The 568,743-nt window shown below is 46.0% G+C and overlaps 16 protein-coding genes and 5 long non-coding RNA genes across 36 annotated transcripts; 11 read left to right on the top strand and 10 right to left on the bottom strand.

Moving 5' to 3' along the window:
• The first annotated feature begins 3,050 nt into the window (after positions 1-3,050).
• TMOD1 (tropomodulin 1) lies at positions 3,051-19,189 on the top strand. 4 transcript variants are annotated; one of them, XM_084503345.1, is made up of 11 exons: positions 3,051-3,171; positions 5,325-5,488; positions 7,484-7,640; positions 9,059-9,178; positions 11,359-11,448; positions 12,371-12,501; positions 13,888-13,995; positions 14,575-14,718; positions 15,504-15,648; positions 16,874-16,939; positions 17,672-19,189. In XM_084503345.1, the coding sequence occupies exons 2-10, from the start codon at positions 5,369-5,371 to the stop codon at positions 16,906-16,908; spliced, it is 1,050 nt and encodes a 349-aa protein (XP_084359471.1). In that variant the 5' UTR covers positions 3,051-3,171; positions 5,325-5,368; the 3' UTR covers positions 16,909-16,939; positions 17,672-19,189. The 4 variants fall into 4 exon arrangements, with proteins under 4 accessions (XP_084359471.1, XP_084359468.1, XP_084359469.1 ...); XM_084503342.1 differs by lacking the exon at positions 16,874-16,939; XM_084503343.1 differs by lacking the exons at positions 3,051-3,171; positions 16,874-16,939 and adding an exon at positions 3,798-3,919.
• Positions 19,190-22,012: 2,823 nt separating this feature from the next.
• TSTD2 (thiosulfate sulfurtransferase like domain containing 2) lies at positions 22,013-33,367 on the bottom strand (the record flags this gene model as incomplete). The annotated part of the gene is made up of 8 exons (XM_084504656.1): positions 22,013-22,868; positions 24,203-24,341; positions 25,261-25,419; positions 26,467-26,585; positions 28,592-28,697; positions 29,837-29,962; positions 32,358-32,466; positions 33,012-33,367. 8 exons carry the CDS (start codon positions 33,365-33,367, stop codon positions 22,612-22,614), a joined length of 1,371 nt encoding a protein of 456 aa, XP_084360782.1. The 3' UTR covers positions 22,013-22,611.
• Positions 33,368-33,488: 121 nt separating this feature from the next.
• On the top strand, positions 33,489-62,871 carry NCBP1 (nuclear cap binding protein subunit 1). The gene is made up of 23 exons (XM_084503346.1): positions 33,489-33,640; positions 33,777-33,862; positions 34,112-34,212; positions 35,339-35,495; positions 37,536-37,643; positions 38,194-38,315; positions 38,759-38,828; positions 40,230-40,445; positions 41,001-41,098; positions 42,437-42,500; positions 45,731-45,841; positions 47,075-47,139; positions 47,843-47,905; positions 49,262-49,336; positions 51,011-51,114; positions 51,942-52,064; positions 53,337-53,439; positions 54,796-54,889; positions 57,416-57,519; positions 58,356-58,470; positions 60,959-61,090; positions 61,505-61,618; positions 62,510-62,871. Exons 1-23 carry the CDS (start codon positions 33,598-33,600, stop codon positions 62,621-62,623), a joined length of 2,382 nt encoding a protein of 793 aa, XP_084359472.1. The 5' UTR covers positions 33,489-33,597; the 3' UTR covers positions 62,624-62,871.
• Positions 62,872-66,015: 3,144 nt separating this feature from the next.
• Positions 66,016-73,569, bottom strand: XPA (XPA, DNA damage recognition and repair factor). The gene is made up of 6 exons (XM_084503347.1): positions 73,279-73,569; positions 72,507-72,638; positions 70,240-70,345; positions 68,461-68,626; positions 67,611-67,728; positions 66,016-66,241 (listed from the first exon to the last, which is right to left on the bottom strand). The coding sequence occupies exons 1-6, from the start codon at positions 73,469-73,471 to the stop codon at positions 66,093-66,095; spliced, it is 864 nt and encodes a 287-aa protein (XP_084359473.1). The 5' UTR covers positions 73,472-73,569; the 3' UTR covers positions 66,016-66,092.
• A 45,048-nt stretch (positions 73,570-118,617) lies between these two features.
• Positions 118,618-126,616, bottom strand: LOC311426753. Its single transcript, XR_014687001.1, has 2 exons — positions 126,506-126,616; positions 118,618-121,865 (listed from the first exon to the last, which is right to left on the bottom strand). It is a non-coding gene; the product is annotated as an uncharacterized lncRNA (long non-coding RNA).
• On the top strand, positions 126,145-128,937 carry FOXE1 (forkhead box E1). The gene is made up of 2 exons (XM_084503348.1): positions 126,145-127,169; positions 127,200-128,937. Exon 1 carries the CDS (start codon positions 126,183-126,185, stop codon positions 127,044-127,046), a length of 864 nt encoding a protein of 287 aa, XP_084359474.1. The 5' UTR covers positions 126,145-126,182; the 3' UTR covers positions 127,047-127,169; positions 127,200-128,937.
• A 6,855-nt stretch (positions 128,938-135,792) lies between these two features.
• HEMGN (hemogen) lies at positions 135,793-141,256 on the bottom strand. The gene is made up of 4 exons (XM_084505358.1): positions 141,167-141,256; positions 138,486-138,579; positions 137,565-138,100; positions 135,793-136,839 (listed from the first exon to the last, which is right to left on the bottom strand). Exons 1-4 carry the CDS (start codon positions 141,177-141,179, stop codon positions 136,739-136,741), a joined length of 744 nt encoding a protein of 247 aa, XP_084361484.1. The 5' UTR covers positions 141,180-141,256; the 3' UTR covers positions 135,793-136,738.
• Positions 141,257-146,163: 4,907 nt separating this feature from the next.
• Positions 146,164-148,736, bottom strand: SPINK4 (serine peptidase inhibitor Kazal type 4). Its single transcript, XM_084504787.1, has 4 exons — positions 148,616-148,736; positions 148,163-148,197; positions 147,790-147,902; positions 146,164-146,335 (listed from the first exon to the last, which is right to left on the bottom strand). The coding sequence occupies exons 1-4, from the start codon at positions 148,674-148,676 to the stop codon at positions 146,281-146,283; spliced, it is 264 nt and encodes an 87-aa protein (XP_084360913.1). The 5' UTR covers positions 148,677-148,736; the 3' UTR covers positions 146,164-146,280.
• Positions 148,737-153,216: 4,480 nt separating this feature from the next.
• LOC311427648 lies at positions 153,217-156,396 on the bottom strand. The gene is made up of 3 exons (XR_014687463.1): positions 155,814-156,396; positions 155,670-155,739; positions 153,217-155,001 (listed from the first exon to the last, which is right to left on the bottom strand). It is a non-coding gene; the product is annotated as an uncharacterized lncRNA (long non-coding RNA).
• Positions 156,397-156,585: 189 nt separating this feature from the next.
• Positions 156,586-178,544, top strand: B4GALT1 (beta-1,4-galactosyltransferase 1). The gene is made up of 6 exons (XM_084505154.1): positions 156,586-156,930; positions 166,655-166,890; positions 172,199-172,386; positions 173,209-173,331; positions 174,454-174,558; positions 175,113-178,544. Exons 1-6 carry the CDS (start codon positions 156,627-156,629, stop codon positions 175,246-175,248), a joined length of 1,092 nt encoding a protein of 363 aa, XP_084361280.1. The 5' UTR covers positions 156,586-156,626; the 3' UTR covers positions 175,249-178,544.
• Positions 178,545-185,571: 7,027 nt separating this feature from the next.
• On the bottom strand, positions 185,572-192,038 carry LOC311427445. Its single transcript, XR_014687368.1, has 3 exons — positions 191,993-192,038; positions 186,710-187,466; positions 185,572-185,836 (listed from the first exon to the last, which is right to left on the bottom strand). It is a non-coding gene; the product is annotated as an uncharacterized lncRNA (long non-coding RNA).
• A 1,413-nt stretch (positions 192,039-193,451) lies between these two features.
• SMU1 (SMU1 DNA replication regulator and spliceosomal factor) lies at positions 193,452-206,972 on the top strand. Its single transcript, XM_084504461.1, has 12 exons — positions 193,452-193,608; positions 194,467-194,677; positions 194,765-194,917; positions 195,509-195,619; positions 196,553-196,681; positions 198,023-198,142; positions 198,540-198,656; positions 198,855-198,982; positions 202,507-202,633; positions 203,804-203,971; positions 204,277-204,429; positions 205,080-206,972. The coding sequence occupies exons 1-12, from the start codon at positions 193,583-193,585 to the stop codon at positions 205,176-205,178; spliced, it is 1,542 nt and encodes a 513-aa protein (XP_084360587.1). The 5' UTR covers positions 193,452-193,582; the 3' UTR covers positions 205,179-206,972.
• A 2,844-nt stretch (positions 206,973-209,816) lies between these two features.
• Positions 209,817-216,950, bottom strand: DNAJA1 (DnaJ heat shock protein family (Hsp40) member A1). Of its 3 annotated transcripts, none has more exons than XM_084504464.1 (8): positions 216,659-216,950; positions 216,379-216,556; positions 215,284-215,388; positions 214,943-215,170; positions 213,004-213,118; positions 211,876-211,991; positions 211,344-211,444; positions 209,817-211,104 (listed from the first exon to the last, which is right to left on the bottom strand). In XM_084504464.1, exons 1-8 carry the CDS (start codon positions 216,788-216,790, stop codon positions 210,886-210,888), a joined length of 1,194 nt encoding a protein of 397 aa, XP_084360590.1. In that variant the 5' UTR covers positions 216,791-216,950; the 3' UTR covers positions 209,817-210,885. The 3 variants fall into 3 exon arrangements, with proteins under 3 accessions (XP_084360590.1, XP_084360591.1, XP_084360589.1); XM_084504465.1 differs by having other exon boundaries at positions 216,203-216,556; positions 216,659-216,915; XM_084504463.1 differs by having other exon boundaries at positions 216,379-216,940.
• Positions 216,951-217,187: 237 nt separating this feature from the next.
• APTX (aprataxin) lies at positions 217,188-225,634 on the top strand. 2 transcript variants are annotated; one of them, XM_084504468.1, is made up of 7 exons: positions 217,188-217,414; positions 217,534-217,580; positions 219,954-220,283; positions 221,443-221,502; positions 223,820-224,046; positions 224,881-224,984; positions 225,283-225,634. In XM_084504468.1, the coding sequence occupies exons 1-7, from the start codon at positions 217,270-217,272 to the stop codon at positions 225,435-225,437; spliced, it is 1,068 nt and encodes a 355-aa protein (XP_084360594.1). In that variant the 5' UTR covers positions 217,188-217,269; the 3' UTR covers positions 225,438-225,634. The 2 variants fall into 2 exon arrangements, with proteins under 2 accessions (XP_084360594.1, XP_084360595.1); XM_084504469.1 differs by having other exon boundaries at positions 217,190-217,399.
• A 151-nt stretch (positions 225,635-225,785) lies between these two features.
• Positions 225,786-228,695, top strand: LOC311427242 (actin-like protein 7B). Its single transcript, XM_084504462.1, has one exon. The coding sequence runs from the start codon at positions 226,850-226,852 to the stop codon at positions 228,203-228,205; it is 1,356 nt and encodes a 451-aa protein (XP_084360588.1). The 5' UTR covers positions 225,786-226,849; the 3' UTR covers positions 228,206-228,695.
• Positions 228,696-230,429: 1,734 nt separating this feature from the next.
• Positions 230,430-259,645, bottom strand: ELP1 (elongator acetyltransferase complex subunit 1). Its single transcript, XM_084504460.1, has 36 exons — positions 259,455-259,645; positions 258,354-258,506; positions 256,503-256,584; positions 254,794-254,874; positions 254,379-254,464; positions 253,161-253,260; positions 252,224-252,314; positions 251,578-251,701; positions 250,837-250,927; positions 250,171-250,401; positions 249,907-250,077; positions 249,422-249,521; positions 249,075-249,257; positions 248,202-248,308; positions 247,587-247,690; positions 246,706-246,759; positions 246,499-246,604; positions 245,735-245,850; positions 244,927-245,000; positions 244,219-244,297; positions 243,987-244,066; positions 242,960-243,100; positions 241,718-241,803; positions 240,946-241,094; positions 239,975-240,098; positions 239,419-239,516; positions 238,083-238,284; positions 236,642-236,703; positions 236,072-236,134; positions 235,860-235,920; positions 234,927-235,040; positions 234,095-234,206; positions 232,832-232,959; positions 232,286-232,440; positions 231,020-231,098; positions 230,430-230,574 (listed from the first exon to the last, which is right to left on the bottom strand). The coding sequence occupies exons 1-36, from the start codon at positions 259,605-259,607 to the stop codon at positions 230,507-230,509; spliced, it is 4,008 nt and encodes a 1,335-aa protein (XP_084360586.1). The 5' UTR covers positions 259,608-259,645; the 3' UTR covers positions 230,430-230,506.
• Positions 259,646-260,878: 1,233 nt separating this feature from the next.
• On the top strand, positions 260,879-281,449 carry TBC1D2 (TBC1 domain family member 2). Of its 9 annotated transcripts, none has more exons than XM_084504473.1 (16): positions 260,879-260,967; positions 261,332-261,512; positions 262,627-262,714; positions 263,238-263,733; positions 264,422-264,554; positions 265,048-265,189; positions 266,878-267,014; positions 267,644-267,831; positions 268,941-269,327; positions 270,166-270,276; positions 271,893-272,080; positions 273,489-273,959; positions 275,223-275,343; positions 277,755-277,940; positions 278,606-278,727; positions 279,446-281,449. In XM_084504473.1, the coding sequence occupies exons 4-16, from the start codon at positions 263,323-263,325 to the stop codon at positions 279,645-279,647; spliced, it is 2,799 nt and encodes a 932-aa protein (XP_084360599.1). In that variant the 5' UTR covers positions 260,879-260,967; positions 261,332-261,512; positions 262,627-262,714; positions 263,238-263,322; the 3' UTR covers positions 279,648-281,449. The 9 variants fall into 9 exon arrangements, with proteins under 9 accessions (XP_084360599.1, XP_084360596.1, XP_084360602.1 ...); XM_084504470.1 differs by having other exon boundaries at positions 263,244-263,733; XM_084504477.1 differs by lacking the exon at positions 261,332-261,512 and adding an exon at positions 261,570-261,651 and having other exon boundaries at positions 260,895-260,967; positions 263,244-263,733.
• On the bottom strand, positions 279,718-283,036 carry LOC311427247. The gene is made up of 3 exons (XR_014687264.1): positions 282,797-283,036; positions 282,334-282,528; positions 279,718-281,010 (listed from the first exon to the last, which is right to left on the bottom strand). It is a non-coding gene; the product is annotated as an uncharacterized lncRNA (long non-coding RNA).
• Positions 283,037-284,371: 1,335 nt separating this feature from the next.
• Positions 284,372-329,077, top strand: CORO2A (coronin 2A). Of its 2 annotated transcripts, XM_084503823.1 has the most exons (13): positions 284,372-284,469; positions 285,264-285,501; positions 312,936-313,136; positions 317,446-317,562; positions 321,319-321,468; positions 322,017-322,196; positions 323,036-323,152; positions 324,489-324,593; positions 324,946-325,042; positions 325,600-325,712; positions 326,122-326,212; positions 326,499-326,764; positions 327,559-329,077. In XM_084503823.1, the coding sequence occupies exons 3-13, from the start codon at positions 312,936-312,938 to the stop codon at positions 327,688-327,690; spliced, it is 1,569 nt and encodes a 522-aa protein (XP_084359949.1). In that variant the 5' UTR covers positions 284,372-284,469; positions 285,264-285,501; the 3' UTR covers positions 327,691-329,077. The 2 variants fall into 2 exon arrangements, with proteins under 2 accessions (XP_084359949.1, XP_084359950.1); XM_084503824.1 differs by lacking the exons at positions 284,372-284,469; positions 285,264-285,501 and adding an exon at positions 304,933-305,070.
• A 13,669-nt stretch (positions 329,078-342,746) lies between these two features.
• Positions 342,747-398,176, top strand: LOC311427700. Its single transcript, XR_014687501.1, has 5 exons — positions 342,747-342,784; positions 344,046-344,119; positions 347,532-347,615; positions 395,111-395,171; positions 397,546-398,176. It is a non-coding gene; the product is annotated as an uncharacterized lncRNA (long non-coding RNA).
• Positions 398,177-489,646: 91,470 nt separating this feature from the next.
• Positions 489,647-490,636, top strand: LOC311427122 (tetraspanin-36-like). The gene has a single exon (XM_084504183.1). The coding sequence runs from the start codon at positions 489,713-489,715 to the stop codon at positions 490,517-490,519; it is 807 nt and encodes a 268-aa protein (XP_084360309.1). The 5' UTR covers positions 489,647-489,712; the 3' UTR covers positions 490,520-490,636.
• Positions 490,637-568,743: the final 78,107 nt, after the last annotated feature.

A 568,743-nucleotide genomic window follows, 5' to 3' on the forward strand; every position in this document is an offset into this window, starting at 1 on the left:
CTGCTTGCTAAATTCAAGGCATTCCTTTCCCTCCTTTTCTGATAATTTGCTTTCTTACTTGTTTCTGAGAAACTTTAAACAACTGCTTTTCCCACGAGGCAGGAGCAAACAATGTCCCGTCAGCACGCAGATGATTGCTTTGAATGCAGTATTTTTGCCTCCCTTCAGATTGCGAGGACCTTGGAAAATTTAGAGGTGGTGTAGACATTATAGTTGATGGCCTGCTGCCTGCATGGGTAAGGGAAAATGGACAGAAACATGTGGTGCCTGTGTAACAGCAAGATGGGAGAAAATGCCTGTGGATATTCTGAGCTACTTTAACACAAATTGCTAGTTACAGAATCACAGAATTTTCTAGGTTGGAAGAGACCTCAAGGTCATCGAGTCCAACCTCCAACCTAACACTAACAGCCCTCCACTAAACCATATCCCTAAGCTCTACATCTAAACGTCTTTTGAAGACTTCCAGGGATGGTGACTCCACCACTTCCCTGGGCAGCCTGTTCCAGTGCCTCACAACCCTTTCAGTGAAGAAGTTCTTCCTAACATCTAACCTAAAACTCCCCTGGCTCAACTTAAGCCCATTCCCCCTCGTCCTGTCACCAGGCACGTGGGAGAACAGGCCAACCCCCACCTCGCTACAGCCTCCCTTGAGGTATCTGTAAAGAGCGATAAGGTCACCCCTGAGCCTCCTCTTCTCCAGGCTGAACAAGCCCAGCTCCCTCAGCCGCTCCTCGTAGGACTTGTTCTCCAGGCCCCTCACCAGCTTCGTCACCCTGCTCTGGACTCACTCGAGCACCTCGATGTCCTTCTTGTAGCGAGGGGCCCAAAACTGAACACAGTACTCGAGGTGCGGCCTCACCAGAGCTGAGTACAGGGGGACGATCACCTCCCTAGCCCTGCTGGTCACACCGTTCCTGATACAAGCCAGGATGCCGTTGGCCTTCTTGGCCACCTGAGCACACTGCTGGCTCATATTCAGCCGACTGTCCACCATCACTCCCAGGTCCTTCTCTGCCTGGCAGCTCTCCAACCATTCCTCTCCCAGCCTGTAGCTCTGCTTGGGGTTGTTGCGCCCCAGGTGCAGGACCCGGCACTTGGCCTTGTTAAACTTCATGCAGTTGACCTCAGCCCATCGGTGCAGCCTATCCAGATCCTCCTGCAGAGCTTTCCTACCCTCAAGCAGATCGACACACGCACCTAACTTGGTGTCATCTGCGAACTTACTGAGGGTGCACTCGATGCCCTTGTCCAGATCATCGATGAAGATATTAAAGAGGACCGGCCCCAGCACCGAGCCCTGGGGGACGCCACTAGTGACTGGCCTCCAACTGGACTTGGCTCCATTCACCACGACTCTTTGGGCCCGGCTATCCAGCCAGTTTCTAACCCAACGAAGCGTGCGCCAGTCCAAGCCAAGAGCAGCCAGTTTCCCGAGGAGAATGCTGTGGGAGACGGTGTCAAAAGCCTTGCTGAAGTCAAGTTAACATGGTCCTGCCCATAGTTAAGTGTGCAGAGGTGAGATTCTCAAGTGTACTCAGTGAGATGGAAGTTGTGTTATGCCTGAGAGCATTCAGTAGCCCACTGCTCCTTCCCGTCCTCAGAACCCGCAGGGTAGTCTCACCCACTCACCCACCCTGGCTCTGGCATCAGCACAGGTGCCCTGACTGAAGGTGAAACATAACGCAATGTCTCAGCTAAAACTGTGTGAGGCAGGCTCGTCTTATCAGCCAGCTGTTTCTCCAGTAACTGCCTTGGTTTCCTTCAGGAGCTCCCTGCAGTAAGTGACCACTGGGGTTGGAAGCAGTGGGTGACATTGTACTACAAAGAAAAGAAAGCCAGAGACTGTTGAGCCCAGCACCCAAAGACAAATGCAAAAGGACAGTATTGTCTGCCTCTCTGGGTTGCCAATCTGTCTAACCTCTTAAGAATTCCACTGATTTTTTTTATTTTTATTTTTTTGCATGCAACACTGCATGTTACCTGGCATATACAGCTTCTGGTTGCCGTTTTAGCAAGGTCACTATCAGGCCTAAAAGAGCTTTCATCTGCTTTTAATTAATCATTCTTCCAGGATTTTTTATAGTTTCTCCTTCCTCAGCTGCAAAGGTGATGAATGTAGGTGAAAGAATCAATGTGATCTCCAGCTGCCGTAGGATAAACATTAATGCAAAAGAGTTTTCTTTCTACATAGGACTGCTGCTGAGCCAAAAAATCCGGATGGTGTGGGTCATTAGGATGAGAAAAGCTCTTTCCTGAGGTTCTGAAGAGTGGGAGAGCTTTCTGTTGTGCCTAAGAGCATATGACACCTACACCTGCAAGCTTGCAAATGTTGCTGGAAAAGTTTAATGGCACAGGGTAATTTCGTGGAGCTGTAGTTTGTTGGGCTGTTCAAAGAATACCCAGACTGTTTGCACACTATGAGGCCTGTTGTTGGCCAGTAGTAGACGTGCACCTGCAAAGTGATGGAATGGAGCAGACCTGGGATTTACACTTGTAGTAGCAGGGGGAGCAGCCTGGTAGATGCTCAGGAGATGTAAGATGCTTTTTGAGCTGCTTGTCTTATCCTCCTAGGGTCTGAGGATACATACCTTCACTGTCTCCCTGGTTATAGCTGGCTGCTCCAGAGTCTAAAAAGCCCAGACACGAAGCAAGAACATTCATTCAGTCTCACTGCCTTTGCACTGGAGCTGCTTTGTGCGGTGCCATGGGACAGAGAACAGGTACCAGAGAAACGAGTGCTTCCTACCTGATCAAACCCAGGAGCACTTTCCCTGTAGTGAACTAGTTCCTGCATATAATAATGTCCTGGTTTCGGCTGTTATTTTTCTGGGCTGTTATTTTTCTGAAGTCATTTTATATTTTCTGAAGATATTTTTCTTCCTTGGAGCTGCTGTGGCGCTGTGTTTTGGATTTGGGACGAGAGCAATGCTGATAACACACCGATGTTTTGGTTGCTGCAGAGCAGTGCTTGCAGAGAGCCAAGGCCCTCGGTTTCTCACGCCGCTCTGCCAGCGGGCAGGCTGGGGGTGCAGCAGGAGCTGGGAGGGGACAGAAGCAGGACAGCTGACCCAAACTGGCCAAAGGGATGTCCCGTGGCATCCAGGGCACTGTGTCATCATCTGGGGGCTGCTGCTGCTTGGGGAGCGGATGGATATCAGCCAGGGAGCGGTGAGCCATTTCACACCTTTTTACTTTTTTTTTTTTCATTTTCTTTGGTATTTTCCTTCTTTCATGCTAAACTCTTCTGGTCTCAACCTCCAAGTTCTTGCACTTCTTTTGCCTTTTTCCATTTTCTTCCACTCCCTGCTGCACTGGGGGGGGGAGCTGCTGGGGTTAACCCACATCAGTCTGCACCCAGCGTGGGGCTCAGAGGGTTGGGGTGTTGGTGTGACAGAGAGAACAAAACTGTTTATAGCATGATATAATAATGATATTTGTTTAATAATTGCTGCCTGTAATGCTGATCTATTTACTCACGACATTGTTTTATGCATCCCCTTCCTCGCTGTCCGCGCCGCTCACCTCCGGGGGCTGGCTGAAGGCTGGCGGCGGTGCTGCCAGCTCGCTGCACTGCCCGACCCTCGCTTATCTCACGATAATCACACGATAATCACACGATACAAGCGCTCAGCCATCGGTGCAATCCCCCGGTTGTGCTTCACCGCAGCCTCGGTGCGTGGAGCCCACGGGGGGGCTCCCTTGCGGGGCAGGGGAAGGGAGGGGAGGGGAAGGGAAGGGAAGGGGAGGGGAGGGCGGCTCCGAGGGGAGTTGCCGTGGCTCTGGGGAAGGGGTGGGCGGCCGGGGGCCTCTCCCCTCCCCTCCCCGCCCCGCTGGGTGCCGGGCCGGGCCGTGCCGTGCTGTGCCGGGCCGGACCCCCGCCCCCCGGCTCGGCTCGGCTCGGAGCAGCGGTGCTGCGGTAAGCGGGCACGGCTCGGATCTGGGGGTCGGGACGGGTTGCCGAGGGGCTGCAGCCTGTCCCCCCGGCATGGGGCACCTGCTGCGGGTGGAGGAGCCTCTGCCCGTGCCCCCCGGGGGCTGTCAGGGCTCCTCTTCCCCTGCCCTTCCTCGGGCACGGCTGGGCTGGGGGTCGCTGCCGGGGGGCTTTCGGCCGGGGCGAGCCCTGGGCGCGCAGAGCCTTGCCCCCTCGCCCTTCCTCTCTGCTGCCTTCCTGACGTCTTTCTGTACAAATCCTGGTGGTTTGTGTTTTTTTTTTTTTTTTGGTGAACACCTGCTTAAAGTTGTGGTGGGCTCAGCCCTGTGCGGGTTGCGTGTGCTGTGCGTGCGGTTTGTTGTGGTGCCTCCTGCGCCGCCCGAGCCTGGAGTATGGGTAGGTTTAATTAAAAGTAACCAGAGATCAACGCTGCGGGCTTGGGAAGGCACCGAGGACACGCCTGGTGGAACGGACCTGTGGAGAACCGGGTTGATCCTCTCCCAAACTCCCAGAAGTGGCTGGAGGAGCATCCAACACACGGCTCTGTGCCTGCGGGACATCTCCCCCCTGGACGGGGACGGAGATGGAGGTGCACGAACACAGCTCCTCACGCTCCGTCAGCCTCCAGGTCGGGGTCCCCGGGACCTCCTGCCTCCCAGCTCTGCCCCTGATAAGCCCCTGATAAGCGAGGCATCGCGCCCAGGTGGCGAGTGGCAGGAATGTGGGGACGGCGGGCGGGCGCGCCAGGGGAGGCCGAGCCTCCCAGCAGATGACGGCTCTAAATTTAAGGGCTCGCTGTCGAGCCGCTACGCGTTAATGTGCCCTTTCGTGGGCAGGCTAAAGATAATTTTCCTATCTGGAGCCGCAGCTGCCTTACAAGTCCTGCAGGAAGGAGCGCTCAGGTCTGCAGCCTCGTGGGGATTCGCAGGGCTCGGAGGGACTCGGCGGTGCTGCAGATCTCCTCTCCCTCCTGGCCGCAGCAGTGCCACGTGCACGGTGGTGCTCCTAAGGGTGGGTGAGCTGCAGGCTTTACCACCTGTGGCTTATTGCCCCCCAAAGAGATGAATTGCCTGGGATGTTGTGTTAACACCCCGCATTGCTTGGGTGTCCCCAGCCAGAGCCCCGTGCTGATACATCCCCGTGCTACCCTGTGAGCCCATGGTGGGGCGAGGCGCTCCCGACATCACTGCTCTCCTGGCCCTGGGTCGCTACGTGCATCTGGAAGTGGGCAGGGGGGCCCTGAGCAATCTGACCTGGCTTCGGAGCCAGCCACGCTTTGAGCATAAATCTTGCGCAAGTCTGAGTCCGTGAGAGCCAGCGTTCCCCCGCCAGCAGGGCTGCGGGGTCATGTTTCATGCATTCACGGCTACGCTCCGTGTTTTCGTTTCAGGTCCTCTTTCGGCGTGAGAGTGATATTCACCGGGCTGCTCTAAGATGTCTTACAGAAAGGAGCTAGAGAAATACCGGGACCTGGATGAAGACAAGATTCTTGGTACCCTGACGGAGGAGGAGCTCAGGCAGTTGGAGAATGACCTGGAAGAGCTGGATCCTGATGTAAGTCATCTTGAAATGAGGCTTGGGAGGTGGTAAATCCCACGTAGCTGTGGGCAAATGTGCTGCATTAGTATCCTGTACCTCGGTGGGGTCCTTTGCAGAGCCTCTACTCGGTGCAGGGATGGGACAGGCTGGCCCCAGACGGGCAGGAGCAGTTGTGCTCCTGCACTGTGAGCACAGGCTCTACGTGGGGTTTTGTTTTTGCTGTGTCCCCCTGCCCGTGCCCAGCGTGCATGCCGTGGTGTGACCAGCACTGTACTGGTCTCTGGCCCAATGATTAAATTACCAGGCTTTTGGAGTAAAACCTGCTGATAGTTTTGGTGTTGTACACCGCTTCTCGCAGCAAGGTGCTTGGGCTTACACCGTCCTGACACCCTTATATTTTAGGAAGACCTGCCTTGATATTTAGGAACCTGTGGGAATCACTACTTCTCATCAGGCCACATTCAGGCAGTGTTTTGGGTTTTCTGGGCCGGGTGCTTTTTTTTTGCAGCAAACTCCAAATGGCCAGTATTCTCCTGTCTGCAGTCAGAAAAGCAAACCCCTGAGTTCTGCAAACTGGGCCAGTTGCTTTCTAGCCTCCCAACATCATCTGGAGCTGCACAAATGCAGATGCTGGGCCTGCTGATGCCAAACAGCGAAAACATTTTTGGAGGCAAGGCTGTGCTGTGGCAGGGGCTGCGCGGAGCCAACTGGCAGGCCTTTGGGTTACGGCAGCGTTAGATGATGAGGCTGGGCACTGCCAAGTGAGAAATTGTTCCTGCAACGTGCGGTTAATGTTTCGGGGGGAAATGATGGGCAGTGCAGATTGCATCATCAGTGCTTTTAATTGCAGCGTCAACACGGGAGAGTAATTAAGAGGTGGCAGGCTGCCTCCCAGCATTGTGTCTGCGTGGTGGTGGGCTGGTTACAGCTGGCCCAGGAGATGCGGAGATGGACAGGGTTCTGTGAAAGGTGTGAAGAGGTAAAATAATGGTGACAGCCCGTCCGTGCAGCTGTGGCCTGGGTACCCGAGCTGCATCCTCACCTTGCACAGCACGAAGCCTGAGGAAGAGAGCTGTTCCTTACGCCTCCTGGCTGGTGCGTTAGTGGTGCGCTGCTGAGTGGCCCACCAAGGTTGGCTGTGGCTAATTACTTGCTATTAGTAATCGTTCTTCCCAGGCTTTTCACTGAAACAGATTTAAGTTACAGTGAATTACTGAGGTGGGCACGGAAAAGTCGGCGTCTTGTTGAAAATCACCTTGGGCGTCTTAAAGAAAACAAATGTTGCCTTCTGTCCAGCAGAGCTTTAAAGAACACGCTTAGTGTCAGATCTGGGAACAGACTTATTGCATTAAGGCTGTTCTATATTTAAATATAAGCAGGTGCTTACGTGCCGTATGTGTCAGGCACAAAGCAACTTCCTGCGGCGGCTGACGTGGCTGAGTAACGAGGAGACAGCTTGGAAAAAAGGGCTGGGGCTCTGGGGCTGTGGAGCTGCAGGCACCACCACCCTTCTGGCCTGTGGACCACCGCCACTCTCTGCTGGAAAGACGTGGGGATTTTTCCAGGCTGATGTTCATGGGACCAGTGGGCACAGCCCCCACCTCCAGTGGGGTCCTCTGGCCCGTGGACAGACGGATAGGGAGGAGATCTGCAGAGCTTAGGAGGTATCAAAGGTGGTGAGCACGTGGGAGGAGGCTATAGGAAGAGCAGGAGGGGATGGCTGAGAGCCCCCAGAGAGAAGGACGGAGCTGCTGTTGTGGAGAAGCATCCACCTGGCAGCGTGGAGATCTTGCCGTGGAGCTGGTGTCTGAAATCTCGTGCTGGGGGAGGGAAGGAGCATCGTGTCTTAGCAGAGATGGGAGCCACTGGGGCTGGATGGAGACAGGTTCTGAGACTTTGAGAAGTCCAGCAAGTGGAAGAAAGGCGGTGCAAGAGGAGAGGTGGGTAGGGGTGAGTGTGTGAGGGATGGAGGCCTGCAGAGATGACCCGTGTTTCTCCCCCCGTGCCCAGAACGCGCTGCTGCCGGCGGGGCTCAGGCAGAGGGATCAGACGCAAAAGCCACCAACTGGCCCGTTCAGAAGGGAAGAGCTCATGGCCCACCTGGAAAAGCAGGCAAAAGACGTTAAAGACAGAGAAGACTTGGTTCCTTTCACAGGCGAAAAGAGAGGTATGGTCACCCCTCACAGCCCAGCGCGAGCACCTGGGCATGTCAATACTGCACAGCCCCCAGTGCAGCCTTCCTTAAGGCTTCCTGCCCCTTCTTAGCGATCCCTGTGCCTTGCTGAGGGAGAGCTTGTTTTAAAGCATTTTTATTAAAAAAAAAAATGAGTTCTCCTTGAATGATGCAAACAGAAAGATGTCACTGAGCCCCATCAGGAAGATGTGGCAGCTTTGAGCATGCCTGAGCCCGGCTGTGGTCACCAGCCTGGCCAGCACGGCAGCAGGAGGCAGCGCTCAGCCAGAGGCGTTTTGGGTTTTTCAGCTTCTGTGCTGAGTTAATTATACTTCAACCCCATGCGATCTCAGACACGTTAAACATCGTTTCACCTGCGACAGGCTGCTGAGTGAAGGCACGGTTTGTATCGAGTGTCAGCCAGAGACGGCGAATTACATTTTTATTCTACAATATACACATCATATGTATGCACATATAAATATATTATATATATATTTATGTATAAAATACATATATTTTTAAATTACACGCTGCCTATTTTTGCAGAGCAGCTGTGGCCCCTCCGGCAGGAGATGAGCGGTTTCGCCCGGCGCCGTTTATAGCCGCCTCCATCTCTCTCCGGGAGAGCCCACCGCGCAGTTGCTTCTTCCTTGGGGCTAAATTTAGCTGCCTCTGCGTCTGCACAGCCCCGAGCGGCTGGATTGTTGTTTCTCCCCTCCGGTGTTGCTGACTCTGGTTTCAGAGAGGGGACGAAAATAGCCCCGGCTGGTATGCCAGGCCCTGCGCTCGCTATCTCCCTGCGGCGATGCGGGGCTGCTGCAGGATGCTGCCTGCCCCGCTGCTGGTGTCTCCTCACAGCCTCCTCCTGGCCAGCCGTGGTGGAGGTGTCCCTGCCCAGCACGTGTCCACCTTCAGAAAGCCCAAGGGTGGCAGAGGGGAGCTCTGCTTGCTGCTTGTCCCTGCTCTGCTCGTGGTGGGGTGGCAGTGCTCTGAGGGACAGCACTGGATCCAGGCCGCTGGCCTCCCTTGGTCCACCCAAGTGTTGGCAAACCTGCATCCCTTTTACATTTCTGTGAGGCAGCCTTCAAAGAAGTGAAGTCCTACCGCATCAGGCTGTGCTTTCAGAGCACCATGCACTGGAAAGTCGCTCTGTATGAAAGTAACACAAGGGCTGCTGCAGGTGCCACCACCACACTGATACAAGCATCCTGCTCCACAGCCGGAGGTGCCTGGCCCATTGCCCCCTGTCACACTGCAGCAGGACACGGACCTGCTAACAGGAAGGGGTTCTTCATCTGCTCCGATCTTTTATCTAGGTCCTTGTGCCCCCCTGCCCTTTCCGCCCCGCTCTGTGGCAGTGGGACGGGTGCTGTGGCTGTGCTGAGCGTGACCTCACTTTGCATTTGCAGGGAAAATTTGGATCCCCAAGGAGAAGCCGATGGATCCTGTTCTGGAAAGCGTGACTCTGGAGCCGGAGCTGGAGGAAGCCCTCGCTAATGCCTCTGATGCAGAGCTCTGTGACATTGCTGGTAAAACAGCTACACGTGACTCGGGGTTTGAGTTATTTAGCTACTGATTTATCTTTGCTCTTTTGTGGGACGTGAGCTATTGAGCTCTCTGCTGTTTATGTGAATGCCGTTGGTTTTGACAGGATTTGTTTCTTCGTAAAAAAGGAAACATATATTTAGAGTTACTTCCAGCCCAGCACCCCCGTGTGATTCACTCAGGAGCATGGACCGGAGCTGAGGAAGGAGAAGTACGATTTATCCACGGGCTCTTTGTTTCTCTTTTCTCTGTCACTGCACCTAGCAAATTGCAGCCCATCGCCCATCTCCTTTGGGAACACAGCTCCCTTTAAGCCAAGCCCTTGGGAAACAAATCAAACAGACCCAGTGAAACATGAATTTCTTGTTCTATTAATGGAGCCGTCAGGCTGGGGTCTTTCAAAGCATGGTGTGCCATTCACTGGAGCAGCCAAGCCCCTTGCAAACCAAGAAGGGCAGGAATGGTCCCTGCTCTGAGGGGTTCAAGCCTCTTATTTTGGTTAAATTCAAGCATTGCCTCATTGCTGCTTTGCAGGCTATGGTGTCTGAGTGGAGGAGACCCCCAGCAAGCCTCCTTGCTTGCTGCTTTAGAGAATGCAGTGTTGGTATCTTGGCAAAGGCAGCAGCATGGACATAGCTCTGCGGCTGAGACAGGAAATGCCTCGACCAAAGCAGTGTATGAACACCTCTCGGTTGCTTTGCCAGGCTCACATCCCATGCTGGTCTAGCTCCCGATGGGTAATTCAGTGCTTCTGGCTTCCTCCTCCAGTTCTGTCTCCTTCTGATGTCCGTGCTCTGCAGCAGTGTCCTCCCTGCTGCGAGACAGCCTGTAGGATAACCACACCACACAGACATCTTCCTGATAACCATCCTCAGGCTCAGAAATGCATTTCTGCACGAGGGCTTCCAATGCACTTGCCCTGGCTGAGCATTGCATCTCTTGGTTTTGCTATTTCACTCTGCTACTAACATCCTGTAAAGCACTTCTCTCTAAAACCCATCTGTCTAAGCCCCAGACCTGTGAAGCAATTACTTTCACCTAGAAATGCTGCTGAGGGCACTTTGTTCTGCAGGCCTGGGGAGAACACACTCGAGAGCTGATGTGATACAAGCTGTGCTGAAGGCTCAATATTGACAGTGTTGCTTTTCTGAGTTTGCCAAGGCTGTGAAACAGCTCCTGCCTATTTAGCAGGGCTCGCTGTCAGCCGTGGCACATTGGCTCCCTTCCTTGGCAAGCCCGGTAGGACAGTTCTCGTGGGTGGCTCCCAAAAAGTCCTGGAAGGGTTTATGTGCCTTTGGTCCGCTGAGGGAGGCAGAGATGGGATGTCTTCATTTGGCTTGTGTGCTCATGGATAATGCACGGTAAGCACCAGACTTGAAAATGCTGCAGGTCACTGTCATCTACCAGCATGAACTCTACCTCAGAAAGAGAGCAGAAGGGCAAAGCCACATGGCTGTAATAGCAAATCCTTCCCCTGCTTGCAGCCCAGGTGTTTACAGTCCTGGCTGGTAGAGGGTTTTTGTTGTCGCACCAAGCTGCACGTGGGGGGGTGTCCAAAGAGCTGAGCCTGCGAGTTACTTTTGGTCTTTTATTTGTTTTAACCACTGTGCCCGTCTTGAGGTCAATACTTGTTCATATGTGCCTGTATACGACAAGTGTCCACATGCGTGCATTTTTCTGCAGGAAGTCGTATAGTTATTTTAAAATAATAATAATAATAATAAAAAAAAATCTCAAAACCTGGCGTGGCACGTGCCCAGGTGAGCGGGATGATGAGGATGTGCAGACTCCTGCTGGCCTGGACCCTGAGATTAAATCCCGGTGATGGCATTTATTTTTTTTTTCAGTTTTGTCTTCCCCGCTGTGTTTTCACATGACGCTGAGTTGAGGCTGGTGCTGGGAAGCCTTGGCTGTTTGTTTGCTGTCCGTGCAGCATTCCTCTTCTCTGAGTCAAGCTGTACTGGCATGAATAAGGGTGCATTTGAGCCCTGTTGTGTGTCTGTGACAGCTGGGGGTGGTCCCACCTTTGTGCCTTGCTTTGTGCCGGTACAGAAAAATGCAGTGTGCTGCTGACCCCATCCTGGGCAGCACGGGCACAAGTGTCTTCTCCTGGCTGTGGAGCCCGCAATAACTCGAGGTTTTTCTCCTTTCCTTTTGTCTGCAGCCATCCTTGGCATGCACACCTTGATGAGCAACCAGCAGTACTACCAGGCACTGGGGAGCAGCACTATTGTGAACAAAGAAGGGCTTAACAGTAAGTGATCCAGAGCGCGTCGCAGGCTGTAGCCTTTCCCTGCCAGCTTGGACACAGAGGCAAAGTGGGAATTATTTTTAGGCTGAGGGTTGGGCTTTTATTTTCGCTGGACTCCTGCCACCCCTGCCACGCTCGTGTGTGAGCAAAGACCCCTTCCTTGGCTGGCACGCGAGTGCTACAGCTGTCCAGCTCTGGGCTGGTGCCTGCCAGGGAGGTGCTTCCTCTGCAGTCTGCCATCTCCTGGTGTTTGCTGGGGAGATGGGATGTTGCCCCTTCCCAGGGGAGCCCTGTGGGTGGAGGCGATTCCTCCCAGCGACAATTCACACCTCACCTAGGGAGATTGCCTGGAAACGTTAATCCCCTTTGAGCAGAAAAGGTGTCTCCTGGGCAGTTGTTCCTGCCAAAATCATTTCTTGCTGCCAAAAGTCAAGCACATCACTTTCCAAAGGAGGTGGGAACATTTATTCTGTCTTTCCAAATGAAACCTGAGAGGAGAGGACAGGAACCCCTCAGAGGAGTGGTGGTGACGTCCTGTGCTCCCAGAGCTTGCCTGGCTGAGGAAGCTGCTGCACCAGATCATCCCCGATCCCCACTCGGACACTGAGCCATTGACCACAACCCTTTGGATGCAGCCATCCAAACACGGGTGGCATGCCTGCCACTGGCTGTGGTCCCTGACAGCACATAGCAGCAAGCACCAGCTGCCCTGTGCTGGTTGCCCCCAGTGCCAGGCAGCATTTCAGGACACAGATGAGTGTGGGTAGGTCTGGCAAGAGCTTGTGCAGTCTTTTGTCTCATGTCTGCCTCTCAGGTCGTACGTTCCTCCCAGTGCTGCTCCGGGAAGGCAGGAAGCACACCTAAGGGGGACGTGCTGCTGCTCTGGCTAATTCTGGTTTTGCCCATCTTGCTTTTCACTTTGCAGGCGTTATTAAACCCACGCAGTACAAGCCCGTTCCTGATGAGGAGCCGAACTCGACGGATGTGGAAGAAACTCTGAAAAGAATCCAGAACAACGATCCTGACCTTGAGGAAGTCAACTTTAACAATATCATGGTATGTCCTGCTCTCCTCTCCCACCAACTGCACCGCACAGAGGGCAGAGCCCAAGCCTGCTTTGCTGCGCAGGGTATTAATGCCATACCACTGCGTGTAGCCAGGCAAGAAGCCCCAGCGCTTCCCACCTTTTGGGCAGGAGGCATTGCTGCCTGCTGTGGGATAACGACGTGGAGCTGGTGGCAGAAGAGTGCCGTCAGCTGCCTGGAGGAGCCGTGTGCTCTCTGCACTGAGGGCAGGTGCAGAAAACCACCTCCAGCCTGTCTGGTTTGAAGTGCTCAGAGTTGTTGTAGTGGTTTCGTCAGTCACATTTGTTGGAGGGGATGTTCCTGTAAGGTAAAACGGTGGGAGGAAAATGGCTTCTTAATCTTGACACTTGCCAAGCAAATATGAAGAAACCTCCCTTCTTGTACGTAACCCAGTCCACCTCCCACCTGTCCCTTCTTTGGGGCTCCTTTTCTTCTTGTAGAAAGCAAACCAGGACACGGCACCACTTTTTACATGGCCTCTGGGTACATACATGTACTGAAAAATACAGCTGCTGTCTGTCCCCTGGCTTGAGGACCCCCAGCCCATGGGGTTTGCTCAATGATGATGCGTTCATACGGCAGGAATGTTAACAGCATGTGCATGTTAAAAACACATGTGCCATGCCACCTGCACCCTTCCGTAGCATAAAGGTTTTTTACCTTCATGTGCTTGACACCAGCCATGTGATCTTGCAGATGAAAATGCCTGCATCTGACAAGAGTACCTAAAATGTTCAATAAGCAAAAAGTACTCATTTTGCTGAACTCAGAATAAGCATAGATGTATTTTCTGGGCTGGGACCTAGTATGGGAAATGTTAGCCAGAAATATATTATTTTATAGCAACATTTACCTTGTTTTACGTTGCTTTGTTACAGTCAGAAGTGACTGCAGTTTGTTCTACAGGGAGATCATTTCAGGTCTTTCTGGATCAGGCCCTGTAGGTAGAAATTTTCCATAACATTACATGGCTGTTGCTCAGTGCTGTCATTTATACTTAACAGCACAGGAGCAGTGCTTTGTAGGCTCGTGGATCCTAGCTACACACACCCCCGTGAGCCCGTGTTCACAAGTAGCTGAGTTTCTAGGTAATTAAATTAAGCAGCAGAGACGTTGCATCTTGAAATTAAGGGAGTGAGCTATCAGCAGAGTGGGAAACGGGATGAAGACATCGCCACAGTCCTCAGGATATGTTAATTATAGCTAGAGAACTTGAAAAAACATGCATCAGCCCCTTCCTAAATTACCTCAGTCTGGTGTCGATCTCAATAATAATTTTGAAATACTATTTAAATGTATTGCATATCCTTTGTATAGATGGTGACCTAACTCTGGTTTTCTGCGTTTCTTTTCACAGAATATCCCCATACCAACTTTAAAAGCCTGTGCTGAAGCACTGAAGACCAACACCTATGTGAAGAAGTTCAGCATTGTTGGAACGAAGAGCAACGATCCTGTTGCTTTCGTAAGTGTGATGCCACACAGTGTCAGCTGCTTGTGACAACGTTGTGACAGGGCTTGTTCTTGGGCAAGGTGTTTTTGGAGTCACACACTTGCTGCTTTGTCACAGCTAAGTCACACTGGGCACGTTCTGCACCTCAGGTTTCTGGTGCAGGTGTTTCAGTCACAAGCAGTAATGAAAGCCAGAACCAAACCTCAGTTCCTTCACTTCCCTTTTCAGCTGTGGAGGTTTCAGTTGTTTATTCCAGAAGACAGCCCTTTAGTCCCACTAGGTCTGATATTTGCCTGCAGGATTCTTCCAGAAGAAGAGTGGTGGGCAGGAGGAGGCAGGGCTGACCCCCTGCCACCACCATGCTGGCTTCACAAGGAGAAGGGCTGTCACCTTTTGGGGTGGAGTTAAATATTGATCTGTACGAGGCATTGCCATGCCCTCCAGCACACTCAGGTGCAAGAATACCCCAGGAACAGGAGGGAATCCCCTTTGCCACCAGGTCCCCCAGGTATCCCCCAGAGCAGAGGGGCTCCGGGGTGCTCTGGCCCTGCTTGTCTCATGCCAGCTCTTCCTGCCCACCTCTGCCCGCAGGCGCTGGCTGAAATGCTGAAGGTCAACAGCACACTGAAGAGCCTGAACGTGGAGTCAAACTTCATCTCTGGGGCTGGCATCCTGGCTCTCGTTGAATCGCTCCAGGGCAACACAGCCCTGGAGGAGCTTCGGATTGACAACCAGGTAAAGCGCAGGTGGTCAGGAGCTCTGGTCAGGGGAAGATGTCCTGTTTGCTGGATGGAGGTCAAGTGGCTGGACAAGGTGGAGGGTGACCTAAGGTGGCTGTGGGCTTAATGGTTACTTAGTAAAAATGAAATTTGTACTGCAGTGCAGGGAAGGAGCAGATAAGACGGCAGGAGGGCTGTAGAGTGTGCAGCAGTACAGATGCCTTGGCAAGTTTGGTTTCTCCAGAAACCAAACCAAGGGGTGGACGTGAAGCGGCTGAGCCATGAGGAGCTCTGGGGCAGGCGACTGTGAGGTCAAGATGATAGGATCTCCAGGCTCCTCTTCGCTGCACGTCTCTTCAAGAAATAGTCTTTGGGCAAGACGACTTGTGTGAGGTGTGTGCTGGAGGAGCTGGAGCCACTGGGCTGTACCAGGAGCAGGCCAGCAGGCGTCCCAGCAGTGCCATGTCAGGGATGCTGGATGGAGCAGCGGATCCAGAAGGAGGGGAGGGGGTAAGGTGAGCAGATCCCTGCTCCTTCTGAACGCCCTCTGACCCAACCAGCTCGGCAGGGGCTGTGGGACTCGCTGCGTCTCCAGGCAGGGGGGGACAGAGGTGGGCAAGCTGCCTACAACAATAAAATATTTAAGATTAAGAGTCTCAAGCATCCCCCACATAGCCAGGGAGAAGCAGAAGCTGGTCCTTCCCTGAGCCAGCTGGTGGCAGCTGAGGGCTGTGGGTGAAGTGACAGCAGCAACAGGAGGACACCTTCACTCACCTGCTTCTCTGTTCTCTCCTTCCAAAGAGCCAGCCCCTGGGCAACAAAGTGGAAATGGAAATTGCGAGCATACTGGAAAAAAACACCACCCTGCTGAAGTTTGGGTACTGTTTCACCCAGCAAGGTCCCCGGCTCCGCGCGTCCATTGCCATGATGAACAACAACGACCTCAGTGAGTGGGGCGGAGGGCAGAACCTTGCTAAAAAGAGTTAAAAAATGGGGTGTGGGGGGTGTGATGGAGTCAGATACCAGCTCTTGAGGGGCCCGGTGATGCCGGTTGTGCTTCAAACCCAGAGACACTGGAGCCCAGACCCCCAGGAGGGAGGGTTTCTGGCCGTAAGGGAGGGTCTCGATGTGAAGGAGTGCGGGCTTTTAATGTGCTTGGGCAGCAACGTGCATGATGTGGCACACAGGTTGCGAGCTGACAGCACTTGTGATTCCTGCCAACTGCTTGTCTTCCTCCAGTTTCACTTCCACTTTAACGAGGAGATGAAAAATAGGAGAGCTGAACTTTGAAGGCAGCGGGGCTTGGCCCACCCCCCTCAGCAAAGCAAACTGGAAGTTTTCTGGGGGGAGGTGGGGAAGCCACATGGCTTGGAGTTATATTTATACTCTCGACGAAGGGAGCAGAACTGCTCGTGAAGGGAAACGTGGGCCAGCCTGTAAAGTGCTGTTTCAGCTAGTTAACATGGCAGAGGCTTTCCACTGCTTGGCTTCAAGGTGCTGTAGAGCACTGGAAACCCGTCCAGTGGAGCGATATTGGAAGTGCCAGCACTGCTGGGTAAACAGGGTGGCTGTAAACATGACCTCCAAACACTCCTGAGGAAAGACCTGAGGTATAAATGCCAGTTGGCAAGGAACGGCGAAAAGCTGGAAACCTGTATTTTAATCCGCGGGAGGTTCACCGCATACAGGGTCCTCTATTCCTCCATCCATCAGCTTCGGGCTTAAAAAGCGTGGAGAAATAGCTCCAAGTGGCTGTCGTACTTAAACAGACGATAAATATATGTATTTATTTTAATGAAAAGGCGGTCTTGCTTCAGACGGCACTGTGCTGTTATGAAACATGGCCAAGCATAGAGCTACGTGCCAGTTCTCCACTAACCACACAGCATGCCTATTACCGTCCACTGGGCTATTCATTCTGCCTGCCACTGCATTGCTGGTCACTAGAGAGCTGCTCCAGGAAAGGCTTGCTATTTTCCATCTTGTAGAGAAAGGTTTTTAATGAACGTAAATACACTGTGTTCAACTGAAAGATCTGGAGCTAATGTTTGAATTGTTCCTGCGTTGGAAGGAAGGAGCGTACAGCTTTGCCTCCCATGCAGCAGGTGTACGTTTTGCCTCTTTGGCCATTAAGATCTGCATTTTTTGTCTGATCCGGTTCTTGTTTGCAGCTCGCATTCATCGGTGTCATGGTCTCTGGCAATAGCTTCCCAGCTCTACACCTGGACAACGTATAAGTATAGAAAACTTTTATTTTCCTCCCTGCCAGCAATAGCTCTCTGCTGCACTCCAGCGCTCTTGCCTACCATCACCTGGCGCTGCCAGAGCTTGGTCTTGGTCCTGTAGCTTCTGTTCTCTGAGATGCCCTGTCTGAGCCAGCTGTGATGGCATTTACATTCATCCCCATGAGCTAACTTCTGCATCCCCTTTACACTTTTTTTTTTTTTTGCTTACACACAGTTCTTGAAAAGTCATAGACGCAGCTCTCAGAGCTGCAAATCAACTTTGAGAGTAGTTACAGAGCTGAGTTTAAGAGTAGCTACAGACCACGTTAACCATGATCCAAGGGCTGGAGGCACAAGGTATAAGTTTAAAAATTATGTTTTGTTTTTAATTTGAGAGGGTGATTATGAAAAACTAGCAGAAAAAAAATGTGGAGTCTATCTCTTTCTGTCTTGTCCAATGTCAAATTTCCAAGACAACTGCATGAAATGCACTTGACTGTAGAATAAGGCAGGTGAGGCTCAAAGTAGCTTTTAGATGTAACAAAGGGATGGAAACCTCAGCTTACTTCCCTTAATTTAAACTCTCTAGGGCTGTACCTGCTGCTTAGAGCTGGAACTCAGAGCTCGCGCTATTTCTCCTGGCAGAAATCATGCCCCCAAGATCTTTCTCACAGCGGGCAAGCCACACCTGCCATCCCCCTCCTCCCCCTGCCGCGACCGACTCCTCTTCCTCTTCTTTTTCAGTGAGGAAGAGCAGACTCGCGGAGCTGAACGGGCCCATCTTCCCCAAGTGCAGGACCGGCGTCTAGCCCCTGGCTGCGGCGGTCACCCCCAGTGCTCTCTGCTCCACTGTGGAAAGCCAAAGGCTGAAGTGCCTTGACAGCGTATGTGTGGTGCCTGGGTTCTGTTTTATGCACTAATGGTTTAAGTTAACTAGTGGCTGTAGTTGAAGATTTTTTATCCAGTAGGACTGTCAGTGTGTTCTGTAGAGTCGGAAACTATTCAAGCCAGGAACAGCCTGACAGTTTTACGCAATCGCAGTTTAGAGTACATCCCAGCGTGAAGGTGACTTAATTAACCTGGGACCTGACTTTTCTATAAACCTTTCTGCACGGTGTTTCGCATAGTTAGGATGTGGTATGCATGAGTGAAGGATTCAACTGTTTCACACAAATTACAGAAGTATTAAAAAAATACTTTATTTTTTTTTTTTTTCGAAAATGATCTTAAATATCTATAGAGGAGCAACTACTTTAACAAGCACTTCTGCTGTCCAGAAACATGGCTGATTCCAGGAGCTGTGAATTGTATTTTTTTACTGACAGTTGCTGAGTCAAGTAGCTGGAGATGCCGTTTCAAATGCATCCCTGTGTTTCTCAGAAAAGATTGATTCCCTACCCCTATCCCCGCAGCTAAATTTAAATTAAGGCCACCAATTATAAGACCCTCAAAAATTCACGTTGGAGGATGGGTTAATATTGTTCTATCCTGTGCGTGCCTGAATAAAAACACCAGCTTTATAGAGACCTGCTGCAAACACCAAGTCCCCAGAAATAGCCAAGCTAATCAGTAAGGGACCGTCCTCTCTTCTAGTCCCCACCCCTCTCAGTTACACGACCTCAAAAGCGTGTGTCCAGATTTTCACCGGCAACGAGTCAAATCCTCTCTCCTCACTGCTTTGTTGAGAAGATCCTGCCCATTAATTAAATTTTGTTACGCTGGGGACTGTTTTGCTTACTCTCCCCGCTAACATCTGCATAAATGCAACGCTGAAGACTGCCATGTTTCCTGCTAGCAGAAACATCCTGGCTGTGAACTTAGGCTGCACACAGCCTGGCAGCTTTTTGTCAGCCCACCACCCGTCCTCTAGCCTGGGAGCAATGCCCCCAGGAACACGCAGCTCTCAGGCGTGCTGTGGATTGAACCCAGCACTGTCCCACCCCAAACGCCTGCTGTTACCATGGCTGGGATCCTGGAGGCTCTCCTGGCAGACGTGTTGCTGTACCAAGGGCTTATTCTTGGTCTGATGTAAACACAGCCTAGCAAAGTACTAGAATTTGTCTGTACGCATCTGTTAAGAACAGAGTCCTGCAGCCTCTTGCATGTACTCCAGGAAAGCCCCCAGATTTCTACAGAGCTCGTGCGCAAATAGAGTTTGGCTCTGAAAAAATAAAGCAGAGAAACACTTTACTGTCAGCAATGTGGGAAACATACTTGTTGCTCTTCAAATCTTAATAAATATGCTAATGATGCCAAACGAAACGCTTTGCTATAGCTTCTTCCTCCTGCCCACCCCCCCAGCCCTGCAAATTTCATTTCATAAGGTTAAAAGAATACAGAATAAAAAGGCTTGAAGACATATTAAAAAATAATAATTAAAAAAAAATCTGGCAGCCAGCCTCCTACCACGTGCACTGCAAATAATTCGACTAATTCATCAGGCCAGAGGCACACAGTTCCCGCTGAGCCATCCACCCAGATCTGCCTGTTTTGGGCACCTTGTGTTCTGCTCTGGGACATCCTGATGGTGCTCGGAAACCTGAACATGCACGGAGACACCTGCCTGGCAGCATTTTGCCTCAAACAACAACAATGGCCTTTTAGAAATAACACTTTTCCCTCTGTTGTGCTGTAGCAGCATCCACTTTAACCACGTAGTTCACACATGCCCTAAGCTGGTGGGACTGCTCCAGGTTCCTCAGCTGATCCTTGCTCACAGAGCTGCTTTGCTCAGCGCCAGGCTCTGTGGTGAAAGGCATCAAGTTGTGCAGCAACAGCTACAAAACGGTGATGTTCAGGGGCAAAGAGATCTCTGTTTTGCCCCAGCAGCTCTCCAGGAAAAGGGGAAAAAGCCATGGGGTAACTGCAGCACCTGGTTGTCACAGCCAGGCCCGCTTAACTCTCACCTTCTCTTACCTTCTCCGCTGCTGCCTTAGTGCACAAGGACCAGCAGAGGTCCTGTGGCCCTCCTCTGCCTCTGAGGTAGGATCTCCCGCTGCCAGGAGCTCTCAGGACTGCACCCTGCAGCCACGGCTCCCTGGTGGCAGAGGGCTAGCTGGTTTCCAGCATTTGCTGCTGCAGAACTAAGCACCACCAACAGACAGACCAAGTGTGCTTGTGCGGTACTGTAGAAACTCAGACGGAAGCACTAAGGGTTGTTTATCATCACAGCAGGTCCTGAAGCTTTTATATAAAATACAGCCTGCCCTGCCTCATTCTGCACTGAGAACTGATCCACAAACAGCCTGCCACGGGGATTATAGTGCTTCAGAGTGAATTACAATATCTGGTCCTTCTTCACTTCACACCTGACAGAGAGCCAGAACAGTACGCAGGTTTGAGGACTGCCATCAGTGCTCTAGACCAAGCCTGCACGTAGAGCTTGTGATTTTTCCCACTGATATTCCAGGCCTCAAAACAAGCCCAGAATGGCCAGCAAAACCTGGGAGGTGAGATGCCAGGGGGCTGCAGGTCCTGCTTCGACTTCTGCTTAAGGTTCCTACCGATAGGAATTTTCCAACCTTCCCTCTAGTATGGATTGCAGCATACAGAATCGCTGGTTTTGTTTTGTTTTGTTTTGTTTTGGTTTTTTTTTCCCATTCTGGAGTGATTCCCCAGGCAGACACTTCAGCTTCAAAGTCCTGCTTCACGAGAAGAGCTGTCACAAGGACTGTTACCGCTGAGTGCAGGGCAGCAGTGCTGAAGTGCTTTGCTGTGCTCTGGCTGCAACAGAGCCAGTGCCCCTGTCTTGAAGCTGCCATTCAAGACACCAGTGTGGCCATGCCAAATTCACAGCCCTGTGGGAGAGGGTTACAGCCTATCTGAGAGGAACATTGCCCTAACTGTCACTAAGCAACTACAGAAACCTGAGTAATCGTGCTTTTTTCTTGCCTTTAAAAGAAGTTGCTGGTTTAAAACACAAAAAGAAAACTGAAACCACCAGTAACTGATTTTGATTCCCTAATGACTTAGTACCAAGGATGGGTGTAAGCTGCAAAGACACTTTTCAGTCGTGACACATCTTCTGCGTTGCTAATAAAACCTTCCTGAACATCCTGCAGCAGCAGGCACACCAAGCAGAGAAGTACCCTGAGGTACTATGCTGTGGGATCCCTTCGAAGTCCAAGACGGTTTCTCCACTAATAGCCGCTGAAAATTGCATAAACATCTCCCAGCATTTGAAAAATTCAAGCCATGTTTACAAAGCACTGATTCTCCCAAAATATTGGATAATTTAACTTGGATAAGGGATCTGGCCATCTCCTTACGGCTGCTGCTGACACTCACTCCTGTCAGCATCGCTACCAGTGCCATTGCTGGTATTTTGACAGTCTCCATGCTCCCCTCTCCGTGTGTCTCAGTTCCAGCACGCTCCAAGCTGTTATCTTTTCTCTGGTGCGAGCAGAGCTGGGTATTTCACATACTGACCAGCTGAAGGAAGCAGTTCCCAGGAAGATGGAAGCGTCAGAACAAGAGTTACTTCTGCTGCTCAACCCACAGGCCACACACAATGAGTGCAGCTGAGCAGGCAGCACCTGTGAGCAACGCACATCCTCAGTCTTTGCTCCTCCCACCAGGTTTATGCTGGAGTCAAAGGCAACTGCTCCTTGCTTCTTCCTCACTGGTGTAAAGCAAGAGATGCACGCATATGGCATCTACACAGAACCACAGAACCATTAAAGTTGGAAGAAACCTTCAAGATCATCTGGTCCAACCATCCCCCTACCACCAATGTCACCCACTAAACCCTGTCCCCAAGCACCACGTCCAACCTCTCCTTGAGCACCCCCAGGGATGGTGACCCCACCACCTCCCTGGGCAGCCCGTCCCAGTGCCTGACTGCTCCTTCTGAGAATAAATGTCTCCTCATTTCCAGCCTGAACCTCCCCTGCTGCAACTTGAGTACACATATGTGTTTATGTACTAAGGAAATGATCTTATAGCATCAATCACCTGTGGTAATATGGTTAAATTCCATATGATATAGTATAGAATTATGGCTTAATGTGGAAATCCGGTGAAAAAACTTTGTTGACATTTGTAGAAAAAATGCTATCTTTAGGAAGTAAAAAATCACATTGATGCTAGAGTAACAAACTATGAATTTACTTTTATAGAATTTTTTCCTTGTGTGAGTTCCTAATCCCACTGGAATCATGGAAGTCACTGGAGTCATGATTTAGAGTCATAATAAATTCCACATGGGAATATCTTCAGCTCTAAACTGGTCATGTAGCCAGAAATTGGTAAATCTGCAGTCTTCATCATGCTAGCACTAGCTATTGAAGCAAATGCATGATTAATGGAGCAGCCAGACAGATCCACCTCCAGGCAGGAAGAACAGAATGGTTTTTTTTTTTGTTTTTTTTTTTGGTTTAAGTTTCTTTAGAATTGTGAGCAGCTGTGTCCCATCACATTCTCTGCTGCAAAATCCCCATGGTAGAGGCCCTGCTACGCGACTGTACCCAGAAAGAGGAATCCTGTAGCACCGGTGATAGGTTGGGCACTCTGGTAATTTACACTCAAGTAATGCACAGTTTTTCAGGGCTTAAAGGCGGGTCATAAACAAGACTTCCAAAGCCAACAGATTTTTGCGATTTCCAAACCTAGCTGAGGAGCAGATAGAGATCTGGTTTTAGAAGCCCTTTGCGTTAGCACAATGTCAGATTAACTAATGAAACAGCTTAAACTTCTGCATCCAGCGTCCCTCGCGAGATACGTTCAACAGGTACCCTTGGCCTTCTCTTTGTACATTCGCACTCCTCCTTCAGCGTCTGTCCTGAAGCCCTTGAAGTCACCTCGAGCTCCTTCTCTTGACATACAGGACAGCAAGCTGTAAGACCTTTGTTTCGACAACTCGGACACGTCAGGACGAGCTGCCGGCAGTGGTGGCTGGAACAAAGTTTGTACTGGTCCCACAGCGTCCCACAGTACCTGCATGCTGGAGGGAGGAGAAAAAAAAACACGTTAACACCCACATTGTCCCATCTGTCCCCCTTGCAGAGGGCTTCCTGTGGCAGCAGGAGGCTAAAATCTCATTTAAGAGGGTATCCATTTGTATTCCAGGTATTTTATTCCTGCTTTAGCTTGGTATTCCAGAACATAGATCATTTTTGAACTTCTGATGTAAAAAAAACTCGAGGCAGCTGTCTCTCCAGACACAGCGCCCGCTGCTGCTTCCTCGAGCTCAGAGCAGACAGATCTGACAGAGCAGATCTCTGCTGCCAGGAGAACCACAAAGAACCACGTGCTGGTGGGAAGGAGCCCAGCACCCAGGGACGCTGCCTGAAAGCGATGCCATGGGGCTCCTTTCCACCTGGAAGCAGTGGCATATGGGGTGTCACCTGCACTCCTTCCACAGCATCAGACAGGTTTTGACCCTTTAACAAAAAGCTTTCTGCCCATTTCAGCTGCACCATTGAGAAGGTGCCTACTTCAACACCTCCCCTTGAAGCTTCTGTGAAAAATGGCTGTGATATACCCAGAGTGTGTTCTGCTGCTACACCAAGCCAGGAACCTTCAAGATGAGTATGGTAAAATGCAGAGGAGGAGTGGGAGGTTACGCTCAGAATGTTACCCACTCTGAGAAAAAAAAAGCATTGCTTCCAAAAAAAAAAAAAAAAAAAAAAAGCCAAAGCCAAGTTCCTTCTATTTGTACCTAGCAACAGAGAAGATGACAACAGGCATTTCATTTGAAATAGCTGAAGGGTGACCCGAGTCAACCAGGCAATGTTCGTAACAACTTCAGCTAGAGGTCATGGAGATTCTACAGGCTGCAGAAACTATTAAGGCATAAAACAACTAACTGCTGCAGAGCGCAGTGCCTCCACGTTCCCAGTGCCTGTCAGTCCGTGCTGATGCTCTTAGACCTCTGCAGCAGAGACCAGCTGACACCAGGAGAACTCTGTAACGCTGTGGTTACTTGGCCAACCACAGCCTGATCACCTCTGCGGGCAACAAGTGGGTAACAACAGCAGCGTGTGACATCCCCGCAGCTGCTGACGGCTCACAACTGCAGCCGTTCTGCAGGGGAGGCTTCATTTTACTCACCCAGCTTTAGGGAACTCTGTTTAGTGCCCCCTTTAGCTCTCGTTTCTGTTTTGTGTGTCAAAACCTTGATTAGAGTTGATTATCACGAACAGTGACAGTACTAACAGATCAACGTGAGTACGAGGATGAAATACGCAGGCCAGTCTGCCCCCCTGTTCTATGCATCTCCGTGGAAAACTCTGCCATTGCTTCCCAGCATTTTGCACTCAGGTTATCTAGCCTTACCTGAGATGACATCTTCATTGGAGCAAATGGAGAAACGATCGTCAAATACAAACAGCTTCCCCCTGTAGAATCCATCCGGGAACTCTTCCAGGTACTTGTGGATTCCACCTTTTAGCTGGTACACCTCTTTGCACACTGCCTGTTTCAAGCACAACAGCAGAAATGCTGAAGGAGACGCCAGCAGTGGGGCTGGGCCAGAGCTACCCAAGCAGATTTGGAAATGACACCAGGGGTGATGGAACAGCAGCAGTTTCTCAGCGACCATCAGATGGCAGCAGGTGCGCCCACAAATCTAGACAGCGCCACTGGGTGGCCGGCTGACATCAGCCTAAAGAAGCAGTTGACAGTACAGCCAAAAAAAGGGCTGGTAACCACCTCAGATGAGGGAGGTTTGCTGCATCAAAGATTAAGCACTTCTGAACCTCTGTGAACCACTGCTGCTTCTGTGCTTTTGTTTGTTTGTTTTGTGCTGAACTGTTTACAGGAGCAGAATTTCTCAAGGTTCACATTCGTGCAGTGGAGAAAGAATCAAGGTTTACATCTCTGGATGTGAATGTTCACATCTCTTAAGGTATGGACCCAGGACAACAGTGGCATGGAAGACACAATTAGAACAATAAAATGTGTGAAGGGTTTAACTCCACGACACTGGGAAGTCACTGACTTGATGGCTTTCCTCACACAAAATGCTCAGGCTGTGCAGTAACGAGCACAGAGCATAACCTAGATAGAGCTCGTGGAAGCACAGCAGAGTGCTCTCAAACCCTCCTCAAACGCCACTAGAATGGTCGAGGCACTTACAAATAAATACCTCTTCTCAGTGAATGGTTCACTTCTTTCACAGAGCAATCGCTGCTGTGACTGCAGTCCGTGCACATCGTGCTGAGCTGCAATAAACAATCCGTGTCCCTGACAGGCAGCACAAAGCAAATGTGAGACACCCTTCTCCCCACACCGAGCACTTTATGCTCGGTAAGGATTTAACAACAAAAGAGAAGACAATCACCCTCACTGCAGTCTCAACTCCCGACACTTATGCCCTCAGAATGACATTTCACCTTGCTCCGTAGGTAAGCAGAGCCTCTTTCACAGCGAATGCCTCCCGTGCAGTACATCAGGACACGCTTGTTTTTAAAAAGCTCCAGGTTTTCATCGACATAGCTGGGAAAATAGCTGAACTTCCTGATGTCTGGAGCCAGACAGCCCTGGAAGTGTCCCTGCAATAACAACAGACGGGCATGTGAGTGGTTATACGCTGTCTTACCTGGCAAGGTCTACGCCTCAGGCTACAGGAAGTCACAAATTTTGGGGCCAGGACAACTGGGTCACTGCACACACCCAACAATGCAATACTTTTCTCCTAGGAAGAAAGGCTGAGAGAGCTGGGGCTGTTCAGCCTGAAGAAGGTGGCCCCTGGGAGACCTCACTGCAGCTTTTCAGCACTTACAGGGGGCTTATAAAAAAGATGGAGAGCAACTTTTTGATCTGACAGGACAAGGGGGAATGGTGTTAAACTGCAAGAAGGGAGATTTAGATTGGATGTTAGGAGGAAGTTTTTCACTGAGAAGGTGGTGAGGCACTGGAACAGGTTGCCCAGAGAGACTGTGGATGCCCCACCCCTGGAGGTGTTCAAGGCCAGGTTGGATGAGGCCCTGAGCACCCTGATCTAGTGGGTGGCATCCCTACCATGGCAGGGGGCTTGGAACCGGGTGATCTTTAAGGCCCCTTCCAACCCAAACCATTTTGTGGTTCTGCGATACTTCAGGCTGCTCCTCAACTGCATTCATGCAACAAAATAGCTGATAAAATGAGAAAATTCGGGACACACTTCTTATCCAAGCACGGAGATAGGCGGAACAGGATTGTCAGAGGATAAACTACAGCAGTGCAGGAGAACTGGTACGTGGGAAATGGAAGGACAGGACGCCCCCATTCTTCTTGGCATGTGGGGCAGTGCAAAAATGCTAGAAAACATCCTTACAAATTACACTACGTTTACTTCAAACAAACTTCTCGCTGCTCTTGGTCTATGGACTGCTTTGTCTTCTTCCTGCCCCAAGTTGTACAAGCCCTCTGCCTGGCAGGATCCATACTGGGCTGCTCCACAGGGTCGTGCGGGGTCCTCCACTGCTTGCGTCTAACAGCCACTGCTACTATTTCAGTCAATGTCACCTCTCCTCCTGAGTAAAGGCACATCCCTGCCACACCAACTGCTTCCCTTTCAGCACCTGCAACCCTGCAAGAAGCAGGCAAGCACCACTTACAATTTTACTCTCATAGAAGTTCCTGCAATCCAGCAAGATGGTATCGCTTTGTCCTTGACTGGCCTGAGACAGATACTGCTCTACTTCTCTGTGAAATTCCTGAGGGGATAAATGGATTCCTTTAGAAAGAAAAAAAAAATAAAGACAGAGATAAAGAAGTTGTGAGAATCAGAACTACAATATGTTATATATGATCTCTCACTGGTTCAGATTCTCCTCAAAGTTCCAGCCTAAAAGACATTTTTTTTCTGCGACAATTCAGAGTTTGCATCCCAACCCAACCACCTAAGTGTATCTGTGTTCAGCTTCTACTGGTGAATGAACGAAAACACAACGCTGTTCCAGCTGTTCCACATGACAGAAGCAGCAGCAGACAGTTGCCTGTCTGTATGACCTTTGTTTTGTTCCCCTGGCAACTCTTACAACTGTGAAAAACAGCATAATGTGTTTCCTTCCACTTGGCTCATCTTTCATTGTATTTGGATGGGCAGAACCCTAGAGACACAACTTTTTCACTGAAATTAATCCCTTTTGAACAAAACGGAAAATTTCCGCAAGCATGTACTACTTGCAATGCAACCTGAATTTACTTAAAGTTTCTCAACTTTTAGGTTGCTCAGCTGACTGGAAAACCAAGTCTCCCTCACCAAAATCCCCTACTTACAGAAGTCTGCCAGCGACAAAACCTCTTGATAGAAAAAAAATGTCCAGAACTGCTCTACTAATTGTTATTTGTAGAGCTACTGCTCACTGTCCGGATGTACAGTAATACAAGTACAATTTAGGACAGCTCACAGAAGTTTTATGAAGTACAGCAAGAGAACATCTGGACAGCAGCTCTCCCTCTGCTGCTGTTCTCAGCCAAGTGACTAAAGATACCCAACCTATATATACACTGTTTTAGAAACAGATAAAGGAGTGATGAAAAACGATCACTCCGATGCTACCAAAGCCAGGTATCCCCAGCTGGGAGGGACAGACTCTAAACAATCATTTACATGTCCACAAGGGCAGGTATCCATTCCTGGGAGGGATGGGCTCCTTAAGAAGCTTGTTAACTGCTGTAATGGCAAGAAGGAATCAGCATAATGTGAATAACATGGCAGCATGCAGAGATGGCTCTTAGCATAGCCCACAGGAGTTTTACATCCAGTATAATCTCAGCTCAGAAGCAGGGAGTTGAAACAATCACAAACTGATAGCTTTTACTTGAAATGAATGTTCTTTTATTTGGGATAAACTTCACAGCCAGACTTCTCAAATCTTTAATACGAGTAAGTCTACCAACATGTTACCATCTACGTAAGTGTCCTCATAGCAGGTGCATAGCTATGTACTTCTTGTTGGGCTTAATCCATACTAAGCAGCTATAAGTGGCAGAAAACAAATGATGCCTGTGCCAGGGGCTGTCATGATCCTGATACAAAACCTGGTTCTGCTTTACTGTGATAGGAGCATGGCTGTTTTAACTTCAACACAAGGAAAGTCAGGTCAGCAGTCCCAAGCATAGGAAAATGCATATAAATACCCAAGTGTAAGCTTCAGCGGGATTCTGGCACCTTATTTAAAAAGTTAAGTACAGCTCTCTGCATCCACAGCACGACAACCCACTGGATCCACAAGACTACAGAAAACTCTTCCTATACAAGTTGGTTCTTACAGAAAGCTGATAGAGCAGTGGAGCTCTTTATACTTACCATTTCTGAGCAAGCACCTACAAAATATTTATAACAAACACTCATGCTTTGAAGCGTCTTTCCCAATCATCACACGTAATCTCACCTGAGATCTGCCTTTAGCAGGTGTCCAGAGCCATTCCCGGACTAAAGAACAAAGTATTTGCTTACTCCAAAAGTCATTTGAACTATTACAATTTGCTACAAAAAGGACAGCTAACTCGCAGCTTTTTGAAGCAGATAAGCACTTAGCACAACAAAATCTGGGCCAGCAAATTCCCTACATCATTGACTTCTGACAAGGGATCAATTCATCTACTTCAGTTGCTTTCTGTATCTACTGTGTCCTGGCCACTGTGCAGCAGGAAGCATTTCTTGGTGAAGACACTTTGTTCTTCACTTACCTCTCAGTGGGGTGAGAGGCTTTGTTTTTCATGAAATCAACTTACCGGTTTCCTTATAAGAGACTTTTTCTGGATCTATGCCCATAGGTACGATTTCTTTAAATACTCCAACTCGAAGGTCTGGGAAGCAGTGAGCTCCTCCTGCACTTCTCTAGGAAATTGAACACAGAAATAACCCAACACGGTTGCCAGGTGTCAAGATCAAAAACACCCATTCATTGTAATTTCTACATTCCGCTGGAATATGGAAGTATCTTGGTGGCTGGGGGAAAGATACAGCATGTGGAGGATCCACGAGACATTCTGTAACAACAAAAGCTAACACAAGAGTGTTGGTGCTCTGAGAGGTAATGCAGGGCTGGAGGTTTTGCCAAAGTAAAATTCCATCCCCACTTCGTTTTTGCAACTGCGCATCACTAACTAAAAGGTCAGATTTATCCTTGAAATTCATCCAAACACAACACACAACTGAAGAGCTACGACTGAATCAGCACTGCAGTTCTGTGCGAGATTTGAGTGTCACGAGCTTCACTAGCTCTTTGATTTAGTTATTTGCTGAGAACAAAATGGTACTCCGGGCAAACAAAACTGTGCAGAAAACAAAATGGTCCTCAAAGCAGCAGCCTTCCTTCCTCACAGAGAAAGGATGTACAGAGATGGGGCAGCAGAAGCCCACCAGAACGCCACGTGGTGCCAGCTACAGCTGCCACCACGACTGCAATCAATAAATGTGTTCAGGCTCAGGCAGAAGTCAGCACCCCACCCTCCCTCTGGTCAGGCACTGACTGGAGTAGGGAAGAACCCCCTGACTCTGCCCGTGTATTTTATTTTTTTTTAAACACATCCAAATCATGGAATTGATAGTGGACAGCATCGGGACACCAAAGCCTGCAAGAAACCTAAACCAGCAGGCTTCTAGGTGAGGATCTCACATCAGAGTGACAAAGGGAGTGGGGGAGTATTTTGCATGGATTTGTGTAAGCTGTGATGCCTAGGTTTTGGCAGTCAAGTCAGAGGAAACGCATGTTGGAGAACAGTGGAGAAGTGTTGTCCCTCCCTCACCTGTGTGCAGCCCGCATGACTTTGCATCTGCTGCCACCACTGCTCACAACACCTGCTACAACAGCTTGCACCAGCAGATACCTAAACAAAGTTAGTTTAGGGCTTTACCAGTGCAGGCAGAGCAGAACTGCTAGAGTAAAAGTGTACTACCAAAAAGCAGTGTGCCCATTCCTCAAACATCACAAGTCCTGCATTAGTAACATCTGTGTTGAAATTACATTTTCATACCTTGAAATCATCTTGACACAAAATGTCTTTGAACAGAGGCTGGGAAAGCATGACTTCAACGTAGAGACTGGTGGCTACTATGCTTCCACCCACTGTTCCGTTGATTCCTTCTGAAGCAACTCGTACCTGGAAGGCAAGAGGAGAAGCTGGGGCTAAGGTTTAGTAACAGCAGAAACAGAGCGTGGTGAAACGAGCAAAATATGACTGGGTGAACAAAATGCAGACACCGAAGTAGGTTCAGAGGAGAGACTACTGAGGAAGGAAGGAAGGAAAAGAGTTATAGTGAAGGTGAGCAGAAAGAACACAGTAAAACAAAAACTGAAATAAAAACCCAGTAATTGCTTTTAAGCCATTTCAGAAGACTGACAACAGGAGAGTCTGGTAAGCTCGAGCAATAAAATGGTAACTGGTTAACAAACACATCCTGCAGTCAGAATTAAAATCCCCACTGAAGTCTGCTTCAGGAACAATGGGAGGGTGCTCGGTGATAAAAGGAAAATGTGGATATGCATAATATGGCGTGCGGTATTAAACGCCAGTGTGAGTCATTTTACCTACAGCACTGACGTAAGTGAAGAAAAACTCTGAGCTGGTGAAAAAAAGACTGAATATAAAAATGGAGAAAAAAAAAGTGTTTGAAAAGACAACTGCTGAACCTGATTTGGAAAAGAAATAAACTGAAAAAAAAAAACAAGGGGAAAAAAAAAACACACAAACCCGACCACCAGACAAGACACATGATCAAAAAGAAAAGCTAATGCGTCAGGATATTTCAGCCCCAGACTGTGCAGAAGTAGAACAGGGACGGTGTGTTCCTTTCATTCCTTCTGAGCAAGGAAGGCTGGGCTTGTACAATGCAGAGCTTTGCACGCAGGTCTGTACAATCTGTTCTGCTTTAAACAGCAGCAGCTCCGGGAAAATTGTCAGAGACACGACGCAAATCTGTTAGCTGAGTTAGAGTGCCGTGAGAAATTTCTGTTCCCACTCCTGAGATACAGAAAAATTAAGAGCAAGAAAACGAAGCAAAGGGAGTCGTAAAAGCTTTGGGAGGGAAACAACAAAAAATAAACAAAACAACCAACAGTGCTTTGATGGTACAGTCCATCCCGGTTGAGTCTTCTGTCTTTCTGTGTACGAAACGGCCCCAAGTTGTGTCAGGGGAGGTTTAGGTTGGATATCAGGACAACTTTCTTCACGGGAAGGGTTGTGAGGCATGGGAGCAGGCTGCCCAGGGACGTGGTTAAGTCACCACCCCTGGAGGCATCCAAAAGAGGTGTAGATGGGGTGCTCAGGGACGTGGTTCAGTGGAAGACGAGGCCGTGCTAGGTTAGTAGTTGGACTTGATGACCCTAGAGGTCTTTTCCAACCTCTATAGCTATGATCCTGCACCAGAGCACACAGACACTGTCCATACAATAATTTATATAAAGCCAGGCCAGAAGGAGCTGACATGAATGTTCAGAATTAAAAAAAGAAAAAGTCAGTACAGGAAGCAAAGGACTAAAAGGGAAGTAAGAAACAAGAAACCCAGTAGACGTTAAGAAAAAAAAAGAATTGGAAGTAGAAAATCCAAACAGGAGGAAATGGGGCAGATATTCTCTGCAGAGATTCAGACCAAGAAAGGGGAGGCATCTGCCAGCATAAGGATTGTGGACAAGTGGCTCCAGTGCACCCACACAGTTAGTCACAGCGTGCAGAGGCTGGTCTCCTACCGCTGGCAGAGAAAGAAAGGCTACTCAGAGAGACAAGCCACAGACAAAAGCAGTGTCCTGCTCAGAGCTGTCCTCTTGGAAAAACCTCCCTCCCCACAGATAGCCTTTGCGAGCCTGAAGCGCCCCCACCCACAGCCTCCAGAAGCCAGCTGGACTCTGTTCTCTCCTCCAAGGAATGAAAAGCACAAAGGCGCTGTGCAGGAACCAGCACTGGTACCTGGTGGCGTTACCTAAGCTGCCAGCTGCTCCCTTCTCACTCCTGACAGCGTGGAGAAGTGACCCTGCCTGTGAGCCTGCTGCTCCTCAAGGAGGCAGCAACACACCACGCAGCCGGGCTGTGCTGTGCTGCATGAGCAGCCTGGCCTTCGGGATGTGCTGCACACACAGGCTGAGCTCCCTCCCACCCCTGTGTCCTTGGCTGTGTGTGAAAGATCCTCCAGAAGTTCCCACGCGAGCATCCCTTCTGTCTGACAGCAGGCATGGTGGCTGGACTTCTCCTCCTGTCAATAAACCCTGCCGCAGGCTGAATGACCAGAGTGGGTTAACCCTGCCACGGACAGGGCGTGCACAACTCCTGCTTCTCAGCGTCAAAAGGGGCGTATGATTACCTGTACCTTCTTCTTCTCTGTAGCTTTAGCTTTAATAAGCAGCCTTCTAAACGATACTTTACAGAGTCAGGGTGCTTTTCATAACAGAGTGGTAACAGACAAAACAGCTGAAGACCCAACAAGCCGCATCACCCTGCATGAAACACAGGCAACGCTTTCCCAAGGTGACACAAGGAACACAGCCGTGTCTTGCAGCCTTACCTTGCCGGTGAGGTGCAGGTGCTCGCAGAGTGCCCTTTGCCAGGCGCAGAGCTTCTCCGGGTCCCTCACCTCGCAGTAGCAGTAATACAGCAGCACCTCTCCCGCCCTGCTGCCCGCAGCACGGCAACGGGCGGACACAGAGGAACAGGACGTTAGAGCCGAGAGCTCGGATGTGTGTTATGGGTGAGAAGTTCTCAAAAAGGGGGAAATCTCCTTGCGGTGGGGAGAAAACAAAGCCCTGAGGGGTGAGCACTGCAGGGTCTGGATGGTGTCCGGGAGGAAGGGTGGGGAATGAGGGCAGCTCCTGCGTCCCTTGGGACCGCTCACATCGGGAACTGTGCAGCACAGGACACCTACTACAAGTTTGCCTTAACAGACAGGCTACAAGAACTCATTTTTTTTTTTTAATTATTATTTATATATTTTTTAATTATGGGCATGCAACCGCCTCGCTAAGCGCTCAGCCCTGCAAGCTCACACACACCCCCCGAATAAAATCAGATATTCGGTGAGGTGGCGGGTGCCCTGCGCCCTGAGCAGCAGCACGCGTTAAATCACCACTAAAATAAAGCTTTTATTTACGAATAAGCGCCAATCTTCGTTTACTGGGGGTGCCAGGCGGGGGGGGGGGGTGGTCCCGGGGCTGCTCCTTACCTCTGCAGCTCCGCGGGGCCGAGGTGCCGGGTGTCGGGCAGCTCCTCGCTCAGCTCCGTGCCGCCACCGGGCCCCGCTGCCCCTCGCTGCGCCTCACCCGTGCCCGGCCCCGGCCCCGTCCCCGTCCCCGTGCCCGTGCCCGTGCCCACGCCGTGCAGCTCGGCGCCGTGCTGGGTGCCCACATGCCGGTGGATGCCGCCGCGCTCGCGGAACGTCTGCCGGCAGCAGCGCCACCACACGGCGCCCGCCGCGCCCGCCGGCACCTCCCTGGCCTTGACGAAGGCGGAGAAGGCCGCACGCAGCCGCTTCCGCGCCCCGCGCCCCGCCGCCGCCGCCGCCGCCTCGCCGGGCGCCATCTTGCGCCCCCCCCCCCCCTTCCTCCCTCCTCCTTCTCCTCCCTCAGGGGGACGCCGGAAGTCCGCCATGGCCACGCCCCGCCCACCCCCTCCCTCCCCCCGGAAGCGGGGGCGCGGGCAGGGCGGAAGCGGGCGGCGCGCGCACATCGCTCCCCGCGCGGCGCGGCGCGGCACGACCCGGAGCCTTCCTCACACCCCCCCCTCCTCATCATCCTCCTCCTCCTCGCGACATGTCGCGGCGGCGGCACAGCGACGATAGCGACGACAGCGATGGTGAGTGCCCTCCCTTTTTACACCCCCCCCCCCCCCCCCTCCATCCCGTTTTCCCTCCCGGTGACCGTTGAGCCGCGCTAACGGCTGCCGCTAACGGCTTCTAACGGCTCTCCGCCCGCCGGGCGTGTCGGAGCAGGGCAGCCCCACAAGCGGCGGAGGACGTCGGAGCCGTCCGAGATCGAGGAGAGGCTGGAGTCGCTGATCTGCAGGGTGGGGGAGAAGGTAAACGGGACGGGACGGGACGGGGCGCTGCGCCAGGCGTTAATTAGCGCCCTGGGGTTAATTGGGGCCCGCACGCAGCCCGTGTGTGGGGGGGGGGGGGCAGGGGGGGGGCTGCCTCCGTCCCCCCCGCCTGAGGGCTGGGGTCTGGCTCGCGGTGCCCGGTGGTGGGGCTGCGTTGTTGTTTGTTTTATTTATTTATTTATTTTTTATTATTGTTATTATTATCTTTATTTATGGCGCCTTCGCCAGAGCAATTCGTCCTTGGAGAGCAACTTGGAGGGCCTAGCCGGCGTTTTGGAGGCGGACCTGCCCAACTACAAGAGCAAGATACTGAGGATCCTGTGCACTGTGTACGTATGCAGAAGGCCTGGGGCCGGGTCAGGGAGTTGCTGGTTTTCCCCAGTGCTAAAGGCACAGTGTGTTTCCTTGAAACAGATGCAGGGCTTGAAGCAGATGAAAGAACCTCAGAGCAGCTCTTCGGCAGCAACGAAAATAGGGCAGTGCTGGGTGATAGCCTGTTTCCCAACAAAACGCTTAAAAGCACCAAAGCCATTGGCTGCTAATACTTACTGCGTCTCACCGGCTGTGCTCTCTTCTTGCTGCTGGTTCCTCTCCTCTGGCGATGCGATGCTTCCATCTTCTTAAGCCCCTTCTCTGGAGGCGGGGAGCTGGGAGCGTGGAAGAGCTGCCAGCAGGCTCTCCCTGGCTGACAGCTCTCCTCTCTCACCCAGCAAGGAGCAGAAGCTGCGCTGGCCTGGGTCAGGTCGCAGGAGATGGGGCTGAGGGAGGAGGGGTCCTACATGGCCTATGGTAGCGTAGAAGAGCAGTACGAAGGGAGAGCGTGGTGAGGAGGGAGCGTGTTTGAGCAGTGGCTTGTGCTATGGTTTTGCAAGTGCATTAAATCTATTTTGTAGGAATGTTTGCTGTTTTTTTCCCCAATAGCAGTACAACACACTGAAATACAGAGTTAACCTACAGATATTCAAAGTATGGTTGAGGGAAATTTATTGCTTTATAGCAGGACCCAGCCTTGTCTGTTTCTTCCCTCTGCTGCCTCTAAATCAGCTGCTTCGACAAGAGGAACCTGGGGTCAAAATTAAGAGCATAAAAGGCGTACATCTCTTGTGCAGTCTTGTTGATTACCCTAAAGTATGAACTTAAAACAGCATCCTACATCTTTGTGTTTGTTCTATCACATTATTTGGTGAACTCTGCAGAATGCTTAGCAATTTGAAATAAATGTCGTAAACGTTGTCAAAAGCGATGCCTGCCTTTCGAAATGACGGCAATTCTGAAAAAGAGGTTGCCAGGCAAAGTATTAACCACGGGACAGAACTAACGACTCTGCTAGCACTTTTTCTTATTGCCACCTGAAACGAGTTTAACTTACTGTAAGCAAATTCCGAGCTGCTGTGCAGTTGCCACTTGGCACATGATGAATAAACTTCTAACACCGTGTTTCTTTTTCTGTGTCAGTGCACGTCTGTTACCAGAAAAGCTTACTGTTTACACGACACTAGTTGGGTTGCTGAATGCCAGAAACTACAACTTTGGTGGGGAATTTGTAGAAGCCATGATTCGTCAGCTTAAAGAATGTCTGAAAGTCAATATGTACAATGAAGCTGTCCACTTAGTAAGTTGGTTTTTTTTTATTTATCTGTCATTTTACATTTTTCCACATCCTTTTTTTCTTCCTTCCTTTCACGTTTTTTGTTCCAGGACACCTTTCTGTGTGTATTACAGTCTTTTCTGGCATCAACACGTGGTACACTGTAGGTATACCAAGAGGAAACGTCTGCTAACGTGAGAAGTATTTCCTTCCAAAGGGGAGAAAAGTCACATTTAGGTTGCAAAACTGACTTCCAACTGTGTATTTTCTCGGTGACAAATTAACTTGCAGTAAGCAGAGTGCCCTAACCTTTTCTGTTTTCTCCTGTGAAATTTGAAAGGTGGATGGAAGTCATGTTATCTTTTTGTTTAAAGGTGTTTGTTATTCTTGTGGCTCCCATGAAGAGGGGGGGAAGAAAAAAAACAAAAACAACATAGAACCATAAGTTTTGTTCTTAACAGCTGATTCATGGCTGTTACCAGGGCTGTGTTTTCCTTCTGCTAAAGAGGGGTAAAAATCAAGTGGACAGGTTTGTATGCTGTCTTTCTCTGAAATCACATGCTCAGTTCTCACTGCTTGTAGATTTGGTCTGCAACAATAATTTTAGAACTTCAGAGATGTCTGATTTAGAAGCCCAGTGGCAAGCTCCCGTGCTTCATTTGAAGCCCACAGGTAAAAATTAAAATTCTGGTATTTTACTATGTTTTGTCAAGTGACTGCTGCTCAGGAGTGGGACTTTTTTGCTAATAAAATTAAATTTGAATGTACAGTCCCTTGCTTTCAGCTCCACCTTCTCTGGTCATGCTTACTTACAAATGCCCTGTGAGGGAATGACAGCTAAGATAGTGGCAGTAGAAAGCTGCCCTCAGCTTTGCCAAAGACTTCTCAAAGACTGTTTAGTGCAATAAATACCAGGAAAGTAAGAGTTTGTTACTCTCATCTGTTGCAGTTGTTTTTCGAGTGCTGCACTGTGCTTAGCTCAAATTGCTTCCCCAAGACTTCTTTGCAATGATTTGCCTTCAAAAAAAGTGGTTTTTTATGTGTTTGTGGTGGTTTTTGACTACCTTCTTGTGAGTATGCCATTAAGAAAAAAAAAGCCTGTAAGAAAAAAAAAAAAAGTGGGGCTGTCATTAATAGCACTGAACTTCAACCTATATTGTTTGTCAAGATCATGGTCATACCATGAGAGTTTGGGTCATACCAGAAACTTGTTTAAGTTTGAAGGCAGGATACAAATCTATCAGAAGATTGGTGGAAAAAAAAAAATGCAGTAAACCCTTCCCTGGTAGGTCCCAGCGTAACCTGTAGCACTGCCATGCCCTAGATTTTGCTGCTTAAATTGCCATTTCTGCCAGTCTGGATTTCTTAATAGTATGCAGCTAAATAAAGGGCATATTTTTGCCATGGAGAATTTTTTCTTCTCAGGCAGTTAAGGCCATTTGGTTCCCAGCATGCCATCCACTTATCGTCTTTCTGAAACCTGAAAATAACAGCATTTTGCATAGGCTTTCTCCGTGTAACTGTATTTATGAACAAATAGCTAGAAATTCAATATGTATGAAAGACCCGAGTAAATGGCGTACAGATTTCAGCCCTGCTGTTCCTGGCGCACCTCTGGACTACTGAAGCAATGAATCAATCCGTCTTCAGCATTTTAGAACTGTTTGTTTGTTTTCCCTGTTTCTGTAATTTTAGTGATCCTTTGCAAGTATAGAAGAGAGAAGCGTGAGTTCCTTTTTTCGGTAGTATCGATTTGCATGCCTTTAAATGCATATCGGTGTTTCCTACCGTTTCTTAATTAGGAATATCATCTTTGCAATGTTACTGCAGTGGAACAGACTACAGGCATTATAGCAAACAACATTAGGCAGTGCTTCTGTTACTTGTTCTTTGGAGTTGACAGGTGGGTTTGTACAGAGTGCGGTGTTTCTGCCTTCCTTATACTGAACAAATACCGTGTTTAATGTTTTGTTGTTTTTTTTTTGTTGTTGTTGTTCAAGTAATGTTTATTCGTGTGCAGTCAGTTAAAATACATTCATGTAGAACATCTTTGGTCTTTTTTAGGTCCGTTTTCTATCTGACCTTGTGAACTGTCACGTAATAGCTGCACCGTCAATGGTCGCTATGTTTGAGAACTTTGTGAGTGTGACACAGGAGGAAGATGTACCCCAAGTAAGCAAAAGATCCATAGGCTTCTCTAGGGCTGTTTTAATGGCACTATTACTGTATCAAAACTTCTATACTTCAGCTTCAAACAGGGAAGTTTTAGAGGTAGCAACCTAAATGGACTGTCACGTGGAGGTTCCTTGGCATGAGTAGAAGTTGCCTCTGGTGCTTAGAAAATAATATGCGTATGGTAAGAAAGCATGGGCCTTTATATTGAGGTAGCTGAACCAAATCCTTTTTACTTTACCTTGGCAACTGCATAGTGCCTGGATTGTTCTGCCAAGCTTGTTTACCGTTGTGACACAGATAATCCGCAGAAGGACTGTGAAGGTGGTAAGTTTTCCAAGTTTCCTGTCATGGTTCAAGTTAAAAATCATACATTCCAATAATACATTTTTTTCATGGCTTGCCAATCCAGTCTTTAACTGCTGATCTTTATGTCCCCACAAAACAGTAGTTTTTCATAATGTTTTAGTTTAAATTAAAATGGGATGTATGTATGAGAACTTACAGAGCTTAATTGTACGCTTAGTTTTCAGAATTCTCCTTCTTGTAGGTCCGATGTGACTGGTACATGTTTGCGTTTCTGTCATCTTTGCCTTGGGTTGGAAAGGAGTTGTATGAGAAAAAGGATGCTGAGATGGATCGCCTCTTGTCTCAGACAGAAAGCTATCTGAAGTAAGTTGTAAGCCGTTAAAATAATCCTAAAGTTACTTATTAAAGCATGAATTAATAGCTTTGATTATTCATATAAAAATTCTATCAAGTCTGATGTCTGAGTCGTTTGGGGAAGGAACATTGAAAAACAGAAGGATAGATTTTGTTTCTAATTTGAAAAGGTTTTTTTTATATTGTTTAGTGCTAGGGTATGCGGAAGGTCTTGCCCAACTCACGCTCAACTGTGATGTGCATACTGGTAGGTTACTTCAGTGTTCTACGGGTTTTGCCTAGATGGTTCAAGTTAACGTTGCTGTCGAGATACTTTAAATAATTACAAACCTTCTTTTTGTGTACCATAGACTTCATCAGCTGAAGAGACTTAAGTGGTAGTACAGTCACACACAAAAAATGCTGTCCTAAATTAGCCTTTAATAGTAAAGCTTTCTGTTCTGTGTAAACAGACGCCGCCAGAAGATTCATGTACCCATGCTTCAAGTTTGGACTGCTGATAAACCACATCCACAAGAAGAGGTGACTGGTTTTTACTTTACATTCTTTCAGAAAGTTTGAAACACAATTTTTGCCTGAAGCGTCCTTTAATCAGAACTATAAAATTAAGAGGTATCTCTAAAAGTGTTAATGCTTTGAATTATCTCCTGTTTGTCATTATTTCTGAGAAGTCCTGGATAAGGAGTTCTCTTTTAAGTCTTGGACCAAAGCATAAGGTTTTATGGGGTGAGTAGGAGACGGCTGACAAGTCCCTGACTAAATGTTATTAAATGAAGAGTGGTTGTAAGCTGGAGTATTCTTTTTGGACTTGCATGTACAGGGCTTCTTGCTAAAAGGGCCTTTATGACAAGCAGCGTGTAATTACTTACTCATCCCTTACTGTTTTCTCCCTGCAAGAAAGAAACCTTTGAAGTGGCTTCACTTCCCCTAGGAAGTGCTAAACAAACACGTAGAAGCTGTATGCAGCAGTTACTGTGTCATCTTTCACAATTAAACTTCAAAATATTAGGTGGACGAGGTGGCATCTGGCTGGCTTAGGTAGAATTTGCCTTTTCTGTTTTTTATTTTTTTCGCAGTTACTTTCTTTTTTTTTCCTCCTCCCTTGAGTTTGAGGATAATTTTTGTTGGAAAGCAATGAAAATCAGGTTGATTTTCTGAGAAATTTTGGAACTTGGGCCTTTTTGTACATTTTGTTCACTGTTCTGATTAAATCAGATGCCTATTTTTAAATTCCCAGTCTTAACAATTGCCTTGTTAGTCATAATTTGAAGAAATGGGCTTTCTGATTATGATTGATATGTCAACATGAGCGTTCTGCCTACCCAATATCTAGATTTCCTTACTTAGTTCTGTAGAGAACAGATTAGCAGAGTGCATTTGAGACCTGCTGTTATCCAGAGTACTGTAAACATTACTATTCACTTTAGGTGCCTGTACTAGTTATGTTTCCATTTCATAGTGTGATGATTTCAGTAAATGCAAAGCACTTTTCACGTGAAGATGCTTCTTGTGTTGGTTGTACCTTGAAAACTGCGTTCAGTAAGGCCACAGGCTGTAGTGGTTTGTGGCCTCCAGAGGTCCTGGACCGCTTTTGTCAGGACTGTAGAAAGCAACTAAACCAGGCAAACTGCTATCATGGTCTCCTGGGCTTTGTTTTAGTGTTCTGAAAACGTATCAGTGTTTGAGTTTTGCTAACAAAATATTGTGTGGAATTTGCAACACCTCTGGTGGTTAGAGTTCCTAAATTATCTCTTGGTTTACTGAATCATTAGATCCCGCAATAAGCGGTTAAAGCAACTGTTTATTCTTTTCTGAATGCAATGCAGAATTTAAAACATAAATTTCTGATTGTGCCGTGAGCTGCAAGCTTTGTTACTTATTCAGCATACCTGATGTTTCTTTTTTTTTTTTTTTGTCTTTCAGTATTTAGATTGCCTTTGGTCTCAGATTCAGAAGTTGAAAAAAGACCGCTGGCAAGAGCGACACATTCTGAGGCCCTACTTGGCTTTTGATAGCATTCTTTGTGAAGCACTGCAACACAATCTGCCTCCGTTCACTCCTCCGCCTCACACTGAAGATTCAGTGTATCCGATGCCAAGGGTTATTTTTAGGATGTTTGACTATACAGATGACCCCGAGGTACGTGACTCCCGTGGAGGAACTGATTTTACAATTAGGTTCAGGGGTCAGCAGCAGACATATAGACAAAAGTATATAGGAGTAGGAAAGAATATGTATTGATTTCCCCAAATACTTTTATACCTCCCTTTGCTTAAAGTCTGCTACCTTTCACCTTCATTTTTTGATGCCCAATTTTTGTCACCAATGAGACCATGACCAGTATTCTCTCCACTCTATCCTGGCCATTTTTTAACCGTATTTTCACTCAAGCATGTTTTTTTCTGAGCTGCTTGTTATTAACCTGCCTCATTGCTATGTAGACCAAAAGAAGAAGTGGATGCTTCATGAACTCGTGATCATATTCTCTAATTTTGTTGCCTTTTATGAGCCCTTGTATTCATTTTGTTTTAAATATAAGTCTGAGGTTTGCGTGGAACTGTGTCACACCAACTTCTCAGTAGGATACAGGGCAGCTGAGAGCTCACCATATTTGTTTTTTTTTTTTTCAATGTGTACATAGAAGTAGTATAGTTTGCCTAACTTTCACGAATCTTCATTCTTTTTTTGAACTAGGGCCCTGTCATGCCTGGCAGCCACTCTGTTGAACGATTTGTAATAGAAGAGAACCTTCACTGCATCATCAAATCCCACTGGAAAGAGAGAAAAACTTGGTAGGAAGAGCTTATGCTATGGGGCCCTGGTGCTTACATACTACCATGGTATCAGTAGTATCAGGGATACGCAGAGTCCTGCACTGGTTACACAAGAGCTTGGGATTAAATGTTTCCTAGAGTGTTTGATTAACTTCATTTACTACATTTAACTGTATTAAAACTGTTGGCTGCAATACTGTGGGGCTCTAATACACTGATAATGAAGATTACATATAATGCTGGGGTCTGTGGAACGGTATCTTCTTGAGAAGGGAATTACTTGATAATAAAGAATGTGGTGCAAAAATTTATACAGACACACGTAACCCTTCATTGGAGCCCTATGGAGAGTATGGTTGTGTTACTCTTCCTGGAGTTTTAAAGAAGCTTATTTGTTCAAGCAGGATGAGCATTGAGCTGGTGTTCACAAAGATGCTTTTGCTTCCTACTCCTTGTTGCCCTGTTCTCATAGGGATTACATGGCAGAGAAAATGGAGCCAGCTCTGGGTACTTATTGCAGGGTCAGCAAATTACATGTGTTTGAATTTGGAAGCGCCAGTAACCAGTCAAGGCACATTTCTTCATTTCTTTTTTCTGGGTAATATCTGGTGGGGGTGATTGGTAACTGAGGTTGTTTGCCACAAGTAATTGTCTGTGTCATGCTTCCGTGCAAAACCCACCAAACTGGATATAGGGTACAAAAAATGGGCAAAACCAATGCTTGATGGGGTGTGATAGTTTTTTGCTTGCAGCTTTTTCATTCAGAAGGAACTGGAAATTCAAGGTTGTTGCAGTTATTGGAAGAGTCTGTTAATTCCCTGAGAAAGTAAATGAGGCAGATTCAAGATTTGCCAGAGGTAGAAATAAAATAAAGAGAGTATCAGTTGTTTGCTATGAAATAATGGTAGGTGATAAAGAGCTGATTAAAAGAGGAAGCATTTGAAGCTTGGGAGTTTCTTATATAACCTGTTAGCTCAATTGTGCTTTCAAGTCATTCTGAACATCTGTTTCAGTTTGGATTTTTTTTCCACTTCGTATGTGCGTGCCAGAATTTCACATCACCATGCAAAACTACTTTGCTTAGCGATACAGAATTCAAATGTTATAGCAAAAGAGAAATAAAACACATCTTTACAGGTCATAGTTCAGGCAGTGCCAGTGAGCTCTTGTGCTGCTCATGTTGTAAGTGTCCTGCGGAACAACGGACAGTCTTTGGAAGTGCTGTTGATTTGTCTGTGTGCTGATTTTGTGTGAATTCTTGCCCAGAATTAAGCATTTCCTGTAGCTTTGTTACTTGATCTTTACATCATGTTTGCTGTGTTATATTCAGAACTAAACGTACCTATGGTTTTGCAGTGCTGCCCAGCTGTTGAGCTATCCAGGAAATAACAAGATCCCCTTGAACTACCACATAGTTGAGGTATGTGTTGTATGGGTAACTTCTTTCGTAGCTCCTTATTTCACAAATAAGACATCCCAATTAGCTCCATGATAGATCAATTAAATTACAGTTTGATTTGGGAGTCAACCAGAAGCTCACTGAATTCTAGGAATGACTTCAATGAGCAAGTTGTATACGATCAAATGCTGGTTTTATTCTTTTTGTTGTAACTTTAACTCAGTGTGTGGGAGCTTTGGTCAAGTACTGAAATTTCTTAGTGCACTAGTATTCCAGGCGGTAGCATCTCCCAAATATTCTTCCTTCTAATTTATCCTACAGTTGAAGAGTTAGCTACAATTGAGTCACTTTTGCTTTTTTTTTTTTTAAAAAAAAAAAAAAGGCACAAATTTGAAATATAGGAAACTCCTTTTAAACATAAGAAGACTGTGTTGTTATGGGTTGGTTGGTTGGTTGTTTTTTCTTCAATGAATGTGGTTAAACCCTGAAAGAGCTTGCCCATGGAAGGTGTGGATTCTCCATCCTTGGAGTATAAAACCCTCCAAAAAGCAGCCCTGAGCAACCTGTTCTAGGTGACCCTGCCTTGGGCAAGGGGACTTGACTAAATAATCTCCAGCCAACCTGAGCTGCTCTGTGTGATTCTGCGGGTGGATCTTCTACATGAACGTATTGGCCTGGCCCCGTAAAGATCTTGAAGTGAAATAGTGATGTTTCCTCCAAGGCACTTCCCATATTAGAGGAGTTTAATTAAACGTAATGTGTATCAGAAGAGCAGCGTAGGTTTTCTTGTAATGCCTCTTTTCAAAGGTCTGTTTTCACGATACAGAGCTGTATAAAACTTCGTTAATTTCTAATCAAAAATTGAAAGGAATTGACAGATTTCAGTAATAATCCTGACTTATATAAAGGCTTTATGAAGAAGTAACTGTCTATAAATAGGAATTTCATAGTTAATTATAACAAGAAATAATCTAATGTAGAAGGTGTATCTTAATAAAGACGGGATTGAGAATTTCTGTTGGCACCAAAATGCCAAATATTCTGAATGCTGGTAAGTTGTGTTATGTTTGGTCATGTTGCTCTATTTGTACTCTGAATTCAGAAGAGAGGAATCTCAAAATTGATGATAATTTTCTGTCTTAACATCAAAATATCGTCAGTGGTCTTATCTTCAATATCTTCTGGTGCTGTATATGGCTATATGGCTAGGTGCTTTATGCTCAGCTCAGTGTTAGTGCCACCAAGTAGTTACTGCAATTCCTGATGAAATAAGTTACTTAAACACCTTGGAAATCCACTGATTCAAAGACTCGGAGGATATGAAATTAAAAAGTCTGCATAGACAAAGTGACTGGAGACAAATGCAAGATTGGTGTATGAATTGTATTGACTGTATCTGTCACAATTTCCTTTTTCTTGCAATTTTGAGTTGTTCTAGAATGTTAACGTTATTACTTATGACTGTGTATTTTTAAAGAAGTTCCTGAATTTTTAAGGCTTAGCATGCATTTTGCAGACTTGTTCATTCTGCTTGCTACTACTCCTTTGTAAGGTTTCTCTTAACATTCAAGCCAGAAGTTTATTGCTTTCAACAGCAGTTCAGCAGTTTCATCTGTGAAATTTCACTAACTTTTGTCATATGGCACAGAACAGTCGATATAATGTTGTCTAACAAACAAATTAATAAAATAAATAAAGTATTATTTAAGACTGAGACCATAACCGTAAATGTAGCCTGAAACTGCTCAGTATCTTCCCAAATATATGTATTTTTGAGGTCCGTAAGGCTGCATGCTGTAGTTTGTCAGGCCGAGCTGTGTTCGTCAGAATGCTCTGTGCTCCCTAGAACCTGTGCAAAATATTCTCAAACGTGGCACCTTTCAGCAGCTGCTTATAAGCATATTTGTGGTATTACTGGTAGCTGTGAACAGAGAGTGTCTCGGCAGCGTGACTGGGTTGCTGTACTGGTATGACCTGTTGTGCGCTTATGGCTTTTGGACAGAGTTTGGATGTTCAGGTTTTCAGAGCCCTGACCTTTCTTGTGACCTGGTTATTTTCACAAAGTGCTGCATGCCAGTTTGAAACACTTCATCTGAACGTTTGATAACAAACCCATGATGAACATCAGAACTATTGCCTTGAGGAGTGTCTCAGAGAGGTATTTAGTGGTTGTCCAATTGTTGCTGTTTCCCATCTTCAGAATAGGAGTAGTTCTGTGCCTGACAGGGTCCCATCTGCACCTTTTTATCATGTTTTTCAACATTACGTCCAAATTATTTTGTCGTGGAAAGGTTCTTCAGTTCCTTATGGTCTCTTCATGCTTTTAAATCCATCCTCAGAATATAAAGTTCTAGTCAGTGTGTTTTCACGTGCTGTTTGTGATGTCTATAAATGGATGTTGATTTCTTACGCTAGTAAGATTATCTACTGCTTACTCGTTTAAGCTTTAATTCTTCTCTTCCGTGTTTATTTGGAAGTTGTCAGTGAGGAAAATCACCAGCTATAATGAATCAGAGGTTCCTGATTCCTGTGATGTAATTTAAATCTAGTTGAGAGTGGCATGCAAACTAAACAGAAGCTCAGACATGAACGTTGTATAGTGATGATTTCTTCATAGCCCTTAAAGGTTGACGTCCTATTATTTAGGCAAAGTTGAAAATAAAACATGAATGCAGGACTGTTTTTAGCTTTCTTACAAGGATCCTCAGCCAAGGGGTACAGGGCATATATTTTTGTTGTATAAAATGCTGGTTGTAATTTTCAGTTTCAAGTTGTGGCTTTTATTTATATAAGTTTTTCCACATAGAAGAAAAGAGGCCACTGTGGAAAAGTACAGGTTTATTTTTCTTGTAAATAGTCTCTTGTATTAAGTGAAGCTTAAGCATATGGTATGTTTAATATTTATTATTTAAGAGGATTAGATAATTTCAGCTTCGGTTTGCTCAGATCATTTGGTGATGATGCAATATGGCATATTAAAACCATGCACATTGCTAGACATGTATAATGCTGGGATGGCGTAGTATTAATTTGGACGATGAGGGCAGTTGCTCACTGTTTTTGTGTGATGTAGAGTTACCATTGTCTTTACAAATTTCACGTTTTTTTTTTTTCCTGGAACATATATTTGACAGTAATATGAAGTCATTTGTGTATGTTGTTGTTCAAGGTTGATGTCACTGTTCTGGAGCTGAGGGTTTTGGAGGCCGACGTCTGGCTGTGCTCTAATTGTATGCCTTCCTCTCCTACAGGTGATATTTGCAGAATTGTTTCAGCTTCCATCTCCGCCACACATTGAAGTCATGTACACGACGCTGCTGATTGAACTGTGCAAACTTCAGCCTGGTTCTTTACCACAAGTCGTATCCTTTCCTTGCTGCTGGAGAGCGTTTTTAAAATGGAGTCTTTATGTTATTTGTTCCATGGGTACGGAGACAGCAATAAATACTGTCAGTAATAATGCCTGTTACACTCACATGAAAGAACAACACAGCCCACATAGCACAGATCTAGTCTTGCTGGTTGGGCAAGACTCTTCAGATTTCTGGACACTGTTCTGGTACTTCCTCTCACCTACCCAAGAAGTGCTGTTTTAGTGAGGGGATAAAATATTAGCTCTCCTGTTTGTCAGTATAGCCTGTTAGGTCTGGATAATGTGTGGCACGGTCACAGATGCATTACAGGCTGAGAAAGAAAGGAAGTGACAAACTTGATCTTTTGTTCTAACAGCTAAGTGAGCGCTCCTACTCTTTTTTTTTTTTTTTTTTTTTTTCCTCCAGTAGGAAGTGTAGCAGATGATTTAAAGGAACTTGCTTGAGTTCCCACTCAAATGCTCCCACTACGAGCATTTGAAAGGTCAGTAATCATCCGTCAGCACAGATAGAGTAGCTAAATGCTGAAGAAGGATGCATGACTCCCAGCTAATTCTGACTATTACATTGTCCCTGTTGTGCTGCCATTTTAGATCATGTTAGCTCATCATTTCAGGTCAAGACTCTGAGAATGGAGGGCTGTGAACAGATGCCTGCTAACTTCATTCACAAATTTTCATTATATTTCATGGTATCACTCACTTTTTGAAAACCATACAATCTCATTGATCTATTCCTAGAGTTGTGTGTCCCTCTGTGCAGGAAGTTTTTAGTGTTAATATGGACGCCATAAGGATAAAGCCCTTCTGGGTGAAATCAGTGTAGACATACTTTCTCAATACTTCAGTGTTGATCAAAGATTATGGGTAAGCTTCGACAGCAGCCTGTGAAGCCATGATGGTGAGATTACAGAAATACTCCATTAGGAAGTTGGTGTCCATTTATATCAGTGCAGTTTCCATTCTTGTGTGATCAGAATTCTGACTTTCTGTAGAAGAATCACATAGTCTTGTTACAATAACAGATGAAAAATAGACTGGGATTAGAAGGTAGAACTCACTTCTTGGCCTTTAGTCTGTGTTCTTTTCCACTGCAGTTTTTCTGTGATTTACCTGATCCTGGAGCAGTCAGTACAAGAGTTGATAAGATTCTATTCAAAAACTGAAAAGAACTACAAATGACTTATTTAATGCTTCTCTGTTAACCTTAATAAGAAACTTTCAGCTTGCACAAGCGACAGAAATGCTCTACATGCGTTTGGATACAATGAATACAACCTGTGTAGACAGGTAAAAGTGTTCTGGAGATGACAGAAAATGTTATTAATTCTTCTTGTGCATTGGGTATTGAGGAATCTGTGGAAGGAATAATCCAAAATCTGTGTTAGAACTTTATGGTGTTGTTCAAAATGATTTTGGGGGCTCTGGAATTGATCAGTCTAAATAGAAAGTAGGCGACTCTTGGCCTCCTTATAAACACTCCATGGTGAGCTGGTGAGAACTTTCCCACGTTCCAGCCTGGTATTCCAGTTCATTGATAGTTGACTGGTACTCTGTCTGGTACTAAGCCTGCTCCCTAGCGGCCTGGCAAGTGAGTGGGAAATGGAGTCTCGGCACGTGTGCCACCCAGAGGAGAGTGGCTGTCATTTTGCTGCTTGAGTGAAGCCTGCGTTGTGCAGGAGAGCTGCTAATTACTCACCAAAAATGTGAAAGTTGCATATGCACACTAAGTTTACGTTTTGTTAGCTTAGTATGTCATCTGTATGTATGGAACAACAGAATGTGACAGGCTGTCTTGTTCTTCCAAAATAGCTAGTTTCTGTTTCTCTGAACTTGGTCTTTCATATCTGTCAACATAAATGTAATGCTATAGTGGCTTTAGAGTTCAGGCTTGCTTTTGACAGGTAGAATACGTTTACAGGAAAATCTCAATTGAAAGTTTTCCTGCACTTCTGGTATTTAATGGAGTTTTTTTTTTTTCCTTTTGATAAAGATTTATTAATTGGTTTTCTCACCACTTGAGCAACTTCCAGTTCCGTTGGAGCTGGGAAGACTGGTAAGTTTCTTTCCTTTTAATCTGAACCTCATATTGCAAAAACCTTAAACTTTCAAACTTATTCATGAAATGTCACAGTATAGTGGCCCTGTTAATTGCTTTCCTCTAACTTTTCAGAGATCTTTTTATAATCTGTTCACCACCATTCAGTGGAAGGTTATCTTGATAATCTTCTTAGTTACTGTATTGTCTGTCCCTGACTAGCTTTGTGAAGAATCTCATGTAAGTGCGAGCGTGCCCTAAGGAGAAATAGAAATTTCTTTAGATTGTGCTGTGCCCTTGGTCAGTTGTTGGCAAATTCTCTGAAATGGCTCCTTATTTTAATGATTTGTTCTGATGCTTCCTCTCTTTGTATCCTGTGTTCAGGCTGTGACGATGCTCTCTCTCCTACTCTAACCTTTCATTTTAACCTTTGTCCTTGGGACCTTGGGGTCTGTTTCCCTCCTGCCAAATCCTAGTACACAAAGTTCCATCAGAGCTGCCCCAGCCACCCATTCTTATTTTGCCAAATCTTGAATTTGCATTCCTGGGTGGAGATCCGTGGACTCTATCACTGTCTAACCACAGGTTTCCCAGGTTTTGTGTTCCAGACGCCATGCTGGCTCTTTACTGCCATCTTGTTGCTCACTCTCTCCATTTTAGCAATATCACCTTGGCGTTCAGTCCTCTTTACAGACCTAACTTCTGCAGCCTGCTACCATACACACTCTCCATAGGTGATCTGCCCAAGCCTCATGGAGAGGGGTGCAGTACGTTGCTGTGGCATTACTTAAGTTTCTTGTGTTGTCCTTGTAGAGTTAAGTGCTTGCTGGTTACTCTAGTATACATCCATGTTGGCTGACCAGCCAGTGCTCTTCAAAGAGCTGATTTTTCTTTGCATGGACGTTCCTTGATGGGAATGCTTATGTGGGTTTCTATCACAAGCTGCCATTTTTCACAAATCTTGAAAATGTCACTATATTTGAGATTTTTCTTCAACTGAAATGCATTTGAAATCAGCCAGAAGCTCAGAAATTCCTGTGAGGGAGGAACAGACTATGAAATCACACAAGGTTCTTTTCCTCAGGAAAGAGAAAGCAGGCTAACCATCAGCACAAGCTATTTTTGGTCTGGTGGGGAAAAGAGTGCTACTTAAAAACATAGCATACAAAAGATGAACTTTCAAGATTGCTGATAATAAGGAAATAGTGATAAACCACCTCATTGTCTTAAAAATGCCTACACCGTAAAACAGAAAGTGTTAAGCAGTCCAGCTATGCTTAGGCCATGATTGTTTTGCACGTATTGGGCTAAGCCAGAAAGAGACTAACTCACAAATTCTTTCACTAAAAACTATTGCATTCTGTCCTTTGATAGGTCAGATTGTCTTACTCAGGACCTTGAAAAGCCCAAACCCAAATTTGTGAGAGAGGTTTTGGAAAAATGCATGCGGTAAGTAACACCCTTAGATAGTTGAGTTTTAAACAAAGTTTGATCTTTTCTTCTGGATATAGTCAGATTCATTTTAACTTGACTCTTATCTTACACATGTCTGTTCTTACAATTCAGTCTCAGCTAAGAGATGAGTCTGTGCTATTTTGTTCTGGCCTACATACTGTAGGACACTTAAAACACTAATTCTATCAGAGAGAGGGAGAAATAGGTGGAGCAAATGGTAGTGAGCTAGCTATCTCTAGGTATGCCCACCTATGTTTACAAAAAGATGTACTTCACCACAGGCGTGGAAAGAAACAGAGTTCAGTCAGTATTTCTGGAAAGTATTAGGCATTCGCAGAGATAGAGGGAACTGATTATAAGTTATTCTAAAAGAATCAAGATCATTCATAGCTTCTGGGCCTCTATGATGTTGCTTGTATTTAAAAATAATAATAGTAGTAATTCACAAACAAGTTTCTCCAAAGCCCAACAATAAGAGTACACAATCAGGACTAGACTTAGGATTCTAGAGAGAGAAGGATATAGAAGGGAGAAAAAAAGACCATGTTGTTCAGTGTCCCACACGGAAACATTAATCCATTTTAGAGTGATATAGAGTATAGAGTGATTTAGATTATAGGAAGGGTGAAAGTATTGTACTACAAAATAAATGCATTTTTTTCTGTTACATTCTTCCATTTCACTGGAAACTGGTGGTGAAATTTAAGCCTTTATAGTAATCAAATAAGTTGGAAAGTAAAATCAAGAGATTTGTAGACATGAAGACATTTAATATTTTTTTCTGCTTGGATTACCAATGTCCTAGTAGTTTTCTAGAAAGCATTTTAGGCTTTTGCATAAAGCATCCTACCAAGCAGCTTCTAAATCTTTTCACAAGCTAAATTGTGAAGATGATGCTCTCGGTATCAAAGTATTTGAATAGAGAGCATCTTCTGGCAAGTTACTTTTACTAACAAGTAGAAGCTACCACTGTGTTGAAGAAACATCTGTGAAATGTAAAGACCAGGAAAAAAAAAACCATTGTAAATCAATGACTTAGGTGTTGGCCCTGATGTTATAGTGTTGTGGTTTAACCTGTCCAGCAGCTACACACCACACAGCCATTTGCTCACCCTCCTCACTCCCTTTCTGGAATGAGAGAAACAGGAACACAAAGCATGCGGGTTGAGATAAAGACAGTTTATTAGGACAGAAAATAAAGGAAAATAATAACAATAATGATGATAATAGTACTAATAACAATAATGTGTACAAACAAGTGATGCACAATGCAATTGCTCACCACCCACTGACCGATGCCCAGCCTAACCCTGAGCAGCCGGCCCCCCAGCCCCGGCTAGCCACCCCTGTATATTGTTTAGTGTGACCCCAGATGGTATGGAATACCCCTTTGGCCAGTTTGGGTCAGCTCTCCCGGGTCTGTCCCCTCCCAACTCCTGCTGCACCCCCAGCCTACCTGCTGGCAGGACAGAGCCAGGAGCTGAGAAGTCCTTGGCTTAGTGTAAGCACTGCTCTGCAACAACCAAAACATCGGTGTGTTATCAACATGATTCTCATCCTGAATCCAAAACACAGCACGGTGCCAGCTGCTAGGAGGAAAATTAACTATCGTAGCTGATACCCGGACATATACCCATCTTCATTCTGCTCTGTGAAACTTATTTCCAGACTCTCCTACCATCAGCGAATAATAGACATTGTTCCTGCAAGCTTTTCTGTCCTCAGTCCTGCAAATCCAGTGTGCATTTACAAATATGGAGATGAAAGCAATAGTAAGTATTACGTGGTAGGTTACTTGAGTGGTTGAATTCAAGTGTTTCAGAGCAAGGGAGCACACTAGATTGAGCGTATTGGTTGCCTTCATAAAGAAAAGTGCAGGTGAAACAAATAAGTGATTTTTTTTATGGGCACATGTTCCATATGAGCAATTAATACAAAGTCTGGATCTCTGTATTACTGTCTTTTAATTTTGTAAAAGAAAAGAAAACCCAGATACATTAAGTTATTTTTGCTGAGGTGGTTGTGGTATTGTACAGTATTGCATTGTTTGTCAGAGGACTAAAGTTGGAAAATTCATCTATTTTCCCTGTTCAGGCACAATCCTATGCAAAAGTAAGCACATGAAATGATAATATGGGCTTTTTTTTTTTTTTTTTAACCTTCATAAAACAGTAGAGCATTCTACCAGTAAACTGGGTTTAATGAAACAGCAAATAATGTGGAGATTGACGTAGAGACTTTTTACAACCAATAATAAAAAAATTAATAGACAATCCTAAACATAAAGGTTTCGCCACCAAAGATGAAGTGAGGAAAAACAAGGCAATATTGTATCTTTAGGAAACTGGGGGAGGATGAAATACAACCTCAGAAAGGGAGAGTGATATGTTGACCTCAGCTCTAAAGATTGTACCGAATGTTTTGAATTTAACATGAAGACTAGGAAACCTGCTGAGCAGTGTTATGGAATAGTGGTGTGGACAATGTCAAAAACTGCTAGTTTTAAGTGTATCTGGGAATTGTACTTGCTTCTCTGAGAGGCAAACTGATGATAAAAAGTACTCAATTGTCTACTGATTTTTTTGACCTCTTTGTTTAGGGTCTCTTCCTGGATATACTGTGGCACTCTGTTTAACAATTGCAATTAAAAACAAGGCCAGTAATGATGAAATCTTCAGCATTTTAAAAGATGTGCCTAATCCAAACCAGGATGATGATGATGGTAAGATATCTGTTAGGCTTTGCAAGGCTCTAAATACGTCCGTATGCACTGATTTACACTCCTCTGGAGCTATGCGTGTGCTGGTTAACTGAACTGTTTGTTTCTTCCTTCCTACATTTGGCTTTTAATGTATTAGTAAATAAAAGTCATGCACCATTGTTAAGGTTTGTTGTAAACGTGTTACATGCAGAAGCAAACCTCTTTTTCTTAACAGCGGTAACCCAGTGCTCAAGATGGCTTTTCCTGGAATTGTCGTCAGAGGCATCATGAAGGAATTTAACATTTCCCTTGCCTTCATAGTACAGTTCATGCTGTTTGCCTTACCCTGGCAATTCAGTGCTTTTGCCCTTGTCTAAAAGCTCCCCTCCTCTCAGTGCAGTCTTATGGCAGACAAAACAGCCGCATGCTGGTGTTAATCTTGCACAGAAGGTGGTTCTCTTCCTCCTACAATAGAAACTCACAATGGGACTCCATGCAAGTTCTGCTGAGCTTTGCAGCCTCAGGCAGTATTGATTGCTAAAGCCCATGCATTTTAGGGGGAAAGAATGAGTACGAGATAGAGAATCTGTCTTCTGAGAAGTGATCTGTGCAATGGGGACGGTTTCATAGTATATAGTATATTTCCATAGTAACAGCAATTGCTCTACCGTGCAAGCAGAGAGCACCAGTAATAAGTTTCTTGTCCTGAGATCCTCTGTCATGTCTCCTGATGTGGTTTAGGCGTCACCCAGTAATCAGTGTTGCCTGTCCCACTTGTCTTCATCTGTAGATCTATAGGAAGGATTTAGCACCATTCACCTCTAGTACCCATGTTCGCTAAGCACACTTGTTTGACCTTCTCCCATATTAGAAATAGCCATCCTTTCCTAATCATCCTTAGCTTCACCTGTGCTCACCCACTGTCCTTTCCTAATGGTCTACCAGGCCTTCAGCTTGATGCAAACCTCCTTGGCTCTCCTTCTCTGCTGCTGTTATGTTACATGCTTGTTGTGGGGCTGTGTCTCTGATACCTTCTTCAGTGGCCTGGAATTCACCCCGTGTGTTTTCCCCGTGACAAAACGGGGGTGTGAATATCTGCAATACATATAATACTTGGTAAAATAAGTACTTGGAAAATCTTTACCAGCTCCCTGCTCAGCCTTGCACGCCCCTCTTGCCATTTTATTTTTTTTTGTGAAATGAGTTAAAACCGTAAGTTACTGTTCCAGTTTTATGTGTAGTTTACGTGCTCTGCTTGAGGTACTTACGGTTTGAACTTCAAATAACTTGCAGATGAAGGATTTACCTTCAACCCTCTGAAAATAGAAGTCTTTGTTCAGACCCTGCTCCATCTAGCTGCAAAGTCTTTCAGCCACTCTTTCAGTGCCCTGGCGAAGTAAGTGTAATACGTATGTTCTTTTGGGGCTAACAGAACTGTTTAATTCTGACAATGAAATGACTGACAAGAAAGCTGATCTCCAGGCTTCAGCCATATTCTCAGTGCTTCACAATGCAGTAGGATTTGGAGAACTAGTGATGCTGCTTACTGAAGGAATGGTAGTGTAAATGCTAGCTCACATATGTGAATGGAGTTAACAAAGGTATATATCCCGTTGATTGAGCTGTGTGACGTATGTCACAGCGATGTGATGCACATCAGATGAGTGAGACAGGTCTGGAACCTAAATCCATTTTAGGATTACTCATTTGCTGCGCATATGAGGAAGAAGGGATGTCTCCTTATGTTTGAATGACTGGGTAACAGTCATCACGTTATCTTTACTATGAGTATGACTAACAAACAGTAAGGCCTGGAGAAAATGAAAAGAAAATAGGAAATGTAAAAGCAGCTTGCTACAAATGTCTGTATGTAACAGAACAAAATAAGATCAATTCCTGAGTATTTTGGAGAGCACCCCTTAATAAAATTCTCTAAAGAGTTTACTTTACCTTTTTTTTTTTCAGCAAAATGAGATACAATAGCTCATTTTTAGTACTGTGTAATTTTCAGGTGTTATTAAATGGCCATGATCTGGGAAAGGTAGTTAAATACATCTTAATGGATTGGTTTTGTGTTTGCCAGTGAAAATACAAAGAGGTAGTACAAAAACCTGTTCTTGGAAGCTCTGTAAAGGCCGTGTTTACAAGAAGCTGTTGCAGTAACCTGCAATCAGTAGTACAAGAGGCCGGCTGATGTAAATATGCAGAGCCATAATATTTTCCCTGCTGCAGACCAGCAGTGGCAGGCATGAGATCAAAAAGGTCTAAATAGTGCTTTATAGTTACATTATAATAAGCCGATTTGTGAACACTGTGTGGCATTGAGCATAACTATGCTAAAATTGAGGCTTTAGCTGCACTTCTGTCAAAAAGAGGCAGATTGGTTAAGTGTCTAAAGTTATGGAAACACATATCGAGAAGGTCTAAGGCTCAAAAAGGCAAGCAAATTTTGCTTCAGTTGTGTAGCTAAGTACACCAAGCATGAAAGTGCCTCCTGCTTTCTGTGAGAGTATGATAAATGTAGTCCACTGTCAGGGAGAAAGTTCACCACCGAGATTCAAGCTGCTTTTAGGACTGTAGATTTTTTTTTTTGGCTCAGGCTGATTATATTTTCTGTAGATTAATTGTTCAAGAATTGCTGCAGATAGTCCCAGAATTCTCCTTTTGGGCAGTCTAAACCACCTGCCTCATATCTCGTGCTTTTTTGACCTGATCCCAACCCCTCCACTGACTATTTTGTATCTGTTAAAAGGTTTCATGAAGTCTTTAAAACACTTGCTGAAAGTGATGAGGGAAAACTCCATGTTCTGAGGGTTGTATATGAGGTTTGGAAGAATCACCCACAGGTAAGAGGTTGCAATGTTGTTGTGAGTTTTGACTCACAGGGGTCATATTAAATAAAAAGCAGTACAGTTTGCTTTATATCCTTTAAAAGATTCTTGACTATTGACTTATTTGAAGGAAAGTTCAAATTGTGTTTACTGTTGTTAGTAGTGCCCAAAAAGAAGGTTGGAGGTGAAGTATATACTGTGAAGCCATTTGTTCCTCAGTAAATTACGGGAGAGCAAAGGCTGTCATTCTGACTCAGCTTCATGCTATGTTTTTTGTCAAATAAGAGAGTAACTTTTGCTAAAAACTTGTATCTGCTCAAAAATTGGAAACTGGTGTTGACGTGTGGAATTGAAAAATGTGATGTAGATCTCATAACAAAAGCAGGCAAATGTTTTGGATATGAGAAAACCTGATTTCAGAGCTTTTTTTCACTTGGTAGTGAAAGCCATGCAGTTATTCCACAAAGATCATGTTGGAGTCACTGTTGTGCATGTGCAAAGTGAGTAGAGCTGCAGTCAATAACTGTTCAGAACAGATCAGTCTGACAGTACCATGATTACATTCAATCTCAAGCCAGAGGAAATAACACCCTGGAAGACCTATGAAAAATACCTCACTTGTTTAAGCCGTTCAGTTTCCTCACAGCAGTTGTTTTCTCCCTCAGCTGTCATTCTTCTATAAATAGAAATCGATAAGGAACTCATGCTGAATTTGCCTGCATTAATTATTTCATGTATTCCATACTGATGTGTTTGTGTTACACATAACCGTGTCTGAAAGTGGACCGTATTTCACAGCTGCATAGTCCAGACTTTCCGAAGCAATTCCACTGAGAGCAATGGATAATTCCTGCATCTGCTACTGGACCTGTGGTCTGTTCTCTAGGGCTCCAAAGGGCAAAAACTTAGTGCCTAACAGAGATATAAGATCTTGTCTAGGTATCTTTTAAGTACAGTAAAAAAAAAAAATAATATTTTTTTATATATAAAATTTCCTGCGCAGAACACTGACCTTGAAAATGTGATGATTGCAATCTGACCTACTTCTTACTACTGTCCTTTAACTGGATCAGAAGAAATAATGTTACTGCAATCTAATATCCATATCCTCTTCATCCGTTTGTACTGCAGTAGGACCAAACCGAGATGGAGGTTTCAAACCCATACTTAATGGTTACATTAGATTTTTATGAATAAATCAAGATTGCTTTAAAACAAGTTATGAAGGCCTTGATCATGGAGCCTAAATTTCCTCTCCTCCATGTATCGCAGTTCAGTTTTTTTGCTTCTTGTTAAGCACTTTCTTTTCTGTGAGTCCACAACCTCTGGCACACAGACTCTGTACGGAGTCTGTTTTATGCAGCTCACCCTGCTCCTGTATAAATGGGAACATCTTTTGATTTGGTTCAGACTACCAGTAGTATTTCTGAGGCATATAATAGTAATGAGTGATCTCTGTTGCAGATAGTGATTTAGCAGCAGGAATCAGTAGTCCCTGGACCAATTTAGAAAGGTCGTGTTGGTGACTTCATGAAGAGAAACTTCAACACTGAGATGAAATTTTTTCCCCAAATTCTAAGCCTGTGTTTCTTGGAAGATCAGGCTAAGTAATCAGAGATTCGTCTTGGCATTACAGGAAGGCAAATAGAGCACAGGATGCTATCCTGGGACTTGAAAGTTGAGTCCTGAGTCTTCTGTATGATTCATCCAGTTATTTTAATTTTCCTTCCTTAAAAGGAGCTTTGTTACACTTCCTAATGTGACAATGGCTGGTTGTGAGGATAAATACATTGCAGGCTGTGGTTCTCAGATGTTGTGGTATTCAAGCACATGAATAACTAAGATAAGCCTTTTTTTTCTTTTTTTGAACAGCTTCTAACTGCTTTGGTCTGTAGCTCTTCTCTGCAGTTGCCTACTAGATTACTTGCAAAGCTTCTGGAATCATGACACTGCCTGTAGCAGGCAAACACTTCCATTGACTTCAGAGCACCGGCTCTGTCCTAATATAATAATGTTATGTCCTAACAGGAGTAGTTCCTGTAGGGAAGAGCTTATTGTCACATTTGAAAACTGTTGCAGTGCGAGGAGAGTAGGCCAACAGTTGTTCCTTATGGTGATGCAAGAGTTGTATAGGCTGTGGTTTTAGTGCTTTGATGACAACGCTTGGAGTTGTGTCCGTGACGTTTCACTTCCAACTCTGATGCGTGTATTTTTTGCTTGTGCATGGAAATACGTAACTTTATGAAGAGTGATGTGATACTTTCACAAGTAGAATAAAAGGTTGTTCAACAAAATGAGAATACTTGCTTTATGCAGTTGATAAAGATCCTCTAATGTAAGTAGCTTTAGGCTAGACTAACCAGATGTCATCTCTAGACAGCAGTAGCTTTTTTAAGTATTTGAAATTACCCGGTAATACCACTAATATTGAGTTGCATCAAACCACCTCTGAGGCTGGAGTACTTTGCGTAGGCTGAATGTTACCACAAGACCTTTTCTTATTTTGATAGAAATGACTATCTTGTCTTTCACAAAATACAGATGATTGCTGTGCTTGTGGACAAGATGATTCGGACACAAATTGTTGACTGTGCTGCAGTAGCAAACTGGATCTTCTCCTCGGAGCTTGCACATGATTTTACTAGGTAACACGAACCTGTCTTAGGTTGTTGTTTTCCTATGAATTACTATTTTAAGTGGCCACTGCATCTATGAAAACTGAGTAGTGTAAGCAAATGGTACAATTAACATTGTTCTGTCTGCAAAATACCTACTTCAGCATCTTTCTTTCTGAATTGGTGTTGTGCTTTAACCCGGCCGGCAGCTACACAGCACACAGCCATTTGCTCACCTTCCCCCTCCCTCTCTGGGATGAGAGAAATGGGAAAATGAAGTGTGTGGGTTGAGATAAAGACAGTTTAGTAGGACAGAAAATAAAGGAAAATAATAACAGTAATGATTATGGTACTAATAACAATAATATGTACGAAACAAGTGAGGCACAGTGCAATTGCTCACCAACTGCTGACCGATGCCCAGCCTAACCTTGGCTAGTCACCCCTATATATTGTTTAGCATGACCCCAGATGGTATGGAATACCCCTTTGGCCAGTTTGGGTCAGCTCTCCTGGGTCTGTCCCCTCCCAGCTCCTGCTGCACCCCCAGCCTGCCCACTGGCAGGACAGAGCCAGCAGCTGAAATGTCCTCAGCTTGGTGTAAGCACTGCTCTGCAACAACCAAAACATCGGTGTGTTGTCAACATGATTCTCATCCTGAATCCAAAACACAGCACCGTGCCAGCTGCTAGGAGGAAAATTAACTCTGTCCTAACTGAAACCAAGACAGTTGGCATTGTGTGTTTGTATGACCAGGCAAGAATGTTGCTAGCACGTCATTTTGCAAGTAGTCTCTAAACATACCAAAGTGGAAGAACCCTGGAAAACGTTCTTAGGCAAAGCTTGTTACTCTGTTGTGTATGTAGGTTTTATATCTGGGAAATCTTACATTCCACAATTCGTAAGATGAATAAGCATGTTCTGAAGATTCATAAGGAACTGGAGGAGACTAAGGCAAGATTGGCCAGACAGCACAAAAGAGTGAGTAATTTGTTTGTAATTTTTAATTATTTTAAGCTAAGTTACACAAACCTGCATGCTGCCAGACTGATGCATAATTGCTTTTGGGGAAGGACAGACTAAATATGCTTATCAGGAAGTATGTATGCAGACGTGGTCATTTGTAGCACTTAAAACGTTAAAAACTGACTGCGTGTTATCAATCCGCATTTCTGAAGTTTGCAATTACGTAAGAAATCAGTAAAATCTTTAGGGGAATTCACGTCTATTTACTCTGTCCAAGCTTTCTCTCACAAGTTTCTCTTCCAATATGAGCATCTCTTCCATTTCCCTTCTTATCTGGATTCCAATTACCTTATTAGGTAACACTGAGAACAGTTACAAACTTTTTACATATTTACAGTAAGTTCTGTTAAAGAGTACTCTTGTGGCTTCCATGCAGAAGTGCACGGAAACAGCTATTTGCTATTGAAAAGTTGGCTGTTACTGTTCTTCTGATGGATGCTGCTGGATTCTGACACTGGCACCTGTCATTTCCTTCTTCCAGGTTATTTTTCTGAATGCCTTTTGCATGATGTGAGTTACTGTATGCAACAAACTGATGAACGATCTGCTGTTGTGTTCTCTTGTCCCAAGTAGGACAGTAAGATGGGGTGAGAGCGTGTCTTCTGTGGCAGTTGCTGAGGACAGGACCCTTGGCTGAATGTAATACTAGGCCGTGACAGTATGAAGTCAGTTTATAGACAGGTTGAGAGTCCCAGAGAGTACGAAAGAATTTCCTGGTTAATGCATAGTCTGTGAGTGTGAGTACTTGCGCAAAACCCCTAGCTAGTCCCAAAACCAAGTCAGAATTTGGCATGTGGCACAGAGGCTGCTTGTGGTTTTTGAAGAAACCTGCACAAGTCGTTTGTTTCCAGGAGTACCTGTGAAGATTTCACCAACATCTCACAGTTAGCTTGTGCAAGTTTACCTCTTCGTCTTTTTCTGTTCACTCCAAGCAGCAGCTGTCATAGTTGTTTGCATCCTTAATGTACATTGATCAGCAGTTAATAAATGCCGGTAATTATTGAAGACTTGGATGCAATCATTGATCTTACTGTGAGACAAAGAGCTTCTCTGGCATCTTGAAACGAATACATCAGTGTTTTTGTTTCTGTACTTGTCTAATGCTGCAGCTCTTTATTACTGAATTCTTTAAATGAGTATTGTGCCAGGAAGAAGCATTTGTATGCAACAGTGAGTAGTCCTGCAGGCTGGTGCTCTGCTGCATGACCATTCCTTTTAGAGGAAGGAAACCATCAAATTTTGATGTCCCCAGCATGAAATGGATTGCCTTATTATGGAATGAGTCCAAGCCTTCTCTTAGGGCCCATCGATCTTTCATCATTTTAAGTTCAAGTAACCTCTGTAGTTGGGGGGAAAAAGTAAGTTCCTATAGAAAGAATAAAATAAAGTCCTCAGGTTCACATTTGATCTGGAAAGCCTTTTTTTTTTTTTTTTTTTTACACTGACTCAGAGCTATCAGTGTCTTCTGATTGTGAATTTCAGTTGTCATGCAGTAGGTGAGTTAAGATGTCCCCACATTTGTCACAAGTTGCTCATGTTCATTTTACAAATATTTTAAGTTTTTAGCTGTTAATTGTACGGGCACTTTTTACATGGAAACAATGGGGTGTGACGCAATATCTACATCTGAATGTATCCTAATCCATTTGGTTCTCTCCATCCTCCTGTATCCCATTTAGTCTTGTGTAAAACTTTGTTATCTGAGATCACAGTCTGATACCATGTACTTGTGGGCATTTTGTGGGGAGTTTGTTTCCTGTTTGTTTTTCTTTGGGAGTGGGGGTGGTTCGTTTGGTTTGGTTTAGCTTCAGGCAGTGAGAAAATTGCATGTTACTAGTTTGGTTTCCACCCTGTCCCTTTGTAGTCTCGGAGCTGTAGTCTCATTTGGTCATGAATAAGGGGAGGTCCCACTTCAGCACCATGGGCTAATAAAATGGCTGGTTTTCCATGTGCGCTAAGCAGCCAGATTCGTCTGACCTCTAGCACAAAGGCACTTTATTTTTTTGTAGTCCTGAGATTTCACAACTGTTCGCTGGATGAATTGCCTGTCCTGTAGCAGTGGCCACAATTTAAAACATCTATGCCTTTTTTTTTTTTTTAAGCTGTTCATTATCTGGTAATGATAAAGTCAGCAGGCATTATTATCTTCTATTGTTTCTCCAGTATGTGAAAGCTTAGTAAATCTTTAAGCTTTCTCTGGCTGCTCTGATACTTTGATTTTTTTCAAGCCTTTTCCACACCGGTGTCTTTTCTTCCAAGTGGGTCTTCTGTTATTATACTCAAAGTAAATATCCTAAAATATGCAGTTCTTGCCAAGCTAAAACGCAGCTTCAGTTGCTGCTCTTCAGTTTCTCCGTAGACCTTTTCACAGGTAAAACCAGAAGGCATTAACAGTATCCACAGGTAGCCAGGTTGCTAGTTAGTGTGTTGTTGTCACTTACAGCGAGACAGCGATGATGATGACCGAAGCAGTGATCGGGAAGATGGACCTCTAGAAGAGCAGATAGAGCGTTTGCAGGAGAAAGTTGAGTCAGCTCAGAGTGAGCAGAAGAATCTCTTCCTTGTTATATTCCAGGTAATGACGGGCAAGGTCTCATCCCACTTCTAAGGTTAATGAATTTATACGCTTTTGGTGTCACTTGTATCTTAGACATACTGTCGGGATGAGGAAAAGGGAATAGGAAAACGGGCTGATGGGCTTAATGTGGTCTAGAGTCAATCCCAGATCATCCCACAGCAAAGACTGCTGCTGAGCAGAATCTGTTTAGTTTCACGTGCACAGGAGCAGAATTCTGCTAGTATATAGTTTCCTGAACAACCAGAAGGTAAGTTGGTTTTGTTTGTGTGCTAATTAAGCGTCTGCCAAGCAAAATGATTACTCTCATGTTGCTGCTCAAAGTTTCTGTCCCCAAGATACCCTTAGTTGAAGCTAGGAACCTGCTTTCATTTGATGAGATTAAATAAGTATTATTTTTTTCCTCTCTTGAAGCGTTTCATTATGTTGTTAACTGAGCACTTAGTGCGCTGTGAAACCGGTGGAATCGATGTATTTACACCTTGGTACAAGAGCTGTATAGAGAGGTTGCAGCAGATCTTCCTACAAGTAAGTTCCACGTCTCGGTTTGGAAGGGTGTGGGCAGACGCATGCTGGGTTGAAAAGCTTTTGTGGCTGGAGAGCGGAGCACACTGTTAGAGCAGTAGGTGGCAGCATGATATCTCTGCAGGCTACTGCAGGGCTTGGCCATAACTTTCTGGTTCTGGCTGCTTCTTCGCCACATGCTGGTGGAAGGACTGGATCTTGCAAAGTAGATTCTGAGCTGTGACTGTGAAATTAGCTGAGCTCCTTTTGACTGTGCTTATGGTAAGGGCAAAGCTCTGAGCAAACAGGAATACTAAAATAGAAGTCTCTTAAATACGTGGATGAAAATACTGCAAAATTCCGTTTACTAAGATGCATAAATATATCAGAAATTTGGACAGGAATTCTCGGCTTTGTATTAAATCAGGTAACAAGCACAGATGAAAGGATGAAGGCCACAGTAATAGAAAAATTGTAGCAGTGTGAGCAGGACGTATATCAAAAGATGGGTGACTGCAAGGGAGTGGCAGCGTAATTCTCCCATGGGCTGAACCCTTCCCTGGTCATAGATGTGACTTCAGAGCATGGCAAATAACTTGAGTCTCTGAAGATATTTCCGCAGTTGCCTCTGGACGTGGCATACTGCACGCAATTCAGTGTTCGGGAGTGGAAAGCCACAGGGAGCATGGTGCTTCTTGAAACAGGCTATCAGTGTGTGCTTTCTGTTCTTTGTGCAGTCAGTGGTGGTTCTGCATCGTGCCTTTCTTGTCAGTGGCTAATGTCTCATGGAAATGAGATGCGCTCGGCAATTTGGATGAAAATACTTGACCTGTGATTCTTAAATGTATTGACTTCTCTTCCTGTTCTTATATAAAGATACGTGAAAACAAAACTTTTTTTTTTTTTATCTGCCAGCATCACCAGATAATCCAGCAGTACATGGTGACCCTGGAGAACCTCCTGTTTACAGCTGAACTGGACCACCACATACTGGCTGTGTTTCAGCAGTTCTGTGCTCTGCAGGCCTGAGGAGTATTCGTGGGCAGAGTGGCAGAGTCTTGTCTGCAGGACTTTAATGAATTATTTTTTTTTTTTTTTTATGCGAAACATGGGGATGAAAAACTTTTTGACTAAAACTGGCTTTCATGTGCTCCTACGTAAAACAATACAGTACTCTAACCTACAGCAAACTGTGTAAGCATCATAAGCCTTACTAGATACGATTCATAGGGGATTGACATAAAGTAAAATACAAATTCTTTTAATCTGTCTTTTAATTTGGTTTGACTCTTGACTTCATGCTAGCATTTTTCCCCCCCTCTTTGTTTATATGAAAAGGAAAACCAGGCAAAAACTACTATAGGATTTGTTACCTCTGCCTGGCCCTTAAATCAAAGGAATTGCAAAAATGTGAAACAATTTGTAGTGTTTTGTGAGTGTGAAGGGGAATGCGCTTTCTCAGTGAACAGTGTGGTAAGTTCTCTAGGATGGCACAGGAAAAAGTGTCTTAATTTTGGGCACGTGAAACATTGAGATAAGCTTTCAAAGTAGGATACAGCATACGGATTTATTATCAAGCCAGCTAGATTTTCAGAGTTTGAAAGAACATGGTTGTAATACAATTGAAATATGTTTTTTAAATGTATTGTCTGGTGTCTTATTCCAGTAGCTATAAACAATCAGTAGAGGAACTTCATGTACGTCTTCTGAAAAATGCAATCCTTCTGGCAGTAGGGTCAAAGAACCATGAACTGCTCCTGGCAGTCGTCTCCACTGGTAGTAGGCAGAGACAGTCAGCAACACTCGGAGTGGGACGGATTTTCTGCTGCTGTACTGCTCACCTCACGGAGGTGTAGGGGCCTCCAGCCCCACAGCGGAGAGGGAAGGGCAGCGTCCAGCTTGTTCCTTAACTCCAGCCTGTAGCTAGCTGGGCTGCACCTGCAGGGATCCCAGAAGCCCTTCTGGTACTGGCTGCAGATAAACCAAGTGCCCTCGCCTCACCTGGCTTAGTGACAACTGCTTCGTGGTGGCTGTATCTGCTGCCCTTCCCTTGCTTCAAAGCGTGGCAACAGCATGCGGCTCCCATGTCTTCAGAAAGCGTTTTAATGCTAAACTGATACCTTATAGGAGAGTTAGACTGGGGAAACACAACCTGAAAATAGAGTAGCCTTAGTTTCGAGTTATGCAAATGATTTACTTATATAAATGCCAAATCAGCAGTCTGTTTTACGGTAAGCAGTGACGAATGGCAAAGACACTGCCTTAGGTGCTCAGGTCTGTACTGTGCAGCGTACTTCCAAGACGTTTATGGTCTCTTTATTTTGCTGGTGAATGTTTAAAGAATTTTGTACCTAGTGCTACTCAGTTCAAGCTCAAAAGTGATGAATTTTGGGTAATTTTGTTCCTTGTTGAAGTTTTGTTCAAATTTTTTTTCAGTGTTATGCCTAGTAATGCATTTCATCCCAACATTAATGAGTTGACCTCCTAATCAAGTGAGGAGGGTTAAAAAAAAAATGACATTTTTTACTTTGAGTGTTGATTTAAGCTTGTATGTGGCCTGTAGCAATTGGATATATCTCATAGATTAAATCTGTTACTTCTGCTTTGTCTGCTTCCCCTCTCTGATTTGACTGACCCCTCCCTTCTTTTAGAGTATACTGTTAAGTGTTACGAATTTGCTTTATGCAAGGGTTTTGTCAGTTGTGCACAGACTTCTGCTTCAGATCTTTCTGTTAATGTTCTTGAGTAATCAAATAGCCTTTTTTTGAAGAAACATTTAGCGGTGTAGAGAGTTTAATTGATTTTTTTTTTTTTCCACTGTCTCAGATCAGTGAGGAATTCTGATATTAACCAATGGTGGGGATCTGACTGACTGTGATATGATTTCTGTAAAAGCGATGATGCGGTTAAAACTTGCAAACCTGTAACTTCCTCTCAGCCTCGGCAAATAATGGTGCTCGGGATCCAGTCGCAAACACCTGTGTGCGGACAGCGTAATCCTGTGATTTCAAACCAAATAGCAAAGTCTTTCACAACTGGGTGAACTTCCCGCGTGCGCATGGGCTTTGATTACATCCCTGCAGTCTGTGGCAAGCCTTGCTGTACTCCCGGTCGGTCCGGCGGCACACAGCTGGGTGGACTGGACTGGGAAACCGGTTGGATCTCTGGGAGAAGGGAGGAATGACACGCTCGTACCCAAAAGCAATGCGGGCAGCTAGCTGCAGGAACTTGGAGCTGCCGCAGTACAGGGGTTGGCAGATAGCGTAAAGATGCTGTAGAATTGTGGCGTGCTTGGAAAAAATCCACAATTAAAAGACGAAAATAAATGAAGGTGAAGCAGCTTGCTACGGGGAGTGTTTGTCCGAGCTGTTTTTGGGGGGTGGCGCTGAAGCAACGCGGCCATCAGAGGGTTGTGCTGTGTGTGCTAGGTGCAGCCGGGTTCGGACCCGCTTCCCGGGTGGTGTGCGTGCGTGCTGCCCGCTGGCACAGGCGCCTTCCCTCTCCTTGCCACCAGACAGCCAGGGGCTGGCAGTGCTCTGTGTTTTGGGGCTGCGCTGCCTCAGCAGCTTCCCCGCGGCCTGCCCCGTGTCAGCGTGGTGGACAAAGGGCAGGGCTGACCGGAGGTGGCTGCCTGGCTGCAGCCATTTCCATGTGCACTCCTCGGCAGCAGGAAGGGCAGCGGAAAGTTGGAAAAGGGAGGAGGGCGCGCTGGGACCGAGCTGTCCCCCTGCGCACGCCGAGAGCAGGCAGGTACGTGCAGTGCAGCCAGCGCGGCAGGGGAACGCTGCTCCCGGCCTCGCTCAGCACAAGGAGAGGGAGGGAGTTGCCAGAATTACTCACACCTCCCTCCAAAATGGAGGTGAGCGCAGGGAGCCATCTTGCGCTCCCTGGGCCAAGCAGGGAACAGCAGCAGGAGAGGGCTGCTCGCTGCCACAAGGGTGCTGGCCTCACAGCCCCTTACCCACCGCGGGCTGCTCTCTGTGCTCTTGCTCTCCTTCCCCCCAAAAAAACCACCCTCGCTGCAGGCAGAGGGCTCCAGCTCCCCATGAAGGAGAGGAGGCCGCCTCCTGAAGTGCTAACTGCACCAGCCATGTTAGTTCCCAGTGTGCTTACAGAGGCCAAGGACGAGGACCAGGGTACTGTAGCCCGTGGGGAAAGGCATCTCCCACCTTCACTTACGGGTACCCCGTGCCCTGCTGCCCGTGACGGGTCTTAGTAACTGGAACCCAGCTAGCAGCTGGGGAAGTTTTCCACCTTTAATTTCATCAGAATAGGGTAATGATGCCAACTTACCTTTCACCAGCAAGGTAACCATTTCTTCAACTGTTACAAATGTGCATCTTCCACCCCAAGACCCATCCAGAAAGCCCACCCTTACTGTTCTGTAGTTTCTCACAAAGAAACATTCTTCACCCAAGTTGTTCACGCTTTGGTCATAATAAGTTTATTTGACTTTAATACAAAATACAATTAAAAAGATACTTAAATTAGAAAAAAATTACATCTTCTCATAAGTTAATTTATGGCCACATACAGTACATGTCTTTTTGTATGTATCTTCATCAATGTTTTCTTCTGGTCCATATTCATGCTCGTGGATGCTAGCTGCTCTCTTCCACAAACTGTTCCTCACTGCGCGGCGGAGCTCTGAGGAGAAAGAGGATTTTTTTGAGAGGGTGAAGCGTTAGTGAATAAAACTCAAGCCACCCACCCACCTTTTGAGGCCTACCCTTGACAACCTGCTTTCTGCCCGTCTGACATAAATTTGTTCTTGCAATACTCGTTTGCAGGAACAAGTTTTGATTTGCCTTGCAGTCAGCTTCGCCTTGTTCACAGGGTTTTAAAGGACAGGAAATACAATGGCAAAATTTCCCAGCAGGTTTTCCACCTGGAGTAAGCATGTGTTGCCTCACCCGTGCTGCCCTTCAAAGCTATCCAGAAGGGCTGGCTGGAAGGAGGAGGCAAGCATGAAGCACCTCATTGTTTTACATGACTAAGAAGAAGCACTTCTCATTCAGGTCACAGTATTCGTCCTAAATGACTCTGCATTCTCCCAGCTCTATGCCCAGCAGCAAGTTGCCTATCCAGCAGCTGCAGTGAAGTCAGCGCCCCGCGGTCGAGCCTGACATACTACTTTCTGCATGCTGCAAGTGGGTGGCGGGAATACTAAGCAGCAGAGGGTAGTAACATTTCCAGCCAAGTCATTTAGGCTGCAAACGCCGTCATGTTAAGGCCTGTCCTTGCCCTGAACTCCATCATCTCTGCCACGGTCTGCTGCAATCCCTCCTGTTTGCTCAGCCCTCTGTGCTGCCTCCTCCAGACAATGCCAGCGCGGCCAGCCCGAGCCCTTTGGCTCCGAGTGTGAGCCCCGCGCAGGCAGCACCGCGCCAAGCCTCAGCTCTTGCTAGGAAACTGACGCGCAGGCTCTTAAAATGACCGGCGTGTCTGAGCTGAAAGCCTTTTTTTGTAGTTTCACCTACCCGCTGAATACTCTCCTAAATATTAATTTCTTAGGAAAAATACGGATGAAAACCAGTAAAACTCTGAGCTGGAACATTGTGAACAGTGGGAAAAGGCGTTTTCTGCCTTCATTTACAGTTATCCCACTGCACGTGTATGATTTTTGAATTATAACCCACTGACAAAAAAAAATCTGCTTTCTTCAAGTCAGAAAGAGTAACAAAGACAATCCCAGGCATGCTCTAGGTCATACCAAAGAATTTTTAAAACACTGTAAAGGACTTTTATACATCATTTCTGTCACTTGCAGCATTTCCACAGGACAAGAGGCTAACTCAGTCTGTAAGAGACCTCAGATCTCTAGTCCCACCCTCTGCTCCGAGGAGTTAGCTAGCCACGAGGTCAGACCGGACTGCTCCAGGCTTACTCACACAGGTCATGCAGAGCCTCCATTTTGTCACACCGAGCGCTAACCACTTTGATCGGATACAGAAATAACCTCACGCGGAATTGGACGTTCCTTTAAGTATAGCGTTATGCAAGTCTGAGCATTTACCTTTAACCTTCTTATCAAACTTCTTCTGTTTTATCTTCTCTCGGCTGTCACGGCGGAGTTCCTTTGCTTCTTGCAATGATTCTTCACTACCCCAGACTTCAAGAGAACGCTTGATTACCTACAGGATGGACACAAATGTGTTTCTTTTTTCCCCTGAAACGATAAAAATAAACTATTCTAACTCACAGGCACAATTTCCCCCTATACATATGCAAACTAAGTCAAGCCTACCACCAAGAATCCTGTCTCTGCCTCCTATCTCTTCGCCTTTGAACTGCAAATGTGAGCATTCCTTCCACACCGACAGATAGCTTAGGAGATTTGTTTTAGCACCAGCTAGATTAACTTCCTTAAACCAAACCCCGCTCTGAATTTGTGCACAATCAAGCAAAGCAGCAGCATTCCTGAGAAAAGGAGGGAACGGGAAATTACAGCCTTGTAAAATCGACTTGCTGCTCTCGCTCCCAGGGCAGAGCTGCAGACCCGGGGCCGCGAGCCACAAAGGGCCACAGGCAGCAGCAGCTGCCCAACGCCTTTCAGGTCAGCGCTGAAAGGCCATTAACTTTTATGGCCCGTACTTGTGCAAACAGGGGTACCGAGATCTTGGTCCATAAATGTCTTTAAAAGGCCTTAAAACACGGACATTTTCATGAATTTGGCCCATACCTCGCTACTTCGACCATAAAGAAAATTTACACAAGCCAAACTTAATATACCTGGCTTTATCAAAATGACTCAGCAATCAGGACTGAAGTGATAAATTCTGGTCATCGAAGTCACACAAAGGTTAAAAAAAAAAAAAAAAAAAAAAAAAAAAAAAGAGGCTGAAATACTCCAACGGTTTCTGTACCTGCAGCTTTAAATAAAGTTTCATGTCACCCCACCGAGGGTTGTGAGGGTTTTTCTTCACAATAAATCTGAGCACCGGCTCCCTCTTGTCTAAGTCACAGTCTTTGAGAAGATACTCTTCTTTGGCTTCTGTCCTTGTTATAAGCTTATGCTTATCTTCAGCATCTCTGGAAGACGTAAAACAATCATGAAAAAGCTACACGTGAAAACTACTTATCAGTTTCTTGAAAACTACTTATCAGTCTCTAAGTCCCCATCCCATCCCCAAGCATTCCTGAAATACCAGCAGCCTTCATCCTCTCAATTTTTAATGTATGCAATTAATTTTGAATTCGAACACTCTAGCTAAACTCTGATACAGGTTTACTGGAATTATGTTAGAAAACCCTCCAATTTGAGCGAATATAAGCTGTTTCTTTGTTTCTCTGGAAGGGCTTTTTTTTTATTATTATTATTATTTATTTTCTTACACTAGGAACAACTGAAACTTGGGAGATTATGAGTAGCTTTAGGCTATTCACCTAACCCAGATGTAACTCAGAGGACAAAAGTACAAGCCTGACACATGGTCAAGAGAAAAAGAATGTGTAATGTGAGACAGGTCAGATCACCTGAGACAGAATATACACACTCCATATGCTGCTAGATCCCAGAAAGAGATTAGCACACAGAACTCGTTTCTAAATGCAATTCAGCAAGCATCGAGAAAGAGTCAAATAAAGACCTTAAAATGCTGCAGTTTCAGCCAGACAGATGAAAAACTGTCTAACCGCAGCGGCACTCACCAATTAATGGAAAAAAAATTTACAAAATCCTGACTTAAGGACAACTTAAAACTGCTTCATCTGGAACAGTTTGCCAAGCAGGAAGTGCTAGCAACCGTCATCAAGGAAGTAGTGCTGTAAATACAGCTCTACCAAATCTCAAAGTTCATAGTAAAGGCTATTGCACCACCGACTCCTTCAACATTCGGCTCCGAGAGCCACTAGTCCAAAGGGTAACTAACTGCCTTCCAGTCCCCAGGCCCTCTCCTCCCGTGCCTTTTTCCACCCCCGAAGAGGCAGCACTTTGTCCCTGGAGGCGATGAGCTGCCTGTGGCTTACGCAGGCACTCCGCCACTCCACGTGGTTACCTGGGAAGCTCCCCGAACGCACTCGCAGCCATCTTTTCTCCTCCTCCATCCCCTCTCGCACCCGTCCCCACGCTCTGAGGGGTGGGCTGCCTCACCGCCTGTCCCTGCCCGGCCATCCCGGCGGCCTGCCGAGCGTGCCCCCCGCCCGAAGGCAGAGCAGGGGGGCCGCCTCCCCGCGGGGCCCTGCTCTCGGGCTGCCATGTTGCAGGCCCACCTCTGCTAACTTCTGGCTACCCAAAGTTGCTTCACTGCGACAGGGAGTTCTCTCCCAGGACCTGGCCCCGCGCTATAAAGCAGACACCGCGTTATGCAGCCCAGCTCGTTATTTAAACAGTGCCCTCCACCAGGCATGAATTTGCATGCCGCCAGGCTCGCTAGCCACTCCCAGACATTGTTTCTAGAACATTACACAAACCCCTACTTAGGTCCTGCATCCAACACAGGCTCATGAGGTGACGCTGCCATTTTTCACTTTCATAATGGAAAATACAGAGGCCATCAGTCAACTTCCTCTTACTTTTTCAGTAAGTCTAAAGTTACTGAGAAACCTCTCTGCTGACGGCCTTTTAATTAAGGGCTAATTTACCAAATTACAGCTAGCAATCTTTACACAAAATAAAGCTTCCCTCTCCTGATTATCTGTAATACCTGCAATTATCACAAGTTGCCCAATCAAAGTGCTGCATAAGGTAGGAATCCATGAATTCTTTGCCACAGTCTCCACAGATGAGATAGTCAAATTCTAGCACAGGTGCTAATGGAAAGAAAGATTTTTTTTTTAAAGGAACTACCACCACGTTGAACACAAACATATGGAATTGGTATCACAAGCAACTTTACTAAAATTTACATTTGGTTTTATACTATTCATTACAAGCTCGTTTAATTCCTCTGTTAAAGTTTACCCGAAAGATACAGTAAAAATTCAGAACCATCATCATGCAATCCCATCTTTGCTGATAGATTTTTTTTTTTTTTTTTTTTTTTTTACTGGAAGGTTCACTGCATTTAGTATCGGATTTCAACATTCGAGAGCACACATTTGTTTCAACTTAACAATTGCTAAGCGAGAAAGAAAATTCCCCCGCATTTCCCCATGAGGTGCTTTATATCCCCTCCTACCGCTTCCTCCCTTCCGGCCCTCAAAGCACGTCCTGATATGCAGGAGACATGCGGGCAGGGACGGGAGAAACCAGAGAAGGGGATGGCGGCAGGGGAGCGTGGCTCGAGCAGGAAGCAGTACAGGAGCCGCACTGGCATTACAATCCAACTCAGCCCTGCTCCAGTTTTCTTCCTAGCTCGGCCACACCTGCCTCTCCCAAAAAGAGCTCAACGGAGGCCTGGGGCAGTTGGCAAGGCTCTTGCGCATTCCAGCTGGCAGAAATGGAGGTGGATGGCCAGAGAGCTGCTAGGAGTGGAATGGGGATGGAGCTCCACTACAATCCTCTCCCCAAGCCCTCTCAGCACTGCTCCAAGCCCAGGCTCATCCCAGTGCCGGCCATCACTCCTGGCCGCATCCTCGCCGGGTAGAGATCACCTCCAGCGTCATCGCCATCTGCTTTATGCTCCATGTGACACCCTGAAACACTGATTCACGTACCCGCAGCTAGAAGGAATGCTCGTTTGAACAGTAACATTAAAAAAAAAAAAACTAGCAGAAAATTAGTGGTTTTATACAGTTTTGTAAGCCGAAGTGCAGCAGCGGTGAAGAGCATTAATAATACCTGAAATAGAAAATTAATTCTTGACATGCAACATCATACATTTTTAATAGTGTTTGCATTTATAGCCGATTGAATCTAGCAAAGCCGACATTTTATCCCAATTCAGTCTCGCTAGCGACAGCGGGGCGGGCGCTTCAGCACTTCGCATAGCCATGCTCTTACATCACGTTTCGTAATTTAAAGCAGTACTCCCGAACATAAAGGCATTTTATTAGGACAATGACGTTATGAATTATACAGCAAGAACGACCCCAGTGCAAAGGCATCGCAGATCTACTTCGTTTTTTTAAAAAAAAAGAAAAAAAAAGAAAAAAAAAAAGAGAACAGAAAAGCATAAGCCTCTCGAAAGCAGTAAAGGCTGCTAGCCGTTTATACTCTTAACGAAATCCGGTGGTGATTTCTAACAAAGAGATACACTGCACCAACGGCCCTGCAGTTGATTCAGAGCAGAACAAAGCAAGACAAAGACATTCCCAGAGAAGAAAGTGGATCTATTTTGGGATTCCTACTTCTCCATTTGCTTTTTGGAGAGGGAATATCACGAGGCAATATGTCGAAATCCTCCACCGAACGATCAGCAACTTGGCGTCAACGTTTTATAACGATAAAAGCTGACACTGCAGCAGCGCCCAGATCGCGGCATAAAGGCTAGCGAAAAACCTCGAAATTCCCCCAGACCGACGGAACCGCGCGGATTTAGGCTTAAATAGGTCTTACAAACCCGAAATCCCGAAAGAAATCACGGAAATAGCGTTTACCGGGGGCTGGGAAAAAAGCCGCTAAGCCCAAGGGCACACGCGGCGTCCCACTTCCGCGGCTTAAAATTCTTCCTTTTTCATCGCGTCTCGCTCGCTCGCGAGCCGCCCGAATACCGATGGATGCAGGCGCGCCAGAAACCGCGCTAATCCAGCGAGACGCGTTGGGGGGGGGAAGAAAAGGAGGAGGGAGGGGAAAGGGGTGGGGGGAAGAGGGTGGGAAATGGAGGGAAAGGGAAAAAAAAATGAGGGAGAAAAAAAAAAAAAAAAAAAAAAAAAGCTGCCGAACCCGCCCTGCTCGCTCAGCCCGACCCGGCTCAGTGTCGCCCCCGCGCCTTCCTGCCCGCCCCCGCCAGCTCCACGCACGCGGCGCCGCCTGCTCCTCCCGGCGCCCCGGCCACCTCTTTCCTGCGCCGCTCCCTCCAGTTATTATTACCGGGGGGACGCACGATCCTGGCGGCGGCGCTGCCGCGCTCTTCCTCCTCCTTCTCCTCCTCCTCCTCCTCCTCCAGGAAGAAGCCCCCTCCCGTGTCCACGACCTTGGCGGGGGCCCGCACCCGCACGCCGCCTGCGGAAGACAAACGGGGGAGGGAAGAAGGGAGGAAGGGAAGGGAAGGGAAGGGAAGGGAAGGGAAGGGAGGGAAGGAGGGGAGGGAGGGAAGGAGGGGAGGGAGGGAGGGGAGCGAGGGAGGCGCCGCGTTACGCGCCCGCGCACCGGGGACGGCCCCGCGCCGCCGCCGCTGCCGACAGGGGGCGAGCGCGGGCGCGCGCCCTCCCCCCGCGGCGCGAGGCGGGGGGCCCGCGGCGAGAGCGCGCGCGCGCGCACAGCGCCCCCCCCCTTTCCCTCCCCTCCCCCACCCCCCCCCCACCCTCACCCCACACGCGTGGTAGCGAAGAGGGGGGGAAGGGAAAAAGGAGAGGGAAGAAGGAAAAGGGATGGGGGGGGGGGAGGCGCGCGCGCGCGCCGCCGCCCCTCCCCCCCACCTCACTAACGGCCGCGCGCGCGCTGCCCCCCCCTCCCCCCCCCACCTCACCAACCGCCCCCGCCGCCTCGCGCCCAACGGCTGGCGGCCCCCATCCCCCCCCCCCCCTCCCCCGTATCCCCTCAGGACCCCCCGCAGCCCCCCGCCTCGCCCCACACGGCACCCCAGTGCCGATCCCCGACCCCCAGCCCCAGCCCCAATCCCGCCCCGTCTCCTCCATCCGACCTGCGGCAGGGTAGGGCCGTGCCGCCAGCCGCGCCTGCCGCAGTGCCAGCGCCCGCTGCCGGTTCCGCTCCATCTTGGCCAGCGCCGCCGCCGACAGGGGCGGCCGCTTCTCCTCCTCCTCCTTCTCCTTCTCCGCTCTCACTGCTGCCGCCTTTACCCCGGCGCCGGCTCCCCCAGCCCCCGCCGCGGCCATGGCGGCCGTGCTGCGGGCGCCGCGCTCCCCCCCGGCTCCGCCAGCGCCGGGCTCGCCCTTCCCCTCGCCCAGCCGCCGCCGCACTGCGCCTGCGCACAGAGGGAGGCAGGGAGGGGGCCGGCGGGGAGGGGAGCCCCCCTCCCGCCTTCTGCGCAGGCGCGCGGCGCGCGGCCCCGCCCACGCGGGCGCCCCCTCCCCCCCCCCCCCCAGCCCCGTCCCGCCGCCGTGCGGGGGGTGCCGGGAAACGGGAGGGGGAGGGGAGGGGAGGGGACGGGAGGGAGGGGTGGGTGGGTGCGGGGGGGGGTCTGCGTGGCGCCGGGATATGGGGGGGGTGCAGGGGGGTGTGGGGGGGGAGGGGAGGGGAAGGGGGCTCCGCTGGGGAAGGGGGAGGGGGAGGGGAGAGGCGGGAAGCGGGCGGTGGGGGAGGGGAGCGCATGACCCTGCGATTTCCCCGCGCGCGCCTTTTCGAGGGCTTTCTGCACCCCCCCCCCCCCTCCCCTCCCCTCCCCTCCCCTCAGCGCACACCTCACGCCACCCCTCCCCTCCCCTCAGCACCCCCCCCCCCCACCACCGTCCCCACACCCAGCCGGCATTGGGCAACACGGTGCGAGTTTAAAAAAATATTTAAAATAAAAAAAAAAATTAAAAAAAAAAAAAGAAAGGTAATAATGGAAGAAGTTGAGACGGCAGGAGCGAGGCGGGAGGCGCCGCGCAGCCCGGCTAATGACCCTTTTGTCCTCAGAGCACCACACGGGGCCTCGCCCCGCGCACAAGATGGAGGGCGGCGCTGCCCCGGCCCGCGCCGTGACGGGGCGGGAGGCCTGGCGGGCCTCAGCCCTGGCCGCGGCCTTTTCTTTCCTCAAAATCCGAGAACAGACCGAAAAACCCAACAAAAATGTTAAAAAAAAAAAAAAAAAAAGGCATTTTTCTCCCCCTCCCCCCCCCCCTCAAAACTCCAAGAGATAGCCCCCACCGCGCTCCATTTTCCTCCCCCGGCACGCTCCTACAGCCACCACCCCACCAGGCTTCCCCTAACACAAAAAAAAGAATAAAATAATTAAAAAATCACAAAGCCCCCCACGCTTTCTGTCCTGATATCCCCCCACCTCACACTTTCCTCAAAGAAAAAAAAAAAAAAGAAAAAAGGATGGTTTATTACCGCGGCCGCCGGCAGCGCGGGTGACCTACAGCGGTCACGGCGATCGGTACCTCAATTTTTTCATTTTTTTCTCCTCTTTTTTTTTTTTTTTTTGTGTTCTTTTTCGGCCCGAAGCCGGCCCTCGGCGCTTCCCCCGGCGGCTGTGCGCGGCCCAGCAGCCGAAGGCGAAGGAGCCGCGGCGGGGCCCCGCCGCCCCGGTTATGGACGCACGAAGGGCTTTGTCATGCAAATGCCGCCCATGCAGCCACCCCGAGGGGCAGCGGCCCCGGGGCTGCCCGCAGCCAGGCCCCGTCCTTCAGGAGCCGGCAGCGGGGCCGCCAGCCCCGAGCTTTGCTCCCTTGGCCGCGGGCCGAGCCGCGGTGACCTTACAGAGCGGCGCCCTCCTCCCCACCCCCCCACCCCCCCACAGCTCCCTTGGGGCTCGCTGCCCCCAAATCCCCCCCAAAAAAGCCGCCCCCAACCCCTCCCCGCCTGCCCTGCCCCGGTCTCTCCGCGGTAATTATCATCTCCTTGTTAATTACCTGCACGCACCGTGCCCCTGCCGCCCCGCCAGCGCCGGGTGCCCGCGGCCCCCTCACGTGGGCCCGCTGCTAGTGTCGGCGGCAGCCGGCAGAGTGTGCTGCAAACGCTGCGAAAAGGACGCCCTGCTCCTGGGAAACGACACTTTATATATATATATTTATATATATATATTTATATATTTATATTTAAACGCGGAGCGAGGCGTTGCAGCCGGCCCAGCTGCTCGCCCCGGCGGCAGGGAGTTCCCCCCCCTCACCCACCCGGTGCTCCCCGTGCCACAGATTGCCCTCAGGCATTTCGGTAACCTTCAGGGTTTTAATCCTCAAGCCCTCCGCTCCCACCGAGGTTTCTGACAAAGTTGGGGAAGTGCCGCAGTGCACATGGCCAGATGCGCCTGGCAGCCAGGCAGCCGGGGCTAGCGGGAGGCATTTGGGCGATGAAAAGCACAGGGAGCGGTGCTGGCCTGCAGGAAAAGAGCCTTGAGGAACGGTGTGGGACGAGCACGCGCTCCTCCAGCCTCGCTCCTTGAGGCTTTCCTAAAGATGGACCTGCACAGAGACTGGCAAACACGCCACAAGACAGTGACATAAAAGTTGCTTGAAGCCCGGTGTTTACTGGGTGGCTTGGAAGTTGAACTGTTTGCTTGGGCAACAAGCACGTGCGCTTGGGTGCCTTTCGTTTCCAACCCCCTTCACTCTATGGGAGTAGAAATCCAGGGAGAAGTTAACTTCTGAGCTGTGCCTGGGGGCTGGCAAATGGTTCGATAGGAGCCACACATCAAAACTGCGTTAAAACGTGAAGTTTGGGACCACACACACACAAAAAAAAAAAGGGGGGGGGGGGGGGGCTTCGAGGGTAGAAGGATATTGTTATTATGCAACCAAATCAGAATTAGGATTAAAAGGAAATTAGAACATATAAACAAAAGCAAATTCAGAGGCAAGGCACTTAAGCAAAATAAGCCATGGGCCACAGCGACTCATGCAATGCAGCTAGTGCTTGATTAAGGGGAACTGTTTCAGAAGCATATGCTACGTGTTTTTTCTTAGTTTTTCATTACTTCTTTTCTTTTTCTCAGGGTCAGTCTGGCTAGGCAGTCAGAACAGACTATTCTCCCCAGCTCCGCTTCCTCCCAGAATGAATCAAATGCAACACTTCTGATTTTCCTGGCTGGGAAAAGGCAGTAGGACAGATAGCGACACATTCGCAAGGGTTTGCAGACTGTCTTGTATGCACTCTTTTAGTCATGTGTTAGTACTCATGATATTAAACATGCACAGCCTAATGGGTGCACAGGATTTAATCATAATTATAACCATGTTTTAGAGAGTTTTTTCAGGTGCTGTGTGCCAAGCAATTCTTGGTATTACTTGGCCGCTGGTAGCCAATAGCAGCCATCATTAATCAGCAAGTGCAGACATGCATTAATTCATACCCATGGTGAATAGCATCAGTGAGTAGCTGAGTGTGGGGAGCCAGCAAACCGGTGGCTTGACAGCTCATCATTCCTTTGGAGAAAAGGGTAGGGAGCAAGATAGGAATGTCTGCTGCCAATACAAAGCTTTTTTAAGTTAGCAAGAATGAGGGTCATCTGTAAAGAATTGTGGGTGGCTAGGCAGCAAGAAAAGATTAAACTCAGGGTAGATGAATGTAACGTGATGCGTTTGGGGAAGCCTAGTCCTAAGTTTGCATAAATGACGGCGATATCTGAATTGGTTGCAGCCATAATTATATATAAATATATATAATTTTTTAAATATATATAGTTATATTTATGCCGCTCCACAAATCCATGATAAGCTTGCACCATGAGTGCCGTATCCAGTTGTATTTCCTGCTTTTCAGAAAGGATAAACTGGAAATGGGAAAGAACAATATGGGTGCTAAACTATTTGGCATTGCCTCCCTTGAAAAAAAAAAAAAAAACAACAAACAACAAAACAGAACAGCAACAACAAAAAAAAAACAACAATCGAGTAGGCTTGTACTCTTCACCCAGACAAGAAATTACCTGGAAAGGCTAAGCCTGAGGCCTACCACATCCTAGGTGATTATGAGGGGATGGATGGCCATTGACTTTTGGAGCACACACCATCAGATTTGTGGGGGTAGGCTCTAGACAAACCTCAGGAGGTTGTTCATTCTTCCCGCAGTGCCTCTCTGCATGACTGTGCGCTGCACAGAAGGTGTTTCTCTGGCGCCTGGGGCAGATGGGCCAAGTATTTGGAAGAGGGCTGTGCTTATCATAGTGAATGAACACCCCCTCAGGCTCCGGAAATCCCCTGAGCTGAAAATAGTTGGAGGCTGTGGGAGTGTTGCAGAGGAGGTATCATGTATTTGCCTCATTTCTCCTCTTCCCTCAGTGTTTGCCCATGCCCAGTGGTGGAAATGGGGCCGATGGATTCATTATCCAAGACAGCAAGCCTCTTCCTTGTAGTCACTGAGAATCACGCAGTAGCTGACATTTAGATATTTAGATACCTGTGGCCACGTAGCGGCCATAATCCTGTTTGCTGGGGTCTTTCAAACGAGATTCAGCGTTCATCTATGTTGGGAATTACCTGCAGAGCAGCTGCTGTGCTGTATCTTTACATTTAGACTCACAATATACTTATTTCTCTGTGTCCACAGAGTCGTAATAGCAATCTGCATTCAGACACTTACCCACAACATAACTTTTTTTTTTTTTTGTCCTCTTTCAGTAAAAATATTTGTTCCTTGAGAAACAGATCCAACAACGTCGTATTTTCAACGGGTTTGTCTTTCAAAGGAAGTGGCGCTGCAGAAAAAAAATCTAATTTCAGCTCTCTCCCCTCTCCGTCTGATGGTTCAGGTGGTAGCATGAATTTTAGCCGCATTTGAGTTGTGTAGTCAGCAGCTGACCAGCCAATACACACACTCTGATTAAATGGTTGGCTGCTGCCTCCTAGCATGACTAAGGGATTGGATTTTGCCCAATGATTTCAAGTGTCTTTATGGGAGAGAACTTCTTGCCTCCTTGGGGATGCAAGGCAAAAAATACCGTGCCCTCTGAGATTATATTTCCATCAGGTTTCTAATTTGCTACACCTTTATCTTACATTACCTTAAATAAATAGAAGGCAAAGCATTCCTCGTGTCTTGGTGAAAGAGGAGCGTGTGATGTAGGAAAAATGAAGGGAGCTTGTTAAGGCCAAATACAAGTGCACCTGCTTGGGTTTGTACGTTCTCTTTCTGAATTCACCTATGCCATAGCTCAGAGATAGGCAGTGAGTCATCCTCTTGGACAGAATGGGACATGCAGAGTAAATTAAGTTTGTCATCCCTCTGTGAGATCTCCTCATTTGTTCACGAGCTGTAGGAGGGGATTTTCATAGTAATGTGACCTGTCTTCATGCTCCATTTATCATCTCCCAGCTGATGTATATAATCTTGACTGAGCAGGTAGATAATGGAGGAAGCACGGAGAGCGTTGAATGCTTGAGCAACAGATCTGAAAAGCACAGGTAGGCAAGAACTGGAGTGCAAACGTGTAAAGGCCAAAACTGGCATTCTTTCCTGACAGGAGAGCCTAATGCAAGTTTGTTACTATTTTCCTGTGACAGAACATGACGGAATGTGAAATTACAAATTAAATCTCTTTTATTTGCTAGCATTTTTCATGGCTTTTCTGTTTTATTACTTTTCTTGAGTAGGACTTGAATATGTTTGCTTTTAATAGCGAAGAAGAAAGATAACCAGAAAATGCTGGTTTCACATCCATGAGCAGGCAAGTGTCAAGGCGTGATGAAAAAATGTTGCTTGCTTTTTATAGTTCCAGAGATCACCACAAAGCTGACTACACACTTCTGTTGCTGGCTGGCAGTCCAGGAAGAGAAATCCTCTTCCACTGCTTTACCAGGAAAGCCCATCTCCCTCCCATACAAAGAATGGGAAAATGTGGCAACACGGCAAACGTGCTCTGGAACTGCAGCACAGCAGCCCCTGATGATTTGGTAATAACTTCAGTGCAAAGAATAACAAAGCGGTAGAAAGATATATATATATATACATATATATATTGATGAAACTAGGGCACTGGGAGGTTTTTCTGGGCCCCAGTCTGGGAGCAGCACTCCACGTGGGCCCTCGCAAGGGCAGAGCAGAGCGGGGCACTCATCTCCTCGCCCTGCTGGCCACTCTTCCCTTGGTGCAGCCCAGACCACAGTTGGTCTTCTGGGCTGCAAGCGCACCCTGCTGGCTCATGCCGAGCTTTTCCTCCACCAGAACCCGCAGGTCTCTCTCTCAGAGCTGCTCTCAGCGAGTCCTTCTCCCACCCTGCCTGTCCTCATGCCTGGGATTACCCTGGCCCAGCTGCAGCACCTCGCCCTTGGACTTGCTGCGCCTCATGAGGCTCACGCAGGCCCGCTCCTCAGGCTTCTCCAGGTCCCTTTGGATGGCATGGCATCCCTTCCTCTGGCGTAATGACTGCGCCACACAGCTCGCTGTCCTCTGCAACGCTGCTGAGGGTGCCCTGATCCCACCGTCGTTGATAAAGACACTAAACAGCGCTGGGCCCAAGGCAGACCCCTGAGGGACACCACTCGTCACTGGCCTCCACCCCCCCCCCCTTCCCCAAATGCACAGGGCTTTCAGTGGGTAGGGACACTCACAAACCACGTAAAAGGGATGTGTGAGCTGGTAGATTTATTTCTCTCTCAATATTCCTTTTTTTTTTTTTTTTTTTTTTTTTTTTTTTTTGTCAGTTATTTAATGCATTCAAAGAAGCTTTTCCATAGCAACATAGAAACTTTGCCTAATGCTTTAATTACTTCTTTCTTTCTATTAAGAGCAGCTCAGGCATTTCTGAGACAGAAAATCAATACATCATCAATTATACTAATCTCAGGGACATGAGATCTAGCTGTATTGATGATGAAAGGCTGCACATTCTGGGGAAAAGTGTAGACTTCTGGCCTTCCTGAAGCATTTAAGGAGATTCACAATGTAAGCATTTATAAAGAAACTTCAGGTTTCTGCTGCATATAATTCAAAGTACCACACTCTTTTTAAAAATGATACTATAAAGAGAATCTTTCTGTGACTGCTTCCAAGTCAGCTTCAGTTGTTCCTGTCTGCAGAGTAGCTGGAAGAGAAAATGATGAAACAGCTGATGAAATCTGCTGTAGCAAGAAAACCACGTCCCAGTTTCCAGGATTCGAGCAAGATGCAACTCTTCCAGCACTTGCAGATCTCTGCAAAACGTTTTGGTGCTGTCAACCACGGGTTTGATCAGATAACATTCCCTAAAATTCGGTTTCCGACTATTAGCAACAAATGGGATGACTTCTTCCCACATGCGCCCCCAGGCCCCTGTTCTGCTCTTCAGGATGGACGCTACCGGGAACTGAGGCTGCTTCAGCGTGCTGGAGGACGGGAGGAAAAGGAGGGTGTGGGGTTGGTCTTAGTAACTGGCCCATGTATTTTAGGTAACATGTTACATGTAACGTGTGTCCTGGGCTCACAACAACCTAGCAGTGAGAGAAATATGGAGCCGACATATGGCTTAAGCCTCCCAGGAATGCGGGGCTATCTAGCAGGAGGTGCTTCGGAGATACTACATCATTCACAACGCCTGAATCTTGAACGTAATCTGAAAGTAAGCTCCGAGCATGACCAGAAAATAACTCCTGACCAGGGTCTTAACATGCTACTTGGATTTCTTGAATTAGTTGATTGTGTTTTCTTAGCTCTGTTGTGTTTCCTTAGGGGAAAATTTGGGTTTGCTTGTCCAGAAAGAATAACAGTGACCACAGCAATTTCGCATGCAGCATGAATAGATTTATCTCTTGGAACAGAAAAGTGGATTCCAAGGGCTTCAATCCCCCTTAAAAGCCCCGGGTTAAACTGAAACCATTCATGAGAGAAGGAAAATTGAAAGAGTTCTTGATGCTCTGAGCTCGTTCCTTACATGTTTGAGAAATGCACTGCATTCCTGTGTTACTTCCCCTTCATTCAAATATTTCTTGCTAATGTGCTCAAATCAAAGCCTTGCAGAGCAGCAGGTCCTTCCATTTTTATCTCCAGCCGGTTTATTCTCGGAATTGGTTTTCTTTGCTGAAGAGGTACACCGAGCTCTGCAATTTGCCAGAGCCCTTTTCCTGGGGATTGTGGTATGTCCAATTTTCGCCTGGAGCCTGGGGAGTAATTTGGAGTGGGGGTGGGGGAGTGGGGGTGGGGGTGGAATCTTTGTCTCTTCCCGGCCAGATTTGGGGTCTAGTGAAAGCACGCTGCACTTTTGTTGCAGGGGACTACAGTTCCTTGGTTTTTTGCCTCAGCCGGAGTTTTAATTACATCAGGGGTCAAAGGCTCCCTGTTTTCAGCGGTCTTTTGAATGCGGAGGCAATGGAATGATTCGCCTCCGAGCGGAGGCATTCACACTTCCCTCCACATCTGGCCGTGCCCTGGTGAAGACCCGTCACACGCCGCTGCCCACCATTGTAGCCGATTCACCACCACTGCAGACCCATGCTGGGAGGAATGTGATGCTTTTCGTGAGCCTGGGTGTGCTCTGCCTCTCTCACATGGCTGCGGATAAGCCTTTCTGTAGCACTCAATCAGCTTGGAGTTTGGTCTGCCAAAGTTTGTATCTAGTTTAAAAAAAAATAAATCACTTTTTAAATTTATTTTTTTCCCCTGTTTCTGTTCGTTTTGTTTGTTTTTGAGATTTTCAAGAGGTTCTGAATTTTGCAATTTTTTTTTTTCTAGCTTGAATTTGAGGTATTTATGAGTTCCTACTCCTTTTTTTTTTTTTTTTTTTTTTTACAGCTTTTACGAGATGGCGAAGTCCTGGCAACATCCCATGGATTAATTAGCCTCTTCCTTGGTGTCAACCAGAGTCTGAAAGTGCCTGTACAAATTGCCTCAAACATCCGTGGACTTGGACGCATTATCTGTATTACCCACTCCATCTATTCTCTGAGCACTGCTATTTCTGATCGTATATTAAGCAGCATGCAATGCTTTATCTCTGTTTTATTTTTCCTAGGTCTGCCCCTCCTCTTGTCAATGGGAGCCATCTTCTGGAGTATCTTAGTGCAGGGAGTTACAACCTCAGTTTCTGCCCTAATGCTCTGGTAACTTACTTTTTTTTTTTTTTTTTTTTTCCTTTTCTTTTCTTTCACTCATTTTATTAATTCATGTGGTACCATGAAACTTGCTGTCTTACCTCTTCTTACCATTCCCAGAGTGATTGCTCAGAACTGAACGCTGCATCAAACATAAAATATGCATGCATAAAATGAGTTTACAAAAACATGTATGCAACAGATATACAACATACGAGTAAATATGTAAAGTATGTAAATAAATAAGGTGTGTATACAACATAAAACCATCTTTCTTTGGGCAGAATCCTGGTTGCAAAGTTCCTCACGCTGGACATCAGTTGTGTTAACTCTTGTGTTTACCTGGGAAATCCCAGAGGACCCACTCGGTAAATAGTAAACTTTGGTGGCAATAGATAACAAGAATGTTACTTTCCAATTTAATCACGGAGTACAATAAATAAATAAAGCTAAGTAAAATGTGATATTGATATGATGCTGCAAACTCGTGTGCAGGAGCACCTGTCTAGAATGTGCTTGGAAACGAAAGTCAGACAAAGCATATTTGCTGGCTACTTGGCATTTAAACCATTCTTCCCAATCTTTTGATTTTGGGAAAACTCAGTCCATGTCTCCTTCCTTGGGCAGTTTCTGTAACTCCTGCTCAGCCAAAGCTAACTGAAGCTAACTTGACCAAAGCTGCCCGTAAGTTACTTACACATCCCAGCAGAGTGCTTATTTTCTAATTCTCTTTTTATGTCTGATGACTGTCAGATAGTAATTTCTGTATCATCTTATAGTAAGCGCTATACTTAGGCTTCTTAAAAAAGTTAGGATTAAATAGGAAGTCTACATGTTCCATAATTCCTTCAGAGAACACCAGCAGGATCTGCAGCGATATGGAAAATGTGACTCCCTTTTACAGAAGCCACATTACTTTCTTCTCATCTTTATGCAAGCATCCATTAACTTCTGTTATAGGTTCTAATAAGGTCTCTGATATGGAGACCAAATTTTCTGCTGTGTCATTTTCTCTGTCCCTCCTGAGGAATTCCTTGAAAAAAAATGAAAACCTGAAAGACTTGAAAGATTTATTTTACCTTAAATTACAGAAAGCGTTAAAACATTTTTTATTGATCTGTAGCATTTTTGGCGAATAAACGAAATAAAACCTCGCAGTTGTATCAGCTGAATTGAGAAAGCATGAACAGCATACAGAATATTCACGGGAATATTTTAATAGGCTTTTTGGGTAGGCTGTTTGCTTGAGAAAGCAGATATATTAACCGCTGATTTAGAAAGATTTAGCTAATATCTGTGACGACAACCACTAGAGGGTGCTCTTATTTCTGTCCTGTGAGTGCCTTTGCACTTTCATCCTCATAGCTCATGGGGTAACCAAAACTACACAAATTTGGGTGAATTCATAATGGGTGGAATCTTGATGAGTTATCTGAAATCATGCATAAAGCTTGGCTCCATATTGCCCACCCAATCAGTCTTCCTCTAACTGGATAATGTCTAAACCAGGCAATTCATCCGCAGTGCAGCTTCACTTTAAAATGTTGTGGTGGTTGTCATTGTTTTAAATTAACACTGCCATAACAAGAGCAAAGATTTCCATCTAGCTCAGCTGCAAGTGTCACAGTTAAAAAAGTACATATTAAAATGTTTTGTACTCGATGTGAAATTTAATTATCTCTTCCAAAAAGGAAAAGATTTTTCATGTTTGATATTGCAAACGCTGCAGTCAGATTTTTGCAAGCAGACAGCCTTCTGCAAAAGGACTTGGATTTTGCTTTGGGTCTTGTTAGTGATTTTTCGGGGAGGCTGGTCAAGGGGGTTGCTACTCCATGTTTAAAAACACCTCATTTTCCATGTCCCAGGACACTCACAGCTGTGATGGGTCGTTCTCTAGCATGCACATTGCCAGCAGATCAGGGCCTTGTCTGTAAGTGCTGGTCTCTGCCAAAAGCAGCAAGAGGTGCAGGGACTCAGCAACTTCACAAGATGGCTCCTGGGTGCTTCAAGCCGGGAATTCAATCTGACACACAGCCCTGACACCCTGAGTTGGTGTGAAATCGTCCTTTTCGCTGAGTTTTATGGTCCTCTTACCCTCTGTGTAAAATGGGAGCGTATCCATCTTGGTTTTAAAACGCCCCTGAGATTTGTAACAGAGAGCGAGTGTAATGTTGGAGCACCATGGTAGGCACTGGCTGCTAGTCTCTGGTAGTCATGGTAGTCACTCGACAGCCATCTAGGCAAATACTTATGTTAAACATGGCTCAATGTACAGGTAAGCCACTTGGCTAACCTGGTTTTAAGTGTGATGCTACGAGACTGCTGTGTTTGCACACACATCACTAGTCTTTTGTGCCGATTTATGCTGAAACCATAACAACTCCCAAGTGGACCACCCACCCTACGGTGCAGGAATGCTTTTTACACAATTGAGAGACCTTTAGGTTGTTTCCTTCTTTTTTATTTTATTTTTTTTTAAAGTCGCGTTCCTCCGAATCTGTCATTTATAGAACAATAGGTGCAAATAATGGTAGCAATGTTCAGTTTTTCTATGTGTTCGCACTTGCTGACAAGAGACCATCAAGATTAGGGGAGGGAGTTTTGTTTCAGTCGGATGAGATTACTCCTGCTGCAATTCACACTGTGCAGTTCTGAATGAAGCAAGCAGCTTCTGGCTGATTTCTTTTCTCCCTTTCCCTGAAACTGAAAGGAGGCAGCCCTGAGAGGCACAACAACCAAAGCGAAAGCTGAGGTAGGTGCTCCTGAACTTGCCCAAACTGCAGCTCTGCCACTCTGGAGTTAGAAACCCAGGAATTACAACCTAGGGGCTTCTCTCCACAGCAGAGCTGCTGTCCGGCACCACAGGGCAGTGAAGGCAGACCTGTCTTTACAAGGGTCCTCCAGCAGCTCCAGGGTGCCTCTGCCAGGAATATCCGTGTTTCTCCGAGTGCCGAGTTGCTCCAGTGTTAGAGCTACCCTGGCAGACCTGACGCTGCTCTAAAATGTCCATTCACTGCAGCTGGTACTGTTTCTCCACACCAATTCTAATCCTATTTGTTGAAGGATATTTCCGAGACTTTCTTGCTGATGTATTTTGGTTAAAAATGCAGGTGTGCAAGGCAAACAGCGACGGAAAGCGCATCCTTTCTGTGCACCCTGTAGCACAAACATATTTCTCTGTATTTAATGTGACTTTCAGCCAGCATACAAGTCATGTGTAAGTCATGGGGACATATTACAATCTCCTCAAGACCCCACTGATCCCCTCTCAGCGAGCACTCTGTTGTGAATATGTAGCATCGCTGGTGATGACAGCTGCTGGCCAACAGCAAGAACGCATAAATGGTGAGGAGCACATCAGAGTCAGTAAAAATATCTGGACACCCATCAGAAACGAGGAGCAGGTTAATTAAACAGAGTTTAACTCATTTTAAATAATCTTAAAACCGAGCAAGCCAGCTCCGGTTTTCCTGCTGCTGGTTTACAAGATCTCAAAGCAGGTGGAGTCCATGCACTAAAATCACCTTGTAGACAAAGCATGTCATTTTGCAGCATTTGTCCCTCTTCATACACTAGCCCTGCTGACTAGCAATGTGTAGTTCAGTCCTGCTCAGAGATGAGAAGAGGAGCTGGAGATGAGCTAAATAAGTGTACCATTTCATAAATTTTATAGACCTCAGGATCTAGAAAGTGGCTCTAGAACCAGGATTCCTTAACAAGTCTCCTTTTTCCCAGACAGAAATTTTGTCCAATCCAAAAAAATATATACATACATATATGTTTTTCTTCCAGCATTTGTGGGTGTCTGGTAGTCTATTCAAAGAGTGTGCAACCCAGCATAAATATCTCAGTATCTCAGAATGCACTGTCAGTATCCAGGAATCCTGAGTGTAGACCAAGACGTGTATAGATGCACTTTTCTTTTTTTCATACCTCCAATGGATTCAAAAGTCCTGAAAGCTTCACAACTTCTGCGGTCGGCCTTCATGTGCTCAGCCAGACCTGGGTGTTCTGGGCACGCCTGTAAAATCACTCTCTGTGTGCCCAGTAAGTACAACGTGTGTACACAGCGATCAGTCTGCAACTGCGGCACCACATGCGTGCTTTTATCTGAAACATAATCTGGGATTAGATATGGGAGCCTCATACAAAAATGTTACTGATTATTATGTCACTACCCCAACCGAGAGTCCGATCTTGGATGAAAAGTCCTGTGTCAAGTTTGTGCTTGAGGCAGCTCGGCTCCAGCCACAATGTGTAAAGAATCTCCCACAAGATAACAGCATTCAACCACCATCAAAAGATTAATATGCATTGCTGGGCCAGTTTCTGTCGCTCCCGAGACCTCCAGCTGCACAAAAAAAGGCAAATGAGTACAGCTCCTTGGTTGACTATTCTAGATCTGGCCCAGCTCAGTGCGTTCAGCTTTAAACAATTCTGAATTTGCTTAGTAAACACCTCAGACAGCCCAGAAACTGGGGAAATGAGTGAGACCAAAAAGAGGTATATGCTTTGAGTGGCTTTCACGCTTATCTTTTTGGTCAGCAAAGAAACACATGAGCAGGTGTCTCCAACTTCTGCAAAGCCCTGTCAGACATGCTCTGTCCCCTGAAGTTTTCTGTTAGTGACAGGAGATGCTCTGCAGGTACCGTCAGCGTTGCAATGATTTATGCTTCCTTTCACTTCTGCCAGAAGGAGCAAACGACAGAAGAGAGAAAGAAAAAAATGAGGTTGTTGTTACTGAGCAGGTGGGGGGGATTTCGGTGAAGGGATTCAGCTGAGGGTGTAGGCCCGAGTTCTGCCTGCCTGCTCTAACTCTCCTGTTAGCCCCAACAAGCGTCCCTCCGAGCGATGATTTTGCTCACCCCTTGCAGCCTGGCAAAAATTTAGGTTTCTCATCTAAGCTCCTTTAAATTGCATGCAGTGTTAATGGGGTGGGGGGCAGTGGGAAGCACTGTGGACGATTTGGCCCCCGTGTTTTACGAAGGACTGAATCTGGCCCTATGGCAGACCAGCAGGCACAGTGTCATTGCCTGTTCCCACCTTTTCTGTAAGGACAGTAGCTCCTCAGCACAGACCTGTGAGGTTTGTGGGAGGCAACACCTGTGAGATCTGCGGGAATTGCAGAAAATCTGCAGCAGAAAATCCTTCAGCCGGGTAGTCAGAAGAGTGTCTGAGGGTGCTTCGGCGTGTGTAGCAGATGCAGCACCTCCCTCGTGCAAAGCCTTTCCAGGACTGCAGGGCAGGCAGCACAGCAGAGGTGCAGCGTGAGTCACTGAGCTGAAGGCTGAGCACTGAACCACCCAAGAAGTCTGCGGGCTGGTGTCTCAATCGCACATGGAGGATGTTCTTCTGTCAAAAGCGTTTATCTGCTTGGTTGAACGTGGACGATCAGTCCTGGCTTGCAAGGCTGGTCACACTGGATGGGATTCCAAGAATCTGACGGAGTTATGTCAGAAGGCATCTCTGGAAGTTTCCAGTCCAGCACCGTGCTCCTAGTTTTTTCCTCACATCCAACTCGTGCAACATGTGCCCAGGGCTTCCTCCTTTTCACTGGGCACCCCCAAGAAGAGCCTGGCTCTGTCTTCTCTGAAATGTCCTTTAGGCAGTAGAAGACTGTAATCAGATCACCCGCAGCAGTCTCTTTTCCAAACTAAAGAGAGAGAGTTGCTTTCCTACAAAGCATGATCTGTGTTTTGCAGAATGGCTTCAGCTGATAACTTATCTTTACTGCGGTCAAGGACATGTCAATCTCCAGCCCACTGCAGGGCAGCAAGGCACATCTCTAGATGTGCTTCAGAAGGCAGCCTGCTGACTGGAAGTAGCTGCAGACAGTTTTTAATGGTCACATGAAAGCAGTCTGTATGACACCAACACCTCTGTGAAGGAACAAAAAGGTGGGCTCTCACCACCAGGTATCAGTCCCTCTTTCAGGCGCTGCTGCACGAAGGTGAGGCCTGGCAGGGCGCATTCCCTGTGCCACCATGGCCCACACACCTCCCTGCTCAGCACCACAGCTCGCCGAGCTGGGTATGCTCCTCCTGACTACAACAGTGTTTCCCTTGCAGGCTTTGGAGGCTTTTCTCTTCTGTCGTGACTATGTGAATTGGCCTTGCGGGTTTTCTGAGCTAGGCAAAGCTGGTGGATATGCAACGTCTGGTGGTAACGGGTCACAAGGCCGACCTGTGGATGGGAGGAAGAAATGCCTCCTCCAGCTGAAAGTGAACCTGCCATCTGCTACTTTCGCTTGCTGCCTCTTTGGTCTCGTACCCAGACACACGAGCAGTTACTGGCTCCTGACCTTTGCTTTGCCTCTCACCGCCGATAAGATCTGCTTTCACGCTCGTCGTTTCGTTCTTCACATAGGCGTCTCTTGGTGTAGCTGGCTGATGAGGAAACTTTCCCCTGCTCCCAGTCATGCCCCCAGTACGTTTCCGTCCTTTCCCAGTTCTTCCACCTCCTTTCTGAGCTGGAGGCATAGAGGTTAAACATTGCTCAGTGGCACTGAAAGAGGAGGAGACTTAAATGGGACTGTTTGGATATGCTTAATAATTAGCTGGTTGTTAGTTTTTTATCTCGCGTTGTCTCTGGCTGGCTGAAGGCTTCTCAGTGATGTAGGCAAAAATGACAACCTGGACAAGGTCTTCCCTGCATCACTGCCAGCTGCTCCTCTGTCCAGGTCCTGGTCCTCATGGCAGCTTCAGTAAAGGTCCCAGTGGTGTTGTAACCATTTCCATCTTGCCTAACTTACTGCCTGCCAAGACGTGTTTTGAAAGCAGTCCCTTCCCCTGCCCTGAGGATGAGAGCTGTGTTATTAACAGAGCACTTTTAAAGAAAGACTGCTGCTTTTATTTCATTCCCCTTGTTTCTCTCCTCTCCACAGTGGTCAAAAGGTACTGTTTCAAGGTGGCATCTGAAAAAAAAACTCACTCACTTGTCACGGGGAGGTTGGCACAGTGGTGACAGGACCACCCTACCGATGTAACCTGAAGGTGTTTTCTGTATCCATTGCTGGGGCTGGTTTCAGCACCCAATCGCTTGCAAGCCCTGCAAGCGATTCAGGCTGAACTAATACCAGAGTTATTAAAGTACCTGAATCCCCTAGCTTTACTACTTGAAGGTGGCTTCTCAGATGTGCCTGAAGAAGCACAGGCAGCTCTTCTGTGGAGGGAAGAACCACGGTGTGCACGTGTGTGTGAGGCAGAAAAGCACCCAGGACTGCAGGCGGAGGGAAGGCAGGCAGGATTTTCCATTTGCTGTCAGCATTTTTTAGATATTTGTAAATACCTGGGTCTGTATTCAATACCTAGGAGTCAGCCCCCATTTTTTTTTCTCACAGCCCAGACTCAGAAGCTCGTTGTGCAGGGTGGTGGCAGCCCAGTGCCAGAGCAAGAGCTGTCCTAAGGGAGGCGAGATGCGCTCAGCAGAAGAACAGAGGAAGCAGTAGTCTGTAATTTACTACTAGGAACGAGGTGCTAGTGAGATGTGCTATGGTTTTTACAGAATTATCCTCTCATGCTGTTGAAATACTTTCTCCTTCCAAGTCATAAAATACAGTTGAAAAGCACAAACACTTCTTTAAGAGAGCAGTGAACAACAGATTATTGCAAACCATTTTTTCCAGCTGTCATCCCTGGTCTTCTTACCCACAAGCCATCCCCACAGTTCAAGGCACAGTGGTTATGGAGGTGTTTTGGATAAATGTACAACACCGTGCTGCTCAGTAATGAGATCTACATCACTTGTGGTAAGAGAAGACATGACGTGTATGCTGCTTTGGCCTTCAATCCCCTGGCAACTGTCCCTCCCTGTCCCCCAGTGCTGCTTCAAAACCCAGTTTTCACCTAAACACTATCTCTGTGCTTTCCTTTAACTCCCACCCAATTCTGTGGGGGATCTTGGATGTATGAGCGCTCCTTTCTCTGGCTGCATACCCAATAAAGAGTTTTTACAAACCTAGAAGCTGGACAGAAATTTTGTGCTGCCCTGTGGCTCCTCGCAGCAAACACTTGCCCACTGGGGGAATCAGGTTTTCTCGTTCGAGGGATTCCTGTAGATGAGCCTCCTCTCAAAGCCCTGGCAGGATGAAGCCACTGCTGCTGGCAGCAATTAAAACTCATGCCATGAGAGGAAACGCTGGGGTTGGTGGTGTCCAGGCTCCTGGGGAGGAGGAGGAACAGCTGATGCAGGGCATTGTCATTCATACAACCCATGTGTCTGCATGGGTATCTGACCACATGTTTCAGCAGCTCTGCCTTTTTTTTTTTTTTTTTTCTGTGTGCGTTTTTGGAGATTGCTGGGGCTAAGGGAGAAGCAGCCCCACTCTTCATAGCAGAGGTCTACGGTGTGGGCATTTTACAGGGTGGTATACAGCACTGCTGGGAAATAAAGGGTGTGAGGAGGCACCGGCTGTGCCCAGGACCACCGAGGTGTGTCTGCACTGGTCGGTGAAACCAGGCTGCACCACCACGGTCACTTCCCCTGAGATCCCTGAGGAGATTTAACCAGGTAGACATGAGCAGAGCTGTGGCATGCAATGGCCCTGGTGATCCTTTGGGAAACTCCTTTAACTCTCATCACCCGCACCCCGGCAGGGTCAGGTCACGAACAAACACAGGTAAGGTCCCGATGGCACAGACCGCCTGCACCCCTGACCCCTGGGCACCCCTTTTCCTTCACCCTCCTTTCTGCAAGCTCCTCAGCAGCCGTGCGGGCTGAGCAGATGGCGTGTGTTTCTGTGCTTATTTAGGGGACTCGTCGCTCGGAGGGCTGCCTGCAGGCAGCGTGGCACAGGCACTACCACACGTTCCTGCCAGGGCTGCGGGGACGGGGGCTGTCCTCACCGAGCCTCTCTCATCCAAGCAGGTCAAGCTCTGATCCAAGCAGGTCACGTTCCCAGGCGCACAGCACTGCCTGAGCAGTCAGAGGTGGCTTTGATTCTGCCTAGTTTCTCCCAGGAAAATCTGAGCAAACCAAAATGGAAAGCTTGCATGCAGAGGGAAATGGCAGCCGCTCCTTGGCACTGCTGCCACCTGTCCCAGCTCTTGGGAATATGGTGACAACTTAAGGCTGAGACAAGGGCAGTGTGAACAGGCTTGTCTGTATCGCTGGTCCTGCCGGGGAGCCCCAGCAGCCCTCCAGACAGCAGGGACAGCCCTGGGCACGAGCCATCTGACGGCTCAGGCAGCAGAGATGCTCCTCAGCTCTGCCAGCAAGGAGGATGGAGCTGGGAGCCAAAGCGAGAGGGAGCTCGGGGCCAGCAAGGGAGCAGGAGGGCCGAGGAGGATACCTGCTCCTCTGATACTCTGCTCTCTTCTCCTGGTGAGAAAAACACCCAGAAGAGCCCTTCTGCGGTGCTGGTGCACCCGTGTCTTCGTCACTGCATCCACGAAGAGAGCGGCAGGCAGTTCTCAACCTGCCTGATTGCTGCTGTGGGCATGGTTTGTACTTGCTCCATTTCTGCCTGTCTCGTTGCTTCACGGTTCATTTGGCTGAACTCTTCATACAAAATAACGTGTTAGACGAGCTCGGCGCTGGGAACACTGCGGGAAGGCGCTAGGGCTGTCCGGGGAAGGGATGGGCAGAGGGGACTCTGCTTTCAGCATCCGCACCGACTGCCTACCAAGCAATTGGGCTTGTTTGCTTCGTTAACCCATCCAGAATAATAATAACGTTTCAAGTCAGAGAAACACACCTACGAAACCAAACCCCTGTGGCCAGGGACTGTGCCCCCGAGCCTCCCACAGCGCGTTCTGCCAGCTTGTTGCAGCTCCTTGCTTTGTGTCGAACAAGGAGAAGTGAGGCCAGCACGTGCCCGACGTTTGAGCTGAAAAAAAAAAAACTTCAGCGACAAATTATTTGGAGGAGATATTTCCCTTCCAGAGCTTCACTTTCAGCTCTGCTGCAAAGCATGTTACCGAGCTTAAAAAGCCTAAGGAATGATTGCTTTTTATTTATTTATCTATCTGTTTTTTTTGAAAACAGCACCGGGAGGGATACCCTGCTCAGAACCATCTGCTGCAGCGGGGCACTGCAATGCACGAACATGGTTTGGGAAAGGGAAAGGACGGGTGAAAGCATGGTCCACGAGGATAAGAGAGACGTGGTCTGATTGTGCGGGCTGTGTGCTGGTGCCTGCTCGGCAGCGAGGGGACTGCCGAGGGGCTGGGAGTGCTGGATCCCCTCCGTCACTGAGCGTGTGAGATGGGGGCACTGGGGAGAGAGGCAAGGCGAGCATCTGCGCCCCCTGTCCTGGCTTAGACCAGAGCTAAGGGAAGATTAGAGGAGGGCAAGCTTGCTTTCATGGTGCAGTTAGTGGAAAGAGCAAGCTGAGGTTCTCCAGATTTGCATCTCATCTCGAGAATTGCTCTCCACATCCTGGCTCTGAAAGCTCCCTTGCAGACAGCAATGCCAGGTGGGCAAGAGGGGGCTCACGAGGCACCCTCAGGCCCCTGGCTGAGCTCACAGGTGCGTGTAAAACAAGCCCTACCTCAGTCACTCCAAAGGACAGCACGGCCACTCAGCCATGGCCACTTCAGCACTCAGAAATGCTGAAAGCCTCCCTTATCCCTAAATCAAACGAGATTTAAATCCACACCCGAGGATCAAAAATAAAATAAAATAAAATAAAATCCTGGAATAATATCTATTGGAAAAAGAACACGTGGAGGGCCCCAGTCCAATGCCCTACCTGAAGCAGGACTCACCAAAGCGAGGCCAGGTTGCCCAGGTGGCCTTGTCCTGTCAAGTGTGAAGCATCTCCAAGGACACAGTCCCACTGCCTTTTTGGGCCTTGTCCTCACCACTCTCCTTGGAAGGAGGTTTTTCTTATGTCCACCTCTTCAGTGCATGGTCATGGCCACGTGCACCTGGAGGAATGTCTGACAGACACCTACTGATTTTAGCAATCCTCTCTGGAGGTACAGTACCTGTGACATATTTCCTCTGTGTTTGGGAGCAGTTCTTACACACTTTCATATTATTTGATTATTTACATCATTTCTCTCTGTATTTATGTTCCTGCAATTTCCAGCTGACATTTATTTACAGAACAGCGTGCAAGGAGTACTTTTGACAAACGCATGTAGTGACTGGTTTCAGAAAGATGGGGCAGGGCTCACCTTACAGACGTTTTTAGACTTAATTAGGAAGAGTTGTGGGGAAGAAACAGCTGCACCTACATATTTTTTTTCTGTTTCCCACTGCTTTTAGCTGCTGCAGTGTGGGATACACTTTTCTGTGTGCAAAGCAAAGTCAGACTGACCCTGTACAAGCACAGTGGTAAGGCTTCTGGAGCCGGCTCCCAGCTGCCCGTTGAACTGGTTGCCCTCCCTGGGAAACAACGTGGGTCTGCAGAGCACCCCCGGCACTTGTGTGGCCAACTCTGCCAAAGCACCAGCTGCTGCACCAGCCTCAGGGATTCTGTCTGCATTCACTGTAGTGCAGGTCTTACACGGATGTAGTTGCCCCTTTCACCTACCTCTAGGAAAGACCACGTTCTTGCTTCACTTTGTGGTGACAATCAGGTTGATGGGAGAGATTAAAAGTGCCCTTGGACAGGGGCCTTGCCTTCTGTCACATATATAATATAAAAATAAAAAATATAAAAAATATAAATAATATATATATATATTTTAATGCAGAAAATTATTTATTTTCTTATGGCTGAGAAATTTAACTGATCACTGGTGATACTCTGGAACTGCAAGTTGTTCATGTAAGCCACTAGCTGGCTAAATTCTGTAGACTGCTGCGAGTCAAGTTTGCATTTCCCCAGAGGTGGTTGGAAGAGATCTTGCAAGCTCTCCAGCATTAAAGTTTTCTTCTTTTTCCCCTCTATTTTCTTTGTAGATTTCTTTCCATCCAAGGTTTGGTTTATTTTCAAGCTTTTCAGTAGCCAGAACGGCACATTACTCATCTGTTCTCATTAAACAGAATTCAGGAATGGCTGAAATCCCAGGAACTCATGTACAGAGAATATAAACAAGTTGACACTTTCGCTACATTGAGTTTTAAAACTGCATTGCATCTCTGCATGTTTTTAAAGTGCCAGAAATGGAACAGATGCCCAGAAGACAGTCATGTCAAATTATGTTTGGGTGTTTGGAGCAGATCATTATCGTATAGGTAGGGTCCAGAAATAAGCAGTAAAGGCACTGGGAGTAAATTCCAGATCCACGCATCTTCCCAACAGAGTGGCCACTTACACACAGCATAATTGCTTGCATTGAATTTCATGTATATGTCTTCAATTTTTAATGTAATTAAAACATTGTGGCACTATGTCCAGGATTGCCTTCCATGAAATACTATGAAATTGAAAGGCAAGTAGTGAATTTTCAATAAATAATGAAAGTTCTTTTTCCCCCAAATCTTTGTGTTCAAGAGTTGCATGTTTTCCCTGACACCAAGAGGACTATTGCTGCTATTCCAATGGCAAGCTGAGATCCTTATGCAACCCTGTGTTTGCAGGAGTAGGGTTTTGAGAAAAGCACAGAGAGCAATGTAGGACTGAGAAATTCAGGAGAACTTGGGGCAGCACACAGCCCCCTCACGTGATGGTTACCACTACAGTGCAGCACGTTTTGGCGCTTAGGTGCTAAAATGAAGTTAGCCACAGTGAGACACACACAGCTCATGAGATGTGCACCAGCGCACAAGGAGACATAGGAGAAGATGGCACTTGCAAGTGATCCCACCTGCAGTCAGGCTCGGGCTGCCACCACCAAAGTCACCCCCGTACTTCCCTGTGTGCAGAAGTCCCCCTTGGGTCACCTGCTGGTGACCTGGTGCACAAAGCCCTCAGGTGCTCAGCTGGAAAGAGGCTGATCTACAACTCTGGCCTCTTGCTGAGGAAAGTGAGTGTAAAAGGGGGAGGGGAGGCATGAACTGCTCTTTGATACATTTTGCTTTGAGTTTTGCATTCTGGATTCTACACATCAGGAGAAATGTTGACACTGTTTGGACTGGACTTCCCAGATCGCTGTCAAAGAACCATAAGAATTTAGACTTAAGACTTAGTCCAAAGATGATTTTGGCTACAGGGTCGAGAAAATTCTTCTTTCATGTCTTTATACCATGGTAATGGCCTGGTGGTATTGCTCTAATGACAGTGTTAGATGAAACAAAATAGAACCTTGCGGGTTCTTCAGATCCTGATAAAAGCAGGAGAGAATTAATCCTCCATCCAAGAGCACGCCTCTGTCTTCAGGGTCTGACACCTGTGTCTAGCAACACTGGAGCCATGTTCTAGGAAAATATTCATGCCAGATTTTGTATTGAATTTTGCCTAGGGATGGAGAGGAAGGTGGTGCCTGGCTCATGCCTATAATTATTTAATAATTATTGGTTCTTTGTGACTTTATTGTCTCAGCTTAATCTCATTGTTGTGAAAGTGCTCACATCTACATGCCTGGGGAGATAGATAGGCAGGTAAAAGCTATATTCTGCCTATTAGGTTAAAGCCATTTAGCTCCTGGAGTTGCTCACCTGGCTCTTTTGCACAGTTGTTGCAAAATTCAGGAAGGACAATTCGTCTAAGCGTTTGAGCTCCTTAGTGTGTGTACACAGAAAACTGCCTTTCCAGAAGTGCTGAGCCTCAAAGCTCTTGCTGTTTAAGGAATGGTCTGTGATGCACAGGAATCAAACAGCTCTCTGACAGGAAAAAAAAAAAAAAAAAAAAAAGCATGGAGGAGTACAACTACTGGGCTTGTAACCATATTGGCTTACTATCCTGAAGACTGGTAATGGGAAAGCAGCAATTCATCCTGAATTGTGGAGTTTATATTAAGAGTGGACTGGGTTGCTCCAAAACGTAATATCTTTTTATGTAACTTAAATAGTTGTCATTTTATGCTTGATGTATCTGTAACTTAATAGGAGAAGTGGGCTGTAAATATGCCAGAAAGGTACTGACCCTTTCCATCAGTATTAATCCTATTACAGGGTAGGATGGGCTACCTGCTCTTCTGGACTCGCCAGGAGTGTAGACCAAACTCGGTGCCTGCCTAAGTAATTCTCTCCGTGCTGATAATTTGATTGATATGTTCTGGGCTGTTTTGTTTATGAGACATATATAGTATCACAAATACAAAAGACTGTCATAGGGAGTGGTAAAATTGCCCTGGAATTACAGTCCTTCAAATCTGTAATAGTTAATGTGACTGCTCATTGCCTCGGAAATGTTTTGGGCGTGATAAAGCTTTATGTGCATGTTTGAAGTGCATATAAAAGACAGAATCTGAATAAGGGGAAAAGGGTGCAGCTCTCTCATTTTTGGCTTAGGGTGTCTAGGACATCATAGGACACATCCTGCTACTCTGTGTTCTAATAGGTGTGAGCTTGAAACACAGGCCTTCCAAGTGCCTGCTGAAGAGGGTGGGTTGCAAGCAGCAGGAGCAGCCAGGAGCCTCTCCATCTGTGAGGAGACAGAAATTGAAAAATGCCATGTCCCTTCTTTGTCAGAGGAGCCTGTGGGGTCCCTGGAAGAAGGAATTTACCAGCGTGGAGAGCCACTGCTAGGCTGCACGAGGCTGCCACCCCTCTGCCCCTTGCCTTCTGTCTTTACTCAGGTTGTGCTATCTCCTGTCTGCTAGCAGCACCAGCTCCTGACAGAGCTGCCAAAAGCAAGCAGGGCAGTTCAGTGCTCTGTCCTGCACAGGGATGAGCTTGGGGCTGAGGGGAGAGAGAGAAGTTGAAGTATAATCCCACTGGGATGGAATAGGTGCTACCAGGTTCCTGGAAGGTGGGGAGAAAGCATGTCTGCTTTGTAGTCGAGGCGTACCTGTGCTTGCAGCTGGACCTCTCTCCAGGTGAAGGAGCTGGGTTCCTTCTTGTTCACAGAGCACCAAGTAGCAGTGGCCCAGTGGGACCTTCTTCTGCGTCCTTCTCACCAGCAGACCACAGCTACAGCTTTCAGATGCTGATGCTGCTTTTCATCAGCAGTGCGGTTATCACCTGGAGATTGAACATCACAGTCATTCCACAGGCGCTCCACCTTAAATCAACCTGAAAGTTAAAGTTAGGGCAGGATATGGCAGCTCCTTGCTAAGCTGGGTATTTCACTGCATGCCCATGACACCATTGCATGCTTCTGGTTTCAGGGTGGAGTTCAAAATGTACCTTCTGCTCAGTAAAGCCTTTGTATCCTGACATCTCAGAGGTGCTAAGTGTTCACAAGGGAGGTCCTGTGGCTTAGTAGGGGTAAGCTGCTCAAAGTCTCTCTCCTGTAGCAGACCCTTGCCTTCACAATTCACTTCCGTTAACTTCACTTCCTGGGTTTGAAACAGCAGAGCTCAAACCTGTGACCCCAAATGCATGGTGGAAAATTCTTGTTCACCTGAGATATGTGCTTGGATGGGGAGGAAAGCAAGCCAGGGAGGTTAGTCCTGATGGCAGGTGCAGCGTTCCTCCCTCATCCTTTACATTGCAATGTTTTGCACTTTGATAGCATATACATTTATTACTGATTTGGTAGTGATAGGGGCTCCATCTAAAATATGAGCTGGAGTACGCTGGAAAAACACCTTTTCTCTTCTATCTTCTACTTGACTGTAAGTAAACATTCCAAACAAATCCAGGTCCTGCCATTGCAGCCACCTCCCAGCAGCTGTCCCTATCCCACGGATTTGAAATCTACCACAGCCATGCCGCGACTGAGCCAATTGCTTTATTTTATCAGTCTGTGAACACTTTTTCAAAATTAAAGCACGCTTTTTCTCAGCTGTGAGGATGGTATGAAAGTATTGTATCTATGGTGACATAATTCAGAAAAGTTCCCAAGGGCAAGAGCTTATGTTTGTTGTTTAGCTTGTAGTGGAGTCATTCTAGGTATGATTAAATGCGTTTGTCTTTTAAAATAGGTGAAATCCACAGCCTTTAGCTACTAGCAGACCTTCATAGCTATTCACATAGCTCACACATTGCTAAGCGTCAGTGGAAGTGAAAGTCAGAAAAATTGGAGACTTACAGATAAAGCCCAGTTGAAGGACCCCTCCAGGAGGAAGGGTAGTGCTGGGTGTCTTCAGGATCTTCTGTGAAAGATTCTCTGAAATGCTGATTGAGAGGATGCCCTGCCCAGCAAGCGCTGGTGTGAAGTTGATGATGATATACAGGAAGAACCAGGTAAAGAGGTAACCTCCTCTTTCGATGTATCTTGCACTATAAGAGCAATTCCTGGTAGATTTCCTGTAAAGTACAATGAAACTTTTCATATCACAGAATCACAGAATGGTTGAGTTTGGAAGGGACCGCTGGAGGTCATCTGCTCCAGCTTCCCTGCTCAAGCAGGGACACCTGGAGATGGTTGCCCAGGACAGGGTCCAAATGGCTTCTGAAGATCTCCAAGGACTGAGACTCCACAACACCTCTGAGCAGCCTGTGCCAGTGCTCAGGCACCCTCACAATAAATAAATGCTTCCTGGAGTTTAGATGAAACCTCTTGTGTTTGTGCCCATTGCCTCTTACTCTGTCACTGTGCACCACAGGAAAGAACCTGGATCCTTCTCCATTGCATCCTGTCTTCAGGTATTTGTAACATTGATGAGACACACCCTGATCCTCCTCTTCTCTAGGCTAAAAAGCCCCAGATTCCTCAGCTTTTCCTCAGAGGAGAGGTTCTCCAACCCCTTCAGCAGCTTTGTGGCCCTGTGTTGGACCCTTTCCAACGTGCCCATGACTCGCTTGTACTGGCAGGCCTAGCACTGGTCACAGTACTCTGGGTGCAGCCTTACCAGTGCTGAGTAAAGCGGAAGGACCACCTCCTTTGACCTGCAGGCAATACTTTGCCTAATGCAGCCAAGAATATCATTTATCTCCTTAGTATCAAGGGCACATTGCAGACTCATGTTCAACTTCGTGTCTGCTGGGACTCCTAGATCCTTTTCTGCTGAGCTGTTTTCCAGCTGGATGCCCTCCCCAGGACTTACTGCTGTCTGGGGCTGTTCCTTCCCAGTACAGCACTTGGGACTTTTCCGTGTTGAACTCGATGAAGTTCTTGTCAGCCCACCTCACCAGCTTGTTGGGGTCCCTCTGGGTGGCAGCATGGCCCTCTGGTCACTCAGCCGCTCCCCACAGTTTCATGTGAACATACTGAGGGTGCACTCTACCCTATTGTCCCAAACATCAGTGAAGACTTCTAGCAGCACTGGACCCAATATTGCCCCCTGGGGTACTCTGCTGATTTCTGGCCTCCAGCTAGACTTCTCACCACTGGCCACTACCCTCTGAGATCCAGCTGTTCACCCAGTTTTCACTCCACCTCGCTTTCTGCCCATCCAGCTCATGCTTCAACAGATTCTCTGTGAGGATCTTACAGGGGACAGTGTCAAAGGGCTCACAGAGATCTAGGAAGACTATATCCACTGCTCTCAGGTTGGTTGTTCCACAGAATCATTGAATATTGTGAGTTAGAAGGGAACCACAAGGGGCACTAAATCCAACTCCTGGCTCCACACAGGACCACCCCAAAAATAAACCGTATGTCTGAGCGCACTGTCCAAATGCTTCTCGAACCCCAGCAGGCTCAGTGTCATGACCACTGCCCTGGGCAGCCTGTCCCAGTGCCCGGCCACCCTCTGGGTGCAGAACCTTTCCCTAACCTCAAGCCTGACCCTTCCCTGTCCCAGCTCCATGCTGTCCCCTCGGGTCCTGTCGCTGTCCCCAGAGAGCAGAGCTCAGCGCCTGCCCCTCCACTCCCCTCCTGAGGGAGCTGCAGGCTGCCATGAGGCCTCCCCTCAGCCTGCTCTGCTCGGGGCTGAGCAAACCAAGGCGCCTCAGCACTTGCTCTTGTTAAATTTCATGTGGCTGATGATTGCCCAGTCCTCTAGTTTGGCAAGATCTCTCTGCAAGTTCTCTCTGCCCTTGAGGGAGTCAACAGTTCCTCCCAATTTAGTACTGTCCATAAACTCATTGTGCACTCAACTCTTGTGTCCAGGTCACTGATAGAAAGAACTGGCCTTAAAACTGAGCCCTGGGGGACCCCTAGTGACCGGTCACCATCCTGATGTAACCTCATTTATTATAGCTCTTACATCAATATAGAAACTTATCAGGTTGGAGAAGCATGCCTTGCACTTGGTGAATTCATGCTGACTATTCCTCATGATTTTCCAGTCATTCATGTGCCTGCAAGCGGTTTCCAGAATTAGACGCTCCATCACCTTTGAAGGGATAGAGCTGAGTCTGACTGGCCTGTACTTTGCCAGGTCCTCCTTCTTGTTCTTGAAGACAGGAGTGCCATTTGTGCTCCTCCAGTCCTTTGGCACTTCTCCCAGCTGCCATGTGGGACCAAAGATTATTGAGAGTCTCTTTGCAATCGCATCTGACAGCTCTCTCAGCACTAGTGGGTGCATCCCATCAGGGCCCAAGGACTTATGAAGGTCCAGTTCGCTTAAGTATATATCTCACTTGGAAAAGACATTTAAAAAAAAATCTTGGTTAGGGTCAAATAACTTACAGCATTCACTATTATATGAGCTATTCATGGATTTCTCAGCATGCTTTTCGCTGAGAAAACAGCAAAGCACCAAGACCTAATTTTTTAGAGAAACATGCAATGAAACTGCTTAAATTCCCCACCCAAATCTTTGTCATGGCAAAATGAACTTTAAAATGCATGGAAGGGTTGGGGTCATCCTGTGGAAGATGAGTCAGTTTTTGCACTGAAACTCTGCAGTGTGCAGTTATCTGCAAGTGTCCTGGGAGTTTGAGCATGTTCGTTTCCATGCTAGATATGTAGCTAAACCAAAGAAAGAGCAATCGTGTGTTTGACTGTGTGTGTGTGAGCTCCACACCTGTAGTAATCTGAAAGAAAGCTCCCTACTGCAGCAGCCAGATGCTGCAGGCTATGCAGTGCCTTAAGGATTAGTGTCCTGCTATTCATTTGGGTCTTTGCAGAGTGACAGGCAGAGTAATACTTTGGCTGCAGAGCTTTGGCAGGCATACTCAAGGTATTACTCACCATACACCTTTGTCAGGATGTCGGATTAAAGCACGCCCTACCTCTGGATAAATCCAGGTTTCTTTGCAGCATGTAACTCACTCCAGTAGTTCACATTTTGTCCCAAGATAATAAAAGCATCAATGCTCCTTTTTTTGCTAATTAGTGAAGCTATGTTTACAAGGCACTGTCAGTCCATTTCCTTCATGTTATCTATTTTATTGTCCAGTGAACAATACATGAACTTTCTAACTCCGTGGGCTTACAAAAGATGGATTTCCCTGTTAGTTTTCATATATGACAAAGCCTTGTTTCTGGTGCCAGTATGAAATTAAGAGTGGGTGTTCTTTTTTACAATGAGAGGGCATTCAGAACAGCAGGCACAATAACAACCTGCTTATTCCCAGGTTGAATCAACACCAAAGCATTGAATTGATAAAAATGTGCCACAAAAGGAAAGCTTCTGTCTGAAAACATTGGTGTTTTAGGAAGAGAAATCTTTTTGCATGAGTTATGTTTGTGGTTTTCAAGCATTACTTTTGTAGCTAATCTGATGAAATATGGACTTCAGAGGTGAACTGCAAAGTGGCTGGAAAATTAGACGGTCCCTCAACTCCAAAGATGGTGCTCCATCATTCAAAGTCTGGCTGGCAATCAGCTACAAGCACCATTTGTCAGGAGTCAATACCAGGCCAACATTTTTCAGCATCTTCACCAACAATTTAAAAGAGGGGGATGGAGGTCACTGGGGATAGTATCAATCTGGGGGAGTATTGTATACGCTGGAAGGGGATTTCTCAGCAGATTGCAGAAATGGGCTCCTGGCAGCTTTGTGGAGCACAGCCCGGGCTTATTCTGTGTCCTGTCCCTGGCTGGAAGGAGTCCATCAGTGATGCAGGATTAGACCCACAGCCTGAAGTACAGTGATGTGGTCCTGGTGGAGAGCTAGGGGCTCATGAGTAGTCGAGGGACTATGTGGCCTCGGTGGCTCACCAGGGTCTGGGTGGTCCTTGCAAGCTTCTTCATTGCTGGATGACACTCATCAGGCTGCATCTAGAATTGAGTCAAATTTTGGGACCTGCAGTCCAAGAGACGTTTTTAAAAAATAAAGACAAATATTCCCCACATGCAAGGTGCAGACCTGGAACAGGGCCCAGAGAGGGGGTAGGATCTCCATCCTTGGAGGTATTAATTACTCAGCTGGACCAGAGCAGCTTCATCTCTCTTTGTGGTGGGCCTTGTAGGAGCAGGAGGTTGGACTAGGGCTCTGCAGTGGTGCCTTCTGGTCTAAATTTTTCTGAGTTCATTTGATTGCATTTCACAGGACTCTTGTAGAATGACTGAAGCTGAGAAAGAGAATTTGTTTTGAGTGGTCTTAAAGTGTTTCCTTCCAGCTTTTTATTTTCCTTTGGATTTTCATCATTTTAAAAATAATAATAATGATAATATTCATAATGATAATAATCATACATTTTTACATGTATTTTAAGAGCCTGCTCTATTTCTGTTTAACAGCTGTTAATGTTCTGGCATTGTAGAAGTCGTAACAGATATTTTAAGATTTGTCTGAATTAAGTATGAATGGAAATGCATGTATGTGAAAACACGAAAGAAATAGCAGAAAAAGCTTAAAAATCATCATTACGGGTAATCACAAGAACTACTAACAGTGACAAGCACTAAGAAATGCAGCATCTTACACCACATTCAGAAGGCCTGCACTCAGGTTAGGTGCAGATTTACCAACAGGAGAACATGCTTGTGTCTTTCCTCTTTCTGATACCTTAGGAAACCCAAACAAGAAGAAACCTGTCCAAAAAACAGTTCTCCATCACCAGTCAACAGGGAACAAGGAGGCCTGATGAGATCTTGGTACCTGGTATCCCTTGTCCACTGTGTCTCCCAGGTGGTACTGGCCACACTGCTTGAGCGTACACCCCTCTCCATGCCTGTGGATATGAAGTATGAGGGAGTGGGGGAAACGTGTGAGAAAGTAAGTGAGAGGAAATAGCTTGGCTTCAAATGGAAGCATAAGTGGCTTTCCTGCTCCATAAAAACTAAGACAGGTCACCCAGTTTCAGAGCTGCTGAGCAGACCCACTCCCAGGAAATCACCGAGCCCAGAGTCCTTGCAAAACAGGAACTAGTGACTCCTGTGGCTGCCTCCACGCAAATACCAACAGGAGGTCAAGGATGTAAAACCGCATTTCTAGCACTCGTCTAGCGTGACAAATGTGGAACAAAATGGAAACACACTGCAGTTACACCTGAAGACAGGCAATTTGGTTTGGCAAAGGGTCTTTCTTCCCAACAGGAATGCATGGTTAATTGCCAATCTGAATCATACTGCTAAACAGTCAAACGATGTTGGAGAAAATGCTACATCAGAACATCACCTGAGAAAAAAATGGGTGGAAATCTTGCATGCCCACCTCACAGACACTGTTGCAGGTCAGTAACAAATGTTGGACCATTGAGCTATGCTTAGTTCTTCAACGGGGAGCAAGTCCTACTTGGTATTCATGTGAGTAAACTCAAGGGTCAAATTAATAATCCTCAGAATTACTTAGCAATTAATTCGTAAGAGATGATTAACACATGACTGGGAATCGCAGGTTTGCTTGCAGAATGGTAGAAACATTCAGGTGAGGAGGCATGTCCGGAGACCTCCACTCCAAGCGCCTGCTCCAAGCTTGACTAACTTCAGAGCAAGACTGTGTTGGTTCACAGCCTTGCCCAGTGAAGGTTTGAAGACATCCAGCAGTGGAGATCCCATCAACTCTCTTGGACCTGTCAGAGGACTCATGGGAAGGATTTTGTTTCTCTACATTCACCCAGAATTTCCTGCACTGCAAAATGCCTCTTTCTTCTCTTATCTTTTACCTTTGCACTTCTGAAACAACATTGGTAACCTCCTGTAAGGTGGTGGACATCTGCAGTTAGGTCTTACCTGAGACATCTCTCCTTCAGGCTGAAGGAGCCTGGTTCCCTCTGTCTCCCTCAATACATTGTGCTCCAGACCCACCGACCATCTCCATGGTCTTGCACTGAGCTCACTCCAGTTTGCCAACAAGGATGTTTGTCTCCAGTCCTTACCCAATGAATTGCAGCTGCCCTAGAGGACAAATGCTCTTCTGGTGATGTGTTAATGCTAACATGGCTCCACCATGCCTTCAAGACTTGCAAGAGCTGTTCCCTGAGATGATGCCGTGACGTGTGTCCTCTCCCATGCGAGATTAATAGAGGGAAGGCCATAAATCTGCAAAGAAGGAGGTGCTGTTCCTCATGAGAGAGAAAACATGGGCAATGTAGGACCTTGTGGTCAGCCACTGAGTGAGGCTTGGACTCTGACCAAGTCAGAGTTTGGTTAGAGGCAGGACTTCATCCTGGGATTTGGGCAACAGCTTTGCCTGGGAGTGTGGGCTCTTCCCATGTCAGTACTGAACAAATGCGTAAATAAAGCATGCTAATGTCTAACAGAAAGCATTTCTGTCTAACAGAAATGCTCTTCTATTTTATTATTTTTATTTATATTATTTATTTATTTATTTATTTATTTTAAATCTTCCTTCCTTCCTTCCTTCCTTCCTTCCTTCCTTCCTTCCTTCCTTCCTTCCTTCCTTCCTTCCTTCCTTCCTTCCTTCCTTCCTTCCTTCCTTCCTTCCTTCCTTCCTTCCTTCCTTCCTTCCTTCTTTCTTTCTTTCTTTCTTTCTTTCTTTCTTTCTTTCTTTCTTTCTTTCTTTCTTTCTTTCTTTCTTTCTTTCTTTCTTTCTTTCTTTCTTTCTTTCTTTCTTTCTTTCTTTCTTTTCTTGAAACAGTCTTGCACATCTAACTTTCTTTCTTGAATGAGCAATTTGGCTCCAAGTACTGCCCAGCCACACAGAAATCCATCTGGCTCAGAGATAAGGCTATTTGCTTCTGGTATCACCATGTGTCTGGTGCTTCCCAGTATAGAAGCAAGCTCCAGACAATGACTGATGAGCAATGTTGCAAAATCTATGGGCCAGATCTCTCCCAAGCACTACTTTAGCCACGCCAACAGCATGGTCATATCAGGTACAAATCCACATTACTATTTCATCAGAATTACTTAGTACCTGAGAGTTTAAATGCACAGAGTTTCTAAAAGATAGCAACTGTGGGCAGAGCTGATCGAGGTGGGGTGAGTGATCAGGGGCTGGACAGCACAGGCTCATTTCTGGGGGTACAGAAAGGTCTGTACAGCCACGAGGCAAGGTGGTAACTCTGGCAGTGTCAGTCTTTGGAATTTTACTGGATACAGGTGTTTGTGGAGCCCTTCGTGCTTATCATGGCACGTTCACAGCTCACAGGCTCACTAACCAGAGTATGGGTGGTTATAACCCAACGTGCTGATTTCAGCTCTCACATGCCATGAATGGCTTGGACATGAATGGCTTGGACATCACACCAATGCTTGTGACTTCCTGCTTAACCCAAAGGACCCCCATGAACGATGAAGCTCAAAGGCCTTATATGCCTTATTCCATGGACACTGCTCATCGCGGGAAGACTGTGTGCTGATCTTGGGTCTAAAGTAGCTTTTTGCAGGTGTCAGCTCTGCTTTACGTAAAAGGAGAAGCCCAAAGGAGAGTGTAAAAATAAGGTGAAGTAAACGTAAAAACTACGCCAGCATTTCTGATACCTATGTGTGTTGCTGTGGAGTGAGTAGATGTGGCTGGTTAGCCTGAGTTTGCAAGAACCTCACAGAAATGGGTGTCAGAAACCCATGTTTAGCAAGACTGAAACTTGTGGAATTCTCCAGCATTTGTTTCTCAGCTGTACTTGTTTAGACAAACCAGACAAAAAGTACCTGATTTAGTCTGAAGAGGGAAGCTGGAGTCCAAGGTAAACATGTATGGGCAGCACTTCTGAGTAGCTTGACTTTCAAGTTTCCTGAGAGCAGTCATGCCCACGGAGTCAGTAATGAGAAGGAATTTGTTTGCTGAAGGATTTCTGGGGCTCAGTGCTTCTTTTCCAGGTGGGGGCATTCAGACAACTGATGAATGAAGAGTTTTCTGTCTGGGACAGTAAATATTTAACTGGAAATTTTAGAAAGATCTGTGCTTCTGAGTTTTCAAGGCCTTTTTTTTAAAAAAAAAAAAAAAAAAAAAAAAAAACTTTAAAAAGAAAAGAAAAAGTCTTTCCTGCAGTCACAGAACAAAAAGCAAAGAAGCACAAAAAGGAGGAAGGAGACTAGGAGACACAGGGCAATCAGAAAAGCTGTGTGCCTCTGCAGCGTGCTGTGGTCCAGCATCTCCTTCTCCACAGAACATGCAAGAGGCAGCTCTCTGCAACACGCTGCAGAGCATTCCTGTTTCCCTGCTCAGTTTATTCTACCACTCACCATGTCCCATTAGTCACATTAGATCCAATCACTGAACGTTCAGTGTTTTCTTCCCTGGGAAAATCAAACAATACAAAAAGTGACCTGCTTGGAAATCCAGAAGTGATGAGAAAGGGTAGGTTTTTTTTTTTAAAAAAAAGTGAATATGCCTTTCTCAGTTTTTTCCACCTTTCCAGCCTGGCACATTTTGGATGCAGGAGTGGCACTGGGATATCTGGCATGCAACCTATGTGGTAGCCGGGTAGCCGAGCTGCTGGGACGCATGGGGATGGTGTGCTGTAATGTCTCAGCATGCAGAACCATAGGCTTTGGAGGCCTGGTCCAAGTGATGGCAGGTTTTCCAGTGATTTCAGTGGGAACCGGAGCTACTCTCAAGAGGATGAGTGTCACAACCGGCTAAATTTTCCCTTTCAGTAACAAGGATGATTTTTCTGGTTTGTCCTCCAGAAGTGGCTTCAGACAAAGACCCTTAACACTTGCTCTGTGACTGACCTCCCTGCCTCAGAAAGAGCTGTGTCTTCCATTTCCTCCTGAGATGACAGAGAGGTGAGCAGTGTGCGCTTGAGGCCAGAGCACGTCTGGTAGTCGAGTGCAGCGGGAAGGAGAGGTCCCGGAGATCTGCACGCTCCGCTGCTGCAGCAAGCTCGAGGGCCTTCTCCTCTCGGGCACGATGCACGCTGTGTCACCGCAGGAATGCCTGCCCAGCCATGCTCTGACAAGGAGGCTTGAGCCCACACTTAGCCACTCAGCGGCTCGTCCAAGGGGAGAGGGGGAAGAGGAGCCGCTGGGGACGAAGTGTCCCCGGGGAGGTGATGCGGTCTGCTGCCCTGAGAGCAGCGCGCCCTTCAGAGCCAAGCACCGGCAAGAGGAGCGCGGGGAGGGCAGAAATGGGAAGGCGGAGAGGAGATCTAACAAGAAGATTAGATTTTAGGAGGCTTTCTCTTGCTTTAACATTTCTCTGGAGCACTGCTCCATTGTTCCTGATGGAGGGGTGCTGGCTGGCTCTCTGGGCTGCTTCTGTAGGGTGATTCACTTTGTTGTTGACCGTGGCCAGACACAGTCCTTTTGGGTTACCAAATTATGAGTGGCCCTTTATGGAAAAGTCTTACTGAAGGGAGATGTTTAGGAGAAAGCTATACAAAGAAATGGTGGCAAAACAAATAAATAAAAACAACTTTCATGCCACAGAGGGTATGCCCAATTTCGTAAACGGTAAGAAGTGGAAGAGAAGGAGAAAAGAAGGTCAAGGGGCTACCCAGCTGCTGCCATCCACTGCCAAAAGCAGTTATGGAGAAGAGAGGCAAACTTCTCACAAGTCCACAGGCAAAGGACGGGAAGCAATGGGCACAGGTTACGACAGAGAAAGTTCAGGTTGGATATACAGAAAAAAAAAATCATTCCCACAAGAGTGGTACTGCTCTGGGACAGCCACCGGAGAGGTGATGGGATCTCCATCCTTGGAGATGCTCCAGACTGACAGGACAAGGCTCTGGGCAAGCTGACCTGGCCTTGGTGAGCCTTGCTTTGAGCAGGAGGTTGGGCTGAAGACCATGAGGTGAAAACCTTTGTGTGATTCTTCAAAAAGATTCTTTGGACAGACAGCCAGCTCATGGCCAAAACAGCCTTTGGATGGGCTGCCATTCTGTGGCGATTTCCCCATGCTCTGCACCAGGTGGGAAGGGGTGTGAAGGACACAGGACAATCAGGCAGGGCTCTGCAGGGCAGGAAAGGCAGCAGCAAAGTTTTTGGAAGTGCCCACAGACTTGTTCCTCTTGTGTTCCTCTACTCTCCGGAGAAGGCCTCGGGCCCACAGCCTGCTTCAGAGCAGTGCTGGGCCTCTGCTTGCACGTCAGGAGAGGCAAAGGAAGAAGACAACGGAGGGGCAGCGTGCAGTTAGTAACAAGCCTTCCCCTGAGGTTTCATGAGTGCAGGTTCTCCCTGCCTGCCTCCCCACTGTCCTCAAAGCAGGGCGCTCACACTGCAGGGCTGCTGTACCCGGGGTTGCTGCTCTGGCTGTTCCTCGCAGGTTTGCTGCCCATTTCTTTTCTCAGGCAAGGTATTCTGTGCTCTTATAAAGCATTTATTGAAGAGATTGCTTACCTTCTATTTTTTTTATATATATATATTTTTTTTAATTTAGGATTTCTGCACCCAAGGCAAAGATTAGGGTGGCAATGCACCTAGAAGTACTTCAGAGCATCCAGCTGGCTTGCGCTTTTACATGTTATCACAAGCACAAGCTCCCTTCCACCTCTCAATATTTCTCACCTCGTAACAGAAATGCCCCAGATATGACAGTGACAAGCTAAATGCACTGCATGTGTTTGAGGCCTGCCCACCAGCTCCTTTCTTTTCTCTCCAGCATACGTCATCCAAGCTTTCGGGCTTCTCTCCTTTTAAAGCCCAGATAGTCCTTGCCAACAGTCCTTATGTAAATGGAAAATTTATGCACACACACCCATGCATGTGCAGTCATCCCTTCTGCTTGCTCACATACTCTCACTCTCTCAAAAAGGCTGTCAGAAATCTCATATTTTCCACTCAAGGCCTCTCCTTCCAGCCACAAACTACTGGACAAACGTTGAGGACTTCATATACCTGCCTGTCAGATCCAGGCGTGACAAGGGCCTGGTGGTGTTTGCTTACTGTCCCAAGAGGGCTGTAAGTCTAAGTTTTAAAAACTGCTTCTCAGACTGTATCCAACTGCTGTGCACCCACACAACACCCTTGGGGTGGTTGTACCAGGAGTACATCCATGCACCGTGACCTGGCCTCCTTTTAAACTGACCTGTGCCTTAGCACGAAAGAAATGGATAGTTCCAGCTAAGTCTCAGTACCCCGTTTTCCATCTTATCCCCCTGCCAACTCATCTGACATCTTTGTCAGAGCAAAGTAACCGTTAAGAAAATTGCATTTAATGTTTCTGATGCTGTGATGCATGGCATTTTACTTCTGCAGACTGCAGACTGCAGAGTGCTACTTGAGGTTGTGCGTGCAGCATGCTCCCATTGCACAGGCAGTATGAGTTCCCTGCATTTTGTTTTCTGCATTTTATGGCACCTGGCATCACGGTCTTTCACCTTCCTATCCTTTGAAAAGAAATTGCAGAGCCTGCAGATTTCATACTGCAACAAAGGTGGCCAGCAGATCAGATCTGGTGACCTAAAATAACAGCCCCAATGTAGTAAGAGCCACACCGATAAATCTGAAACATCTCAACTGTATAGAAGATTTTGTGTCGGAGGAAGCAGTTTTAGGTTTTCTCCCTTTTCCGCCTTTCTTCCATCTGAAATCTGCAGAGGCCATGCAGGAAACCAGGGAAATGTGACTCACACTCACTTATACCCGTGAGTGATCCTGGATTTTCACCAGTCCTGCCCAAACTGCAGCTAAAGGCGCTGAGTAAACAGGAGGATGGTAATTATAGCAGTCAAATGGCCTTGCCAGCATCTTCAATTTAATTTCATTTATGTGACTAATTAGTATCCCTTGAAGATCTACGATGTGCCTGTCACATGGACTAAAAAGCAAGCTACTGATAAAAACTAGCCATCAGTGCAAAGTCCTATTTCTGACTGTTCCTGAAACAGATCCAGCAGGCATCTGCTCTCGGCTCACCACCCTGAGGTAAACTAGCTGAAGATTGAGGAGAAGAAAGGTGCTGCTGGTGGTGAATTCACAGCTGGCGGAGGCACCGGGTTGTCCCACGCTCCTACGCGTGTGGGAAGCCCGACTGCCAGCAATATTCGGGGAGTGGGGACTCGGTGGGGACACAGGGAGGATGCTGTGAAGGTGAATGGGCCACAGGCAGCGCGGAGCAGGAGCTCCTCTCCACACAGATGGAGTTACAGGGGATCCTGCTTTGCCTCTTCAACAACCAGGGGTGAGCCCGCTTGCAACAACAGCACGATGGCCATGAGAGCAGCTGCTTCCCTCCATGCTTGAAGGAAACTGGCAATATTCTTTTTTTTTTTTAATGAAAGGTTTCTACCTGCCTGACAAGGCAGAATGGATCTGTCACACTCCGCTTTGGCCTCTGAGGTCAGCAGAGAGAGGTGGTGCGGGCATCTCCCTGCCTCTCAGCTCAGCCCTCCCTGCCAGGAGAAGGCTTGCTTCTGAGCAAATGCCTGCGAGAGGACCAGTTCCTGACAACACATGGCAGCAGGTGATCCATAGCATTCCCTCCTTTTCACCTGAACCAGAGCAAAACTGCCCACTGACCCTCCGCATCTACAGCTGGAGAGCTCTGATGTGCCACAAGGCAGTTCCACAGCGTTTTCACTGTAGGCGACATTTCAGTGATATACAGCCGTATGTCACTACACCAACCGTCTTTGACTGCTGTACAGTATTGCCTTTACCACAGCCATCTGCTTCAGCGAGAGCAGATCTTTTAAAAAAGACACGCTGAATCTTAAGGCCACACAATTAAATTGCTGATGAACCAGTAATCGAGTCATCCATGGTCTGATTCCTCACTGACAGGCTTCTGTCTCAAAAATGCGAGAAATCCCTGAGTAAAAAGTGTGGAGCTGTCATCAGATCTGGAGATGCAGAGCTTTGCAAGTTATGAGGAATTCTTTTGTTGGTGTGCAAAAGCTGTAACAAGCCACTTCAGCCTCCAGCGCTGAAGCCAAATCTGGGTGGGATTTGCCAGCAAAGAAAGCAAAGGTCTCACCAGCACGGGCACTATTGCCCAAGGCTGCAGCTGCTCTCCTAATTTACCAGGGTGCTGGTATCCATGATCAGCACTGCCTGGAAGGGCTATTTCTGGGGATACACAGTTGTCAATGAGTATTACTGGAATTGCATGCCTTAAAAAGAAGACAAGAGGAACAGGCATGACAGTCAGTAGGTTTTTGAATGAAAATGGGGGAAAGGAGCAGCCCTGTCTCCCTGCTAAGTCCTATTTACTTGATGTATCAATCTCCTTTATGCAGGAAATGTTGACAATGCTGATGATGCTTGTGATTGATTATTAATACAATGCCTTAGAGGTTACACCATGAACAGAGACACCTCTTTCCAGGGTACCAACACGGAAGAGAAATGTGGAACAAGCACAGGACATAAGTAGCTTGGGGAAGGGGAGACAGCAGCACAACTGCATCGTTTGCCTGATAAGTCAAAATTATGTTCTGCAGGTTTTACACATGCTTCAGGAAGGAGAGCTTTAAATAGGAATCGGGAGAATGATAACATGCGGATGAAGCATTGAAAAAAGCAGAATGGTGTGGGGCCAGTGGAACAGAAGGAACTGTGGAAGAGTGGGAAGTATTTGCTTCTTTTTGTCAAGCGTCTCTCCTAACAAGGAGCCCTACTTCAGCTCCATGCTGTCAGACATTTTAGATCTCGTACAGGAAAATTGCATCTGCAGCAGTGAACATGTCTGCAGGAAGATCCTGCAGGGTTGGATGGGTTGCTTTTAAGGGTTAGGACTTTACTTTTATACTTTGTGAAAATCACGATGTTGACTGAAGCCAAAATTCACAGATGGGAGGAAAAATGACAGCAGTCTGTTCTTGAGGAAGGATTATTCTGTCACGCAGGATACAATAGAGACCTCCTCTTTTACTACTTTAACAAGTTTTATTTCATGCTGGAATTCCTGCTTCAGAAAGGCACTGTCATGGGAAACGGATTCTGCCTGGAGACCAAACATTGTTCAGGATATCCCTTCTACCTCTGCGTGCTATTCAGCATTAAGGCGGCTCTAAGCAAAATCCTGAGACTATTGAAATCTCTTTCTTCGTCTCCCCCTTTCTTTTTGACAAGTGTGTAACAAGGATGCAATTGTTTGGAAGCCCGGTGGTGAAGAGAGCAGAGAGTGAAGCCTTCAGACGTGCCTCAGTGGTTTAGAAACCTAACCCCAAGGCTTGTGAAAGAGTTCACTGGAGGTCTTAGGTAGGGTTGAGCTTCCCCTCAGGTCTCTAGACACCAACGTAAAGGCACTGGAATGCCTCTAACAGCCGACCCTTTTGCGGATGTTCCCACCTAGGATTATCCTGGCTCTAGGGCTGAAGAATAACCCTTGGCCAAGTGATGGATCACAAGCCCTTGTCTTTGAGTATCTGCAGTTTGTGTTGGGTAGCCGCCCGTTCGACCAACAGGAAATCGTTTCTTCGTCAAAATGACTAAAGCTTTTGAAAGATGAAGGCAAGGGTTCCTCTGATGAATCACCAAAGGGCTGCATTTGGGGAATATTGTTCCTTGTTACCCAGAAGCTACTTGGCAGCCTGCTAGCCGTGGAGCACGAACACAGCGAGGACATGCAGGTATTGACTGGCGAATACAATCGGCTGTCAGAGTCCATCCCAGCCCCCAAAAGCGGCCTGTTTATTCCTTCAGCTGCTAGGTCACCTTGTGCTTCAGGTGTCTGCTGGACCTTGGAGTGAGTGTGTGCGTGGGCGCAGGCTCTGTGGAGCCATGGGAGCGCTGTGAGCACCTCTGCAGTGGACACCTACATCCCACACCATGGGGACACCGTGGCCCCTTTTCTGGGGACACTTTTGCTCTGTTTCCTTAGTGCTCAGCACCCTCCTTTCCAAGCCCATCACATCTCCCTCTCAGGGGCATGGATGTTTAAAGATCACTCGGCTGGAAAGGGGGGCCGGGGGTCAGCATCACTTGTGCTCCTGCTCAGAGAAGTGCTTACACATCCCACGTGATGCCTGGTACACGCAGCAGCACTCCAGAAATCCCTGGAGCAGGACAGGCACAATGGACCCCTCCTGGCAGGGCCAGCTGTGACTGCCAGGTGGCCGCCTCCTGAGCCCCAGTTTCCAGCCAAAATAGCATGGAGATCCAGGAGAAGCCCCTCATGAGACTTGGCACCCGCCACCGCTGCTGGTGTGGTCAGTGAATGCACCCTGGCATCCCTGGGGGACCAGGAGCCCTGGGAGCCTGTCCTCATCCCTGCAGGCTGCCAGACATCCCCAGTGATCCTGCCCTGAGCACTGGGAGCAGAAGGTCATTCCAGCTCAACCCCAGCCCTGGCAGCAGGGGTAAATTGCTCTCTGTCTGCCCAAGAGCTGCCCTGCACGGTAGGACAGACACAGCCCAGGAGAACTGTCGGGCCCATGAGCTCTAAGCGCCTCCGTCACTGGGCCAGGAGAGGTGTTTGGGCAGCAGACCTTGATCCCAAGTTCTTCCATACAGCAAAACTTCTACTCTGACTCAGAGTAAAACCAGAAAGAAGTATTTCTCTTTCTGCTGCCTCTCTCCCCAAGTGACCCCTCCATATACCGTGCACCTAAAAGCCCTTTAGGCTTCCAAAACAAACCGAAAAAAATAAAATAAAATCAAAGAAACGGAGTATGATGAGAACCAAAAATTGGAGAAGGACCTCAGGCATCATTTAGGAAAGGCGCAGTGTCTTGCTCTGGCACTGTGCCACCCATGCTCGATGCCTGGAAGGCTGGGAAAGGTTCTGGGGAGCAAAGACCGCTGTGCAGGAATGCTTTAAGGCCTGAGTGGTAATGAGTCAGTGCTGAGGTTTGGACGCATGTTTCCTACTTAGCACCTGCCAAATGCACCAGACCTCGATGAGGAAGAACACGGAATAACATTATCCCTGGTGCACAGACAGGAAATGGGAGCTGAGCATAGGGAATACTTTCCTAGGATGAAACTGGGAATTGGCTGCGGGTCTGGGACGAAAATACACGGGTTTCAGTCTCCCTGGGACATAGATGGAAAAGTGCCCATCCCGGTCCCATAGCTGCTGCTGTTCTGTTGGTTACCTGGCGAAGGAAAGGAGGGGAAGAAGAGAGAGTGACTCCATGCTTCTGAGACAGAACCGCTTCCTAGCTGTGAAGGAGACAGGGCAGAGCAAAAGAGCAGTGCTCTGCCCCTGGGATATTCCTCCTGTCCTTCTTTCCTTCTTTCCTTCGAGGAAAAGAGGGGCTTCGAGCCCCTCGAGGCAGGGAGCTGGAGCAAACCCCTCAGCAGCTGCTCCCCCAGAAGATCCAGCCTGGGAGGCGGCCCAGGCCACGTGCCTTCACCCACCTCCTGTGGCAGCCGCAGCGAGGTTGAGCAATTGTCAGGCAGGAATTTGATCGGGAGCTCCGTCCCGGTTACCAAAGACGGGTTGCATCAGGCTGGCATGTGGGTGCAAACCCTCTTTATGCTCTGTTTGCACTCGTTCTGGCGCTGACCCCACCGTGAGCTCACTGGAAAGCCGCTTTGTGCACGGCAGCCCTGCGAGATAACGCTTCTCTCCACACCCAGCGCTGGCCCCAGCACGGGAGGGGAGCCCGGGTGGATGCAGCCAAGCCAAGATGCTGGCAGGAGGGTGGGCAGGGATGGTGGGGGCCCTACACGGACTGGGGAAGGGACAGGCTTTGGACCAGGGGCCAGCCGCTGTGGGGAGGGCTTTTGGTGGGCAGAACAGTGTGCGAGGCAAGGCGGCTGAGCCCTGTGGGGGAAGGAGAGGTTGGGGTGAACATCTCCTAGCTGGGGCCAGGCCTGAAACGCCGACAGGAGCTGACACTGCTTTTCTGACCAGAGCGACGACCCTCATTCCCCTGGGGTTGTGTCTGAAAGCACACACCTCTTGGCCACACGCTGTTACGGACATGGGTGACTCCTGACCCAGATCAGCATCTGCATGGACAGCTGTGCTGAGCAGCTGGGTGTACGAGGGAGAGCCCGAGCCCTGAAGCGCTGAAATAAAAACCCATTTTCCAGTTCTGTAGCAGCGGTGGGCCTCGGTGCCACAGGCATGGGCAGAAAGTACCAGGAGGTGAATGCAAGCCTGCTGGCAGTGCCCTTGCCTGGTGTCCCCTGCTCCTGGGGGACACCTGCCAGAGCAGCCAGGCAGCATTTGGGATGAGACAGGCAGCGACCACTGCTCCAGCCCAGCTCCTGGAGGGTCTGGGTATCCTGAGAGCATCCCCAGCGGCACCCCTACCCAGCATGAGGGGTACGACCCATCCAGTTTTTCAGGCTGCGAACACGTTGCGGGTTTCAGGTTGCGCCGGGAGGACATTCCTCTGGCGCTACACTCCCTGCAGGGCTAATCCGCAGGGGAATGCGCCTGCGAGGTGGGGCCACCCTGGGGCTGGCGGGCTGCAGAAGGCAGTCACAGCCTTGCTGTGCTCATACACCAGCCTCTCGCATGGCCTGAGCCCCGTAGGAGACCGGAGAAGGTCCACGTCAGGTCTTGGGTGCTCTGACATCTCCCACGTGTTGCTGCTGGAGATCCTTTTTCATCCCCAGCCTGCCCTGCTGACAGCAATGTGTGTGCCCAATGCAGTCTGAATAGCTTGAGACCCCGCAGCTCTCCGCTGGAGCCTGCCACAGGGACCCCAGCACATCAGCGTGTGCCACATGTAGGCACCGAGGGGCCTACCGGGTCTCAGATCGCCCATGCAGGCCTGCTGTGTGCCTGTGGTCTGCAGAAGAGGACCTGCACCGATGGGGAGGCTGCACGCAACACTAATATTCTGCCCATTCCATAAATAAGCTCTCTTTAAACCTCTTAGTGTTTTACACTTCTCAGTGTTTCAGTGATCTTTTCTAAACGACTTCCTCGTGTGAGGACACCCTTTCTGCAAGTGCTGTATCTCTGCTATAAACAAGTATCAAAAATGGGATAGAAGAGTGTCCTCTGTGACCCCATCATGCCTTTGCTTTTTGCTGTTATCACACCAATATTTTTATCTGACATGTTGAAATGTTTTTAAAAAAATAGTGGGAAAATGACCCTCTCTAATCCATGCTCTGGAGAGGAGCTCTCAAGCAACTACTCTGCAACAAGATAAGTATGTCTACAAAGATTTCAGGTGGAGAAAGCATGCTGCAGTTAAAAGACTTGTTGAACAATGCAGAGGAGAGTGATGTCTGTGTCTAACAGTGCTTCAAGAAATCCAACCTCCCCCCCTTTACCCTGCCCGGATAGCTAGGCTGGACTTCTGTTTTCACCCTCAGCTACTATGTTGTCCTTGCTAGAGCAATCTGGTTGCAAATAACCTTAAATCTTTGTCGAAACTACAGTGCTGCTCTGTTTGGACTTGGCTGGTGTAACCCCTGTTAAAAAATGCAGAAAATATTTCAAAGTTAAACTTTAAAAGGACAGCCATTGTTTTATTTGTGTTTAATTAAAAATAATAATAATAAAAATTGTTTTCCAGTCCCATGGTAATTAGCAATCCAATCTACAGCTCCCATGGGAAAGAGCCTGGAACAAGTGTGCTCGAATATTGACTTGCTCTAGACATTGCCAAGGTGTTGAGTACAGCAATTTGTTGGGAGGGGGTTTCCAACTTTGTCTCTGTAGCAGTTAAACTGTCATGCTCCAAACCACAGAGTTTTACTACAGCCTCCATTTCCCTTTGTTTTACCTGAACTTCTCATCCCGCTCTGCAAATCCTATGCCAGAATGAGTCATTCCTGCAGGACTAGCTCTTATTTTTCTGCTCTCCTGTCAGTGTTGCCCAGACTAGTTCAGAGGAGAAAAAAATGACACTCCCCATTCAATAGAGCCGTATAACAAGTGACTGAAAGAAATTACCTCCAGTGTTCAGCTATTTACACTGCACCAGCAAGGAACACCCCATCTGCACGGCACAGTGCAGCTGACAGGCCAGTGGCCTCCAGCACGAGCGCTTATGGTAGTTTTACCCTGCTGGGCAGCTGAACTCCAACATAGCTGCTCTCTCACTTCTCAGAGGAAAAGGGGGAGAAAATATGATGGAAAGGACTCAGGGGTTGAGATAAGGACAGGGACATCACCCACCTTTTATAGTCATGGGCAAAACAGACTCAGCATAGGGAGATTAATGTAATGTATTGCCTATCACTAGCAGACTAGAGCAGCGAGAAATTAAAAGCAAACTACAAACACCTTTACCCCATCCACCTTCTTCCACCTCCTCCCTCTGAATGGCACAGAGGAATGGGAAATGGGGGCTGCAGTCATTCCCTAACAATCTGTCTCCACCGCTCCTTCTTGGTCCCTCTCTGCCCCTGCTCCCCGTGGAGTCCCTCCCATGGGATGCCGTCCTTCCCAAATTGAGCCTGGGGGGCTGCCCACAGGCAGCAGCTCTCCAAGCACTGCTCCCACACGGCTCCGTCCCACAGGGTCCATCCATCCCCCAGGAGCAAACTGCTCCAGCACGGGTCCCCCACGGGTGTGCGGCAGCTCCCCCCAGACCCCCTGCTCCTGCGTGGGCTCCTCTCCACTGGCTGCAGCTCCGGCCCGGGGCCTGCTCCTGCAGGGGCTCTCCATGGGCCGCAGCCTCCTCCAGGCCACATCCACCTGCTCCAGCGGGGGCTCCTCCACCCATGGGGGGGCTGCAGCGTGGAGATCTGCTCCATGTGGGACCCATGGGCTGCAGGGGGACAGCCTGCTCCACCAGGGGCCTCTCCCTGCACAGCCCGCAGGGGAACTGCTGCTGCCTGCCTGCAGCACCTCCTGCCCTCCTGCTGCACTGCCCGTGGGGGCTGCAGGGCTGGATCTCAGTCCTCAGTCTCCCAACGGCTGTTGTGCTGCATTTTTGTTTGTTTGTTTTTTCCTTTTTTAAATCTGCTCTCCCAGAGGCACAACAGACATCGCTCCCTGGCTCAGCTCTGGCCAGTGGAGTGTCCCTTTTGGAGCAGCTGGAGCTGGCTCTGCTCCGACATGGGGAAGCTGCTGGGCTCTGCTCACAGAGGCCACCCCTGCAACCCCCTGCTACCAAAAACTTGCCATATAAACCCAATGTAGTGATCTCCCCAGGCAAGGGCATACACCAGTGCTTCCCACCTGAGGAGCTCCTGTGAGACCTCCAGAGAAGGAGGGGGGATGCTGTGCTGCTCATGGGATGTTCTTGCTGCCTGAGCACCAAGGAGCGGTGCTTGCTGGCTCCCTCTGCTCCTCCTGCCTTGGGGGTGGATGTCATCAGGCATCTTTTGGAGGCCCCCTCTCTCTGGTGACAGCTGAGGTCAATCCTGTGCCTCCTTCACTGACTGTGTGGCTCAGGAGGGAGAGGCTTCTGCTCTGGGGCTTACCTTCTGAGAGCAGGTCTTACCCTGCCCCTGTCCCATACACCTTTCCTTGTGTTCACATATAAACAAACATTTGCCACAGAAAACATACTTTATTTAATTATGTATGTATTTATTTATTCATTTGTATTTTGACATTTCATTTTCCATCCTTCCCTTGTTCTTTATTTCTGAAAGTCATAGAAACACTTTCAAATAGCAAGACTGCATTGACTTTTATTTAACACAACAAAAAGGAGAGAAACTTGAAGGCCTCAAAGATGCTGTTCTCCTTCCTATTCCCTGTCCAAAATATGATCCTGAAAGTGATTGTTTAAATAATTTCTGGAAGATCTGTTTTCTGATAGTGGTCTAGCATGGTGGCAAATCTGTGATTTGCGTATGAAGACCTAAACTGCATAAGCAAAACCACCAGGGCCAGCTGGGAGAAATAAGATCTGAGCACCTGGCAGGTTGAGAAGCCATTTTGCGTGTGTCCATAAGTCATTTTCCTATATCGTTGACAGGATTAGAGCTGACTTGACAGAAACTCCTGGGAACTGTGGTTCAACCTCACAGTGTCTCTCACGGTAACAGAGAGAACTGCAGGAATAGTCTGGCCCAGCCTTTTGCGGAAAGCAGGGTTATGCACCAAGTGAGGCTGGTCTTCTCGCAACCTCAGGCCACAACCAGTTAGGCTTTAACAAGCCCAAAGGACCGGGATCCCACTGTGTCTTCAGGAAGCCTGTCCCAGGGCACAGATTGCACATGTGAAGTACAGACTGGTAACTGCACAGTTCAGAGCACTGTCCAAAATGTAGGTAGATCTCTGAAACTGTATGCTGCCTCTGGAAATGCACACCGTGTAGTTACAGTCTATGCTTCTAACAGAAGCACAAAACTTAAAAGCCCGTCTTTCTATCCAGATTAGTGTGACCTCCACACTTTTGGAAATACACATAGCCTCAGGTAGATGCTGAGGTCATATGTGAGAGAGCAGGTGCTTATCTAGCATAAATCCACACAGGGCTGTTAACTGCAGTAGGACCCACAGCCTTTGTAGTCTTGTCAAAGAAAAGTTTGAGAAAAACTTGAGAAATAAACTGTCTCCTCATCTGGGAGTAGATATTTTGCTATGGGCTCAAGAAAAACTCCAGTGAATTTCTGTGGGTATTTGTAAGTAGGGCACTGGTTGGCAATTACCACAGTGGTAATGGGTCAGAGAGTGCTAATGAGAACAAAGAGGCCCAGGAAAAAAAAAAAAAAAAAGAAGAAAAAAAAAAAAAAAAAGAAAAGAAGAAAAAAAAGGAAAAACCAGGAGCCCTTTGTAAAAGTATTTGGATTTTGCCCACCACTGCCAATAAGCCTGAACTACCCCTGCTTTACATTTTGTTCTGGAAATAAAGGCTATTTACATCCCTCACTCATGGAATTAGAGCAGCAGTTTGAAGTGCTGGGTGCTGCCAATTCACTGTCAGTGCCTAACGTGCCTGAATTCACCGATGGCAGATGGTATTCACAGTTTTCCTTACAGCCAGGTGTAATTTGCCATTCGGTGTTGTGTTAACGCAGGTACATGTGTGCACATTAGTGCAGATGCATATGCCATTTTAAGCCCTGTGTTTTTTGTTTGTTTGTTTGTTTTGTTTTGTTTTTTCTTTTTCTTTTGCCCCTGTCAAGCCTCAGTGTGATCCTCCTGGCAGAAGCAGCAGATGTGTTCAAAGAGACTGGAGAACAGCAGAGTGCAGCCTTTTGCAGAGCAGGGGATTTGTGGAAGCACCAAGCTTTGGACGTGGAGATGCCTTTATGTCTGTGGAGGAGTGGACATGGTGCCTCAGAGAGGTGTCATCGGGTGGGGAAGCAGGCAGATGCAAGACTGCTGCTCATGCTGCAGGTCCACATGGATGATGTCCAATCGCCCCCATTTCAAAGCCAGAAGATGGGGAGCAGATATTCAGGTCATTTTTTTTCATTCTTGGGGTATTTCCAAATTGAAGAGTCTCATATCTGATTTGGGTATTGCTAAGCAATTTCCTTCCTTGAGACAAACTCTCAGCCCACCTACAAGACTGATGACTACCAGACTCTGCAGTTAGGTAGGCTTTCCACCAAGCAGTACAAGTCTGTGATGGAGGAACAGGGGAAAGCAACTGTGCAGGATAGCACTTAGTTACTCATCTGCTCTTACAGCCCCTGATCTTCCTACTGTTCCTCTTTCACTGCCTAAATTCTGGAACAAAGGAATGCTTCTGTTGCTGCACAGCTCTGATTCATCCAGAGAGTGGGCTACCTTCTGCTTAGACCAAGCTAGGGAATGAAAGTGATTTGGAACCAAAGTAAGGTTTGTAAAAATTATAAATCACAGAGGAGATTAAAGTTTCCCACTATTTTCCCATTATTAACCTTCTGCGATTAATATTGAGTTATAATGCTGTTTCATCAGTGATTTTCCTTGGCCTTGAGAAAAACAAACAAACAAACAAAAAAAAAAAGAGCTGCTCACAGCACTGCAAGTTTTACATGCTCTTTAAAGACCAGTCCTAGAAATCTGTGACATTTTTTTCACATTTTTTTTGCTCAAACCAAGGAGACGCTGAGATTGAAAGTATTGGATTCCAGGCCAAGACCTGGAGGAGAAAACGCCCTGGTGGGCACCGCTGTTTTTGTCCGTCCCTTCAAGATCTGTTCCACAAAACAAACATCTCCACCTCCAGCAAAGGCTCCTCATCTTCTTCCAGCTCCAGCCCCCTTCCCTTCCTTTCCACGTTCCCTGCCTTTCTGTGGTCCTCCTTCTCCTCTTCCTCATCCTTCCTCCTCCTTTTCCTTCTCCTCCTCCTCCTTCTTCTTCTCCTTCTTCTCCTCCCCCTTCAGCTCTTCCTCCTCCTCTCCCTCCTCCTCTTCCTCTCCTTCCTCCTTTTTCTCCTTCTTCTCCACCTCTTCATTTTCCTCCTCCTCTTTCTCCTCCTTCTCCTTCTCCTCCTCCTCCCCCTCTTCCTCCAAACCTTTTATTTCCCTTCTTTTCCTGCTTGGCTGTCCTCTCTGACCATGAGGAAATCAATGCTCAACCTCCTGCAAGCTGCAAGTGCCACAGAATAAACAGAATAGAACAAGCCAACTGAGGAAATTGGTTACTAAATTATAGGAAAACTCTACTGCAATTTGCTAAAGACCTTTAAATGGCTGTGTTTTGGGTGGAACAACAAGAAGGCCATTAGCAGCAAAGAACACAACCAAGAAATCTCTCCTGCCTATTAATTTCCCAGCACTACAGCATGGCTAAAATTACCTGTTCCCTTTCCACTCCACACTGAAGTGCTGGTCAGAAAAAGGGCAACGCTGTCCAGGGCTGTGCGGTTCTGTCTGCAACGAAGGAAAAAGAAAGGAAACATTTCTTTCCAAATGGCTGACTGAAATACAGCAAGATACTTGCGAGGACTCTTTGCTGACATTAAGGCAAAGTAATTAAATAATTAGTCTCAAATAAAATAACAAAAGCAATAAACTACCCTGTCCAAATGGCCGCATCCCATCATCATCTATCAGGCACCAGGTTTCGCCGCTGGCTGCTGAGAGGGATGAAGCAGCACTCCTGCCAGCAGTGCCAGGCTTCACATGGCACAAGCCCAGGGTCCAGCCAGCCCCGCGGAGGTGGCAGGCTCAGCAGACGGGTCCCAGCAGGGCACCCCCGAGGGCAGGAGGTGGTGGGCAGCAGGAGATGTCGGTCCTGCAAGAGCCACCACCGTGCCCCGTGTGCTTGGACCTGCTACAGGCTGAGCGAATGCCAAAGACGTAGGCCGCTATTAGAGGGGATTAAACCTCTCGAAACTGTTGAATGACTGGCCCAAATAGAGCATTTGAAAGGCAAAATAGAAAGCTCTTATTTCCATGCCAACAGCCCCGATGGCTATTCAAAGATACCCATCCGGAAGATTTTCATGAGGCGCTGAAATGCACAAGCTGCAGAGGAGCGAGAGCCATGCAAACCGCACACCACCTGCCAAAAAAAAAAAAAAATAAAGGCATAACAAGTGATTTTCGTCTTACAGAAGAGAGCCTGACTCTGCTTTGCACGTCCCCAGAAAAAGTCAGCTCCTCCTTGCACGGCATCTGACAGATCTGCTCAGCTCTCATGGATTTCTTGGGGGTACAAAGGCAAGAATGGGCAGCCTGATCCTCTTGCAAACCAGGTCCAGAAACATAACCAGGGGGAGGGAAGTGGCATTAATTTGGGAAAGCACAACAGATGATAACCAACCAGGCCACTAATGCAAAGTATCCATTAGTCTGTTGCTTTCCATCCCCTCTTCTGCCACGTGGCCACAGGCATGTGGCAGCTACACCTCCTCTCCCCCTCAGAGATCTCACCCTGGTCTGCACGCCAAGCTCTAGGTACAAAGTATTTCCACGTATCCACACAACCACCCCTCTGCTTTTGTATCTGGTGCCTCCAGTCAGATAAAAGATACCTTAAACGCGGTGATTTTGGACTGCCCCTTGTGGGCACAAGCTCTGGAAGCCGATGAAGGATGTCCCCATCGCCTCTCCTGCTCCAGGAGACCCAGCCTTGCGGTCCCCCCTTGGATCTTAGCAGGGGTCCTTTGTCTTAAAGTGCAGTAAGTTGTCTGGCTTGGATGCCCTTCATGCTCCCAGCAGAGGAGACCTTGTGCCAAACACAGAACCGGCAGAAAAACCAAGGGAGTCACCCCCCTGCAGAGGCAGCTGTGCTCGGGATGCAGGCTGCGCCACGGGAAATGTGTTTTCATTTCGTTTGTCTTCAGCCCATCTGATCTGGGATTTGGCACTGCTGAACACACAGCTCAGGGCACCTTGAACGCTTCTCTGCTGCTCTTGGGGCAAAGAGGCAAAACAAAACCCATCTCCCTTCAAGGACGGGAGGCGTGCTGGTGCTGGAACCAAAACCGTGAGCCTGCTGCCCCTGAGGGGCAGTCCCCACGCTTGGTGCCTGCTCCCCTCGGGCCTGGAGGAGGTGGGAGAAGCCCCTCAGGTTGCAGGGCTCATGGAGAGCAGGGCTTCCAGCACTTTACTCCCAAGGGATCGCAAGGGTGTGGTTTGTAGCCCAGGAGGGACTAAGGGGAATGAAGCCTAGAGGACTGGATTTCTTCCACGGTTTGAAATTGCTCTGAGAGATCCAAGCAGATGGGATTTTGGCTGGAATAACTCTTTTGGCAGCTAGTGGTACCAACAAACCCCCGTCTCGAGAGGCCATGGCATAAAGCTCTCGTGTCGGGCACGTTCTGTAGTGCCTGGTCTCAAAATCAGCGAGCGCTTTCCTCAGCCAAAGGCAGATTTCAGCACAGGCAGGATCTGAGCTGGGGAATTCAGATGGAAAAAAAAAAGCTGGCTCTGCTGGTGCTCTCCAAAATCCTGTCCCTGGTACCGAGAGAAAGGTCGAGCTATAGCTTTCGTATGGCTAACAGTCCCGTAGGTACCACACGCTTCCTATTGCACTGCGGGTGTTTAACCAGAGTGGCATTTCCAACTGTATTTGGTAAATCAATGCTGGGGACAAGACTGTGTGAAAGCATCGGATTCTCTCTTTCCTCTATAAAAACGTTGTCCCTCCTCCAGCATCGCTGAACCAAAAAAGTGCCCGTGGACGTGAAGAGCACCAAGGCTCTTGCTCCAGCAACAGGCACCTCTGTGACCGACCAGGGCGGGAGAGCTGCAGCCCAGGACCCACGGGTGTGGATCCCACAGCGCTCGTGACACCAGTCGTTAAGATGGGATGCGTTCCCGTGCCCAGGCGGGAGGGCTGGAAGTGTTTTTTAAGCAGCCTGCTGGCAGTACCAGACTGGGGACAGCCAGCACGTCGCACAAACGCCGCCTCACTCACAACAGCTCCGCGTGTGTGGCGAGGAGAGGCGCAGGAGCAGCAGCCAGCAGGCGCTATTTCGGTACCCAGCTCACCCCGCTGCCATGCTGGGATCTGCCAAGGAGAGGGCTTTCTTGGAAGGGGTTTCTTGCCGGGCTTTTCACCAGCAGCAGGAAGGGCGAAAGCAGCGTTTCAGCACGCCACCCCACCTCAGCGCACGCCTCTTTTGTTCCCCACCGCCTGCCACCGCAGACTGAAGCACGATCTGACTTTGCCCTCTGGAGGCACGGCGTTGGCATGGCGCAGCGAGGCACAGCCCCAGAGCCGCCCTTCGGAGGGCCGGGTAGGGGAGATTCGTGCCCAGATGCGGCTTCCTGTGAGCCAAGGGGGCAGAGCACGGCAGGAGAGGCAGCTGTGCTGGGGGAGGCTGCTTCTCAGTAACCCTCCCGCTGTGTTCTGCCTGCTCCAACACCGCGGGTGTCACTGCGGGAGGAGGAGGACGCTCTTGGGTCGAGCGCCGCAGCACGCGACGTGAAATGCTGCCACACAAATGATGCCAGCAGCTGGGACAGCGCGCGTGGGTCCTCGGCTGGTGCCACCCCACCCTGTATTTTTTTTTCTGCTAGAAGCTGTAGGAATATGTAGGTGGCCTGAGACTCAGCGTCCCCTTATTTAGCAAGGAGCCAGGGCTTGGGCTGGTTTTCCGCATGCCAGTGGCTCCTCACACGTGCTGGTTTTTCTCTGCGTGGAGAAATGACGTTGTGGGAAACCTCCGAGGGACCGCTGTTTCACCGGGATGCACATCTCCTTTGTGCAGGGGTCCCCAGGGGTTTGGGAGCACCCTTCCCACAGCTGCAGACCCTGCACACCGCTGACAAGAGCTCTGGGAGCGCTGGCAGGGGGCACCAAGGCAGGAGTGCTTCCAGCAGGCCAGCACCTGCACTCGCTGCACCCCGTCCTGCCTGTCAGCCCCGCCACACTCCCACCCCATCCACTCCAGCACACGTTCACACACACAGGAACGCTCATGCCTTGTGCCACGTGCGTGTGCACACGCATGCATCCCGCTGCATGCCCAGGAGCCCCATGCACACCCTCAGTCCTGCCCCAGTGCCCTCGCACACCTGTGTGTACCTGCGTGTGCTCTCCCTCCATGCACGCACGTTCCTGCTCGTGCCGCTCCCTTCTCTCCCACCTCCCGGGGCCCTCCTGCAGCCCCTTACACACTGCCTGCGGAGGGTCCCCGTGCCAGCACGGCACGCACAGCACACACACACGGTGCTCACTTGGTGCTGGCCAAACCCCCAGCACCTGAGCCAGCAGCAGGGAGCCGTCAGGGCCACGCACATCCCATCCCATCCCATCCCATCCCATCCCATCCCATCCCATCCCATCCCATCCCATCCCATCCCATCCCATCCCATCCCATCCCATCCCCATCCCATCCCATCCCATCCCCATCCCATCCCATCCCATCCCATCCCCTTCCAGGCTGGCAGCTGACATCCCGCGGCACGGGCACCCCGGGCAAGCAGGGACCCGCTCGGGGCTCGCTGCCGGGGCCCGGGGGGCGGCATCGGGGCTCTGCCCTGCCCCTGCCCCTGCCCCTGCCCCTGCCCCTGCCCCTGCCCCTGCCCCTGCCCCTGCCCCTGCCCCTGCCCCTGCCCCTGCCCCAGCCCCAGCCCCTGCCCCAGCCCGTCCCGGTGCGCGGGGCGTAGCAGGGGGAGTGCCGGCCGCCGCCGGGGCGCGGAGCCGCCGGACACGGCCCCATAAAAGCGGCGGCGGCGGCGGCGAAGGGGCCGGGCTGCGCCTCCTGGGCTCGGCGGGGCCGCCCCGACGGCCGCATGACCGCCGAGAGCCGCCTGCCCCCGGGCCCCCCGGGCCCCCCGCCGCCGCTGAAAGGGGACCCGGCGCCGCCGGGGGACGGGGAGGAGGCGGCGGCGGCGGGGACGGGGGGGACGGCGAGGGGCGGCCGCCGCCGTCGCAAGCGGGCGGCGGAGCGGGGCAAGCCGCCCTACAGCTACATCGCCCTGATCGCCATGGCCATCGGGCAGGCGCCCGAGCGGCGGCTGACGCTGGGCGGCATCTACCGCTTCATCACCGAGCGCTTCCCCTTCTACCGCGACAGCCCCCGCAAGTGGCAGAACAGCATCCGGCACAACCTCACCCTCAACGACTGCTTCGTCAAGGTGCCCCGCGAGCCCGGCCGCCCCGGCAAGGGCAACTACTGGACGCTGGACCCGCACGCCCGGGACATGTTCGAGAGCGGCAGCTTCCTCCGCCGCAGGAAGCGCTTCAAGCGCAGCGACCTCTCCACCTACCCGGCCTTCCTCGCCGAGCGCCCCGCCGCCCCCTGCCGCCTCTTCCCCCCCGCCGAGCTGCCCCCGGACCCCGCCGCCGCCGCCGCCGCCGCCTCCTGCGCCTTCTCCGCCGCCTCCTGCCCCGCTCAGGGCTGCACCGCCGCCGCCCTGCCCCACGGCTACGGGCCGCTGCCCTCCGCCCCCGGCCCCTACGCCCCGGCCGGCCCCGGCCCCCTGTACGCGCCCCCAGGGCGCTTCGTGCTGCCCGCGTCGCCGCCGGCCCCCGCCGGGCTCTACGCGCCCCTGCCCCACTCCTACGGCCCCGGCGGGCAGATGGGGGCCGCCGAGCACGGCCCGAGGCACGGAGCCTTCCCCGCAGCCTCCGACAGGTTCGTCCCGGCGCTCTGACCCCCCGCAGGCGGCCGGGGAGCTCCTGGGGAAACCTCACGCTCGAAGATCTCGCTCTTGAGGACCTCGTTCTTGAAGATCTCCCTCCCAAAGATCTCCCTCCCAAAGGTCTCCCTCCCAAAGGTCTCCCTCCCAAAGATCTCCCTCCTGAAGATCTCCCTCCCAGAGATCTTCCTCCCGAAGATCTCCCTCCCAAAGACCTCCCCGCCGCTCACAGCTCTGCTCGCACAACCGGACCTCAGGGAGGAGGGAGGTGGGAGGACGCCTTCCCCAGCTTCGTGCACCATGGCCACAAAAGCACCAGCGTGCCGGCGGGTCCCTGCTGTGGTGCAGGGATGTGCCACGCTAGCGCTGGGGCTCGCCAGTGGGTTTATAGGGGCTGGGGAAGGTTTGGGGTGCAGGCAGGCTCTGCGAGTCGCATCCCGCCAGGGGTTCGTGCTTTGTGCTGCTGGGGCTTGGGGAGCAGCGGGGCTTGGTGCGTAGAGACTTTTCCTAGAAGTGTGCTCAGCCTCTGGAGTCCCTTCCAGACCCGGCGAGGCTGGGGGATCTCTGCCCGTAGAGGTCTTCCCGGGACGATTGCACAAAGCCCAGGCAGCCTGGTCTGTTTTGGAGCTGGAGTTCCTCTCTCCTCCTGAAACAAGTGAGAGAGGCAGGGCACGGTGTTTTCCGATCTCTGCTTGCTCTCCTTTTCTTTCAAGCTCTCCTAGGATGGAGAAAAGGCAAAAGGAGACCATGGAGAGGGGACAAATGATGGGCAAAGGCTTCCGAGTAGGTACCTGGAGAAACCCAAGCAGATCTCTCCAGACAGATCTCGCCACCTCGGGAAGGGGACTGGGAACCTGAGAGGTGCCCGGGGCTCTGGAGTTGTCAGCAGGGAGGGAGCAGATGCAGCCCCGCCGCTGCTGGCATCTCCTCATCCAGCTCCCTTTCCCCATTAAGGTGTGAGACTGCACGACCAGGGCCAGGAGAAGGTTGGTGAGAGGCTCCTGCAAACTGGTGGGGCTTTGGGTGGGGAGAGGGAGGTGGGAAAAGCAGCGGGAGGTTTGGAAGAGGAGGGAGAGGGTGCACCTACACCTACAGATGGGTAGGACCACAGGGTAACCGGGGTTGGAAGCCGGGAAGTTTCTGCTCCAACCTTATGCTCGGCAATGAGCCAGACCAGTTTTTTGGGGGGGCTATCCTGTAAAGTCTAGACAACGTCCAAGGATGGAGACAGCACAGGGGTTCCTCGTGGCACACACTCAGCACCCTGCTAATCTCACTCGGTGCCTGTCTCTCGTCCGACAGCTGCAGGCAGCTGCCAACAGCTCGGATCCTGCGGCAGAAGCTGTGGGGCAGCCCCCCGTGTGTCCCCGAGGCAGAAGACCTCCCTTCCCTCCCCGGGCGGTCGGGATGGCACACGGCAGGGTGAGGCACCCCCATGGCAGCTGGGGCTCGTCCCGGAGCTGCTGCCCCTGCCCAGGAGCTCTCTGGTGCCCCTCAGCACCTCTTCAGCTGTGCCCCGAGGAAACTGCAGCCCCGGGGCAGGACCACAAGCCTACCTCAAACCTTCGGTGTGCCGAGACACGCCTGGGGGCTCTCCCTCGCTTGCTGCTCCCCCTGCAGAGCAGCCTTGTCCCTTTCCCCGTCCTTCCTGGCCGCGGCAGGTCCAGGAGATGCTGCCCGCAGCGGCTCGGCTCGCCCAGCCCTCTCTCGCCTTCCCCTTTACCAGCTGCAGGCGGAGCTGTAGCCCTGGCTGTGGCAGCTCTCCGCTTTGGCAGCCGTCTGCGGGCGCTCCCTTCGCTCACCGCCGCTGCTCGCCGCCCCTGCATGAAGGCGAGAGGTTTCCTGCGGTGTGACGGAGGGTCCGGGGCTGGCTGTGGGGCTGGGAGGGGTGCGACCTGCAGGGATTGAAGCCTGTCCCTGTGCTAGCTCGTCCCGCTCACCTCCTTTCACAGGTCCTTTTGGTCTGGGGGGTACCTGGGAGAGGGACTGCCCTGCCTCTCGGTCGGTGTCCTCCTTCCTTCCTGCGAGCCTAAGGTTTAATGTTTTAAAACTGGTGATTTCCAGCCAGCACCTGGGGGCGTTTTCACAGCTCTGCCCCTCCGGCAGCTCCTGGGGGACACAGACAGGGCTGGGCAGGGGGAGGGAGACCTGGCTGCAGGTGGCTGCAGGTAGCCTTTATTTCCTTCTGGATTGCCTGGGCTTTGTGCAAGTCTCGGCTCAAGGAGGTGAGCCTGCTGCACCAGCATCTCCACGTGCACACACACGGGTTAATTTTGTGTACAAATAAGTGCCTTTCTAGCACCAGTGCTTTGCGCTGGGCAGCTCAAGGATCCAGGCTTGACGATCCTCATCAGCCACCTAACTAACCCTGGTCTAACCAAAGGTGCAGGAACTTTTTTTTTTTTTTTTTTTCCATTTGTTTGTTTGTGAAAAACAAAACAAACAAACAAACAAACAAACAAAAAAAAACAGAGAGAAACTGTTTCATCAGTCTTCCTTCGGCAACAGCTGACCTCAAGCCCTGCGGCCGCCGGGTGCTAACCAACCTGTGCCTCTGCTTCGGAGCCTCCCGCTGCCTCTGCCCCAGCTCTGCAGGCTGGGCTGCCCGCCTGCCTCCCTGCACAGCCCGGGATTTTGAGCAGCTCCTCCTGGCGCCAGGCGATGGGGAAGCTCTTTTTGGGAACCAGCAGGAAGCAAAGCGGGAGCCGGATGAGTCCCGTGGGGCTCCGAGCCCTGCTGCACAGAGAGCAGATAACCGCAGGGCTCAGACGCTGGGTTTGCTCTCTGCTGCTTCGCCTCTCCTCAGGTGCTGAGGACTAAACCTGAGAGTATTTTGTTTGCCTTGTGCAAGCCACTCCTGAGCTTGGATAGTGTGTAACATAAGCTCAGGAGCAAAACCTGGTGTCTGGAGGACATGCACGACGGACCGCGGTGATTCACAAGGTACCAGTTGTGTAGGTGCAGTCGTGTATTGTTTGCTGACAGGATCTAGATGCTGGTTCTTATTTCTCTCCCAATCATTTCTAACCTCCGGTTAGGGACACCAGGCACCTAGGGTGCACTCACCACAGTGGGTGCGGTGAACGAGCGCCTGTTGCACCAAGGACCTGGGACGCCTGGCCACAGACTGCCCAAGTTCAGCCACGGGCAGCGAGAAACCCTGGGCAGGAGCCAGGGTCTGTGTGCTCACTGAAAAGCCACACGGACCCTCCGAGGGGCTCTGTCCTCTGAGGATTTTACGCCGAAAACAGACAGAGCCCTACCTGCCCTGCTTGCAGCCGGCCCAGAGGACTCCAGAGGTCCCTTCCCACCAGCACTGCTGTGGTTTTGTGGCTACTGCGACCTCTCTGGGCTCCTGTGCAGGCAGGCCCATGGGTGAGGGGATGGGGATCTGCTGTGTCTGTGAGGAATTGGGGATACGCCACGTCTGCGAGGAATTGGGGATACGCCGCGTCAGGCAGCCGGGCTGGTGGCTCTCAGCCACCGTCCGGAACAGGGAAACTCCTGGTTTCTGGAAACTTCGCTGTAAATATCCTTCCTTCTGTTTAGCAGAGTTAGCCCAAGTTCCCAAGTAGCCTTTTTGATTTCTGGGAGATGAGTGCGATAGGTTTGGGTAAGAAACTGGGTGTGAGCCCTGAGGAGAAGAGGGGCAGAGCACCTCGGTGCTGCCCAGCCTCGGGCACAGCCACTCCTTGCCTTGCCTTCGAGAAAGCAGATTATTACAGGTTAGGGGAAAAATTGTACTATGCATTAGAGATATTTTTATTATTATTTTTTTTGTATTTACTCTTCTACTTCACCTGTAATGGAAATAAACCTCTGTCCTGTTGTTTGTAATGCAGCGTTGCTGGTTTCTTCAAGCCTTCCCCGCGTCCCCCCGAGGCTGACGGAGCAGCAGCAGATTGCTCGGAGGTGCTGTGCTGCTCCTCGCCTTTCGCTCCATCTGCCTCCCCTCGACTTCTTCTTGCTCAGTCTGCCAGGATTGCTGGAGACACGGGGCGGAGGGAAGGCGGTGTCAGAGTTTGGCTTAGCAAACTCCTGCAGAGCTCGGAGTTGCCACAAACACCTCCGAGAAACCCAGGCGTGAGCCCTGACAGGGGTGTCCCTGCTGCAAGGAGGTGATGGCTCCACCAAGAGGCTTCCTTGCTGCCTGCCTTGCTGCTGGCACGGGCAGAGGAGCCTGCGCTCACCTCCCCCTGCAGAGACCTTCAGAAAGCGTCTCCCTGTCTCTGAATCAGGGCTGTTGCCAGGAGAGCCCTTCTGTGTGGTTCCCTCAGCAGTGATTTTCCCCACAGCCCTTTTTACAACTAATAATAATAATAATAATAATAATAATAATACCGTGTCGTTTGGCACCAGGGTCTAGAAGGCTTACGCCAGGCTGTGGGAGCAAGCCTCTGGCAGAGCCAGGGTCGCTTGCGACCAGACTGGAGCAAATGGTGCTCCTCCAGCACCGGCCTGAGGGGCAACTGGGGGAAATCCACGCCTCAGGGCCACGAATCCTATTGCATCCCCACAGCAGGGCTGATTTCTCAGCTTGTTCCACCTGCTCGGCCTCTTGCCTGAGACCAAGAAGTCACGGTGGGGGAGACGGAGCCATCAGCTACCCCTGGGAATTGGGGTTACTTTGGGGTCTGGAGCAGCCACCACAGCCCCTCCTTGCGTGGGCAGAGGGAGGGAAAGGGTCTCGGTGGGGAGCCCCAGCCCCAGCTGCCAAACCCTGAGCTTCCGCCACCTCTGTCAGAAACTGAACACAGGGTGCAGCTGGTGGTCCTGAGAGTGTGTAGGGCCCAAAAACGTTTGTAGGGGATGAAGTACTTTGCCCAGGCCACTTGGTCTGCAAGGAAGAGAAGGCTGTATCCTGGGCTGTTCTGCATGAAGCCCTCTGAGACAACCCTACCTGTGGCTGTCTCTGGTGAGAGGACCCTCCCCAGCTCATGCTGACCTCTTCCTCTTGGAAAGGATGCCCATGAAACCAGGTTGTCACTGTCTGAGGCTATCAGGCTGCGCCCCAAGCTTCATACCACTCATTTGGCCCAGCTGTTTGTTTTACTACGTGGTCTGACAAAATCTTGTTATGAAGAGGAAAGGGAACACTGTAAGTGAAGCCTGGGGTTTACCTTTGCTGTGTGCAGAAGTGTAGCCAATGCAATATTTCCAGTTCTTAGTGTCGTTGCAAGAACACCTCATCACAGTCCAAACTGAGAGAGGAAAGCCTCAGTAATGCAGCTGAGACTGCTGCACATGCACAATAACAACAACAATAATAATAAAAAAATATTAGTATTAAAAACTAGCATCTACCCCTGCTCATTATGCTAGTCAATACCTTTTCTGTGCCTTGATGTTGATTTCTGTTGCTCTGTGTGTGTGCCATGCGACAAAGGGTGGGAAGCTGTAACAACTTACCAGCATCCTGGTGTCTTTATCAGGCAGATCACGAAGCTCCTGGCAAAGGTTTCTTCCTTTTCATCAGCAGGTGTTGGTGGTGATGATTTCTTCCTTCTCGGTCTTGAAGTTCACTGGAGTTTATTTCTAAATGTTGTTGTAATGTGCTTTCCCCTGTTTGGTGTGGATAAGCCTAGAAATGGATCCATTTAGGAAAACCCAAGACAAGAAAGACATTGATACACCGGAGCCCAGCTGAGGCCATCGAGTTGGGGGCCACAGCAGTGGGCAGGCTGAGGGAATCAGGTTTGTTAACCTGGAAAGGGGAAAGACAGCAAGTCTAAATTGCAGTCATAGCATCACAGAGTCACAGAATGGTTTGGGCTGGAAGGGACCTTAAAGCCCACCCAGCTCCAGCCCCCTGCCATGGGCAGGGACACCTCCCACCAGCCCAGGCTGCCCAAAGCCCCATCCAGCCTGGCCTTGAGCACCTCCAGGGATGGGGCAGCCACAGCTCCTCTGGGCAGCCTGTGCCAGGGCCTCACCACCCTCTGAGTAAAGAACTACTTCTTCCTGATGTCTAATCTAATCTAATTTTTTTTTTTTTTTTTTTTTTTTTTTTTTTTTAGTTTAAAGCCATCTCTCTTTATTCTATTGCTCCACTCCCTGACAAAGAGTCAGCTTTCAGCAGGGGTTGGACTCAGGATCTCCAGAGGTCTCTTCTTGCTTCACTTTTTCTATGGTTTTGTGATTTCCTGATGACACAGGAGAGCCAGGCCAGCCTGTGGACTGCTGCTGAGCCCTGCCGTGCACATAGCCGTAGTCCTTGGCAGCCCTGGAACAATTAGAGATATATTTATTTAAACAGAAGGATCAGAGCTAATGATTTCTTGGCAGGAAATAGTGGCCAAGGAGGTAGTGAGTGTTTGCAGTCACCGGTATTTATTACCTCGAGTCAATATTGGTAAAACAACAAGAAAGGTGGTTTTTTTTTTCAGCTCTGCAAGACCAGGTTCTGGCAGGGTGGAATGACTTCACATTGGCCTCTGCTGGCCTCCAGCTGCCAGCTGCTGGCCTGGTTCTTTCTGCTCAGGCCTGGCTTTGACCTCACTTCTGCTGCGGACCAGAAAAAAAACCCTCCTGCTTAAAACACCACCCACGAGCAACAGCCTGCCACGACTCACCCCTGACATCCTGCACATGCAGGAGACCCCATTTCTCACGAGAAATCCAAGAAGAGAAATCCAAGAAACACAAACCAAACAGCATCTCTCCTCCAGTGCTGCTGGAAGCTGGCCATGCCTGCTCTGAGTGTCTGGCAGGCCGTGGTGGCCTCCTGCACGGCTGTGCCACGTCCCCTTGGATGCTCGCAGACCACGCAGGGAGGATGTGTGTGACCGTGTGCTGTGACCTCACTTTCTGCAGTGTCAGGAGAGGATCTCTTCAAACGCAGGGAATTTTATTCCTCTTTAATCTCTCGCACCTTTAAGAGACCACGGGAAAGACTACTCGGCAGGGCAGACTGCTGTCACTGCGATGTGGCCTGTGTTGTGGCTGTGTGAAGGCATCCTCAGCATCACCAGCCTTTCTTCTCTAGCCACAAACTCTTGCAGACAAATATGTGGCAGGCAGAAGGGTTTTCTGGAGCTCCCCATAAATAAATAAATAAATAAATAAATAAATCAGTCCTTTAAAAGCTGTGCCTGTCTCATTCAGTCCTTGGACGTGCATGGTGCACAGGGGGGTTGCAAAATGCAGCTGACCTTGTGCTGGCAACAGTCCAGCTGTAATCAGGAGGCTCAACAAGGGATAGCTTTTCCCAAAAGTTTATGGGCATGTTTTATGGCCACACTCTGTAGCAAATCCTTCTTCCTTCCCTATAGGAAGTAGTCTTCCTTTTCTAGTCACACGCAGCCAGGTCACAGCTATCTGTAAACTGCCAGGTCATAAAATAATCCACTCTCGGTGCCAGGCAGACTCCACCAGAAGAGACACTGGAGGTCCCTCCTGTTCTGTCCTGTACTTACATTGCTCAGGACACCAGCTCAGGGGCTTGCAGGCAGGATGCACCAGGTCCTTACCTGTTACTTGTAAGGCTGTGTGGGCAGAAGGAAGGTGTCTGCTCCTCTGAGGGCATCTGGTCAAGGTCTTTATCTAGCAGTATGCGTAAGACAGGAAGCCATAAATGAGAATACAGGGTCACAGCCCTGACCAACTTGATAACAGGTATGGTGCCAGGAAGATCGATTTGGTTGCTGCTGCTGGTAAGGCTGTGAGCCAGGTGGAGGGCTGCACACTATCTGCAGCACACGGGGCAAGGGGAGCGGCAGGAACAGGCTGCGGGTCGGGCAGAGGAGGGGAGGCAGTATAATGGGGTCAGTGATAAGTACAACACAGCACTCAGCAGAACGGGGTGTCCTGGGGGAGCCTTGCCCTGCCCTCTTGCCAGCAGAGCACAGCGAGGAGGAGGGCAGCATCGTGTCGGGCACTGGCCCTGCTCCCTGCACCATCACCCCCCCCCAGTATCACCAAGAAGGCTACGCTCAGCCAAAGGTCTCTGACCTCCCCTTTGTGTCAAACTCAGACCCTACTTTTCATCCCAGAGGGTGGAAATGTCCCCTTCTGGCCCCTCTTAAAAGCCTCTGTGGGTCTCAGGAAGGAGTGAAGGCGAGGGAGAGGAGGGGGAGGATGCTGCATTGCATCTGCAAAAGGTCACCCTCTCTGCCTTAGCTCCAGCAGCCCCCACCAGCCCACCCTCAGCTCCCTCCCAGCAGCAGGACCCACGCCAGAGGTGCACTTGGATCTCTACGTGGACAGGTTTTCACATGAATCCCGGGCAAATCAATACAAGGAAGGAGCTCTGTTACTTGCCCCCGTTCCAGAGAAAGAAACTGTAGTTTGCAAGTGAAAGTGCTGATAAGGAAGGCTTTATCTTTGTCTTGGTTATTCTGCAATAACACTTGTTACCTGCGGACACACCTTTCTCACCGGCTGCCAAAGAAAACAGATAGAGACAGAGCCCTAACGTGGGCTGCGCAGCGGCTGGGGTGGCTCCAGCACCTCAAGACCACCACAGGCATTTGCCGTGGGGAGCGGGCTGCTTCAAAGCCTCCCAGAAGCTGCTTCTCCCGGGTCTGAAAAGCTGTGGGAACAAGGTCCCATCTCCTCAGGCACGGAGGTGGGCACCAGGGATGGGTTCCTTTCCCTAGGAGCACTGCAGAGGGTTGGGGAGCTGGGGACAGCCACCAGCTCCTGCTGGGCCCCAGCACAGCGTGGGGGCAGGAGGGTCTCCTGCCCTGCCCACCCGCGGCAGATCCTGCAGCCCAGCCTCCTTGCAGTGTGGTGTGGACTTGCAAGAGTACCCCAGCACAGCTTTCATGTTGATGCTCAGCCATAAGTTTATTTAATTATTTTTTGTTGTTGTTGTTGTCGTTGTTCTCAAGGAGAAAGACCTTCTATGTCAGGGTGCACAGAAATGAAAAAAAAAAAAAAAAGCCACCCCCACCTGCACAGAGGAGAAGACCACAAGTCCTGAAATCTACACACTACACTCGATCTTAGCCAGAAGGCAAAGAAGTGAAATGTGGGAGGAGAGGAAGCCCTGTTCTTCACTGATTTCACAGAAATTCTGGGTACACGGCACAGGCACGTGTTTCTTTGGAGTCTCGGCCTGAAAGTTGGCTGGGGAGCTGCAGACACAACACCTGTGCAGAGCGGCCTCACGTCTCTGCCCCAAAATGGCACTTTCCTGACCAACACGTATGGTTCAGCTGGTCCTTGTTCTGCGATGGGGATCTGCTTGCCTTTGTCTAGTGTGGCTCAGCAAGGTGAGAGTTAATTGGCTTGCAGGAAAAACAACGCTCTCCTCAGACCTGAGGAAAGCGAGCTGTTTATCAGGACAGCAGACAGTGAGAAAGGCCTTTGGACCGCAGATAACAGCACAGGGATGGCTGGGTTTGTCAGAAGTAGGAAAAAAAAAAAAAAAAAAAAAAAAAAAAGCCCAAGCCACAGCTCTCTGGCCTGCTGGAAGTCACAGGGGGGTTCAGCTTTGCTATGGGGCTGGCATTTCCCCGGGGTGGGTTGGAGGCACCTTTCAGAAATGGGGACAGGTGCCTGTGGGGACAGCGCCCTGCAGCGAGGGGCAAGGGGCACGGCCCTGCTCTGCAGACCAAAAGCAGCACTGGGAGCACACTGGCCAGGAGACTCTGGGCTTTGTTATTCACTGGGAAGGAGGGGCTCTAAATCTCTCTACGACACTCACAAGAGTTTCTCTCAGACAGAAAAGTGTAAGTGAGAACATTAAGACCGGAGAGAGAAAGCTAATACAGGACTGATGGGAAGCTGCTCTCTTTGTCGTCTTCCACGGGGGTGTTCACATCTTCCGGTATCATTTCTGCAAGTTTCAGCATTTCTTCTTCACCTGCAAGGCATTTCAGAGACAGGTCACCTGCACGTCGCCACCCAGGGACGTGGGGGTCCCCGGGGAGCTGGAGGGGCTCTGAGGGGGCTGATGGCCACCAAGTGCAGGCCTGACGCTGGCACAGCTGTAGGAAGGCCTCCCGAGCCCAGCTGGCAACCAGCTCGGTGCCCACCACGGCGTGTCCCCTGCAGACGTGCACACCCCCAGCCCCGGCTGCCCCTTCCTCTCCCCAGCACCCCTCTCCAGCCCCGGGCCAGGAGATGTCTGGCACTCCCCGGCCTGCTCTGGTCTCAGGAGATTGCCTCTCCTCTTCGCAGCACGTCTGCTCTGGCCTGGCTCTTGGCAGGGAGCTGGGGGGCACGGTGACCCACTGTCACGTTGGTCACGTCTGACCCCCTGGCTGCTTTCGTTTCGGGCAGCAGAGGGCTGGGGGCAGGCACTGCTGGGCTCTGTGAACCAGCAGCGTTGCTGTTGCAAAGTCTCTTTGCCTGGCCTGTTGTCCCAGGGAGGTGCATCAGGACACATATACTTCTTCCCCGTGCGAGAAAGCCCACAGAGACGTCCTTAGCATACAAGCTGTTTAGGACTAGCAACCACAGACCCCGTGCCAATCACCCTGCTGACTGCAGAGGGCTTTTTGTCCCTCCCCATGACTCGGGGAGCAGTATCTGCCCGCACAGCCCCAACCCATGGGCCCGCACACCCCCGTGGGGACGGCAGCTCACCCAGAGGGCTCTGGCTCCCGGATGGCAGATAAAGCAGAGGGCTCTGGCTCCCAGATGGCAGATCAAGCAGAGGGCTCTGGTTCTCAGATGGCAGATTATCTCGAGGACTCTTGCTCCCAGACGGCAGATCACTCGGAGGACACTTGCTCCCAGATGGCAGATCACTCGGAGGACACTTGCTCCCAGATGGCAGATTGCCCAGAGGGATCTGGCTCCCAGATGGCAGATTGCCCAGAGGGATCTGGCTCCCAGATGGCAGATCACTCAGAGCAGCCTGGCTCCCACATGCCACGTCTCCCCCCAGTGCTCCCATCTGCACCTCATCGGGCATCTCCTCCTGTACGGTGCCCACCATGGATGGCTGGTCTTGGTGTGCTGGCACGGTGGGCACCAGCTCAGCCTCCTTCTGCGCCAGGGGCTCACATTTCGGCTCTAGTTCTGACTTCAGCACGGCTTGTGGTTCTGGCTTCACCTCAGACCGGCGGCGCCGTCCTCTTCCAGCTCCTCTTCTTGGCCGCTTGATCTTCTCCTGCTCCCTGTTGGGGGGATTTCACGTGGGCAAAGGGTTGGGCACACGCAGGGGGCACCCACCAGTACACCCCAGTGGAGACTGGGGTGCTCTGCGTGGGGACTGCGTGTGGCTGAACCAGGCTGTGGGGGTTTGGACACCGTTTTTCAGCCCGCCCCGTGCCGTGGCTGAGGATTGCTTGCCACCAAACCCACCGCCTGTGTGACCACCTCCATCTTTCTCGGCCCCCTTGTGCCAGCCCAGACCTTTAGCTGGTCCCACTGGCCGTGGGACACCTGTGCCAGCCAGGGCCTCTCCTCGCAGAGGACACAGGGGGCCCTGCCAGGCTCTGTCCTCATGTGAAGACTGTGCCTGGGCTCAGGAAAACGCCTGACAGCATAAGCAAGTTTTACCCTAAAGCCCACTGAACTGAATCCTTCTCCTGGGCTTCTTCCTTTCTCTTCCGCAGCATCTCCCGGTCTCTCAAGCCTCGTCGGGTGGTGGCACCTACAAAGACAAGAGGAGGGTGAGCACGACGGCGCAGCCACGGGGCGAGGCGAGCCCTGCCTGCCTGGTGACAGAGCATGGGCGCAAGTGACCTGGCTCTTTTTGCCACGAAGCAGGTCTCGATACAAAACTACGTGGGGTGCTGTGCTTCCAGACCAAGGCTTAGAAGGGCTCCAGATAGCTTCCCAAGACAGTGATATCGCAGCCACCTACACGCTGGAAAACGAATCCCCCAGCCTCACTGAGCCTCCCTCCGTGCCCTGATCCTAACCAAAAGCACCCCTGGTCATGTAGCAGTAGGTGTGATGGTTTCTGATCTGGTCAGCCCCAGATCTTCTAGCTTAGACTCCGGCTCGTGGAGTCTTTGTTAAGACCTGGCTGAGGTCAAATAACAAGAGACCATTTCCTTGAGGAAAAGGGGCAGTAGCAATACCAGTAGGAGTACCACTTCCTTGGAGCCTGCAGGGAGAGGAGAGTCTTCCCACACGTACACTGAGCAGATCACAAAAGCACTGCTTTTCATAGTTTCAACAAATCCCACACATCGAAAGAACAACCAAACGATGTCCTGCTCCTCGCAGGTGTAATCAGAGCCAGCTTCTTCCACGGAACAGGCTCTGCTCACGTTAACATAGTAGGTCAAATGAGAGGGAAATTGTCATTTTGTCTTTCTTTAGCCTAGCTGGGACAATTGGCAGGGTGGGAGGGACTTCCCTCCCACAGCTCTTGTCTCCCAGATGTCTGAGTTAAATGTGAGAAAAGTCACAGCCCAGGACAGAACAAACACACACACAATCAACTGAAACACCAACCAACCAAAAATAAATAAATAAATAAATAAATAAATAAATAAATAAAAGCCAACCTCTGCTCAAAATAGGTCTGTACACAGGACACCTCTGATAACTAATAACAATTGTGGAGAAATTTAGCTCGGAAAGAATCTCTGGATTCCCTGAGGGCCTCTGTCCCAGTGACCCGTTCAAAGCAGGACCAGTTTTAAAACCACATCAGGTTATTCAGAGCCTTGCCCAGAGATGCTGGGAAAACCTCACAGGCCACCTTCCTGCTCCCTGCACCACTCTCACTGTGAAATCTTCTCCTTTCTACCCAGCCACGTTTGCAGCATGGACCTGGTGCCTCCTGTCCTTTCCCGGTGCACCTTTTCAAAAAGTCTCTCCTCCGTGACTCCTACTAGATAGAGAGGCTGCAACAACATCTCCCTCTCAACCACTTCTTTCCTTGTCTAAACAACCCCAGCTCCCTCTGTCCTCGCGTGCCAGCTGCTGCAGCCTTCAGCAGCTTTGGTGGCTGTGCACTGCACTCATACCAGCGTGGCTTTGTCTTTTTTTTCTGCTGAACTGCCCAAATCTGGGCATGGTACTCCACATGCTGTCTAACAACGACAGCAGCCACCATCACAACCACAGAAAACAAATATAACCCTACTTTCTGTTGTTGCCTCTTAGCTTTTATGTCCTTCTGACAGCTACTTTCTCGTTCCAGGAGCCCCTGTTGCTCTGAGCACAGCAGAGACAAGAGGAGGAGGCAAACCCTCTCCCACAAGCCCTGCAGCCTATCTGGGCTGCAAGGAAGGGAGGCAAGAGGGTGCAATTTAGATGTGAAAGCCACCAGATACACACGCAGTGTCCGAGTTTCTCAGTGATGGCAAAGGTATCTCGGCTCGACCAGAGCCTCCGAGACGGAGAGCGCTGCTCTTGGACTGCGCAGCGTGCAGCTGTGCAGGGGAATGCACGGGCATTCTCCAGCTGGGAGGCTGTCTCCCGAGGTGAAGCAGCATCACAGATAGCACAGCCGGCAGGAGGTTTTGCCATCCACAGGGGAAAAGGCAGGAAGGTGAGGTGACAAGCAGCAGATCTGCACAGTGCTCGGGTTTAACTACCCACGTACACGATCCCTTGCACATCCCTTTGCAGCACTCAGTGTAACTTTCTTTCAAAACACCTTGTGAGCCACACAAGCACTTCTGGCTGCATGCAGTCGGTCTCCTTCCCAACCCACCCAAAGCAAATTGCTCTGCACAGCCAGAGAACACCCCTCATTCATTTCCAGCTGGTCCCACACAGCACTCCCAGAGCTGCTCCAAAGCTGCGAGCCACCCACTAGCACCAGGCAGGGAAAAAAAAAAAAATCACACTAAAACACCTGCACCCCAATGAAAAGTTAGTTAGCAGAGGATGTAAAGATACAGAGATGAGCTGAAAAAAAATCCATCAAGTTAGAAGAACGGTGAGAGAGTACTCTCAGCCTGCAGGCAGGCACTGTATTGACACTGCCTCAGCAACTTTTTCTGAGCTGGAGAGCCTTTATAGGTGCTTCTGTCTTCGTGACCTGCAACATGACACAGAAAAAGCCACATGCACTTGCAGTTAAATGCGCATCCTCCATCCCCCAGCCATACACCGGTTAATTATTAACTTCTTTTTTGGAAACCGCTAGTGACAAAGATCATTCTCTCCTCCCTCCAAAAAAAAAAAGTGATTAGGGTCAGCATTACCTGGCACAGCATGCTCCTCAGGAGCTGCAGAGGGTAGCAGGGAAGGGGCTGTATAGAGCAAGGTCTTACCTAAACTTTCCATGTCTCCACAGGTTTAAGTAAAAAGCAGCTTATTTCCCCGGGAAAAGAATCTGGAGCTACTGGTGCGGCAGAATGAGAGCTTGGAAAAAAAAAAAAAAAAAAAAAAAAGCAGACTGCCCGCCCCAAAGAGCTTATCTGTACAGGCCACTACTAGAGTAATAATACTCCCCTTATCACAGTGCAAAGGTGTGTGAGAGCCTGCTCAGGACCTACTGTGTGGTCTACAGAACGCGCCAGTGTTTCTAAACAGCAGTTCCGCTTCAGATAGGAAGCAAGCGCTCGCCGCTGCCAAGCCGCGGCTCCGATGCCTTCCTTCAGAGCGGGGAGAAGCTGCCTGGCAGGGCAGGATGCCCCACAGCCTCGCCGCCTGAGAGGCAGGGAGGTGTTGGGGGACTCTCCATCGCTCTCGTGAGACCCCAGCCGGGACACGAGCTGCTGGGACGCTGCTCGCAAGAGGGTCCGAGTGGTGGTGGGGAGGGACCTCCAGCTCCTGCAGCCGGGGTGGAGCACAGGAGAGTGGCACTGTACATTTCGGAGGGCCATAAGGATGTCTTATGGCATTATTTGGAGACTGCCAAATTCGGGTGACCTGTGCGAGGGCTGCAACACCTTCCTGGGGAACCCAGACAAAATAAGGAGTCCGCAGAGGGACCCCTGAGGGGCTGGATGAGCTGAGGAGCTCCTGATGTCCCGTACCCAGTGGGCCACCTATGAGCAAAGCATGTCCCTTGTGAAGCAGGATGGTGGAGGGCAGCCCCCAAAAAAGCCACTGGGAAGACCCAGCCAGGCTCTTGCTCCCACCAGAGGCTCTCCTTTGGTGGTTGCTCCTATCTGCCCCGGTCCCACTGCAGCCCCACACCTGCCCAGCCTGAAGACCCACTCAGGCTCTGCAGGACCATCGTGTGGCTGCCAGGGGGAAGTTTCTGATGCTTATTTTGGCTTCAGCCCCGAGACCCTGCTCCCTGAGGGGCAGGGTGGACTGCTCGGCAGGGTCCGTGCGGCTGGGACCCCAGGGCGCTGTGTATCCTGGCTCCCTGCACATCGAACGAGGTGGGAATCCTGAAAACCTCCAGAGCAAGATCCAGGCTGGATGCGGGTGGGTTTCCTGGGGTGTAACCTGGTGGGCCCTGGTCATCTCTGCTGCCTCTCTGCCTACCCCCCCCCCCACAGTTACTGCTTCTCCCCAGGGCTCCTCCCCGGTGTCCACTGCAGATTACTCCGTGCCTCACGTGGGGCAGGGCGGGCTTCGGAGGCCTGAGGGAAGCGGCAGGGTGGTGGCAGCCAGGCAGATGTGGGGAGGCTCTGATACGGGAGGGTGGGTGAGGAGCGTGACTGGCACGCAGAGATGTGGGGCTTCCAAGTCACTTTTGGGGAGTTCCCTGGGTCTCGGTCACCAGCGGAGGCAAGGTGTGCTCCCCGCTCGGCCTGGCGCTGCGTGGCCCTGGGGACACCCTGCCTCACGCACACATCCCCAAACCCCTCTCTCGTGGGATGCTGCCCCCGTGTGAGCTGGGAATACCCTGGGATCCCCGGGCTGCTTGCAGGTGATGTGCCATGTGGCTGTTGCGGGTCCACCAGCACCAGCTGCCCAGCGAGCACCAAGGGGCTGCGGCCCGCACGGGGATGGGCATGGTGCTGAGGAGCTCGCACCTACGAGCTTTGGCACCACAACCGAGCTGCTCCACCTGCTCGGGCTGTGGCTGAGCTCAGCCTCTCACCCCTCGCACCTCCTGTTGGGGAGAAGCACGCAGCCGCTCCAGAGCCTGCTGAGGTCTGATAAATTGCTCTTGACTCAGCAAAACAGTGCCACGGGGCACCGCAGAGATGGTGCTGCGAGTGTTTACTCCACTCCAGCCTCTTTCCAGCTGGGTGGAAAACGATAAATTCCTCAATATCGTTCATAAATGAAAGAGCTGCGGTGCCCTCGGAGTCTTCTGAGGTACTTAACAGGACAGACGGGTGCTAAGCCCCAGTTTCCTCGATGGAGACCTGGGGAACCCTCACCAGAGTGCTTTCTGAGCTTCACCCTTGTTTCCCCTCTGCCTGGCATTGCTACAGCAAGGCAGCACCCAGAGACATGCCTGTCCCTCCTGTAGGGACCGGCACAGCCCTGAAGTTACCCCGGGGATCAGCACGGGGAGCTATGTGGCTGTCATGCAGGGTGCCAGGGCACATCTTCCAGTTTTGTCCTGCCTGACGGTGCACGACACTTCTCCAGGAGCAGGGCCACCAGCTGCTGCTGCAGGCTGAGCTCTGGTGCCTGTGGGAGCAGAGGACACCCTCTGCAACTGATGCATGAAGAGACGGGAGACACATGAATAAATCCAACAGGCAGAACTATGCAAAAAATAAACAGGAATTTGTGTACTCCAGCAGGAGCAAGACCTTTGTGGCCAGGGTAACACGTCTGCCCTGCCACAGTCCTGCTGCCACCAGCTCCTCCCGTCTCTCCTGACCAAGCCAGGCTTTCGAGCCAGGCTCTCTGCACCAGGCTGGACCCTGCCATCCCCTGCAGCCCGTGGTGGTTTTACAATTACACCCCTCGCCTCGCCTTGCTGCGTGAAAGAAACAGCCAAACCCGCCGGTCCCCGGGGAGGGCGCGTGCTGCCGCATCCGCCACGCAGCGAGCCAGCACCGACCCTGCCTTGGGGCTGCCCACGCCTTGACCTTGAAGGTCTGGCCCGCGAGGAGCGTGCACCAGGGCCCTGCAGCCCCTGGGTAAACACGCCGCGCTGTGCTGCGGGCATGCAGCTTCCCTCTTCAGAAGCGCCGCCGAGCCATCCCTGTTGATTTTTCCCGTCCCGTGCAAACAAACAGACCCGGCTCCTGGGGGAGATGCGCAGCACCGCGCTGGCGGGCTGCCCTCGCTCCATGCAGCTCGAGACCTGCTCCCCTGTCCCATCTGGGGCCGAGGTGCCGCTGGCCCCACAGCAGCAGGGACCCCCAGCAGGCAGAGCTGCCCTGCTGTGTCCTGCCCACGGGGGTGCCCCAGGGTGCAGGGGAGAGCAGGGCGGGGATGGAGCTGTGTGCTCACCAGCGCTCGCTGTCCAAAACCCCATCAAACCCTTCCCCGAGGTGCAGGGGACACCTCCTGAGGCTCGCTGGCAATGCAGGAGACCATCCCCTGATCCCCCGGCCTCTCCCTCCCCAGCTGAGGGCTGGAAGGGGGAAATGTGCTTCCAGCTGATAGGAGAGTCCCGGGGGGACAAGGGAACGAGGGGCGCAGTGACGGCACTACACACAGACAACCTGCGTGCAGCTGTGGTCCCCACACCTGCAGAAGTGGAAAGCACCTAGAGAAGGGCAAGAGGGATGCTCAAAGCTCTGGACAGCTATCAGCAGCTAGCCGGGCTGGGGGCAGCACCTGTGGAGAGGCAGACTTCGAGTCATGGGGAGCAACAGCAAGACGAAGGCAGGTGGGAGGAGATGCTTTGGTTCAGGGGCAGCTGCTGTTTCCAGCGTGCAGACATCAGCAGACCTCCGTGCTGACCTTGTGATAGTCGCTGATAGGGCTTCAGACAGCAACAAGACCAGGGCAGGGAAGAACTTCAGATGACAGCAACTGCCTCCAGACCAGAAAACAGCTGAAATCCCAGGGCTCTGTGCACACCTCATTACCCCCCTAGCACACCCTCCTGCAGGTATTTGCTCTTGCTGTCTGCTCATGGTCCCTGTGCTGGGGACAACAGGTCAGCAGGACCTCCAGTCTGACCGAGCACGGCTGCGTCACGTCAAATCTGTCACCGCTGGCTTTGTCTTGCATTGCAGGGCTGCAGTGTCCCACTGGGAGGTCACAGGAGGGAGCAGAACCAGGAGAAGGGTGTCTGGGTGTGGGGATGGACATGACCAGCTGGCCAAGCACACTGGCACAGGTCCCAGACTCACGGGGTGGCCACTGAGTTTGGGGAGCTCACTTTACACGTAGGGAGCTCGCTTTCCTCAAACCCCTAAGGGGCTGGTGTGCCTTAAAAACCTGGGGGTGTTTAAGGAAGGGTTGGACGTGGTGCTTAGGGACATGGTTTAGTGGGTGTCATTGGTGGGAGGGGGACGGTTGGACCGGATGATCTTTTCAAAGCAACCCAATGCTTTGTTGAAGCTATGCCAAAAAAAAAAAATAAATCCCAACGAGTCATGCTCCCGGGACACAACATCTGGAGCAGAGCCGCACTGAGTTCAGGAGGAAAGCCTCGGATTAGTCAGCGTCCTCTGACCTCTGCCACCACGAGCCAAGGGAATCCCTTGCATAATCAAGCTGTGCAACGCAGTGACAGGTATTTATTGAAAGGTGAGTCACGTCACAGCTAGTAAAAGCAGGAGATGAAAGAGCAGAGGTAGCCCCACGGGTGGCTGGCTGATGACAACAAGCATTACCTGCGCTGGATCATACTGCACCGCAGTGCCAAAAATTGGCCCTGACACGAGGAGCAACCTAGAGCCGGAACCTGGCAGCTATTTGGGACGTGCTGTTCCCCGGGAGCAGCCCAGGGGATCGGTTCAGCTTGGGGGCGACCCCTTGGAGTTTCAGGGTCTCCACTCGGCTCATTCAGTGCTCCCGTGGGTTATCTGGACTGCCTCCTGTGGTGGAGCAGTCTCAGGTGAAAAGCTAAATAGCATCTCATATGACAAGTGCAAATGCTGCTGTTTTCAGTTCGCATCAGCTCTGGAAGGAAAGGTGGTTATTAGGGAGCTGGAGAGAAGGCTGTCGACGCCCACGCTGGAGAAACTTTAGGTTCCCTTTGATAAATTGCCTCCTACAGAAAACTGTATTTTTTCAGCACCGCCTTCACCAGGATCTCAAAGCTATGTGTGCTTCTCGCTACTCCCACATGTCCTTTCTCCAAGGAATGTGGGAGAAATAATACACACAGTGCAGAGCCCTGTATGCAGCACGGATTTGAAATTAATGTTTTGACTACACGCTTTTAGTAGCCCTTTGTAGGAACTGGCTCGTGTCATTTTCCCCCATAAAAATAATGCTATTGAAATATGATTATGCATGTAATTTTATTATTCGCCATCCCGGCCTGAAATGTTCGATCTGCACAGAGCACACAGGATCAATTAATCACCTGTTTCCAGGCTCAGGAAAGCCACCAGAAAGCTCAGGTATCTCTGCACATCCCGTCATTCAAAATCCGGATGTCTTGCCTGGTTTTCCTAGAATCATGTAGGGAAAGAGAACAAAGAGCTTGAAAAAAATGTTCCCTGGAGTCACGCTTGGTCTCCCACCTAGCCTGTCTAGATCCGAGCACTTACTCTGAAATCGGTTTGTTCATTTTTATGTCTTAAAAAAAGGTGAGATGTCCGCAAGCCACCCCGGCCTGTAGAGCTCCCCTCCCTGCCTGTGTGTGTGGAGGTCCCGCTGCCGAGGACCCTGCACCACCCTCCTGGGGCAGGGCTTTCCCCCGTGTCCCACCTGAAGCTCCCTGGGTGCCCTCAAGAGGTCCCTGTTGCCCAAATTTGTGGTGGTCCCCGTGGCTTGAAAGGCTGCCAAAAGCCGTGAGGCACGTGGCTGGGTGCCTGCACCCAGAGGTCCCTGCCCGTGCAGACTGGCTGCCCGGTCTACCTGTCTGCACAGCTGGGTCCAGATCTCCCCTCTCCAGCACAAGAAAGCCCTGGGCCTTTTCAAGAGGGTCCAGAGGAGGGCTGGAGCACCTCTCCTGTGAAAACAGGCTGAAGGAGCTGGGGTTGTGCAGCCTGGAGAAGAGAAGGCCCCAGGGAGACCTTGCAGTGGCCTCCCCGTGCCTAAAGGGGGTTGCAGGAAAGCTGGGGAGGGACTCTTGGTCAGGGGGTGGCGTGAGAGGACAGGGGGTGACAGCTTTACACTAAAAGAGGGGAGATTTAGATTAGGCATTAGGAAGAAGTTCTAATCCTTCACTCAGAGGGTGGTGAGGCCCTGGCACAGGCTGCCCAGAGGAGCTGTGGCTGCCCCATCCCTGGAGGTGCTCAAGGCCAGGCTGGATGGGGCTTTGGGCAGCCTGGGCTGGTGGGAGGTGTCCCTGCACATGGCAGGGGGCTGGACTGGGTGGCCCTTAAGGTCCCTTCCAACCCAAACCACTCTGTGACTCTGTGATTCTCCGGCCACAGGCAGCACGGCATGGGGACCTTCTCTCATCCTCTGTGAGGCACCTGGTTTGCTGCCAGCCTGCAGACACTCGTGTTGGAGTGTCTCTTGGCTGTAGATCCTGACCCCACCTTCTGGTGGACCTGCTGACCATGCAGCTGCTGGCTGATCCGATTTAGCAAGCTGATCCAGTGCATAAATACTGAGCTCTTTTGTGGGATCAGCCCGTTGCCACTGTAACGTGTACAATCACTCAGTCTGCAGCTGTGTGGTCCCTAAATGCGCTGCCAAGGAAGGAGACAACACCTGCAAGGGCTAGGGGCATTCCTGTGCCTGTCCTCGGGCACTGCCAGCACGGAGAGGTGAAGCTCAAGGCTGCAAAGCCAGGCTCAGCTGATGAAAAAAGAAAAAAAAAAAAAAGTCCACTTTGCTGGCAGGCCTCTGCGTGCTTCCCATGCTGTGGCTTTCCCACGGTGTTTGACAAGTGCCCGCTTTCAGACGGCTAAAATTAGACCCCTGGAGGCCTCTGCCCAGGGCATGAGCTTACATTTTCTGTACACAGAGCAAGCACTCATTGGCGTAGGTGTTCCCGTCGGTGCCACAGACAGGCAAGTTCACCAGGGGGCAGGCCAGCAGCTCAGCCATCTCTCCGCACACCGGCTGGAAGGGAGAAACCACAGCAAACATTTCAGAACCAGCAGCTCTCCCTTCTTCCTCCCACAGCATCTGGGCAGCAGCGAGTGTGGCTGGAGCTGGTGGCACGGCGGCTCGGAGCATCCCTTCTGCCCTGCACAGGGCAGGGCCTGCACGCAGAGGCTGGGTGCACTTTCTGGGAACAGCCTTTCTCCCAGGCATGCCGGGCGCTGAGGCAGCCAGATCTGATCTGAAGCCACGAGCCAGAGCATATGGAAATCTCTTACCCTTCTCAGGCCGTTCCCTTCATCCAGCTCTGCCCCTGAAACAGAGCAGAGACCCTAGAGGTTGGCACAGGGGGATTAAGCAACACTTGTGACCCTCCTTTCCAGCAAGAACCAGCAGCAGGAGCACGAGCCATTGACAGAGGGGCCAAGATGTGAATGCCTGTTCATCAACACCATCACTGAGCCCCTCTCCCACAGCTCTCCCTCCCAGGCTCTGCACCAGGAGCTCCACCGAGCACCGAACACATGGCAGGAGCACCCTGCACCAGGTTTGCTCCGGTCCTCCTTCTCCCACCCTACCACGCCGCCTCTGTGTTGCCTTGTCCCCCTCACCTCCTCTCCAAAACAGACTTTCTGTTTGTTTGGGGTACTTTTTCTGCCCTCCCTTCCCATTTTTTGGTCTCTCCCAACCTGCCATTGAGGATCTGTCTCCCGGCAGCAGAGAGGACTTACCACTGGTGGTGATGAGGGCCACCAGCACCACCGCCAGCCCCAGCAGCTCCCTGGCGGGCATGGCCGGACCAGGCGCACGCGCTCGTGCACCTCGCTGTGCTCGTAGTGGCTTTTATAGGGGAGGGTGCTGGCTTATCTCGGCGGCACTGGGAAAAGCAGCATTTTGAGCAGCATTTGACCTGCACTGGGAATGGGCCAACTGTGCACTCAGGGAGACCTGGCTGCTCTCACGTGGCTGATAAACCGCAGCATGCCAGCTCCTGTGCTGGCACTGGTGGAGGCTGTTATTAAATCCCATTGCGCTGTAGTGGCCGGGTGATGCTGCTCTTCTCTCCCACCCAGCCAGCCTTCCTCTGGGCATGTTACCCCCAGATCAGTCCTCTGGCTTTGCAGCTACCGTTCTTCATTCTCTGCTGAACAGCGACAGGACCCGAGGGATTGGCATGGAGCTGGGACAGGGGAGGGTCAGGCTGGGGGTTAGGGAAAGGGTCTGCACCCAGAGGGTGGCCGGGCACTGGGACAGGCTCCCCAGGGCAGTGGTCATGGCACCAAGCTGCTGGAGTTCAAGGAGTGTTTGGACAACGCTCTCAGACACATGGTTTGATTCTGGAGTGGTCCTGTGTGGAGCCAGGAGCTGGACTTGATGATCCTTGTGGGTCCCTTCCAATTCAAGGTATTCTGTGAGTCTGTGATTCGTACACAACAGAGAGCTCCTATTTGACTGGGAGATATTATGTACAAAAAGCTGCAAAATTTGTGTTGATTTGGTTGGCTGTGCCATGGCCCGAACAAGGATGTTTCAGGACTTTCCACTGAGGGACTTTTCAGCAAGGACCACCGCTCCAGAAGACCCCTGCTGTTTCACCTCTGTAAATGCATGCCCGACATCAGTCTTTTCATGTGAGCATCCTCACTGCCTCTTCCTGAGAAAATGAATTTCCCACATCCACGTCACCACCTTCCTCAGGTGAATGGAGGTCAACTGATACAGGGAGAAGGATGGAAAAGAGTACCAGAAAGTCCATAGCTGAAGACCACTGTTGACTAGATCTCCTCTGGGACAGACGTGCCCAGGTTCAGCTTGGGCCAGCAGCAGCAGAGGGTCTCTTGCACCCTGGCTTTGTGTGCAGGGTAGGTGTCCCAACAGAAGCCACCGGCAGGCTGGCAGAGCTCCAGTAAGGCACAGCACCACGTGCACTTGCTGAGGAGCCAGCCGTGACCATTCTCAGGACATTTCTCCCCCGTGGTCTCAGCTGAGGCTTATCACAGTACGTGCCGGCCCTGGTCGGCTGAGACGAACAGGAATGGCTTGGTGAACATCCCCTGTGGCCATGGAGGCACAGCCCAGCATGGGCCTGCAGGCCGTGGGCTCTCATCCTCCTGCCTCCCTGCAGTACCTGCCTCAGCACGACTGTGGCCGGGTTTTGGGAAGGAGCAAGGTTGTTTCTGAGGACAAATAGCTTCAGGACTCCCCTTGCAGAAACATGCCTCTGCGACATTTAGATGGCTGTGCACGTTTTATATTCTCTCTTCAAGGAGTTTATGCAGTTCAATAACCTTTGGTTTTTATTATAATTCCACTTTGGAAATCCCTCAACTAAAGTAAATATTTAACTGCATTAGCAGTTGCTCCTGAGGCATGGGGGGGTGGGGGCTGTTGTGGTTGTTTAGTCTAGTACCGGGGAGATCCGATAGCGGCCTACACCCAGCAGAAGGGCACTTATGAAGCTGGAGGAGCCAATCTCTTCTTGATCACCCCAGGTGACGCGACGAAAACAGCGGGCACGAGCTCAGGCTGGGTGTTGGAAACCCAGGAGGGTGAGCGACCAGACCAGCAGGGAGGCGGGGGGTCTCCGTCTTCAATGAGACGCCTACAACGCCACGGTCACCCTGACCAGGCAGTGGGAACGGCCCTGCCATCTGCAAGGCTTGATGGCAGAGCCCTAGAGGGCCCTGTCCTACAAAGACAGCAGCAGCAAAGTTAAAACAACACACAGAGGCATGACGAAGGGGAAACCACTGCTTGCGGGATGGCTGTGCCTGTTTCCTCTTTGTCTTCAAGCACAGCCTTGGAGCCCCTGAGGAAGAGTCCTGCCCCTCAGATCACAGAGGGAGAATCACAGAATCACAGAATAACCCGAGCTGGAAGGGACCCATAAGGATCATCAAGTCCAACTCCTGGCACCGCACAGGTCTGCCCAAAAGTTTAGACTATGTGGCTAAGTGCACAGTCGCTTTTTAAATTCAGACAGGCTTGGTGCAGTGACTACGTTCCTGGGGAGCCTGTTCCAGTGTGCAACCACCTTCTCAGTGAAGAACCTCTTCCTGATGTCCAGCCTAAACTTCCCCTGCCTCAGCTTAACACCATTCCCATGGGTCCTGTCACTGGTGATTACGGAGAATAGGTCACTTGCCTCCCCACTCACCCTCATGAGGAAGTTGTAGACTGTGATGAGGTCCCCCCTCAGCCTCCTCTTTTCCAGGCTGAACAGGCCCAGTGCCCTCAGCCGCTCCTCATATGTCTTCCCCTCTAAGCCCTTCACCATCTTCGCCACCCTCCTCTGGACACTCTCTAACAGTTTCATGTCCTTCTTGTACTGTGGTGCCCAGACCTGCACACAGTACTTGAGGTGAGGCCGCACCAGTGCAGAGCAGAGCGGGACAATCACCTCCCTTGACCTACTAGGGATGCCGTGCTTGATGCACCCCATGGTACAGTTGGCCCTCCTGGCTGCCAGGGCACACTGCTGGCTCATATTCAACTTGCTGTCAACCACAACCCCCAGATCCCTCCCTGTGGGGCTGCTCTCCAGCGTCTCATCGCCCAGTCTGTACGTGTAGCCAGGGTTGCCCCGTCCCAGGTGCAGGACCCAGCACTTGCTTTTGTTAAACTTCATGTGGCTGGTGATCGCACAGCTCTCCAGTCTGCCCAGGTCTCTCTGCAAGGCCCTGCCACACTCATCCGAGTCCACAAAGTCCTTCCTTGGGACCGACGGGAGGCTTCCTGGTGGCCACGTGCCGCAGCGTTGCTCCACGTTGCTCCGGCTGCACACGGGAGAGCCACGCCTTCAGGCCCAGCCCTTCCTCCCCTCTGTCATGGGTGTTTTGGCAGGGACACCTTCTGCCGTGCCCAGCTCTGACGCAGCGCATCGCCTGCCACGGGGCCGCGGTGTCTGCAGACCTGCAGCCTCGGGTTGCGTCACATCACTCTTGCTCCACATCTGCCTGGCGGCCTTATCGGCAGCGTGGCCTTGATGTCATCGCTGCTCTGCCCAGCACCCGAGGCTTCCTCTCTGTTATCTGTCACCTTCGCACCTGCTTTCGGACCCCCGCTCGCACTGGTGCTTTAACTCCTGCCCTGCTGATCCCCCCCCAGTGCTTTTACGTGCTTACCCCCTTCAGCACCAGGGACCACCAGCAGTGAAGCTGTGACAGGACAGAGGGCTGCCCTGCTTCTGTGACCCAAGCTGGGGCACACAGCACATCGTGCCATCATGCCAGGAGGGAAACTGTAAAGAAGACAGCAAGTGGCATGGTCATGCCCATCCTTAGCTCCCTCCCTGCCTCCAGGTGGCTCTCACAGCGACGATGGTCATCCCTGCTCTGCCTCTCCTTCGTGAGCAGGAGGAAGAAGGACTCGCTGTGTCACACGCAGAAAAGCAGGCGTGCAGGTGCCCAGAGGTTTTCCTTGGGACGTACCGGGAAGCCAAAAACCCACCTGCCCTGCGCAGGTCACCCTGCGTCACCCAGAGGGGAGCCACCGTCACCACCAGCCGGGAAATGGGACCCGCTGGATCCATCCCACAGCCTCAGCCGCCTCCCTGCTGCCCGGCTGCTGTGGGTAAATACGCCCACGTGGCAGGCAGCGAGCTACGCTCGCAATTCCTCCGGTGATTCAGAAATTCCCCATGACACCACGGGCTGTGAGCACAAGACCGGATGAATACAGGGACAACCGCTCCCAGCCGCTCCTGTTCCTGCCACCTGAGGGCCAAGGGCCAAGGTGATTCCTAGCAGGAGAAAGGCAGAGCTTCCCAACAAGTCGGCCACAGGAGCTGGGGAAGCAGCAGGCTGAGGGGAAGCATCCTCACACCACATTTTCCCCTGTCTTCGCTGCCCACCAGTCACCACAGCTGGTCGCAAGTCCCCCGTGGCTCACACCTGAGCCGAGGACATCTGAGGACACCCATCCCTCCCAGGTCCCCTGGGAGATCCTTGTGACAAGGAGCGGCTGGCCAAGGAGGCTGGATTTGCTCAGGGGATTTGCAACTGCCCTGAAGCTCCTTGGCAGCGTAAAGGCAGTGTTGACTTTCCCATTTCCCTCTGCTGCCACATCAGGGATGGGTGTCCAGATCCTCAGGGTATGTACCCAGGAACACCCAGAGGGAGCCACCTCACACGTTATCAGACAAAAGGGCATTGTCAGTAACCGGAAAAACCATTCTCATTCTTCCTGCACATTGCTGTGGCTTTTGGTTTCTATTCCTCTCAAAATTCGCAGTGAACTTTGCTGTTTACACAGCACATTATTTAGGCTGAGAAAGGAACATTCTCCATTGACTTTTGATTCCTGCTTTTTTGTTTGTTTGTTTTTCCTTTTTTACCCTCACATTACAGCCGTCTGCATCTGTACTGATGGACCACAGCAGCACCAGAAGCATTGCAAACAGCTTGATTTTGAGCAGCCTCAGTGCCAAGGCAAACTTTCTCCTTTGTGAAGCTGTCAGGCAAAATGAGGCCAGCCACTGGCACCAAACCACACCTTTCCGTACAACCTGCATCCCATGTTCTGCTCTGGAAAACAGGCTGTTCGTCGGCAAAGCCAGGTCCCGGCACCTACGGACAGCTGCTACGCCGGTCGTTCTCTGTCACAGGAGGCAACACAGTGCATAACCAAGAAATGCACTGCTGATAATGACAAGCACCCTTGTAATGGATTTACGTTTACACTGCCGTAACACACAGTTTGATTTGTATGCTATAGGAGTATTACAGCAGCTGGCCAAAACAACAGAAGATAAGCCTGATGAGGAACTGACCAAGTGCAGCAGTGACCCAACCTGAGCTGGCTTTGCAGCCAGGCTTTTGCAAGCTCCGTTTAACTTATTTTGGTTGCTAGACAGGGAAGTGCATGGCACCAGGCCTCGGGCTGAGCCACACTGCTGTGCGCAGTGCTTCAGCTAACCCAGGCAAAGGAGCCATTCAGGTTAAAAATGCCAGAGATTAATGACTGATGGATGCCCTTCACTTCGACTTTCGGTAGACTATGGCTCCTGGCTGACCAGTCTCTCTATAGGTGAAGTGAGTTCTTCCTCTGGCACCCCTTGACCACCAAAGCTTTGCAGGCACCTGCCTGTTCTCCAGCAGGCCTCCCCTGAGCCTCTTGAAGAGGAGCATCCCCACTTCTCCCCCAAGGCGAGCACACAAAATAGGATGTCAGACATGGCTCAACACCACCCAGCTGAAAAGACGCACAAGTGCATTTGCCGTAGGACTGGCTACAACTGAAAGAAAAGGGGGAAATTCACCCCGTGGGACTGTAAGTACATACAGGCTCACACACTTTACTTGTCACAAGTGCAGGATGCCCTCGGTGTCCAGCAGAGCCCACAGGAGGTAAAGCAGGTGGCAGGTGGCATCGCCCACCTTTTCAGTGGTAGAAATTAGGCAGGACACGTGCAAAAAGACTTCCAGGTTTGCAAGATGCCATCAGACATGAAATCTTGCACTCTGCAAGGCTGGACCCGTTTCAAGCCTTCATTTAGAGTAGTGACCATTGCGAATTGTAGACAAAGCTTATTGTCTAGCCTCCCCCGGGGCTTTTTTCTGCAGAGCCAGTACTGGTTTGACATCCCTGGCATCTCGCACACCTCGGAGGCCACGGTGACCCACGGCTGCAGAGGGGCTGAGGAGTTGCCCCCTGGTCTCATACCACCAGGGAGGGTGCACAGGCCTGTCCGTGTGGGCACTGTGTGGTACCCCCGTGGGCAGCACAAGGACACTGGCAGGGCACGGGGGGACAGGCCAGACTTCTGTGGATCCTCCTGCTGGCTGTGGCACCTGCAAACCCCGCTTTGGCACATATTCATGTCCTGTCCTGGATCCTGCTGAGCCCCTCAAGGGCTTTGCTGCTCTTTGGGGGTGATGGGGCTTATAACCTCCCTACTGCTCCTCGTACTTTAATGCCTAACCACGAATGTCTCGCCACATATCAGCGAACCTTCACGCTGTTGCACCCCAATGGCTTGTTTCAGCACGCATGTTGGGTGTTTATGATCTCTTCCATCTGCCAAGTTTGATTAAAATCAGAGCTACAAGTCGTCAGGCATGGTGGACTGGCAGACATGCCCGTGTGCGGCACAGCAGTGTAGTTACATACCGGTTATCTGCAAGGACAAAAAAGGCTAAAAATTACCTTCACCGGAAAAGAACATCTGTAGTACCGTGAAGCTGGTATGATAACGTAGCAAAGTCAAATCTCTGAGAACAAGAATTAAGGTTGGGCCAGGGTGGAGACTGCTGGCTGGAGAGGGACAACGTGCGGAGCGAATGAGAGCCTAAGGGCAGGCACGAAAGCATTTGTCCTTTAAGACAAGCATTTCTATTTCCTTATTCTCTGATTCAGTAGAACATCTTGCCTCTGTGCCGTCATAAAAAAATAAAGAAGTGTGTCATTATGTACTTAACTGCGCATACCTATATTTACCTATTCATACATGACTGCACACCTGTATCTACACAGAATGTAAATGATCTCTGACAGCAGCAGAGGCTGCTTTCATCTGTAAGCTTTGCTCTGATTCCAAAGCCCTTCTGAGCATTTGCAAAGCAGTGGTGTCATGGCAAAAATAGTGAAGTTGTTATACCACTCACACAAATCATAGCTGCTTTCTATGGCAGGATGCTACAACAGAACTATGTGGAAATGTATGTTGAAGACTTTCGAACTGTGTGATGTTTGTACTGGTCACTGTACAAGCTTCTTCTGCAAACACATGCTAAATTTATGGCATGTCATATTTAAGAGCTTGAAGGGAAATCAAATTGACTCTACCTTGAGTTGCAGTTGAGGTCTGACTCTCTCTGCATCACAGAAACTTTCCCAACAAGCAGCCAGCTCAAAGCTGAAAGAAGTAAAAGACAAAATTTACATGGATTATTTGCTGGCAGCAGTGAAACAGGGAAGCTTTGGACTGACCTGTAAGTCTTGACGAATGGTTGCTCTGCTCGGAGTCATGTTGCTGGGGTTGCCTTTTGCTAACTGATCCAGAGCAGATACCTGGAGGTCCTGAGGGTCTGAAAGATGGGTTTGCTCATTCAAGGAGGCAACTTACGAGCTGGTGCTTAGTCGAATGCTGACCGAGAATATCAGTAGCAATAGCATTAGTGTCACGGATGGCTGCATTGTCATCCTGATGCTCACACGGTTCAAGCAAAGCATTAAGTACTGGACTCACTCACAGAAGGTGTCAGGAAGAAACGAGAAATGTGTAAGTAAAGAGAAGCGTTTGGTCGTGAGGATTACTTATTGCCCTGGCAAACCACCCGGGTGTCCCCCGCTGTCCCCGCAGCGCTCCCCGAGGCCCGGGTACGTGTGTGGCGGCGGGGCCGCGTGTGCGCCCAGCCTCCACCCCCAGCCCCGGGGGACAGCAGCGCCACGGGCGGCTTGCTGACCACCACGGCTCCCACCTGAGGGCATCAACGAGCCGGGCAGGGCTGCGGGGACACCCCCCGGGCAGGGGGACACCTCCGCGGGGACACTGCACCGGAGAGGGGGATACCCCGGGCTGCCCGGCGGCGCCCCGCCAGCCCCCGACCCCTCTCCGCTGCCCACCCCCGGGCTGCCAGCCCCTCTCCCCCGTTTCGGGCGGAGGCTGCGGGCGGGCCCGGGTGCTGGGGGGCCGCCCCCGTCCGGGCGGAGCCGCCGGCGCCCCCGCCCCGCTCCCCCGGTGCCCGTCGTCGGCGCGGTGCGGCGCGGCGCGGCGCGGGGCGGGCGGCAGAGCGCCTCGGCATGAAGGAGCCGTCGCTGCCCGGCACCTCGCTGCAGCGGGCCTGCCGCCTCCTCGTCGCCTTCTGCGCCCTGCACCTCTCGGCCACGCTGCTCTACTACCTGGCGGGCAGCGCCCTGGGGCCGCCGCGCAGCCCCGAGCCGCCGCCGCGCCGCCCGCCCCCCGCCAACGCCTCGCAGCCGCTGTCGCGACAGCCGCCGCCGACAGACGCCCGCCCGCGGCCGCGACCCCGACCCCAGCCCGCGTCGCCGTCGCCCACGCTTCCTCTGCCGCCGGGGCCGTGCCCCGAGCCCTCCCCGCTGCTGGGTGAGTGCCCCCCCGACGGCGACCCCCGCCCCGGTGGCCGCGGCTCGCTGGCCGCGGGCTGTGACAGCCCCCCCGGGGGGCACCGGGGACGCCCCCGCGGTGGCGGAGGCCAGGAGGGGACGGGGCGAGCAGGGGGGCACCGAGCGGAGCCCCCACACCCTCCCCGAGCGCTGTGCGCGCCCCCGGGGCGGCGAGCCCCCGTCCCCACGGGTGTCGCAGCTCGGGGGTGGCGTCGCGGACCCCCCCCCCCCCTCCGCCCCCTCTGGTGCTTTCCCCGGGCGAGAGGTTTCCCTTCTGGTGTCTTGGAGAGGTTGGGTAATTTCCTCTGGGAACTCTACCCAAAAATACCTCCCCTTGCGCAACGCCTCGCAGGAAGGAGCGGGCGGGCTGCGCCGAGCTCCGCTCGCCCTTTGTGTGCGCACTGGGGGGAGCCGCGCCGGCTGGGACGGGGCCGTGGGGCAGAGCCGTGGGGCAGAGCCGTGGGGCGCAGGGCTTGTGCGCATCCCGGCGGCGCTTCCCGCATTTGTGGACCCGTGATGCAGTATCCTGATACGTGGCAGCCTGGCGTGGGTTTGGTGCGGGCTGGAGCCCTGCTCCCGCAGGCCTTCCCCGGGGCTGCATCCCCTGCCATCCCCCCCGGGTTTCTGCATCAGCCTCCTCCCGTAGCTGCTCGCATCCGCTGGCTTTGTCATGAGGCAGAGAAGAGAAAACAAAACAAAACAAAACAAAAAAAAAAAAACAAAAAAAAAGAGGAGGAAAAAATAGAAAGAGCAGACTTTCAGCTGTTTTCCGCCCAGCTTGCTGCTGCTGGGTGCCTCGCAGGTAGGGGAGCTCATCCCGCTGGCATCCCAGCCCATCCTCACCTGCCCCTGGAGTCTGGGCACCCATCACCTGGCTCCTTGCTGAGGTGCCACGTTTCCGAGGGCGTTTTTTTTATTTGCTGGAGATCGTAAAGGGAGAAGAGGCTTTCAAGCAGCTACCTGTGGTTTTCAGTTAATGAAAGCAACACAGAAATTCATAGTTTCTCTCTGTACTCGCTGGTCAGCTGTTTATGGATCAATGCATCTGAATAACAAATGACTGGTTTCTTATTTTAGGAAGGCGGTTTTGAGGTCACCAAAAGGAACTGCGTTGTGTTTTTTTGTTGTTGTTTTTGATTCGTGTCTTTCACTTTTTCCCCGTGCATCAATTTTAAGTTGAAAGCGGCTCTGCAAGCCTGCCCTCGTGAAGTGGATGTGGGAGCCCTTTATGAGCATGGCTTTGCTTTAAGCCATCTCCGCTCACCCTGATCCTCTCAGGAGCAAGTCATGTGCTTCGAAATGCCCAGAGTTCAGAGAAACGCTGCTCTGTGTCCCCAGGACTCAAGGCATTTTCAGCCTTGGTGGCTGGAGGATCAACTCAAGTACACTTTGTCTTCGGTGCAATTGGCAGCCGGTGCTAAGAGGCCAGAGGAGGCTGTTGAAAGTGGCTGCAGATGTTCAGAGTCACAGGGCCGAGCAGAAAGTAGCTCTGAGCAGCACAATAGGCAAATAGTTTCCAGCTTTGCTGCATGCAGCACTCTTGGGGTTGCGCTCAGGTGCAGGTTGGCACGGCACCCGCACGGCTGCGAAACATCTAGCCAGCATGTCAGTAGGAAACCCAACTGGCCTGGGGTAAAAAATTATTTTTTACCACTTTTTTTGGTTCATGTTTTGATGGCAGGCAGCATTTGTAAAACAATCCCGTCGTACCTCAGACGTTGATCAGAGCTACGTCTGCTCTGATAATCTTCTCATGTATCTCTGTGATCAGCGTGGGGGATGGAGAGGTGTAATGTCTGCAGGCATTTCTGAGGCTTAATTCACCCACTCAGAATTCAAAAACAAACAAACAAAAAAGCCTCCTTTCTCCACACAAAGCTGCTTTTCAGCATAGGTGAAGCTGCTTATCAGTGTAGCTGCAACGAGCAGGAACCAGCAAGGACCTTCCTGGGGCTCCCTCCTTCCCCAGGCCACAGGGCAGTGCTGTGCTGTGAGCAGGTAGCGCCGTTCCCCCTGGCACAGACCTGGGTTCACGGGCACACACCTCATTTTCTCTTTCTTTTCCGTTCTTCCCCGCCCCCCCACCCCGCCTCATTGGGAAGCATGTGATGAATCACCCCGGGGATGTGTGACTGAGCTGGTTTGGCGTTTTGAGCAGTCAAATAGCCAGATACTGCCTTCAGAGCCCCCGAGGTTCCCTTCGAGTGATGTTCAGAGAGAGCAGCTGACAGTCCCTGCTGCCTGGCTCCTGGGCAAACACATCAGCTGAATGCGAGGTTTAATCTCGACATGAAGCTGCTGAACTTAACCTGCTTTTATGGTTCGTTTGCCTTTGCTTATCGTTTGAAAGCAGGAATTAGGGCTGGTGAGACAACACTGTAAGTAAAACTTGAACGAAAAATCCTTAACAGCTCTGAAGTTCCTTGATACAAGGTAATAAAAGCGTTTATGCTCCAGCTGAGAGCTGCATGCCAATAAGTGGCTTAAATGGGATACCTGGAAGCAGAGCCCACTTACTGAAATTTCAGCCTCCTAGGAGCCCGAAAGGCAAATGCAAGCTAAAATCCAGCTCTGTGCTGCCAGTGACCATCCCCTAAACTGTTACGATTTTTGCCAGCTGTAGAACAACATAGTTTTAAAAATAATAATTAAAATATATAAAAAAAAATCAAGAGTTGCTCTACAGAACTAGTGTATGTGTCGGCCTGCATGCTTTCAAAAAAGTCAAATGATTTTCCCCTCCCCTTCCCATGAGGTCCATGTCTTTCGGTGGTGGTGCTGTTTTCTGCCTCCGGATTTCAGTGAGGAGTGAGGAAGGAGGCAGCTCCCTTGGTGGCAATATCCCCACGTAAAAGAGCTCATCTACAAGCAGCGCTTATCTTTTGGTGCCAGAAGTCTGCAAGGCAGAACCTCATGGGCAGGCTTATCTGTACTGCAGGGATGTCATTTTTGAGTCCTGGCAGGTCGAGAGCACGTGTTGTTTATGGAAGTTATTTTAGAATACAGCTGTCTCTTTTTGCAATTTTTGACCCACATTTAGATACCAGGTGCGGCTGGCAGAGGGATGGCAGACCGAAGAGACGTGGCATCACCCTCAGCCCCGTGAGCGTCGCGTGGCAAAGACGAGCCAAGTGCCCGAAACACGCCGCAGGGAGGTGTCTGGCTCTGTGGCTTTTTGCCCCCAGATTTAGGCTTAGAGAACGTAGCAACACCAAACTCTAATAATTTAGGGAAATCATCAAAATGAAAATAAAAACTCCATGGTAAATCAGAGTCCTACATGGAGGCACTGGTGGTTTCCACCGACGTGGGAGCAGACGTGCTATGTAAAATGGGTGGTGATGCTTCGTGTCTGCGTGGCAGAAGGACTTATAGGTTACGTGCTGCCTGAAAAAGCTGGAGATCTTACTGGTGCAAGGGCCCACTGCCTGTGGGCATTTCATGAACAGGGACAGAGGACGCCTTAGCATCAGCAAAACCCTGGCAGGGCATAATTTGGGGCAAGAGAGTGGAAATCTTGAGGTGTCCAGCATCCCGGGGCGCTGGAAACACCAGTTCCTAAGAAAACCAGCGGTGCTGGTGCCGTTGGGGTTTGGCAGATCCTCGCCCAGCAGCCCCACGGGGCGGGTGTTAGGAGGACAGTTCGGAGGGGATGCCCTGGAGTATGTCATTCTGTAAAAGTAAAACTGAAACTCGAAGAGAAGGGCATGGAGAGGGCCTGGGGAGGGGGAGCTAACACGTGGACCGGTTTGCTGAAGGTTAGGGCTTTTTTGGCCTCGAAAGAGTCTGTGCTCAGCTTCTCCAGAGAATATGCCAGAGGTGTTTGGCCCGGAGTGGATGCATGATGCTGCTGGCAGCTTGGCTGGCAGCACCACGACCATCCCCATGGTCTGGAGCACATCTCCCTTGGGAAGCGCAGGCTTTCTCAGCACCGAGCATCCCTGCCCCAGCACAACCCCTCACTTCTCCTCGTCTCCTCGAAGGAACAGCCTTGGATTATTATTAATTAGGCTCGCAGACTAGCTCAGAAAGGCACTGTGCCTTCCTGGAGAGCAGTCGTTTTGGGGACGCGGCGCAACACATGGGGTGCGCCGGAGAGAAAAGGAAAGTTTTCCATCTCGTGCGTCTAGTGTTTTATAACGTGCTTGTTTCCCTGCCAGCACTGATCTGAGGCAACAGCTAGGGTTGGTTTTTTGTTTTTTTTTTTTTTTTTGGAAATTGGGCCAAGTTATGCTTGGAAAGAGGCAGCTGCACTTGGATGCAAACATGGGCTGAGCCCTTGGCCGCCCTGTCCCGGTGTGGAGCTCCTCAGACCCCGGCGGGCAGGGCACGGTGCCCACACCTGCCAGAGGGGTTTCGGGGTGAAGCGGAGGGGATGAAGGCCGGGCGTTTGGGGGATGTGGAAGGAGCAGTGCCACCATCCTGACAGGCTAGGGGAGGTCCTGCTGCCCAGCCCTGCTCCACGGGGAGGCCGCCTTTCCCTCGCTGTCACGCAGCGTGCGGCGAGGCGCGCATCAGCACCTCGGCAGCTCTGCAGACAGCCTGGTTCCCAGCTGCCTCCCGGAGATTTTCGCTCTCGCTGCAGCAGAGCAGTCCCGGGGCAGTCCCCGAGCAGTCCCCAGGCAGCTGTCTGCCTGAAAGAGGGCTGCTCCTCTCTCCTCGCTCCCCCTCTGCGGGGCTCCAGGTGCGGCCCAAGGGCACAGGACGGGACCAGGAGGCCTCCCGTGTCCGCCTGTCCGCCCGCCCGTCCGCACGTCCTGCGGCAGGGTGGGGTTTTCCTGGCGGAGAGGCAGCTCAGCCTTTTTCTGCTCCGAGCAGCCGGGGAGTCTCTTTTGTTTGTTTGTTTTAAGTTTGCCGTTCGAGGGTCTGGAATTTAATTTCGCGGCGGCAGCCTGCAGCGAGCCTCAGCACGAGCGGGGCTAATCGCATGCAGACCGTCCCGCCGGGTGTGAGCTGGGCTGCAGCCACCAGGGAGGACTCTGCTTCTCTCCCCGAAGCACTTTCTCGTGGAAAGCACAATTTAATAAAAAAATAAATAGATTTAAGACACTGTGCGCTGGTGTGAGGCCTTGTGTTGGAGTTGGTGTCGTATGGGGCTGGATTCAGAACTCGTGCCCGGGCTATCTTTCGCAGTCAGTCTGCATCCAAACGCTGCAGGCTGGTGTGAATCCTTGTATTTTTCAGCCCGTTTTCGTGGTGGTGGACGAGCGGGGGCACGTGCCGGGCTCCAGGAGCGCGGCCTCACGCCAGCAGAGCTGATGTCTGCAGGAGGACACAGCTCCGTGAGCGTAGGCCAGCCGAAGGAAACAGATCCCGGTGCTCAGGAAGGATTTTTTTCCCCCCACCAGGACGTTTACAGCCAGACTGGAGGCTGCCCTGGGCAGAAAGAACAGGCTTGCCCCGTCCCACAGCTTGCTCCCTGGGGCTGCCACGTGGGTCTGGGGGCCGGGGCGACCCCTGCTCCCCAGCCCGGGGCTGAGGCTTTCCGGGGTGGAGCTGGTTTTGTTTTTCCCGGCGAGGCCTGTGTCGGTGCGGTCGGCGGGCCCTTCCCTTTTCTGCTCGGGCCCTGCAGAGAGCCTTTTTTGTTTCTCTCTGCCAGTTCTGCTTCTCTTTTCCAGTTTTCCTTCTGCACAGGCTTGCCTGCCCTGCCCGTGGCAGCACAGGCGCACGCGTGGCTCTGTAGCAGGGCGATGGAAACCTCCTCACCCGCCTGCTGGAGGAAAGCATCTTTCAAGCCTCCCTGCTGCCTGCTTTTCCTTTCATTCTCACCAAATTAAACATCTGAGACCTTTGCCCACCCTAAGCCCGGCCGAGGCAGCTCTTAGACGGCTTGCAGCATCAGGCTGGGCAGATGCTGGGCTCTTTGTGCAGGGCACTTTGCTCCCCGCAGGTTTTTGCGAGCCTCACCTTTCGCTTCGTTTGAGAAACTGTTTCCTGTTTGTGCGAACCACACCGGCTCCTCTGGCGCCTGTGCCTGTGCAGAGCTCTTCCTGTGCACCTTTTGTTTGAAGCTGAGCAGAAATGTTTCTGAGCGAGAGAGATGGGGGGTGGGAGGCAGCTGGCTGCTGCTTGTTTTTTTTCAGTCCCTTCCACTGCCACCTAAAACCTCCGAGGTGTTCGGGTGTGAGGCGCTGCTTCTGCGTCCGTCCCAAATTTCTGGCAGCCCCTTAAGCATATTTTCAAGACTTTCTTGTGCTGAAAGCATGCAGCGAGGCTCGTGGGAGCTCTGAAGGCGAACCCAGGAGATGTCAGCCTCCAAGCCCCGTGCTGCGCGCGTTACCGGGGCTGCACGTCCTCGCGGCGCTGCCGCACGGGTGTGTGCTTGGCAGAGGCCCAGTGCAGAGTAGCAGCTCCTGTGTCAGGCAGCCACTCTGAGCGGAAGCAGAAGAGAGGTTGAGATGAAGTGAATTGGGCCGGAAAGTTTACACAGCAAACACGGAGCAGGATACGGTTTTAGCCAGTGTGACAGCACCCATGGCAAACTTCACACCTTCTCTTGGCATCCGCAGCTCTTGTCCTGGGTCAGCATCCTTGGGGCTGCTCGCTACCCAGGCAGTCAAAATGATCCAAAATGTGCAGCTGGAGCCGTGGCCCCGGTCTCTGCTTGAGAAGCCCGTGCTTGCAGCTCTCATTCTGCGCTTGCCCTGCCTGGGAGGCAAACGGCAAGCACCGATTTGTGCCGGGTGGCATTTTGCTGCTGCTCGCTGTCAGCTGCGTGGCCCTGCGAGGTCTGATTTGTTTTCAGGCGTTCTGTGAAAGCAGCTCGTCCGGATTTTTACATTTTCCTATCCTTACTGATGCCAGTGAATTTCCTAGCTGGGTGACCTACGTCCAGCTGAGCTTAGCGGCGGTACTGTGAGAACTACAGAGGCAGTACTCGAGGAGCACTCATGGACTTGGACTTTGAGTGTGCTACGCTTAAAACTGACTTTATTCACAGCAGGAGGGGAGTGCTGCAGATAGTTCCTCATCAGCCTCCCTTCCAGCCCCCGAAGCTGTTAAATCTGCCCTCTGCAGCCAGCTCTTATCACGGCTGCCTTCCTCTCCTCTCTTTTCCTGCCTGACCTCCCAGCTTCTGGGTGGGAGGCAGGCAGGAACAGGGCTCAGCAGGATGCGCAGTGACCTGGGAGGGCTGCAGCTGCCAGCCTGCACAAACACCCTGCCGGTGGCTCCCCGGGGTCGCACGCTGCCGAAGACAGATTTTTGTGCACATTGGGCTCAGCGGCCCACCTTCGCTCCCTGCTGCTCTACCAGCTGCTGGCAGGGCTGCCAAGCTGTTGGGGTGCCACTGTGGGGAGTGATGCTGCGCAGTGTGTGCCCCTTCCTGACGCGATACCTCCCCTTCCTGCGCCTTCCCCCCGCTGCAATGCACCCCGCGGGTGCTGGCAGGCTGGAGGGGCTTGGGCAGCGCAGTGGTAATGGGAGCTTAACGCCTAGGCTGGAGAAATTGCTTCCTTCTCGGCTGGGAGGGAAACACAGAAGCAACTGTTTAACATGGGAACTGGAAAGCATAAAAACTTTCCCACTTACCCCATGCAAAACGCATCTGCTCTGGGCAGATCATCATTATTCTCGTCGTTGTTGTCATCGCTGTTAATTTTTTCCCCGGGGAGCAGCGCGCTGGGATCCTGCCTGGTGCCGCAGCAGGCTGATCGTGGTCAGCCCCGCTCCCTGCTGAGCAGCCCACGGAGCTGTGAGGCGGGCGGGATGCCCTGCAGGAGACCTGCCCTCCCGAAGGACCAGCAGTCCGGCCACCCCTGCGTGCAGGCAGCGCTCGTGTCCGTCGTTCCCCAACACCCCTGACCCCGCGGTAGGTGGCCGATGTGCTGCTGAAAGACACGGAGTGGTGGTATGGATGCTCAGGGCTCGTGCTGCCCAAGGGTCAGCACGTTCTGTGGCACGCTTCCAGCTGCAGTCCGGGAGCTGGCAGCGGGCAGGCACCATTCCCCGTCAATTGCTTGCATTCAGACACCTCTTCTTGCGGGCTGAGCCTGCCCCCCTGCGCCTGAGCAGCTCTGCCAGTGGGTGTGAGAGCTGTTGGGAGATGCCTTCGCATCCCATCCGTGACACCTCTGCCTGCAAGGTCTCGCTTCCCCTGTGCTGGCAGCGAGTGAGGTGGCAGAGCTGCCCCGGGGGTGTGCTGAGCACGCCTTCATCCTCAGCAGGTCATCTATAGCCAGAGCGAGCACAGGGCTGTGAAGCACGCCCCACCTAAAATGACTTGTAGAAAAATAGCCTGGGAATGAGCCCGAGCTGCAGTATCACTTCCACCTCCCCAGTTGTGTCAGAAGGCACATAGTTGGGTACGTACAAGGTTGCTCGTATCGGTCACAGCCTTAAATAGCTCTAAAAATGCCCCTTCTCTGGGGGCTCACTGCCCAGTGCCTGTGGTGGGGCTCCCCTCTGCAAAGCCCAGCCTGGCCGTGGAGCCCCGATCCTGCCCGGGGGTCGCAGCAGCAGTCACAGCCACGGGTTTGTGTGCTGCACGCTGCGAGTCCACACGCTGTGGCTGCGTCTTCAGCAAATGCAGAGAGGAGCTGCTGGCCCCAAGGTGAAACCTGTGTGCCAGTGCACACGCACCCAGGTGGAGGAGAGGGAGGAGAAGCAGCAGCCAAATCTTTCAGGAGTGATGCCCAGCCTAGCGTTTATGGCAAAAACCTTCAGCTTTGTGCACGGGGTTTGCTGGTACGGAGACAGCAGTGTTCCCGCTGGAGCCGATCTGTGCTGGTGGCTGGGCGTGCAGGCAGAGGGCAGCCTCATGGGCACCTCAGGCTGATTTATTAGCTCACTGTCACCGAGCACAGGGCAGGGCAGAGGCAGCAGTGGTTCCCCGGGGAGCGGTGCCGCTCATCAGCCTTCTTCCACGGGTCAGTTTGTCAGGGCTGGGGCAGCCTGTGCCAGCAGGGCATCCAAAAACTGCTCCTGGGCACCGTGCTCGCCCCATGTGTTGCGTTGCCTTTGTCTGGCTCCTGAAATTGAAGTGCTGCCAGGGGGCTTCTCAGTTTTTTACGCACCAGTGATGGCACCGATCAATCTGGCAGTTTCAAAACCTGCCGCTGTTGAAACCACGTGCAGGAATCGCCAACTGCATGCAAATCCGGACATACTGCCGGTTTTATTTATAGCCGTGCTAGCACAGGACTCTTGATAAATAATGGGCACGCTGTCGGAACACTGAGAGCATCTGTAAGAAAAAAAAAGAAAAAAAAGAAAGAAAGGGGGTTTTGTTCGCTTTGCATGTGGGCAGCCTTGGCGTAAGTGGTTACGTCGGCAGGAGAGCGGGGCTATTTTTGAAGTGCCCGACTCTCACGCTGCACGAGGTGGGTGGGAGCGCAGGGGACAGCACCCTGCTCCGGGCTGGTTCCTCGATGTGTGTGCCAGCAGAAGCACGGCCGTGTGATGTTCAAGAGCTGTCAAGCACCAGCGGCTTCACTGGGGTCTGATATCATGGGGCCGGAGCGTTTGCAGGCTTGCCCTGGGTGGCGGCGTGTGGTCGCATCAGGTACAGCTGGCCCCAGCTTCACACCTCCGTGCACCACTGGGATTTCGTTTAGATCCAAGCCTGTGTTTAATAAAAAACAAACAAGAAAACAAGAAAATGAGAGTGGTGAATATCTGTGCGCGAGGGATGCGTGCCTGTGGAAATAAATGGTGCGTGGCCGTCGGGGCGTGCTAACGGGCTGTGTGCTCTGCCTTTCTTCCAGTCGGGGCACTACGCGTGGAGTTCTCCCAGCCCGTGAACCTGGAAGAGGTGGCGAGAATAAACCCACAGGTCAAAGATGGAGGTCGTTTCGCTCCAAAGGACTGTAAAGCACTTCAGAAAGTAGCAATAATCATCCCGTTCAGAAACCGAGAGGAGCACCTGAAGTACTGGCTCTATTACCTGCACCCAATTCTTCAAAGGCAGCAGCTAGATTATGGAGTGTATGTTATCAACCAGGTAAGATGCTGGGGACACGGGGCTTTTGACACTCTTGCAGCGGTGCCCGTGCCCCCTGAAACAAAGGAGTGGTTACTTTATCCTGAGTGGCAGTGGGTTGGCAGGCAGGCGTCAGGTTGCTTTGAAAGGCAATTAAAAAACAAGGTGAAGCACAAGAAAACGAATATGAACAATTTTGCTCTGATGATTTTGATGGAAAACCTGGAGTCTGCTCCTCCGGTCAGGCATAGCTAACTGTAAAAAGACTCTGGTTGAAGAAACTTGTTGGTCAGGAGGAAAAAAAATCCCTAACAGCCCAACCCAATCTCATTTCTCTTTTGAAAAGTTCCTTTTCACAGGAACTGCTGCAGGGGTTGCACACAGAGCTGTAAGCTGACCGGGTAGCCTTAATACCTGATCTGGAATTAAGTGTGACATAAAGCCATAGGATTTCACTCGAGGAAGTGAGCAGCTTTTGTTCATGGTTAGTAATAAAGCATAAAGTGTCAGGATGGACAAAAGAAAGGTGCCGCAGCACAGCAGGTAAGTGGCTGTCTTCAGGCCAACAGAGCAGAGCAGGAACAGGCAGCCACAGGGTGTGGGGGGTGCTCGTCATTTTTTTCCTTGGTATCTGGAGGACGTAGACTTGCCTTAAAAAATAAAAAAGAAAAAGGTACATTTCACTTCAAGCAACATAAATCTTAATTTATTCCATAATGGTGCTTAAACAATTGGGTGTTGGAGGGGCTTATGGCATGCGGGCAGCAGCGTGGCAGGGCAGCAGCAGCCCTGTCGGTCCCGGCAGGCCTCTGGAAACACAGCCCCGCAGTGCATTATTGCTCTTTGTCCCGTTTTGGTCTCAGTTTTCACAGAACTGAGAAGCAGCCTGCTTCCTCAAACGCAGCTCCTGCCACCTCGGTCTGGCCCACATGGCTGCGGGTGTCACGGCGCGGCCGGAGGGGCGGGCGCCGCGGCCCTCACGACGATCCAGGAGGAGCTGCTGGTGGTGTGGAGCCAGCAGCACGGCTGGGGCTGGTGTTTCCCCATCGGGAGAGCCACGGGGTGAGGGAAGTGAGGGGCTGGATCGCACAGAGCCATGCTGGTGTCCTGTGGGCTGGCAGGGCCCCGGCCTGGCCCCAGCTCCCAGCGCTGCCGCGGTGAGGGTTTGTGCAGCCCGCCTTGCCCTGCTCCTCTTCTCCTCTGGTGCTCTGTCCTCTGGTGCTATGCCCGTGTGCTCTCAAGTGATTGAACCCTCACACAAGTCATTTAAGGAAATGTTCTTTATTTGTTTGTTTTGGTTTTGTTTTTTTAACTCACCCCTTTGGGCAAAGCGGGAGCAGGAGTGACGTCCAGCATGCTGGGTGTATGTGTCCTGGACACATCCTGTGGTCAGATATAATAGGTTAGTAAGCAAGGCTGCTTGACTGGCAAAATAAATACTCTCCTTCCTCATGCCTCTTGTGAACTTGTGTCTGGAAGAGGCAGCACGGTCAGTGCTGGTGAGCCCATGGGATGTGTCTCTCCAGGGTGAGTGGGAACACTGAACGAAGAGATGCACAGAAAATGTGTTAATTCTGCCAGAACTACAGTGGGATAATGGTCTTATTTCTCTGCTGTCTTGACAATTGCTTTTCTCTTTTTCTTGTCTGTCCTTCCCTTTGCATCTGCCCTCCTTTTTTTTTTGTTGTTTTTGTTTGTTTTGTTTTGTTTTGTTTTGTTTGTTTTGTTTTGTTCTTTTTTGTTTTATTTTTCCTTCTAGTGGGGAAATGTTACCTTTACTTGTTAATCCTGTCTATAGCAAAGCAATCACTGAAGCAAGGAGAATTACTGTGTGATCTGATTCTTACACGCTGCCTACGTGCTCTTCTGTCCTCTGCATCTCATAGAAAGAAAGAGGAGCGCTGAGCCCTGCTACTGCTGCACTGGTAATGTCAAACTTCTTCCTTTCAGCACAATGCGTTTCCCTCTCGAGCCCGTTGTGTCTCCACCATGCTGTTCCTGCGTGCCTGAATGCCTCAGAGTAGGGCTTGGCTGGAGTCAGGGGAACGGTGTTCGTAAGATGTCCAGCATGTAACAGGAGCCAGTGGAAAATGTGTGCTACGTCTGCCCCTCCCCAGCCCAGCAAAACCCAAACCTGACACGTGGAGCAGCGGCTGGAGGATCCCTCAGATAAGCTTGAGATAAGAGATGCACGGCTGGCAGCACACCCAGCTGATGAAGCACAGGCTTGGCTTCGTGGCAGGAGAAGGCAGCGGCGAATTTGTCAAGCCTGCTGTAATCCTGCTCACTCCTGCAGTCGCCCATGTGCTCCCTGTTGCATTCACAAGACCACGAGCCTGCAGTAGCTGTGCAGTCGCAGTCACTTTGGGTGGACTGCGTGCTGCTGCTCCACGAGCTGCTGTGCGTGCCAGGACATCCGTGCACTCAGGTTTCAAAACAAGTTTTCTTGCTGCACCTCAGCGGGTGCCACTGCCCATGTGTCGGAGACCTCGTGCACCAAGCTGGAGTTCAGGAGAGAGGAGGCATGGCAAATTCCCTAAAAACTGCATTTTCCACTGGTCCCTGGTGTTACTTGCAGCACCCTTAGTAGCGATTTTCCGGAGAGCATGCGTGTGTCTGCGTGTGTGTGTGGCATCACGCCCGTTCCTGTTATTTCGTGGGGTGTGCCAGGGCTGCCTCCTGCCTCAGAGTGCGAGACAGGGCAAAACTGGGGTGACACCACTGTTCAGGTGGCAACTTGCAGGTTTGCAAGCCTCTTAGTGTGAGTCTCAGCTCCGTACACCCCAGCTGAAAGAAGGCAGCACCCTTTGGTGGGGCTAGCTGAGCAAACCAGATCCAGCAAAGGGAAGGAGGAGAAGCCTAGCTGATCTTCTCCAGGTGCCAGCAGGAGCCAGCATCATCCCCTGTCCATCCGAGGCAGCCAGCTGTGCCCCTTTGTGCCAGTCTCTCATGGGCTGGTGGCTGGGGATGGGCTTACAAGTGCTGGAAGGGACACAGGGAGTAAATCCGTGAGGCAGAAACAGGTGCTGAGCACCAGCGCTGGCTTCTGATGTGGACTGAGCTCCTGGACGAGAGAATACAGGGGGAAAAATTGTCAGGGAAAAAAAAAAAGTGCTTGGAGTGCACCTTTTCTTGTTGAAAGCCCAGAAAAAGAGGTGCAGAGGCTACACCTGGAGCACGGCGGTGGTGCCAAAGCGGCAGCCCCCCGTCTGCTGCGTGGCTTTTTGGGGCGATGCCCTCCAACAGAGCGGGTCCAGACCCATCCCTGCCCCTGGGATGAGCACCCACGGGCGCGGAGCTGCCAAGCAGGGGCGGGCGGGAGGCTGGCTCCTGCCTGCTGCGCCTCGCCTGCGCTCCCCAGCCTCGCCGGTGCTGCCGTGCAGCTGGACAGGGTGGCCACCAGGAGAGCAGATTTCCCTTTTCCCTCCCAAAGTCGGGAGTCAGTCGGAGACAGGAGCCTGCAGCACCATCTTCAAGTTTTGGGATGTGGATCCCAGATTCTGGGGGCGTGCTGGTGCTCCTGAAGCGCCTTAGGTTAAGAAGCAGAGATTTCTGCAAAAAGAAAAAGCTCTTACCGGGGCAGGGGGGGAGAATTCGGGGAGAAATTTAAGAAAGCAGCTCCTGGTAGAATTGTTAATCCCTGAGTGTCCCCTGGATGAGCGAGAGGCTGCCGTAAGGCATGGATTAAATCAGGCTGAGCCCCTGCTGATCACAAAACCCACGTGGAACACGCTGCTCGCCTTGCACTGCTGCTACAAGAAGAGCAGCCAAGGGGTGTGAAACGAGCAAGCACAGCTCCTGGTGCAGGGAGAGGCCCTGAAGGATATTTTCTGGGGACCAACGTCTGGTGTGGCCCAAGATCCTCCATCCAGGTTGAGTCTCCCGGCCGTACGGGCTCTGCCGGGGCTCGTAACTCCAGCTGCAGGACTGGGGAGCGCGTGGGCTCGGCAGCCCCTTTGCTGGCAGCCAAAAACCCTCTGTTCCCACAGCCACAGCCGCTCCCTCTCCCCATCCCCTTTGTTCAACTTTCCTTCATCTTCTGCGCTCCAGTTTTCACAGCTCTTGCTTATGCATGATGGTGATCATCTTCCCACCACCTCAGTTATTGCGTGAACCCTTTTATTTCAGGTGAGGATGCTGAGAACTGGCTCAGATCCTCCTCCGCTAAAGCTCACTCCTCCCTGTGAAGTCATTTAAGCCCCAGGCAGGTGCTGAAAGCTTTTGAAAACCTGGGTTTGACACTTGCATGTTAAATCCTTCATTTGAAAGATATTTGTGTCTGTTTCACGGTTAAATTCTTGGCTCTCCAGCCACAGATCCATTAACCAGTTTTGGTTTTTGGTTACTAATTATTAATCCAAGCGATCGGATTAATCAGTTTCTAAAAAGATTATTTATTAACCAAACAAAGCCATTCAGGAGAGGAGGTAAACGGGATACTTCAGGCTGCTTCTCTGTATTTTATCTAGCCTTGATTTTGCGTCCCACACCGCCAGCTCACAGCAGGGTGGGGAGCCGATTTGCACGCCTACACGCACGCACACGCTGCAGGAGCCAGGCACGGCAGGGCAATCCTTTGGCTCGAGGCTGTGGAGAGAGGAAGGTGGGAAGGATTTGGCAGGCTGGGTCTCCCGGCTGGCAAAAATCTCCTGCAGCGCTGCTCCCCGTGCAGGGCTTGGGTTTGGTGCTGCTGCCGCAGGGCCCGGTGCTGGATGAGGAGCCACCCCAGGCCACCAGTGCCCCCAGGGTATGGTCCCGGTGCTGGTTTCTGAGAGCACCCCAGCAATCCGCCAGCCCGTGTGTGTGTGCCAAGCCACGTGTGCTTCTGCCCGAGAGAGGCTGGGCTGATTTCTTGCACCCGAGATGTTTAGCCCCACAGTCCTTGTCCTGGCCACAGCCTGAAGCGCAGCCGTGGTTCCTCTCCACAGTGCTCAGAGCGAGCACCTCCTTCCAGAGCGGTCATTTGGGTTACCTCGCTTTTGCTTTTGCTGTTTTATTTAATTTTTTTTTTTCTGCCGTGAGAGGCTCCATCTCCTTGCCCTGCAGTCTGTGAGCCTCCTCACAAAACTCAGCCCTGAAGTGCCCATGTGTGGGGTGGGATGGGGCCCTGAGCCCTCACCACACCATTGTCTGGCCATTTCGGCTGCCCCTGCAGCTGGGACCAGCTCAGATGCCAGGTCCCAGAGCACCACAGGAGCACTCGGTCCCCAGTTCGGGATGCCAGAGACCTGCAAACCCAGCGTGGCAGCACCGGCGACAGGTAAGAGACCTGCTGATTTCAGCTGTTCAATGCAAGTCACTTAACCGTGTTTCTTTTATTTTACACCAGGACGGAGAAGAAGAATTTAACCGTGCTAAACTGCTGAATATAGGATTCACGGAGGCTTTGAAAGAGTATGACTATGATTGCTTTGTGTTTAGTGATGTCGACCTAATCCCAATGGACGACAGGAACACCTACAAATGTTATAGCCAGCCAAGGCACCTCTCTGTCTCCATGGATAAATTCGGATTTCGGTGAGGGGCATTTCCTTCCTAACTCTGCCGCGAGCACCGCAGGCCAGGTGCAGCGTTACACATCCCCACCCACCAGCAAAACCCTGGGAAAATGTCTCTGGAAAAACGCTGCCTTGGCACTCACGTCCCTGTGGGAGCAGGCAGCTGGGGCAGAGGGAGCAGGGCACAGAAATGAGCCGTTTTCTGAAAATTTCAGTGTCTGGGCAGGCAGATGCAGGGCTGGGAGAATCGGGCCTGTTGTGCTGCAGGTGCCTGTGCCCCACCTTGTGTTTTGTGGTGTCAGGGGCTGGTGTTTCAGCCCAGCCTGGAGAGTGAGGTGATCTCACAAGGCAAGATCCATGCAGGGAGCTAGAAGAGGCCGTGCGGGGCGTTATTCTTAGGGCAGGACCCGGTGTTTTTGGGGCTGCTTGGCTTCAGGCCGCAGCAGGGCCTGCCCTGGTGTTTGGGGGCAGCACAAACGGAGCGCCTGCCAGCTTGCACGCTGGTTCTCCAGGCTGCTGCAAACACAGATGTGGCTTGCTTTTCCTATCTTTCTTTCATTTTTCCTATGCCAAATCCCCCCGGCTGAGTTTAAAAACTCAACCCATGAAGCAAAAACCGGTTGTAAGCCCCAGGTGTCCCTGCCCCAGGCCCTGCAGCCCTCCAAGCAGCCAGGTGATGCTCCGAGCAGAAATGCTGGCCCCGGGGGGTTCCTCTGCTTGCTGAAGCAGAGCCAAGTCCTGTGGTAGGTCTTGGGGGTGGGTTGCTGGCCAGGCTGGGGTGACGGGCACCGTGACCCCTCCTCAGGTCCATCCCCTAATGGTCTCTTCTCCCAAATTCCAGGTTACCCTACAACCAGTATTTTGGAGGCGTGTCTGCCCTGAGCAAGGAGCAGTTCACAAAGATCAATGGGTTCCCAAACAATTACTGGGGCTGGGGCGGCGAAGATGACGACATCTACAACAGGTAAATGAGCACCCACCTCGCACCACCGGGAGCCATGGGAGCTGGGGGGGAGAAGACCTTCACCCACAGAGCCCAAGGCAGCTCGAGGCTCGCCCAGGTCTGCAGCCTGGCAGCGCATCCCTTTGTTCCCAGGAGGGATTTGTCTGTCAGGTTTTAAGCAGCTCCAAACAATCCCCTGAGCGCTTGCTTCCTGCCTGGAAGAAGGCTGAGGAAGGCTTAGAATTGCAAACGAGGAGGAAGGTATTTGCACAGGGCTGGCCGGGCCCTCCTCTGCCTGAAGATGAGGGCAGATGTCTGTGGGTTTGTGTTACCTTCTTGTCCCCAGGAAGGTGGGGCCATCCCTTTGAGAAATCATCGAGAAATCATCGTAGGAACTTGGATTTGAGAGTCTCCTGACGTTTCTTGCCTGCGGAGCACACCCTGCATTGTCCTTTCCCTGGGCTTTCCAAGCTCTCTTGAGCTTCCTGAGGCAGCTGCAGATTCTCAGCACATTTTTTCGATAGCCCAAGCGAGGGGTGACTTCTGGTGTGGCAAGGCACTCAAAGAAAGGTGGAAGTTGCCTCTTTGGGAACTTCTGTTTTGAGGGGTGGGAGGTGCTGTGTAAAAATTCAAAGGGAGACACGAAGGAAGAGGTCTGACATTGGCATCCATGACCTGCAGGTGCCTTGCAGAGAGCACAGAAATGACGGCGGGCTGCCCCCCTCCCCGTGCTGCTTCACCACTCCCCGGTTCAGTTTCTACCAGCACAGCACTTCCTTGCACTTCAGCTTTCACATCTTGAAAAATGAATGCTCTTCTGGCTGCCTTCCAAATGGGTTAAAAACTAGATGTCTGCCATTCAAATTCCAGTCTAAAGCCCGGAGCAAGGTTAACGCAGGCGCTGGCAGAGCCGGCTGGGGTGCAGGGAGTTAGCAGGGCCCTGGTGCAGGCGGGGGGGTGTCTTCTTTTCCCACGCATGGGAAGGGACTGGCTGTCCTCTCCTGGCATTAGCAAGCCTGCAAACACACAGCAAGGTCCTCAACCAGAAGAAGAAAGCAGGTGGTGGCCGCCGGCGGGGAGCATGCTGGAACAGCCCTCATCTGTCACCTGTTGCGGGTGTTTAATATGCTCTGCTCCTGACAGGCTGGTGTTCAAAGGCATGGGGATCTCGCGGCCAGATGCTGTCATTGGGAAGTGCAGAATGATTCGCCACTCGCGTGATCGGAAGAACGAACCCAACCCTGAGAGGTGCGTGCCTGCATCCCCACTGCCTTGTGTGCTCTACCCCTGCACCAACCAGCCCCACCGCCCCGAGCCTTGGCCATCTCCTGCCCGCCTTGTGGTCCCCATGCTGGCTGCACCCTTCCCTTTGCCACCGTGTTTCCTTCTCTCTCTCGTCTCTGCAAGATTTCACCATGGCACCAACGCCTCTCACCATTTTATTTCTTTCACCCCTTTTCTTAAATATCCCGTGCACATCAAAGAAAGCTGCAAGCGGTGGTTCCCAGCTTGTGGTGGGGGAATAAAACCATTGCTTTAATTCAGAACCGGAAGAAAAAATATATATATATTTTGTAGATATACGTAAAAGGCCGGTGTGGTCTGGAAGCTTGGCTGTTTCCTCCTGGCTAAAAGCCACCCCCTTGGCCTCCCCAGATGAGGGGTCTGACGGGACCCACGCTGATACCCAGGCTGTTCTTAAGGGCTGGAGCTGAGCTGCTGTCCGGGAGGCAATCAAAATGTCACACGGAGTGGGGGTTGTTTAAAGGTTTTCTTGTTTGTTTGTTTTTCCCCTTCCGCAGGTTTGACCGAATTGCTCACACAAGGGAGACAATGGGCTCTGATGGCTTGAATTCGCTCTCCTACAAGGTGTTAAGGACTGACAAGTACCCTCTGTACACAAAGATCACAGTGGATATTGGCTCACCGAAAAGCTAACACCGCAGGCACAAGAGAGACATTGTGTACGTTGCCTGGGACATCTGGCCTCGCTGATGCTTTATATCTTCTGGGTTTATAACAGTTGCAATGAACAACGACAAAGAAAAAGGCCTCATTTGGTGTGCCAAAGCCTCTCCAAATTGGGTGGACAAGTGCTTTTATTCTCTTCTTTTTCTTTTTTTGGCTTTTTTTTTTTCTTTTTTTTGACTTTACACAACTTTCCAGCTCTCCATTGTTTTATAAGTCCGGAAGCTGTACCTAAGAGCTGTAAATATTTACTTTGGTGAGAAACATTGAATGTCATCTCTCTGTGACAGTGCTCCCTATGTTAAGTTGATTGCTGGACCCAAGTTTTAGTGATTACAACTGTGGTGCATCAGCAGTTGGTGCCCATGACATTTTAGTATTCTAAATTGGGTGGATGAAAGCATTCCTTTTAATTCATTCCTGGTTTTACTTTATGAAGGACTGTAAAATGCTGCTAAAATTGTACAAGTTTACGCATTTCATTAGATTTTTTTTAATGGAGACAACATCATGTCTTTTTTTCTTTTTTTTTTTCCTAGCAGTGACCAAAACATTCTTCTCTGTGTGCAGAGCAAGTTTTGAATAACCAAGTCAGGATTCAGTGAATGTCACTATTTCTTTCCGTCTCAAAGGAGACTTTGAGTGAGTTGAGCCAGAATCTGCCACTGCGCTAGCTCTCTGCGTAGGGTGGGAGCTAGGCAGATGGATAGCACCTGCTTTGTGATCTGCAAGTACCGCTGGCTTTAGATAACCATACTTCTGGATGTGACGGTGACATTTTGCCTCAGCAGAACATGACACTTGGGGAATATTTTGTTTGGTTGTTTTTTTTGATGGATTTTTTTTTTTTTTTCGATGGGGGTGGAGGTGTGCTTTTTTATTCCCCTAAAACAGAGATTGAGTGGGTTAAATTGCACGTTGAAATGATGGCCTTAAAATTTGCTGACACTTGATAACAGTGGTAGAAAGCCACCACGCTGTTCAAACATTGTCTGAAGACAAAGAACGAAGCTTTGCTTGCAAGGTCATGCGTAAAACTTGAATTCACTTATTACTTCTGTTGTTGTAACATTTTAATAACTTTTAAAGTAATTTGTATATCATAAGCAGAATATTTAATACCAGATTAAACTAGGGTGCAGCATAATAGGATATGCTTCAAGGACTCCTTTCTCTCCAGGCTATTGGGCTTTTTATGGATTGTAACATATAAGCCATGCATGACACTTGCTCTGCATACTTGTCCACGGAACCTCCCGCAGTGCTGAGATACTTGCAGGACAGCAGGTATCCCGTTTTTTAATTATTATTATTTTTTAATTATTTTTTCCTTAAAGCCTGTTGAGACACGTGTCCTGTGTCGGGTAGCTCCCTCGAGGAGCACGCAGGCTGCAGAGCACTACCTTCTGCTTGTGCACCAGGGCACCAGCAGCACCCGGCTTGTCCTTCCCACAGCCCTGTTGAAACCCTTAAGCGCTGACACCCTCGGAGCTGGGTTAAGTGATTTTTAAAACTCTCAGCCAAAATGGAGAGCTTAATTCCTTCTGGTGAGTAGTTACTTACCAGCTGTGACCACAGAAATTTGCACTTCCTTGGCCTGTGCTGAAGGCTGTTGAAATCAGGGACACTTGTATTGGGGATCATCTTCAGCACTGCCTCTCTTTTTTTTTTTTCACCCTTTTTTTTTTTTTTTTTTTAAATAACTTTGATTTTTTTTTCTTTATTTTCTTTTTGGGGTGTTTTGGACCTGAAGATTTTGCTGAACCCTTGCACTGCAGGGGTGGGATCCTGCGGGGGCCGGGGGGGCTTGCTCTCTAAGCTGCCAGGCTATGGCCTTGACATTTCTTCCTAGGCCAGCAGCAGAGCAAAGTAAGAGCAGAGACTGTACTCACTAGGGAGACACCCAGTTGCCTTTACAGCTTCATTTTGGGAACATGCTCATCCCCTTGAACACCGTTGCTGCCAGGCATGCTGCTGCAGTTGTGCTGGGTGTGGAGCAAAGGCAGGCTTGCAGGGAGGCAGGCGTTCACTGTTGCCTTACAAACGTGGCTGCTTTTTGGCAAGTCAGGCTCCAGCGCTTGCAGACACAATGGGGTGCAGGAGGAGGCTGTGTTACAGGAGCCAGGTCAGACACCTGCCTGCAAAATCTTGGCACAGTTGCAGTCCGCACCAGTAGCTGAGGCATAGGCGAAGGCTTCTTTTTTATTTTATTTTATTATTTTATTCTTCCAAAGGTGCCTTACAAGCAGGGCCCCCCTCCCACAGGTGGCAGGCAGGTCAGCACCAAGCCTCACCAAAGCTCCACTGCAAATCCTGGGTCTCTGCGAGAGCACCTGGGTTTGGTCCTGAGCCTTTCATGTGCTGGAAAGCTGGGACCTTCGGCTGTGGCTATGTCTGTCTGCTAACTGGCTATGCAAAGGGGCTACCTGCTGTATTTTAGTGTTTTCCTCGTTTGGTTGGCTGGTTGTTTTTTTAGTTCATTTGTTTCTCCTTGCCTATTGATTCTCTGGGGATTAGAAAAAGTCAGTGTAAGAGCTGCTTGCTCCGCTGTCTGCTGGAGTTGTGGAGCGTCGTGCAGGTGGTCCGAGCACGTGGTGGTTCTGGCTGTTACAATCAAAGCTCTCCACGGATGTGCCTTGAAAGAAGGGAGAGATGGAAACTGCAAAACCAGGAAACCTGAAAACCATTTTCAGCACAGAGACGCCGGTGGTGCCAGAAGCTGCCGCTTGGTTTCTCTCCCAGCGCTGAAGCCTCAAGCCATGTCAGAGCCGAGGACGCTGCTTCCTTACCCTTCGGTGCTGAACCTTCGTGCCCAGATCTCACTGCCCCTGCGTCAAGCTGCGCTGCTCGAAGTGGTGAAACGCTCTGGCTTCCACCTGGCCGTGAGATCTTTCCCCCCGGGATGCCCGGGGCCCTTTTCTACGCATGCTCGTCTGACACAGCAGTGCGTTTTGACTGGGTGGTGCTCTTTCCACTCCTGTCGCGACACTCAGAGCGATACCGTGCCTAACGGTTGAAACCTGCAACAAATAGCTGCAAGGGAAACGCTAATGCTCGGCTTCTCTGGGACTGCTGTTTGCTCGCTGGGATGAGAGAGAGGGTCCGGGCATGCAGCTTGCCCCCTGGATCTTGCTTGCCTACTGGACTGCTGCTCACGGGTCTCCCGCAGGTGGTTTTGCTTTTGCATTTTTATCATTTATTTACCAACGGGTGTATCGTCTGATGTTCCTCTTTACTGTTGGTGTCAAATAAAGTATTTTCAGTTACGGCGTTTGGCAGTGTCACTCTGACGAAGCGGGCTTCCCAGCCTGCTACCCTCAGGGTCCCCCAGCCTGAGTTTCTCCCCTGGCCCTTGCAAAAAATTTAATTGGAGGGGTGGAGCAGATCCCAGAGTGCCCAGGTGCCCCCAGAGGACCATATTTTGCCCAGCAGGCTTGGCTGGAGGTTTGGAAACAGGGGAATCATTGCTGGGAAAGCGATGCAGAAGCCTGCCTGCCTTAGTTGGCACTTCCTCATGCAAGCGGTTTCCGCGGAGGAGATGATTCGACGCTTGGTATCTACAGGCGAAAAACGGTCCGAGAGAGGCAACGTGCTTTTCCCCTTCCTGCCGGTTCTGTCCCCAAAGCATCGAGCTTGGGTGGCCAAGGAGTGGGGGCAGTTTTGTGGTGGGAAGGAGCCCCGTGTGGAAACCTTGTCCCTCGGTGAAGGAAGCAGCTGAGAAGCCTCAGCAGGATTTCACCGTTTTCCCTGCTGGTGCTGCAAGGCCTCCCCGGCCAGAGCAGCATGTGACTGCAAAGGATCCCTTTATCCCTTTATCCTTCTGCTGTGAGAGCTAGCTCGCTCCAGCACAGCTTCCTTCTCCACCTCCAGCTCCACCTGTCTGGAGGGACAGGGATGGGTAACCAGAGATCTCATCCTTTGTGTCACGCTTGTTTACCCCGCTGCACCTTCCTGTTCTCCAGTCCATGGGGGGAAAATAAATAAATAAATAAATAAATCCAACAAACAAACAAACAAGCATACAAAAACCATGAGGCTGTTGTTAGAAGGCAGGAAAGGACTTGGCTGAAGTTTTCTGACCCCTTTCACCCCCTTGGAAGGGGACTGAAGAGCATGTGCTTGCTGCCTGCCCGTGCTCTGTGTCTCAGCACAGCGGGGCTGACACTGGATCTGTTTTTATCTGCCTGCATCGTGCTGGCAGGGTGTCTGTGCCCTTCGGGTGATGCACCCACACAAGACCTCCTTTTATCTGCCTGAGCTGAGGCAGCAGCCCTGCTCCTGGGGCCCGTTTTCCTTTTCTGCCTGCCGCTCTCTGTATCACAACCAGGGAGGCAGATGTTAGTGCACGGAGACAAGACCAGCGTGGAGCCAGTGGTGAATGACTCCTGAAGCCAGGATTAGGTCCTGCGGTGAAGGAACCAAGCGGGCAGAGCATGGGACTGGGGTTCATCCCAAACTCAGGGGGCTCTTATTGCCTTCCTGCCCTTCACAGGCTTGAAAACTGCCCCTGAGGAGGTGTGTTTAGTGATGTCCCTAACTGCAGTCACTGCGGTGTTTCACCAGGACAGCCAGCCAGCTTCAGCAAGCAGCCTGCCCGTGCTTCCCAAAGCCAACCAAGCCAGACCCCTGCTTCGTGTTCACCACTCTCAGCACCTGCCCAGCCACCAGAAGTGCAGGGAGGAGCGGTGAAGCTCTCCGTGGTGGGGTCCAGCTCGCCCAGAGCCGGCAGAGGGACACAGCCCGCGCCTGGGAGCATTACCTCCAGCACAGAGGTGCTGGCTGCTGGCACCGGGATGCTGCAGTAAGAGCTTGCTGATTGATTTAATTTTTTTTATTTTTTTTTTTCCTCCACCCTTCTCTGGAGAGGGAGAGAAATGGCTTGGTCAAAAAAAAACATAAAATAAAATAAAATAAAATTGGCAGGCTCCCATGCAAAACGGAGATGGGCCAGGAAGTCCTCCCTGCAGTAGCACCCCACCTATCAAATGCCCCATTTTTTTTTTTTATTTATTTTTTTTTTTCCAAACCACAACTGGAATAGAAAAAAAAAAAAATCAAATGGGAAACAAAACAAAACAAAAAATGGCATTTCTGTCCGATCTCCTTTCTGTGGGATTTAGTGATGGCTCTTAAGGAAAAGCAGTGACGAGTCCTCACAGGGAGGAGCACCAAGGAGGTTTGGGGTCCCATCGTCACCCCTGGGGCAGGATGTGCTCCACCAGCACGTTGTCCCCAGTGACCTTGTCCTCCCAATCCCAGAGATCTGTAGCCCAACAAGGTCTGTGAGCCAGAGAGGAGAGCAGCACACCGCTCCTGCCACGTGCTGCTGCAGGTGCTCCCTACCCACACTCCGTCCACACCAGCCTCAACATTTCTACTGCAACCCCTTGCAGAGCCAGAAAGCTGGCAGTGTATTTCCATCCAGCACGTAGATAAAAGAAGTAAGGCCAATGGAACAGCTGGCCACTAATCCAGGTGCCAGTCTGGCACGCAGGATCAACAAAGAGGCTGAAAACTTCTGTCGAAGTCAGCTGTGAGGCATGGTATGGCCAAACAAACTTGTTTTTCTCAGTTTTTCTTCCGTTTAGAAAAAAAAAAAAAAACAAACAAAAAACAAACAAAAAAAAAAACAAAAAAAAAACAAAAAAAAAACAGGATGGGATTACTGCTTCGATCAAATAAAGGGAACGGGGTTTCAGTTACGTAATCAGGTTTCCTCAATGCATTTTTGATTTATCACCTGATGTTTTGGTAAGACCCATGCTTTATGCAAAAGAAACAGAGCTTAAAAAGCAGCTTGGTGACCTTTCGGGAAGCGGCTGTTACAAAATCTACGCGGAGTTTGCAGATGGCAGAGACGCGGTGGCAGAGCAAATAATAGCTCTCTGTTACAGGAGGCTCCGGGTCTGAATAAATCGCTGCAGCCTGATGAAATTAACTTTAACAAATAAATGACAGAAAGGCAGCCGGGGCCAACAACGCCAGATGTGAGCTCTGCCTCGCAGAGCGGGGCTGCTGGCAGGCCGAGGCGTGCCCGTGGGTAGCACCACGAGCTGGTTGTGAGGCAGCTGCTGGGGATAAGGCAGCCCCAGATGTGAGCAGGGGGGTGACGACACTCAAACAGAGGGATCCTGCTTCTGTGCACTTCTGCTCGGGGGCACGCTGCAGCAAAAGGGGCGGCTCAGCCGTGTCCCTCAGTCCTTCAGGCAGCCACATCCCTGCTTTGCTCCTTTTTTTTTTTTTTTTTTTTTTTGCCTGACACTGGGCATGTCTCTGGGGATGTGCTATCGGCAGCTTTGCAGGTAACTTTGGCAGCTCCGTGTTGTGGCAGTCTGTAAACTGTCTGTGAACTAAAATTAAAAATTTGCTGTTTTAAGCCCTGGCACCCATTTTACCAGGGCAGAGTGTGCCGAGGGAGCTTGGCCGGGCAGTGAGATACATGTAAAACACCCGGCGTGCAGGATGTTTGAGCAGGGCAGGGCGGGCATGAGCTGGGACGGATCTTGTCCTCTGGGCAGATAGTTTCAGCCCAAAGGACTCACGCCTGTCCTTGTTAATCTCATCTTCCAGATCTCCGTGCTCAGGGCATCCCCCCCGTTTCTGGGTGCTCACCCAGTGTGTGTCTGTCTGGATGCCACATCGCAGGCCTCAGGTGAGGCAGCCCCAGCCTGGGAAGTGGAAGCAGGCAGGCATCTGGTTTTCCCAAACCAGTTCTTCCTGAACTCCCAGCCCGGAGCTAAGCCGCTTTTTCCCCCTCTCCCTGGGAGGAAGGGAACAGACCCCATAAGCACCTCGGACGTTTTCCAGCAGGACATTTACGCAAGGCCCTCTGCAGCCTGCCAGGGCCGCACCACGTGGCCGGAGAGATGATGAACAGAGCGGGTCCCTGGGGACACGGGGGATCTTGGCAGCTCGGGGTGGGGAGGAAGGCAGATAAGCCCCTAAAATGCCTTCTGGGCTGGGGGGAAGGCAGGACAGCTGCGGGGCTTTTGGGGGAGAAGCCCGAGAGACTGTGAAACACGAGGCTGGTGGGAAGCCCCCCGGCTGGCCCCCGGCAGGAGGAGCTGGCACACTGAGCAGCTGGGGAGTGGGAACGGAGCCACCCCAGCCCCACTGTGCTGCTGCTGCCCCCACATCTGCCCCACAGCCCCCCGCAGGGCTGCTGCGTCCCATCCCCAGCCGGCCGCCCGGAGCCACAGCCGGAGCTTGCAGGGCGCAGTTGTCAAGCCCTTATCTCTGTTGTGATTATTCTCCCCACCACCACCTCCCCTCCGCATTCCTCAAATAGCAACATTTGTTTTGGAAATTCCTCTCCTGAGCGGTTTCGGGCTTGAAATCTGGGAGGGAGCTGGTGCGGGATGGGGTCAGAGGTTGCGCTTGCCCTGGTGCTGCACGGCAGAGTCCCGGCGACGGCTGGTGCCCGCTGGGGTGGCTGAGGGACAAAAGGACATCGCCATCCTGTGCCCCAGCCCCACAGCCACCAAGCACATGATGTACATTGAGTGTCCAGAGCCGAGCGGGGAAGGGGCTGCTGCCTGCTCACACATCTTTCACCCCCGGGCAGCTGCGCGGTGTCATCGGCCCCGGAGAGACGGCTGCAAACGAGGCACGCAGGGAACGTCCTGACCCGAAGCAGACGTGGCGGGGGAAAGGGTTTTTGGCACGGGACTGAGCAGCTGTGCTCCTAGCCCCAGCACGATGGCAGCTTGTGGGGCTGGGGAGCCCACCGGGGAGGTCTGTAGGGTACATTTCTGGGTGTCTTCCCCCTGGGGCTGTCGCACGTGGCAGGAGCCCAGGCAAACCCGGGGGGTGGCGGAGCGTGGTGGAAGGAAACGATGCCCTGCACAGCGGGGAAATCCTAGGGCAGAGGAAGCCCGAGTTGAGACATTTCTTGGGCAACATCCAGGAAGTAAATCTGCCTCGCTTCACTGCAAACAGGGAGTTTTAGCAAAAATATGGCGGGGCGGCTGACAAGGCCAGGGGGTGGTGGTCGTGCTGGGGAGAGGACCCTGGGACGTGCAAGCCCCAAGCACGGGCTCTGCCATCATTTGGGATGGCGGGCAGTGATGCCTTGGAGGATGGACGCAGGGCAGGCTTGTGGTCACTTGGGCTGGAGCCTGACAGCAGCCCTGTGATGCGCCCTGAGGAGGAGCAGGACCTCCCTCGAAGGAGGCTCCTGTTCCAAGCAGACCAGTATTTACACAGCACTTACTGGTGGTGAAACGGAGCGCTTAGAGAAACGCCGGGGGACTTCCCCGCACCCCAGCAGTGTCGTTCGTCACCGAGACCTGCTGCCCAGGTGGGTGATTGGAAGCTGCTCACACAGCCTGTGTGAACTGAAACGTTCCGGCAGGAAACCCATTTTGCTGCACGTGTGGCTTTTCTTCCAAGCTGCGGGCTGCTTTGAATGCCAGAGAGGTTGACAGAGTTCGTGCTGCCGGTGTCACCGCGCCGTTTCTTGCTCCAGGCAGGGGCACAGCCTCTCTGCCTGCCTGTGCACAAGGAGGAACAGCACCCAATCCCCTGCAGAAGCAGCGGGTAGGGCTTGCACCCCTGCTGCTACCAGCAGCCTGCAGCTCCCCACCGTGTCCTCCAGGTGGGTTTCCTGCAGGCACTCCCCATTTTGCAAAAAGGGATTCCCACATTTAGCTGGCAAAAAATAATAATAATAATAAATAAATAAAAGCTGATTCGATTCCCTCTTGGGCAGGCAGGCTGCCTGCTCCCAGGCCTGCTGCGTGCCCCCCACCCCGGGCAGCAGAGCCGAGGGGTCTGCAGGCTCCCCGCGCAGCGCAGCGCAGTGGCAGGGTGCTGCTGACTCACGCCTGCGGGTTGCTGGGGAAACTGCAGTCATCACCACTGGAATATGCTGTCGCACGCTCACTTCTGCAAACCCTGCACTGCCAGGCCCAGAAAAAGGGAAAAAAAAAAAAAAAAAAAAAAAAAAAAGCAGCCGCAGGAGTCCAAGCCCTTCGGTGGGAAGCGGTGCTCGGTCCCGCAGCGGTGCTGCAGGGAGAGACCCGCCCTGGCAGTGCTGTCTGCAAGGTGGGGGCCCTGTACCCACTGCCACCCCCCATGAGGGCCCTGCAGGGTGGGAGAGCAGCATCTGGGAGAACAAGGCAGATCTGACCTTCAGGAGGACGTTGTTCTCTGTTGGAGGACATTGGTTCTGCTCCAGGGCAGCCGGATCTGGGGCTGGGGTTAGCGTGCATAGAGCAGGGGGTGTGTTAGGGGCCTCCAGGGCTCCCTGCTCCCCCCACTCCCTGCTGGTATTGCCAGCTGGTTGTCTCGCCCTCACCGAACATCCGAAGGACTCACCCTGTGGCAGGTCCCCCTGGGCCTGTGACTTGCCCAGCTGAGTCATTCCTTTCTTCTGGAGCACGGTGGTGACCACAGGCAGTGAGTCACCTGCGCCCTTCCACCGAGACGCAGGGCACGTCCCAGCAAGGACAACCCCTTGGTCACCTCTCAGGGCAAACCTACCAGGGCAGAGGGCCTCCAGAGGGGCGTTGGTTCACCCTGGCGGTGTTCCCTTGAGAAACGAGAGGCTCCAGCTGATGCCAGGTGGCATTACATGTCGCTGCGTGGGGACGTGGCCACGGAGGAGAAGGGGCTGGAGAGGGCAAGCCAAGTTTCTGGGTGCCCACCCCAAGCAGGAGCCTCACCATGCCCCTCCGCACCCCACCACGGGCCCACCTCGACCCACCTGGGGACAGGAACCCAGCCCCTACAGCCACCCTCCGGACCCTCTCAGCCACCAGGCACAGCACCAGCATTTCTCCCTGCCACGTCTCCTGTCCTCCAGCTGAGCTCTGACTCATCAGAGCTTCCTTCCTCCCCAAAATTATTTATTGCATAAATAATGGCTGCTTTGGAGCAAGGCTAACAATGGACCGGGCAAGCCTGCCCCTCGGGGTGTGGAAGAGGGCCACATGTTTCTATCCCTCTTCCTCAAAAGCATCACCTGAAAACCTTGGTGTTTCTGACATGGGGGGGGGGGGGAGGATTCCCACCTGTCCCGCCCCTGTTTTGGGCTCTGTTTTCTGGGAGTCCTGGCTCAGTTCACCTCAGGCTCCCCGAGCTCTGCGCAAGCAGATGCAGAGGCTGGATGTAAGTCATTCCTCATGCTGACTGCAAACCCCTGGTTGACTGAAATCCCTGAAAACAAACACACATCTGTGTTCACATTCAAAGACAGAAACAATTTTCAGACCTGGTGCTAATAAAGGTTGCTGATCTGTGTTTGGGAGAAGAAGAGGAAAATGAAAGAGGAGAAAAGCAGAGGCGGCTCTCGAATAAGTGGATCTTTTAGTCATAAAATGCCTGGATAGCTCTTGAGTCCTCTTGGCTCTTCGAGCAGAGAGGAGACAGATGTTGCCGATGCTCCGCTGCTTTAGCTGCTGGTCCAAAATCTGTGCCTGGACCTGATTAAGCTGAAATCCTTCTCTTATATCTTCTCCAAAGTATTCCATCTATGGTCATGTGAATGCGCTACACAAAGGAGACCAAAGAAGAAAAATCTTCCCCATTGTAACATTTCTGGATGAGGAACAAGTACCTATGGGAAAGAAATCAGGCCAAGGTCCTTGTTCTAAGACCAGGGTCTCCTATCTTCCATCCCCCCACCAGGCTGCTCATAACGGAGAGCAAATGCAAAAACCAGAACACAGGGAGAAATGTAATTAATTTGTTTTGGGATTTTGGGCTGGAAAAACAAAAACAGAAAGGGGTTCCTTTGTTAGCAAAGGCTGTGGCTTCTTTTGTGAGCAGCTTCCATGTGGTCGCTGGTTGCACATGAGTAAGTGATTATCCTGTTTCAAGTAACATCCAGGAAACCGAAAAAGCACCAGACATAATGGCATTGCAATGTCCTAACAAATCAAATTTCTAACCCCTGCTGTCAGAGTTTTAGCATTGCTGGGGCGACAGCACAAAATAAGGGCAGAGATCCTCCTTCAGGGGAGATGAGTGACTTCTGCTAACGTGTAAGCCCGCGGGCTGCTGTAGCAGCAGCAGGGCTGCTCCGTCCCAACGCGGCACCGTGGCTGGAAACAGCCACCAGCACGGCCGGCACAGAGGGCACACGGCGTGGCCAGGGACCCCGGGCCTCCAGGAGAGCATCACCCAGCGGAAGGAAAGTATGAAAGCAAGCTGGCAGAGAGCAGATGATGCCAAGAGGCTCCCATTTCGGCTGAGAAAGGAGCAGGCTGTGCTGCCTGACGCTGGCCCTTCGCATGTGCTGGGGGCGGGGGTCCTCAGAGGGAGCAGGAGAGGCGGTGCTGTCTGCACCGTGCCCCTCAGGTTCCCTGGCAAAGGAAAGATTTTACTGAAAGCAATAAAAAACAAAAATATTCAGGCTCAATCCACAACACAGGAGTCAACGGGAGTCAGATTATTTTTTTTTTGCCTGTAAATCCCTTGTGATGCTTACCAATAATAAGTTGACTGAGGAGTAGCACTTCACACAGCAGGGGTGTCCCTGAGACACGACGCTGCTGGCGATCTGGGTCAGCAATGGAGAAGCAACAGGGCTAATTCTTTGTGAAATACTTACCATAGCCATTCCTCCCGGCCTCTGACTGATGAATGCCATCACTGGATGCATTCCTTGAGCCCTGGGCAGGGTTTGTGAGAGGGGTGGTGGGGTGGAGCCCACGTGGCCCAGTGGGGCTGGCAGCGCGGGCAGGCTCTCCTCAGCACACACATCACACCAGGGGCACAAAATGCTTCTTTAAAGCCAGCAGTGGGTCTCAGGAACCATCCCCAGACCCTTGGCCGAGCCCCTGGGGTGGAGCCGTGACCCAAGGCCTGGCCAACCACCCCGAGCAGCTCGTGGTGGTTGAGAGGCTGAGAGCCTGGCCGTGGTGGGCGACCTGCCCTGTCAGCGCGAGCCAAGGCAGCACTTAGAGTCCACAGGTGACAAAGGGTCACCACAGGCGGATGCTGAGCACACGCCCAGGCAATTCTTGGGATACCAGCAGCACCAACCGGCCTGCTGAAGAGCACTGTCTCACGGGCTGGTGGCTCAAGAAGGACAGCTGAAGGACACGGCCACCCGCAGGGTGCTCCTCGCGACTGGCCAGCAGAGGAACAGCCCCCCTCGGGGCAGCTGAGGCAGAGACCCAGGTACCACGGGGAACAGCACGCCACGAGCTTCAAAATCCTTGACACCCGACGTCCGGAGATCCCTAGGACGAAGAAAAGAAGATGGCCAACGCAGTGCTTCCTCACGGCTTCGGGAAAATCTCCACTGAGATCTCGTTTAGAGAAACGAGAACAAAAGCCAAGCACACCTGCAGCATCGCAGGGAAACTCAGGTTGAAAGGGACCTCTGGTGGTGCCTGTCTCCAAACCCTGCTCACAGAAAGGATCACTTTGACAGCCTCCCAGCTCTCCAGCAGGACTCCTTTCTTCGTAGCACTGACACCAGACCCACGACCAGGGTGAGGCGGAGGAAGGCTGCCACCTGCCCACGCACCCGTGCCCCTCCTCGGCTACCTTTCACGTCACCCTGCCTTGCCCTGTCCGTAAAAACATCCCAAGATCACGACTTGGAAATGCACAACGGGCTGCAAGATGATCAACCCCACTCCACGTCCCCCAAAGAGTGTCGTTGTTCATTATTAGTCTCCAGTTACACAGAAATTAACCTTCTCACTGCATGCAGCCCTTAAAAGCGAAACACACACGTCAAATCTAACGCTGCCTGCGAACAACAGCCCCTTCAGCCCGATTTCTGATTTCACTTCTAACCCTGAAGTGGTTTTGACGTGAGTCAGATGTTAAAGTCACTCAGGCTGGCTGCGAGGGCCGGCTTTGGACCTGAAGCTGCGGTGTAGCCTTCCCCTCCAGCAGCACACGGTGCCACGTCCTGCTTTTAGACGGCCTCCCCTGCCCTGTATGCACCCAGAGAAGCGCCTGGCTGTCCCTACGCCACAAATCATTTACGACTTTAGAAAGCAGGCAGCTAAAGAAAATTGTGCAGGGGTGCCCGAGACGGCTGGTTTCGTGCGCCCCAGGGCCCTGCACTGGTGAACAATTGCACAGGTAGCTCCTGCAGACACGTTTCTCGTGAGGAAACATTCCTCCTGGTGGGAGCAAGGCAGGGCTTTGGGAGAAAACAAGTGCATCAGCACACGCCACAAGCTCCAGGCAAGCCAGGGGTGCCAGCACCCAACATTCACGTGAACCAGAGCCCAGGCCCCATCGCAGTGAGATCCGGGCCCTGTCCCTACAGCATGTGGCTAGATTTGGTCTGAAAGAGGATGTGAAACCTCCAGCTCAAAGGCTGCAGGTGGCCCATGAGCTAACGGAGGTGCAGAAAATCTCTGACCGCACTTGGGTTGTCCTTTCACCTCTCAAAAGGAGAAGTAAGAGTGGCTCCAGCTCTGACCAGGCTTGCACAGGAAAGCCACCTTCCAGGGAAGCAGCAGTTCCCACGGCTCTCCTGGGATGTCTGGAAAGTGTGGGGGCAATGCTGGGCAGCTCTTGGGACACCTCCAACAACCTCCCCCATCCGCAGAGCGCTGGCACTCTGCACAGCTGCCTGTCGGGAAGGTGGGTCCCATCACAAGAAAATGTGAATAAAGTAAAATAAAATAAAATAAAATAAAATAAAATAAAATAAAATAAAATAAAATAAAATAAAATAAAATAAAATAAAATAAAATAAAATAAAATAAAATAAAAACATTTGCAGTTAATGTCTAACTGCAGGAGTGGCCACTCAGCGTTACCTTGGCAGGCTGGAGGAATGGGCCAGAAGAAACTCTGCCAGAAGGAGAGGCAAATGCAAAGGCCTGTCCCTGGGGCAACATATCCCCATAAACCAGTGCAGGCTCTGCTCAGAGGTGCACGAGAAGAGGACACGCTGGGGGAAGCAGGTAGATGCTGCAGAAAGGGGAATTGCCAGCTGGACCTGGGCTGGGAGCTGGGAGTTGGACTGCAGAGCTTTGGAGGTGCCTCCCTAGCGAGGCCTCTCCACAGCCCCGTGTTACGGAGGGAGGGAATGCAGTTGCCTCCCTTTGGAGATCTCGGCTGTGCTCCAGTCTGAGACATCCCAAATGCCTGGGGCAGATCCGAGACACTACGTGCCTCCTTCACCCCTCCTGGCCTGCTCTCCGGTGCTGGGTGTTGTTCCTGCATGGCCTGGCAGAGCTGTGTGTCCCAGCAGGCTTGTCTGGAAGAAAGGTCGGAGATCCCAGGGCTGAGCTGGAGCTGGCCTCCTCGCACCATGCAGTGCTGTGGAGCAAGGACTGGACACGATCTCCTTCCCAGGCAGCTGGGGAATTAATATGACTGCTGCAACTCACAGCCCCTTAAGACTCTTTCGGAGGTTTTCTCTGCTGCCTCTTCAAGTGCTATTTCTGCTTGTGCATTCAGGATTTTATTGATGCAGAGCAGTGACTGAGCAGGCAGAGGAACCTGACGAGAGAGGAAAATGACTGCAGGCATGTACTAAAGCATTCAGCTCTTCCAGCTGAAAGAGATTTCTGCCAAGCGATTTTATAAGGAATGAGGCATTTTACAGGAAAAGCAGGGCCTCTGCTCTCATTTCCTTTCCCCTCTTCTCCGTGAACTTCAAAGAAAAGAGGGGTCAAAACAGAGGCCAGGCAACTGGAACCGAGTTCCTGAGCCCTACAGCCTAATTAGTCCAAGCTATGTTTCATTGGCTCACTCTCAGAGACAGGCCTGAACTACAAATCCTCCCCACAGTGTCACCAAAGTTCAGACAGAGCCCTCCCCGATGCCCAGCAGAGGGGATAACACCGTCCCCCTGAGCTGCTGGCCACGCACCCCTCACGCAGCCTGGCCTGCAGCTTGCCTCTCTAGCCGTGAGAAGCAAAGCTTGTTTCTATACAAATTTAATGAGCGCTTAGGACCGCATGCCAGTTTCGAGTCACAAGCCTCTCCCTGCAAGATGCAGGTCTCAGGGTTTTCTTTTTTTGGACCCATTAAAAATATTCTCAAGAACAGAGAGCCAGAAATGACACAGCCCGTCCCTCCTGCACAGTCACTCTCAAGACACTGGCCTCAGCAGGGTGCATCTTATTTTGAGACCACAGTAAGTGCACTTTGGCGGAAGGACTCATTTCCGGCCCTGTGGTCTGAAAGCTGAGAAAAGCAAAACCCCCACCAGATCGTAACTTGGAAAGCAGAGAAAGGACATCATTGTCGCAGCAAGTTCATGCGGCCCTCTGATGCTACAGCACTGCTCTCGGCCGTAGGGAACCAAGCCCTGCAGCTCGCAGGCTCACAAAACCAGGGCTGCAGGGAAAGCGAGGCCCTCCTGCTCCCCAGCCATCAGAGCAGGCTGGGACCAGCCAAAGGCACAGCTCACTGCTGGCTCGTCCCTCAAGCTGGTCTCCCAGGGAAGTGAGAGCAGGAGGAGTGCCGCAGAGGGCTGCACAGAGCACGGTACCGCCACCAAGTCCCCCAGCTTACACAACTTCCAAGAAATGGCAGTGTTTGTCAAAGACATTGTTTGCAGACAAACTGTGACTGAGCTCTTATTTGCTGAGGAAAGCTGGCTACTTTTGAATCAGGAAGGATCTGCATGTTATTTTTTCAAACCTTCTGCCAAGAGTAGAGGTAAAGTTCTCGCTGTAATATTTCTGACTCCATGTCACATGCTCAGCTTTCACTTGAAAGAACCATTCTGGGGCTGACAATGTCTGGGGGTTCAACTCCCAGTTTTACTGGGAGTCATTTGCACTGCCTGACTGCAGCAAGACTGTTTACCTCCTTTCGCATCTGTCTCTCAAGCCAGACGATAAATTCTGGATATTTTCTTTTCTCAAGTAACACACTGCAAGAGCTGGCAGCCAGCGCCTGCTGCCTGCAAGGACTTCTGGAGGTCTCCAGACGATCCTCTCTCAGTGCAGCCCCGCTGCCAGCTTGAGATCAGGCTGGCTGCAGTGGCGTCTCGCCACAAAGCCTGTGTCAGGGAGCCCGCACAGCCCGAGGTGCACGGGGACCTCTTGCCAGACGAAGTTTGCTGAGAGCTGTGACCCGCCTCGCAGAGAGGTTTAGCTGCAGTGTCCATCCCTGTCTGCTGCCACCGCGGAAGGCAGGCCAGATGGCGGACACACCACCACCACCACCCAGCCTGATAGCACGCTCCTGTGCTGGCCTCACCTTTCAGAAAGACGTCGGCCGGAGGGCTGTGGCAGCTAGGGATTAGGTGGCCTGTCTGTCTGTCTGTCTGTCCGTCTTTTTCTGCTCTGGGGCAGTAACGCACGAGGGAGGGAGGGCAGGAAAGCATCAGCCATTCCAGCTGAATTCACCTACAGAATTGAGTCAGACTTCTGCGTGCTGCCAGCACAAAAATAGCTGCCATGTTTGGATTTTACAGCCTGATGTAATTCAGCGTGGCTGAACTACTGACAGACAACTGGCTTTGCTTTGTTACAGCCTCGACCAGGGCTGTTTTCAAAACAACTTTAAGCAGATATACATTCACCTGTCACTGAAAACAAACATGCCTGGCATGGTTAGCTGATAGCTCTCCACAGTAATCCCCACACCTCCATAACAGCAGCTACGACAAAAGAGCTGGGATAGCTGAGAGGACACAGCAGCATGCAAAACATTCACCCTGCGCCTCGCTCAGTATTTCTTCAACTTTATGCTATTGGATTACTTTCTTAAGCACTCTGGGGACAGAGACAGTGAAGAACAGCTTTCATTGGCAAAGGCAGGCAATTTCTCACACTGTTCTGTTTTCCATGGCTCATCCAGCAAATTGTGCACCAAGCCTAAACAAACAGCACGGGACAAGCCTGTCTGAGAGGGGCTGACTACAGCAGATTTCACAAGCTCTTGTGCTGGCAGCCTGGTGCTGGTATCAGGCCCTTGCTGTGAGCGGGTGGGAAGTGCCCCACGCCGGGCAGATACGAGTGGCGAGACCCTCGTTGTGGCCAGCCACCCGTGCGAGGAGCTTCCTTCCTGGCAACTCCACCTAAGCCTACTTGCAGCGAGGAGGGCAGAGTCAGCTTTGTTTGCCTTTCAGCATTAACCGGGGCTTCGGGACTTCTGGCCTTGGTCACAGTCCAAGCGAGCAGCATGGATGGACGCCCAGCCATCCTTTGTGTGTTTAGCACGGGTGCCTCATGTTCCCTCTCACCACTGGAGGGCTCTGCCCGGCACAGCAACAGCATTTGTCAGCCCTTACAGTACTCCATAATTAAAGCAGTCAGGATATGCTAATGAGTCCCTTGCTAATGAAATACTGCCTTATGCAGCATTATAGTTTAGTGCGGGTTTAGCGGGTGACATTGGCGGTAGGGCGATGGACCAGATGATCTTGGAGATCTTTTCCAACCTTAACATTTGAGAACCAAGCTCTCGCTTGGTTGTCTCCAGGTTCGCAAACAGCGAGATCCTTGGTCTGGCATCCCCAAGCCTGCACACGCACCCAGGTTGGGGCTGACTCTGCCATTTCCGAGTGCCACCACGGGGGAACCCCACAGAGGGAAGGTGAGCGGCTCGGTGGGAATGACAGAACCATAGGATCATTGGGGTTGGAAGAGACCTCCAAGATCACCTGGTCCGAGCATCGCCCTGCTACCAGTGTCACCACTAACCCACGTCCCCAAGCACCACATCCAGCCTCTCCTTGAGCACCCCCAGGGACGGTGACCCCACCACCTCCCTGGGCAACCCGTCCCAATGCCTGACTGCTCTTTCTGACAGAAATGTCTCCTCATTTCAAGCCTGAACCCCCCTGGCACAACTTGGGGCCATTCCCTCCGGTTCTATGTGTGGTTTTGTGCGAGGAGAGCCCGACCCCAGCTCCCCACAGCTTCCCCTCCGCTAGCAGCGAGCTCAGCCCTGAGGAGGCGCTAAAATGGCCGCGGGGGGGGGGGGGACGGACTGTGCGTGGGGAGCGGGCGGCCACGGGAGGCAGCACAACTTCTGGCGGGCCTCCCCGGGTGCCTGCAGTGCGCATCACGTTGTGCTCTGAGGGGCAGGAAAATAAAACCAGACAGTCCCAGACCAGCCTTTATTGCACAGCACAGCTCCCCCCCCTCCCACCGCCCGCCCGCCCGCCGCCGCCATGACAGGCCGCCAGGGGGCGCGCGCCCGCCGCCGCTGTTGCCAGGAGACGCCGCCCTGCCCGCCCCCCCGTCACGTGACGCCGCTCCCCCGTCACGTGGCAAGGGGCGGGCGGCGGCGGCGGCAGCGGCGGCGGGAGGCGGCGGCGGCGGCGGGGCCTGGCGGAAGCGGCGTCGCGCGAGGCCGGAAGCGACGTAGGCGGCGCGGGGCTTCCGGTGGTGGTGGTGGCGGCGGCGGAGGAGCAAAGATGTCGATCGAGATCGAGTCCTCCGAGTGCGTGAGGCCGGGACGGGGCGGGACGGGGCGGGACGGGGGGGGCCCTGAGGGGGTTTTGGGGGGCTCTGAGGGCGCCTGGAGGGTCCTGAGGGGGTCCTGGGGGGGTCCTGAGGGGCTCTGAGGGGGTCCTGGGGCGGCTCTGAGGAGATCCTCGGGGCCATGAGGGGGCCCTGGGGGGCCCTGAGGGAGCTCTGAGGGCGCCTGGAGGGTTATGAGGGGGCTCTGAAGGGGTCCTGGGGGGGCTCTGAGGGGGTCTTGTGGGTCCTCAGGGGGCTCTGAGAGGGTCCTGAGGGAGCTCTGAGGGGATTTTGGGGGGGCTCTGAGGGGTCCTGGGAGGCTCTGAGAGGGATTGAGAGTATCCTGAGCGGGCTCTGAGAGGCCCTGAAGGGATCCTGGGGGGGCCCTGAAGGGGTCCTGAGGGGGTCTTGGGGGCTGGGGGGGCTCTGAGTGCTCCTGGAGGGTTATGAGGGGGTCCCAAGGTGCTCCTAAGGGGCTCTGAGGGGATCCTGGGTGGGCTCTGAGGGATCCTGGGGGGCCATGAGGGGGTTCTGGGGGGACTCTGAAGGGTCCTGAGGGGGTCCTGGGGATCCTGGGGGGGTATGAGGGGGTCCTCAGGGAGCTCTGAGGGGGCTCTGAGGGGGTCCGAGGGCATCCTGGCGGGGTCGTGAGGGGGATTTGGGGGGCTGAGAGGGCTCTGAGGGGATCTTGAGAGGATCCTGGGGGTGCTGTGAGGGAGTCCTGGGGGGGCCCTGATGGGGTCCTAGGGGGGCGTGGGGTCAGGGGTGCAGCCCTGGAGGTGCGGGAGTCCCTTGGCTGATCCCCCCCCCCCCAATTGATGCTGTGTTTTCCCGGCAGTGTGATCCGCCTGATCATGCAGTACCTGAAGGAGAACAGCCTGCACCGCGCCCTCGCCACGCTGCAGGAGGAGACCACCGTGTCGCTCAACACCGTGGACAGCATCGAGAGCTTCGTGGCCGACATCAACAGCGGGCACTGGGACACGGTGCTGCAGGCCATACAGTCGCTGAAGCTGCCCGACAAGACCCTCATCGACCTCTACGAGCAGGTGAGGCAGAGCTGGCACCGCAGCAGGGCCCTGCGGAGGCATGCTGTGCTGTCCTGAGCTCACCTCGTGCTTGTCGCCCTGCTGCAGGTCGTGCTGGAGCTGATCGAGCTGCGGGAGCTGGGTGCTGCCCGCTCCCTGCTGAGGCAGACGGATCCCATGATCATGCTGAAGCAGACCCAGCCAGAGCGGTACATCCACCTGGAAAACCTTCTGGCCAGGTCTTACTTTGATCCCCGTGAGGTAGGCTGCGTGCTTCTGACACCGCGCTGTCTTGTGTGACTTCCTAGCCTTGCTCCAAGTTATCAAGGCCTTGCAGCATATTTTCCATGTGAACATGCAGCTTCACAGTTCTAGGTGTCTTAAAAAGTGCCTGGGAAATAATGGGTAATTCCTGGTCGTAAGGCAACAGAACAGTAATTTAGAAGTATATTGAAGGTGGGATTTTAGGGAGTTACTCCTCTGTCCTGCCACAGGATGATGTTGTGCTCATCATTTGACATCTACCTCGCTTTCCCTGTCTTATGTGTGCAGAAGAACATGTTTACTTAGTTTACAAAGCTGCTGTTTTATAATAGCAATAGTAAGGATTTATCTGATTATGAAAAACTGAAATTCTTAATGAAAGCGTATCGGGAATGTCTGAAAGGTTGAAGATAGAGATGGGCTGTTTTGAAGGGCCTAGTAGAAAATGAATCTGGAAGGGGATTCAGATAAGAGCAGTTTAAAATTTTTATGGAAAACATATTTACTGCAATTTTTTGAAGTAATTTTTTTCAAAGAGAATAAATTTTTTTGAAGAGAATTTACTTCATAAAGATAACTTCTCCCTAGGCATACCCTGATGGAAGCAGCAAAGAAAAGCGGAGAGCTGCTATTGCACAAGCTTTAGCTGGAGAAGTCAGCGTGGTACCTCCGTCTCGTCTTATGGCATTGTTGGGGCAGGTAATTCTTGGAAAAAAAATAAAAATTAGTAGCACTCTTGTTTTCTGTAGATCTTCACCCTATAGAATTAATGATGTTGTAGTTGATTTTCCATTTCAATAAAAATAGAGCTTAAATGTTGTACATTTGCAAGCTGAATAGTTAAGTGACCTTTTCTCCATGTGGCAAAGATTTATCAGTTGCAGCAAAAGTCATCACTCCAGCATTAGATTTCTTCCCATACAGTAAATGCTCATTGTACAGAGAGATTTTTTTGCAAAGCAAGTATTAACACACAGTATTTTTGCTGTTGTACTTACTGACTCTTCTGATTCTCAAACCACCTTCATTTATAGTTTATGTAGACAGTATTTCATGTATTTTGTTGTTTTGTGACTTTAATCTTATTTTTAAAGCTTGTAAGTATGCCAGTTAAATTTTCTTGGCGTAACTAGCAGGTCCTGACTGAAGGTAGCTGTTTTCTAAAGGGCTTGTATAAGACTCTGTCTTTTGAACAAAGTTCATCTATGTATTACAAGAAGGCTTAGGGGCCACTTTTAATTTTAATTTATGAAGTTCTAGGCAAATAAACAACAGGTTAGGCAGTTCAAATGAACAAAAGATCAAACTCATCACACTATTCATGTACTGTATCCTCTGTACTGATGATCTGAGCAGGGTGGGTGTGAAGTCATTCACACCTTCAAAAACATGTAGGTATAGCATTCTCTTCTTTTTGTGGTCATGACTTGGGAAGCATAATCTTGATAAGACTTGTTTGCTCTGGTCTTGAGTAAATTCTAGCAGTGTAATTCCCTTAGACTATACAGGTGTAACAATTCCTGAGGGTACGCAAAAATACTGCTGTATCGCGCTCATTGTAACAAAGTTTTGATACAGAAGGTAGATATTAACTGATAAACTGATAAAGTATTGCTTTCAACTCCCAAAAAGGCGCTGAAGTGGCAACAGCATCAGGGCCTGCTTCCTCCTGGTATGACGATTGACTTGTTCAGAGGCAAAGCAGCTGTGAAAGATGTCGAAGAAGAGAAGTTCCCCACACAGCTGAGCAGGCATATTAAGGTGATGTTTTATTTGGTTTGTGTATCTATTACCAGTGTTTCTTCTTTCCTGTGCTTTACTTTGGAAGCTAAACGTAAATGCTCTGAATTCTCTGTTAAGTAATATCTCTTTGGGTAGACCTGTGCGGTGTCAAGTTGGACTTGATGATCCTTAAGGGTCCCTTCCAACTCAGGATATTCTATGATTCTATGATCTCTTCCTTTCTTCTCCTCTCCCCTTCTTGTCCATGCTTTGCCTCATCAGGAGTCTTTCCTTGAGAGCCTGAATTGAGGTCCCTTAACAGTACTGGGTGCTTGTAATACTTGTGGATGTGATTAATTTGACTCCACAGTTCAGAATCATTCATCCTTAAGAAGTTACTTCCTTAGTCCTCTTCTTTGTTTCTGGAGGGAAATACCTTCCAGAAGTGTCTTAAGCTGATATGCTTGCACAAAATGCCAGTAAATGACTGAAGATAAGATCATGAACTCTACCATGTCTACTAATGGATTCAGTGTCTTCTTTTTAAGGATTTTGCCATGCAAATTTCAGAAGAGAAAAAAAAGTGTGCTGTAAGGACACTGTTGTCCTGCAGCACTTAGCATGGAATAGGCAGTTTCCTCCTGTGAGGGTTTTCGGCTTCACCACGCAGTTCTGTGCAGTGAGGAATTTCAGTTCACTGCAGTGTCTCTACTAGTTCTCACAGTGAACAGAAGGTAGTGTTTTTCAGAAGTTGTTCAGTGGCAGCTTGCTAACGCTTTATTAGAACTTGCTTTCTTTTCCAGCACTGGTATTCGACTTCTGTAGTGAGCAAAAACATATTTTTATACTTGGTTGTTGTGCTCACACATGTTCCTTTTCCCACAAAAGTGGAGAAGTAAAGTATAAAAAACAAAATACCAAACATTCTCCATGAAAGCTTCATTAGAGAAACATCATTCCAAGTGAAGCAACTCGTACTACTTTGGAAGTCTCCAAAACCTGCCAAGGATACATATGCAATGATACACACATTGAGTACAGGGAAGGTGTTTGTTAACATTCACAGTTCACTGAGGAAGAACAAGCCAACTGGCCCTGCTGCTTCTGCAGGCAAGAAGTGTTTGGCTTAAGCTCAAGAGATATTACCAGATCAAAATGAATGCTTTTTTTTTATTATTTTTTATTCGTGTAAGTAGGTACTGACAGGTTGGGTTTTTTTGTACCTTAATATTAAATATGTGAATGCGTATCTCTAAGGAAGTGTTTTTTTTTTTTGTTGTTGTTGTTGCTGAAATGAGGCTACAGTTTTGTTTCAAGGTGAATAGCTTATTTTAATTTAGGTTTCTTGCTAAGCTAAAATTCTATTCTTCTGTAAAACAGTTTGGGCAGAAGTCGCATGTGGAGTGTGCTCGTTTTTCACCAGATGGCCAGTATCTGGTCACTGGCTCTGTGGATGGTTTCATTGAAGTATGGAACTTCACCACTGGAAAGATCAGGAAGGTAAGCTGCTTCTTATGCCAAATGGGTAGTGGCCAGGGTACGTGGATTTATTCTTTCTGGTTAGTCTGCGTATTTGTTTTCATTTCCCAGGGACTGAAGGATGTCTTCCTGGTGATTTGAGTGTTGGTCTGGAATCGTGATACATGCTTAATTCTCTGTTCTGTCATAGACTTCCGCCTGCAATAACACCTTCACCACCACCACCCCCCTCTTTCCATGTCGTTGCCTATAAAGCCACGACAACAGCACTTCCCTATTTTTATAAGACTGTGAGATCTGCTTGATGATAGGCTGTAAAATATAGCTGAAGTTAAAACTGCTAGTACCTTGGCCTAAAATTAAATTAAATTTCATGTAATTCACTGTTTTGACTGGTGTGTTTTCCGCTTTCATTTAGGATCTGAAATACCAGGCGCAAGATAATTTTATGATGATGGATGATGCAGTGTTGTGCATGTGCTTCAGCAGAGACACAGAAATGCTAGCAACCGGAGCACAAGACGGAAAGATCAAGGTAGGATCTTTTTGTAGAACCCTGTGTGGGAAGGGCTGGTGACCAGAAAGAGTCATTTAACATTGCAATAATGTTTCTGTTGTACATGGTAACAAAGTAAGTTTAGCATGGCCCTGAAACAGATACATAGTGAGGTCTGATGTGTCAGATCTCATAACAAAGTAACCACCTCTATTTTATTTGCTGTTTCTTTTTCAGGTGTGGAAAATCCAGAGTGGCCAGTGCCTGAGGAGGTTTGAACGAGCACACAGTAAAGGTGTTACGTGCCTCAGTTTTTCTAAAGACAGCAGCCAAATTCTTAGTGCTTCTTTTGATCAGACAATCAGGTAAACTGAGAAGGTGTCACATATCGTTCAGGAGAAAAGAAAAGAGTGTTCACATTAGGGAGTTAAACTTGGATCTGGAGTTTGATCCTTTTGCATTGAGTTTTACTACTAATAGGAGAGCTTATTGCTGAGAGTTGGAGAGGAATGGTTTGAAAGTTTGATCTTTCTTTAACTTGTTTTATCATAGAATCATAGAGTGAATCATCGAATGGCTTGGGTTGGAAGCGACCTCAAAGATCATCTAGTTCCAGCCCCCCTGCTATAGCCAGGGACACCACCCACTAGATCAGATTGCTCAGGACCTCATCCAACCTGGTCATGAAGGCTTTTTTCCTGCTTCAGGGGCAGAGTGTTTCATCTGCTCTGTTGGTGTTGAAATTGGCCTTGGGTGTTTCCTTCTGGGAGGTTCCTAGGCTAAGAAACTATTGTATCAACCTCCAGATACAACAGTTTTTGTAGTAAGCCTAGAGTAAGAAAGATCCAAGGATAATAGCATGATAATGTTTTTTTGAAACAACCTAAATGGCCTAATCACAAACACTCATTAGCTCCAAAAGAAGTGAAAATAGTTGGTTCCATCCAGATTATTTTTCTTCATTCAGCAGTACAATGGGCTCTTTTTTTCTGCTGCTTAAAGAAATCCTCTGAGAGCACCTTTAAGTCTTTTGCTGCATTTTCTCTGCTTCCCCTCGTAGTTGCTGAAGAGAGTAAAATTTCCCAAAGTGGTGGGAATACTTGGGAATCTCAACTGGCAGTACTCTTGTCTCTCCTTTGGTCTGTGAATGAAGGTGTTTGTCTCTCCATGAGGTGCACGTGCATGAGGGAAGATACGGCTCATCCCAGTACAGTCAGGGACAGTAATTTTTGCTGCTCTCTGTCTCAGTCGTGCAATACCAGTCCTCATCCTAAAAAGGTTCTTGTCCCAGTTTACTGCCCAAATCCATATTATTCTTAAGTATCCTCAAGTTCAGGCCCTTAGATCCATCCCCTTTATCTCTTTTGGATCCAGAGGCCTCCTTTTGGAATGGGAACAAGAGGAAGGAGGACCCAAATGAAATGTTTTCCGGGCACCTGTTCTTCCCAGCAGTCTGACATGGAGTAGCAGAGATCCAGTCCTGTAAGAGAGCCAGGCTGATGGACCCCGAGAGCTACAAGGGCAGGAGTTGGAATTTGTATCTGGAAGAGCCAGTACAGCCTTTCTGGTGCTTTAGCTCTCTCGCCAAAAGCACATGGACAAGGAAAGGCTGGCCCTGATCAACCTGGAAAACAGAAGGCTGAGGGGTGCTTAGCTGTCTTATCTAGAACTAGTCATACATGTAGATAAGGTGATGCCAGGCTTCTCTCAGAAGTGCACAGTTCTTAAAAAGGGCAAACAGCAGAAAGGGAAATTCAGATTGTATATAAGGAAACACTTTATTTATTTCTTTATTTTATTTTTTAAATTTTTTTATTTTGAGAAAAACTACTGCTTGGACAATGTGGAGAGAGCTGGATAAGGTCGGGCGGGATCTCAACCCTTGTTGAGACCTGATTGGACTTGGAAGTTGACATCGCTTTGAGGAGAGCGTTGGAATATATTTTTCCCAGGGTTCCTTCCAACTTAAGTTATCTTGTGATTCTCAGACATGTACAGCAGTCTTGGAATCCCTGTTACAGGAGAATCATGTGGCCAGATGGTTTATATGTTTGCGATGACAAGGTAGTAAAACTTACCTCAGTGATGAAAAAGAGCTATAGAGACAGAGTCATTTCACTTCCAAAAGGTGATTCCCATTTATCCATGTTGACTCTGCAGCTCCTGTGTTGGGCATGGGAGATTTTCCTTTCTTGTCCAAACCATAGAGCAAATATGCTCCTGCACCTATCTGGGCTCTTCTGTGCTGTTCTTGTTGCTGAGTAGAATTTGGCCACTGCTGGGTAGATTTTGTTGGCAATAAAACTTCTGTTGATACACAGCCACTTCGTTTCTGTTGACAGAACTGATCCAAGCTGCTTTCTACGTCAGTTGTTTTTCTTCTTTGGAATTATTCTGAGTTATACTTGATAATATTTTGTTTTCACATCTTTTGTCTGTATGGAGGACAGCTGTCAGATGCCCCTTCTGTGATATGCCCGAGCCTTCTGGCCCCTGGATTCTCCAGCCTGTCCATCTCTTTTTACAGCAGGGGCCCTGCAGTGGGCATGGTACTCTAGAAGTGGCCTCAGCTCTGCCAGATAGGAAGGAGCCTTAATCTGCAGACTGTGGCTCTCCTAATGCGTCTCCTAATGCGTGTATGTGGATGGGTCTCCCCACTGCCACAGCATGCTGATGGCTCTCTGTTTGTTCTTCACAAGGAGCGCCAGGTCTCTTTCTGAAGACTTCCTTGCCATCCAGTCAGTCCATAGTCGATTCTGAAGCCCGAGATTGTTCTGCACTTTGCATTTATCAATTTTCAGCATTGGGGGTTTTTTTCTTAGCCCAGCTGTCCAGCTTGCCAAGGTTTCCAGTCTCCTCATCTGTGTCTCTCAGTCCTGAATTACAGGATATGAGACTTACAATATGAATTAGATTGATGCAGTGCTTGACAATTCTAAACATATAACATTTAATTTAATGAGATTATGTAACTTTTAATAGATTTAGCCTCTTGCCTCTGCTGTAAACCCTATTGGTACTGTTACAGATCTGGAAGGAACTTGACAACGAACAGGTACAACAAAACAATGAGAAATATTCATCTGTTTAAATCCTAGTATAGATGAGCTATAGCATAAGCATTTTAATTGAGATTATGTAAGGATGGATGTTGAATCAATGCCAGCAAGCTTCAAAGAAAATTAGGAATTTTATTGCCGATTATTCAAACTTCTGCTTGAAAACTCTATTTCCGTAGGCAGTGGGTATTGTAATTTAGGGGTTAAATAGATTGGCAATATCAATTTCTCATAAATAACTAAGCACATACATCATGAATTTGCACAGCAGAAAAGGTAAGAGGCAATGGGAACAGGTTGCAAAAGAGAAAACTCTGCTTAGGTATAAGGGAAGATACTTTTCACTGAAAAATAGTGAGTTTCACACAGTCTTGGGGTAGATCCCAGAGAAAACCTGCATCTGTGGAGATTTTCTTCACTGGCCAAGGCCTTGCTCAAGGCCCAGAGCAAACTGACCTCGCTTAAAGGTCAGCTTGGCTTTGAGGAGTCTGAGTGAGAGACCTCCAGAGGTCACTTCCAAACTTAAATCGTTCTGTAACTTCCATTTTGTCAGCATCGTAATTTCTCATTCGTGCTCCTGTCGTCTAGTATCTGTAGGATGTATTAAGGGTCCTTGAAGCTGAAAGTTGATGGTGTTTCTCTAAGCTTTTTACAGAAACACATACTGCGTTTGATGAAAGGGGATTGTGGTAAAGAATTATGGTTTGGAGATTTAGCACTTCCTATTGTTGCCTGTTAAAAGGTAGCTCAGATTTAAAATGCAGTGAAGCCAAGGGGTGTTTCAGGCTACTTCAGCTGCTCACTCAGTTGTGACCTCTATTGTGTGACAGGATTCATGGTTTAAAATCCGGCAAAACTCTAAAGGAATTCCGTGGTCACTCCTCTTTCGTCAATGAAGCTACGTTTACGCAGGATGGTCACTATATTATCAGTGCATCCTCTGATGGCACAGTGAAGGTAAGATAGTGCTTACCTTTTGTAAGTAACGCATTCAAACTCTTTGCATGTTCTAGCTGGTGTGTTAACAACTACTGCAGACCTCATAGTTGTTTTTTTGTTTGTTTGTTTGTTTTTGCATAATGTGTCTTACTGCTTGTGCTCTTTGCTGTAGCTTGCTGTAAACGAGAACTGATGGTGGTTCATAGTCCCCTCAGAGACTGCTGCAGAGCTCCTTTCTGCTGTGTATATGAAAGGAGAACATAAGTGCATAGTAACCTGCTGGTTACTGCTTTGATCTAGAAAAAGAATGGTCTGTGACACCTCTTTTTCCTAGAACGTGGAAATTTGCCTGTCAAAAATAATGGCATTTTCTACCTTACTCTGTTGGACACCTGCTTATTTCTTGGTGCTTAGGAGTCCTTTGGAGTATAAAGGAGTGTTAATAAAACTGATTGTAGAAGTGATAGGTTTGGCTTTTAGTCTCCGCAAAGACCATAACTATGCTGTGTAATAGTTAGGAGTAGTAAAATATTGTTCTGTACACTGCTGTAACAACACCAACAAAAATATGTGTGTATATATAGAAACAGCTACATTATGGAGTGTTTGGGGGTGAGTAAAGGTAAATGGTTTATAGACAGGGGGAAAGGAAAGTGTGATAGATCTTACTCATATTAAATGGGGGTGTTGCTGCAAACTTGCACTCCTTGCCAGACTGCTCCTAATAATGGGAATAGTATAAGAAGGTGAGTCTCCCATTTTGGTTGTACTAGTACGTAAACTGCAAAAATATTCCACAGGTGGTGAGTTAATGCTTCATTTTGTACACTTCATTTCATTTTTAAATGTAGGCTACACATATATTTACAGATGCCAGCTAAAACCATAAAGCAGGTGCAGGTGCGAACTCACCCCTAAGGGCAAATGCTTAATGAAAGGGCGCCAGGCTGAATTTGGGTAGTGGAAATTCGCTTTCAGGTCAGTCATACTGCAGTTGTTCATGGTATCCACATGGTGTTCAGAACGGATCTGGTAATTTTCCTTTTATTTTTTTACAATATGCTTCTATTCATATTTCATTTCGGGAGTTCTTAATAGAATGTCTGAATCCTATACCATGAGCTATTTCTGAAACCAGTCAATTTTGTTTACTGTTTTTTATAAAGCTAATTTTGTTCCTTGTTCTAGGTTTGGAATGTGAAGACAACAGAGTGCTCAAACACCTTCAAGTCTCTCGGCAGCACTGCTGGGACAGACATTACTGTGAACAGTGTCATTCTGCTGCCTAAAAACCCAGAACACTTTGTGGTTTGCAACAGATCGAATACCGTCGTTATTATGAACATGCAGGGTCAAGTATGTGATCTTACTGGTGTCCTTTGAAGTCTCTCTGTCATCTTAAGAATGTCAGAAACCTAGTTAATAATCTAGTTAATTAGCTAGCCTGGGCTTAAACTTGATTTCTCCAGTTCGCTGTCATGGCAATTGCTCTGCACACAGTTTCATAGAATATCTTGTGTTGCAGAGAGTAAGTATAGATATGGAGAGATCCTGTTTTCTAAACAGGCCTAGTACTGCCTGAATATTTTTTACTCTGAAGATGGTGATTATGTACACACCTTAATCCTGTGAAATGTGTTCTGGGGGATGTTCTGTTACAGATTGTAAGAAGTTTCAGCTCTGGTAAGAGAGAAGGTGGTGACTTTGTCTGCTGTGCACTTTCACCTCGTGGTGAATGGATCTACTGCGTCGGTGAAGATTTTGTGCTCTATTGCTTTAGCACAGTGACCGGCAAGCTGGAGAGAACTCTGACAGTAAGTTCTTAGCTGGAGCTGTAGCAGTGTTTTAAACAGAGGGATGATATTAATGCTTTTTTTTTTTTTATGAGGTCTGTAAGGAGAAGTTTTGTACTAATGTGGCTTTCATTTCCAGCAGCCCTGATTGGTAACAAACGTGTTCCTTTTATGTTCCAAAACGTGGAACACTTGGCTGTGGAATGTTCTCAGACTTTTTCTTAGAGCCATTTTAATCTTAGAAGTTCCGAAAATATTTGTCACCAAGACAGGAATTCTTGGTTGAAACTATGACATGAACTTGAGCACATTTTAACCTAGGCTGCAGCTAGCACAGAATTTGACCAAGCTGTCAGATTTCAAGCTGTCAGGCTTAAATTTGTCTTGGAGTAAACTAAAGAGAGAAGCCAGCTTCAATGTCTAAAGTGGGGAGTATTTCAATATAGTGGATTTCCGTTGGTGTAGGTGACAAAGCTGTCTGTCTCCCCCAATAAAAAGTAACTGCTGTGTCATGAAAATTGGAACTTAATACTGTTGGGGTTATATTTTTGCTTCTGCTGTATGCACAAAGCATGTTAAGTCCCCTTCAAGTACTGAAGGGAAGATAATATTTGGCTTGTGTCACTGTGAAAGGAAAATTATCCTGATGGTTCTTTCTGCTTTTTCTCTAGGTTCATGAAAAGGATGTCATTGGCATTGCTCATCACCCCCACCAGAACCTGATTGCCACCTACAGTGAGGACGGCCTCCTCAAGCTCTGGAAGCCATAGCTTGGTTTGACTTTAAGCTATGAAGTATGCCTGTTGGCTGCAGGGTGTTGGTGTTTGTGCTTTTACAAGGTCGAAATACATGGAGTGCGATAATGTGTTCAATTTTCAGTTCAGTTTTCCAGAAGGTATCATTTTTAATTCCTGGTCTAAAGTTAGCTAGGTTTATGCTAGGTGTAGCATCACTTAATTTCAAATACTTTTATTTTTACTAGAGTGGCCAACTCCTATGGGAGTGGCTGTTCTGTCTCCTGAAGCGTATACTCCTCTTACACCATTTATAAAAAGTGAATGAGATACAAACTGTACATACAACGGGCTACTGGCTTCCTATAATATAGTCAGTTTTTGTTGTTTTGAGTAAACGATGCGGGATAAGAAGACTCTCTTCTCCACAGCTGGAATGAAGGCACAGTTTTCCGTGAATGCAAATGAAGCTACGCTTTCCTCAGTGGGAAGGCAGAAGCTTTTCTAGTCCAGTGCGTTTTGCTGTGTTTGATTTTCCATTATACTTTTCTCCAGTTATTTGTATTAAGCATTGTCACACAGCTTTCTCAGAATGAAACATTTTTTTCCTTCCCCATTTCCCAGGACTTCCCTCTCTAAGTCTGCCTAGCGTGGCAGTGAGAGGGGGGTGGGTTTTTGTTTTCAGTTTTTTTGTTGTTTGTTTTCATCTGCTTCCAGGCTAAAAGGAATAAGACGGGCTCGCTTGCTACTAATGCATAATGTCTTCAAACCAGTTTTAACTGAAACAAGCCTCAGGGGATCAATGTTTTAAAACAGGCAAAAGCCTGTTTTGCACGCACCGAGTTCTTAGTGCGATAATGTTGCACATTAATACCTTGAATTTCATCTTACCTTCCTCTCTTCTTAAAAGGGCATGGCATACTCAGATGGGTCTCATTAATCATAACAGTGTTGCTTAGATTCTGCACTATGACAGGAAAGATTCTAGACTTTCAGTTTGGAACAGATGATGATTCTGTCTGAGATCCTGGCTAGGCTGAACTGTTGTGAATGATCACCAGAATCTTCTAAAATCTGACTATAGTTTTTTCCAGGATGTAGCTAAAATGGAAGCTTTGTCTGTAATGATGGGACAAACACGTGCATATAGATTTGAGTCTGCCTCGCTTCTAGTTTTATTCTCTTGTAGAATGCTTTCTTTCAAACAGTAATAATATTTCTGTGACTCAATAAATTAGTTCCGGTTCCAGTAACCTCAGTCTTTTTCAGCTGGTGGGCTTGATCCTAGTGCGATTATTGGTTGTCAGCCAGTGACAAAACCCTTTTGGCACTGACCTGTGTATTTGGCTGGTCTGTGCTCCTGTTGGTCTAAAGAAATGCGAGCAATTTTAGCGTGATTTCTCCCAAAGCATTGTTTGTTCACTACAACTCTAAAATTCATTCTCTGTTATCCTCAATGTTTTAATTCCTAAATTGTTTTTTTACTTCCTTAGATACAGCAATAAAGCTATTTTTTAGATAGCAAGAAGTGATTATTTTTCCTGCCTGAAAATACACTGTTGTAGTGGAAGCTTCTGGCAATAACACATATGACAAGCTCCATCTGACAGTTGACACCTTTTGGTAAAGGAGAAGATCCTAACAAAATATTTTCAATATTACTTAACTTGTGATTCACTTCACTTTCAGGTTACATGGAAGCACTAATCCTCAATGTAAATGATACCTTACCTTGTGTTTTTTAGAAGAAAAAAACTTGTATCAAATGTAACTGTCTGTCAGAATCCTGAATGTCTAAAGATTTTAAATACATTTTCTAGCTTTAGGACATGAGAGAGAAAATCTGGCATTTCTTATCCTTTTTATTTATGATTTTTAGAGTTTATTGGCTCAACTCCCCAAGATGAAAGGGCTTATGAAAGGGTAATGGTAAAACTTATCTCCTTGGCTGAAGCTGTAATTTGTAAAATTGCTGGCATATAACAAAAAAGTAAAATGGTAGTCTTGAAAATGCTCTTTTTTTTTTTTCTAATGTCATCTAGGAAGATATTTTATCTCTGGAGAATCAGCCAGTTATTGTGCCATTTTACCTGAACAAGGCAACGTTTAGTGCTTTAGTTAGCATTAAAGAAAAATTGTTTGGTGTTCACCCGTGGGCCTTACTTTGTTTTTGAATCATTTTGCTTGGAGTTACCTAGCTCAGTGATGCACAGATGGGCGCAAAATGTTTGGCAGGAGTGTTGTGTGATGGAAGTCTCACAGGTCAGTTCAGATCTGGTAAATCATAGTGATTTAGTCTTCCTGATGTGGGAATCAGTGGATTTCAGCCCTGCTTGGGTGGAAGCAGCCACCCGTACTTATAAAATATATGGGGAAGAGCTACTGCTGCCTCAGCGAAAAATAAGCAAGCCTAGGTTCCTGCTCTGTTCTGCAAGCGTGTGTGTAACTTTTTATTTAATACGTTATTGGGGGTAATAGTTTGTTCAAGTGCCTGCACTTGTCAGGTGCAGTCCTGCTCTGGTACTGTTACCAGCACGCCATCTTCAAAGACAAACAAAAAACCAACAGACCCTATTTTGACTTGTCAAGATTTAGAGAGACCAGCTGAGAACTGACAGTTTGATCATTTCTAACGAAAATTTTCTCATAAGGAAAAGGTCCTTTGTGAGTGTCTAATACAGCAACTAAATTCTCAAAGGGTTAGAAAGACTGAACAATCTCCAGAGGTGGCAGACTGCCGCTGCGAATCTAGTTCTGCAAATTGCACAGGATTTTGACCCGTGAGCTCGGGTGAGGGGGGCTACCTGCGATTTGGGCAGCTTGGTAACACCTGTGTTCAGTCTGAGGTACGGAAGGAAAACGCTTTGCAGAGACCTATGGGGAAGATTACGCTAAAAGTCAATTATAAATGATCAAGTGCTGCCTTTCTTCACTTCCTGCCTAGTGTCTGTGTGGCTTGTGGAGTCCTTTTTAGGCAGAGTTGCTTCATCTCCAGTTCCTGTGGGTGATGTGGGCTTCAGGAGCTGTGCGTTGGATGGCAGTGCACAGCCCCTGTGACCTTCTGGATCACGGCAGCTGATGGGAGGGAGGCCGAGTCAAACTCTGAATGTCCAGGGGAACAGCACAGCATTTAGGGAAGCTTTCAAGGAGAAAAGTGGCTGTGCGCTCTATTTCTGGCACAGAGTAGGAATCATTTGTGGGCATTCTACAGCTACCTGTGGAGCAAGGTACGAGGAGCTGGCATTAAGGGAGCATAACAATGTTTTATTTATAGCGTGCTGTTCACACTGTGGGACTGGGAGCTTCATAATGCAAACAGTTTGAAGCCCTCTCCAGCTTCATTTTGTCAGCCTCTAAAATTGCTCCCAGTGTAGCAACAAATTCCTCTGATACCGCCGGCTCTTTGTCGGGCATGAAATGTCTGGGAGCTGGCATGTGCTGTTGCGAACTTGTTAAGCTCTTCCCATCTTTCCAAAATGGGAGTTTTGTAAACAAAACAACAAAGAGCTCTTTCAAGCTTTATCCACAGAGTGGCTGTGGTTGGAAGGGCCCTTCGGAGGTCATCTGGGCCGACCCCCTGCTTTTCTCCGGGCTGAACGGGTGCAGCCCTCTCAGCCTTTCCTAATACCACCTAATTCCTTGCCTCGTGCAGCCAGGGCACAGGCAGCTTTGTGGCAGCACCTGCTGCTCCTCACAGTCCCACGTCATCCGCAACCCTGCTGAGGGTATGCTGTGCCACTGATAGCCCTTTGTGGGGATACTCAGCCCCTTGAAGACACCACTCCCTGGTCACACTCGTGACTGGCTTCCAGCTAGCCCTTGTAGCCAGCCCCCAGGAGTCCCCCCCATCTCGTGCCCGCTGAAGGACCACCCGGTTCTGCCCCCCTGCCCTGGGCAGGGACACCTCACACTCTTTTTTTTTAAAAATTCACAGCCCTCTGAAGCAAAGTAACATCCCGCTGTAATCCTGAAGGTGCTGCACTTTGCTTTCTCAGTTTGTCAGGCTCTGGCTCTTCTGATCCAGGGGTTGGTCTGGCCCTGAGTTCACGCATCCCTGTGCAGTTCAGGCTTGGGACAGTTCTGCGGAAGCCTCTTGGCAGCGGCAGGATTAGGTTCTACTCCCCCCCCTTGACGAAGCAAAGGCTCCTGCTGGTTAGATGTAGGGGTAGAGCTGACTAATGAGCTCATGAGTGCAATTCACAAACACACCTCGCCTACGGAATCTGATTCCTGCTGAGACAGATGAAGGGAAAAAGGTGTAGGCAAGACCCAGGTTCTCTGTTGTGCGTGTGCCTGAAAGGGAGCTCTAGCTGAGGCTCAAGGAACACTTCATGAGCCGTCCTTGTAACAAACCCACCTCTAAGTCAAGGTCAAGAGGTGCTGCACAACCTGCTTCCAGAAATACGACACACACTGTCCTCACGGCAGCCATTTTCTGGAGGAAAGAAACATGACAATTCTCTCCCTGCTTTTGCTTCAAAGTAGGGCGGAAAACATGAGCTGTGTCCTAAGCCAGATGGTAAAACAAGACCATGCTAGAGGTTAAATCCAGACCTGTCTGCTCAGCATATTCTGTGAAAGATGTGTTTTGCCAGGATTTTTCTGTGAATAGCTGCCTAAAAAGAGGGGTGTGGTATCTTTAAACCAACATCTGGTCTCAGAAAAGAGGCAATGAACGATTTTGTAATTATATTGGAAATGCTTCATCTACAATAATTAGAACATTCATACATAATTTTCAAGAGTCAGCTCAAAATAATGCACACAACACATTAATTTCAGAACATCCTAGATGTGTCAGTCGGGATACTCACTGACAGTAAGTTTTTTTTTTTTTCTGCAGGCTCACATATAAACACCAGTAGGGACCGTACTGCTTTCCACGACATACCCTGTAGGGTATCTGATTTCAGTAATCAAGGGCAAAGTCAAGCTTCACATGCCAGCAGGGTGATAAGACTCAAACCGCATGTGTGCTAAGGCCTGGAGGTTTTTTGTTTTTTACTCATGCACAGTAGTGGATGAAGCTCCTGCAGCAGCAGCCAAGCGACCACTGGCTCTATACACAGTATCATGCAGAACAGCAGCCAAAGAGCAGCCAGCATGAACTGAACAAAGCTTCACATCTAGCTCCAAGGTCAAGACCGAAGCTGGCATAAGGACTACTTGACCTTATGTGCAGAAACTTGAGAGAAGTCATGGATCATGTGGCTTCAACAGGCTTGTGAAGATTGACCACATCCTTGTCAGCTTCATGTGTTAGGGGGCCGTGTTAGAGCCAGTCCCTACTGATAATCCCCAGCGCAAGCCCAGAACATTAACATGATATCCTAACAGGTACAAAGATTAGCTATATCTTACCGTGATTTAAAAGTACTTGTGCATACTTTATCAGAGTATAAGATGAAAATACCAAAAAAGACCACCACAGAATCTTAGTCTAAGCCTCAGCAATTGCACACATACAGGAATTACAAGGCTTGAAATAAAAGACAAGCAGGTGAAGGAGTTTTCTGGATCAACAGGCAAGGGTGAAGTGCAATCAACTTGGTTTGAGCTCACATCCTGGAGCTGTATACAAGTTTCCAAGTCAGTTTCATTAGTTTATTTCCTTACGCTTTTAAGAAACAACTATGGCTGGATATAACAACAAATAGCAGGAAGTGAGGGTGAACCGCTTGTAGTCCTTCACTCATCCACTAATGCATACAAAACAAGCATCACAAGTTATTCACTGGCCCTTTTACGATGTCTGACATTGAACACCACCTCTAGGGTGGTGCTCATCATCTTCGTAGACTTCTCCATTATAGTGATGTTTTCTTTTTTGAGATGGATCAAAGTCCACTAAATCCACTTGCTCCATTTCCTCAGTTTCTTCTATTTCCTGCCTCGTAGGTAGCAGTTTTTCAAGTAAGGACAGCTTATCTGAGGAGAGGAAGCCACTCTCTGGGAAGTTCACCTGAAATCATCAAGAGCCGGAGTTACTCAGGTGTTCCTGAACTTACCTTTTCCCATCCAACCACCGGTCAATGATCTGCCAAAACCTGCTACATCACCACAGGTGACATCAGCCCCGTGCTTGTATGTGGCATGACAGACAGGGTGGCGCACACAGCCTGCTGTCAGAGCTCCCAGCACCAGGTGCAGGGACATGATGCAGTGCTGAGCTGCGCCCTGCAGTCACGCTGACCCACTTACTCTGAACTCGATGATAAGACGTCCTTTCTCATACGGTCTGCGATAAATTGGCATGCCTTCATTCAACACACACTTAATAGCCCCGTGCTTGACAACCTGGCCTAAGAAAGGACAAAACAAGAAAAGCAATAAAGGAACGGAATTCAGGCAGGCAGCAGAAGCGGCTTTAGTTCTAACTCCCTTGAGTGTCTATGTAGCCGTCTACATTTTCTTTTAGACAGCTACACTGGTACGCAGCAGTGTAACAGGGACTTACTGCCTGGTAACTCCCGAGTAGGAAAGCAGGCTGACATCTACGTTACACTCTTGTAGGCTTGTAATTATGCTTCTTTTGGGAAGCATAACAAGTACATTAAGTGCTCCATCACTTCCAAGGCTGAAAGTCATTTTCAGAGAGCCACAGCCTTCAACTCTAAGGTCGAGTACCCCCAGGATATAACCATGTCCATGAGGTAAGGTCTGTTACCATATCACATGGCTGTTCCTGTTCCTTCCAGCTTGGACTTTTAGCAGGAAGCAAGCCAGCACTCACCAGGATGGGAGGTAATAATAATGGTTCGGTTATCCAGCGTTGTGATGGGCTTTTGAAAGCCGCACAGTGCTTCAACCAGCTGTATATCCATAGACAGAAGAAGGTCTTCATCTCGTCTGTGGAAGAACCGATCAAAAACAGTCACGGAAAGGGGGAAGCAGTAAGAGCATCGTGCCCAACTTTATTAAAGGACGAGCTTTAGTAGAGAAGTCTGGGCAATTAAGTAGTGTTGAGTATTGATGCAGCATCTCAAGACAGCATTATGGGAACAGTACCCATGCTGAGAGCTGTTGCTCATCAAATCTAGCTATTCAAAGTGGTGAAGTGTTTACTGGAAAGAATTAAATATTAAGGCTCATCTGCATTCAGTTTTACTTCACCACGCCTTCCCAATTCTAGGGAAGAGCTGGGACAATTAATCCCTTCCTTTTAGGTATATTAATACTTTCTCTGGTGTATCAGCCAGCTGTAAGTTATTTTGTTAGCCATGCCTTCTGACAGCCTGGTGCTAGGGAATTGTAAGCAGGCCACAGCCACGATGTGTTCTGAAGGTACAATGAATCACAAAGCACCTGGACGTTACAAAGCAATCATTTTAATCACCCATTCTGGCTTCAGTACGGCAGCACAAGTGATGTCCAGACGCACTGCATGTCCAAGGGCTATGAAATCCTCAAGCCTATTTAAAGAACTTAGTTATTTCACTCACCCTATTTTAAAGGTCTCTGGAATGAGACTTGCCTGAAAAGTTAATTTTAGACTACGAAGGGAGAGGAGGAACATTCCAGTTGTCCCAGAAGCGGCACGAGCTCAGCAAAACACCGCAAAACCAGTAATATCAAGGGTTATCTGAGGACACCAGGACTGAAGGCAGCAGGCAGAAGGATGGACAAAAATAAGCCATCAGGGTTCTGGTCCCAGGTAACCACTCATGCACAGTCTGACCCTCAAAACCATGGCTCTGGCTAACTGCACCGGGGTTTCTGCACACATCAGTACTCACAGGTGACTTCCAGCCACCTGATCCTGCCTACTCACATTTCCAGGAGCTAGGAAGTCAGCAGTAACCAAGGAGGCATGCAAACACGCAAATCAAGAGCGAACACTAAGGACTTCTGAAGTTCTTACCTTGTAAATACAGAGTGGTCTTTTTGATCCAAGACAATAATAATATCCCCTGGTTCTAGTCCTGGCTCTTGGTCCCCTTCACCATGGAATGTTATTTTCTGACCATCCTTCATTCCTGTCATAGAAAAGCAAAAACATTTTCCAGCTTTTTAATTGAAAGGCAGCAACAAGAAATACTTGTATAGGCACAAGCTGATAATGGGAGATCACTGAATCGTGAGATTAGAATATTAGGAACTTCTTCCCTCGCAACATTACTTCTCCCCTCAAATCAGCTCACACGTCCAGCAGATCTTACTGCTGCCAACCTGGGCTACAGCTCAAAATCATTAAGCCTAACTGTAGCTCGTAGTAGCCACCTGCCAAGATAAAATCTTTAAATGCGACACTGTATGAGCAAGCACTACAAAGATAACAAACGGTACGTACAAAATTCATTTTGAGAATAACCAATCAATCCAAGTTCTATAAATATATGTGGCAAAGAGACTAATGAAACACAATCTCAGTGACTGCATGGTGCAAGAATCACTTTCCCTAGGACCAGAGGGCAACCAAGATGGTGAAGGGTTTGGAGGGGGAAGACGTATGAGGAGCAGCTGAGGTCCCTTGGTTTGCTCAGCCCCGAGCAGAGCAGGCTGAGGGGAGGCCTGATGGCGGCCTGCAGCTCCCTCACGAGGGGAGCGGAGGGGCAGGCGCTGAGCTCTGCTCTCTGGGGACAGCGACAGGACCCAAGGGACGGCATGGAGCTGGGACAGGGGAGGGTCAGGCTGGGGGTTAGGGAAAGGGTCTGCACCCAGAGGGGGGTCGGGCACTGGGACAGGCTCCCCAGGGCAGTGGTCACGGCACTGAGCCTGACAGAGCGCAAGAATCATGTGAACAACGCTCTAAGACATAAATGCTCTGATTTTTTTTTTGGGTGGTTCTTTGGGGACCCAGGAGTTGGACTCAATGATCCTTGTGGGTTGCTTCCAACTCAGATGATTCTATGATCTCAGACACCCAGACCACCGACACAGAAGTCATGATACATAAATTCTTGCTGCTTCATTCTAGCTCAGTCTTTTTCTACGAGGAGAAGAAAAAGCTCTTTTCAGTGGGTCTCCTTGTTTGAAGTGCCAGTAATATTTCCCTCCTGACCTTCAAGTTTAGCATTACTGTAGGATTTTCCCAGGGGAAACTAAAGCAGGGCAGTGCGTACAGTGTGGTTATACATACATGTAAAATAGTTACAGATCTGCAACAAATTATCTTCTGTACAAGCCATGTGCTTGTCAGCACAGCTTATCTTACAAGCTGCACTAGTTCCAAGACTTCTCCCATTACCTTCTGAAGAACTTCCTCAAGTATTTGTCACTCAACATGGCATTCTCTGAGCCCTGTGAGGGTTTGTGAATTGCACTTGGCCACACCAAGAGCATCTGCGCTAAGCAGCACTGTCAGGGTTACGCAGCGAGCAGTTCTAAGCATTAGGGGCTTAGCACCGTCTTGGCACCCTGTTACTGTAGCAGACCTGGTTCCCCTTCTCACTGAAACACAGCAGAAGTGATCGGAGTCTGCGTGGTTTCCCTACGCACAAAAAGTCATCAGGGCAGCTGGACCAACAAGGGATGGGTTTTAACTAGTCCCATTACCTGATCAAGACCAGCGTTTACACAACTGCTCTAAATAAAAACAATTCACTGCTGACAGCACAGCACGTTTCAGGATTCATTCTCAGCTATGTGCACAGAAATTAAGATGCTAACACAGAAGCGATCAACCCTCCCTAAAAACAGATCTCCTCCTTTTGGAGCCAGCAACAAGCGACTTCATTATGTATTCGAGGGCGTTACTCACCGAATCAACACCGTGTACTTGTTAAAGCTTCTATTTCAGTGCTGCAAAGGCAGTCTGAGTAGAAGCAAGTTTAATGCTGCTTCTTAGCAGGACACCTCACCTTTGTCGATGTGAACTTCTAGTATTTTCTTCTCTCTAACGATTTTTCTGCCAGTGCAGCTCTTACACCGGTCCTTGGGGCTGATGCGCTCCCCGTGCCCCTGGCACTCCATGCACACGGACTGGATCTGCTGCACCATGCCCGGCCCGATCTGGTGAATTCGGATTTGCATGCCCGTCCCCCTGCAGTTCGGACAGCACTCCACCGCGCCCTTCTTGCCTCCACGTCCTGGCGGGAGAATGAGGGATGGATGGTTACACATTGCCAGAAGAAACAAGGAAGCAGAGATTACTTCTGCAGCTTTAGAAACAAAGGCTACAGCATTTCAACTTCACAGCTACCTTCACATTTGTCACAGATAACGTTCTTCTGCAGCGCCAGTTTCCTCGTTGCGCCATTATACATATCCTCCAAACTGACTGATAACTGGTGGACCACATTTTTGCCTGTAAAAGAATACGTGTAACTACTTGAGTGTCTGGACTCAAAGTAATGGTAACACCACTGCCCTCCCCAATCACAATAAAAAACCCTAAGTTTTAGCATCTTGTTTAGCTGTGTTGCTGGTATTAGCCAATTGCTATTTTCCACTTGCAATTATAATTAGGTAACAGTTCTAATGGCATTGCCTGTAATGCCTCTCTATTAGGTTAAGCCAGAGACCCTTCTCTGGAGGCACAAATTAAACAAACAACACATTAAAAAAATATATAAAAGCTTTATCTTTAAGTCTCAGATGCAAGATTTCAATTTTAACTGCGACTAAGGAAGAAGTTCTGCCTGCCACAGGGAAGCGTGAGGCACTGCTGAAAGACCGCATGGTTCTTTTTTCCTCTCAGGAGGGAACTTCTGGGAACTGATCACAACTGTAGCAACTGCGGGGCTCTTTCTGTGGAGTGCAGCCAGTCCTGGTACAGGACTCTGATACAAAAATGTAACATTTTCACATGAAGCCTTTTCAATTCTTTGTCCTTTTGGAGATCACACCTAGGAAGTGCTGTGGCCAGCGCTGCTCTGAAGCAGTTTAATTCATGTTACACTCTCCCAGCGTGACCCATCCGGACTTTAGTTTTTGAGCATCATTTCACCACAACTTCAGCCCGATTCCACCCAACACCACAAGAAAACAAAAGTTTCACGGACTGAAAATGATGTGGCTACCGCACTTTGATACATTTAACTCTAAGTAAAGGAGAAATTAACGTTTACGGGCTAACTTCTACAGCAGGCTGCCGAAAAGACCGCTTCAAGGCACGGTACCGTTTCTTACTCAGCCTCACGCTGTCCGCGCACAGGGTCGGGTTAGGCATTAACACGAGATATCGCCCAGCAGACCCAGCACGTGAACCGAGCGCTCTCACTTCGCCTCGCCGCCCTTTCGGGGCTTTGCTGCCGCGGGAACACCCCCCCCGACAGCCACCCCCGGCGGGCGGTACCTCTCCTCTCCCTCTGCATCCTGCCGCCGCCGCCGAAGAACATGTCGAAGATATCCATGGGCGACCCGAAGCCGCCGCCCGAGCCGCCCTCCTTGATGGCCTGCTCGCCGCCTTTGTCGTACAGCTCCCGCTTCTTGGGGTCCGACAGCACCTCGTAGGCCTGCGAGATCTGCTTGAACTGCGGGACAGACAGACACACAGACAGACAGACACAGCGCCTCAGCGAGCCGCCCTGCGGCACCGGGACCCCCTCCCTCCCCAGCCCCCCTTCCCCAGCCACCTTCTCGCCCTCGTTGGGGTTCTTGTCGGGGTGGTACTTGAGCGCCAGCTTGCGGTACGCCTTCTTCAGCTCCTCGGCCGAGGCGTTGGGCTTCACGCCCAGCACGTCGTAGTACGTCGTCTCCTTCACCATGGTGCTGCCGCCGGGCCGGGCCCCGAGCCCCCGTCACGGTGCTGGTGCTGGTGCCGGCGCCGCCTTCCCCTTCCCTTCCTCTTCCCCTTCCCCTTCCCGCTCCGCTCGCCTCAGCGCTCCCGACCCTTCTGGAAAGTTCCGAGCCGGGCCCCGCATCCGCCCGCTTTTGAGCCGGCGCCGCCCCGCCCCGGAAGCCGCTGCTTGGCGGGCAGCGCGGCCAATCGCAGCGAGGGGCGGGGCGAGCGGCGAGCCAATCGGCGCCGCCCTCCCCGCCCCGCTCGGCGCGGTCGGAGGCGGCCGCCCGGCGGGGGGGGTCACGTGGCGCGCGCGGCGGGCTCCCATTGGTGGAGCCGCGTTGCCATGGCAACCGGGCCTACCCGCCGCGGCCTAGCGCGGCCTAGCGGGGCCTGGCGGGGCCTGGCGGGCCGCGGGGGGGTCCCCGAGGGCGCGGGGCGGGCTCGCTGGGGCCGGGGGCAGCCATGCGGGCGTGCTGGCTGGTGCCGGCGGAGGGCGGCGGCCGGCGGGTGCCGCTGGCGCACGCGGCCGCCGTGGTGCTGGGGCGCGGCCCCGAGACGGGGATAACGGACAGGAGGTGCTCGCGGCGGCAAGGTGGGGCCGGCCCAGGTGCAGGAGCACGGAGCGGGGCGGAGCAGCGCCTCCCCGCTCGGTTTGCGCGTTTTCTGACCCTTTCGTTCTTTTTTTCTTTCTTTATTTCTTTCTTTTTTTTTTTTTTTTTTTTCCAGTTCAGCTCCAAGCCGACTGCAGCAAGGGGTACGTGACGGTGAAGCAGGTATGCCGTTAAACCGCCGCCCAGCTCGTTCTGGTACCGGCCTGGTAGGGTGGGTGCACGTGCAGTCCTAAATAGCGCAAGCGGCAGCCCTCACCGCCCTGTCTGGAGCTTCTCTCGCTGCCTTCTGACTCACAAAAGCACAACGCCTGGCCCTCAGAAGGGACCTGCCCTTTGTGTGGGTGTCCGAGCGCTGCTCCTTCCAGCTGCGCCGACAGCCAGGGGCTGCAGCATCAGGGAGCACTGCTGCGCACCCTCAGCCTGTTCTTCCCAGCTCCACGCTTTGCACTTTTCGTAGTTCTTCCCCTAAACTTGCCGATGTTCCTGGGCATTCGTCTTGCCTTTCTGAAGCTGAGGCAGATCTTCAGCAGGGGTCAGAGCGTGCCCCGTACCCACGGGTCTGGGCAGCTGTTGAGGGTTTTTGTTTCGAGGGACAGGCAGGCAAAGATGTGGCTGTCTCGAGGGTGCAATGTGCTGTCAGACATCAGCGAAGGCATCCTCGTGTTACATACTGGGTGGGCGTAGGCCTCCTCTCATACTCACAAAGTGTCCCCAGGGTAGTGTGAAAGGAAAGCTCCTTGTCCTCAGCTGCAGGTGTCCACGGCAGCACCATCCACGTGGACAACACGTCAGCCCGGTCAGCCCTCTTAGTCCTCTTATCCTCCATCAAAATGTCCTCCTGAGCTCAGCAAGCCCCGAGCCCCTGCTGGTCTGTGGCGAATCCTGCAGAAATCTCGCAGACACGCTCTCACAGGAGTCGGTCCTAACCACGATTTGAATGCAGCGCTACGGGTATTTCAGGGCCAGGAGGACCCCCTGGCAGGGGATGTTAGCCCATTTACACTGCCAGCTCTGGAGTTTTCTCCCCTTATAGGGTTGCAGTGGTCAGTTAAACAGCCCAGTTGGCCAGGGGTGTGGAAATTTACTTAATTTCAGTGAAACTCTGTGTAAGTGTAGGCTGAAAAGGTGCTGCCTGGGATCAGGCAGGCACTTCGTAAAAGCAGACAGCGGGTAGGGAGAGGCACGATACCATCCTGTGAAACAAACAGGTTCCCTAGGACAAAACTGAAGAAACACTGTCAGGGTTTATCAGTCACAAGCAAGAGCTGATTTCCTAAAACTTATTTATAAGCATTTGCTGAAACCAGGCACTCCTGGCTTCCCTCAGGTCACCCTCTTGATTAGGCCAAACCTGTCTTCAGCCAGTCACCGTTAGATTGCCCACGCAACCGTGTTGTTGGCCAAGGCTGAGACAGAGCAAAAAATGCTGCTTTTCAGTTATCGGATGGACTTCAGGTAACTTCTCAGTTTTAAAGCACCGTTTTGGGTGGAAAACCATTTTGGAGTTGCGTGGATCCATAAAATGATGAAACGAGAAGGGCAAGTACATTTTGATTGTGCTGTCCTGAGCTTCTGCTAGAGGAAAATCAATAGCAGAACTGGTTTAGTGACAGCGTAGCATGCAAAATGAAAACAAAAGCTTTAAAATACAGACAGACCTGTGTATGTTTTGCACAAGCTGAGGTGGGCTGAGAGATTTTGTCTCTCTTAAAGCAACAGGCAAGCGTTCTCACTCTCTGTGCGAACACAGTCCTCTGTGGAGTGGGGAAAAGTTACTAGTCTGCCTTGGGACACAAAAAAAGCCAGGACAAAGGAGCTTATCTCTGTGTAGTTGAGCCCTCTGAGGGCTCAAAGAACCTGCTTCCTGGCTTTTCTTTCCTTCTTTTGGTTACACAGGGGAGTGTTGAAAGCCTTAGCAGAGTGCTTAGTGAGCCAGCTGCTGTGAGCCTCAGCTCTCTTAAAAGGAACCAAAGAGTGAGATTACGCATTTGAAGGTGGATGCGTTGATGGGACAGAGTTTGGTAGGTGCTGGGCAGGAAACAAAACATAGTAAAAAAGAGAAGAAAGAGGAAATGAAGTAATCTGAACTCAGTAGGCTTTCTGGTGGTTATTGGACTGAAATAATTTCTTAAAACCACTGTTATTTTTTTTTTTCCAGAAATAATTGTTGCTAACTTTGTTACTATTTTAGCAGTAGGTTGTGTATATTTTGAAAAGCCAGGCGCAGGTCTTCCTGTAGCTCTGTAGCCAGCTGCAGTAGAGCTGCTGGGTCCTTTCCACACGGAGCCAAGAGCTGCAATTGCAAGACAGGCAGCGAGGTGCCTCCAGCTTTCAGGCTTCCTGATCCTGGGAGTGAGTCGCTGTGGGGCAGGCAGGGGGTGAAGACAAAGCACGTTTCCTTTACTGGATAGTGGTGTTCCAGGGCTACTGAGCAGCAGTTGCTGGTGATTTCAGTTGCATCTTCTGCATTTCTTTCTTCCTTTCTTCCTTTCTCTCTCTTTTTTACTTCCTTTAATCTTTTTCTCTCTGCCAAAGATAGGAGTCAACCCAACTAGTGTTGATTTAGTGGATGTTGGCAAGGATGAAGAGGTGAAAATGAGGCCAGGCCAAGTTCTGCACATCGTGAATAAGCTTTACCCCTACACGGTGCAATTTGCTGAAGAATCGGGGAAAAGTGTTACAGAAGCAGAAGAGAAAGTACAAGCTGAAAAGAGGCCATGTGAGGACTCCTCTGAGAACGATGATATAGAAAATGTGCCCAGGAAGGCAAAGAAAACAGAGGTGGTGGATACACAAGGCAGTTCTGCAGAGCTCAAGCTAAGCAAGACCAGCGTGCCTCCACAGGAGGGGACTTCGAGCAAAAAGGCAAGTCTCTTGGTGTTAGTACTTCTGCTGTTCCCCCTGGAGTTTCCTCCTCCATCAGAGGGCTTTGATCATCACTTTTGTGGGTGCTGCCTGTGGGACAGCTTCTCAGCTGCACGTGTTGAGAGCACACGGGCTGCCACGTGCTAAGGCAGAGACTCTGCTCCTGAGATCACGCAGCTCCCGAGAAAGCTGCTCGTGTCCGTGCTCACCTGAGCTGGTGAGTGTGTGTGAAGGGGCCTGCTGTAGCAAGCGAGGGTTCGTTCTCTGCTTCCTGCTGCAGTTTGTGCTCGAAGGGCAGATCTCCTCGAGGCTCTGCGCAGCGGGAGTCACACAAGAATAGTGTGCTGGCTCTTGAGATGAAATCTGCTCTCTTACAGGCAGAGCAGTGGTTATCGAGACGCTTGTGCACAGAGAACAGAACATCTTGACCCCTTTTCTTCCTGTGCCTTCTGCACCTGCCTCCCGGTTTTGGTCGTTCCTTAAGGTAGAACCGGGTTTACGTTGACGTTACCAGCCAAAATCTTCTGAAAGGAACTTTTTAACCCTGCTGACATGGACAAAATAATAATAATAAAAAAGAGCCATGGACGTCTTAGTGCTTCTGGAACAGCAAAAGTGCAGTTGCTGAAGGAGAAGGCATACAAACAAAACCCTGAAGGAAGTGTCAGTCTCATGGGTTCTTTATTTCTTTGGCGGCCTGAGGCTAGTTATGTTAGGGCAGTATTGGTGGCAAGGGCAAAAAAAAATGACAATTCATTGGTTCTTTGTCAGCGCTGGAATAATGTTTGAACATCAGCCTCCATGAGAGTGTGATGATGGCGTGTGCCCAAACCTGCATGCCAGTTACTAAGCTCAAGCAGGCACAGAGCTCCCTGCTGTTACGTTTCCAGCTTTGAGTCCTAGCAGCATCTTGTTTTCAAGAACCAGCTTTGTGGGGACGGTTGGAGTGCCTGTGTTGGTGTTCGTGGAAAGGAAATAATTCAGGTGTCAATCAGCTTTTGTTTTTCATGTTACTTTGTTCGTTCTGTTGTTTCGTTGCTATAGTTCCAATGAAAGTACATAACAAAATGCTTTAAAATGCGTCATTATATTCTTAATTCTCTTACAAAAAAATTTTGTTTGTTTGTTTGTTTGTTTGTTTTTTCCATCTGTTCTTTAGGAACATTTAGGACACTGGAGTCAGGGTCTGAAGAGTTCCATGCAAGATCCAAAAATGCAGGTGAGAACTGTGCACTCGTACTTCGCAGCAGCTCCTGTCTGACAAAGTTAAACGAGCTTTTTCCTTTCATGCCACAGTTTACTTTAATAATCAGATTAGCTGGGGGAGTACCTCACAAGGGCTGAATTGCACTTTCATCTCTGTCCGTAGCAGCATTAATCTGGGGGTCTTTACAGTCCCTTTGGGAGCCTGCAGAATGTCAGAACTTCATTATCCCGGAGCTCCCTACGCTGTCAAGTTTGGCCAGCAGTTACACAAAGGTTGTTGGGAGAGCAGGTGAGCAGCGTGGCTGCTTTGTTTTCTCAGGGAAACCGACAAAAACGGGGCTGCGATTTGAAGTGAGCACGGAGTGGAGACCCCTGCTTTCTGGCAGTCAGCACTGTCTTATCTCCAAGTGCGGCGCAGCTTCCTGGTTTCTAGTAAACTTTAACTTTGCTACACCTGTGCAGCAGCTGGCAGGATGTGACCCCTGGCTCCAGCTCCACACCATTTCCTCGCGCCAGCAGGGATTTCCTGGGTGGCTTCCTTTAACCTTCTGCAGAGGCTCCCGACGCACCTCCCTTCCTCTGCTTCCCCGGGGCTGCATCGCGCTTTTCCTTGGGCTGACTTTGTCTGCTGAAAGAAAGCAGCAATCTGACAGCGTCTTTTGTGGCTGCAGCCTGCGCGCTTTCTCATCATTGTGTCCTGACAGCCTGAAGGGAATATTCCCTATCCCTAAGTAAAAAGCAGACTTTGGTTTTATTTCAGAGTTTTGCAAGTATATAGAAACTCCTTCCTGAAAACAAAATTAATAGCTTATCTCCAAAAGAGGCAGGATAATCTGCATCAAACAGCACTTGCGGTGGAATTTTTGCCTTGAGAGAATTAGACACGAGGGTAATCCAGAAATTAATATTTCTCCAAGCTGTGTACACGTTCCAACCATTCGTAAACATGTGAAAAGCAGGAATTTCTCTCCACATTCCCTGAGCTTGAGAAAAGCAGAGAGTTGGGCTCCAGTATGGCGACTTGTTCCTCCAGTTTTCTTGTTTCTGTTCTTGGAAGGTTAGAACACAAATAATTGTTCGTGGCTTACTGTTAGTTTGTTAGTTGTGGTTCAGAGTTAAACACACAAACCACAGAACCTTTGCTTCTTAATCACTATTAAAGACACGACAAGGTGTCTTTTTCTGGAAACACCTTGTCACAATTGTCTGTTCTCCCTGGTTGCATATACAAACACTGAAGTGTGTATATAAAGACAGGACAGCAGTCTTGCTGCTGAAAGAATTAGTCTTATGATTTGTGTGCTGACAGAATTTTAATCTTCCTTCCCAGAGAGCATGACTGATCAGCTCTTTATATAAACATATGAAAATAATTAGCAAAGATGACAAAGACACCATCCATCTCTCACCAACAGACTTGCTGCTAAGAGATCAGAGAGACAGCTCACAGTTTCTGCTTCAGAACCTGACGCATTTTTACTGCCGTGGACGTGCTGTCCCGCCCTGCTCTCCACATGCTTTACTTCTGTTTCTCCCAATGAGCTGCATGGAGTTGAAGCAGAGGGCAAAACAAAATGAAAACACGGGAAAGGAGGGCACGAGAGACAGAAATCGTTTCTCCTTTATATGAATGAACGGTCTTACAAAGTAGGATGAAATGAAGTAGCTCAGATTTGAAGGTTCTGGCTTTGTAATGCGGGAGGAGGTCTACAGTGCTGAGCACTCCGTTTGTAGCACGCCTGAGACTTGTGTTTCACTCCAGAAACCTTCAGAGTGTGAGGCCGTCCAGTGCATTCCTATGTGCTCTGTATTCAGCACGGGGCCCTGAGCATGCTTCAGTGACCACACGGCCTGGATGCAGCCCGGGGGAAGCAGGGTTTCCTGGACCTCACTGCTGTGAGCCCTGGTGATTTTCAAGAGTTTTCACATCCTCTTGTAGCAATGGCCGCTGTACTCCTTGCTGCATAGGAACAGAAGGCTTTTTCCTTGAAGCATGTAAAGAAGGATGCGGGATCGTCTCTCGCTGTAGCTGCCTGCTGTGGAAGAGGGGACGTGCTGGGCCAGCATGGTTACGGTCACGGTCCTCCTTGACGTGGAATGCCCTGCTGCTTGGTATTTCTTGCCGTGTAGGATTTTTTTTTCCTGGCTTTTTTTTCCTGGCAGGCCCAGTTCCACTAGCAACACAAACACGTGCTTGAGGACTTCTGCAACAGTGATGGGACGTGCAGATGGCTAACACCCCAAAATTCACTCAAAATTCACTGCAGTGGTTTTAGGGATAAGGCATTTAGCTTCCAATCAGCATCTAATCAAGTTTCTTGTTTTGCTAGGTTTACAAAGACGAGAAGACTGTAGTCATCAAAGACAAATACCCTAAAGCACGCTACCACTGGCTTATTTTGCCATGGGAATCCATTCCAAGCCTGAAGGCGGTCACCAGGGAGCATCTTGGGCTCCTGGAACACATGCATGCAGTTGGGGAAAAAATGATCGACCAGTGCCCTGCTCGAGGCAGCCTGGAGTTCCGGCTGGGCTACCACGCTATCCCCAGCATGAGGTAAGGCCCGGGTGAGCCCTCAGCTGGAGCCCCTGCTCTGGATTTACAGGCTTGGGGCTAAATCTGGCATTGCTGAAGGATAACCAGTCCTCCTAAGTGCTAAAAACTGACCGGTGTCCGAGGCGTTTGGGTGCAGCTGTGAGTGTGCTGCTGCTGCATACGTGCTGGCGGGCTCCACGCGCGTCTGGAAGCAGGTGGGCAGTGCCCGCTGGGCCCCAGCAGGGTTGTGGGGCTGGGGCGCGGTACGCTGTGCCCGGCCAGTGGAAGGGGTGGCACGGCCATCGTGCATGCCGTCCCCCCTCCCAGGGCGCGTATCCGGGATCAGAGTGACTCTTAAGGCAGCCAAGTGCAGCCTGACACAGAGCAAGGATTTTAATCTCGTGTGTAAATAAGTCCAGGCAGCGCAGTGCCCGAGTGCCTGCAGAGGATCTGGGTATTGCAGTCACAGTGCTCCTGAGTTTCCTCCGATTCTCGGAGTGGGCCTCGAGTCACCGGTAAAGTCCCATTGAGACACTCTACAAAGTTTAATCCTTTTGTTTATTAAAAACACCGTCTCTGCCTTTCTGGAGACCCGCAGGAATACAGACTGTAGTTACGTGCTAGTGGGATGTGCAGGGTGGCGACTCTGCCTAAGTGGAAGGCTTGGCATGAGACAGTATTTGAACACGGACTGTGTTTCTTCTGTGGCAGAATTATGGGTCAAACGTGATGAAATAAGACTCATGCGTAAGTCTGACAGCCCAACTCAACTGGACCATGCTTTACCTGATACTGCTGCAAAAGTACTTCGTGCACTGACACGTTTCTTCTCTCTTATCTGTATATTTGTTTTAGTCACCTGCATTTGCATGTAATCAGCCAGGATTTTGATTCTGCTGCCCTGAAAACCAAAAAGCACTGGAACTCTTTTACAACAGAATACTTCTTAAACTCCCAAGGTAACGATTAAAAAAGTATTTCATAACACAATCATGTTTGTGTGTTTTACCTGTGGGCTTCTTTTCCCAACAGAAGCGTAAGCCATGCATTCAATCACAGTAAGTGAAAGGTCTTGGGTGATTTCAGATATTGGGGAACAGCATTAACTAAAAGTCAACCAAATTGTGTGGATGGATTAAAATAAAACGTAGTAATGACTTGCTGTGCGTGTGAAGTGGCGTTCAGATTTCTGCAGTGTCAAGCTTTTTTCATGGTATTGCACAGTCATAATATCTCCCATCTCTGGTTTTATTTCAGATGTGATAGAGATGGTAAGAAGCAAGGGAAAGGTAACAGTGAAAGATCATGCCTCTGAACTTCTCAAATTGCCCCTCAGATGCCATATTTGCAAACAGCAGCTATCCACTATCCCACAGCTAAAGGAGCACCTCAGGAAACACTGGCCAAAATGACGCTGCAGGAAATCACCCGACAACCCACGTGTTCGGATTTCAGGCTAAAGCAACAACCTCGAAATGTTAAGGGGACATGTACGCGTTTTGTTAATTGTGTTGAGAAATGTTAAAGGGAAAATGGAGCCTGCAAACAGCAGCATGATAACTTTGTCAGAGCTCAGACAAAAATTTAATAAAGTGACCTCTGAAATGAAGGGTGCTTGCAGCTCTGTCACAGCGCTGCCACGCTAATCTGTATGTGAATGGAAGCGTGGGAGCAGTGTTTTGTTTGGATGAACAGATTTATTTTATTTCAGAAGTTGAGGTGCTAAGCCCAGATGTAGGTTTCAGTAGTGAAGGGGGAGAAGCAATGATTTAGAGGTCTTTCCCTCGATGTATCATGCCTGTCAAAGGCTTTTCTGAAGACACAACGTTGGAGGGGCTGGTGTGGCTGGCAACAAAACTGTCAGAGGAGTGTACCGAGAATATACAGGGAAGAAGCATCAGCTGCAGCACCCCAACCACACTGCCCCAGCTCTGCTCAAAGGCTGCGGTGCTGCTGAATTGCCACCTGCTGCTCAGACGTCAGGAGGGGCAGGTCTGACTTCTTCACGCACAAGGGCATATTTAACCATTTACATGTAAAATACATGTACAGCACACAACGGTCAGCTCTGCTGTCCCCCAGAGCAGTATGCTCTCAAGGCTCACAGACATTGCAGTGTGGTCCGACGCTGCCACGATTCTCCAGGCCTGCTTTTTGGTGAGTCTTTAGCCTCCGACTGTTGCCAAGGTGTGAGCTCCTGGCTAGGCAGCAGATCAGTAGCAATGGAAATCTGTTCCGAGGCCGAGAACCGGTTTGTAGGGTCAAATTTAATGCTAAGCACAGCTTGGACTTGTTAAGTAAGACGCCCTCTGGGTGAAATGGCTGTCAGTAAAAGAGCACGCAGACCTCTCACACAAGGAAAATGTTGTTTGTAAAATCTTGATTGTATTACTCCGGGAGAGAGCGTCCTTTGCTTCCACGCTGCAGCTGCACAGCACTGTGTTACCGCATACACTGATGGGGCAGAGCGTCCTGTTGCTGCTGGAAAAGAATGAAGAACCTCGTGTGAAATGGAGGACAGTAACGGTGAGGGGGTGGCTGTGTCCTAATTTCAAACACTGCTCACGTTCCCTTTAGTTCTTGCTGGCACTTGGGTTAATACACCTTCACCTAGAAAACGTGATTTGAAAAAAGGGAATTACACAGTGTGAGGGTTCACTTTTGGCATGGTCAAACCAAGCTCCCGAAGTGAAATAGTGCTAGAGCTTAGCAGTAGGAGCTGCTTTGGAACAGCAGCAGTTGTAAATGCTGGAGAACGCCGGTCTTACGTGCCAGAGCACCCAGAAAGGAAAGCCACCTGCTTTCACAGTCAAGCCCACGCCTGATGTCACAAGTCCGTGACATCGCAACCGCTGCCACCAGGCCCCCGGGCGGGCGTCCCTCTGTCCCTCTGTCCGCTCGTGCTGAGCCCGGGAGGAGCAGAGGCAGAGCGATGCTGCTGAGGAGCATGCCCAGCCCCAGCTGCACCCACGCCACGGCTGTGCAGGATGGGCCCACAGGGAAGGCAGCGCCAGGGAAAAGCCACTCGAAACCAGTCAGGGACAGGTGTGTGTCAAAGACCAAGGGTTACCTAGAGGTGGTGAAGAGAACTGAAGCTGTAGTCGTGGACATGGGCACGGGTTACTTCAAGTGTGGCTTCGCAGGGGAGCCGTGGCCTTCCCATATCGTTTCCTCGGTTGGAAACCACCCACAGGAAACCCAGGGCGAACCAGAAGAAACCTTCATTGGCAGAGTGCTCCAGGACACCTGCGTGCCCTTAAATCTCATCAGCCCCTTAACGCACGGCGTGGTGGTGGACTGGCAGTCTGTCCGGGATATTCTGGAGTATATTTTCCAGACGGAGATGCAGATCTGGCCGGAGGACCACGCCGTCCTGCTGTCAGTGCCTCCCCTGTGCTCCATGGCAGACAAGAAGAAATACGCGGAGATGATGTTTGAAGGCTTCCACGTGCCCGCCGTGCACCTCGCCTACCAGTCCCAGCTGTCCATGTACTCTTACGGGAAAACCTCGGGTCTGGTGGTGGAGAGTGGCCACGGTGCTTCGCACGTGGTTCCCATCTACGAAGGCTACGTGCTGCGCAGCATCACGGGCAGCGTCGATTACGCTGGCCTGGACATCACCAACTACCTCATGCAGCTACTGAACGAGTCCGGGTACACGTTCACGGAGTACCAGCGGAACATCATCGAAGACCTCAAAGAGAGGTGTTGCTACGCTTCTCTGGACCTCACGCAGGACTTGAATTTGCCTCTGAAGAAACAACAAGCTGACTACGAGCTGCCGGACGGGCACCTCATCACGGTCGGCAAAGAGAGGTTCCTGTGCGCCGAAGCGCTCTTCAAGCCATCCCTGCTTGGGTCGCAGCAACCCGGGCTGCCGCAGCTGACGCTCGGCTGCCTCGAGAAGTGCGATGCTGACATCAACAAGAAGCTGGTGAGGAACGTCCTGCTGTGTGGGGGCAGCACCATGATGGAAGGCTTTCCTGACCGCTTCCAGAGTGAACTCAGCAGGATGTGGCCCAGCGACACCGTCCTCATAACGGCGTCACCTCAGAGGAAGTCTTCTGTCTGGGTTGGTGGGTCCATCCTGGCCTCGCTCCACTCCTTCCAGAAGCTTTGGGTTTACAGGAAGGAGTATGAAGAGTGGGGTCCTTCCTGCATTTTTAAGAAGTGCTTCTGACGGGGACACTGGGTATCTCAAAAACTATTTTTGACAAGGGTACGTGATTCAGTTCAAGAGCATCTCCCCTCTACCCATTGCTGTGGTTACATTAAAAGATTTTTGCTACAGCTACATTAGTTTTGACAGTGTGTCTGTTTTTTAGTTTTGACAGTGTGTCTGTTTTTTTTTTTTTTTTTTTTTTTTTCTTTTCTTTTGTATTTAATGAAGCAGGACAGCAGACTGGTGGCAAACTACTGCCTGACGAGAGAAGCAGGCTTCCAGCATCACATTTACTCAGAAACTGGGACAGTTCTTATATTAAGTCTATTTTTGCTTTAATGACTTACTTCAGCTGCATCTGTTTGCAAGAGCCTCCACAAATGTTAAGAGCAAATTCAGTGTACCTGCAAAGACAGTAGCTAAGGCACAGTATGTTTTGAAGCGAGATGCACTGCAACAAAGGCAAAGAACATCCAAAGAGAAACCCAGGGCAAGGGAACTCCTGGTTGCTGCTGAAGCAGAAGCAAAGGTTCAGGGACTGTAGCAGCAGGATGCAGGACTAAGAAATGTCTAAGAAAAGGGTCTCCAGCTCTGACTAGCACCACGATGGAAAAACAAAAGCACCAACAACGCAGACTTTAAAGGAACTTGTGTGTTTGGCACAAAGAAATTACCATCAAGCTAGCAGAAGTTTTGCCTTTTCTTGGGATCTTTAAGAAGCAAATCTTTTTCTAGGCAATAGGTTAGGCTGAACAAGACCCTAAGCACTTCCTAGCATCACATTGAAGTGTCAGGGATCAGCAGCGTCAGTGCCACATTTCAGTTGCAGGGCCAGAACTGGAGAGGACCGCAGACTTCATCACTTATTTCCCTTATCAGAAAGTGTTTTCCGTGTCACTTTGGACTAGATTTTGCTACCAGCTTGAAGACCCAAGCCCAGTAAAAAGCTGCTATCCACTGCAGCCGTCCATGTGTTTTGCTGCCTTCAGGCTTCGTGTTTGTACAACCTCCTTTCCAGCCTCATCACAATGCTCGAAAACAGGCTCGAGCCATCCCCACACCACCCAAAGAGGCCATGTAACTCAGAACAGATGGAAGTAAAACCGCTCCAAAGCTTATATAACGCTGACAAAGGATTGCTTTTCCACTGCACTCCAACCATCCCAAGCCAGCACAGCGCAGGCTCATGTGGCCACCCCAACGTGACGGAGCTCCTGCACCAAGGACACAATAACCTGCAGCACCAGACACATTAATGCCATGCATGCAGAACGCAGCAGATGCCACAGACAGGAATTATGTTGTTGGTGCTGGCATTCTTCCCACGGTGCATTGAACTGCATTGAACACAAAGCTGCCAGGCCAAAATTAACTGAGAGGAAGGGCCGGGGTGGGTGGAGCAGCGCTGCTTCCACTGAAAGCACCCAGCCTCGTCCGCAGAGCTTGTCCCCTTCCTCTGCTCCCCAGACTGGTGCTGTTACTTCTCGGGCCAGATTGCAGAAGTATTCTGTAGTAAAGTTTAATCCTCAGGTGTGAATTTACACATCAGTTTCCATCTGAAACAGTTCTGCAACAGCACAGAGCGTAACCAGGGCACAGCTGCTCACCTGCCAGTGCCACACAGCAGCATCGAGCACAGATACCTGGGGTAGCATTACCCAGCAGCGTGCAACACCAACACAAGTACCCCCCCCCAGCTTTTTTTTCCATGTTCTCACGTACCCAAGATGTCCCTGGTGCAAGATCAGCAGGGCAGTAATGGCTGTCAGTAATGCGGGGTTCACTCTGATGCAACAAAGTGATTCTGATGAAAATCCGCTATTATCAACACTCAACTTCAGCAGAGGAAACATAACTTACTTGGTTAGCAGCTGCAGTTTGCCACTAGTACAGGCTTACTGGTGAGATCTCTAAGCCCGGCTGAGCAGCTTAAGACATGACCTGCTCTCACGGCAGGTACTGTACCAGCCACGGGAGGAAGTGTGATGAAGAGAAAAGCACCCGCTGGGCACTCGTGGGTTTGCTTCACCTGGAAGCGAGGGCACAGTGGTGGCACGTGTTGGGTTCAGTCAGCAGCCTTCAGATCTGCACAGTCTGCTACTCCCCACCCCTGCACACAAGCTCTGCTGTGGGATGCAAGCGGCTGACACCATTAGCACGATGCAGTATGGGTCACAGGCACAGCTGCATCGCCTGCAGGGACAGCCCCATGAGCAATAGAGCAGGAACGGCAGGACAACAATGGTTTTATATAAGGGTGTAATGAAATGATAATGAAAAGTGACAGTTCAGAGTCCTCTAGGATTCCTTGGCTTTTAGTTACTGGAGAAGATGCAGTTTCCACTGTAGATTTTTATTGAGTTTTGGTGGAACGAGTAGCTCTGGATCTGAAAGGCAAAGAGAACAAATGTCAGAGCACAGGTTACCAGCAACACAGTTTCTCTGGGACCTGTCAACCAATTCATTTGCTTTCTTTCCCATCAAATAACACCGAGAAGTCCCAAACATCGTGTTCACAGCCAGGAGTCTGCTGGAGGACTTTTTCCTGGCAGTTCCAGGAGTAGTAAGGGAAGATGGGAAGAGAACTGAGGACTAATGGGGAAGAGGGCAATTCAGGCAGTAGTTTTAATGCAGGACTTCAGAGAAAATAAAACCTTGTTAAGAAGACTGCTCACTTGTCACGAGGAAGATGACACTGTAAGGTAAAGCAATAAACTCCTACAGCTGAAGAAACGCTGCGGCTGTTGGCAGGTGTCAATGCTTGAAGAGCCTCAGTGCTCGCTGGCCTCGCTGACATCTCACACCCACACCTAACCCAGAGCCAGAACTAACCTTGTACAACAGGAGCCAGCATCCTCTTCTGCTGATAGGCAGCCATAATGCTGTTAGCAGTTGAATTGGGACCCAGGACCTGTATGGAGAAGCAATACCCATGTTCCAACCTGTACAGAGGGAGGCTGAGAGCACAGATGCCTACCAAGAAAACTGCTGATAGGCTAGACTCCAGGAGCAAAAGCAGCTGGCTGCAGGAGACCCCACAGCTCAAAGCGATCAGGAATACAGGATCAAAGCCCAGAAATGTCTCAGAAAAGCTGACAGAGAGGCAGAAAGAACTGCTTTGGGACAACCTTTCAGAATACAGAACTTTAATCTCAGTACTTACTTCTTTGCAGCACTTCAAGTGATAAGAGTCACTGTGCCTGGGAGTGTTCAAGGAAGGGCTGGACGTGGTGCTTAGGGACATGGTTTAGTGGGTGACATTGGTGGCAGGGGGATGGGTGGACCTGATGATCTTGGAGGGCTTTTCCAACATTAATGATTATGTGATTCTAAGTGTCATGAATTGGCAGGACTACTTTCATTACAGAATCAGCAACATTTAAAGTTCATTGGGGAGCCTCAGCTCCTAAAACCACATTCAGCAGTTTTAATCTCCCCTTAAATGGACAGATTAATCAGTGGTAAGGGAAAAGATACTGGGGGACATCTTGTGTTCACCTTGAATGCTCAGAAACTACTCATTACAGAGAAAGACTTTTACTTTGGAAGGGACCTAGTATAGTCCTCATGATTTCTGTGTTAAGCTGAAGCTTGATCAAACTCACCTTTTTGCAGTATACTTTTTATGATACTCTGGTTCAGACCAAACTGACCAATCTGTTTGCTTTTCGTCTCACGATAACGGTATGGACAACCACTATTTCACTACATAAAAGCTATGCTAACACTTCAACCAATAGGGCTGGAAAAGAAAAGAGTGTTCCTTTGTTCTGGAAATTGCTTAAGGAAGAGCTTATGAAAAGAAGTCACGAGGACAAATTAACACATGCCCTATGGGATATGATCATGTCCAACATGGTATTCAGTGGGACAGACACAGCAGGCTGTATCTGTCACACGTATCTAGGGCGTACTGATTCAGAAGTTGCAGCACTTCTATAATGTACTACACATTGCGTCTACTTAAAGTCTGTAGAAAAAGGGGCAGATCTGGAGTGCCAGGAAAAGATTGTGTGTTCTTTGCTGAAGAATTCAAAGCACTACCAACTACTTGGTATTGTATAGCAGGCATCATGAGTGTTGCAGATGAGCACAGACCGGGTTGAGAGAACTCTGCTGCACATCTGGAGTCCAGATTTCTGGGATCGAGGTCTCCATCAGCTGCAAAACCTCTTCCAGGACTTGCTGCAGTCCCACAGCTTGCTCATCAAAACCAAACAGTACAAGCTGCTTCAGAAGGATGTGTACGTCTCCTGGAGAGTGAACAGAATACCAAGCAATGATATTTAACATAGGAGTGTGAAATAAACAGCTGTATTGCCCTGGTATCGAGATACAGGACAGGGAGCAACAAATCAGAACTGGTTCTTTGTCCCTACCCAACTGCTAGAGCACCTGAATACAAAATGTGAGCTAAACCTCTCATGGCACTGACAGGTCCTCACTGACCTGCTCCCAAAATTTCAAATGAGGAGACCTCACACTATTAGTTATTCCACCTGGCAGAGGAAGATGAACCGAATAAAAGTCCACCACAGACAGTCTTACGCACCATGAAGCTCCTCTCCTCAGCATACCTATGAAGAACAGGAGGCTGGCCGTGCTCACAAGTTGAAGAGTGGATTAAGATCACTGCCATCCTACCTTTCACATTCTCAACAGCACGGACGCTTTCTCCCAGGACTTCCAGAAGGGCCACATCTTCAAAAGGACTCCCCTCCTTCAAGCTGTATCTCTTGCGTTCAGCCTTGCGCCGGTTCTTTGAGGATCGCCTGGAAAAGACGGATGCTTAATTCTGCTGTGTGCAACAGGATTAGCTGTAACAGGGTGAATTTGAAGATATGTCAACAGCATGCATGCAACTTGTTACCTAAGCCCTTAGTCTCTCCAGTACAAAGGGTCTGTCTGTATGTTAGCTGATGCATCTTTGCATCAGTATTTAAACACAAGTTGGTAGCTGGGCTGGGAAGCTGTCCTACAGTTTCTCTTCTACAAACACAACTGCTTTGTGTTCCAGCAAGGTCAAAGCATCATTCTAAGCACAGAGTAGGGTAAATTGTTTGACAACGGTTGCTAGCAGGCAAAAGTGAACTCCACTTGGAACAGTTTGGTGCCATGGTCTGTGCTTGCCTGTGCACATTTTAATTTCTGCTATCTCCACAAGCTGTGCACTAACACAGCCCAGCTCCTGGTCCATTATCACAGGGAAACAACTTCTAATCAGAGGCCATTATTAGTTACCTAATGACCCAAAATGATCAGCACACTCTGACACAGATATGCTGAATACTATGGTTGCGTTCTCTTTTCACCTGAGCCGCAGAAAGTGCCCTGAAAAAAAACCATGTTTTTTCCACAGCTCTATCTTTTCAAGATTTCAACTAGGGAGTCCAGAAGTGGCCCCACAAACTACACCAACCTTTAACACAGCCCGCCCCACACCGCAGCTTATATTATGAAGAGCACTCAAAAGCAACACAGAAGCTCACTGTGGGAAGAGAACAGGTATGAAATTATATAATGAGCCCCAACTATTAAAATGCAAAGCTTAAGACAAAGAGCACAAGCTGTTAATGTTTGAGAAACTCTGCCTACTTCCTGTGTCAAAACTCCCACAGCCAGCTATTCTGGCAACATGCCAGCTGCCTACAGAGCCAGCTCCTGCACAGAGCCTGTGCTCACAGCTCCTCTGCTGGGCATTCACTTCCTGCTGCACTACTAGCTTCTGGCATTTTCTGCTCTCTCCCCTCCAACAAGAGTTAAAATAACCAAGAAATGCCTGTAATTAAAACAGTTTCAAGGCATGTACAGCTGCTAGGAAGAGCATGCCAAACATGAGCAAACTGCCCTCCCAAATAAAGGCTGATGCCAGGGCAGCCACCATCTAATTTGGAGGCAGATACCTACGCTGATATTCTTGAATTGCTGTGTGAGTATTTGCTGTTCATGTCGCTAGCTGTCACAACACTGCTGGTTTCAGAGAAAAGATCCAATTCTGGGCAATTTGGCATTTCATAATCTGCAAAACACATTAACAACTGTCACAGCATGGAAAAAGGTCACAGTTATTCCAAGCCTTCTCTCTGGGTAACCTATGTGGCTTTCTGCAAAAGCAGCCTGGGCAGATTTGTTCTACCTGTTGGTGCACCGGAGCCCTGCGGCTCTCAGCCCACTCAGCCCGCACACAAGAAGAAAGAGAAATTGTGAGAAGAGTGCAGCTCCTCTGCCTTGGCAGGGACTGTGATTATTCAATGGCACACTCAGAGGGATGACAATCTCAGTGCAGCAGATCTGGACCAGGACAGAACGTACTGCTTTCAGAAAACTTTCCCGAAGCCAGTGTGTTCTTGCAGGTGTGTATGCCTAGGAGGTACTCAGCACAAAGGATGTGCTAAGCACGGCCTGACCCAGGCAAGCTGCCATTGTGGAGACAGTGCCATCTCATTCTGAAGTGCTCTCAGTTGTGTTTAGCATTCTTATCCCAAGAAAGCTGTGACACAGATAGCAGTGAAAATAAAGCTCTTAATGGAATGGGTCAAGGTCAAACAATTGCACCTCAACTACGGTGCAAGGGGTGGGGTGAGAAAAATGCTGTTTCTGGGGTGGTAGATACCACTGGAGCTACAAGAGGGCACACTGCAGCTCCATCAGGGTAAATAAGAACCACAAAATTTAAAAAAAAAAAAGGATAATCACAGTTACTTATGCAAAAGAAAGTCATATGCATTTTAATACAAACCATGCAGGCTCTCACTAGCCTTCTCCTTCAGCTCTCGGACTACCTGCAGGCGACTCTTATGGCGAAGAAATGCTGTTTTCTGAGAATCTAGGAACATCAGCTGACTTTTCTGGGCTGCTCAATAACAAAAAAAGATCAGATCCAAGGTAAGAACATGAACATTTGTACAAGGGAGTCAGAAGAGTATTCTTACACAAGGAGCTTGAAGAAACACAGTCCTCCAAGCACCTTGGAAGTCAGGTGTAAAGCACCCAAAAGGACTCATGCGGAAGGAAATTCAAAGCTAGTAGTACAAGAGCACACCAAACTTAAATGCAGCTGGGTGTGGAAAGAACTAACTGGCTAGACAAGCATCTCTGGAACAGGAGTCTGTTTCTAATACAGGAAGAGAAGAAAGCTCTGTGAACACATCTCTTTACATTAATTAGGTTCAAGCTAAACAAAAATATCGCTGAACTCACATAGCCTATTGCCCATAGCATGAGAACAAAGAACATCTGACAGCTATCAAACATCTTCCGGGGCTGAAGAGAGAATACTGGTATCAAATAATATTTTCAAAAGAGCTTCTTTAACAAACAGCAGTTTTCGTAGCCCATAAATCTGCCACCACACATTTGTGTGCTGGAACAAGGGCTGTTTTCCTCGTTCATAGACATGTAAACACCTACTCCCTTGCAGTCTGTGACTGTGAAGTCTGAAAAAGCTCAAAAGCTTAACTAAACTGAAAAGAGCCTATGGCAACTGCAGAGCTTCAAACGTTCAGTAGAATGCTGGCAAATGCAGCTAACTGGCCAACACCAGCTGGGCAGAATCAAAGCATCCTTCCATACAGCTTCCAGTACGAGTGTGCTATGGCTTCCCACAGGCCCAGCGAAGACCTCCTTCCACCTCCTCAGCACAGCAAAGTTTCAGGTTTGTGCACAGATTTACCTTCCAGGATGGCGGGTTTGAAGTTGGTCTCCAAGATATCCAGCCTATCATACTTGTGAATCTGAATCAGGAAAAGGAAACAAGATATTATTTGGAGATCTAACCTGGACTCCATCCCTGTTCTTGCACTCTAAAAAAAAAAATAAAATAATTATATCCACTTCTTGCTATCCAGACAGTATTTCTGGTTCTTGAAATTTGAAATTCCTTACCAGTCTTAAAGCTTCTTCCCACAAAGCCCCTTCTAGAAGGAGGAGAACAGCCTCTTCGTAGTCCTGGAAAGACAGAGCAACTGCTGCTACTGATGCTAGAAGTACGCATTTGGGTAGCACCTACATGATGCGTGCTTCTACTCAGCAACATCAGTCACAAGAATACAGCTGTGCCCAGTACCTTGGAGTGCTGACACAAACAAAAATCTCTCATTAAAAATAAACAAAACAAAACAAACAAACACAACAAAAGCCCCTTTTGAAGGGAAAGTCCCTCTGGAACTCATAATTCTTTATTCCAGCACTCATACTTCAGCTTTCTGAACCTTTTCATACCAAAGCAGAAGTAACTTCATGAGTAGAAAACCTGGGGACACAGCATTCATCTACTCCCTGATTGCTGCATCACCCAGACCTTCTCTGCCATTCCGAAAGGAACTCATGGCACAGAGTATTCTGTAGTAAGCACACATGGAGTCACATGCAGCCCAGGAGAACAGAAAAAATAAAAGATGGAGCTTATCTTGGACAGAGGATGTTGCTGGGGCACAGACAGGAGAGGCACATTACCTGAGCGTACTGCTCCAGGAGCACGGCTGCCTCCGCATGCCTTCTCTGTTCAACCAGTTTTCCTATGAGAAAAGGTGGAGTTCAGCTTTTCAGGAGCAGCTGGATTTTCGACTACAAAACAATAAAGTACAGGAACATCCCACTCACTGTAGCACCTTCTACCTGCTCAGACACTTATTTAATCTGCATGATAAAAAGAAGGGCTGCCTGATGTCGAGAATTCATTAACCTGTATCATCATCAGCCAGTTGCTTGTGAAATTGATGATTCTTGTCTCTCATAGCCACTTGAAGAACCTCTCCCCTACAGTTTTAGACAGAAATAGTGAAGAGTCCCCTGAGTGGAGGAAGGCAGGATGTAAACAGGAAATCTCTCTTGAAAGCTTCGGTGTATCACAGTCTCAGTATCTGCTGGGAGAATTATGTCTGTTGCTCTCTGTGGTATAGCCAGGAAGCACCAAACCTATGGGATTCAAGACTTATAGTCCCTTAAAACTTAGGACCAGCTTTAGCACTGGCTTTTCTGTTAGGGTGTAAGTGAGAAAATGATACACAGGGCCAAGGAAAAAAAAAAAAAGAAAGAAATTACCTAAGCAAATTGCATCGAATTTTATGTGCTCATCCTGCTAAATTACAGTTGTGATTTAAGAGGGGGCACTAGAAAAAGCGTTAAAGGCAAGTCATGAAGGATCCAAACTGCATTAAGTGATAGAAAAATAAAATACTGGAATATCCAAATCTGGAAGACTACTCCCAGAAGCCATTCCCACTGTTTAAGGGGTTCTTCATAAACTCTGCCTCTGAGTACAGCAAAACCCAGGATTATGCTCCATTTTCTTGCTGAAATACGTGCCAGGCTCACGACACATCTCATGCATGAAGCCTCGTGTTTCTTAGTGAGCACAAACTCTTAAGAGAACCCATCTTTTTTTCCGGCAGTAGGACCACACGTAGCTTTATGTGTACCTGCCTGTCCTGACTGCTAGCAGGCATTACGGAGAAAACATGAAGATGGAGCACCAAATTCTGCAACAGCCTTTAAGGTCTGTGGCTAGGCAATATCAGCGTGCACAACATCTGGAGGACTCAGTCACGTCAGATGCTTTAAACAATCTCCATTCCCTGAGGTTAACCAAGGAAACAATCTGGAACAGCAGTTCAGCAACAGGTTGCCAGGAAAATGCAAGAACCAGTCAGCCCCGGGTAGCCAAGGCCATAACTAGCTCAGCAACTCTGGGGTGCCAACCAGCTCAGCCCCAGCATCTTTTGGTTCCTGTGAGAAACAAAGGTGATGTGCAATCACATAAACCCATGGGAATTATAGTCCTTTAAGAAAAACACTGAAGACTGAGGCTTTCTCTGATTTTAATGAAAAATCAGAACGAACGAGAAATAAAAGCAGCCAGTTTTGGTCTGCTCACCTCCACCCTCTCAAAGCCTACCTGCCATGCTCTGTGCCAGGCTGGACAGCTTATCCGTCGTGTAACCAAGCCGTGAAGCCATGCACAGGGCTTGCTGCCAGCTGCCACTGCTCAGAAATGCATCGAGTGCTTTTGCAAAGATGCCAGCCCGAGCAAATATCAGTGCAGCCTGTTCATAAAGCTGCTTCTGAATCAAATACTCCCCATATGCATCGCTGATATCCTGCAAGACAGGGACAAAAGAGAAGTAAGAAATCAGCTGTGGAGTCAGCAGCAGTCCTACACTAGTGAGAATTAAATGGATATCATCCCCTGAGGAACCTCCAGGCACAATGTTCTATCTCATTTCAAACTTTTTATCAGCTGAACGGTTTTGATCAGCACACACAGACTTTTAATACAGTACTAAAGTAAGAGACATAAGGAAATACCTAACTTACCAAACTGGGTAACCTACAAACTGCAGGAAATCAGCCCCTTCTTCCCTACTCCAACCAGTAATTTTTGTTAGGTCTCCCTGAACCATGTCACCCTAGGAGTCAAAGACTGGGGCAAGAGGGTGCAGGCCCTCGAACTCTGTAGGCACAGGCTGTTCAAAATCAATACATGCAGCTTCTCTAGGCTATTCCAAGCTCACAATCTATATCAAGAAGGGGATGATATATTTGACTGGAGTAATACAGAAAGAATAAAAGACTCCATATTAAGCCAGAAACAAATCTCTCTCGAGAGAGACCTTTCTACTGTCACCTTGCTGCAGAAAGACAAGTTTCTGCATCACCCTTCTTACTTCTTCACCAACTTCTTTTACAAAGGCTTGTTTGTTGTATACTTTAAAAAAAAAAAAAAAATTAAATTAAATGCATTCATTTACATTTGACAATAGCCTTGGGCAAGCTACAGTTCTTCAGTACTGAAATCTACAAGGGACTCTACATGCTAGAAAAGGGCCCACCTAAGAGTGCCTCAAGCTCTCTAATGCTCTCCAGAATAGTTTACAGACAACAAAATGTCCCCATACAACCTGCAAGTGCTACACAGAAAACCTGTATCACAAACATCAAGATGAGTACACCACAAGACAGCACAGCAGAAACCAAACTCCCAGGTGCTCTCTTGGACATGAGATCAAAGAAGTAACAGCTGCTCTTTCAATGACCAGACCTAGCAGGCTCAGTGCTAAGAGTAATTCCAGGTATGTTGGAGAAAGGTCTCAGACAACACAGGAGGAGCAACGCCCTACAAAACCTGAATGCAAGTGACTGTTGTCTCACTCCTGCCCTCACTCAAGGTGCGGGGGATATGCAAACAACTATGTGAGAGAATTAAAAACCTGCATGCTACACATGCTACACACCTTGTACTCCTGAGTGCTTGAGGCGTACAGCTTCAAGGCTTCACAATACAGATTCTGATCTTTCACCAAGTTCAGAAACTCAGAGAAGTGTTCAGGACCTGCAGAGATATTTTATTTTTTGTAGCAACAAAACAGAAAGTACATGACTCCCACGGACCCCACCCAGACAGGGTTCATTTTATTAAGAAGCAACAAGAGGTGCTTTGGTGCAAGGTCGTAAGTGCACCTACTCTATCACCCCAAACCCAAGGGATTCACTTTCTTAAGGTTTGCTTCACTTTTGCCAGCAGAGTTAACTGGGGAAAAGTCAACAGCAACTGGAAGAAAACAAAGGCTTATGCTTCACAATCGCAGGACAGTACACACATGCCCACCTTTCTCCCTGCCCCAAGCTACACTACAAAAACTATGGAGAAAAAGTTAACCAAGCATTACCGGGAGAGAAGATGACCTTGTGAAATTCTCCTTCTTTAGCTATTTCCCCCCAAAGGTTCTTTGAAAGAAAAATGTTCTACTACAGAATTTCTTAGAGATGCTGCATGTGCAGGACACCTACCACATTTGCTGAGGTGTCCAAGAGCTTTTGCATATCTCTTCAAATGTTTGTCTATGGTGTACCGCTGATAATTGGTCTCCATCTTCTGGAGAGTATTTAAGAAGGGTAAATATTCTTTTGGGTCCTGTGAAGAATAATAAAAACAGCAGCTTAGTTAGTCTGATAAAATCCTTATTCACACCCCATCTTCAACAGCAGACAGCCCCAAATTTTAAATTATATCATAACACACTAAAGAAAATTTTTCATTAAAATGTAAGCCATCCTGGAGAATCAGTTCTGTCTGTGTACTCTTGCCTGGTAACTTAAATTACCAGGCTCACACATGAACTTCAGCACTATCCAGAGACTATGGACACTTAAAATTAAAATTCCCATGTATTTGATATGCATCACACTTAATATTGTTTACTAGTAGCTATTATCATATATAAATTTGCCTTTATACAGCTGCCTGGTATCTTCCACACCAGAAGTCATGAAAATCACTGTGTTTTAAGCCCGTTAACACAAAGAGGATGTTTTAATTGACAGGCAACAGGCTCTGCTGTAACATCTGGAAACTCTGTGAAGATCCTGACGGGGATTTTCATTGAGACTTCAAGTTACAGATGCTGGAAGATACACACTGTTGTTGTAGCCACCACCAACTACGCAAAAACTGAAAGAGTACAGAACTAGAATGCAGCCACAATGCTGTAGACGACAGTCCTCCCCTACTCTGCAGTGCTGCTCTAGAACAGACCTGTATCACTTTGAGCACAAACAAGTTCCCTAACTTGTGCTCAAAGAGTACTAATAGATGCAGAGGCATGCCATATTCCTCGCATCACCCCAAACACACAGAGGACCTGAGCAACTGAAATCCTGCCTGTGCAGAGAGCTACAACTAATAAAACATGTGGGCTGACTCACAAACTACAATGAACCTTTGGGAAAGAAAACTGTTCACTGAAACTATAAACCAAGACCTTTTGAGACTTTTCTGCCACCATGATGACTAAATCAAAGTCATATGTGCCCAGGGAGTAATCATACAATTCATTGACATCCACAAGGAAAAGCAGGTATTTTAGTGCTTCCTCTGCACTCACAGCTGTGACATTTGGAGAAATGCTCTCTGTAATGAAAGAAACACAACATCAGTCACATCATTAGCAGTGGAACACCGGTCTGAGAAATGGATGCAGTATCTAGCACAACCTTAACACCACATAAAGACCACTAAACTGATGGCTCACTCCACCTTGCAGGAGGGGTTACTTGGCTGTTTGCAGAGTCTTTCCCACACAGCTTCAAAAAACATCCCAAGCACAGTAATTTATGCAGCGTGCTATAGTGACAAGTCAGAAGTATCAGCACAGAATAAAAGCACAGTCTAACAGTTTGAGGCACCAGGACCTAGAACAGAAACCTCCTACTCCATGCTGGGAGAAACTCGGTTCTGAACTGAAAGACAAAACAGCTCCAGCTCTTGCCTGTCTGCTGACATACCTAGACAAAGGATGAGCAAAGGGTAGGCACAAAACTTAAGAAGGGTAAGTACAAAACTACTCATCTTAGCTGACAAACTGCTGTTCTATTAACAGCAGTTTCAAGTTTCATAGTTAGTTTCAGGAACATTTCTTTTTTCTGACAACCTCCACAAACAGCCACCTTAAAACAATTTTCAGGGTAAACCATGCTAACAATGAAAGCTCCAAACTCCACATATTTTCAACTCTTGTGTTCCTGATACAACACCTCGAAGATCATGAACCTTCTGGAGAGCAATTTCCAGTTCTGGAGGATTTTTCTTTACATGTGCTGTCAGTATTGATAGGCAGTATCTAAAAAAAACAGAAGCAGTAGATGAAAAAATTAGACAACACTTTCTTTAAAGAAAAGATCATCTTTAAAGGTCCCTTCCAACTCAAACCATTCTACAGTTCTGTGAAAGAAAAAAACTACTCAAGCTTTTTCAATGAAAACAGAGAACAAGAGGAGAACCAAATATACCAAAGAGATTTATTATTTTTTTTTAATTTAAATTAGAATAGATTAAATTTAATTTAAATTTATTATTTTTTTTTAAATTTAAATTAAATTTTCCCAAACGTACTGCAAGACTGGAGGTGTGTTTTGAGTAGAATGAGCTTTCTTGCTATGCCAGACAGTATGAATGGAGAGGTAACACCCATCAAAAAGCTCAGATTGCTGGGTGTAATTTTCCAGATTAAATTTGGCATTTTTTATTTTTTATTTTTAATAAAAATGAAAGCTTTCTAGGAGGTTATTTCCACTTTCATATTATTCACATGTACTATTTCAAAACAGGTTTCCCGTGTAAGGAAATGCTTTGATTACCAACACAGTTTGCTGTAAAGTGTCTTAGTTTTCAAGGTACAGCAACAACCCACTGTCTGCTGCTCCTGTATCCACTGTTTCACACGTGAGTCGCCCAGGATTTAACACTGCTTCACCAACCACTGATATTATCCTATTTTCCCACCCTTTAATTTTTGTCTAGTCTTGATTCATCCAAGGAGGATGGTGACAAAAAGGTAACCATTCAGAAATACAGCTGAAGATTTACAAAAATAATTCAGTCTCAGACAGAACAGCTGAGGTTTTTCTGAAATGCCATCTGCTCCATAAAGCCAGCACTTCCCTGGGATGACAATCTTGCTCATCTCTCTCCATCCCCCATGTCACACAGTGTTCCTAAATTCAGTCTGTTTTTCAAACCCTTGTAGGCGTCCTGCCTCTATTTCTCTAATACTTCAGGGAAAAGATATTTTGCTATCTCTGGAATTATTAGATGCTGTGCTTTTCAGAAGAGTATCCTCAGCAGATAGTAGGTACAGTGATACAGGCGTTGCAGAGCACAGGTTCACCTCAGGGGATCCAAAGCAAAATAACTGACATTAAGGACAGCTTCGCTTTTCTGCTAGTGATTTAACAGAAATCTCTCTAGTAGTTCCTTCACCATAAGCAAATGCTCACTTTTCAGGGTCAATACGCTCCATGGCAACTCTCATCATATCACATATGAGGTTTACTTTCTTCTGATCGAGATGCTGACGTGGTTGAGCATTACTGCTACCATTCGGAGTCGGGTACATGCTCTTTGTGAAATCTTCCTCCCTAAATAAAAAGACATGAATACCAGCCTGGTCCATCACTTAGTTCAGCACAAAGACAGTAACATTAAAACACAGAAATGTATGCAGAAACAAAATAGCTCATATGTCATTCAGCGCAGACAAACAATCTGCCACACTACCAGAAAGCTCTCCAACATCTCTTATCCATCCCAATTGATTTTTAGCCAAATGAGGTACTGAAAAAAAAACAAGAACTGGTCAGAGCTGCTGTAGTTACACAAGACTTGGAAGGTAGTATTTTCAAGATACAGCTGCATTCTACTAAATCCACTGTGGAGGCGCTGGGCAAAGAACGCTTCTGAAAATTAAGACATTTGATTTTACTTCTAGACAAAGATTTAAGGTCAGGTCAAAACTGAAAATAGACACAGAGAAGACGAGTGTTAGCTCTAGTTCCCAAACAAATTACTTCAGCAAGCCTGAGAAATCTTGAAGCTACCAGTGCTTTAAAACCTCTTTGTCACTCAACCTCAGAAAGAAATCAGGGTGTCTGATTTGGGAATCTAAACAAGTAACTTGGCTTCAGGTCTCAGACAAACAGGGCTGTCATGCCTTTCTTTATAGGGGTACAAAACCTTTTCTGTCAACATTTGTCCTTCTACAGAAAGCCAGCAGACAAGTCAAAGCAGTCAGATGGTGTCCTAACAATCCCTTAGTGGAAAAATGTAATGATTGCCTCCAAGTTGAAATTCCCCAAAAGATACACTTACTGTCCTTGAAACAACCAAGCTCACTTGTGTTTTTATGACCCAGCACATCAGATTTCTGTCTGAGTCCTTCCACTGAAACTGAATAGCTGCCAATACTTTGTCAAAACAATCCACCACCAATTACATGCATGCTTTCATTTGCAGAATTATACTCACTTCAGTTCTGTGAAAAACAAGTTGATATGGTTCACAGAATCTATTTGCTTGATAAAGGTTTCTACGTTTTCCAGAAATACCTGAAATGAACAAGAGTATTGCTACTGTTATTCTGACAAGTACAGGAACTACAGGAGCAAGTTCAAAGACCTTCTTTGAATGTACAAGATGAAGGAATCCGACCAGACTAGATGGATATGGAAAAGGACACAACAGAACTGGGCATACTTGCCTTGGGATTGTGGTCATAGAGAAGATTGAGGTTGATCCTCAGCTTCCTCATGCACTGAAATGCTTCCCTGAACATAAGCCTGGGGGAATGAGTCAAGAGGGACAGTTTACATATTGGATAGGTACAGTATCCACAAACAGAGGCAGCTCACTAGAGGTAACTACAGACCCAGCTGGAGGGGAACAACAGCCTAGGCAACAAGCCACGTAGACTGCCTTCCAGAAAAACCGTGCGAGGTCAGTCCTCTTCACTGCCAGCCTCTGCAGTTGAGCGGACCAGTAGATCAGGTTGCAGTAGGTCAGGGACAGGCTTTGAGTTTTTATATTCCTCTCTTAGAGAACTACACTTAAGTCTAATGGAACAACTTCTCTTTCAGAGAACTTGAACAAAATTATTTAGCAAATACAACATGAAAAATAGCAAGCAAGTCATGAAGGGATCAAAATGTCTGGAGAACGGAGCAGACCAAGATCTCTCCCACCCACTCAGTCTTAGTACATAAATAAGCCCCTCAACGGTGAAATGTGAGTCAGATGGGACTGCTGAAATTTGGATTTCTAGGTGGTAGACCCAGAAACAGTTTCATTCCTACCTAGAAAGGCAGTTTCTTTGAGTCCAGCCTCCCATCCTTCTGCAGCACTACGAGAGATGGGCTCTGAACAGCTCAGCATGGGGGAGGGAAGACCAGAATATGCCGGCACCATTTACCTGTCTAGCCACTTTCGAATCTGGGCAAGAACCAGAGCTCGGTGGTGAACGGTCTCCAGATTTCCTCTTGGCATCTATAGCATAAGATCCACATCATTATTTCTTGTAGCTACTTAGCCTACATAGAAGACAAAGTGAGGATAGGCTAACTCTTCTAGGCTTGTCTGCTATTTGCAGTTTCACGTGCTTGTTTGTTCACCTCAAAGAACAGTTTCACTTAACCTGAATCATCTGAAAATTCTCTCAGCTCAGGAACATTCCTTCCTCAGGAGGCTAGACCCCACACAACAGGACAAAACACAGAGCAAACTGATCTAGCTCTCAGGTTCTTGCTGCTCTGAAGAGGATGTTAGGCTACAGACCTCCAGAGGTCCATAACAGATGAATCCTTCCATGTCCTGTGAGCCTCTGCTGGTTCTCAAGAGCGAGCACAGCACTCAAAATTTGGACAAACTTGATGCCAAATCTAATGGAGGGTTGCTAGAACATACAGTGAGTACAAAGAGGCGGGTCTGAGATTCACAGAAGAGGCCACAATACGTAACATTAATCTGCCTCAGCCAGTAGGAATTTGAACAACACCCCCAGTTTGGTATGAACACAGTTGCCTGTGCTCCAACTAACTCCCAGAGACATGCTCAAAATCGCTCCATATCTAGCCTAGAGATTGGAAGTGCTGTGCTGCAGCAGCACAGGAGATCAGCTTTGTAGTGCTGTGTGCATTATTTGCAGATTGATCAGCTACCTACCGAGACAAGCCCTCTACACCCCAACAGCAAACCTCAGCAGACATGTGCAGAGCACTGACCTGTAGCACAACCTTTGTGTCCTGGGGCACAACGGTGACGATACGCGAGCCTCGCTCCACCTTGCGCAGCGTCTCGCTGTTAGGGGCTGCAGCACTGCTCAGGCCAGCCTGAAGGGCTGAAGACAGCAGTTATCAGCAGACACGCACACACGCCCCTGCACAGTGCCACCTGCACAGCTTTCCTGTGTAGCTCTGCAAGGTCTCCTACTTCCCCAGCTCAGTCAACAACACATCGATGGTCCTTAATGGCTGCAAGCAGGTCGAGAACCTTTTAGCGCTGAGCAGTGCTGTACAAAGTAGAGGTGTGCCCTCTATACACCGGGAATATAAAGCTTAATGCACCAGAGAGAGGAGCACTGAAAGCTGTAGAGCGCCAATAACCTGTCATCCTGACCCTCATGAGGGCCTCATCTCCCTAATGGACAGAAACTCTTCCTGTTGGGATCCCTTCTCTGCCACATGCCCTTGAATACCAGAGCGCCTTTTCTGTTTTTGGACATGTAGGGAAGGAGAGAATGCAGAGCTAAGCTGTTGAAAATAGGGAAGGAACAACCATAGGACAAATCCTGCTCCCTGGGAGGAATGCATGATATTCAGAGTCATTCTCCCGTGCTCCTTCCTCTCTTGCAGATTTTTGCAAGCAGCTCTCTTCCTCTGTCCTAAAGTAGCTGCTTTGAATGACCCAAATACAGCAGGTTTGGATGTGGAAAAATGGGGACACGTTGCAGGTCCAAGACAATGGCCATGGCAGAACTGGCATTTACCTTTCACTGTTAGGTCCTTCAAACAGAAGCACTGACAGGTGTGGGAGTTGGTTGTCACCAACAAAAATTCATTGTATGTTGCAAATGAGGTGATGTTGGAAGCAACCTGTAGAAAAATTACTATGTTTATTGCTGTATAGAGCACAAAAGGAAATCTGCCTTTGGCAGAGGAAAAGGGGACAGAGTAAGGGGAAAATGCTTTGGTACCTCAGTGTCATTAACAAAAAAACGGCATCGATCAGTGAGGCCCAAGATCACCTCCTGTAAATGAAAAGGATGACAAGTGTAAGGAATCAGTGTCTCAATCTCCAGTGTTTCACCACAGTGACTGGCAATGGATTCGAGTGCTTTACAACTGAGTATCAACTACTTCATGTGAACGATCTAGAAAAGCCGGACAGGAAGTCAGGCAGTCTCTATTCCAGGAGGGTTTACCTAAGTGTCTTTAAATACTTCTGGCTGGAAAACTAGCTTGGTTTACCCTGTCACAGAAACATAACAAAAGCAGAAGCCACACCAGACCATTTCGTTTATTTTATTTAGCAGCTTTAGGTGCAAAATAACAGAGGATAGACACTAGTAGAGAGGAGAAGAGATTAAAGCAACTCCATACCACACTCACCTGGATACCCACTGAAGGAAAGAAACCCTGAAAATAGCAGCAAAATAGCTAGTGATTCCTTAAGCTGTTGTTGGTGATGGTTTCTCGATAGTTACAGGAAACACTACTAGCAGTAGATCTGCAGTAACTCAGAGCAGATGTATTTGCTAAAAGGATAGCTTCAAATAAAACAGAGCAAAATGCTGTTTTCACAGAGCACAGCAGTAACTGATGAAAATCTTAGAATTGAAATTTCTTGCTCTTCAATTAGATTATTCATGAAATTAACAGGAAGGGGAGATTGGATGTTACCTACAAGCCATCAGAAATGCTCTAGAAGACAAGGAAAGATGTGCTGTCAGATCTGCATAGGGCCTTACAAAGAACCCAGTTAAGTATCACTGGACCCTGGGCAGAAAATTATGGTGCACGTTTGACACAAAGAACAAATAAGTTAGGAGTTCAAACTGCTCACAGTCTTACTTACTTCACCACCGATCCTCGTGAGAGCAGTCTGCACGCAAAGCTGGGGGAACTGGACAGCACAGCCACTGCTACTCTGCCAGGGCTCAAGGACTGGAGGAGAAGCCTCTGAAGAGCAAAGAAGATCAGACTGTTTTCCAGCCTAAGATTCAGACATTACAGCCACATAATATAAATCCCAGGAAACCACAGCTGCAAGTATCTGACAGTATCAGACAGGGAGAGGAGGAATATTAAAATGTAAGTCCAGCACATGGCAGAATAGAAGGTGGTAACTTCTAGAGGCTCAGAAGTGACTTTATTCTACTACAGAACAAGAAGCACCAAGGATGTGGCAACTCAGTCACCACTTCTGAAGCCTCTAAACCTGTTGTCATCTTTTCAAATGACAAAGTCAGAGCTATCATTCTCAACAACGTTAACTGCTCTCAGTTGAAAATCACTAATTCTAATCAATTTGTGGGGCTAGAAGGAGCATGAAATCCAGCACTAACCACTATCAAGGGTCATGTTCCCATGTTCCTGCAAGTCAAATCATCATTAAATGTTTTAAGATTTTATTTATTTTTTTAAAACAACTATACCTCAGGCCAGTGGGCCTTAATAGGGTCCAGCTTACCCCAGAGGTACTTCAGGATCCGTCCATCAGCCAGCTGTAGAGCTACAGTTTTGGTCACTGGGCTGCAGCACAGGCTTATCACTTCTCCATCTACAGGCACAGACAACCTGGAGCAAGGTACAGAAGACACAGAGCATCAGTCATGGTGGATACCTTTAACACCCCAATCCTCCATTTCCTGGGGCCAGAGTGAAGGGTGTAGATCTCCAGCCCAGACCCATATCTTCGTCATGTAAATCCTTACATCCTTCTTCAGTCTTTTCACACTTACATGAGTTGACACTGGTAAAAAAAAAGAGCACTAACAACTTGTGTCAATTAGTGTTTGCCTAGCTGTGCTAGTCACTGTCTGCACACTTACAGCACCCTGCAAAACCCACACTTCTTTTGTTCCAATCTACAGTTCACATGCAAATTACCCTGCCTTTGCCTTGTAAGTGCTGCAGAAAGTGACTCTCAGGATCTCTCTGTGAAGCAGATTTTTGTAGTCCACTTGGCTTCCTTTCATGCTGACTGCACAAAGACCAGCAGGAGGAAGACAGGAATAACAAAAGGCTACCAGTCCTCTCTGGACTTTAGTAATGTGGACAAAGGGTAGAACTGAGAAACTTGCTCCAAGGGCCTGGACTTCAGAGAAGGTAACAGAGATATCCTGCACTCACACGGGCATGCTGGCATACCACGTCTTGTTAGGCTGGGTGTAGGCATTAGGACTACATGCAGGCAGCTTCATGAGCTGTTTTGTTCTCCTGCAGGAAGACAGCCAAATCCCCCAAGGCCAGTCCCCCCCAACAGCCTCCAGGATGCACAAGAGAATTCCTTCTAAGCCCCAAGGCACTCTCAGACCTCACCCACTACTGCAATCTCTTGTACCGTAAATTCAGGTGCTCTTCTTCAGCTCCAGTCACATGAGGTGCTGCAGTCAGGTGGTGAAGGACAGACTGAGAAGCATGCTGATCCTGACCGACCACCAGGAAGCTGTCATCTGGCAGCCAGGTCAGAGATCGGAGCCCAAGAGGATGCATCATCTCATCGGCGCTGCTGCCCAGATCAACTCTGTCATGAAATAAGAAAGACCATGAAGAAAATAGAACTCAATTTTAGTTTTTACATCAAAAACCTCACTGCAGAAAGCCAAGATCCTCCTAGGCACAGCCTGGCTGTAGATACACACAGCATGGCTAGGAATCCACTCTGCAGTTGCACTAGTTCTGTATTACCTGTATGTTTTATCCAGGTGTGGCGTTTCCACATTGGCTTTAAATCCATTTCCACCCACAGCTCCTAACCTGATAGTGGGATCCTTCACTGTCCTCTGTCCTAACAAACACAGAACAAAATAGAGTTCAGACATTCTGTCAACAGAGTCCCTTCCATTTTCATCCTTATAAAAAAAACACAGATGCTACAGGAAGTGATTATGAAAATATAAAATATACCACCCCTACATGTACAACCAGCACATCCTCCTCCTTATTAACATTCACCCTGAGGAACAGAACTACCTTGTAATGTTGCAAAGCATAACTGAGAGGCTGCGGCAGCGGTCTCTTGTCCAACAGCACACTGAGTATTACCCTGTTCATAGGAGTGCTTCGGGAAGTGCTGGGCAGCTCAAACAGACCCTGTACAGCTAATCCCAGATTGATTCCAAGTGTCAGGGACAGGGTTTCTGTTAAAAAGCAATAGTGAAACATACTCTCACCATATCTGTACACAGTGATCTTGTTATCAGCATCCAGGACAGCCATGTCTCCACTATGTTTAGGATCTGTGTGAAATGCAACCTGATTAACTGCTTGTTTGAGCTGAAGCTCATAGGTACACATGGGCGGAGGCACCACAGCATGCTGGAATGCCGTGACAAGCACTTTATCTGTGGAAGAAAGCAGAAAGAAACCAAGCTGTAACAAGTTTCAAATGTCAGAAAGGCTCTTATTAGGTTCTTTACTGAAAGCAGGAGTCTTACCTCCATCTATGACAGCCACATTTGCCACGTGCTGGCTGTTCTGCCCCATCCCATGGTCTGTGGTCCAGTGCCAGTCATAGCAGAGGTACTGCCAGCCCTGGCAGAGCACATGCAGCCTATATGGGACCACTGGGTCCCACAGCAGTGACACCAGCTTATTTTTTTCCATGTTGCCAAAATGCAGACTTTGCTTCAAGTACCAGTGATAGTTCCCTGTGGTCCATAGCTGAACTATAGATAAAAAAAAATAAATAAAGTTACCAGACATTACTACTTGAGACCCATCTCAAACCCTCCCCACTGCTCTTCTGCAGGCAATTTAACAGTTTTACCCTCCAGACCATGGGCTCTGTCATACAACACCCTGCACAAGAAAATTGCAACCCCTGATTTAAATCAAAGGAGTTGATCTTAGAATTCCTCTATCTCCCCTCTCTGAGAAGGGAAGGGATCACACCCTAAGCATTCCATGTAATACCACCTTCAGATACAGCAACCTGGGAGATGCTTTGAGCTCAAGCTAGCTAGCGTTTCTTCCTGACCTGCAGAGGGATCTCAAAGCTGTAGATAAGCCATCCCAAAGTCTCCTCTCCTGCAGAGGAATATCCTTTGCTGACCACATTCACAGGCAAGTGTAAAATCCAGAGCCGCACAGAGCGCTCTCACCATAACTGTTTGGGTTGGAGTTTTCAGTCTTCAGCTCTTCCAGCCATATAGCCAGGACTGTGGAATCTGCATTCCAAAGCAGTTCATTAACCTGCAGAAACAAAAGATGGCTCTTACTGGATACCGCTGCCTCTGCAAAGACTGGGTACATTTCAGATCAGTTCTCAAGACCATGAGTTGTTCCTTACGTTCAACAAGGTAAGGTACATGCCTTAATGTACTAACACAGTACTTGCATACTGCAAAGCTCCTGACAGCAGGAGCAAAGCGCCCTAAAGCAGAACCCATCACAGCAGCTGTACACAGCTGAAGAGGTTATACGCAAATGGGACAGCAGAATTCTCTTTGTTGACCTTGGCACTGAGAAATGATCTGCCAAAAGACCTCTCAGCATCCAAAGGCAGAAGTTGAAACCACGCCTTAGTAGCAGATTTTCACTTACATTATTTGGGACAATGTGAATTATTTCACCTCACTCCTGCATGAGCTGGCATCCTAAATGGCGTTTCTGAAGCATTTGCCTAATATAAAGTATACAGAAGCCAGCAGTACCCTAGGGGTACAACACCCCAGTTTTGCTCTGTACTGAAAGCTGCAGAAGGCATTGCATCTTCACTGTTCTCTCTTCTACTAGGACCAGCACTAACTGCAAAGTCAAAAACTTCCTCTTAGAATCTGGATAAAGATCTAGTCTTCTTCTCCACTACAGTCTAATGAAAGAAGCCCAGACACGGCACTTACTTTGACCTGCCCTTTCCGGAACGGGAGGGTGAACTCCCCATGAAGAAGTCCATTCTTCTCCAAGAAAACCACATCATGTCTGTTGGGTTTTTCTTGCGTGGATGCTATCAAGTTTCCAGAGGGCCTTAAAAAAAACAAACAAACAAAAAAACAAGTAAAAGGAACAGTGGTTGCTCACACAATCACTAACTGTCATTTTAAACACCAATCATCTCCCCTCTCTCCGGAGAGGAAGCTTTCACATGAGAAATGAAGAAAAGGGCAGCAGGAGATCTGTTTTCCTCAGCACCGTTCAGACAAAGTCATAGGTGCAGCACAAACGTTTCACAGGGTCCCTAACATCCTCAGGTGAGCAGGTAAGTGTCAGCACAGGCAAAGGCACCTGTAATATTCCTTTTCACACAGTTAAATCCCAAACCACCTGATACTGAGACAGTGCAGAGAATCTATCCCTTCTTCCCACATATAATGCAAGTTTTTCAGGTCTTACGGGGCTACCCTTCCACATGATGGATCAGAAGATGGCTTTCTTCAAGTTTTGAGAAAAATAAACATGGGAGAATGAAATTAATGCTAAGCAAAAGGCAGTGGCTAGGGAATAAAAACAAGCGCTCTGCAGCCCTTAAGCAGGTTCATTGCTACTCACTTCCAGGCCAGTGCTTGTTCTAATCCTGAGATGGGCTCACTTGTTGACTGCAGCACAAGCTCCCTGTTCCACACCCGGACCTTTCGAGCACCTAGAGGTTGAGAAGGCAGGGAGAAAGGGGTGTAAGAAAATACCGGGAAGAGAATCTTAATTTTCATGAGGGTGGGAGAGCAAATTCAGATGTTCATGAATAGAAAGGATATTGCTTTTGTACACCTTATGGGTAACAACAGCACATCAAAACTTCAGTCTCAGGAAGCTCTTCCATAGTAATTGAGTGACTCTACTCAAATAAGTAGAAATTTCAGTTCGAATTAGCTCAGTGGTAGCTGTTTTGCTCTTCAGCAAAACATTTAAATTGTCTTGTATTATTCAAAATCTTCCTGATCCGAAGTACTGAGGGTCAAAACCCAAACTAGTGGAAAAATAGGTCTTTGGTACAGTTCAATATACTGACCAAAACATTTAAACTGCTCAGGAATATCAATCATGGAAGACAATTACAAAACCCAGAGAAAAGCATTATCAATACATAAAGGCTGCAAGGCCAAATTCTTACTATGAGGGACTGTGGGTACTGCAACACCCAGACACATGCACTTGGTATTAGGAACCTGAAAGAGATTGCTTAGAGCTCAAGCAGTGGCTTAGAGATGGTGAAAAAAACAGTTCACTTAGTAACTACTCAGTAGTAAACTCTTCAGACCTCTCACTGGACTGAAAACCAAACTGACAAGAAAGCATTCAAAAGACCACATTTACAAAATGTCTTTCTGAACCCTTGAATCAAAATAGAGGAAGGAGCAATTAATTAGCTCAAATCCCCAGTTTTAAGTGGCCAAGAGACCACAGACGCTAGCCAGTTCTTGCCTTGTCTCACTTCCACTGAAGAAGCCTTTTACACAAGTTGATATTTCAGTGGAATTTGGTACCATACCTGTCTCTGGACAGACAGCACTCACGGCAACAAACTGCCCATCTCCTCTCCATGTCACCCGAGGCCTGCTGTCATCCCAGGCTGAAGTAGGTGATACTTCCTGATGTCATACAAAAGAAAGTTGCATCAAAGCTTAGGAAGGAAAGTGCTGGCTTTGTCTAAGCAGACTGCATTGCTAAGACAGCTCTTTCAAGAAGCTCGGCATGAAACAAACCCATTAAACAATCATGAGACTGTGAAGTTTAGAATTCACTACTCAGAATGTTATTTCAGGAAATGCTAGTATTAAAACTGTCTGTCAATTCAATCTGTTCCTCCTGTATGTCCATATGACCATCTATTCTATGATCACATCATACGCTTCCCTTTCACCTCAGTCTCTCCTTACAGACCAGCTGTGCCCGAGCTGGACATGCTGCAAGGGTGAGTCAAGGTTTGTTCACAACCACTACTTAAGAGTCAACATCCCTTGGAAGGAGGGAAAGGCATGCTGCCACACTGTATGGCACACAAAAGTTGGGATGAGAAGTAGCATTTTTCAAGGCTTATTTTTCTAGATACAGCCAAACCTTATCCTGGTCCATCCTTCGTAATAGTAAAGCTATTGCAGGACACATTTCATTTCTTTTCGTGGTAGCCTACCATATTTCAGCAGGACTGTTTTAATCTGGGCCACACATTTTCCCCTAAGTTTTCATTTCCAATTGGAGTTTATTAGCTACCTGAATTTTCATAAATACGTAAATGAAGAAGAGTCAAACAAAGGAACAAAGACCTAAAACTTACAGGCACAGAGAGAATCACCTCATGTGACTGGTGGCAGTCAGTAGCCCAAGTCCTTAAACTCTTGCCTTCGTGGAGCGAGCTGAACTACATGCTACAGCTTTTGGATATATAAATATTTTGATACAGAGAACACGTTCAGTAACATCTGTCATGCTGATTCAGGGTGGCTTTACATCAGCAAGGCCTAGCACTTACAAATCTTGCTTTGAGCTCCATATGAACCAGCCTTAAGTACTTCCAGCTGCTGTCCTGATATAGGAAGAGGATAAAAATGCTGAATCCCAAATAACAGAAACAATCAGAAGGAGACTATGAAAACAGCTACCTGGAAAGGCAGTGTCAAACTAGCAGAGCAGAAACAACAGAAACTTTCTTTATACATATCTTCCCTCTGGGGAGTATGGACCTAATGTAAGAAAAATAACCTAATACCGTTTGTTTGCGATGTGCTGCTTGTTTTCCCTCTGATCCATGGAATTGCGTCTCCTTTTTACCCCAGCCAAGAGCAACAAACTTTCCTGAGGAAGAAATAATCATTGTAGTAGAAGATTTACAGAGTTACGTTGCACATTGTGGTTAACAACTACAGCATCACGCCACATACTCCATCCATCCAAGTTTAATTCTAAAAAAATTGGAGGAAATTGACATAGCCCAGAAAGTTTTCCAGTACAAGGAACTTGTTTGAATTTCCACTGACAAATACAATACCGGCATTCCCTTCCAGCTGCCCAGAACTACAGTCTAAAACGTCTCCTGGGGTCTAGTAAGCACTCCATTTCTTTATATGTGCTTACAACACAACAACAAAAACAGTCCAAGAAACTTTATTTCATTCACTTCTTACCTTCTCCAAACTCATTTTGGTGGATTTGCTTTTCAGCAATTGGCTCAAAATCTCTTGTCATCATGATGAGAGTTTGCTGACCTGCAGGGTAGACATCAAATACGGCATTAATACTGAGATCTCCAGCAGATCAAAACGTTTTCCTCTATTATCCTACTATTTTGTAATGGACTTGAGTATAAGAGTATTTCTAATGGTAGCACAATACAAAAGAGAATGCATCCTTTGAAGCAGAAAATCTCAGACCGGAACACAAGGACACCTTAAAGTCTCTCTCTTCAGAAACATAATTCCTGAACTAGCCTTAAAGATTTCTTTCCACTTTTGAAGTAAGCACTTGGCACTTCATAAACATTTTTACTCAAGGTATGAAGAAGGTGACTGACAGTAGTCAGTGTAGATTTATGAAGGGGAAATCATATCAGACCTATCAGATTGCTTTTCACAGTGAAATAATGGTTTGTGAATATATGGAGAGACCAGTGGTTGTTATCTTGACTCCGAGGAGGCTTTTGACACCATCTGACATCACAGACAAACTCATGGAAGACTGGATGGATCAATGAACGGTGAATGTGGACTGAGAACTGGCTGAACAGACAAGTCCTAAAGCTTGTTAGTGGTGAAAAATCCAGCCTGAGTCTGGTCACAAGCGATACTTCACCACCAGTGGACCTAGAGCCAATGCTGGTTAACATCTTCATTCGTGACCTGGATGACAGGACCCTCAGCATGTTTGCTGATGACACAAAACTGGGAGAAGAGGCAGGCACAGCAGAGGGTTGTGCTTCCATCTAGAGGACCTTGTAATGTGGAAGAGACAGGCTGACAGACACCTCTTGAAGCTTAACAAGGACAAAAGACAAGTCCCACACCTGGGAAGTGATAATCTCAGGCAGTAGGACAGACCTGGGGGACAACAAGCTGGAAAGCATCTTGGCAGAAAATGCCCTGTGTGTCCTGAGGCATGCACATGAACTGGCAATATGCCCCTGCTGCACAGGATGCCAACAACAGCATGAGCTGCACTGGAAGCAGTGCCGTAAGTCAATGGAAGCGATCCTTTTTACTTTTAATTTTTTTACTGTGTGGGTGGTCAAAGACTGGAACATGCCACCCACAGTGGCTGTAGGGTCTCCATCCTTAGACATATTCAAAACCTGACTGGGAACAGTTCCCAGAAACGTTTTCTAGGTAACCCACTTCGAACAGAATGGTTGGAATAGAAGATCTCCAGAGTTTGCCTCCAGCATGTGATACTTTGTGTTTCTGTTTTGACTGAGGTTAACTTTGTTGTCAAGGAGAGATATATCTGCAGAAAAGCTTGTAACAGATATTTCTTACCAGAGGACAAGCAGCAATATTTATTAAGCAATCTAATGGGCTTGTAATACAGGAATATTTACATTTTAATGCAAGATCAAAAAATATACCTCCCTGGAAGACCTGAAAGACTAATGAAATATTTTCTATAGAAGTCACCTTTTTGGGTCTGAACAGCTTCAGGTGGGATCACTAAAGCTCTTTATGGATTATAAAATGAAACAATATATAGGATCAGGTGGTCTTTTTTCTCTTCTTCAGAGTCTTACTCCCAGTTTCATGACTTTGTATCTTGTTTTCCTTATCTTAAAATTATCTGTATTTTACACTTTGGTCATTGTGAATTCCACTCCTCGGGCAGAAAGCTTACAGGTGGTTGTTAATACCTGTTGCAAGCAAGACAAGCTCTTGGTCGGGACTCCAGCTCATGACACTCAGACCGCTGTCCACACTTCCAACACATTCCACCTGTAAAACAGAAGCAGTATCCTGGTTGAGCAGCAACACCAATGCAACACCATCCCAGCATCAGTCACTGGCTGAAGGAAATCCTCACATACCTAGAAAAGTCACTGTAGTTATTTCACTCTTTGTGTTGAATGAAACAAAAAGAAGTATTTCTAACCAAATGACGGAGCCATGCTATTTATGTATGTGAGCCCAAATAACCTACAGATCAGCATTTTCTGCCACACAGTTTTTCCAAGAGTTTTATTTTGCAGCTCAGTCTTACATTAACATGTAATAGTCTTAACAGTAATTAATACTGCCACAGATTGGGTCTGTGGTTCTACTGGTAGGCAGTCTGATGTCACACAACACAGACATAACTGTTCTTTCCTAGAAAATTCTAATGTGCACTGAAGTGGCACTATATCCATTCAAAACCTGACCCCAAAAGCTGTTTGTAAATGCCAAACGTGATAGCTGAACTACCTTCAAAGAAGGTTATGAAAAACTAAGCCATTCTACTGAGATATTTTGGGTGTATAAACAAGACCGTGACAATAGTTCTCTGCCCACTGCATTGTTACCCTGATTTGCAAAAGGCCACGGAACAGAACAATCATAATGAAGTGCAAGATAATTTGATTCAAGAAATTAAGCTTGGATATCTTTTATTTTTTGCCCCCCCCCCCCCCCCCCCCGGTAAGAAGAATAGGACTATACACTGTTGTACAGTAAGTATCACCCACATACAACAGGTTTCAGAACAAGCAGAGTAACCTCCAAGGCTTCTTGGTGCCCAGACTGTACCAAAAGTTACAACTTTATAGCTCAGAAAGTAAGGCCTAAAGCCTTGAAATAAAAGATTAGAAGTTAAATATGAGCTCTGACCCATATACCAGTGCAAGAAGAGTCCCATGTACCAGATCTTTATTCCCTTTATGACACACACTGAGTTGCAATGAAGGCCATGCTTTTCAGATATAGATAGTTGTTTTTATATTTAAGAGGTATTTGCAAATCAAACCCAAACAAGAACCCAAAGAGGTGAGCTGCAAATAACCACAAACTGGCAGCCAGCCCGGACAGACCACAGTCATCTCATACCTACATACACCTGCACTGTTGGGCTGATACTGTCAGAGGTGAGGCAGACTTCAGAAGATGCTATTGTGGTGTTTAAGCATTTTACTGAAGACAGTACAAACTGGATAACAAGGAGGGTACAGAAAGTAAGTGTCTCAGTTCCTGTCTATTTAATCAGCTGGTACATATTGGTCTTTCCTCGGTCTTTTCTAGTTTTTTTGTTTGTTTTCATATTTTATTCCAAACAATTTTCAAATCTTAACATACAATTGTTTCTTCTCTCTCCACTTAACTCATGTCTGCACAGTTTTCTAAGCACAAAGTTCTGTAGTGACTGATAATAAAACATTAACAAACCTGTGAGTTATGGATTACATTATTCTGTATGGAGTTTCAGCAATATCCTATTTCTGTGATACCGTTTGTCCAATGGACCCAGTGCTGCTGACCATATGTCATTAGCCCCCCGAGCAAGCATGCAGGACTGAGGCTGTGGACTTGCAAGCTGCAGTTTAGATTCTGGTTCATTTATGGAGCATATACTTTGTACTTGATTCTGCCCAAGGCTTCCACAGAAATCAACCTATCTATCCAAGAAATGAAGACTAACTGCAGCTCAATGTAATAAACATGCAACTGTCCCCCAAACTGTCACCTTCCCCTTGAAAGCTCTCTGTACCGTTCTCTCTTTCCTGCCACGTTACCTGCTTTGTGCTGAGATTGCACAGCAGGATGTCTCCAGCTGCTGTGGCAACACACACACATTCTTGCTCTGGAATATCTTCGATACCGACGATGGAACCACTTAAATCCTCTGGCATAAAACCCTCTGCAGTCAAAGAAACTTCTCTTGTCACCTGGACACGGAGAGGCCAATAGCTTAATAACTGCACATCACCAGACATTTTTACAAAAATGACAGAGTAACAACTAAGAGAGTATTTCATCTACCGCAGTTACACAAAGCATTGCTTGTCAGCAGCTAGCACGTGGATGTATCAGACAAAAGCCAATGTGCAAACACTTCTCTTCCTTTACCCATAGGAAACTGTGAAAGTTCTCTTGTGTTAAAAAAGCTAGACAGATGATGAAAAAAATCATGTAAGAGATCACACAATAAATGACAATTCCAATTTGTCTTGCTTATCATCTTTCAACTGCCCTTACGTGCTTCACACACCGTTAACGTTAAGAGGTGCACAGGTAGCTGCTTAAAGCGGCCCCGTATTTTTAAGGGATCATTCAGACTTTACAGAGACACAGCACAGAAAACTTCTGATGAACAAAAACATTTGGGTGTGCATTCAGGTCCAGCAACACAAGGATGAGATTTACAACTGTCAGATAACCCAGTTCCTTCTATTTAATTGCACACGTGTTTTGCACGTGGAAACGTCATGGAAATAAAAATAATTTAATTAGAATCACATATATTGGAAACAAAAAGCCCACAAAACGAATAATAATAAAGGAATATGATGTATTAAGTGGGCTTCTGGGTACTTTTTTGAGTTCTGAAGGTATTTTAGAGTTGACAGCACTCACAACGCGGATTTCTAGAAAGCGCCCTTCTTTAAAAACGTTAAAAGGAGAAGCCCCCAGGAAAGCCCCAAACCCCTGTGCAAGTTAGCTTGAGAACCGAACCCACGGAAAGAATTTGACGCCTCAGAGATATGAGAGCACGGTTTAATAGGAATTTTTTCCTCAGAGATGTGTCCCCCCCCCCCCCCCCCCACCCGAAGCTTCTCCCCCCTCCATTTCCCACCCTCCCCAGCCTAACACCGCCCACGACCCGCGGCGCTCACCGGCTGCCCGGCGGCGCCCAGCTCCACCAGGCCATTTGGGGAGCCCACCAGCACCACACCGGGCTCGGCGCCGAGGCAGAAGCGCTGCGGGGCGGCGGGGGGGATGGCGGCGGGGCGGCGCCCGGCGGCGCGGAGCAGCCGCAGGTTCCTCATGGCCAACGGCCGCTCACTGCGCCGCCATCTTACCGCGGCGCGGAGGGGCCAGGGCGCATGCGCCGCCAGCAGGCGGGGCCCCCGCCGAGCGCCACCTGCCCGCGGCCGGCGGTGGCGGCCATCTTGTGGGTGGCACCCGTTCCTCCCCTCCCTCCTTGGTGCCTGGGGATAAATAAATTTTAACTGGAAATGCGCTCATTTTGCGTCGTCAGCTCGCTGTTGCTACAGCACGGGAGCTTAGGCTGTTGAAAGGCTGTCCCACCCATGCATCTGGATGATTTTGCTCCTTGCTCAAGTGTTAAACTTGGTTAATGTCGGCAATAAACTCAGGCAATAAACTTCTTGACACCGGTTAGGGTCATACCAGCAAGGCTTAGCTATCACTGCACGTGGAAAAATCAAAACAATCAGGCTTGTTACCCTGTGGTGTACAACACGCCTTTCCGGGCCAGCACAGGTCTGACAGTGCTGGCAGGAGGAGTGTCACCCACAAGGTGGCCAGACACTGCAACAAGCACCCAGAGGGGTGGTAGGGGCACGAAACCTAATGGTGTTCAAGGGGCATTTGGATAATGCCCTCGGCAATGTACATTAACTTTTGGGTACCCCTCGAGAGGCCAGGCAGCTGGACTTGATCTTTGAAGGACCCTTCCAACTGAATGAATCTGTTCTAGCCTATTTCGCCTCTTCCTGAGGCTTCTTGAGGGGTTGGTCTAGACTCTTTAGCCTAGCATCCAGCCTCCCATGGCACCAAGTTCCATGTTTTTTACCTCTTTTTTTTTTTTTTTTAAATTAAATTAAATTAAATTTTACGCTTTACCTGATTCCTCGCGGTTCTCACAGCCATTCTCACACTGGGGCTGGGGGAGCAGCAGCCCCACGCCCACTGCCCCCACAGCGGAGCAGGGGGACAGAAGCTCACCCGATCCTGATTTTCAGGACGAACGCAGACCGTGAAAGCGGGGCCTCACCATCCTTCTGACTTTTGGGGTTTCCCTGGCTCAGAGTGGCCCCGTTTTTTAGTGCCCCTGGACGATATTTCAGGTGTCCCACCTGCTGCATCCCCTCTCCTGGGCTGAGGTGAACCCCCCCGCACCAGCCGGCTGTCGCGGCGAATCGCTTTACTTCCGCCACCCGCAACACAAAAGACACTTCGGACTTTTTAATTTAATTATTATTTTTTTTCTGTCTATTATTTGTCTCTTTTCCCCAGGTCGAGAACTCAAGCTCCGCACCGCCCACAGGCGCCGCCGCCTCCCGGCCGCTCCCTGCCCGCCCCGTCCCGCCCCTCGCAGCCGAGCCGTGACACCGTCGTGACACTATCGCGACAGCGGCCGCTGGCATCGTGCAGGCGGAGCAGGTACACCCCCCCCCCGGAGCATATCGTGCCCCTTTCCCAACCTATATGTGTGTGTGTGTGTGTGTGTGTGTGTGTCCCACGCCGTGCCCCCCACCCCACCGGCCGTGCAGACACCCGGGTGCCCCTCAGGCTGTCGCCGATGTCCCCCCCACCCCATGCCGGGCGGTGCCATCTCCAGCATCTCCAGCATCTCCAGCATCTCCAGCATCTCCATATCTCCCCTCCGTGCCAGGCAGTGCTGCCCGGTGCCAGGCACCAGCACTGGGGGTGGGAGGATGGGGGGGGGGGGCAGGCTGGCAGCCGCAGCTCTGCCAACATCTGGGCAGGGTCTGTGCTGATCCTTCCCTTTTCATGGGTGAGTCAGTGCCAGCGCCGCTCAGGATCTCCTGCAGACAGTTCCCAGGCGGCGAGCGGGCTGAAGAAAGCTTGAGAAGCCCCTCTCTTGCTGTGGTGGTGTTTACCTGGCTGGTGGTGCCCGCAGCAGCAGCCCTGTGCTTGGCAGACGGTGGCTTCCCCGGGACGTCGCCCCCGCTTCTCTCAAGGAGGTGAGGTCTCCTCTAGAGTGCTTTGCAGTGCAGGTCTAACCAGATCTCTTACAACAGGGCGCCTCAACCCCTGGTGTGGACCCGTGGAGCGTCACACTGGCAGGAGGAAGAAGGGTGCTGGAGTCTCCAGGCAATGCAGGTCCCTGCGCTGATACTGACCCTGAAAGCCCTGGGGTCTGTTAGGGAAATTTGAGACTGCTTCTTCCTCCTGATAATGATTCCTTTGTGCCAGGCAAAAATAGCTCGGAAATGAAGTTTCCAGTTGCTTCAAAAGCTTTCCTGCAGTGGCACCTCCATGACAGGAGCTTGTTCCTGGCACTTGTGAATGTTTTCAGCAGCAGGGGAGTGGACTGAAAGAAGTTCGCTGTCTTTCCAAAAAAAAAAAAAGAAAAAAAAAAGAAAAAAAGTGAACATTATCTGTAGTTTTCTAAAAAGTTTCCTCATTTCTAAAAATGAGGGAACAGCAGGAGGCAGCAGTAATCACGATGGGGCATAACCAGTGCTAACACATGCAAGCATTCTTTCAGTCATGAGGGTAAGTTGTTCCTAAAAGTGTGAGCTTGGGCAATGCCTCTTTGTGCTTCATGGTATTAATCACCACTGACCTGTTGTCGTCGCGGTGCTGGCTGCTGTGTTTGGTGGTTTTGTGGCTGCAATTGGATTTCCACTAACTTAACAGTGCATCAGTTTATTTGTTTACATATTTGCTTCAGATACCATAGTAACTAAACCAAAGCCTCTAGTAGTCCTTTCACTAGTTGCGGTATAAACCGTGCTTTTAGGCAAGGAAAACAAACAAACAAACAAAAAAAAACTTGCAAAATATTCATAGGTATTCTCAGGAGTATTGTTATTTTTCCTTATACAAGGGCCATTGTTGTGTGCAGCTGTGGGCAAAAAAATCACACTGGCCTTACAGTTAAGCTCTCCAACGAGTGTCCAGAAATGCAGCAGAGTTGCCATCCTTGCATGAGATCAAAATCTACGTGAATAAATTTCAGTGAGACACAGCTTTGAAGTCAGCACCATCTCTGAGAGGGTGGCTAGACTACCTCTACAAATTCCTTACAGCCTTATTTTTCTGTTTTTCTCTTGCATGTTGCATTCCTCCCAGAAACCCAGCAGGGCACTTCGGCCACTGAGCCACCTAGTCCATTCTGCAGGGATCACAGCATTTCTTTCTCTGGTGCATAATCCATCAGGTAAGGCCTGCTGGATGGAGACCTGGCACATGATATGCGGGCTATTTAACAGCAGTCCTCAGCTGGCACAAAGTGTAAAAGGATGCTGCATAAGGTGGGATTTTGCTCCAGACACTGTGTTTTAAAGTATCAGTATCTGTTGGACACACAGTGGAAAGATTACCTGAAATCTCTTGACCTGAATACACGTTCCTTCAGAGCTTGTAACCACGTTTTCTGCAGCTGATACTTAACATGGTTGTCTGGGGCTTCAGATCCCCCAGTTATTGCTATTGATTTGAAATGCCACAGGCTTACTTTTCACCTGAGAGATTGTGGTACTGCTTCTTGGCTGCTACTCTGGGCTGGTTTAGGAATTGAACAGAGAAAACAGATCTGTAGACGTCATCTGAGCACAGGAAGGGAGAGAGTGATGGCTAAAAGTAGAAGCCTGGGACCTTGGCTGGGTAGTTGGAAAGCTTGGGAGTGTTTTTTGTCAGATGCTAGACCTGAACTCATTCCTCATTTTTTTCATCATCTGCAGGTTGAGGTATTTGGGATCTGCTGTGGCTTACTTACCTAGAGAATTTACTGTTTCAATTTGATACTGTGTATATTTCCTGAAAGAGATGAAAAAAGGACCAGAAAGTGGAACTTGGCCCCTTGCTGGAGTCCCAGGCAAGCTAGCAGAGTCAAACCCAGACAACAGCAGGAGTGGTGGAGCCTCAGCAAAGGAGAAGGCCGTGCTTTCCTCCCCTGGAGAAGCAGAAAATGTACAGCTGAAACCCAGCAGAGAAACACCCAGAAAAAAACTCTGTGGCTATTTAAATAAGCTGGGCATCAAGGGTCCCATCAAGACTTGGAAGTCTCGTTGGTTCATCTATGATGAAAATAAATGTCACTTACTGTACTACAGAACTGCACAGGATGTGAACCCTTTGGGGTCTATCGATCTCTCCAGCGCCAGCTTTGACTGCAAGGTGGAGAATGGTGAAGGGGTTTTTGAGATCAGAACACCAAGCAGAGTGTTTACTTTGAAGGTAAGGGTCAGCACCTTCTTCTGGGGGCTGGTGCAGAGCGTTCCCCGTCGGGACAGACACATCTCTGCTAACATACCTCAGTGTGAATTTCACTTTAGTCCTCAGCCTGCGCTTTTGCCTTTTGGACCTAAATTGTTTTCACTGTTTTTGCGAGGCTGGGATTCCACTGCCTGTGAGATGACTTTTCTTTAAAAGAATAGGAGTAGAAGTTAAATTGGGTGCTGAATTAAAGTTACCAGAGAGCCCTGCAGTCCACTTGGTATGTTACTGAACAGAAATGAGCTCCCCTGTATAAAGTGGCTCCTTCAGCAAAGAACTTTGTTAGGTTCTTACCTCTGTGAAAATCTCTATTGACAGAACTCCATGGGTGATCCCCAGTTAAAAGAACTGTGGCATTTCTGCTTAGCCTTGGAACACAGTAAACAAACAGGTCAAATAAAATAAAATAAAATAAAATAAAATAAAATAAAATAAATAAAATAAAAAAGGTCAGCTGTCCTCTGAGGTTCTGCTGGCCATGCTGCGGATTTATTCAGTCCTTCCAAATCGGAGGCTGTAGCGTAGGCATGACACAGCTGGCCTTGATTTCTGCAGGCATGGCGAGAGCCATGGTGGTCATCCCTACGGGGTGCTGATGATCTCATGCTGATGAGATTGCCCTCTTCCTTCCTGTTCTGTGTTGTCTTAGGCAATCAGCAAGCAGGCCATGATGTACTGGCTGCAGCAGCTACAAGTGAGACGTTGGGAATTTTGCAATGCTCCGAGCAGATTTCCTGTGGGCAGCTCCCAGCTTGTGAATGAACCCCTGGCTGACAGAACAAGTAGGTGTTGCGTGTGTCAGCCCTTCCTCTGCTTTCAGCTCTCCAGCAATGAATGGTGCTCCTCACCTCTGAGCGGACAGGGGCACTGGCCAGGTTTTCAAACAGCAGCTGCTAGCTGTCACTGCTTGGATCGATGCTACCTGCACATTAAAACTATCAAACGCCGTGCTGGGAGAAAAGAACAGCAACAGCTCTGTTCCTCCTTCCTTTAGGAGGTTAAAGGTTGATTGCTTAGAGTTAGTCATTCTCAGGTACCGATGGCTGAAGGCAGTTGGTAGTCCCTGAGCAGATAATGTACTTCTGCCTGGAACCTTCTGTAATTTGACCTTAAATGCAGGAAACCTGCTCTGCTGCCTTTGTTCTGCCTGGCAGGTTGTGCACAGAAGGTCTAGCTGTAAGAAAATGTGGCTCTTAAGTGACACGAAGGAGCCAAAGACCAACGCAGGTCTGTCTTGCTCACTCGCCTCTTGTCTTCTGGTTTGTTTTTACGTAGATGTTGTCGACAGTGAGGCCTTTATGCCTCCAGTCAAAACGCCAACTGAAGTGGTGGGTTTAAAGGCAGCCTCTCTGCCTGCACCCCAGACATCTACTGCTTTGCAGAACATCTCCCTGAAGCACCCTTGGACAGAGATACAGTAAGTGCACAAGGAGAGCTGCAGTGCAAGCTACTTTTTTCCTTCCTCACCTGTTGGGTATTGTGTGAAACGGGACCCTAGGCGAACCATGAAGCAGCTTTATGGAGGATATTCCCTGCAGAAACAAACTTCCTGCTGGAAGCTCCTTCACATCCCTCTGTTCCAGTGCATTCCACATCATCCAGCTGTCCTGGCTGGTCACTAGGTTTTTCCTAGAGCTTGGCTTAGCTTTCCTCTGCAGCTGGTTGTTAGCACGCCTGCCGTGGCGCAGCCGAGCATCACTCCTGGAAAGGTGTGTGGGCAGGTTGAGCTGTACTCGGTAGGCTAGCGACAGGAGACCATTCTGGTGGTTTCAAAGGACCGTGGATACTCTGCAAAGCAGGAACTCCAGGCACAAGGCATTTGAGCCTGTAAAACGGCCCTCAGGCTGCGCGGCTTGCTGCCCCTGGCTGAGTTTCAAGAATGTGAGTAGTCACACAACCTTCACTGACACTGCCCTTGCCACTGTGAGGTGTGGCTCCATCAGGGCTACGAATTACAAGCCTTGGGCAGCTACTGTTGCTCCAAACCAACCCCCACCAGCCTCTCCTTAACTGTAGTGTCCCGGTCACTTACAGAGAACCGAAAGCATGCGAGTGGTTGCAGGTGCAGCAGGTAGCCTGGCACTTGCCAAATGTTTCTGCTGGGGAGGCTGGCTGTAGTTTTGTACCACCACTACTCTGCCTACCATCTGATGCTGCTAGGAGGAAAAACCTTCCATGAGACCAAAGAGTACCGGTCTCAGCTGTGCTTTTTGCAGGCTATACATTCGTTCCTCCCCACTCTAATTAAAAGTACCATAATCGTAACCCATCACCAGCCTTACCTTTGCTAGCTTGAATAACAGTTGCTTCTTTTCAGCTCCAAATTATATTACTCCCCTAGATCTGTGAATGTTTCTGCAGGCTCTGTTGCTGTGGGACCTGGATCTTCATGAGTGTAGTGTGTCTGTTTTCAGCCGAGCTCGTCAGATCCCGAAATTGCTCCTGTTTCATGGGAAAAGCACAGGGTGGTGTGAGATAGAGATAGGCAAGTGCCTCACGCTCTTGTATAGGTTTTGCAGAAAACACTAGCACGTTGCTGGTTCAGCCTGGTCCTGTAGAGTCATCTCCTAGCTCTCCTGGCAAAATCTGAAAGTAGCAGCTGTAACAGTCTGTGATGGACTGGCTCTGGGTCTGATTGCAATTTCGTTCCTGAAACTTTACTGTATCAAAGGTGTAGTGAATTGAGCTTCTGTTGGCACCTGGGGGTTTCTGCAGTGAGCGAAGGAAAGGGTAGGAGGTGAGAGGGAATGAGTATGCTTGCTCTGCAGTTGGCTTTGATCCTTCCCTCCAGCCTGATGCCTTTACGTACAGGGCTCAAGGACACGGGGGAAGATCCCCACCTGATTCACACCGCTGTGCTGGTACCGATATTGGGGCACCTTCCTAATATCCACCACTTTCACCCCTCTTCCCCTTAGATCCACTGGTGCCATCAAAAGTTCATTTTCTTTAGCACATGGTGGAGACAGGTTCTTGGAGGAGGGGTGGGATGTGAGTAAGTCTGAGATATGAGGAGGGGTGAGGCACTGGGCAGTTTGCATATGCACTGGCTGCAGCGTTTGTGACTTCTATTCACAAGGCTGTTTTGATCTCTTCTTGTTTCAGAAACACTGTCTACAATATCTGTGTCTCCAAGCAGCTCCGGGGGAACAATGGGAATATCTTTAACTTCAGTGAATTCCAGGAGCACCCTGAGAGCCTGGATGAGGAGCAAGAGGCTGAAGGGGAGGCAGGGTGTGCAGGTGCCTGTTACTGAACTGTGTGAGCTGGTGCGAGTACGACACCATTTACCAGAGGGTCAGACTTGGCAGGAGAGGGAAGGACAGAGTGGCAAATAGTCCCGGGACATGAGAACTCGTCACATTGTCTCAGGGTCCTTCCATTGTTTCTAGCACAAGAATGACACTTTTTGCTGTGCTTCAGGCTGAATATGCCTATCTCCTACTTCTGGAATCTTCTGCAGAGGCAAAAATACCATCCACAATGCCAGTCCGTACTAGTATTTCTTTGAGTTGGAAGTCAAACCGCTGCACAATCACATTCCTTTCAACCCTTTTCTTCCCAAACATGTGGTGGAGCTGTGGAGTTTAGACTGTGCTCTCCACAGATGCTAACTTGCATTGCTGTCTGCAGGGTGGGTGGGGTGCAAGGAGAGCTGGCAAGTACCATAAAGCACCGTGGCTTTGTTTTGGATGTAGCTGTAGTTGGTCCCTACTGTCTGTGCTTCAACCCTGTGGATCCCAGCAGGTCGATTTTTTCTGTCCTGTGTGTCAGTCCTCTGGGCAGAGCTGCTGTGTGTCCCCCGGTAGCAAGACACCGGAGTTCGTAGCAGCAACCCCGTTCTGTGTAAATGAATTCTGTTTCCCTTCAGTTAAGGAGGAGATCCCGGAGGACGGGAGGCTGGAGTCTCGGATGAACTGGGTCCGGAAAGCCAAGTGGATGAACAGTGGCTTCCTAGGCTTGGCTGAGGAGCTGTCCAGGGAGAGGAGCTCAATGGATAAAGTGAGTGTGCTGCAGCAACAGATCCTGACGCTCACGGAGGAAGTCAAGTCACAGAAGGTGAGTGTGATGAAGAGTCTGCTGCTTTTTTAGGGCAGGACCCTGAAACTGGCCACAGGGACTCCCTTGGCCTTGGTGTTAGGCTGAGGAGTGCTCAGCAGGCACTCAGCTCAAGTTCCTGGTGTTACCCCTTTCTATGTAGCCTGACTGTGCCCAGCACAAGGGGAAAAGGGATGTCCTGCAGCCACTGCTAGGAAGCACATCTAGCAGAGAGGCTGGAAAAGGGAGGTTGAACAAATCCAGGTGTGTTCTGCAGATATCAGTCATGCTGGCGTGTCTGTACATGAAGCACAGTCCTGGGTAAGGTACCACGATGCTGGCAGGAACTGCAGGGCTGAGTTGTGCTTTTTACAGGTAACACTTCCTTGAACAGTGATCCACAATTAAGAGGTGACTTGATTGGAGAAGCCCAGTACCTGAGGCACTGCAAGGGCTGTCTCTCCTGAGTGATTCTCTTCTCCACATGCATGGAGCAATGCTGGGCTCCCCACTAACGATGCTGGTAGCTCTTCCGGCAGAAGAGCCAGGAGAGCCAGGTCCCATAGGGGGCAATCAAGTTACGCCCTTGATTTGCCTCCTTAAATGTCTGAGACAGCAGAGCCTGAATCAGCAGCACGGTGCTGGGGCAAGCTTTTGTGCCTTGGTGTGGGATGGAGCAAGGGAGGACTCTGGTAGAGGGCAAGTTGAAATGTGTACATCAATTTCCATCTGGTAGCAGAGAGAGATGTGTACTGCATTATTTCCCTCGCTTCCATTTTACCACACTGCTGAGCTGACCTCCAGCTACTCTGGCTTCTGCTGGGCCTCCCAGGAAGGGTGGGTTGTTGAAAGCTGGAGCAGCAGGTCTCTTACTAGCAATGCACCTAAAGTCAAGGTGCCTGCGGTCTGCTGCAAAGACGTTTCAGGCCTAGCTCTGAGAGCAGAGCTCCTCTGCTAGGGGGACGCTGTGATGCCAAGGTTGCTGCATTCACTTTTGCTTCTGAAAGGAGGCAGCTCTGAGATCCAGAGAATCTTTCGCTGTTCACTCGTTTGTGCTGGGGTCTGTAGTGTCCGTGCTGCCGGTACCCTGGGCAGCACTGTGATGCGATGGCTTTGCACTCCTTTTCCAGGAGCTGGTTAAACTTCTCCACAAAGCCCTGGAGGCGGCCCAGCAGGAGAAGCGAGTATCTAGCATGTATCTCACTGCAGCAGAAGATAAGGACAGGCTGGAGCTGGTGCGCCACAAAGTGCGACAGATTGCTGACCTCACCAGTCGGCTGGAAGCTCTTGAGAAGGAAAAGAAAGAGCTCGAGCAGATGCTTGCGCTGAGAGACAGCCACATTCAGGAGCTCAAAGAGCACGTGCAGCATCTGATGGAGAAGAACCATGCCAAACAAGAAGTCATCATGGCCTTGACGGAGCAGATGGCCCGAGAGCTCTCTGATCCCCTGCAGGAAGCCAACACGATCACGGCCGAGACGTTGTATAAGCAGCAGGAGGAGATCGAGCATCTGAAGGTGCGTGGAGATGACACAAGTCATTTGGGAGCTCCCATTTCTCTACCCTCTGGTTCAGCAGGAGGCTGTTCCTCGTGGAAACCAGAGAGCGTGTTTCTCTAGGTGTTCTGTCTGTCCCCACATCAGAGGCAGGGTGGGCTCATCTGGTTCTAATAGGGTTCTTAAAAGCATCCAGGTTAGGTTCAGCTTCAGCCCTCTGTCTGCTTTCTTTGACTTCATGTCCCCATTGAGTGCCCGCCTCTTTGTTCTCTCTTCTGTTCCCCTTGCTGCAGTCTCACTAGCTGTGATCACTGGCCCTGCTGATGTGCATTTCCCTCTTGCCAATGGTTTCCTGACACATCCTGGTTCTTTCAAATCCAGCCTGTTGTATTGTCACCGTTTGCACAGTTGTAACGAACTGCTAGCATGTGGTGGAGAATTTCTAGAAGAGCCACTTACTTGGTTGTGGGAGAGTGTTTTGCTGCCACCCATGGGGCTAAGATCTCTATCCTTTTTATTTATTTATTTATTTTTATATTTAAAGAGTACAAAACATCTATATTCTTCTTCTCATTTAGGTGTTTCTCTAGCTTTATATCACCCAGCTGTCTCTGTGTTTTCAAAGCACATACATGCAGTGCACTTGGGATTTTCCAGGTGTCTTCTCTATGTATGACATTTCTATTTAATGTTGGGCCTTGATTTCCTTCATAGGTAGTATTTGTCCTGGGAAGGCCTGTCTTCTTCCCAGAACATGGTATTTTTGAGATACTTTCGTGTCCCTAACACACTCCACACCTCAGTTCCCTCTTGGGACACTCAAGAGCTGTCCCTTTGTGACTGTTTTGCTTTGTGGCAGGACGATATTGATGCATACAAAACCCAGAACCAGTTTCTCAACTCGGAGATCCACCAGGTTACTCGGCTCTGGACAAGTGCTGCTGAGAATGAAAAAGCCCTTCTGATGAAGGTGAGGCAAAATAGCTTTTTTCCTGGGGAGAGCTTTTTCTTATTTCTTTCCAGAACGGACACTGGAATGGATATTGATACAAAACACACCAAGAAGCAGCTTTCTTCCTAACATGCTTTGCTTTCTTTTTTAGCATAATGTTTTCTCTGCTTTGTGTTGTTCCCAAATTAGATATTATAATTTTTTTATTTTTTTTTCAGTCAAAGTAAAATACTTGCAAAACGCAGTCCTAGGGATGCTGAAACATAACCCAGATTCCTGCATTTCATCTATGCTTTTGGAAACGAATAAAGAAATTACAGTATGCTCAGGGAATGAGGAAAGTTTCCTGAGAGCTGGCAGGCTGACTGCACGCTGGCTCCATCTAGTTTTGATTTCTCTAGAAGGCTTGGCACTGTCAGGTGTCAGGACTCTCAGATCCTGCAGCTAGTTCAGAGTTCATCTAAAGCTTGAATTTTATTGCATAACCTGGTTACTCTCAGACAAACCCACCTGCTGGTTCTGAACCAATTTCTGAGTCTGGCGTTTGTTCCCTGGGTTTTCCTTCCTGGGTTTCAAGGGATGTCTCCACAGTCTTGGATTCTAGTACAGGGCAAACAGCTGCCTTTGGGGTGTTATTGTCATGCTTGCATCTGTTTGCTTCCTAGTCTTTTGAAATCCTGTCTACCTCAGCTTACTGCTCTCCTCTGATCCTGCACCTGCTGTAACCTTCAGAAGGAAAGTAATCAGACTGATGTGTTCGATTTGAGGCAAAAGGCTGGTTAAAGTGGTAGCATGACAGTATCCTACACTCATTTATTTCCCCTCTATATGCAGCCTAATTCTTCCTATGATTTTTTTTGCTGTTTTTTGTTTTCAACTGCTGCTTCCCACTGAGCAGGAATCTTCACTGTGGTTCCTGTGAAACACTAATTGGGTGAGTCTTGTCACCTTTGTGGCCTTAGTTTCTCAGTTGTGAGTTAACAATCACAATAACAATAACAACGGATAACAATCCTCATTTCTACCTCTCTCTCTCTCTCTCTGTCTCTCTGTGCCCTGGAGTATGATGGCAGCAGGGACTGTCTTGCTCTGTTTGAACTCGGTTGAGCTTCCTGCGCTTGAGAAACCTGTATCAGTGTGATGGGACTGGGGTTGCTGTGGGGCATGTGTTCACCTTGTCTGTGTCCTGCAAATCGCATGGTCCCAGCTCAGTCCCTTGAGTGGTGTGTTTTGTCAGGGTACACCTCAGTGTGGGGTAGAGAACTTGTCTAAGAAGCAGGGGAAAAGCCTGCGGAGAGCTCAGCTGCAGTGTTGTCTCTGAGCTGAGCTGCCTGGGATATGGCCACCCACTGGTGCAATTCATGAGGTAAGTAGGTGATGCTGTATTGGGTCTCCCACTCGAAAAGCCTCAAAAAGCAACTGCTGATGTGTGCTCGCTAATGTGGCTTGTGCTTGTTCATTGACCACAGCGGTCCATTCATGCCTGCAATTTCTGTGAAAACTTCTGGATGTGTTCTCAGGGGCCTTGCTGTTTAGGAGTCTTTGCTTGATGTGTGGGCAAGACCAGCAGAGAGCGGAGGCGGTACAGGAAGAACATCAGTGAGCCAGCTCATTCCCTCTTCTTTCCCCATCAGTGTGCCTGCCTGCAAGCCCGAAACTGCCAGATGGAGAGCAAATACCTGACGGTCTTGCGGAAGCTGCAGGAGACCGTGCCCGGCCTGCCCAGCTCCGACGCTGAGCTGGTGAGGAACCTCATCCAGGAAGCGCTCCAGTGGGATGTGAAGGAGGGAGCAGAAGAAGGTCTGAACCTGAACCCTGTGAGGTAATAGACAAGAGCACGGGGGCGTTTCTGTTAGAGGACGCACGGCCGAAAGCACGACAGACACCAGTAGAGTCAGATCATGCTCACTTTTTATTGCCCGAATAGGCTAACTTTTATAGTGAACTTAACAGGAGCGGACAGTGTTTCACACAAGATTATTGGTCAAAAGCACTCAGACAAACAACTACAAGAAAACAACCCCACCTGCAAGAAAACAACCCCCTTGTGATTAGCAGTCACGTAGACCTTGTCCTTGAAGCCAGCTGCTGGTAACCATATTTTTCTGAATTCCTCAATTGGGCGATGTGGGAGTCATTGTCGTGGGAGCTTCTCACAGTTACTCTGGTAGCTTGGTTTGCTCAGCTACAGCAGGCCATGAGATTTTCTAAGGCCTACTCCTGGTTGCTTAAGGCAAGCTCAGATCGAACAGTTGTTCCACGGACTCATGTCCACGCCCTTTGTGCCAATTGCCAACACATTTCCACCCCCACAAGCGTCCAGCACTGGAAGTGAATGCGCGGGCAAGAAGGATCTGGGGGCAGCTCTACAGCATGGACTTGGAGCCATGACCTGTGAGGAGAGGTAGAGGAAGCTCATTTGGTGAGGTGATGTGGAAATAGTGGATATCTGATCAATATAATGATACCTTGCAAATATCCCAGCATGTGGCCTGACTAGAACACAACAGAACAGAATAATTCAGTCAGAAGGGACCTTCAAAGACCACCACGTCCAACTGTCTGACCTCTTCAGGGCCAAGCAAAAGTTAAGGCTTGTTTTTGAGGGCATTGTCCAAATAACTTTTGATCACTGACAGGCATGGGGCACCAGCCACCTCACTAGGAAGCCTGTTCCACTGTTTAACTGCCTTCACAGTACAGAAATGTTTCCTCATGCCCAGTCTGAACCTCCCCTGGCATGGTTTTGTGTTGTTCTCTCACATACTGTCATCACTTACCAGGGATGATGCACAAACCCTCAGCAAGCCCTACTATCAGCACTCCTGGGGTTTTCTGGTTAGTAGGAGATTTGCATGGTGCACAGGGAGACATCTGAAAGGGCTGTGGATCCCTGCTCTTTGTTCAGATGCCCTGAGGGCTTTGCAGTCCCTTCCTGGAGAACTCCCTCTGCACTAGCATGTGGTAAGGAGAAGGTACACAGGTTAAGCAAGGTGGGTAGGAGATCAGACAGGGTGAGAGAGGTCTGGTGGGGTCAGGCTGTAGCTCAGAGCAAAGCTACACCTGAGTTCATAGTCTGTGCTGTTGCTCTGCCTTCATGGCCCTGAGGCAGCAGGCTCTTCCACCTAGCTGCCAGAGAAGCAAGGGAGGATGCTTGTGCTCTGGCGTGGGTGACAGGAACCTGGCAGGGAACTGGCCTTTGCACTAACCTCAGCCCTGTGCCTTTCCAGCGAGTACGATGAGTACGGGTTCATGACTGTGCCTGACTACGAAGTCGAGGACTGGAAACTTCTGGCCAAAATCCAAGCCCTGGAGATCAAGTCCAACAACCTGCGGAGCCAGGAGGTGGTGGAGAAGCCCCTGCGCGACCGGTGGAACGGCGTAGGGGAGCTGAGCCCCTCTGCAGAGCTGAAGGGCCTCATTCGAAGCGGCATTCCTGTGGAGCATCGGCAGCGGGTCTGGAGGTGGATCGTCAGCCGGCACTGCAGCCGCCTGCCGGACCACTACCAGCGGCTGCTGAGGCAGAGCAAGAGCACCGAGCACCCTGCCTGCCGGCAGATTGAGCTTGACCTGCCCCGGACACTGACCAACAACAAATATTTCTCCTCTCCCACCTCCCAGCTCATCCCCAAGCTCCGGAGGGTGCTGCTGGCATTCTCCTGGCATAATCCTGCCATCGGGTACTGCCAGGGATTGAACAGGTGAGGAACAAGGTGTGCTGCTTCTTCGTGGGAGAGCACTGAGAAGGTGTAGACGCTTGCTTTAAGCTGTGATTCGTGCAGTCCCAGGCTCATCTCTCTCTCTAGATCCGCACTGGCTCTAGGTATTTTACTGCAGAGTTCTGCATCTGGTGTCATTTTCCAGCCAGTGTTGTTGCTGGGATGTAGCATGCAGCAGGATGCACTTGTTTGGCTCCTCCATAGCTCCAGAATAGGAAGGAACAGCTTTGGGAGACGGAGTGAGGCAGTCCCAAAATAACAGCAGGAGGGTAGGACTGAATTTCTGACTCGTAATGTGCTCAGCAGAGCACCCTGGTGTTCCCTTTTTATGAGAAGAGTTGAAGGAAATGGGAAGCATTAGGAATGAGAGGGTTGGGGCACATGACACCTGAGGAGGAGCTGAGAAAATTGGGCTTGTTCTGTCTGGTGAAGGGAAGGCTCAGGGGATCTTCCACTTTTACTTACCAAATTCTGGCTACCGAAAAGATAAAAATAGAGTTCTTAGAAGTGTGTGGCTGAGGAAGAAGGACATCAGACAATAGCTGCAGGAAAGGAATTCCTGGTTGGATCTTCACACATGAGGAAAGTCTGTTTAAGCTATTGCTGTTGCTCTTTGGGTGGTCTTTAGAATGACACTTGCCACTCTAGAGGTCCCCTGATATTAGCTGTCACAGAACTATAAAATGATTTAGGTTGGAAGGGACCCTTAAGATCATCTAGTCTGGCCCCCCTTCCATGGGCAGGGACATCTTCCAGAAGAGCAGTTTACTCAGAACCTCATCCAGCCTGGCCTTGAACGTTTCCCATCTGGCTAAAACTGGGTAAGTCAGAACTAAAGGGGGTCAGGGAGGATGGATAGGAGGGGGAGGTGAGCCATGTCCTGGAATATCTCTGCGTGAGCCGTTTCCCACACTGACATAGCCAAGATCAGCACACCTTGCCAACTGTGAGGGTCTGCAGAACATCCTCTTAGCTGGGGAGTCTCATTTTATCACAGCAGCTCTGTATTTGATGCTGCATGTTTGCTGACAGAGGCACACGGGAAAGAAAATCACAACCCCCTGGCTTCCTCAGAAACCCGCAGAACAGATCACTGTCTGACCAACTCTCCTCCTGCATCTGATGTTTTGGATTCTGACAGAGCTAGAGACAAGCCAAGAGGAATCTTGGATTCCCCTCTACCTGTGCTGACCTGTGTCCTGTCCTGCAGTGCTGCACTGCCTCACTGTGTCCTGTCCATCACAGGTTGGCAGCTGTTGCCCTGCTGGTCCTGGAAGATGAGGAAAGTGCCTTCTGGTGCCTCGTCCACATTGTGGAGAACCTGATGCCAGCAGACTACTACAGCGACACACTGATAACATCACAGGTGAGCTGGGCGCTCTCACTTCTGCCGTGATTTACACTAGAGGTTTAAAGGCCAACTTGTTTCACCTGGGCACCAGCGATGCAGCCAGGAGCAGTCTGAAGAGGAGGGGAGCCTCAGTCTGTCCTGCTCCTACCAGCTTGATACCCAGAGCCTGCAGTGACAGGACAAGAAGTAATGGCTTTAAACCAAAAGAGGGGAGATGTAGATTAGATATTCGGAAGAAATTCTTCACTGTGAGGGTGGTGAGGCACTGGCACAGGCTGCCCAGAGAAGCTGTGGATGCCCCATCCCTGGCTGGCTGGGGCTTTGGACAACCTGGACTAGCAGGAGGGGTCCCTGCCCGTGGCCAGGGGCTGTGTGAGAAAAATCTCAACAATTTTCTTCAGACAGGATCTTCTGTGAAGCTATTTTATTTGCAGTTGCAATGGCGGGCGTCCTGCAAGCAGGAGCACACAGTAAAAGTTGACCATAAATTTATATTCCCTACAACCCAACACCTGATTTCTCCTCTGTTTCCTCATTGGCTGAGTACTGCAGGTTCACAGCCTACTCGACACACTTCTACACCACATATGTACAATTTAATTTGACCAACCATTAATTTCTCCTTTTCCTTTTTTTTTTCCTTTCTTCTCTCCTGACTAGAGAGCCCGTGATTTTTGTTTTTACTGATTTTGTACTGCTCATCCTGTTTTTCTTAGCTATCCTCCTTATTTTGGGACAGTGGGACCTTCCCCTTATCTGCCTAACATACTCCACACTGCTGTGCCGCACAAGCACTTTTGAATATGCAAGGTTAGGGGAATTTTCCACTGCAAAAACACCTCCTAGTGCAAAAACACAACTTTGTTTCTCACAGCTGGAACTGGATGGTCTTTAAGGGCCCTTCCAACCCAAACCCTTTCACAAGTCTATGATGCTGTGAGCTTGCACTGTGTTTGATTTCTCACAGGACAGCTGACATCACCTTTCAGTCCCTTCCATTACAGAGCTACAGAGTGGTTAATAAACTGAGTACCACTCCTGAATAACAACCTGGAGGTCAGGTTAGTCAGAAGGAAGAATTTATTGTAAGGAGGGCCCAGTAAAAGCGAAAAAGTGAAGTGGCAAATGCTGACAGATGTAGAACCAAACAGGAAGAAAATGCCATTCTGGAGCCCATTGCATTTTTCTTTAGAAACCTCACCCTATCTTTTGGAGTGCCCCGTGCTTCTGGTATTTTTATGTACTGTTATTTTTATATTCACTCTGTTTCAGTTCATGATCAAATGCAGTGTTAATTCTGGCTTTGGGGCTGCGTATCAGTTTTTTGTTTTTTCTTTTTTCTTTTTTTCCTGCATATCAAAAGCCCTGTGGCCATTTGATATAAGAAGTTTTATAAGTAACTCATCCTCCTGGTTCAAAGTTCCTGGATTTCAAGGTTTTCAAGGTGTGTTGTCTTGTATCAGATGTACGGTGTCCTCCCAGATGGGCACAGAGCCAGGATAAATTCCGTTTAGCTCTGTGGAAGTGTAATTGTGTGACCCTACCACCCACACCCAGCAGTGCCCAGCCTGGTGCGCCTGGCCATCACCTCGGTCTCGTTACTGCGTGTGGTCCTTTCACAGAGAAAAGGGTTTCTGCTGTGAGCTCGCAGTGGAGGAGGCTGCAAGCATCAGTAGTGGAGAGTGAGTGATTCTGCCACTGAATTGATGGTGTTTACTGGGACATTGGTGTGCCGGTGAAGAGGTCGGCCCACAGAGGCTTGGGAAGCAGCCAAATCATTGTGCAGACAGCAAGATGTCTGTGCTGCAGTGATCTGGAGCAGGTAGGGTTAGCAGTGAGATTTTAATAGACAGCACTTGACACTCAGCACAGTGATTGCCAGGGAAAACAACAGCAGGCTGGAGGACACACAGGCTCCCCTACGTTTGGTGATAAAAGACCGTCAGCTGAGTGAGCCTTTTCTTTTCGTAAGACTTCCTGGGCTCATGTTTGGCCTCTGTAAGTCTATCCAAGAAGAAAGTGAAGAGGAGGGTCTAGGGTGATACTTTGTGGATTGGCTTGATAAAGTGAAAGCTGGTTGAGAAAATCAAAATTTAGTTCTTGTGGGTTTTAAAGACCAAAGCATATCACCTTGTCTGGTTTGTACTACAGGCTCAAAGGTAACTGGGCTGACAGAACTGGGGCAGTGGTGTGATGTGGTACAGGGAAAGACCTAACCCTGTTCTTGCTGTGTAGCACTTCCCCTCACGAAACCATAACTTCCTTGAGATGAAGCCTTTATAAACTTGAGTCAGGGACCTCGCTGACTGCGTTTCTGTATCTTGGCTCATGCAATTGGCTCATTGTCCTGCTGCGTTGTTCCTCTCCTTCAGCACCAGGCCTGCTTTTAACAGATAATTCGTTGTTTTCTTTTTCGTCAACTTCAGGTAGATCAGAGAGTCTTCAAAGACTTCCTGGCAGAGAAGCTGCCTCGCCTCACTGCTCATTTCGAGCAGCATCAGATTGATGTCTCCCTCATCACCTTCAACTGGTTTCTGGTGGCCTTTGTGGACAGCCTGGTCAGCGACATCCTCCTGCGAGTGTGGGATGCCTTCTTGTATGAAGGAACTAAGGTGAAACCATGAATCTAGGCCTCCCTTCCTTCTGCACTACTTCTGTGACGTGACAGCCGAACGAAGGATGTCCACGTGTGTCAAAGAGATGGGGGGTTGAGCCTCTTGTCCTACCCTGACTGTTTGGTGGGGTGCCTTGGTGCCTCCCTGCCATCCGATGTCATCTGTGTAGTTGCTGCCTGCAGGCAGTCCTAGTCCCTGATACCGTGTGTGCAGTGCCCCTGACATTTTTTAGCACGTAGTCCTGCTAGAAACAGTTTTCTGACAGGCCACGGTGTCTTCTGCTCTGCAACCCAGACCTAGCTGAGAGGGGACAGATACATGGAGCAGGAGACAGGCAGAGATTTAGCACTTGTGAAAAAATGTGAGTCTCGTGTTGCACCAGTGTGTGGGGAGAACGGGAGAACCCTTGTGAGAGCCCTGTGGCGTCCTTTTGGAGGATCAGGTGTGCTCTGGAGTTGTAAATTAGCAAACAGAGTGTCATTCCTGTGGGATTAGCTCTGTTTTTTTTTTTTAGGCCCGCCCTAAAGCAGCCCGTAGAGTACAGCAGGAGCCCAGCAACCAGCATGAACTGCAGTTCCTCACCCCGTGTTTTAAGCCATGTTATAAGCTGATCCCTCAGCTGCCTAAGACTTTGTCAACTGAAATGCCTTTCAACCTTCCAGGTGATTTTCCGCTATGCTCTCGCAATCTTTAAATACAACGAGGAGGAAATCCTAAGGATTCATGACAATGTGGAGATTTACCAGTACCTGCGTTTTTTCACAAGGATGATTGTGGATGGCAGGTAGGACTGTGGGGTACAGTCAGCCTCTTACTCTAGGCCTGTGCTTGCTTGCCTCTTAGGTCAGCCTGAAAAGAGTTGTGACCAGTCAGTTAAGAGAGATGCATGCACTGGCAGGTCACCAGGACGTTGACAATGTGCCTCCTTTCTGACTTTTTCTGCATGCTGTTACTTAAAGCCTGTTGGGCTAGGGTGAAGGCATGCTACCACAGACCAGGCCACAAAGTCTGGGCCGGCCCTCATTTTTCAGCAGCAGGAGCTTTCTCTGTCCCCTGCTGGGTTTCTCTCAGGTGTAGCAGTCGGGGTTTTTGGGAGCAGAGAGCTGCTCACAACCTGTGGTGACAACGCGTGCACAAGAGGAACATTTATGTAATCGGATGAGCTGAACAGAGCAGACTGTTCCTACTCCAGGGGCCATCAGAGATGGCTTCTGATAGCCCAGCTCCTCGCTGACTGCTGCATGCTGGTACCCAAAAAGACACGCCTGGGCTGGTGCTGTGCTAGAAGCAGTGCCTGTGATTCAGTCGTGGTTCTGCTGCTCGGTGGCTGTTGAGCCCAGAGCTGAAACACGAGGCTGTGCTCTCTGCAGCCTCCTGGGGCAGCCAAGTGCAATCTGCAGCAGAGGTAGATGGTCTGGAAAAGCCTCCCTCTCTTAAAACTCTTGGGCATCTGTTGCCATCTCAGGCAGTAACTGGGGTCACCAGGCCTCTCTTCGTTGCAGGAAGCTGATGAACATTGCCTTCAATGAGTTAAACCCCTTCCCCATGAAGCTGCTGAGGAACCGGCGGACAATGCACCGGGAAGAGCTGGAGACGGAGCTGTGCGAGCTGGAACAGATCAAGGCAGCCTACGTCAAAGAGAGAGCAGAGCAGGGGCCTCAGGACCTGCAGGACGCTGTCAGCGAAGAGGAAGAAGAGATTTAGCAGAAACAGAGTTTGTCTCCGAAAGCAGCTGTTGGTAAGAGATGGAGGCAGCACAGGTGATCACAGCGGGCGTTCGTCTGCCCCAGGAAGCAAGGCTGTAGGTACAGGACCATTTGGGGGTTGACCCAGGCTTTGTGATGATGGAGGTGGTAGAGGAGCTTCATCCTCTCCCGTACTTCTCCCCCTCCTGCCCACCCGGTGCCGTGCAATGCGGGACTGCAGCTGGAGATCTGCAGGAGGTACCAGCAGTGGCACCCTGATGGGCGCTGGCATGGTGCAAGTGACCCAGGCAGGCAGGGCTTTTCCACCTTTTCTGATGGAGGCCTGAAAGAGATCTTTCTGTACACTTAAAATCACCAGAAAAAAGCAAACAAACAAAACAAAAACAAAAACACATAATCTGAGAACAGTCCCTCACTGGTACCCAAAGCTGCTTAGTTGGTGAGGAGGGGAGCAGCTCTTTGAACACATCAGAGGCTATCCTGCCAGGAGAGCACGCCTTTAACGTTGCAGCCACTGGGTCACGCCGCGCTCCCCGGGTGACTGCTGGGGCTGAGGAAGGCCTGGGAGCTGGAGGACGTCTTCCCGTGGGGCTCAGACTGGGACAAGTGAAATGAGGTGTGGGAGGGTGGAGCTGCCTCTCCAGTTCATTTCAGTTCCTGCAGGAGCCCACGGGAGCACAAGGTGTGTCCTCTGCCCGACTGGGAAATTCTGGGAGGCGCCTCTCCTCTCTGTTGGGATCCGAGCAGAGCCATCCGTGGCTTGGCTGGACCCCTGCACTGATGTCCCTGTCTCTGTGTTCATAATCCACATGATTATGTTCCTTCTGACTTGAACGCCGCGAGGTTTTGAAGGGGATCCCTCTTTTCTCTTTGCTGTGCCTGAATTTCCAGTGCTGATGGTGCTCTGACCCCATGGGGTACAGCGCTCTGCGGGTGGAACCATTTGGACAAGGTCACAAAAGTAAAAAACATTAACATTTCCTGAAGGAGCAGCTGGCCTCCATGTGTCAAGTGCTTGGAGATGCCCTGCCTGAGCGAATTACACCCCGCTTACCCCTCTTGTGCTGCAAGTCACTTGTGCTGGAGGAGGAAGGGGAAGGAGGCGCTCACAGCCCTGGCCTCTGCTCACCTGAGACAGGTAGCTTGCCTCAGCTCTACCCCAGACACTGCTGGGCCGATCAGCCAGGCTCAACAATGATAAAGCCTGAGTTTGCAGAGACCTCTAGAGGCCGATCACAACGCGTGGACGTAACCCAAGTGGAGATGAGGCTCTGGGGAGGCTGGGAGCCCTGCAGCAGGTTAGAGGGGCAGGAGCGGGGTAAATCCACTGCGTGGCATCGACAGCTGTGCACGCTGAGAGCCTGGGGTGAGAAGAAAATGTTACTCGAGTCCTTCCACAGTATCTCAAACAGAAACACTGCTTTCAAAAGGATGCCACAGAAGCTCAGAAGGTTTTTCTTCACAGGTTGTACTGCTAATCCAATTAATGCATACTGCTGTGTGTATGCATGCGCACACATACAGGGTGCTGTTACAGAGTTTTGAGAGGCATTCTCTCTTAAATCAAGACATGGAAATTAGGACCACACTTACAACTGTATTTTTTTCAAGAGCCTTTTGCAGCAGCTGATTTTTTTCTTTTCCTTCCATCCTGTCCCTACATTCTTTAAAAAAGGCACTTAAAACATGCGTTGTCAGACCAAACCCCAGTCTGACATGTCTATGCGGTGTATGAATGCGCACTGGTCTGTTTGTGTTACATAATGACCTATAAAAAATAAATTAAACTTTTCTAAAGGAGATGTAAGCACCAGTGTGTTCGAGCGGAGCTCGTCCCTGATGGGAAAAACTGGAAGTGATTTTTAGTTGAACTCAGAAGGGAAGGACACCCCAGCGCTGTTAGCAGTTTCTCTTCTGTTTTGTCTCAGCCTTGCTCCACGTGTGCATGCACTGAGGGCCATGCCCTCCGGTCATACTGCCAGCCAGGCGTTTGTGGTGCTGCCTGCCTGAGCTCTGGGGGAAGCAGGAATATCTGCACGGCCTCTGCAGACCCGCACCCCAGAGCTGGCTTATCCTCACGGGCCCTGTGCCACTTCCCTTCTGCTCCACAAACTCTGGGGCTCCTCAACCTACGCGCTCCGGTCACAAAATGCCAGCTGGGCCCAGAGGTAAGCACCAGTAAATCCTGTGGTGTTCTGAGCAGAGGTTACCTCTGCACCAAGTGCCCGAGGATAATTTGTGCTGCCACAGCCAACTGTTGTGGCTGGAAACAAGAGTTCGACCTGCTTGCACAGCCCAGTAGCTCCATCTGCCCATGCTGGCACCTGTGAACAGAACGGGTTTCTTTCCACAACACAGTTAGCTGTACACACATCACTACTTTTTAAATGAAGCCTCCTAAAACGGGAGATACAAGCTCCAGCCTCGAAAATAACAGTTCAGATTTTTATTTATTTATTGTCCCAGAACGTGCAGTTAATCTGTAGATCCATTGCAGGACCTTGGGGTCACCACAGTTATACGTTTCTGAGGGTACCAACTGTTGGGAGGGTGGCCAAATGCACAGAAATCCGTTGCTGGCTCCTAAAGTCCCTGAGTAGACGCTGGGAAGCTTCCCTTGTCCCCCCCCTTGCTGGCCCTGGTGGCATTGGGCTGGAAGGATCTGTGGCCTGAGCCACCATTACCTTCATGTGCTGCAGCTGAAGCCCGTGACTGCAGAAGGGTTGGTGCAGAGCAAAGCCACTCGATCCACTCCTGCGTCCCAGCCTGCTGCCCGGGAGAGAGGCGAGCCCAGGAGGTTGTTCTGTGCCGGGTTAATGTTTATCCCAAGCTCGGGCTTCTCCTTGGGGGGAGGACGGAGCAGAGGGACAAGGCATTGCCTGTGAGGGAGCAACAACGCCCTGCTGCAGGAGCTGCCCTCAGCGCGCTGGGCTCTCTGCCCCCTTCCCTTCCCTTCCCTTCCCTTCCCTTCCCTTCCCTTCCCTTCCCTTCCCTTCCCTTCCCTTCCCTTCCCTTCCCTTCCCTTCCCTTCCCTTCCCTTCCCTTCCCTTCCCTTCCCTTCCCTTCCCATTTCCCACTGCTCTGGCCTCCCTTGCAGAACATCAGCTCGCCCTGGCCTGGGGAAGTGTCAGGTGCCAGAAGACAAACCTCTTTCCCACAGCGGGGCCACAGTGGTGGAGCTGACGTAACTTAATCCCCTCAGAGGTAATTTCAGCCCTTTCCTGGAGTTCAGTCACAGGCTGCGGGCCACACTTTGAGGCTCAGTTATGAAACTACCCCTGTGCACTGCCCGACAAGCCCCAGGAGCTCTGCAGAGAGGGAAACAGCACACCTGGTCACTTTTGGGGTGAGGGGTCCCCTGTCCCACCGCAGCCAGCGAGACCAAGTTCCCATTTCTCCTTGTTATTCACCAGCAGCTTCCTGCCAGCTGCGAAGGCTCACCTTGAGCTCCCCAAAAGTTCCCTGGTGAGTCAGTATCTGCTCAGGTGTTAGGCTTTAATTTAGCAATGCAAACCTCCTTGTTGGTGCCTTCTGGTGCCAAGGTGGTAGGAAGCTTTGAGATAGTGGCAACGTCCAAGGACGTTACAAGAGGACAACAAGTGCTGTCTGAGGGTGCTCTTTGCCACCAGCCACCTCTGTCAGTGGCCAGGCCCTAGCTGACAGCCTGCTGAGAGGTCCCAGGACAGAAGATGGAGAGCAAAGACACCGCTGTACAGTCCCTCCTGTGCAGGCACAGGCTGCAAAGGGGAGGGGGCTGCGAAACCCATCCCTTTGTTGGCACCCAAACTAGCTCTGAGGAATCGAAGGAGGTAAAAGCGTGAGAGCTCGTGGGTTTGGATAAAAACAGCTCGACAGGTAAAGCAGAAGCTGTGCGTGCAAGGAAAGCAAAGCGAGGAATCTGTTCACTGCTTCCCCTGGCAGGCAGGTGTCAGCCCCTCCCAGGAGAGCAGGGCCCGTTCCCTTCCAGCCTAGACAATCCTGTGGCTCTGTGAGCAGCAGCGTGGCCAGCGGGGCTAGGGAGGTGATCGTCCCCCTGTACTCGGCTCTGGTGAGGCCGCACCTCGAGTACTGTGTTCAGTTTTGGGCCCCTCGCTACAAGAAGGACATGGAGGTGCTTGAGTGGGTCCAGAGAAGGGCAACGAAGCTGGTGAGGGGCCTGGAGAACAAGTCCTACGAGGAGCGGCTGAGGGAGCTGGGCTTGTTCAGCCTGGAGAAGAGGAGGCTCAGGGGTGACCTTATCGCTCTCTATAGGTACCTCAAGGGAGGCTGTAGCGAGGTGGGGGTTGGCCTGTTCTCCCACGTGCCTGGTGACAGGACGAGGGGGAATGGGCTTAAGTTGCGCCAGGGGAGTTTTAGGTTAGATGTTAGGAAGAACTTCTTCACTGAAAGGGTTGTGAGGCACTGGAACAGGCTGCCCAGGGAAGTGGTGGAGTCACCATCCTTGGAAGTCTTCAAAAGACGTTTAGATGTAGAGCTTAGGGATATGGTTTAGTGGGGGCTGTTAGCGTTAGGTAGAGGTTGGACTCGATGATCTTGAGGTCTCTTCCAACCTAGAAATTCTGTGATTGCTCCTGACAGCTCCTGGGGCAGACAAACACCCTGCGGGGCTCCGGCGGCCCCCCCGTGCCCCTGCCCTGCCCGGTGCTTCCCCTGCACCCCGGGGGAGCTGCCCCAGCCCTGGCTCCGCCGGGCACCCAGGGGTGCGGCGCGGGGGGCGGGCCGGGGCGGGACTGCTCGGCTCGGCACGGCTCGGCACGGCTCGGCACGGCTCCCATGTGCACAGCCTGCGGGCTGCCCGACCCCCGGCCGGCAGCGGCGAGGTAGGACACCCGGCTGGGGTGGGCTGGGGTGGGCTGTGGGGCCGGGACACGCGTGGGGAGGGCGCGCCCCGGCACCTGCAGCATCCCCCCGGCTCCCCCCGCCCCGGCACCCACGCGGGGGGAACGGGGACACGGGTGTGGGGAGCATCGCGTGGGGTTGGGGAGGGGGGTTTCGGGGAGGGTGCGGCCCCACCCGGCTTTGTGCGGAGCCGTGGCTTTGTGCTGGGGTCGGGGGGTTTGGGGTGGGAGCCCGCAGGGCAGGGTGACAGCCGGGCTGCCGGCGCTGGGGGCTGCCCCGAGCCGTGGGGAGGGTTTTGGTGGCGAGGCTGAACTGGAAAAGGGAGGAGGAGGAGGAGGAGGAGGAGGCGGCAGGCTGGGGTGTACAGCGCCCTGCAAACAGGTCCCCCCCGCGGGGCAGCGCCTCGCCGAGCATCCCCCGCGGGGAGCGGTGCCCTCCCGGCTGTGCCCGGCCCCCTGACAGCCCCCTGCAGCCCCCCTAAAGAGGGTTCCCCGGGGCACCCAGCGCTGGGGGCTGTAGGGAAGGGGTTTCTGCAGAGGTCTCAGGCAGCCCTTGCGAGGGTGGGTTGGGTGTTGGCCGCCTTTTGCCTTCCCCAGGCAGGCTCCCCGGAGGGTTAACAAAGGATGGGATCATCCTGCGTAGCCCTGTTGTTCCCTTTGTTCTGCCACCGGCTGTGCCCTCTTTGGAGAGCCCTGATCCCTTGCGGTTTGATCGGAGATAGGGAGTGACTCATGGAGACACGCAGGGTGTTCATGTTTTCGTGTCTTCCTTTCAGGAAACTAAAGCAAGGCTTCAGGAGGCGAGATAGAGGTGTGAGCTGATCGCCCCGGAGAGACAAGGCGAGAAGGAGGTGCTTCCTTCGGTGCCGAGGCTGTTTGCTGGCTTAGCATCATTGCAGACGAGCTGTTACTCCACCAGCGAGGGCTGTTTCACCTTCGTTCAACCCATCAGGCCACAGCAGCAATTCAAGCCCCATCATCATCTGCCTCCGCCCGGGGAAACTGGAGGCGCAGGTACCCACGGGCATTTGGACAAAGAGCCAGACAGCCCCGCCGCCTGCGCCAGGGCTCTGCCTCGGGCTCCTCCTGCCCTCCCCTCCCGGCAGGCAGAGCAGCTCCGTGTGCCTGTCCCCCTTCGTTTGTCCCCCTGAGAGCAGATTTACTGGGGGACATCGGACAGCGTTGCGAACTTCTCTGCGCCTGTTAAATTTGTTAACGAGTGGAGGGGGGGTGTCTGGCTCCGTGGTGGGTTTCTGGGGGCTTGCCTCCCTGTGAGTCTTGGCACGGGGGCTGCTGCTGGATCGTGGGGGCTGCACTGGGGCCACTGTCACTTCCCTGTAGGATTTCGGGGCTGCCTGGTGCCTGGATGCTGCCCGATGGGCTGCAGGGGGGGGTGTAGGCAGAGACCTGAAGGCCTTGGGAAACGCCTGGAAGGGAAGGTGATGCTCAGCAGTGAGGCACGGCTGCCTCACTAAGGTGGATTTCGTGCTATGTGTTGCATTGTGTGCTCCTCTGGTGTTTTTGTGTCACCTGCCCAGCCTGGTGGGCTCTGCTTTCCACAGCAGGGACTTTGTGAGGGGGGGGACCCTCATGGGATGTGGCACGGTGACAGAAGTGTGCCTCGTACAAGAAATGGGGCAGAGGGAGACCATCCCAGGACGGCTGCCCCCAGCAGCCCAGGCCCGATGCTCCACTTGAGCACCTCAGGGCACGAGGCAGGGCCGCAGGCGGCCTGCTGCTCCTCTGCCATGCCACGGAGAGGCCGTGGCGAGGAGATTTCTCCTCTTTCTGGCTCCCCACAGGTGCAGTGTGGCTGCAGAGAGCTGGCTGGGGCAGGCAATTAGGCCGGCGCGCCTTCTGCCCCTCCATGGATGCAACAGGAAGGATCATCCTGGAGGCTGCGAGGGCCGGGGGGGTGCTGACACACACCGGGCTACTCAGGCTCGCGAGCGGGAGCCAAACTGGCCTAGTATTTCCAGGGATTTCCCCTGTGCGGTATGACAGGCTTGCCAGCAGTTCTTCGTTTGGAAAATACGCCCTGCAGGGCTGTCTCCGGGTGATGCTGACGCTGACTGTTCCCAAGGCGCTTTGAATAGGACTTTCTGACCCTCAGCCAGGCACAGCTCTTTCTAAAGGGCCGGGACGTACCCGCAGCAGGAACACCTTGCAGCTCCCAGCCCTGTTCCCCCTCTCCCTCCTGAGCAGCTTTATTTAACACTGCACAGCCCAAAGCCAGGCCTCTCGGTCCATCCCTCTCCCCCTGCAGCATCCTTTTGGCCCTGTTTTGCACAAGGGTTTTTCCTGGGGCTGGAGGGTTGCCGTGCTCTTTGTCTCTGTGCCAGGAAGCACGGAGGCTCCCAGGTGCAAGGAGGTGTCCTTCTGCTCAGCGCCGTGTCTGCACTGCCTCCCTCCCCTCGGTGGGACAAAGTCACGGAGGGGGGATTATAAGGAAGGAGAAGCAGCAGAAACTCGCGGCGTCTGTGGTATTTTTATGGCCGACTTCGAGGCAAAGTCCAGGGAACCTGATTAGATAACTCCCAGGGAAGCAGGGGAGGCCGAACTCCGTCCTGCTCCTGCCGCAGGAGGCAGCACCAGGGGAGAGGCTCTCCCAGGAAGAGGAGGCGAGCCAAGGCCGCCGGGTCAGGGTTACACCTGTGAAAGCGAATATGAGATCAGCCTCCTGGCTGACAGTCGGAAAAAAGGGCGCAGGCAGGAGCCAAGTACAGGGCCTAATCCCAAGAGCAGAAATTAGGCAGTCCTGGCTCTACACACACCGTGGTTTTTACCCTCCGTGCTCCATGTCATGGTGCAGAGGGCTGAAACCCTCCCCGGCAGGGTCAGAGAGCTTTGGATGCCGTCATGGCTTTTAGGTGAGCCAGATGAGCACCTTTTTCTGACCTTGCCCTCGCTGTGGGTTGGCACACGGGTGATGCAGCAGGTGAATCTGGAGCATCTCCAAGCATGGGACAGGCGTGGCAGATCTCCCCTGAAGCTGCCTGTCCTGCTCCAGCCACACCCGGGGCTAATGTGGCCACAGAGCATGTTTGCCCATCTGCCCAAAGCACCCTTGAACCGCTGCTTCCCGTGAGTCAAACCCAAAAAAAACACAAACCCTTAGGAAAGTGTAGCTGCCTTTGTGCCTGAGCTGCTGGCACAGCTGCTGCGCTCCTTTCTAAGGAACCTCATATTGATGTTGTTGGAAACGCTGTCTGGTGACACGGAAGATGTCAGGAAGGACCGATATTCCCTGTCATCCTCTGGTTTCTTCCATTCGATCTGCCCCCTGAAAGGAGCCTGTGCTGGCAACAAAATTGCAGGGTAATAGGCACAGAAAACCCAGACGGCTCTTTAATTGCAGTAGACGGATAGAAGAAGTCAAAGATTGTCTTGCTAACGTCTACTTAAATGTAATTAGTTTGCATTATTTTCCTCTGCCATTTTCTCTAATTTAATTTGAATACCAAAATACATACACGGAGGAACAAAAACAAAATCAGAATAGCATTGCTTCAAGTTCCTGTTCTCATAACATCTGGCTCCTCCTATGCATAGAGGCTTTTTTCCTCACAGTCAGGGAGGATCATAGCCTCTCACCTCACCCCTCCCACTCCGGTCGTGGTGGTGGCTCATGTTTCTCTTCGAATTTGCAGAGGTCTTGATGTCAGTAATTGATGCCTGAAGTCTTAATTGAAAAGATTGATTTTGCTAATGATAGCCTGGCATCTGACGTCTTCCACAGAAATCAATAGGAGTTTCAGTGCCTCACAGTTTTAGAAATCATGGCACTTGTTTAAAGGCTTAGCCAGGGTCTGAAGGGCTTGGCTTTATGGCCCCTCACATCTATTTGAGACTTGTGCCACCTGCCATACATTAAGCCTTGTGCAATAGCTATGGGTCTGGTGCAGCCTGCCAAGCAAACAAATTCCCCAAACGAGCAATCCCAGCCCAACCCCTCACTGAGAGGGGTAAATCCTCAGGTGGAAAGTCAACGCTTTCCTCTTTACTGGCATCCAGGTTGTGTTTTGGTGAGCTCTGGGTTTGTGTGGAGAGTAAAAGATCTCAGAAATCTCATGTATCTTTTTAGATAACAGATTCTTCAATCTGATTGACAAACCAGAACGAGATCCAGTAGCTGGAGGCAGAAGTTACTATTTGGAAAAAACGAGAGCTAGTTGTGTTTTCAGCAGCAGAGGGGGCGAATCACAGGGAGAGCTTTACAGGATGATAGATAGCTAGCAACTTGAACAAGGTGATTTTCTAAATAATGCCATCCAGCGCAGAGAGCAGCATTCTCTGGAAGTAGGCGACATCCTGCAGAGGTCACACTCAGGCCAGAGTTATTAGCTGGACAGGAATGGCTACAAGGGTATTTTGCTTGCTTGTAGCACCTCCACCTTTTGAGATTTTCAGAATACACCTGGACATGGCCCTGAGCAACCTGACCTGATGCAGGGGCTTAGAGCTGGGCTAGGGACCCTCAGAAGTCTCTAGCAGCCTAAATTTGTCTGTGGCTCTGTGAGGACAGTAAAATAAAAATAAAATAATAATAATAATAAAAGGAAATGCTATTAGGAAGCAAAGATCCAAGGAGTTAAACCAGGAAAACCCATACTGGGTCCCTATCTCCCATGCATCCTTCTAAGTGTATTGCTGTGTGTTGAACTTGAGAGAGTGGCTGCAATCCCTAAATTTCTGCCACAGCACATGCATCTGCTTGTGGGTCTTTCTGCTGGATGGAGGCAAAAATATCAAAGGGTGTCTGTCCTTGGGAACATTGTGGTCATCCATTCTTTGAAACGTTTCAAAGAATGTTTCAATAAACCTCTTCTTGCTGCTCGTTTGGGGAGTCTCTTAGTGCTGAGCACTTGCTTTTAGTGCCCAGCCCTTTGTGGGCTGTTAGTGGAAGAGGACTTCTTAAGCTTAATCAAGAGCAGGTCTTTTTGATGTGTAAAGAGGGAACTGAAGCAGCAATTTCTTTACCTTCTCTTTCTTCCCATTCTGAGAAGTCAGTGAAACTGAAATCATTATCTTGTGCACAGTTTTGTCTATTTCTGAGGAGTTTTCAGGTGTCATACCTGTTCTTCCTTCCCTGAAAGTATGACTTGCAACATGAACTCTTTTTTTTGTAACTTCAAGACAGCTTGTGACTTATGTATTTAAATAGTATAGCAGTGTTTATACTCTTGTTCCTGCCTGTCTTGCAGTCAGGCTCAACTGTGAGGGTTTGGAAGTTGTGGTCTCTGCCTGCCTGTGCTGTGGGGCTCTGCTGTCACTGACCACCGACAGCACGGGCAGATGACTGCACGGTGTCTTTTGGTATGTATGTCTGGAAATGTGCAAGTGCCTTAAACTCCTGAAGAAAAACAAATCTTCCAAAGGAATTTTGGAATTTCTTTCTAAATTCTGAGCTCTGTCTAAAATCCCTCCCCTTTCTTTACTGCCATATCTGCCTGTGTCATTGCCTGCTCTCCTACCTGTGCCTGGAGTTCCCTGGCATTGCAGGGCACCCTGCGTGTCCCACCTGCAGCCCTCAGGCCTGCTCAGGTACCTCTTTATGGGGCTGTTCCTGCTTGGTGTTGTCTCTCTCTGAGCAGACGTGGGGACTGGACTCTCTTCTGGCTTTGAGCAGGCTGCGGAAGTTTCCTGGAGCCTGAAGACTTTCTGTGGTGCTGAATAGCCTGAGAACACAGACACAGTTCCATGAGTGCATTGAAGTCGCCCAGGGAACACTGCATACCCCGTCAGGTACAGCGTTGCCCAGTGTGTCCTACCCAGTGTTTTTCTTCTCACTCTTCTTTACACAGACAGCCTTTGTTTCTGCTGCCTAAGGAAGCAAAATGGAATGGAAATCACATTCCAAGCTGCCTGGTCTGCATTATATCAGAAGTTCAAATGCTGCTTTAATTCACAGCCAGACTTCAAGGGCTGTGCAACCTTTCCTTTTTTTTTTTTTTTCTTTTTTTCTTTTTTTTTTTTTTCTTTCTTACTGGCACTTTGAAATGATCAAATGATCAAATACTGTCTGGATACACCTACTGTGCAGCCGTGTCATGAATGCCTCATGCAACGCTAGGTTTCTGCAAGCTCATTGAGGACGGAGTAGTGCAGGAGAAAAGGCAGCACTGGGACAGCTGTTTACCTTGGAAAAGGTATGCCTGAGGAGGGATATGAAATGTGGCCTTTGACATATGGTAGGATGATGGGATGGAGAATTCAGATAGGGAGCGATTGTTCCTCTGTTTATCACTGCCCAGGAACTACAGGATACAGATAAACACTGGGACTCATTGACACAGGATGTTGAGGATGTGGTTCAAGAAAAGCCATTAGATGAATCTGCAGGCGGAAAATCCATTAGGGCTGGCTAAACAGACAGATAAGCCTTTGGCTCAAAAAATCCCTAAGGCACAGATGCCCAGAGCTGACTCAAAGGCAGAGAAAAGATTGTTGGTATGGATATCAGTTAAGCTGGAGAAATAGTCTGGTTTCGAAAGCAGCAGCAGTAGAAAGAGAGAGAGGAAGCCTGTAGGGTGGAGCTCAGCTGGAGTGTGGACATTGTGCTCGGGGTGCTCCTCAGCTGGGAGGGCTGGAGAAAGGTGGTGCAGGAGGACAGAGCTGGAAAATGGCTAGAACTGGTGCCAGGGGAGATGTTCAAAGAGCTGGGCACAGGCAGGAGCGAAGCATGTAGGAAATAAACTGCTATATGGGAAGAGAGGCTGGTCTTCACTGCTGATAGATGGGAGCTGTGGAGAGGGGACTGGTCACAGAGGAGAGCAGTGGCTGGGTGGTGATGCTGAAGGAAGTGATCAGAGGTGGAGTTACACCCAAAAACAATGTCAAAGAGAGCATTACCTGGAGGAGAGGAGGTCAAGAAAACAGTCATCTGAAGATGGGCACGGCTGAAGGGCAAACAGAGAGGTGTGTGTGGAAAAGCGTGCAGTGACTGAGCTCACCTAGGTCATCTCTGTGTTAACTGCAGCCACATCTACAGTGCAAGAGAAGCAGACCTGTGGCATGAAACAGGTGGTTCCAGGACTTCATACCCATAGGAACTTTGAAAGCTTTAATTTCACAGTTTACCCCATCAACAGATGGAGTTGTGATCCTGGAACACCCTTAGTTTCATCCAGAGTGCATCTTGTCTGCATGCTGCAAGACTGCTTTGCAATGCAAGCTGGAGTGTGGTAAATGGCAGTGATGAGGAGATTTGCTTCAGAAGTGTGCTCTCTGTCTGAACCAAACACTGCTCATGCACCTGCTCTGATGGATCAGGCTCAGAGTAATGCCCCTGTTTTCCCAGGCACTGTGCATTTGCCAAGCCCAGTGGGTGAGTGAATGGGCACAGCATCTCATTTCTCTGGCAGGGAAAACATAGGTAGCCCTCATACTTAGCCAGCATAAATCAAAGCTGGAGTAAGAGCTGAAAAGAGCTAAAATGGACTGGCTACTTCTGCTCCCGATGGTGAATTGATTTTCAGACTTGAGATGTGGCAGAAGAGAGCCTTTGCATCTGTTACACCCGCCTTTGCCACGCACTCTTACTGGCTTGCCATGCCTCAGATAAATGGGTCCTACTGTTAGGGAGCTCAAAAGTGGGTGAGGAATTTTCCAGAGAACAGAGAGATGTCAATTTTGATTTAATCAGTCAAAGAGAAAAGCCTCAACTGAATTATATATGTTTATATATATATATATATATATATAATATACCCTATATATAAAATGTATATGATTTATTTTATAGCTATATACATATATAAATATATAAAATATATAAATAACTGTATAAAATAAATATATATAAACATATATATTATATTTCGATTTATTCAGACAACAAAGAGAGAAGCCTCAACTGGAATAATAAATCAATTCCACAGGTACTATGTGTGTGTGGGAGAGCTCCCCCCACTTCTTTTTTCTTTGGCACCCTGAATGTTTTTCTATGCAGATGATGCTGTAAGGAAGGGGGAAGAACTCTGCACCTCTGGGCTTCAGAGAAGACCTCTGATGCTGCTGGCTGCCTTTCAAAGAACAAGATCCTGCTGTCATCGTTCCCAGAGGGGCAGGGAATGTTTCCCTTTGCTGCTGGCTTATGACTTGGAAATCTATGGCAGGTTTTTTTTTTCTATTCCACTAGGTACCTGTGTTTGTTGCTGCCAAAAACTGATTTACCAATAGTAGAATATAGTAGTATACAACTCCTGGAGGAGTTACAGAGCCAAACTGTTCTTGCAGTGACCGTGTAACAAGAAGAAAAGGATGCTGGCTGCAGCTGGAGGGAAGTAGGTCAGACACTTGAGAAGGCTTATTTCTCAGGATGGTGGTGCAGCCTTGGGACCAGGCAGGTGGGACCCTTTGTCCTTGGATGGTTTCACATCTGCCCTAATTTAGGGCTGTGGGCAGGTTTGCTGTGAGGCTGGATTGGGGACTCCCAGAGGGCAGGCCCTGTAGGCTGTCCCCTTGCCTTTCTGCTTCTGCTTTCCTTGTGTGCCAGGCTGCAGTAACTCTCCTGAGCCCTCCTGCCTTCCAGTAAGGGCTGCGTTTTCAGACATTCATCTGAAGTGTGTAGCCTCCAAGCCCCCCCCCAGAACTCAGGAGAAACATCTGCACTTGCATTTCCCCTGCCTCACCATCCCACTGGCCGCTTCATGCTTCCTCATCCATCCCGGCCCTAGTGGCACCCACGGCTCTTTGGCTAGGCAGAACAGATTTGGGAAGGTCTCTAACCTCTGGGACTCCTTTAGGCACTAACCAAGGCCTTGGCATTCCCTGAAGGTGGCCAAATCCCCCAAACCAGTGATAGCTTTGCTGCTCAGACAACGTGGCAGGCTCCTGAGACCTGGCTGTGGCTTTTCAGTGGGGAACTGAGCTGTGGCTCCTGAAGCTCAGAGGCTGTCCCGGCCTTGGACAGCAGGAAGCTTCTTCCTGCGAAACAGAAGAGCAAGGGCACAGTGTTCGGGTTTCAGGAGAAACTGCTGAGCTTGCAGAAGGTCAGGTGATGAGTTTTTCAAGGCTGCCTTTCTGCCAAGAAATGTGGCAACATCTCTTAAAGTTCGTGCGTTTCATCACTTCCTCTTTGCGCTGAGTTTTTCTTTTTGGTGGGGGTGAGGGGGCTTGGAGTTTTTATTGCTCTTCGAAACGGGGTTGTTGTATTTGCTTTTCTTTCGTAACAGAGCAGGTTCTTGCCAGGGTAGAAAAGCTCTGTGAGGTGGAATTTGCCCTCTCATTGAATTCAGCAGCACATTAGTACTCACAAGGAAGTTGATAAGCAATAATATTTTCTTTGCTGCCCAGGTAACCAGCAAAGTGAAAGAGGGTATTGTCTCTGGAGAATGCAGGCAAGTTGGCTTTATCTTTCTGGTGGAGTACACAGGCTATCTTGGTGGATGGAGCTGAACCAGGGGAAGGAGGGGCTCCCTCTCCCAAGAGGCTGGGCTGGCCCCCTCCTCTGCCTCGCTCAGCTCACCTCCTGCCCTTCCTGGGAGCTCCGATAAGCGCAATGAAAAGGAGCTGAGTTTCAGGGTCACTGTGGTTCTTAGGGAACGTGTTCACCGGCCCCATTTGTCTCCTCAGTGCCTCATCTTTCCTGTCAGAGCTTTCAGGGTAGGGGCACCACGTGCAGCAAACGTGGGACTTCTGGTGAAGGGGGAGGTCGATCAATGGAGCAGAAGTGTCCTCTTGCTCTTCAGAGGGTGGGCCCCGGTCTTCAGCGTGGTTTCTGACTGTCATTGGCTTAAAAATATCCGTGAAACAACTTCTCCCGTGGCCTGGGGGAATTCATGTGCAGCTCCCCGTGCCTGGGTGCGAGGAGCGAGCTGCTGGGGCGTGGAGCTCCAGGCGCCGCTGGCAGCAGGGTGGCAGCGACGGGGCCACCGGGTGAATCATATCATTGCTCAGACTAGAAGAGATGCTTGTCTGTAGTCATTTCTGGGAAGTCCAGGACCTGTCAACAGTCCCTCTGCGGCAATTCCCAGCCCTGTGGCCTCCTGTGCAAGCTGCAGGCCGCATGGCCTGCCCTGTGCCTCTCCATGGCCTCGAGGTGAACACAGCCCCTCATGGACCTGGGCGAAGACAAATGTCGACTTCTGCACCTGGTTTGCAGCAGCTCCCTGGAGCAGTGGGGGCTGTTCTTCATGACATGGCTTCTCTTTACAATGTGCTGGGGGATCCTACCCAAAACAGCCTGAGCTTTCTTGTGGCAGCCTCCTGCTGGCTGCCTGAGGCTGTGGTTGCCCCGGTAGTTTTCCTTTTTTCTTGATTTCCTTCTTGCTCCTGGCCTCTGCCGCTAGCTGTGCTGGGATGACCCAGTTAAAAATAACCTGGCTGAGCTATTTCTGTGAGGCACATGTGCTCCCTTGCCCATCTCCCTGCTCTGCCAGCCTGATGGATGAGCACAGCCACGGAGTAATACCAGGTGGTGGGGATGTGGAAGCGCCGTGCCACCTTTGGGGAGCTCTTATCCTCGACCTTGCTGTGCATTTCTGCCTGCCTTGGGGAGTCCATTGGGGTTTCCACCGTGACTGAATATAAATGCAGCTGAAAGCTCACCCAGGAAGGCTGTGCTTGGGATTTTGCTGTCTCTACAGCGCATTATAGAGAATGGGTTTGTTTCACTCTTGGCAGCCCTAGCTCATCCCTGGCCATATGTGCTTAAAATTATTTTGAAGTCTGCAGTACTTGCTGTACCTCCTACCACGAATAAAATTTGCTCAGTGTGTATTTTGCTGAGTCTGAGGCTTTGGTTATGTCCCTGGCCCTTGGCAGACTGCCTGGGGCCCCTCACTGGAAAGATGCTCTGAGGTGAGGTGGCACCAGCCCTGAGTGTGTGTGCAGGGCTGCAGCGTGCTGCTGCTCTCCTCCTGTTCAGTATGGGACAAGCCTCTGTGAAATGTTTTCCTTCCCTGTTTCAGATGGATATTTTAGTTGGGCAGGTGGGCAAGGAAAATTGTTGGAACCCCCTTCTTGTGGTCCATGCAGATGATGCCTCCTCCCAGGGACATGAGTGAGAGCTGGTGTCCTGCCCTGGCCGGCGGGCACCAGAAGCACGAGGCAGGAGGGCCTTCTCCTGGGGCAGCTCTACTCAGCAGGGCTCTGCTCAGCTGGAGGAGGGCTCAGGCCTCACTGTTTTGTGAATGAGGAAACAGCTCACTTCCTTCTTGAGTAACTTCTTCACCCTCCACTTCATGGCCTCTGTGTTTGTGCAATGTTTATACTACAGGCAGAAGTGGTTTTTTCAGACCCAGGTTTCCAGGGCACTATACTTAAGTACTTTTTGCCACACGGCAGAGCTGCTAATATTTTTGCAGGGTTATTTGGAGCTGGATTTTCCAAAGAAAGATGTGCATCTCTGGCGTACAGTCTCCTCTGGGATCTTGCTAGCCCTTTGTCCCACCACCACCACCTCCACAGACCCTAACCCACCCACACCAGCATTAAGTCCCCCCTTTAGCTTGCAGGCTGGAGGTGACAGAGAAGCAGGTCGCATGGCTCCTGGTGTGCTCCTGGGGAGAAGGGACCCTTGTGCTCCCACAGAAGACCGATGCTCAAGCTGGTGCTAGGGATGGACACATATAAAACACTGCTTTCTGTTGTCTGCTTTCCCTCTGACAATCCAGGGGTTTGCAGAGATGGCTGAGGGGTGCTTTGGAGAAGGTTTTTTGCCAGCATCAGGGAAGGGTATTTTGATCATGGGGCTGCTTTATTTTGATAAGGAGAGGCATGCTGTGCATGCACTGTGTGGCTGGCAGGGATGGAGAGGGAGCTCGGGCAGGCTGCAGCCAGTGAGCTGCTGCATTTTGAGGCAGTGGGGAGCATGGGTGGTTCTCCAAAAGTGCACCGAACCCTTAATCTGAGCCCTCTAACAGTGGGTGTGGATCCTGTAGGAACAAAAGGCAAAGAAGGGCAAGGCAATTGATAAAATCAGGGCCCCTCAGGATGGCTGATTTAGCGGCTGGTTCCCAGCTGGCTGGTTTAAAAGGCTTCCAGCTAGTGTGGCAGATAGGGTTGTTTTTCCTAGAGTATGCCTCTGAGCAGCTGTAAAAGGGTCCTGCTGCCTGACAGAAAGGCGTGCTGAAAGGTTTTTATTTGCTGCTGTGGATGGATTGGAGTACAGATGCTCTGGAGGATGTCCTGCATTATTCATGTGGTAGATACCTTTGCTAAAAGCTAATGCACAGCCCGGAGGCTGTGGGAAGTGGTACAGTCCTTTGTGTGGTTTTGTTGATTCACTGGAGAGCCTGGACTACTCTTGATTTTTTTTTTATTTTTTTTCCTGAATACTGAGATTGATAAAGCAAATCGAGGAATGTGAGATCACTTAGCTAATGGCTCTTCTCCTCCTTTCTTGTATACAAACAATTGCCATCCAATATAGCTTTTTTTTTTTTTTTTTTTTTTTTTAATGCATTATTCATACAAAACTGCCTGCCAGACTGGTCCTGTTTGTGAGACTTCACCCGTAACTTGGTTTTCTTGTGGCACAGAACTTAAACTGCTTCCCCGAAGGGGCTCAAGTGTCTGAGGTGAGGTCTGCATGCCAAGACACGCTTTGAAAACCGAGCACTGCAGTGACGGAGCCCCACGCGGCGCTCTCTGCCAATGCAGATGCATTAGTTTCATCTGTGAAGGCTCCTGCTGGTGGGCCTGGATGCTGGGACACCCACCTCCAGCCACGGGACACAGCGTCTGCATTTCTGTGCTGGGGTGGAGGGACCTCAGGCAGGCCGTGGTCCTCCTTGTCGTAGGAAAAGGCACAGCTGTGGCCGTGAACCAGGAGGCGAGGGCCTTTCTGTCTGTGCTGCTCTCAGAGCAATAAATCCGCAGCCCCTCAGCTTGCGGCTGTGTCCGAAGTGACACATACGGCTGGCATTTAAAGCTTTGGGGCTGCTGCGTCACCACGTTGTCTGGTCGACTTTGGAACCAAAGCCATTTCTTCCTGATACTTTCTCCGTGATAGCGCTCTGACTCAGCGGAGGTGGAATTTGGACGGCGAGGTGTGCCGGGGTGTGTGACCTGCCTGCCCAGCTGGGAGGGGGGCCCAGCATCAGCTCCACGGCTCGCAGAGCCCTGGTGCAGCAGGGCTGAGATGTGCTGGGCCAGGAGCAGGAGGGCCCGTGCCTACCGAGCACCCGATTCAGGAGATGTGGGCAGTGCGAGCTCTGGGTTTGTCTCGGAGCGGTGGTTTGACACGAGCCTTGATAAAACATCTGTAAAAGCAGGAGGCTGTTTCATGTGTGCGTCTCTTACAAATTGTAGATAGCGCTGGCATTTTCGGTTTGCCTGCAGGGTTGCCTTTCTGAGGGGTGTACTCATCGTACCTTTTAAAACTGGGAGGCTGGAAGCCTGTGGGCGGGCTTTTGCAAAAAAAAAAAAAAAAAAAATACAAGCTCCGAAAGGTAAACCTGAGCGCCTCGAATCAGTCAGGTTAGCAAAAAACATTGCTTGGGTGAGGGTGGGGGACTGGAAGCAATAGCCTGAGGCAAGTCCACGTACAGAGGCAAGCGAGCTGCCTAGCACAGACCAGCAGGACCATACGGCTTGGCTGCTGTGTGCATATGGCCAGGCACTGACTGCATGGTCGGCTGCAGGGAAATAACCAGCAGACACGCTGGACCTAAGCAGTAGATGATAAATTACTTTCTAAAGCAATCAAATTGGCAGAAATGCTGAAGTTTTCCATGCTTGAACAGAGTCCCCTCTAGTAGCTATTCCCACCCTTCCATTCCTGTGCAGGAAGAGAGAATTTATATTTTGAAATTAAAGGGGGGAAAAAAATTGATTGATGGTGAATAGTGTTATCTGTTGAGATGCAAAATGTGATCTGCGATAGCTCTCTGGGTTTCTAGAGCTTTCCATGTACTGCAGGGCACTATTACTTGTCCTGCTATTACCACTGGGATTTCCAGGCCTGTCCATGTGGGAATACTGTTTCAGCAGAGGTTAAAGCATGTCCTCAAACTAATACAACCACACCGGTGTTGGTGGTCAGGTTAGGCTCAATCCTGGCAGGCAGAAAGTAATCCAGACGGGGTCCGAGTACGTTGGTGTGCTGAGCAAAACCCAGTGCAGACAGCGGTGTAATGCAGCCTGTCCTCTGCATCGCTGCAGCCTCGACTTTCCGCAGGAGGAGCAGCTCGGTGCTGTGTGGCCTGAGAGGATGTGTCACGACAGGAGGCTCGCTGGTTTGTAATCAGGATGCCTGGGTGTTGCTCCAGATCCCCGAGTCACAGACAAGACGGGAGCTCTCCTCCTGCTGCAGATGAGATCTTACATGAACGATCTGCTTATTTTGAAAGTGCTGGTGACACAGAGCCAGGAGGACAGTGAGCATTTATCTTGACTTCAGACAAACACTCAGTGCTGCCCCACTCAATCAACGTGAAGGAGCACGCACTGGATGCACCTGTCTGCAGTAAGGTGCACGTATACCTGGCGAGGGAACCATCCAGGAAGCTTTATGTGACCACACAATTATCAAAATGTGAGAATTTATTGAGAAAAGTTTTGCAGGGTTCTCCCTGACATCCGAGGCTCTTTGGTATTTTAGCTATCAATTAGGACGAAGGAAAAAACAATAAACAGGAACCAGGAGGAGCAGGAAGCTTGCAGAAGGCAGGGCTCTGGCTTGAAATTGCCTTGATGAGCTGCAGGCATGGCATAGGAGAAACAGGATGCAGTTCAGCAGTGACAGGCCCTGGTCTTTGGGTGACACAGCACAGGCAGACCTGGAGCAGTCCTGCAGAAAAGCATCCAGGGGCTGCAGTTCGTCCCACAACCCAGCGGCACGCTGCAGCAAGAAACCTATAAATAAGAACAGGACAGGATCTGATAAATTGTAAGGGATGCACCTGTTTGTCCATGCTTGTGAAGCAGAAATATGCCAGTTCCAGGTGCTGAAGAAGACTGAAAAGCTGTGCATCAGCTGCGTAGGAAAGCTTGCTGAATGGAGAAGGGAGCAGCCTTCTTCCTGTGATCTGGCTGAATAGGATAAGAAGGAGGGGACATGATTGCACGAAAGGAGATTCGGTTTTGAAAGCAGGGAAAAGCTCTGTAAGGGTAAGGGCAACCGAGAGCTGGGTGGGACTCGTAGGAAGGTGGTGCCCTGTCTGTCACTGGAGGATTTTAGACGAAGATCTTTGGGTAAGCATGTAAAGAAATGAATGAGAGGAATAGGGAAAAGATGGCCTCCCAAGACCCGTGAAGATCTGCCTCTCTTCCACGAATTTATCCTTCCTGGGAGACACGTGGGCGTGTAAAGAGGGTGGTGAGAGTCTATTTAGATCTCAAGCCTGCAGCACTCAAAAAGTAGAAATTTCCCACTTTTCTCAAATCGCAACCATTTAAGGACCTTCTTGCTAACCTCACGCTTCTGTGAGGAGCTGTGCTGAGTACTGGAAAACCGAGCACGCCGTACCAGGGGGATTCTGGTGTGTGAGACCTGGCTAGGATCTACAAAACTTGCGCTGGCTCTCCCTCTATCTGACTTCTTCCTGTGTGTCTGCCAGCTTTGTTCCATTTTTTATTCATTTGCCCTCGTTTTCCTCCTCCCAGCCTTCCCAGAGAACCTTCTAACACTGCTTTCCTGCTCGCCTCATAAAGTTGGATTTAAGGGAGAGGCAGCACACTGCTGCTCGGCTATTTTTGCTGCTTGCAGTCAGCTGGGCGAGTCATTGCAGCTCATTTTCCTTCCCCCCCAGGGTGGCCTTCCTGATGAGTCCCTTTTGGGCAGTGTTCTGCGACGGGAGCTTCTCCCATCTTCACGGTGAGCACACAGAGAAAATTCTGGTCTGTTTTCACCGTGCTTCCTCAGGACACTCTCCCTCTCTCCCTAGATGTCCCCGTGCAGGTCTCAAAGCGTCGTGGTATGGCTGAGGGTGGCGGCACCTCAGGAGACCGCCTGGTTCAAACCAGGACCACCTACAGCAGGTTGCTCAGGACATGGTCTGAGTTTTCAGGCTGGGATGCAGACTCCACGGCCTCTCCTGGCAACCTGTTTGACAGCCCTCGCAGTTAAAAATTTTCTCTTGCTGTCCGACCGCCTGAAGTCAGGCTGAAGGGCCCGTGACCCCCTGGATCCTTTTTGCCCTTTCTGAAGACAAGTGACATTTGCTCTCTTGCAGCCCTCAGGGACATCCTGGGATAGCCACGACCTTCTGAGAAAACCAGTGCTGGTCTCGATCAACGTGGGCCAGTTCCCTCAGTTCCCGTGGGTGCATCCCTTCAGGCCCTCATGCATGTCCAGTCTGTTTAATTGTTCCTCAACCTGATCCTTCTCCACTGAGGATAAGTCTTCCTTGCTCCTGACATACTCCTCAGTCCCAGGGGCCATGGGCTTGCTGGGCTTTTGCTGATGACATACCTGTAGACATTTTCCTTGCTGCCCTTCATGTTCCTCACCAAATTCAGCTCCAAGTGGGCTTTTGGCTTTCATAAGCCCAGCCCTGCATGTCTGGACGTTGTCTCTCTGTTCCTCCCAGGTTGCTTGTTCCTGCTTCCACTTTCTGTGTGTATCCTTTTTTTTTTTTGGCTGATATTGTGTATTTTTTTTTTGAGGATTTTCTTGTTCATGCATGCAGGCCTTTGCTTCTTCTCCTGCGTTTTGCTTCATTCGGGGACATACTGTTCTTGAACCTGGAGAAGGTGATCCCTGAAAGTCCTGCTTTAGTTGTGCTTGAGAAAGAATTCAGTAGGTTTTTTTTAGACATTATTCCTTATATACTGAAATATATTTTTGTATTATCCTTTATATTTTATTGACTTGACTACAGTTTCAAACTCCCTTGTTCCCAGTGCAGTGTTTTTGAATATTTCCATGCAACCTGCACGAACTTTACTGTTTTATCTGCCTCGCTTACCACTCCTTTGCAAAAACTCATCGCTTGTGCTTGGATCTACTTTCTGAGCGAAAACAGAGTTGCAGCGAATGGTTGGGTTTTCTGTCTTTCCCTGGGTGAAATAAAAGGTTTGCTTTTCCTCCAAGGAGGGAGCTGAAGTGCTGGAGATCTACCATGGCACCTGCATCCTTGTGTGTGCAGAGACCTTCACCATGGGGAAGCAAGAGTAGCTGGTGGGGTGTGAGCAGGATGGTCACAAATCGATGGGGCGAAGGAGTGCCTTGGCAAAGCCTCCGCCTGTTTTTACACTTCCCTGGTATTTTGAGGGGTCTCCTCCAGTTTCCTTGCAGCCTGCAGAGCAGGGACAGCCTCTCCATCTGCCTGGCGGCCTGCGGGACGTGGTGTTTATGAGCACACCTCTATCATTAGTGACCCTTTCATTAAGCAGCTTACAAGCACAACCCAGGAGGCTGTCCCCAGGCTGCTGGCGAGGCGTCCCGTGTCCCTCGTCCCTCGGGGCTGGAGGTGGGTGGCTCTGGCAGTGCTCCCTGCTCTGCCTGTTCTCGGGCTGTGCTGCAGGAGGCCGCAGCCACCCTCGTCTGTCCCTGGGGACGGCCTTGCTGCGAGCAGGGGGGCTGCTCGATGTTGTTTTGTCCCCTGCTTCTTACAGAATTGGGGCAGGAGGCAGGGGAGGGTGCGAGGTGTGAGGAGCTGGCTGCTCTGGTGAAATCCCCTGAGAGCAATGTTTGTGCTGGGCAGGACAAAGGATGCAGGACCAGCTCGTGCTCCGAGGGGCTGTCTGCTCATGCCTGAACCTGATCTGTGCTTGCGTGAAGGATTCTGCCCCGTCTTCCAAAACCCTCCGGGAAACAGCGTGTGCTTTTGGCAGAGAACCGTGCCTCAGCTTAACAAGAGGGACACGTTCGCACACTGCTGCTCCTACCGGAGCCGTTTCCATTGTCCTGAGAGCTGGTGGCAAGCAAGGACGTGAGGGATGGGAAACTGAAACCCAGTGCTATTTGCATGCGGCTAGAAACTGGCACCCCAGACCAGAGTGAGCAGCCACCTTTCTCGCTGATTGCCTGTTCTGTGATCGCTCTGCTCCCACCAGAGCTGCAGCCGACAGCCTTTTCTCTGCTGAAGGCCAGAAGACGGGGTGAGAAGAGCATGCGGAGCAGTGTGAGGCTGGAAGTTTTGAAGCTGTCGGGAGGCGAGAAGTTCCTCCAGCGTCTGTCACTCCCAATGCTCCTGCCCTCCTGCAGGGGCCGGGCATATTGCAGCCCCTGCGCTGCTCTGCCAGCGCTCAGCAGGGATCTTTGCCCTGTGGGAGAAGCACTGATAGCATTACTCAGAGCAAACATAACGATCCGATGCTTTGCCTTTGCAGAAACTGTCCCAGTTCAGCTTGCGGGGGCGGGCACGTGGTCAGCTCGTTCGGTCAGACCGAGCATCTCCTCGAAATGTGCTTCGGCGCGAGTCTTGCTGGTGGCCTGGGAGCCAAGACCTGTGTGAAGACTGCACAAACCTGGTTTGGGAGCGGGTAGCAGGCATCTTTCAGCTCCAGCAGGAGCCTGCTGTGGGGCTGGGGCAGAGCCGGGTGCTGTTGTGGAGCTCTTTGCAGCCCTCTCTGCGCGGAGCCGGGCCATGAAATTTACGGTGCCTGTAGCCTGTAGCTCAGGCAGAAACCCAGCAATATTTCACGATACATTAATTGCTTTATTTAAGGGCACGTATTTAACTGCTGCCCTTCTGCAGTCCCTGGAGTACTCGGAATGGCCGTGTCTCTCCCGCTGCCCGTGGCCAGCTGGGTGTGCAGCGATGAAGCTGACTTTAGGCACATCCTGATCTTGTCATCCAAGCGCTAAAGGATTGCCATTAGCTAATTGCCCTTGGCAGAGGCAAGGCTGTTGAAGGGCGCTTTTTTGAGTCTCCCAGACTGACTCCTCGTGTCTTTTGGCAGCAGTTAGGTTACTCATTTACTCATTTTTTGGATGAGGAGGGGTGGATTTTGAAAGGATCAGCTGTGGGGAAGAAACGGACGGGAAAGGGAGGGGAGAGGATTTGGCAGGAGAGGATGAAGGTAAATGGAATGAAACTGAGCTGAAGGCTGTAGGAGGGAAAACAAGGACCCGGGCAGATTTGGGGAAGGTCAGTGGTTTTTGCTCTGTTTGTTTTTTAATTCCAGGATATGTACAAATTTCACTTTATGGATGAGAAGTGTGTGTGTGTTTTCTCTGGAGCCTTTTAGTCAAAACACCTCGTGCCAGCTTCAGTCTGCTTATTTGCATGCAGTCGGAAGTTTGATTCTCTGGAGGCACTCTCCTTGGATACTCGTGAACTGTGCTCTCAGGAGGCTAGCAAGGCTGCCCAAAGTGTTTTTTTTTTTTTTTTTTTTTTTTTTTTTTAACCATAGAAACATTCCCTAGAAATGATGAGGTTGAAAGGGAAAAGAGATTGCCTGTGCAATACAAGTTAAGCATTCCAAAGGAGAAGATGAAAAGGGAAATGAAAAGTTTCCATGGTGCTGCAAACTGAAATATTCATAGTAGCTTTCCAAGGCCTCCTTATCAGCATTTGCACTTCCTAATTTCTCCCCACTTTATCTCTTTTTGAGCCTCTGTGCAAGAGAAGGAATGAAAGGTATTTTTTTTTTTCTGATAGTCTTTCTGCTGTTCAAATTATTTCTAACTTTCAAGAGATTAGGACCTTTAAAAAAATCATGCAGAACTGTAAATTCTCTGGAAGAACATCCAATTCATCAGGCTGGATTGCCTGGACATGCGATGCTTTTCAGAGAGGATGCCGAGGTAAAGGCAGAGCTTGGAAACCTGCCAAGGAACAAAAGGAAACCGCACTTAAAAGTGTTTTGGAAGGTTGTCACATCCTACGCTCTCCCCAGGGGTGCCGTGGGGTGAGGTCCCCAGGGGTCTGGCAGGATTTCAGCCGGTGCCTCCTGGTGCCAGGGCAGCTTTCACGCCAGAGAGCAACACAGACCGTGCAGAGCGCAGGTCTGAAGGGAAGGGGGGGCGTGTTGAGGTGCAGCTGGGGAGTGTGGAGGAAACACAGCCATTAATTCACGTACCTCAGACACCACTGGTGTGCATTTGTACCCTGCAGCTCAACAAAACAGCTATTTGACAAGGGGGGTGCGCCGTCCACCTTTTGCAGAGCAGCCTGGAGGGCTGTCAGCCCGGGCGCGAGGTGTGCTGAGGAGTGTGAGCATCTCCGAGAAGGGGCTGGTGCATGTAGAAGTGGGCATTTTGGGGCCGGAGGGAGGAAGAGCTCAAAAAGCCAGTGTGGTTTTGATGGTGGTAATAAAACAAAGTCTGTGTGCCTTCTCATGGCAACCACACAGCGCTCTGAGCCCGGGCAGGCAGACCTGAGATAACATCTGGTTATCGGCAGCAACACCCTTTTCCCAGACGTGTGTCTCACCCCGTTCAGGAAAAGCCTTTTTTGTGCCTGGAGGCCCTGGAAAGCACCCGCAGGGCCCAGAGGGAGTTCCTGTGCCAAGCTGCTCCGAAACATTTTTTGTACCCGGGGGCTTCAAGGCTTTTTGGGGCAGCTTGGAGCCAAACTGCCCCGAAAAACTTCTCTCGGCCATTTGTCTCTCAGCCAGCGGGACCTCAGAGGCGGTCTCTAGCCTAGTTAACGTGAAAGATTTGGGGTGAAAAATTCCCTGAAGGAACTCCAGGTGGTCCAAGCAAAAGGAGAAGTCTCTTGTGCCCTCTGGACTTGCTCATCTCATGTGAGTTCTCTGTGTGCCGTTCTGTGCCACTTTGCTGCTGTGCCTCTGTTTCTTCCTTTCCTTTTCCACGACGCTTTGTGATCTCTGCTTCTGAAGGTCTGATTGTCTCAGACCTGCTTCTCTCACCACCTCCTCCAGCTCCATACCCGGATGGTGTTTTCCCTCTACACGTCCATTTTGCAGTCCTTCCCGCGCAGCTGTCAAGGTTAACCTCAAGGAAGTGGGGCTTGTTTTCCTGAGGGCTGCAGAGAACCGTCTCAGGCTCAAATCCTACGTCAAACAAACAAGCTCACGTTAAACTTCTGGCTTTTGCAGTTCCTGATGTGGAGGTTAAGTCCTGCAATTGTAAGAAATGCAGGTGCCGGGGGGTGCCCTGCTGAGGGGTGGTGCAGGTGCTGGTGGTGCAGGTCAGCTCTGCCACGCTCCGGACGTCGGAGGCTTGCTGCACATGCGAGGGCAGCATTACTTGGTTGCTCTGCCTCCTGTATAAATCAGGGCCAGCTGTGGCTCTGTGGTCTTTGCTCGATTTCAGCCGACTTTGCCTGGGAAACACCTGCGGTGGGGATTTCCCTTTGCCACTGCTGTGGCTGTCAGAGATTAGTGCTGCCTAATCGGAGGCTGCTCTGGTATGGCTAAAGCACAGGCCTTTTAACTGTCTCCCCTGGGCCGTGGAAGCAGGTGATTTGAACACTCCTTGTAGCAACTTTTTCAGTGTTTGAAGCCTGTTATCATGGCTTCCATCCCTCATCTCCACCCGGGAGCTTTTCGGGTTCCTTAGCAGGCCACACGGCTGTGATTTCTGGTCCCCAACACACTGGGCTGAGTTATCCTTGAGTCATCTGGCGCCTGTTCTCAGCACAGTGCTCAGTGCTCACATCTTTGCCTGGTGTTTGATGGGAAACACGAGCTGAGCTGAGCAATGCAGAGCCTGGAACCTGCCTGGGTTGGAAGAAAATACACAGAGAGCACCTCAAGGAGTAAATGCCAGGTTTGCTCAGCCTTTCCCCCACATAAAAATGGGGGAAAATTGTTGGGATCAGCCCGTGATGGTGCTTCCAGGGCAGCTTCTCTTGCTGTGGGTGCCCCATCCCTGGAGGCGCTCAAGGCCTTTGGGCAGCCTGGTCTGGTGGGAGGTGTCCCTGTCAGTTCTTCAGGGGTCAGGCAAGCGTTTCCACATTCACGTCTGGCAAGGTCAGAAGGGCTGAGGAAGCTGTGTTTGAGGATATCAAAGTACCCCGATGGTTTTCTGAGCAACTTATCAACTGGAAAATGAGTCCACCCACTCTGAGCACCAGGCTGAGAATCACTTCTGCTTCACTGCTTCCTCTTAACATACCAGACCCAAGAAAGCCAAGGACAATATGGCTGTGTCTTTAACAACAACAACAACAAAATAATTAAAAAATGAACCAAAGGTTTTGCAAATCAGCAGACGTACTAATCAATTCCAGGTCCTGCATGAGCTGCTGGTGACTGTGCTCGCTGCATCCGTGACTCAACCTGTGTATACCCAGAAACAGCAGGGCCAGGTGCACACCCCGTTTGGCACTGAAGCCTGCACAGGACATGTCCAGAGGTTTCTCTGCTGACCTGCTGGTTGCCGTCGTGCTGGGCCAGTGGTCCCTTGCTTGCAAGGGGCTGGAGCAGAGAAAGCTGTCACAGTCAGGATGTTTTCTAACAAGACCTTTGCTCTCTGCAGATGGGAGAAATTGCAGCTATGACCCCACTTTCTCTGCCTCCTTCTGCTGTATTCCAGACCTCGGAGAAGAGATGAGGATCTTCTCACCCCCGCAGGGAAGCTCTGCTCTGTAGTTAGGGTTCTTCACGTGATCAGATCTTCATCTCAAACTGGTCCCTGCTGTTCAGCGCAGAGCCCAGAAATGCCTGTTGTGAGGGCCCTCAGGGAATCTTTTAAAACTACTTGCATGTCCTCGCTGTGTCTCTTGCGGTTGCGTTGTCCTTCTAGTAGAGGCAGAGGAGCTGCTTCCCCTGTTTATGCCAGCAGCACGGAGCTGTGAAGCAAATGGATGTATTTTACTGCTTTATTTAGAGCGCTGTGTATTTTTTAATGAGGTGGTAGTGCTTCCAGTGGTAGGGCTGCACAGCTTAACTGGCAAAAGCCACGAAGGAAACATTGCTCGGCCTTGAGAGGCTTGTGCTGATTGCCTGCTGCATCCTAGTGAGCAGAGATCTCTGTAGCCTACTCCAGTACCTTCAGGGAGCTTCAGAAAAAAATCTCCTTAATGCTTCCTTCTTGGAAGAGACAGGAGGACATCCAGAAAGTCCCAGGTCTAGGTCCTTGCTCAGATGGGAGGACCTAGCCCCCAGCTCCAGCTGCTTCTCAAGTTAGGGATGTGCTGCCCATGGGCACGGTGTCACAGAAGTGACTCAGGACATTCTGCAGCCAAGGAGGAAACAGGCCCCAAGGGCAGATTTACGAAGCTTTTCTGAAGTTGAGTCATGATCATGAGATCCCTCCTCCGTTAAGGAAATGAAGGAGGCAGTGGTCTCGGAGCCCAGGTTAGAATGGGACTTTTGGTGCTCCTGTCACACAGTCAGGAGCTACAATTAATTTAATTATGGAGCTCTTTAAAATGCTTTTTTTTTTTTTTTTTTTTTTTTTCCATTTATTTTTAGGGGGAGGTGCAATTTTTTCCAATAAGAAGGCCTAGTGTGCTGACAAAATGTTGGTGTATTTCCCCCCATTTTCTCCCATCCCCTTCACCAGCTGCTGTTTGACTCTGCTGTGAAAATGATGCCCCCTCCAAGCAGCCGTTTCCCTGAAATGGGGAAGAAATGTGCTGTCACCACTCCCTGCTGGAGGAGCTGAGGCTGCAAGACAAACTTTGGGTTTATGGGGCTGAAAGTCCACGCCATATGTGTGCACCTTGGTGTGCTGCCAGGGGCATTTTCAGGAAGGGACAGCACACGCGGGGACCCTACAATCATGGAATATTTGCTGTAGGAAAGGACTCCTGGAGGTCTGCTGGTCCAACCCCCTGATCAGAACAGGAGAGCTGGTTGCCCAGGACTGTGTCTGGGCAGGTTTTACAGATCTCCAAGGAGGGAGGCTCCTCAGCCTCTTTGGGGAACCTGTGCCAGTGCTCAGGCACCTGCACAGCGAATAAATGCTTAAAGAGGGAATGTCCTGTGTTTCTGGGTGGCACCCAGCCCGCTTGGTGCCTGGGGCTGTTCTCCCCCAGCTGCAGGACGTGTCTTTTTCTCCTGTTGAACTTCACGAGGTTCCTGTCGTCCTGTTTCTCCAACCTGCCCAGGTCCCTCTGGACGCCAGAACAAGCACCTATTTTATCAGCTGCTTCCCAGCTTTGTGCCATCGACAGACTCGCAGAGAGCATGGGGAAGGTGGGGGCTGCTTTGCTGTAGGGATCACCCAAGACAGGAGAGAATTCAAAGAACTGAGTTTTCGAGGAATGCTGACCTCTCTGCAAGGATCTTCTTGTAAGCACCATGATAGCTGAGGTCTGCCAGCTGTTCCCATAGCTGGTCCCACAGCCCTGCTGTTCTCATGAATCTGGGAGATTGTCTCCTGCTGAGGAACTACGTCTTGTCCCCGTAGGACAGGCTGTACTCACAGGGGCTGGGATGTGGCCTTGGGCTTTGCCAGGGTTCGGGGCCATTTCTGTACACAGGCCTGTACCCTGATGAGCACGGAGGCTGTCACTTCTGTCTCTAATCCCCTCTTATTCTGAGAGCACCCCTGGAGATGCCCTCTGAGGATTTCTTCTGGGTCATAAAGGGACTTTCCAGCGCTGGAGTGAGACCCTTTCCAGGTGCTGCACCAACCAACCCTCTCGGACTATCTCTGTGTGCTGCCTTGTGTGGATGCAAAGGAGCGGTTTGAGCAACAAGGTGCAGCTCTCCTGGTGGTAGCTCCAAACGTCCTTCGTCCTTCCTAGAACATTTTCAGCTCCTTTTTTTTTCTTTTTTTTTTTTTTTTTTTTTTTTTCTCAGGATCAGTGCTGTCGGCATGTCTTACAGCCATGTAAAATGAACCTTGCAGAGTCAGTGAGCCTCATTGCAGAGTAAAGCCAGGCCTGGCTTTATTCACCGTGACCTGGGGTCTTTGATGGTCACACCTTGAACAGGCTGCTCAGGTACAGGGGAACCTATGGCGTGAGTTCTGACCAGTCCACGATTAATTTTACAGTCTCTTGGCACCAGAATAATCTCAAGCCAACAACGCACAATAATGTTTTCAGCTTCCCACCAAGTTCACTTTCACTCTGGCTGTTTATTTGTTTCTGGCATACCTTTCCCACATTGACTCCTTCCTGGGCAGTACCTCTTGGATCTCACCCCATTTCTACAGTAACGTGAGGCCCTGTGGGTGATTCTGGAGCTCTGCTTTAGCTTGTAGACAGCATTATTGACATGGACAGCATTGTGCAGAGCATCCAGAGCTTTGTTGTGCTACAGCTCCTTCCCATGTGTCTGCTGAGGAGCACTCATGGCAGACCAGGTCCCTTTATAAGGTTCTTCAGTGTCCCATGCTTCAGAGACTGTTCATTCTCTCAAAAACCCTGCTTATTTTCTCTAACCCTGCTTATTTTCATTAGTGAAGGTGTGAGGTTTTTCAGTTTTTAACTGCAGGGTGTCAGTATAGTTATGTGGCACCATGCCGTGCTCTTGGTTTTCCTCATAGGGGATTGCACACTAGGGGTTAACTGGAGTCCTTGCTTCTCCCTTTGCATTTAGGGAGCTTAGACATACGTTCATTGCCTTGTCGGCAGTTTTAAGTGCTACCCAAAAGGATGGATTGTGTTGCACTCTGGTGTTGCGGCGTGTATAACAACCAGCTGAGCTTTGAGAGTCCCCGTGAACGTTGAATTGTCTCACCAGCCATGGGGTATACATTTTCTGCATCATGGAATTTCACTGCCTGCCCTTGGTCTGCAAATGCATCATCTAAATCTCCTGCTGCTGGGAGCACGTCACTCCTTAAGTAATACGTTTCGGGATTTTACATGCAAAGATTCATGCTGATCACAGATCTGTCTCTCTCTTCTGGTAAAGTTGCAGGCAGACCAATAGGTGGTGGCTTGTGTGGCTGGATGCTGAGACATCTCTGTTCAGGCACTTTCCCATTCTTGAAGAGGCACCTGGCAGCACACTCATGTTTTCTGCATTTTGTTTTCACCTGTTTGCCTGAATTTCATCCAAGGATCATCACTTGATCCTTATTTTGACTCTTGCTTATATGAATCCTAGAACTGTGAATAGAGATCTCTGCTGCAAGCTCTGTGGTTTCGGCTTGGTTTGGTGGTCCTTGCTTTTCTCCAGTCCAGCCACCTGCTCAGAACAGGACTATTACCCACATTAGATAAAGAAGGACGTTGTTTTTTATAACGAAGACGTGAAAGGATTATCTCCAAAGGTGGAGACTTCCATCACCACTTGAGCAACCTGTTGCAGAGCTCTCCTCCACACTCTTCCCAGAGAAATTTTTCCTAACATCCATATATTTGCTTAATTTGGGATCAGCTTCTTCCATCGTTCCAGCCTACTGATGCTGCACTGATTCAGGCTGTTTTTCCCCATACTTTTCTTTTAATGCTGAGCTTTCTGCTGTGGCTGCAATAGTGTTGAGAGGGTCACTATTCCTCTAGGACCATCTTTGTCAATTTTCTGGTATTCCCATCCATATCTTGCCTTTCTGTCTCTGGAAGATTTGGAGGTCCTATGAAGCCCACTCCAGTGGCAGCAGAGCCTTAGTTCTACAAACTGAAATAGCAAAGGGCTTTTGTTTCCAAACCTGGGCAATTGTTCCCAAGGCACAGTCCAAACTTGAGCATTTAGCTCCTCTTGTTTACTTTGTTTGTCATTTGCCATCAAAACCTTACAGGCAGTCTGCGCAGGATCTCTGTACCTTGCTGTGTGTTCCTGCTCTCTGTCGGGATGATGGCCCAACCACGAATGTCTGTCTGTGCTTGGTGACTCCTTTCTGAATTGAGATCATTGCTGCTGAGGAGCCTCGTACCTCCAGACCACAAACTTGCTTCCACCTGAAGAGCAGTTTAGCTAGAAGTTCCCTGGAGCGTGGCAGTTAATTTCCCTTTGGAAAGCTAATGTTCCTGCTGTAAGAGGGACCTGCTATGTACAGAAAACCTCTTGATTTTTTTTCTCAGTGTGAGTAAACCAAACCACTAGACCTGTAATGAATGTGAAGGTGTTTGAAGACATTCCCTCTCTAGGGCTGTTCAAGGATCTTGACAGTTGCTAGATTTTTTTTATTTTTATTTTTTAATGCTAGATCAGCTGTCTTTTTACCTGTGAACATCCCTTCTCCCAAGATTAGTTTCCCAGGATCACTGCTTTATTTTTTTAAGTAATTTGCATTTCTTTGTGGTTTTTTTTTTTTTGGGGGGGGTGAAGGTAGCCCTCACTGTGCCAGATCCTTTGCACCTCATGTTTTCTGCACAAGAAATTTAATCAGCTATGAATACAGACTAATGCAGGTTTAATACAGGTAGAACATGCCAGGTTTCAGGTAGGGAACAAAAAGGACTGTAAAAGCTAACTACGATCTACCAGGACTGATTTTTTTTTTTTTTTCCCCAGGTGTGAGTATTTGGCCAAGGTGGGGTTGGGTTGGCTGTGAGCTGTGCCAGTGGACGGGGAGGAGGCAGAGAACGGGACAGAACTGGTGTCCTAGTGCGATTCACAGACCAAATATTCCTGTGTAACATGGGATGCAGGCTCACAGGGTCCTGTAAAGCTCCAGTTTGACTGCCCAGGATCGAGCAGAACAGGCTCACAGTGTTTAACGTGGTTCCTGTGAGGAAGCTGAGTGTCAGTTTGCAATATCGTGCCAGGTGCAAGGACACTTTGGTTTAGGATTGCTTGGGCCCCTGCTTGTCAAGCGGTGCGGACTGGTGATGATGCATCTGCCCTCCTGGCACTGAGTGCTTTCTTTCCTGCAGACACTCACCCATGTGGGCAAGCAGTCTTAGTCTTGGTGTAACTCAAAAGCTGCTTGGCTGGGCTCCCTCTCAAACTGTAGTATCACCGATCCAGCACCACTGGTTAAGCTGTTTGCCAAATGCATGTTAAACAGACTGAAAATGGGCAAAACCAAGCCCTGCCCCAGCCTTCGCCCACATTCCCAGTTGATTGCGTGGGGCTCTCTTTCACCTGTAACTTGCTTGCCAGACCTGGGTTTCCTTTTCTCTGGGCAGCAGGAGCTTATCACTGCCCCCTCCGCTGCCTGGGTCTTGTGGAAAGAGCGTGAGTTAACAGCCAGAATTGCTCTTTGCTGACCAACACCGCCAGCTTCCTATTTAAAATCAGTCGTGCCAGCTTCATAGAGCTTCAGTGCTCTCTGTGGGAAGGGATTCTTGTGCTGACCGTGCTTTGTGCATCTCGTTTAAACACCATTCGGAGTGCTGCCTGTGGTGCGGCTACACACCGGGCGCGCAGGATGTCATTGTCAGTGGGGAGGGAAACCAACAGGTGCCTGCCACCATTCCTGTGATCTGTCAAACTGATTTTCTTCCCTTCATGCAAGCAAAATTTCGACTCCTTCTTGGTCCCAGACCACCTGAGGGCTGAATGAAGTATGCATCCAGACTGGCTCGTTCACTCCCCATCTCTCTCTCAGGCTTTCCTCGCCTGGGATGTTTTATCTCCCCTGCTTCCTGGGTGCTGTACTACCTGGGGTCATCTCCCCTTCAACCTGCTGCTGCCTGGCCCTGCCCCAGCGGTGTAGGGACGGCCTGGGGCTGGGGAGAGATCTCTTTTCTCTCCTCTCGCCCACAGAGAGGAGCGAGGGGTCACGCCAAAGGGGAAAAACGCGTCCTGGGGGGGTCCCCTCCATCTCACGTCCCGCTGTCTCTCCGCCCCTACAGATGTCGTGGCACCCGCAGTACCGCAGCTCCAAGTTCCGCCACGTGTACGGCAAGGCCGCCAGCAAGGACAAGTGCTACGACTGCGTGCCCATCACCCACAGCGTCCACGACAACCACTTCTGCGCCGTCAACCCGCACTTCGTGGCGGTGGTGACTGAGTGCGCGGGTGGAGGGGCCTTCCTCGTCATCCCCATCCACCAGGTGAGCTCCGCCGGGGCGGGATGGCCTTCATGGTGCTGGTGGGAGGACCAGGCTCTGCAGGGAGGTCGATCCCACAGGGGATATTCAGCCAGTGCTGCTCCCGGCATTGCAAAATGCACGGAAGGGGCTCCAGATTGCCTGGCACGTGGGTACCTGTGCGTCCTAGGTGGCTGCTCGCAGGTTCTTGACACCTTCCTTCCTTTTGTACCCCGGTTGCAAGTCTTGTGTAATCAACGGGAGCTGTGCTGTTCAGATGTTTGTCTCCCAGGAAAGACTGCAAATCAAAAAGCAATTAGTAGATACGAAAGGTAAGAACTGAAAGGTGCTTTAGTGCCTTGGCTTCATCTGCCACCGGAGCAGAGCATGGTGTATTTTGCTCTAACTACCTTCTCCTTTGTGAAAGAATGGAGACACAGTTACGAGACAATGAAGCTCTTTAGCTTCAAACACTGATGCTGGAAAAACTTCCCTTTCAGAAACAAATCCCATGTTTGTGGGTTCTGATGACTTGGAGATCTGATGAGAGGGAGAAGCTGGCTGTCTGGCATTTATTGCTGCAGAAGAATTAGGCATGCACTAATGTGGATTAACTTCGGTATGAGATTATGGGCTCCCTGGAATCAGGGCAGAACAGATGAAAGGCAAAAGTTCAGCCTTTAATTAAAAGTTAATTGATGGTGTTATTGTAATGCCACTTTTTCAATATATATTTGCTAAGGATGAAAGTGCACTGGGTGTGCTTGAAGAGCCTAGTGCAGTTCCCGGCTCTTCTAGACTTTGTTTATTCAACTCATTAACTGCTGGTGCTGTTCAGAGACAGTCCTAAAATTAACCACTACCCTGTTTTTCTTGACTGAGTCACTTCTGCCCCCTCGACCACGATCTGTTGGGGCTGAAGAACTTGTCTTTATCACAGACCTGCATCTCTGAGCAGGCAGCTGGGACTGTGGGACGTGGGGTGGGACCCAGCTCTCAAAGTGTTGGCAAAAAGAGCTCAAGATGCTTGCACGGCTTACTATTAATTCTTCTGTCTTGACACCTCTTCTCAACTTAGCTCATCTTTAGTAGCAGTCCCTCTATTCTTAACACCTGCTTCAATGCTCCACCCAGGTCTGAAAGACTGCCTGCAGAAGTGAAAGGCACAGCAGGACTAGAAGAGATAACTAGAGAAGGATAATTAAAGTATGTCAATGAAAATGTGAAATTACTTTCATTTGAGGACTTGAGACTTTGAAGGTTAGGCCTCCATTAGTCCTGGGAAAAAGGACAAACGAGTGAGACACATCAAACTGTGAACGGGGTGGGGGAAGAAGTGTAGGGAGAATTCCCGATTTGTGTAGTGAAGGGGAGGGACAGCAGCGATCAGAATGGCAGCAGGCAAGGGTGGACGCTTTTGCAGTTCAACCGTGGAGCTCACAGCCCTGGATGCTGATGAGCCTGGAAGAATTAAGGGGTTCAAAACAGGACAGAGTTACGGACCTGTACGTGTTGTGCGTCTTCCAGCTGCTCTCCCAATACCTGTTTCTGACACAAGCTGTGGGGGAGAGTGGCCTCGGCCACCCACAGAAGGGGGTTCTCTGAGCCTGGGGGCTGTGGTACCAGTTACTTTTTTTTTTCAAGCTGTGCTTCTGAGCTGGTGCCACCTGGTCAAGAGCAGCAGCTTTTGGCTTGTGCTCCCAGTGGTGGTATTTGTGGCTGCCAGCTCCTACAGCGGCGGTGACCCGCAGCACTCCGGGCTCTTGGCTTGTGCCCCTGGCTGCCAGGGAGATGAAGGCAGCCTGGTCTGGAGGCTTGTGTCTGGCATTGAGTTGCCCTCTCATGACTGGTAGCCAATCTTTTTTTTTTTTTTTTTGGCTGGATTTGCAGCTCTTGTCTCTGGTTTAATGGTGTTTCTTTTCTTCTCTCCTGCTGAGTCATGGAAGCTGAGCTCTCTCGTCCCTTGAAGAAATCCCACTTCTTGCCTCCTGCACCATTCTTCCTCACTTTCTCAGAGCTTGGCAGTAAGGCAGGGGTGGAGAGCAGCAGGGCTTAACAAAAGAAAGAGCTCTTAGCCACAGATACCCCATCCAGCTGGCCTAGAAACACATTGCCTACTACCTGAAGAGGAATTAGCTGAACTCTTGCCACCGCTTGGAAAACAGTCTTCTGTTGCAGAACATATCGCTTAGATCCTGATGAAGATCAGTCAGGTCCTCGCTGAAGCTGGCTGGGTGGAACAGCTTTCCATCTCAACAGGAAAGCAGCTGTGGGCACAGGGGCTGTCTGGGGCCTGGCACAGGGCGAGTGCCTTTGTAAATCTCACGAGTCCAGGGACACGCATGCCTTCCTTTTGCCTTCTCCCATGACCAGACCTGAGACAAAGAAGTAGCAGGATGCAAACAAAGTCCTGAGAGACAGGATGGGTGGGTTGCAGGGGGGTAGGTGAAGAGTAGGAGAAGCTTCAGGATGGGGCTCGGCATGGCATGGTGGCAGTTTGGACGGGTGGCCTGGGAGCCTCCCAGATGGAGCAGACAGGCAGCCAGCTTTGGGAGGGGACGGAGCTCCCATAGGGATCAAGGGATCCCTGTGGAGCTGGCTGCCCAGCCCTCTGAGTTGTGAGCTTGAAACCAAGCCCTGAAGCCCACAAAAGGACACTGTGGGTGGGGGAGCTCTTATTAAAGGCCTTTTATCTCTTTTCTGCTGCCTTCCCAAGTCACTTTGTATTGTTGCTGTCATAAAACTGATTTGTTTTAAAGTGGAGTCTAAAAAAGCAGTCTTTTACATTTCAAAGCCTGCTGGGTGTTCAGTTTGAAGCAGGTTAATCCCAGTCGATGAGACAAACTTTCTTGTGAAGCCAGAGTGGTTGCATGCTGTGTCCTGTTCTACACCAAAAAACGACCATTCGGCAGGAGTTTGAGGCTGGGACGTGGCAAATGACATGGTAGCCACATCCAGATTAGGGTCAGCACTGATGCCCCTCCACCACACACTCTCAAGGCCACCTCCAGAGAGGTGTGGGGAGCACACCCACAGCAGTGTCTGCTTTCCAGAAGGGCATGCAGTTGCATTCATTTTGATTTATGATTTGGAAGAAATCCCTCACTCAGAGGGTGGTGAGGCCCTGGCACAGGCTGCCCAGAGGAGCTGTGGCTGCCCCATCCCTGGAGGTGCTCAAGGCCAGGCTGGATGGGGCTTTGGGCAGCCTGGGCTGGTGGGAGGTGTCCCTGCCCATGGCAGGGGGCTAGGACTGGGTGGGCTTTAAGCTTCCTTCCAGCCCAAACCACTCTGTGATTCTTCCAGCTGAGATAAAAGTGGGCAGGTAGGCACGACCGGCTTGCAGCCCTGTCTGCCTCCTCAGGAGACCGACCTCTGCTCTCGCACAGAAGTCTGCATTCCTGGAGCACCTCCTGCTCCTCCTGCTTCTGACAGGAAGGAGCAAGTGTTGCTCTGATGTTAATCAAATCCCCAGCACCCTCTCTATCACGTAGTAGACAAATTGACATGACTGTAGCAGAGGCTGTCTGCAGCGTGGGTTTATCCTGATGCAACACAGCCCCCTTTCGGCACAAGCACTCAGTGTGCTGCTTCGTGCACGACAGCAGTGAGTATGCTGCCCAAATGTGGCTTATTCTGGGAGAGTCCTGAATCTGATTTAATGCGGTGAATGGCTGGATTTGAAAGCCATCAGAGAGAAATGCATAGCTTGTTGAAGGAAAAACTGGGTTTGTAATTTGTGTTGTTGCTTAAAAAATAAAATAAAATAAAATAAAATAAAATAAAATAAAATAAAATAAAATAAAATAAAATAAAATAAAATAAAATAAAATAATAAAATAATAAAATAAAATAATAAAATAAAATAAAAGCTAGTTGAAGAGGCTAAAAATGATCAGCAAAACCACTTTTCCTGCTTAACAGAAATTTATTCTCAAGGAACAGATAAGAGATTTTCTCTCCCCCCCAAATCTTTAAGAAATCTGGAAGATTCAATTGATTCCTAAGTTTTCCCACTCTAAGTTTTATTCTGGTGTCTGAATCAAATAATAGCTTATGTAACCTCTGCTGTATGTGTACAGATTTCTCAGTAGCGCTGTGAAGCCCTGCACAACACCACGATACCTTCCTGTCTCTGATATCATCAGGATTTGCCTTGCAGGGACAGCAAAACCCCATTCCCAACAGAAGGAGACCACCCAGGGCATTTGGAGCATAACAATCAGAAAGAGGTTTCTTGGTGGAGCTGGATGGGTCTTACTTGAAAGTATCCTGTAATTCCATGGCTCACCTTAGGTTTCATGATATATATACATATTTTTCTATTTTTTTCCAGACAGGGAAGCTCGACCCACATTATCCCAGAATATGTGGGCACAAAGGAAACGTTCTGGACATCAAGTGGAACCCATTCAATGACTTTGTAATAGCCTCGTGTTCAGAAGATGCCACTGTAAGTTTCCCAGCTTATACTCGATGTTATTGCCTGGCTAATGTGCTTTTGGGGGAAAGCAATAGGAAAAGAACCAAGAGGCCCAGGGATGAGATGTGAAAATGCATGTAATCTTCAAGAACAGATGTATCAAAATCATGATAGGAAGAAGATCTGTTTGTGTGGGGGCTTCCATCTTTAGAGGTTTGTTTGCGTGAGAAAGAAGCAAATGTAAAATTGGTTCAAGGTTAATCACTGTGAAACTCCTCCTTTACTACAAAATAAAACTTTCAACGCAATGTAATCTGTGACAGCTGTTTCAGATCATTTCTCCACACAGCAAGTTTGAACTTGTTTCTCTCTGAGTTACTCTGTAAAGCCATGCTGGATCAGCTATGGGGTAGTTAAGGAGTCTGTGTCATACTTTATTCCAGCCATGGCATCAACGAAATGAGTATTTTCCAACTGAACACAGAGAAAGACTCCAGGGATGCAAAGGGTAATGCTAATACAAACCTATAAAAAGATATCAAATTCTTAAGTCAGGTTTATGTTTTATGCCAGTTGGGCTGAGATTGACGTAAGTAAGATGCAGTCACACAGTTTAGCTCAGCGTAGGTGCAGTCTGGTTATTAGGAACTGGAAAATGCAATTCATTCGTGTAAGGGACAGTCTAGCCTATATCTGCCCACTGGAAAATTGCTTTCTGTGGCTTATCAAAAGTGCGGTGTTGGCTCTTATGACAGTAAGAACATCTAGCTACTATGGTCTTTCTCAGAGATCCCATGTGTATTTTCTCCCACTGGGTATATTTGCCCTTTGCCACACAGAATCAGGGAGGTTCCCTTTGTCATTTCCTCCAGCCCTGACTTGGTGGTTTATCTTCTGCCATTTCAGCTCTGTCAGAAACCTCTCTTGAGTTGGAAATATATGATCTTTGAATTTTCCTTCCCGCTTAGTGACTTTTCTTTGCTTTTTTTTTTTTAGGATCTTTGTATCTTTTTTGACAATGTTTTTCAATTTCTGGGCTGCCTGGGGGGGAGGTTATATTTTATCTTCCAACTGGAATGCCAGGTGTTCATGCTGTCTCAGAAAGGACTTGTGGCAGGAACGCACCACCACGACCTCTCTTTTAAGTCTCAGATGAGAAATGAGCACAAGCTTCAAAGCTTCCTGCTGCAGTTGCAGAATATATTCAAATAACACAATTACAGAATCATTCAGGGTTAAAGGGAGCTTGGGAGCTTTAGTCTGTGGAGCTGAGTCTTGAAAACCTGCAAGGACGCAAACTTTACCACCTTTTCAGGCAACCTGTTTCTGTTTTTTCTTATACGCAGCTAGAATCTTCCCAGTGTAGTTAATGGCCACCGTATCCAATCATCCTACTCTGCACTTCAGTAGCAAGCATGGCTCTATTTTCTCCGTTATCTTGTTAGTACCAAGGGCTTTTATCAGGTTCTTCTCAAGATGTCTTCTCCAAGCTGAGCAAGCCCATCTCCCCTCCTCACAGGACAAGTGCTGCAGCCTCCTGAACATCCTGGTGGTTTCCACTGGACTCACTGAAGTTTATCAGTAACTTTCTTGTGCTAGGACATGCAAAAGTGGGTGCAGCACTCCAGTGGTTGTTTAAAGATTGCTGAGTAAAGTGAAAAATCATTTCCCTTGATCTAGGAGCTCTCTTCCTGTTTTTCCAGACCACGATGTTGCTAGCTTTCCTTGCTGCCAGGGCATGCTGCCAGGTCTTATTTATTCTCTTGTCTACCAGGACTCATTCCACGGAGTTAACATCTGTCTTACCTGTCCTGTCCTGTCCTGTCCTGTCCTGCAGAGCTCAGACTGGATAGCTATTGGGACACCACTGCAGCAACACCTTCTCTGTCCTGACCCGATAAGTATGAGAAGTTTTAGGGTTTAGGTGGATGCCCACCACTTCCATTGGGCTGGACATTTGAGCCAAACCCTTCTTTTCTCTCTGTTGTTTAAGGCCTGGTGCTCCCTGCCATTTTTCAGCATCAGCATGAGGCACTGCTCTGGCTTGTGTGTGAGGATGTGTCTGATTGCTCCTACTGCACTGGTTTTCCCTGAAAATGTTGAGGTGGGCCACAAGCTTCTGTGAAGATGGTGAACATTTCCCACCACCCGTGTTCCTAAAAGGTTTCTTGGTCATTAGCCAGCCTTTCTGGAGCGTGCCATTGTGATAACACAACTAAATTTTGTGATCTACAGCTGAAGCATGCAGAGTGGTACTCGAGGGCATGGGAGAGGATGGACAGTCTGTAAATGTCCAGTGCCCTTCCCAGGTCCTACTGCTGCCTTGGACTGGGACTAAGAAAAGTGGCCTGGGGCCAAGAGTTTGAGCTTAGAGCAGGAACCAAGCTCATCTTCCTGCCCCTTCTGTTCCTTCTGGCAAATCATCAGGCATGTATGAATTCATCCTGATGAAGATCTTCTCCCCTGTGGTTGGAGAGTCAACTCTGTGTCCTTAACTTTGCTTTGTCAGGTTTCCTTCAAGATGCCGTGGAGCAGACTGCTGGTGAGCTAGGTTGCTCATGCTTGGCCTTGGCAGTTCTTGCTCCAAGACCTGCTTCTCCTGCCCACTAAGGAATGAGAATTGCTGCTATTTCATGAACCCTGAAACTCCAGTCAGGGTCTTACCACCAAACATGCATGGTTTGTTCTAGGCAGTTCTTCATAGTGTGAACACACACCATTTCCCTCTTTTCTCCTCTCTCAGCCCCATTCATTTAGTGATTATAGCTGTTGAAACTGTAGGGTGTGATGCTTCCTCTTGCTGCTGTGGAAGTTCATTAGAGGCTACAGGACCCCACAGTCCTAACGTTTTTGAGGGACTTGATTCTTTAATGAGATAAGCCCTGGTGAGAAGGAGGGTGCTTGTGATCCTTTCTAGCAGGTCCCTGAATTTGTGCCTCTCCTTCTTTGGTGTAGAATATTGTGATTCTCATCAGCCAAGCACTGGGAGACTCAGGCAGCCATGGCTAATTTCCACAAGCTTTCGCATTCAAAGAGCATTTCTATCTGGCTTCAGGTTAAGTCCTAGAGAATTTCCCAGAAGTAGAATCACTTTCCTTGAGCCAAGGGGTTAATCTGTTGTCATCCTAAAGGCTTGTGCTTCTAAGATCAGTGTGGGAAAGACTCTTTCCTTTTACCTGTACAGGTTCAGCTGCTTTTGCAGGCCACCTCTGTTGTCTCCTTCTATATCAAGAGGACAGAATTTATTCTTGTCTTTATGCAGCACCTTCCAGATGAATCCAGATGAATCCAGTAGCCCTGTCATGAGACAGCAAACTCCCCTTGTGTTATACTGCCCAGGCTGCTCAGGACATCCACCCTGTGGCCACCTGAATGGGCTTCTGTGTCCTTTGACTGTGCTGTTTGCAAAATATTTAGCATTTGTGCAGTTTTCAGGGGACAAATAGTACTATAGATATTATCTGACCAGGGGCACTGTCAGTTCTTCTACCAGGTAGCACTGAGTGGATGGCTGCTTGCATCAGCCACTGCTACAATATTTTCTGGGACTCTTTGCTGAAGTCTATCTCAGATTTGCCTATTCCTGCTCAAAGTTTGGTAGAAGGCAAGGTAGAAAACTGCAGGTGCTGTGGTTTGGTGTCTGTAAGATCTGTGGCGTACTTCTTCCCCTTGGGAGCAGTTCTCCATAAGTGCTCTAACAGCATGGCCAACAACAATAATTACTGTTAAATTCTGAGTCAGCACCCTACACACTAATCTCACAAAGACCCATCCTCTGCCATCCAGGTTAAGATCTGGGACATCCCCAAGCACTTGCTAACAAGAAACATCACCAATCCGAAGAAGGAACTTCTTGGGCATGCTCGAAGGGTGGGCCTCATTGAGTGGCATCCCACTGCCGAAAACATCCTCTTCAGTTCCGGCTATGACTACAAGGTGGGTCTGTTTTCTTTGAAGCCCTCCCCTTGGGACTTAGGGTTTGAATTTGTTTTCATTTCAAGCTGTAAGTTAATGATAAAGACTTCAGAAGCCTTCCTGAGGAGAAAATCCCTGAGCAACCCAACAGGCAGGAGTTCATTGTCACGGGTTTCAAAAAGCCTGGGTAATTTTCCAGTCTTCTGATGAACTTCAGTCTGCTCTTCTTTTCCGTGGCAATATCAAACGCCATAGATGACCTTTGGCTTCATTCTTGTGCTAATGCCTATATCTGCCATGATGTTAGTCATTTTTCTGTATAAAATGTGATCCTAAAGGAAACGAGAATATCAGAGATTCTGAACAGACACTATGTCCCTGATATACTTATCTAAGTACCAGGGATTATTTCAAATACTGGAGAATTGCAGCTCATGACAGTAAGATGTACACATGTGGAGAAGAAAGGAAGAAATAAAGAGGGTACACAAAGTCCCCACTTCGTTAGGCAGCAAATGTCTGATTTTTTTTTATTATTATTATTATTTTTTTTTTGTTCTTTTGCCCAGATAATGATCTGGAACATTGACACGAGGGAGGCTGTCATCTCGAACCCAGTGAAGACCCTTGACGCTCACAAGGATGTGATACTCTCCATGTCGTTCAACACAGATGGTAGCCTCCTTGCCACAGCCTGCCGGGACAGAAAGATCCGTGTCATAGAACCTCGTTCAGGAACAGTCCTACAGGTAGGTGGTATTCAGTGGTTTGTGGTCCAGCTGATCTCACCCGTGGATTGTTTCCTCTTCTGGGTAGACTCACTGCCATTAGAGAAGACAGATCTGTGCCCAGTGTTGTCTGAGGCATCAGAGAGTAGAATTGTCTTTTACTTTTCATGAAAGAATTGCTGCTGTTGACAACAGGTTCTCTGCATATTGCTAACAAGCTCTTCTCTCCCTAAAACCCTTCCTGAAGTGCACTGCTTTCATAGTTCCCTCCTGCAGTCCTCTAGGGGTACTGCTGTGGGATTCCTTAGGGTGACCAGTAGAGATCAGGTGGCCAGGTGGATGCAAGTGTACATTTGTCTGTACTTTGCATTTCTTGGTAAGGTGATGCTGACTGCCTTTTGGATGTATGTGCACACATTTGTGTATTTGTGTACACAGAAAGGTCAACAGTACCACTAATAGGGATTACCCTCTTGTGAATTGACTGGGTTTTTGGGTGTGGGCTTGAAGAATTTAGGCTGCCTCTCTCAGATGGCTTTGAAATCCTGCTCACTGTAGTTTCAGCCAGGCTGGGGAGATATTTCAGGTGTGACTGACTTCCCCACGTGGAAGTTCTGGGCTAAATGTTTTGTTGGGAGGTGCTTTCGTTCTTGGCCTTGCATGGCTTCTGGGGCTAGAAGTGTCATGTAACGTGAAATGTAGCTGCACAAAGATGGCCTGATGTGCCTTAGCCAGCCCAGATCAGCTTCATGGGCAGGGGAAGGTGGTTTCTTGCCTTGATGTGATTTCTCCTTCCATTTTTTTAATGGAGGAAGGGAAGAGGCTGTCTCTTACTCTTGCAGTGTGTTTTCTCTTCCTAGGAAGCCAGCTACAAGTCTCACAGAGTCAATAAAGTCTTGTTCCTTGGAAACATGAAAAAGCTGCTCTCTACTGGAACATCTCGGTGGAATAATAGGCAAATTGCACTGTGGGATCAAGTGAGTTGAACCATCAATTGTTACCATAGAATCTTCATTTTTCTTTCTTTTGCTGTCACTTTAACTTTTGCACCTGCCAAATACCCAAGAATTGGTTTATAACAGCAATTCAGAAGTGACTGTCAAGTTCTTAATGGGTGATAAGTTCTATTGTTATGATGCTATTAACTGAGCATAAATTTTGAAGAAGATCTCAAAGCTTTGCACATAGAAATCCACCAGAGCAAGGATAATGCTGTGCCTACTGCAGAAAAAAAAATAATAAAAAATTCAAGGGACCTTTGGATGGTTCCTGTAGTTCCCAGTTAAAAGTAGCTCTTAGTGCTCTTACCGGCAAAATTGTTACTGGTACTGGAAGATAAATGAATTCTAGGCAAACATACTCCAAAAAAGACCTCAAGGAAGGAAAATATGTTGTTGTTTTATGTTTTATTTTTTATATTTTATTTCCAATGACTCCTTACATTAGAGTATTGAGGTGACGTCAATTCTAAGACATGCTTCTCTATTATGATGGTTGCAAGCCTCATGAAACTCTCCTCTGCCCCCCAGTGAGATGCTTTTCCTCTGTTTGCCATATCACTTTGTCCTCTGCACCAGCTACTTTGCAGCACAGCCTTCTGCCTCTTTCTCTCAGTGTCACCCTTTGTACCAGACGAAGCTGGTAGACCAAGTCTCTGATTTTCCATTTGATTGTGTTTGGACGTGGCTTCTTTGTATATGGGGGGCAGGTCGCTGTGCTGCCATCCAGAGGCTTTCCACAAAGCTGAGCACAGGGGTAATGCCATGGATTCACATCAGGGTTTCACTGCTCTGTTCTGCACTGCTGGTCTTACCCTGGTCTTACAGGACGTAGCTGACTTGTGCACGCAGCGGTATGCTGTGTCCAGGCTTAGCTGCAAAAGGCTGATAGGGACTTTTGCCCTTGCAGTGCACATCTTCTCACCGTGCAGTGCTGAGACTTGTCAGCTACTGTAGGCTGTTTTTGTTCTTGTGGTGCACTATTGTCAAGGTATCACCTTAACCAGAGACAGTAAGGGAACCCGAATAATTCGGTGTACAGTGCAGACATGCCCTTCATCCTCCTGAGTCTGGCGGCCCATATGGCCTTCACATAGAAGCAAGCAGTTTTTCGTATTATATCTACCCCTGAAACATGGCCAAGTACCCAGTGATGTCTTGACATGCTGCGCTCTGTCGAGAGCTCGCTAGCTTCCCTCCTGTGGAGCTTTGAGGAAGTCTGTGTCACTCCAAGGTGGGGTTCAAGTAAGGTGTTCCTGACTCGAGGTGACCCACGGGTGATTCTAGCTGTTTGTTTTTCCTGTGTCCTGCCCAGAATGACCTTTCTGTGCCTTTAGTGGAGGAGGATCTGGATGGCTCCTCGGGGCTCCTGTTTCCCTTCTACGACTCAGACACGAACATGCTTTACGTTGTTGGAAAGGTGAGCGCCTTTTGAGTCAGCAAATGCTGGTCTGATTCTCCTCTTAGCCTGTGTTGTGTCACCAGCATTGTTCAGACCGAAGTCATGGGTGCTCCTAAGGCACATCGGCCTGAGGACTGATGGGGTGGGGTCTGAGGATACTGCGGTGTCAGGCCATGTTTTCTACTGCAGACAAGCCGTGTTTGTTGTGGGAAGGTACGCTGCAGATCCCCACACTGCAATTTGGGGGTAAATATTTACATGGGAGGTGCTTATGTTCCTGACCTTGCATGGCTTCTGGGGCCATACATTCTTCTCAGAGCCTCATGCTGGATAGCAGAACCTGAGTCATGTTCATTTCCTTTGTGTTTAGGGTGATGGAAATATACGGTACTATGAGATAAGCCCTGAGAAGCCATATCTGAACTACCTGACGGAATATCATTCTCATTTACCACAGAAAGGAATTGGTGAGTGTCACCGTGTATGTCTAACACCACATTTAGAGGTACAGGGTGTTCCTTGCCCTTTGGGACTCTGCCCCAAGATTTCCAGCATTGAACTCCTGTTGCCATTGTTTCCCTCCAGTGTACAGCGTCCTGATTTTATTGTCATAATCTTTTTAAAAGTCACTTCGTGAAATGGAAATGTGACATCACCTGTGACATCACCTGCCAGGTCTGCTCAGTTCTGGTCACTCTATTTCCAGTTCATGAGAAGGAATAATGAACAGGAGGTTCAGCACGAGAACCACAAATCCTGTGTGTAACCATGTGGTCTGACAGAAAAAAGAAAAAAAAAGAAAAAAAAAAAAGAAAAAAAAAAGAAAAAAAAAAGATTGACTTTACTTGTAATTTGTGACACTGAGACAGTTTTGGGTCACAGTTTCAGACCACACTGCTGTTGAGTTGGCAGTCCAACTCCTGTTGTTCAGTGGTCCTTTGTTTGGCGGTCCTTTTTCCATGATGGATGACACTAACTTTCTTCAGGAGATTTATACCTTGTTTCTTTTACGCTATCCCGCCAGGAATGATGCCAAAAAGAGGCCTTGAAGTGTCGGCTTGTGAGATTTTCCGTTTCTACAAACTGATCCCAACTAAAAGCTTGATAGAGCCCGTCTCCATGATTGTGCCTCGACGGGTAAGTGAGCCTCAGGTCATGCCTGTGTCGGGGACAAGTATCAGTGAATAAGAGGGCAGTGCCTCCTCTCTGTGCCTGCTGGGTGGCAGGAGAGCTGGTAGAACAAGGGATTTTCTTTTTCCCTGTCTGAGGCACAAAGCTGGTCAGCTAGTAGGGCAGTCCTGCCAACTATCCTTGGTTGGGTAACTCAGATCTCCATGTAGTGGCCAAATTTCCTGTGCAGGACACACTCAGCAATCTCCTCTGCTCATGTGCCTCACTGTCAGGTCAACTGGCTGTACACGGCAGTGAGTGCTCTTGGCATACTCCCTGAGCTGAGGTGAAACAAGCTTCCTTCTCCACCACATTCCAGTATGATCCTTCTGAAGCAAAACCTTTCTGATGTAGCGACTCCTTTGTTTGCTTGCAGTCGGAGTCATACCAGGAAGACATCTACCCCTTGACCACTGGAGCCCAGCCAGCACTGACAGCGCAGGAGTGGCTGAACGGTATTAACAAAGGTCAGCACACGGAGAGCTCCCCAACCCCTCAGCTCCCCAGGGCTTGGGTAAGATGCCGCTGGCCCTCTGGCCTGAGAAATTGGAAAGAGGAAGAGGAGAGATGTAACAAATGTAGCTGTAGACTAAAACAAATTAGTGGCTGAAATGTTCACCGCTGTGAACTCTGGAAAGCTTTCCTGTCAGGTGCTTCCATGTTCATCCCTTCAGGTTGGTTGAAAGAATTGCTTACTGCTGATTTCTGAATGTGGTTTGTGAGTGCTAACCAGTCACCTGCCTCCCTCCCTAGGACCTCTCTTGGTGTCCTTGAGACCAGGCTCTGGAAATGTGGATTCCTTACCGCAATATCTCGAGCCAGAGCCACGGCTGAAAACTACTGACCACTACCAAGGCCGGGGAGAAGCAACGGCACCAGTGGAGATGCAGAAGAAAAGTGAAATCCAAGACAGTGGAAAGCAGCTGGAAGTGAGGGAGAGGTTGCCAAAAAAGGACCAAACGCATCTTTCCAATGGCTTTGACGTATTTGAGTGCCCACCACCAAAAACTGAAAATGAGGTATGAAGGCCTGGGTTGAAGGGTTGGGGCTGGGTGAGGGGAGACCCAGAGTCAACTGGCTAAAAGGTGCCATTCACAATGTAGCAGAATCCAGAGAGGGTTTATTCTGCAGAGCCTGGACCAGTGTGAGGTCTTTGTGGTGACTGGAAAGCCCACAGTCATTGGCAGCTCAGGGACATTTTTGAATAGATGCAGCTTGTTTGCATTTAGGAGCCCTGGAAGGCTTTTCTTCCTGCAGCCATGCTCAGACACCCATTTTAGCTATGCAAGATTTTAACATCTGCAGCTTGACAGGGTAGGAATTTACAGAGCTGAATTTCCCTGTGGTGTGAAAATGATATTATTCTGCGCATCTCTTAACCTGCCCCCTGAGGTTACAGAAGCAACCCTTTCAGAGCTGGGTGCTCTGCTGCATGCACAGTGAAAGGCCGCGCTCGTCTCACCCAGTGAAGAAAGAGCATGATCAGAAGGAAGAAGGATAAGGTCCTAAGGTCAGAGTAGGAGATGTGGCAGATCCAGGAATCTAGAGTCCAAATACTCTCCTCTGTCATCAGCATTAGGCAGGCTGTATTTTCTGTTGATTTAAGCAGAGTAGCATTGCCAAATGTTTCTGAGAAAGACTTATGTTCACAGCCCAAGATAGCAGGAGACTGCTGAGGACCATTTTTTTGGTTGAAAGCCCCCTCCTTAGGTGTCATTTTTCTCATAAATGATGTGGCAGGACTGGTAGCAGTTGACAGGATCAGTCTGTGCTTCGTTAGTGTAAAGGAAGCAAAATGTGTCTTTTCTTCCAGCTTCTGCACATGTTTTACCGACAACAGGAAGAAATACGTAGACTGCGTGAGGTGGTAAACCAGAGAGATGTCCAAATTAAACAGATGGAGCTGGAGCTCAGGAACCTCCACATGGTCATTGGCATGTACTGAGGGTGCTGGCCTTGCAGCTCTTTGCACCTCCACAGCTGCAGCAGACTCCACTTCCTACAGAGAACTTCTAGATTTTTTGTCTGGGGGAAAAACTGATGCTTCAGGCAGCATGGACTTTCTTGGCTTGTGATGGTCACATTTTCCCATTCGACACCACACAGTTACTGATGGACATGATGAGCTTCTTCAGAGTCCTCTTGCTTGTCACTCACTCATGTCAGAAGATCATGCACTAATGGTAGTAAGACTTTGGAAAATCTTGCTCTTCTTGTCCTGGAGGAACCACCTGTCAAGCTCTAGGACCACAACCTGTTTTGCTGCCCCTATGACATGAGGATGGGAGAGTGAAGGCAGCTGCTGGCTTCTTTTCCCACCCCCAGACACAACAGCGTGGCTCCCGTGACTGCTGTCCTCCTGCCCTGGGAGACAGCTCTGCAGCTGACTCCAAAGCAATCCTTATGGCCCTCTCTTGCCTCACAACTTGGCCCTGCAGCTTGTGGCTTTCCGAAGCTGCAGCTACCTTGACCTGGTGCTGGGGATAACCCTGCTCGATGCAGGAGGTTGCACTGGGGCTGCCAAGGGCCAGCACTTCAGTGATATGTGAAGGAGGATTGTCTGTTTGGAGTTCCCACTCTAACGGGGCAATGATGCGGGCTGTTTCCCACCAGAGAAGCTGCAGGTCTCTCGGCCCTTTCAGCCAGTGGCTTCTTCCCCTCCTTCTACCAAAGACGCCCAGCCTGCTGCAAACCCTTCAGCAACAGTGCTGGAAGTGCAGTCTCGACGACGGGTGGATCGTGGGACCATGGCCAGCCATGAACAGCCCTTCCTGATTGATGAATTGTTGCATGTCCTTGTGCCCACAGCTGCTGCTTCCTTAGCTCCCGGGTGCCAGTACCTCGTCCCGTGTCTGCAGCCACCTGTGGCTCTGCGCTCCCCCTTCCAGACTGTGCTGCTCCGTCCCTTGCACCTCTCTCTTTTGCCTTGGGCAAGATCAGCTGCAGGCTGTCCCCATCCTTGGTTTCAGAGCTGGCCCCTGCGACCACATTTATGCAGGCTGTCCCCGTTGTGCAGAGCTGGGTCAGCAGCTGCACAGAGGAAGAGCATGGACACCCCCGTGCCTTGCTGGTGTCTGGGGGTCTCCTCTCATGTGCTCATGAGGGCTGCGGGCTGATGGGGCAGAGCATGAAGAGAACATGCTGTCAGCAGCCCCGGGGTCTGAGTGCAGCAGCAGCTCCCGAGGGGGGAATGATTCTCCTTGCCCCAAGTGCAGAGCTGATGCAGACATCCTTGTCCCAGACAGAGCAAGCAAATGCTGTTTAATCTGTAACCGTGCACATCTGTTGTGGCACATATAGGAGTGAATAGTATTGCCTGCTGGTTCCCTGAAGCCTGATTTTTTTTTTTTTTTTTTTCCTGAAGTTAAAAATAAAAAATCTGTATAATCAGAAGTTCCTGCAAACATAACTCCCCCATGAAGGGGATTAAAGGCTGTGCACTGCCTGTGCTCATGTGAGATGCTCTTCTGGCTACCACTGAAAGCAGTAGTCAGGAGGGAACTCAGGGGCACTAAATGCTCACGTATTAGAATCATACAAAGACTTTGGCATCTCATTTTCTCCACAGCAAAATCTTTACCCAGCTTTCAAAAATATTTAATTCGTTTCTAACATAGCAGCAACTGGGTGCTAAAACATCATCAACATTTTTTGTCTCTGAAACATTACAGAGGGGATAGATGTTATTTTTCTTTCAGGAAAAGCCCTTTAGCATCGGTCACTTATTTAACACTACTCTTTTTGTAAAAAAAAATAAAAAAATATATATATATTTGCAACAACATTGTTGAACCAAACTTCAGCTCATTTCAAGTCTTCTAGAGTGGACTTTCCTGCACCCTGTGCACACTCTGCAGTATGCAGATGTATGCGAAAACAGCTCACCCCAGACACAGCTTTAAATCCATCGTGAATCTTACACTAGAAGCGATCAGGCTTTTTCTCACCAAAGAGATCAGCTAGATAAGAAATCTCGTAGCTCACAGTTTTTCAGCCATGTCAAGCAGGCCTGACAGCTTCAGACTTCAAAGCCATTTTCACTGAGTTTAGTCCAGGAATATGACACTGTTTTTCAAGCTATTGCCATAGCAGGTATGAAGAAGTGCTTGACACAACCCCAGCACTCCATGTGATATGACACTTTCCCTGCCACCATGTTGGGTTTTGTTCGCTGGAAATTTTTTGCTTATTTTTCATACAGAATAAATTATTTAAATTATTTCCAAGTTAGAGTAATTTTTTTTTCAGGGGACTTTTATGTCCCCTTGAGGACTGCTTTATTGTCATGCTATATCTGGATAGCATAAAAATTGGTCAGCCACTATGGTTCTTATCTTAGGGTTGTGTTGATTTCAGCATTTCTGGAAAAGGAGTAGCTTTCATTTAGGCTTTGCTGGAGACCTTTGATAAGGCAAGACTACTTAATCAAACCTTGTTTTTCAGACAGGATGCCCATAAAAGTGTAGACTGTGAAATGTGTTTCAATTTGGAGCTCAAATGCAACCATAAATTTTTCAGAGAGAAATAAGTGGAAGAAATGTAGTTGCGTTTTAATGAACTGTGCCTAAATTGACTTACATGATCATTTTAACAGTTTCTAAAACTCCTAACAGCTTTTTAAAAAAATGCAAAACATGGGGATAAAGAAAAAAAATTGTGCAATGAAAAGCAAATGTAACTGAATAATAAATATATTTAGAATTTGTAATACAAGGTTGTTGGCTTCTCATTGTCAGGAAGGGGTATCACCTGCTGTCTCTTTCGCTAGTGTGAAGGCAGGGCCCTATGTTAGCAGGCAGGCTGCGCCCAGCCTTACGCACATCGCTCTGCTGTTGTCTATCTTTCCCACCTGCCCCTGATGCTGCAAGAGGGTGGCCATTTCAAAGGGTTCTGCATTACACAGCTCTGTACGTCGTTTTGAGTAAACCACCCCTCTCTGGAAGGTTGTCCTGCATGGTGAGGTGCTTCCTGACCGAGCTGCCTTGCAGTCCAGTATGCTCTGACCGGGCTTTGTTAGGTATTCCACATAAGGAATGTTTAGTGTATTAATATCAAATTTACATATCTGAAGATATTTGACGTTTTGCGGGATTTTGATTTAGCAGAGTGCTGCAGCAATGTAGTGAACTGTGCGTAGAATCACAGAATCATTACGGTTGGAAAAGACCTCTGAGACCACCTGGTCCAACCATCACTCTATTACCAATGTCACCACTGAACCATGTCCCCAAGCACCACGTCCAACCTCTCCTTGATCACCCCCAGGGACGGTGACTCCACCACCTCCCTGGGCAGTCCATCCTAGTGCCTGACTGCTCTTTCTGAGCAGAAATGTCTCCTCATTTCCAGCCTGAACCTCCCCTGGCACAACTTGAGGCCATTCCTTCTAGTTCTATCACTGGTTGTCTGTGAGAAGAAGCCAACCCCCAGCTTCTCACATTTTGGTTACTGTCAACCTTCTGGAATATCTTCACTGCTGTCGCAGTCCTATTTCACAACCTGTCCATAGCAGCTTATGTGTGCCATAGTTAACAAACACTTCATGTAGGCACGAATCAAGACATCTGCAGTCCCTTAGGTCTGGTTCCTTATCTAGCCCATGCACATATGGGGAATGCAGCTGTCTGGAGACAAGAGGGGACAATTGCCCCCTACCCAACTGGCAGCCCCAGGGCTGGGCAACCTTTCCCAGAACCGTGGTCTGATGGACAGTTGCAGAGCCATTAGCCTTCACGACAGGTTTTGAAACCTAAAAGGAGAATCCATTTAAAAAAAAAAAACAAACAGAAAATCTTTCTGAAAAGATTTGCATTCATTAGTTCTGGGTAACTAGACAAAAGTCTCTGGACCAAGTCCCAAAGGAGTCTTTGGCTTTCTCAAGGGAGATCTTGGGCCTCTGCAGTGGCATGAGGAAGGTGGGAAATTGAGGACAGCTGCCAGGCAAAGCCTTGTGTGTACATCAGAGCAGGTTGTGAGGCTCCTCTCCAAACACCACGGATGCGGGAATTATGGCTCTCACCCACGTCCTATGAGCCACCCCTCCGATATCTGTTTTCCCCAGAAGGTCTGCACCATGCTCAAGCTGCACCAGGTTTAATCTCATCTTCCCCAGCAGCTGGCCAGGAAGTTGTCTCCACTGATGGGTGAGTTGCTGGTCTGCAGGCTAGCTGACAGCAAGTCCAAGTCCACACCAAGAGTATCCGACTTGCTTTTTTAGGCCTTTTCTTATGCCCTGTGTTCAGCTATTTCAAACCTGCTAAATGTGAATCTGGTGCTTGTGATGAGCTCACACTCGGTACTCCATGCCATGTCTAGCACCTCTTTGTCCTTGTCCTGATTAAACACTTGCATTTCTTTGTTCCCTTTATCTCTCTGTGAATCCGTGGTGCCACTAAAGATTCATTAGGGACAGGGGGATTAGGAATACCTCCAGGGCTCAGCCTGTCACGGTGGGACTTTGGTCAACCTACCCAGTGCAGCAATGCAAGTCGTGACATACCCAGGAATTCTGCCCTTTGAAGACACCCCAAAGGCAGCCCCTTCACCATGGGCCATGCCTTCCTGAATCCTGCCCTTGCCTGTGCAGTGCACATGGAGGCCAGCGATGCAAGAGTTAGAGTGTGAAATCCCCCTTACATACCATTGCAGTGGGGGGCATGGGAGTCATCTTAGGTGACTAAAGCTGCAGGTGCAATTTAATTGGATGTATACATGTAGTATTTCACAGATTTTGTACAAGTCCATGAGTGCACATCTACTTTAAAACTTCTGGTCAGTTATTAGAAACCTTTATGTATGTTGACTGCTTGATCTAGTCTTTGATCTTATAATCAATACATTCTCTGGTCCAAAGGCACAAGACCTTTAATTAAAAAAAATAATTAAAAAGGCCTTTACTAACACCTATCAGTACCTTCAGCTGAAATTGAATGCCAAGCTCTTTTCACATGAGTGAACCTGTTCTCCTCTGCATTCACACCATTCCTCTTGGCACCAGGCAGGTCTGAGTGCTGCTGGAAAAGCAAGGTGAGATACCTACACATAACCTCCTGCCGCTGGAAAAGGGAGCTCTGTCCCTCTTCAAACAGGACGGATCTAGGGGAGGTGTGTCTCAAAAAATGGTGAGGCACCAAAGGGCTCACTGACTTGTGACCCTCACTGACTGGCCTGACAGCACCTTGGGCTCTGAAAATGGTGCCAGTGAGGTTGCAGCAAGGGCAAAAACCAGAGATGGGTCACACCGCACTTTGAAGTAATGGCCCTATGTAGCAAGGACAGGGCTGCAGGACACTTCTGCTCCCAGACCAATGGAAGTTTGCTGTTAAGCATGGTGGAGGGCCAAGAAGGTGTTGCTGGGGCCACAGCCAGCCCAGGGCCAGGTGTGCACCACCCCTACTTGGCACCCCTGGCCACACATTTCCAGGTGCCCCCTGGTTCCTCCTGGCCAGAGTCACAATGACGATGGCTACAGTCACAATAGGGGTGGCCACAACGAAGGTTGTGCTGGTGCTGCTGCAGTCCGTGACAGCCTGAAGCTCCCTGCAGCTGCCAGCAGGATGATACACGGCCAGAAGTCAGGCCTTGCTGTGGGCAGCACAGACAGGACTCTGCCCCTGCAGCCCCCCAGGCAGGAGAGGCATGGGCTGCACACGTTAGCTCAGTGCCCGGCACCTCCCCTGCTGCGTGCTGCTGACCACCGCACCATGGAGCTGGTCACGCAGCACAAGAGAAGAGCAGCTGTCCAGGACGTGTGAGTGGTGCTGCCACTGCACTGCTGAGCATGGGGGCTGCTGCCAGGCACCCGCAGCACCTCACGGCTCTCTCGTATCCTCAGGCATGACACGTTCTCCCGGATCTTCAACCGGGAAAGAGAGCCATACAATGTCTTCAGGGTTGAGAGACAGCGGCCAGAGCCACCAGGGAGGCTCCTGGAGCTGCGACACACCCCCCACCCTCGTCACATCCAGAGAATCGATGGCATCGCATTGGGGGGTGCACAGCATTTGTTTGTGGTGCAGACGAAAGGCAGCGAGTTGGACGAGGTAGGAAGTGCTGCCTCCCTGGGCTGTGGGCAAGCAAAGACTGTGGGGAAGAAGATTGTGGTGGGGATGCTTTTTTGCGTGCAGGAGCCATCTGCACTGTGACAGCACCACAGCAGCTCAGATGTCAGCAGAGGAGTGGTGTTTGATAGCTTCCTCTTCACCTTTGCAGGCTTGCTGGTGGGACTGGTCAAGGAGCAACCATCTCCCAGAGCGCTGCAGGAGGCCAGTCTGTAAGTTAGCACGCCCCAAAGCCCTGCCGAGACCACTTTGCCACCCTGGGGAGGCAAGTCTGTTTGGGGAGCAGAGCCCCATGGCCTCCTGGGCCAGCTGAAGACCCAGCCCCACTGGGGACACCACCATGGTGAGGTCCTTGGGCTTGTGGCCAGCCTGCCTCCTGGAGTCTGGATGCTTGGTCTCTACTCAGGCAACACTCACCATATCACCACAGCACCTCCTGTGTGGCAAGCAGACCTGCATGACCATGCTTGCTGAGCAGGAGCTTGGGCTGCGACAAGGCTGCACAATGGACATGGTGGCACCTCATGTCTTCCTTTCTGCTTTTCCCAGGGCCTGAGGAAACCTCCATGGAGGCCATCAGCTTTCCCAGGCAATCTGAGAACATCTGTTGCAGACACCTTACATTGGAAGAGGCATGGTGAACTGCAAGGCAAGGAGCTCAGTGAATTAACCAACTCTGGCCTAAATGGATCTATTTTTTTTCAGTCAGGGAACTGGTCTCTATAACATTTGCTATCCTTCTTTTGCTTCCCATCCTGCATGTCTACCATTGGTGTAGAGGAACTGTAAGTAGAGATGAGCAGAGCTGATGCCCCCTCGTTCACTGTTAGAAATGAAGTCTCAACTCTGAATTTAGTAACATAAAAGAATATTTATAAAACGCAAGTAAACAGTGCTGGGCGCACGGGGAGTCTCTGCTCTACCAACACGCACACACAAACATCAAACATTCTAAATACACAGAACATTGCTTTACATACTAAACGCAAGTATGCCTATACATACGTACAATCAGGAAAGGTAACAAACAATCCTTTAAATTCCATGACTTACTAAACTCGAGTACATCTACACATATGTACAATCAGAAAAGGTAACAAACAATCCTCCAAGTTCCACAACTCAACAGTCTCCATTTTCCACTCCTTTTCTTGATTACATACAACTCTCCATTTTCCATTCCCTTTGAACAATATGTCTCACTTTAAGTTGTTCAGCAACTCAGTCTTCAGGCCTTATGTATCCCGTTCTTCCTGGATCGAAGAAAAGCATATCTATCTCCTTTTAAAGGCCAATGAGGCCTGGGTCAAAAGGCACGTTCAGATCAACAGGGGGTGAAACAGCAAAAGCCTTCAATGGCTGTAGCAGCAGAGGGGCCGATGACGTAGCAGTCAGATCAGTAAAGGAGCCTGCAGCTCCCTCACTGTCTGGCAAACCACATGCTTCTGACTGTGGTCCCACATGGCTCATTAAGGCCTCAGAGGCTGCTCGCCAGGTGTCGAGCAATCCCACTGCAACCTTGTCATTTTTAGTTGCAGAGTCTCTCACCTCGACCTCAATTTAGTCCCATATTTCAGGCTCATAAACTGTCTGATTGGTAAGAAGGAGAATAAGCTGTAAGGTTGCCAGGACAGTCTTTGTTCCTAAGGACGTCCGATTCCCCCTAACGCGCAACTGCTGACCAGCGAGGGGCAGTTGTGTGCGCGGCTCCGCTTCTCTCAGCTTGAGCTTCTTCCCAGCTCCGGTACGCCCATTTGCAGCGACTTTCTGGACGAGCTTCTCGGAGCTGTTTGCTGAGTTTGGCCGAAGCCATCTTCATGAGGCGATCAGTGTGCCTGTTCCCATCCTGGTCTGTGTCCCGCTAGCCTGTTCCTTTTCATTCCTTCTTGCTACTTCTCTGTTGATGCCATAACTTCATCATGTTGCCTTTTTCATCTTGAGGACAAGCTCCCCTCTTATACCCTTCTCCCCACAGCAGTTCTTTTCAAAACAACTTTTCATTCGTCAAACAGCTTTGAATGTAACAGCAACAGCAAACACACAGAAACATCCATGCCTTAATGGCTGGAGAACAAGAAACCCAAGACTGCATGGAGTCTCCTGAATCACCCTTCTTTGTTCCCGCTAAACTCTTTTACATTCCTGATGGCCTCATCATTAAGAGTCTAATGTTATCTCAACCATGGGGCTTTCCAACCCCCATGGCCACACTCCCAAATCTCCCCCTTCTTTATTAATATCAACCATTTTCTCGACATGAATTACCACTCCATATATAACATTCACCATGCAGGGAGAAAAAGAGGTCACACTTCTCGATGCTAGGCTGGCCCTGAGTTGGTCCCTTAGAGCAGGGGATGCGGGAACTGCAGGGAGGCACTGGAGCAAAGCCCCAGTACCTAGCATTGCCTCTTCGGTGTGCTGCAACAGCAGCCTGTCAGAGCTGGCCCTCCAAGCATGTGCTGCACTGACTTCAATGTGTCTACAGTTTGCTTGTACTGGAGAACCCAGAACAACACACAAGACCCCACCAGAGTAATGATCTCGTTGCAATCATGGACACGTGGTGGGATAGCTCACATGACTGGCATGCTGTCTTGGGAGGCTACGTGCTTTTTAGAAAAGACTGGCCAGGAAGACGAGGTGGTGGAGTTACTCTTTATGTGAGCGAGCAACTAAAATGCATGGAGCACTGCCTAGGAGTGGATGAAGAGTGATTTGAGAGCTTATGGGTAATGATTAAAGGACAGGCTACCGTGGCTGATACTGTTGTGGGTGTTTGCTACAGGCCACCTGATCAGAAAGAGGAAGTAGATGAAGCCTTCTTCAGACAGCTGGAAGTAACCCCTCAATCATAAGCCCTGGTTCCCATGGGGGACTTCAACCACCCTGACCTCTGCTGCAAAGACCACACAGCTTGGCACAAACAGTCCAGGAGGTTCCAGGTGTGAAGGTCAGGGGCAGCCTTGGCTGCAGTGACCATGATATTGTGGAGCTCAGGTTCTTGCGAGGGGGAAGCAGGGCAGAAAGTATGATTGTGACTCTGGACTTCATGGGAGCAAACTCTGGCTTCTTCAGGGATCTGCTTGGAAGAATCCCATGGGTTAGGGCCCTAGAAGAAGAAGGGATGGGGGGTGCTAGGAGGGGTATGGGTCCAAACAGGTGGTCAATGTTCAACTGGGCAGCTGAGATCCCCCAAATTGATCTCTCACTCCTCCTCCTCAAAGAGAAAGGGGACAAAATGTGATGTAAAGTACTCAAAGGCAGAGATAAGGTCAGGTAGATCACTCAATGATTATCTCAATGGGCAAAACAGGCTCAGTGAGATTAGAGAAATTTATTGCCTATTATTAACAAGTAAGAACAGTGAGAAACAAAGAAAAGAAACTACAAACTTCTTCCCCCCATCCACCCTCCTCTACCTCCTCCTCCTGAACAGTGCAGGGGAACAAGGAATGAGGACTGTGGTCAGTCACTAATGCTTTGGCTCCGCAGCTCCTTCTTGGTCCCTCTCTGCCCCTGTTCCATGTGGGGTCTCTCCCAGGGATGCTGTCCTTCCCCAACTGAGCCTGGGGGGCTGCCCACAGGCAGCAGCTCTTCAAGCACTGCTCCCACACGACTCCGTCCCACGGGGTCCATCCATCCCCCATGCTCCAGCACGGGTCCCCCACGGGTGGGCGGCAGCTCCCCCCAGACCCCCTGCTCCTGCGTGGGCTCCTCTCCATGGGCTGCAGCTCCGGCCCGGGGCCTGCTCCTGCGGGGGCTCTCCATGGGCCGCAGCCTCCTCCAGGCCACATCCACCTGCTCCACCGGGGGCTCCTCCACCCATGGGGGGGCTGCAGTGTGGAGATCTGCTCCATGTGGGACCCATGGGCTGCCCCTGATGGACCCCATGGTACAGAGCCATGTGGGAGTAGTGCCTGAAGAGCTGCTGCCTGTGGGCAGCCCCCGCCGGCTCAGTTCGGGAAGGACGGCATCCTGTGGGCAGAGAGTGACCATGAAAGAGCGGTGGAGACAAAGTGCTATAGACTGACCACAACCCCCATGCCCCCATGCCCTTGTGCTGCCTGGGGGGAGGAGGTGGAAGAGGGTGGATGGGGCAAAGGTGTTTTTGGTTTCTTTCCTTTGTTTCTCATTTCTCTAGCTTGTTAGTAATAGGCAGTAAATCTTATTGTCTCCCTACTCTGAGTCTGTTTTGCCCATCATGATAATTGTTGAGCAATCTCCCTGTCCTTATCTCAAACCTTGAACTCTTTGTGTAGTATTTTCTCCCCCTTTTCTCTTTGAGGAGGGGGAGTGAGAGAGTGGCCTTGGTGGAACTCGGCTGCCTACCCAAGTAAAACCACCACAGATGTCAAGGACAACAAGAAGGGTTTCTTCAAATACATCAGGAGAAAAAGGAAGACTGGGGAAAATGTCAGCCAGCTGCTGAATGGGGTGGGTGCCCTGGCAACAAAGGATATGGAATAGGCAGAGTTGCTGAATGCCTTTTTTGCTTCAGTCTTTACTGACAAGACCAGCCCTCAGGAAACAGCTTTGCATTTTCCCATCAGCAATCCAGGCTAACTACTCCTGAGCACTTTCTGGCCCTCACTTTGTTTGGAAATGCTCTGCAGGAGGATTTTCTCCAGTACCTTTCCAGGGACTAAGGGAGGCTGACCTGCCTATAGTTCTCCACATCCTCCTTCTTGCCCTTTTTGAAGACAGGATTGGTATCTGGTTGTCAGGACCCCTTCCTAGGTCACCACCACCTCCTTTCCCAACCCCTCCTTCCCCACTACTTTTCTAGCTGCAAGCACTCCCTGCCAGCTTGGACAGCCTTTTAGCAAAGTTACTTTGGCCTCCTCTACTCAAATGGATCCTCTCTCTTCTAAACACCTGTAGACTTTCAGCCAGGCTCCCATTATTTGTGGAAAGTAAATAATAATAATAATAATAATAAAAATATGTATTTAACAAAGACTCTGCTTTGTCATAACTTGTGAGCACATCAGGGCAGGTCGGGAGGTGGGAAAATGGCCTGGGAGGGTTTCAAAATTGGTGTTTCTAGAGGAGCCAGGGAAACCTGGTGTTGCAAGAGCTTGGTCATTTCAAATCCTTTCCTTGGGGTGGATGGCCAGCTTGAAAACAGTGCACGGCACGCCTGAGAATGTGTCAAGGCCTGCGGCTTAAGTGACTGTATCCTCCTGGCTGCCCGTAGCCGGAGAGCATCTGACCATACCTCTGGCACCCCTGGCACCAGCTGGAAGGATCTGGGCAGCAACTGTGGACATGCCTTGGGCATTGGGGTAGTTCTCCTGGCTTGGGGCAGGCCTGAGCAGGGAGGAAGATGGGTGGCAGGGCTGGCACAGTCTGTGGGCCAGGCCCAGGCACAGATGAGGGAGGGGTGGGCATGCTTTGCCCAGCCTGGGTGCCAGATCCCTAGTGCTGGACCAAGGCAGGGTGGTCGTGGTCAAGGACTGCATGACCTGTGGGTCAGACCGGGTGTTGCTTCAGCAGGGAGGAGTGTTGGGGAAGAATTGGGCTTTGCACAACATGTGAAGACTGATTAGGCCTGGTGCAAGAGGGACCAGTCTGCATTGTGTGACAGCCATGTCATCTGGTGGTGGGGGAACAGGGAAGAAGGCAGGATCATTCAAGGAAAGGCCAGACCCTGGCTCCTCAGCTAGGCTGGGCTCATCAGGCTCAGGAGTGTGGCAGGAAGCACAGGAAGAGGAGGTGGGCTCCAAGGTGGCCTTGGCTACAGGAGCCACCTGCACTGGGGCAGCACAAGGGAGTGCAGGAGGGACTGTCAGCAGAGGAGCTTCTTCTCACATCTACATCCCCTGGCAGCACCTCCTGGCTGTGATCAAAATGAGGATGGCCGTAGCCTCAACAGGGACTGCTGCAGCTGTGCCAAGGGAGCTCTGCCATCGCTGCCAGCCTGAAGCAACTTGCACACACCAGCAGGATGCCACATTCCCAGAGGTCTTGCTGTGGGCAGTGAAGGGAGGCCTTTGCCACCCCCAGGCAGGAGAGGCATGTGCCACACATGGTGCTCGGTGTGTAGGTGCCTGACTAGACACATTGGAGCCGCTCAGTCAGAACAGGAAGAAGGCAGGCTTCCAGGACACGTGAGGGAGCCATAGTCCTCTGGCACACTACAGGTGGCCACACCATAACTGTGTGGATACCAAAGCTTTGCCAGGCTGCAATGGGAAGCGAGATTATTTGGGAGCAGAGCCCCTTCACATCATGGCCCGTCTGGAGAGCCTGCCCTGCTGTGGCTGTCAGCCTGACCCTGCCCTGGAGGCTGAGGACTGCCAGGCTGAGGACTTTGGGATCCTGGCTGACATTTCGCCTAGGGTTTGGATGCTTGACCTCTGCACTTTGGTATGAAATGGAAGAAGAGGGTATCTGTCTTCCTGCCTAGGTAGAAAGAAATACTGGACTCTGCCTAGCCTGTGGGCAGGTTTTCTAATGCATTGTGGTTGAACAAGGACCTGTGGAAATAGAGGGGAAGCTGCTTTGAGTGCAGAAGCCATCCATACTGTGCCAACACAGATACCTGCAGAGAAACAGTGTTTTATGGCCTCCCCTTCTCCTTTCTGGGACAGATGGTGGGACTGTTCAGGGAACCAGAGTCCCCAGGAGTCCTGAAACACGCCAGCCTGCAAGCACGTGTATCCCAAAGACCCTTTATACAACCTTAATACCTCCTGGCTGGCCTATCTCTGTGAGTGTGAAGGACAGATTCAGCCAGTGTGCCCTCTCCTGCATGGCCTCTCGGAGCTCGCTCAGCTGCAGGAGAGCAGGCAGAGGCAAGGCAGCACTATGGGCATGGTGTCAGCTCTCAGGCTTTCTCTCCCCTGCTTTTTGCAGGACCTGAGGAGAGATCCGCGAAGGCCATCGTGTTTGCCAGGCACTCCTGAGAGCATGTTCTGCAGCCACCGCTCAAGGGAACAGGTATTTGCTTTGCAAATCTCCTGTATGTGTCATGTCAGAGGGGACACTGGATACCATCTGTTTGCAAATTTGCCACTATCTCTGCCATTGCTTTTCGTCTGCAGGTGCCTTCAGATGTTTGTACCGTTAATTGCGGTCTGCTTGTCTCCTCTGGGCTGGATTTCCCAAACAGAAGTCTGGCACTTCTAAAAGACCAAAATGCAGCCTCGTATAGAGGTTGTCCTTTGCAGCCAGTTGCCTTACGCTTTGCTGCAGGTGGCTAACAGGACTGGAGTCCCTGCAGCACCAGTTTGTTTTGCGAAATATGGGCCCTGGAGATTTTTCTGACTGTCTTCCTTTGCCAAGAGCGTTCGTGTGTGGTGGGTGGTTGTTTCTAATCTAGTTTGTAGCAGCTTTAGTTTTCGGGAACTTTGGAGGTCAGTCAAAACTCTCTTAGGTGACTGAAGCAATAGATAGAAGTTAATTGTCTGCCTAACGTTTTGCAGATATCACACAAATCTGTGAGTGCACTTCTACTCTTAAGTAGAAACTTGTTGTTTCTACAACTTCTACTTGTGGTTGCTTATTGGAAACCTTTCTGTACGTACATCCACTGTTAGATGTGGTCATTTGTCATAGAATTCATGCTCAGGTCCAAAAGCATGAGAACTTTAATTAAACACTTGTTTGAAAATACACATTGCAGCCTTTTCAGTTTGGTTAATCGAACATTTTTAAAGAAATGCTGAGAGTTTGGGAGTCAATGAGGACCAGATCATTCCATTTGACTATTGAGACGGTGACAGATCCTTACTTGTCGTTGTAGTAGCTATGAGTGCCCTCAGCTGACATTGAATGCAAAACCCCGCCGTCCAATACTTTATTGATTTCTCCAGCCCTCTTTCTTTACTTGCTTGTCTTCTTTGTGTATAGGCCTTAAGGCTCTTCTTGTTCCGGTCAGGTAGTTTAATTACGGAAAAGTCGCAGTAAACATTAATAGGAGTTTGTTCCGTTCTTCTGCAGTGGTTTCTCCACAAATAAGTGCAGCTTTGCCGTAGCCCAGAAGGGGGGGGCGTTGTTTCATGTATAGTGAGTGCTAGCAGGTAGCTGAGAGAACATCGTCAGATTTGTGTGGAAGATGAAAAAGGGCTTATCTAATGATACTAAAAAGATGAGCTGTGAAGACAGATTTATTTATAGAGATTTTAACAAACGACTGAAGACTGGATCACAAGAAATCGAATGTGTCTTTGTGTTTATTGTAGTCTTACACTGATGATTTGTATAAAAATACGTAGTTGAAATTGAGTTGTGTTTATCATAAAGCAGGGCCTCCTGAGATCCTTCTTGGTTTCTGGAATGTCAACTGAATTGTGTTAATTAGGTTACTTTGGTACCATAGCTGATTTTCTATTAATTTCTTGTGCAATTATGGTCACACAGCATAGGTGTAGGGTGGCTATACAGGACATGTGAGAGCTGCCACAGACAGATCGAAGGAGAATGGGGGCTTGCCACTGGGGCACCTGCAGCATTACTCAGTTTGAGTGCTGTGCCACTTTTTTTTTGCAGTTAAGGTGGGCATTGCAGAAGACCATCCCTGCCATATCTTGAGGATCAACACAACAGCATTTTGGGCAGGAAGAAACTTTGGGCAGGAAGAAACCAAACCAACTAATGTTTAACGAGAGCAAGTGTGGAGTCCTGCACCTGGGAAGGAACAACTGCATGTATCAGTACAGGCTGGGGGATGACCTGCTGGAGAGGAGCTCTGAGGAGAAGGACCTGGGGGTCCTGGTGGACGACAGGTTGGCCATGAGCCAGCAGTGTGCTCTGGTGGCCAAGAGGGCCAATGGGATCCTGGTGTGCATTAAAAGGAGCGTGGCCAGCAGGTCAAGGGAGGTGATCCTCCCCCTCTACTCTGCCCTGGTCAGGCCTCACCTGGAGTACTGTGTCCAGTTCTGGGCTCCCCGGTACAAAAAAGACAGGGATCTTCTGGACAGAGTACCTGGGAGAGTACCTGTTTTCCTGATGAGATGCACACAGTTGGAACAGGTAGGAACCGCTGCCTTGGGTAATCATGGGCTTTGTGTGTGGAAGAGGACTGTGGTCAGGGCCCAGGAGGGCAAGGAGAGGGGGTGGGCTTGCATGGTTTCCCCATGCAAGCGGGTATTCTGCTTTGGGTGCGGGAGCCGTACTGTGGGTCACCATGGATGTCAGAAGAGGAGTGGTGTCTGACAGCCTGCCCTTCTCCTTTGCAGGACTGCTGGTGGGACTGGTCAGGAAGCCAGAGTCCCCAGCAGCCCTCTGGGAGGCCAGGCTGTTTGGGGAGCAGAGCCTCTTCAGCCCCTGGCCCATCTGGAGAGCCTGCCCCACTGTGGCTGGACAGTCCAACCTTGCCTTTGGGGCCACTGCAAGGTTGATGCTATTGTGTCCCTGGTCTACTTCTCTCCTGGGGTCTGGGTGCTTGGCCTCTCTACTTCGGTAGCCTCTGCCAGAGCAATGTCTCCAGAGTGGCCTCTCACAGCTTGCTGAGCCGGAGCTTAGACTGCGTCAAGGCTGCACAATGGGCATGGCAGCATTTCCCATGCCTCTTTTTTCTTGGCTTTTCCCAGGGCCTAAGGAAACTTCCATGCAAGCTCTTTTATTTCCCAAGCTCTTCAGAGAACGCTGCAAAGGTTGCAGTGAAGGAACCATGCCAAACCAAGCAGATGCCCCAACATATGTGGATACATATTTCAGTCAGGGAACTGGAGATGCTTTTCATGGGGTGTTGAGAAACCTGTTCAACCAGGCCAGATCTCACCTGCAAATAAACCCAAGTTATACCCATGCAATACTCGTCATTGTCCTTTCGTTGGTGGAAGGAAGGGGAGCCTGGTGGAGGAAGGGTCATTTGGGGAACAGAGCCCCTTCACCACAGGACCCAGCTGAAGATCCTGCCCCACTGTGGCTGGACTACCTGCCTATGCCTTGGGGGCCACTTAAAGCTCTTTGAGCTCCTGGCTGTTCTTTCTCATGGGTCCAGATGCTTGACCTCTGCACTGGGGCGGGCTCCACTAGATCACCTTCTCCTGCATAGCGAGGCTCAACGATGGGCAAAGATTACCCTCATGCCCTCTGTATATCACCTTTTCTTATGGCCAGAGAAGAGATCCATGAAGGCCATCAGGTTTCCCAGGCTCTCCAGAGAGCATGTTCTGCTCTCTGTTCCAAAGGAAGTTCCATGGAGATTTGTGAAGCAAGGCTTGCAGTGAAGCAACCAACCCAAAACCAAGCGGACACCCCAACATATATGGATATATTCTTCTGCCAGGTAACTGGATATGCCTGTCACGAGAGTGTTTAGAAGACTTCCCCAACCAGACCAGCTCCCAACTGCAAATAAAGGTGAGTTGTGCCTACACAATATTCCTTACCATTTTGTTCACCACCTCGTTCGTCTGTACCATTGGTGTGCTCAAGGAGTTCTGAGAATGGCTAAATATAATGTCCTCTCGTTAGCCCTGCAGGGCAAAGAGGAGGTCACTCTTCTTTTTTGCCCTGGGCTGGCACCCTGTTGCTACCTGGGAGCTGGGTATCTGTGAGTTAGTGTTTTCCTCAGGAGCATTTCAGAGTAGGCTTTCTCGGCCTGTGCTGGACTCACTGCAGTACGTCCAGAATTTGTTGAATGTGGGATGCCTGGAAGTGGACCCTGCACTCTGCATGCAGCCTCACCAGTGCTGAGGAGAGAGGAAGGATGACCTCCCTTGACAGGCTGGCAGTGCTCAGAAAGATCTGTTGACCTACTTTATTCAAATGGATTTTTTTATTCTTCCAAGAGCCTGTAGATCTTCAAAGAGACCTCCATGGCCACAGAAATCACAGGTGTGCTATCAACACTGGTTGCACAAAAAGCTGTTAACTCGGAGAATTTACTGAGCCCTCCTCAGGCCCTTTCCCCCTACCATTAGGATGGGGAAGACCACAATGTAGGCACCCATAACCTTGACTGCTGCCTGTAGAATCCTGCAGTCACCTCTGATACTTCCCAGATTAGTCCTGATAGCATTGTCGGTGCCTCCATGGAAAAGCACCTGCAAGTAGTAGCTGGAGGGTCGGATAAGCATTGGTAGCCTCAACATCCTGAATGTAAGCCCCATGCAAGCAGAGACCTCCCTATGTGACAAATGAGATTTTGATGGTAAGTGTCTTCCATTCCTTGTACTAGGCGGCAGTCTGCTACCAATATCACCTCTTCCTTCAAGTGGTCTTGAATGGCTCCCATGACCCCACAAATTCTCCTTCATTGGCTCTGGTGAGCCGGGGACCTAGCTCACGTGGCCAGAGCCACCACACTTAAAATCACACTCCTCTTAATGTCATGGAAGTGACTTTGGATGTTCCTGTCAGCAAGAAAAGCTCTCCCAAATAAGCTTGTAGCATAGAAGTTGAGGAGCAATGTTTCTGAATTACTTTTTTTCAGAATCCACATGCATCTAATGACAGTAAACCCAGACCCCCTGCTCCTGTGTGGGCTCCTCTCCACGGGCTGCAGCTCCGGCCCGGGGCCTGCTCCTGTGGGGGCTCTCCATGGGCCGCAGCCTCCTCCAGGCCACATCCACCTGCTCCACCGGGGGCTCCTCCACCCATGGGGGGGCTGCAGCGTGGAGATCTACTCCATGTGGGACCCATGGGCTGCAGGGGGACAGCCTGCTCCACCAGGGGCCTCTCCCTGCACAGCCCGCAGGGGAACTGCTGCTGCCTGCCTGGAGCACCTCCTGCCCTCCTGCTGCACTGCCCGTGGGGGCTGCAGGGCTGGCTCTCATTCCACACTCTCCCAGCTGCTGTGGTGTAGCAGTTCTTTTCCCTTTCTTAAATATGCTCTCAGACAGGCGCAAACAACATCACTTGTTGGCTTGGCTCTGGCCAGCAGCAGGTCCCTTTTGGAGCAGCTGCAGCTGGCTCTGCTCTGACACGGGGCAGCTGCTGGGCTCTGCTCACATAGGCCACCCTTGCAGCCCGCTACTGGTGGGCCTTGCCACACAAGCCTGATACATGTTTGAGAGGATTAGAGCCTTAGCTAGAATTAGTATAACTTTTATTGACTTTAATAGGAGAGAGCTTGGGCCTTCATTGTCTGTATTTTAGTCTGCCTGCTACATGCTTGTAGCAGGATTCAGTGGATTCACTTCATGCCTTACTCTTTCATTGAGTTCTGTCTTAAGGAAAAGAAGCATTTCCTTGCTGGCAGTGAGATGTGGTCCTTCTTTGTGAAGCTTTGCAAGTCTCCAGAAAATAGGAGGATTGGCTGGAGAAATTGAGAAAAGCCACTATGAAAATCACTGGATGCAGTCAATGGAAGTGCCAGGAATACAGGATGGAGAAAATCTGAATTTTGATTTCATGACTAATTGGAAAGGAGCAAAAATAGAAATAGGCTGTGACTCATCTGCCACTGTACCCCCAGGATCCATTTTTGACCTAGGATTCCTGCATAGGTCAAAAGACATGTTGGAGCCTGTCCAGTCTGTGGGCAGGTTTTCTACTACACCGTGATCAAATTTCACAGAATAACAAATGAAAATTTCCAGTACTGAAGAAAGACTGTGCTTTGCTGGATCATAGTTTTTAGTGTTGGACTTGGATTTACAGCTTTCACTCTCCTCAGGTCTAGGTGAGACTCCTCAGATTCTCACTATTTCCTGTTAATGTGGCACTTTTATTTCACAGAGGGGTTTCTTCTTCATGTCCTTTCACCAGTCTCACTTGAGGGACTTTTTGGTCAGGTGTAACACTTGCTGCAGTCCTTACCACAGCCCACGCTGGCATTCAGTGCCCTTCGTGTTCTGCAGAACAAGAGGAGCATGCTGCCATGTCGTGGCAGCATCAACCCTTCAGGCCCTCTTGCTGGCTTGGGGCTGAGTAGGCAAGGTGGCCAAGGGGGCTTGGTTGCAGGCAGTTCCACCTGGCTCCTGACCACACCGTGGGGCTGCACTCCAGATGTCAGGGGAGCCACTGCTGCCAGGCCAGCTCCAAGTAAAGGGGAGCAGCTCCTCCTGCCAACAGGGCCAGCCAGCGGGGATGGGTGGAGGTGCAGCCATGAGGCATGGTTGGGTATTTGTCCTGGCAGCAGGCACCTGCAGCACACAATGGCTTCTCCCACTTGGAAAGAGAGATGCGCAATGTCCTCAGGGGTGCCTGTACTTCTGGTACAGACAAAAGGGACCCAGTTGGAGGTGGGTAGGAAGTACTGACTTGAGTAAGAGACAGGTGTGGAGAGGAAGAGTGTGGTCAGGGCTGGGATGGGAACCAGATCCAGGCTACTACGCAAATAGAGGGGGTGCTGCTTTGGGTGCAGAAGCAGTCCATACTGTGCCAGCACAGATGCCTGCAGAAGAGTGGTATTTGATGGCCTCATCTTCTTGTTTGTAGGACTGATGGTGGGCCTGGTAGGGAGCCGGTATCCCCAGAAGCCTCGAGGGAGGCCAGCCCGTAAGCATGTGTATCCCAAAGCCCTGATATACAATCAGGGGGGAGGAAGGGCTATTTTGGGAAGCTGAACCCTCGGCTCCTTGGCCCATCTGGAGAACTTGCCCTGCTGTGGCTGGACAACCTGCCAGGGCCTTGTGGGCCTCTGCAGCGCTGAGCCTTGGACCCCTGGCTGGCCTGTATCTGTGAGTGTGAAGGATAGACTCAGCCAGTGTGCCCTCTCCTGCATGGCCTCTCGGAGCTCGCTCAGCTGCAGGAGAGCAGACAGAGGCAAGGCAGCACTATGGGCATGGTGTCAGCTCTCAGGCTTTCTCTCCCCTGCTTTTTGCAGGACCTGAGGAGAGATCCGCGAAGGCCATCGTGTTTGCCAGGCACTCCTGAGAGCATGTTCTGCAGCCACCGCTCAAGGGAACAGGTATTTGCTTTGCAAATCTCCTGTATGTGTCATGTCAGAGGGGACACTGGATACCATCTGTTTGCAAATTTGCCACTATCTCTGCCATTGCTTTTCATCTGCAGGTGCCTTCAGATGTTTGTACTGTTAATTGCGGTCTGCTTGTCTCCTCTGGGCTGGATTTCCCAAACAGAAGTCTGGCACTTCTAAAAGACCAAAATGCAGCCTCGTATAGAGGTTCTCCTTTGCAGCCAGTTGCCTTACGCTTTGCTGCAGGTGGCTAACAGGACTGGAGTCCCTGCAGCACCAGTTTGTTTTGCGAAATATGGGCCCTGGAGATTTTTCTGACTGTCTTCCTTTGCCAAGAGCGTTTGTGTGTGGTGGGTGGTTGTTTCTAATCTAGTTTGTAGCAGCTTTAGTTTTCGGGAACTTTGGAGGTCAGTCAAAACTCTCTTAGGTGACTGAAGCAATAGATAGAAGTTAATTGTCTGCCTAACGTTTTGCAGATATCACACAAATCTGTGAGTGCACTTCTACTCTTAAGTAGAAACTTGTTGTTTCTACAACTTCTACTTGTGGTTGCTTATTGGAAACCTTTCTGTACGTACATCCACTGTTAGACGTGGTCATTTGTCATAGAATCCATGCTCAGGTCCAAAAGCATGAGAACTTTAATTAAACACTTGTTTGAAAATACACATTGCAGCCTTTTCAGTTTGGTTAATCGAACATTTTTAAAGAAATGCTGAGAGTTTGGGAGTCAATGAGGACCAGATCATTCCATTTGACTATTGAGACGGTGACAGATCCTTACTTGTCGTTGTAGTAGCTATGAGTGCCCTCAGCTGACATTGAATGCAAAACCCCGCAGTCCAATACTTTATTGATTTCTCCAGCCCTCTTTCTTTACTTGCTTGTCTTCTTTGTGTATAGGCCTTAAGGCTCTTCTTGTTCCGGTCAGGTAGTTTAATTACGGAAAAGTCGCAGTAAACTTTAATAGGAGTTTGTTCCGTTCTTCTGCAGTGGTTTCTCCACAAATAAGTGCAGCTTTGTCGTAGCCCAGAAGGGGGGGGCGTTGTTTCATGTATAGTGAGTGCTAGCAGGTAGCTGAGAGAACATCGTCAGATTTGTGTGGAAGATGAAAAAGGGCTTATCTAATGATACTAAAAAGATGAGCTGTGAAGACAGATTTATTTATAGAGATTTTAACAAACGACTGAAGACTGGATCACAAGAAATCGAACGTGTCTTTGTGTTTAGTGTAGTTTTACATTGATGATTTGTATAAAAATACGTAGTTGAAATTGAGTTGTGTTTATCATAAAGCAGGGCCACCTGAGATCCTTCTTGGTTTCTGGAATGTCAACTGAATTGTGTTAATTAGGTTACTTTGGTACCATAGCTGGTATTAATGTGATTTTCTATTCAGTGCATTTGAATTTCTGTGAAACAATAAGTGCATGTATAACTAATGAATTTTTGTTTTTGCAGCTTTTTGCTGTAAGCCATTGCCAGGAATAAAAAAGGAGGTGTGTTCTCACAGGGATTCTTTCAAGTGAACACTGTGGTTCTCTGGATTTTGGCTTTATAAATGTCTGAATTTCTTTAAGAATAGCTCACTGTGAGTGAATTTCTTTACTATTATTATTCAGTCATGAGTATGTGCTGAGAAAATTTAGCGTTTTTTTCTTTTGTTGCTTTTATTTGTCTTTGGAGAAAGGGCTTCTTTCTCATACCTGTTTGGTGATCATTGTTTGTCTCCATCTCTCACTCTGCTGTTTTTATCCTCTATACTGAACATGAAATGACGTATATGCATTGTGACATTCTCTGTGCTTTCCTGTCATTGTGCATAAAAACATGCAAATGACTGCCAAGTTGCAAGTGAAGGCTTAGCATGAAACAATCTAACTACTATCAGTTTGTGTGAAGTTTGGGAGTGGGCATATACACTGAGGTTGAGAAACGGAATGAAAAGTATTTTACCTGTTTTCAAGACAAAGTGTGGGCAGTATGTCCTAAGTATGGTGTTCCTACTACTACCACATACAAGAAAGCAATTTTGCTGAACTGCTAACACTGATGCTAGAATGTGAGATTAGATTTGAAAAGAGAACCAAGGGCTACCATGAACCTGCAATTAATGGCTTGTCAGTTAAATCACTCCATTACCCTCATTGCTGCTGCTAACCAGTAAGGCAGTATATTCAGACCAATAAAACCAGCCTTGTGGCTCTGTCTTAAGTCCAAATGATTTTATTGTCAGACGTTAGCAGCTGTTTTGTGTGGTCTTCTCTACTTTCTCCCTTATTCATCACCAGTTCACCTTACTGACAAAAGCTAAAACTGATGAAACATTAACAAGTGCGGTTATCTGGGAGATGTTCATGTACAATCACTTCTGGTTAACACCAATGGGCTGACTAGTTTCTTGGGCGACTCCAGATAAAAACAGTGGGAGAAGTTTCCAGCCACCTTAAACCAGCACTGCAGTTTGCAGTGGAGCTGTACCAGTTCTTACAGTCTGTGGCTGGGAAGAAATATGTTTGGTCACTTGAAATGAGTTTGTTGTCTTTCTGTGTTCTCTTAGTAGCTTTTTTTATCATTTTAATCTCTCTTTTTCTTTTTTTTCTTCCTCTTATTCAGCAATTCTTGTGTCTTCCCATTCATTTTGTGAAATTTGTTTTCCTTAAAGACAGTGGTACAATGGCAACCCACCATAATGGGTTGCTTGATACAATGGCTAGCCAACTGTAGTGGTTTGCCATGTGAACCACCAAAAAATGATGTTAAAATTTGAAATCCTGACTGTTAATGATTGACAGTGATATTCCAAATAGAAACAATGCAGCTTAGTTTGCAGGTAACAACTTAGTTTGCAAGTAAGATGGTTAGAATTTGGCAGTTTAAAGTCGCTCATCTTTTGTGATAAACTAAGCAGATAGTACTCCAGATGATACCTTGAGGCTATATTATAATCTTTCTCCAAACATTACTTGTATTAGCATTTACAGCGGTAATTTGCCATAATGTGAAATGCTTTATAAAAGAAGTATTAAAGATTTTAGCTATGCAAGCAAACAAATGTATTTCAATCTTTAAAACCAAAACAACAAGAACAAAACCAAAGAAGTAGGTCTGATCTGAAACTCACTAGGGGAGAATAAGTACGGTTGAGTCAGGTGTCACTTCCTTATTAGCTTTTTCTGAGCTGCAGAAAATATACAGAGCAAAACTGAAAAGGACTAGTGGGGTCACCAGTCATCCCTCTGCCTGAGGCAGGATTAACTGCATCCGTGCCATTCCTTGCAGATGTTTTCTAGCCTACTAAGAACTTCTGGTGACGGAAATGTGTCTTCTCCTCAGGCGATCTGTGCTGATCTGTTTGTGTCTTTATCTCCAGTAGGCTTTGCACTAATGTGTTACCTGGCTCTTCCTTTTTGTAGTTTGAAGCTGTTACTTTTTGTTGGATTGTTGCAGGTGAATTATTGAAAAAAGTTGTTGTCCTGAGGTTAACCACAGGAGCTTATTATTGAATGGCTGACAGATGTCAAATACTCTGCTATTTACTACAAGACTAATAATTAGGCTAGCTTGATGTGTACAAAATAGTGTTTTAACTTGACATACATAAATGTATGTATGCACATACAAGTGTTGCTTACATTGCTGTGAGCATGAGATGCTAGGTAAGGGATCTCTCAACCTTGAGGTGTCCCTTTTCAAGGGGAGATTGCTGCTGTGTAGCCTGCTGCCTTGCAGGGGAGCTCAGTGGGCTTCAGTGAATGCAAATAGTTACAGCATAAAGTTATAAAGTTGTTGTCTTGTAGTCAAACTTGTTCCTTTTACAGTTATGCTGTACCTAGTTTTTTTTTTTTTTTTTTTTTTTTTCAGCTATACCAACTCTACATAGGAATTCAGGTCCTTGACTCTGTACACTTTTACAATATTAGCATCCAGTTAGGCCTGCTTATCAGCAAAACCTGAGCCAGAGTGCTGCCAGCATGAGAGAGTGCATCTGTCACACCTATTTTATCCTGTTTTGTGAAACTGAACAAGGCTTTATGCCTTCTTGAAGACCACTAAGTTCTTTGTACGTGAAACTAGCCTTAGTTCTTTCACCTCTTCCTCACTGCAGTAATCTACTCAATGATCCCCAAATGGTCCATTGCGACACAAATCCCAAAGGACAAGGATGAATTCACTTCACCTTGGCTATTGTACTGTTTCTGTATCCCTCTATGATGCTTGCTTTCCTACAGAAAAGAATTAAATCTTCAATATATTTATTCTCATTCTGACCTTCCTTCTTGTAGAAATGATAAATGCTTTCCTATTTGTCTTTTTCTACTATAGAACTACAAACATACAAAAATATCGGGGAAATAACAGAGAGAAAGTGCTTGCAGAAAGTGAAGGTAGGAAAGAAAAAAACGAGATTAAGCCTTCCTTTTCAGTTCTAAAATACTGAGACCCAAAGGACACTAACACAAAAAGTCTGTGATGAACTTTTTGTCCTGTGATGTCCTCTCATTACACTGAGGTGCCTATTGGATCATGTTTTAGCTAACTATGAGTCACTGGGCTCATTGTGAAAGAACCTGGGTAGGTTTTTTGGACTGGGTCATGTAGGAGATCAGTTTAGATGATTTAACAGTCCCTTCAGACTTAAAAACATTGAATTAGGAAATGATCAGTGAGAATGAAGATTGTTAACAATACCAAGGGCAAGTAATGTGAAATGGAGGCTAAAAAGGAACATAGAAGATGAAGCATACTCTGTATGAGCAGGGAACACAGCTTCTAAAAAGGAAAAAAGGAACAGTGTTTTAAAGATGTGCTGGATCTGGATGAAATACTGCCACATAATTAAAAACTCTATGGGCTGGGCTGTTAAGCTATCCATAACTCATATATTACTGTGTGTATATATGTATTGGTACATGTATAAACATGTGCATATAAAGTAATTGGGGCAAATTTGTTTTGATTTAAATTATTTAAAGGAGATACCTGGCGGTCCATGAAAATGGGGTTGTCTACAGCCCATGACAGAAAGACGACACGGTGCATTCCACACTACCAAGTGTGGTGATAATGGTGAGCTATTTTCTACCCAGTTGTAGTTTTCATAAAGCATATATATATATATATATATATATTTAATTTAAACAAAACAAAACAAAAAATCCTCATCCCACTGTGTCATCTTCATATTTCAAAGAAAAGCCAGATTTTAGGTTTGGGAACAGAGAAAGCAGAAGTTGTGCAACTCATTGCAAAGAGAATCTATAAACTTTCTTGGTTAGGGTGTAAGAGTCACTTCACTTGTGCTCTGCTCGTTAATGTGCAGGACCATTCTTTCTATTGGCATAGGACAGAATATTTCAACTGAGCTGTCAGATGAAAGCACAAAGATCTTTTCCAAAAATGAGAATACCAGACAGCTTTGATAGAGCTTGATTTTACTTCTGACCTTTGAATTGGGGATGTGGAGGAAAGGCATGAGGGAACGATTTTGGTGGCAATACGTCTCTATTAAACATGTTCAATGTTCTGGGTCAAAAAGAGTGTCCATCAATATTGCAAGATTGCTCAGTGGAGCAGCTGCGGTGGTCCAGCATATGCAGGTTACAAACCATTGCCACATATTAGCCACCTGGGGATGATTGGAAATGCCTGCTATTATCTGCCTAAGGCAGCAATTTGTAGGAGCCATGGTGCATTATGATGGATTAGCTCTGCAGCTGAAGATGTCATGACCCATTTCTCTGCATCTTCTTTGGAATAACATTGCAAAGCTGCGGCTTTTATTGTTGCAGTTTTGGGGGCAGGAATCTAATTTGTAATGATGCTGTAGGACAGAAGGGATGAAATGCTTAAATAGCCACTATGCCTGAAAACTTGCACTTCTGTACTTGACTGCTATCACACTTACCTGCTTCAGGGCACTCCTTATTCAGGAATTGCTTGCATACTTCTGTAAACTCAGGAGCCGAGCCATTAACACCAACATTGGACTTGTTTTCTAGGATACTTTTCCAAGTATCCTAGAAAATATCCTAGAAAAATATCCTAGAAAAAGTATCCTTACGCACCTGCCCTCTCACTTCCATGTGTCCATCTCCGACTTTCCATGCTCTTGCTCACCTTGTCAATTGCCATCAGACTTAAGCTACTCTAGTAGTCCAGAGCAGATCAGCAAATCTGGGCTCTGTGCCTGACAAGATGATTGAGCAGATCCTCCCAGAAACTATGCGGAGGCCCATGGAAAACAAGGAGGTGATTGGTGACAACCAGCATAGCTTCACTGAGGACAGATTGTTCCTGACAAATCCAGTGGCCTTCTATGATGGGGTTCCAGCATTGGTGGACAGGGGAAGGGCATCTGACATCACCTACCTGGACCTATCACTGTCCTACCTGATATCCTTGTCTCTAGTTTGGAGAAACATGGATTTGATGGCTGGACCCATCAGTGGGTAAGGAATTTTCTGGATGGTCTTACTCAGAAACAGAAACCTGTTTGTTGGGTTGACTTCCCAGACTATTGATGCCTGTTGGTTGATCTGTCACTCGCCCAGATGCTCAAGGAAATGACTACAGCAGACCTTTTCAGTAAAAATCTTTTGAGTTGGCTTAATTGTGTGTAAGAGATGAGGAAAAAAGCAATCTAAAACATCAAATAGGGGGTTGCTAAACTTGCTTTATTTGGGTCAGGTGGCTGAGCTTTTTCTACAGCAGTGTAGAACAAAGGTGGATGCTCTCTCAGTCTCAGAAACTCCAGCTTCTGATCATCTGGCAGGTTTCGTCCTTGTCCCAGCACACACAGAAATGATGATTTCTGCTTTCTGGATTAGATGCCCCTTTAACTCCTGTCACTGGTATTTGAATCCAAGTTTGAACACCAGTTAGTGTGCATTGCTTTCCAGTACAGGAAGGCAACTTCTTGGCTGTGCTATCTCGTGTTCACTCACTCATGCTGACACTGGCACGAGTGAATGCATGTCTTCAGCCCTTACTGATCTCTGTAGCCATGGATACCTGGTCGCATGCAAAACCATCAGCATTAGCAAAAGGACAGGTTATTTCAGTGGAGACGGCTGGCATGGGTACAGGGAACTTGCTGTCTGGATGATTCTGTAAGAGTCTGCATGACATTGTTTCCCCCATAAGACACAGAAAACTCTTTTAAAAACTGCATATTCCCCGCGACAGGAAGATAGATCTTTTGTGGAAATGCTCTTTGAAACGAGAAGCATAAGCTACAATTAAAACTATTTATGCAACCCCATTCAGTTACCACCTTACAGTACTCTTTCACAAACCATTTTAGAGGCTAATGGTTGAAAGACATACAAAGTGCAATATGGATACCAGCCAAAGACGTCCATTAGTTGCTCCTGAGTGCTCCACAATTAATTGGAGTTGTGGGGCTGGGATGGGAGGTTCACCGGAGTCTGATCCATGCATTAGGCAGGCATATTATGCAGGGGCTGGGAGATGAATGTTGTGCTTGGGAAGCAGAGGGATGGCTCCTACAGCACGTACAAGCAGACAGGGTACAGGAGAAAACATTTTGTCACTGAAAAGAGGCAGATCTAGCAGCAGCCTTCCTTAGTGGAGGCTAAACTGGAAACATGCTGTTTATGTAAGTCAGAGGCAGGTAGCCCCAGAGAGACGGAATCAGCACAGTTGGATGGAAAAGCAGCCCTTCTTTAGCTTTTTCTTCTTGTTTGAACAGTTAGTGCCTGGAACAAGTCTGTTTAACAATCTCCTGGTGAATAGTGCTCTTTACCAGACTCACAGCTGCACGAACGGAAGAAGGGAATGGTTAAAAGAAGCAAGGCAACTAAAAATTCAGCGAACCTGCATCTGCTGAGCACTGAAGAGAGTGTCAGCTCCTTGATTTATGGAGTGGCTGAGAAACTCATCCCCTTTGCTGAGAAAGGGGAAAGGAAGATACGTTATTGTGTTATATAGGTTTATCATTACTTTTTTGTCTGATAACTTGACATCCAATGTGCCGCTGAGGGCTGGAAAGTCTCAGAGAACAACAATTGAACATTTTACAGAGATCTTGTAGTGGACCAGCAGAGCAATGGGAATTTCCACTAGAAAAAAAATGGAAAAGAGGTTACCTGCCAGGGTTTTAATTCAGAGCCTGTCACCCAGGATGATGGTGGTTTGCATACTAACTATGGAAGAGGTACCACGTAAGGGACAGCAATCAGTGCAGGCTTGTGAAATGCAAGTGGAAGGCAGGCAAACTCATGGGAGAAAAGAGTAGGAGTTATCCTAAGAGTGAAAAACAAGAAAGTTTGTTAAAAATGTTCTTTAAAAAGCACAGAATTCTCAAAAGATCTTTGAACAAAGTGCCAAGGCACTTTGACGGGGAGAAGAGGGGATGCTGGTAGCCCCTGTCATTGCTCTGAAGGAACACCAGAGCAGGGGACTTGTGTGAAAGCTAGGGCTGAAGGGAAAGGACTCAAGAAAGGGCTGCAAATGTCTTCTCCTTGGGATCTATAAAAGAGACAGCACCCGAACAAGCTGGGACTTACATCCAGGAGCTCTAGTTGTGCTGGTGATTTTCAGACTGCGTTGAGGGGATAGACGTGAAGTGGGAAAAGCAAAATGTCTGCAAGAGCAGGCCCGTAGTGCTTGCCACGGTGTACAGATGGGTGAGGTACGTAAGGTGATTGTCAGGCTCAGAGGATTAAGAAAAATACTGTGTATTTAGTACATTGTTATCTGGAAAATTATGTAAGTATTCTGCAGATAAATCAGTCTCCTGCCTGTGGGAAGAGACCTTACATGACTCTCCTGAGGGTTTATTCTGGAGCACTGGCAGGCTGTTTGCTGGGGTGGAATCAAGTGAATGAAACGGTAGGATCGTGCCATACTACTGCTCTTTGCTCCGTTAACCCAATGGATATATGACACTGGGACATCTTCCTGCAGAGAGTGCCAGCTACGGAATTAACAGGGGAACCGTGTGCTTCCAAAAGACGAGGCTTTTGCCTTGGGTAGGAAAAAGCTAGTTTCTGGCAATGGTGAAGTCTGTGCGCATGGTGCAGGGATCCCTGATACTGCTTCCTAAGGTTCTTAAGAAATTCGTGAAGGGTGCCATTTAGATGGATCAATTTCAGCCCCGATCTGAGTTTCACAAGTCGAGAAGCTTCTTTTCCTTACCTCAAAGGAAGTTAGTGACGACAAAGACACTGTTGGTGTTCAGCAATCACAGTACAGCACAGATCTGCAAAAACCCATGAAAAGATCCAGGCAGCACTAATTGGCTTTTGTTATTTCTTTAGAACACCTTCTGTGGCATTATTCCTGTGGCCTCATTTCAGCTGCATGGCAGGCATTCATCATTAGCGCATCTTTGCCTGCTAAATCAGTTTTTTCTTAATATTTTGAAAAGACCTAATTTATTGTCCTAGGGATGCCTCTGGAGAAGTTTTGGCAATTCAAGAGCTGCTTCAGATTTTGTGACCCTCAGCTGGCAGCAGCAGTTGAAGAGGTGGGAGAAGAGGCAGCATTATCTTCCACCTGTTTGCTGGGGCCATGGATGGATGTATTATGGGAAATTGAAACAAAAATGACAATGGTACAAACCTGAACAGAGACAATTTCATATACAAGAAAACAGTCTTTTTTTTTTTTTTCTTTTTTCTTTTTTTTTAAACTATATCTGCTCATAGGCCTTTCTCATATCCTCCCAAAGATGAAAAAATAAAAGGGGGCAAAAAGGCTGATCCCTTTTTCTTCTTTGTCCATGCAGGATAGCTCCATACCTTTTCCTGCTTCCATGTGAATGGTTCAGTTCATCTTGGGCCAAGATATGGATGCAGCCTGAAGTATGATGGGAAGATATTCTGTAAAGATAAGCTTGAACAAAGACGAATTAAGGAACAGTCACCCTCTTCTCTCCTTTCCAGACTCATAAAAAAATTTTGAACAAGGTACCCAGTGCTGTCATTCAGGGGTGCACAGGATTTAGGGATATCCCTTTGAAAAACAAATGTGAGCAGTAGTGAAGGTTGGCTACTGCTATTTTTATCTTCTGTTCAACCATTTCCTGTTTTCCTCTCTCTTTTTTAACCACCACAAAGACAGAATCACTTAACATTTTGTACTTGCTGATTAATGGCTGCATTCAAAGGCAAGTGTGGAAGGTCATTACAAGGGAGTTGGGGGATCTGGGATCTGGCATTGTGCTCCTAGGAATATGCAGTGTAATATTATCCTGTAGATGGAATTACATTATTATATGGTTTCAGCTTTGTATCTCAAGCTGTCTACTTATAAATTGGAGCAATAAATATGTGCTTGCTGTGCTTACCTGAACAAAATATCTTACAACAAAAATTCAGGGACCAACATGTACAGAAATTTATTTTATAAGGCTTTTACTGAAAAAAAAAAAATCCTTTCAGGCAAACCTGAAACTATTCATCATCTCAGCCTTGCTGATTAGTTTATCAGCCCATCAGAGTGTGACTAGATAATGACATAAAACCTTGTTTTGAACAGTTTGCTGTTCCAGCTTACTACGCTCCTTTCAAGGAGACACAGAAGAGAACACTGGGTGATAACCTAGTGGGAGTGCTTTAAGAGTGTCCTGCTGTGAAGGCAATGCTCTATTAAATCACACAACCTGATACTATAGCTGCGAGTCACTTCAGAAAGCTTGGCCTTTTATGATTAACATGTTTTACAGAGAAAAGTGTGATTACAGGCAAAAGCAGTTAAAATACTTGTTGCAGTGGGTAATATGGCTGAGTATCTGGGCTCCTGAGTGCTTTTGTATAGAAGTGAAGACTGCTCCACATGCTTATGCCTATGTTCCTACCTATGAGCCACTCCCTGTATCTCTGATCATAAAGTGTTTACTCCAAGTGTTCCCCCAGCGATTTCAAACAAACAAAGGCAACTGGTAAAGTGGTGGCTGCCCAGGAGTGTCTTGGGGGAAGGCTCTCATAAAGGCTGACAATAGATGGGGTCAATACATTGTTTGAGAAAGTTGTAGCTAGTGGCTTCATTCATCATCGTGACAGCAGTACTGACAGCTCTCTGCAGTGGTTCATCTACAAAATGAAGGATCAGCAGTGAGGGCTAGCTGGCAGGAGATCCAGAACTTTTGAAGCCTGCCTTCTCTGTCATGCTTTACTCATGCTGTGTAATGGCAGGGTTTGGACCTTGGCATCCTGACCAGTGATAATTTGCCTAAATCTACACTTTTTTTTTTTTCTTTTTTCCTTTTCCCATGCATGCAGTAGCAAAGACAGTGGCAGAAGGGGAGAAGAGACCTGTTCGGGTAGGCCTGGCTTCTCAGAGCTGTTCAAAGTTACTGCATTTACAGGCATGCAGAGGAGTTATCTAGGACAGAAGGAAAGGTCAGAGTTCTTTGTGAGTTGCTTCTGGGATAAAATTGACCCAGATGCTTATGACCCGAAATTATTTTAAAGCTTTAAGTCAGCCTATGAGCTATATGCACAGAGGCAAATTAATGATGACATAAATCTAATGGCTTGTGTAGCTCAAGAGCAAGTGAAGTTATAAGGCTATGACAACAGCAGATGTGTTCAGAGAGGAGGTGAAGCAGACTTTAAAATTTGGCAAAGATAGGTTGAATAAAAATAATATGTGGTGAACATGAGTGAAATGTTCCTTGACAGCACCCTGAGACTTGGCTTTTTCTTCTTTATTGCTGTGAAGCTGATAGGAGACTTGTTAAGGCAGAGCAGTAGCAGCATCTAAAGCTGCGTTTTAGTTAAGGGTCAGTGTCAGTGCTTTCATTATAAAACTTGTTCCTCCAGAGAATATAGTACTGCAATAAAAACACTCACTCTGGCCTGAAAGGTGCTGCATGACAGTTTGGTCCGGGAACACAAACAGAGAAGTGAAACAGCCCAGCTGAATGTCTCCTGAAGTCAAGGGCAAGGCTTTGGTCTGCTTTTTCATCAGGCCCCATGTACGCTGCTTGGCTGTGAGATGAATTAACAATGCTGAATTTCCGTCGTCAGCAGAGCATGAACAGTGAAAGTGCGTGTTTCTCTGCAGCAGCTACTGATGGAGCACTCTAGTTTTATAAGATGCATATTAAATGAGGACACTGCTGACGTGACACGGATCTTGGTCAGTTAATAATTTCACCCTCCTCTTTCCTCAAAATACACACCTATGGTGTGGTCAGGGGCCTGTCAGCACAGCTGCAGTTCTCGGGCATGGATCACACCTTGCTTGTGTCCTTCGCTGCTAAAATGAGGAAATCTAAGGTCTGACTTAGGGTGTAAGTCTGTGTACTACTTCTGATGTCTGTGCAAAGAGAAAGTGTCAAAGGTGATGTGAAAGTATGTGGCCCCATATTTGGCACCTCAGTCCAGTGGCTGACAAGAGATGGGAAGCAGGGACTTTCATATGGTCACACAGGAGTTTTTGGTAAGGCTGTGAACAGCCATCATTCTGCTGAGGTCCTTCCCACATCAGGTCCATCATGGTTTCTTACAGGGGAGTGCAGCTGGGACAGGTCTGGGTACCCTGTGGAGGAAGTTTTCTTCCGTAATTTGAGGCTTGGGCATCACACATATTCAGTGTATGGACGTCAGAGAGGGTATTCACAGCTTCCTGTGAATAAAGGTACTCTAACAACGTGTGAAAGGTACTTCAACTCAAGGAAAGATTCTTGTAAGGCAAAGACATGTGGGGGTGCTTCAGTCAATCAAAGCTTCCTTACAAAGTGCAGTCAGGGACTCTAAAGCAATGGCTTTGAACTGTTTTTCAGTTTGTAGATGCTTGAAGTGTGTGGAGATAGGAGATGCAGACAACTGTATACTGATTTCGAGCCAAGAGATAACAGCTTGCTTCTCTTAATTACCTTTTTCAGATGCATTAGGTATAGTCTGTGGGCCTCAAAGGGTGTGCAGATCACAGACAGAAAATCAGCTCCTTGAAATGCGTATTTTAAAAGGAGTGAATTATTCTTGTGTGTCATAATACCCAATTTATGCTAAAGCTTAATCAGGGTGAAGCAAATGTCAGCATTAGCTCTCTTCCTAATAAATGAAGCATACAAAGAATTACCTGGTTGCGAAGATCTGCATTGTCTTAGAATCTGAGTCTAGTTTTTCTGTTTTATAAGAGCAAGAATTCATGTGTGAGTGGTCCTCGACAGGGTGACAAGTACCCTGTCCTGGTGCGGGTGCAGAAGAGCTGCTCGATGCCACTGAGCTGGCAACCTTGGCCAGGAGAGGCGCTGGAGGAAAGGCTCCTCTCCTCACATTTTGTTGTTTCATTTGAAACTAACGCTGTGTAACAGGGCTTTGGAAACAACAACAGAGGCTGGGTTACCCTGTGAAACTCCCTGAGCTGAACTGACATGGAGTTCAACCTGCCATCTCCTGTGTCAGAAGCGGCTGCTCGCGCTCGATCGAGAGTGAGGTACGGTGTGTCACGCTGCCGTGTGAAGCTTCTTCATGCTTTGGCATGTGGGAAGATTAGTTCTGCTGGCCGTTTCATCCTTTTCCTGGATCTAACAACGCTTGTTTCTATGACAACCAATTTGGCAGCAGGGGTGTATTTTCATTCATTTGGATTGCATGGTGTGTTTTTTCAAACTGAGTTCTGGGACTTCAGGGGAAAAAAAAGTTCAGTCTGAAGCATTTTAAGTTAGGACATTCAAGTTTATAACCTAAAATGAGAAAATATCTCCATGAAATTAAGCATTTTAGTTGTAAGCTCATTTTCAACCATTATGTCTTGGTACTTTTAGAGCTACTGACGATTTGGGTATTTTAAAGTGACAGATGCATTTTGTGGCATTAGATTCATATAGTTCTGTTACATCTTTGCATAAAAACAATGCTACTTTGTGTCTTGCATTTTTATTTCCAGAAGATACACATTTCCAGAAGACACTCTCTGAGTAAATCTGGTAGTTGGAGGTTTGCTTATTGCTTCCTCATGGTACTGTTAGAATGGGAAAGAGCAATTACCAAATTTATACTGTTTATACACTCATTTGTCTAAACTGGTCACCTAAACCTGACCTGATAAAGTCCTCTGACATTTTCTAAAATATGCTCTTTGTCCTTTAGTATGTTCAGGATTCCTCCAATGTCCAGAAAAGCTGGGAGTAGGACACTATGCACTATTGGGAAACCTTAAGACCACACTTACCTTCTAAATACACTGCTATGACTGTTATGTGTTGGCATTATGCGTACCTTCTTGCTGGGATCAGAGTTCTGTCATCGGCACAACTGGAAACTCAACAGAAATACAGAATCTCTGAAGAGAAGAATCTGACCCAGTACTGTGAATTTGAGCACCTTCCACAGAGAACTGAGAGTCATGGAGCTGAAATTTGTGTTTTTCTTCTCTAAATGAAGTCATTGAGCCAGATGAGAGCCCAAAGTATACTACCTTAGAAGCACTCTTAGAAGTAAACCATCTGGTCAATGCCTAAAAACTAGTGCATTTTGACATTTGGTGCAATCAAACTCAAAGTCTATTCATTATTTCAAAACAAAACATTTACTTCTTCACACAAAGGTTATATACTCAATGCCATGTAAAGACTTGCAATGCAATTAATAGAGATTTGGCCAATGTAGAGTTACTTGTGACTGGACATATGGACTTCATGACTTTTCTGGTATGGCCTCATGACGCAAAAAGCAACACAGTATACATCAAAAGCATGCTTATCAGTGGCATCAGCTTCTTGCATCTTACCTTCTAGTCATTGTGCACTAAGTTCTATAAGCTGTAAAATGTGGCAGCGATATATAAAACAGGCTAAAATTGTATCTTGAAAATGTTAAGATTTCAGGAATAGGGAACTGAGAAATCGTGAAGAAACCAGAAGCCTAGCTGCACATAGAACCCAAATCCATTATTTGTAAGCATGCTTTGATCTTGAATCAGAAACCCACTACTAAACACACTGTTCTCTCAGCAGCACCACTATAAACAATGTGTATTCATTAACTTGTCCTCATATGAAAACTTTTGGGAACTGTTTTTAACAGTTCAGTACATGGAGAAAGACTCTTTGCCAGAAGCCTTGAAAGAAAATCCCGTGTAGAGATGCACTATGCCCATCTATACCGTATCCCCACCAACTTGAAGCCACAGAGTTGGACCCACCCGACACATCATGGGGTTTTTTTGATGTCTGCCAGCACCACTGGGAAAGCAGGTGTGTCCCAGCTTTGCAAAGCTTGTAGGTCCTCACCCATGCTCCATATCAACTCTGCATAGGGCTGAGGGGGTCAGCAGGACTCATAATGCTGCACTGGGGAGCCACAATTTTCAAATTCCTTGTAAAACAGTGAGTGCTGGGGTTTAATGCAGGGGCTAAAGCCACTGACCCCTTTTGGGGAATCCTTATGTGCTCTTGGGAGTGCCAGTGCAGGGACACTTCCCTAAGCTATCCTGAGGAGAATCCTGTTGTGCTTACCAGAGAGGTGAGAGAGAAGTGTCAATATTCACATTCACATTTTTGAGAATGCCTGAAATAACCTCTGCATTATAGTAACTTGCATAAAAATGTAGGGAGACAGCTCTTTTGATACGATGGTATTTGTGAGAAGTGCTTTAGCTTATATGCCTTTGCATTTGCTGCTACAGCATTTGCACAATCCACATATGCAAAAAGTCATTTTGGTTCCTGTGCATATTACGATACACAGTTAGTGTGTTTATGACCAAATGATATTTCACTGGAAAATGCTATTTCATGGTAAGGCAAGGAAGGAAAAAAGACTGGGAAATACTGCCTCTTAACGACATTGCAGTAAGAATGCAAATATTAAACACATGAAATAGGAAACTCATGTATGTCCCTCATCTATCTCATTTAGAGCTATTTAGCATGAAAAATTCAGACAGAGCACATTGCTCTGCCTGGTATTTTTCCAAGTTTGTCCCATCAATGACATGTGTACTTGAACTGGAAAGCCTAAGAATCTGTTTATAAAATACTATATTTTGACACATTTCTGTGTTTGTGAAAGATTCTGAGTGATCTTTTTCCATCTGGTAAAGAAACTCTCGTTCCAAAATTGCTGTTGCCACAGGATAGAATTGTTATGCAGGGGTCAATCCTATTGCATGCCTTTATTTACTTTCGGGATGATTTTCAGTTGCTGTAGGCTTAAGCCTTTGGGACATGAAAAGTAATACAGTGGGTGTTTATGAGGACTACTGGACAATAAATTATACATCCCCAAAGGTCTGTCCAAGGAGACAGTATCTGAACATGACTACTCAAATGCATTGGGTTTATGTGGCAAGGTTTTGGTAGCAGGGAGCTGCAGGGGTGGCCTCTGTGAGCAGAGCCCAGCAGCTGCCCCATGTCAGAGCAGAGCCAGCTCCAGCTGCTCCCAAAGGGACCCACCTCTGGCCATCACTGAGCTAATAAGCAATGTATGCATATCTGTGAGAGCAGATTTAAGAAAGGGGGGAAAAATGCTGGGAAACAGCAGCTGGGAGAGGGGGGTGCAGCTCCCAGCCCTGCAGCCCCCACGGGCAGTGCAGCAGGAGGGCAGGAGGTGCTCCAGGCAGGCAGCAGCAGTTCCCCTGCGGGCTGTGCAGAGAGAGGCCCCTGGTGGAGCAGGCTGTCCCCCTGCAGCCCATGGGTCCCACATGGAGCAGATCTCCACGCTGCAGCCCCCCCATGGGTGGAGGAGCCCCCGGTGGAGCAGGTGGATGTGGCCTGGAGGAGGCTGCGGCCCATGGAGAGCCCCCGCAGGAGCAGGCCCCAGCCCGTGGAGAGGAGCCCACGCAGGAGCAGGGGGTCTGGGGGGAGCTGCCGCCCACCCGTGGGGGACCCGTGCTGGAGCAGTTTGCTCCTGGAGGATGGATGGATGGACCCCGTGGGACGGAGCCGTGTGGGAGCAGTGCTTGAAGAGCTGCTGCCTGTGGGCAGCCCCCCAGGCTCAGTTCAGGAAGGACGGCATCCCTGGGAGGAACCCCACGGGGAGCAGGGGCAGAGAGGGACCGAGAAGGAGTGGTGGAGACAAAGCATCTGCGGCTGACCACAGCCCCCATTTCCCTGAACTGCTTGGGAGGAGGAGGTAGAGGAGGGTGAATGGTGGGGAAGGTATTTTTCATTTTCTTTTAGTTTTTCTCACTGCTCTAGTCTGATAGTGATAGGCAATACATTACAATAATCTCCCTATGCTGAGTCTGTTTTGCCCATGATGGTAACAAGTTAGTGTCCTCCCTGTCTCTATCTCAACCCTTGAGCCTTTTTCTGTTTATTTTCTCCCTCTGTTCCTTTGTGGAGAGGGAGTGAGAGAGCAGTTGTGGTGGAGTTTAGCAAACCATCAGCATGAAATCACCGCGTCAAAAAGTGAATAAATTTTTCTTTTCATGGAATAGTCCAAACCATGGACTGGAACTCTGAAGTTCTGGATAAAGGTTTGAGAGATTTGGAGTCAGTTTGCCATGTGTCTATGCCAGTTCCATCTCCATGAGTGTACACTACAGACATATTTGACAGGATTGTATGGCTTTAGCCTGCTGTCACCTGAATAAGGGGAAGACACCTCTGTACTACCATAATGGCAGCAATAAGAAATTGAATGCTGCTGTGTCCTCTGTCAGAGCATTTTCTGTATGCATACACCTCCATTTCCTCTTGGAGCTATTCATCTTAACACAGGGTCTTGCCATGTAGATACCTTGGTGACTGCAAAGAGCAGAGTACCATTTATAACCTTCCCTAAAACAGATGCTGTACTTTCCACTGCTTTAAATTAGAAGCTTCTGCAGCTGCACATTTCAGGGATGCAGAAAGCTGGTTGTGTTCACAGTATTTCTTTTGATGTTAGGCAACTCAGGATAAGATAAAATTGTGAACGCTCCTTGGGTTATAACTTGAATTTACAATCTTGACAGCTCTGTTCAGGCACAGTGCCAAAAAGCTCTCTGTACATTTAAACAACGATAGGACGAAGTGATATTGTCTCCTAAGGGACAATAGGAAACAACTTGGCCTTTCAAAAATGTTACATTGATGTGCATTCCTAGGAACATCAAGTCTAAGTATGGCAATCTCCTGGTAAAGTATCTCCAGGGATCTCAATTGAAAGAAAGCTATGATATGATAAAACTGCTGGATAGAATGAAAATAAGGAAAACGAATGGAAATGGGAAAGCTGATTCTGTATAAATAAACCTTAAATCTACAGAAGTAATTTCTCCATAGGAAAGGGGATTCTTTGTTCATTAAATAATAGTTTGTAGGGGCACTTCTGTGGTAATTGTTGCATGATAAAATTGCATGATGGACTCTCAGTATAATCTAAAACTCTGCATTGTCAGATAATACCAATGAGTTTGTCATTCTCTATTTTTATAGTAATCAATTCTCTTCCATCTTGGGTGAAATGATTATCAAAATCCAATCTTGTAAGTCATACTTCTGCCTCAACAGTGAAACACTAACAGAGAAAAATGTGGGCTGAACAGGGTGAACAATTTAAATGAAGAGAGGCCCAGATAACCCTGAGGTGCTATCCTGTTATCCATGGTGCTCAGTGCTGTCTTTACCTTAGTCTTCCCTGATGGTCCCCCTAGAGAAAGGGTTCAAGGAGAAGGAGAACAACCAGAAAGAGGGTGGGGATTGAGTCAGGGGTTACTTGTACAAACGTGATGCATTCAAAGCCATGGGACTCCAGGGGCTGCACCCAAAGCTGCCGAGAGAGTTGGCCAGTGGCTGTGTAATGCCACCCTCAAGCATCTTTGAAAGGCCGTGGAAACTGGGGGAGGTCCCCAGCAACTGGAGAAAGGACCATATCACATCTGTCCTCAGAAAGGAGAAGAATGATGATTAGGAGGACTTCAGGTCAGCCAGTCTCACATTCATCCCTGTGACTATCATGGAGCATATCCCTGGGCACATGAGGGAGAAGAAGGTGATCAAGACAGTCAGCAAGGCAGACAAAGGACAAATTGAGTCCAAAACATATAATTACCTTGTATGATCAATCAGGTTTATGGACAAGTGGTGAGCAGGGGATGCCATTTACATTGATTTCAGCAAGGCTTCCAACACACCCCGCAGTGTCTTTGATTCTGAGACAGATGTTAGGGTCTGGGTTGGTAACCCATCCTGTGGGTGAATTACCTGGCTGGGTGGTTGGGCTCAGGGCTGGTGGCTACTGGTTTGGATCTGCCTGGAGGCCAGTTCCCCATGGGATGCCACAGGTGCTGCCCTGGGGCCTGTTTAACATCTCCAGAGGTCACAAAGGGAGCTCTGTCAGACTTGCAGGTGAATCCAAGGTTGTGGGGCCGGGGTTGATTCAGCTTGGAGTGGAGGGAGCTTCAGGGTATTATGAGAGGCACAGGGACAACACAGAGCCTGACTGCGCTTAAGAAACTGCTTTTGTTTTTCAAAGACAATAAACAAACCCTAGAGGAGCTGCCCAGAGGGGTGTGGGGTTTCAACCTTGGGGGTTTCAAGCCCGGAGCTGAGATCATGTTCTGTGCAGCTGGTGGGAAAGGGGTTTCATGGGGCCCCTGCCTCCCACAGCATCTCTGGGAAGCAACTCAGTGTAAATTTGTGAAGCAGAGAACAATAGACCATTGTTTTTTAAAGTGTAATTGAAGGTTTCACATAAGCACCGTCCCGATTAAGCAGTAGATAGAATTTTCACAGTCTTTGCTTTACTATAACATTTTATCATTTTAGACAATAAATGGGATGAATCAAATCTGCTATCAAAACGCTGTGACTTTGCAGTAGCGAAGACAAGGGCAGCCTGCTCCCATATCCTCACAGCTAGCTGTGGTCAGGTGGTGAGGTCTCTGCCTAGACTCATTTACACCTCTGCAAAGCCACTGTAAAAGTGTTATCATCCTGATTGCTTAGTGTTTTGAATCTACTCTGAGTGGAAATTACTACTTAAAACTGGAGTCCCACTCTGTTCGCTGGCAACTGTGAAATTTTAGCAATTTCCAGACAAAAGAAAAAAACTTGACAATTTTATTTACTTGCTTGACTATAAAGCTGGAGGAAGTATGGGTATATAACCCTTTATGTGTCTATCTGAAACTAGTCCCTCCATCCCTTTCAGACTTTGCTGAAGGTGCCATAACCATTACCCTGATTTCTGAGTCATTTCCATGGTTTTATTTTCATGTTGATTTTGTGTATGAGCTATCAGTCTTGTCATAACATACATGACAGGGCTGTATATGGCTGTGTTTAGACAGAGACTTGGCTATACCGTGAGGTGTATCAGTTTGGGTATACCTGGGAGCAGTACCTATTGTGCTAAGGAGCAAACAGAGGCCAGATTGATTTGCTATGGCAATAGCAAGGAATCTGATACCTGCAGGCCTAGCTGAAGGCTCATGTTTCACCCAGCAGGCTTTGGAAGACTGCATTGTTTTTTCATTTTTTGCCTTAGAATAATGTGATAAATGACCTCTTGTCGTGCTTTGTAGTCTCTCTTTGCTCCATTTATTTGTTGCCATCATGCTCCCATGAATATTTCATCATTATTTCTACGAAACATCACCCAGCAGGTTACATGCACGTTAGTGTTTGAGAAAGCAGAATCTGTCAGTACCCAGCTTTTGAAGAGGTTTTCCATTTATTCATAGCAGAGGGGTGGGAAGGGTCACAGGAAGCTTACTGACTTAATGAAGGGATAGAGGAGAAGGTAGTGAAAGAAAATGGAGAGAACTGATCGTTCTGCAAGCTGTTGTAGGCGAAGTAACACAGACATGCACACATCCTTTTTTCCTGATTACTGTAATTGTGACACTGTGCTGTGTCTTTACAAACACTCAGGAAAGACACTGCGGATTCATTGACTTCACTGCCCGTGGCCAAAAGGAATAAGGATTGTGGAAAGAATCAGCAGCAGGCCTTGTGCATACAGCTCATTCAAGCTGGCCAGAAGCATTGTGCATGGTGGGGCAGAGCAGATCTTCTGGAGAGAGAGAGAAATATGGCTTGGATAAGGATCTTGATGAGATCTGTGCTGTATCATTCTGGGAGAGGTCACTTGCATGTACTTCTTATACCTCAGGGACTGACTGCAGAGTTTGGCCCTGAACAATTCCTAGGTCTGCTATTTCCCAGCTCTCATGCTCCCTAGGTGGTCTGGGGGATGAATATTAAAGTGCATTACTGAAAAACAAAATTTTTTTTAGTTCAGCCCTATATGTTTTTCAAAATACTTCGTATGCTGTAGAGGTTATGCATATTTCTATATTCTGTGGCTATAAACTCTTTAGCTCATGCTAAAACAACTCAGATATAAAGTGGAAAGAAAGGGTAGAACATATTATAAGGGATTGCAAAAGGAAGATTTGAGCTTTGGACAGAATAGTCAATAGGTAGCTGAAAACAGCTTTTTTTAAATTTTTTTTTTTTCCCAAAAAGTTGCTGGTTGGTCACATTAGCCCAAAGTGACATGCTAGGAACTCTAGTTCTTCTTAAGTGCAGGAGGTTTTTTTTGCAAGCTTATTTGGGATGAGACCTGGTTCTTCCCAGTCCTGGTGCTTATATCCCATTTCCTATTCCTAACTCACCAGGTGGCATGTTCTCACACATTTCTCCTGGATTAGAGCCAGCCTCAGTGACTGCACCTCAGTTTGCCAGTCCCTCTGTCAGGCCTATGGAGTATGCATCTTCTCAATTTGCAAAGTAACCACAGGAAAACCTCAAATTGCATGAACATAAACAGGTACACAACCTCACAACCCCCCTGTGTATAAAAGTCAAACCATGTGCACTGTTCTGTCTACAGCACAGCCCTCTCCTGCAGTCAGGGAAAGTAAAGACTGCACACAGTTTCTCAGGGCAATTCAAATAGAAGTTGATCTAGGGAAGCAAATGCCACTTTTAGAAATGGTTCATGCCTCCTGTGACAAAGGCTCTCCTTCCCAGGTTAGCATTGACAAAAAACATTTGTCCCTACTTCGCTCTGGTGCAGCTGACACCACCTCGGGTGAGAATGCTGCTGGCTTGTTGCCAGTACAGGCTTTCATTACATGCATGCTCTTATGAAATAAATTGCTAAGGTTCACAAAATACCACTATTCAGCAGTACCCTTCATGATTAATGAGTAATTCCTCACAGTGGGGCCCGTGATAACGGAAGAGAGCTGCTTTCTCACCCAGTTTTCACGGAGCTTTGTCTTACATCAACCAGTGAATAGCAAAGAACCCTCCAGATGCACTTATTACACTCTCCAATTTTCCCTGGTTTTGAGAAGTTGTCTCAGGTGTCAGTGTTTTGCCCTTCAGCTGTGATGAACAGCATTTTATTAATACTATAGAACCCCACTGTTTATATTGCCATATTATGTCCAGCACCTTATTTGCTGCATCTTGGAAATACAAGAAGAAAATGATTATAATAATTTAGTTGAGTTCCCTCTTTATTTCTGGTGCTTTCCATCTACAGTGCATTAATTTACTTGCTGCCTATCAGCAGGAAGCAAATTCTGAACCTTCACAGAAATGCATCAAAACACCTGGGATCTATAACCTCTGCTGAGGAAAGATCTGAAATTTGTTGCCAACTCCCTAACAGGCCTATTTGTGGGTTAGGTAGAGATAATGAAAAGAGCAGATTCATATATCCATTCTTCAAGATCAAACCTAGGACCAGGGAGCGATTTATGGTTTATTGCACAACAGTGGAAACCAGTACCTGCATCCAGGAAAACAGATCCTTGAATGAACTAAATCCGAGTGTCCCCTATGGCATGTAAGTGCGTATTTTAGACAGTTTCTAACACAGGATTCATAACCGGTAGTGTTAAATGGAGCATCAGAGAGCACGGAAAAATTTAATCTGTACCTCAACTTCATCACTTTTCATAGAATCAGAGAATCTTTTGTGTTGGAAGGGACCTTAAAGACCATCCAGTTGCAACCCCCCTGCCATGGACAGGGACACCTCCCACCAGACCATACTGCTCAGAGCCTCATCCAGCCTGGCCTTAAGGATGGTCCACAGGGATGGCACATCCACTTCCAGGAATGGGGCACCCACAGTTTCTCTGGGCAACCTGGTCCAGTGCCTCACCACCCTCACTGTAAAGAGTTTCTTCCTTAGATCTAATCTAAATCTTCCCTCTTTTAGTTTAAAGCCATCGCTCCTTGCCCTATTACTGCACTCCCTGACACAGAGTCCCCCCCACACCTTTCCTGTAGGCCCCTGTAGGTACTGGAATGATGCTGTAAGGTTTCCCTGGAGCCTTCATTTCTCCAGGCTGAACAACCCTAACTCTCTCGAGCTGTCTTCACAGGAGACGTGCTCCAGCCCGTAACCTCTCAAGCCTGTCAGAGTCCCTCTGGATTGCATCCCTTCCCTCTACAGCATCAGCTACACAACACCCCTAGAACTGAAAAACCATTGACTTGCATGTTGTCCATTTAGTCAGGTGGATGACTCTTATTTTAACCTTTCAAATTCCTGGGGACAATTTGATACCAATCTACTCACCTGCACCTCCAGGAGCAGCTTGGCTTGAATTGCTGTGGCAATCCTCCTCATCCCTGGCTTTTGGAGACTGGCTGCTCTAGGGACACTGCAGCATGTTTAAAATGGGGTGGTCTCCTCATCGTCTGATCTCCAGTTTTTTTTATAGGCAAGCAGGGAATAAGATTTGGAATGGTTCCTGGAATGCCTAGGAAGGAGATGGTGTAAGGGACTGCAGCTGTGCAGCTGAGAGAGGAGATAAATAAGACGAAGTAGAAATAACACAGGAAAAGGTGCAAGCATATTTCCCTATTTTCCTCCAAAGGGAATCTAGATATATGGGATGCTCCGTGGAGGCGGACACAACATATTTGAAATGAGCAGAAAGATACAGTTTATTTTTGAATGATAACTCTAAATTATAGCTTATGAATTCAAGGAGCTCTCAAAAGGTTAGTGGTTTTTGTTTACGCTTCATGGACAGAGCATTGGCAGCTGCTCTGTCGAAATACTTGAAGTGTAGAAAGTGAGTTAAAGGTTAACCAGACGGAGTTTAAAAACCTTCTTTTAATGGCAAATTATTTTATCACAGTGTATGTTAGATGTTTGTTCATTAACATTCATCTGAAATCTACAGTGGTGAGCAGGATACACGTCTAAACAGGCCCGAGGTCACAGCCAGGATAACAACTTCTATAAAATTGTCCTTTTGATAAGTTTGCTGGTCCTGAGACTGCAAGATGAGCATTTTCTCTTTTTAACTGTCCGTTTTTAATTTCTGGATAAAAGAAGCACTTTAGAAACTCACTTGCACAGCAAAATGAAATGCATTTATCTTGTGCCTGTTCTCTCCACTGCTCCTACCGAGGAAGAGGACTGAGTAATTCTGCGGTGGAGCAATACCACTGGAAATACATTTCTCAGACAGAAGCCCTGCATTTCTCAAGTCATCATAGAAATACATCACAATAACACGATGTCAACAACACCTTCATGTTTGACATTTGGTAAGGCCATTGTCCCTGCTGTTTCTACATTGCTATTATCTGCCTTTATTAGCAAAAAAAGAAGAAGTCAGACACACAGGTTACAGGTGCTATAGCACAAAGATTCAAAAGAAAAATGCTGTAGGGCCATGTCAAGGCTAACAAGGCTTCTCTTGTTCCCAGATTCCCAGCAGAATTAGACATCCCAGATGGCAGATGCTGGTTTGAACATTGGCTATAAATTAGCCTCTATTCAAACAGCATCTGAAGACCATACTGCATCTCTGAACTAAAACACATTTTGGAGTTGTAAGATCCTTTTTTTGCTCTGCTTTCTGTTTACCTTTTTGTTTTGGGATCTGCCTTGGGTAAATACAATCTCTTGAGCTTTCTGAACTGATGGCAGGGAAAGAGAATACTGTATAAAGTATCCAACCCAGAGGAAGGATGATTGTGGTTGGGTCCCTTTTATGGCCACTTTGGACTTCTTTGGGACAGCCTTGCTTCCCCTAAACACAGGCCTGACTGAAGGGGTTAAGCCTCTACCTGGCAAGTCCTGTCTCCCTCCTGCCCAGCCCCTGGTTTGAATCCCAGCCCAACAAATCCTCCTCACAGCCTTGTTCCTGGAATCATGTATAGGAAAAAAAATAAATGAACACAAAGTCCAAAGCCCCGAAATATAGAGACCAAGTTGTTCTCTCTGAAAAAGCATATAAGCCCAGTAGGAGGGAAAGAAGAGACTTTATGCAGCTTGATTGATTTCTCCTCTGAATTGTTACATTACTGAATGTCTTTCATTACAGAAGTATTTTGCAGAACACAGATTCGTGTCATACTTCAAAAGGGCTTCTCTGCATGCGTTTCTGTACCGTTTGTCTATTTATATTTTGGTGGAGATAATTACCCTGGCACTAATGTGAGCAGTTGGAGAGGAATTGGAAGGATAAGGAGAGTGAAAGGGGTGAACTCATAAGTATTACTGTAAATCTTGAGGAAAGACTGCTGAAATGGAGGTAGGCACGAAAGGAGAACTCACATTGTACAGGCAGTTCATGTCAACATGTTCAGCAAAGTGCTGGATCCCTGTGGATTTCAGCTGATTCTCTTCCCTTTGTGAAACTTGTTCCTGAGCCACCTCCTTGGGAAGAATCCATGGGATGCTCTGGGAAATGCTTGTGGCATCGCTGTTCCCCTCTCACTCTGTCTCAATGGCACATGTTCACTAATCATTTCTGCGTTGAGGCAAAACCCACTCACGAAAGAGGACAGACACTTGTCCACTTCAAAAGATGGACTTTTTACCAAGCCTTCACTTCAGAAGTCATTGATTATACCATAGGGGTGTACAAAAGCACCCTGTGTATTTTCTGTGCACATTTTTTTTCCTTTTTTTTTTTTTTTTTTTTTTTTTTTATGAAATATGTTTATAATGGAATTTTAGATGGTGAAGTGAAAGAGTAAAGAGGAAGGAAGCGAATAGGAGCAAAATCAGAATTCCTGACAGGTAATAAGGGATGGGACACTTCCCAAGATCTCTGAGTTACCTGAAAAGACTGCTGTCTCCAGCGCTCTTGAAGAAACAGAATGATGCAGGATCCAGCAAATAAAATTGTTGTAACTCCATAACTGCATCTTTCACAACTTTGGTTTCACACTGAGCCCTGCTGGACTTGGCAGGAAGCCCAGCAACAAATGTCTTGCACCACATTGACATATAGTGTGGTGAAAACCAGGACAGAAGTGTAATTTTGCAGCAGGCATACAAAATAATTTTTTGTGAACTCATTTTCTGCAATCCAGAGGACTATATTTTGGAAGCAGGAATAGAGCTGCTCTGACACCTGTGAGCACAAATGACTTTGGATGAAGGTCGGTGCTGGGCTGCAGCATTCTGTGTCCAAGCCCCGTACAGAGAATCCTGTATGCAGGGACTGCTGATAAGCAGCCCTAGCAGGCAAAGGGATTTCTGCAAATAACTCCTCCCTACCTTGTTCTTTTCTTGGATTGCAGATCGCCTCCTGGTGATTTTAAGGACAGTGTCCTCATAGGAAGACATACTGATTATGGACAACTGGTACTTCTTACTGGTGAGTGCTTTGGTGACACCTGGCAGTAACAGAGCACTTGTGCAGAGACACTGCGGCCACTGTACAGTGGGAATGACCACCTGCGTTCATTCTGGTAGTAGGCACTCCATTTTCAAGATTATCAGGAGCCTGCATAATCATGTGGGCAGTTGCACTGAACTGTGTGTTTTTGCATCTGTTAGTACTTCATCTGCACAGATCCAAGGTGGCTTAAGTTTGTCTTGTCACGCTGCAGTCACACCAGGAGGACAAGGCAGAATTTATGCTCCTTTGCATTAGAAAGTTTGTCTCTTGGCTCAGGAAGCAGACCGGACAATTCAAAGCAGATTGGCCATGGCCACAAACCAGCATAAGCTAGTGCTGCCTCTAGAAAACACAATTTTGCCTGTGGTGTCTTGTTCCCTCTCTTCCCTTATGACAGTGGAAGCAATTGAATGGTTGCTTGGTGAGTCTCCCCAGTGCGGCATCCCAGACTACACATCTTTTTGACTTTTGGGGAGTTTTATTCCAGACTTCCCTGAATCTGTGGTGCAAAAAATGCTTGTGTTGTCATGTGGAAGTGAGGGGTTGAAGTGCTATCAATCCATACAGCCATTGTTAGGGGAAGGGTAGGCATAAGGCTGTTTGTGGCAGTGGTAAAGGACATTGCCCACTTGAAACAAGGGCAGGATTCTGGCTCGGGTTCATTCTTCAGTTCTGCCATGAGCTGCATTACCTGGGAACAGTGGCTTCGGTGATACAGGGATGGGGATGCTTTCCCTTTTTCTTTTAAGTATGCAGTTCAGGTTTTGAGATTCAGAGGGCAGAAGCTGCCTCCTGTAAGGTATTTGTACACAAAGCAAACTGATCTAGGCTGGGCTTTTGCAGGCTCCCATAAAGCAAAGAGCAGCAGCTAATAAAAAAGAGGGGAGGGGAAGAGGAGAGCTGCGTTAGTATAGCTGTCTGCACTGCAGTCATGCTGGGTCTGTGGAAAGATCATTTGTGTAGGCACATGCACTTTTGCTTTAGGAACTGGTGGTTTTCCCACTACCAGTCAGGAAACAAAGGTGTGCCATATGACCAATGACTGTGTGCAAAGAAGACAGCAAGAAGTTTGCCTAAGAAGCATCCAGAGAGAAGTGGTTTGATAAAACACACACTGGGTGCACCCAGGAACCTAGCCACTGGTTCACAGACAGCTCACAAGCAGATGTGTATTGCATTAATGGGCCACCAATAATTGCTCATTTCTTTCCAGTACAGGAAAGTGATTCCGAAAAGCTTTGTGTACCATGCACAGGATCTAGACTGCCCAATCTGTAAGGACTGGGTCACCATCTTCACCACACAGGCTGCCAGCAAACTTCTCCCATTCCTGAGCAGTTTTCCACTGTGGAAATAATTCTAACATCACATCAGGTCTCATAAGCTCATGAAATCTGTTGTTTAAAAAAGTCTGAATTCATGAAGTAATGAAAACACGAAGAATTGGGAAAAGAGGAGCCCTTGGTAATTGCTTATTTATTCAGTTTTAATGTGATAGTTCAGGCCACAAATAGGAGAAAGCAAAACTAAACTTATCTGTACTACTGTTGGTGCATAAATAATGACATTATACTTGAGAATAATTGAGACCTGAAGGGAAAGGGTGAGAGAGGGAGAGAAAGAGATGTGATAGGAAAAGTGACACTGAAAAAAAATCTTGAATAAGATTGACAAGCAATAACGTTTAATTATTTTAAGGGAAAAGTGAGAAATGACTTTAATACCATTTTAAAAGAAAAAAAGAAACGAAGCTGGTTTACACAGATCAATCTCTTCAGGCAGGAATTTTACCTGCTAAAAGCTGGGAATTTGAACTGGCGATTGTTGTGGCTTCCAGCAAAAGCCTGATTTTGAAAAAGCTGAATTAATGTTCTTTCTCAGTTGTTAATTTGATTTTACTGCTGGTGAGCTGGCAAAATGTACGAGTTGCTCTGCTGTGGTGTTCTGCAAAACAGCTACGTGTCTGCCAGGGAATCATAGAGCCCACAAGCACAGAATGGATGTAGAGAGGTCTGCCTGTGCTTGGGCATCAGGTCCTACGCAAGCCCTGTTCTTTGCATCCACGAGAAGGGGTAAATTAATTAATCTGCAGCCTCCACATCTCACGAGCTGCTCAGGTGGAGCAGAAGCCTGGGTGAGGGACAAGCAGTCAAGTGAGTGATCCGTGTAAGCATGGTCTGTATAAGTGTGGTCTCTGTAAGTATTCCCACTGCATTTCTTGTGAGTGGGGCATGCAGAACCCACCCTGAACTTCAGAGGTGGGGGGAAACTGGGTGCAGGTTTGATCAGTCTCAGGCTAATGTTGGATTACCAGCACCAGCTTCCTGCAGTGTCCCTTCTGCAGGTGTGCCCAGCCTCGAGAAGCATTGCCTCTCATGGAGCAGGTCAACATCCAGGCTGGAGATGTGCTGCAGACCGCGGGCTGTCATGTACCACTGCCTGCCTACGGCGCTGTGAAGGCCAATCCACCACATCCCGCAGGTTTATTGGTTCCTGAGACATCTGTTTTCCACCAGGGTGAATGAGATAAAGCTGCCAGTGCATCTCCAAGCAAGGCTGTCCTGGTGTTAAACAGGGAGGAGGGCAGTGCAGTCGGGTAGTGCTGCCTGTGCCCTGCCCCCCGGCTGGAGGAGATGCTCCCACTTACTGCTGCTCACCTCCAGGCTCAGTTGGCAGGGATCAGAAGCAAGCACAGTGTTTTGGCTTGATGCTTGTTTGCTTTGCGCTGTCATAAACATATTTTGACCTTTAACATGACAGCAGTGTGCCTGCTTACAGGGGGCCAGTGACACAGAAGTGCTGTTATTTATGTCAGCCATAAATCGAAATGAATACTGTATAAAGGCAGCCTTTTGGTCATTACTGCTCTCATCTTCAAACCCTCTCTTCACATAATTCACATCCACCCCTTAGGCACCCTGGCAGGCAAATCTTATGTTGTGTGTGGCAGTCCTCAGCAGGGTACCGGGATGAGCAGGCATTTCAGCATCTTTTCTTCCATGATGACCCGTGAGCTGGTGACACCAACACAAACAGAGGCATACTCGTTGCAGCAGGAGTGACAAAAAAAGGAAAAATATCCAGAAAGGTGTGTGGCTCAGCAGGCGCCCATCCCTTCTTGCTCCGTTGCTTGATGCATTTTGTGGAGATAGATGCCAATAAGACTGCTAGGAGTTGCTGCAGAGGGGAAGAACTGACAGGGTGGTAAATAATATGGGAGAAAGCATATGAGGTTTGTGTAAGTCCTGCAATGACTTCATCACAGCAAGTCTGTGAAGACAGCATCAGAGGGTCTAACAAACCAGAAACCAGGGTTTCTGCAGCCTGGACTGAAGAAGCAAACCCTGCAAATGGCATTGAGTTGAGTCTTGCATGGACTGGAAGGAAGAGACTATGTGACAGGAAAGTTAAATAAACCAGTGCTGCCAATGCCAATGGGGTATTGCTGTCATGTCGGGCTGATGCTTGAACCCCTTGCTGTCTAAGAGAAGCTGGCTTCAGCAGGCTGTCTTCTTGCACAAGTGTACAGCACATAGAAACATGAGCTTGGAAATATATTTTAGCTTCTGCTGCGAAGGGCTGAGAGATGCAACCCCTACTAACAGGCTACATGCCGCCAGAGAACTTCTCAAGAAAAGGAATTATAAACCAGGTAACCAAAATCCTGCCCACTTAATCTCAGAAAGTGGTAATTTCTTCCCAGCTAGTACCGTTAGGAAAGGACCACACGCTCTTAGCCAGCCTTTGGGCTAGGGATGAGCAGCATGGTCAGAGGCCCACGGCCCCAGCTACATTCACGGGGGCTGGTCTGCAGCTCCAGACATGCAGGGACTGATGGAGGAGCTGCTGGGAGGGTGCGTGGCCTAAATTGTGGTCTGTGCTTGTGAAATGAAAGCTCATGGTGCTGCTCTCTTGCCTATCAGCATCAGCCAGTGAATGCTGAGAACAGCACCGTGGGGACCAAATGAAAGGAGAAGCCCTTCACCATTTAAGGGCCTGATGATAACAGATCTCAAGCTGTGCAGGAATTTTACATGACCTAAAAGTCCAGGCAATGACCTCCCTCAGAGCAGAGCAATTTCCTTGTTTGTTTTCACTCCTGCAGTTTTGTTATATCAGGTAAGTCCTCATGAAATCTGCAGACTCTCTTGACCTTCAGGTCTTTTGTTAGGGCAGAGGTGGTGAGGAACAGGTGAAGACTGTCTTTTGACTGGCACAGGACAGGTGTAGAAGTGGACTTCAGTAAAACAACTGGAAATCAGGAAGGATCGATTACTGCACAAAACCATCTTGTTTGCTTGTTTGTTTTCCAGCTGTTAGAAGGCAATTAAGGACACAGTACAACTATCCCCATATATCTTTTTTTTTTTTCTTTTTTCTTTTTTCGCCCCCAATCTATTTGTGCTTTGATTTCCTGTGAAGCCTTCCTAAGAAAGTAGTCTCTTCTGGTCTGGTTATTGCCTTTGTTCACCGCTTGCGTTTCTCCTACATACCCTGAGGCCACTTCTGATCATTGCTTTTCACTTTCAAGTGATAGCTGTGGTGCAGAGGGCAGAGCTGATAAGTCACAATCTCTAGCATCACTCTCCAAACATGACCACGGTAATCCACTGCAGACAGCACCACTTGGCATCTAAACAAGCACTAGCATCTCAGGCAGCACGGGCAGGGTCCGTAGATGACGTTTCAGTTGCTGAAACCAAGGACTCAGTGTCCATCATATGCATGTCTGGATCTGATGTTTTTGTGCACAAAGCTGCTAAATATAGTCTGTTCCAGCTTTTCCTCCATGACATATATGGCAAGGGAAACAGCAGAGGCTTGCTTTTAGTGAGAGGTTACTGACTTTGAGTAAGATTATTTCCTCAGGTTACATGGATGTTCGCAGAGGCATTTGAGTTGCACCTGGACTGAACACACAGAATCAAGAAGTAGATTTCCCTGTTTCATTTTGCTGTATCTACAGTAGCCCTCTGTGGTGAGTATAAAAGTACTCCTGGTAAATACCTAGGAGTAGAAATAATCTTCTTGATTGACAGATGCTGTTGTTTAACTAGGCGCGATGATATATACAGAATAATTTTAGCCCATGCACTAGAACAAACGTACACATTCCTGATTCATTTCAGAACTAGACTTAATGAGACAGTCCTTTGCAGTCTTCATTCTCAGAATCAATTTAGTTGTCTCTGTACTCCAATTAATCTCAAAATCATTACTCTCACTCACAAAACTCCCTCCAGGCTAGCAGTGCCAAAGTCTTCCAGTTCCAGGGGATTTTCTGCTGAGATTGTTGCTAGGTGGTAAGAAGAAGCAAGCACAGGCCTCAACACAGTGTGTTTCCCCTCTGTAAGGAAGAAAAGTTTGCCACAAGAGAATTTAGACCAAGTTATTTTGGTTTCAGATTTTTTTTTTCTGTAGTTGCAGGATACGTTAAGGGAGCAAGGATGTCTTTCTGAAAATTAAGAGATGGGAAACTTGGAAATAGCCAGCCTCTGGACCATTATTCAAACAGTACTTCTTTTTGATCTTTTGAATACCAAGGCAAATCTGGGGAAATGGCTAAATATTCAAATGGCTCAGTGAGGTTATAAGCAACTTGTTCTATAGATTGAACTCCTATTTAGACCCCAGGGATCCTGACCCATGTGAAAAGTCTCCTTTTCTCTGTTTGACCTTTTCTAAATAAAAGATTTTGCCACTTGTGCTCAGCTCAGTTCTACAGTTTACAAAAGTTTAAAGTATCTCCTCACTTCCAGTGTCTTCACTGTTTTCTCCCCTGAGTCTGATAAGCTGGTCCAAGATGCCTGATATCTCTGATTTCCAGAGACCCAGGCCTCCTGAGGAGCAGAGCTGTGAGGAACAGAGGAATCCCCTCTGGAGATGTTGTGCATCAGGACACACTGAGTGAGTAACAGTCTCTGCAACCCCCCGCTGCTCTGATTTCTGATGGATTTGGCTGCCTGCCATGGCTCAGGGCCATCTCTGAGGTTGGATTTTTCTCCTGATCTTCTGAAAAGAGCTATGTGGAAAAAAGCAGGGAGAAGCTGTGCTGGGGGTTTCCCTCCTCTTTGCCTGGGACATGCATTTAAGCTCAGGCCCTTGCCTGCAGTGCCTGCCTCTGCTGTGCTGCATACAGCCTTGCCTGTGCCTGGCCCTACTGATCTGGACCCTGACTTTCCCTTGGGCTTTCCCTTGGCCTGGTTCATCATTATGGACATGCGTGGTGATCTGTCCTACTGTCTGGTCCTCATTTATCATTCTTGGGCTTGCTCTTTTCTTTTTCCTCAGCTCCCGTAGGGCTGCACAGGGATGGAGAGAAGGCAATACCATACTTCGTACTTAAGGAACAGACTCCATGTTGCTGTAAAGCCATTTCCTGCTATGCATGGGGAGCTGACAGGGAGCTTTTGGGTCAGGATTAATGGAAGGACAGGGACAAGTGACATTATAGTGGCACCCTACTACAGACCACCTGATCAGGGAGACCAAGTAGATGAGACCCTCTACAGACAGATAGAAGCAGCCTCAAGTTCACAAGCCCTGTTCTTCATGGGGGACTTCAACCACCCTGATATCTGTATCAGCACAGCAGGGAACAGTCAATCCAGGAGGTTCCTGGAATGCACTGATGATAACTTCCTTCTCCAAGTAATAGAGGAGCCAACAAGGAGAGGTGCTGTGCTGGACCTTGTTCTCACCAGCAAGGAGGGGCTGGTGGGGAGGCTCAAGGTCAGCCTTGGCTGGAGTGACCATAAGATGGTATAATTTAGGATCCAGAGGGCAGAGAAGAGGCAGAACAGCAAGCTCTGTAACCTGGACTTGAGGAGAGGAGACTTTGGCCTCTTCAGGGACCTGCTAGGTAGAGTACCATGGGACAAAGGCCTGGAGGGGAGAGGGGCTGAAGAAAGATGGGTAATATTCAATGATCACCTGTGCCAGGCTCAGGAGTGATGCATCCCAACAAAGAGGAAGTCAGGCAAAAACACCAGGAGGCATGCATAGAGGAACAAGGAGCCCCTGGACAAACTCAGACAGGAAAAGGAGGCCTGCAGAGGGTGGAAGCAAGGACAAATAGCCTGGGAGGAATACAGAGACTTTGTATGAGCAGCCAGGGATCGGGTGAGGAAAGCCAAAGCCCTGTTAAAATTAAATCTGGTCAGAGATATCAAGGACAAAAAGAAAGACTTTTATAGATGCATTGGTGATAAAAGGAAGACTTAGGGAAAGTGTGGGCCTTCTCTGGAAAGAAATGTGAGACCAGTTCACCTGGGATGTGGAGAAGGCTGAGGTACCCAATGACTTTTTTGGCTCAGTCTTCACTGGCAAGAGCTCTAGCCACATAGGCCAGGCCCCAGAAGCAAAAGGCAGGGTCTGGGTGACTGAAAAGCTGCCTACTGTAGGACAAGATCAACTTTGAGGAACCTGAAGGTGCAGATGAGATGCATCTGCAGGTCCTGAGGGAACTGGTGGGTGTAAATGCTAAGCTACTTTCCATCATACTCGAGCAGCTGTGGCAGTCGGGTGAAGTTCCCGCTGACTGGAAGAGGGGAAACATAACCCCTCTTTTAAAAAGGGGAAAGAGGAAGACCTGGGGAACTACAGGCCAGTCAGTCTCATCTGTGTGTCTGGCAAGATGATGGAGCAGCTCCTCCCAGAAACTATGCTAAGGCCCATGGAAAATAAGGAGGTGATCGGTGACAGGCAACATGGCTTCACTAAGGGCAGATCGTGCCTGACAAATCTGGTGGCCTTCTATGATGGGGTTCCAGCATTGGTGGATAGGGGAAGAGCAACTGACATCATCTGCCTGGAGCTATGCAAAGCATTTGACACTGTCCTGCATGATATCCTTGTCTCTACATTGGAGAGACATGTATTTGACAGATGGACCTCCTGGTGGGTAAGGAATTGTCTGGATGGTCTTAGTCAAAGAGTTGTGGTCAATGTCTCAATGTCCAGGCAGAGTAACAAGCATTCCTTTTATGTCCTTTAGGAGCCATCAGTTATTAGGAAGCAATCCTTTGCCTTGGCTTCATACTTACTTCATCTTCCATGAATACTATGTCACTTTGCTGTTCATTGATGGTTTTCACTTGGGTAAAATATGTTGGAGATGCCTGTTACTGCTGGCCTAACACAAAAAGAGAGGGATCTATTAGGCAACACAGCCTTCTAACCATCCTGCTCGTGTGTGTATTGCAATCTTCTGCCCGTGGGTCATCTGGGCTGTGGGGTTATCAGGAGCAACATCCTGGTGGTTGTGACAAAAACAGTAAAAAAATTCCTTCAATTTTGTTGCTGGGAGTGGTGTCTGGGGAGCTGTGTTTCTTCTGGTAGGCACACATACATTGCTACCCATTTTTCTTTCACACCTTCCTCAATATTTTTGGCACAAGTATCTTACAAGCTTATATTCTGTATAACCAAGTGGTTATCTGCAGTGCTCAGGGATATTTTAGTGATGGATACAGATTTCAAATGTATTTTTTAGTGGCCCCCAAGGGAAAGGGCCTAAGAAAAACACCATTTAAGGTCTTCCCTAAATCTTGCTGAAATTGGCTCTGCCAAAACTTTTATTGACTTCCAATGATACTCTAATTCCTTTCCAGAATCTACAAGAGCTGCTTCCCTAAGAAGTAAATGAGGACAGGTGAATGCTACTATTCACAGGACAGGATGGGTAACGTTGAATATCCTTATAACTCTATCCACATGCAAGGTAAAGAAAAAATGATCAGAAAAATGCCCCATGTTTTCAGAGACAGAAAGTGGCTAAAGTTCTCTCCTCAAATGACCTCAGCCAAAGTTAAATTATTTTTAGGCACACAGTTGTTTGAACAGAACAAAACAGGGAAACAAAAATCAATGATGAGCTTGTTCTGCATCATGTTCTTTAGGAAAATACATCATACCAGTTTAAGTATCTTTAAGAGGGATCTAAGAAATCTCCAAAAAAATGGTCTTTTCAAAAAGATGAAATAGGTAAATATTATTGGTGAGTATAATTATACACTCATAGCCTGCAAGTAGGTCAGAGACTTTACAAGATTAATATTGACGTTCTTGTTCCTTCTCCTCCACTGCTGAACAACCTCAGTATTGCAGCTTTTAACCCATCTTTCCACTCCATTGGTTACCAGCAATCTGGCTGAAAAGCATGGGTGGAGAAGGAAAGGGCAAGTGTGAGTAAAAAGGCTCGTGGAGCTTTGTTCACATCTATGCTGTTTTTCAGCAATTACAGCCTTAGCTGATGCAGTTAGTATGCATGTGGTTGTTTGCTTAAGAAAAAAAAAAAAAAAAGCAACACACCACAGATTTCTAATGAGAGCTAAAATCTTTCTACTTGTCTGTAGTATAAACAGATCAAGCCTTCTCAGAATTCTAACACTTACAGCACTTCTGTTCACAAAATCATTATGAGGAAGACTCAATAAAATACACTTGAGTGATAAGGTGTTATTCTGTTCTTTCACAGTTGCACAGCAAATATTTCCAAGGTTAAGACTGTAGTCTGTAGTCTGGGCTGAATTCTTGGCAATATGACTGAAGACCTGTGTGGCCTGCAGGAAATCTGGGTTCAGTCCTGATGTCTGGGATCCTCTATGAAGGGTTGTCAAGCATTATCAAGAATATTTGTGTTGTGTCTAGACCTGTCTTTGGTGCTGATGTTGGTGCACCCAGTTGTTAAGCAGGCTTTCTGGTAGGTTGTAGCAGTGTTGATCTACAACCGTAAGAGAAGTTTGCAGGGAGAAATGTTGTCATTTGTTAGACTGACTCATGTAATTGGAAAAATCATGTAAACCTACAGATGAAGTACCCTTTATTCAATGCTGAGATGAGCATGGAACATTTCGAACCAGAGACTGGAAAAAGTCATTTTAGATTTAACAATGTTAGTTGGATGAGTGGAAGGCAGTTACAGCCACTAAAAGAAAATTTGTAATTATGGAAGGAAGAGGTTACCAGCTCCTAGAGGGAGGAGAGGAAGAGAAAGTAAACATTTGGCAGAGGATCATACCTTTCCTTCTGCTAATTCACCTGCTGGTTAATTCTGGGGTGACATTTACTTTTACATTTCTTAATTTTTTCCATCCGTAAAATAAAAATAGTAAGAATGTGGTAAAGTACTGCAAATTAAAAAAGATACAGAAGAGCATTTTTTTTTTCTTCAGAAATTTATTCATTATTTAAATTACAGATTCCGTTATGCAAATCTAGAAATGATGAGTAATGTCCTCCTCTAACATGGAGAACTCAATCATTTTTGTTGTGAAAAAACATGCCCTAGTGTTGAGTTGCAAACAAGTTTTTATACTGTTTTGTTAAATTTGAAGAAAATAGGGTTTACATGCTCATGTTGCTGAATGAACTTGTATGAACCTGTGTGGCTGAGCACTATCTTAAGAGTTTTTGGTTAACTTGTAGGTGTAATGATTTAAAAAATATCCATCTTTAATAATAAATAAAACAGATCAAAACTCTTCTGTTCCTCTTCAGTTTACTTATATGTTTGTAACCGAAGACACTGAATTCCTACAAGTTTTATGGAAGTAGATTAGTTTGGTAGATGAAAAGATGCCATCAATCCCCTCGTGGAAGGAAAAAAAGGGATAAAATTTGAACTCAGCCTCTATTACCCATCAGAGTACATGCACTGGAAACACACATGGGGCAATTACGCAAGCTATTGGGGACCTCATTCCTCAGTGACGGTTTCTCCATGCTAGAGAGACTCTGCTGCTTAATGAAGGGTAAACTTCATTCAGAGCATTTCCTTGGTATATTTCAGATAAAAGTCAGCCATCCAGAACAATCAGATTCACTGGAAATCAGTCCCTGGGTTGTTCACAGAACTGATGTTACTTTTGCATATGTCCAGATGATTTTCAGAATAGCTGGTGCTCAGTGGGAGGTGCTCCCTGTCATTAAGGGGTTTGCAGAGGGTGGTGTGGAGGTGCTGGAAGTCAAAGGCAAGGCTTGTGTGGGCGTCTCATCACTCACCTTTCCCCTGTTTATGCTATGTCTTTTTCAGACAGGGCTGTGCTGGATGCCTGCCAGCTCTGCTTAGCCATGAAAAGTCCTGGCATCAGCACACAGCATTATGCATCCCAAACGACTCAGCCCTCCTACTCTCACTGATAATTCCCAATCACTGCTCTGGGTATGAGTTCTGGAGGACCGATCCCAACCTTTGCTCCCATTGCTTCAGACCGCATCTCCACAGCTTGGAGAGAGCATTTCGCCCCGCATTCACTATCGTGCATATAATGCAGATGATTGCTGACTCCTTACGATGTGAACAAGATTATTCCAGGGTAATTAGATCTGGAGAGAGCAAAACCAGTTTTCTACAGCAACCTGGCAATTTCTCAGTGTTCCTACATGGATTTTGGATTGTACACTATTATGCTGTTATTTACCTGGCCAAAAACCGGGAGGGCAGTATAATTACATTGATTCAAGACTACATTATAGGAAATGGGGATAACTCCAGTGTGACAAATCATCTCCAGAGCCAGACAAGCACATAAGAGCTATTGCATCCTGTAACAATTTCAATAAGAAAAAAATTCACTATTTCATTCTAGGTAGCTTGATAATGTATAGTTGCTGCTCAGGACAACCTCTAAACTGTGCTTACATAGACGAGATCCTATTAAAAGCCATGATGGTCATGAAGATATGCTGAGATGTCTAACATAAAATGCTGTTTAATAAAGATAAGTATACAAAACATGCCTATTCTGAAAGAAAAGTTGCTTTATCTGTGAGAATTAAGACCAGAGATTTATCATCCTTGTATTACTTGGAGGAGAGTTTATGTTACTTGCACTTCATCTTTCTGCTTGGAGAAACAGCTAGAGCAAATTCTGTTAATCCTGACACTCGAGATAACTCTCTGGATTGTAACAGAGTGGCTGAAGGGGAAAAAGATGGATTTACATTATCATACCAAATCCTCATGTCATGTGATGACTCCCTGCTTCTTCGAGTGATGGGGGATAGAAGCACTTTCCTGAGAGGTGAAACATTTGTCATATGCAGGTTTGATCACAAAACTCTGTAAAAGCCATATAAACCTTGAAAGGATGGGAGGCATTTATTTTTCATATATGAAGAGCCACAGCAGCCATGTAACCCGGCTGAAGTGGTGCTACCTGACCTTACACTCAGGAACACTTTAAAGTAAAATGTTATGTGCTACTGGAGACAAGTAAATTCTAGGAGATTCAGTGGCTCTCTTACAGTTAAACCTTACAGTTTTAGGCAGGATTTCAAAATAATGGTTATCGGAAGTGAGTGTGTTTGTTGACATGGGAGCTGTTGGGTGTCTGAGCAATTCAGAAATGTGAGCTGAGGTAGGAGCCTAATGTGGGTATAAATATCTAACTGCAAGTGTATCAGGTAAAATGTGAACCATGCTTAGCTGCATCAAGGAGGAAGAAAAGGGGGGGAAGAAAAAATACCACCTTCACTTTTGATTTTTGGCTTTAGACTATTTCATGTTAGATTATTCAGTCCTCTGAGGGAGCCTCAGAGACTATATCTAGCCCATTACATTTTATGCCTTTTTTTTTTTTTTTTTTTTTTCTCTTCTCCTGTCTAACAAGACTTGCAATGCTATGTCATCCAGGGATTTCTCTCTATTATGATGTGACAGATTAGGCTATATATTGTGAAGCATAGGCTAAAATTTCTTCCACATTGACAGTCGCCATGACACGTTTTGAACCTGAGCTGTAATTAAATTTTAACTTGGTTTCATTGTTAAACAGTTGTGGAAGCCGCTAAATAAGACCGATTGGGAGAGTGTAAATACCTGAGCTAAGCAACAGAGTTATAAGGTTAACCATATAAAATATTGCAGAAAACATAATCTGTTAGGGCAAGAAGAACACATAGAAATTGCTGCATTTCCACCAATCCTAAATGTTAAAGAATAACTGAAAGTTAAAAAATGTATATTGGAAGATTGGGCAGTGTTAGAGATAATGCGTATACAAAGCGTTGAAAGAAGGTAATAGTTTGATTCTCTTCTAAGGGGAATGCATCTTCGGGTGCTGCCTGTACCACAGCACTTGCTGCAGATGGGTTTAGGCAGACTAATATGTGGGTGGTGGCCCTGGTGTAGTGCGCTGAATCTCGTGTTACTCTTGGTGTAGCAGACATCAGATTTACTTATGTGTGGGTAGCCTGTTGGGTGAATTCAGGAACACATTTAAGAGGAAAACACATATGGGCATGGGTCATTAGGGTATATATGACTTTGACTCTAGAGAGAATCTTGCAGTTCTGTTAGAGAAAGAAAGGGAGAGAGAAAGAGAGAAAAAGAGAAAAAGAGAAGGAGAGAAGGAGAGAAGGAGAGGAAGAGAACTGCTTTATTTTAAGGTTAATTCTTTCTTTTTCTTGGAAATTATTGGTAGGTATACAGTTTGAACCATTGCTTTGTTATTGGGGATAGCTGTCCTGGACCATGCTGAATTACTGAATATGATTCACTTGCTGCTTTTAAGGCACCTTTTCCCTAAAGGAACTTTCTTAAGATAAGTCCTGTAATACTTGCTCCCATTTTCTCTCACTTCTGCTGATGGAATTCTCTGTCTTCATTTGTTCTTTCTAAAAGGATTCATTTAATCCTGATAATCTCCTTTTAATTTTTAAGCTGCATGGCATTTTTATTTTCTGGACGTGGCAAAGCTATCATCACCTGCAATTAATTTATTCCTCCAGGTGGCTTTGCATATTATCTGCCAAAGATCATGTCAAAAGGCTCCAGAAACTTTTACAATTAACAGTTGTAGCTGTTTAGCAAGTGGCTATCATTAGTAGCCTCTGTGTTCAGCTTACTTAATTGGTTACAACCAATTACCAGTAGGTTGTTCTCTTCTGTGCAATTTGTCATGGAGTCAAACAGCTTTTCCCTCACCCATTTAAAAGTCTAATGTGGATTGTTGTGCTTGATTGATTAATAGCTGCCTGGTATTAAGGTATTAATCTGCAGCAGGCACTTGGTCTTGGATTCATGAGCAGGGTTTCTGCAAGGCTGGGTATCCCAGGGTTGGTGTGACTCACTTCACATGCAGATCAGAGGGTGAGGCTCAATGTGATGTACAGAGGCACCGATGGTAGAGGCATCTTTTCCCCTTGAACCACATAGATTTATGATAAAGCTGAGACCTTTGTTGTCCTCTGCTTTTGCCATAAAAATGACTTTAAAACTGCTCATTAAAATGTGCTATGACAGGAGCCCCACTTTTTTCCTGGGCAGATTGGAAAGATCAGACTCAACAGATCTGGGCAGGGGATGTAAAGAGAGCAGACTGATGCCTACATGCTGTGCTCCTCCATGCTTCAGACAGCCCGTCAGACAGAGGAGCAAAAGGGGACGTCATTTTCCTCTCTAATATCTTCTGAGCCTCATCAGAAATTTCTCTGCTGGCTTGAGAAGGCTGTTATGACCACATAAGCCTCTTCCCAACAATGACTATTGGACCTCCCAGATTTATTTCTTGTAGGAAGCCTGAAATTGAAGTTGAAATTGCTTTAAGAGGATGATATGCTTGCCTGAAGATGCCTAGTTCCTATCTGCCCATTTGGATTACTGAACAAGCCTTCTACCATCCTGTGAAACACTCATTTCTTCACAAAGCTGAATTTTTACTGGTTTGAGTTTAACCAAGTATTTACCGTGTAAACCTAGAAAATCATTTCCTTGTGACAGAAAATTGCTGTGCAGCTATTTGGTGGGACTCTGTGATCTGGAAGTCTCTTTTTTTCCAGGGAATGCTGCACAGTAATGAATACCAAATAGAATTTATTGAGTGCAGGTAAATTTTTAATGGGTAGCATTTGTATGCTGAACATATGTTGAAATGAATGCATAATTAAAAAAAATTTGTTTATGAAGGTTCACCTGAGATTTCAACAGTAGCAATTTAAACTGAACATTGCTGTTCTTGATGTGTGCCAATTTGTCAAGTTTTCTGAACACAGAGTAAGAACAGCAAGGGAAACTTGCTATTCCTGCAGAATACTAGTTGTATTAACCTGCACTAGAGCCAATCAATCTTTAAAGCAAAATGAAGATAATTATTCTCTCTCTGGATACTGAAATAAAATTTTTAGCAAATTCTACTTGGTTTAAAAAAAAAAAAAAAAAGGAAGCTGCCATTGTTTTCTGCCCATTTTTCTGTCATTCACACTAATGCTATGAGAAGACTGGAATCAAATAATGGCAATAGTCTTTTCATGTGTCATGCTCATAGAAATACTAGATGACACTGAAGTATGTGCATTTCCTAGTGAAAGAGGCTCAGTACTTGACTAAAAAGACAGAGAGACATTGCTACTTTACATGAGATGGCTTTCCAAATCCCAGATTGTTAACATATATGTGGCCTCATAAATCGTGTCTTTGTGTTTCCCAGCACCTTATTTACATGGTATCTGCCTTAGCTCAACTATTCATTACAAAAGTAATTTTTACATCATACCCTGGATGCAGTGCATGTGCAAACTATCCATGAAGCAAGTGGTGATATTTTAAACTAATTATTGAGCCAAGCAACCAAGTAAAACATGAACATATCTTTCTGGAGACTGAAATCATGGTATGGATTGTGGTTAAATTCTCCTTTTTCACCCATTTAGTTTTAAAACAAAAATAGTTCACTGAAAGCATTCATTAAGTCTATTTTAGTCTCACTTTGGAGCAGTTTTGAATGCTGAATCTGAACTGAGATCAGCACTTTCTCTGCTCTGGAAGTGCAGTAACAGCAGCAATTACTCCATGCCGTATATGATTTAAGCTTCTGGGTTTCTGGAGTTATTCTTTATCAGGATAGCTGCCTCTACATGTAATGATGCTTGCCTATATTTTCCCAAGTGGTATTTTTCAGACACATTTACTGATAACTCTAAATCTGTCCTATATGAATTAATTAAGATGGTGTTTGTGTTTCCATCTCCCTCAGGGAATAATATAAATGAACTGTATTATGCTTAAAGCATTATCATTGAGTTGTCTTGAAAATCTCAGTTTGAGAATGTGAATATAGTAAATTCTAGTCAAGAAATGGAATAAATTTTTAATCCTTTTACTACTAAATATATGCTGCATTTTTAAAAGAACTGCTTGAAAATCTCTCAATGTAACAGGAAAGAGTAAAACATTAGAGAGAAAGTGTATCATATTCTCTATAGACATGTGGGTCTTTAAATTTTAGGCTACATAGGTAAGCACACCAAAAATCATGGAATCTGAAAACTGCTGTTGGGTATATGGATTAACTTTTCACTTTGTACTATGGTGCAAAGCCAGATTCTCCCATGGGGTCCTGGTTACCTGCAAAAATGTGTGCTAATGGCATGTAAAGGCTCCACCTGAAATAGAAAGCATGAAGCAGCACAGAAGCTGAAAATTCCTGTAATGTTAGCCAGATGTAGTTATGAGATCCTTCATACTTTAGTTTTTTCATTTTCTGTCCAGAGTGTAGGCTTCTGAGATCTTCATTTCTGTGCATCTTTCAGCCGCTTAGCACTCAGTTAAAACAAAATGGATAATGATTTATTGAAAGAGGCTGAAGCACTGCCATTCTTAGTCCAGCATTATACAAAGTGTTGTTTTCTTACTACATTCAGTATAGTGATTTTAAAAGCCCAGTAGCCTTGATATTGTGACTGAATCAACCGTTTATGGATTTGCAAATATGCTGTCAATCATTATCAAGTGATCAGTAATATAAGCCTCTTCAATTGCACTCTTTTTCATCCCAGCACGCTCAAATGCTTCATCTGTGGCTGGGTATACTGTTGATTCTAAAGAGAAAAAAAAATGAGACAGCGAGTGACTGGAAACTGTTTCCTAGGTAAACTGGGATTACTCAGGTTGCCATTCAGCCATCCTGAGGGTGCAGGCATTAGAAGGTCCTGCTGGTGTACTGCATCTGTCAGCCTCTTCTGACGTTCTAGGATTGGTAAGGTTTGCAAATCAAAAGGCACTTTAAACATCTGGGTTAGGGTGGCCTGCCTAGATGCATCAGCAATTTACCAGCAAAACCTAGTTTTCTTGTCTCAGGCTCTGATTATTTAGCTGTGTTCCAAAAAAAGGGCATGTAATTATCCGTTTATTTGTAAGACCTAGGTTGTCCCCCCCTTTTCCCTTCCCTCCCACCCCATATATATATTGATGCAGAAATGCACTCATATTTCTCCTTTTGATTTTGTTTCTAAAATAAATCAGTTGCTTTTAAAAATCTGAATACCTGTATGACAGGCAACATCTTAGTCTGACCCAAATTCACTGTTGTTTTGGAGCTGCTTTGCTGGAACAAGACGAACAAATGTCAATTCTCATTTTCTGTTTTTATGGGAATAGACCAGAGTGAACATATTTCTACCAATAAGATACGGAGGGCGATGTGAAATGTTACATGCAAATTAGGTTGAGATGATGTTTCTATCGGGGGAAATAAAAGCTCTTCCCTGAAATTCCCTCATCATTCCTTTCATTTTCTGCATATAAGCTGTATGTAAAGCTGTCAGGCTGATAATTAGGCAAATTATAGGGACCTTCTCATAAGAAAACTAACGCAATTTCCAGAGAGAATTTCAAATGAAGATGCCCACAAGGAAGGCAGAAGTCTGAGCTCGTTTTCTTTTATTGAGACTGATTCATAAATACCCAGGTTTTCCCTTGTCTCCCCTTGACTGCAGCAAGAGGATTTAGAGGAGGACTTTGTTGCAATCAATAGGTCTCTGAAAAATACTTGGCTTCCAGATAGTAGCATATTTTAATGCAATTTCATTTCTTTGAAAATATTGCTGCTAGCTCTGGCAAAATTGTGCAAGCTGTCTGCATATTGCATGATTTTCATGCGAAGTCATGAACTGGTGAAAGCTTATGCCAAAATCAGCATGGATTTGTGAAGCTTTTCAGAAATCTTTCCCAAGAGGGAATTTGTGGGGGAAGCCAATTATAAACTAGGTTTCATAATTTGTCACAGAATCTCCATGCAGAGTTCTACAGAGAAATAAAAGAATTCATCGCTTTTCAGGACATGGCAAGGCACTACAAAAGTGTGTGATCACCAGCCTTTGTTGTTTTGAAAGAAACAAATAGCATTCATTAAACAGTGAAGAGTGTGCTCAGGAAAGGTAAATATAATAATCTAAATAGATTGCAGGCACGTCTCAAAGTGATCAGGGGAAAAGTTTTGTGAAGGTGTAGTCAACAAGGAATAAACAGATGGCAATATGTACGCGCTCAACTAATTCTTGTGGTGAGAATTATGTAGCTGTAACCCATAAACATTTGACATTTTGCCTGTGTACATACATGTGTGTGTACGTGCATGTGAGCTCCTACGGGGAGTACCAGGCAGCCCTGCTCCAGCCTGGGCCCAGGGCCTGCCAGGGAACGCCTGGGATCTGGTGGCCGGCCTGGCCTGGCCTGGCTGGGCCCAGGTGGGCTGGGATGCACATTGCAGCCCTGGCTACTCTTAGCAGCTATTAAATCATGTCTGCCAAAGTTTGTATCTCACATGGATGACACGTTTTGAGCCAGCGAAGTGCTTCACAGTGTGACTGTGAGGCACTTCGGGAAGTCTGAGGGTACATGCTGCTGTCCGTGTACACACAGTCTAAGGTTACTCTCTTATCATAAATGAGGGGACAGGCGTTTGGGGTCTAGGTCTCCACTGATGCTGGGTGGCTGCTCAGAGACACTGGCAAACCCTAGAGGAATAAAAAACAGCTGAGGCTGAAGTCCTGAGGAGGAACATCCATCCCTCAGTTATGCTGTATTCATGGAAATCGAATTGATTGAGCAACCTGTCCACTGGAGGTTGGAGCAAGATGATCTTTAAGGTCCCTTCCAACCCCAACCATTCTGTGATTCTATGACAGATGATTAATTGAGGAATACAAATAATTTCATTCACCTCATCTGCTTCTCTTGCCCATCTGATCCCCGAATTCTCATTTTACTTCTGCAAGTACTTCTGCTGATTCTTTTCACCCTGTTTACCTCTGACTGCATGTCTGATAACTGCATTTAGTCCACCACCTCCTCTCCTGGAGGGGAACCTGAAAATGAAAAGATTATGTTTCCAAACACTGGTTCCTCTGAGCAGGCTGGAAACATCTCTGGTGCTGAGTGGCAGATTGCCATTTGTGTTTAGAATGTTGCAATTAAATCTTTTAAGGGTGATTATGGAAAATGAGAAATCATTTCCTAATAACACTGCTTGGAGCCATTGCTGGAGGTACAGTATATTCTCCTATGTGTATTCATGATATCAAGCATGCCATGAATCATGCTGTTTTTAAAGTTTAGTTAAGCTTCAAACAAAATATCTAGTGACACGATGGATTCTCCATTTCTGTGTTGCTTGAAGGGTTAATCTCAGACCTGTCTGCAAAGCGTGTGGTGGTCCACATGAAAGCTTTGGATTAGTGGTAGGGATCAGTGCAAGAAACAGTGTAATCCAGAGGGTAGAAAGATATATATATATTTTTTCTTTAACGTGATGTAAATCCATGCATTTCACAGGTGATTTCTATTTATATTGATCATTTGCATTTTGAAGATTGGTTCAATTACCTCCACTATTAATGACCATGTTTCAGTTTCTGACAACTGAGCCAACAGAGATAGGATGTATAAAGTAATGCAGTCATAATTTTATGTAGCATTTTCATTATTAAGGTATTTGGTTTGGTGGTTCTTGTATATAATAAAGTAGAATTTAATATCCACCCACAGCAGGGAAAAACTTCATATTTTTATATCTGCACTGCTGCAAGTATATGACACCTCCACCCCACCCCACTCTTTAATTCTGTTATCTTAACAGCCAAATAGGAAAGCACTCTAGGAATAGTAATCCTATAAGCTTATGGTGGTAAAGTGCTACTTTTTATATTACAGCTATACTACCCTCTCTAGATATTTTTATCCATTCAGCTGCTGAGGAATCTTGCTGCTTTACCACACGTTTTCAAAGAACCGCCCCCGATTTCCTGGAAATCTGTATCAGTAATAATCTGCTGGTGTTACTGATATGCATGACCCACCATGGGACACTTAACAGTGCAGTGGGTGGAGTAGGTGTGCTGCCAACAGGTCACAGGTCTGCATGTGCACTGACTGAGGCAATGGAGAAGTTAGCATTGACATCGTTGAGAGAATATGCTGAAGTCATGGTTATGCTGTTTTGTTTGAGACCATTGCTACAAGAGATAGGACATAATTAGGGAACCTTGTGGTAAGCTGCACAAGACCTCTCCAAGGTTCTGGTGCTGCAAAAATTGCAAAAAGATAAAAAATGTGTGTGGGTCTTTCCTTTGCAGTGTTGGGTGCCCATGGGGTACGGGTACAGAGCATACAGGGTGGTGTCTGTAGCTCCTGGCTAGTGTGCTGTGCACAGTGGTCACTAGAGACACGCGCCTGCCCCTCCGTCGGCTGATGGACTGAACCTGCTTCTCTCCCTTTTTCTATTCTGTCTTCAAATCTGACTTAGCAGGGTCAGACTGGGACTCCTGCTGTAAATGCTGTCTTCCACACAGCTTCTCCAGCCCGCTCCACTCTGCCCATCAAGGTCTGTCTCCTTTGTGGTAAACAACCTTCAAGATAATCATCAGTCAGACCTCATTAATGAAAGGGGATAAGGGGGCTCTGAGGATAACTAATCTATCAGCACGCTGCTTGCTGGTGAATTCCCAGCTGCTGGCTGCGTGCAAGTTTTCCCCCAACAACTAAGCCGACCAAACTCAGCATCCACAGCTGTGTCTAAGTAATTTGTTTTGTATGTAGCAGCACTGTGTGCCAGGTGGGGAAGGAGAAAAAAAATAATTTTTTTCCCCTGCCAGATAGTTTGGGAGGAACAAGAGAAGAGTTCTTACCTGCAAAATCTCTTGCTGTTTTAAATAATTAAAACTGTTCTTTTCCCACACAGGTTTACCTCCTCGCCTTTCATGTGTGCCTGGGACTGGGAACCCCCCTGTGTTCTGCAGCGGGTAATTATCCTGCCGTGCTCAGCAAAAGTTCTGATGAGTGGCAATCAGATGGAAACAAGGAATGATTACAAATGACAGTGTAGGCTAAATGCGGTAGAGATGAGAAGTCTTTAGAAATCTGAAACAATAAAAGTGATCACTCAGTAAACACAAGTGACACAATTAATTAGTAATCATTATGTTTATTTTACTTGTCTGGGATGGTCTTCAAGATCTAAATAATTTGTTTCATTTTAAATATTTCATTTACTTGTATGACTTCACACAATTTTTCCCTTCTGATGTGCTTTCTTATCATATCATTGCAGAGAACTACCTTCACTCTCCCCCATCCTCTTCCTGCTTGCTTTTGCATAATTTTAAAGACATACTTGCTATTGCTACTTAGAGCAGTTCTTCATTGTATTCAGACCATGTTTGACTCCATAAAGAGTTTCTTTTGCCTCTGTGATTTAAGAGAGCCTGAACTTGTAACAGAATATCATATACATATATATAAAATTAAGATGGGAAACTGTAGGGAGAAAGCTCTTTGAACTGTCATGCTAATGTAATTTTATTTTTAAAGCACATTTGGATACCCAGTGCTCATCACTTTAATGCATTAGCTTTGCATTTGTCACTCCAGACTCGGAAACGGAGGTGTGGGTGGAAGCTGTTGCACGCTTGGTGTCACAGCGGTCTCGCTCTGGAGTCGGCAGATGTAGAAGCCAGATCTAGAGCTGACTCCAGCACCGCACACTCAGATGAGAAGGGAGTTGCTGCTTCCAGCTCCCACTCTCAGCTGCTTAATTCAAAAGAGCTGTCAGGTTCAAAGGTGCATGCAAACCTGTAATGGGTGTAAATGGAGGTAGCCTTTAACTGGCAACATCTGCCACATGATCAGTAAGAGCAGTGGGGAAGGGGGTAAGCACAGGTCAAACAGAATCATCATGATGCACTCTGAGCATATTCTCAGCTACAAGAAGGGCATGCAGGTGCATGTCTGCATTTCCTCTCTGTGCATCTCAAAGATGGATCATATTGCCAGTCATTGTAGCAATACTCTTCTGAGCTCTAAAGAGGGAGGAGACTCTCAGACTTATTTTTCAAAGCATGTCTGGCTGTTGCCAGGATGGAGACAGCCTTGGAAGAGCAAGAGGCTTAAAAGCAGTGGAGTTCTGCCTGTTTCTGGCTTCCCTGTGTTCTAACACTGCCCCTGAAGCTAGGCTGGTGAAGCCTGCTGGCAACATGAGGATAAGAACAGAACAGATTTGCCTGGGGGAGCAGGGGTTGCCCTGTGGGTTGCTTGGGAGTCCTGTGACATGTTCCCAGAGGTGTTGCAGAAGTAATTATAGTAACATCATTGGTGCTGAAGACTACATGGGGTTTTTCTTTTGTTATCTTTACATCGTTTGCATACCTTAATTCAAGCACTGATTTTAGGTTTCTGCATTTTAACATATGCTTGGCACCACTTCTTTACTCAATTTTCTATAACAAAATACTTGATGTACCAGGTACAAAGTTTGAAAAGGAGTAGAGGCTAAAAAAGTACACAGACAGCAGTGGGATTTCTCTCATTTGAGAAAAGTCATGTGCCAGACCCCTACTGCAAATTCCCCTAGGTGTCTCATTTACTCCAAAACACTTATGCTTTGTGAGATCTAATCTTCAAGAATGAAAGTTAGGTGTCCTTGACAAGTTCACTTAAAATTTTAAATCTGGATACCATGATGCTGTTATCACATTTCCACTTCACTTGTGTAAGAATTTTCCTAGTATAATTATCCAGCTTATCATTCTGGAGAGCTGTAAGATTGCTTTTAGCAATTATTCGTAAATCTATACCTAATTCTGTTATCTATTTCAGTTTAAAAACATTCATATTTCAGTGCATTTCCATTAATTTCAAAGAGTTTTGGCTCTCTGTCTCCAATAATTCCTGATTCACACAGCCTGAAAAATCAGCCTAGGCTCTGCAACAATGCAATGGAAAATCAAAAGTCAGTAGCACTCTCATTGTCTCCATCAAGAGTATATAGCAAAACTTTAAAACATGTTGCTGTCATAGAAGATGAGGGACAAATTTGGCTTGCAGTTTTAAGATTAAATCTCCATTCTGTCAGCACTGTTATGTAAGTCACACTTCCTGTTCCCATTTCTTCCCAGTGATATGAAGAGGCAAAAGGCTATTAAACATCATAATTTCTTCTTTAATAAAGGAGAAGGAAAAAAGCCTCATGAATTCAAAGCTACTTTTTGTGTTAGGTTTGAAATCAGACCTTGGCATATTGACCATGCTTTGATAATTGTAAATAGTCTGAAGGAAACTGAGGAAAAGACAATCTGTAGAGGATACCTGCGTAGTACATTTTATGTGCTCTTTTTGCAGGATGAAGAACAGCACTTAAAAGATGGCCATATTCCCTCAGCAGTTCCATAACCTGCTTTTTTGAAGCAGCTGCCTCAAGGAACTAGGTCCATGACTAGTGCAGTCAAAATCCATATGAAGGATCTGCTCTTTCCTTTTTTCCTTTTCCTTCTCTCATTCCCTTCTTCCCCCCCTTCCTTTTTCCCTCCGTTTCTCCCTAACTCCCTCCTTCCTTTCTCTTTTTCTCTTTCTCTTTCTCCCTATCATGCTTTTTTTTTTTTTTTTTTCTCCCCACTTTTACAGTGAATAATCTAGTTGGCTGGTAGGAAGCCTTATGAAGGGCTAATTCAAGGATAAAGCAAGAGTGTTTATATTTATCCTGTGTTTGGTCACAAGAGATTCTCTTTCATTTCATTTGAAATCATAAAACATGGTTAGCTTATACACCATAAATAATGTTAGCTTTCAAAAAATCTATGAAAGAATGGCAGTGTGTCTTTGCTGAGGGCAATTTAAAACCCCTTGTGTGAGCTGATCAAATTAAATAAAGCTTCTGTGCTGTCAAGGTTCAAAATCTACTGATGTGCCAACATTCATTCTTCAGCTCTGTATTTAGCTTTCCAGGCAGACAAGGTCAGCCGTGCCTGATTGATCTGGCTTCTGTCTTGTAGGAAGACCAGGCGGTTGTTTCTGTAAGAAAGAGGGTGTTTCCCCCCATTTTCCTCCTAGAATGGAGCAGCAGATCTGGTCTCACTCCACCAGGTGGCATTCTTTAACCAGGGAAAAAAATCACTTTTTTTTTTTTTTAAACTATCTGCTCACCTTGGTGGAGAGGGGGAAGCAGGCTTGGCTCATAGGTTATTATTATTATTATTATTATTATTATTATTATTATTATTATTATTATTATTATTATTATTATTATTATTATTATTATTTCTTTCTGGTTTAAAGAAATGTTTTTACTTTAACAGGCTCCCATCCATCTTCTGGCATGATTTGTGATGTTTAAAAAATAAATCAATAAGATAGCATTTGCTGTCAGCTATTGAGTAACTGACAGGTGCCACAAAGGGAAGGAAAAATGGGCTGGAATATACAATCCATCCCTGCATCTCACTGAATAAAGGCAGAGTCAGTGCCCCTAAACAAACAAATAAGTGTGCTGGCTCCACTCAAAAGAGAGAAGATGTTTCCAAGCTGCTAGTGCTGCATAACGGAGCCTCTGTTCTGGCTGTCCCAAAGCCACATGAATCCTCGCCTCTGACTCTCGGGGATGAGCTGCTGTGACGTATATTTCTGCCACCACAACCTGTCAGCGGTGTCTGGATGATGCATGGAGCAGAGGACAACTGCACTGGCTCTGTCCAAGCTAAATTATATCTTCAGTCCAGAGGGTTTCGGAGATCCTGGGAGTTGAGTTGAAGTCTGCTCCTCCTACCTTCTACCCCCCCCCAAAAAAAATCCAAACCAAGTAGTTGGCTACTTTGATTCAGATATGAAGATTTCCCCACCACAATGTGTACCCCAGTCCCATTCCCAGTCCAGTATTTTGGGGCACTAAGCATCAACCACCTCCTCCACGGAAACATATCCTGGCAGGGAAGGGTCAGGTGCACCCACACCACTGCTGACCCTTTGAAAAACCATGCTGGAAGGATCAAGTGTCTGATGGATTGATGCCTCTGCCCTTGGCAAGGCCCTGGAAACACAGACTCTTTCTCTCTGGGGCAGGGAAGGCTCCTGTGGCAGGAGAGAAATGCTGTGGGCAGTCTGCAGTCACAGGGCTAGAAAGCCTGGTGTGTAAAAGCCAAGCTCCTAGTTCCTTTCCTTTTTGATGTTTTTCCCAGCATTTCCCTCCTCCTGGCCACGGGGCCATCCCCACTTTTTACCTGGGATCTGGGTGAGGGTTGTGAAGGGTCTGCTGTGCCCATTCCTGCCAAGCTGAAAACATCACATAAGACTATGAAAAGTGGGGACAATCAAACACTCATTATCTCATTTTCAGACCTAATGATCGGAGAAAAGCAGTTCCCATTTTATTTTATTTATTTATTTATTTTTCTGGAGGTTGCTTCTAAGTAATCTATTAGCCTTCCATTATGAACACCTATATGAATTTGAAAATAGCTTTACCTCTGCTTTTATTCCTATTTCTTAGCTCTTCTTAAAAATAAACTTCTGAGAGCTAAATGAGTGCCATAGACTTTCATAGAATTATGGCAGATTAGCCTGAGGGAAATCTGTGCAACAAACGCAATTATATGGCAAATTGAATGTAGTCAAAACTCAGGAGCCTCAGTTCTGAGACTGAAAAATAAATATATACATTTCAGCTATTTTTGCTGGTTTGTGTTTTCATTTCTTTTTATTTTATTTTTCTCAGCATCAAGGGAGGTTGGAAACCTTTGTTCTCCCCAAACCAGAAAGTTATTCTGCTGTTATCACACGACGCCAAGAACTGGGGGTTTACAAAAGGCTCCCGAGTGATAACACTGTAAAGCCCGAAGAGCTGCCTCAGCGCAGGCTGCGGTGAAGTGGTGCGGCTGGGTAATACAGGTGACAGGCTGTGGGTGTCTGTCAGCAGAGCCGTGCCCTGAGGACTTACCTCATGCTTCATTTCTCTCAGGGAGAGGATTATGGGCTTTGGAGTTCTGCACTGTGCTTTGAGGGTGTTTATATATATGTGTGTGTGTGTGTGTGTGTGTATATATATATATATATATTTTATATATATATATTTTTTTTCTCCTTTGGGATAAACGCTGCAAAATCCTGCAGTGCCTCTGCCAGAGCCTCAGGCATGCCCAGGGAAGTGGTGAGTGCCCTCTGTGACTCCAGCATCCCTGCCTCACAGCCTTCTTGCTCTGGAAATGCACAATGTTCCCCCAGATTCCTGACCATCAGCATGGTTCACCTCACCTTGTGCAGGCTTCTGCGTGAGGTGAGCTGCTGAAAGCATCCCCCCTGGGAGCAGCAGCTCCTGCTGGTGAAGCCAGGCAGTGACTGCCTGGTGTCTCCTGAGGGACACGGGCACCTGGTGCCCTACCCAGGCTGTTCACAACGGAGAAGGAGTGTGCCAGGCTGGCACGCATAGCAGTGTAAGGATGGCGAGGTGATTTCACCCTGAGCTTCACTCTTCGGCTGCTACTGGGAAGTGTGACTGTGGTGGTGGTGCAGTCGTGAAAAGATTTCCTTTCTTCCTACTTTGGCTGGGGGCTTCAGCTCTTGATTTTGCTTTGGTTTCCCAAGTCAAAGTTAAATGAGAGTTGACTTGGTTTTGTGATAGAATGCAAGGGAGCAGACTGATCTGCTGGTTTTGGCACAAGATTAATAAAACCAGGCCAGTTTCCCCAGCCAGACAAGAATTTTTCATTTGTTTTGTTTCATCCAGTAAATTTTCATAATAAAAAGTGGATGCTCAGGAAAATCTTGAATTTATTCATGTCTTTTAACTCATCTCACTTAGCTTTAATTTTCGTATTGGTCTAACATGTGAAACTGTTCCCTCTGAATTTCTCCTCTTGGTTTATGGTTCAATTGTTGGATGCACAAGTCAAAATAAAATCTGATCCCTTTTCCATATTCAAGGTAGCTCTGCAGTAGTGACAAAACTAAACCATAATAAACCAAAGCAAACAAAACTTTTTGCTGCTAAGAAAATTCTGTAATAAAACTTCAACTAAAGGTAAAGTATTTCACATCTGCATAACAACTTTTCAAGGGCAGGAATGGATTTTAAAGTCATGCATCTCAGAAAGAAAAATGCTTTCAGTTCCTCTCTGAACAATGCTTTCCTCAATGGTGTTCTGCAGTCTGTAGGATTTGTTTAAGCACTAATCTGTCAAACACAGAGAGAGCTGAGATCACTGATCTGAGTCATTTGCGGAGAGGAGACAACCTTTATACCCTAAGCCAATCTGAGCCTGCATTGAGGGAACTGTTTGCATCAGAGGCATAGGGGCTGGTGGGAGGCTGAAGCAAGATGCGGGTTCATATCTATAAACCATGAGAAAAATCTTACTGAGCATGATGCAGATGCACCAAGTGCGTACCCACAGGTGTATCAGCATATAGATCAGGAATATTCCTGAGCTGCAAATACTTGGATGTGGCAGATTTTCTGAGGTACTGCTGGGGGGACTTGCCTTGTCCACATTCTGTTTTGGGCTTCAGCCGTGCTAGAGGCAGGATCCTGAACTGAATGGACATTCAATCTGCATTGTATGGCTGCTCTGGTGTTACTTAGGTTCATATTTTTTCTTTGCTGTTATGTATTGATGATATTAAGCTCTCTTGTTATACCTAATAAGATAAAAAAACCTTTTTCCTCTATGCAAGCTTCTATTGAATCCTCCTCAAATAAATGTTGTGTTTTATTGTTACTGTCTCTCTCTGCAACAGCTAAAATAAATCAGAAACCCCATCTTAATGCCTGAAGAGACAGGAACATTTAATTTATAGCAATTTCCTTTTCTTTTCATGGTTTCTACTAAACAGAACATGCTGGGTCTCAACCTGCATTTGCATTTATGCTAAATTACAAGCAGAACAATCAATACAAGTCTCAGCTCATGCTGCCCACAGCTGAACAGCAGCAAGGAAAGCAAACTGCCAGGGAAATCTTTCCCACCCAGCCAGCTTGTTAGTACACAGCGGCGTTCAGCCATCCATTTATTTATCGCAGTAGCCTTGGAGTGCCTTCCAAGTGTTGTGGAGAGGAAAAGAGAGGCTCATCCTCTCAGCTCTCACAAGACACCCCCAGACAGCTCTGGTGGGACAGGCAGAGAGGGGGAATGGGCAGGATTTCTTCCCTGAAAACCCAAAGGGGAGCAGGCAGGGCCTCACTTCAGCCTGCAGTGCTCCTGAAGTGGGACCTCCATGGGGGTGGCCATCATGCGCACCCGGTCCCTAAGGCCAACCTCTTTCTTCCCCTAGGACTTTGTGTACACCCTCTTTCCTGTCTCTTCCATGCAATTCCCTGTCCCACCCGTTCTCCTCCCTATTTGTTTCCCTCTCTTCTGCATTACTTGGCAGCCTGAGATCAGCCTGAGGTGCTAGAGACTTCTGGTGGAGACTGCAGCCTCCACGGGCAGCCTTAACCCAGGTGCTAACTGCTCCTTCATGCTGTAAAGTGCTTTAAAGCCTGATGGAAACTTCCTTGGGGGAAAACCTACAGGCTTTTTTGTATCCTTTTGCTTTAGCACAGTGCAATTCCAGGCCTAGACTGACAGGCGAGATCTCCCTGAGCACGGGCATGCCTTGTGCTGTCCCAGCACCTCCCCATCCAAGCGGGTCAAGCTGTGGGAGCAGGCTGGCATGCTGTTGAGCCTGCAGGTGACCTACCAGGTCCCACCAGCACAGCACAGGCAGGGAGGGGTTTGCTTCCTCCACCCCCAGACTTGCATGGAGCTCGAAACAACAAGGAGAGCATCTCTGTGATCCTGCAGTCAGCAGCTGCACCCTGCAGGGATGCAGCAACCGCCTGAATTAACAGGATTAATGTGGCTCCAGGGGTCTCCCTCAGCTAATCAGGAGATGCTGGTCCTAATGAATGAAGAACTGAGGAGAGAGTTGGTAACGTTAAAGGCAGCAAGTGTCCCCTTTATTGTAGTTAAAATGTTAATGATTAAAATGTAACTCTGTGGGATGCAGCTAGCTCTCAAGCTGATTCTTCAATAGGAAACACTGGCCCGTGAAGTGTCAACTTCAAATGTTATGGAAATCACCATCCAGGACTTTCATATTTTTTTGTCAAGGGTTGTACTATTATTAACTCAGGTGTGGAGGGCTGGGGCTCCAGCTCTTGTCTCCATGCAGCTTCAACTAAGGAGACTGTTCCACAGCTCAGAAACAAGAAGGTTCGACAGAAATGCAATAAACTAATAATTTCCCCTCCATAAACTGATGCTTATAATCCTGGCTGTGATTCTCTGTTATGCCTTCTCTGGTGCAGAGGACTTGATTCCCTACTGCGATGAAATAAAATGAACCAAACAATTGTCAAAACAATTCAAAGCGCTCTGTGCCTTCAGGCAGAGGAATCAGCTCTACAGCCTGCTTTGCCTTTTAGCTCCTCAAACTGCTGAAGAAACAGGTGCAGGAAAAATGATAGACTGGCTAATATTATTTTGTTAAATTCAAGTGCTGTGTTTGTTTTATCAGGAACACAACATAGCATGCAATACCACCTTCTGTCCTGGCAGGTCCCCCACATTAAAAGAATAAATCAAAATCTGTGGCTACCTGTAAGCTATTGGTTAGCATGCAGATGAGCATTGCATTATGAATATGCATGAAACATCATATGAAAGACACACAAAAATTAGCAGCTGTGAAGAATGGGCCCTTGGTCCCTGTTCTGTCATGTTGTTAGGCTGGAGAAGCTGTTGGCGAAATCAATGCTCATTGCACTAAGGATGCAGCGCAGCTTCCACATGGCATGAGCTTGGGGCACTTCTGTGCTCTGATGGTGCAAAGAACTATTTTTTCTTTGATGTCTCATTAATTGGTCTTACTGTCTGCTTGGGAGGCAAAACCAACAGTCCCTCGTAGCGTACCTTGACACATCATGTAGCTAACCAGGCAGGGCCCTTGGTCAAAGTTAGAACTGTAACAACTTCATGGCTGCCAAGTTTGGTGCTGCTTGCTCCTCTGCTGTGAAATCAATCTACAATGGGAAGGAGGGAAAACAAATTGGGGTGATATTCTGACTGTTACTTTTTTTACCAGCTCAAATATAAGCATTTGACCTCACTGCTAAACCTTTCTTTCTCTGAGCTTTTGTTGCAACTCACTGCAGTTTTGGCTTTTCTGCTGCCTAGAAAAGTAGGAGCCTCCGCAGGAACTGGGGCATCTGTGCTCTGTGAAAGAGAGATCCATCTGTCTGATAGCGGCTGAAGTATACACGATGACAAGCAGCAGTCACAGGATCAATGAGACTTCTTTCTTTCGCGTAGAAAGTCTTTCTTATTGTAGGTGCTCACAGAACTCTGACAACAGCTAATCCCCATGCACCTTCCCCCACAAATCCTGAAAATCTACATGTGAAAAAAAAATGTTCACATTTCCACTTTAATTTTGAAAAATGGAAAGAATACGATGGCCAAGAATATGCTTTGTGTTTGAGCAGAGAAGAAAATATTAACCATACTGTCCTTGGCAAGGCCTACTGTCTCCACCTCCTGTCCTGTATTTCTAGGGTTTCTTTTACCCATTATCTTTGTTATGGTAATTAAGTTCTAACTTCTACTTTCTCTCTTTCCCTCTCTCCTATTTAATTAACTTGGTGGATGTTGTCTTTTGTCTCATGGTTACAATGAACAAGGCTCCTGTGAAAACTAACATTTTTGAAAACACTTTTAATTGAAATGGCATGAATTCAAAGATTGTCAGCCAGTTCTAGTCATTTTGTCACATGAAAGTTGCTCTGGAGACTCTTCCCCCAACACACAATGTTAAAAAAAAAAAAAAAAAAAGAAAGCTAGCTTTTAGGTTAGACAGTAACTGCTATGAACTGAAAAATAAAAATAACATATGGGAGATTTAAAAATAATTAAATATTTTCTAAATGTAGACAGTTGCACTTAAGTAGCTGCACTCAAGCCTGGACTCACTCTAATTTCTGGTAATTGTCCTCTGTCTAAGGTAGAGAATAAGCCACAGATGCAGATGCTGCCTTTAAAGATTGACTCTGGACACCTGTGCGTGGTGTGGTAAAGACATCTCCATTCTTCATCTCACTGTGTGATGAAGTCCTTCTCCCGGGTAGCATGAGCAGAGGGGGTGAAATGCTCAGTGTGCTTCCTTCGGTGTGCACTGCTAAAGCAGGTGGGATCGACCATGAGAGAGGTCCTGGGTGAACCTCCTCAAGTGGAGCCTTCCATTTGTGCTTGGCTGGTGCTAACACACTTGCTTTCACAGTGTTTGCTAAAGGCAGGTACAGCTTCCCCAGTCTGCATCATTTCCCCTTTCCAGATCATGAACCGGCAATATGAGCAGCTCTAGGCAGATCTCTCGGGGTGCAAGGGGTCTGATTCATGAGGGGTCTGATCTTTGCACCTCGAGCAGTCATTTTTTTCCAAGTGCAAAACTGAGCGTGAAACCCTCTCATTATAACTGACTAGCATTTATAAACCTCCTGGGTCCTGGTGCCGATACCTATGTAATAGAATAATAACAGAGATCATGGCCTTAGTCCATACTTCATTATCACAGTCACTCCCATTCTTAAAAAGCGTAGCATCATGAATATACATAGTGATTTTTATCATACAAAAATCCACGGTATTTTTCCGCTGCGGGGACCCTTTGTAGTTAGTCTAAGATCTGCTCCAGCCTTGTTTTTACTGCAGACATGTGGATATGACTTGATTTGATTCACTAATAGTCATGCCGATTATAAAGAAAAAGGCATTTAATTACAGTGCCTGCAGCTTGTAAGACCTGATTCAAAGCCCACCAAAGTCAAAGGATGCTTTAAAGCAGAATGAAAAGAGTTTGAAGGACACTGAGGAATCCAGAGTAAGATGTGACTAGTGAATGTCATGTATGTCTTCGAAAACAGGAAAAAATATCTATAAAACAGTGCTTGAGGTTTAAAACTGCTTTCTATTCTGTTTTATTTTATGGGTTTCCCTTTCCTCAGCACTGTTTTTCTATTACAATACTTGGTCTTTAGATCTGAAATGCTAGCACTTTGAACTTATTCCAAAGCTGGAATGGGCACAAATGTTCTGCAGTGGGTATCGGTAGATATCACGAACTTCTGAATTAAAAGAAGTTGATTTTAGTGACTGAAAATATAATTTCACGTATATTGTAACTGAGTTACGTTGGCTCAGTAGTGGAACACAGTGCATATTTAAGCTCTGCCCTACTGCAAATTCTGTTCATGTTTTAAGCTTTATCCAGGTTAAGATTTACATTTATCATATTTCAATAATACAGTACAACAATACAGCAGATTAAAATGTCTCATAAGCCATTGCACTTTGCTCTTTTCAGCAAATCACCAAGTTGTTAGCGAGCATGTACCAACATAGCCCCTGTGAAATCAGTGGCAGAAGAGCATTTTATAGAAACTGAACACTACTAGCTCACACCTGTGAGATGTAACAAGGCTGGACATGCTTCTCAGCTGCCCCTTACCTTCTGTAACCATTTAAACTAAGGAAAAATGAACACAGCATTTCTGCAAGCTGCTGCTCTTCTGGCTTGGTAGCACATTTATTTCTTCCTGCCAAATTTTAACTCCTTTTCTTTTTTTAACTCCTGTTAGGAGACTTAAAGGGTGAAAGGGGGCTTTAAGTAGATTAGCTTTGGCAACAAAGCACTGTCATCTCAGTCAGTTTTCCAAATCTTTCTTCTGACCTATAGGTAAACAGGATAATAATGTCTAAAATGTCAGTCAGTTTTCCAAATCTTTCTTCTGACCTATAGGTAAACAGGATAATAATGTCTAAAATGTCTCTTTACAGGTGTGGGAATTCTTACTTTTGATGAATACTCTTGGGCCAGTCACCTGTAATTAGGATAAGTAAGTGTGTGAAGAGCTGGGCAGTATAACTGTGGAAATACTGGTTTCAGTCAAGAGATTGGCTTGGTTCCCTGAAATGCTACATCTACTGTTGAAGCAGTTTTAGGGAAAGCATGTCTGATTGATATTGTGTTTGCCCAGCAAGGGAGCCACAAGAGGAAGAGTCTTCATGTTTTCCATGTTAGAAGTCTGCCCAGTTTTTTCCTGAGAGGAAGATGTAGCTTGGCTTTGTAGGCAAGAGGTCTCTGGTGACCCTTCAACTAATTAATGTGAGCGTTGTTAATGCAACATTATCAATGATCGTGACATTTATTGAATCATGCACTGTATTAGTTTATTGCTAATTTGAAGTATAGAATTCATGAAATAACCCGTTTCTTTTAAACCACGTGCCACTTCTTAATGCAACAAGAGTAGGCAACCAAGAACATTGCACCTTGGAGCACGGACATCAGGGTCTATGGTTTAAGGTCCACAAGGGTAGAAAGCACCTAATTTAATGACAATTTTAAACAACTGAAATTATTTTTATTTTATTTTTTACCTCCATGTTACTAATATCAGACAAGTTCCTGTTACTTAAGAAGACTGAACCCTAGCAAAGATTCATTAAACAAGCTTGTGCTCCAGCTCAGACAATGTAAGCTTACATTTTGCTTTGTGCAATGCACTTTTGCACACCATTGCAAAAAGCCTGAAAGACTTCCATATTTAATACCTGTTTTTCCCATGAGCTTCCTTTGCTCCGAGTGGGGAAGGTGAGCTTCTAAAAACAGGTGACAACATCTACCATCCTTCATCATATCCATATCTAGTGTACTCTCCTGGGAGTGTTAGGACACACTTCCTGAAGCTAAAGATGCTACATTTCTGTTCAGAGAGCTTCCCATGTTCTTGTACAAGTTATCTGCATTTCCAAGTGTTCCTGAAGTAGTTCTGCTACTTTCACATATAAAGCTTGAGTGATTGTACTGTGTTCAGTTCCTGCAACTTAGACCACGGCAGAGAGATTATGAATTATCACTTGCTAAAGAAAAACTGAAGTTAGCTATTTTATATAGAAAACTAAGGTAAAATTTAGTTTATATTTGGTTGCCACTATCTTTTAGACAATCTGTCTCATGGGTATTTGAACACTTTGCATTTGGCTGTCATTGTGGTCCTGTTCCTCAAAGTGTTAAAGTATGTACTTAGTATGTGTGAGATAATAGTGCCGTAAGCTTTCACTTCAAACCACTAACTTATGGTAATTTTTTCCTATGCTGCCAAGGATAGGACAGACTTCAGTGAGCTGCGGTGAGTTGAGTATCAATGGAGCTGTGTTTCTCAGAGCTGTGCATGTTCCTGGAGGAGCTCTTTTTTTGGATGTGGGAGCACAGGGATGTTGTGCCTAGCCTGCTTTCAGCAAAAGAGCATCTGATCATGGTCTGGACCTCTAGCCATTTTGACAGGTGTGACTGCAGCTCAGACAATCTGGCCATGGAGGTATCAGGGCTGTGAAATTAGATTCCACCTATTGATTGAGATCATTCTGAACGCCATCAGCAGTGTTAGGATAAATGACTTTTCTAATACTGTGAAGAAAGGGGAGAAACATTGCTCTCAAATATTTAATAGCTATTGATGTTTTCCAATGTTCATATCATTGACTCACAGAACAGATTGTCAAGAAAGAAGAAACATTTAAAAAGAGACATTAGCCTCAATGCAATGAACAGCTATCTGAGAAGTGCAGAAGTGTTACACTATAACACCCCACCTATTATCCGCTACAAGAGACATATGAAAGGTATGAAAATACTGCAGTGCAGTTTGCCTCAGATGTTGAGGTGGTTCTCTTCGTATAGAATTTGAGTGAAATTACAAGGATTATTGTACCTTTAGCTGTAGTTAATCAAAGCTCTGAAGCTCGTTTATAATAGTTCTGGGACTACCTTCTTTGGGAGCAGCTTGTGTCTGGTAAGTAGTTTTGACTGAATTTAACTAGTGTTCAGGTTTGTAATAAAAATAAGAAAATTTTCTCTCTTGGCTGCACATCAAAATGCTTTTTAAACGTACGAATGTTGCACCATGTCCTAGTATGTGAGCTTTAAGAGGTAGACCAGGCTGGAATGTTTAAGAGAGAAATGGAGTAGGATAAACAACAAAATTGGATAATTGCAATCCAGGGAAATAAGTTCCCTGTAAAACGAGACCTGCATTCAGTCAGGCAAAGCAAACAACATCTTCATACAAAGCCCTGGTGTCAGGTATGAGCTGGTGATAGAAAGCCGAAAATCTGTGTCCTGTTTCCTGAGCTGGACTGCTGCAGTGCAGCAGCTATGCAGAAGTATGTCCTTGGTGCAAGCGCATGCACACCTTTGTCCTTGTGCAGACAAGTCCTGTGACATTTATTTTTTTTTTCCTGCCAGTTTTTTCACTTGCTTAAAATGTTAGGATGAGCATGTAGGAGTGTGGAGGGTAAGGAAAAGCTGTGTTATTCACACTTGCCTTTCCACAGATCTAGGTTTGCAGTAATCAACAGGAATTTTTTAAACACGCTTTTCAACATTGTCTGTTCATGGAAGAAATGACAGACAGGCTTAATCACTGAAAGGGAAAATGGAGAGGTGTGAGGAACTGTGTGGTGTGTATGTAGACAAGTCGGTTCGCTGATGATACTGTATGGCTGAGATGCTGGGATGCAGGGTTTGCATCTCTGGAGAGGAAATCTGAAGGTCTGAAGTGTGAGGGGAAAAAGGCCACCGTGAACGGCCACTAACTGACCCCAGCACCATCAGAAGCAGGATGATAACGATAATGATGAGGCTTACCTCCCCCTCCCTGTATAACATCAAAGTGCCCTCAAGCCCTCATGTTCTGATGGTCACTGCTACCACTGCTAGTAGCAAGATATGGCCTTTAATGACAGCAGGGGTGAGAAAGAAACAGACATTGCTGCCTGATAGCTGTACCTGAGGATGAAGGGAATTTTTGCTGTTTTTTTTTTTTTTTTTTTTTTCCCAACCCTTTCCTACACACAGCCCACTGCATGCTAGGCTCGTTTGGAAACATGCTCTGATGCTGAATATAGAGGGTGCGAAAATCTGGCCCTGTGCTCTCTGTCATCTGTGCAGAAAGAAGATTTTTTTCAAGTGCTTGGTTACTACACAGGCCATTCAGCAGTGCTGGGCTGATTCAGGTACTCTGGGTTAGGCAACATGGGAAAAAGTTCTTGACCGGGCTCTTCTTCTGCTTCCTCTGAAGAGGAGCAGCTGCAATGGTGATGCCCCTTACTTCTTACCTGCTGGCATATGCTGGGATGTTAAACTGGTCTAAATGCAGATCAAGCCCCACAGAGTGAAGACAGCTTCAGAATGTTCTGGGTGAATGTGTAGGGACACGAGCTGTTTGCTCAGGCAAAGCACTCACGGCTCTCAGCCTATGGACTCTCCTTCAGACAGACTGGAATGGGAATTTGCATGAGTAGAAACAGCTGGATCAAGCTCTCTGTAAGTAATTAACACACAGGAGAGACAGTTGTGCTTGCACTTTATCAAGCCTCTTGGTAAGATTATGTACTCCAGATAATTAATCATTACATTTCCCTATACGCATAATTACATCCACTTTCTTGCTCTCCCACCTCCACACATATAAACAATTCATATGCATGTATTTACAGAGTAATTACAGAGTGCGTATGCTGTGATTAAAGGCAATATAAACTGTGTTACCCTAATTAGAAGAGAAAAAACAACAAAAAAACAAATACCCCAAACAAATGAAAGCACAAGCAGGAAATAGCAAAACTTCTTTAACTGAATCCAAAAACCTTTCTTTCCGGAACATTAAAAAGAAGAAAAGGAACTCAAACAATCTATGCTACGTGCCTGGCACAAAAACTAAGAATGCCAGCCAGCCCAGCAGGTCTCCTGTTTGTAAATTATTTAATATATGGGACATAAATCAGAAAGCAATGTTTCTTGAGACAAGATGAAAGAAATTCCGCATCTCAAAGTTAGAGCACATTCTGCACCATTTGGGCTCTCCCACTGGGTAAGAGAAGCTCCCATAGACCGAGCTTCAGTGGAAAATACCTGCATCCCACATGGGGTGAGTGAGGGCATGTTTGCCTTTGAAACGCCTTGCTGGCTTTGTTTACACAAGGTGGTCTGGAGAGGCTTTTGCACAAGCAGCAGCACTGCTCCCTCCTTCTTAAGCTTCGCATCACCCTGCAATGTTTTGACATATGAGCCATGTGTTTTGTATGGCAGGCTGCTCTGATAATTTCCTTCAGAGATTTTTGGCTCAGTGCTCTCCAGACTACTGGCAAATTAAGTAATTCTGTGGGATGGGAGAGTAGGATCAAACAGAGTAATTCTGTGTTTCCTTCTGTTTTCTTCTTGTGATTCATCTTTTTGTTTGGGCTTCATGAGACAGCATAGTAAGAGTAGTCAACAAAGAGAAGAAAGGTGACATTGAAAGGGCACATTTCCTAGATTTGTTTCATCTGGCACCAAATTGCTTAGCAAGTTGCTGTTTCATTTTTGCCAGCTAAGGTGAGACCAGCCTTGCAGCTTTAGACTGGCAAACACTGCTAAGAGACAATATCCTTCTTTACATATGAGTGGCCATACACTGATGATTGTCTGCAGTTTTTAATTGTTACTGGGGCAACCAAGAGAGCCTGTACCTGCCTATGTACCCCAACATGGCCCATGGGGTTCCAGCAGAAAGGGCTATTGCTTTCATAGCTCTGCAATATCTTAATCCTGTAAGGTCTGCTAGAAGAGGTCCTGAGCATCAGCTTTAGGAGTGGGTCTGAGCTGCCTTCTGCTACAAGTGGGTCTCTCGGGTCCATCGCCTGCATGGATGTCAATGGTTTTTTCCTCTGCAGTTCATTCAGGGAGACCCTGCTTCTTGTATTGGGCAGGCTCTGGGTATGTCTTGTATTGTCTTGTGCTTTGAGATGCTTCATGATTTAGTATCTGCAAAAAATTTGGTGTGCTTCATGAGAATCTTAATACTGAGAAAAGAAATCAGGAAAAGTGGGAAATGACAGTGGAGGGACAGATATACAAAACTCTAGGGACACTGAGGATGTGTATGTCCTGGCAAAAGACTGATGGAGAATAGAGGGAAGATACTAAACAGAGAAAGTACAGGAATTAAGATAAAAAGAAAGATGCTGGTGACAGAGGAGAAGGAGTGGTCCTGAGCTTCTGTAATGCACTTACTGGTAGAAATTAGACAGAAATTCAGAGTCCAGGCATCCCTGTAGTGCAGAACAAATTGGAGACCAACAGTCTGGCATCTTGCAGTTGGCTGACAGAGACGGTGGAGCCCGCTATGGGGAGATGCCCGTGTTGTTATCAGTGTGCCTGTGTACTAGTCCTCCAGACCTCCATCCTGCTTGTGACACTGCTGGGGTCCTGTGCAGGGCTCGAGTATATGACCATGAGATTAAATCCCATTTTGTCCTGCTTGCCAGAATAGTGTGGGGCTGTTGGCAGGAAGTTAGTGGTGAGTAAATGGCCTTATTCTGGCATTTACTTTTGCCTCTGCAGCCTTCCAAGATATGTTAATATAGGCATTGCAACACAATTTCCTGGTTGATTAAGAACACAAAATTGTCTTTTTTCCTGGTCACCTGAAATTTGGAGCCTGGCTTGAGCTTCCCACAGACCACACAGCTTTAGATCATCTCAGTGCCAAACCTAACCCTTCTGTATCTGGGCTGAGTAACCAGTAGAAGGTGTCTTAATTAATAAAGAAGACATGAAATGGGAACAGCATGAGGTGGCTTTAAATTTAGCTGCCTTTGAGGCGAAATGCTGTGTTATTTAAAGCTGAACATGCTGATGCCATTTGGCCCAGCGGTACAGAAAGAAAAGGTGGACAATTGAAACTATGTCTGGAATGGAAACTCTGTCCTGTTCGAGCTGGAGAGGCAGTACAATGCCATTATCTTGAGTGTAGTTTCGCCAGGACACAAACCTGCACTTGCAAAAAGCACTTGAAGATCTTTAATTATCACAGCAGGTTGGGACCTCAGTTTTAAATCTCATCGGGAAAGCATTTGCCCTCTGACATCAGGCTGAGTCACTGGCTCTGGTAAGAGCTTGGAGGAAAGAGCAAGTGTGCCGTTTGTCAGACCATGGGGCCTCTTCTTGCAGAGATGGTTCGTCCGGAGGGAGGCAGGTGTGACTCGTGATTAGTGCTCTGCATTACCTGAAAGCAAATATGCCAGTCAGATAGGTTTGTAATGCTTCCAAAGTGTTTGATAATTATTTGTTCTTCAAGATTATACACATCAGGCATTGCATGTGTTGTTCTCTCTGTCTTTTCTCTGCCAAGTATGGATTTATTTACAGTGCAGATTTCTACTTGACAAATGAGGTAATTCCTCAAGTGAGATAATTTGCTTTCTTTGGTGCACAGGGGCAGTTGTCCGTGCTCGCATACCAATGCCCTGTGTAACAAGTTCGTTACGAGTGAATTAGAAAGGAAGCAAGACCTTTCACAATATCAGGAATGAATGTCACGCACAGCTGATGTTGCGTGAGTTTTGTGCAGGGAGCATGATATTTTACCAAGAGGGCAACGGAGTGGCAAAGGCCCAGGCTTTTTTCAGTGCATTCAGCATGAGCTTTGCTGGGGGAATAGTGCAGGCTCGTGCCCAGCAGACTCGATATGCCAGGAGAGCAAAGGCCCCAGGCGTAAGCCTGGGCCGATGATAGATGGCTTGTGCTCAGTTGTCCTCGTGGCCTAAATTACACATGCATTTCTCACAAGTGTGCGTACTAACCAGGAATTATTTCAGCTGTAGACAAAGCAATTAAGCTAATTTTCTCGCTGTGTACAGTGTGCCAGCAGCTGGCAAATGGTTTGCAGGAGGGCTCCTAAAAGTGCTAGCATTAGCCAAATTATTGTCACGGATAATCAGAGATAAGTTTCCTCACATTGCCAGTGAAATGCACGGTTCAGTTAGGCTTTGGGAGGGAGGAACTCATTGCAGCAAGAAATGCTTTTCTTCTTATAAGACTCCTACAATGAAATAGTTTTCCTTTGATTGGTGAGTGACTTCCTTATCAGTGTTGTATCTGGCATCTGGAAATAATAGCTAAAATTTATTTTATTGTTAGCAGTGGGCTAATCCCTTCTGCAGCTGGAAAATACAATTTGTTCACTACTTTGTCACATAAGCTGCACAGCTAATGTTGAATTAAAAAGGCTGCTCTGTTGCTCTAGCAGCCAAAAAGTCCATCATGTTTATAAGTCTAATGCTAGAAGACTGCAGGTGAAAACATCCCTTTTAAACACACCTTTTACCCTGCTTCCCACCAGGATTTCCAGTCCACAAGGATCAGATCCCATATGACAAACAGCACTTGGCTGATCCCAAGTGAAACAAAGCAGAGGGGAAGGACCAAGGTGAGAAACTCCTGTGCAAGGCACAGCTGCTTGGTAAGTTCTGTGTGTGCTGTGCTGTTAGGTCTGAAAGGCACTACTGTGGAAAAGAAAGAGTTTGGTGGGTTTAGCAGCATAAAGTCTTGGTCAATTAACTCTGAATATGCCTGGGGTGAGTGGACACCTTAATGGTGGCAATCGCGGTGCTGATATTAGGCTCTGTGAGAAAACAGCTGGAGCCTTTTGCAAGCTCTGAAAAAGACGGCAAAAGCTCCTGAAGCCTCTCTGGTGAGCAGAATACCCTGCTTGAGGACATGTGGGGCAGCAGAAATGCAATTGTCATCATTTCCTTGTTAGGCACTCACTTACAGGGCGTAGTGCCGCATCCAGGCCTCAGCCCGAGCAGCAAAGGGTTTGTGCCTGGTGCTGGGTGGTGGTAGCGAGGTTTGCAGGCCTGGGCACTACGATGGCAGAGCAGAGAGCTCCTTGTTGGGCTTTTGGTGGTGTGGCACATTGTGTGTTTCAGGGGTAGCTCTCCCATTGCATTGCCTCCTCCTCTCCCATGGCATTGGGCATTTGGACAGTGAGAGCCCACGGAAGAAGGCTGCATACATTACTACTTTAAAGTCAGGCAGGGAGAGATCATAAAACACAAGCTCAAAAACTTAAGGTTTAAGGCTGTGCCTGCGAGGGCAAGATAACATTGATAGAATAGGATTTTCACATTGTTTCAAAGGACTTATCCAGGAATTTACGCACAGGGGCAGGCTCATCTCTGTTGCAGTGCCATTGATCTCAGTGGCGCTGCTATATGGTAATGGTTGCCTGGACTCCTTGAAATGGATTTGGGGAGGAAAATAAAAATGCCACCAGGTCCAACAAGTGTACCTTCAGTTGCAACACTGCATTTGAAAAGGTCTGTTTGTCATACCAGCCCTTTAGTTTTCTTATGGCTTTTTTGATCTTCAAAGGACTTTACGGGTATTGATTAATCTCAGAGCAGACCTGTAAGGTAGATGCAGTGAGTAAATATCACCTCTGCCTCAGAGGCTGGGAAATTGAAACAGAGGAGTTTTGGCCACACAAGAAGCTGAATTAGTCCACGTGAGCACCTGGCTATTCACCCCAGCCTCAGACCTCTCGATCATTCCTCTGTCAAATAAATGAAGTATTGTCCTACATTCTGCTCTTCACTACCCTAGCAAGCACTTCTTTTGAATTAATGTCTGATCCTGTGGGACACTGAACTCAATATCAATCCATTTTTTTTATAGAAAAAAACCTCGCTGGAGTTATCCCAGAGAAACTGGCTAGAGTTGTATGAGCAAGCTTGCATTGCTCCTTCCTTTTATACTCACAAGGAGAAGGGGCATGGGAGAGCACATCTGCAATCAAATAGAAGCTGGTAGGGCTTAGATGGGTTGCCATTTAAAAACCTCACTGGCCAGCACTGTCTTTACCAGATATAAAATCAAACTGACTGTACTAAAGTGTGAAATATGCACTGGATGACCTATGTCTACACATTTCACCCTGAACTGTGCAAGTACTAATGTAATAGCTAATGAGAAACACACTGCAGTTCATGTGGGATTGTGGTAAAGAACCAGAGAAAAATTTGCAGACAGCTGGTTTTAGCTGAGAAGCAGTTTTGCAGTGAGCTAAACTAGTTATGAAGTGTCATGGAATTAAACAAAATTATTTTATGTGTATGAAGGTGGGGGGATTGAGGAGGTAGGAGAGCAGGAGAAGGAAAAGGAGTAGAAAAGTCAGCATTCAGTTTTCCTATTCCAGAAGAGTTGTTTGCTTTAAAACATAGCTGGATTTTATCTGAAAGAGGAAAAATCAGTCAAAATGCTTGATCTGTGGCATTTTGGTTGTCTCCTGGAGAACTACTTCATAGCTGTTAGCCTTTCTGGTAAAGACAGAAGGGCAGACATTAGGTCACTTTGCTTTGAAAGTCATAAGATGTTACAGAATGGACAACTTGATGATGCCAGGGGTTATCTTCCAAGCAGCATTTTTTGCTGGTAGCTCACCAACAAAGTATTGCAAAGTTTCTGCTTGTGCTCCAGGGAACAACAGTTCAAAGGTAGCTGGCATTTAAAAATGATGTTTCTTAACCTGAGGCACCTTGCAAATATTTTCAATTTCATCCTGCACCTAAATTAATGCTTAGAGACAGCAAGTGCAAATATTCCCTTTGACTTCTCGTTTCAAGACTTAGATGAGCAGTTTTCATTTGTTGAGACTGAGTGCTCTTCTGCAGCCTATATACCACATTATGTGCTTTTCAGGGATCTGGGGATAATTATGAAGCTAAAGTATTATTTGAAACTAATTTCAAACAAACAAAAAATAATTATTGTAAATACAGAATGCTCTGATGGTGGTGTAGAGATCTCTATTTTTAAGGGGTATTAAGGACAACCCTTCTCTATATTCCATGCAAGACTTTGAAGTTAGATCCACTGAAAACATAGGTTTAAGCTACAAGTAATTCTATAACAGTGTTTTCTGGTTTTATAATCCACAATAGTCTGTGGGGTTTTGACCATATTTACAGTAACTGAATACATTTGTTGGCATATTGTACATGCAACTGTATTTAAAGTTGGCAATGTAATCCATTCCTTCATTCACATATGGTGATAAGATCTGTGAATTTTATAATCATATTGCCAGTAATCACAATTATGAAAGTTATTCTCAGAAATAACCATGTAAGGCAGAAATAATTTCCTGTTGTTAACTGAATTGCAACAGGATCTGTTTCACTAAAGTTGAAAAACAATAATTAAATACCTTTTCCTAACATTAGTTTCTCTGAATCTCCCTGCTTTCTCTCTCCCCCCTCCCCTTCTCTTTTTGGGAAGTGCTAAATGAAAATGTATTAATACATTTAATACAAATAAATGCATTGGAACAGGCTGCCCAGGGAAGTGGTGGAGTCACCATCCCTGGAAGTCTTCAAAAGACTTTTAGATGTAGAGCTTAGGGATATGGTTTAGTGGGGACTGCTAGCGTTAGGTCAGAGGTTGGACTCGATGATCTTGAGGTCTCTTCCAACCTAGAAATTCTGTGTGATTCTGTGTAATATATGCAGAAACAGGTGTTTTATTAAAGGTATTAGGTATGGAGAGTAGAGTTGAATGCTAGACCAGAGGAATGCCCATGACAAAGTATAACCTCAGTATAAAGAAGTCCATTCATTCTGGAATGAATGCTGTGAGGAAGAAGAAGAAAAAAAAAAGAATGAAAAAAAAAAAGAATTTTCCTTCAGGGAAAAAAATCTTAATAATGTTAAAGAGGCCATGAATTAAAATGACCTTTCAGATTATGAAAGGGAAGAAATTACTCAGAGAACTGCTTAAAGAAGATGGTGAGGATATCTTAGTAAAACTGAATTAAAGGTGGGTTTTTTAGTGGCCATCTTCCTGTTTCATAACACAGAGTAAGAGATATGTGTATCTTCAAAAACAGTGTTGAATATTTGAATCAGAGCACACTATTTGGCTCTCTTCCAAGGGCTTGTTGAATTAGAGGGTGGCTATGAAGTAAATACCATCTTTTATTTTTGGCAGGGCTGATGTTTGATTCATCTAGGGTCTCTGAAAGAGACAGTGCCAAAGTGAAACAAACAAACAACAAAAACCAAAAACACCTTGCTGTAACCATTTGAAGGCAATCTGGAAAGTGTAAATATGCAGCATTTTTAAATAACCTTTCAGCATGATTGAACAACCTCTGATGTTCCGGCCCTCTTCAGGGCAGTGTCACTCACATCCTTTACTTGATATTGTATGAATTGCCCATGCAGGAAATTTAAGTGGGGAGAGACATTAGCAAACCACTAGACCAGGGCTGCAGAGAGGAACGGAGGGGTGAAGAAGCCCTGTATCTCCAGAAGCTCACAGGAGATCCTCCAGCGAACCTCTTGCTTTTTCAATGTGACCCCTCCTGGCAATCTGGCAATACTTCCTTTTTTTTTTTTTTTTTTTTTCTTTCGTTCCCCAGGCAGTGGCTGTACTTGTGAGCCTGAACTGTCAAGGTTAAGAATACCCTGCTGGAACTCTCAGAAAGAACATAACCCCAACTCCCCAGCGATCAAACCAACAGAAATCCCGTGTTAGCACAGAACACTCTTTCTCTCAGATGTGCATTTTCTTCTTCCTGCTGGGACTCATTTCAGAGTCTAACACTAGTTTAAAGAAAAGACGAAATAGGAAAAATACCCTTTTCCCTCTTTCATCTCAGGAACACATTGTAACAATTGTAATCCAAGCTGCACCAATTTTGAAAGGATCTTTCTCTCCATGTTCCTTCTACAACTCCTGATCTTTGGTCCCAGATGAAAACTGATGCTGTGCTCAGTACTTTGTTGCTAAGTGACCCACACAAAATGTCTGTGCTGGTTTTCCTTCTCTTCAGTGTTTGACCATGATCAAGAAAACCAGGCAGTTAGAAGATGTATTTCATTCACATGCAAAATTTTTCTAAAAGCATAAGATGATTTTTTTTTTTTTTCACTTTTAGGTCCAGGAATGAAATAATTTCCACTATTATAATCTCCAGCTTCTGGACAGAGAATTCAGGAGAGTGGGAGCCTAGCTGCAAAGTGGGAGTAATATGTGGCAAAGGGAAGCAGAACCTAAATACTGACTCAGCGAGCTTTTTGTTATCCTTACCCCCAGAGGTCTAGCTCAATTTTAGTAGAAAGACAAGATCATAAAACTGGGAGGATAGTCAAAGCCCTAATTTCCTTTTCTCGAGGGACTGCTGCTTGATGGATGGCTGCTGAATTTGCCTGTGAATGCCCTCATTTTTTAAAAAAAAGCCTTGCACCAGGAATAGCTACTGAGGCAAGGGAGCTAAGTCAGCTTAACTAATGATTTAATGAATTGGTCCAAGGCAGAAAGACTGGGTGATGAAATCAACCCATAGCATATAATCACGTATTTTTCTTTAAAGTGGCCTTGACCTTCTTCCTTAAGAATTTCACCTGAGGGGGAATATCGGCTGACATGCCATGGATGAGGTTTAATTCTGTATTGCGGTATGCTGATCAGGAGCACTGCTGTGTGACCATCACAGGCTTCCTGCCGACCCCAGCGGGAGACAAGTCTGCGGTTCAGCAGGGGAGAGTTACTGAGTGCAGGCTGCAGGTCTTTGCTCATGTTGTTTGAAGGAGGGAGCACTCTGACAGTGCCTCAGGTGCCAAAGAGGCAGCGAAATGGAGCTGGCGTGGCAGAGGGGCAGCAGCCCGCGGGCACGCTTGTAGCCAGGAGATGATGTGTGCTCACAGCCTTAAATTATGCTGAACAGCCATGCCTCTGCCAAGCCAGCTGTAAGCAGTGCTATGCTCCAGGAGGACCTGAGGATTAAAGGATCATCTGCAATGCAGATCAGATTGTCTTTCACGGAACCAGAGAAGTCACAGGTGAAGTAGGAGCAAATGCAAGGTCCAGTGGTCAATGGGACTTTTCTGTGGTCTATATAAGAGAAACAGAACTGATACCTGGGTTAATTCCCTAAGCAAATTTATCATTACTATTCCCACCCCCCCCCTCCCCATTTTATTAAAAAAGGCAGTGAAGCAAAGCACTGCCAAAATGCATTGTATTACCAGAACATTGTCACAGCATTGCCTTATAATGGGAATTGACATCTGAGCCAAAGCACTGTGATTTTCTTCAATAATACATTGCCATAAGTACTTCTCCCTGAGGAGGAGCTGCATCCCCATGATCCCATGACAAAGGAGAGAGTCTGGCACATAGACAGTGTCATCCTGTCTCTGAATCACACGGACCCCTTTAACTAGCAGTAAAGAAAATACTATATATATATATATACTATATATATATTTATATATATATATTTATATATATATATATAAAATCTGGATTTCTTTGTTTTCCTTCTTTTTAGGTGTGGGGTACAGCTGTGCAGACTGTAGGCAACAACCACTTGCTCTGATGTGGCATCCCAAGCAGCAGGGAAATGGAGCATGGCCACAAGCACACAACTTCTCTCCTTCACGCAGAGCTTTGTCTTGTGCATGGGGAGCACCAGTGTGTGTCTGTCCTGTCGTGAATCACTGGCTCACGACGCCGGTCAGGCACAAGCACTGCAGAACAGCTTGGGTGAGTGATTGATTCACGGCTGATGCATTTCACTGCTGATTCCCTGCCCTGTCAGATTCAGTTGTGTTGCCCAAGGACTCCCAAACACCAGAGTGAAGGAGAGGTAACTTTTCAGACGTAAAGTTTTATTTCCACACCACCTTTAATGATGCCGTCTGGCAGCACGTAAGCACCCCAACTGCACGGTGATGACTGTAGATTATGATGAGCCAGTTAATATCCAACAGGAGCAGGTGTCTTAGTGCTGGCATCCCTGTGAGGACTGGAGATAGAGGCAGCACTTTGGGGTGGGAGGTCTGGTATCCATTCATGTCCCAGAAAAAGCTTGCAGGTGATTTTGGCAGTCAACAGTCTAAAAAGAAAACTCTTTCCTGTCGAAAAGCCATTTCTGGGAAGTATAGTAAGAGTTTTTTTTTTTTTTTTTTTTTTAATTTTTATTTTTTCCCTAGTTTTATGCCCACAAGTTCACCAGAGGGGTTTGAAGTTGTACATAACCCAGTGAAAATGGAGCCGTGACCCTTACCAGAAACAGAGACAAGATAACAGCCCTGTGCTCAGAGGGAAACATTTTTTTTACATGCTTCTCCCAACAAGAGTTAGCAACAGTTTCTAGAAAAATGGGAAGGCAGTGTTTTTTATATCAGCACAGTGTGCTTCCTTACATATCAGTTCTGTTTTATATTTAAATTGAAATATATATATATATTTTTATTATGATATCAGACATTTCCTCATAAACATTAACAAATCTTATTTATAACTTTCTCATTATATTTTTTTGAAATGTACCCTTATATGTCTGAACCAACTCGTATGATTTTTCTGCTCTACCAGCTAGATCCAACAAAAACCATGATAAAGGTATGGAAATACTGTGAAGTGAATATGGGTGTTCTTGTAGTGACTAAGGCCTTAATGGAAAGCCTACAGGAGATCCTGCACAAATGATATTTTTAAATTCTCTTTGGCAGGTCTGAGAAATTTGGACAAACTTTGCAAGTCCCTTGCATTCATCCAGCCTGTATTTGAGATGTGTTCATAGTTCTTTAGCTTATAGTAAAAAAATAGAAGGAAAAGTCTGTTCTGAACTACTAGAAAATTAGACTAGAATCAAGTTTGTATGGTGAGAACCAGCCTGCCAGAGTATTAATGACCTATTTTCCAAAGAAATCAATGAAAGTGAAGTACCTACATATCACCAACGTTCTGGGTATTAGATTTTGTCTTATAGTGACTTGTACTAATTCTAACACAGGTGTGGAACATCTAATTCTTTTCAGAGAGAAACAGGCTGATCTTGGGCTAATTTTCATTGCAGCGTAAGCGACAGCAATAAACAAGGGAAAAAAACAACACAACAATTCATTACTGATCGATTTATTTACAGACATACCAAGTCCAGGGTTGGTAAACAGTGGCAAAAGTATACGATATGTCAAATACAAAGTTCAGCTCCTGGCAAAGTGCAAGAGAGATTTCAGCTTTCAGTTGATGTTTCAAACACATAGATACATAAATAAAGATAAAAAAAAAAAAAGGCAAAAAAAACCACAACACCTGCTGATTCCCATATTTCAGATTCAGGCTATTTAACAAAGCAGTTGTTGTAATTAAAAGAATATTACACACACATGTATATACATGTATAAATCATTGTGTTTTCTCTCTCAGATTGTTTGCATAATCTCCTCTGCAAGCAGAACTGTGGCACTCATGGGAGGGGGCTGGGAGAGGGCTGGGTCAAATGCCCAGCATGAGTAGGTGTTTGTTTGGTCTAGGTCGCTGAAGGACAGCTATGTGGTGATGCTCCACTGTGGTGCTGCTGAGTATGAATTGAGGGCACCACACATGGCAGCAGGGACTGGGAGGTGGGAAGGGGACCGGGCAGTTGTAACACTGCTTTCTTCTGTTTCAGCAGCAGGAGAAAGGCCGTGGGATGGGAACAGTTGTTTGCATCCCCTCTAGAGATCCTCCATTCCCAGTGCAGGCTCCAGAGGTACCTTACCTGAAGAGTAGAGGAGCTCCTCCACTATGCAGGAGAGGAGGGTGACTGGATGATAAGCTGCCACAGCAATGCTCCATAGCATGGGGACTGTTATCCTGGAAAGCTCCGACAGAAGTCCTTTACTGCTGCTGGGTGTTTACTTGGCAGGAGGCTGTGGAGCAATCTGTTAAGCAATCACTGCTGTGCATATATGCAATACAAATACTGAGCATTCATAGTGCTGCCTGTGATGCCAGATGTTCACAGCTCTTCTCTTAACTTTTCAGTAAGGGTTTCCCACGCTGTGCAACTGTTTATGGACTTTGCTCACTTGGTGTTTGGTGACTCCTGCTGTGCAGAACTTCTGCTAGGGTCTGAATAGGCATCAGGAAAACAGCAGTGTCTTGAGGCTAGCAAATATCCTCCTGGTGCTTACACTGAGAGAGAAAAAGTTAAATAAATAAATAAAAACAAACCAGACCCTTTCAAAAAAAAAAATTAATCAGTAAAAAATCTGAGATTCTGTGGAATTAAAAGGAATTATTTTATAAGGGAGCAAAAAAAAAAACAAAACAAACAAACAAAAAAAAAACAAAACAAAAAAAACCCACAACACTGTGGCACTGCCTGTGACTGAGAACAGGGATTCTGACTCTCCTGGCACAGGGTTTGCTTTGTGCAGAGCAGCATGGATGCTGCTTCAGTGTTGTTTCTGCAGCTTCCCACCCACCAAGTTGCTTCTGCTGGGTCGTGGACCTCTTTTGCCTTGTCAGATCTCGAGAAATCCCAAAGGGGGGTGAGCTGGGGAGGCTGACGTTGTTTTTGTAGGAACTGCAGCCAACATGAAGCCTTACTGCTTACTGCATTCTGCTGGATGTCAGATTTGTGTCAGCTTCAAAGGCAGCTTTAGCTGGAATGGAGTGTCCAGCTGGTGGGAAAGACTGTGGGAGGGTGTGGGTGTGAGCCATTTGTGCTGCATTCGTAATTAGCTGAACAAATTTTCCGGTGTTAATTAAGCCTGTGAATCTGTTTGTGTGGCAGGAAGTGACAGCCATTCCCACTCCATGCTGGGGTTAGAAAAGTGGGGAGGGAAGGGGACCAGGTCATGGGCCTGCTGAAGGGAGGGCCTTGATTTAACCCAGACTGTTCTTCCATGGTTTTCTGCACTTATTATGCTATTCATTTGCATATATATGTATCTATCTATCTAGCTATATATACACACACTTTTTTTCTGGCAGTTTTGAAAACCCAGCCTGGGATATGAAATTCAAGCCTGGTAGAATGTGTCCTGCGTTACATGTGCCTTCTCATGGGACATCATATCAGGAATGGATAGATTACAAATACGATGCCAAGCCAAAGCTGGGCTGATCCTTTTTTAACAGCTAGAATCATCACAAAATCATAGAACATCTGAGTTGGAAGGCACCCACAAGGATCATAGAGTCCAACTCCTGGGTCCCCAAAGAACCACCCAAAAAATTAGACCATTATGTCTGAGAGTGTTGTCCACATGATTCTTGAACTCCGACAGACTTGATGCTGTGACCACTGCCCTGGGCAGCCTGTCCCAGTGCCCGACCACCCTCTGGGTGCAGACCCTTTCCCTAACCCCGAGCCTGGCCCTCCCCTGTCCCAGCTCCATGCCGTCCCCTCGGGTCTTGTCTCTGTCCCCAGAGAGCAGAGCTCAGCGCCTGCCCCTCCGCTCCCCTCCTGAGGGAGCTGCAGGCCGCCATGAGACCTCCCCTCAGCCTCTCTGCTCTGGGCTGAACAAACCAAGGGATCCCCGCTGCTCCTCATACGTCTTCCCCTCCAGACCTTTTACCATCTTTGTTGTCTTTCTTTGGATACTCTAATGGTTTTTTATCTTATACCGTGGTGCCCAGAACTGCACAAAGTAATCAAGGTGAGGCCGCACCAGCACAGAGCAGAGCGGGACAATCACTTACTTCCCTTGCCCGACTAGCAATGCTGTTCTTGATGCACCCCAGGTTACATTTGGCTCTCTTGGCTGCCAAGGCACGCACTGGTGGATCATGTTGAGCTTGCTATCAACCAAAACCCTCAGATATCTCTCTCCGGGCTGCTCTCCAGCACCTTGTCCCTCAGTCTGTATGTATAGCCAGGGTTGCCCCTTCCCACGTGCTGAATCCAGCACTTGCTCTTGTTAACTCCACATGGCTGGTGACTGCCCAGCTCTCTAATTTGTTCAGATCCCTCTCTACCCTAAACTGAGTCAACAGCTCCACCCAATTTGGTATTGTCTGTGAACAAAAAACTTTCAAGTCCTTCATCCAAATAAAGGACAATTCAACAATTTTCATTGGTTTTAAATCATTGAAGAGGACAGGTCCTATAGTGGAGCCCTGGGGAACCCCACTAGTGACAGGTTGCCAGCCTGATGTAACCCCATTTACACGAACCCTCTGGGCCTGACCTGTCAGCCAATTGTTCACCCATCTTTTTATTCTTTTATCTAACTGTATTCTGGTCATTTTGTCTAGAAGGGTACTGTGAGAGACAGTATTGAAAGATTTATGAAATCCAGAAAGTTTACATTGACTGGCTTCCTATGGCCAATTAGCTGGGTGATCTTTTAGTAGAGGGAGATTCAGTTTGTTAGACATGACTTTCCCCTAGTGAACTCATGTTGGCTCTGATCAGGTGTTTTTCAATAACTCCCAAAATAATCTTCCCCATAATTTTATCAGGCATAAATTTATCAGTTCTCTGGCTTCCACAGATTATATTTATTTAATATCTAGAACATTTTGTCAATATTGTGAATTTGATTTTAAATAGCTTTGTACAATCTGATGGCAAAGTTTTAATATGAGAATATTTTTCTATCTCTACATCTTGAGTGTTTAACAAATAAATTCTGTTCTTAGTAAATAAATACGTATCTCAGCAATTCAGGGCAGTTTGGGCTTGTCAAAGGTATCCTGAGTCAAATAAAAGGCCTAGAATGTAATGGAGCTGGGAATGTCCCAGTTGTGTGCTACAAAACTGTGCAGAATTCAAATCATCAGCTTTTATGAAAACTCTGGGGATCATTAGCACTTATGACATTGTAAGACAGGATTAACTCTGTTGCAGCCAGTCAGATCTCATCGAGATAAAATGGATGTATTGGGCCATATACACAGACAGACAGCAGAACTTGGCTTGAGATGACATTGTTATTGCTTGCTTAGTTTCATCTCCGGTCAGTAAAGACTGCTCATTCTTATTAAGGCAAGAACTCATATTTCTCATGGCCTGTAAACTAATAAGTCTGCTTGCTGTGTACACTGTTATATGAGAGATGTTATGGCAGCTACCTATCATATTTCTGCAGTCCTGCTATTCCTGGTCAAGAATAGTGTTTATTACAGCTGTACCTGCAACAAACCTCAACCCTCTCATGTGTTGTAATGAGTGAAGCAGATCTGGAGCCAGTGGAAAAAGGTGAAAACAGTGTCCTTGTGTTCCCATAGCACCTCATCTCCTGCTTGTTGCAGGTGTTAATGGCACAGGGAAGGAGGTAGAATGGAAGCACACCTCGAAAGGCAGCTGAGAGACCTAAACACATCTGGAAACACTTATCCATTCTCCTTCTTCCTTTTCTTACTTCTCCCCCCATATGCTCCAATAAAACATTTATTTTCTGCCTGCAGTGAGTACTGTCAGCCAGAGAACTGCAGGAAAATCGGTAATTGCCTGGTTAAATTGTCTGAAGCCAGAGTCATGGTGCAGTGCTGTCCCAGAGATTGTCTGGAGGCATTAAATAAAAGGGAAATATAAGAATAATATACTTCCTTCTGCTTACAAGATATAAAATAGCTGAAGACTCCGGCTTTCAGGAGCAGAAGTCAAACAAGCCTAGCTTAGCGTAGAAAGCTCGTTATTTAGGGTAAAGGGATTTAGTTTAAAGTTCCAGAGGTTGTGATGGTTTTGCTCTCTGATCCCTTAATCTTCTTCCAAAGGATGTTGGAATGAGCTACCTTTCAGGAGGAACTCTTGCAGAATGCTGGAAATGAGATTTCCTTTCAGAGATGCAGTACCCCAATTTAGCAGAACAACAAATATCTTTGTAGTAATGGGCGTTGTGCTGAACTTTAATGTCAGATTCAGAGTTCATTCCTGATGTTTCTGTTATTCAGCTTGAGCTGTGGCTGGCTGCCCTGTTCTTTTGCCCCATCCCTCCCCCCCCCCCCTTTTTTTTTCTTGTATATTAATTTTTAATTAAGGAAAATCTCAAGGAGTAAATCAGTCCAAATTCATAATTGGAACTGATATCATGCTTTTCAATGGCGAAGGGACTAAAACAGACTTTTATGTTAGCTTATGTAACTGCAATAGAGGAAACTTCAAGAGTTGATACTTGGACATCATTTAGTATAAAGGACTGCATCCAGCTTCAAGGATAGAGGTTTGTCAATGCTGTCTTTGTAAACATTGGGACTTTGCTTTGGTATTGAAAAGGGCAGATCGTTTTGATATTTGACAATTAGATGTCAAGCTGAGAAAAAGTACTGATTGCTAAATGAACATTTCTTTACTTATTTATTTAAGAGGAAGCCTATGATTGAGAGAAAGAGAATTAAGTTCACTTTTGCTTTTGCTGAGATCCTTCCATTGTTCCTATAGATACTGAAGGCACTTAATTTAGGGACAGCCAAGGACATAGCTATCAGTACCCAGTGGAACATTTTGTCATTGGAGAAACAAGGTAAAATTCCACCATGGACAGCCCTGTAGAGCAAGGAAACCTAAGAAGTTACCCTATAAAGTACTAACTGTAATTTTCAATGATACTTAGAGGCTGAGATAATATTCCCATTTTCTCCTGTACAACTGAACCTCATTCCTTCCTGTTATATAGTTTATACAAAAAATAGTAAAAAAAAAAAAGTCCTCCCTGGAACTGACACTTCAATTAAGAAAAAAAAACCACAACACAGAACAAAATAGGAAGAGCCATAAATCTGAAATTCAAATACCTCAGCCTGCCAGGAAATGTGATCGGCTGCATACAAGGGTTGCATCTGCTCTGCTTTATTCCCACCGACAGCAGGCTGCCCACAGAGACTGCACCACCTCCCACTCCTCCTCTTGTTAAGTTGCTGAAATGCTGCCCAAATCCAGCAACACAAAATTGTCACTAACACACTTTTTCAGTGGGGCCCTGTTACCCACTTCAGAATGGATATTTGTTGCTTCCTGGTTCGGCGTTGCAAGGCATTTGAGGCAGTGGCTTTGGCTGTTTTAACTAGTTTGTTGACTGGCCAGTGCATTCTCAAGGCAGTTGGCAGCACCATCACAGACCTCTGCTGTGGTTTGATCCATCCCATCCCTGTGATGAATGAAGATGAGAAAGGAATTAAAGAACTCCTGTCTGGGAAAGAAAATAGCTCCTGTTTCTAGGGGGCTTGTTTTCATTGGTTCTGAAAAATCTATTACTTCTCTCTTTTAAGTAATTCCTCTGTAGAGATGCTATTTTAATAAAGCTCTGCAAAATGGCTGCAGCTAGAGGGAAAAGCATGTATGTGATGGTGGCTTCAAAGGGATATGCTTTTATTATGAGCCTTCCCTGCTCTCCCTCTGATTTCATTTTCTTTTGTGCTCTGTCTCACTCTTGGTTTGTTTCTAAATTTATTGTCTCCCCCTTCTCCCCAATGGAAAAGAGATGTAATGCAGCATCCAATTTATTTGGAAACCCATTGTCTCGAGGGAAATCTGAGCACAAATATCATGATACTTTATACCAGAGCTTGTTCTGTGGAGGAAGGTGAACGTACTGTGCATGTGGGATGTAACTCTTCCCATGTGGAGTGTATCCGACAGGCTGCAAGGTTTGTTCTCCTCTTGTAACTGCCTTCTTTAATAAAGTTAATACCTGTCTGTGGTGAGGATTGGGTGTATCTTTCAAAGGAGGCCCCACTGTGCAGCTGTGAGTCAGACAACGAACAACTGTGAAAGACATCATCCTTGGCAGCTGGCTAGAGTGGGAGTGAGCCATAAACCCAATGTGAGGCTGATCCTCTATGTGTTGCGCACGGTGGGACTGCAGGATCTTGGGTTACTGTGGTCCTATGGCTTGCCTTGCTGGCTTGGTTTGTTGCTGTTGGCTCATGAGCTTTTCATGTGTAACCAACTGTTCAAAGCAACTGGGGTGAGAGTGGAGGGAGAAGCAATGGCAAAATCCCATCTGCTGCTCTGTGTCTCCTTATGGTTCTCTCCTGGTGCCCACTTCTGAATGTGGAGGGCCTGGAGAGCAGTGGGTGCAGCAGGACTTAGCGTCCCTGCTGGAGTTTCTGGTCCTCTGACACCCTGCACAGATCCCCACCAGATCTTATGGGGTCCCTGCCTCATTCCCCTGGTATCCATGAAGCTGAGACCAATCTCTCCCTTGGCCAGAAACCCATCCCCACTGGGGAGGATGTTGGAAGCCTTTAATCTATGGTGGGGAGTGATGGGAGGGATTAGCTGCAGGGAAATTCTGTTTTGCTGAGCATTTTGAGTTGAGCATCCAGGAGAAATCAAAATGACAGCATTTGCTCTGCCCACGTGGAGGGCTCTTAGCCATTTCTTTTGCTGCCTGCAGGGAGAAAGAGGCTGTGGAAAGAGAGCCAAAAAATCTGGTCTGGTTCTCCTGCTGATCTTCCATTCTCCCTTAAGGGAGAGAGGATTTCACAGATATTAGAAAAAAACAAAATCCCTTCCCAAATTGTGAGAGAAGTGGGAATGACAACGTTTATCCTTGTGAAACAACTGCCAGGCTTAACTGCTGTCTGCAGTCAGCATGCCACACCTGCTGAGCCCTGTGCTGCCCATTTCCAGGAGGTCCCAGGGCAGGCTGAGGGGCAGGACACAGCCGAGGGAAGCAAATGCACCTTGTACACAGCTGGAGCTGTTTAGTGAGCTGATTATTGTGGTATGCTGATGTGCTGCAAAGGCCTGATGTGCCTAGGCACACAAGCGTTAAGGCAGAATGGCGTGGAATTGACAGTTCTATATATTTACTTGCATCTTGATCAGCCCCCTATTTTTTCTCCCCTTTGCTTTCTATTTTTATATGCATAGTTCATTCTTGAGAAGTAGCCTCTTCAATGCAAATAAAAATCTAAATCAGAGACAACAGGCTGCTTTGTGTGAATCTGTAATTCAAATTGCTGCTAGGGCATGGAAATGTCACGGGTTCTTTTTGACAGACTGCATCTGCTTTGTGTTAGTCCTATCAAGATCCATCTATCCATAAAACAGGTCTCCCTCCACTGCTGGAGGAATGCAACAAAGGCTGACAAAAATAAGGGAAGGGTCATCTGCAGAAGTGTTCTTTAAGGGATTTGGGATTTCTGCTTGCTTTCTAACCAACTAACATGAGATGTTTCGGAGAAGTGGTGGTTGGTAGGAGTTTTCAGTGCACATTGTTGGGACCAGAACTTAATAACCATGCATTAGGTTCCCTATAAATAGGATTGGGATAAACATCCTCCACAGTGCCTCCCAGAAGTTGCAAAAAAAAAAAAAAAGGCTTAGTTTCTGAGATTTTAATATATATATTATATGAAAGCTTCGTATTTTTCTTTTCCAACCAGGAATATCAGCCTGTTCACACATGCAGTAGGTCAGAAATAACTCAGGATGTAACACTGCGCCATCCCCACATGTCTATGCAATATACAGGCTGGGCAGGAAAATTTTAGGGGTAGGCAATCCAGTGAGAGGTAGAGGTTGACCGAGAAGGTGGCTTTTGGATGATGATGGCAGGAGCCTGAGGAAGAGACTCCGGGAGGTAAAGTGAATGGTGTACAGATCAGAGGTTTAATGGTGAAGGTAGTTAATAAGAGATCAGTCATGGAGCTGCTCTGGTAGAAAAGATGTTGTGGATTTGTCCCATATAACAACATGTCATTTGAGTCTGGTGTTATAAAGCTTGGAAATGTAAGCATGTTTTCATTCTCCAGAAAAATCTGGGCCTTCTCATCTTCCCCTGTCTTCTGTTTCTTTTCTCCAGAAGAAAACCACCTCACAGCATCCTCAGGCATCCCTTTCTTGTGACAGAAAGTGTTTGTGTCAGTGTACATGTGTATGGGACAGTAATCTGTAGATAACTGACTTTGGAAAGTCATACGAAACAAGCTGAATTCTTTGTCCATTCGTAGTTGCTATTATTCAGTATGTTCTCCAAGAAATCCATAAAGAGGCCTTTTCCTAGTTTCCAATTTAGTAATCTGTGTCCTACAAAAGAAATAAAGCAGAACTAGACATTCTTTACAGCAATTTATGCCCTGAGAAATATTCATGACAAAATATATTGAGCAGACATACAAACATCTGTCTTCTTTCTTACATTTGTCTATTGTGTAAAAATACATAATTATCACTGTTTCTTTCCCCTCCCCTTCTTTCTAATTTTCAGCATGTATTCATACATAAATGAATGTATATGCTTTTAAATAATATATATATATACATATATATATATACATATATACATATATATATATATATATATATATATATATATATTTTTTTTTTTTCCTAGGCATCCTTCTATTCTCCTTCTGTAAGCATCCTTCCATGTTTTCCTCTCAGGTAATTAGGAATTTTCCCTAAGCTTTCACCACTTTTTCACAGAACGATATCTCTGTTCCAGAGCTGCTTCTTTCGGTCAAGATAAGCCAAGTCCTTTGCAGGGCTCCAGGTCTCTGCTGGCCTGGCTCACCTGAGCAGGTCTGGGAGGCATTCATGTTATCCTATCAGGAGGCACACTTTGGTTTGCAAAGCTGTATCCACAGGGACACGTCTTCATGGATTTTGAACCCTGAACCTTCACACCTTTCTCTCTTTCACAAGTCTGTTTTCTTATTAGCATTCTGCGTTATGCTCAGCATTATTCTTTGCTAAACCCATCAAGGTGCCCCACTGGGAAGAGAAGAAAACTACGTGGGCATCAGCTACTCCTGTAACAGGACCTCAGTGCCAATTTAAAGATAATTACCTTCATACAGATGCATACAAATAAATTCGGAAGCAGTTTGTTGAAATTTCTATGTCCAACTTCTCAGTATCACTTCAATGCATTAGAGCCAGTGTAATCAATTTTCCTGTGCAGATTGTCTGCATGTTTTTTAGCACCAGGTTGTTATCTTATTATTTTGCATTTGTAACTGCTATTCAACATAAAACTCATTCAGAGTGATCTCAACTGCCTTTAGGAAATCAGCTGTATGCCCCTTTTTATTTATATATTTTGGTGAAAGCGCGTAGAAGGTCAGCATTCTTTTTCCTTAGCTGCCTGAGAGCACAGACGTTTTCCTCTTTAGCTATGAACGTGGCGTCTCTTAAAAATATACATAGACCTAATTAAATTATGCTTCCCTTAGGCTATTCAGACAATGCAAAATGAATATTAATCCCCTTTCTCCATCTTCAGCCCGCCTACCCAGTCTAATCAAACAGTTATTTTGCTCTAACACCAGGTTTGTATTCTCTCAACAAGATACATGTACGTCCTAACACCCTGGGAGTCATTAAAGCTTCTTGCAAAATGCAAAAATGTGAAGCCCTCCTTCTAATGTTTTTTAATTATCTCCTGTGCCATCTGATCTTGCCCAACATTTAGCTCTATCAAAGCTCCAAACCCAGATTAAACTGGGTGATCCTGCTTCCCTTCACAGTCGTAGTCACATGGCGATTGTTGTCTCCCATTGACTTTGTATTTTAATTGGTATCTTGTTATTAACAACTGAGAGTGCAACACACTGAAAGCAATATAACTGGATGACTAATATTTATTCATGCAAGAGGGGGAAGGAAAACAACTTAATCCCCAGACTTCCTGGCATTCCTTTTATCTCACAGTTTCTAATGTTTTTTTACCAAAAGGATATAGAAATTAGCCTCTAAAAGGAGAATAGTTTTGGATATCTGAATCTGTAAACTTCGCTTTCTTACTTTGGTTTTATTTAGAAGCCCCTTTTAAAAATAAGACTAGGAAAATGAGGTTAAAAAAATATGCCAGAGTCTTGGGTTTTTGCAGATTGTATTTTCATTAAGTTAAATACTTCTTAGTAGTCCTGGAGAAAAGGAAACCAATTTCTTTGTCTTAGCAAGTGCCAAAGGCTTCTATGTGCAGACAACCACCACTTGGTTTCACTTTTAAGAACCATACACATTGAAAAAATCATTAGCATACTTGCAATACATTTCTACAGAAATGGTGGTGTCTGCAGAAAGATCGTTATTAATAATCATAAACATCATTAATCAAGAAATTTATCAAACAATGTATATGTAAGTTAGTGGTCCTATCTGACCCTAATGATTTCATGCTGAACCTAGAAGACCTCCTTATTGTACTGAATTTCTACTTGACTAGGTATAAACTATGCTGTGGGTGAGGGCACCTTCCTCTGTAACACTTCAAGAAAATAGTAGCATCAGTAATACACTAGGGAAAATTCATTCATTTTGAATAGCCATAGTTTTTCATCTCATGTAAACAATTATAATGAGTTCTTTGTCTTTATATTTGTACATTCTTCCATCTGTCATCCCCCAGTAAATTTGCAGAATTTTTAATCTAAGTTCATAGACACCGACTGGTATCAAAGAAAACAAATTCCTGCCAAATGAAGGGGAATAGGCCAACAGCACATGCTCCACTGAGAAAGGGCACAGGTAAACTCTATCCTTATGGGGGAAACTGTATGAAAGAAGTATGTAAATGCACAAAAAGCCTGAAGCAGAGATTTCATCTGAAGGCCCAACAGCCAGATGGAAATCCACAGGTTTAGTCAGGACCTCTACTCAACAAACCATTCATAGGTCTGCTGAGGACTGGTACAAGCCCTGAGGGAGCCTTACTTTGGCCCTGTGTGTGGAAGGCACCCAGCAATAAAGGATGCACCTGCCTATCTGTGTCTCTTTGCTTTAAGCACTCAGCTTCCCCATTCTGCTCTGCTTTGTGTGATGAATCTGGAATACAAATAGAAATCTTGGACTCTGTGGCTGCCTTTGAGAGGTGGTGCATTAAATGGCACACCAGAGGCAGCCATGAAGCTACACCATGCCAGAGGGAGACAACAGCAGTGGGGCAGCAGGGAAAGTCAGGAGCTGTTTCCAGAAGCTGCCCATTATTAACAGAAGTGCTACTGCAGAATTGTATTTGAGAATGAGAGCATCTGAGGTGGGAACCAGAAGGATTCTGCCCACATGGCTGCGAGGCCAGAGGTTACAGGTTACTGTCAGAAGATATGAGCCAATAAAAAGTTTAGTGTTAGCTGAGATTGTTTTTGCCTTCTTGCAAGCTTTTTGTTTCCTAGAGGTCTGTCTAGGAATATGAGGTGAGCTTTCTCCCGGTATTCATTGTGTATATCTCTCCTTGCACTTTTTTTTCTTCAGAGCTTATTTATTTATTTATTTATTTATTTATTTATTTTTATTTTAACTCTCTCCTCTCTTTCTTCCTTCCTCTTCCTTGGATGTGTTCTTCCTTGGAAAGCTGACCCTGCTTTGAGAGGGGGATAAACCAGACACCTTCCAGAGTTCCTTTCCCACCCACCTTGTTGGATGGCTCTTATTTTGTGTTGAAAGACTTTTTGCTGTTCTGAGGTCAGAAATTGGCTGGAAACATTGGAAAGAAAGCTAGGAGAAGTGGAAATGGCCACTGAGCACCAGACAGCTGCTCATGCTAGTGCAGCGTGCTGAGAGTTTTTCATGTAGACATAAAGTAGAGGACAGTTTTCTGGCAGTGATAGGAAAGGTATGTCCTACCTGAAATAATAACTTTTTCCAGGTGGGGGAGAGCTCTTGGGAAGAGTATGTAGTGAGAGCCCCAAAACACGAGCCACATCATGGTTAATCTCATGTGCATCTTGGGACCTCTCAACAGATGATGGAGGCCAGGCTGCAACCAAGTAACATGGGAGATGGCCACCACACTTGAGATCAATATCGGTAAATTCTCGGCTTTTCCCACAGCATCCAGACTAGAAATGTCACAGAGCTGTTTGTGACCAAAGGAGGCTTCTTTTTACTCTGCAGATAGTGGGACAACTGCTGTTTCCATAAGAGAAAATTGGGGTTAAAGCAATTGAGAACAGGAGAAAAGTGTTATGAGTGAGCAGCAGGAGGGATTGTGTCTGCAGTGTCACATAAATGGTGGTAATGCCAGTTATAAAGAATTTACCAACTCCTTATAAGCTATTGGAAATTTGTCGTAGGGATCCCAGGGGGACTGTAAAGCAAAGGGACTCTTACCCTTGATTATATTAAAACATGCACTAAAATCCATATTGGATGGAGTCCCTCGGGAAGGCCTTAATAATGGGTTGCAAAGCACATATTAAAAAAAATAAAATAAATAAAAACCAGTCATTACTTTTGGAACATAAAAGGATAGAAGTAGAAAAAGGAGACCTAGACATCTGGACTTATGCACACATGCTAACAGACATCACAATGCAGATTTCTGAGGTTTTATTATTTTCTTCATGAATTTTATTAAAACTCATTGGCACATTTCAGCATTGCCACTGACAGGGACTGATAGTTACATTTCTGTGTTGAACACTACCTTTCAAACAGCAACTTCATTGGTTTAAAAACATAGAAACTTCTTTCTTTCTTTTCCATGCTAGTGTAATTAGCAGTGTATGAATCAGGTTGCTGACTGTATTCTCTTAAGAGAAGCTATGGAATATTTCACTGGGAACAGAACCAGACCTGGCATCTGTGAAATTTTCCCTGCATCCCACTGCAATGATTTTCCTCCCAGCAACTAATTCAGGGAAAAATTGTTCCTGCACAGAAAGCTAATGCTTTCTTACTGATGTCATTGATACATACAGGAAGGTTCTCTGAGGCACCAATGAGAGTTTTATTTTGAAAACAATAAGAAAAAAACCCATCCCTTGATCTTAAGAAAATGCTGCAATCTGAAATTTCACAGTTATGGTGCAGAACATTGCAGCCAAAATCTCCCCATTCATTCTAGCTGTACAAAAGACTGGAAAACAGGACATAATCTCCCTGACTCACAAGTAACCCAATTGAGCCCTTGCAGCCCCATCAGGGTGTGAGGACATCTAGAAGGCAAACAGATAGTTCTCTGCTGTACTCTGGCATATGAACAGGCACTGAAGAAATGATCAGAAGGAGTGATGAAATGGAGGAGCAGTTGGGTGGCGCACAGTGGATTAGCTGCCAGCCTAGGTGGCACATCCCTGCAGCTGGAGCTGTCACCCAGAGCTGCTGCGTCTCCTCGGCTGTGCTCAGGGGACACCAGTCCTAGCTGGGGCTGGGCTGTGGAGGTTGGGCTCCCCAGTTCCATGTGAAGACATAATGCCCTCCTGTGCATTAAGCCCATACAGACGGCAGGTGGTACTCTATAGACGCCATCCGTTGTGCCTTCCCTTCCCATCTCCCCATAAATCTGCTGACAATTCATACTAATATACTATCGAGGTAAACGGAAAAGAGAAAAATACATCAGATTACTTTATAATAATAATAAAAAAGTATTTTCAGGCTGCAGCAAACAAACTCGTGGATGGCACTGCAGTTGCAAGCACTTTTGCCTGCTCACTTGTAAGGGCACCCTGGAGACTGCAGAGTGCTTTCCACAAGTAGTTGAACATATGCCTGCTCAGACCTGGGCTCCTGCAAGGAAGGGAGGGAGAAAGGAGGAGAAACAGGGAAGTCTCAAACTGCTTAATCGCTAGTCTTTGGTAGTGTGTGTGTGTGTGTGTGTGTGTGTGTGTGTGTGTGTAAATCCACAAAACCATCAGAATTTATCTGCCTCAGTCCATTTTTTTTTTTTTGGGCAACGTGTAAGACAGAGATGAATCTCATCTTAAATTTTACATTCAGGCATGTGATATGTCAGGATCTGTGCCTTGAGCCCTGGCCTTGGTTGATTCCTGATGTACTGGGGACCATCCTCATGGTGGGCAGAGGCCTTGGAGGTGGGTGCCAGCCATCCTGAAGCACACTGTGGAGTCTGAGATGGAGTGAGCCTGCCTGCTTACTTGCAGCCACAGTTTGCCATCCCAGTATGAATCACGGCCAGGCTGGTGAGTCTGGTTTGGAAAAGCACTGCTACTAAGTCTTTCTGCTCATGCACAGACCTGGCTGAACTGAGGCAGGGGATGATCCTGTGCACAGCTCTGAGGGGCAGTAGCCCTTGGTGTGTAGAAGTGCTGAGCAGCTAGGCAGAAACTGCCTTACCTGGGACAGCTGTGCCAGGAGCAGCACATCTGGCTGTGGCTATCAGCTCTTCCAGGGGTGGCTCAGAACCTCTTAGGGAAGCCTTGTCATTCTGACAGCAGCTTCTGCTATGCAGAAAGCTAGGACTGTGCTTTTTATCCAGCTTGTTAAAAAAAAAAAAAAAAAAAAAAAAAAAAAGAAAAAAGACAAAAACACACACTCCTGCTCTTTCATTGATGTGTTCTCACCTGCTCCTTTCTCTGCCCGGGAGTGTGTGTCAGTGACTGGGTGGATATGAGGAGAAACCTCATTGTATCGGCAGGAGTGGTGACATGGAGTCTTTCTGAAGGGGCAGAATCATGTTTGTTGATGCCAAGTTTGTCCTTTCCAGCTACAAAATAAATCAATCTCATGCTGTGTAGCTGTTGAGGTGAGACACTTCATTGTAATACATGAATGCAACTTTATATATGAAAATAGCATACCTTGAAAATCAATTTCATGCCAAAATGGGGTGTTGATCATTTTTACCTATTATATTTGTACTTAAGGCACTAAAGGCCAAACCGCACTATGTAATTTGGCAGACATCGGTCTACTGCATGTGCATATAGCCAGTTAATTATACATTGTAGTTTGCAATGCTAAATGTACTGTTCAGGTCACGTAAGTGCTGATAGCCTTTGTAACAGGCTGCAGGATGGCATTTGTATTACAAGATTAAGATTAATCCACAAAATTAAGACAGGTTCACAACTGCGGCAATTGGTTTTGAAATGATTTATGGAGAATGTATTATGTCATTTCCCCTGGTAATGATATTGTACCTCCTTCCTTTATACTGCATAAAACATTTCAGGGCAGGGTGTGTGAAGGGGGTTGTACCATTACTGTGTAGCATATCTTCAACAGGAGTGAGAAACTAATGGTGAAACTAATAGGCCCATGGTTGTCGAGCTGGGAAGCTGTCTTGCATGCAAGAAGAAAAGGAGCCCATATGTGGCATTCTTGACTAAGAGGACAAGTCTGAACATTTAACCCTTCACTGCTTTATCAGCAGTTCGCTATCTCTTCAAACTTTGCTCTCTGCTCCTTAAAAGGAGTTAAAAGCATATACTTTAGAAGTATATGCCGTCCGTCACTGCAGTGCCTTCTACCTTCTTGCCTGCAGGTATTCATCATTTTACAAAGCTAGAAGCCTCAAACTAATGACTTTGGAATATTAATGTGAGAAAACTCCAGAGACCTCCTTGGAATTAAACGAGTTCTCCAGGATGATCAATCTGCAGGTTTCTATTTCCGTCTGTTCTTATTCTCTGTGGTGAATTTCATTTGGCCCTGGTGACTTACCTTTCTATGATTACTGTGTGTACTTTGCCAAGCGTGAGGTTGTTTAGGAAGCCTGGCTGTGCTGCTAATACTTGAAGGCGTGGTAGTGTGCAACAGCAGCATACCTGGTTGTGCCTCTCACTCTATTCCTCATCACTCTGACCTCCTTCCTACAGTGACTTTGTTCCTTTTAAGAGTTGGAAAATTGTTTTTCTGTCTCTTCCCTATTACTAGATAACTTGCTGATGGCCTGAGAGAATTGATGTGCAGTTTCTCTGGGTAAATCAAAGCCAATGCTGTTTATAAAACCCAGAGATCCCACAGAGCATGAAATCCTCCTTCTCCATTGCTTTGTGAATGTCATCTGCAAGCCTGGTGCTGAGTTTCACAAACAGTACTGCACTTGGGGAAATGTTTTTTTCTTTTTTTTTTTTTTTTTTTTTTTTTTCTTGTTTTTCTTTATGCCTATTAGGATGGAAGACACTTTGAAAGCAGACAAAGCTTTGATACACTTTATGATGAGCTTTACTGTACAGTCGCATATGGCCCCGTTCCTGCACAGGCAAGATCATAGCAGGTCTTCTTTCAGCCCCTGAAAATTTAAGAACCTGATTTTGCACCTAGTCATCGTTATCCTCTTTCTGATCCCTCCAAGTAGTTTAATAAACTCTCAACATCAGAGTCTCTCACCTTAAAAAATATTGCACTGGAACACAAAAGACACAGAGCTGGTAAGCAAAAAGTAGTGGGCAACTGTGTCTTTTTCCTCTAGCCAGAAAACCCATGACAAGGTCCTAGACAGCTCCTCTGTCAGCTCACATTGTTGTTTTAAGCCAGAATGCTTGGTGCCTCCTTGACTGCTGCTCTGTCTCTTGCTTCAGGGGGTTAAACTCTGAAGCAGACATTGCAAATAAAGACTTAGTGGTACAGAGTAGATGACCTTCCTAAACCTAGGTGTAACACTTGTAGGTCAGGGCTGAGACATGATAGCAAGTCCTGCAGTAAATACAGCATGGTCTTGTAGCTATCATCTGTGGCTACAGGCATTTGGATACTCATCTCCTGCATGTGAATTAATCAGTACCTTTCATGATTACAAAATTATCTCTTTAAGTACTGGGATGCTTCTAGCCTAAAAAGGTTTGGAATCTCAATTCCTGTTTTCTTTTACTTTATCCAGCCTATATCAGTAAATAAACCTCACAACAACAGCATCCCTCCTGCCCCTTGTCCTTTCTCCTACCACAGTCCTGTTCCTTCTGGGAGTACAAACTCCCTGTGGGCTTCTCTCTAAGCTCCTCCAGGGAGCTTGTTGGAGTCAACCACAAGTGACATATTTTGCCTGATTTGTTCTGTTTCGCAGCATAATGGCTTGGGCTACAGTGTGTTAAAAGCTGAAAGGAAGCTGGGCAGAAGTAGAGGGAAGTCAGAATTAAGAGGATTATGAAGTTCACTGGCTTTCTGAAATGAAATTGGCAGGTTGGTATGTTTCCTGACAAAATTGCAATACATTACTTAAGTCATAGCAGACTTCTGCAGCTTTCAAATGTTCCTTATTAACTGTTTGCTTAGGTCTAAATTTAACTCTCTGGTCTGTCATGCTCTGCATGCCTTCAGAAAGTGTCAGTCACTGTAACACTGATGGTGGTACCAGTATGCTCTTGAGCAGTGACTCTGTGTGGGTTGCATTAGTACCGATGATATCCTTAAGGACAGGGCAGAGCTGAAAGGTAGAACATAAACACAATACATCAACTGCAAAAGGCACCTGGAGTACTTCATGTCATCTACTTCATAGACTCCCTTCACGAGCAGAAGGATACTTAGAGAATTAATGTAGGTCTGAGCCATCCTGTGAGATCCATTGCTGGCTTCTTGTTTGACCCTGGGCAGGTCACAAAGCTCATTACCAAGTTATGGGACATTTGCCTGTCCACAGTAATTTCCTGTCTGTGAATGTGAGTCAATTCGAGCAAGATTGATTTTTCTCCACTAAGGGCTAGTTGAAACTAAAAGGCCTCCTGGTTTCCACACACTTAAAGCAAACACTCGACTTGTGATTACCATGGAATAGCAGAAGCACGTTCAGGCGCTGGAGTCCTTAATCTGCCTGCTCACCCAACAGTAAGAAAACGATAACAGCATTGCACCTTAAAAATGTGTTGTGGGATGATGGGGAAGAAGGCAATTTACAGTTAATTTTACGTGCATAAATATGTAAGAATGCCATATGCAACCCACATAACAATTTCTCTCCTGTGCCCTATTTCACATAGTGACTGCTACCTGGGGTTCTGGTCTAATTTACCTGGAGAGGAATTTTCTTCCTAAATTCACAGTGGTTCACACAATCACTGAATGGGAAGGAGTTTGAATAGCAAAGTGGCCAAACCTGCTGTTGAAAAGACTACTGCAGGTAGCTCGAGACAGTTGGGCAACATGACAGTAAATTACATTCATTGTTGATGGCTGCAAGGGAATACAAATCGGATGGAACAAATTAATCTCCTTATATACATCAATGGCTTCTGAATTAGTTGTCACCTCCTAGGGAAAAAATAAACTATGGTCTGCATTGTGGAAGCTCAATGAAGATGTCTGCTCAATTTGCAGCATCAGTCAGAAATTAATAAGATGCTGAGCAGCTTTAAACTGAGGCTAGGGAATGCTGCAGCAGAGATATTCTGTCAATGGGGCCCTTCTGCTTTGGGTGCAGCCCTGTTTTTGTTCCCTCTCACTGACCTCCTTAAAAACCAAAAAATCGAACTCCTTAGCAGAAATCAAAGAGGGATCCCTGGATGTAGATGTGGACATGGACATGGTTTAGTGGTGGGCTTTGTAGTTTTAGGTTGATGGTTAGACTTGATGGTCTTCAGGGCCTTTTCCAACTTAAATGGTTGTAGGATTCTATGACTCTATGTAGAGTAATAAAAACAATCAGAATTGTTTGTAGGCTCAAAGAAACAGTTGTGCAGGGGCCATTTCTTCACAACCAGTCTATGATGGACCTGCAGCTCCAGTCTGCAGCCAGCTTTGCAGTGACACCACCTCCCTGTGACTGTGAGCAGCAAAATAGACTGACTCATGGCTGAGGTGCACAGGTATGCCCTCATGCAGCCTCATCAGCTATGTGAGGCCAGCTTGTCTAGGGGATAATATCTGAGAAAAGGGGTGCCAAAAACAAGATGTTATTTATTTATTTATTTATTTATTTATTTATTTATTTTTGGTAAATGCTTGTTTCTATCTGTTTGCATTTATTTGTTATGCTGTTCTTGTTTTATGGAAGCATGCAGTGACCACTGGTTAAGTGAGGAACTAGCTTGTTCCTTGCGATAGCAATAATAATACAACTGTGTATTGTGTTGTAATGTAACAATACAACTGTGTATTGTGTTGTAATGTAATGTTTCTTTTCCTCTGAAGCAGCATTCTTTGGTTCTTACAGGGTTTAGGATGCTAGCGAGAGGCATTTTGACAATTCATATCTTCTTATGGTTCTGTGTACAGCAACTTAATTACAGTCCTTTTGGGAAACCTACAGACTTTGATACTAGATGATTTCTCCCTGTGTTCAGTCTTCAGCTATTTCCTGGCTGTCAATCGAAAGGATAGATTAATCTTATATATGTATTTTTTTTTTTTTCTGTTTCATTTTATTTAAACACAGAGAACATAAGGTATCAGGTAAGAAATAATATGAAACTTAAAATTTAAAGGTTGAAATATTCCCACACTGGATTAAAGATTACAATGTAATACCAGCAGAATGGCAAGCTAGGAAGGGGGAAAGTTAACGGACTGTGAAATTAAATTATGCTGTTAGAGAGTGCTCAATCTATTACTGACAGCTCTTGATTGCAGAAATAATTGTCCATTTCTAAAGGTGTTCCGTTGCTTTCTACTGAATAGATCAGGTCCCTGGAAGTATCCATTTAAGGCTGCCAGATTGAGTCACTTTTTTAGCTATTGAAGACTATTGGCATAACAAGTTAAGATGGTTGGTTTTCATGGATTTTTAGTTAACATAGTTGAAGGAGGAGAGCAGCTTTGCTGGCTGACATAGTTTGAGTGGGTTATGCTAAATAAACCCTGAATTTCCTGTCTGATATGAAAAGGTCTGAATACTCTGAAATCCATGGAATTTTAGTATGCTTGGCCAGCACTTTTCAGGGAGAAGGTTGTGGCCTTTTTCTTAAAGTCATAGAAATGGTGGTGGGAAGGAACTGTAGAATAGCCTTCTTCTCAAAGCCAGACTGGTGCCGTCATGATGCCTGTGTCTTTAGCTGAGCCTTCAAAGCCTCCATCTCTGTGTTACATATTCTAGTGCTGCACTGATTGTTGATACTCTTTTTTTTTTTTTTTTGTTAGGACTCAGCAAAATCAGTTTTTTGCATTTAAAAAAGTGGACTTTGTAATTTTACTCTTCTTTAGCTCATTTAGTGTATGCAGAACCACTTCCTCTCCTTATGTATCGACCTGTCTAGTTCAATTGCTTCTCTTTAGATATGATACCTGTTCATTGAGCCTGCATTATTGTCACATTATGCACCAGTACTTTTCAATAAGACTTTTGGGTTCATAGATAACATAGAAATCAGGCACCTGTTTATTATGAAGCTGGTACCTGGACCATGGCCTTCACTTTTGTGTCTGTGGTTTGTGGAAAATACAGACACAAAAACCACAAAAGCCCTGCTCCCTATGGAGATCCACAATGATGCTGACTCATAGCAGGCAAAAAGGCAAAAAGTAAACTTGTCTCTTCATTTCACTGCAATCTCTAGCTTACCTTGACCAAGCCACAGAGGTTTGTTCTCATCCTTTGAACTGATCTGACCACTGAAAGAGCCCAGGAAGATGTCTGTGGTACAAGGTGATTGTAGGGAGATATCTAAGAGGCTGCTCTGGGCTGATCTTTTGGGACAGGTTTTGCCCCTTCCAGAGGAGATTGTGCTTCAGGACTACAGTCCTTTTCCACTGCTGTATTAGCAGCCTGAGACAGAGAGAAAAAAACAAGCCCATGCTCTGCAGAGCTGCCATGCTGTCTCTTTCCTGCTGGCTGTTGAAAGGGAGACTTTGTAGTCCTCTCCTTTTTGCATTGCTTTCTCCTGGTTTCACACCAGATGTATGTAGCCCCTCTGTCCACTCTGACAGTCTCTTTCCTCCCACCCTCTCCATCTTCCTGCTGCTTCATCATCCTCCCAAGGCCCTGGCTGTGACCACATCACTTAATTGGTGCAAGGCACAAAACCTGGGCAATTAACATGAGCTGGAAACCAGCAAAGCAGGCAAGGAGGTGCATTTCTTCTGCACCCTCCTGGCACCTGCCCGAGGACAGCAACCCACAGCTGTGTCAGAAAGGGCTGTGGCAGATGCAGCGTGCTTGGGTGCACTCCAGGAAGGCAGGGAGGGGAGCAGCGGGGAGTGAGGGGAAGTGCTGCAGCTGTATTTACTGTAGCTTGCTCTCAGTATTAGTTTTATGACTTGAAATTACAGGGCAATACCGCTGTGAGGAAGAGCTGTCTGAAAAGCAAAGTGGGGATCTTTTCAAAAACAGCTAACAGCAGGGGATGTTCATTGCTCTGTGCCTCTGTGTGTTTGCTCTGAAGAGGAATTAGATATGCTGAACCTCTCAGACTTAGCGATGCGGTTGCATTTTTAATAATAATAATTTTATACATCCAAACACACCCACCCACACATATATATAAAGTTATACATACATAAATATACATGCATCTAAAGCTTTGCTTCTGCTCTTGAGAGTGACAGACACCAGAGTGACAGCGATGCGGAAAGGCATGTGAAGGCCGGAGGGCAAAATTCCCTGCAATTAAGCTGTGCTAACAGTGCTGTCACCTCTCCTTTCCTCCAGCTCCCCCATTAGATTTTTATAGCTTTTCTGCTTGAGAACTCAATTACAATCGTACCTCCTGGTGGAGGGTGACTCCGGTTAGGTCTGACAAGAGCAGGTCTTGGGGAGGAGACCGCAAGGCGCCTCACAGGGGCAAGGTTTCTCTCCTCCTCAGGTGTACTAGTACATTGCTGCATGTTAGTGTTTGGTGATATTGGTGTGTCACTGTCGTGCTCTGCGTCTGGAATGCCCGTGGCCTCGTTCCCCCTGGAAGCAGCCATGCCCAGCCCAGTCCCTGTGTGCCTCCCTGAGGTCTGCAGGCTGGCTCAGAGGCATCTCTGGCATTTCAGTAGTGCCAGCCCTGGTGAGACACTGAGAAACAACACAGGTTCAGGTTGCACAGCCCAAACAGAAGAGGACAGCATTACATTCACCATGGCCACGGCACCTTTCCATTGGCCTCTGCCAGGAAGACAGAAAAATGCATGCCATGTGGAAAACAGGTCGGCAGACAGACATCTTAGTCTAAACTTCCACGTCTAAAAACATTTCTTGTGGAGGTTCAAAAGGGTGATTTTTCCCTATCAAAAATTTAAGGTGACTTTGTGTCCAAATACAGTCTTGCAGCATTAGCTTCAGATGATAAAATATTGTCGATCCTTGCACTTTTGAATCCGTATTTGTGGAACAAAGTAGTAATTTCATGAATAGATCTTGTCTTCCATCTGGATTTTCTCCGATGTGGTACAGGGAGGTAAGCCCAAACATAAAACTATCTGAGATATTGAAACATTTCCCCAATATCCTTGCAAGGATTCTATGGAGAACTCTACAGATTCACCTCTGTACTGCTGTCTTTATTACATATTGAAACTATGGCACTACCACTACTGGCTCCAGTGATAAAGATCTGGACAAACAGCCAGGTTTGGCTCTGCCAAACAGATTATTTATTTACTTGTTTACAATATTGCATTCTTTTTCCATTGGACAGAGCATCTTGTAGTTTTTGAATATCTCTGTTTCTAGACTTGAATATCTGAAAAAGGGCATGAGTTTCAGAAATCACTTTAAAACCAGGATCTTATGAGACAAAGGACACATCTTCATTCTCTTCTTATGGGCAGAAAAGTGAGAGACACGAGGTGGGTGAACTGTCCTCTTTAGAGTGCTCTCAGTGGCAGTAAAATGTTTGGGACTCATCTCTCCCATGTTACAGTATTATTTTATATTATCATTAAGCCTTCCACAGGGAGGGTTGATGCAGTCCTTACCCCTCTCTTTTGTTGGACAGAATTGTTCTTTGGAAAATGGTATATGGTGAAAGCTCAGTAAGGGAGCACAAGAGAGGCACTTGCAAGAAACAGAAGTAGAAGAAAGTCAAGAGCCAGTGTTTGGGCTACATGGAGGGATGCACTTAACATAAAAGTTATGGAGAATTTTTTGCTTTCCTCATTAAAATACCAAAGAAGGAGATTTTTACGCAAGAATATGCTCTAAGAAGTTAGGCTGTTTGTCCCGGCAGGTTTTGATATATTTACATTTTATTTTCTTATAATTATTTTATTTTATTTTTTCCCCAGCAATGAGTTGTCTTACATTGAGAGGTGGAACCATCTGGCACACACCCAGGGTTTTACAGCAGGGCACAGTCTCAGCATGAGCCATCTCCGCACAGTAAATTGCAGACTTGTCTCCCCGGGACTCTAGGCAGGCCTGGGTAGGATGGTGTGCCTAAGACAAGCGTGAAATGGAACAGCTTGCAACTTTCCACTCATTCCTCTCCTTACGAGAAACAATTTCATTCTGGAACAATGAAAGTCAAGAGGAAAACAAACATGAAAAATACACAGTGTCAAAGTCAAGCACTCAGCAATGTCAATACTCTCAAGCTGCAGTGATCCTGGTACTCTTCTGATTTGTTTTATGTCACTGGATTTCTACTGATTTTCATGTCATTAACCCTGATTTATAGCACTTGGGTAGGGACAGAGAATGGCGTTATTAGTTTGTAATATCAGGCTGCTCAGTGCATTCTCACTTGTAATTATGTTTTTAGAAGCAAGTTAAAGTTTCCTATTATATCCACAGCAAGATCTATTTAAGAGATAGCAATTGCACATCCCAAGACAATTTATACCACTGAGGAGTGAATCAGGTTAAGAAAAAAATTAGAGAAGATCTCTATCTTTCTTCTTCCCTCACAGCTTCCAGAGAGGCTATTTTTCAGGTTGTAGCAATGCAGAGTGCTTGCTTATTTTGTTTACGCTTACCAAAATTCCTTTCTTTTGGTCAGCAGTGCAATGCTGAAGTGTGGTGCCTTGGGGCCTGATGTCCCACCTGCCTCTCAGAAACACAGTGGACCTATTCTTACCTGTTTTACGGGTAAGATTTTCATTTTTTTCCATTGGAACCCTGCATCAGAGCAGAAGCAAATGAAGCAGAAAGTGTGAGTTTGTGTATTATTATTATTATTATTATTATTATTATTATTATTTTTGGCACAAGCTTGCATCTTATGAGAATTCCTGCTGACAGAGGATCAGGTGTAAAGTGCGGCCTGATGTTCCCTATACCTGATAAATCTGTGTTGGAAAGGCTGTTCCACATGATCTTGAAAGTAACCTGATCTCACCAAAACTCCAAATAACTAGTTTATTGATGGGAAAAAACAGTTATGATGTTTCTCTGATAACTTTTCAAGATTTTATTTATTTATTTATTTATTTATTTATTTATTTATTTTTCTGGAGAAATAAATTTAGAAAGTTAATGCTATTTGATGTCTTTTTCCATTTTTTCCCATGATTAATCTTTTTCACTGCACCTTCTATTTTGTAGGAAATTCTTAAGCCTTTTTTGGAAGTTATATATAATGAAATTGTAGCTTGGAAGTATTGTATTGAAACAATCCATGTAATTCCTAATGCATCTTGTAGAATAAATTCTTTTCAGTTTATTTCATCTGTTAAAGCCAGGAAGTTGCTGAGTGCATTACAACCTTTGCTGCATTGTCCAAATACTCTTGAACTGCATTGGCAACAATGTCAAAAAACATATTTTTTTCCTAAAAGCAAAGGGACATGGCGAGAAGAGGTTTCATAGATGAGGGTAGCTTTTCCAAAGGCTCCAGGTACTGAAATATCACTATGTAACCTAAGAGTCTGACATAGTCCAGGGGACAATTTGTTTTTCTCTCTAATCATGCAGTAATGCTGAAAGTAACTTATGAGTCTAGGAAAGTTTCTGTATCATGTAAAACTGCAGAGATTAATTCCCAGGTCGAGCAACATATGGCAAAAGGGTGCTCCTCTTGCTAGAGAAATTCACCTAACCTGTGTTCTCTGTGCCCCTACCAGGAAGGACAGTCTCTGCTTTGGTGACAAGGGCTGTCTGAACAGCATGACCCATCTCTGCCCGTCCCAGAGTATGCAGGGCTTGCAGACATCTGCATGCACAGCCTGGCTGTAGCACAGTGGTGGCTGGTGGTGTCAGAGGGTCTGCAACCCTGTGCCAGCCTCCTTGGCTCCTGCAGATGTGCTGTGTAAGGGCTGGGTATGGGACCCATGGCTGGCTTGTACTGTTAGCTTTGTAGAAACATCACAGGATCAACCAGGAAGGCTTTTCTCTGCTGCAGTTCTTAATATTCAAAAGAAAACTGATGATTAGCGGATCCTTTTTTTTTTTTGATGTTCACTCATGGGATACATATCAGCTCACAACAGGGACTATCTTCACGTGCTTTTATCCCTTGGTTGATGCTCAAGGGATTTAAATCTGAATCTGTCTACATATAAAAGCAAGAAGGCAGAGAGACTGTGAGAGTCCCCAGCTCCCACCACAGATGGCTGATAATTAGTGCACTGCTTCCATCTCCTTCACAGCACAGCAAAGATAGTTTTCTAGTGACAAAGTGATGACTTTTAGCTGCTTTGCACCTCAGTAACATTCTTGCAAAAATGTGGAAATGCTTACCTCTGAACAGGTGGAAGTTTATTTTCACTTGTTTTCTCTGGGTCAAATATTACATGTCCTTCACCTTTACTGAATGGGAAATTTTGTCTGAGTGGGAACTGCAGGCTTGTGGGAATGGAGTGTAGCTGCCAAAACCTTTCAGACATGAAAAGCATAATAGATCTTGAAAGGAAATATATATTCTGTTAGAAGGCATAGATGGCTGAACCATCATCCCATTACAGTTTCTGGTTTAACCCCCTACTCCTCACAGAGATGCCTGCTATCAGTATGGCATCACATTCTGCCATAGAGTCTCTTTATTCAGCTGGTTCAGCCTGGTGGCTCCAGATCTGCATGGAGAGTCTGTCCTAGAACCACCGTCCTCATCCAGATGTGCATGGAGAGTCTGTCTTTCCACAGCCCAGCAGTGTACTCACAAGCAATGTAGGGTGTGCCATCTCCTAATGAACAAACTCTGTGGTTGGCAGTTAGCAATTCTCCTTTTTTTTTCCCTCCATCCTCCCAAGACCTTCCAAACAAATGAAAATTTTCAAACAAAGACTCTAGAGCTTAAATAATTTTGTCAATAATGCTCTAAATTTTCCAAGAAGGCAGGTCATGGGACCTCATTGCATGGAGCCCTATTTTTCTTTGTAATGCTAACCTCAGCGACTTCCTTCACCTGCCTCTTATTTACAACTCCCTTCATTTTAGGCATAATATGAAGTAACTGATTTTCTTCTTCACATCCTGTATCATGCTTAAGCTCCGGGGAGAAGGGGTCCTTCTATTGCCTGCATCTCTAATGCATTATGAAGTTACAGCCAGATCATGCAGGATGTCTATAGCAATCTAAGACTTTGATCACTTCTTAAGCCAGCATCTGGCTGTTGGGAAATTCTCCCTTTCCTCACTGGCTGCTGCAGCTCAGTCAGAGAAGTTAAACAAAACAGTGCAACCACTACAACAAAAACAATCTTATGAATGCTTGACTCAGAAAGTGTGCTGGAGAATTATCCAGACATTTCCACAACTATAAATAAAATCTGATGTTTGCTGAGATAGATTAACTTTAGTAAGTGTCCATGGGACAGATTCTGACTTCATTTCTATCGGGAAATCAACTAATGCCAAGTGAGATTAAACCTTGTCTCCACATATGCCCTGAGCCAAGATGAGATCAAAAATATTCAGACTGCTCTTCCTCTGGGACCTATGAATGAATCTTGCAATGGCAACAATGCAGATGTATACTGGTGCTGTGTTCTGCACAGACAATGCCAGACAAAGTCTGACCTTGTCCTGAGCAGCCCTGGATGTGACCTTGTTTCCAAAAACTGGTCTGTGTTGCCTGTCTTTGTCCTTTGGCTTTGATTTTAATGCATCTCTTCAACAGCTGTATGCCAAATATGAAAGCAAACTCATTCTGAGGGTCAAGTTACACATTTTGACCCCACACTTTTGTTGAGTGGGTACAAGGTGAGATTAGGTTTCCCAGATGAAATCACTACTGCCATAACAATTTCCTGCCATTTGCTATAATCAAATGCACTGTTTTCTTCCTTTCACTCTTTTATTGTTTGTGACAAGTGCCACTAATGTCAATGCAGAGGCTCCTTTTTATTGACTTAATATTGTTCTAAAGTCCCTCTAACTCATTCTTTTCTCATTTATAAAACCTTTCTGGTATGAATACAACATAAGGAGTACAGTCCATGTCATTAACTTTTAGAACCGAAGGTCTCTGTGCAGTTCAGAGAGAAGTTAGTGATTTCACAGAGTATATTCCCAGATATTATTCCATTTGCTTCCATGAACTTATGTTGATTTACATCAAACTATTGAGTAGAAACAAGATACAGGTGATTACTACTCTGGTAAAAGGAATGACTGTGAATAATGAGAAAAGTTTAGCTCTCTCCACCTATAAAGCAGCTTGTTGATAGTCTAAAGGCTTTTTTTTTTTTTTTTTTTTTTTTTTTCTTCTCCTTTGTTCACGCATCTAAAATTGTTCAGCTCTTCTTATTTTGGTTTGATAATGTGTCTGGCCACTTTTTTTTTTTCGTAAATTACCATGTGCTAAAAATATGTATGTGTGGGAAAAACTATTTAAGTTGGGCTGAATTCACCGAATGTTGTCAAAACAAGAACTAGACAACAAAAGCAGTGCTTGGAAAAGACTGGGGGACTAATTTCTAAAGTGTTCAGATTTTTGGTGATTTTAATGAGGCAGTGGGCTGAAGCAAGAGAACTACTGGAGAAGATATTTTCTCAGTGTGAGTGTGCGTGGCTGTTGTTTTTCCAGATCAGTCAGTGTTTAGAAATCCACCTCCAGGTGGATTTCCACGTAGATCCATGGTGACAGTATTCTTTTGGAAGCTTGAAAGCACTGGTTCAGATCATATTCTGTGAGCAGAGCAAACACTGAGCTTGTTGGATATAAAAAGGCGTTTCACTGGCTTTGAGCTCTTTTGGACACATGAAGAAAAAGCGTCATCTTGAAAGTTTTCTTTTTCTTTTATTTATTTATTTTTTAAATTTTATTGTTGTACTTGGTTATTTTTAATGTTTCTAGAAAATGAAATAAAAAAGCTCATTTGCATACACATTATGAGTGAGGGTGATTACCTGATAGTATGAAAGTGATGTCTGTGCTGTCAGTGCAGTTTAGGAACAAAAAATGAATATTCACCAACATAGACATTAGATACCCCCACTCTTTAACTAAGAAATCCCGTAAGACACCTCTTGTGTATCTTTACCATTGACAACTTATACTTACTGCATTGGACAGAAACTAAATACATTAAAATCATGATAAGATCTCTCAGTGTCCCTCTCCATCTCTCTCAGTTTAGGGACCTGTCTGTTTCTGAAGACATCACATGTGCTTGTGAATGAGCATCCTGAAGCTCCCCTCCTCCATGCAGTCTCATGCAGATCATTTCAGGCTGGCCCCAAATCTTTTTGCTGTGCAGTCACTCTGCTCACTGGTCTAACATGGCTCTTGGAAAAGAGCTCGTTCATTTCCTGCTGGATCCGAGCCTCTGCAGAGTGAGCTCTCCACTCGTTGCATCAGGAGGCATGATCAGAGCAGCTTTCAAGCTGACAGCAGAGGTTTTTGTCTTCTCTTAGTGCCTCACAGAAGAGTTGCAATGCCTCCTCATTTTCCTTACATACCTGCTCCTCAAGGTCTATCCAGCCTGTGTGCCTCCAGCATACAAAGTCTGAGACTGAAGTGCAGTTCTCCTGTCAGACCTCTCAGGGGCATAGTCCCACCATTAAGACCTCTACTCTGTATTTAAATTTTTCTTCTGTAATAGAAGGAAAGGTAAGAGTCACCTTTAGCTGACTTGAAAGGAACAGATGAAAACTGGCTCAGTTTTAAAAAAACTGTAATTGTGACATCCTGCATGGAAAGCTCCACTTGCAAAGACGAATGTTTCATTAATTTTTAAGGATGTGAAACTGTACTGGAACATTAACTAGAGCATTTGCTATCTAGCCCACACACTAAAACCACGCGACAGTCATATTATTTTATTCTGTTATAATAGTTATCAGAAAGCTAGCTAAATTTAAAATGGTGAAATTTCAAAGTGGGGATTTTATTCTTATGAATGATTACTTTGAAGAAATTACTAGTTTTCCTACTGAAAAATTATTATGAACTCTACCTCAAAAAACCTTGAATAATGTAAATCTCAATCTAAAATGCTGTCTGAGAGAGATAGGGCAAATTCTATTATTCATAAAGAGCGTGCCACCCCTGGAAATTAATTATCTCTAAATCCTATTTTTCTCTATTGCTATTCAATACCCTGGTAGCAGACAAACAGCACCCAGAGGCTTTATCTGACCATTGTATCAAAGCAGTGATGTTCCCTCTCCTTCCTTAAAACAAGTTTCTCAGATGATATTGGAAATAACAAGAGGAAGGAAGACTGATTGCCTTCTCTGTTACTTAAGGTCTTCAGTAGTTATTCATGTTACTCCAAAAAAGGCTTTAATTTGCCTGGCCTGAGGGAAATTTCTATATAAAGCAGGAAACAGTGAAAAATGAGCATTATTTGTAAAGTTGGCTTCATTTTATAGGGAATAGGAAATACTGGAGAAAAAAAACAAAACTTTTTTTTTTCTTTAATTGGCAAAAAAAAGGCATGAGATATTTTCAGTTTGTAGTGAACGTATCTGGTTTCACTAAAAACAATTTTCCTGGACTTAGCCTGTAGCTTTCTTTTTTTCAGTTGAATCAACACCTCAGAAAATAACTGTTATTAATTTACCCAAACAAAACATCTAGGTAAAATAGCGCCTTGCAAATGTTATGAGTGGTGAGAGTTTGCACCTAAGTAAGGGACTCTGTGTGAAGGGTCATATTCATGTTGTAAAGAACAAAGACTTATATTTGGTGTAAAGTGCAGAGGGAAAGGCTTTTGGCAAAAAATGTTAACCCCCAAAGGGTCCAGAATGCAGACTAGAATTGATATATCAGGAGAAAAGGTCATTGAAAAATCAGAAAAAAAACAAAATCAAAATCAATCAAAAAGCTTTGTACTTTCCAGTTGGAAAATTTCTATTTTAAAGCAAAACTTGTATGTTTTTGATTGTGGTATTCGGTACTTAAGTCCTAAAAGCAAAGAATCACACAGCATTCCCATGAGGATATGTAAAGTAGGAGAGAAACAGCATATTTCTAAAAGAGACAGTTTTTATTCTGGTGTGTATAGCACTTTGGGTTCATGATATACACCAATATATTGGTTGCTGCTGAGACCCAAGGAAAGGATTAACTCATTCTGTTAAGTGTAAAGAACAAAAACCAAACCAAACCAACCAAACAAAGAACAATGACAAAATACAAAGCAAAACAAAACAACTCAGATGCCATTCAACTCCAGGATTGAAGAATCCAGGTGGGACACACTGCATGTTGTAATCATATTATGAGAATAAGAAATATCTCTGGAGCAAGATGAGAGGAGAATGGGCTTCATGTGTGCTGAGGAATAGTAGTGGAAGTGTTCTGTTGAAACTTATATTTGAGAGTGTTTTTCACATTTGAAAAGATGACAGAAGTGACACCAGCTTCTCTGCCATCTGAGGAAATTTGCTTTCAAGCAATCTGTAGTATTCTCAGCACAATGTAAAATATTTTGTGACGGATGCTGCATTCCCTGAATATATTCAGTTGTTTAATTGTGCCATTATGTGTTATTCTCTTTTGTCATTACAAACAGATAGTACACAAATAATATTAGACCTTCGCCCAAATCTTGAAGTTTAATTCTGTTTATCCTTTTAGCAAATAGAGGAGTCCAGGCTGTGTAGAAGAAGAGAGTAAAGCTGCAGTGCAGGAAGAGATGGAATATACTTAAGAAATGTATAACACTACTTCCACCAAATCGTATTTTTCTGCCTTCCTATTACTTTCTCCATATTACATATACATTATCCTTTTGCAAGAAGAATATTCTGGTAGAAATCTGCAATCCTTTCTTACTGAAACAGAAGTCTTGTGAGAAATCTTTGTTGCTGAAACACATTTTCTGGTTGGCTTACGATATTATAAATTTTTCTGACCTCTAGTATAAGCATTGCAAATTCTCCTAAATAGATTCTGCCACTGAAAAGTTGCTAAGCAACTAATCCTGTCTGATCTATTGTAGTTCAAGTAAATGAAACAGACAGATAAAAGGGAGTTTATAAACCTAATGGGTTGTAAAAAATAAGCAAACATAAACCCATAAACAAATAGATATATAATGTATTTTATCTCAAAATGAATAATTCTACAAGAAAAACAACAGCAACAAAAAATAAATAAAAAAACATAACAGAAGAAGTACTTGAAGGGACATTAAGAAGAAACAAAAGCAAAAAGGGTCAGTGGTGCCATTTCACAGGCCTAGTTTGGCTGTCACCTGTTTACTACTTGGAGATTTTAACGGTGACTTACGTGTACTTTTTGTTGGGTATTTTACCTTGGATGATCTAATATGTCACATTTAAGTAGTAAAAAAGAAGCTGTAAATCATCTTTCAGAAGATATGTGATTTTTTTTTTTTTTTTAATGTAACTTTTCCTCTGGATTCAGGGGAGAGCTGTTCTTCCACATATGGCTTCCTGTTATAGCTCACATTATCCTGTTGTTGCAGTCTGCTTTTCTGAGGTGGGTAGTTAAAAACAAAAGAAGAAGCTGGAGCTTCTTGCTGAGACTCAGGGGAGGCACTGCTGACCCAGGGTAGCCCCCCAGGCACCAATCACCTTTACAACCATAGAGTTTTTCCTGTCAGAAGTAAGCTGTGAATGGCTTTTGTCACCACAATTGACTGGGAGGGTTTCTTTTTCCATTCTCTTTTGTCTCCCAGGGAACTGACTTGTCTTTTATTTCTAGGCCAGGGCTCTGACAGCTTCAGTGGCTTCCACAGGTTTTTTCTGGTCACCCCTGCCTGGAATTTTGAGGCTTGAGTTTCTGTGATTTGTATTCACCTCTGTAAGGTTGTCCTTGTCATAGGTCCCTAATGATCCCTTGGATGCCTTCACCTCTACAAGACAATGTACTTTCTTCCCTTCCATAGAATCATAGAACTATTTAAGTTGGAAAAGACCCATAAGATCAAAAAGTTCAACCACCTAACACTACCAAGTCCAGAACTAAACCACATTCTTCAGTGCCACAGGACTTCAGCACAAAATTAGTGTCAAAAATTTAATGCATGCTCTTATGGAGGAGGGAGATGATTTTATTATCCAAAATCTTTAAGGAGTTTGATTTTATCCCTCAGGCTCTCACACTCACAGGTGCCAAGATGTATATATTCAGTTTGTCTGGCAGGAGTACTCGTGCGAAACTGGAAGAGGAGGGATGATGGCTGCATCTCTTAGGTGCCTCTTGGCTGGTAACAACAAGACAATTTTTGGTAAAATCTCTTATATCCCATAGGAGCCATCAGTTGCAATGAGGTAATTCTTTGGCTTGGTTTTTGCTTATTTCACCTTTCATAAATCTTGGGTCAGGTTGCTGTCTATTGACTCTTCTCCATTGTTGGAAATATATATGCTTGAGACACATGTCTGTGGCGTTTTCCCATTGTTCCAAGATTAAAAAAAAAAGAGGTATAAAAGAGATGTAGAGATGTACATAATATGTTGCATCCTTCTAGCTGTCTTGTAGGTATGAGGATTACAGAATCTTCTGCTAATGGGTTTTCTGGGCTGTAGGGCCACCAAAAACACTGGCCTGGCAGCAACAACATTCATACTAACTCTAATACTACATATTGTTACTAATTTCTGCACTGATTTATGAACAATTATGAACAATTCTTTGCTGATAGCCTGTAAGCCTGAGAGGCATCTTTGAGATGAGACACTAATAGTTTGAAAATAGAAAGTAAGTCTTCTCAATAATACTGCCTAGTTGAATATTTGTATGCTGCAACACTACAGCCGAGGTCTTTAAAGTCATTACTAGAAAGACAAAGAAAACTTTAAAGTGAAAACAGTGATTGTAAAAAAAGTTAATGAAATACAAAAAAAGCAGCAGCTTTTTTTCCACCATTCCCAGTAAAAGGTTGGTACTTTTAAGAGCCAACCCAAAGCTAAGACATTTCCACTGACTTGTTTGGCCCAAACCTCTGATTTATTTTAGTGTAAAAGCTACCTTATCCAAAGAGAAGGCCAATGTATAGCTGAAAATTAAATAGGCACTTCAATACACACTCTTTTCTCATTATTATTCACTTGAAGAACAACTTCTGGTCCAGCTTTGTTAAGCTGTTGACAGAGAAATCAGTCACTCCTCAGAAATAAAGGAATGGAAATGAGTTATTTCTATTTTCTCCTGGTGTTTATGTGAGCTTCCCCTTAAGCACTTACCAGAATGAAAGCTTTTCATATAACACTTTAATTCTGTACACCTTTTCCCTGGGACTGAGAAAATAAAATAGTAGTGGCACTTAATGAAAGGAAAAAAGGAAGCACTGGAGAGGAAACACTCCAGGAACACATAAGACTCATGATTTACTGAATACAGTCAGCATAATGATTAGACCTTTTTAATGACTGCTGTTGTATGTGAATGCTAATCATGGAAATTCCAGGTGTTCATCTGGAAGGCTGATTGTCTCATGGAATGGGGAGGAGAAATAAAGATTTGAAAAGCTAGCTCTTCCCCAGGCATTTTTGCAAACAGGTTTTCTCTCAGCATTCCAGATTTTGTCCCCCTCTGTCTTTTTAAGGAGATCTTGGGAGTGAAAAGCCTGACTGAGACTCAGATTTATGTGAAATTCTTCTCTTTTGCAGATGTTCTGCAATGCCTTAAAGAATCTTTTCAGTCTGCCTGGTATTCCACTTACCAAATAGGTACAACACTCTCTGGGCAATTCAGTTTGCCACCACTACAAGGAAGAACATGTTACTATTATGATAAAAAATCTAATCACAGCCGACACCTCCAGGTCCTGTCTTACATAATATACTTTAAGGACCACAGAGAGGAAACAGGACCTGCTGGGGAAGCATCTGGGTGAGGCTCTGTAGGAAGCAAAAACACATAGTAGGGATGGTATGGTTGATTTACACAGCATCCCTCATTCTAAGTTTGCAAAACAGTGCCACTCTACTCCTTACTAGCAGCGCTCACAAGGTTTGTTCTTCCTGTATGGGAGAGACCACAGGCTGTTTGAAAAGTGATCTGTGGAAAACAAATGGGCTGCACACATACGCAGATTTCCCTTTGCTTTTCTCTCCCATTGTCTAGCTCTTCTTTTCTCTCTTTTCATGATCTCTGCTGTGTGTTAGTTATTTTCTTAGACCCACTTACCTACAGCTACTGGAAAGTGCCTAGTCTGTCCTTGCAGTAAAGTACATTATATTTTCTGTTAGTCTTTACATTAGCAAGCTACATTTATCACAGGTAAGTTGTCTTTCCTTCCTTCCTTCCTTCCTTCCTTCCTTCCTTCCTTCCTTCCTTCCTTCCTTCCTTCCTTCCTTCCTTCCTTCCTTCCTTCCTTCCTTCCTTCCTTCCTTCCTTCCTTCCTTCCTTCCTTCCTTCCTTCCTTCCTTCCTTCCTTCCTTCCTTCCTTCCTCTGTCTCTGTCTTTTTTCTCTTTTTCTTCCCCCCTCACCTTCTTCTGTTTTTCTTTCATGAAGACCACCACATTTTTGCAGAGTCCAGATTCATTTTGCTGTGACAAATAGGAGATATCACTGACAAACTTTCATTCTGCTAGCACACCACTATTTAATAACTACAGTTCTTGACTAAAAGACTTGCACAGGATTTCTGCTCATTGGGCAACACTCACATTTTGCTTGGAAAACTGCATATTTAAAATAATATACTAAATTAATAAACCATAATATAAATATATATATATATATAAATAATATAAATAAATATATATATATAAATAATATAAATATATATAAATATATCTATAAATAGTATACTCAAATAATAAACCATACAGTGGTTTCTATGCATCTTTTCTTTGATGTATGCACTGTATGTGGATTGTTACTGTGTGATGTTTTTTGGCTCACAAAGCTGAAGTTGATCTGCAGGAAAAGTAAATTTTGAATTTTCATTTCCCCTGCCAGGGTAAAAATTACCTTAGGAAATAGGAACTGTCATTCAGTGCAAATACTTCAAGGAATCTTGCCTTGGCTATAGACCTTACTCTAACACAGCCAAATGGACAGTGTCGTAGTTATGTCTCCCCTCTCATTTCAGATGCCACTTTATATCTTCTGATGCTGGAATTACATGCACACTTGTTTTTCTCTAAAGTGACCCATGACCATTTGCTGCTTGGTTACGTAAGCAGTTATTTGATTTTTTTTTTTTTTTTTATTCTATTCTTTATAATATACTCCTCAAACCCTAATGTGAAGATAGACTTTATTTTTTCTCACTTCTGTTTTTAAGGATGTTTATCACTGTAGTGTCTGAGAACCTTAAACATAAGCCTGCACATATTTCTGTGAATTAAAAAGAGTATTTATACCTGCTCCACTGGTGGAAGCATGATTTTCAGAGGACTAATAAAAGTAAAATGTTTGGTTATATGAGGTGGTTCACCACCATATGCCACATGAAGATGTCAAAGGCCAGTTCTCGTTGCCTCCAGCTGCAGCTCTTGAGGGCTCAGCTCTTCTGCATTTCCACTTGCTCAGTGGCACTTGAAAATGGTGTCATGCACTTAGTGATCTGTAAAAACTTGAAGCAACCTGTCTTTTATTGCATGGGAACTCTGAGGTAAATACCAGAGCTGCGTTCTTCAGGGCATTGTTTAGTAGTCTAAATGAGGAAACCTCCCTTTACACCTACAGTCATCCTTCTTGTTGCACAGTCCTCATCTATCAGCCAAGCAGCTCTGAACACTGAGGTACCAAATTAAGCCTTTCCAGCTGACCTTATTCTGACTCTAATTTCTGTACAGTTGGTTTTCAGTCTTAAGCTATCCTCCCTGTTGTTCTCTATTTCATACCTTTTTCCCCATTCAGATCCATTGTCCAAATTATGTCACAAAAGACAGAATTCAAATAAAAGTTGAAATCTGATTGGACTGTGACCAAATTCCTTGAGAAAAATGGGCTCCTCTTTCTTCAGGCTGGTAACAGCAAAGCTGTCCAGATAACATCCAGTTGTAAACAACACCAGTTTTGTTTCTGAATCACATTACATATCAACATTACACCAAACATGCCCACTTAATGACTTAAAATAAATTAGTTTATATAGATTTGAAGATCATCTTTCTTCAGCCGAACACAGGATGTTAGACTTAATCTTCCAAGACTGATTTCATTTCTCAAAATCACATGCTGAGTAGTTCTCTCTTGTTGTGAAGTAATTAATATTTTTCTGATGAGACACGTTTTTTCCCTCTGCTTTATGATTCTGCTTTGAGAACACTAATTTGACCACCCAGTTATGTTGTTGTTTATTCATTTATTTATTTTTAATAATAATTAAACCCATTAAGAAAATGGGTGCCACAGAGAAATTTTCGTGTCATGGCATTAATTTGTATGTTAACTTTTTCAGTTTGTCATTGCAACTGTTGTGTTGTGATCATGCTCTGTAGCACTTTTCTATCTTAACAAAGTATAAAATGCACCTGTTTAATTGAATTTCAAAGCATATTTCTATTCTGACCTGATAATACTAGGTACTTAAGAGGAAACTGGAAGTTGTTTGAGATAGTTCATCTGAGTGACATTGGCATTGCCCTTTATATGTATATATTACATATATATATAGTTATATTTAGTATTTTTTATTTTTTCATAGATAGTTACATTACCATATATATTTAGTACAATATGTTGAATTTAATTCTAAGATCTCAGTCACTTATAAGCAATGTATTTTTAAATAGACTTTCTTGATCCCACTGAATGAGAAAGTTAACTACATCATGCAGGGTTTCCCAAGACATTGCACCTCAGTATGAAAGTGGAGAGAAGTCCCTTGCTCCTGGCTGCACCAGAGGAAAACATACATGGCTCATCTCTTTTGCTCCTTACCTGGAGATTTGGCACTGAACAAAGATGAACCTTTGTTTTGGCCTAATAAGGCAGATCTTCCATCTTGGGTTTATAGCCTCATCCTAAATTATTTACTTTCTGGGAAAATAATTTATGCTTCTCTCTTCATCTTATTTGATGCAAATAAAGATGTTGTTTAAACATAGTCTCTCTCTCTCTCTCTTTTTTTTTTTTTTTTTTTTTTTTTTTTTTCTACTACTGAAACATCACTAGCTTCTAGCAAAATCTGGAGAATGGCTCCCCTTTTTTATGATTCATTCTGCTGCTAACTATGCCATATGGTTATTTATCTCATCACAAATGCTAGCATCTAAGAAGTATTTCTCTTTCTTGACAAAAGAGTTAATACATGTGTCTAATTACATTTCATAATGTATTTCCATGAGACTTCTCCCATGCAGAAAGAAACTACTTGTCACGGCTGATAGATTAGATGTGTTCTTTGGTTAGTTATTAAAGTTCCTGGTACTTATTCTGCTTCTTCTGCACTATTTTCAGCATCTAACTTCTGACAAAAATTTATGTTGTTCCCGAATTTCTCATTAAAAATAATGTTTGAAAAGAACAACAGCATATGTATGTACATCTGGTCAGAAATATTTCCATATAAGAAGTACTGAACTGAAAGTTGTCTGGGTGGTTCAGTAATTCTTTAGGAAGTCTACAATAGCAATAGTATTAGCAATTATAGTTATAATAATAGTGAAAAGTAGCAATATTTGTGATAATAATAACAACAGCAGGTATACAATAGTGTACATATTCTTCTGCCTAGGAGAGCAAACAAACATACACACAACATGCACATAGCCAAAAATACAAAGATTTCAGTTCTTTTCTCTGTCATTTTATCCATGGGATCTTTAAGTCAGGGAAAAAGGCTGAGCTGACTATGGTCAGTGAGGTTTTTGTCATTAACTTAGGTGGGGCAAAGATTCCCTCTGGATCTTTTAAGCATTTTTTTCCAATGTTTTTATGTGCTTTTTGAGACTAATATCCCATTTCAGATTTGGGATAGGAGCTTAGGTCCCCCTAAAAGCTTGAAAGCTTGTCAGAGTTCATAAGTTATTTCTGTCTACTGGCTTATTTTATAGACTATTTAGGATGAAAATAAAATAAAGTAATAATTATTAAATTGGAGGGGTGTGCCAGATAATTGATATATGTAAATGCACATTTTTCCTCTCCTACTTGGCAGAATTTTCATCTGTGGTTTGCAGCTGTGAGACTGCTGTGATGTGAACTAAGCTCTGTGCTCTCACAAGAATTTGTAGCAACTACTTCACTACAGCATAAAAGCACTGGAAATAGACACGGTAGAAACTAATGTGTTGAGGAGTTGCACAGTTTCTGGTATCTTCTGTGTGGTTTTTCATACAGCCCTAGACACTAAGACAGTTGGATATAATTTCATCCTTGTCTTGCTTCTGTATAAGCTAATTAGGAAGCTCATTATTTATTTGGCACAAATTTAGCTTAACAAATCAATTTAACAGGGCACAAGAGACAAAGTAATTTAAAAAGAAAGTCAGAATCAAGATGAAACAGCAAGATGGAATCTTTTAGTTTCTAATAACACCCTAGCATCCGAGTGGCTTGGTGGGCTTTGGTGGCATTTCTAGAACACATGGGTCAGCACAGTGCTCCCAGGGAAGGGCACGCTTTGCTGACTAATGTTGCATGTATTCTCTTCCAGGTGGCATCACCTCTCATCTGGTCTCTCCCATATCATCTCACTACACAAGGTCTACCACTGTAAGCCAGACAGGCAATCTTAAAGAGGAAATGTCTCCAAAATACATCAAATACTTATGTTGATCAAATAGTTAAGAACTATGGCTAAAGAAGATTTCCAGCTGAGCTCACTGACAACAGGTATTCTAGCAATCCCTGTGCAAACTGGCCTAGAAATGGATTTGCTGGGATGATGTGAGGCCCTGTAAACCAGACAACCTCTCTAGCACTATTTTTTGCATGATCATGAAATGTATCACTTTAAGTTAGAAAGAAAGATTGAGATAAAACATTGGTTTTTATTTTTATTTCTATTCCTTTATATAGCTTTAAAACTAATGATTAGCCTAGGTCAAAATGTTCATTTAGATTAAACATCTTTAAAGTCAACAGGACTACATTAATTTATAGAGGGGGGAAACTGGGGCTTCATCTGGCTGTTTTACAGTTTCACACAGTTTCTGTCCACCATGGATCTAACTGCACTCACTTGTTTTGTGAGAACTGGGGATGGTAGTAGCACACATTTTCCAGCCAGTGTGGAAACTGGAAGGTCTCCTTGTCTATTCAGGGTGTAAAGGAGTCGTAAATATTTGAACAGTTTCCTGCATGATCTCAATCACTTTTCCAACTGCTTTGATTAGTATCATAAAAGAGACAGTGAGACTTGTTATAATGACATTGCACTTGAGGGTCATAACAAACGCTCTGCTTGTGCACAAATCCCAAACAGTTACAGATGTTTTCTTCTTGGCTGCCTGAAGAGTTGAAGATTGCTGTGTTGTGTGGTGTATTGGTTTTATGTGGCAAGGTTTTGGTAGTGGGGGCTGAAGGTATGGACTCTGTGAGAAGAGCCCAGCAGCTGCCCCATGTTAGATAAGGGCCAGTTTCAGCTGGCTCCAAAAGGGGCCATGGCTGGCCAGAACCAAGCCAGTGAGTGATGTTGTTTGTGCTTCTGGGAGTGCAGAGTGAAGGAAGGGAAAGAAGTGTTGGGCAACAGCAGCTGGGAGAGAGGGGTGAGGGCCAGCCCTGCATCCCCCACAGGCAGTGCAGCAGGAGGGCAGGAGCTGCTCCAGGCAGGCAGCAGCAGTTCCCCTGTGGGCTGTGCAGGGAGAGGCCCCTGGTGGAGCAGGCTGTCCCCCTGCAGCCCATGGGTCCCACATGGAGCAGATCTCCATGCTGCAGACCCCCATGGGTGGAGGAGCCCCCCGTGGAGCAGGTGGATGTGGCCTGGAGGAGGCTGCGGCCCATGGAGAGCCCCCACAGGAGCAGGCCCCGGGCCGGAGCTGCAGCCCGTGGAGAGGAGCCCACGCAGGAGCAGGGGGTCTGGGAGGAGCTGCCGCCCACCCGTGGGGGACCCGTGCTGGAGCAGTTTGCTCCTGGGGGATGGATGGACCCCGTGGGACGGAGCCGTGTGGTAGCAGCTTGAGGAGCTGCTGCCTGTGGGCAGCCACCGCAGGCTCAATTTGGGAAGGATGGCATCCCGTTGGAGGGACCCCATGGGGAGCAGGGGCAGGGAGTGATGGTGAAGGAGTGGTGGAGACAAAGCATCGGGGGCTGACTGCAGCCCCCATTCCCATTCCTCTGCACTGCCTGGGGGGGAGGAGGTAGAAGAAAGTGGATGGGGGGAAGGTATATTTAGTTTCTCACTGCTTTAGCTTGTTAGTAATAGGTAATAAATTTTATTAATGTCCCAGTGTTGAGTCTGTTTTGCCCATGGCAATAATTGGTGGGTGAGCTCCCCGGCTTTATCTCAGCCCTTGAGCCCTTGCCATTGTATTTTATTCCTGTTTCCCTGTGAGAAGGGGAAGTGAGACAGAGGCTATGGTGGAGGTCAGCTGCCCAGCAGGGTAAATCCACCACATGTGGAAACAAAGTTGTCTGATGTTCTTTTCTCCCACTTCCCTGATCAAGACCCAAAAATGATCCCTGGGCCAGATCCAGAGCTGTTGCAAGAGCAGAGAAGACGTATGGAGGTTTACAGCACAGCCATATTGACAAATCTCAGTCTGGGGACAGGTGAATATTAAACAGAAACATCACAAATGATTGCTGCTCAGTGCCATATTGTGGTGGCATTATTTTTGCATTGCCGTCTGTAGATGGAAACATACCCATTATTGAGGATTTCATGTGCTTAAGTCAGTAAAGAAGTGTGCAGAGGCATGATTGTCTTTTTCAGCAGAAAACTCTGACTTTAGTGTTGGAAACTCCTGCTTTCTGAAGCTGACCAGAAACCTGTTGTGTCATGTGTATCTTGCAAGTGTAAAGAATAAAATAAAGTTAAACAGTCTTTGGCATTCGTGATGGTTTATATTTCACAAGTGGCAAAAATGTGATGAGAAGTCATATTCTTATCCAGTTACCAGAGTTGCTTGCTTGCAATTCAGTAAAAACATACAGATACAGGAGAATAAAGGATGATTCTTAGCTGGAATATTGAGTATCCATGTGTTTAAGTTGTGGGATTTGAAATAGATGCCTTTCTTCTTTCATTTAGGAGTGTGAAGTGTGAGAAAGGTTTTCAACCAGTCTTTACACATGGAATAGTCTGGTCCTGGCCAGGTTATCTGCACAATTTAGAGCAGTTTCTTGACTGCTTAAGGTTAGAGAACTTTACAAGCTCTCACAGTGTGAGGATAACAGAAAGGCATTGCTTAGCTTCTGTCTTCTTTTCCCATAAGGAAGAAAGAGAAAAGCATTGTTTAAGTGGTATATTACTGTGCGTTGAGGCATGATTTCTATAATTTTTCTATGATTTCTAAGGACCGTTTTTACCAGCTTCTCTCTCTCTCTCTCTCTCTTTTTTTTTTTTTTTTTTTTTTAATGCTTCAGTTCCAGGTTGGAAAGAAGAGGCTTCAAGATAGGTGGGAAATAAAGTGATAAAACAGAAAAATACAAATATTTTACCTGAGTGCTCCTTCCTCTCAAAATTACATTATCTTTGTCTTGTAATAGTACACACACTTTTCTTGTTGGAGAGTACTTACACTGGATTGTAAAAAGGTACATAAAGACCAAAAGACACTTCCAGATATAATAGTGTGCTGTAAATGGCTAAGAGATTTCACCTCAATCTCTCCATTAGCTTTTATGTTTGTGCATTTAAAGAGAAAAGTAGGGTCTGGAGACTGCTGTCTTTGTTGCAAATAGTTAAAAGTTTTATAATTTCTCACTTTGACTTTTGCTGATCTGCCCAGGAAACTGAAAGATGAGAAGTCTTGTTGGACAACAAGGAAGGAGTCACACTGACTGTATGAGTCAACAGTGAGCCAGCATTATGACTTTGCTGTAATGGCAGTGGCTAATGGTGTGGCTGCAGTAGGCAGAGTATTCCCAGCAGGTGGAGGTAGGTAATCCTTGCCCTTTGCTGAGCAGTAGTGAGGCCACAACTTGAGTGTTGGGTCCAATTCTAGGTTTTCCAGTGCACAACAGACATGGACATATTGAAGAGAGGATATTGACGGGCCAGAAAGATGATGACGGCATGAGATCCTTTTCTTCTGAGAGGTAGGGCTGAGAGAGCTGAGACTGTTCAGGCTGGAAAAGAGGAGGCTCCGTGGGAATCTCATCAATATCTATTAATACCTGAAGGGAGGATGCAAAGAAGATGGAGACAGACTCTTTTCAGTGGCACCCAGTTACAGGACAGGAGGTAATGGACACAAACTGGATTAGAAAATGTTCCCTCTGAACATCAAGAAGCACTTCTGTGCTGTGTGGGTGATGGACCACTGACACAGGTTGGCTAGAGAGGTTGTGGAGTCTCTCTCCTTGAAGATTTTCCAAAGGCACCTGGAAATCTTGCTGGGCAATGTGCTCTGGGTGTCACTTGAGCAGGGGGGTTGACCAGATGACTGTCAGAAGTTCCTTCCAACCTCATCTATTCTGTGACTGTGGAAGTGGAAAAAGCTCCTCAGGCAATGTTTTGGTTACAAGTAACATTCAGGTACCTTTAATGCCGATAGCTGGAAATCTTAAATAAGCTGTAGTGGTTATGAATGACAAGATTTAGACTCTCAGATCCTCCAGCATGTATGTGCATGTGTTTGGAGCACCAAAAGGAAAGGGACATGACTCTCTTTTCATGCATAACCCCTTGTTATCTCAGCTATATGGTATCACCTCCTGTCAGCAGCGTACATAGTTATTTGATGACCATTATGTATGATTTCAAACAAGGGAGGAGTCTTAATATATAATAAAAAATCCAAAACCATTCAAAGTTGGTGCTGTCACACTTGTCAAAACCCAGAAAAATTGAGAGAGGAGATATATTTATACCAAGATACCCATCCAAAACAATTTCATCTTGTTCACCATGGCCAAAGGGGAAAGTATAATCCTTACTCTGCTCAGTAATGTAGAATATTTATCAGCTCATAGAACGGCCTCAGCCAAGGATCTTTTTGTTACTCCAAAAACTGATGATTGATGAGTGCATGATCACTTTTGATACTGATGTTACAACAGCAAGCATTCAGTGAAATACCTCATTTTGATTTGAGATCTTCTAAGCATTTTGAAAATACATGTATGCTATTTGTGCATCACAGAGGCATATTTTGAAAAAAAAAAAAAAAAAAAGAAATTGCCACATTTCAAAAATAAGGAAAGCAACAAACACAGAAGTGAATAATAGCCCAAACCAGAGTGTTACAGGGACATTGTAGGGCTCATACAAGTTCCCTCTGCATTGCTTCTTTCCTCTGATTGCTAGCTTGTGCAGCTCCTCAGCCCAAGGACACCTTTTACCACAGCCCTGAATCATTGTGAGAGACTGAGGACCTATGTGTTGATAGCAGTGTAATCTAGGAACATATGCAGCACTTGTGGGCACATGCTCAGCTTTCTTTCTTGACAATAATTTTTTGTCATGGTGTTGGATCAAGTCCTACCTGTGTCCTTACAACTTTCTACCTGAGACATTTTTTGGTACAGTGACTTGCCAGTTAAAATTTCACAGAATCACAGAATCACAGAATCACAGAATTTCTAGGTTGGAAGAGACCTCAAGATCATCGAGTCCAACCTCTGACCTAAAGCTAGCAGTCCCCACTAAACCATATCCCTAAGCTCTACATCTAAACGTCTTTTAAAGACCTCCAGGGATGGTGACTCCACCACTTCCCTGGGCAGCCTGTTCCAATGCCTCACAACCCTTTCAGTAAAGAAGTTCTTCCTAACATCTAACCTAAAACTCCCCTGGTGCAACTTTAGCCCATTCCCCCTCATCCTGTCACCAGGCACGTGGGAGAACAGACCAACCCCCACCTCGCTATAGCCTCCTTTAAGGTATCTTTAAAGAGCAATAAGGTTTCCCTGAGCCTCCTCTTCTCCAGGCTGAACAAGCCCAGCTCCCTCAGCTGCTCCTCGTAGGACTTGTTCTCCAGACCCCTCACCAGCTTTGTCGCCCTTCTCTGCACCCGCTCAAGCACCTCGATGTCCTTCTTGTAGCGAGGGGCCCAAAACTGAACACAGTACTCGAGGTGCAGCCTCACCAGAGCCGAGTACAGGGGGACGATCACCTCCCTAGCCCTGCTGGTCACACTGTTTCTGATACTGGCGGGAGAGATCCAAGTTATTCCTTCATGCTTCTAAGTGAGAGAAAGAGAACAATGATGGTATTTCTTCAAGATTTATCCACTAAAAATATACACGGGTTTGAATAATCAAACAACCTTTGCTGTATGAAGGCCTTTCTCAGTGACTTAAATCAGAAACAAACACCAATGATCTAGATGATGTAAAACCATGCCAAAATATTACCTCCAAAAAGAGTATTAATTTTTGTGCTGATTGAATTTTGTGGTAAAATTCCCAGTGGCTTTTGTGGGAAGAGAGTTTTTTCCTAAAAAAAAAAAAACAAAAAAACACCAAAAAACTTTACAAGAGGCTAGGCTCTTAGTAAACTTCATGTAGAATTTCAGGATCCCACTTAAATTGTGTATGAGTGTGTCTGAACTGCCAAATCAGCACCTTATTTCAGCTATGTAGGAGTTTGTCTGAATTGCCAAATCAGCACCTTGATAAGGATATACAAGAACTGTAGCTGAAATAACAAGACCTGACACACTTCCATATCCTCCTTGGGGCAGAGAAGCAGACTGATCAAATTGCTAAATATTTCAGCTCCCCTCCAGTAAAATTTCCTGGCAAACCACGACATCAGATTTCTGTGCAGATGTTCATCGGGTAAACAAACACAGAGCTGCACTCCCAATCCACTCTTTAGCAAACTGGCTGGAATAGTAGCCCTCCTGCAATATAAGACCATCAGTCTTAATTACACAGATGCCTTGATATTCTTTCCCTTTCTGAATATGCTAGGACACTGCCAGGCTACCCAAGTAAGTATCTACGCTGATAAATGATGCAGAGTAAGCCCCATTAAAAAGCTACTAGCAATTACAACATTTTTCAGAAGTGCTTCGAATATCACAGTGTTAATAATATTGAACTGGGACAACTATCCATGAACAAAATGTCACTGTAATTTTAGGTTCACCAAACGCTTTAACTGCTTGAACATACAACCAAAGCTTTTCAGGGAGAATTATTCTACCTTTGGCTCCCTGAGGAAGAGAGAAAGCTATGCAGTAGACTTGTTTGCTTTGCAGTTCTCAGCAGGTATGACATATGTGTCCACCAGATTTTCCCACTGCAAGCAGGCATAAAATAAGACACTTGCTGTTCACAAATAGAATTCCAATTTTTGATATTCTGTTGAAAGAGAATGAGCGTGTCCAAACTAACACCTGTTGTCTGTCATTTTCCTCATTTTTTTTTTCCCCTAAAGTTCTTTGACAAATTAGACCTGATTTAAGAAATGTTACTTGAAAGACTGTCTCAGCAGAAAGTACTACTCCCTCTGGACAGGAAGGCTTCCTTGCTTTCCTTTTACCGTACTTTAACAAATTCCTCATGTAAACTGAAGCATAACTTTCTTCTCTGAGGTATGGTAATACAGCCACCACTGCTAAAAAAAAAATAAAAAAAATGGAAAATGCAAAACTACAACAAACTTTCTTTCCCTTACTATTTTTTTTTTTTTTTTTTTTTTTTTTTTTGGTCAGTCTAATCTTTATTTTCATGGCAAATCTACAGACCAACATAAAGATTCGCTAAAGTGCAGTGCATTTTTATCTGCATTGTACTGTCACAGATATAACTCAACATCCATAGCAGAGAACATTTAGGCTTCTAGAAAGAAAACTTAAAATACTTCATTACAAAATCTTCTAAACTTGTAGTAACTTCATTAAAATTATGCCAAGTAGTAACAAGCAAAACATTTCCTCCAAGACCAAGCAAAAAATAATATCATTCAAATCAGCTGATACTAGTATTACTGAGTAGTTACAGAATTGGAAAGAATAACTTCTTTACTGAAAGGGTTGTTAAGCATTGGAATGGGCTGCCCAGGGAAGTGGTTGAGTCACCAACCCTGGAGGTCTTTAAAAGACATTTAGATTTAGAGCTTAATGACATGGTTTAGTGGAGGACTTGGTAGTGTTAGGTCAGAGATTGGACTAGGTGATCTGGGAGGTCTCTTCCAACCTAGATGATTCTGTGATTTTGTGATTCTGTGTCTTCTAAATCTTGGTCCTGGCTCATGTCACTCTAAAAGGTACCACAATGTTTTAATTTTTTGAAGTTCTGCTGGAGCGTGGTGAGCAGGGGAGCATAGACAAGACTACTTTTTTGTTGTTGTTCCTAGAAGCAATCTTTTTGAATACTCTAGTCATAATTGCAGAAAGACTATAATTTATGTGACATTTATGTTAATGTTATTATTCAGAATGTTCAAGAACAAAAGGGAAACAGGTTGGATTAATTTTTAAAAAGGCATTTATGCTATAGGAAACAATATGGGTTTTAGGCACTTCCTTGTGGAAAAAGAAGAAAAGCGTCCCTCCAGTTTACAGAGGAACAAGTGAAATATTACGGTGCAATATGTATACAGAGGTCATATATTACAGAGTAACGGGTAATATATTACAATATATTACTCACATTATTGAGCTATTAATATTACAATATATTACTCAGATAATTGTATAGTTTATGAAGTGAAACCTAAGGATACATATCCCTTACTATTGAGATTATTGTGGGAGGCTGCTAAAATACTTTATGCTGATTTTGCTGAAGTAACAGCAGAAAAATCAGTGGCTGGAATCAAAAACAAAACAAAACAAAACAAAACAAAAAAAATGGATTAAGAAAGGACCTTAAGGAAATTGAAATTGGCCTGTCAGAAAAACAAAGTCATTTAGCAGCACAGGAAGAAATTTCAGAAAAGTAGCATGACACAGAAAAACGTGGCAAATGGAAAAGAAAAGGACACATCATAAGAACAAGTGAAAGGATTTAAATGTATAATGCAGCAGGATTTCAAAGGAAAAAAGACAGACCCTAAAGGGGTCAGATAGTAGCAAATATGAAGTAAAAATCCTGCAAAAGCTGATCATTATGCAAAAATTAAAAATAGCTACTCTATCTGTGGAAAGACATAAAGCTTTAGATTGGGAGCCATCGGGGAAAGTTGATTTTGGGGATGATATGTATCAAAGGAGAAAGAAGCAGGAGTGGGACTGAGAACGGCTACCCCAGGGGAAGGCAGTGCTGAAAACTGCCTTTGCCATTCAGAGAAAGAAACAACCCCAGGGGATGCAAAACAAATCACTGCAAATCTCCAGCCTTTGAAAGAAAGCATGTCTGGGGATCAGAGCAGTGCACCACACAACCTTGCACCATGCCCTGAAAATGCAGTTGGAGTCAACCCTGGGTGCTGTGCTCAAAAGTCAACATCAGCAGTCTTCCTTCAAACCATGCATGCTGCATGGTGATGGAAGATGTGTTTCTAGAACTTCTGGCAGCTGATACCAATTTCAGATTTTAGCAGCCTATATGTAATTATTGCCTAGGTGAGATATTTCTGGTGACTCATAACCCGGTAGAAGCCCCTGAGCAAGTTCTTCCTTGCCTGGCATCTCACCCTGTGGCTATCCTTCTGGAAATGTGGTGACAAATCTACAGCATGTGCTGAGATCAGCCGTATCCTTCATCTGGTACTTCTCAGAAGGGTGCACCAGATACTTCTCAGTGCGTGGGCGCACTTCAGCAAAATGCACCCAGAAAGCACTATGTTCCAGAAGCCTCTCATACTGCACTCTCAGCCAGCATTTCTGCATGTGGAAAATCTTGGGCAGGAATGGGACGTATTTATGCAGTCAGTGTTACAGTGGCAAAGGATCCTGATATACACACATATATATATTTCCTGTGGAATTCTTTTGATGATGTTGTCAGTGTAAGCTTTCCAAGTGAAATCAAACGTCCAGAACTTTCTGGTTGCTACAGATCAATCTATACTTATTTTTTATTTTCTTACTAACTTAGTTACATCTGTCAGAGTAAGATTTCTGAATTTAGGCTTTAACTAAATGAATATAAATGCAGTTTTAAAAAATTATCTAAATCCCAAATTTCTATGAAATGATTGCTTGATTAGCTCACTTTTTTGTTTTGTTTTGTTTTTAATGTTGGGATTCTGTGCAGCAAGTTACGCTATTAGATTTTGATGGAGGCTGATTTTTGTAAAAAAAGTTCATTTAGCAAGATACAGGAACTTAATTTAAAAACAAACAAACACACAGAAACAGAAAAATTAAGGTAATAGATGCTACTTCTTACTTAGAAAGTCTGTGCATGATAACCCACACTGCTGAGCTGGGGTAGTGAATACAGATGTAAATGAACTAAGCTCTTCAGTATCAGCTGCATCTGTGATGGGCAGTTTTCATGGTAGGAGGCCATTGAGTTCAAACTGCAATACACCATAAGGTATCAATAGAGAAAATAATTTTCTTTACTTTTTGTATCCCAAATTCCAGTGGTTGCATCAGATTAGTTCACATTTTCTACAGGCTAATCGTGTCTGCTTCATCTTCCATCACAGCAGAAAAACAACGGCAATAACAACAACAAATCCCTACATCTAGAGCTTAGGGATATGGTTTAGTGGGGACTGCTAGTGTTAGGTCAGAGGTTGGACTTGATGATCTTGAGGTCTCTTCCAACCTAGAAATTCTGTGATTCTGTGATCTGCTGCTACATTTCCTTCCTGGCTACTCTACTGTAACCTCCCTGAAACCAATGAGGGCCCAGTGAAGGCCAGGCTGGTAAAAAAGTGACAAAGAAGAGGTCAGAAGGTAATCAAAAGGCTTTGGATAGGCCAATTTTATTTCCATTATGATAGTGAGCATTGCAATGCTCATAATAATGATAATAATAATATATATATATATATTTCATAGAAAAGAAGTACAGTACATGCTACCTGGAATCTCTGGAAAAGATTTCTGGTTTAAACCAAAATATGCAAGGACTGTAGCACAGGTATCCCTCTGCTTTTTCTGTTGATCACTCTGTCTACATCTCATTTACAAAATGACAGAAGGTTTAGAGACCATCAGTCAGAAGGATGGTCTTGCCAATTAGCGGTTTTTAACGTCTTCCTCACAGATGCTACCCACCTTGCAGGAGCTTCAAAGAAGGATTTTCTTAACATGGGCAAATTCTGAGACAAAGTAGATTTGAAGAAAGTCCTCCAGGTTTTCGCAGCTCTTCTTTACATGTTCCCTCATTACTTTACTAAAAGTTTACTTGCTTGTTTAAATTCTATTTCTACCCCAATTTCTGTTTTGTCATGCAGTAAATCACAGGCTGGTATAACAGTTGGAAATATCCCATTTTCCTTCATCTCTGGATTCGGGTGACAATGCTCTATTTATGACTTCACTCTCCTTTCCTTCTTGGCCACCTGAATCCCCTTTCATTTTCAGATTCACTCTTTTTAAGTCTTTCCCTCATGTACTTTTGTGAGCTTTTAAACATGTTAACAGAGACTCAGGTTGAGTGTGCAAGAAGCAGAAGCAGATGTTTTGCTGGATACATGGCAATTGTGGATGACTGGCAACGGAGCTCAGAAATGGCATCTCTTTAAAGAACATAAACCCCTAAACACTGATGAGAAGAGAAACTGCAATGCCATAAGTACTGAAATCACATGGGAGCAGCAGGTTTCCTTCTCTGTGAGTTTACTTGATGCTTGGTCTTATCACAAATACACATTGTGCAGGCTGGGTCTGGGAGATCACACGCATCTGTGAAACACGGTAGGACATGCTTGTTGATGTGTGGCCCACAGAGGGGACTTGGAACAGTGTTTTTGCCTGTGATTGCACGTTTTTCACCTCAGAAACAGGAAGAATTACTGGAGAGAATTGGAGCCGGTTTCAGGTAGCTGGCAATCTTTGGGGTTCCTATTGTGTTAAATGCTGTGTGCACTTATAGCAAGACACAGATTCCAAAAACATATGAACCTGACCACAGGACACCACTGAAAAGGTCACTCTTTTTAATAATAGAGGTACAATAACAGATATTGCCTGAGTACCTGCCACTCTAGGGATAAATGCTCCATCTCGCATTCAGGAATCTTATCAGCACATAAACCACCTTGAAAAGGATATTCCTTCTATGAAGAATTTGGGGAAGAGACAGTGCTGCTCTCCTTGAGAGATTTGGAGGAGGAGGAGTTTCTTCTCCTGAAAAAGTAATTATGAATCCATAAAAAATTATGCAGCATTGTTTTTGCCCATTTTTCTCCAATGTGTATTCAACAATATTAGTTTGCGAAGGGAGATTAGGGGGTGGGGAGGAAGAGACCTCTCTCACCTAACAATATACAACCAAGTGAGAACAGGTCTCGAAAGACCTGCTCTACAGTCTGATCAGATTAACATCCCTTTGTAAGTATTGAGGGTTTATTTGCATGAATAGTACCTAGATTGTTTTTTATTTTTATTTTTATTTTTGGTAAATTATTATATGAATATTTTTGGTTTTTATTTCAGTTGTTTTTCGTACAGGTAAGATAGCAAGATGTGGATATCAAAAATTCTGTGTCCACGTTAGCAAATACTGAGACCTGCCTGTGGGAAGAAAGAATAAAATGATGCTGTATAACAGGGGAAGATTGCCCAGCTCAAAACACTAACCTAGAATTGCAGTTCTGCACTTATATATTAACAATCTGTAATTAACCAGCAACCCAGTAAACTGTAAAATGAAGATACATAGCAGAAATGCAACAGATAAACAGATATAAAACACTGAGAAACACCTGCAGATTTGTAAATAGCCTTCTGTAACAAATTACAGGAAGTCTAATCCCACCTGTGCACACAGGTACTGGCACGCATGCTCCCCTCCCAGGCCCTGGGAGTCACAAACTGCCTTTCACTCCCCCTTGTGTGGGTCTCCAGAGGTGCTCAGCAAGGGTGGGATGTGGGAGCACTCTGCCCTGGATATGCAAAAGTTTGGTCTACAGCTTTGATGTAGACCTCCAGGAACCAATTCCAGGTCCATAAGGTTAAAATTAAAATCAAGATTAACATGTTCCCACTCCAGAGTAGGCAATAATGAATGTGAGACTTGTTGTTTTTAAAAAATGGACCCTCACTACTCTTCTATTTTGTGGATGGCCCCTTCCTATGTTTCTGCACTGTGCATTGTACAGCATGGGAAGATTAGATTAGATCCTTCAAGCTGTGTGGTTTGATACTAATAATTTCAGATCAGTGAGGCAAGTGAGGCTGGGAGGTCTCTGATTACATTGTTGGCCCCTTTCTTTATGAAGATGTGTCTCCCACTGAAAGTATGGGGTGAGATTACCTAATTGTGGTGGTCCCTTCAGGTTTTGCAACTCATGAATCCCTGCTCTATGCTTTTACTGAACTTTGCAGGAATGAAAAATGGAGAGAAATGCAGACAAACAAAGAGAGAAAGAATTTGGTTTTCTCAGTTTTTCTCATTGCTTTTTCAGTTCAGGAGTGGAATTGCTTCATCAAGGAATTACTGGAGCGTAATCATCCTAATTTCTCCTCATTATTTGGGAAAGCAGAACAGCAGTGTGATTGGACTGAGGAATGAGATGGCAATCTGCCTGGGTTAATAACAAGCAAGTCTTCAGTCTCTGCTTCTCCATTCTGCTCTTTCTATGGCATACAGTCCTTTACTTGTTTCAGTTCTCCACCCCATTTGATTAGGTGCCAAGAAATCCTGCATGCCAACTCTGCCATCAGGCTAGCAACATTAAGTGGATGCTCAAGGCTGTCTTTTAACATACTGTGCAGGTAACTAAGTGGCTATACCATATTTCTTAGGCAGCCTTCTCCATTGTTAATGTGAGCTGAATCTTGATTTGCAGAGTACACATCCAGCATGCTATTTTCTCCAGATGCAAGGAAATTATTCCTGTTTTGGTGTAAGACACTGCTGTAAAATATATAATGCTAACCTGCACTGTGAATCCCTTTTAATGATAAGGGTAAAAGAATCTTAAGAAAACAAAACTTGAAAACAAAAAGGTAGAAAAAAGCCTGTGTCCAAGAAGAATAGTGTTTTTTTTTTTTTTTTTTTTTTTTTTTTTTCTCCAAAAGAAGTATTTAGGACAGATAAGCACAATATATAGAAAAGAGGAATAGGATATATATATATACACACACACATGTATATTATTAAAACTGCATTAATAGAAGTAGACTTTGGTGCATGTATGTACAGTTAATGTGAAATACAACCTCTGCTTTTTTCCTGTCTGGGAATCACTGTTCTGCTTTGCAAGGTGACATCAGTAAAAAATGATGTACAAACAGTAATACAGTAATTTGAAAATGTGAATTCTGGCAGATGTTTTGAGCATAAGGCAAATGAATGTGAATGGCTCTGTCATTTGTGGCACAGACCTTGTTCATCATTTGATACTGTCATCACTGAGCAGTGTGGTGAACGCACCTACATCACGTTTGCTTCAGAAAGAGGTCTGGGTTGTCTTTTTGATAAAAAATAAAAAGTTTCAGCAAAGTGTTCAACTGAAATAATTTAGATGATTAAGGGGAGAAAATATCATGGTGTGACAGAAGTTAAATATACTCAAATCAATGGACTCCAAGTATCAATCATGTTAAATTATGACTAAGCAGCATCTGCTTAAGGTCTCCCTTTGTACCACTTTTGTGATTTTGTGAGTAAGAAAATCTGTGCTTCCATTTAACATTGTAGATAGATGAAATCTGAGAACTTCCTTCTATAGTTTGTCTCTTGCAAAATATATTAGAAGACATGGTGATGCTTAATTCAATTTCATGTCAAAATCATATTGAAAATTACAGAATTTTAATGTTTTTCCCAAGTAATCTCGGTATAATTTAGGTGAAGATCTACGAAGACACAAAAGCACTTTGCTACTTCATAGCTGGACCTGAGACTCCAACAGGTATCTCTTAACTGCGAAAGCTTTGACAATTCTACAAAGCATTTAATCAGTTTGCTGAGGTATAGCAAAAACAACTTAATTTGGAAAAAATTGGTTGATTAAATTTTAAGGTTATTAAATTACTTGCAGGACTTAATAGTACCCTTTACAGAAATTATTACAACATTTCAGATGAAAGCATGAAACATGATGGAAGCAGTCCATTCTGCATCAGCTGAAATGCACAAGCATTTGCTAGTGCACTAGCATGTGTCTCTGGTATAACATGTTGTCACACATCAGTCTGACTGATGTAGAGAAAAAGGAACTAAACTTTTTTTGCCAAAGTCCTCTGGTAATGACAACCAACTATTTCCCCATCACTCTCTCAGACTTGTACACAGCTCTGCTCAGCTCACAGAAAGAATTTGTGGCCTTGTTTACATTAGAGATCCATTCCTTAATATCTTCTTGAAGCGTTAATAGATGAGTAAAAGGTGTTGTAAATAAAGCCGGTCAATTTATTGTGCTATGGTTGAACTATTTTTCCAGCTCCACTTGTAAATACTGCAGCTTCAGAGGTCTCTGCTGCAGCTTCTTGGCAAATATATGTCCCTTAATTAATATGTGCATGGTCTATCACCGATTACCTGTGTGGACTGAGAAATAGGAAGAAAACAAAGTCATGTCTCATCAGACTTAATGGTCAGTACAGCCTAGCTGCATGGCAGGTACACCAGAAAAAGCATTATTTGACTTTGTGTTATGTGAAATTGCCACTAATTCATACATATTCATTATAACTCTGAGAATAGCATTGCAACCGAGCTAGCCTCCAGTATTGTATGCCTTCAGACCACAGGCAAATTCCCTAAGTAAATTGGCTTATATATATATGACTCCCAATATTATATTTGCTCTGGACTCTGAAAGATTACCTGTTGACCAGTACATTGTAACTGCAGGAGATTCATCACAATGCATAGCTAATTGTTCTTCAGAATATTTCTGGGGATGTCCCTAAGGCAGGACTATGGGAGTGAAGGGTGGTTGCGGGTGAAAGCAGGATACATGAAGTTGAAAATGAACTTGGAGACAATGGCAAGGTCTGTCTCAATTTCTGCCCCACTAGATGAAGTTGGAGGTATTCCATCCATCTCCAGTAGGAAATTCACCATCACTGATATAATTAAATAAAACTGTGCTTGTCAGGTTTGGGGTTGGATGCACCAGTAGCTTGCTTTTGTCCTGAGCTGGGGTCAGCACCCAGACAGATGCATGGTCCAGGGTGTGCACAACTCAGGTTGTTGATCCAAGATCTGTGCCATGATGCTTTAAGTTACTGGACTGCCAAGTGTGAAGGCAGCTGATGAGAGGAGGTGAAAGCACCATGCTGTTGCTAAAAGGTCATAGGAAAAGTTACAGGCCGTAGACGTGGTAACAGCACAACATACAACGAGTCCCTGGTTTAGCATTGTGATTTCTGTTTGCATCTCTGAAATGTCTCTGCTGGTCTCAGCGATATACCTAATTTTTCACCATATATTATCATTGTGCTTTCTCAATTTGCTTCTCATTAAAGACTCTGATCTAAAAGGTAAAAATAATGACAGATTTATAGGTAATTGAGCTTGGTCTTTAAGATGCTTACATTAGTTAAAGTGACCTGAATTTATAGCTTGCTCAAACCCTAATGTTATTTTTCCTAAGATTTTCTAAGTCCTAAGTTCTAAGTCCTTCATCTTGGAATTGGAGAGACGGTCTTTGTGGCAGGAGAATATTAGCTGTTCCCCAGCATGGGGAGCTGGAGGGATCGGTGGGCAGGGTAATTGTGGAGGTGGTGATTTAGAGAGGTTTGCTCTCACTGTCCTGGTTGCCTTTTGCTTGCAGGGTACCCATGCTTTCCTGTGGCAGTTAGAGCTAGCAATAATGCCCACAAAACTCCATCTCATGATGCTGTTAGCAGAGCAAAGTACGTGTTATACAGATAGCAACACTTCTCCCACCTGCCTTCGAAAGCTATGGGTGGCTGGTGATGGAAATGGGGTGTTCTTAGTGAGAATGGATTGATGGTCACAAAAAACTATGCAGGAAAGATGCTAAGGAAAGAGAGTGAGAACAAGGACCTCTGGCTCTGCATTGATGCAGAGAACATATGAAGAGGTGGGTAGTTGTCTTTCACCTTATACGTGAGTGGCTTTTCTAAAAAAAAAAGGCCATTAGAGGTTGCAATATCAGAAAAGACACAAATCAAATCACTAAAATGGCATATTATAAAGAAAATAAAGTTCCAGGTGGCAAGGGATCTTGCTTGTAGTTTGTCGTTCCTGAAGTTTTGTGTTTGCTCAAGTTTTGCAGACAGTCTTCCTTTAATTCGTACTTGTGTAGATTCCCCTGCATCCAGTCTCTTGTCTGGGTTACTGAGCTTCCATCCCACATTTCTGGTTCATATCACCCTGCAGACATTACAAGGACTGAGGTAATTGACACTGTTTACATCTTCTCCTTGATTAGCATTGAAATCATTGTGCCAGTGGGATTACTTATTTAAATGAGTTAGGTAGGAGATACCTGTAATTTGAAACCAGCCACCCTCATTTTAAAAGTATTTGTTTTTTTATATGGCAGGTGCTGATGCTTTTACTGCATATTTCAGATGTCAGAACAAGAAAACTTCCTTTCTTTTCTTCTTTGACTCACTTTGGAAACACTCTGCTTAGAGTAGGCTATGTGGTGTCACTTCCATTATATTTCCTTTTTATGCAGCTTTTTCTATTTGTCATCTCAAAATAATTAAAAAAACCCAACAACAAATAACAAGAAAATGTGACTGCAAATCTTGGAAGGCTGGATGCTCTGGATTACCTATTGTTACTTGATTACGTGTTGTTATTTTCATTGCCATTACTGACATTATACTATTTTCAGTGTGTGTTTAGTGAACTGTAAATATAGGAAAGAAAAGTATAAAAAAAGGACAAACAACATGGAATATGAGCTAATATATGGGCCAGAAGAACTTTTATTTTATATATTTTTTAAGTGATTATACTTTAAATTAATAGTTCCTTTAATTTCCAACCACACATTTAACAAAGCAAAGCTTACTAAAGATGTCAATATTTGCAGTTATTCAAATGCAAGTAAAACCCAGGCTAAGCAGTCTGCATAGATATGAATTTATTCTTTCATTTGAGAAAGAGTGAAAATTAAATACAAAAGCAAGCACCTATCTCCACCTGTTAATCTATTCACAAAAATATTATCTACTACATGAATATTAATTTCTTATATCCCTACTGATAGACTTATGGTTTAATATTGTTCAGGCATTAATTGTCTTTCACGTTTTTCCAGATTTTTTTTTCCCCCCAGCAGTTTGGGTCACTTACTAGTTTAGTATCTAAAATAGTAATATATATAAAATAAAATTAGTTTAAATTTACCTGCTGTTAGGGGATTTAAATAAATATGTGCAGGCTAGGTTTTATTTTGATCTCCTAGGCTTTTGCACCATTCCAACTCCAGCAATTAAATGGTGTTTCTTGATGATTCACTTTTGTTGTAACTGAGCTCAGAACCATCTCTTTTGCCTTGTATAGACAGCCCTGGAAAGCTGTCTCCCCCTTTTTCTTGAGGCTTTAAAATGGAGTTATGCAGTCAACTGCATTGATAAATGAGGTTTTTTAGGGTTTTCTTTTTCTTACATAGAAGACCGCTGGGAAGAGACCTCCCTTTATAATGGTTCATGCGGTAGGATTACTGAGCATGAAAAGTAAATTCTAACTTATTAATGTGGATAACAGCTAGCTCTCTCATGCACAAAATCTGCAGGGAAGGTTTATGAGTTTGTTTGTACACGTCTGTTTAAGATACATGTTTCTGTCTGCAGAGAGATCAGAGAGCATTCAAAGCTTTCAGGTGCATTTCACTTGAAAATAGGGGCAGTTCAGCCAAGCACTGGAACTGACCTCTTCTGTTGTAAAGTGTGTACGAGCTCCTGCAGAAGTTGAGGCAGAATCAGTTCTGTGTCAGAAAAGAGAAACAGGGAAATCTCATTTTTATCTCTTAAGGCTATTATTATTATTATTATTGTCTTTTTCAATATCATTGTACCCTCTGCTCTTGTTTTCAGAAAATCTGATTTATTTTTGTTCCTCCCCCCTTCCACAAACAGGAAAAAAAACAAAAGGGAGAGAAAGAAAAGAGTGAGATTCCTTGAAATTCTCCAGGGAAACACTGTTGGAAAAAAAGCTCTTGAGGTCCTCTAAACATGTTATCTTGAATTACATCATAATACATAATGCAGTTATAAAACACCCTTGAAATGAAAGGCCATTCCTAATGGAAATCTGTCAGTAAATTAAGGTTGAAATTAACTGTTTAGATATCTCTAGTTTTCCCTCAATGTATTAAAAAATCAATAAAAAATTATGTTAAAACATCTTGATTTTTTCCCCCTACAATCTGGCAATTCCAGGTTTTGATTTCTAATGCTACTTTAAACCCATTAAACTATTTACCTACTAGCCGAGAAAAAAAATAGATATTCATTGTTTTAAATAACTGATGGTTTTCAAATTTATTTATATATTTATTTTATAGAATATTACTTTGGGGCTAGGGATCTTAGCATGGACACTTGTCTTCCAGCTGTGAACTTTCTGGTAGGATTCCAGTTTATTTCCACTTTTCACCTGCCTGTTTTTCTGTAATCTACTCTCCCAGAAGCACTTGTCAGTGCAAGGACATGACTAAAAAAAGAGTAAGTCTGATTTAATGTGCTGGTTTTGCCTGCTTGGTTATCTCCATGTCGTCAGGTCCCTGTTCGTGTTTCTCTCTGGGTCCAGGCTTTTTCATTTATCAAAGCTCATTTCATTGCCTTCTGTTCCTGCTGTTTTCATCTCTATGGCAGTTCAATGTTTTGTTCAACTGACTTCTACTCTTAACTGCAACCTGCATACTTGTCCAGAGCAACACCGTGAAACAAAGGTGTGGATCACTATGTCTGAGATCTACTTATTTGTAAGAATAATATTGTTTTATTAGCAATTTAACAACTTGCCACTAGCAAACATACCTGCATAACTCCTTTAAAGAACAATATTAAAATACTATGACTGTAAGCCCACAATTGCTCCTTATGTGGAAAGTGACTTCTGTAATCATATCCTCAAAATACTGAAAGTGTATTTAATTAAAACTATGCACTCCTACCTGGGAAGTTGTAAAACAATTTTCTAGAAACAAAGCAGGTTAATCAGCTGAAGGTGACTAATATGAAAATAGAAAGCATGTGTGTTCATTAGGATTTATATTTATTCCAGAGCTTATAAGTTTAAGGAGATGTTATGAATTTCAGCAGTGTTTGTTATCACGTTGGTTAGGGTGATGGACTCTTTCATAGCTCTAGTGCAATTTTTCAGTATTTTTGAGGCTTATCAAAAGCATTTGGCAAAGTGGCACTTGTAAGGGGCTGCCACTTGGCAAAACCCATGCAAACAGCCAGAGCAGGGAAAACCTTGGATATTGGAATGGGAGGATGCTTGCTCTGATTACAGCTGCAATGCATACAGAGGATTTTGGTTCCTATTTCCTCACAGTCCTTCCTATCTACCTCCTGGCATTTTGCACTGCTTTTGTCTGTGAACATGGCAAGGGAAGGGGCTGAGAAACCAGCAAGCACAAATCTTGGAAGGTTCATGGTCTGAGCAGCCCCCTTCCCTCCTCTGCACTGCAGACTTTGTCTGCAGCAACTGTGTGTCACTCAGCTCCCCTCCCCTTGAATCCTGCCTTGTCTGTAGACTGGAGCTCTTATCAGGTGCTTGCAATTGCTTTCTGATGTATTCTGCTTGCTGACAGGCCTGTAAATAGAAATTTGTTTCTAAAGTGAATCAAGAGCTGGTGGAATTCGTCAGCATGACACATGGAGAAACAGCATCTGCCTGTTGCCTGTGCTTCTGGTGTAGCACTGACAGTATGTACATGTGCCCTGCTCCAGGCATCCTGCCTTCCTCCAGGCCTCTGTGGACTGCTGCTAAATGGTGAGCAGCCTCCCATCTGCACTTGTGCCAGGGGAGGCCTACCTGGCTTCCAGCAGCGCAACATTGCAGTGGCCACCTCATTTTGAATTCCATGGCCCATGTGTTTGGGATTTTGGACTAGACTAGACACCGATGGAAATTTCTCTTACTTAAATTTCACATGAATGCTGAAATTAGTGTGATGGGATTCTGTGAGAGAGGTTTTTGCCTAAGTACAGACTATCTAAAATGGCAGTTATCTCCCAAGGTCATGACTTTCTTCTTCTTCTGCTTCTTATCCCCCAGGATTTCTCTGTCGCCACACCCACAAATGCATACAGAGAGAGAAGAAAGGTGCTCGGCAGTGCAAGGCAATGCCTGTGGGTCTCCGTCCTTGCCTGACTCACCCCTGCACCGATTAGCACTGAGTTCAGTGAGTATGTGGTGGTGGGGAGCAAGCACCTGGGCAAAGCCTGACAGCTTTATTTCAGATGGAAGATCATGGCAGCCCTGCACATTCAGGCATTTTGTTCTCTGCAAAAGCAAGAGCACAATTACCTCTGAGATTACGGAGGTATTTTCAGTTTGGTCCTGAGTGCCTGCAGTTCTTACGGTGCCTATCAAAGAAACTGAAATGATTTGTATGTTGTGGACAGCCCAAAAACAGATATTGGAATTTTGGAGAGCAAAGATGGGTATATTAGTTAATGCTTTTTCTCCTTGAGTATTTTGGCACAGTTTATCCTGATTCAGCAGCTATGCTCTACATCACTGTCTGGTCTGCAGGTAGCAACATTTAGCAGTTTGTGTAAATCTACCCACTTTGTCCTCCAAACCCTTTTCTCAGTGTTGATCTCTCATCTTCACACTGAGTCTGATTCTTGTGTGTCTGCTGAAAATGGGACTACTCACATGGCTTGTTGTATACGGGCAAGGATCCTTATGCAGAACTAGCACTCAGCAGGAGTCACAGGATCACAAAGAATGGCCAAGGCTGGAAGGGACCTCTGGAGATCATCCAGTCCAATCCCCTGCTGAGCAGGATCACCTAGAGCACATTGCACAGGATAGCATCCAGTTGAGTTTTGAAAGTCCAGAGGAGACTCCACAACCTCTATGGGCAACCTGTTCCAGTGCTCTGTCACCCTCACAGCAAAGAAATGCCTTTTCATATTCAGAATGAACATCCTGTGCTTGCTTTGTCCTGGAGCACAGTTCTGCTCAAAGATGCTGAAGAAGGCAACTAGGTTACAATAACCTCATCTGTCGAAGTGCTGCAGGAGAAAGCAAAATGCTTCTGCACTGCTGGGATAATTTTCTTAGTCCCAGTTAGACTTCAACATTATGGGAACCTCAAGAAGGTTTCTGAAATACTTTTTGGTGCCCAGTAGTTGGGCTTGAAACTTGGGATTTGATGGGTACATTAAATTCTGAAAAAAAAGTAAGCAACTCCTACCAAGGTAAAGCCAGGCTGTGCTGCTTGTCTGTGCCTTGAAGTTAGCAGAGGCACTTCTGGATGTGGAATGCATTCACACTCTCTTCCTTATATGTGGTTGCATTACCAGTTCAAATACATTTTCATTTGTTTGCTTTTGTTTTACATTTAGATGCTCCTATGAGTTTAAACCTAATAGACCCTTTCCATGTCAGTGACAGTATCTATATTTAAAAACAAAATGCCTCTTGAAGGCAATTGTTTGGTGGAGGGATTCTAGGCAGAAATAGAGAATAGAAGCAAATTGCAAATACCTTTGGTTTTGTTTTCTTTGTTTCTCTAAAAAGCGGCATTTCATCTGAATGGAAGTGCATAAAAATCCTATTAAAATTGGTTCCACTTGTTTGAAATGTGCTGTAAGACTAATTCTGACAAAGTTGACGTTTTATATGCTCCCATCATGACATAGGAAAGATAATAAAAGTAAATTCTTTACTATAGTAACTATAAAACCTGATATGAGATGACTGTTACAATTGATATAGATATACTTAATACTGTGCCAGTAAAAATAGAAAAGGATTGTATCAAGTACTCCCTTAACATTTACCTGGCTACACTTTCAGTTGCCTCGTAGGCTGAGAACATTCTTTGCTAATATCTTCCTGGGTGGAAAAGTAGAACTTTTAATTGTTTGTCAGATTAGCCCCAAATGAATGTTTTCATTGATCTTTTTTCTCTTTCTTTTCCAGTCAATGAACTGAAAACAAAGTAAGTTAGTCACCAGAAGCACATACAGCCTACTAGCCTTCATCTTTGCAGATGAGTTCATGGAGCATGAACTCTATAAATCTCATTCTTTCAGGTGAGCTCCCATCACAGGTCTGAAGAGGTCTGACAGCTGCATGCAGCAAGGTAATCCTGTGCTGTCATATTAAATGAAACTGCTGAATCTGTCTCAGGCCAGACCAAACATTTCAGATTCCATAACTGCATGCTCAACACATTATAAGTGTTATAATGCTTTTTTTTTTTTTTTTTTTTTTTTTTTCTTTTCATTTTTTTTTTTTTTTTTATCCAAAATTGTTGTTTAAGTGAGCAGGTTAACCAAAACTTTTCTGCATGTTATCATTACCCTAGAGATAACAAAATAGGTAAAATTTTGTATATACAGGTTCCCTTTAGCTTAATTTTTAGTAGCTAGCTACAAGAAACATAACACAGAACAAACACATCTGCTGAAACAGCCTCAATAGCAAAGTGACATTGAGACTTGACTTGCACATCAACAGTGAGATCTAGGTTTCCTGTTCTAATAAATCCCGATGATTTAGGCTGGAGTTTTTGGACGTCAAAGAACATGCAGAGGCCTACATCACAGAGAAACAGAATAGCCAAAGGCTACGTTTGCAAAATCACGTAAGTACTTAGCACCTTGAGGTTAACTGACATTAAGATTTATCCCCCCAAAAAAGAAAAACAAAAAAAAACATTGTCATGGATACTGTATGTAGAATGTATAATATCAATATCCAAGAAGGATTTCTACATTTTTATTGACAGGTGGGTACTTTATGAGTGTGCTCCTAGATTCACAGTGTAGGACACAAATAGAAAGTTTCATGTGTGTCACCTACAGCATTGCCATGGTTTGCAGGTGATGCTGTGTAGAATACTGGCCCTGCAGGGGAACAGCCAAATTTTACTTGAAAGCCTTTTCTTGAGAAAAAAAAAAAGAAACATCCTACATGGATTTTTTGTTATTTATTTATTTATTTATTTTTCCTGAGTTGATTCAGAAGAGAAGAAACTTTATGCTTTGGAAGCTCTGACAAGTGTAAGGTTCTTGTCAGGTCTTTATACAGTTTACTAACTTCCAGATAATGTATTCAGACACTTCTGACTTCCTCCCTGAAGAGTAATCTATTAGTTATTTTAATGAGGTAACAATTAAAGAGCATCTATTTAGTGTTAAAGTCTTTTTATAACTTCTGAAAGGGCCAGAAATCTTACATACAGTGTGAAACACAGATGGGAGCACTGCATTCATATTAAAGACATTGTAGCTAGTGATGGTTGAAAACAATAAAAAACAAAACCAAAAAATGCTCACAAAACAGTTTAAATGTCAAGATTACAAGAATTTCAGTCTTCTGTCCTTTCATTTTTTGAAGTTCTTAAAAAGTGCCTATTCCTCCAACTTATTTTTATTACCAACTGCAATAAAATGAAAGCTACCAAGAGAACATAGGTTTCCTTTTCATTTTAATTTCCTTTTTTCTTTTTTTCTTTTTTTTCCTATTCAGTGTCTTTCAAAATTTTCTCCAGCGCCTGAAGTTCCAATGTGATGGAAAAACAGAAAGTACTTTTGGTTGTTGTTATTTTTTCTTATTTTATTTTTTTTTTTTCTGTATTCATGTCAGTTTTAAGATATTTTATAGCAATTCCAGACTGGCAAACAAAAAGAATGTTGGAAAAAAAGGAAAAAAGACAGAAAAAAAAAGAAAAAAGGAAAAGAAAAAAAGAAAAGAAAAAAAGGTTTTAGTCTTTTTACTGTGCTCATTTCAGAAAAGGAAACTTTTGACATTTGATTTTCAATATTTTCAATACCAGTGAAAATCTGGAATGTGAAAAGCAATAGCAAATAAAAGTCCTGGAAACAATTGATGTGTTTCTTCAATTATAAAAAAGGACACATTTCTTCAGGCAAAGAGAAGCAGGGGAAAACATCTGCCTCGCTTTAGCTGGAACACTTGCACAATGGTAAATCAGTTCTTGTGAAGAGTACATTTTCACCATGAATAGGAGGTGGCAATCACATCTCCTCTGCTTGCTTCAAGCTTTCCATGAAAGACATCAGCCTCATGCAAGGTGACATCATCTGACCTTGGTTACTGTGGCAACTGGTTGTGCACTGCACAGGCTGTAGGATCTGGGTCCAACCAGGCTTGATCATCATATTTTGCATTCGGACTGTCAGAGTGATCTTGTAGTATGGCATATCTCATATGATAACATTGTTTTACTCTCAAAGAGCCAATAGACTTCTCAACAGCTTTTTTTTTTTTTTTTTTTTTTTTTTTTAAATAGCATTGGTACCCAGTCATTCTGCTGGTTGTGTTTTGACTACCCATCATAGCTTGAATGATGAGATTCTTCTTTGCTGATTGAGAAGATTCAAAAGTGTCCTCTACCCCTGCCTCCTTTATTTTTTTTAAATAATAATAAATAATAATCCCATGGGTGACTGTGACCAAGGCACCTTAGCCATGCTTCTTATAAATTACAGTGACCTTTGAAATGGATGTGCTTTAATCTGACAAGATCTTCAAAAAATGTTCTAAACTCTCAAACCAAATGTCTTCAAAAGTGCTCTAACTTCACCAGCAAGCTTAAGATAACAGGAATTTCATGTGAGCATGGGGTACAAGGGAATTGCCAGCTGTTTTTCTGAGGCAACTTTAGGGCTTTTCTCTGTTACTTTGACAATGTATGCAGTGGCTGAGGGTCTGGCTTTGAGATCCCTTCTCATTTTACATGGCATTTGTGTGAAACTTAGATAGGCTTGTCTAATAGTGCCCTGATCCCGTGGCTGCCTCTTGGTTTCTTTTTGTTCACACAAGTCTGAATGGACAAACTGGTCATCTTGATTTGATCATCACAGTACAAGTTCAGATGTCCTCACCTGAGGACATCATCAGTCTGTATTACAGCTTGTGTCTTTTAAAACAAGTCTAGTCACCTGCCTACACTGCATCTGCACAACCACAATGCTGACTTGATGTCTCTTGGTCCCACCCTAAGCCTGTGTACAACAAACCTCCGTGGCCTTCCTGGCTCATCCGAACCATCCAATATCAGTCATGGTTTGCTAGAACAATGAATTCAAAGAGCACACAGTTGGCATTTTATTTACTTGAAGGATTATACTTTCAGCCACGAACCAGAAAGTAGTTTCTCTAAGATGTATCATCTGTTACACCCACATTTGAATTTCAGTACTCATCAGTTCATAAGCAGAAACAACTTCAGAGAAAGCAGGGACAATATTTATCATACTACACTCTTTACCACTAGAAAGGAAACAGAGGAGCTTTCCTATTCTGCCTTGCCTACAGTCTCAGTCACATTACAGTCTCTTGATGCATACGTCCACTCACTGCTTTTGCCAAGACTCTGGCTGCATATTCAGGTAAATTACTTTTATTTGTGGCAAAAACACAGTGCTAAATGGGTGTCAGTGAGGTCCTTTAGGTACCTCAGTGCTCAGTTGTATCTTTTGTCTCACCTGCCTCACAAAACAGCGAACACCTTGAGCACAAGCTCTCTTTTACAGAGTGCATAGGCCTATGTTGCCTAGCTCAGAGTATGGTGTTTTAGATGGCCCTGCCAACATCAGTCTTTGCAGGGGAGATTTTCTCTTGTAGGATGTCCCTGGGCACCAGCTGTTCTCCCTTGGATATTGGCTCTGGGTAGATGTCCAGTGCTGGTGTTTCAAGTTCCTGTGGATCCTCCTGTCTGCCTGGCCTGACACCAAATCCCTCATTTAGGAAGCAGTGGAGGCACCAGGGGGTGGGTGAGAGCCTGCGGTGGCACAGACGCCCCATTCAGAAGAACTGCTTCACCCTTCTTGCTTCTTCTGGCCTCCATGACCATAAGGAAGAAATTAAAAAAAAAACTTGCAGTGGTCCAAAGAGCCAGATTCAAGTAAATAGGAAATTATATATCGGGGGCTATTTAGAAGGATAAGAGCCTCTAGGCTTCAATAACCATTGAAATTCTGTCCTCTGTATGCAGAGAGGGATGGCAGTTACCCTGGCTGAAACGAACAAGAGGTGCAGTAAAATTCTCCTGTAGGCAGTTTGAGCCTTTCTAATGTATTTCAGAGATTGCAGAATAAGCTACAAGTAAATAGTGTTGTAACTCAGATCTTAATATCTCATTAAGTTTTATAAGCACGGGGGAAAGCAGCAAGAAGAGGCAGGTTTATGCTTTTTCCACAAAGATTGCAAACTAGAAATAATCAGCTGTTACTCCTCAGTGTTTTCTGATATGTTTTCTTCTGCACTGTGGAAGCATTCAGTTGGTGCACTTTTTCTGTACACACAGATGTGAGCAGAAATCTTTTCTGTTTGCCCCTTCTCAAGGCAGGGTGGATTAGAAAAGACACTCTAAGATCAGGAGAGATCCTGGAGAACGGGGGACAGGGTGCTTGCAGACTCCAAAGAGGAGCTGCAGGAAGACACACATCCTAAAACAGCTTTGAAAAAAGCATTTGGTTATGATTTAAGAAGTTAATCACTGCATATTAATTACTGCTAATGACAAGATTAAAAATAATAAAAGCAGTTTATCTTATTCCAAAATGATTAGCCTTAATGACATGTTTGAACAGCACATAAAAAGACATCTTAATGGGGATCAGCCCAACATCTGTGTATGCATAGCGTGTATAGCAACAATAGCTCCTTATAAAACATTAGCCAGATGTGGACTCTTCAGATTTTGTAAGACTTTTCAGGGCTTTGAGGCATCTGAACAGCAATTAACTCTGATCTTCTGCAAGGTCTGAAGGTGCTCCCTTTTCTGAAAATGACTATCATTTCTCAGTATTCTCCCCTGTGCATGCCTATCACGTTAGGCCTGTTCTGCATCTTGAGAAAGAAAGCAGAGATGTTATGGGACTTTATTAGGATGATTAGGGAGCTGCTGATGTCCTTGGGATCTTCATTCCTGGCACCTGTGGCAAGTTTTATGCAGGTTTCCCATCTTATTTCACTCTTCTGTGTCACGTTTGAGATATAATTCTTTTCTGCTGGCTGATAAGTGACGTTGATTCCCTCTGTGTTTGCTGTGAAGTCATTTAGCCTGTGTGTAATTCAGTTTCTTGACACATAAGGAAAAGTTAATACAGTTCTTACTGTTGATTGTATTCAGTCATTACAGCACTCAGTCAAATCACTGGTGATGCAAACTGAGGGCATGCAAATGCAAAATGGTAGGGATTTCTCATCCAGGTGTCCTGAGTAATTGAAGCTATCTACACAGAAATCTTGCTGAGTAAAAAAGGGCAAAATATTATTAACATCATTATGCCCCTCATAAAATCTAATGAGTGGTAAACGTACTGGGAAGGATAATGAGTCTGGGTGTGTGTTACCTACAGAGATTCTTGATTGAATAGCTCCACTTAAACTATTCTTTCCTTAATGACTCTGACTTGTACATTTTTTGCCATTTTGGCTAGTGCTGTAGGATTTAGAGTTGGATTACCTCTGTCATTTCGGTAGCCCAAGTGATCTGACCTAGCACTGCTGACCATCACCTTGACTGTTTCTTTAAATATAGCTCTTTAATACACAAACATTGTAATTCAACAGGTTCAGCCTCTTTACAGCCGTGCTTCCTCTTCAAATGAAATTGCCTTCAATAACATCAGAGTCAATGACCTCTCAACATGAAGCTTGGCACCATCCCTACTGATTTCTGCAGGCTATGCTAAGCAAGCAGTGATACGTGAATAGCTGGTGGAAAACAGACTTTATGCTGATGGAGTCTCATCAGCATTGATCCCTTGCAAGCTGATTGTGGGTGGAGACGTCATCTGTTACACCTGTACAAGTGGGGTGGAGGCCTTTCAAAAAAAAAAAAAAAAAGATGCTGGTGGTGAGGCTGCTGGTGGTGAGGCTGCTAGGGGGCTAAGCACAATGAAGAGAGTTAGGATGGTGATTTTGTCTCTGTGGCACTACGAGGACTCCTGGCTCAGGAGTTTTTCTCGCTCTCTGCTGATGGTCCTTGGTTTTCTCTTCTTGGGCTGTGCAGCAGCTCTGGCCTTTGGTGGATTTTTTGTGATCCTGTTGTGCAAGAGCTACCAGGACTTCTTTCAGGAGACTTTCTTATCTCTCCCTGGCTGGCTGGCTGTTGTAGCTGCACTTGTCCTGCTGCCTACGGGTATTTTGGCTGTTTCTATTTCTACAAAGAGCTCCCGCTATCAGCAAGGGGCTTTCATGCACTTGCTGCTTATCCTTCTTTGTCTTCAAGTGTCTTCAGCAGTTTTGGCACATCTCTATTCTATTCGGATGGCAACTGACCTGAAGAGCACGATGGGTCACCTATTCTATCAGTATAATGGGACACACTCCCAGGCTCCTGGCAGCAGTGCTGTGGATGTGGTCCAGAAAAGGCTGCAGTGCTGTGGGGTCCAAAATTACACAGACTGGCTAAAGACAGCATTTGCTTCTTGGCATCTTCTGGCTGAAAACGCTCGTGTCCCTGAGAGCTGTTGTAAGGAGAAGTATTCTGTTTGCAAGGGTGAATTACACCAGCTGGAACAGCTTTTTCAAGAGGGCTGTTTAAGGAAGCTGGAGGACCGGTTGCATTTTGCCATGCTCTACTTGTTTTGTTGCTGTGCTGTGCTAATTGTTGTAGAGCTGTTGGCTGGTGCCAGCAATGGCATCCTCATGAGGCATCAGCCTTTCCACAACCTCCGAATTCTGGAGTCATCTACCTTCTGATCACTTTGTGGATTCTGGCAGCACTGCTGAACCTGCTGAAGGCTTTCTTGCTTCTGTTCTGTGTGGTAGTTGCATTGAAAAAAAACTTTTAAAATATATATTTGCATATAAACGTGATTGATCATTGTGTCTTTTTTTTTTTTTTTTTTTTTTTTTTTTTTTTTTTTTCTTGAATGTTACACTACAAAATCAGTTTTCCTCCAGTTATTGTTCTACGTCTGATCAGTTTTGTTACTGGAGGTCTCAGCAGTGTGAGGAGGAGGCTGGTGGTGCGTGTCTTCAACTTGTGTGGAAACCACTCTGAGTGAGAGGAGTAGGTAGAGGCATGGCTTGCTCAGGAACATGGGAGGATGTTGTGAGGTCTTGACTTTTAGAATAAGTTTTACTCTGTAAGAATCTTGAAGTGCAATTAAAAAGTAGGCTCTTCAGACTCTTCTTCCTTTTGAAGTTTTATTTAACCCTTTCATTTTTCTTAAAGAAACCCTTCAGATAAAGATCAGTTTTTCTTCTTCCCAAGCACTTTTAAAAAAAAAAACAACACTTTTTTTTAGAGAAAGTAAATAGTATTTTCTAAAGTGGCACAATGGTGCAATCTAAACAGAGAAGATATGGTTGACAGCAGCAAAGTAAATAGTAAGAAGACATACAGCAGGAGGTATAGTTATCTCAGTAGTTGCAGAGGAGCTGGGTTTACGTGTTCTGAAATTAATGATGAGAAGGAACAGTTGTATGTTATGCCAGTGGAATGCATGAGTTCTTCTGTCATGAAAAGTTATGTGTGGGTCTTTGGTATGTTTAAATGACAGAAGCGATAGGTTAGTTTTCTTAGGTATTCTTATTTGTCCTACCTTTTTACTAAAACCTATTTTTGCCTGGCTCTGTGGGTGTATCTCTGTTCTGCGTGTGGTGAGAGAGGCTCAGTGCCAGTGTGGGGGCTGTCTAGTTCTTGTCTGTGTGAGTGCTGCTGGTGTTCAGGGAGGTGCTGGTAAAGGCTCTGTGCTGGTCTATGCAGGGTGTAGCTGTGCATGCTTGTACGTGTGTGTCTGGGAAACACTTGGGGATATGGCAGCAGCACAAGCTGCATACATTGTTGTATGTGGGTAACCTACAGGGCCTATAGCAGTACCCTGATAGACTTTACCAGGCTAGGAAACAGGGAAGCTTCTGTGTCCTGAAAACCACTGGATTGGGAAACTCTACTAACACTTTCAGTAACATCTAAATCATTATTTTTAAATACTATAACAAATGGTAGGTTCTTTCTGGCAAATGTTGCACCCCAAATCACCAGATAATGGTTTTAATGGATGGGGAAAAAAGAAAAATAATCAGGACATAGGTTGGTTCTTTCAGGGTTATTAATAACTATGTGGAAACTGAATGTTGAAATATACTGGGGGGCTACTTCATATTAGAAAACAACTGTGATACTTTGATTCTGTTTATTTATTTATTTATTTATTTTAGTAAAACAAAGTAGCTATTTCATTAACAATGAGCAGTTCTTCCCAGAAAGGAATCTTCAAAAGCAAGAGTTGAACAGATGTGTAACATAATTGGGAAAAACACTTCTTTCAGTTTGCTTGACATTGGATGCATACGTCAGTTAAGCCACATCCATTCATCTAGTTAAGTAATGCAGTTATGTTTTTATGGATTGTGGTACCCTGGCACAAATGTTCTGATATGCAAAGGTATTGCTATGATGTTAGAGACATAATAAAATTGAAGTGACAGCAACTGGTGCAGTAAGAAATTGAGTTTCAGGAAAGGATGGTGGAAGAGTAGAGTGAATATGATGTCCTTTCCCCACCTGCCTTCCTTAAGGGGGATATTCTTCTCAGATCAGTTCTTATCACTTACAACCTCCTCCTTGCCAAATTTTGAACTTACAGAATTGGAAATGCCCATTTTCACTAGCAAGTGGGGAAAAAAAAAAAACAATTTCAAGGTGGTTAGAGAGAATTTCTAATGCAGATGTCCTCACCTCCTCTCCAGTCTGCTAAAAAGCCTGATCATTCATGGCTCCTATTCTTAATGTACTAAGAAAGGCAAAATTTTGTCTTAGTTATGGTTTAGTGGGGGTGGGGTGGAAAATCTCTGGGAATTAACCAGAGATTAAGAAAGAGCTTTTTAAGGATCAATTTTGTTTTTCTGTGTGCTTGATGTCCCTAGATTTTTCCTACATTAGCAGATGTCCCTCAGGAAGATCAGATTTGGTGGTACAAACAAAAGGACAAAAGGGAGTCTGTGAAGATGCATGAGACAGGTGTATTATGGAAATGGTTATTTGTGGAGGGTCACAAGGAAAAACAATGGATTTATTAACACTTTCTGCTTGTGGTATCATAGGCACTTTCTTTCTGAGTAGTTGCTTCTGTATAGGAGTAACTTTTTTAAAAAAATAAATGATATTTTAATCAATTGTATTGTATTTCTGTGCTGTAAGGTACATAAGTCCTCGGGTACTATAGTGCAATATATACATTGCATGCTTCATTCTGAAAGAATCTCCAGATGTTTTTCATAATCTGTGTAAATGAGCATCTGTGCAGACAGCAGGTGACTTACACTTGATACTTCCAGAAATTGTATCGTGGGTTTGAAGGGAAGAAACTAATGTTCAATGCAAAGCTGGAAATATATCCTGTGATTACTCTTGTACTGAGTACACCTAAGCCTGTATATTCCATGTGTGAGTTGATTTCATTGTGGTGTCTGTCTTCTTAAAAGGTAACAGTAAGAAAGTCAAAATTAATGCTTATAGGTAAGTCATCACTGCAGTCCTTCACCGACCTTTTTCCAGTATGCCTCTCTTGGACTGAACCACTGAACTTGGCAGAGAGAACTGGCCGCAGCTTTACAACATGGCTTTTTTGAAATTGATTGCTGCTTTCTGACTCCTTCACATTTCCAGATGGTGAGCATATTGAAATTATACCATTTCTTTGTGTTTCTGTCTGCATGTTGGTCTTTCTGTCTTCCTTTCAATGCCCTCTTTCCTCCACCACACATTGTTTTCCTTATGCTGAATGTTGGCTTGTTTTAACTCTGGGCAGAACATATTCCAGCTTCTGGAATGATGAGTGGTCTTCCTCATGTCTATTGTCTTTTTTGGCTTAAAATTAATTTATGTATTGCAAACAGAGGGCTGTCTGTCCTTTGCTAGAATGTGCGTGAAGACTCAAGTCCCACCTGCCTTTCAAAGGTATTATTGCTTAAAATTACCCTTTAATTAAAAACAGAAGTTATAGATTTGATAGTCTGGTTTGGTTTTTGGTTTGGTTTTGTTTGCTTTTGCCTGTTGAGTGAACCAGGAGGTCATAGTGTTATGCCACATGTTTTTTCTTAGAAGTCAAGCTGGATGTTCCCCACTAGTTAGAAGAGATTATCTGCAACAGCTAAGTGCCTGTCCCTGCCCTCCCAAACCTGGGGTATTTTCTATAGAACAACACCAACAGTCAGGCCTTTGCCAATATCTGGCAGCTGTTACTTCAAACACCAAGAAGAAATCCTATTGTCTATGACTGTCTCTTGAGCCAAATGGCTCTTTCAAAGCAGTGGAACATTTTCTGAGCACATGTCTGAGAGCGAGAATGTTGCCAAGTTGACATTTATTTGGTGACTGAAGCATTCAAGATGAAAGACGGTGTCATCTATTGTTAATATTTTTAGGTGTCAGAAATCAGTTTTTATTCTGAAGGCTCCCCCTGCCCCCCTTTTCTTTTTTTATTGAACAACAAAAAAATGAGCTTTCTGTTACTGCTTTCTCTGTACAGTACCTCACTGTGGAAACATAACCTAGTTTTCCACCTAGATATGCAGTTTTAGTGAAGAGCAGAAAGTTCCTACACTGAGTTGAATTATGTCACTGTTGCGCTGATAAACCACTGTACTGGATTTAGCTGCCGTAGAGTTTGTTTTCTTCATAGTAGCTTGTATGGTGTTATATTTTCTATTAGTGATGAACTGTTTTGATAACACACTGATGTTTTAGTTGTTGCACAGCAGTGCTCACACAGAGCCAAGGACTTCTCAGTTTTTCACACTGGGGGTGCACCAGGAGCTGGGAGGGGACACAGCCAGGACAGCTGGCCCAAATGGACCACAGGGATGTCCCCTACTGTGGGGTGTCATGGTTGCCAATGCAATGTGGGGAGGAGCTTACCAGGGCTGCTGCTAACTGGGGACTGGCTGGGTGTTGGACTGTTCTTGGTAAGCAATAGCTTTCTATATTCCTTATTTGTTTGTTTATTTATTACTAATTAAACTGTCTTTATCTCAACATGAGTTCTCACACTTCTATCTTTCTGATTCTCCTCACCCTGCTGCAGGGAGTGAGTGGCTGCATGGTGCTGAGCTGCCTCATGGGGTTAAAACACAATCACGGAAGTTAATTTTGTAATGATAAGTGAATGTGCATTTGCAGTTTCACACCTTAAGCTGCAGAAAGATGGTTGCACTCACCTGGCACAAAATTTGTGTGAAGTCAGCACTAAATCCAGGTGGGGATGCTGGAAAAGAAGGATGCATGAGAGAAACAAGTCAACATGAAGCACATTATTATTGTTACCAGAGCTAAGTGAACGGTATGGTTTTTCTTTTTGAAGAATTATGTTGTTGGTTTGAAAAAAAAAAAAAAAAAAAAGATTTAATCTTTTTCTTAATGCATGAAAGATGAAGGCAGAAGGTTGGCTGAGGATGAATCTAGGAGAAAAATAAGAGGCCGTTAAACCAACCTATTCATTTATTCCTTTCAGTTTTTGTCACTGTTCTATATGTTTCTCAAGTAAGAATATTTCCCAAAATTACCTGTGTGTGTTTCAGAGGGAATATTTGAATATACTGTATGTAATTTGTGTATAGGTATGCATAATTACAGATTGTCTACAAATATTATTGTAGAATCTTCCATGTCAGTAAGTGAAAAGATTGACATTCAGCCTGTAGCAATAGGTAAATAATTGTAGTACTTCAGAGTGCTTTGGTGACCTACCTAGACTTGGATTAAAAAGATGAAAATGGCTACTGCATGAATTATGATCTCATTCAAAAAAAATATTTCTATTTCAAGAAGCTTCAAATGGTAGCTGTAGACTACTGGACATATTCAAGATACTTGCATATAGGAAATCTCTTGTAGACTACTGGACATATTCAAGATACTTGCATATAGGAAATCTCTCATCTGTCTATTCGTTCTGAGTCATGTCAGTTAGTGTCTTATAATAATTCATTAGAAGCAGTCATCGTGTTTTTTAATTGAACTTCAAATTGTTAATATCTTACCATGATTTCTGCATTACTTTCTACAAAGATTCACTAGAACTCAGCTTTGTTCATAAAGGTAGGAGGATTGGAGGCTTGCAACTACATTAATGAAATGAGTTTTGAAGCTTTTTTTGGTTTACAGTCTAAAAAAAAAAAGTAATCTCTGAGAAAATTCCTTTCAAAGAATCATGAACTCAGTAAGCCCTTTAAACAATGCAACCTTTTAATCCATCCCTTCAGGCTTTTTGCTCTGTTGTCTTTAAAAGGCCATTTCAGACATAAACAGGTACCAGGAGCCTAAGATTGCTATTTACTAGATCCTCAGGCAAACCATAACTAATTTCTGGCTAGTAGAACTGAGATTAGGATTTCTGTGCATGGGAAAGATGCATTGGGGGTGAAGAAAAAGGTAGCTCTTCCCATACATTTCTGATTTTGAGTTTCTCATCTGCTTCCTTTGGATTAGGTCTATCCATGTAGAAAGCTGTATTAGGACATTTAGGAAAGTGTGTCTACGTGCAGAACCTCCAAGTAGAGAAATTCTTCACCTTTAAACTTACAAAGCTTAAGCAGATTAGACTGAATGCATCCTCAGATCTTCATGTAGCAAGAGAATTGTTTGTCCATGTACAAGGCTAACTTGCACCTACATAGAGGTGCATATATAACTTTAATTTACAGTGGAGTAATGTCACTAGATAGTTCAGGACAGCTTCATCCCTCCATCTTCTCAGCTTCCTGTGTGATCACAAGCTGTTCACCCAAAAACTTGGTGATACTGAGTTGGTCAACTTTGAAATCTCACCTGCTGAAATCCTGCAGTGAATTCGAGATATTTTCAGAAATCTTCCTGGGATTTTCTACATTTCTTTGTTTAGAACTGACACCTAAATGCTTCCCTGCATACTTTGAGAAGAAGATGGGGAAATCCATTGTGTTATCTGGACTCATTGACTTCACCAGAAACTGAAGTATATCGAGAGTTTCTGGGGTTTAGATTCTCACCTTTTAAATAATTCTTTCAAAACATTCAGCCTGCAGGGCTGGGCTAAGTTCCTCCCTGCACAGTGGAATTACACTGGATAATAAAAAAGCTGAGAGGAGAAATGAGACTCAACACTTAAATCTTGCAATACCAGCCTGGAAGATGACAAAAAGCGGCCTATTTTGTGATCTAAGAAGTACAGAGAATGAGCTGAACTACTTATTCAATTATGTCAAATGATCTGCATTCATTTATTAAATGATGTAAAGTGAAATTAAATTAGAGCAAGTAAGTGATTACATTATGTAAAGCAATTTTTTAAACTGGGTAATGTGATCACCCTTCATTTATTACATTAAGTTCAGAATATTGGATATTGGTGCTGTTATTAAATTCATGAACATGCTTAAAATGATGGACTAGTTAAAACAGTTCATGGCTGTTCACTGTTCTAGTGAAATGGCTTTTCATATTTCTTCTCCAGTATTGGCTATTGATACAGTGTTACTATCACTTTCACAGTGAAAACCAAGGTTTTAATGTATTTTTAGAGCAACTGTTTATAGATAAAATATTGTAAACTTTACCTGCAGACATTGCTTGTAAGGGGCTGAAAACTAGCAGATAAAATAGATGACCAGCAGTTTAACTGGCAGGGAGGGAGGAGAGGAGAACTGGGTCTTAAAACTGCATACTTATTAGAAATATACTAACATCTTATGGAAAGGTGTTTAATTTTTGAGACTGGATTTTCTACTTTTTAAATGGATGGGATGAAATCATTTGCTTGATCACTAGACTGGAAATTTTCTGCACTGTCGTAAGGAAGAATAAATCTATGCAACCCAGTTGTCTACACACGTTTTGTAATTGTGTACTGTTTTGCTACCCTGTTTTCTTGTGTTCGTACTGGACTTAGAATCATTTTCTTTTCTTCCTATCTCTTTGGATTGCTCTGCCTTCCAATCAACTGTTCATGTTGTAGAATTGGGTTGGAGGTAATGAAAAATATTAGAAATAAGATCCATTATTAAATCAGCTTATTTCCTCACAGTACTTAAAGGGAGAATATTTCTCTAAGGACTCAAATACCAATTTCTTGTTGAAATTCAGGTATCCTTGTTGCCAGGACATTTTAATGTCTTAGAGGATGTATTCTCAGTGAACCAGGTGCAGAACTCCATAGAGTTTTCTAATGAATCTAATTGTGCAATTTAAGACTAAAGAAATAAAATGTGAGATGCTCAGTATTTGCGGAGTTGTGTGGGAGAAAACACCATTTCAAACAGTAAGTTACTGCAGAAGTGGCACAAAATTTCACACATATAGAAAATAAAGCTGATTTAAGTATGTCTGGAAGAGTTATTTGTACTACTTGGAATATTTTCCTTGGCTGATAGAAGTTAGAAACTGGCTATTTATTTATTGGCCAGGATTTTGATTCAGGAATGAGCTGGAATGTCTGTTTGAATGGCCTCTGTGACTTAAAGACAAGCTTCTTTTCTTTCCAGGGCAGTTTGATCTGGATGAAAAATAGTCCAAATATTCATTGAAGTTGAAGAGACCACATGAAGATAAGAAATCGAACAGCAGATGCAAGAGGACTGTTAATTGTTGGGTTCTAATTGAGAAAATACTAAGAGAAATGTGAGATAGAATAAAATAGTGACAAATATGTAGAGTGAAACACAAAAATAGGAGGAACGTTTTTATCTCTGCTTCAGTAGTAGTACAGTTAATTACAGTTAAAGTGAAAATGAAATGTTAAATGCGGAATGGTATTGCTGTAAGAGCTGCTGAAATAGAATGGAATCATTGGGGTTGGAAAAGACCCTTGAGATGACCAAGTCCAACCAACAATCTGCCCTACCATTGCTAAGCTATGTCTCTAAGCACCATGTCCACACATCTTTTAAATATCTCCAGGGGTGGTGACTCCACCACCTCCCTGGCCTGCCTGTGCCAATGCTAATGCCTAACCACGTTCCTAATTCTTCCTAACATCCAATCTAAACCTGCCCTGGTCCAGCCTGGGACAGTTTCATTTTGTCTTGTCACCTGAGAAAAGAGACTGACACCCATCTCTCTGTAACCTCCTTTCAGATAGCTGAAGAGAGCTATGAGGCTTCCTCTCAGCCTCCTTTTTTCCATACTTAGATAACCTGTCTCCCTCAGCTGCTCCTTAAATTTCTAGCCACAGGCTGACTCTGATTTAGCATGGTTTGAGTTTATTATCTTTCCAAGGAAATTTTGTTTTAAGGCTTTAAAATTATGAGGTTCAACATTTATGTAGGAAAGTATATGTAAATAATCTTTTATATATAACAATCTGCATTTTTCTTATGTATTTTGTCAAATAAATCAACATGTGGCAGATAATCTGTAAGTGGAAGTGCAAAGTGTTTGTAAGCACCTTGTTTAGCTTTGTATTAAACCACAGGAAAAAAAAATAGAACAATGTACACTCAGCAGGAAAAAATATTGAAATGAAAACTCGGTTTATATAGTGTATGTGAACAATGACAATGAAAAATGATGGCTATTAAAGAAATGTATCTTAATGGTTTCAATAGTTAGATGCCTCTTTTTCATGCAAATTTATAGCCATTATTATCTCCTGGCATAACCAGAGAATCAGAATAGACTTTCAGCAATTGATGACCCTAACTTATTGCTATGAACTTGTGCAATATAAAATTAATTAATTTATGGAAATATTTGCACTGCCTTGTATAAATGGGAGAAAATCAGGAAAATAAAGGCATCACTACCATCTGAGCTAATAAGGTCTTCTATAGCATCACATTGTCCTGAGTGAAAGATTGTGTCATTAATCTCAGCAACTGGAAAACGCCTATGATGGCCTGAAGGACTACTCCAGATGCAGTGGAAAAGATTTTAAGGTAGGAATGGGTCAAAGCAATTCCTACACTTGTGCAGTGAGGGCCAAGAAAGTCCAGGCCTTGCTGAAATTGCTTCTGCCTAATTTTTCCCTTTTTAGCATGTAACTAGTATGTGGTCAGGATGTTCTGAGCTTCAACATCTACCTGTTCTCTGGTGGCATATGCATATGGTTATGACTGCTTGGGGGGAAGGGTGGTTTCCATCCTTCACTTTATTAAGAGCTTTTGGAATTGTTATTTTTAATTTTTAATTTTTAATTTTTTATTTTTTATTTTTTTTTTTATTCTTATGTGAAGTCAGCTTGAATTTATCAGAGCTTCAAAATGAAAGGAAGGAGTCATGTGGATCTAAATAGAAGCAAAACTGGTTTCATTACCAATAATACATGCTATAAAACCTTTTAGACTGAGGAAGACCAGAAGGCATTTTTTCTACCCAGATATCTCAGGTACCTGAAGAAAACATCTATTGACAATATACTCCTAGGCTGATAAAAGACAATGCTGAAGGGTTGGCATACTTTCATCATTGTACCCATTTGGTACAATGTCCCTGTCCTTTAATCATATGATTAACACACAATTGGTTTTAAGTCTGGGGCACAGTGGCTCTCTGTCAATTGCTGATGGTGCTGCATGTCCTGTCAGACCAGCTGCTAGATTCAGCACACAGTTGCAGAAATATGACTCCTGATGCCATGCAATAGATCAGTAGTTGATTAGACTGACAGCAGCAAAATGAAGCACTCGGTTCTACTTTATGTGTTTTACTCGGGGAGGAGAAGAAAGGAATTTTGTATATTTCTTCATTAAAATGGACTTTTCATCCTGCATTAGGCAAAACTCCAGGGAAACAACCTTTCCCCACCCTTAATTAATCCAGAGAGTGAACATGAGAATGACTAGACAGATGGGATATAATTTGAGTATGGAAAAATTGTCATCATCCCTCTTTAATTAGTGTTATAGGATGGCTCTCTTCAGATATAAGTAGATATGACAAAGATGTGTTTCACATATTCAAGAGGGTAATTAAACTGCCACATGCTCAAACCAATATACATACAGACCTGATTAAAAAACTGAATTCAAGAAAACAATGATGGATGAGCTTTTAATGCACATGGGTATTAGAGAATCAGAGAAGGGAGGGCTGTGAAAAGAATTGTTTCAGTTCATGGCTGTGAAGACAAAAAAAGGTGGGGGAGGAAATATATTAAATTTATAAGAGGGAAAGGCTATAAGGAGGAACTGGGGACACAGGAGGATAAATTCATGCTATAGAGTTTAAAATAATGCTTTCATTACAAAGAGAGATGAGAGCAGGCAGACTGTACTAGTCATCAAACGAAAACATACCTCTCTGAGTAGCTATGCAGTATGTGCCATACAGACTGCTTTTTCACCTCCAGATCATATGGCTGCACCTTGAGATCAGGGTGGTAGGTTAGGAATGTATATTTCTGGAGCTGAATTTAACTTTTGCACAAAGGCAGTGCTACAGCAGGGATGAAAACTAATTTTATCATTTGTTTCTGCCTTACTGCTTGACAGTGTTTTGACCCAGCTTGTTTCACCACACTAGAAATATGTATATGTTCTTCTTATGTAAACGGCAAAGTTTTTGCTGACCAAACTCTCAATGTAGCCTGCTTTCCTCTGGCAAGCTCTTGGTGGACTCCTGGGAAGAGGACCTGATCAGGAGAAGGAGCCTGCAGGACTTCTGCAGGCAGGCTGCATGCCCAGGGGACACTGCTCACCTGCAGGTCTATCATCATGTGCAAACTCTGGCCCTGGGGCTGCTCTGTCCATAAGACTAACCTTGAAATTGTTTGGCATTCAGTTTCCATGTTCTCTCACTGTCTTTGCAGAATGACTGTTGTGACTCCAAGTCACAGAAAAGCTGCCTAATTGCACTGAAATGACATCGAAATAGCATATTGCTACAACACTGGAAAGGTCTTGGGATGAGCTTGGTAGGTAAGTGAGGTAAGGGAAAGGAATGCTTAAATATATTGCTATTTCCTGACAAAATATTGCAGAAGTCTTTTTTACATGTAAGAAAGACAAAAGAAAAACTTACATACCAGTTCTACTGCCACCAAAAGACAGTATGCCAAACTGTGTCTACTTAAAATGGTATCTCCATTTGCCCGTGTGTTATGTGGGAAGTGATACTGCTGTTGCCTTATCTGTGGGCTGTAACAGGAACTGAAGCAAAAAGTAAAGTATTTGCATCTCCAAAGAGGCTTCCTCATCCAGCTCTATTGGTATTTTCAGCTTCAAATCAGTTTTGCTCCTATTGTGAATCTCGTCTCATCTTGTCACTTCACATTTTTTTTTTTTACTTCTTTTTAGGTGAATACTACTCACTAGAAGATAAATGATGCTTCCAGACAGATACTTAGGCTTACTTTTGGCTGTGTACCTACATCCTTGGTAGAGTGGCACAGCTAATACATGACTTTGATGTTTTTTTCCTTCATGACATTCTACTTTGTTGTAAGATTGTACCGTCAGGAAACAGCTCTTAGGTTCATTTATTTTAGCTTGGTCACCTCCAAATGAGATACATAGTTGCATTTTGACAGCACAAATGGCTTGGCACTTAATATATCTCGAACTCTATCCATCCAACTGAAATCAGTACCCATTACAGCTTGGAGCCTGGTTTAAATAACTAAAGTAGTATAGAAGATCCTTGAAACCTGCATCAAATAGAAATTTCAACTCTAGCCACTCAGCCAGCAGATTTGCCCTTTTATTTATTTCCTGCCACTTTCATTATGATTTATTGTTCTCTATATAAATAATCCCTGTACTGTACCCGTAGAGTCATTTCATTTTTAGGAGATAGAAATCATTCATTTCCTGCCAATGAAGGCTCATAAAACAATATATTGACAATTACAGACAGCTGAGCTGGTGATTATGAGATTAATTATTGTTGTGAGTGCTGGTGTTTAGCAGCTTCAGACTTCTAGCTCTGGTACAACGGGCATTTGCTGTGGGCAGCAGGCATCTGTGAGAAGAGCACCACAGTGGCGGGTGGATGGGAGGTCAGCACCACCCTGCAGGTCTGTGCTAAGGACTCGCAGCCCTCATCCAACTTGACAGTATCACAGTGTGCTTGGTCTGGGATTTGCAGCTGATGGCTTCCTGACAGCTGATGCTTTGTGAAAGGAGCTCCAGTACAGTCTGGGTTAAGCAGCGTCTCTGAAAGGGATTCTCTGTGTTTTATGGGCAGGTGGGAGGCTATTTTCACTTCTCTTCATGGTAGGTTATTCAGGATATCTCATAACTAGCGGTGACAGTTTGGCTTTCCCTTCAGCCATCATGAGAATTTAAGGTTGCAACAACTGTCATAAGAAAATACTGTGCCGAAAAACCAGGCAGTCTCTCAGATATTTTGGACCACATGCTGGTCTGTGATGACACTAAAAACACTCTGTAAAGGAATTAGAGGAAAAAACAGTGAAGTAGCAAAAGAACCTGAACAATTTGCAATCTTTCTGAAGAGACAAAGCTTTCTAAAGTTGTTACAGCTAAACTTCCTGGGGTTCATATAGCTAAAATATTGGAGCCCCAACAGTCCCGGATGCATAGACAATTTTTTCTTTAAATGTTTGAAGCTAATTTGGCTCATTTTAATGGAGAAATATTAGGAATCAGTATTTGCAGTTGTTTAGCTGATCTGTACGGGATGTGGCAGGCCTGAGCAGAAAAACAACTGCAAGTAGCTGCAGCCATGAATCTCTGCAGTCTTGGAGTGAGCACAGCCAGGTTTGCCAGAAAGAAAAAAGCACCTGTAGTTGTGATATCCATTCCAGAGACTAACTTTCTGGTCATCCTGAAAGCAGTTTCAGTGAGCACAGTGAACACTACTCCAAAAGCCAAAGTAGAGAAAATTTAAGTGCAAGTTTTCCTATTTCTTATCAAATAAGAGAGCTGTTTAAGATTTCTGCTTTTCAATACCCATGAACTCCTTGCTCTCACAGCAGCGGTGGGTGTTCAAGACAGGGGAGAACCTGCAGACAGTTCATGTTTTGTTGCAGAGGAGGTGACACTGAGCACAGCCATGTGGCCACACCATGGGGCAACCCAAAGAGACATGTCTCAGACACTCCTTTAGATGTGCACCATGCTGCTGGAAAGAATGGCTGAGAAAAGGCTGCAGTACATGGAGTACTTGGTGGCAGGGGACCCAGCCAAAGACACAATAGGCGTGGATGTTGCCCAAATTATTCACTGAGCTGACTGACCCAGTGGAGACTTGCCTCTGGGGCTGAGTTATGTTGTGTGCCTGGTACACCATCATAGCATGCAGACCCATCAGTGCCCTGCGACGGATAGCTTCCCAGAGCTGCAGTTTGAGAGAATTGTGCACAGAAGTCATACTGTCCTGGTGAAATCCCAAGATACTCCATGTATGAGGGCACCTCAGGGAAAATTAGGTTGGCTTGTCAACATATGGCAACTGCCCAATTGTACGTGACTGAGTGGAAACTTAGTGTTTAAGGAAATTGAAATCTAGAATACTTCATCAAAACTGGCAGGCTGGTGCCTCAAATTGTATTTTGTTTCTGTGGGTATCAGAGCATAAAGTCAGTATTGTTATATTTAACATTCCTAAAGGCTGAAAAGTTCATTATGAATGATCTTAATGCAACCTTTAAAATGCTGTAAATGTCATAGTTTTTACCATTTCTTTTCTTTAACCTATATAATTGCCAACTAAAGCATTATGAGCCATTTAGGTGTTTATTACATTTTGCTAAGGCTGGCATTTGATTTATCAAAAACTAATTATGAAGGGATTTTGCTGGGGAGCCAAAGCACACGATCTCTGGGGTGGCTGCCAGAGAAATGGTTTAGCGAGCATGAGATGCCGCAGACAGTTCCAGGAGCTCTACCTTGGTCACTGGTTTCATGTGGACTGGAAGAGATTTGTGTCTGACATTTTAAACATGCAATGCAAGATGAGTAATAGTGTTCATGCTAAGGAAATGCAAATTAACAGTGAAGAGCACATCCCTCTCTCCTGCTCCCTTTTTTGAGTGCCATAGAGGTGCCCATGCAAATGCATTCCTGTTAGCAGCACTGAGGAAGAGATCTGCGAAGTTTCATATGGCTAAACTTCCTTTCTTTCTGGAGTGTTTGGGTACTGCATAAAGCTGCAAAAGTCTTTTGCTGTCCCACTGACAGGCAATGTTTACACATGCACTCTTACGTGAAGTCACACACTAAGCTGTGTTAAAGTGATTCAACTACAATGGGAGGAAACTGCCAAAGTTCAGCCTCTGCGGCCATTCTGCCATTCTGCACCTGTCGTTTTGCTCATCAGCACAGCAGTGGTATTTGTCAGATAATACCTTCTGCAATCTTTAAGAATTCATGCAACTGTGGAGGTTTTTTTTTCTTTTTCACATTCTTTCTTTATAGCTGAAACCTCACTTTTGAAACTAAAATCTGGCCTATTTTAAAAAAATGTGTTTTCAGATACTACAACTAGTTTTTTTTTTTTTTTTTTTTTTTTTTTTTTCCCATCTAAAAATATTTTCCCACTGGCAGGTGAAAATTTCATATGACCCATGGGAAAATGACAACCAAGTCCCAGTTATTTGCATGGTCTCTTGGTTTGTCTCCTTCAAATTCTTTTTGGATTTCCTGAGCCTTTGCTGCACTGCATAAGCATGTGGCTTAGGATGCCATAACTGGGGATGGTGCATACCAAAAAAAATGACCTTTTATTTAATTTTTAATTTTTCTTTTTTGAAAGGTGCTTTACCTTCAGGAAGACATTTGCTTGAAATTTCTCCACTTTAGTTTCTGTCCTTTAAAGCTACAATTCATTTTTATATGTGAATACATTATATGTAAGCCAGAAATACCCTTATTAAGTACAAAGTTGTATTCCCAAAGTTGGGACAGTCATAACAGAAGGGTTTTTAGGGAGAGAGTGGGAAGAAATTTCCCTTTAAAATGTATAATCTTATTCAAAAACATCTCAGTAAAGTGTTTTATAGTTTCCCTCCTCATCCCAGGCTATATCTGGCCAGGATTACACATCATTCCAAACTGAAGAAGAATAAACTTGCTCTGTGAGATCCCCCTGTTTCCATGTTACTCTTTCCAAACCAAGCAGCAATAGTTTGCCTACCTTCATTTCCAGAGGCATCTGAAAAGGGTTTTTTCTTTGAACGACTGCCTCTTAAGCTAACGAAAGAAACAGTAATAAACTATATTTTCTCATCTGGAAGGACAATGCTGGAAACGTTGCAGGAGAGCGAATTAAAATGTGACAGATTTTGGTTATGATTTACCTGGGGTCTGCTGAAGTGGAAGTGCACAAAGAGTAAGTGCTCCTTGCTCTGAGATGTTCAGGATTTAGCACTGGCAAGACTGGAGAGAGGGGACAGCTTTGCAGGTATAGGTAAAGGAGGGGGACCAGAAACCTGTGACAGCTGGGCATCACTCTGCTTCCTCCTCTGTGCTTCCTGTGCCACCCACACCAATCTTCACATCCATCCACATGGGTGGCTAAGGGTGGAAAAGGGGAATAACTACAGCAGCCAGCAGGATGCCCCCAAATAATAATGAATGCTGTTGGATCTACAGATAGGAGGTGAAATGTATTATACTTTAATGCCCTATCTGAAGTCATGAAGCAGAATATCTTGTCATTATCTTCATAATCTCATTCTTTGTAAAGAAGAATAATCCAAAAATGAGTAGAAGTATTTTGTTGCATTCAAGCACCATTTTACAAAGTACTTGGCATAAATTTCACTTTCAGTTAAATGTGAATGGAAGAGCTTACTTAAATTGAGTAGTACTTGTCACTGATTTACAAGTGCTGAAGTCTTTCTGAGCTGATTAACGGTATTATTTCATTTTTGGTCATTTGAAGGAACCCTGTTAATAAAGGATATTATCATGGACTGTAAACATTTCAGAGGAAGTGGGAGTATTTATTCACTTTAAAATCAGTTCCCTCGCCTGATAAATTGAGAGTAATTATACTGCATGACAGACTTAGCCAGTGTATCTCTGTGCTCTGTTGAAGTAGTTTACAGGCCAGCTGAAGTTTGATTATCATGGAAGAGGATATATGAACTACAGTACATGAACTACTGCAAAGAGGCAGTGTGGAGAGTTTTTTTTTGGTAGGAAAAAAAGGTGTTTTGAGAGAAAAAGGGATTTTTTTTTTTTTTCCAATTTATAATTTGTGTTGTATACATTTCCCTACTGAAAGGAAAAACAATATCGTAAAAGCATCTTAACTCTCAACTGAATCATTGAACCCTAGTTCTGATCAATGCCATGGAAACCAGGACTGTCACAGCACCAGCAAACAGCAGAGCTTCAGCAGAATCCACTGTACGCTGCATAATGTATAGCTTTTTACCATCTTGTTGATTTTGGCACCAAAGTTCTTTACATAAAATCAGAATTTAGTACTTATGGACATTAGGACAGTGTTAACAACAGTCTAACCTTTAAACCTTTGCTAAACTACTTAGGTTTACAGAAGCTTGTTTCAGGAGCTCATCAGTGGGAGCTAATCCAGTGCTGTCCAAATGTGTGTTCCAGTGGTGATGGCTATCACTTGTACACTGCAGTGTGGTTGCTCCCACTGGTATGGGATGCCAGAACACAGAGAACTTTAGCTGAATGAAAGCTGTAGGTTTTCAGCACCTAATGGGCTGAAGACTGGTCAGTCTGGGATAAAACTACCCGCGGTCAGACTGGTTGCCCACCGTGTTGCTGGATGGCAGGCCCAGTCTTGCAGCTATTGGTCATGACTGCACCCCTGTGCTTTTTTCAGGGATGATACATAAACATTAATATTGCTTAAGGGATGGTGTAAATGAACACATTCCTCTATTCTCCATGCTGGTAAGAGTAGGAAATCAACATCAACATGGTGAGTGAATTATGGGAGGTGGTGCTGCATCATTCAACTTCTTCACTGAAAGGGTTGTGAGGCACTGGAACAGGCTGCCCAGGGAAGTGGTGGAGTCACCATCCCTGGAAGTCTTCAAAAGACGTTTAGATGTAGAGCTTAGGGATATGGTTTAGTGGAGGGCTGTTAGCGTTAGGTTGGAGGTTGGACTCGATGACCTTGAGGTCTCTTCCAACCTAGGAAATTCTGTGATTCTGTGATCTCTGCAGTGCAGCATCTGCAAGATGTGAGCTGTGCTGGGATCTCAGCTGAACAGGGTTAAGACCTGCACTGAACATTTCCATCAGATCCTTCTCTTTGAAAAATGGTATTCAGCTTAATAAAACATTTCTGAATAAGTTAAGACTTTAAAATTATTTATTAATTATATTTGTTATTAAAAAGCATTAAAAAAATGCATTTTCCATTAAGAACTTCAATTAAGTGAAAACAGGATAAAACTTCAAGCTTTTCTCCAGTTCTTGTAGCTGGGTCATGACAGCTGTATGTTTGGCTGGCGCTTCTCTACAACATGATTTAATAGATAGATGGAGCAGCCTGCACCCCACTATGGACTGTCAGCTTGCAGGGACATTACAGAGGGTCTCAGCCTTCTGGGGACACCAGTGGAACAGTATAGAGGGGTGTCTAGAAGTTTGTAGGTGCATCTTAGCATTAGTACCTAGACTTGTTGGTATTGATATTGAATGTATAGTTCACTGGGTGCTGGCCACATGTGTGCTTCTAACAAATGACTGCTTCAAATTAAACTGTGTGAATTGATCAGCTTTTCCCAGTGAAAACATGCATGTATATATTGGAGAAATATAATTTCTGATTTTACTTATTTACGCCAGCTAATCATATAAAATCCATAGTAATTTCCTCACTACAAACCTAGTACCTCTACCTAAAAAGTCCCTATTTCCAAGTGTATCTGTACCTGTATCTCTTCTGTCTGTTTCTCCACCTGTTCTGCCACATGCTTCTAATAAATAGGTGACTGGAATTAAACATGCTAAACCCTATCCATAATAATAGTTAGAGAGAAAATCTATTTATTCTATGTTCATAACACAACATTCCACTACCCTTCATTGATGCTGTCTCCCCTTGTTAGAGCAGACCCACAGGTCCCCTCCTGGCTACTGTCAGGCACTGCCCCACATCCCTGGGAGTGGGTGCAGGGCTGACATGTCACATGAGGGCTCTGGGATAAAACTGGTTTGAACCCACATGGACCGATAGCGTACAGACCTTTACTGCAAGTGTAATATTGTTTCCTATGCTCTGTTTCCTACTAGAAACTCTTCTCTTTGAAAATCCTCATTTGTGCACCTACCGCCTTTCTGAGAGATGTATACTTACCACACAGGAGAGAAAAGAGACTAGTAAGTGCTGTGCAGCCAAATGCACCCATAAGCAACCCTGAATGCAATTGATTATTTCAAATTTGTTGTGGTTCTTTTCACTTCACCTAACACTGGTGAGATGTCTCTTGATAAATGGAAGCTGTCTGTCTGTTTCTTTTGCCTAGGAAAGAAGGCAATAATCCCATTTGTTATTTTCTGCTTTGTTTACTGCAAATAGTTATTTAAGCAACAGCAATGAGCAGAAACAATGGCTTTCCTTGACTTGTAGAGTTAGACAGCATTGGTTTTCTACTGCCTTTGGCAAAGCTGAAGTAGTAAGTGGAACAGATTCGAATGCTCAAATGTTACGCTTGTGTGCAGCCAGCCTGGATGCCACTGTGGAAAGCTTATGGTGCATTTAACTGCGACATTGCTTCACTTGCCTGCTTCTTTTGTTTGTTGGAATGGCTGGATGAAGAGTGTGTCTGGATTTTGATGGCAGATGAAAGAAATTACTGAAAGCCTCACAGCAAACGCATGGGGAATTTGTTTTAAATTCTAAGGAAAGCCAGCAAATCCGAACCGGTACACCTCATTAATCAAAACAGGAATTTAGAAATCTTAGTACATTCATTGTTTATCTTGCAGCCTACATTAAAAAGATTCCAGTGTACATCTCTGTGGCACGCTTTCTGTGAGATATGCTGTCCATCAGTGGCCCCTCTCAGCCTTTGCTCACAGTAGAACTAACTTTTTACCATCGGATACTTTCCTTGCAGGCTAACAGCTTTTGCTTGATGCGCTTGAAATATATGGATGTAGCACAGAAGTTTTTGCTGACTTTATGTACACAAGCTGGCACATAGATTACTATCCTGGTGGCTCTCCTAAGTGCAATATAGACTTCTACCATGGGCAACAGGGAAAGTAAGTGTTGGGACCCTCCAGTCTGTGTCTGGTCCCTATAGACAATAATTTATGGCCATGGGACTGTTGTGATCAGCGCCCATTTCAGAACTTCTGTGCTCTGAAACAAAGCTTGTGTGTTGCAGTGCAGCAGGGAACAGCACCAGCTCTGGACTCTGTTCTTCCTGGCCTTTTCCCACTCAGTATAGTTTAATGAGTCTTTTTATTGCCTTCTGTGTTCATCTGATCAGACTCAAACCCTCAGCTTATAACTCTAAAATATCTATTTGCCCGAACTGTACTCTACAGAGAGTTATTCTTATGTGGTGGCTATGAAAACTGATGACAGTGCTTGTGACCTCTCAGTGCAATTGCAATACAAGAGATTCAATTAAATCTGGAGCTCATTAGCTTAAGTCATCAGCTCAAATGGTCCCAGGTTAGTGGTCTTAAGCTTGTGACTTTCTGATTATTCTTTGGTGCCCAATGAGTTTTACACTCTTGTTACAGCTCCTGAATTTTCCTATACCAAAATACCATCACAGTGGAAACAACCACGGAAACAACAGTGAGCTGAGAGCTCTGCCATCCTCTAATTTTTTTTCCTGGATCTCAAATGCTGTTACTTGCATTGTGCTTTTCTGACTGGGGACTAATGCACATGATGAGTGAATGACTGGCTGACCAATGCTTTTGAAATGGGTTGCTGAAAGGTAAAGGAATGCACAGAAGCTTGCCTTGCTACTCCTTTCTGTGGTGATCACGAGACCTTTCTGGTCAGGCTATAAAACGTTTCTCTTTAGAAGACAGAAAATCTGCACTTCCTAGTATCAAAACTAAGCAAATCCTTTTTACAGTCTTCAAAAAAAAAATAATTAAAAAGAAAAATTAAAAAAAGAGAGAAATGTTTTCCCCAAATGTTCTTTGAATTATGTGCCTCACACTTTGGTTTAGTGTCTTCCTAAGGCTTTGATAGATGTCTAGACAGCAAAACTTACTCAGGAACTTTGAATCCTTTTACCAGTTTCTCTATCTCTAGAACCACTACTTTTTTTTTTTTTTTTTTTTTTTTTTTTTTTTTTTTTTTGTCTGTTACTTATACAAGAAGCCCCTACTTGTCAAATATGTGTTTCCTCACTGGTAGTTACCACAGTGAACTTTCTCCTGTTTGACTACATCTATTCTTCCTGGGTGCAGGAACTATAAATTTAATGCCAAAATCATCTGTCACTTTACTGCATTCCATTTCTGTTCCCTCCACACTTGAGACTCATGCATAAATATACTGAAATACTCCAATGGACTCTTGTCATTGCTTATCACGTTACCCATTTAATTGAATTTTTTGAAGAGAAAAGTTACTCTACTGGGATGGAGTTAGCTAAAATTGGTGAAAGTGCATTGAAATGAACCCGAGAAGTTACGTTGTCTCTCCAAGACTTAAAGAGCAAGTGTCTTACCTTGATTCACATATCGAATCCTGCAGTTAGCAACTGGAGCACTTGCTGATTAAATAAACATTAAATGCTGCAGTATATGACTTCATGAATATTCTCTGAGCATCAGTGGGGGTGGGGAGGGAAAGAAATTTAACGCTGATCAGAGTTAGTAGCACATTTGCGTCATGGGTGGTCATAAATATAGTTGACTGAATTATTCATTGCAAACAACATTCATGAAGGAGCTGGCTCCTTTTCCTCTGTTCCTAGTGATTCACAGGCTTTGCCCACGTGAACAGTGTCTGTTGAGCCCCATTAACTTCATGAGGGAAGAGCATTAATTTCTGCAAATGTGTTTTACTATTGCTATGTATTTGCCAACTAGCAGAGGTTATTTTATGGGCAATTCACAAACCGTTTACTTTGACTGTCTCCCATTTAGCATTCAATGGGTGTACTTGGTCAATCTAAATGGATGACTAGAATCTTTTGAAGGCAAATAAATTTGATTCAGAACTTAAATTTTATAAAACAAGATGTTTTTATTGTAAAACTGAGGAGTGGAAAAAAGTTAATCATATTATAAAATATGTCTCAAAGCCAATAGCTGTTTTATCAACAATGTTTGTACCCCTTCTGTAGTGTTTGAACTCATACATAACAGCACTGAGAAACTGGAAATGAAAGCCAAGAAGAAAAAGTGAGATTTGTCAGGTTTTGACAGTTTTGCTTTTGTGGGGCTAGCTGAAAGCTGCTGTTCTGCAGATGAGATACAATTTCAGTCAGTTAGTGTAGTGAATGGAGCTGATCAAATTACTTTTTATGGAACAATGTTCTTGTCAAAAGTCCATAGTTTTTTTTAGAAAGAGGTAATTTTGAATGCTTCTCCTTTTACATTAAGAAACATAGAACTGCTGATTATGACTGAACTCTTTCAATTTTGAAACCTAAAAATCTTCCCATTAACTCTACTTCTATTTCACATCTCTTACTTTTTTTTTTTTTTTCAGTACTACCTTTGCATGATGGATAATTAAAAAATATTTTTCCATATTCTACCTTTTTCCTCCCCTTTTTTCCCTTGTTGACTTATGGACAATCCTGTATTTTGAAATTATCTGGTGACAGTTCACAGTTAAAAAAGGAGGAGAAACTCAGGCCTTTATAAAAATCGTTGCACAAGGAATGAGCAGTGGTCTGTGTAAGCCAGCATTGTGTGGTCAGGAAAAGGAAAAAGTCAGAGAGTTTTTGGAGCCTATTATCTTGGCGTTGTGTGTCCACAGTTATTGTATTAAAGATCATAGAATCACAGAATCATAGAATATCCTGAGTTGGAAGGGACCCATAAGGATCATCGAGTCCAACACGTGGCACCACACAGGTCTACCCAAAATTTTAGACCATGTGACTAAGTGCACAGCCCAAATGCTTCTTAAACTCTGACAGACTTGGTGCAGTGACTTCACCAGGGAGCCTGTTACAGTGTGCAACCACCCTCCCGGTGAAGAACCTCTTCCTGATGTCTAGCCCAAACCTCCCCTGCCTCAGCTTGACACCTTTCCCGTGGGTCCTATCACTGGTGATTACAGAGAATAGGTTGGCGTGGCCCCTCCACTCCCCCTCACGAGGAAGTTGTAGACCACGATGAGGTCCCCCCTCAGCCCCCTCTTTTCCAGGTTGAATAGGCCAAGTGACCTCAGCCACTCCGCATACATCTTCCCCTCTAGTGCCTTCACCATCTTTGTTGCCCTCTTCTGCACTCTCCTTACATCCTTTTTGTACTGTGGTGCCCAGAACTGCACACAGTACTTGAGGTGAGGCCGCACTGATGCAGAGTAGAGAGGGACAATCACCTCCCTTGACCGACTAGTGGTGCTGTGCTTGATGCACCCCAGGATACAGTTGGATGTTAAAGAATACATGTCCATCTTGCTTTCTTTTTTAGTATCCATTTATGGGGCCTGTTTATGAAACTGTCAGCCCCTCCTTCCTCCCCTTTTGAACTTGGAAACACTACCTCCACAAACACCTTTTGACATTGATTTCTAAAAGTTTGTATCCCCTGTAGAAAGTAGCATTTGCATCTATTTTAAACCAAGCTTCTGCTACCATTGAACATCTTTTATTTATTTATTTATTTATTTATTTTGGTCAGGGGGGTGGGGTGTCAGGGAGATAGGAAACAGTTCTTCTTTTTCCACCTGTTGACCTTTTGATTTTGGAAACCTTAGTGTCATCCCTGTCAGTTTTCTCTGTAAAGCAAATGTTGTCAGACTTTTAAGGTGTTCACTGGAAGAGACAGCCATTCTTTTCTTTTGTCAGTATTTAAGCACAGTACTGAAGTTATGGTTATTCCAAGGGATAATAGCAGAAATATTACCCTCTGCCTTGTTCTCAGTATCTGTTCTCTTAAAGTCCATTATTCTGTTGGTTTTATTTGTCTGCCACTGCACACTGAAGCTAGAAATTTGAAGAACTTGCATCATTAACTTCAAAATCTATTTTGAGATGTGGTACCGTGAGCCATGCGTGTTGCACCTCTTGCTTTTTCCCTTGTTTTTTATATAAAATTTACACCTGTCTTTTGGGTGAAAAATTTTTATGGAATAATTCTCTTAATAACACAATAGATTATCTACTATTTCTTGCAATACTGTACTTTCATAAGATATCCAATAAAAATGATTAGGTAGTTTAAGTTAAGAAGATTAATGTATTTTTTTTTTTTTTTAACCCCATCAATACTTGCAAATTTTATTGCTAGTAAGTTTTGTCAAGGTCCAAAGAAAAGAGTCTTGAAGATGTGCTGGTAGCTAATAAATGTGATAGGCCAATTGTAAAGACCAACTCAGAAAACTGTGAATATGCTATATCATCTGTACGAGAACAAAGTGACTGATGTGACTGAGATGCTGTTTACAAGTATCTTGGCCAATTGTAATTAAAAATGTGAAGTGGGGAGATAAGACAAAGCACTGAATGTCTAAAATATTCACAGAATCATAGACTCATAGGCTCATAGAATTGTAGAATGGCTTGAGTTGGAAGGGACATTAAAGATCATCCATTTCCAACCCCCCTAGATCAGGTTGCCCAAAGCCCTACCCAGCCAGGCCTTGAACACTTTCAGTGATGAAGATCCACACCTTCCCTGGGCAACCTGGTTCAGTGTCTCACCACCTTCTGAGTGAAGAATTTCTTCCTAATGCCTAATCTAAATCTACCCTCTTTTCATTTAAATTCATTACCTCTTGTTCTGTCACTAAATTCCCTGATACAGAGCACACAGGTAAATACCCAGCTATACTACAGCTGCAACTATCAGTCAAATCTGAACTGCATCCTTATACCAGAGTTACAGCTTCAATCACACAAATACAGTTCCCCATGCCTTGAGATTCATTCCAAAAAGTGCCTTCCTTTGCCCCTGGTAACAACAGTTGTCATGGATTACTAAAAAGAAAATAAAAGTTATGTTTTTACCTTAAACAAGTTTCAACAGATGATAAAACTCTTGTAAGGCAGGTATTGCAATTGGAACAATAATCATGACACGAATGGAGAATGAGATCTCATAGTATCATAGAATGGCTTGGGCTGGAAGGGATCTTAAAAATTACCTAACTCTAACCCCCTGCCATTTACAGAAACACCACACACTAAATCAGGTTGACCAGGGCCCCATCCAACCTGGCCTTGAACACTTTCAGGGATGGGGCATCCAACGGTTCTCTGGGCAACCTGTTCCAGTGCCTCACCACCCTCTGATTAAAAAATTTCCTCTTAACCTCTAATCTAAATCTTCCCTCCTTTAGTTTAAAACTGTTCCCTCTTGTCCTATTATTGCCTGTTTGCATAGAGCCCCTCCCCATCTTTCCTGTAGGCCTCCTTTAGATACTGGAAAGCTGCTATAAGGTCTTCTCAGAGCCTTCTTTTCTGGAGGCTGAACAATGCCAACTTCCTTAGTCTTCATAGGAGAGGTACTCCAGCCCTTTGGTCACCTTCATTGCCCTCCTCTGGATGTTCTCTGTCCATGTCCTCCTTGTGCTGGGGGCCCTAGAGCTGAATGCAGCACTCCAGGTGGGGTCTCGTGAGAGCAGAGCAGAGGGGCAGAATCACCTCCCTCGACCTGCTGGCCGTGCTGTTTTTGATGCAGCTCAGGGTACAGTACAGTTGGCTTTCTGGGCTACAAGTGCACATTTCTGGCTTGTGCTGAGCTTCTCATCAGCCAACATTCCAGGTGCTTCTCCTCAGGGCCACTCTCAATCCATCCTCTGCCCAGCCTGTATTTGTGCTTGGGATTGCCCTAACCCTGGAACATGACTTTGCACTTGGCCTCTAGATTATATTAATATGATACAAACTGATATGATATAAACTGATAACTATCAGAGGTAGTGTAGTTCCTGTAAGCATAGATTTTGACTAGATTTTTGCCCTTCCTAAAGCATCATTTTATTTAACTTTGCCTAAGACAGAGGAGCTGGTAATATACCCTGTAAAAACTAATTTCACATGTCTTCCAAAACTGCAATACTTAGCCTACAAGACTAAGTCATACTCAGACTGAAATGTTCGTGCATAGCTAGATATTTGTTATTAAATTTGAACAAGTAAACTCTTAGGATGATTTATTTTGTGTTTGCAGTTACCCTTTTTTAGCCAAGGAAGCATCTGCTGAGAAGCAAAGAAAAGTGAGTGGAATTTTAGTTTTAACATCCTTTTACTGAACTTATATTTTTCCCCACCAACATCTCTTGTCAATGTATATCATGTTCCCTTTGCTGAGTGATGGGCAGACATAGAGCCGAACTGGTAGACTGTTAAATTAAACAGAAACTTCACAGAGGGAACCCAGAAGACTTATTTGTTTCACTGCAAATGAGAATTTAATGTTTTGGGAGTGGAGCTGTTCATTTAGGTGATGTTTATTTGCTTTAAAACATTTGGTGTGTAGAATAAGAGAAACAGTTCTGTAAGGCCATATAATTTCACAGTATTTGCAAATGGTTCATTGGCCACTATCTAGAAGTATTATCCATTGAGGAGAGATTGACAGTTCATTAATTTGAAACAGTTATAATTTAGCAGAACTGATTGTTTTCTGAAGTGCACAAAGGGCTGTTGATTAATTATGTTTCTATGGTTACATTCTGTTTTAGCAAGGACAAGAGCACAGGAATTAGTAAGAATGTTATAAAGCGACTTCACAATTAGACATCTGGACTTGCATATCCTGAGACTAAGCTAAACCCAGTTCTTAACTATACAGATGCTCAGAGACTGATATTGTAGTTTGTAATGTAAGAGGATGTTAGGTAGTCTTGGCTTTCCTTGTCAGGCATCAGAAATACCATTTTTCTTTTTGCTACTGCAATGATGAGAGGTTATTTACCTCTACTTTCTACAACAGTATATAGCAGGTTTGGAAATGTGGTCTTAACCATGGTTAATATGCTGCTGATGCATAGAAGTTTTAACAACACCTGCTGAATTTATTCCTCCATCAGCCAACCAAAGATAATTTTTAGAGTGCTATACAAGAGTAGGGTTGGAGAAACATTGCAGCCACATGTCTAGTGGTGGCAGCCTCCTGGGAGAGTCACACACTGCACCTGGATGGTGTGATGCTTTATTTGCTATGCTTGGGAGGTAATGGACATGTTATAGGGTTCTACTCTAATATTTAACTTCTCTGATTTGCATATGTCTGAATTTTCACTGGCTTTACATCTGTGCAGATCTGGTACTGCTGACATCTAGGAAAGGCACGGTGTACAGTAGAAATTACCAGGATTTAATTTGGACACTTATGGAAGGCAGCAAGGATTAATTGAAGAGTTGCAAAAATTAATTGGAAGATTATTATTGGAGTAAGGATTTCTTTTAAACAGGGTATGTTATTGTACAGGAAGTCTGGATATTTGAAAGCTGAATACAACAAAAAATGATGAATATAAGAAGAAGATAGAAAGGGCTTATTGAAGACTCATCAGAGCAGAGTTCTTGATGGCTCTGATAATGACTCATGGTCTGTCTGAAGTATCTAACTACAAAACAGATATTACTCCAGACTGCCGATGTCCTGGAGGAGGCAATAAATGTTTGCCCAGAGTAAACACCAGTGGACAATGAGAGGTCTTGGCTGGGTACTATAGGAGCTACTCTGCTAGAAGTAGCAGTGTTATAATTTAAATTTAATTTGGACTTAAATTCAAAATCCCTAGTCTATATTACTACCACATTCTTAAGGGGTTTTGTTATAGGTTCTCTAACTGCAGTAACCAGGCTCAGTTTTTAATCCTCTCAAGTGCTTTTATAGAACTTGAGTATTCTCCAGCTTCTCACTTTCCCTTAAGCACTATCATCTTCCAGTGAATAAGTTGATCTTCTTATCCTGGGTGTGATATTCTCCATTAATATTTTTCCCTGTTGAAAGGGGATCAAACCCTAAATGTGATACTATCTCAAAGTTGGAATCTAATTAACTTCCCAACATTGTGCATGTCCTTCGTTTTTCATACAGTAATTCTTTATTTTTTTAATGATGAGTCTCAGAAAGTCTGCAAGCCTCACCGCATTAAGCAAACACTGTATGCCAATTCTTATCAAATTTAAATGAGATCTTAATCTACAGATATATTTTCATGAGTTTGGATTCTTATCTTTTATTATTGTTATTGACTTGACAGAAAGCTGTCTTTGAAAGAAGCTAGAAACCCAAAATACACTGATGTGTATCTGGTAGGCTATTATTGGTTACTTCATTTGAGATGACATAATAGTACCTAAACCAAAATCCAGCCAAGCATATATACTCGGGTCACATCTCTAAGAATTGAGAGGAAGCTACATGAAATATGTTTCAGAAGACAATGAGAATTAATTATTTAACTAATGTAGATGTTTCTGAAAACTTGAGTCATTGCCAATCTGCATCTGATCTTCTGTTCCTTTGGCTGTCTTACTGTATAGAGATGATCTTTATTGCTGAGTGGAGTGTTCTGTGCTTGATTAAGGAAATGTCGTTGGAAAACAATGAAGGCAGCACCTTGTTACCACTTCAACAGAACTGAATGAAGGAATTTTAATTCTAACACATGCTATGAATAATTCTGTCTTTGGTTCTTTAAAGACTCTTCATCTTGCCATAACTATTGGTAGACAGCCCTGTGTTCTGGGTTGATCTTTACTGAGCAAAAGCAGGTAATCTCTAGGAGTCTTGCTCTTGACTTGTCCTGTTTAGTCCTCAGACTGGCCTGAAACCTAACCATAAATAGGAATTTTATGCAAGTCCAGGCCAGGACTCCCCACTGCCTCTGGGATGGTCTTCACATTAGAGGAACAGGACTGGGGTAACTATAGCCACTTCTGGTCAATCTACAAAAAGATTTGTGGAAGGTGTGTATTTCTTACCTTTTCTTTCCATACTCACTTCTTACCCATCCTTGCAAGCTAAATGGCCCAATTCTTTCCTTTCCTCCTTGAAATTGTTTTGATTTATACAAAGCTCTCTCAAGTAACTCCTGTAGATATGTCTGTGTAAAAAATCTGGATGTCTAATGCTTAGATAGTTTAGAAATTACTTTGATATTTGCTTGTCCTTATAACTCACTGAAGCATAAGTACTAAAGACCTAACAAGTTGAGTCTATTTTATTTACAGTCCCCTGAATCTATGAAACCAACTTTTTACAGATGTGCTCAGGAAGTGGAGCTCCTATTGTTTGTCAGAAATAGAGATACCCCAGATTATCTTTCCAGTTTACTGTCATTATTCTTCCAAGAGACAATTTTTGCTATATTAATGCATCTTGTACTATAATGTAGAACTGGCAGAATCTCTGCTTTAAAGCAAAACACTGTCTACTGTAACTAATGCAGGTTTGAATTTGTTTGAGCAACACTTTCACTTAGCTATGCTAAGCAGAAAATTATGAGTGTATTACATAAAAAAGAGGCTATTCCTTAATTGCACAGAAGGAATATCAGGTTTAATAACCTTAGAAAGAATTATGGTATTAATAAAAATTTTGTGTTAGGAAATTACTTTTACATCTTAACACATTATGAGTAAACTTCGAGCTTTTAGGGGGAGGGATGTAGATTTTGGGAGAAAATAAAACTGGACTTTAATAATTGAAATATTTAAGAATTTGCAGTTTGACTGGTAATTGTTCCTGATTCTTTTTTTTTTTTTTTTTTTTTTTTTGTTTGTTTGTTTGTTTGTTTGTTTGTCTTCTAGAGTTGCTGTCACTATCATAAATGTGTCCAACTTCTTGGGCAATCTGTGTAATGTTTTTATCAGTTAGGCTCACAATGAGGTCAACTGTTCTTGATAAGGAGTTTCTCAAAAGTAAATCTGTTAGAAACTGAAAATGTAAATTTTTTATTACAGAGCAGGTAATATTAGAAAGTATTGGTAAAACAGACACAAAGCAAGGAAATATTAGTATTTTATTTTCAGCTTAAGGAGTACACATTATGTGGAGGTCGTGGTTTATTTGCAAAAGGCAGGTTGTGTTTGTTTACCTCTGTCATTACAAATGCAGATGTATATTGCTAAGGCAGTCCTGAAATAAGAATATCCTTATCTTCTTCCATCTGTACACTTTTACTGAAATCTGCAAATCTGTAGGAGGAGGAATTGCTGGACTGCTCTTACACTTTTTGCACAGAATAAAATTAGAATCATGGAATATCTTGAGTTGGAAGGGACCCACAAAGATCATAGGAGTCCAATTCCTGCCTCCACACAAGACCACCCAAAAATCAGGCCATATATCTGAGCGCGTTGATCCAAATGCATCTTGAACTCCAGCAGCTCAATGCTGTAACCACTGCCCTGGGGAGCCTATCCCAGTGCCCGACCACGCTCCGGGTGCAGAACTTTTCCCTAACACGCAGCCTGACCTTCCCCTGTCCCAGCTCCATGCCTTTCCCTCGAGTTCTGTCACTGTCCCCAGAGAGCAGAGCTCAGTGCCTGCCCCTCCGCTCCCCTTGTGAGGGAGCTGCAGGCCACCATGAGGCCTCCCCTCAGCCTGCTCTGCTCGGGGCTGAACAGACCAAGGGACTTCATACTCTCCTCTTATGTCTTCCTCTCCAGACCATTCACCAACTTCATAACCCTTTGGACACTAACAGTTTTGCATTCTCATCTCACATTGTGCATCAAAAACTATGCACACTATTCAACGTGAGGCCACAGAGCACAAGAGGGAAAATCCCTTCCCTTGACCAGCTACCAATGCTGTAGTTGATGCATACCAGGATGCAGTTGGCCCTCCTGTCTACCAGGGTATACTGTTGACTCATGGCTGACTTTTCATCAACCACAATCCCCAAATCCCTTTCTGCAGGGCTGCTCTCCAGCCTCTTGTTCCCCAGACTGCTCTTGTTAAACTTCATGTAGTTGGTGATTTCCTAGACTTCTAATTTGTCAAGATCTCTTTGCAATGCCTCTCTGCCCTCAAGAGACTCAACAGCTCTTCCAAGTTTAGTGTCATCCTCAAACTTAATGTGCATTCAAGTTGGGCATCCAGATCATTCATATCAGTATACATTTCCTTATACATGGAAGGGAACTGGCCCTAAAATGAAGCCTTGGGGAGCCCCACTGACTCAATACTAAATAATACTGAAAGCAGACTACTGCACTAACTGAACTTCTAGCCAGATGCATAATGATAGCTTTTATGTTTTGTTTTGTTTCGATCGTTTTCATCACTTAATCTGTTACAGTTGGAGCTGCTGGTTACTTACTCGAAATGTGAAAGATTGATTTCTAGTTCCTTTATTCCAACAGGAATCGTAATATCGTTACCTCTTCCCACATCAGGTTTGTCTTTCCTAGATGAGATGAATCTGATTCCTCAGTTTCCCTGCAGTTCGAGTCCCATGTCATCATTTATTTCTGGATTCTCTCCAGCTTTTAAGGGGCCAAAACCATAGACAGCATTCCATCCAGTGCTTTTGCAGTGCTCTGTATGGTGTCTCCCATGCTCTGCACTGTATGTATCTCCCATGCCTTCCAGATAGTACTGCTTATTTTACTTTTTCTGACTGACAGCTGCTCTTCTTGTAGCAAGATCATTAACTTAGGATCAGTTTGCCTGCCAATATAAACTTTTTTTTTTTCTTTCTTTTTTTTTTTTTTTTTTTTTTTTTTTTTTTTTTTTTTTTCCAGTATTATTGTATACCTATAGATTTCCCTTTCATTTTACACGTTGGATTGCCTTCTTCTGTTTGAGACTTTCCACTTGGCATATGAAATTTTTTTGTATTCTATGTATCAGCTCTGAAACTCGTCAAACTTCCTAAAATTGCACAGTGTTTTAAAGTGGCAAATCACTGAAATCTTAAAAAAAGATTGAATATGTCCAGGGAACCCCAATGCGATGCCTCTTGTATAACCTTTCATATAAATAAATAAATATTGTGCTATTTCTACTAAAATCATGCTTAGAGGTTTGAAGTGGTTATGAAACTTTCTCTAGTGTCTCAGTACTACCTGATAGAATTAGGACTTTTACCTCGTTGATGGGCCTGACCAACATGAACCAACATGACTTACCTGCTGCTTGTTTTCCACATATTTCTATGGCTTTGTTGTCAATTAACTCCACAATTCTCAGTAAATGTGGATAATTTTATGATCAGATAATAATTTTTTTTTTTTTAACTTAATTGGACTTGGCTCAACATCCTTTGTTTACTTTTATTTACTTTTTATTTAAAAGTAAATAAAAAATTTTATTTACTTTTGTAATTTACTTTACAAAATTGATATTTAAAATCAATTTTGAAATTCGTTCCATTTTCAAAGCTCTGTTTACAAGGCACTTAATATTTCAGATTTTTCACTTTCAGCGTTTATTTGGTCTCTTTCCCCATAATTAGTGAGTCTTTACTTCCCTTTAACTCTTTTCTGCTTCTGTAAATGCAGTAGAATATCCTTGTCCAGTTATAACTCATACCACCCATTTGAATTATTCCTAATCATACATGCTTGCCCGCACTATTCTTTTATCTTCTTCTGCTAGCTTTTTATTTATTTTTTTTTCTTTGCTTACTTTTTGATTTTCAGAGTTCGATGTCTTTACAAATTGGTCATAGTTGTGTCTTGCCATATTCTCATCTTTCTCACTACTTTGAGAGAGACTTCCTTGTCGTGCTTTCTTTTATAATCTGTCAGCTGTATTGGATGCCTTTGTCTTTTACATTACCTACTCAAGATACAGTGCCTATCCATAAGCCTATTTTATGTTTTAACTCTGTCTCTAATTTGAGGTATATTTGTAAGTGTACATTATGAAAATATTAAGAACATTCTTATAATAAGGTATTGGCCTAACTAGATCTTATAAAAGAGTTCATAAATTATTCTACATGTGAAAGCACAGTTTGTAATGCTTCTTTAGAACAAGCTGGCCACATCTCTATTATTTTCATTGACAGTGAAGAGAAATGCTCTCCACTGCTCCGTAAAAGTCCATGAAATGGAATTAAAGTGGCTGCTAATTAGAAATAACAAAAAAAAACAGACTTAGTAATCAGGACCACAAGCTTTGGTTTACTCAGTTTTTAGTAAAGAGAAGTTTGTTATCTATGATTCAGTGAAAGAATCGTATTTAACTACAGATTACCACTGCATGAGATATGTGTGATAAAATAGAGGGGATGATTGCTGATAATTGTAATTATAGGCATACTGTTCTAAACATTGTACACATTGCATTTATCCATGTAACACAACAAAATCACTGATTAAAGTACCACGTAACTGTTTATAATGTCCTTTTCTCTGTGTCCAGTGACTCAGTCCTGCATAAGCTTTATTCATATTAGATTTTGGAAAGCTGTTTTAATTTAAAACAAATGAAGAATTCATAACTTCTACAGCAAGATCTAACAGTGTTCCTTGAGATATTGAAGCTAGGTTTGCTCTGGGGATATGAAGAGTAATAATTTATAAAAATATCAAAACAAGTACTGTAACCTATATAAGCATTGGCCCCTCTTTAGGTAAGCACAATCTGGTACAAAACATTGAACTTTGTGTGCTGATCTTCAAGCACCCTTTCTTTTTGAAGGCCAACTTCAAACTCATCAAAGTCTGTGAGAATCTTTGCATGTGTTATTCAGTCTTTATGTCAGGAACATAATCTAAGACTCTTTTGAAAAACTATATTTATAAGCATGCATTAAGCCATTTAGCCATTTCAAAAAGCTGCCAGAGAGCAACTTCTGTGCTGCTTTTGAGACCTTTATTGAGGAATGGGCAGAACTTGCAGCTGCAGCTGTTTTACTGGTGCCTGATTAGTTCTATGTTCTCCACCTGATGAAATTATATGTGTTAATCTGAGACCTTAATTCCCAAGTCTCTTAAAAGGAACTTTTTTCCTTTTTTCCTTTCTTTCCCTTTCTTTCTTTCCCTTTCTTTCCCTTTCTTTCCCTTTCTTTCCCTTTCTTTCCTTTCCTTTCCTTTCCTTTCCTTTCCTTTCCTTTCCTTTCCTTTCCTTTCCTTTCCTTTCCTTTCCTTTCCTTTCCTTTCCTTTCCTTTCCTTTCCTTTCCTTTCCTTTCCTTTCCTTTCCTTTCCTTTCCTTTCCTTTCCTTTCCTTTCCTTTCCTTTCCTTTCCTTTCCTTTCCTTTCCTTTCCTTTCCTTTCCTTTCCTTTCCTTTCCTTTCCTTTCCTCCCCTCCCCTCCCCTCCCCTCCCCTCCCCTCCCCTCCCCTCCCCTCCCCTCCCCTCCCCTCCCCTCCCCTCCCCTCCCCTCCCCTCCCCTCCCCTCCCCTCCCCTCCCCTCCCCTCCCCTCCCCTCCCCTCCCCTCCCCTCCCCTCCCCTCCCCCCCTCCCCTCCCCCTCCCCCTCCCCCTCCCCCTCCCCCTCCCCCTCCCCCTCCCCCTCCCCCTCCCCCTCCCCCTCCCCCTCCCCCTCCCCCTCCCCCTCCCCCTCCCCCTCCCCCTCCCCCTCCCCCTCCCCCTCCCCCTCCCCCTCCCCCTCCCCCTCCCCCTCCCCCTCCCCCTCCCCCTCCCCCTCCCCCTCCCCCTCCCCCTCCCCCTCCCCCTCCCCCTCCCCCTCCCCCTCCCCCTCCCCCTCCCCCTCCCCCTCCCCCTCCCCCTCCCGCTTCCCCTTTTCCTTTTTTGATCCAAACTGTTTCTGTCCTTGCATTTCTGTGCTCATTTTTTTGCCCATTTCAATACAGTTTTGTGTGGTTTTACTATGCCTCTTTCTTTTCTTCTTTTAACTTTCAGTTGGCTTGTATATTTTCAAGACAAGCTTGTCTTGAAAACGGGATATTTTCAAACTTGGCTTATTTGACGTTGGAAAAGGATTTGTTTGTCTTCTTTCTGTTACAATAGCAAATTTGTTTCCACTCACATTTTCATTAGTCTGGGATCAAATTATTTTAATTTAGAAGGGGAAGCCACTTTCCATGCACCTTAGTTGAGCAAGAGTTTGTTGTACTTGTGCATGGAGCAAGTCAACACAGTGCATCTGTATACATTGACTCTAATGAGAAAAGAGGACAGTGGTGCTAACAACATATTAATTTAATTGTCAGGTCAATGTATTTGACATTGTGTGTTAATACATGTATGTTATAACTTACAAGTGGATGAGTAAGGAGGGGGAAAAACTTGACTGGCTTGAGTATGCTGATGAAGTTGACTCAGTTTGTAACTAAGGCTTTTTTGAGGAAAATATTGGTATTCTTTATTGCTGGCAAGCTGCAACCTTTTAATCAAAGAAGTCAAAATACTGCAGTTGAAAATTCATTTTATGTTATCACTGATTAGACATATTACAGGTGTGAGCTGAGGGGTAAGATGCAATGAGGTAGGAGAGCAGGGAGTGACAGCATGCACTGGGAAGGGGTTCTGCTGCATCAGGGTTGCTGCAGAGGCCCAAAACACTGGGGGATGCCTAAAATGCTGTGTAAGGGATATGAAGGGAGAGCAAGTCCTGGGCTTCATGTGACATACAGAGAAAGAGCATGGGTCCCCAGCCATAGTTTTTTCTGCAGGTATGGCCATGGCAATGTCAAATACCTCGTAAACTGCATCTCAGCCCCAGCAGCTCAGAAAAGAAATGTCTTTCAGAGAAGCTAGCAGATCTGTAAAGCAGAGTGTGTTCTCTGCCCCTTCCTGGGGTCTACAGTGACTGAATACACTGTAAAGCCACTATCAAATTAGAAAAAAAAAAAAAAAAAAGTCACCCCCTCTATGTTTCTTTACGTCATGGTAGAGATTTTTGTTTGTTGGTTTGTTTGTTTTTCCTGATGAATCAAGCTATGACCTCAGTCCCCTGAGGTTCAGGACTGGCTAATGAGGATTTGTGGGTTATCCAGATGCTGCTGCAACACAAATAATAAGTGGACATATTTGCCTTGGAGCAACTACACAAAGCCCATGAAATGAAGAAAGCCCTATGTGACCTCTGATGTTTGAATGACCTCAGAAGGAAGCCCTAAAGGCTTGCCTTTGGGAAGCATGATTTCCTTGCAGAATACATGTAAGTAGGACAATTTTAGGAGTAGACCTACCTAGTGAAGACTAACACTGCCAGTCTTCACTTTGGCTGCTGTAAACCATGGAGGTTCATGTACAATAAAAAAAAAAAAAAGGAATGTTTTAATACAATTTACTAGTCAAATTTGAGGAAAAAATCAAACTCATAAAGGGAATGAGTTTGAGAACACTCTTGCCAAAGTCCAATCTATGTTGCAGGCTGTAATGTTTCTTGTTGAAATGTTTAGCAGTGTTATTGAAGTAGGGAATAGGAATGAAGAATAATTTGAAAAAATAAGAAGACAGAAGTTTAATCCGTTAATCATGGAACATTCCTTCCTACCAAGCAGATTTGACTGGAGTGCATTTCAGTAAATCTTGCGTCTGAGGTATAATACTTCTTGTCTCTTATATCTTTTTACAAACATGATGGCATAAAGCTCTAAAGTACAACATTTTCAAAAAGGCTCATAGTTCGTCAGTTCTGGAAAATGTGTTTTGTATATTTGAAATGTCCCATTCTTTCATTTTTTTTTTTTTAACCTTGTACTGAAATGTGTTCTCTTGCCAAAATGCAAGAAATTGTTCAGATGGAATAGGAAGGAAGGGCAGAATCGTGGAAGGACAATCCATTTTCATTATACTTTATTATGCATTTGTGCTTTATGAGTGATTGTTGTTATACTTGAATAATGTTCTTACAGCACACGTATAGCAGAAGCATACTTATTGTTGTGTTCCTCTCTCATGCAAGACAGAATATGTGTTTTTCAGTGGTAATGGGCATTCTGTGGAGGCATATACACTAGGATAAAAGTAACACTCAAAAAGTCAGGTCTGAGAAGTGCAATTCTGGATTCTCTTCACAATGGGAGCTTCTAGAGAATTCTTATAAGGACTGTGCCTAGGAGTGCATTCCACATTAAAGAAATCAAATTGTCTGCTGCAAACTATGAGTTGATGTTTGGTTCTGCAATTCTGTAAAGTTACAGATCATTTGGATTGAGCTGTTCCAGTCTGATCTCTTGCAGATATATTAGGGAGACCCACAACTAAAACATAGGGCAAAACATTAGAAAGCTGAACAAATGCAGCAGTACTTTGTCACGGAAATCCAAGGGTGTATTAGAAAGTGGCAAATGACAGCTCCATGACGTGCAGAAATAATATAACCGACTTTTTTTTTTTTTTTTTTTTTTTTTTTTGGGTAGTAAATACAGATGATATCATCTAAAACAGGACAACTTTAACAGCAACAACTGAAATTCAGGTTACCTTATTAGATCTTCTGGCTTGCAGAGACCATGATGAATGAACAGCAGATGATTCATGACACTAGAAGTGTCTCAAGCCTCTTTGCAGTCTTGATGGAAGTTTGAGCGTAGAAGACTATAAGAAATGTTTGAAAAGCCAGAACACTGAAGGCATACAGCACAGTACTTGTCCTACAAACCTGAAAAATGTTCTGAGTCTTCAAATTTTCCATGAGCTCTTCTCTCACTGTGAAGGTATTGTGATGCCTCAGGCTGTAACTGAGTATTTTGAAGTGTCACTTTATGCTGTTCATTAAGTATCTTGTATCAAAACTTCAAAGATCTTCAAATTCTTGTGGTTTTGGGGTCACTCAGAGGTTGAGCGATTAAGACATCTGTACCTTAGTGACAACAGTTTGTATTTTCCCAGCTCAACTAGTATAAATACAGATCAGTCAGTTCAAGACTTCTTCAATCAGAAAGTCCCCCCAAAACTTCCTAGTTTGTTGATTTCCATGTTCTGTCTGAAAGACACCACACTTGTAGGTCTGGTGTAATCTGCCATTAGATTTTACTTTTCTGGTACAAACACATGCAAACATTCAGTCTCAGGATGCTGGAAGGCACTTCTGTCTAACACTTTAATTTGGTTATTGTAAACTGGTAAGGCATTATTCTCATATTTTGTCTTGCAGCATAAGTTATGCCCAACATTATAGCTTCTATTGCATGTAAAACAAACAATATTAATTTACATGATTACTTATACTTTTCATTCATATAGCTGCTGAAAAAAAAAAAACATACACACAACTGAAAACAAGAAAGCTGAGACCAGGCTGCTACTACTGAAATAAGTAATGTAGAATATAGAGTAGTATGAGCTTTGCATGTGTAAGCTGTATAGCACTTATGAGCATTATTATGTTGACATATTTCATCTCAACTACTTTTTATAGAAGAGAAAGTTCCAAAAAAGTATATGGAAATGACTGTGTAAGCTATACAAGCCTCCCCACCACTGCCTACCAAATACACAATGCAGAAACAAAATCTGTCTGATTTTATAGCAGTGGAGGAATTTGCACTTCTATTTTTGCATGATGGTTCTTCAGCTTAAGGGGAAATTCTTACTGTACTAGAAAATGAGCAACCTTCTGTGGCAGAGAAGACTGCTCTGTAGTTCACCTGCCTGCCAGAGAGGATTAACACACTGTGCACATGGGTTGATGCTCAAGGGTTTTGGTGAGTTAAAACCCATTTGAAGCATGTCCTCCCTGTGAACCCTTACATTTTTGCATTCCCACACTCCTGGGGGTGGACCTTTTAATGGGCTACTGAGGCTAACATCAGTTTAGACAAAGATTTCATAAACAGGCAGATAACCTGAATGAACTCTGCTAGGGAGGGTACTTTCAAAAAGTATTTCTTGTTAAACAATTGATTTTCTCCAGGGTTTCCTAGCGGACCATAAAAATTGATAAAATCTTCTTGCTGATTCAAAGGGAAAAAAGTGAGGCACAGAGACAGAACAAAAAACAAACAACAACAACAACAAAAAAACCATCACCACCACCAACAAAAAACAACCCACCAACCACCACCTAAATTGGTAATTAAAGCATTGTTCTCTCAAATAAAGGGAATCAGTAAATATTTCCAACAGCTCCCATCTAATCTGAAAAAGAAATATTGAGAGATTTTCAGTATAAACATATTGAAGATATGCTAGGGGAAATATTCTACAGTATGAATAACTCTTAAAGAGAAACATTTGTAAGATACTCTTGATAACGAGGTAGTGGAAATAACACTTCGACACTTAGAAATTATTAGGAAACTGCTTATAAAATCAGATTTGTGCCTTATAACTATGGAAAAGAATTTCTGTTCTGTAAACTCTTTTGCTTGTTTTTTGAAAATATTGAGTTTTGGCACCCACGTTATCTAAAGTTTCATAGTTTTTTTATACATAACAAACAAATTTGCTCTGTATTTGTGCTAAGTTTTTTGTTTGTTCTCTGTGGCTGTTCTCAACATTTTTCTTGTATTTTTGTAGATATTAAGCCTTCTTCTTCCAGGACACCTTTTAATATACAGTCTTGTCTAAAGCTTCCAGGACAATATTAATTCCATCACCCTCATGAACTTGAAAATTGGCTGTTTTAAAGAACTTGCCATATGCTCAAACTTTTCTAGTATATTGGATTAATCTCTTTTTGATTCTTTGTTTTTCAAAGGGGTGGGGTGGGTTTAAGGAAGAGCAGAAATGGTCATAGTATTATCCCAGTGCAGATGTTTCTGTTGTAGGGTTATTTTTTGCCTGCAAATCACATAAAATACAAATAACTATCACCTCCAGAACAGAAGTATTTTAAAATGAAAAAGACTAGAGTTGGACTCTAGGCATGAGGCATTATCAGAATAGAAAATTAAAAAAAAACAAACAAACAAAAAAACAAACAAACATTAAAAGGGGAGGGAAGGGGAAAAGGCAACAACAGTTTTTCCGACGTAAGGCACTCATGAATCTTTCACTGTGTTTTGAAAATGCTAAGGTACCTGCAAAAGACCTAGGAAAAATTAAATGGGATTCTTCCCAAATTTCTGAGTCTTACTATGTTCAGCAGTTTTTTTTTCTTTAATGGCATAAAAATTTAAAGTTTTCTTGTATAAAGAGACACATTTAGATTACCACTACAACAGTATGCATATACGTGTTAGCCAATATTGATCTACCATGGTAATTGACAGTACTGTCATACTTCTTAAGCAAGCATGGATCACATTCCTTAACAAACAGAACCAATAAATTGGCTTTGTTATATTTTTAAATAGATATGTAATATATCTGTTGTAAATAGATTTATAATTTCCCTAGGGAAAAGGAAGTGTAGTGAAACCTGTAATTTTTCACAGAAATGGGCACAGTGATCTATAATTACACTTCCGCCCTTCAGTAATATCTTTTGTCTCAAACCTTCTCAATGAACTGAAAGACTATCACATGATTTTTTTTAATTTTTCTATAGGAATTATTTTATTTTACCAAAACCACAGTAAAATTATTGCCTTCAAAGCAGAAATGTGTGAAGAATAGTAACTTATGATTATACAATACATCATGAAAAAAATATAATGAATAGTTGAACTGATTATTAAGTTAGCAGCCCATTGTCGACAAATTAACTAGCAGAAATATATGCAGATGCTTTCAATCCTCTAACATGTTCTGGTGGTTTTATTCAGCTGGGCAGCAGAACTCCATCACAACCACTTTCTTACCCCTCCTCTTCAAAGGGAAAGGGGGAGAAAATATGATGGAAAGGGCTCAAGGACTGAGATAAGGATGGGGAGATCACTCACCAGTTATCGTCATGGGCAAAACAGACTCAGCATAGGGAGATTAATAAGATTTATTACCTATTACTAACAAGATAGAGCAGTGAGAAACAAACAAAAAAACAAACCACAACTAAAAACACCTCCTCCCTAACGCACCTTCTTCTATATCAACCCTCTGAGCAGCGCAGGGGAAAGGGAAGGGGGGGTTGCAGTCAGACCCCAACGTTTCGTCTCTGCCGCTCCTTCTCGGTCCCTCTCTGCCCCTGTTCCACGTGGGGTCCCTCCCAGGGATGCCGTCCTTCCCCAACTGAGCCTGCGGGGGCTGCCCACAGGCAGCAGCTGCTCCCACACGGCTCCGTCCCACGGGGTCCATCCATCCCCCATGCTCCAGCACGGGTCCCCCACGGGTGGGCGGCAGCTCCCCCCAGACCCCCTGCTCCTGCGTGGGCTCCTCTCCACGGGCTGCAGCTCCGGCCCAGGGCCTGCTCCTGCGGGGGCTCTCCATGGGCCGCAGCCTCCTCCAGGCCACATCCACCTGCTCCACCGGGGGCTCCTCCACCCATGGGGGGGCTGCAGCGTGGAGATCTGCTCCATGTGGGACCCATGGGCTGTAGGGGGACAGCCTGCTCCACCAGGAGCCTCTCCCTGCCCAGCCCGCAGGGGAACTGCTGCTGCCTGCCTGGAGCACCTCCTGCCCTCCTGCTGCACTGCCCGTGGGGGCTGCAGGGCTTTTCCTCAGTCCTTTCTCTTGAAACTGCTGTGGTGCAGCCGTTTTTTTTTTTTTTTTTTTTTTTTTTTTTTTTTTTTTTTTTATTCCTTTCTTAACTCTACTCTCCCAGAGGCGCAAACAGCATTGCTTATAGTTCAGCTCTGGCCAGTGGCAGGTCCTTCAGGAACCAGATGAAACTGGCCCTTATTCAACATGGGGCAATTTCTATATTTTTCTCACAGAGGCCACCTCTACAGTCCCTCTGCTACAAAAACCTTGCCATGTCAACCCAATACACACATTCATAGTGCCTACATTCATCTGTGCATCCATGAATCAGTCAGTGCTTTGATTTTAATGCCACTACACAATGTCTGAGTTTTAATATGGAAAGGAGAGGCATCTTAGAAGTAGTCTCTCTGCAGAGTAGAAAACCTGTTTCACTAACACAGGTTAACAAATGATGGTAGGAAGGAGAAATGAATGTGCAACCAAGAGCTGTACCTCCCTCAACACCCAACATACAGTATTTTGTCTGGACAATTTTGTCTTTAGACTTATAGTTGTTGGATCCCTGTCTTTGGGTGACTTAAAAAAAAATCACATTTACAGAATAAGTCATGCAAAGATAAATAGGATATGCAGGTTATAGAACAGAACAGCTTTGCTACCAATATTGCTTTGAGGGTCTATAAAGAAAAAAATGTATTGGTTTAATAATATGTGGTTTTATGTTCATAATACTATGTTTTAAAAGACTTTTTTTTTTTTTTTTTTTTTTTTTCTCTTTTAGAAGATTTAAGGGAATGCTTAAAATACATTTCCATCTTGAAAAGGGCATTAGATACACGTTTCCCTGTTGCATGTTCCAGTGCAACATCTCTGTCCCATTTCTTTGCTACTATTCATTTTGAATGAGTTTGAACTCGTAATCTGTATCATTGAGGCATACTGATTTTTTATGAATTCCTTTTCCGTATTCATAGAATCATAGAATTATTCAGGTTGGAAAAATTGGCAAATATCTACAGACAGAAGAGAAGAAATAAGGGCTGCAGAGTTAAGGATTTTTTTTTTTAGGAAATCTTTACGAGTACGTGTATAACTCTGAAAGGGGCTACCATATTGGATGGTTCTGCTGTCTAATCAGTGTATTGTTTTTCTTCATATTTACAGACTCTTTCTCTTATGAATTTTCTTTTCTTACAATTATAATGCATAGTTACCAGTGAGATTTATTCAGACACTATGTTATTTCCATTTCATAATATTTCATTAAACTTTATTTGTGTGTCATTAAACTCACACCCTCTCCACTCCTGCACTGTAGTTATCTTGTCATCATAAATCCTCTGTTAATAGGATTTTATTTCTGAACTAACAATAAAAAGTAATGGAAAAATGAAAATTTTGTAACAAATGATTGTAAAGTACAGAAATTGAGCCAGCGGGCTGGAAAAATGAGATAAGTATTTTTCATCACTTACAGAGCAATATATTAACAATTTATGAGCTATCACTTCAAATAATCTAATTGGATTGGTGGAATCTGGACAATAAGTCTGAAATACTGTCTCTAAGGGCATATCTCCTATGTTGTTTTTTTATTCTCACCACGTTTCAGATTCTGTCATAACAATGGAGAAGGAGGGATGAGTTGGAAAGAATTGGTCTTAGTTACTTTTTAAATTTAATTAAAGCTTTTAAAGGGATGCTACTTACCTTGCATAGCCAAACTGGAACTTCTTGAATGTTTCCAATTCATATCAGACTGCACTTATTTATCTTAATTTTTATTTCATATATTTTCTTACTTGAAAAAAGTTTTTTTTTTTTTTTCTTTTCTTTTTTTCTTTCAGACGCTTTCCAGAAGAGATGTAAAATTGCTATGTCACCATTCTTTATATACTTATATAAAATATGACATTCAAAAAGATATTAGAATCTTGTATCTACTTATTCTAGAACTGTGTTGGACAAAGTGTAGAAGATGATGTTTTACAATCAACACTCTTTCAACATGTTGCTGTTACAGTACACCAACCTTTCAAGCAAGAAAAGCTTTTTTCTATTTAATGATTTTTAATTTATTTAATTAAAACTGAACCTGGATTTCCTCCTGAAAGATAAGTTTTAAATAATTAGAATTTCTTGTGCTCTGAAGACAGATCACTGGGAAAAAAAAATGTCTTAGGTTATCTCTGAATTCAGACTTAGATACGCAGTTGAGCTTTTTTTCCTCATCCATTCTGTAATATGACAGAAGAATTGCAAAATTTTATGTTATACACTTCACAATGCACATATAGGGAAACAAGCAAAATAAACCAGGGGAAAAAAAAAAAAAAGAGATAATAATGGCTCACTTGGAATTTAGCCTAAATTTTATTTAGCAATAAGTGCACATCCTCATGGCAACACTACACAAGGTCCAATCATGCTTCTCAAATAAATGCAAGAAATAATAATCTGGAAAGAGAAAGAGTCTCCCACAGTTTATAAGTAAGGGTCCAGAGAGACCTGTGTAGAAAAATCTCATATTCATTAATTTACTTTCTTTTTAAGTTGTTACACTAATATTTTTCTCCAAGATAAACCCATATTAACTTTGGTTGTGTACAAAAAGGTAATGAAGTTATTTAATGAAAATATGTTTCTGCAATGTATTGTGAAGTCATACAGGGAGTTACTTTTCTTTTTGGATTCTGTCAGGTCTCATTAGGATGTCATCACCTTTCTCTGTGTAAAAAGAGTAAGACCATGAAGGCTAGTTTGCAGCAGCAATTGCTACCCTGCACGTCTGAAGAACTTTGCCTTTCTAAGATGCTCTCTTTTCTAGTTCCCAATGTCACTACAATTTTTCACGTGATCTTGGATGCTCATGAACTGAACTGGTGACATCTGGAGAAGGAAACACATTTCTGACAAGACTGAATGAAAGGACAAAGTTGTTGAGGTGCCATGTAACAAGTGTGATATAATAAGTATTGACAAATCTATCTGGTGAGCTGTGATGGTTGTGGAAACACCAAATACAGAGAGCAGCTGGATAGACTGGCAAAGGCAGAAAGCTGGTATCTTTATATACAGACTTAGGTAACACCCAATAATTATCTTACTTCTAATCCTTTTTGCTTTATGGGTTCAGGAAGGTCTTGGAACTTTGTGCTCTCTTTCATTATGCATGTTAATGGATTTAATTGTAAGCCACATAACTATTCTGTGGTAAAATCATTAACTCTTTCAAGTGCACATTGACTACATTATCTGGCATGAAAGACAGAAAAACTAAAAGCACTGTGAGCAACAGAGAAGTGGTGTTATCTTCTGTGACTTTAATTTACTAGAGGCTGTGCTACATTCTGTCACTCTTCAGTCAGGAACCTGATGTAGAAATACAACATTTAGATTCTAATTGTATTTTCATCTCTTGGGGCACTTGCATAAAGCAGTATCTGTTAATTTCTAGAAGGCAATGTAATTTAAATCCCAATTAGCCTTACTCTTAGTCTGGACTGAGTAATAGGCAGGCTTTGTGGTGGTTCGTTTCATGGGGATGATTTTTTTTTGCTGTAAGTTGGTTATTTTGTGGGTACTGAGTATTGAAATGACCTTTGGCAGTGGTTGCACCCTAAGCAGCCATTTGTAGATCCTGTGGTTTTCTATTAACTGTATTTTCTGTCTGTTTGATCCACCTGAGAATCTCCAGGGGTGAGTAGAAAAGTGGCTATTCTGAGGAATGTGTGCTTGTTAGAAATTTTCTGGTTCTGCAATTTGTTGTGTGGTTTCAGGCAGTTTATGTGTGCCCCTGTTTCTTTGTGTTGCTCTGAGCATTCATAGTCAGTTTATTTTAGCATAATTAAGAGATTTAGTAGGGATGCAATGTGAGAAAATGGCCAGTTTGCTGCTGATGGGCTGGGGTTGCTAATGAGCATTTATTTCTCAGTTTAGAAGACAGCTGTGTTGACAGGACCTTAAGAGTGCTGTTGACAAATGGCTGTAGAAGAGGCAAGACCATCAAAAGTGGCACTGGAATGTTTTCAGCTCAGCTTTTTCATCATTTCGTTGTATCACAAGACTATCATAGTACTTCCTCCTCCCATCAGAAATTCAAATTAGTTCCCTATGCCTACAGAACAAAATTGAGAAAAACAAAACAAAACACACACAGTGTATTTGATTTGCTCATTTGGTCACAGGGATTAAAGGTGATTGTGATTATGCAACAGGCATGAGTTTATCAGGTTTTGTGGATGCATGTGTCCTCTTGGGGAGGTAATGTTTTTCCTCAGGTGCAGTATGTCCCAGAAATGGCAGGTAATGCACAACTTCAATCAACCCTACATTTTAGCATTATATTCTCACTGCAAGGGATTCTACACAAGTGCAGCACAGTGCACTGAATGAATTAGGCTGGACAATATCACATTTTATTGGTAAATGTTATCCCTTTAAATGTATATACCCATTTTTCTAGCTGGCTATATCAGGCACTGAGAGCAGATATGATAATTAAAAAGCCCAAACAAGAAGTTCAAAACCACACAAATTGGAAGAAGATGTTAGTAACTCCTTTTACAGGTGTAGATATAAAACTGTGGAACTTCTGAAATGTCATGTCTCTAGGATGAAAGCATTTTTCTAGCAGCAAACTCTGTAAAAGCTGTGGCAGAATGACTGTAGAATAGTAATAATAATAATAAAAAAATTAAAAGTAAAGAACTTACCACCTACAGTGGAAAACACAAGGAACCTGCATTTAAATTCAAACTCCCAATCAGCAGCTATAAACATGGGGAAAAGAAGATGCATCTTACTGATGCTGTCAGAGTGTCATGGACAGAGAGCTCAGAGATCTCAAAGTATGTGAAGCAGCTTGAGCAATGAATTGCCCATTTTAAATGCAAAGTATATTCCTGCTGTACAAGCAGCGCCAAGGAATGAAACTAAATGTATGTGAGAAATTGGAATTGAGGTTTTCCACTCTACATGTGTTGTTATGATGCTCTAGGTAATAAAGTGTCCCAGCTTGCCATTATTTCAGCATTTTCGGTCTGTTAGAAGTGGTGTAAAATGAAGTAATAGATATCAGGGAGAGGAAATAAGTGCACACTTCTCGTGGTTGATTATTTTTTCACTTTCTTTGAAGACTGGCTCCTTTTCAAACAGGTAATGGTAGCTTTATACAAACAGGATCGTTCTTTGTGTCGAGCATGGTGTATGTGAGGCAATAAATTGCACAATAACACTTCTTTGGCTTTGATGGGCAAAACAATTGTAATGTCCTCTGCTTTTAGCTGTCAGCATTTCATCACTTTGCAATAGCCATAGGAGGCCATGTACTTGGGTCTATCTCTGTAATAGCACCAGAAGTCTGAGCAGGGGATAAAAGTGAGTTTTATTATACAGTATCCCTTTGCATGGTTTCTGAGCAGCTTGAGCTACCTTTGTGCAGTTCAAAAGACATCCTGAAAAGCAAGTTGCCAATGCAGTTGGGCCTTTTAGCAAAACCACTTATCACTTTAACTTATTATGTCTGTACTGTCAACATTTTTTGAAGGTGTCGAAACAGAAAATTAGGCAGCTACCTATTAAAAAACAAACAATGCTGATACCATGTTTTATGAGACAAATTATTGGGGTCATAAGCACAAGATATTCTGCACAGGTATACTTTCTTCTTGTAGTTGGTGACAAATATAATAGATGAACTTGTGCAACCTTATCTTCTTTCCAGGAACATCAGCACCCGTACTTTCATTTTTCCACTACTCTGAACATTAGGTACAGATCTCATAGCTGAGGGTGACTATCAGATCAACTTGCCTACTGATCCTGAAGTGTTTCTATACCTGGAACTTACCTAGGTGCTCTCCTTAGCACTGCTGTGCCTTAAAATGTAGGAGCACAACTAAAATCTGATCTAATGCATGAGGCTTCATTTTCTATATTACACAGAATATCTGATATGGAAGATCTCATAGATGCCTTCTGGACCTAAACTTTAGAAACCTGAGTTTGTCTCTATTTTCCCATATCCACTAGCATTCTTAATAATCCTTCAGGGCCTGGCTGGCTTGTTGTAGCTATCAGGTTTGTATTTTCAGAGGGAATTTTGCAGTACTGCTCAACTGATGGCCGACAGAAGTTTTCCATGCACCTAGGAGCACAAGTCAGAAGGCAAGTGTGCATCTTCATGTAATTCAAGGGCAGTTTGAATAGTTTTGTAAGATTTCTGCTTTTGTAGAGCTGAAAGGAAATATTTTCACAGATTGCAAAAATATATCAATGTGCAAATATGTGTTCACATGAATTTAAATTCATGATTCAATAAAGAACTGAGCATCTCCTTCCTGGAGGGATGAATAGCATTATGGAGACAATGCACTTGGCCACCTGCAAAAATCATCTGGCAGTATGTGAAGATTCAGTACAGTCACACAACTAAAATACTTCCTTTAAAAATTATTATTTGTTATTGTTGAGAATGAACAGGAGTGGGTTGGAAAATCATTACCAGTGCAGATCCTGGGTGTTCAATGGTTATTTTAAAAGTTCACTACTTCCTGTGTAATTTACATCTTTAGTACAGCAGCCAAATTAATTCTCATAGCCTGGGAGACTTTCAGCACTGCACAATGCTGATAAAATATCCACCTCATCATAAGAGTAAACAGAAGTATGAAGAAGTAAAGCCTTGAAATTTATCACCATGAAAGAAAAGCACAGAAGTTGTCTTAATAACACCATATATTGTGAGTCCTGTATTGAGATATAATGTGGTGATGCTGGAGCATAGAAATTGCATGATATAGGATACAAGTTTAGAGAGAGCCAGCTTTCCACACTTACTAAGTAACGCAGAAATGTTTCAGAGCATATGAAACTTTGGCAGAACAGGTTTCTGGAAATGCTTCTGACTGTTTAATAGCAAAGCAGGGTGTGTCTCTCCCTTTTTGCCCTGGAACCTCATTCTGTATACATTTCAGTGAGACTCAGATCTGTGATTCATGCTTTAAGCACTGGGGAATAAACTGTCTCTATTACATTCTGTTAAGGCATTAGTACCTTATTCAACTTTGGCAACTGTGTGGCTGAAAAAGTTCAACTTTTGTTTTCAGTCTTTGAAAAAAAAAAAAAGAAAAAAAAAAAGAAAAAAAAAGAAAAAAAAAGAAAAAAAAAGAAAAAAAAAAAGAAAAAAGTACAAGCACTCGTGTTTTGAATGTTAAAAGCAGTTATCTGTGTAGTGTTTGGAAATTGACAGGCATTTTGGCTGGTAATTTCATATGCTCAAGTGAGAATATTTTCTTGCAATTTTAACCCAATATAAAAGTGTCTCATGGAATTGTTCAGCTAGCCCATTACTGCAGTATTCTGCCAGTATTTTCAAAATGTGGATAGAAATATCCTGCAGACCATTAGTTTGCAACTTATATTACTGTTACATTACTTTGCAACTTATATTACTGTCGAGCTTTACCTTTGGCGGTTTAAAAATCTTGATCCCAGCAGAAAATGTCCATTGATTCATAAGGAATCAATGTCTCTCTTCTAATTCCCACCTGTGTTCAATAGCAGGCTTACGTTCATTCCAGCAATGACCAGGCACAAGACTTGGGCATGGTGGCCTTTTGTTTTGTGAGTTGGTCAGGCTCCTGTGTGTTGGTTCCTTCCCAGTCATGCATAAGTATTTTTTCAGCTTGGTCTCCGCTTATGAAACTCCTGGCATCTTTTGAGTCCTACTCCCTTTTCATCGAGGATGAGGAGAAGGAGGAGAACTGTTTCAAGTTCACTGGCTATGAAAACTATTTAGGTGTTCACCACAAACCTAGTGCAAAAAAGCCATGGCCGGTGGTTTTTTCCTGTTTTATTTGTACAGGAAAGACATGTTTTCATGTTGCTTGCTCTCATGGATGTTTTTTTCTTCTCTCTTTTCAATTTCTGGAACTTTGAACAAGGAATATATGCTAGGTCCACTGCCTGCAGCTGCCAGTGGAGTGTGCCAATCCTCATGGCATTTATAAGTACGGTGAATGAGCTTTGTTAGCTCTCTAACGCCTATCCCTGGAGGAGATGTTCCACTAATCTAACATTAAATTAGAACTTGAACTCTAGCTACTACATAACCAAAGTTAATTTGGGAAAATAATTTAATTACAGTGCTGGGTTACACATGAGCAATAAGTAATGCATTATGAATATTATATAAATTTTATCTACAGAAAAAAGCCAACAACTGTTGAATTGTAAAACTTATTTACCAAACATCTGAAGTAGATGTAGTTAAAATAATAAAAAAAAAGACAAGGCAATTAAATTATTTAATTCAAGAGACAGAATAGAGACAATAAGGCCATAGTTAGTTCTGAGGCAGAGGGAATGGGACAACTAGCAACACCACCACAAACCTGCATCATTTTTTATCTAACTGAAAAGGACTTCAATATAGAGAAAATAAAAGTGAGACTTAATCTAAGATCGTTGCTTCAGGTAGTATAGGGGAAACTTAGTATACTGGATGGTGGAGGGGAACTAGATGGTGAAGAAGCAGTGATGACTTTTGCGCCGGAGAACCCAAACCATGCTACACTTTAATGCAACTCATCGCACTGTCAGATATGTGCTAGAAAATCCTCACAATGAAGTGTTGTGTTTACATTTTCCCAAATATTTCCTTTTTTTTTTTTTTTTTTTTTTTTTTTTTTTTTTTCCCATCTGTATTTCTAGTTTCTTCCCTTTATTTTTTTCAATGCTCAGTTTTTAGTGTTACTTACTGTATTTGCATTTTTATCTTAATCTTGACACTGGGTGCTATAATTACAGTTCTGCTAAGGTTGAAAGCATGAGGTCTGCACAGCACTAAGATGCTTAGAATGAGATTTTTATGGTGCTGAGAGTCTCCAGATGGGGTTTTACAGTATTTGAGTTCAGCTAATGCAATCAGACTGTCTGGGGGTGATATCAAAAGAGGAGGAAACACAGTTATTAGGGTACAGCCCTGGACTTCGAAACATATCATGAACTGGACCGGACCAGCTGAGAGACCCTATGGAGACAGTTATGTACAGCATTCTGGAGAGAAAAAAAAATATATTATTTTTTATTATTATTTCTATTTTTTATTTTGTGGAGGGGAGAATTAGCATGAGCATGTGAGACTACTTGTATGAGTTGTTTATCGAATTCAGCTGCTTGAGGGAGTAATAAGCCATCATCCATCACCATTTGGTTTGTTTTTCATTATTTTTTTTTCCTGAGATTTTCTTATAAAGTTATAGGTAAAAGCCTATGTTTATACAAAATTGGATGCACCACAATATTACACTGACATAAACTTAATGATAATTATGAAGTGAGGGCTGATCATTTAAGCAGCAACACGTTTGGCAAACAGCTAGCCATCTTGTCATAGTGAAAAGTGTTACCAGCATCATTAATTGCTTTTCACCTCCCCTGTGCTTCCAACAAAATATCTTCTCACTTCACCTTTCATTTAGATATAATTATTTGAAACTTTGAAATGTGAGTACAAGGAGCCTAAATGTTAAAAATGTTAATAATTCATACTATTCCTACTATATTCTTAACAAAAAGTGTGCTTTTAATGGAAATCCTGCTCAACTTTTCCAGAAGCATTTGTATGACTTTGAATTCTAAGAGCTGTTTGAAAATATTCCTCAATCTGTTTCCATGAAAAATCCATTGGAATTAAGTTCCTAAGTAATTTACAACCATTTGTTTATCTGTCTCTGTCTATCTATCATCTATCTACGTGTGCATTATCTTGTATGGTCTTGAGGAGGGAGAATTGCTGGAGGTGAAATATTCCCAGCTGTAAATCACTGCCATATATATCTATATCAAAAACCTACTCTGAATGCAGAGCCAGATTCATTAAAGAGAAGGAAGAGGCAGCAGGTGTTGAAACACACTTTTGTCTACTTTTGTGTTGCTTATTTCTGAATGTAATTTTTTTTTTTTTTTTTTTTTTAATCCATTTGTTTGGGATTATCTAAAAGAAAAGAAATTAGAAGTGATGTGTTAATAGCCTGTAAACACCTAATCTGTAAACATTTGCACAAACAATGGTGCTGTGTTGTTATACCAGATGGGAAAAATCCTTTTCTTGTCTTTGTGTTGACACTGTGTTTTAGAACAATGAAACTACATTCAATAAAAGCACATAAAACAAAACACAGGCTTTCAAATAAGGTTTGTCAAGAATATGGCATTATATGCATGGCCTTGATTAGAACATTGAATTAAAGTGAATCTAGTTTTTAAAATAGATAATGCAAGTCCTTAATATCCTGGGAGGAAGAAAAAAAGATTTTATTCAGCTGAGCAAGCACTCCTTCTGAAGCAGGAACATGAGTGAAATGTTTAATGTAGTAAAAAGATAAAAGGTCACCTGGTTGAAGTGTATTCTTGAACATAACCATTCATGGTGGGGGAGGATGATTTATGGAACTGACTGTTGCAAATAACAGAAATCTTGTGCAAGTGGTTATAATTACATTCATTTTCTGCCTCTTTGATAATTTTTTAAAAGTGATCTTTGTTAACAATTCCTGTTGACTTCAGAAACCATACCTTCATTGTAGTTTCTCTAACCTGGTATTCTTGAACAGATTGTAAAGGTTGGCTTCAGAACGCAGGACCCATTTTCTAAAACAGTACAATCTATAATATAAAGATCAGATTGCAGCAAATCAGGGGTATATTCATTACTTCAGTCAAGTAATGTTACCTGAGGGAGACAAAAAACTGTGCTTAACTTTATATTAGCTTAGGGATACAGATTAGTGGGGACTGTTAGTGTTAGGTCAGAGGTTGGACTTGATGATCTTGAGGTCTCTTCCAACCTAGAAATTCTGTGATTCTGTGATATTCAACTATATATACTAGTTCAACAACTAGTATATATGAAAGTATATATATATAAATAACTTGTAACTTATATCAAGGCTTGCACCCTTTTTTTCACTCTTGCTCCTGTTTTCCACCAGTAGAAGCAAACTTCACGAACAAAGCTGGAAAAAAAAAACAAAACAAACAACAACAACAACACTGAACTTTTCTGCAAGCATCTCTCTCTCCCTGTGTCTTCCCTGTGATAAATTAGTAGGGGTTTGTTCATTGTCCTTGAGAATTTAAAGAATCTACTGAGGAGATAAGGTTTCACAACTCACGGCATTGTAACATGGGGACAAAGCAAGACATCCTGTTTTGCCCCCACCTGAACACAAGCACAACGCATGATCACCGGAGGAAGAACAACGACTCCCAGCAACAGACTGCGCAATCTCAGGACAGGTCTCGACAAGTCGACAGGTCTCGACAGGTCTCGACAAGTCTCGACAAGCCAGAACTTCAATGCTATAAAACAGTGACACTGGAAAGGGGAAGTTGCGTGCTGTTGCGGAGCGGAGACTCCCCAGCCGCCCAGCGCTGTTTTGCTTGTGTCTGCTTACTTGATTAATAAAATAATTTCAATAGACCAGTAAATTGTGTGGTCTAATTTATAACAATTTGGTGCCGTGACTCGGATGAAGGCAAATCTGATTGAAAGACCTTCGGAGGGGGCGCCCCGCTGATTTCAGCGGCCTTCGCTAGGACTACTTTCAATCAAACCCTTCACCGACGAACCCAAAATTAGTCACAAGCAAATAAAACCGGTAAACCCCAGGCAACCTTTGTGTACGAAGCCCGAACGAAGACCCACGGGGTGGGTAAGTATAGGCCGGTGTTCCGTTCGGTTGGGGTTGGGTATCCCGGAGCACGACATTTGAGACGTCCAAGTGCGGACGAAGCGAGTGCGGACCCCTCGGTAGTGCGGTTCCCACCTCCCGCGAGGGACTGGGCCACGAAAAGGGGGAAGCGTTGTGTGTGTGTGTGTGAAGGTGCTCTGGAAGATGGGACAGAAGAAAAGTAAGCCTTCTGGCCCCATGAGGGAGGGATCCAATGCTGTAGGGATACCCTCTGTTCCTTCTGATAGTCCGTTAGGACAAATGATTTAGAATTGGGATGATTCCCCTTCTAGGCGGGGAAAGAGTAAAGTTAAAATGATTTATTATTGTATAGAAGTGTGGGGCAACAAGCCCATCAAAGGGGACAGCGTTTTCTGGCCCCCGTTCGGCTCCTTTGAGGATTGGGTATGCCAAGCCCTCAATATTTATGTTAACTCTAAGGAGCCCTTTAGTTTGGAAGAAAGTGAATATGCGCACCTCTGGATAAATTCAGATACGAGGACGCATCTATATCCTCTAAAAGAAAAAGGAGGGCGGGATAAAAAGAGAAAGGACTTAGAAGTCCCAACACCACCCCCGCCCTATATTCCACTGCCCGCACCAACGGCTCCCGTCCTTAATGGACTCCCTGAATTAGCTAATCCAGGAGAATCGGAATCGGATCATGAAACACAGGGGCCGGTAACCAGAAGCAGGGCAAGAAATCAGAAATCTGCTTTAAGGGAGGGATTATATCCTCTACGAGAAATAGCGATGGGGGGACCCCAGCCAGGAATGGAATATGTGGCCATCCCCATTAACTCCGGGGATGTCCGAGATTTTAAGAAAAGGACAGGAGGACGGTAAGCAAGCTTTAATGGCAACTGGCATAGTGTTTGCAGCTGCTGAGGAATAATTCTAACTGGAATAATAACTGTACATTGTATATTGTATATATAAAAGCCCGGGCATTTTTGTTAAAGTATTCTTTTATTCATATGTTAATATGTAAATATGTAAATATAAGAACTGCCATTGAGGTGTATGTCTAAGGGAACAAAATTTGCCCAGGCATATTATCGGCTCATCAGGTTTAAATGTCCTCAGTGTAATTGTCAACAGGCAGTTAATTTACAGTGGTTTGATTTTATTTGTGTATCTATATATTGTGGATTTTGGAGGGATTGGGATTGACTAGTAAAGAGCTTCTAGGAAAACAGTGGAATATTAACCACTGTAGATTACAATAGGAAATGTTCAAAGCAAAGAAACCTCGAGGAAAAGCCCCCTAGGGTGTATACTAACACATTGGAGGGATATAGTGGGGTGAGAGTGTACAGAAAGTAAAAGAACTCTTATCAAATATTGTAATCAATGGTGGCCACTTTATAAACTAGAGGATGGAGCGGAGTGGCCCCTAAATGGAACTATTAATTATAACACCATATTACAGTTAATGTTGTTTTTTTGTGGAAAGAAGGAAAATGGGATGAAATATGGTATATTGCTTGATATGTTGTTTCAGTATCTTGGAGGGAAAAGGTATGGAATTAAGTTGGACTCTGACTGAGCCTTTGGTGTTGGTATTAGAAAAGTACGGGCTGGAGAAAGATAAAGGAAGTGTTAAAAGGGTTGCTGAAGGTGTTAAAGGTGTGGCATGTAGTATTTAACAGAGTTGTTTGAAATTGAATGAGCAGGGAAAGGTGATGTAGGCATTATCTAAGTAACAGTCTAGAAGTTTTGGTATATTTGCATATTTGCTGTGATGTTTGTTCAGTTTCCCAAGCATCGGGGAGGGGGGGAACAGCCTGCTCCACCAGGGGCCTCTCCAGCAGCCGCAGGGGGGCTTCAGCTCCAGCGCCTGGAGCGCCTCCTCCCCCTCCTTCTGCACTGACTTTGGTGTCTGCGGGGGGGTTTCTCGCTCTCCCAACTGCTGTTGAGCAGCAGGGTTTTGTTCGTTTGTTTGTCTGTTTGTTTTCGTGGATGTGCTCTCACAGAGGCACGGACTGTGTTGCTATGGCTTGGCTCTGGGCAGCAGTGGGCCCCTTTGGGGCCAGATGAAATTGTCCCTTACCTACCACGGGGAGGTTTCTGGGTTTTTCTCACGGGGGCTGCCACTGCAGTTTCCCACTCCCACCCCCCCCACCCCCCCCGAACCTTGCCAGCAAACCCAATACACTGGGGCAGCTAAGTCATTACTGACTTGTAAAGCTTCAGGGATTAAATTAACTAATGAAACCCTAAATGTGATGGGGGTAGAAGGTACTGGGATAACAGTGCCACTTTTGGGGAATACTAAGCTGAGACCAGGGGATAAAATGATCACTGGGCAATTATTGTATGTATCCAAGGCGGAAACTAACTTGTTGGGAAGGGATTTGATGATTAAATTGGGCATTCAACTAGTAAATTGTTAGACTGGAATAACAGTGTTATTAATGGAGTGCTCTCAGGCCCTGAGAGCAAACGTATATTCACCTCTGACTGGAAAGACTCTGAAATGGGGGTGGAAGCAACAATATAGGTGGACAATTTTACCTCAGGGGTTTACAGGGCCACCTATCTATTTGGGTAAATTCTAAAAAAGGTTTTGGAGCAATTACAACCTCCCAAGGAGGTATTAATGTTACAAATATGTGGATCATTTTAAGGAAAATCGATACTCCCCAATGGGAGAGAAATGCTGAATAAAGTGATAATGAGGCAAATATTAACTGTTTTACATCAGAAGAGTCATTGGGAGGTGCAAGCAATGTGTGATGTTGTTCTAAGAAAGCATGTCTGTGTAGAAATATATACTTTAGGGAAGCACACATGCAGAGGATGTACTATATGTCAAAAGGTAAATAAAAAAGGTCTTCTGTAACCTATCTAGAGGGGGACGGGAGCCAGGGCTTTGACCTTTCCAAAGTATACAGGTAGACTTTACTGAGTTACTTGTTTGTCCTAATTGACCATGTGACTGAATGAGTGTAAAGTTTTACTGCAAGGATTAAAGCAGGCCTTAGAGATTGAGTGGGATTTTCACAGCCCCTGGCACCCCTCCTCTTCTGGAAAGGTAGAGCGAATGAATGGTGAAATTAAGAAACAACTAACAAAACTTATGCTGGAAATTAAGGCTTCTTGGGTAAAATGCTTACCCCTTGCACTGTTAAACATATGGATGCAGCCCAGAACTGATGTAGGAATTTCTCCTTTTGAAATGCTATATGGTATGCCCTATGACTTGGAATTGCCACTTGATCACCCTCAATTCTAATGAAGACTTTGAAAGAGACTCTTTTTAACACCACGATGGGGAAGGCCCCTATGTTGTTTTGCTTACTACAGAAACAGCCCTTTGGACTGCGGAGAAAGGATGGACACATGCCAGCCGTGTTAAAGGACCCATCTGTGACGAGAAGTGGGAGATCGCTCCAGGAAACAAAGACCTGGAGCTCACATTGCGACAAACTCGATAGGTACCGTGGGTTAAGGTAGAGGCTCTCCCCTGAAGAACACTACTGCTGCCGAGAAGAACTAAAACCTCGTAGTTGGCTGCAACCCAACTGACGAGTGAGGCAGAGGAGTGAATAAGTGGGGAAAGAAATGGGCCTCAGCCATTCCTATCGGTATTTGGGGGTTCTCGCACTGATTTCATCCTGCATAGCGACTCAACACCACTCCCACCAACCTTTTAAATGGACTTTAAGTTGATTCGAAGATCAACAGGTTATTGCAACCCAGATAACATCGGGGGGGGAGGCCAAGCTTTACTTCTACACTATGTCAGCTGATCTCGAGGCCCCGATGCTGGGAATATATGGGATTTTATTTCTGCCCAAGTTCTAACCCGGGAAAGGGGTACTGTAAATGCCTGAACGTGTATTACTGTGCATACCGGGGGTGTGAAACCATTGCTACAGACTGGACACTTGGGGCTGGTCGGGATAAATTCTTACAAGTGGGATATGGGCTGCAAAGTTGTAACCGACAATTGGATCCCCGTTACAGGTGGTGAGGCCATGGTATAGGGTATACAGGAACCTTCCACGGAAATAAAGAAATTTGCAAGGTTCTATATATAAATATAACAAACTCGGACGATACTAGCTGGGTACTAGGAAAAATGTCAGATTTTACGAACACGGAACAGATAGGGGAGGACTCATCCTAATAAAGAAGGGAAAACCCGAGACTTCCAAGGTAGTCGGGCCTAATAAAGAGTTACTAGGGGAAGGTTTGGTTGTCCAGACTGTAAATATACCTGGGACTGCCCAACCTAGTACAGTGTTTTCTAATAAGTTGACAGAGTTATCCTTTCCCACACTGCTTCCAAGCATTGTGAAAAAAAAGAAAGGGGTTGTACCCAAGGAGATAACCGAAGGGTACTGGCTATGTGTAAGTGTTAAGCCCCCATATTCAAATTCTTCCAAGTGCAATTGGAGTCAGGAAATCGGGATAACTTTGACCCAAGTTACGGGAAAAGGTAGATGTATCAGCACAGTTCCAAGAGAGAAAAATGATCTGTGCCATGCCACTGAAAAAAAAAAAATAAATAAATAAAAATAAGAATGGACCAAACACATAAACGGTTAATTCCTGCAAATAACACTAGGTGGGTATGTTCATTGTTGGGAGTCACTCCTTGCCTATCTTTAAAATTGTTTAACACATCTCATGATTTTTGTGTACAGGTGGTCATTATACCAAGGATTCTATACCACACTGAAGAGTATATGTATACCCATCACACAGTGGCTGAATACCATCTGGTAAAGATCATACTGGGGTGGTAAGGGATACAATGACTAAATTGCGGGAAGGATTAGAAAAACGCAAAAGGGAAAATGAGGCTCATCAGAATTGGTATGAATCCTGGTTTAATTACTCACCTTGGCTTACTACCCTGCTATCAACCATAGCAGGGCCCCCTTGTTGTTACTTATATTAACACTGACTTTTGGACCATGTATATTCAATCAAGTAATCGCAATTGTGAAAAGTCGATTAGAAGCTGCTCATCTTATGCTTGTGCGTGCTAAGTATGAATCTCTTGAGCAGGAGGAGGACAACACAGAAACTTTGATGCTCAGTAAGCAGATATTGCAAAAATTCAATGAACAAAATATGTTTGAAAAAGAAAAAGGAGGGATTGTGATAAATTAGTAGGGGTTTGTTCATTGTCCTTGAGAATTTAAAGAATCTACTGAGGAGATAAGGTTTCACAACTCACGGCATTGTAACATGGGGACAAAGCAAGACATCCTGTTTTGCCCCCACCTGAACACAAGCACAATGCATGATCACCGGAGGAAGAACAACGACTCCCAACAACAGACTGCGCAATCTCAGGACAGGTCTCGACAAGTCGACAGGTCTCGACAGGTCTCGACAAGTCTCGACAAGCCAGAACTTCAATGCTATAAAACAGTGACACTGGAAAGGGGAAGTTGCGTGCTGTTGCGGAGCGGAGACTCCCCAGCCGCCCAGCGCTGTTTTGCTTGTGTCTGCTTACTTGATTAATAAAATAATTTCAATAGACCAGTAAATTGTGTGGTCTAATTTATAACATTCCCCAGTTCTGTTTCTTGAAAGAAAATGTGAATATGTACATTTCAACTTTTCTAATATTAAATTGGATCAAAATGAAATTTTTTTTTTTTTTTTCGTGTCTTGCTCCATGAAGAGGTGGGAAATTAATAAACGCTATTTTGGGAGTGGTATAAAGTAATATTTCATAAGATTAAACTGTGTTTTCAACAGCATATCACCCACATAAACTTAGAATCACCTTTAGGAGACCACTGCCAGCTATATTTACTTCTTGGGTTAGGTGATTCCTTGATGAATTAAATGGTGCTTGATTTTTTTCAGCTGTGTGCATTATTTTTCTAAATTGTTCATATTTTAGTTCCTTTTTTCCCAATAAAAAAGGAAAATTTATATGGAAACACAAATCAAACATGTTTTTCTCAATACCAGTTGAGAATCCTATATCTTATTTTGTAAATCTGAACTATTAAAAAAAAAAAAAATTAAGTTTTATATTACATGAAAGGCTAAAAGGGAACAGGTTGGTTTCTATTAAGGTATCAGAGAGCACACCCATTAGTCACCCATGAACCATTCCCTTGACAGTAAGTGTAATTACAAAGGCATAATTTGAAAAAAGAGCATGCAGACCTTTCTGTAGGTGCACCAAACACTTCAGTGTTTTAAGACTGAGCTCTTCTCTGGACTTGTTTTATTGAGAGATCCTAGTCTTACCATGTGACAGAGTTCACAGCTGCACATGGTGATACTGACTACCTAGTCCTACAACAGCACAGCCACATGGTTGTGCTGTTGACTGGTGGGTATAGGAGCTGACTTTCTGTTGTTGTGCCACAGCCCTGGCTGTAGTGCAAGAACACCTGGGAACCCAGCCACTAGCAATGGTATATGGGTGCTTGGAGCAGCGGGACCAAAACGGATTTTCAAGTATTTGTCAGTTATTAATGAATGCGGTGGGTCAAATTTGGTGAATTGCCAAGTGCCTACCATGCCACTTCCCCTACTCACCAAGATTAGGAGAAAATATGTATATATATATATTTATATATAAATTTTATATTTATATATAAATTTATATAATATTAATGGACTGGGATAAGGACAGAGAGATCACTCACCACTTACCATCAGGGCAAAAATCATGCCTTGGGATGATTTCAGTTATTGACAGTTCATAATAAAGAGCCCTCACTACTGTCCTTCCCAAACTGAGCCTGCAGGAGCTGCCCACAGGCAGCAGCTCTTCAAGCACTGCTCCCACACGGCTCCGTCCCACGGGGTCCATCCATCCCCCATGCTCCAGCACGGATCCCCCACGGGTGGGCGGCAGCTCCCCCCAGACCCCCTGCTCCTGCGTGGGCTCCTCTCCACGGGCTGCAGCTCCGGCCCGGGGCCTGCTCCTGCGGGGGCTCTCCATGGGCCGCAGCCTCCTCCAGGCCACATCCACCTGCTCCACCGGGGGCTCCTCCACCCATGCGGGGGCTGCAGCGTGGAGATCTGCTCCATGTGGGACCCATGGGCTGCAGGGGGACAGCCTGCTCCACCAGGGGCCTCTCCCTGCACAGGCCGCAGGGAAACTGTTGCTGCATGCCTGCATCACCTCCTGCTGCACTCACCTGGGTGCAGCAGGGCTGGCTCTCACCCCTCTCTCCCAGATGCTGTTGCCCAGCATTTTTCCCCCCTTTCTTAAATCTGCTCTCACAGATATGCATACATTGCTTATTAGTGATGGCCAGAGGTGGGTCCGTTTGGGAGCAGCTGGAGCTGGCTCTACTCTGACATGGGCCAGCTGCTGGGCTCTGCTCACAGAAGCCACCCCTGTAGCTCCCTTCTACCAAAGCCTTGCCATGTAAACCCAGCAGAATGAAGATTGTGCTCCCACATCTGTGTATTTATGAAACTGCTACCTATTACAAAGAAAGGGCAAGTGTGCCTGTCTGTCTCAGAAATCTAGCTTGATTAGTTCTTACATACAACGGATAGTATCGAATAATTCAATTGGACATGTGTAATTAAAAAAGAGAAACTGAGTAATAGCATGTGCTGGAATTATTTACAAAAAGGTAGGGAGATCTGTTCCCAGGAAAAAAATAATGCAGGCCTAATTTGATTATTTGAGTTATGAAAACAGGCAAAATAATAATTAAGGCAAGGATGACTAGGTAGATCTACTATGCTTCCCCAAGCCAGAAGCAGAATGCTAATCAGTTTTCAGAAATTAACAAACTCTCTCCTGCATTGCAGGCTACCCACCTGATAATCTCAGTCTCTTATGTGGCACACTGGTTTGCATAATTACTGTTAATGAAGGAGTCCCTGGTGCAATGGCTTGCTTTGTGAATGGTTCTGTCTAGATATCATAAAACTTTCTGGAAAATGAATTTGGCTGATGACCTGCCTCAAAGACAGATGACAGATGCACATTAATCTGATTTGTGTCTAAGGAGGTAGAGTTAAAAAAAAAATGTCACTAGCTCCTGAATTAGCTTTTCAGACAAAGTCAAGTCCCATGGCAGAGCTCATTGCCAGAGGTTGTTGAGTTAAAGTTTTGTTGCTAGTCTGCAACAAATTGCACAGTAAATGTGCAATTTCTGTTTCATGGATTGGAAACAGGGAGAAGCAACAGCATACCCTGTACTCTCTAGGAAAAATTACCTGCTTTGGTCAATATCTACAAGTTGTGATATAGCTGCTATTTGGGGCTGAGTAAGACACCTGAGATATGAAAAAAATAACCATGATCTCCCTAACCACAAGAAGACTGCATTGATTCCAGGGACTCTCATGGTGATGGCGTTCCTATTAAGAAATGCTGCAAGCAGTGTATTGAGCACTCTGATTCCTTTGGTATAGGAAATATTTTGCCACCATGTAGGCAGTTGTCTGAGTGGGAAGACACAGCTTTCTACATTACTTCCACCCCCTAAACTGAAGTAATTCACAGTGAGAGGGTTGCAGTAACAAAGTTATCTGTCGGGACTAAACTCGAGCAATGACAGTCAAAGCTCTGAATTTGGAAGAAATGTTACCAAAGGCAGGAAAAGAAATGCATGTCATTAAAAAATTATTCCTCACAGTCACTGTCTAGCTTGTAGTTCATTAAATACCTTTTTTTTCATTTTAGTCAGTCATTCAGTCTAACAAATCAGTAGACAGGATTCCAGCTTTTATTCTGTGTGTTTCTGATGAGGGGATGTAGGAAACATCTAATGGTATATTCTCCTGTTATTTCCTACCAATCCGTCTTAATAGCTTTCCAGAACTAGAAATGAAGTAAGCTTGTCTTTTGTCACCCATGACTGTGTGTAACTCTGGGTGCTGGCATCAGGCAGCTGCAGGCAAAGAGAAAATATATCCTACAGAATTGAAGTGAGGAAGATATGGAAAATCTTCTTCCCACGGTGGCTCCTCTTTTACCATTTTTCAATGTCTTTGAATGAAGATTTAATGCCTCTTGTATTCTATGCAGTAATCTGACACTGAGCAGGATGTTTGTCAGGCAATTGGATTTGTAGGCTCTGTGCCTGTGTGCATAATCCAGAAGCCTTTTACATATGGATGGATATGGACTGTCAGGACAGATGAAAGAGGGGGTGACATCACATCTGTTCTGGAAGAAATAGGAGCTTTTCCTCCTTCCTGTGTCACGGAGGTTCTACTTTGCACTTAGCTTTCTTGTTTAAAGTTTAGAAACTATATTTATGCTGTATAGTCTAGTTTTAAACTAAATGTTCTACAGTTTGTATAGCAATATTTTTCATGAGCTAAGTGTAAAATGCCCTACAAAGCTTAGAAAAAGGTATCTTATTGCATCGGTATTTTGCAAGCATTTGATCATGGTTTAGTGGAGAATGTCTATTTTCTCCCACAACACAAAGCACATCACCCTCATTGAAGTCCAGCTGGAGGTGAATATTAGGAATAGGTGTTGAGGGTAAAGCCTCACTATTTAGCGTTGGTTTTGCAGCTAAAAACTTAGTGGGATCATAACTGATGTATTCTCATGTGTGATTCCATAGGTAGCAGTAACTAACCAGGTTTGAACTCAGAGTATATTTCTCACAAATAAGCTCCATCTTCAACTAGGGAGGGAATGAATGCTATTAGGGTAATTAGTGAATCCGAGAAATGAGTGGGAAATTACAAGAACTTAAAAAATGCACTACAAAGAAACTAAATGACAAATTAACCATCAGTTTAATCATGCAGTACAGCGAGTACATAACAGGTGAAACAATTTTGACGTGATATGGCAAATTCCTGTGCTACAGTGAAATACATGCGGGAAACATATGCAATTGCTTGTTGCATAGACACAGAATCAAGTACAAAAATGGTAAGTACTGTATGTAAAACAAAGACTGTTTCTTTTTAGACAAACACTACTAGAAAAAAAACCTTCCATGGCATGAGTCTTGGTTAACTATTCCATTGTCCTTGACTCAGAAAAAGTGTACAGGCGCCTCCTAATAGGAATTATTGCATACACATAACTCCAAATGCAAAAGAACCCAGTCATGGTATTGGATACCTCTTTTATTAACTTGATGTATAGAATAATAACAAATTATGTTACAGGACAGCTAAAACAGAATATACAATGAAACAGAATGTATAGTACAGATTGTATAATTTCTGTAACTGAAATTGTCTTTATATGTGTATTGGATAATATTGTATGATCATATTAGCAAAAAAGGTAAAAAAAATAATGCTGGGTTTTGGCTACTTGGCACCCCAGCTGTTTGTTTTTAAACTTTGCTTATGGAATGTTCCAGCAGATATCTCATTTTCTCATTATCACATACTGCTTTTTATATTTATTATGGTAAATAGTATACTTAAGCTTTCTAAAAGATTTATGCTTAAATGGTAGATAGCAGGCATCTTTTAACATTGCAGATGATCAGCTGGTATGTGACAGCAATTTAGCAATTCACTTCTCTTGATACACCTTTGTATGCCCTACTAATGCAGAAATGAGATATATAGGTAGAATGAATTCAAAACAGCAAGATTCAGAAAAGAAGGTTATTTTTTATTCCTTCTTTTTTCACTTTTTTTTTTTATTATAAAGGTATTTTATTTTATTTTATTTTATTTTATTTTATTTTATTTTATTTTATTTTATTTTATTTTATTTCATTTCATTTCATTTCATTTCATTTCATTTCATTTCATTTTTTTTTGGTTGCTTTTTTATAAACTTAAATCTGAACACACCTTCTTTATCTTCCTTATATTTTTCCAGCACTAGCTGCTGCATCCGTATCTCTAGTGCCAAATAGCTAAGAAAGAGCTTGACAGCCAACCGAGGCTTTGAAGAAACTTTTTGCATATCATGTCAATGGAGATGGAAGAAAAAGGAGAGTGAGAAAAAAGCACCTTTCAATGCTTCTCTGCAAAGTCAATGGAAACCCCTATGGTTTCTGAGCGTTTCACAGATACAGAACAGCATGCTAAACGTGGGGAGCCTCTCCTGAATCTCATTGCTCTTGGCTTCAACGGTGCCAAGTGAGTCTTCTTTTCTTGTGTGTGTATATTAGAGCAATAAAAAGTAAAAGGTTGTGAAAGCATCTGCTGTGCCTGACTGTTTTTGTCAGAAATCTTCCATGTGGATGCTTGTTGTCTTTTGCTGTATTTCTATTACTCTCCTCTGACCTTTAAAGATCTTCTGAATGCAGTTGAATAATACTGGTGCTAGCTGATAAGCAGACGACAGACAGAGAAATCCTACCCTGCAGTGTGCAAGTCATCACCACTGTTTAACCTGGCCTAGTTACAGTATCTACGGTATCTGTGTTTTTTTTTTTTTTTTTTTTTTTTTTTTTTCTTTTTCTAAATAATTTAATTTAATTTAATTTAATTCAATGCTTTTCATCTTTTTAATACCATTCACCAAAGATTGGTTACAAATCTGCTGCAAAAGCCTTAAGAAAACCTGGAACTGCTTGCTAGACAGAAAATTGTCTGGATAGCCAGTCCCAAAGTGTCTTTGTGAATGGCGTTAGTTCTGGTTGGTGGCCAGTCACAAATGATGCTTCCCAGGGCTCAGTACTGTGCCAATTTTGTTTGATATCTCTGTCAGTTTTATTGATGAAAGGATTGAGTGCACCCTCAGTGAATTTGCAGATGGCACCAAGTTGGGTAGGAGTGTTGATCTGTTTGAGGGTACAATAGCTCTGCAGAGTGAAATGGATAAGCTGCACTGACGGGTTACACCCAGTTGTATGGCATCCATCAGGGCTAAATTCTGGCTCTTGCACTTAGTTTGTAACCACCTGCTGGGGAAGTGGATGAATATTTGGAGCTGGGTATGCTTCTCCAGGATATGATCTTTTACCATTCATTTACAAAATTAGCATATGAAACTAATAGACAAATTACTTATCGAGCTGAGCTGTTTTTATGAAACTGCTGAAATTTGAATGGGGTTGGCTGTAGTTCCCTCTCTTGTCTGCTCTTAGAACGCCTAGAATGAAAACTCACTGTTATCCTTCCTATGCAGAGGTTGACACTGTGATAAGCAAGACTTTTCATTTTGCTATTCTGTCCTTTCTGTTCTCATCTTAAATGACTGACCATTGCCTGTATTTTGCTGGGCATCACTACACTGCTGTTGTACAGCTGGTGAAGACAATTATTTGGAGTATTGTACCCTTATAGGAAATCTATGCCAGTTTGTAGTGAGTATGATGCAGGCAACCTTTAACTGATGCACATTAGGTTTTGACATGCTTCCTCAGTACATGGTGCAATGAGATTTATTAATGAGGAAAACAAATTCACCCTTCATCTGCTAACCTGCCAATGACAGGAGTAATAGACATTTTGACTTTAGTTTTATTCATTTGTTTGTCATATACCCATGGGCCTAGCATCACTTCCTTTCTGTTCAATGGAAGGTCTTCTACCTCTGAAATATTGAGTGCCTTACCTACACTTTCTCTCCTTTTGTTCCTTATCAACTCTCAGGAGAAACAGAAAACAGTTAGTGAAAGCCAACTGACAATTTGGGGCACTTAACTTGTTCACAGGAGTGCACTTTTTAGTTTCTGAAAGAGTTTCTGAACTTTGGATGTTTTCAGTGTTGGTAGGTAGTGATGAAGGGGGAAGAAAAACAATCTGTGTTTCTTTTTTGAAATTAGTATGTTAATACTGCTTTCAGAAAACACTGAGACAAAATATACTTGGAATGCCTATCTTTCTATCTCTACCTAACTTCAGCCAGTATGTGCTTCAAATTAGGACAGAGAAAAAGGGGAAGAGGGAGAGGAAGAAGAGAGTTCTAGACTAGCCCCAAATGATTTTGCTTTTGGATTATCTGGGGCAGGCTCAGGAAGTAAAGTTCCACAGCCTGGTTTTGCACAGGAAGGAGGGCAGTCTGGGCCATGTTGATTTCTGCAATAGCATGGCAGAATCTTTGGAGAGCTTGACTGCAGCTTGAACTGCAAAGTCTCATGCAAGTGCTGTCATTACAAGACCTTGCTTTCTCTTTCCTTGTGCTGCCTGGCTCCTATCTTTCTTCCCACCACAGCTCCAGTGCAGAAACCTCAACGGGTAATCCTGCATAGCCCATCTGAAGAGGAATGCTTTGGTGGCTTTGCAGGAAGCTGAAGGCCAGGTGAGCAGCGTGGGGTGCCCATCCCTTGATGAATTTTCCAAGCTTTCTCTCTCAGACTTTGTGGTCTGCAGAGGTCTGACAAGCAGTTTTGATTGGACCCTTGTTTCCCTACATTCAACACATCCCCATGTTGAAAATCTTGCTGAAAAGGAAAAACTTGCTCGTAATAAAATGCTTGGGAAAATGATTGCTGTTAAACACCTAGGAGGGAGAAATTCATTCTGCCACCATACATAAAACCACATCACCTGCTGTACTGATTCTGAAATCCTTGAGCTATTTTTGCTGCATAGAAGGAGAAATGAAAGGTAATATAAAATGTAGCACACACTGATTAGTAAATTGATGTCTCAGCACCACTGAGACTGGATCAATATCTGAGTCCACGGATAGGCTGGTTGCTTTATGAGTGCTTAAAAAATAGAAAAAATACAGTATGGAAAATATCAGAGTGGGTGGGGTAAAAGACAGTCCTTCTGCTGCTTTGTGCTATACCCATCTGAAATTAACCAGGGTAGTACACAGTATCCACCAGGAAATCTTAAGAATTACTACTGGTTTTGCCTTTTTTTTTTTTTTTCTTTTTAGATGACTCTTACGTGCTTTGCCATCAGAGTAGTTTAGTTCAGAGAAATAACTTTATTTTACTAACAAATTCCAAGCCTTAGTTTTCATAACAGCTTCTGATCAGTTGTTCTCAGTTTAGCACCTTCTATTTTGTCTTTCTCCTACTTCAGATACTTTCCTGTTTTTTTTTTTTTTTTTTTTTTTTTTTTTTTTTAAATTAATTAATTAATTTATTTTTTGTCTATTTTTGATTTATTTTGCATTATGCCTTTTAAGAAAGGGAGCCAAGGCTCAGCAAGGTTTGAAACAGTCCATTTCAGTGGTCTGAAGCTGGTAGCATAAAAGAAGATTGTTCACATTTCTTGTAATGCCCTTCTCACCAAATAAACATCAGTTAAGAAATCTTGAAAATTCCACAGGTGAGCTGAGAAAATACAAATACAAAAGAAGAGCAGTACCATTACTCCTTGGTGGATGTTAGTTGAAGGTGGGGCTGCTGGCAGTGGGTAGGTCGTAGTCTAGACTTTCCTCAGAGCAACCCTTTTCCCCTTCCTACTAGAAATGGTTACTTGTGCCAGCAGTCTTATTGTGATGCAGTCATAAATAAATAATTACTTCCCTTGACTGCAAACCTGAGGTGCTTTTGAATAATTCTACAACCTCTCAACTGAGAAGACAGAGACTCGTGAAGAATGGGGAGATCTGACTGCTGCAGTTTGTAGCCATACTTAGATTCTTTGCTACTAGAATCTAGCATACTAGATTCTTTGCACTGTGTTGGGGGCTCTTGAAAGGGAACAGATAGTTGGTACCATGGTTGATGGGAAAGCCTTTTTCTTGGCATAACCCCTGAATACAATTGTACTGCAATATGTAGAACATATTGCTCTACAGTATGTTGGATTTAGATGCCAGCAACAGTGAATGAAGCATGAGAGAAATTTTCAACCAAATAAACAAGCTTAGTATTACCAACAAAGCAGAAAACTCTACGGACTCAAATCAAGCTGGATAGCATGAGCTTTTATGTGAACAAAATTTCAGAGGACCTCTTTAATAGGATACTACCTCATGTTTTAGGCTTACAAGGGCTTAAAGAATTTCACTGTAAGTATATCTGTACCAGTCTGATCATATGAATTACTTCAAACCAATGGCTGCTTTTGAATCTTTCTTCCCAGACCACTACCTTTTCTCCTTTGATACAGATGTCAGAAAGGCTGTGTCTTGTGCAAGGGAAAGTTGAATGAATTTGCTTAGCTCATCAGTTTGAAGTTCATAAGAAATGAAGCAATTATCAGCCTGAATAAATTGTGAAATACAGTTCAAAGAACCCATAAGAATTACTAATGTCCTTTTGAAGAATAGTTGATGATAAAACCCTTCTGTTATGAAAGAACAAACAAACACATGAAACCCCCAAACATGAAAATCAACAATATTATTTGAAAATTGAAAATAACCAGTCTGCTAGAATTAGGAAAATAGGTTTTCCCTTCAAAGTCTACTTGCTTCTAGTGTGAAAGTGTTATACTGGAAGAAGCAGCTGTCTGTTTAAAGTAACAGCTTGCCAATGGCATTGGCTAAAGCCCTCATACTAGTAAACCAACAGATTTCACTTGTATGAAGGCAGCCTGGCAGAAGAGAAACTATAGTGTTAGTTGGCGTCAGAGAGGAGGACCTGCATGTGTGTTATCAGTGGTGTTACACAGTCTGTGAAAAGTTATGCCCTTAAGCCTGTCTCCTTCCCTTTATTAGTAATGGGTTAAGTCTAGAATAACTGGAACAATTCCTACCCTCCAATCCATATTTAATGGAAACAGATCCCATCCCCTTCCCCCTCAAGATACATATGTATATGTAATATCTCTTTCTCTGGGCAAATGTTGAATGGCTTTGAGGACATTCTTGGCTTCAAAGGATGGAATTTATCTTGCCAAATCTCAAATGGCTGCATGCAGTCCTCTATAGCACAGATGCAAGTTGTACTGTATGTCTTACTAGTGACACGTGACCCATGCAGTGAAGATTCATCACATGCTAATGTGGTATTTCTGGTATGCTAATACCAGAAATAGACAAGATGTCTAATACTGTGGAATTGTCCAATTCTCTTCATTACTTGTAAAAGAAGACAATCCAGGCAAATGTACATGTCAATATTGTAAATACCTAAAGCTAGAGGAGATGTATTAGCTTTGGACTGTTTGCAACAGACTCATATTGACTGTACAACTCCTTTCTGCATTTTATTCTCAATCACTCAGCCAGAGTATCCCTATTTCTACTTCCTGAGAAAGCGGATCTAATTCCCTAGATCATTGTTTGCTTTCCCTTAACCCTTCTACCCCCTAGCAGTCTTGTGAAGAAGTTTTTTTGGCTTGCCCATTCCTTCAGTGACAGAGTAAACATTAGTTTTGTTCCTTATCACTTAGCTCCTTCTTTCCTTTATAACAGTTATCATGGTAACATCACCTAGTTTCTGGGTATTGATGTTCTTTGGAATACAGTTTCTAATGGTGATGAAAGAAAAAGAGGAGAAATTTACAGCATAGGCAGGTGGATAGCAGAGAATGGGGAAAAAGACCCTGGTGGAGTTTGTGATCTCAGGGAATATGGCTTGGCAAGGAACAAAGTCATGACTCTGATATTCCGTAGAGCAAACTTTCAGCTGTTTAAAGACCTAGTGGATGAGATCCCCTGGAACACACACCATCCTTAGGAACAAAGTTGCTGAACAGACCTAGCAACCCTATAAGAATGTTTTCTTAGAGCCCAAGAACAACTCTCCGTCTCCCTGCATAAGAAATCAAGTGTTGGGGGCAGACAACCAGTGTTAAGGACAGGGAGATCACTCACCAGTTATTGTCACAGGCAAAACAGACTCAGTATAGGGAAATAAATATAATTTTTTACCTATTACTAATGAATATAATTTATTAGCTACTAATAACACGCTATAAGGGTGAGAAACTAAAAATAAACTAAAAAAACCTTCCCCCTATCCACCCTCTTCCACTTCCTCCTCCCAAACAGTACAGGGGAATACAGGGAATGGGGGCTGTGGTCTGTTCCCAGTGCTTCATCTCCACTGCTCTTCTCAGTCACTCTCTGCCCCTGCTCCACGTGTGGTCCCTCCCAGGGATGCCATCCTTCCCAAACTGAGCCTGTGGGGGCTGCCCACAGGCAGCAGCTCCTCAAGCTGCTCCCACACGGCTCCGTCCCACAGGGTCCATCCATCCCCCAGGAGCAAACTGCTCCAGCACGGGTCCCCCATGGGCAGCAGCTTTCTCCAGACCCCCTGCTCCTGTGTGGGCTCCTGTCCATGGGCTGCAGCTCTGGCCTGGGGCCTGCTCCTGCGGGGGCTCTCCATGGGCCGCAGCCTCCTCCAGGCCACATCCACCTGCTCCACCGGGGGCTCCTCCACCCATGGGGGGGCTGCAGCGTGGAGATCTGCTCCATGTGGGACCCATGGGCTGCAGGGGGACAGCCTGCTCCACCAGGAGCCTCTCCCTGCCCAGCCCTCAGGGGAACTGCTGCTGCCTGCCTGCAGCACCTCCTGCCTTCCTGCTGCACTGCCCATGGGTGCTGCAGGTGTGGGTGCTGCACCCCTCTCTCCCAGCTGCTGTTGCCCAGCACTTCTTTCCCTTCCTTAACTCTGCTCTCCCAGAGGCCAAGCCAGTAATGCATCCCTTTTGGAGCAGCTGGAGCTGGCTCTGCTCTGACATGGATCATCTTCTGGACCCTTCCAGATGTGGACAGAGGCCATCCCTGCAGCTCCCTGGGATTTTCTTTTTAGAAATCCATGACAACTGTTTTTACAAAGTGAAAAGGAAAGCACATTTTGGAATAATCCTCAAGGATTTTATCAGGGGGATTGTCAGTATCTGTGGGATTGAAGCTGCAACTGTGTTACAAGGTTGCAGTTCAGATTTGAGTGATAGTTGTAGCTGTGGTATAGCTGGGTAACTGCCTGTGTACCTGTCCCATGCAGTTAGTACTCATAGCCTTTTTTTTTTTTTTTTTTTTTTTTTTTTCTGCATAAATCACACAATGGTTTGGTTTGAGATGATGGGTCAATGTGAGGCAGTGGTTGAACTCACAGCCACCTTCACAGTAGAGCAGCTGACCATTTGGTAAAGGAGCTTGTGAGAAGGACTCCAAGCAGTCCTGGATACTCCCTTGTAGGGAGCCCTGCTGTGCAGAGGCTTACCAAGAGTAACTTTTCTTGTGCTGAGATGTGTTAGTTAACCCCCTAGATGGGAAATCTGTAGTAATCTCAGAAGGGATGCCCCCAGACTATTCCTGCAGTGGAAGAAGGCTCTGAACAAGCCATAATCAAATTTTAAATACTCAGTAGGAACTGGTTTTCTTATGCAGAAGAAGATCAATAAGACGGTCTTCTATAGCAGCAAGAGAAAAAGATTATGCATATTCTGAAGCAATTGCATAGGACTCATAGGTGAGCTGGGTCATGATAACTGCCTAGAACTACACTTCTATTTCCAGTTCCGGCACATCTTGTTCAATTCTGTTGAAGATACCATCACATAGATGCTTGCAATAGTCTCTTCTCAATGTCTGGACAGTGAATGACCAATGTATTTGAGAGCTTCAGCTCACCACATAACATTATCTGATACAAAATACCCCAATTTGTTTGTTAGTTTTTTTTTTTTTTTTTTTTTTTTTTTTTTTTTGGACAGGTGTTCCATCTGTTTGCATCCATCTAACACAGGAGAGGTGAAATAAGCTCCAGTCTGGCACTGTATCCTTGGAAAAGTCAGTGTAAAAGATGATCCAATAAGAAAGTGCTAAAGCTCTTTTTATTTTGCCATTTGAGATCATTTGAATAGGTGGCAAAATTGTGACCTCAACAGATGAAGAATTAAACATATGTTAAGGTGTTTTCATAGAAGCCAATATCATTCTTTGCTTTTTCACATTTATCTTTGTGACTCTGAGCATGCTTATGTATATCTTGGATAGTGGGGGCTGGATAAGTATCATCAATACAAAAGTACTTCTGAAAGGAGATGATTATTTATACTTGAGGACTCCTCACTCTCAGACAAAAACAAAATTGAGTCTAGTAACTGGAAGAAGTTCAAACTAGGAATGAAAGAACTTTTTTGGGGGGTTTTGGACTGTCTCAAGTGGTACAAATAATTAACCAACCAAAATAAGTTTATGTGGATTTTTTTTTTTCAACTATGAAAAGATAAGGAATAAAGTTTATTCTAATAATAGCTCAAACTACCACTTATTTAAGTATTTAATGAAAGACATCTTTCAATGTAGGATTTTCCTAAAACCCATGTTTTTAACTGGAATAAACTTCCAACTATTTTGAAAATAATATTGTTAAAAAGCCAGCTAGAAAGTCACAAAAATGTCAGTTTTTCTGGATGTAGCAAAAAGACCATTTAAATCCAATTTTGTACTTACATATGTTCAACACTTCTGGTTAGGCCTAGGTATTAAGAAACACAACCACTTTTCCAGTGGTACTCTGTGAAGCATTACTTCAGAACTATTCTTATGCAAATTTCAGCTTTTAAAATTTAGGAAGAGGAACTACTGAGTATGAATCTTGATAAGACATGGAAGCATTCATCTTTGTTCTAAAAAATAGCATAAGCCACTAATGGTACTTAATTGAAATATAAAAAACAACATAAATTGTTTGTTTATTCTAGCATAAGCAAAGTCATTCAAAACATGTGGCTTAGAACATAAGTTATATGCACAGAAATAGGATTATTACTGTATGAAAGTAGATTTGGGGCATTTGCCAAACTAAATGGTCTGGCTTATATAAATGCTGACAAAAGAACAATGTTCACAAGTATTTGCCTATTATTAATAAATACAGGACATCCTGCTCACTCTAATTCGTGCAAAAAAATGTAGAAAGAATATAGATGAGTGTGGAATATGGAAAATGCACACTGTGTTGAAGCTCATCAGTTAACTTCATACACAAAGTAAAAGAGGAGAAAAGAATGAGTTTTGCATGTTAAATACTTTCAGTTGAAAACATATATATATGTATTTTTCTTTCAGGAAATTAATACAGGCTTTGTTTAGAGTGTAGCATGCATGAAATTCTTCTGGCATCCAGAAGACATTAGCCAACAGTTAATAAATCAAATAGTAAAAAAAAAATGCACATAAGGAATTACATTCTGGAAGTAGACTGCAAACCAGTGAAGGGGCTATATGCCTGTGGAAAGGCAAGGCTGTGTGAGGCCATTGTAATGTTAGGTGCGTGGGAGTTTTCTCTCCCTGTTTTGTACAAAAATAAAGTTTTCTTGAAGGAAGAGATGAAAGCGTGCATCTTAATTTACTTCTAATTTCTGGGCCTGAAAGCTTGAAACAAATTAGTGGTGAGGTATGTTTCCTTAGATTGAAATTTGCTCAACAGGAAGGAAATTTTTGAAAGTCAAAATGGCTTTCTGCATTATCTCAGTCATATGTTTTGTTTCTCTTTGGCTTTCTGCACTATAGTGTTATGTGTGGAGGGCCAAGTTCTCAGAGACTGGACTTGAATTCCGGAGAGATGCAGAGGAAAGGAGCGACAGACTGCGAACTGTCATATTCTGCATCAGACTGGCTTTGCTGAGAAGGCTTCAATCCAACTATTATAAGGAGTTTTGGGGGGCCTGATTTTCATTTATGCTAAATCAACTTTCATTATTCCAGCAGGCAGGGAGTACTTGAAGGAGTACAAGTGTATATATGCCCAGTTTAAAACCTCAGAATTTGCAGGAGCTTTTTAAAATGATATATCAATAATTTGAGAATCTGTCCTTTGGTATATAACTGCTAATTGAACCTGGGGTGTTTTGCTTTAATTGGTAGCAAAAGCAAAACAACCTACACTTTCTGTTTGCAAGTGTTCATGAATGTTCAAACAGTAGGATCATAGGGTGTCTGATATTGCTATCCTGTACAAAAATAACCCATCTTTCATTCTGTTATATGCAAAAACATGCAAACAGAAGATCTTCTGGTGTTTGGGGCAACTAAAGATGTCTTTATCTGCACTGTCCTCCTTATTGTGCTTGAGCTTGTGGTAAGATGACTGCTAGATACTACGAGGGGACAGTGATCATTGTTAATCTGGACAGATTTATTTATAGTTGCTTCACCTTGTAAAAACATGTTATGAATATAATGTTGTAATCTGAAAAGTAGATTTCATCTTCTGTACTAGATGATTCATAATTGTTGAGTAATTTAACAATAATGCAATGAATCCCTTGTGTCTATCCCCTTTTTCTTTGCCCAGCCTCTTCAGTGACAGGTTCGCTCTTGGCCAATGTGGTTAGCAACAAAGAAGAAAGCTAAGTATTTAGGACTTTTTTCCTCTGCTCTGAAGCCTCTGAGGTCTATGAATATGCCTTGATTCTGTCTTATTGAAGGTTGTCAGTATTGTGGGGCTGGAAAACAGCACAGCAGAGTCCTGAACCCTTCCAGACTATGTATTATGATGTGGGTGTTATTTACTCAGTCCTGCTGCAGTTTTATGTGTTTTTCTTTGAAACAATACCATGCACACTTCTCAGCCAGTTCTCAAACTTAATTCTGCTGTTTTGTGTAAAACTGGCTATGCAGATTACTAGCAGTTTTCTCTGTGAAAAAAGGCACAACAATGACCCACCCTTCTGGAATATTTCTGGTTTTGTTTAATTTTGTTTTCAAAGCTCTGTGTGAGAAAAAGGCTGCTGGAAACTCTGGGCATTAAGAAAGCACCTGGAACTTTTCCAACTTTTCCAACCTTTTTCAGTTTTTTTCTATATTTCCCTCCTCCTTTCACTGATAACTGCAAAGTACATAAAGCATATTTTCTTTCCAAGGTGGCTATTTTCTTTTATTGAGCTGCATATTTTTGTCAAAGATATTGAAATGAAATTCTGAGTTTCACAAAGATACTGAGGAGTACTATAAAACTTTCTGTGGACCAAGGTAATACTGTGTTGTATTTGTCACTGAGGAGCTGAATTATTAATATTCCAGTCAAGTCCTTTAAACCAGTGTGCTGATTTCCCCCCTGTAAAAGTAGATTAATATTTCCTTTGTCGGAGCTGGTTAGAACTTGAGTAATTAGTTTCAGGAATTCTCTCTTATGCAATTGTACAACTCCTACCGTTATCAATCTTAGTTCAAATTGCTTCATGTTATAACAAAATTGAGTATGAATTAGAATATATTTCACATACATATTGAAAAGAACATTTGTAAGCCTTTAGAACCACAGCAGTACATTCTGTATTAGAATTTAGAGCTGTCCGTATATTTAGATATTCCATTAACAGAAAATATATTTTTGGTAAATAATTTTCAAAAAAAGCTTTTAATTTACTTTTCATTGAAGTTTATGCAACTAGAAACAAAATATTTTATCTTAGTTTTTATAATCCACAAAAATAAAAAATCATGTCAGTGTTAAAAATAAAGCTGTCATCCCAAATAAACACAAAAATAGTATAAAAGGCTCTCACCTAGAAATTCTCCAGACATATTACAAGTTCAACATGAGTTTTTCAAATATTTCGATTATTTTGTATTCCATGCTTTACAGAGAGAAAGATTTTAATTCAGTATTTTAATTCAAATATTTCAACATCATCTGATCAAATGTGGTAAGATCAGAAATTCAATATTCTGTTGAATGTTAACATTGTAATATGTGTAAGAGTAACAGCTTCTTAATTTAAGTTGGAAATAAAAAGCATACATGGTTTGTCCGACATATGCAAAATGCTAAGGTAGAAACCAGCTTCCATAATTAATCTTTGATAGCAGTCAGGGATCAGCATGCTGACAACACTGCTGAAAACCCCAAAAAGAAGGAAATCAGGATGCACAGTTCAGTGCAGAACCTAGGAGAATCACTGTGACACTGTAGGTGGGTGGGAATTCTGACCTTGGTCTTGCCAGTGTCCAAGCTGCTTTTCAGTCCATCAGTCTTTACCACAGATGACTTTTCCTGAAGGCACCTGATAATTAGTAGTGCCAAAAGCAATTGTCAAACATAGTGTGAGCAAATACAGGGAAATGAGAAAACACCCCAAGTACCCTATACTTCTTTTCTCCGTGAGTGCATGTGTGTTTGTAGACATATCTGTTCATCACCTTGTCTTTATGTGAGGTAATTGAAAGGTTAGGGGTGTAGGTGTTTTGTCCTAACCCCTCTTGAAATATTACTTTTAGAAAATGATTGTCTCAAACAAAAAAAGTCTGTATTTGACACTTTAAAATATAGCATAAAGAGTTAATGCATTCAATTTTCCTTAAGAAGAGAAATAGCTAATCTTTTGGTTTTAAGCTGGAATTAGCAAGACCATGCAGTAACCTCTCCCTTTGTCTCCTGAATATCAGACTCTGGGTATAGCAGGAGTAAGTTAACAGGAAGAAAAGTAATTTAGAATGTGTAAAAAAATTGCAGCTATTTTTCCAAACATTTGAACAACCTTACATAGATTGACTTCAGCTTCTTAAAATGCATTGCCATAGACTTGGTGAGCTACAGCTTGTTTTTGTGTCTTATTTGCTCTTCAAAGCATGCTTTGTGGTGTTTGCTGTTTTGTGATGAGCTGTTGCATGCAGGTCTGTGGTGCTAAACCCTATAAGCTTTGCTTGATGGATTATAGTTTGTAAACAATTTCCCCCCCCAGAAGTCCATTTGGTTTGACTAAAGATAAGAGATCAGTGTGTCGGAGTATATTTTCTGCTAAGATGTGTTGCTATTTAATTAAATCTTTTTCATTTCTTTCACATGTGAAATATGAGCTCCCTGATATTAAAAAGGGGATAGAGCAGAGAGAGAGAGACAGAATCCTCCTGTAATTATAGGGCATAAACCCTGTCAGAGGAAAGATATAGACCTCTCATTATATCACTTTTTCTTTCCTGCTTACCTATCTTTTTGCAGTTCTTTTTTCTGTCTTGCTGATAGCTGCTAAATTTAATGGACAAATTTTTCTATCTGTGTAGTATTCAAGCAAAATCTGGGTCCCAGAAGAGGGGTTTAAATGATTCAGGAGGCATGTCATGTTGAGCAAGTTCAAACGGGTAAAGCATCTTGAAGAAGTTCAAGGTAAGCATACAGGATTCAAGATCACAGGTGGGATAAGGTAGTCAATGCACGCATAGTAAAGCTAATGCATTAGTCTTGCCGGACAGATGAAGGTCAACCACACAACATCTGGTGTACAACCTACTGTGAGCCGGCAGCTGGGAACTAAGTGTGCAGGCTTTAGGATGTGGGCTCTAATTGTGTCAGACATCCTTCTGAGCTAGTTTGAACACCACTTTATTGAACTCCATCTTGCTCAGCCTCCCAAACCTTTCTTCCAAGAGGAAGGGGAGGGACTTTGGAATCTTGTTGGCCTTTGCTTTAATCTAACTTGGACAGGAATGTACACATTTGATTCATTTTAGTACAACTCACTTTTCGTTCCTTTTGAAGTAGGTGCTGGCAAAACAGATATGTGTGGGTAGGAAGGCTGTGAGAACAGAGGATAGGTGAGGTAAGAAGAAGGGGAGTATTACTCTTAAATTAGAATTGATTATACCATGCTTTGCATTGCACTGTTTTATAAAGTTGTGGATGAAGGAAAAGAGTACCTCTGAAGTACATTTTTCTTCAAGGGGAATAAAAAATTGTAAGCTATTTATTTTCTGCTTTTTAACATCTGTTTATAATGGGAAATATAAATTCATAATATACAAATTTACATTGTAAATAGCATTTTTTTAATGCTTTTGCACAATTCAGTCTTTTCCATGCTTTCATATAACCCTACAGTAACCCCTAGAAAGACTATATACGATTGTTTTCTGAAATGTTGTCTAAGCTTAAAGAACTAGGGAAGTGATTATCCCTCTGTACTTGACACTAGTGAGACCACAGCTGTGTTCAGTTTTGGCCCCCTCAGTACAAGAAAGATATTGAGCTGCTGGAACACATTCAGAAAAGAACTATTAAACTGATGAAGGGACTAAAAAACAAGATGTGTGAAGAGCTGCTGAGGGAATTGGGGTTGTTTAGTCTGGAGAAGAGGCAGCCGAGAGGGCTAAAACTACCTGAAAGGAGGTTGCAGCAAGGAGGGTGTTTGTCTCTTTTCTCATGTGACAAGTGGCAGGACATGAAAAAACTGACTCTGGTGGCACCAGTGGAGGTTTAGGATTAGGAAGAATTTCTTCATAAAAAGGGTGGTTAGGCATTGGAACAGGGTAACAGGGAGGTGGTGGAGTTGTCATCCCTGGAGGTATTTAATTGACATGTGGATGTGGCAATTAGGGATGTGGTTTAGTTGTGGACTTGTATTATGTGTTATGTGTTGATGATTGGACTTTTCCAACCTAAATAATTCTATAATCCCATGATTCTGACTATGTACTAATTAAGTTTAGACTTCAAGAAATATAAATCTGGTATTGTGTGTGCCTGCAGTACTCTAAGGTACGAACCCATTTATGCACCTCTTGCCATTTGTCTTAGCAGCCTGTACATTAGCTTCTTATTTATTTATTTATTTTAAAAATTAGATTTACCAGAGATCTGAGGACTTGAGAATTAAGAACCTCACTGGAATAAATTAGAAGGTTGTCAGGGTCATATTGAACATAGCAATTAATAGGTGTCTGGTCTAGAGTAGCGGTGAATAACATACCTGTTTTCAGTAGTAGGAGGCTGTGCTCTGTGGAGCAGATCTCTTCCAGTCATCCACAAAGGGCTGGGCTGTATGACTTCCAGCAGCTGTTCACAAACTGTCTCAGTCTGCCATTCCATGAAGCACAACTCCATGACCGTCCCTCCCTAATGTGAAAGGTTACATCCTGCTGCGTGCCACCACCACAAAGCATGCTATATTCTCACACTGTCATTCAAAACTGGAAACTTTTGTAAAACATAGTAAATGCATGATGATATTGATTTCATCTGCATTGTCACAGTGCTTAGAGATCTCCTATGAAATAAAGATTTCCACTATGCTTATTGCTGGCTGTAAACTGTGCTTATGTTGTGAACAGGACTGAGAAGTAAATGTAGAGGAAACTATGTAAAAAAGGAAAGATTTGATTTGGAGAGGTTTATCCATCTGTCCAAGGCACAGAAGAGTCTCTAGTAGCACTTCCA

Source organism: Aythya ferina (assembly GCF_964211825.1).
Source record: "Aythya ferina genome assembly, chromosome: Z".
NCBI lineage: Eukaryota > Metazoa > Chordata > Aves > Anseriformes > Anatidae > Aythya > Aythya ferina.

What these genes read in the sequence shown, in the direction of transcription:
- DNAJA1 (XM_084504463.1), bottom strand. Translation starts at nt 216,790, where the DNA reads ATGGTGAAGGAGACGACGTACTACGACGTGCTGGGCGTGAAGCCCAAC. An exon ending in TATTATTACCTCCCATCCTG is followed by an intron (nt 211,445 to 211,875) that starts GTGAGTGCTGGC and finishes GTCCTTTCTTAG; the next exon opens with GCCAGGTTGTCAAGCACGGG. An exon ending in GTCTTATCATCGAGTTCAGA is followed by an intron (nt 211,105 to 211,343) that starts GTAAGTGGGTCA and finishes TGATGATTTCAG; the next exon opens with GTGAACTTCCCAGAGAGTGG.
- ELP1 (XM_084504460.1), bottom strand. Translation starts at nt 259,607, where the DNA reads ATGAGGAACCTGCGGCTGCTCCGCGCCGCCGGGCGCCGCCCCGCCGCC. An exon ending in TGGGCGCCGCCGGGCAGCCG is followed by an intron (nt 258,507 to 259,454) that starts GTGAGCGCCGCG and finishes CTCCGTGTCCAG; the next exon opens with GTGACAAGAGAAGTTTCTTT. An exon ending in GAGCGTATTGACCCTGAAAA is followed by an intron (nt 241,804 to 242,959) that starts GTGAGCATTTGC and finishes TGTTTTTTTTAG; the next exon opens with ATACTGCCTATCAATACTGA.
- SMU1 (XM_084504461.1), top strand. Translation starts at nt 193,583, where the DNA reads ATGTCGATCGAGATCGAGTCCTCCGA. An exon ending in TCATCGACCTCTACGAGCAG is followed by an intron (nt 194,678 to 194,764) that starts GTGAGGCAGAGC and finishes GCCCTGCTGCAG; the next exon opens with GTCGTGCTGGAGCTGATCGA. An exon ending in TTATGGCATTGTTGGGGCAG is followed by an intron (nt 195,620 to 196,552) that starts GTAATTCTTGGA and finishes ACTCCCAAAAAG; the next exon opens with GCGCTGAAGTGGCAACAGCA.
- FOXE1 (XM_084503348.1), top strand. Translation starts at nt 126,183, where the DNA reads ATGACCGCCGAGAGCCGCCTGCCCCCGGGCCCCCCGGGCCCCCCGCCG.
- B4GALT1 (XM_084505154.1), top strand. Translation starts at nt 156,627, where the DNA reads ATGAAGGAGCCGTCGCTGCCCGGCACCTCGCTGCAGCGGGCCTGCCGC. An exon ending in GATGACGACATCTACAACAG is followed by an intron (nt 173,332 to 174,453) that starts GTAAATGAGCAC and finishes TGCTCCTGACAG; the next exon opens with GCTGGTGTTCAAAGGCATGG. An exon ending in AACGAACCCAACCCTGAGAG is followed by an intron (nt 174,559 to 175,112) that starts GTGCGTGCCTGC and finishes CCCCTTCCGCAG; the next exon opens with GTTTGACCGAATTGCTCACA.
- LOC311427242 (XM_084504462.1), top strand. Translation starts at nt 226,850, where the DNA reads ATGTCACAAGTCCGTGACATCGCAACCGCTGCCACCAGGCCCCCGGGC.
- NCBP1 (XM_084503346.1), top strand. Translation starts at nt 33,598, where the DNA reads ATGTCGCGGCGGCGGCACAGCGACGATAGCGACGACAGCGATG. An exon ending in ACTATACAGATGACCCCGAG is followed by an intron (nt 40,446 to 41,000) that starts GTACGTGACTCC and finishes TTTTTGAACTAG; the next exon opens with GGCCCTGTCATGCCTGGCAG. An exon ending in TGGAAAGAGAGAAAAACTTG is followed by an intron (nt 41,099 to 42,436) that starts GTAGGAAGAGCT and finishes ATGGTTTTGCAG; the next exon opens with TGCTGCCCAGCTGTTGAGCT.
- SPINK4 (XM_084504787.1), bottom strand. Translation starts at nt 148,676, where the DNA reads ATGCCCGCCAGGGAGCTGCTGGGGCTGGCGGTGGTGCTGGTGGCCCTC. An exon ending in GGCCCTCATCACCACCAGTG is followed by an intron (nt 148,198 to 148,615) that starts GTAAGTCCTCTC and finishes GCTCTGTTTCAG; the next exon opens with GGGCAGAGCTGGATGAAGGG. An exon ending in TTGCTCTGTGTACAGAAAAT is followed by an intron (nt 146,336 to 147,789) that starts GTAAGCTCATGC and finishes ACATGATTCTAG; the next exon opens with GAAAACCAGGCAAGACATCC.
- CORO2A (XM_084503823.1), top strand. Translation starts at nt 312,936, where the DNA reads ATGTCGTGGCACCCGCAGTACCGCAGCTCCAAGTTCCGCCACGTGTAC. An exon ending in GTTCAGGAACAGTCCTACAG is followed by an intron (nt 322,197 to 323,035) that starts GTAGGTGGTATT and finishes TTCTCTTCCTAG; the next exon opens with GAAGCCAGCTACAAGTCTCA. An exon ending in TGCTTTACGTTGTTGGAAAG is followed by an intron (nt 324,594 to 324,945) that starts GTGAGCGCCTTT and finishes CTTTGTGTTTAG; the next exon opens with GGTGATGGAAATATACGGTA.
- TMOD1 (XM_084503342.1), top strand. Translation starts at nt 5,369, where the DNA reads ATGTCTTACAGAAAGGAGCTAGAGAAATACCGGGACCTGGATGAAGAC. An exon ending in TGGAAGAGCTGGATCCTGAT is followed by an intron (nt 5,489 to 7,483) that starts GTAAGTCATCTT and finishes CCCCGTGCCCAG; the next exon opens with AACGCGCTGCTGCCGGCGGG. An exon ending in TTTCACAGGCGAAAAGAGAG is followed by an intron (nt 7,641 to 9,058) that starts GTATGGTCACCC and finishes TTGCATTTGCAG; the next exon opens with GGAAAATTTGGATCCCCAAG.
- TBC1D2 (XM_084504473.1), top strand. Translation starts at nt 263,323, where the DNA reads ATGAAAAAAGGACCAGAAAGTGGAACTTGGCCCCTTGCTGGAGTCCCA. An exon ending in AGGAAGTCAAGTCACAGAAG is followed by an intron (nt 267,832 to 268,940) that starts GTGAGTGTGATG and finishes CTCCTTTTCCAG; the next exon opens with GAGCTGGTTAAACTTCTCCA. An exon ending in AGGAGATCGAGCATCTGAAG is followed by an intron (nt 269,328 to 270,165) that starts GTGCGTGGAGAT and finishes GCTTTGTGGCAG; the next exon opens with GACGATATTGATGCATACAA.
- APTX (XM_084504468.1), top strand. Translation starts at nt 217,270, where the DNA reads ATGCGGGCGTGCTGGCTGGTGCCGGCGGAGGGCGGCGGCCGGCGGGTG. An exon ending in GGTACGTGACGGTGAAGCAG is followed by an intron (nt 217,581 to 219,953) that starts GTATGCCGTTAA and finishes TCTCTGCCAAAG; the next exon opens with ATAGGAGTCAACCCAACTAG. An exon ending in ATACTTCTTAAACTCCCAAG is followed by an intron (nt 224,985 to 225,282) that starts GTAACGATTAAA and finishes GTTTTATTTCAG; the next exon opens with ATGTGATAGAGATGGTAAGA.
- XPA (XM_084503347.1), bottom strand. Translation starts at nt 73,471, where the DNA reads ATGGCCGCGGCGGGGGCTGGGGGAGCCGGCGCCGGGGTAAAGGCGGCA. An exon ending in GCAACTTGTGATAATTGCAG is followed by an intron (nt 68,627 to 70,239) that starts GTATTACAGATA and finishes TACGTCTTCCAG; the next exon opens with AGATGCTGAAGATAAGCATA. An exon ending in GTTTGATAAGAAGGTTAAAG is followed by an intron (nt 66,242 to 67,610) that starts GTAAATGCTCAG and finishes CTTTCTCCTCAG; the next exon opens with AGCTCCGCCGCGCAGTGAGG.
- HEMGN (XM_084505358.1), bottom strand. An exon ending in TCAGTTCAGTGGGCTTTAGG is followed by an intron (nt 138,101 to 138,485) that starts GTAAAACTTGCT and finishes TCCCCCCAACAG; the next exon opens with GGAGCAGGAGAAGATCAAGC. An exon ending in CGGGAGCCAGAGCCCTCTGG is followed by an intron (nt 136,840 to 137,564) that starts GTGAGCTGCCGT and finishes AATGCCTTGCAG; the next exon opens with GTGAAGAAGAAATGCTGAAA.
- LOC311427122 (XM_084504183.1), top strand. Translation starts at nt 489,713, where the DNA reads ATGAAGAGAGTTAGGATGGTGATTTTGTCTCTGTGGCACTACGAGGAC.